The sequence below is a fragment of the Ochotona curzoniae genome, unplaced genomic scaffold, assembly GCF_017591425.1.
Source record: "Ochotona curzoniae isolate NIBS_2020 unplaced genomic scaffold, NIBS_Ocur_1.0 contig_2723, whole genome shotgun sequence".
Taxonomy (NCBI): domain Eukaryota; kingdom Metazoa; phylum Chordata; class Mammalia; order Lagomorpha; family Ochotonidae; genus Ochotona; species Ochotona curzoniae.
In genome coordinates this window covers 6760138-7336853 of record NW_024465573.1, presented here as the reverse complement: position 1 = coordinate 7336853, position 576716 = coordinate 6760138, and the positions used below count along the sequence as shown (strand labels likewise).

General features: G+C 39.3%; 3 protein-coding genes and 1 long non-coding RNA gene across 6 annotated transcripts; 3 read left to right on the top strand and 1 right to left on the bottom strand.

Annotated features, from left to right (window-relative positions):
• The first annotated feature begins 159256 nt into the window (after positions 1 to 159256).
• CCDC82 (coiled-coil domain containing 82) lies at positions 159257 to 215648 on the top strand. Of its 3 annotated transcripts, none has more exons than XM_040976843.1 (8): positions 159257 to 159284; positions 184719 to 185407; positions 186173 to 186374; positions 191813 to 191905; positions 193122 to 193246; positions 204288 to 204458; positions 207279 to 207464; positions 215225 to 215648. In XM_040976843.1, the coding sequence occupies exons 2-8, from the start codon at positions 184730 to 184732 to the stop codon at positions 215288 to 215290; spliced, it is 1521 nt and encodes a 506-aa protein (XP_040832777.1). In that variant the 5' UTR covers positions 159257 to 159284; positions 184719 to 184729; the 3' UTR covers positions 215291 to 215648. The 3 variants fall into 3 exon arrangements, with proteins under 3 accessions (XP_040832777.1, XP_040832776.1, XP_040832778.1); XM_040976842.1 differs by lacking the exon at positions 159257 to 159284 and adding an exon at positions 180441 to 180648 and having other exon boundaries at positions 184716 to 185407; XM_040976844.1 differs by lacking the exons at positions 159257 to 159284; positions 207279 to 207464 and adding an exon at positions 180443 to 180648 and having other exon boundaries at positions 184716 to 185407.
• On the bottom strand, positions 176232 to 180027 carry JRKL (JRK like). The gene has a single exon (XM_040976841.1). It carries the CDS (start codon positions 179488 to 179490, stop codon positions 177916 to 177918), a length of 1575 nt encoding a protein of 524 aa, XP_040832775.1. The 5' UTR covers positions 179491 to 180027; the 3' UTR covers positions 176232 to 177915.
• Positions 215649 to 221238: 5590 nt separating the features above from the next.
• Positions 221239 to 555757, top strand: MAML2 (mastermind like transcriptional coactivator 2). Its single transcript, XM_040976840.1, has 5 exons — positions 221239 to 223098; positions 448017 to 449588; positions 541751 to 541954; positions 548387 to 548498; positions 551973 to 555757. Exons 1-5 carry the CDS (start codon positions 222586 to 222588, stop codon positions 552983 to 552985), a joined length of 3414 nt encoding a protein of 1137 aa, XP_040832774.1. The 5' UTR covers positions 221239 to 222585; the 3' UTR covers positions 552986 to 555757.
• On the top strand, positions 244414 to 249767 carry LOC121154060. The gene is made up of 2 exons (XR_005883457.1): positions 244414 to 245853; positions 248146 to 249767. It is a non-coding gene; the product is annotated as an uncharacterized LOC121154060 (long non-coding RNA).
• Positions 555758 to 576716: the final 20959 nt, after the last annotated feature.

Below are 576716 nucleotides of genomic sequence, written 5' to 3'. Positions count from 1 at the left end.
TAAATTGAAAGTGTGTCCATATATGGCATAATCTTTCACACTTTAAATGAGAAATCGTGTACAGTATTGACTTAGGATAATCTGACTCCCTTTGAATGTTATATTGTGTCTTTTCATCTAAAGAAATGTATAGCAACTTTGTAATAGGGATATCCTATCCAGATATGATACAATGCAGTATGCATCTCTACTTCTAAACCAAAGATGGACTCCCAGTGAAAATATTAAACATATCCTAACTAAAGAATGCTGGACTCCCTGCCATTGTCCATACCTACAATGTCAGGATATACACTTGAATAGCAGAATCACAGACTTAGGACTGTTTATGAAAGACTGTACTATTGTAATAATATAAGAGAGATGAGGGGAAAGAGGGAATTTGAGGAGGGAGAGGAAATCCCAAAACCTAAGGAACTGAATCATAAAATAATAAAATGTATTTTAAAAAAGAAGTTAATTCACTGACCTAATAATCTTGCTCTTATCTCTTGCTTCTGTTCTATTATTCACTTTCCCTCTTCCCCTCATACATCATTTTCCTAAGTGGAAATATTTTCATTGTCATGACAAGGACTAATGGAGCAATATTAACACCAGTGATACACATATGATTTTCCATTTATGAAATAATTTACAATCATTTAGGATTCTTCCCTCCCACTTTCAGTGCAATGTGAAGCAGCCCAAGTCTTGGAACTTTAGAGATGACAGTATGGATACAAAGAAGGATTTAACAATGATTTCAGATCCAAATGAACGTCAGGATCAGCAGTCTGAGATGCAGACTTGTACATTTCCATTGGACACCAGATCATGATGCCTATATCATTTAGAAGCAATTATCTTTCAATTGGAAATGTTTTATAATTGCCAAGTGCTTGCAATTCATACTGCTTCATTCTAAAATAGAGAAATAAATATAGCAGAAAGTTTGTATATTGATTTTAAACTGATAATCCAGGTTTTTAAGTTAATTTTACTAAATTTTATGGTACTGTTCATAGAGTCTAGGATAAGCCCTTCCTCTCAGCACATAACCCCTCCTATTACTGATGTCCCATATATTAGTGCAATAGTATGGTCAATCCCTCAAAAACAGTCTTAACTCCGTCATTCAGCTGTTTAAACTGTATCCTGATATTGTAGATTTAGAGAATAGTATAAAGTCCAGCATTCTAGTGTCAGGATGTATTGAACAGCTCCATTTGGAGTCAATGTTTGATTTGGAAGTAGAGATACATACAGCATGGTATCTTTACATCTCAATATGACCTTCACATCTCTGTTATACAATTTCTTTAGATGGCTATTTGTACATATATGTTTACCTATATTTCGATTGATCTTATATTTTGCATAAAGATGACCTTGTATCAGAAAGAATATTTGTTATTTGTCATTTTTGGATTGGTTTATTTCAATGAGCATACTGGTCTCCAGCTGGGAACATTTGTTTGCAAATGCTAGAATTTTACTCTTTTTAATGGTTGAGTAGTATTCCATGGAGTAAAACTATCACTGGTTTTCCCCCCTCCCTCTTTTTTCCCCATTGTTAAAATTATTATTATTTTATGATACAATTCAATAGGTATGGGGATTTCCCTGGCCTCCTCCCCAAATGCCCTCTCCTTATAAACTGATTTTCCCTATATTATCAGAATAGTATCATTCTTCATAAACAGTAATATGTCCATCACTGTGGGCATGAACAATGGTAGACAGTCCAACATTCTATTCTCAAGATAAATCTAACAGTTTAATTGCAAGTCTATTTTTTATCTCAAAGGAGAGATGTAAACTGCTTTGTATCATCACATCTGGGTATGATTGTCTCTACTACACAGTTAGTACACATCCTCTTAAATGAAAAGCCATAAAACAAAATCAACAACAGGAACAAAAAGAGTAATTTGCAACACCATGTCCTTAAACAGCATACTGCTGAACGACTGACTGAAGAAATGAAAAAGAAACTCAATAGCCTTCTTGAAGAAAATTATGCTACTGTATGATCTATGAGTCAGTGAAGAATTTAATGAGAAGAAATTTTGAAGAGATGAAACTAAAAAAAAAATCAAAATTCAAGAGATATAGTTTCCACTGATCTTTGCTCGTGAGATATGGTAGGCAACAAATACATGGTTTTATTTTTTAAAACTTATCTCTGAATTTGTTAATGAGTTTAAGCCATTTATATTCAGGGTTGATATGAATGGGTGGCAATTTTGTCCTGTCATTTTAGCAACGGGTTGTTCATTAATGTAGTCTTCTGTTATCTTACCAAGATGTTCTTCACATTTGCCTTTGGTTTCGGTCGGTGATGTTCCTTTTCTCTGTCAAGAGAACATCTTGAAGTATCATTTGTAGAGTAGGTTTGGAAGAGGCATATTCTTTTAACTTTTCTTTACTGTGGAAGAATTTTATTTCATTTTGAAAGACAAAGGAAATCTTTGCTGGGTACGTTATTCTGGGCCAGCAATTTTTCCACTTAGAATCTGGAATAAGTTGCTACTTTCTCTTAGCCTATAGAGTTTCCTGTGAGAGGTCAGTTGTGTGTCTGTTTGGGATTTCTCTATATGCCAATTGGGTTTTCACATGCACATTTACGAATCTTTTCTTTATGTTCAATTGAAGAGAACTTGATTATCATGTGTCATGGGGAAGATCACTTTTGGTCAACCCTGTTGTGAGTTCTGTACTCCTCCTAGGTATAGGTTCCCAATTCTTTCTCCATATTAGGGAATTTTTTCATTTATTATTTCATTGAATAAAGATTTAAACACACTTCCTTTTTCTGTGTCTTCTCAAACTCTGGTAACTCTTATTTTCAGCCATTTAACACTGTCTCTTAATTCTTGAATTTTTCTAGCTTGACCCAGCACAACTTCTTGCTTTTTGGTTGTTTCCAAATTGCGACAAGAAGTTATCTCCCAGCTCTGAGATTCTTTCTTCTGCTTCCTTCATTCTATTATTGACACCTTTCACTGAGTTTTTCTCTTTTTTTATTGGAAAGTTACATATACAGAGAGGAGAGAGAAAGAGGAAGATCTTCTGTCTGATGATTCAATCCCCAAGTGGCCACAACAGCTGGAACTGTGCCGATCTGAAGCCATGAGACTGGATTCTCTTCTCAGTCTCCCACACAGGTGCAGGTCTCAGGACTTTGGGCTGTCCTTGACTGCTTTCCCAGGCCACAAGCAGGGAGCTGGATTGGAAGCAGAGCTGCCAGGATTAGAACAGGTGCCCATATGGGATCCTGGTGCATGCAAGGCGATGACTTTGTCTTCGAGACTATCACACCTGGCCCTTCCACTGAGTTTTTAATTTGCTCGATCGCATTCTTCATTTCCTATAATTCGGCTTGATTTGCTATTTCAGTGTTGCTATTTCCTGTGCAACATATTCCTTAAATTCCTTGGACTCTTGAATGTGCTACTTGCTGTTGAAAAGTGCTTTAATAACTAGTTTTCTGAATTCTGTATCCCCAGTTTTCTCAAAATATTCTTCAGTTAACTCAGAGATTGGCAAAGGTGCTTGCTCCTTTGCATGGGAGTCTTCAGTAATATTGTGCCTCTGTCCCTTCTTTTGCACTTGGTCATTATACTTCTGGTGAGCAGATTCTTCTTAAGGCAGGCTTCTTACCTATGGTACCAACAGGTCTACAGTTTGATTTTATTTATTGTGTTTGGTACCAGGTCCTTTGCAATCACTTGCACCACTCCCTCCAGCAAATTTCACTGTGGGGTCCTTGTACTAAGCCTGCAAGACAGATTTCTTCCATTGCCCCAGCTCCTGCCTCACCACTCCCCACCTCCTGCCTCACCACTCCCCACCTCCTGTGATCCTGTGTTGTGGTTGCACCATTGTCTGTGCAACCTTTCTCCTACTTCCAGTTCTGGCAGTTCCCAGGATTAGGGAAACACCTAGTGTCTTAAATAACTAGGTGGTGGTAGTGATCTTTCCAGAACCTGCTGGCCATTAGGTCTGAGGGTCATTGGGACCTGTTTTGACCCATAGCATCCCAGTCACTGTTATGTTCTCTGTAGGACCTGTGCAGTGCTCTGATCTCGGTGAGTTTGCTCCTAGCTCAAAACCTGAGCATATATGTTGCCACACTGTACAAAAGGGCACCTGGTGCCACTGTTGGAAATTTGGATCTGCTGGCCATTACGTTCTGGAACTACCTGGACCTATTTTGGGTGGAACATGTATTTTTGCCACATCAGTGCAATACACTGAGCCAGAAATGGGTTTGATCCAAGCTTATGGCATGCAAAGTCCTGCCCTACAACCTTTGCCTCCCTACACAAAATGGCACCCAATGTGGCACTAGTAAGAGTCTACACTGTGAGATCTACCCTGTTCCTACACCACCTGTTTGGAATCTACTGCTCTGTGTCTGCTCCTGGTTGAATCAAATCAGCAGGATGGGCATTTCTTTGCCTGCATTCACCTGCTGAGCTCTCAGTGAGAGCTCCCCTTCCCACCTGGTTGCTGGTGGAGTTCCAGCCACTGGTGGAGTTGAATGTGCCACTTACTGATTGCCATTGCATTATCTGGTCACTGCAACACCACACCATTTTCTCTGTTGCTTTCCCGTATCCATCCGTCTCTAGGTACCCCTCTTCCATTGGCCTATCCTCTCCTATTTTCTGGAATGTGTCCTCACTTCTTCACCCTGGCTAATGATTCTATATCTGTTTAAATGTCTCCTTACCCTATTCCACCATCTTGATTCTCCTATGTACCACTGTTTCTTTACACATTCCTCTTTTGTTAAAGGCATCTGGGTTGTTTCCATATCTTTGCTATTGTACATTGTGCTGCTGTGAATATAGGATTACAACTTCCTTCCTCATATGTAGATCTCCTGTCCTTTGAATATATTCCCAGAAGTGGACAGCTGGGTCATATGGCAGATCAATATTCAGTTCTTTTAAACATTCTCTATATTGATTTCCATAGTGGTTCTACTATCCTACACTCGAACCAACACTGAATGAAGGAAGGTTCATTCCTTCCCACATACATGACAGCAGATGTTGTTAATAGAGTTCTAAATGTATGCCAATATCACTGGACTTAGATGAAACCTCAATGTGTATTTGTATTCCCCTGATAGCTAGGGAGCCTGAGCTTTTTTTTCATATATCTATTAGTCGTTTCATTTTTTTAAATGTCTATTCATTTCCTTCACCCATTTTTTCACATGGTTGTTTCTTTTGCAGTTGTTGAATTTCTGAAGCCCTTTGTACATCCTGGATATTAGTCCCCTATTGGTTGTATAGTATGCAAAGGTTTTCTCCCATTTTGTTAGTTGCTTCTTCATTTTATTGACTATTTCTTTTGCTGTATAGAGCTTTTAGTTTGATGTTGTCCCACTTGTTTATTTTAGCTTTTACTGCCTGTGGTGCCTTTTTAAGAAGGCTTTCCCCATTCCTATATCTTAGAGAGGGCTTCCTATTATTTTCTCTAACAGTTTGACTGTTTCTGGGTGCAGATTAGGTCTTTGATCCATTTAATGCTGATTTTGAATAAGGTGACAGAGATGACAGGCTGAGGGGCTCACTTCTTACCTCCACCAGCTGCTATTCAATGGTTCCAAAAGCATTTATTAAAGAGACCAGGCTTTTTCCCTATATTATTTTCATTTCTCTTAATGAAGATTAGTTATCTGTCCACATGTGGGCTCCCTTCTGGTGTTTCCATTCTATCACTGTTCTTCTTTGTTTCTGTACCAGTACCAGACTGTTTGATGACCATTGCCCTGTGGTATGTCTTGAGGTCTGGAGTTGTGATTGTTATTCTTCAGTATAGCTTTGACTTTTCATTGTCTTTTAGTCTACGGCCATACCACCCTGAACGCGCCCGATCTCGTCTTTTGTGTTTCCAAATAAATTTTGCATCATCTTTTTTATTTCTGAGAATAATATTGTTGGAACTTTGATTGGAATCACATTGAACCTATTTATTAATATTGATAATATGGACATTTTGATGACATTGATTCTGCCGATCCAGGAACATGGTAATTTTCTCTACCTTATAATGTCCTCTCCTATTTGTTTTTTAATGTTTTATAATTTTCATCATACATGCATTCCACATCTTTGGTTAGGTTAATTCCTAGGTATTTAATATTGTTCTGCATTATTTTACAGGGCACTGCATTCACAAGTTCTTTCTGTGGCATGGAGTTATTTGTATGTACTAATATGATTCATTTATGTACGTTAATATCGATTATGTACAAATATCCTGTCAAATTTTCTTATATGTTCCAGTAGTATCATGATTGAGTCCTTTGGTTCTTCTATGCAGAGAATTATGCCCTGTGTAAACACAGATCATTTAAATTCATCATTTATGAACTGAATACCTTTAATTTATTTAAATCCAGGTTTTTTTAAATGGAAGTATTCTGATGTTGTAACACTGCAGATCAGTAATTATCCATGTCATGTTTATTTCATAATCCAAGTTCAAAACACAGATCCAAAGAAAAGCACAGATCCTGATAAAGGCATATTTTGAATAAGGTCTGGCTGAATATAAACTTGTCAAATAAATACAGAAAGTGGTGAAGTAATAACAACCCTTTTGATCAAAATGGTAGCCACAGTTTATCAAAGTTGAAGCACTTGGTGTCTATGAGCATATTCCTCTCTATTTTACTCTCCAGTTTGGTCTCCTTCATCCCACTCAGTTTCATCCTGCTCCATCTTTATATCCCCTCTCACACCCTGCAAAGCTGAAGTACAAAAGACTCTCAACCAATATATCAGGCCATTTCTCACTTAGGAATTTCTCAGTTCTTAGCTTCTTAAACTTCACTGATGTTATGGAGAAGTTCAAAAGCACCATTCTACATTGAATGACTTGTATATATCAGATGAAAGCCTAGAAAATGTGCAAATATCAGAAGAGAACTCAACAATTCCAGGTAAGCAAGATTACTATTTTCAAAAGGGGAACTAGCAATTGGAATTATATTTAAAAAAAATATGACATATGAAAAGATAAAAGGAATCTGGGACACCTCACAGATTTATTTTCTGTGAAGAAACCAATTCCTTAAATGTCCTCTCTTTAAAGAAGACATTTCGTGCCAAACAATTCAGAAAAGTATTATGTAACTGGATCTACAAAAAAAAAAAATGTTGAGTCTGGGTGAGTCACATGAAAACAAAATAAAATTTGAAGTCAAAGGCAAATGAACAAAGGTAAAAATTTGTACCCGAGGTCTATTCTAGTATTAAAACATTAGTATAAGCTTTTTCCTTCTTTCTGAGCTATGAATCTATCAAGAAATATACATAGACAATAGATAAACAGCTGTCAAAAAATAAACATCATTTCTCAGTAGAAAAATTAAATTAATAAAGTTGTTTTATCTCTCAATGTAAATAAAGTGGCATTATCTCTCCATCTAAATAATCTATGATTACTCATCCCTTGAATTAAAAAAAAAATTACCAAAAGAAATCAGAGATAATCAGGTGACAGTAAGTCTTCCCTGGCAGTAGAACACCTTTATTTTTCAGCTTAGCACAGGCTAGGACAAACCAAAATGTGCCATTCAGGAACAAGATCTCACAGAGAGTATAAGAGCAATGGATGAGACAATGCTTCTTATTTTCTTCAAGTAATCTAATCTTTCTTGCTTATTTCTTTTTTATTTTTTAATTATATTTTAGTAATCTTACTTAGTTGATTAGGGTACAAGGGGTCAAGGTCTACAGGTTGAAAGTGGGTAAGACCATTGTTTCCACACTAATATTGTCATTTTTCCCTGTATCTGAGGTCGGGGGAGAAACAAAGGGAAAAGCCCCACCCAGCCTCCCACCTATCCCAGATCTCCAGTGTGAGGCGCGCTCCAAGGGTCCTGCTCAAGCAGTTTTGATAGTTCAACAGTTCTGGATTGCTGCCAATCTCGCTGTTCAAATCGCAATGAAACCTATTCAGAGTCCACTGGCTGACATAGTCTCTTCATGGTTGGGGTTCTGAGATCAGCAGTTCAGTTGAAGGGATCTCCAAAGAAACTTCATCTGAGATGTTCCCAGACCTGATTCTTGCATGAGTTTGCAAGTACAGGGTCCAACACCGTCCATTGCGCCAATCAGTTTATGCACATGTTGGTGGTTGCTATTGCTTGATCAGTTCTGTTTCCAGGCCTGTCTTCCTCATGAACCAACAGGTGTTGCAGTCCAGCTCTATCCTACCCACTTCATACTCAGTCCTCACGCAAACCAGTGGGAGCTGCAGCCTAGTTGGGGCGACTCCCCATAACCCCCACCAGGCCTGCCCCCTACCCTGGTTCCCACGCTTGCCAGCACATACCGCAGGCTTGTCCAGTCTGTCCCACATCCCATTTAGCTCTCATACACGTCAATGGGCATTGAAGTCTAGTTCAACCCAACCAACCTACTATTCAGTCCACACACTTACTGGCAGGTGCCTTTCTGTCTAGCCATGCCTGCTGCTGTCCTGCTTTTCGTGCTGTCCAGTGGGAGAGGTAAACCTGAGGGAGGAGCCCACTATTTCCCTGCTAGGCCACTCCCACCACCAGATTATGCACTCTAGCTGGTTCTGGAGTTTAACTTGACAGAATTAGCCCCCAGTGCCAGCCTCTGCTAGCTGATGCTGCGGCTAAGCCCAACCAACTCTCACCCACTCTAATTTAATAAATTACTCTTCTTTCCTTGAAGGAGAAATTATTTGGGAGACAGAATCTACGCATGTCTTTATACTTTTCTCCATAAAAATGAGTCAGAGGGAAAAAAATCATACCATCCTGTTCAGTGACAGAGATTTTTTTGAAGAGCATTAACTCACAATTAAATGTTATTCAAGAACTTGATTAAATGTTATTCGAGAAGTTGTAAGTGAAAACATGACAGAGGATGTATCAATCAATGTGAAGAAACATGTTATTCAAAGATTTTTAAAAAGAACCTGACAAAATCCCAGTGACTTATACATCATGCTCCCTCCATGTTTCTATCATGTTCAACTATGGGATTAGCTCCACTCCCCATCATGTCCACGGTACTTAGGATTCTAGGAAACATCTTAGGTGCCAAAGTTTCGTAGGCTGTTTCTTCTTAGTTTAGGATTTCTTCATATTATACCTCTATTAAAATTTACTCTATCTAATTTCTGCCTATTACATTGACTAATAATTAAACCCTAAATCTTATAAGATCTGGACCTTAGCTAGAGGCCATGAACTTCTCCAATAATCATAGACTTGATGCCAACTATTTTAACTATGACTTCCCACAAACAGCTCCTTTATGATGACATATTTGCTCCAACTTACCTCCAGGTGGATGGTGCTTTTCCATGAGAGGGAAATAAACTCTGTCACATATATATATTCAGTAGATGGTATGAACAGAAGTATATTTAGAAAATTATACCATCTCTTTGATTCTGTCTGGGTCTTTTACTTCCTATTATGGTTTCCATCTCCTCAATTTACTACCAGAAAGAAAGATTCTGAAATTTGCAAATACTTTCAGAATTTAGTCTTATGACACTCTAATCTCATAAATTTAAGATCACTTGATAACTTGTAACAATTAAAGAGAGCTTTCTTTTTTTTTTTTTTTTTGCAAGTTCAACTCTACTTAATCTTGTCTAATTCTTAAAACATAGTAAAACTGGGACCAACATGGTGGCTTATTATGCAGATTCCTCACAGATGTTGCCAGCATTCCATATTGGCACTGATCGGTGTCTGGGCTGCTCTACTTCTGATCCAGCTCACTGCTTACGACCTCAGAAAGCAACAGAAGTTGGCCTATGTCCTTGAGCCCTGCACCCACTTGAGAGACCCAGAAGACACATCTCACTCCTAGCTTCAGATCAATTCAGCTCCGGTTGTCGTGGCCAGTTGGGTAGCAGCCATTAGGTAGTTAATTGGAAGATATATCTGCTCTACTCTGAAAATCTGCATTCAACAAGTAAATAAAGAAAGAAATCTTTTTTTAAAAAAATTGTATTTTTTTAATTCTCCTTGAAAATTTTGTCAGCACCTGGTAGCATTCCAACAATTTTCTAATACAAAGTTCAGAGCTCCAACATCTGTAAACATCATTTCCAAAGTATGAAAGGTGTCTATTGAATCTACTTCTCTCAAAAAAATTTCTTCTACTTATTAAAGAAAAAAGGCAAGAAACATGTTTAAATCAAGAATAGATGAGTCCTCACCATCCACCATCCTCACTGAAATTATCCTCTTTTGCATTCTATATTCTGCTACTTGAAGCAATTCTACATACCAATTTATAGTTTCTTCATAAGGGATGAAGACACAACTATGTTAAGTTAAGCAAGAAGGACAAATTTTGTCCAGGAGTAGATAACTTTATTAATTTATTTCTATTGAAAAGCCCAGACTTTTACAGGAGAGATAGAAAGGTCTTTTATGTGCTGATACACTCCCCAAATGGCCACAATGAACTCAATAGCCTGAGCTACACAGGTACCAAGCTAGAAACCAGAGCTTTTCCCAGACGGCCAACATGAGCACAGGTGCAAAAGGACTTGAGCCTTTCCTGCTGCTTTTCTAGGCTTCAGTCAGACATCTAGATAGCAGGTAAAGCAAACAAATGTAAACAGTCCCACACAAAGAAGAACGAGCATGCTGCACTATCAGGCTGGCCCCGAGTATATATCATTTTAGGCAATGTTACATTTAATTGTTGAAAATCACTACTGGGATATTTCTTTCTCTAATTAAATCTCTGTTACCATCTTTTTAGCTCTATATCTCTCCAGCCATCACTTTTCTTGGTGTTGACTTCACAAATATGCAGAATTACTTTCTCGATGAACATAGCAGCAACTCCAACCTTACAATGTTTGGTTTAGATGTCCAAGAAAAAGGAGCTTCTTTAAACCAGCAGTTATGCACCAACTCTTGTAAACCATGCTCATTGACTTATTGTGGTAGGCTGAAAATGCCCAGAAAACAGGTATAAATCTCCAGAACTTCTGAGTTAGTTATCTTTATGTCAAATGAACTTTGTGGTTCTGATTAAGGCAAAGGGCTGTGATGTGGTAAGATTGTCTTCAATTATTATTTGAGTGGACTTGAGCTTTTAAAAGGGCAAGATGAGCTTTTAAAAGTGCAAGTGGGTATAATAAAAACATATATTTAAAATGTAAAATAGGAATTGTCAAAGTTCAGTAAAAGGTGATTTGATGTTAAGACATTTATACTAAGAAAAGGTTATATCAAAAAATGTGAGGCCTGTCCTTGGATGGATTGGCTGTCAGTCTTCACTGGTGGTCTTTTGTATTTGGAATGCAAGCATGGGAATTCTCAAAGGATCAGACTTGAGTGTTTTGTGGTCCTAGAAAAAACCTGGGGTCACTCTTATGTAAGACACACAGCACAAACTGCTTGCGGCTGAGATGGGTCTATTAGGAGCAGAAAAGAAACAAAACTGTTTCTTTCTTACCAGAGACAGGGTCCAGCCACTTGTTTCTCATGACTGAATGCTGTATCTGTATCATCTTGGATACAAGATACTATACATAATGTCACATGTACATATGGCTAATATTACACATGTGTATATGGCTATACTTCATTCTATTCTCTTGCTTTAATAAACTCTTTTTAAGCTCTCTCTGGTGTGGAATCCTTCATGTTCTGTCCATCAAGACACAACAAAATTAGTCTGTACACTGCATAACCGGGAATAACACATATTAATACAGTGGACAAAAACAAATGGCAATGTAAGAAGGAATTGATATCCTTTCATTTGTTCTGAGAGATGGACGTAACTATGTGAAAGGATTATGAGTACACCAGGTGACTTGCAAGAACTCAAGGCAGCTCTTAATAAACACTCATCATGTAAACAACCAGCTCAATCCTAAAGCTCGACAAAGCCAAACCTTACCAATGTCTTCAAATGAGAATGCCACGATTTTATGTCAATGGGAACCGTATTGTATTTCCAAATCACAGAACTACAGAATAACACTTTTATTACTATTTTAAGATAGCAACTCTATACTTTGTAACAGTAATAAAGAGTAAACATACTGACCCAGATTATAAACCTATCCTGTAAGCAATCATTTCCACAGAAATTGGCCAGGTTTGCATTACTTGATCATTCCTAGAGCAAGACAAAGACAGGATTGCATCATCTACAGCTTAGTTAATGATGAATCTTAATCCAGAAATATTTCATCAATTTTGAGATATTATAGATTTTAATTATCAAAACAAAGCCCCAGAACTTTAACTAATCTTAGACTGCTTGTGTTTACGAGGGAAATACAGACTTTACAATACTTAATCTCTTGCTATTAATAAGCTTTGCTAATAGTTAAATAAAATATGTTTACTTTTTCTATAAGTAAAGGGGATAGAGCAAATGGGGAATAAATGAAGCCTAGTTTAAAGGAGAAAATTTGCACTTTTTATGTGATTTGCATTGTCATTTAATGCAATAGCTTATTTTAAGCTTGATGGTGTCTTCTTTTAAGAAAAGGCTATACCATTCATTTTCACTAATAAATGACTGACTTGCCTTGATTTGTCATTGATTTTTAAATGACAAAAGAGAGCATAATGAATACAAGGAATGTTGAGCATTACCTAACTTTGACCCTAGTTAAATATCCAAACCTATCTGCCTTTATAAATATTTCTTCAGTTGCCAAGTATTACATAATTAATTACTAAGGTAGAGCCTCAAACGTTTAACTAATCTTGAGTCTCACAACTCTCATATTTATAAGGAAAACACACACCTTCTGATACTAAAGTTTCCATTATTAATCAGCTTTGGCAATGGTTAAACAAAATCTGCTCCTTTATTTCAAGATGTACATCATCATTGGCTCTGCAACAGTTTCCACAAGGCTTAATGCAATGATACATGATACAAATATGGCAGCGTCTCAGAAGACACAGAAGATAAAAAATAATCACAGTAATAATGATAAAAAATGAACATAGTCATCTCTGCCATATTGTTTCTTAGCTGTATTTCAAATTCTAAATAACACTAAGTCTTGCCTCACTGGAAAAATATACAGCCATGGATTTCCAACTAGAGAACTGAAGAATTATCATCACCAGTGCAGAACTTTTTTATGTTGTCATAAAGCTAAAAGAAGTCAATTAGGTCTAGTACTTCATTAATAGTTTCAACAAATCACATTTACAGCCAACCCCATATCCAGTGTGATACTAAAAATTGCCATTTAAAAAGGCAAGTTTTGACACCCTTATATTAAGGCACTGCTGAAACTGTGGGGGTAATTAATTTTTACTTGTGCTGTGATGAATCCAAGCAAAACTCTAAGAGCTATTTGGCCAATTACTGGCTCTTTAGGGCAATGAAGCCTTTGCAGAAAGCTTGAATTTATATTATTGGTATGATCAAAGCTCTAATGAAATTGCTGCGTGGCAGGAACTAGCAGACTATTAAGAGAAAACTACAAAAATAAATGAGTTCCTAGTTCTGATTCTACAAAAACTGGGAGCCTTTTGGTTTTCTTTGATTGTCTATTAATTTCTCATGAAAGAGCCCCAGGTGGCATTGCTCTGATAAATTTAATTGAAGCATGATTTCTCTCCTGTAAATTAGTAAAGCAAAGCCCAGCATATGATCTTCTTCCTAGAACTTTGTATCCCACTGCTCTTTAATATTATTTTAAGGGAAGTAGGTGTTTCCTCAGCCTCAAGAGTAATGACTTGACTAGTTGGAGCTCTTTTATGGATAGTACAGTATATAACCCAAGAGGTTTCAGGAAGAATTCATGCTGTGTTGCAGTCTCACAAGTATTCATTCACCACTGATACTTGTACTAAAATGTTGTAAAATTCCCAATGAAATTGAATGGTATACTAAACCAAGAATTTAGTGAGAGACTTCACTTTCTCTTCCTCTGAGTTGAAGCATCGTCTAACTCTCTAACTCAGACATTTTTAGCAGCTCATTCACAGGATCAGGTCATTCAGTCATTTTCTATCCTAGGATTTCTTAGAAAAATGTAGAGGAGGTATTGAGCCAGAATGAAAATGGGGGGAGGGGGAGAGGGAAAGTGAGCCTGTTACCCCAAATTTGATCACTAAAATTCTAGGTTTCTCTTGGCTATATGTTTAAAATAGAGCCAAAATTCCCCCCTTTTCACTACAGTACATTCTAGGTACAAGCCACTATCATCTATAAATTACTTCTGCAATCTCTTGTCACAGATGACACACTTCTACTTCATTTCCTATCCTATTCTCAACAGAGGAGCCTGAGTGATCATACTGAAACTTGAAGTGAATCACAGCTCTCATTTGCTCAACTCATATGACTGACAGTTTACCACTGCACTGGGATCAAAAACTAGCAATGCTACAAATGCCTTAAAGACCCTATATAATCTAGAAATTCTAATGTCTGTTGTCTTAGAGACTTTCTTCTTGAATCAGTTATATTCAGTCTAAAATGATTCTTTATTATTTCCAAATAAGCAAGAGTGCCTCAATTTTATGGATCAGCATTTGCTTCTATCTTGGCCATGGAGTTTTCCACATGACTCATTTGCTCCCTTGAGATATTTCCTTAAATGCCATCTTTCTAATAAGGAAAGTCTTCCTATGCACCCCATTAAAAATGCTAGCTCCTTTCTTTTTATTTTTTTTCTTCCTTGTATCTGCTTTGATTTTGTGCATAGCAGTTATCACCCCTGACACATTATTTATTTTGGTTATCTACTTTGTTGTTTATCTATATTATTGTATCTATTAAATATGCTATATATTACCTATACAATCATCTATATTACTATTAAATTATCTATTATTATTATATTGTCCTACTACGGCATAATCTCAACAAGGGAGTGATTTTTGTCTGTTCATATTTGCTTGGATCTGGAAGAGCAGCTGTCAACTCAAATCAAAGAATTTGAGAGCTGCAGGGAGCCACTGGTACAAATCCCAGAGTACAAAGACCAAATCACCTCCATTAACAGGTGTAGCCACAGTGGATGAGAATACACAGAAATGAGAAGTTAATAACAGCTTATTCCAGCTTCTTCATCGCTGGGTTATCATATGTACAAAACAAAGATACCTAAAAGGAAAATAGCAATCAACCTACGCATTTTATAATGCCTACTATGTATCAATTATCTGGAGATACATGGTGAGAAAAGTGAACAAGGTGACCTCTATTGTACAAAAGCATATTGAAGTATTACCAACTTCCTGACATCCAAAAGGAAGCAAACAAGTAGGTATATTTCCCTTCCTATACACTAAACACCCAGGACAATATATTTCAGAAACTGTTATTAACCGTTTCATTATTCAACTGGAAACAAAAATTGCCATCCCCCAAGAGAAGTATCTACTCTATTATTTGAAGCTGGAGTCTTCTCTGACCCCCAAGAAAAGAGGAAAACAAAATAGCATTCTAAGTATTGAGAAGGAAAGGATTTAACTCTAGAAAAAGGATGAGTTTGAAAAACAAGTTTCCATAAATGGTGGTGATTTAAGTGTTTCTTAAACTCCATCACCAAATGTAAATATTAGATAATGGTTGTAGCTGCTACATAAGAACCGAAGTGGAAAAATCAATAAAATTCTCAATCTTTACGCAAAGCAAAGGATAACTCAGAAAAGTGTCTTTGATTCCATCAAGTAATAAGTGTCCAGCTGACGGCAAGGAACAAGCTTCACCAATCAAGTACCATAAAGTTCTCTCGAAAAGCACAATCAATAAGAGGATTTGCCATGTTATCAATTCACATAATTGCAAAGGAGTAAGTCTCACAACTAGCCATCTCCAGCCAGGAAAGACATAGTAATCACTGAAAAAAAGGCTCAGTTCAAGAAGACAGAAACAGGAGAACCAGCATTGCATTTAGCAATTCAGAGAAAAGAGTCCTAGAGCCTCAGAGCATGTCCGTTGTATATCCCAGTGCAAAGACAGAACAACCTGGATTATAACATCTTGCATCAGCATTTGGAGGAACACACTGATTCTGGTGAAAGGAGTCGGGATATAAGTTCCCCTCTTTTCTGTTTTGTATTATCTAGGTCCCCAAGCAATTGTCTTACACTATATTTAGGCAAGACTTCCCACGCTCAGTTGGCTGAGAATTATGGTTAGTTTTGTCATCAAACACCTTCATATATGCGCCCATAAGCAATGCATTCCCATATCTATAAGGAACCCCCAGTCAATATCCAAAATTCTAGATAGTATGGACTAATAAGAACTCCAATATATTAAGTGTGCAAGATATTATAGATGCATACTAACAGTACATTCTTGTGGGGTACAATGTGAGGCTTTGATTCAAAATTGTGTTCAATATGAGACTGACAGGTGACTAATGCTAATAAACACTTTATCCTAGTCTACAATTATCCTAGTCTACACCAAGGCTCAGTTTAAAGATTTTGAAAACGATTACAAACATTCCTACATAGATACAAATTAGGTGGCAAAAGGCTTAAAAGGAAAGAGAAAGATAATCTATTAAGAAAGTCACTTTTCACAACTCTGTTTCAGGTTCTGAACTTCTTAAAATGAACATTTTCCTAAATATGAAGGGAAGTTGGTAAAAGAAATCTTGATTATAGAAATGCAGTTAACACCCTAAACTGAAATGTGAATCACATGAACTTTAATGTTTTAGGCATTGTTTTGTGAACATACCTTGAGCTGTAGACAGAAAGGAAAATAGGAGTATTCTTAAGGAATGCAAAGACAGTTCCAAAGGAAGAGACATCCGCATTTTGGATAAGGCCCATTTAGTCAAGTACAATTGTTATGTAGCATCCCAAACCACACAGCTGCAAACTTCAGGAAATTATAACTTTAGATCCTTTGTCTCTTGAGTATTATAGAACTCAGAGTGCACAGGTGACTTACCAGAACACTTCAGGTCCAGTGCTGGACATGCTGAAATCCAGAGAGAAATACAGATCAGCTTTTTGAATACTCATCCAAATGAAAATGAAAGTGCATCTATATTTAGCTAAAGCTAAAAACCGATTCTGAAATCTCTGGCCACAAAACATTCAGGAATATCTTGCCAGAGAAATAATGGACATGTTCAGGAACAGTGGCCCAGATTCTGCCACTGGAGCAGATGGAAATTGAGCAAGGCAATGAAAAGCTATGACTACTCTGAATATGAACATGTAGTGAGTAAGAACTCACTACAGAATTAAGGCAAACCTGCTACCCTGACAAATAAAGCTGCCCCTCAGCCTACTACCAACATTGTATCTAATGGACAGATGCACCACAGAATACAAGGACAGCACAGAGAACAGGAAGTTGATGGGCTGGCATTACCAACAGAGATGCTGTGGGACCTCTGTCTTGAAGATACCGGGGAGAAGCCCATTGCCCACCAGTATAGAAGGAAAAGTGAACACTGGAGATGTGCTGTTCTTTGTTGTTGTTTTGTTTCAGCATCTTTTCTTTGACCTCCTCAGTTACAGAAAGATCCAGTGAAATAATGGCAATGGCATTGGAATTTTCTATTTAAGCTTGCTCAAACAAGCAATTATTGCACACCTTAGCACAAACACCTTCTCCTAAGAAAGCTGAACATTGTTGCATACAGTCATATAGCATATGGAGTTTTTAGATGTTTGCCAAAAGGATTATGGTTGTGCCTCCAACTTACAAATGTTAACTTATATCTATTTCACCTGAGGTGTGATCGTGTTGTGTGAAAGGTAGAAATACCAGACACTGAACAGGGACAGTCACCATCTGCTTGATCATCAGTGATGTATAGTTTAGACTTAAATACACCAATCTGATAAAGTTCATTTTATATGAACACTAATCTGAACACATTAATGTAGCATGATAAAATGGCTGCATATGCACGCCTGGAGTTCTGGTATACAACCAAGAAGAGAGGCATGGAGAGCACAGAAAATTAAAGCAATCCATGAGAAGCATGTGTCATTTGGTGACTGTGCTACAGAGGGAAGCACAATAAAACTTTCCACGTTATTGCAGATTATGAATAAAGACTGACTTGATACAACCTTTCACCAAAGAGAAAACACAGCAACTTAAAAAGATGGTAAAACTGGTATACTACACACTTTTCCTATATAGAGAGCTTGAATAGAGGTTCCTAACGAATAGCTTTTTTCTTTTTTTTCTTTCAGTTCTTCTTTTTAAATTTATTATTATTATTATTAATTGGTTTTTGACACAGTGTAATAGGCAGTGGGGTCTCCCTGCTCCCCAAATTCACTCCCCTCCTTACTGATATCCCCTCCAGTCTTACAATGGGTATCTTCGGTGAATTTTCACGAGTCCATCATGCTGCCACTGAGGTGTCTCCCAACAATGTAGGATATTATCAGCCATTTCGCCACAATGCTCTGAAAGAATATATTTCTTCGATCAAACATGTCTTTTCTATACTCCTAATTACGGAGGACTTTTAAATTATTAATATGATGCTAAAGATAAACTATATTCATTTTCAATTATAGAGCAGGACATGAAGAGTCAAAAAAGTAGGTTTCATGGTATAGCACTTCAAAGTGAAATATAATTTGAATCCTTCTTTATTACTGATTAAAAACCTCTGTCACTGAGCTCAAAATTAGTGACGTGAGAGTAAAAGAAAATGCTTATTCACAGTAGTTTTAGTTTAAGCAAATTACTTACTCTAAGGCAAAAGACAAAGCACGAGAATAGTTTCTAAAAACCTGATATTTAAATGATACTAACAGAAATATTTTAGACAATTATTTGTGTAAAAACAATTCATAAATACGGTGGCACCCAAAGCCAGAAACCTGTTCCCAGCAGTGTGAACATCAAGCTTTTTATTATTTACTTGTTTATTTATTTATTTATTTATTTTTCTTTCACATATATATTTTTTAAATTTTAAATTATGTGGTAGATTTTTGTATAGGCTGGGATTCCCCCTCAAACTCCAACCCCCATCAGATTTTTCCCATTTTGTTACAAGAGTATAGTCCTTCATAAGGAATCATAATTCAATCAGTCTCTTATTTAAGTATCCCCCGGCATTGTTGGTACAGACAATGTCAGACAGTCCAGCATCCCATTCTCAACACATCTCCAATAGTTTCATTGGGAATCCATCTTTCCTCTGGATGCAGGGAGCCACCCCCAGCAGGGTGAACATCACGCTTTTTTTTTTTTAAAGATTTATTTTTATTATTTTTTTAATTGGAAAGGCAGATATACAGAGAGGAGAGACAGAGAGGAAGATCTTCCGTCCGATGATTCACTCCCCAAGTGAGCGCAACAGGCCGATACTATGCCAGTCCGAAGCCAGGAGCCTCTTCTGGGTCTCCCACGCGGGTGCAGGGTCCCAAAGCTTTGGGCCGTCCTCGACTGCCTTCCCGGGCCACGGGCAGGGAGCTGGAAAGGAAGCGGGGCTGCCGGGACTAGAACCGACGCCCATCTGGGATCCCGGGCGTGCAAGGCGAGGACCTTAACCACTTGCGCCACCGCGCCGGGCCCAAACATCACGCTTTTTAAAGTTGTTTTTTTTTTAAGACAGAGAGGGAGAAAAAAATTTTTTTTAATCCACTAGTTCACTTCCCAAACAGCCACAACATTGGGGTCTAGACCAGGCCAAAACCAGGAGCCAGGAGCTTTGTCTAGGTTCCAACAAGCATGCAAGGTTCCAAGGACTTGGACTGGCTTCCACTGTTTTCCCACGCCCATTAACAGGGAGTTGGATGGGAAGTGGAGCAGCCAGAGCCCATATGGAATGCCTAGTATCCCAGGTGATGGTTTATCTTTTCAAGCCATAATGCCAACACCAAACATCATGCTCTTATGAAACAAGTACGTAAATTCATTACGGAAACCATCTGACTGGCTACAGCTAGGTATATACCTTACTTAAAAATTGTGTGCTAGTGTTTTGTTTATTTCTTTGCCATATTAGAGCATCATGTGAATATTTAAGTATCTGTGATTGGATTAAATTAGCTGATTGTAAATTTCTGGAATCCAGCTGCATGTTATCAAACAACAAAATTTTAAATTTGCTTTTGGTTTGTTTACCTCTCAGTGAGATGGTAGAATGTTACATAGAAACCCAAAATACAGAAACAATCTCAAGCTAATTACCTCCAGCATATTTATCAATGCCAATTATTAATGTATTCAGTAGAGAAAATAAATTATCAAAAGGAAAGCATAGTGTTGTTCACACAGATTTCCACCTTTTAATTGGAAGGAGATACCTGCCTAAAAGAAAAAGCTAGAAAGAGCTTAAAATATTCTCTTGAGAGAGGAGAAAAGGTGGCCAACAGTGGTAGGCTGCTGTCAACTGGGATGTGGAAAGAAGGAGACAGGAGTTGACAGAGGACAGGACAAGAGGAAAAAGAATTGCAGGGAAAACTGGGGAAAATCCTCAAGTGTCACCAAGAGTGAAAAAGATAACACGCAGCAGTGAAATAGATGGGAAAGACTAAACTACAACCCAAGAAGGTAAAGGAGGGCTCCACCTAGGGCTACAAAGACTTGAGCAAAATCCAGTGGCGAAATTCGGTGAGCGAAATTTGGTGAGTCACTAACATAGGGAAGCACCTGCCCATAGCAGGGGGAGAAGCACAGGTGCACTCCAGGAACAAAACATGGGCAAAGAGAGTCTGAACTGAGAAAACTACAGCAGTAAAAATCACATTTCAATACTATAAGCTGCTAAATATAAAAATGAAAATAGACAAGAGACAGCTGAATAGTACCCTATAACCATTTTAAGGTGTATAGCAGCCGGTTGTATACAAACTAAAATTGTGATGTCAATGAACTAGTCACAGAATGTGGTTAAGAACTTGCATTTTCTAACATATTGGTCACTCAATACCATGTTAATTAACTTCATGATGTTGTAAATTGATTTTTTTTTTTTGCCTTTCAATTCCACTTTCTATGACTTCTTTTTTTTAATTTATTTTTTTTAAATTATTGGTTACATTGTATTATGAGATACAGTTCCATAGGTACCGAGATTCCCCCACCCCTCCCCCCATGGTGGACTCCTCCACCCTGTTGTGAGACCTCAGTTCAAGATCAGTTGAGACACCTTCACCGCAAGCATGTACCAAGCATAGAGTCCAGCATCTTATTATCCAAATAAGTTCATCTGCTTCTTGGGGAGACCTTCCCTGGTCTGAAGGTATGGCCTAGAGAGCAAGATCCCAATCAATTAAAAGCCCCAGCAGCAATATATATATATCGTTATGGAGTTAATTGACATAGTATTGAGCAAACAATATGTTAAAATTACATGTGAATTCTTGTAAATTGTTGTTGAAATTGTGTTGTGGCTTTTCATTGGAGGGGATGATATTCTGCCAGCTCTACTTTCAGACCAGGGATGGTCTTCCAATGCAACTGTTGAATTTAACTGGACTATAAGATGCTGGACTCTGCATGGTTCATGCCCACAATGATGGAATAATGACTGGTTATGATCTGTACTACTGTAATAATATGGAGAAAATTCAATGGGGGAGGGCTTAGGGAGGGATTGGGGGAATCTCAGACCCTATGGATCTGTGTCATAAAATGAAATAATAAGATTTTTTTAAAAAAAAAGATGTTTTCTTGACAGAGAAAAGGAATAGCATCCTCAAAAATCAAAGGCAAATGTGAAGAACATCCTAGTAAAATAATAACAAAAGACTAAATCAGTGAACAACCCATTGCTAAGTGACAACACCAAATTTCAACCTATTTATATTAATCTTGAAGGTAAATGGCTTAAGCACATCAATCAAACATCATTGATTAGTAGACAGGATTTTTAAAAATCCATCTATTTCTTCCTTACAGGAGAACTATCTCACCAACAAAGATCAACGGAAACTGTATCTCATGGATTTTGATGTTTTTGTTTTTAGTTTCAATTCTTCGAAACACTGTGTTTTTTTTTCGCATTAAATTCTTTACTGATTCATAGATCGTATAATAAATAGCATCATTTTCTTCAAGAAGGTTCTTGATTTTCTTTTTTATTTCTCCAGAAATATTAGTCATTTAATAGCATGTTGTTTAACCTCATGGCATTGTGATTTTTTCTTCCTGTAGTTTTGTTTTGTGGCTTTTCATTAACGTGATGTATAGTAACTGTGTAATGGAGACTGTCATACCTAGTGGCATGTTGCTTAAGTTCATGACGCTGTAAATTTCTGTTTTTCTTTCTGTTGTTGACTTTGTTTTGTGGCTTTTCACTTGGGGGCATTTATAGTGACTCTGTAGTGGAGACTGACATGTCCAGATGTGAGGATACAGTGCACTGTGCATCTCTACTTCCGGTCGAGGATGGACTCCGAATGAAATTGTTGGATGTGTCATGACAATGGGATGCTGAACTCTCTGTCATTGTCCATGCCCACAATGGTGGACTTATGACTGTATATGAGGAACTATACTGCTATAATGATATGGGGGAACTGAACTCAGTGGGGGAGAGGATTTGGAGAGGAGGTAGCAGAAATCCCAGGGCCTATGGAACTGTATAATAAGATGATAATAATTAAAATAATGAAAATAAAACAAAACAAAAAAGAGCACTAGCATAGTGCAGTGATGAAACACTTCAGAGATAGCCACTTATCTACGGCCATACCACCCTGAACGCGCCCGATCTCGTCTGATCTCGGAAGCTAAGCAGGGTCGGGCCTGGTTAGTACTTGGAGGGCAGAGATAGCCACTTATGTGGATAAAAGCTAAAATAATTTTGGGGTTGTGAGCTCAGAAACAGAAGCTCACAAAAGTGCTCTGAGGGCCTGGCATGATGGCTTAACAAGTTTATCCTCCACTTTCAAGTACCAGCATGTCTTACAGGTGTCAATTTGTGTCTTTGCTGTTCTACTTCCCTTCCAATTCCCTATTTATGACCTGGGAAAGCAACAGAGGATGGCTCAAGACCTTGGGACTCTGCACCACCATGAGAAACCCAGAAAAAGTACCTGTCTACTGGCTCCAGATTGGCTTAGCTCTGGCTATTGTTTCCAGTTGAGGAATAAGCCAATGGATAGAAGATATTTCTATCTGCTTTCCTTATCTGTGTAATTCTGCTTTTGAAACAAGAATATTTTTAAAAAGAGAGAAAGTGCTGTAAAAGTGAAGACACACTTGATATTGATATACAGGAAGAAAGAGAGGGAAGACCTAAATTTGTCTACGAGAAACTTTTGCAAATATGATAGAGTAGCTATGACCAGGAGATAGACAAAGAGAGGCTAAAAGTCCCATCCAACTTTTGTAAATGTTAATTTTGAATGTACAGCAGTAATAGAAATGCTTTTTCTGTCTGCCAAAGGATCATGGCAAGACACTTGGATTCTTGGAGACTAATGCATGAGATTCACAAATGTAAGTAGAACCCACAGAAAATTGATGAGCCAATTTAAATGAGGATAAAGATGTCATATTTAGAGATTATATCATAATTAATATTTTATAGATATTAAATCCAAGACATTCAAGATTATGAAAGATGTCTCCCCAAAGACAATCAACTTGTCTGACTTTTCTCATGAAGGCAAACTCACGTACCCAGATTTTGGAAGGTCAAGATGTAATACATACTGTCTGAGATACTCAATTTATTTGTGAGAATAATTGCTTAGGAAATGCAGATGCAGAGATACATAAGCCATACATACAAAAGTATGCCAAAATAGGGGGAAATACTTATAAAACACAAACATTTCCGTTGGAAAGAATTTAAAAGATGCCTTGTTGAAAGGATGAATCGTTTTATTTTTCTCCTTTCTGCAAAGGGTCAAACAATGAGTATTTTCAAACTTCTCCCAGGCTAACACAATGGCCCTGACTCCAGAGTGCAGGTTCCTGCCCTAAGGATCTCTGAGATTATTAGGTGAACCTAAAATAAAAAGCCACCAAATGCAGACAACACAAATCCTTTCAGTTGCTGCCATGCAGTCTTGTTTGGATGTTGATGAGTAACATAACAAAGTTGTTACAGACACTAGTGCATCTCCAAGACTATGAGAGAAAAAGGGCCCAGACTTCCACGTTAACCGGTAGAGAAGACAGGCCAAAGAAAGGTACAATTTATGGATTGTTCCTAAATATGTTATCAGAAATAAAAGCATATAATCTGTGGAGAAGATTCCTCTAAAGGAAATGTTCAAATCCTCTCTGAAGAAGGTATTCCATCAGGCTATTTAATGATGTCACGTAACTCACAAAGAATATACAGTGACCAAATAGGTGTCACAACACACATACACACAGTGCCCATATGGCAGTAGCAGAGATGTCCTCCAATTTGAAGATCCCCATATTCCATATGGTCTAATTGGAGAATTTCAAATATTAATCAGATGGATTTTCACACTATTTTGGAAAGTAAGGAATAAAACCAATATTTCGGGCCCGGCGCGGTGGCGCAAGTGGTTAAGGTCCTCGCCTTGCACGCCCAGGAGCCCATATGGGCGCCGATTCTATCCCAGCAGCCCCGCTTCCCTTCCAGCTCCCTGCCTGTGGCCCGGGAAAGCAGTCCAGGACGGCCCAAAGCTTTGGGAACCTGCACCCGCGTGGGAGACCCAGAAGAGGCTCCTGGCTTCGGATCGGCATAGCATTGGCCATTGTGCTCACTTGGGGAGTGAATCATTGGACGGAAGATCTTCCTCTCTGTCTCTCCTCTCTGTATATCCGCCTTTCCAATAAAAAAATAATAAAAATAAATCTTTAAGAAAAAAGGAGGGAGGGGCATAAAAATCTTTCACTCACTGCTTCACTTCCCAAATCACCCCAAAAACCAGACTGGGTAATGAGGGAACCAGAAGTCTAGACCCACTCCAGGTCTCCCACACAGTTGTCAGGAACTCAGGTATCTGAGTCATCATGTGTTTCTTCCAAGGAAAACCAGCAGAGAAATGAAGATAAAGTGGAGCAGCCAACATTTGCACCATTGCTGCAACGTGCAGGTGAGTATCCAAACCAACAGCTTACTCAAGTGCACCGCAGTGTCTGCCCCTTTTCTCTGCAGCTTGAGGAGTAAACTTCACTGATGCACACCTCTAAATAATAGTTCATTTCATATGTAAATTAATCTACTCACAATTATTTGTCTAGGAGAACTATCTTTGTTGACCTTATACTTTCTTTTTCATAAAAAAGATTTGTGAACAACCCTTATATGTCACAGGCCATGTTTCATATCAGAGATGAAAGTGTGATCTAAATTGCTGTTCAGCCGCTTTCATGGCATTTTCTGTCCTAATTATTGCCTATCTACATACAATTCCCTGATTCAAATAGCTCAGTCTTTTTATGCATATGTTTCTTTGTTTTCATTTCCCAATTTGTAAGATTGATTATTCCTTTATCAGTATTTCAGTAAACTGTATTGTAATAATGGTAGGATAACAATTGATTGGATGTATATGTCTAGCTTTCAGTAACAAAGAAAGCTACTGCCTGACAAGGATGTGGAAACAATTGGGGGATCTGCAGGCATATGAGAACTCCCATATTCTCAAATCATCTCCCTCTTGTTGCTTTGTTAAAGTCCTCAAATCCCCTTCCTTTATTCTACTTAACCCCCCCATCTATAATTGTCTGATGCTGCTAATAAGCTATTGACCAGCAGTCAGTAGTCCACATGTATGATTATCATCTCCATGACTAAGTCCATTGCTGCCAGACAGCAAACAAATAATGATTAGTTAGGCAATAAAAATGTGCAAAGAAACAATTTTGTGACAGGTACTGCTTGAGAACAAGAGATACATAGAGAACAACACAAGATGCTTTATCTTGGTGGGCTTATACTTTAGTGGGGTAATTGAGATAACTAAAAAGTAGAGGAGGAAGATAATATTAAATAACAACGAATAAAGCAAGTATTTGACCTTTAATGAAGAAGGGGGAAGTAAAGAAAATCCTGTTTGGAGTGATATGTGATCAATGATCTGAAAAAGAAATGAGACAAACGATTGCTAAAAACTTGTCAGCAGTAGTGATAAATGTTACTTACTTTACCTCATTATTATCTTCTCTTACCCCTCTTTTCTTTAAAAAAAAAAAACTTATTGTCTAACAAATATTCATTAAAATCAGCATATTGCTACATAATTCTGAAGGCATCAGGATACACAAGAAAGAAAAAAAATGTAATCAATAAAGATACTGCCATGTTTCAGCATGTCCCGTCCAGCAGGACAGTCAACGGGGGTCGCAACCACCTAGGAGAGATTGGGGGACAAGAGACACGAAGAATGGACAGCAAGACAGGATGTCTGATCAAGCTGTCAGTTTATTGATTTTAATTGAGGGTTTTTATACTCTTCAGTAACTAAGGCTCAGGGAGGAAAGGAGAAACTAGGATGCAAGCCATGGTCTCCAGACCGATTGTTCTTGAGCAGTCACCATATCCACAATAGTAACCAACATATCAACAATAGCATAGGTAATCAGTAACAAGATGTCGGCAGGTACAGCATAAATCATATTCTAAAACAGTTGCTACAAACAATTGAAGCTAAGCATGTGATTAGTTTCATAACTTCTTTCTCAAGCATCTAGCCAGCCAGGGATTTTCCACTGGCCCATAGTTCTATATTCAAAATGGCTTCAGTGTGGCTATAGTACACGGCTCCTGACATCAGCAGATTTTTTTGCTTCTGTAAAAATAGAATATGACTATTTTTCTATCGCATATGGTGACTGTAGAGAAGGAGGAGTGTTTTGTGATCCAGAAAGGGTGATGCACCATGAAGGAATTCTGGAGAGATAGTGCATTTTAGTTCAGCCAGAGCTCACAACTGTCCTTACCTCCTTCACATCATTTTGTGTACTTCCTTTCTGAATGAAGATTTTATTTCAGTTGTATTCTTGATAGATTATCACCTATATATTTATATTGAACTAACAAAGTATGATGGAGGGCAGAAATCAATGGCTATAGACTAATTTGTAAGTAGATATAGAAAACATAAAACAAATTACATCGACATTTTCCAGTTGTAACAAGAAATTTAAACGTAAACCCTCAGGCTAATCAATTATTCATTTACTCATTTCACAAAAATGCTAAGAGATTTTGTGTCTGTTGAACACTTTCTCTTACTGCAACTCAGGGGTCTTATTGTAAGTTCAGGTCCTAACCACTGTATTCAGGACATTTATTTAAAAAAAAAAAATGGTTTAGAAAGAATTTGGTTTTGATTCTGTGTGCACACTCTTTGGGTTTAATTTTGCTGTTAGCTTTTATTTTACCTTTATAATACAGAAAATTTTCAAAAACACCTCTGAAAAATATAAGCTTTGTAACAATTCAATCCATTACCTCAAAGATGACTCAATTTGAATAAGCACAACTTCAGGCTCCAATGGCTCTTTTTATGTGGCTGTGTCACCCTAACCTGCCCTTTGAATCTCAGGGTTATAAGATTTCTTCTCACCATGTTAACTAATTTTGTTTAACACTAATAGGCTAAAAAGGGGGAGAAAATATCTCATTGTACAGGTTCTTTTTAAATTTTTATGATTATTATTTTATGATACAGTTCCATAGTTTCTGGGATTTCCCCTCTCATCTTCCCAAACCCCTTCCCCCTGGCCAATCTCCCTTTTATTATAGCAGTAGTATAGTCCTTCATAAACAGTCATAAGGCCATCATTCTGCTGTTTGAGTGTATCCTGACATTATAGGTATGGACAATGGGAGAGAGCTCCTATTGCAAAGATATATTTAGCAGTTTAATTGCAAGTTCATGCTTGATATTTTCACAGCAAAGTCTGTATCATCTGATATAAGAATGGCTGTACTGGCTTATTTTCCCTTTCCTTCAGACTGGCATATCTTTTATTATTCTTTCACTTTGAGTTTCCACATATCTTTGTTAGTGAGATGTGTCTTCTGTAAGCAAGAGAGATGGGTTATATTTTTTTTCTGCAATGGACTAATTGATGATGCTTGATGAGTTTAATCAATTTACATATGGGGTTAATATTGATAGACAGTAGTTTGATCCTATCATTTTACTAATGGGTATTCATTGATTTAGTCTTCTGTGATTATTTTACTGGGATGACCTGCACATTTGCCTTTGGTTTTGGTAGGTCCTATACCTCTTCTCTGTCAAGAAAGTATCTTTAAGTATCACTTTAGGACAGGTCTGGAAGAGGTGAATTCTTCGAGATTTTCTTCACTGTGTAAAAATTTTCTTTAATTCTCAGAGCCAAATGGAAGCTTTGCTGGCTAAGTTATTCTAAGCTGATATATATATATATTTTTTTTCTTTTCTTTTAGAATCTGAGATATGTAGTTCCGTTCTCTTTTGGCCTGTATAGTTTCCTCTGTAAGGTCAGCCATAAATCTGATTGGGGTTCTTGTATATGTTAATTGATCTTATCATGAGCATTACTTAAGAATTTTTTCCTTGTATTCAACTGAAGACAACTTAATTATGTGTCATGGTAATGGTCACTTTTTGTCAACCCTATTAGGAGTTCTGTATCCTTCTGTACTTTGTTTCCCAATTTTTTCTTCAAATTAGGAAAGCTTTCCTTAATTATTTCATTGAATACATTTTTAAATGCAGATTCTGTTTCTGTGCCTTCTGGAACTCCCCCCCATAACTCACATTTGACCTTTTAATGGTGTCCCTTAATTTTTGAGTACTTTTCTTAGCTTGACTCAATTCCACTTTTAGTTTTTTGATTGTTTCCTCATTGTCAAAAAAAAATGTCTTCCAATTCTGAACTTCTTTCTTCTGACATACTCATTATATTATTGAAACTTTCCACTGAATTTTTAATTTGCTCTATTGTGTTCTTCATTTTTATGATATCAACTTTCATTTGATTCATTGCTGCTATTTTCTATATAGCATATTCCTTAAATTCCCTGGAATCCTATACATGCTTATTGTTGTTAAGCAGCTTTAAAACAAGTTTTTAAAAACTCTTTATCCCACATTTCCTCAATGTCTTCATTAGTTAACTCTGAGGTTGACAAAGGCTTTTGCTCCTTAGTAATGGAAGCATCTGTAATATTCATTGTGCATCTGTCTCCTCTTTTGCTCTTGGTCATTGCTATTCTTGTTAACAAGTTCTTCTCTGTAGGGCCAGTTTCTAAGCTGTGTTGCCCACTGATCTACAGGCTATTTTACGGATTGCTTTCAGTACCCAGTTCTTTGTTTGCCAACATCTGTATCACTCCCTCAAGTGAGTTTTAGTCCTAGATTCTTTTGCTAGGCTTCCACCACAGTCTCCATAGCTCCAGCTCCTGGCCCACCACTCTTTACTCCTTGTGATCCAATATTGCAGACACAATGTTGACCACACAGCCTTTCTTCCACTCCTGATTCAAGCCCTGAACTGGATTAGGGAGACAGTATCTTCCTAAATCACTGGGTTGTCAGTGGTGCTGATCTTGCCAGAACCTTCTTTCTAGTTTGACTAGTGGCTACCCACATGTGTTCTTGGTGGAACCTGCAGGATGCCAAATCAGTACTGTTTTCCCTGTATGACCAGTGCAATGTGTTGAGCTGGACATGAGTTCACTTCCAGCTGAATGAATGTGCAGCTTGCTTTTGTTCCTCCAGTCCAACAGCCTTTTCCTCAGAGCACACAATGGCACCCAGTGTGGCACAAGTGGAAGTCTGGGCATGCTAGCTGTTACATCTTTGGGTCACCCAGACCTATTTGGGCAGAACCTGTAAGATGTCAAATAGATACTATATCCCCTGTGGGACCAATGCCATGCCTTGAATTGGAAGTGAACTCACTCTGACCTTAGTGCATGTACAGCTCACTGTTATCCCTCCCACTGTATTTTCCTCATTACACAAAATAACATCAAATATGTCACTGTTTGGAGTCTGAGCCATTAAATCTACGCTGTTCCTGCAGACATCTGCTTGGGCTTTGCCACTCTGCTTCTGCTCATGGTTGAATCAAGAAAATCAGAAGAACCGGCAATTCAATGCCTGAGTTCACCTCCTGAGCTTCTGGTAAATTCCATTTCCCACCTAGCTGCTGGTAATCTTCAATCACCAAATGCCAACTACCACTGGAGTATCTGATCACTGCTCCACTGTCTCTGCTGTTTGTCCATGTCCCTGGTTTCCAGGTGTCCCTCCACTGCCAGCCTGTCTTCTCCTGTTTCTCAAGATCATGCTCTCTCTGCTTTAGCTTGGCTAATTCTTCTCCATCTTTTTAAACATATCCTTACCCTATTTAGCCATCTTGTTTATCCTGAAATTGTACAGGCTCTTAAAGACTCTTTACCTTACACCAATCCATTCTTCAGTTCTTCATCACCTCCAACAAAACTTGACAACCTTTTCCTATCAAAAACCTTCAATGGGTACCCATCATAGCACTTGGTCCTATCCACTACTACTCCTTATTATATGAATTTCATTTCTTCTTTTTCCTCTTCAGGGCCACTTTTTACTCCTTCCTGATTCCTCTGAATTATCTTGGCCTCTATTTTTCCATTTTAACCTACATTATTGGTCCTTCCCAAACAGTAACTGAAGACTATAGCTCTCATTCATTTGAATTAGTCTTTTTAAGGTTTTTATCTGATTTATACTTACAGGATATTTTAAAGATTTTCTGGACCCTTATGCAGATATGAATTTTGTAATTAATTCAGTCTGATTTTCAGGGCAAAAGTTTTTGGACTCCTGAACTTCCATCAACTGTGAAACTGCTTATGTAGCTCTGGATAGTTGAGCCCCCAGTTTTGTGTATTCCAAGTTATTCGTTCTACACAGGAAAAAATTTAAGGTGAAGATATAAACATGTAGAGGAAAATAGATTTGATTAAGTCAAAGCAAAAGTACCAATCAGGAACTAGGTACCAAATGCTCAAGAGAGAAGAAGGAATAGTGATGAAAGGTCTCAAAACATAGAAGAATCCTAAGCTAGAGGGGGAAAGTCTTCACAATGAAAAAATATTCTCAAGAAAGCTAGACCATCTCTTTATAGCATCAGGAGGCACAGAAGGTGATGTCTTGGGTGGAGCTCAATTGAATATTCAAAACAAGTGTAACTTAGGAATGTTTTTGAGTGGCATCCATTTCCATGCCCTTTACCAGAAATATCAGAGGTGTCATGCTATCTACCAGATGCAGGATGAGAATGGAAGTGTTACCCTTTGTAACTGCATTATTAATGACATCATAATGACCTGAAGAACTTTAATGGGACACATCCTGTAACCATATTGGATATTACAGCTAGCATCATTTGCTTGATAGCAACATTGAGGAACTTGCAGTTTCCAGTACAGCAGAGGGTGGGCCAGTAGGCTTGACGAAGTATGGAAGGCAGTCCTGAATGGCACATAGAAAGGAAGGCTTAAGTGATGCAGAAAAAGAAAAGAAGTTTAGAAAGTACACAGAGACAGAATTGTTTCGATCAGGCTGGGATGACATGCAGGCCAGATTGTTTTGTAAAATGTAGAAGAAGGTGCCCCACTATTGGCTGGCTGTCAAAGCATGGAACACCTGGAGCTTTCATTGCTCAGAGCTGTTCAACAGCATGGCTGAGAGATACCAGACCTCAGCTCTTCATCTTATCTACCTAGCTTGCCACATCAGTGAGACCAGATATACTGCTTTAGAGTTTGAAAGAAGAAAGTTGGGGCTGACCTTGCGGCACAGTGGATTAATATATCACTTTTGACACTAACATCCCATATCTTATGCTGGTTCAAATAGCAGTGTCTCTGTTTCTAATAAACCTTGTTTTAAAGCACTTTGGAATGCAATAGAAAATAGTCATAGTCCTTGGGCTTATGCCACCAATGTAACAGGCCAGAAAGTAATTCCTATCTCTTGGCTTCATCCTGGTGAATTCAAGTACAGGACCAACAGCTATCTATCCATCTGTTTCTCTCCCTGCCCCACTTATCTCTCCCTCACTCACCATCTTTTTCTGTCAATCCACCTTTCAAATATATACATATTTTTTAAAAACCAAGTTGCCCACTTACCAAAAGGGCTTTCAAATAAATAAGTATTCCCCAACACTCATAGGCAGAATATGAGATCTTTAATATCCATGCCCTTTATTTTCCCTCAAAACTTTGAACTTGATTGGTCAAAGACATGAGGTTTCCAATAAGAAGAGGATGAATCTTCCAACTGACTAAAGGTAAACTCGTGGTTTACAATTATACTATTAGAAGGAAATAAGGAAAAACTCTTACCTTCATAATCACTCCCATTTGTAGGGGTACTTTCAGAAATGATAAGGATAAAGAGACATTAACTAAGAATTGTCTAGTCTTAAAATGCAAATGTAACAAGAATCCAAAACTCCATCCCATGGCTTACTTCTGAGCAGCCCCCTCTCTTCTGGAATCTTAACATTCTTTGTTTCTTCCAAGGTCTTAATCTTTGAGATTCCTAACTGTACATCTGTTTTCTTCCCCTGGGTGACTTATCACCTTTTCTCACTCCTGTCAAAAATTCAAAATTCTATTAAATCCACAGATATAAACCATTTAAGACACCCAACTCCTTTGAGTTGCCGACTCTTCTGACAAGCGTAAGCTGGGAAACTAAACATCTCAAAGAAGAAATACAAGGTTTAATATACTGTAAACCAGAGAGGCTCCCCAAGGTATTCAAGTGTAATTTGTCTATAATGCTTGATCTTAAATTTCATTCCTATATATTTTTATTGTTCCAGCAAAGATTAATGGCAAAGGATACCAGTTAGTCCATGACTTGAGTGCAACAGAAGTATTAGGCATGCCCGGTTTATTCTAGCTTCTAACACTAAAAACATTCTGGCTTATAGCCAACCTAAGACCACTTTCTTTACAGTCTCTTCACTCCAATGCACAATATCTTTTTGTCATCACATGAAAAGAAATAGTATGTTTTAAGCTTCAGGAGTTACTATGGCTGTTACTTATTTCCCACAAATCCTAAGTGAAAACCTAAAGAGATTTATCCTTCTATTGCAACTCATAACCAGAGGTACATGATTCTTTTCTGGTGCCTAATTTAGACAAGTCACTTGTCCATATCCAATATCTCCAACTTGCTCTAAAGAATGTAAGTTCTCCAAAGACAAATGCAGTTATACAGTCCTAAAGTATATTATCTAGGATATGATATTTCCCTTGAATGAAAGAACATAGTCACTAAATGAATAAATAACAGCACCCATTTCCCTATCCCTCGGGATAGAAGGCATCCCCATGGGCCTACTGGCGTAATTGGCTATTTTCAGAACTGCACCCTTAACTCTTCGGTTATTATCTCCTTTTCTGTGACATGATTAAAGGCTCTATGTCCAAACTCCTTAATTAGGATTTTCCTCCCATTTGTGCATTGCAAAACTTCACATTCTCTATCATTTTCTCTGACTCTTGGACTCCTAATTGCTCATTGCATTTTTTTTTATCATTTCATGCACAAAAGGAAAGGACATGCTTTAGTCATCCTCATTCAAATTTAGAACTGAAATCAAAGTCTTATTGGAGATGTTAGTTTTATAATAGGCCCATAGCTCACGAATCTTCTCTTTAGTTGCTGCCAGTGTCAAATTGATCAGGAACACTGACCCTTAACTCTGAGTGATTCATTTAACTTAGAAATGTCCTTTCGGTTCAGACCATACTACATATTGATAATTGAGAATAAGTAGCAGTTTACAAAATTCTGTCTTTTGAATTTGTGCTATCTCTCTCTTCGCATCATAATGTCTGCCACTTTGTAAACTACAATGTGCTGTTATTTCCCTTCTGTCAGAAGAACAAATTTGTAACTGCGTCACTATCATAAAGTCAATAATGATTTCTCAACAAAATAACATTTCCCCCACATATTCAGATGTTACCTTCTCTGTACTCAGTTCTTACACCAGGAATAGAAATAAGGAATTTCTAAAAAGATAAGCTATCTCAGATTTCCAGTCCATTGAGTTCAAAAGTCTAGGTCATTACAGATCAGCCAAGCAGCTGAACTCAGACCTCTCCACACTCACCTATTAGCACAAAAGTGCTCACATTTACATAGATAGAACTACCTTCCCTGCTGTGTTACCCCCCCAAGTGCCCACTTTTTTATATAATTGCACACTTCCAGCTCATGTTTACAATCACACTCATGACCTTTCACTAGGCAAAGAATTCAACAACTGGAGAAGTAGAAAGAAAGAAAAAAAAATACTTTTCCTGAAGGATAGACAAAGTCCACAAATAATTACCAAATCTCAAAATGTCAATCTTGCTCATATACATTATACATTTTATACTTTTTGCATATTGGTTCTCACAAATCAGGGAAAATACGATATCTAACTTTTTGGGACTGGCTTCTTCCACTAAGTATAATGGTTTCCAGTTGCCTCCGTTGCGTTGGAAAATACAGGATTTGATTGTTTTGTGTTTCGTTTTGGCTGAGTAATGTTCTATGTTGTGTATGTATACTGCACTTTATTCTTGAATTTAAATTTTAACAGAGTATGTCTAAAGACAAATCATATTTTAATGAGAAAATAAAAGGTGATGATAAGGATACAAAATAAGAATCACAAATGTAATTAAATAGAAGGGTCCTGAGGAAGCTTGCTGCAGTGCCTTGAGTGGGATCTGGCCTCTTCATTATGTTATCTGCTTGATCACCACATCTTGGGAAAAAAATGCTTTGTTGTTATCTTTTTCTGGGCACTGTGGAAATCACCCCAACAGAAGGTATTCTGTTGGTGTGGAATTCCATTTATGATAAGGCTTAAATTTTCTAAATTGTGAGGCATGAACAAGTACACACACACAGAGTAGTTTTACATTGTTAGTGCTGGTTAGTGTTGTTAGTGCTGGTTACAGTGTAACTTGCTCTTTTCATCTAGGTTCAAAGCTAATCTTTCACTGGTATCTTCCAAGACATGATATCTCTGACTTGAAGGTAACCTGACAATTATGCTGTGATGCCTGGGAAAGCAACTATATCTGTTGTCAATAAGTGTGTACTCATTTAAGAGTAACTTTGAAATAGTTACTGATAGCAGATCGTATCAAATTAGTCTCTTGACGTGAAGGATAAGTTAGGGATCCCTATGGATTGGCCTGCCTGCTTATGAGAGGATAGCTGAAATAAGGTGGGGACATTAAAGGGTCATTAGGTCAAATGACAAGTCTTCATACAAGACAAGTTAAGTTCCTCAGAGATTTTGCTATTGTGAATATATACTATTCACCAATTCTATTTTCCTTTGAGTATCCTGAGTGAACTGACCAATAAAGGAAATCTCTCTGTGAATATACAAGAGCAAAGGACTTTCTCTGGGCAAAAAATCTTTCCAGCAGCAATTTAGCTATAGTGGTGATAGTACTGGGTTGCTTATATTTACATTTTTTTCAGTAAAATAACATCTAACCATCCTATAAATATACACAATGTTGTAGAAAACATATTTGTGAAGCCTCAAGTGTTAAATAAAATCTTGTTGCTCATGGAAATGGCCAGAGAGTGCTGACTCCAATTTCGTTTTCCCACTGCATCTGGTTCTCCAAGAACAAAACCACTAAGACTTTGTTCTTTGACTATATGGACTATCATGCTAAACTCTAGCCCAAAACCAACTTAAATCAAAATACAGGCAGTCAAAGCCAAAAGGGAACAATCAACACAGCAAAGACACATCCACCAGAACAGGAGAAAATCTTTGCATAATATGCAACACATAGGGGATTAATATCCAGGATTCACAAAGTGCTTCAGAAACATAACAACAGCAAAACAAGCAACGCAGTTGAGAAATGGATGAAGGAAAGAGCAGACATTAAACACACACACACACACACACACACACACACACACACACACACACACACAAATTTAAATGACTAATAGGTATGTGAAAACATGTCCAGGCTCCCTACTTACTAGGGAAATACAAATAAAAATCAAAAGCAGTTTCCACTGAATGCCAGTGAGAATGGCCTACATATAGAGATCAACAACAGCTGGCGAGGATGTGGAGAAAATTTACCTTCCTCCACTTCGGCTGGGAGTGTAGATTAGGTATAGCCACTGTGAAAATCATTTTAGAGAATTTTCAGATAACTGAAAATATGTCTGCCATATTATATAGTCATCCCACTCACGGGAATATATTCAAACGAAATAAAATTCACATATAAAAAAAAATCCTACATCCATGATTTCATAACAGCACAATCCACAAATAGCAAAAACATGGAAACAACTCAAATGCCCGTCAAAAAAGGAATGGCTTGTGCTGTAGTCCATCCACTCTGTGGAATAGTACTCAGCCATCAAAAAGAGTGACAAGTGTGGCAGCATCATGGACTTGTGAAATTCACGAAACACACCCATTGTAAGACCAGAGGGAGAACAGAGGGAAGGGAAGAGAACTTGGGAGGGGGTAAGAAAGACCCAAGTGACAACTAAACTGTACCAACTGTATCAATTAATAAAAAATTTTAAAAATAAAAAGAATGAAAAGCTATCATTTGCAACTAAGTGGTCCGAACTAGAAACCATTATGCTCAGTGAAATAAGCCAGTCACAAAAGGACATGTGCCATGCGATTTCTCTAAGGCAACCTTCAGACAAAATACAAAACAAATAGATATATGGGTAAACAAATAGATATATACAACAATAAATCTATACTTTTGGAAGATTTATTTATTTTTACTGGAAAGGCAGATACACGAGAAAAGTAGATACAGAGAGAAAGATCTGCCTACTGGTTCACTCCCCATGTTGCCACAATGGCCAGAGCTGAGCTGACCTGAAACCAAAAGCCAGAAACTTCTTCCTGGATCTCTCACACAGGTGCAGGGTCCCGAGGATTTGGACCATCCTCCACTGCTTTCCAAGGCAGTCAGGAAGCTAGATGAGAAGTAAATAGCTGGACCACGAACTGGCACCCATATGGGACTCCGGCAAATGCAAGGTGAGGATTTAGCCACTAGGCTATCACACCAGGCCCAATATGACTATTCTTTATTGCTTTGGCTTGAAGATGCTGATAGGTCTATACATATATCCCCACAAATGAATTGTATAATGGAGACTAGAGTAGCAGTAAATGAAGAAATCCTGCAGTATTCATCTCTACACTTGGATAAAAGAAGGACCCCAATGGAATGTTAATGAGGATTTGACAATTTCGTACTAGATTCTCTCCCATCATCTATGCCTGCAGTTGCATGATAGTCAAAATAGCAGAAAGCTGGAATTTGAACTGCAGATAAGGAATATGTTATTGTAATAATATAGGAGGAAATGTTGTGAATGAAAAGAATAGGAAAAGAGGAAAGGGAGGGGAAGGGGACTAGCCCTTACCTACAAAACTGTAGAATGGAAAATAATGATAAGACTAAACAAATACTTAAAAATTAATACATATGTCTGTCTAAAGATAAACAAGCAGTGTCTTGAAAAAGAGCAGGAAAACCATAAGACCAATCTTTAATTCTTTTCCTTGAACATTGCTATAAGGGCTGACACATTTAGCTTTGCAAATTTTTTCTCATGAGAGATGAGCTAATGTTAAAACTGTCATCATTGATTAAATAATTTTGGAAACACATGTCCCCTTGAAACTAGCTAAGCTCAAACAATTTTCTATTCTGGTGGCTGATTTCCCTTCAGTAAAAACAACCTTGAATATAAATCACCCCACCTATAATTTTTTAATTCTTTCATGTAACAGTATGATTTTTTAATTCTTTCATGTAACAGTCTAAAGCATAACCATCCTGTTGTGTCAAGGAGCTTTGGATCCGGAATGTTCTTTTTGTATTAATCCAAAATCAATAGTTACAATTTAAAAATTTGACCACTAAAACCAACCAATGTTAAGTGACTAACATATCTATTAATAACCCTTTCACTGCAGCTATAACAAAGTTTGAGTTCATAGTACTGTCTGATAAAATGCATTACAATACTATTAAAGCATTCTGTTTTGATGGTACAAAGTCAGGAATGCAGGAATGTTGGAACTCTTCTCCCTTGACAAAGTAATTTCTCTTCTCTCCAAACTTCCTAGTGGAGATATATTTGCAAACTAAATAAAAGGATATAGAGAAACATTATCATCATAGGAATGTTTGACTCATATTCTAATAAAGCTTGAGAGGTCTGAGCTTTTTCAGGTCAGTATTAGAAGCAACAACAATCACCGTGCTTTGGCCTGAGGTGCCTAAACCCATTCCAATAGAATAGCAATGTTGAGTCAGTGGAATGGGAATAATTACATCACAAGTACTTATGCATAGCCTTAAGATTGAAATTCATGTAACATTTTTGGCATAAAGAGTGCCCTAGAAATAAACTAAACCCAGATCAACACTTCTCATTCTAGAGTATGAATAAAAGGGGAAAAAGGCAAATTAAATCTTTGCTTTTCTCATGGAACAACTAACACTGGAGAAGAATGGCTTCAAAAGATGGAATGGGAGAGAATCCTAGCACTGTCTTTCATTGCCTCTATCTAGTAACTCAGTATTGCTGTTAACACACACAAACAATTGTAGATTCCTATAATGCGATAGAAAATTTCAACATCTAATAGACCAGGTACATTATTTTTGCTTAGAAATTGTTTTCACTGTGTTGTTATTAGATGTCTGGTCAGTTTCAGCACAAATTGTTCTGACTTAACTGTCATTCTCACTGTTAATTAAAATATATACTTAATGTGGGGAGAATAAAAAATAAATTTATTTCTTCCCTTCTCATAAAAATGGTCTAAAATGATGCAAATTCAGGAGAAAATGGAAAAACAACTGTCAGAACCTCAGGATATATTTGAAAGAATAAAGAATGAAATTATTAACATTTGTCTTAATTGATTTTGATTAAATTATTTACTCATTAATGATCATCATTTGCATCTTTGGGATTTGGTAGTCTTCTAAATAAAAGTTAACATTTTATCTATGGAAATCCTAAAGAACCAAATGTTCATAGGACCTTGAAACAGAATTTAGAAGAGATAAAGAAAATTCTTCCAGCTTTCATTTACCAGGAGAGACAAGTGAAAAGAAGTGCATATGGAAGTTTGCAGCAGGAGACTCTTAAGGGCTGTTTCTAAGCCAAACAGCAATAAAATAAGCTTAAAGTCCAGTGCATGACTTTAAGGGTGATCAGATGATAGGGAATAAAAAGGGATTTAAGTGCAAAAAGCAGAAGGCAGCTAAGTTCCTGTGGCAGTAAGAAATTTTTCTTTGCAGATGAAAGAGGATGCCTTGGAAATAAATCTATCGGTTTTCAACTGACAGTCGCAAAGCTAAATCAGAAACACCCAAAAGCAAAACCAGAAAAATCACCCCTGAGCAGCAGATGATCTTGTCTTCAAGTCTCACTCCCATTCAGTATAAAGTGGAAAAATCGTAGCCCATAAGCATGTAGAGTATTTAGAACCAGACCTTCATCCAAATAGCTCAAATACTAAGAAAAGGCAGCTTTGTAACACTTATCACTTGGTATGGTGGAAATTTCAAATTACATCTCAAATAAATGTCGTATTAGCATATTTAGGATCTATCATTGTGCTATGATATCTTGACATTTTACCTGTGATTCTGCTCATATCTATATCTTTAACTTCCTCCACAAGGAAAAGAAATATTATGTGTCCAGTCAAATAACCTCGGTAGCTCTCTGCAGTGTTTTAAGAACACTGTATCATTGCTTTTTCTTCTGATTCAGACAGCATAAAGATAACCCTTTGATTGTCTACATAGTATCTCTGGACACCCAGTTTTTCCCAGAAAAATACAATCCTGAGTTATCTGCTGTATACCTCTTACTAAAAGCTATGTTAGTCTTTAGGAGGTCATGCCTATAACATCAGAGTCATAATTCCAATGTTCTTGTGCAATTTGTATTTTAATACACAGGGAACATAGGTTTCATCTTTTATAGTACTAAAAATACTGCTTTCTTGGTGACATAGCTAATGAGCCACCAAAAAGCATGACTGTAACCAGGAAAGATATTAAAGAACAACTGACAGAGTCATAAGACAAATTGTAATATTTTGACACCTAAAGGATTATTTCCAATTATTGTTCTTGAACAATTAAGCTTATTCAAATTCCATAATGGGTTGTGTCAGTCATCATCATACATAAAACATGTTCATGGTGTACAATAAGCTTTTCCTACTTATGCAAATATCTTAAGACCTGTAATTACACTTCATTAAACCCTGCCACCATAATTTGGAAGTTCCATTCATAATATTTAGTCTAGGATTGTACAAAATAAAAAGGCACTTTATCTCTAAAACCTTCATGAACTTGCTGTGTACAACATTTAAAATTACATAAATCAAGTAGAATCATGTATGAGTGGCTGTTAATAAAATATTTTTTCTCCTTATGATATACTGAATCAATTTCTTTAACACACTTCTTTACACGTATGTAATCTACAAATAAGCTTAACGGATATTTTTGTTATCTTAGTTAACTAGCATTTTACTCAGTGTCTGATCATTGAGTAGATGGAATACAGAAGGTATACAATAGTAAAAACAAATCTAGAAGCTGTCTGAGGGTTTAACGCACTTACAAACTAAGAACAAACCACAGGTTCAATGATGCTAGCTAGTTTGCTGAGCTCAAAGAATTTAATTGCTGACAGAATAAGTAGTACCCAAAGATTCAACCAAGTTACCTGAAATCCAATTTCCTTACAGTAATATAAAAACTAGCACAATTACATATATACACACACTGAGTATTCTCTCTCTCTCTCTCTCTCAGACACACACACACACACACACACACACACACACACACACACACATACACACACACATACACACACTGGGTTTCATCATAGTAGGGACCCAAGATCAGGGATTCTAAATATTTTACAATGAATAGGAAGCATGTTTTATCTTTTGCCCAAGGAAAAACACCATTATTACAGTGGTTGACATATAAATCTACCATTTGCTCCAGTGGAAGACACCACTTCTAACATCAAAGCAAGTTCACCTCACAAAACATCCTAAAAATAGTCCACAGAGCAAGGACAACCATGATTTTTCTTCTTGCAATACAAGCAAAAATGTGCAATAATCATGGCCAAAGTCAGAAGTCTGGCACTCTGTCAGTGGCCGGGGCCACCATCTGCTGCTTTCCCAGGCAGGCTAACAGGGAGCAGGGCTGTGGCCTAAATTGCTGGGTCATACCACTAGTCTGACATTCTGTGTAACTGAAATTTTGTAACTTTAAAACAACATCTCCCCATTCTCCATCTATTCCGTCACATTGTAACCCCTTAAACATAGCATACTTGAAAAATTCTGTGCAAAACTAGGCTGAAAGCATGTTTATTTTGATGTAAAAAATAATAGTAATCTATACACCAATTTTCATACCATGCACTGTCATTATCTTCTTGAAGAACCTTCATATAAACAATAGGCCTGGCCCTGCTTCTGGTATTGAAGGAATTTGGGAGTGAACTTGCAAATGAAAGGTATCCCACGCCCTCTTCTTTCTTGCCCTGCTTTTTTAAACAAATGAATGAAAAACTCTTTTGTACAACTAACTAATCATATTACACTAGCAGACTTACAAGCACCTTCCAAAGCATTTTTCATCGAGTCTTAACACCGACAGAGATGTATTGGGTATAGAAATCCTAACAGCCCTAATAAAAACAATGCCTAACATGCACATCCATCTATTTAATTTTAGGCTTAATTTACCATCTGCTACCTTCAAACTTTCAATATCTTTATAACTCAGTGTATGTCATAATACCTAGAAATACAAATATGTATCCAAAACACACCATCAATGAATATCACTACATAAATTAAAACTGCTTAACTAGTTGCAAATGCCTGCAGACCTCTTACTGGATTAGTGTTTTTCCTGCTTGATCTTCATTGTAAAATATGAAAATTAAATGCTAAGATGAGCAAAAAAAAAAGCACCATTTTTATTCATTTCAGTATGGAAAAGTAAATTGCTACATAAGCATTTTGTGTTCAAGTCCATGCACAATACTTCTATCTAGGTCTGTCACACTAAACTGTGCATTGAGAAAATAAGATTTCTATTGCACACAGGGAAGGAATCACTTGTGTTTTATCAACAAGTAATCCAAACAACTATTGAGTACTATATGTGTCCTTAGCAATAGATGCTGTAGTGAGCAGTTAAAAAAAAGGTAAGATGAAAGTTTTGCTCTAGAGTGTCTCTTTAATTAAATGACAGAGATAAATCTCTTAGAAAAAAGATGGAAAACAAATCCAAACAGCCTATAATCAGGTGTTATACAAAATCTATGTGTGTGTATGTGTGTGTGTGTGTGTGTGTGTGTGTGTGTGTGTGTGTGTGTGTGTGTGTAGGGAGGGAGGTGAAATTGAGAATAGTAAATTAATTTCTCCAGAAACTTTACGTCCAGAAAGACGACAAACACAGACTAACAGTCTATGGTTCATGCAGTTCCCTGCTAAGAAATAGCAGAAGATGGCCAAGTGTCTATTCTAGGCATGCTACCTGTTAGCTTTCACCTCCAGCTCTTCCAGTTAGACCTGTTTATGAGGTTCTGTGTCAACAACTGCATTTTAATTTAAACCTAAGATAATATATGAATAGTTTACATGATTACATTACTGGCTTTTATGTGCCCCCAAACTATCCATTTCTGTTGGGATGAGTCTGACGTATTTTCAGAGGTACAAGAGAGATCAGCATACAAAACCCACTAGAAAACAATTCTATCATTCTAAAAATAATTAATTTGACTTTAATTAACATTTTCTTGTTAACACAAGCATAAGCAATATAAAACACTTCCAAGAATTCATGTCAGTAAGCAAATGTGTTTACTATTATTTTTTAAACACAAACCTTTTTATAATAACAATGGAAATAACACAAAAAAAACATGAGAGGGGAAAAATAATATTACAATGTGAAGTATAAAAAGATAAAACAAAGATACCTAAAACTTAACCCAAGGTCAATTCTGATAACTTTACTGACCTTAATAACACAATGAAATCATCCAATAATCAGAATAAAATATGTGTGGAGAGTGTGTGGCTTCAGTCCCCTTGGAGCGTGACAGACAAAGTATCTGAAGACACCACTTCCCTGTACTGTCATCCATTACACTTAGAAAACTCTATCTGTTTAACAAAACTCTTCTACCACAGGTTCAGATGGTATCAATTTGATTACAACATTCATTTTTTTATATCACAGTTCTCACAGCATTCACAATAACTGCTTAAGACAGCAGACCTTCTGAAGCACAGAAGAAACTGCTTGTAGAGAATTTACAGAAAATGAACAGAACTTCAGCAAATGAAAATGCCCCAACTAAGGAAAAATAATAAATTTCTCATTTCTTGTAGTTACTGGACAGATAGTATTACAGTTTTATTGATGGATAGAAAACTCAGAAATCAGGTATGCAACGTGATTTGAACTTATATACCTTGCCAAATGCCATATTGAAATGTTGGAAACAAATTAAAAGGACATGAGAACTTGGAAGTTGAAATATTTTCGTGCCCTAGATGAAGAGCAAGAAATATCGACCCTGGATTTTCCCTGAACCTCCCTGCCAATGATAGCAAGTCCTCTCTCCCAATGGGAAGAGAACAGTTATCCCTTGCTTGAAGACAATGTAGCAGCTTCCTCTGAGCAGTGCATCTGATGACAAAGAAATTCCTCAAGGCTTACTGCATAGCCTTTCATGTACTGCATCTCCACAACTGTAATCATACTGAAACATGCCCCAGGAAGGTAAAAGTAGCTTGAGTCTATACTAGAAAAGATATAACTTGTTACTCTAAATTTTCAAAACCCCCAAAGCTTTTAAATTTGATCAATAAGAATATGGATAGTGTGCATATGTGTACTTGTACTCTAAGTGAGTTATGCCCGGGGGGATGGAATATAACACTGAAGTGGACCAAAAAGGCTCTAGATTTAACACGTTACATCAAAAAATTAGGAAGTGTCTTTAATAATAGTTAACTTGAGCAGTTGATAATATTTACATAACAATGAACTATATTCAAGTAAATTCAGGTAGTCTTCTCAACTTAAAGCGAAAGAATAAAATAGCCTGGAACATTATAATGTTGGGAAAAGCAAGCATGTCAAACTCAAAGATTAATACCCGATTACTTCTCCGTAGAAAAACTGGATAATCGTTTAACTAAGACACGAAAAAACAGAAGCGGCCTAATAAAAGAGCTGTTAGATCCATTGGAAGTCTCTGTAGTGGCTGTTCTGTCAGCTGTAATGATGATGGGAGTGGTTATAACTAGTTTCCTATTCAAGTAATGGGATCTCACCGTGGCGGAGGCAAAATGAACACGACTCGAGACAGGAAAGCAGCAGCATGGTGACCAGGTTTACCTACAGTCTTAATTTTTTTATAACAGCCAGTTGATCACATTATCCCTGGAAAGCAAACTGACGTAATATTACTAAATCATTAGTTGATTTAAATAACATGACAAACCCTAGTTCATATGGATGCCATAATGGAAACTCAACAACGACTGACTCACTCTTCCTAATAGAATCCGCTTACAAAAGGATCTGAAAATGCAGCCTACAAATTCCAAGAAAATCTCTGGTGCTATTGTTCAGGATGGCGCTCCAAAAGAGAAAAGAATGCTTCAGGGTCGTCGGGCTCAATTGGCTCCAGTTCACAGATACTTACAGCATCAAAGATTGCCCCAAGTGAAATGAAGGGTTTTAAGGATCAGAGAATTAAGAAGAAATGTTTGGACCCAAATCTCACAGCAAGCACAGCAATTCTATGTACCCGTTCTGCAGTTCCTAAATGAATGACTTCAATAGATGCATGTGACAGTCGACCAAATACAGTGCACAAAGTGCAGAGTGAATATTGTCCCTCCATTTATAATCCAAAGCAAAGTGCCCTCTCTGGGGAGAGTACTGCAGTTACTGCAATTAGTGCATCAAAGTCTTAGAAGATGGAAGGGAAATGAAATTTTCTCACTAACTCCTAATGATTGCCTATTAGACCCACACAGAAAGTGGTTTTAATTTGCAGAATATAGTGAATTCTTTTGTGATTTTAATCAGCTCAATTCACCTCAATTCAGCTGCTATTTTAAACATGATGAATTCCCTGGGATGGGGAGAGACAATCAGCACAGCTCCTGCTGATAGATTCACCATCAATCTGAAAAACATGTTTTCGTTCTTTTTATCAGTTTCCTGAGATAAGTCATAAAAGTTCATTTTCATCTGCAAATGTAACAATATACATTCATTCTCTTGCCTCTGTCAAGGAAAAAAAAACACACTGAATATAAATGAAAAGGCAAGGAAGCCTTGAATCTATTGTAAAAGGGGAGGGAAACTGAACTCAACCTCACAGAAAGAAAGGCTGCAGGACAGGGCACTGGGAGTTACCGCAGTGGGCTAATGGGGTCTTAGGGCAAGCTGATCTCTGAATTGGCTATAAGTTTGTTAAACTAGTGTACAGCCAAGTTAGACTTCAACCTTTTCATAAAGATAGGGACCCCCATGAGTGCTATATTTCCTGAATACAGTTCAAAGGCAAAGCTGCCCAGCCACAAAAGCAATACTGAGTTGCAAAAAGATCTGCATTTCCAAGAGGCAGAGAAACAATTTACAATTCTGTTTTAAGCAAATGCTCTAGAAAGGCCAAGGGCCTGTTGTCAGGAAGAAAGCTATCTAAAGGGCCAAGCATCACAGACTAGTGGCTAAAGTCCTCATCTCGTATGTGCTGGCATCTCATATGGGCACTGGTCCCACTTGCCCCATTTCCCATCCAGCCTTCTGCCTGAGGCCTGGGAAAGCAGTAGAGGACAGCGCAAAGCCTCAGGATCCTGCACCCACGTGGGAGACCAAGAAGCTTCTAGCTCCTGGCTTCAGCTCAGCTCTGGCTGCTGTAGCCACTTATGGAGTGAGCCAACAGATGGAAGATCTTTCTCTTTGTACCTCTTTCTCTCTGTAAATCTGTCTTTCCAATAAAATAAATCAATCTTTAGAAAAAGGATATCTGTCAAAACTTCAAACAAAGCATGGGGACCTTGAGGCTATCTTACTCAGTATATTTGATTCTTCTCAGATATAATACAAAGGACAATCTAAGCAATCTGTAAGAACGTTGATAGCTTTGACATTTCTTTTTTTTTTTATTTTATTTTTATTATTTTTTCATTGGAAAGGCAGATATACAGAGAGGAGAGACAGAGAGGAAGATCTTCCGTCCGATGATTCACTCCCCAAGTGAGCGCAACGGGCCGATACTATGCCGATCCGAAGCCAGGAGCCTCTTCCGGGTCTCCCACACGGGTGCAGGTTCCCAAAGCTTTGAGCCATCCCTGATTGCTTTCCCAGGCCACAGGCAGGGAGCTGGAAGGGAAGCGGGGCTGCCGGGATTAGAACCGGTGCCCATATGGGATCCCAGGCGTGCAAGGCGAGGACCTTTAACCACTTGCGCCACTGCGCTGGGCCCGACATTTCTTTTTTTATTATTATTGGAAAGTCAGATATACAGAGAGGAGGAGAGACAGAGAGAAAGATCTTCCGTCTGATGATTCACTCCCCAAGTGAGCACAATGGCCAATGCTATGGCGATCAGAAGCCAGGAGCCAGGAACTTCTTCTGGGTCTCCCACATGGGTTCAGGGTCCCAAAGCTTTGGGCCATCCCTGATTGCTTTCCCAGGCCACAGGCAGGGAGCTGGATGGGAAGTAGAGCTGCCGGGATTAGAACTGGTGCCCATATGGGATCCCAGCACGTTCAAGGCGAGGACTTTAGCTGCTAGGTCACCTTGCCGGGCCCAATAGCTTTGACATTTCACAGATTATCCTGCAGGGGCACTTCATTACAATCAGGCTGACGGGGTCTGGTGAATAGGACACAGCCAGTACCCAAGCCCCAGCCTGGCGTCCACTCCACACCGATCTCTTCTTTCCAGACTCCCTCTCTGAAACTTTGCTATTTTATCCAGTGTTAGATCTTGTAATCGTGGCTGGATCTAAAATGATGACAGTTCCTCCAGTATTTGGAAGAAGTGGTTTTCCTTTTTCACTTGTAAGTTGTGGCAGCAACATTATCTCCTTGTTATTTCTCTTCCACTTACCAATGATGCTTATCCATTAGAGGTTGTCATTATTAACACATTGTTTCCATGGAAAATAAAAGTGCAACCATGCTGCAAAAACTACTTTGTTCCTCTTGGATTGTGGAAATCAAAGAGGAAGCTGTGAGGACTCTTTGTAAAGATTAAGCACTTCTGAACACCTAGAGAGGCAAGTATTTGGCCTGGAAGTTAAACTGCTGGTTGGGAAGCCTGCAACGCATATCACTGTGTCCAAGTCAGAATCTTGGTTTTGTTTCTGATTCCAATTCCCTGTTCATGTTCATTCAGGGTTACAGCAATGATAGCTCAAGTACTGGGTTCCACGGGCCCAAATGGGAGACTTGGAAAAGAGCTCCTGGAAATTCAGGGTGATCGAGCACCAGCTGTAATCGGCATTTTGGAGAGAACCAATAAATATGGATGACAACCTTTTTTCTATCTTCCTCCCTCTCCCCTCAGTTCTCGCTTTCTCTCGCCCCAATTTCTCTCAAGTAAGTGAAAATTAAGTGACTTTATAAAAACAATATCCTCAACAGCAGAAATAAAAATATGAGATCTTTCAGAGAGGGAAAATTAAGGAGGCTTTACGTACTTAAATATAGTTAGGCTGAAATGCTGTGACATATATTCCTTGATGGGATGGAAGTTCAAAGCAAATGTGCTCAATGAATTTCACTTTTGTTTTATTTTCTCTTTTAATATCAAGATTGATATTCTTTAGAATTTATACTGTTAATGCCTAATGATTGTCAAGATGGTTGTAGAGTGAACTAAAAGGCCTTTGCAAAAATTAAATAAAACAAAGGAAGGAAGCACAGGGTTTGAAAGGAGGAGAAGCAGAGGTTTATGTTTATATAAGAACTGTATCAATGAAATCCATGAGATGTTCTATTTATATAACTACAGATTATAAACAACAAATATAGACATAATAAATAGACACAGTATGGATATTAAAATAGATAAATGTTTGGGTATAAATACATAAGTATGCATATATGCTTATTTAATTGTTCTTTTTTTATATTATAAATGTTTATACATAAATGCATTTAACAATCAGATGTTTGCCTTTCCCTGACATATGGGATAACACATTAATAGACTAAAAACTTTTTTTTAAAAAACTAAATACTCTTTGTTCATTTCTTCAGAGTAATTGGGAAACTGTTACAGATAAACTGATAAACTTCAATTTTATACATAGTAGAAAAATGTGCTCCTTACTTGTCATCTACAAGATTGAATTTTGATATTTTTAAACTAAAGCATGTGCCCTACATAAATTTGATGAAGAACTGAAAATTGTGTTTTCACCAAATAATCTCTAGCAGATTTCTTTCATTAACACTTCCAGAAAGACATTTAGAAAAAATTTGTGGTTTGGCGTAATACTTAACTGCAAGCATACAAATTATTCTTGTCTTAGGTTGATGATACCTTTATCTATTCTAGATTTTTTAAAGATTTATTTATTTTTATTGGAAAGACAGATCTTCAGAGAAAAGAAGAGACAGAAAGAAAGATCTGTCCACTGATTCACTCCCAAACTGGCTGCCACAGCTGGAGCTGATCCAATCTGAAGCCAGGAGTCAGGAGACTCCTCTAGGTTTTCCACGTAGATACAGAGTCCTATGGCTTTGGGTCATTCTCCACTGCTTTCCCAGGCCACAAACAGGGAGCTGGATGGGGAGTGGAGGAACTGAGACATGAACCCATGCCCATAGGAGATCCTGGCAGGTTCAACCCAAGGATTTAGCCACTGAGCTATCATGCCGGGCCATGTTCTATATTTTTGTTTTAATTTTGTTAATGTTTCAATCTCATGGAAGTCAACTCAGTTTTGACAGCAAACAAACAAAGCCAAAATCGATAAGGTAATCAAGGACTACTGAAATTAACAGTGGACTCCCTGTCTGAATAAATGTGCAGAGGGCAGCAGGATGGGGATGTGGATGGAAGAAGAAAAGGAGCAGTTCTACCTGCACGTAGACAAAGAAGCAGTGGGTCTTCTCTCAACTTACTCAATACAGCTTCATCCATTGAAAGAGGCTACGGAACTTTCCAGAACCATAACCTTGCTGAAGGCAGAGTTCAGAAATGAAGCTCACTCTCATTCTTTAGCTGTTTACACCTTTGTTACCTCTCACCATTTATGTTAGCCGTGTGTGTGTGTGTGTGTTAGAATAATCTGTGTGTGTTGAAGACTAGATATCAACCAACTATTCAGAAGGTCATGACCACATCTACTTTGTTTTGAAGTGGACCTGATCATGTTGCTCAGAGTGTTAAGTGTTTGACAGCCAAATGCTGAGCAGGAAGGCACAGGCCAGACTGCTGCTGTGTCTCATGTAACACAAGAATACCTCTCAGAAACAGAGAATACACTAACAAAGGTATATTTGAATATTTCTAAACTAACAAATGAATACATTAATAAGTAAAAAAAATTCCTAGAAATATTCTCTATTTAATTCATGAATCGTATTAGCTATTAATATCAACAAGATAGAGGAAAGATACAGATTCCAAGTAAAAAGCAAACTATGTGTGGAGTATAGAGATGGGTGAATTCATCTTGCAGTCTATTTCAATTATAACGCTCCCCTGCCCTTTGTGACTGTAAACCACTCAGGCCTGAACCCTCGTCCTCTCCAGCCATTGCTGAAAGAGACGTTAACTACCCTGGGATACCCTGCCCTGCTTCTTCCACAGCAACACAGAGACCGTAAAACATTAGCATGAGGGCAAAATTCAAGCCACGAAGAGTCTTCTAGGAACGTCAGAAGGCAAAGATATCTAGTATACTCTAGGGACTGAGGGTTTTTAATGAAAAAAAAAAAACTGTGCAGTGCATATACCTTGTCAAGTACAAGAAAGGGATTATGTGTCCCTTGAATGAGGAAAAATGGAGATTAATGCAAAGATCTGGAAATTTGGTCCTGCACTCAGCTGATAAGTTTAATTATAGGAAATCTAAAGTGTCCCATTAGTTCAGGGCTTGTTGTATTATTAAGGGATGGATTTTAGGGAGAGCAATGTGTCGGAAATAGGAGAAAGCTTTCCTGATGCTGTAGGTGAATTTATCTCCCAGTCCTCATCTTCCCAAGTCAGCTTTAGCGTCTGGAATAGTGTTTCCCCAGACACAACAGTTATTTAATCTCACTTCATATTTCAATGTCAGGGCACATTCATATTTTATAAGTGGAAACAAAGTCTACTACTTAGATATCTCTCCTATACAAATGCACGGGTACATTTTTAAAGTGACTCGGCTAGCTTTGTGCACATAATCATACATTAGTTCTCAGCATTTACCTGTGAAAACGTGAGGTACTGCTTTTGCTTCCTCCCTTAATGGCATTCCAATAATATTTAATATCTGAGAACAACTAGCATCTCATTTCATTAGACAAGAGGACATGTCAAATGTACTGCTGTAAGGATGATTAAGAAAAAGCAAAAAAAAAAAATTTCATCCAAAAATTTTAAAAAGCTATAACTTTAAACTCCTCAGGGTAAATATTACCACAGTGCTTCACTCACTCTGTTACGGTTCCACTAAAGCATTGCTGTTTACGTGAATTTCCAATCATTCAAAGGACATAACTCACATGACACAGGTCCTTTTATTTTTCATTTCATGGAACAGAAAGCTTAGAGTATTTCAATGAAATAAGATAGTCTTAAATATCCTTTATGGGAACAAACACATATTTCTTGTATTATTGCTTTACAGGCTCCATGTCTGAGCCAGAAATGATACGTGACACCACTGTTCAAATGAGAGACACAATAGTTTTATTCCCCTGGACACATATAATTCAGGGGTATTTCTCCCATATGTCAATTAGAAATTCGCTGTCCATAAGTCTCTCCCTTAATTGAATTCTTCACCAAACACTACCTTTAAGTAGAGGCAGAAAAAAAAAGATGAAAAGTGCATGTGACACCGTAGGTTCAGCCTCAGCATGAGATGCCTATATTCTGCGTCAGAAGGATGGCCAAGTTCTGGCTGTTCAACATCTGATCCTGCTCACCAAGAATTCATTCTGAAAGATAACAGAGGATGGCTCAAATATGAGAGCCCTGACACCACATGGGAGAACTGGATGGAGGTCCCAGTCTTGGTTTCAGCTTGCCCAGGCCTGGTTGTTGCACACACTTGAAGAATAAACTAATGGATAGAAAGAGACTCTCTCTCTCTCTTTCTCTCTCTCTCTCTCTCTCTCTCTCTCTCTCTCTTTCTCTCTCCCTCCTTCCCTCCATCTCTCTCTCTCTCTATCTCACTCATTAAGAAAATTAAACATTAAAAGAGAAAAGCTGTCAGCATCGCTCCCCTCCTTACACTGTCTCTCTGTGCTTTTAAACATCATAGACTAAAATCTCTAAGATGTTGATTAGCAAATGTCTAGGAAATGTAATTTTTTATATTTTAAAATTACTATATTAATATAAAAAGGAAAAACTTTTCACATATCTCACAATCACTGACTCAGGAGCACAGTGGTATCTTCCCACTCTATCCTTCTTTCTGCCCATGTTCCATATCACTCTCCTCCTTCCCTATTTTATTATTATGATTATTATTTTATTTTAAAAACAGCATACTTTCAGTTCACTTCAAAATCACAGGCTTAATACTTTGCTACGTTACAAATTCAATGAATAGGTTTTTAAGATGGCCGACGTAGGAGGAAGGCTGTGAGGGAGTGTTCAGCGAGATAGGGATAAAACGCTACAGAAGCAGCAAAGAGGAACAGCAGGGAACCGCAGGGAGAGGTCTGTGAAGCTCCCTGGGACAGTGTGGAGCCAAAAAGATCCACACAACTCGGAAGAACAACGAGAACGGAGCAGGACAAAGGTAGAGAAACCGACATCCCACTCCAGACCTGCAGAGTCACTTTTGAAAACGGCCTGACGGGAGACGCGGCCAGCTCGGAGGCAGGGAGATTGGGTGGATCGTCGCCGGCGGCAGACTGCAGCAGCCGGACGTTTGGTGAGCGGGGGGGGGGGGGGGTTGACGTGGCAGCCTCCGCATTCCTCGCCCCCTACTGAGGTTCCAGCCTCTGAGAAGGCGGGGCAGGCAGCCTGAAACGGTTGGGTCTGTGCCTTGGGAACTATGCGCAGTGGTGTTGGTGGTGAGGGAAGGCGCCTCGGATGTTCCTGCGCTGAGGGGGGCCAGTGCGTCTCGGTGCGCAGAGGCTGCTGGCGAGGATCTGGAGTCCCCCACATCCTGCCTGGTGGATGCGCGAGAACACCAGGAGGATTCTGATCGCTGCCTGCAGCAGCCGCCTCCGCAGCACAGGTGTCAGGTGTCAGGTGTCAGGAGAGCTCCCAGTTTTGGGAAGTGTAGCGCTGTGTGTCCCTGGCACGCAGGTACCACTCCCATAGGGTGAACTGCTCACTCCTAGCCTCCCACCCCGCAGTTCTGAGCGTGGGCGGCCCACCAGGAGAGCTCTGAAAACTCCTGCATTACACTGACACGGTGAGAACCTGCCGTGAAGTCATTATAACAGGGCGCCTGGGTCACTCCTCCGCTAAGGGCCTGTGTGGGGGAGCCACACGGGAGCAGGGGCTCTGAACACCCACACACCACGAGTGGTGGATTCACTGCACAAGAGCCACGCCTGGAAAGTGCCTCACCCACAGTCCCGTGTGTGGGAGACGCAACAGGTGGGCCCTGAAAAACCCTGCAGTCCCTGACACGGAGAACGCAGGGAGAAAGCACATAAAACCTAAGCCCTGGGGATTCCCGCACAGGGGGCACACCCAGAGAGCGCCTCCATCCCTCCACGCCCTGGGGTGTCACACCTGTAGAAGAGGTGCCCAGAGTGTGCCTGGAATCCACTGGGCCCCCAAGGTGGTGCTCTACAGCCCCGGGCCCTGAGAACGCACCAACAGTGCCTTGAAAATTACCACGCCCGGCAACACCACGCCTGCAGGCTCCAATCTCTACAGGAAAGCACCTGACAGCCCCTCAACACACGGGTCCATTTGCCCCACCAGAATACACCAACGCAATGGGAAAAACCACCAGAAAGAGTTGTGCTCCAGATGAAAGAGCCAGCACCCCACCAAACAAGGGCCAAAAGCCATTATCAATATCGGCGATGCGAGATGAAGACATGGAAGTGTTACCAACAAAGGAATTGATGAAAATAATGCTAAAATCTCTCAGAGACGTGGACACAAAGCTGGAAGACCTCCAGAACCGCATAATCACCGAAATACAACAAATCAAAACCAAACTGGATGCCCAAGAGAATAAAATTGAAAGCCTCATCAACAGAATAAATGCGGCAGAGGAAAGGATCTCTGAAACAGAAGACACACAAAATGAAGGTGTCCAGCGAATTAAACAGCTGGAGACAAACCTCAGCAAAACTAATAAAATGATGCAAGAGATGAAAGATTACCTTAGAAAACTGAATATTCAGATCATCGGCCTCCCCGAGGGAGTAGAAAGAGAATCTGGGATGCAAGCAGTGCTTGATGAAATTATACAGGAAAACTTCCAAAACACTTGGAACACAAATCCACCCCGCATACAGGACGGACAGAGAACTCCCAACAGACATGATCCAAAGAGATCTTCACCCAGACACACGGTGCTCAAGTTCTACTCCAATGAAGACAAAGAAGGAATCCTGAGACAAGTACGAAGTAGAGAAAAGATCACATACAGGGGAAAACCCATCAGAATCACTGCTGACTTCTCCGAAGAGACCCTACAAGCAAGGAGAGAATGGACAAAGATCTTCCAAGTCCTGAAACAAAACAACTGTCAACCAAAAATAATCTACCCAGCAAAGATCTCATTTGTATATGAGAACGAAATCAGATACTTCAATAGCAAAGAAAAACTAGAAGAATATGTCTACACAAAACCAGCTCTGCAAAGTCTCCTTAGAAATGCGCTAGTCCCGGACAAAAAGGAGGCAAATCACAAACAAAGTTGGCAAATAAGAAGGTCTCCAAACTAAAGGCCACACAAACAAGACAATTACATAGGCAACAACACACACACAACACAATCACATGGCAGGGCAAAATTGCAACCTCTCAATTTTAACTCTCAACACAAATGGTCTAAATTCACCAATCAAAAGACAGAGATTAATAGAATGGATCATCAAACAAGACCCAACCATCTGTTGCCTACAAGAAACGCATCTAACCAGAAAGGATGCAAAGAAACTGAAAGTGAAGGGATGGAAAAAGATATTTCACGCCAATAGACGAGAAAAAAAAGCTGGGGTAGCTATCCTAATTTCAGACGAAATAGATTTCATTCTAACTAACATCAAAAGAGAAAGGGAAGGCCATTTTATACTGGTGAAAGGAATGATCCATCAAGAAGCAATCACCATCATTAATGTTTATGCACCGAATCTTAATGCACCTACTTATGTAAAGCAATTACTTACAGACTTAAGGGAAGACATAGACACCCGCACAATTCTTGTAGGCGATCTCAACACACCTCTAACAACAATGGACCGGTCTACGAAACAAAAACTCAACAAAGAAACAACAGAGCTCACACAAACAATAGAACAACTGGACTTAGTAGACATATATAGAACTTTTTATCCTAAGGCCACAGACTATACATTCTTCTCAGCGGTGCATGGCACCTTCTCCAGAATCGACCACATGATAGGACATAAAGCGAATCTAAACAACTTCCAAAACATTAGTATCATACCATGTACCCTCTCAGACCACCATGGGATGAAACTGGAAATCAACAACTCAAAACTCCCCAGGAAGTATAGGCACTCTTGGAAATTGAACAATATGCTATTAAACGAACAATGGGTCAGAGAAGAAATTAAAGATGAGATCAAAAAATTCATGGAAACCAATGAAAACTCTGATACTACATTCCAAAACTTGTGGGACACCGCCAAAGCAGTGCTACGAGGTAGATTCATCGCAATCGGAGCGCATGTCAAGGCCCAAGAAAGACGCCAAATACAGGAACTAACCACACACCTCCAGGATCTGGAAAAACAGCAGCAGAAGAGTCCCACGCACAATAGGAAACAAGAAATCATCAAAACAAGGGAGGAGATAAACCAAATAGAAATCAAAAAAACTATACATAAAATCAACAAATCAAAAAGTTGGTTTTTTGAGAAAATAAACAAAATAGACACTCCACTGGCCCGATTGACCAAAAAAAAACAAGAGAAAGTGAGAATCAACAGCATTAAAGATGAAAAAGGCAACATAACAACAGACACTGCAATCATTAAGAAAATAATTAGAAATTACTACAAAGAACTGTACTCCCACAAATTTGAGGACCACCAAGAAATAGAAAAGTTCTTGGACTCCCACCATTTACCAAAACTCAGTCCGGAGGCAACTGCAGAATTAAATAAACCCATAACCGAGGTAGAGATTGAAACAGTCATCAAGGATCTCCCAACGAAAAAAAGCCCAGGCCCAGACGGCTTCACTACAGAATTCTACAAAACATTCCGAACAGAACTAACCCCAATCCTCTACAAGCTCTTCAAAACAATAGAGGAGGAAGCAACCCTCCCAAACTCATTCTATGAAGCCAACATCACCTTAATCCCAAAACCGGATAGAGAACCATCAGAGAAGGAAAACTACAGACCTATTTCTCTGATGAACATTGATGCTAAAATTCTCAACAAAATCCTAGCCAATAGAATTCAAAAAATCATCAGACAGATCATTCATCCGGATCAAGTAGGATTCATCCCTGGAATGCAGGGATGGTTCAACATTCGGAAATCCATAAATGTTATAAACCATATCCAAAAACTGCAAAACAAGAACCACATAATAGTTTCAATAGATGCAGAAAAAGCTTTCGACAAAATCCAACACCTCTTCATGCTAAAAACTCTAGCCAAAGTAGGCATAGATGGGAAAATCCACAACATAATTAAAGCAATTTATGAAAAACCCAACGCCAGTATCATACTGAATGGAGAAAAGCTAGAACCCTTCCCACTGAGATCTGGAACAAGACAAGGGTGCCCACTATCACCACTGCTATTCAACATAGTCCTAGAGGTACTTGCAGAGGCCATAAGACAAGAAAAAGAAATCAAAGGCATACGTATAGGAAACGAAGAAGTCAAGCTTTCACTATATGCAGATGACATAATCCTATACATAGAAAAACCAGGAGACTCAATACAGAAACTGCTAGAACTTATACGAGAGTTTGGCAGAGTGGCGGGGTACAAAATTAACGAACGAAAATCAACAGCCATAGTGTACGCAAATAACACCAAGATGGAAGAAGATCTAACCAACAGGATACCATTCAAAATAGCAGAGAGAAGTATGAAGTATTTGGGAATAAATCTAACCAAAAGCGTAGGAGACCTATTCGAAGAAAACTACAAACTATTTAAAAAGGAAATTGAACAAAACCTCAAAAGATGGAATAACATCCCGTGCTCCTGGATAGGCAAAATCAATATCATTAAAATGTCTATACTACCACAAGCAATATACATTTTCAACGCAATTCCAATCAAATTGCCCAAAACATTCTTCACGGAACTGGATACAATGATTCAAAAGTTCATCTGGAAACACAAAAAACCACGAATAGCTAGAACCATCCTGAAAAATAAGAAATTAGCAGGGGGAATCACAATCCCGGACCTCTGGACATACTATAGAGCAGTGGTTATCAAAACAGCCTGGTACTGGCACAAAGACAGAAAGGAAGATCAATGGAATAGAATAGAAGCACCAAAAGGGAATCCACACAGATACAGCCAATTAATCTTTGACAAAAAGACCAATGACAGCTTAAGCAAGTGGGAAGGACTCTTTAGTAAATGTTGTTGGGACAACTGGCTGATAGCCTGTAGAAACAAAAAGATAGACCCACATCTATCACCATACACTAAGATCCAATCTACATGGATAAAAGACCTAAACCTACATCCAGAAACCTTCAAACTCTTGCAAGAAAATGTAGGAAATACCCTGCAAGACCTAGGAGTAGGTCCTGACTTTCTAAGAAGGACACCAAAAGCAATAGCAGTTGAGAACAGAATAAACAAATGGGACCTCATCAAACTAAGAAGCTTCTGTACAGCAAGGGAAACAATCAACAAAGTAAAAAAGCAACCCACAGAGTGGGAGAAGATCTTTGCACACGATATAGGCGATAGGGGGCTAATTTCCAGGATATACAAAGAACTTCAAAACAACCAAAAAACCAAAACAAACAAGCCACTCAAGAAATGGGCACGGGAAATGGGCAAACATTTCACAAAGGAACAAGTCCAAATGGCAAACAAACATATGAAAAAATGTTCCAGCTCCCTAGCAATAAGGGAAATCCAAATTAAAACATCGATGAGGTACCACCTAACACCAGTAAGATTGGCCCACATAAACAAGAACACCAACGACGCTTGCTGGCGAGGATGCAGGGAAAAGGGAACCCTACTCCACTGCTGGTGGAGCTGCAAATTGGTACAGCCTTTATGGAAATCAGTCTGGAGAACACTCAAACAACTCAAAATCTGCATACCATATGACCCAGCAATAGCACTCCTAGGAATATATCCAAAACACCTGTTTTACGACAAACCAACATGCATCCCTATGTTCATTGCAGCACAATCAGTAATTGCGAAAACATGGAAGCAACCGAAATGCCCATCAGCAGAAGATTGGATAAGAAAGCTTTGGTTCATCTACTCCATGGAATACTACTCAGCTATTAAAAAAAACAAAATGCAGTTCTTTGTGGCTAAATGGGCACAACTGGAAACTATAATGCTAAGGGAAATGAGCGAATCCCAAAAGATTAGATACCACATGTTTGCCTTGATTTAACCTGTAATTTTTTGTGTGGTTGTTTGTTATTTTTTGAACCTGTCATTGATACTGTCTCAACCCAGATGTTTCGAAGAATGGAACTTGCATTATTTTTAACATATTGTTTACCCAATACTATGTCAATTAATTCCATAATGTTGTATAATGATACTGAGGCCTTGTTGGGGCTTTTAACTGACTGGATCTTTACTCTGTTAGACCTATCTTCAGACCATAGAAGGTCTCCCCAAGAGGCCACTGAACTTATCTGGACAATAAGATGCTGAACTTTATGCTAGGCATGTGTTTGCAAGCAATGAATCTCAACTGAACTTGAACTATGGTTATGCAACAAGGTGGAGGAATCCACCATGGGGGGAGGGGTATGGGAGGGGTGGGGGGGATCCCCAGCGCCTATAAAACTGTACTACATAATATAATGTAAGCAACAATAAAAAAAAAAAAAAACAAATTCAATGAATAGTAAATATGGGGAAAAAAAACACTCTTCATGAGCAGTACAGAGAACGTTAAGTAACAATCAAATATAAAATGTCAATTTCATGCATACAGATTACATTTTTTTTGTATTCTGCTTTAATTGCCACACCTGGAAAACATATGAATGATATTTTTTGAGGACTGGCTTATTTCACTAAGCGTATTGGTTTTCAGTTGTATCTATTTTGTGGCAAAAGACAGGATTTCTTTCTTCGTTTGTGTCTAAGTAATATTCCACTGTGTGTATTACATTTTTATCAGTCACCCACTGATGAAAACCTGGGTTCATTCTTTATCTAAGCTAGTGTAAACTTGGCTGCAACAAACATGGTTCATTGCATACAAGTAACTCTTGCATGCTGATTTCAGGCATGGGATGTGGATTGTTTGGTTTGTTATAATTGATTTTCTTAAACTCTTTATACATATTGGCTATTAATTCTCTATCACTTGCATAATTTGCAAATATTTTCTTCCAATTTATCGGTTACCTCTTCACTTTGTTGATTCTCCTTGGCCGTGTGGGAGCTCCTTAGCTTGCCCGTGCTTATGGGGTATTTTCCAGATTTCCCCTGATGTTTTTCACTTGCAATTTGATAATATTGTCTTAGATTTAAAGCCTTGATTCATGTTTAAAGTGATTTTTTTGTATAACCTATAGGTGATTCCAAACTGTAGATTTCCAGAAAAGGCCTCAATATTAATTAAAATGAATAAATTCCAGTGTCTGTCGAACCAAGATTCCCACATTTTATTTATCTCTGCCTAAGCTAAGCTGTCTATTCTCCTGATTAATTTGAATTCCAAAACTATATATTGTTTGAAGGCAAATTTGGGGGTTTTTTCATAAATTCAAATTTTTTTCTCAATCAAACTTTCATTAGAAACATGCTTCCCTTTAATTATCCTAATTATTGAAAATAGGTATATTTGGTAAGTAAGAGAACATGGGCAGATTCATTTACAAATGTATTCATTAGCTTTGACTTATAGTAATTGTTGTCACCAAATTGTAAACTTCAAGAGAACTTGAAACACTTGACAGCTTGTAATTTGTTGGGACACTGACACAGTGGAGAAAAGAAGAAATGTTCAGTAACAACTGAGTTTTTTCAACCCTTCTTTCTTGTCATCGTTAAAGCCATCTTGCCTTCGTGGGTGACGTCTACATGGGCGATGTTTACTTCAGATCTATCTGCTCAACCTGGGACTGTGCTAGCTATTCACCAGGCAATCTGAAGCCCTTTCAACTGGCTGTTGAGATTTGACTGTGCTTTACGCATGATGAATGAAAATCAATGCTCTCTCTATGCATATCACAGCATGTCACACACCTGATAGAATATTTTCAACCTGTTTATCAGGATATACAGCACAGAGGCAAATTTATATATTTATTACAAGTCACTAAAAACAGCCTCAGAATCATTCTATCCTAATGAACCAAGAATTTCTGATAAATGATTAAGTTCAAGTCAAGAGTGGAAGCAGTACATTAACCTCAGTTACTGAAAGAATATTGTATTTGCAATTTTAAAGAATAGGTTATATGCTAAAGACAAAGAATTATGAAGAAGTTCTGAGGATTTCAGATGATTGCAGTAAATATTCAATTGCTATCACATATACCATCATGCTATTCACACATACAACAAAAGGGCACAATGTCCAGTGACAGACATGATAATTAATTTGGTTTTGATGATTATTTATTTTGTATAAAAGTACCACATCGTCACTTCATTCATCTGAATATGTACAACTTTTTCACTCATATGCCAATAAAGCTAGATAAGTTAAACACAATTATCTCAAAATAAAATTAGGTCAAATTTTCTTTTCTTATTTTTATTGGAAAGTCAGATATACAAAAGCAGGGGAGACAGAGAAGAAGATTCTCTATTTGCTGAGTCACTACCCAAGTGGCTGCAAGGCTGGAGCTGCACCAATCCCAAGCCAGCAGCCAGGAGCCTCCTCTGGGTCTCCCACATGGTTGCAGCGTCCCAAGGCTCTGGGCTGTCCTCCAGTGCTTTCTCAGGCCACAAGCAGGGAGCTGGATGGAAATCATGGCTGCCCAAAAAAGAACCAGTACCCATATGGGATCCTGGTGCATGCAAGGCTATGACTTTAGCTGCTAGGCTACCATGCCAGGCCCTTTCACTGAGTTTTTAATTTGCTCGATTGTATTCTTCATTTCTATAATTGAACTTGATTTTGTTTCAGTGTTGCTATTTCCTCTGCAACATATTCCTTAAATTCCTTAAAATCTTAAACGTGCTACTTGCTGTTGATAAGAGCCCTTATAGTGAGTTTTCTGAATTCTGTATCCCCCATTTTCTCAAATAATTCCTCAGTTAACTCTGCGGTTGGCAAAGGTGCTTGCTCCTTTGCATGGGAGTCTTCAGTAATATTGTGTTTCTGTCTTTCCTTTTGCACTTGGTCACCATATTTCTGGTTAGCAGATTCTTCTTCTCAGGTAGGTTTCTTACCTGTGGTACCCACAGGTCTACAGTTCGATTTTACTAATTGTGTTTGGTACCAGATCCTTTGATTGCAGGTCCTCTTAGACTAAAACCCATGATATTGTAACAATACTCAAATGAAACGTGAACTTACATTCCCAAAGCATCCCTTCAGGCTATTGGAACCAACTACTATGAAATTGGTTTAAGTTTTTCTAAACCTTACCAAACTAAAAGTCTCCAAGTTTCCTCATTTTAAAACAGTATCTACCGTAATACAGTCAAAAAGTATCTTACCTAAATATATTGAACGTATAACTATCTTAAGATTATTTTTGCAGACAAAAACTATGGTAACCTAACCTCAATTTATTGAAGAAAAATAGTATGCGCTACTGTTAATTTTTTCTGATAATATTAGGTAAAAGAACAAAATTGGCATCTATTCCCACTTTCCTTGGCTCAATATGTCCATTTTCACGCTCACACATGACCCTGCGGCTGAAGTCCCCATCACTGAAATATGCTAACCATGGTCTCATCAGCTCCTTAGGAACCAAACCAAAGCAGACAGCATGTTTTAATCTATACTTAATACCGCTTGTACTGGTTATCACTTCAGTGAAACATTCCAGGGCAGCTGTGTTTGCTCTTCATGTTTTAGGGCATCTGGATGATTACAATCAGATTTTTCTATGTGTGTAACAGATAGTTAAAATCTGTGCATGTGAAATATTAGCAAACTCCACCATTTGTGAGATGTCGCAGGGTTTCCTCAATTCAATCAGTTTCCATTCAAGCAACATCGTTTCTTATGCTCCTGACAAAGATACACACCATCTTGTGCCCTGAAGAGCGTGATGACAGTAATGTTGACTGCAGGAGGAAAACCGAGAAAAGCACCGAATGTTTAGTGCCTTGTTGCTCACCGCCACCGCTTTTTTTTTTTTTTTTGAACTTTGCTTGTTTCTAGGAGAGGTTTGGTCAATGCCAGGCAGCTTCTGCAAGTGGTTATCAAGGCGGTAGGCACCTTTGCAGGTTGGTGTTCCGTCCATCTTACAGGGGGTAGCGAGATCTCTGCCACCTGGAGTTCCACAGCTTGCAGAAACTCCACACCAGAGTCCTCCCGGGCTGTGCCCTTGCACTTTGCTGCCCCCTGGCGGTCTCATGGTGACTTGCACATGAACCTCCAGTCCCCACAATTAGCACCGTGAACAAGATGCACTTCAGGACGGCTTTGAGGGGATCCCCAAATGCATCTCACAGAGAACAACTGGCAGTCCCACCGGGACATTTGTGAGTTCCCCCCACCCCGGTCTCACTCACAGTGCCAGCCACATGGGCTGGTTCTCAATCTTCCTGTCCCACAGCAAAAGCTCAGCAAATTCATGGATGGATAAGGGTGTTCATGGAGAGGCATGCATGGTGAAATGCTATCTTAACCTGTATGCAACCGAAAAGTAAGATCCCGTAATCCCTACTTGGGGAAGAATGAGGAAGAAGGATTTTCTGGAAAATTCATTCGATGTTAAATGTTATTTGCTGTGCTTTATCCAACACTGAATTCACTGTTTAATATGGAAATACTTATGCTGCATAAGAGTCAAAGCTGTTCTATTCAGTTCCTTGTCTTTCCCACCAAGTTCACTCAGGCTTTTTTTTAAAAAAAAATACAGAAAATAAGATCTAAAACATTTGGGAAATCTGTCACTATAATAGATTGTACATTGTTATGTTGTAGTTTTTTAAATTACCCTAGAAAACTTTAAATACAGATAGAACTATGGAAAGAAATTTTAAAATGCTATGGATATATGGTTGCCAAAATAAAACATTTTTCTGAATATAAAAAAAAATGGCATCCAATGTAACTATAACAATGGAGCATTTAGGAAAATTGTTTTATCAAACCATTCATAAAGCAAAATTCACAATTCACAAATTACAATATTATAATTTAAATTTGTTTCATGGCCTATTTTGTGGTTGAAGCACATTGTTTTCTTAACCCTGGAAAATTATAATTTATTTTTAAGCATAATATATCAGCGTAGAGAAATGACACCTGAATTTATATTGACAGGCAGACTACACTGCATTTGTGAAAATGGAATTGTTGACCCACCATTGTTTGTCTATATGTGTGAGAGCTGTCACTTCAGGAAAAGGAATGATTGGAGAAGAACCACATGTGCTTTCTCACCTAGTTCCTCTTTTCCATCAAAATAAGAAGAATTGGACAATAAACAGCAAAAGCAGTATACGAGTGACATTTCTTTTCAAATTGGTCATGGAACTTTTCCTAGTGAAGGGTTAGCCCTATAATTATAAAATAGACTGGAAGTATGTCTTTGTAAAATTTAAAAATATAGTAAGAAAGAGAGGAGAAATGAAGGTAGTAGGAAGTAGGTAGAAGAGGAAGGAGGAGTGCAAAGGAATGGAAGGATGACAGGAGGGAGGGAACAGCAAGAAGTATCACCGTGTTCGTAAAGCTGTACATATGAAATACCTGAAATGGGTTCACCATATATAAGTAATCTTTAAAACTAAGGTTCAGATAAAGGTTTATCTGTAAAGAATAAGCTGAAATCTAACGATTGCCTAGGAATTACCCAGATAAGAAAGGTGGTGTTACACGTTTCGGCCATTAGCCTTTCTTTACCCTTCAAACTCAGATCACACCACTCTGTGTCCATGACAATTTTCAATTCTCATAGTAACATTATCAGCGTAACTTCCTTTTTTATTCACCTACACTTATCATTCTATTTGTAATTTCTCTTCATTTGCTTTCAAGTCACAGTCACCTGTGTGCTACATAAAAGGAAGGACTATATCTGTCACTTTAATGGGCATAATAATCTCCAGTATCTTGAACTATCATGACAAAGAACAGGAGCTATGTAATTTGTTGGTATTGAAGTGGAGGGCAGAAACAGTTTGTGGAAAAGTATGAATGTGTGAAACAATGTGAGAGCCAGTCGTTACGACTACAGTGTACAATGATTCATACAAACCGTGACCTCTTTGTAGCACGTATCAACGGTTCAACTGCAGTTGTGAAATTAAACTCCTCAGGGTTATACCCTAATCCCATCATTTACTGAATATTTATCTTGAAAAGGGAAATTTAATCTCTTTGTGCTTCATTTCCTTCCTCTATAAATTTTCTACCATTAGGATTTGTTATGTTTAAGTGAATTAATCTATATGCATTTAGCTATGCACACGTCACATGCTAAGCTAATATTTCTAGATGGAAAAATTTTTCACTTTTCCAGAAAACCATAAAGGGAAAAATTGTAAGCAATGGTGTGGTAAATCATCTTGAACTTTGTATTGGCCAGGCTTCACTACCACTCTGGTGATCCATGTCTACTCCATCAAATCACTGCCCACATTACTGCTCTTTGGAGTCCAAGCGTATGAGGATCAATCTGTTTATTTATTCAGAAAACACCCTTTAACGGTATTCCCCAAAGTAACCCAAAGAGCTTGTTTCAACTACTTTGATTTTCCAGAATAAATGATTTGTTGATGCATGTGCTAAGTCTCTAAGCATAACAAAGAAAGTAGAGAAGAGCCATGGATAAATGTCCCATTCTCAGACAGATATGATATTACAAACAGAAAAGGCCTTATTGAGCCACCCTGTGATCAAACACTTGACAGCTGCTTAAAGCTTTAGACTGTTCGGTACAGGAATTCTTCTGTAGTATAGTCTCATCGGAGACACTTTCAAAAGGATTTCCCCAAGTCCTTCAAGCACTGTGCCTCGTTATGTTGCCTACACATTTTTCCAACTCAGAGTAATTTGTTGATGATGATTGCATATGCTAAAATATGCCTCAAGCATTTATCTTATATCTGGGCATCAAGACCAAAAGAACGTGCAAGAGATAGGAAGCCGAACTGGAATAAAAGGGTGTTGAGACAGTGGAGTTTCGTCTGCTCAATTTTGAGAAAAGTATCTTTCTGAGATTATGGCAGAGAATTTAAATGAGAATTTGGTGTTGAGCCAAGTGCCTTATGGCTGTGCCATCCATGGAGGTGCCTTGTTTTGACTACCTTCAAGAGAATCTGCTGCAGATTGGCTAACACTGAGAAACCCAGCTGTGCAATTTTAGATTTATGGTGGCATTCACAGTAGGCCATGATTTCCGTAAGCACTTCTCAATTGACTTGATCAGCAGGGGTTGTAACAGAACACCGCTGCCCAATAAAGGGTAAAAGGTCTGGTTGTGGGTTTTTGATAGATCTGCTGGAGACTTTCTGGAGCTCAGCTTTAATCAGAAGCCCTTCTTACCCTAATGTTCCTTCCTTTCAATCTTTTCCAGGTTCCAAACATTTTGCAGAGTGAAAGATCTCCCTCATTATCCTTGTAACTTTCTCCCTTAACTTTCATAGGCGTTTCCTCTAAAAAGTCCCTTGACTTTTAAAAAAGTCTCATATCATTTCTGGTGTCACTTCTTGCAAGACTTGAACTGGCTCAAAGTATGTGATGATATTAAAACAGAAGATTTGTGTATGTTGAACTATCTCTGTGTTCCAGAGTTAAAGCCCACTTGGTCTGGGTGGGTAATCTGTCTGATGTATTGCTGGATTCTATTAGCTAATATTTTGTTGAAGATTTCTGCGTCTATGTTCATCATGGGTTCAGTCTGTAGTTCTCTTTCTCTTTTGTGTCTTTGTTTTTGGTATTAAGGTGGTGTTGCTTCATTGAAAGAGTTTGGAATCATCTGGTCCTGTGCTTTTCTTTGCTAAGAAAGAATTATTTATTGATTTAACCTCCATCCTGGTTATCAAAAAATGAAGCATAAAAACTAAATGATGATCTCAATAGATGTAGAGAAATATTTTAACAAAACCAACACCACTTCATGCTGAAAACTCTAAGCAAGATAGACATAGAAGGAATGTTTTACAACACAATCAAAGCAATATACAAAAAAACCCCAACGTTAGAATCATACCCAATGGAGCAAGGCCGGAAGCTTTTCCTCTAACATCTGGAATCAGACACTGAAGTCCACTTTCACCACTGCTTTTCATTCTTTTTTTTTATTTTTTTTTCAGTTTTTTACTGAAAAGGCAGATTTAGAAGCAGAAGGAAAGACAGAGAAATATTTTCCATCCACTGGTTCACTGCCCAAGTAGACACAAAGACTAGAGCTTAGCTGATCAGAAACCAAGAGCGAGGGACTTCATCTGGGTTTCCCGTGTGATACAGGGTCCCAAGGCTTTGGGCCATATTCTACTGCTTTCCCAGGTCACAAGCAAAGAGCTGGATGGGAAGTGAAGTAGCTGGGAAATGAACCAGCACCTTGATGGGATCCCAGGCATGAAAGACATGGATTTAACCATTAGACTATCACACCAGTTCCCACCACTGCTTTCCTACATAACACTGGAAGTCATTGCTAGAGCTGTTAGTCAAGAAAAAGAAATTAAAGGAATTCAGCTGGGAAATGATTAAATCAATTATCCTTATTTGCAGATGACATGATCCTAGATATAAAAGAACCAAAAGTTCAACAAAGAGATTACTGGACCTCATTAGAGAATTTGGCAAGGTAGCAGGATACAAGACAAACAAACATAAAATCAGTAGCCTTAGAATACACAAACATCTTCATGGCCGAGAAAAATTTCCAAGAACAGGCCCATTCAAACTAGTGCATGAGAAAATTAAATACCTTTGAATAAATCTAACCAAAGACATGAATAAACTCTATGATAAAAATTGCAAAACATTAAAGAAATAAATTCAAGAAGACAATAAATTATGGAAAAATGTACCATGCTCTTAGATCTGTAGAATCAACATCATCAAAAAGTTATCTACAGATACCAAATGCAATCTAGAGACACACTGTGATCCCAATCAAAATACCAACACTCCTTCAGACCTAGTAAAGAAGATACAAAAATTCATCTGAAAACACAAAAGGCCATGAATAGGCCAAGGTTTCTTAAATTAAAAAATAATAATAATAAAGCTGGAGAAACCACAAGACTAGATTTTAAGATATACCACAGGGAAGAGGTAATCAAAACAGCCTAATACTGGCATAAGAGAAGATCAGTGAAACAGAATAAAAACCCCTGAAGAGAATCTTCACATATACAGCCAACTAATTTTTGAAAATAACCCAGGGGAAAAGATCAGTCTCTTCAACAAATGCTGCTGGGACAATCGGATATCAGCCTGCAAAATAAGAAATAAGATTCCCACCTTTCATCTTATATAAAAAACTAGATCAAATGGATCAAGAACTTAAATATGCAACCAGACACTGTCAAATTACTGGAAGAAAACATAGGGAACACTTTACAAGACATAGGCATAGGCAAAGACTTCCACCAAATACACAGGTGACTAAAGGCAACACAAGCAAATGGGACTACATCAAATTAAGAAGCTTCTGTACAGCAAAAGAAACAACAAAGTGAAGAAGCAATCAACTGAATGGGAGAAAACTTATGCACACTACACAACAGATGGGGACCGATATCCAGGATTTACACAGAGCTTCACAACTCTACAAGCGCAAAAGAACCAATCATGTTAAGAAAATGAGCAAAGGACACAAGCAGACATTTTTAAAAAAAGAACTTCAAATGGGTAACAGACATATGAAAAAGAAAATCTCAGGTTCCCTAGTTATTAAGGAAATACAAATAAAATCACATTAAGGTTCCACCTAACTCGTATGAGAATGGTCTACATTCAGAAATCAACAAATAACATCTGCTGATGAGAATGTGGAGGAAAAGATACCCTACTCCACTGCTGGTGGGAGTGCAGCTTAATACAGCCACCATGGAAGTCAGAATGGAGAATGCTCAGGTGAAAATTGATCTACCATATCAGCTATACCAGGTAATATAATCAAATGAACTGAAATCCATGTATGAGAAGACAATCGGCATTCCTATATTCATACCAGCACAATTCACTATAGCAAAGACATATAAACAACCCAAACGTTTGTCAAAAGGAGAATGGATAAAGAAGCTATGGTACATCTATTCCATGGAATACTACACAGCCATTAAGAATGAAATATTACCATTTGCAGCAAGATGTTCCTAACTAAACACCATCATGCTTAGTGAAATAAGCCATTCTCCAAAAGAAAAATATCATATGTTCTCTCTGATATGACAGTCTTTAGACAAAATAAGTATGTATGTATGCTCTCACTAACAAATGCTGTAACAAAGACCAGTAAGTAAAGTTACTAAGTGAAGTTATGTTACGGCACATAGCTCTATTCCTGAAAAGAAGTAGGACTCCTATTTTGAAACACACAAATAAATCTGTATGTAGAGCATGATGCTATATTTTCTGCTTCTTCCTATACCACCATGATCCAATACACTTACGTAGAAGTTAATCTTGTGACTTATACTAAGAGACTATACTACTGTAATAATTTGAGGAATAATAGTGGCGGAACAGCAACGGATGAACTGGAGGAGGAAGAAGATCCCTATATTTACTGTTAAAAAACAAAAACAGTAAATAAAGACATTTTTTTAATGGAAGAGTAGGTCTAATTTCTACACAGGGTATTCAGTTTTAATATCCTTCTTAATCAGTTCGTGTTTATAGGGTAGTTAGTAATGTTTTGATCCACCTTCTATTACTAATTTTTATTGTCAAAGTGTTCGGCATAGAAATGCTTGCTCACAACCTCCCACCCTCACACCACTACCCCTGCCCCTGTTTCATTCTTCTTACAGGAGGAATTTGCTGGAGACTTTTTGTCTTCATTTCCCTCCTTTATAAAATTATCAGTATTCCCAAGATATGTTTAGATCCAGAACCATTAACTTGCCGATAGTATTTAAGTACACTTAATGACATCAAAACTATAAAGACAACTAGATGAGTCAGGCATTTGGTGCTAAAAACCACTTTCCTGACCAAGTTTTTCTTAGGGCTATGATAAGAACTCACTAATTGTTACAATATAACACAGATCTAGAAACTGGGGCATTACTATATTGGCAATATTATGTAGACCATTTGTATTTAGCACTATTTTCATTTGTAAGTCTATCATTTAGTTCAAGTTTACTAAAAGTCTTATTTTTGCTGATTTGTCATTGTTTTCTCCATGTGGGTATTCAAATTATTAATTTTCCATAACTTGATTTACATTTTTTCTGTTTTGCTTCCAAGTGTATTACATCCATTCTCTAACATGTATATCCACCTTGATATTTATACATAACACAAAAGCATTGTTAACACCTGAAAGCCTGCTTATGTCATATCTCTTAGCAAAAATCACTCAGCTTACATTTTTCTGCATTTATATTGCATTTATATTGTGTCTTCCCAGTGTTTACCTAATTGATATCTTAAACTAAAAATAAGCTGAAGTACAATTCTTTATTACTATTAATAGGCTAATCACAAGTACCTAACTCTATTTCAATCACTAAACAAGTCATTTTAAATAGAATGGACTTTGGCCCTCAGGATTAAATGATATTTAATTTATATCTTCTAGCATCATGAGGCATAAGAACATGAAGTATATCTGGCGTTCTCAGACCACCGTATCTTTCTCTATTATGATGTAGAGCCATCATATCAAACAATTCAATCTAAGAATTTAATTTCTTGACTACTTGATGACAAGATAGGTTACCTCTGATCATTCCATCAAATCATAATATATCTCAAAAGAAATTGTTCATGAACAGCTGTAAATCCTCCATCATGTCATACATGTGTTAGATGTTCAATCAAGTCAGAGGGAGTAGTAGTTACATATAGCACACTTGGGAAGTTATAAGCCTTATTAGCCCACAATGTGAATATTCCAGTTATTTCAGTGGCCTCAATAGGCATCTGATCAAAATTCTTAGGGCATGCCTATGAACCTTTCATGCAAATAGAACCTTAAAGAAAGTAATAATATCCATTTATCCACCACATAAAAAGTAGCCTAGTAGCTGAAGTTCTCGCCTTATGAGGGCAGGGATCCCATATGGGCACCTGTTTTAATTCTGGCAGCCTCAATTCCCTAGGAAAACAGTCGAGGATGGCCCAGAGCCTTGGGACATTACACCCACGTGGGAGACCTGGAAGAAGTTTCTGGCTCCTGGCTTCAGATTGGCTCAGCTCTAGCCATTACAGTTATTTGGGGAGTGAATTCGTGGACAGAAGTTCTTCCTCTCTGTCTCTCCTCCTCTCTGTGTATTTGACTTTCCAACAAAAATAAACAATTTTTAAAAGTATTTCAAGTCAAAAGTCATAAAAATATTATATGTAATATATAACTCATATATAATATTATACATTAGATACAATTACATGTTACATATTTTAAGTATATTACATGATATTCAAATTTTAATAATTATAATATTTATTAACTCAATATCAAAGCAACAAAATACATAAAGTGAATATCAACAGATGTATAGTTGACAGGACATAGAACAAAGAGCACATAATAGGTCACACTTGAATCAGAGTTTTATCAAAGGAGTAAGTCACTGGTGGAGCACAACATGGAGGTTGGAGGAAAGACAACACCCTAGTCTATATTACATCAACAGAGAAAAGAAGTTCCAAGTTTCTAATCACAAAGTAATGTCAACAAAGAAGAAACACGAATTATTCTGTTTTGATCAGAAAGAGAGGCAAAGACTTGGGAAATGAGAGAAACATGAAAGTATTACTCTTGCAATTTCACCTGCGAATTACACAGAGGCTGTTCTCTTTGCATTAATACCACATTAACATGAGAATTGATAAGAATTATTTGGCAGTATTTGTAATGAATTTATAGTGACTGTGAGAATACAATGTTAGTAATTCCTTAAAAAGTAAAACCTAATTTGTAACTCAGAGAAATTCTAAAGACAAACAACAAATTAAAAAAAGCAAGCACATTCACCATCTTTTTTATTAGAATGAAATAAAACTATAAATCAATTTTAAAATTTTTGCAAACTATATAAGCACATGCAAAATAACAAATTACACTTGAGTAACTTTTGGAACTTACAAGAAATTAAGATTGTATTTTTTTTTTAATTTCTTGAAACAAATGAAAAAAGAATCACCACATCAAGACCCTATGGGATACAGTAAAAGCAGTGCACAAAAACAAGTCTGTAACAGTCAATGCTTACATCAAAATAAGCAGAAAGCTCCCTAATAAACAACCTATTCCTGCACATCCAAGTACTTAAAAACCAAGAACAAATCAAATCCAAAATAACTGTAAAGAATGTCAATAAAATCAGGGCAGAAAAAAATGAAATACATACAAAAAACATTTGATTGCTTGAAAAGAAAAGCAAAGATGATAAATGCCTCAATAGGCTATGGGGAGAAAAGGAAGATTCAGATACAGAGAGATGGAAATAAACACATCACAAGCGACACTACAGAAAGCCCGGACAAGGCATACCCACTAGAGAAAAGAAATGGACTCAAAACATGCCTCTGACATTTTTACAAAAGCTACATGATCCACACCATTTAATCCTTTTGCTGCCATACCACTACAGTAGTTCTCGGTTACTCCCTGACTCATTCTGTTAAGGAATACAGCAGCTCTTCCAGATCTCTCTGGAAAATCAAGCAGACAATGTCAGCATGATCTCTTTCAAATATAACAGGTTTGTTCCGTAATAAATTTCCAAAGACCTTAATCAATGCTTATGAAGCTGAGAATAGATACAACTGATATATTTGGATCAGGATTAATCAAATAATGAACTATTTTATTTTTATTGGAAAGTCAAGGAACCACCCAATTTAGGCTGGTTTGGTTCAGAGTTCCTCTCAAACCCTGGCTATGAGTGGTTTGGGGTCTAGAAAGTCTCATCACACACACAGGTAGGACATTCTCTCCTATAGATATGAATTGTCCATGTTTTACATTAACTAAAAGAAAATGCCCTTTGAACACTGGAGTCTGTAGTATTGGGTGGTTTGCACCAATGTGATCCTTAAAATCTTTTCAGTTTGTGATAGTAAAACAAGTCATATGAGAGGTTCTTTCCATATTTTCTTGTTTATAATAAAAATCATCTATGCAAAAGAAGTCTTGGATGTTAATTTTGATTCTTTCCACAGGAGAATTTTCCATGATATATTAACATTTTCAATTTCACTAATCATGGTGCTAGTTTCTGTTGAGATTTCTAGAGGCTGGGGAGCTGTGTGTATTTTTGTTTGTTTTGTTTATATTTTCCTGAATCAAGGTACTGTAGTGAAAATGCAGTACAGACTTTAGACCAGTTCTTGTTATTATAGTCAGTTACCTCTTGGCTATTTAACTTCTGAGTGAAAATCACTGAACTCTTTAATGAAATATTGTAGAGAATAAATCATAATGGGTAAACATTCAAAAATCATATTTATAATTTTATAGAAAACAATCTGGATTTCAAGGTAACATAATGGATGTCTTATAAACACACATACACACTCTTATTTCTACACAAATGCATTTTATGAGAAAACAAAGATTTATATATTAAATACATTGCATATTTTATGTACATGGTTAAATATTTCTAGATTTCCTAAGAAATATTCGCACTGCTATATTAACTGGAAACTGCCTCATGAACTTTGCTATTTATAACTTTTGTCTTGAGTTCAATGAATTGAAATCCTAAATAATTGCCAATAACTACACATAGGATTTAACTATATGATTTAATGTAAAGATCCCAACTACGTCTGCCTTTCTTTGTGACAATTAAATCAAGGCAATGCTTTTAACAGAGTGAAATTCCTCAAATTATTCTTTGCATAATCACTGACCTAGGGAGTATCAGTGGAATGTTTTCTTGGGTATTTCACACACCGAACTGTGGAAATAGCATATGCCATTGCTATAACACATTGTAGACAGCTATCTACAATGAAAATTCAAGATTAAACTAATCTAATTACTATGAAATATCTCAAATTCATAAAAAGTCTCATGTTTTATGGAATAGGGCTTTTTTTAAGATGTTTAAAAATCTATTTGAAATACAGTGTTACAGAAAAAAGAAGGAAGGAGAACTCTATTCCCTATGTGACTACAACAGCCAGAGCTATGCTAGACTGATACCAGCATCCCTGAGCTTCTGCTAATTCTCCCAAACTGGTGCAGCAGCCCTAGCTTTTGGGCTGTGTTCTGTTGCTTTCCCAGACACATTAGCAGGGAGTTAGGTTGGAAATGGAGCAGCCAGGTCTGGAATCAGCACCCATATGGACTACCAGTGATGCACGTAAAGACTCATTCTAGCCCCTTTTACCCACACCCCAATCATTAATTTCCAATCCTATAACCTCCCTTTATTTTGATAGTTGTTTATCTACTCATTTGAAAGGCAGAAGGGGAGGGGCAAGTAAAGATAAGAAAAGAAAGAAAAAAAGAGCAACTGGCTCACTGTTCAAAAGATGGTTAACAGTTGGTCCTGGGACAAAACCAGGAGTTTGGGATTCAATCCTGATCTCCCATTGCCTCCCAGAGAGTGCATTATGATAAACTGGAATTGGGAGTAGATCCAGGATAGACTCTAAAAGCACTGTCTTAACCGCTGCACTAAACATTCACCCCAGACATTTCCCTTTTTCATTATTAAAATAAGGAAAATAGAGTCTATGTAATCCACAGGGAGAGTTTCAAGAAGGCAATGCCACTGACCTCACTCCCCCACTGCCTTCTATTCATCAGATTTACTAAGGTAAAGTTTTTATCCATCCTATACTTACAGACTTAATTTCCCACAGATCATAACTTTGAAAAAAAAAAAATAGTAGAAAGACCCCATTTCCATTTCCATAATACAAACAAGTGCTACAAAGGACAATCATCCCAAAGTGACCATTTTATTCCTATATATATATATATTTGTACCTATCTTAGTCAGCCACATATCAGAGAAGACATAACATACATGTGCTTTTTTTTGAGACTGGCTTATTTCAGTAAGTATAATGATTTCAGTTGCATCCATTTTGTTGCAAAAGACAGAACTTCAACTTTTTTATAGCTAAGTAGTATTCAATGATTGTATGTATGCCACATTGTCTTTATCTAGTTTTCAGCCAATGGACATTTGGATTGATCTCATATTTTAGCCACTATGAATTCAGCTGCAATTAATGTGGAGGCACAAACAGCTCTTTCATATGCTTATGTCATTTAATTTGAATAAATTCCCAGCAGTGGGATGTCTGGGCATTTGGTGGATCTATTTTCAAATCTCTGAGGAACCTCCAGACAATCTTCCATAATGGTTATACTAGTTTACATTTGCACCAGCACGTTAGGGAACCTACTGCCCGAACATCACACAACAATTGTTTTCTTGTTGTTGGTGGTGGTGGTGGTGTTGTTGCTTATTGAATCATAGCCATTGTAATTATACCCCAGTCATTTCTAATGGATATTTACACTGAGAAATTATTGTGGCTATGCACCACTTACCAGGTACTATTATAATTATACTGTAGTCTTCCCTTTCAACACTAACTTCCATCTTCTTGATTTTCCTACTTTTTGCTATGTTTCAGCCTTTTGTTCTCACCTAGTTTCACTTCGGGATTTATTTCATATCATTGCATTTTGTTAAAGCTTGAATTCCATTTTTGGCAATTCTTAACTTCTAGTTTTCTGAAATAAATCATTTTTAGGAGATAGGAAATATCTGCTTAAGAGGCAAACCAAGTTCTTTAGCTATAAAATACCCACTCTGCAGAAAATTGGATATCATAGCTCAACATTCTCAAAATTTGTTCATATTTTATTGTCACTAATTTTCTACCAATATCTCTTCTCATTTTATATTCAATTCACAAGTATCCTTTTTTTTCTTGTTTGGAGTGCTAAATTTTGAAAACCCCATTTATAACCTGCCATTTTGTTGCTCGTTGATTTGACATTCCAAGTTACCTAGAAAGCACTAATACCTTTTTGAAGAAACCCATAAAAGACTTCATGTTGTTTGTTTAACAGCTTTCCTCCTTCCTACTAACCTTACAAGACCTCTTCAGGGCCAATAAACATGAAATGTGTATATATTACTATTATGTAACAATATCCCCAGGAAATAGAACTTGCTTAAACATTGTTTTTTACCAGCACAGTTACTCTGTTGATAATAGCAACAAATAAGAACCAGGTCCAAATACGTCAGTCATCAGCCAGAAACGGTAAGTGCAGAGATGTCTCAGGGCGAGAATACGGAGAGTGTTTGCAACATCTTGGAGGCCATGTGTCAGCATCTTTGCATCATTCGTCTCCCAAGATGTATACCATGCCAGCTCTGAGACACAGATTGTCAGGCTCAGTAACACCAATATTTTAACAACTTTGACAGTCTTTGTGATATGTTTTTAGCATGTAAAATAAAAGTAAAATCCTTTTGCATTTATATTTTGAAAATCCTATTTTTTAAAATCCAAAGAAACACAAATGAAACATCTCAATTGAAATGAAGATTGTGATTGTAAATGTCCAAAATAAAATTGTCATGTTAAAGGGAATCTGTGGTGAGAAATAGCTATCGTCTTCACATTTCCTCCCTTTTTATCACCCTAAAAGGCCTTGTTTACTCTTATTTCTATTTTTCCTGCACTATTAAGCCATGTAATTTCCTCATACACATATTTGCTTTTGATTTCTCAGTAGTCTATTCAACTTTATTTTCTGTATAACATTGTCTCCCTGCTATTTCTACAAAACTCATTCCACAATGCTTGCAAGCACGATTTTTCTGAAACCCCAGATCCAGTAAATGTGAAACATGGTTCTATGTAGAGATTTCAGTCACTACTTTCAGTTGGCGAAGACAATTACTTGCAGAGAAAGTTCCAGTTTCAGCTCACCAAAAAAAAATTTTTGTAATGATCAGTCTGAGCAAGGTAAGAGCAAATAATAAATGCAACATCCTTCTGCCAGTACCAATACCTGGCTGCTATCACTACCCAGCTATCAAGTGTCAAAGAAGGTGGGAATGCAGAAGTAACAAGTAACGCTTCCATGAAATTATTGTTGAAGCAGTGAGAAAGAAATAACATAAGGGAAATATTTAAAATAGCAGATAGTTATACAAGAGGCAATTCTGAGTGCTTTTATCACATTAAAATATAATTTTAAAATAAAAAGTACATTCTTTTTTTTTTTAAATTTTAGGCCCTGCAGTTGTCTCATTATAGAAATCTGATAAACTATGGCTGAAGTATCAGAGCATTAACATTGCTCAAGATTTGCAATTTTTTAAATGTCTATTTTGTTTTCAACAACTCATTCCACCACTTCTCTAACTCAGATTATGATATGGAGAAATTTAGGGAAGAATCAAGGATGGAGAGCTAGGAGCAATTTAACTCAGTCCCAAGTAAATCACCTGCTCCACCATCAGGATGAGTGTTGGTTCATATCCTGGCTCCTCTACTTCCCATCAGCTCCCTGCTTGTGGAAAGCACTGGAGGACAGCCCAGTGCTTTAGAACCCTGCACCCATGTGGGAGATCCAGAAGAAGCTCCTGCCTCCTGACCTCAAATCAGCACAGCTCCAGCCATTGAGGCCACCTGGGGAGTGAACCAGTGGATGGAAGATCTTTCTCTGTCTCTCCTTCACTCTGTAAATCTGTCCACCCACTAAAAAGATATAAATCTTTCAAAATAAATTCCCATCTTCCTCCACAGGCTGAACTAATTTATATTCCACTAAGGGTAAGAGTCCTCTCTTTCTGCTTTCCCTTGTCAGCATTTATTAGTCTGAAATTTGGATAATATTTATTCTATCTTGGTTGAGGTGATATCTCATTGTGACTGATCTAAATCTCACGGCTAGTAATTTTTAAGCACTTTTTCATGTATCTGTGGTCATTTGTATTGCTTCATTTGAGAACTTTTTCTTCAGTCCTTTGCTCATTTCATATCTGAATTAGTTGTCTTTTTGTTTTTGAGTATTTGAGCCACTGCTATATTCTGGTTATAAATGCTTCCTCAGAAAAAAAATATTTCAAATATTTTACTCAATGTTTCTTAACTCTAGTATTTACTTTTGATGGCACAGAAGTTTCTGAGTTCGATATAATCCTATTTATCTTGCTTTATTTTTGTGGTCATTGCCTTGGGTGTCTTATTAGAGAATGCTTCATGTACGCCAATGTCTTGATGTGTTGTCCCTACATTTTCTTCCAGCAACTTCAGAATCTCATGTCTTAAATTAAGGTTTTTTCATCCATATTGAATTAATTTGTGTGATAAGAGATATGGATGAAATGTCTTCTTTTATGCATAAATGTCTGGTTTTACCACTTTTGTTTTTGGTTTTTTTTCTTTTGTTTTGTGGTAGTAAGCAAATTACCAAATTTAACAAAGAAAAATATACCTGACAGGGGACAGCGCCATGGCTTAGAAGGTTAAGACTCTGTCTGAAGTGACAGCATTCTATATGGGTGATAGTTCAAGTACTGCTCCCTAGGAAAGCAGCAAACCTTTAGCTGTTGTGGCCATTTGGGGAGTGGATCAGCAAATGGAAGATCTCTCTGCCCTCTCAATGCAAATCTACCTCTTAAATAAATATTTTTTTAAAAAAATATATATTTCATAGACAGAACAGGTAATTCAGGAAAGCACTGATTTCAGGGTTTGTATTGAGACTGGATTTTTTATGGTCATCCTTATGGATACCCTGTTTCTCTTCCCTTTTCTTACAATTGAGCGGAGGGCTTTCTCAGTGTGGAGTCTCCCAAATTCCTCGTGGGACTTTATCATCACCATGTGAACGAACTCAACAGACTGTCCTGTGTGGTATAGGGAGAGGGGAGTGATGCTTCTACGTTGCCACAGTGAAGAGTCACCTAGCAAGATTATTAAACAAGAGCAATATTTCAGATATGTCCTTCCTGATAAGAATGATGTCTACATATTTTCTCATTATGCCACATAAAAATCCTTATTTTTTGGAAAACTTCCCATGTTCTTCAGCTTCCTTTACACACATATTCTAATGTCTACCAAACTACTTAATAGCTCCTCTTCAAGTAACCCATATTCATGTGAGCGAAGGCTCAGGATTTTCTTCCAGCTTGCATATGGGCATATAGCTGATTGTTTTTTTATGTCTGTCCTATGGTGTGTGTGGAACATCTTGGTAAAGATTGCCTTGCCTAGTTCAGAGAGCTGAACATGTTGTCCAATGGATAAGTCAAAAAGCCCTCCATCATAACCTCCTGACATTGGATGACATTGTTCTGTTAGAAGAGGAACGCCTTCATTAAGCACACTTAGTATAAAGGGAAGTAGTAACAATATTAGAGCTATGGTGCTCATGAGAAACCAAAACCAATATTTCTGTGACCTGAAGTTGTCCCAGAAACTTTAACTCAATTAGGTCTTGTCCTTGAGTTTTCTGGCCTCAACAAAAATCAAATGGCTATGTGTACATACCTTAGTTTCTGGAATATTCTACTCAACTGCTATGTATTCTTTTTATGGCAGCACCATGCTATTTTGATTACTATTGACTTGTAAATATAATATAGTCATGCCTCTAGCTTGATTTATTACCTTTTTTATCAATATTTTTTAGACATCTGGGTCTATTGTGACGTATTCACATTTTGACAGGCATTGCATTGTATCTATAGACTGCTACATAATATAAACATTTTAATGAATTTAATATTTTAAAATGATGAATAAGGAATTTTTTCACACTTTTGGTGTATTTAAAAATTTTTTCATGAATATTTTCAATTTTTCATTGTATAAATCTCTGACTTAAGTTTAAACCTAAATATTTTACATCTGGAGACCAGTGCAGATAGGACTTCTTGACTTCTCTTTTACAATTTCATCATTAATGTACAAAAAGCTACTTCTTTCATTTATTTAGTTAGCTTTATTTGTGTATTAATTAATTTATTTTTTTAAATAATGATTACATCGTTGATCAAGGTGGGAAGGAGCAAGGTTTAGGGAAATTTCAGTGAATTCATTGTTTCCAAATTTGCTATATCCTCTTGCTGTTCCTGGGTTAAGGGGGGAAACAAAGGGAAAAACCACTCACGACTTTCCACACATCCCAGCAGCCAAGGATGAGCAACTGCCACCTCATATCAGGAAATACTACAAGGCAGTAATAACCAAAACCACCTGATACTGGTATGAAAATAGACAGGTAGAGCAGGGGAACAGAATAGGAACCCCAGAAATAAATTCATACATCCAATTAATCTACTAATTTTGACAAACAAGCGAAAATCTATCCCTGGAAAGAGGACAGTGCTGGGAAAACCAAATCTCCAGATGCAGACATATGAAATAAGATCCCTACCTTACACCTAATATAAGATTCAACTCAAATTGGATCAAGGATCTAAACTTAAGATCTGATATCATCAAATTAACTTTTAAAAATAGCAAAATTCTGCAAGACATTACTGTAGGCAAAGACTTCTTGGAAAATGTTACTGAAGCACAGACAATAAAAATGAATATAGATACACAGGATTTATGTCCAACTAAGAATTGTCTGCAATACAAAGGAAACCCTCAAGAAAACGAAGAGACCATTTAATGAATGGAAGAAAATATTTGCAAGCCACATGAAAACTAAAAGAATTAGTATTCAGAATCTATTAGGAGTTCTAGAAATTTGATAACAAGAAAATAAACAAGACTATTAGGAAATAGGTAAAAGATTTTATTCAAAGGATGAAATTCAAATGGGCAACAGACACATGAAAAAAATGCTTATGATCGCTATCCATCAGAAAATGTGAATAAAAATCACAATGAAGTTTTACCTTACCGCAGTTAGAATGGCTGTCATTGAAAAGTCAGAAAACAGTAAGGATATTGGTGAGACATTATCCTAGCCCATTGTAGGCAGGAATATAAACTAGTGCAACCATAACAGAAGACAGTGTAGAGATGTCTCAGAAATATTAAAATAGATCCATCATCAAAGCCAGTCATCCCACCCCTGGGAATTTACCCAAAACAATAAAATCAGTACACAAGCCTCTTGTATTTCACATTTATAGCAGCTCAATTCACAATAGCTACAATATAGAAGCAACCTGTATGTCCTGCAAAAAATACTGGAAAAAGAAAATGTACATACACACCACAGAATGCTATTCAGCTATAAAAAAAACAAGAATGAAATCTTGTCTTTTGTAATAAAATGGATGCAACTGGAAACCATTATGTTTTGTGAGATAATCCAGTCTGAAAAAGACAAATTTATGCTTTCAAATTTATGTATTGTAATACACAGAAAACAAAATAAGACAATCTATGTAAGATTGGCATATTCAGATTTGATTATTCTTTACAGCCCTTGTCTATAATTTTGAGGAATTGTAAGCTTTTTTTACTTGCTGTGTTGAAACCATTGCCCTATGGAGTTTTAAATTTGTGATATCAAAGCAAAATGAGAGCATTCCATCATAAAAAATTTAAAAAGAAAAGAAAAAGCATGGAGCAAGGTGGGTAAGAAACAGATAAGAGAGATGATAGGGTTAGAAGTATTGCTATGTTCTTAAATCTTTATTATTTAAAATATGAAAACTGTTCCCTTAATAAAAATTGGAAAAAACATTGTCATTCATTTATCATGGAGGTGTTGTTACAATGAAGATAATCTGCCTGAACATATAAACTTGCCAAAAGAGAGTTTACAACTGGTAACAGAAGATTCAGTCTCAATAGTCATGTGAAGATGATGTGGGTACATTTTTTTACTAGTTTGAAAACTTAAAAAAAAAACACAAATAAAAATAACTATCACTTAAAGAAGAAATCACAATAAAAGATAAGAAATCGAATTTCAGAGAGGACACATAGTTTATGCAAAGTCACACAGGTAAAGGATAATTGCCAGTCTCTGAGTCCAATTTTCTAACCATCATGTTACTCTGTGTCTTGATTCTGAAAGAAGCCTTGATCTGTATCTTTAGGTCTCTCAAAAATATCTAAAGCCATACATAATTTAACTCAATCCATTAGTAAGTAATAATAACAAAGAATATAATAAATCGCTAACATAAAAATAAAGCTTCCAAAACAATTTGGATGGCTTACTCATACAAATTGCTCCTTGGAACTTAAACTCCATAATGGTAGAGACCTGACTGTATATTTAATGTCAGAGAGAAGAAATTAGTAAAACTTGGATCATATTTTCCATTTTCATTTTTGTATCCCAACTCCAATTATGTAAACAGTTGCATCTCAAATCACAATGATCTCAATGCTTAATAAATACAAAGGTAATATTACATAGGATTGTTAAAACAGAAAAAAGCTAATATAGAATATTAATATAAGAGATATAAAAAAGAAAAAACCCATGTGGAATACTCTAGGATGTGTCACTTCTTGAAAACATTAAATTTTGAAAGCATTGTTACATGCAGCATTGTGTCTGTGCACAAAACGTATGTCCAAAATTTATTTCTGAGTCCGGATCCCAGAATATGACTTATTTGGGAATAGTTTTACAGACACGATTAATTGAGAGAGATCATATTATAGTAGGGTGGGATTGTACTTCCATATGATTGGTGTCATAAAAAAGAAAAATTTGGATATACATATAAATACATATGAACAATGGTTCAAATACTGATGAGACTTGTACAATGGACTTTGACAGTTTCCAACAGAAAAAATGCAAATGATCAACAATATACGAAAAATGCTCAACATTCCTAGCTCTCAGAGAAACACAAATCAACACCAAAATGAAAGATCACTTCTCCCCAGCAGGAATGTCTAAGATTCAAGAACTCTGGTGAGGATGTGCAGAAAGGGGAGCACATTCACTCACTGTGGGAATGTAATTCAGTGTCGCCAGTGGGATAAACAATGTGGAGGTTACTGGAAAGCCAGATAGACTCTCCAAATGGCTAAGCTCAAGAGACCTGGAGAGTGAGTCAAAGGGATACCTACACCACCACACATAAGCAGCACTGTTCACCACAGCCCAAATCTGACATCAATCAAGGAGACCATCATCAGATGAATGTACAGAGCAATGCAGTAACTATGCACACAACGGAATATTGTTTAACTATTAAAAGAACACAATTCTGTGTTTTGAAGCAAAATGGGCTTAAATGGAGCACATAATGTTAAACTAAATTAGCCAAACCCATAAAGACAAATAATACATGTTTTTATTTGCTTGTGAGAGCTAAAATTTTAAATGGGGGGAAAAAGAAAAAGAAATGTATCTGTATCGGTATTGTTTAAAATATAGTTTGTGAAATATGTTTTATACCTTTGTCACGGCAATGGTTAAGAATGTTATGTTAATTTAGTTTTAATAATCTGTGATTACATTAACATTTGGTTTGTATGAGTGAAATGGTCACTTTTCCCTTAATTACTATTTATAGCTATTATGTGCATTCCCATGCAACTATCAGAAGCAGAGCAGCAAAGACTGCAATTGTCACTCTTAGTATGAGCTATTCACATCTAACATGGCAGTTTAACCAGTGACCTACAACACCAGCCCCAAGTTTTGGGGTGCCATTGCACAATGGTCTGGCTACCGATAGTGTTAACATATTGCATACTTTTCTATTTTAAAATAGCAAAAATATAGGACTGAGTGTTTTCATCATAAGCAAACATTAATTGTTTGAGGAGATAGATATGTTTACCCTGATTGGATATTACACAATGTTTGTACCTATTGGAATAGCATATGGTACCCTAAAACTAGGAAATTTCTTATCTGTCTCTTTCTTACCACTCTTTGATCTATATGAAACCAAGATCATCACTGTACTCTATTTTCTACCACAATGTGCCTAATGATTTATTGAGAAAGGGAGGAATAAACATAACCTCTTAGCAGGAACCGCACATGATAAATGTTCTTAAAGTAAAGATGCCATTAAGTTCAAAGATTCATTAGGCTCAGTGCTGCCTCTTCGTGAAATGCAGCCTAGCATCCAAAATTCAATTAAGGTACCTTAATCAAATCTACATGTCTCTCTCTGCCTACCTATACCAGTGCATTTTCCATATTTTATTGGAATTATCTTTTTATGACTGCTCTTTCAAGTGATTATGTACTCCTAAATAACCAGACTCTTGAAAACTTGTATCAGGTTGCTCGAAAATTTTGTGGAACTTCAGAAACACTGCTTAACATGTGTTTACTATTTCCCAAGAAGAACATAAACTTCATTTTATACATGAAATAACTGCAGAACATCCAGGAGATGGTACTCAGTAGATATTTAAAAATATACTGTGAAAGATCCTAATGCATTCTGAAGTCATGTAAAACTTGAAGTTGTACAATTTTAAATATTCAGATCCTGGTATATTCTTTCTTGTAACTTTCAATCTACATTACACAGCATCTATGCAATTTTTACCTTGATGACTATAGTTTGATTTTTTTGAAAATCCAATTGTTCAACTTCTAACTTCCTGTATGCATCCTAATTGGATAATAATCTTCACATTTTTATACAAATTGATTATTACATTAACTTTAGTGTATCTCATTTTCCTTGTGTAATAAAATTGCTTTTACCCAGCTATGGTAGATCCAACTCACTTCTATTAATTATTATATAGTATTCCACAGCATGTGCTTAATTAGGGTAAATGACAGCAATTCTATCATACACCTTAATCTGTAATGACAACAGAAGGAATTTGGCACAATGGTTAAGTCACGGCTCGGGATGTCTGCATCCCATAATGGAATGGCTAATTAGGTACTCAGCTCCATCAGTTCAAATCTAGGTTCTTGCTAATGTGTTCCCTGGAAGGAAGCAGGTGATAGCCCAAGTATTTGGATCCTTGTTATGCACATGAGGGAACGATGTGAAGTTCTGGGTTCCTGACTTTGGCCTGGCTCATGCCGAGAGGATGTGAGCATTTAGCAAGTAAATCTTTATGTCTGTGTCTCTTCCTCTCAATAAAATTAAAATAAATTTGAAACTTTTGAAAGCCTCAGTGACCAAACACAAAGTAAATGTGTTCTTCCAATAGTTTCAGCTGTTGTTCCCTGTTCAAGAATAGCTTGCTCCCTAGTTGCTCAGACTCCCCCGTTCATGGAAGTTCTGCTGTGCTCAATGATCCTCAGCAGAGGGCTTGCAGCACTGCTCTAGTCTGCAATGTACTGGAGGCATACGTGTCAGTTCAAGATGGCACAATTCATCTTCATCTTCATCCACCTTCCACTGACAGATTGATGTACAAGGCCATACATACCTGCAAGGGGCCTTGGTAGTCACTTCCCAAATATATTCTGGTCATTATAAAAGGGGAAAGAATGATATTTGATGGGACAGCTAATACTTTTCAACTCAATTTAGATTTCCTAAAATTTGTGCAAACACTTCCCTAATCACGATTCTTAATGTCACTCATTTTCACTTTCTAGTGTTTTGGTTTGTGTCTATTCCAAGAAACAGGTGTAGGATTTAATCACTCTAGTCACCTTACTTTCCCTAGTTGGCTGCACTGCTTTGCATGTGCACCAGGGAAGAAGGTGGAAGAACACTGCCTTCCACCAGTGGCAGGGAAACACATGAAAAGTATGGACAAATTCTACAGGGTGATATTTCAAATGAAGAAAACTATCTCAATCTCCCCTTCCAAATCTTAACATGCATGGCACACTAAAGGCTTAAGCTTTTCTTTTGAAAGAGAAAAATGGATATTATTTGCTTATATTCTACTAACAGTTTTTAAATTGTCCACAAAAGTTACACATTAACAGTTTTCTTTGCTTTTTTTTTTTTATAAGTAAACAATCCCCTTCCTTCTAAGGTTCCACAATGATAACTCTTCACAAGACTGGGCTCGTTCACATAAAAAGAGAGGGAAAAAATAAGGGAAATCTTTTTTTTAACTTTTTATGATATCTGCTTTTGAATACATAATGCAACTTCTCAAATTTACCTAATTATGCATTTCCATAAATGGAACAAATGTAAAGTATTTCATAAATATAGTTTTAAGTGTATAATGATACACTTTATCCTTCCTTCTTGCCTCCTTCCTTCACTGAATTCTAATCTTCTTTATCCTTCTGATTAAAGTATGAGATATCTTAGTTTCATTATCCACGTCTAAAAAATTAATTCCAAATACAATGGCAGAATTCAAATATAGAATTTCATTTCTAAAACCATGTATTAATCAAAGAACAATTTTCTTAAGTTGTTTCAGTTTCAGAATGTTTATTATAATATCATATACATTATTATATATAACATACATAAACATAATAAAACATAAAATATACTTCTTTTATAGAAATATACTATTATGCATTGTATATAAATATATGTTTTACAATAAAAATAAGTAATATTATGTGTTTTGTTTCATTTCTAAACTTTATAGACTATAAAAACACTGAACAAATATTTTAGTTCTCATTGTCTTAGAATTTATGAACGCTTCAAAGCATGCTTTGGAACTGATGAAGAAATGATTAAATCTCTTAACTCATTCTATGAGGCAGAACAATTATTATAAGCTCTGCTTCAAAATGTATCCAAAATTGCTTGCTCTTTTCCATCTCCACTACTCTTATCACAAACAAATCTGCACTGCTGTCACTTGAACAAGTGCAGGACAAATTCTTCTCCTGCTTTCTATCTTGTCCTGTCTTAAAACATTTGTCCAAGACCAGCCAGAATGACATTTGTCACAATACAATTATGACCAGGCTCCACAAAGTTAAACCTTTGACTTTTCCCTATTCCATTCAAATTAAAATTTGTACTACTCACCATGTTATAAAACCCTGATATACTACTGCTTAATTCTAAAGTTCCATCTTCTATCTCTTTCCTTTTTCATAATTCTCTAGCCTAACCAATTTTTTATTCAGCTATTCAAACATTCCACATCTCAGTTATGCCCTTTGCTTCCCCATCTCCCTGGAATTCTCTTTTTCTGAATAATGACAATGTTAAGCATTTTAGATCTCAGTTATTCCACTTTCTCAAGAAGGCCTCTCATGAGATTTTCATCAAATACTGCCATTTCCTGACTTAGCTCCCCTTCTGTATATTCACAGACATAAAATCCTTTTGTGGATTTTTCTTTCATTTATTATTTCCTGCTTATTTCAGGATTCCCCAGGAATAATATAATGTCCATGACAACAAGAATCTTGGCCTACCTAATTCGCCCATTGTGCCTGGAAGACTCTGCCAAACACTAGTTTACAGTATTAGTAATGAAAATTTCCCTCAGTGTTTGATCACATCTATAATAGGGATACAAGGGAAAAAATCCAATCTAAAACACATGTACAGAAATTTCCAGTCTTGCTTTAAAATTAGAGAGACAAGCATTTAAGCTAGCAGTTGATAACACAGTTGATCACCCATGTCTCATATTGGTTCAACGCTGACTCCAGTTTCTTGTTACTGCTTACCAATATCTTGTTACAGACTGAGGAGAAGCAGTGGTCAAGCAGTTGGGTTAATACCACTAACACTCAGGATGCTAAATGAGTTTCCAGCTTCTGGCTCGACCTAGAGCAGCCTAGAGTTGGTGCATGTCTACAGAATGAACCAGCAGATGGGAGTGGTTGGTCCCATGCACTTGGCTTACTCTTGGGCTTGGGCTCACTTGCATTCTCTGCCTCCCTCTGTTTCTTTCCTCCTCACACAACCCAATCTCCCTGACTCTCACATTTTCAAAAAGAAATCAGTTTCTTCATTTTGCCTACCTTAGCCCAAACCTGGCTACACCAAGAGCTTTGAATTTTTCCTGCTTCATTCTTTTAAGAGTAAATTCCACAAATATTTTCAAATTAGCTTTTGAAACACGTCATTGAAAATCTTCACTATATCATAAAACAAAATTTTTCAGTTATCATTACATAAATCTCAAAGATCACACCTAGATGTGCTCACATTGTGCTAATTCTTAAAAATGTAAATTATGCATATGTCTTTCATGGACCCATGCTCTGCATTAATTCAAATTTTAATAACCGTAAAGTCCATCCTTTGAGAACTTAAACTCTTCTCAAGACTTCCAACTTATTGCAGCTACCTATGATCTTCCACTGCCTTGAACAATAATTACAGTAATATCTATTCTGCTCTTTCAATACTAACTTACTTACTGTTTTGCATTACTATGGAACTATTTTGTACAATATTTTCTCATTCATGAATTTATGCATTGGAAAATATGTGAGTGCCAGGCTTATCCTAGATGTTAGACCTGCATAAATATCAATGCTCTAGGGCCCGGCGCGGTGGCGCAAGTGGTTAAAGGTCCTCACCTTGCCGCCCGGGATCCCATATGGGCGCCGGTTCTAATCCCGGCAGCCCCGCTTCCCTTCCAGCTCCCTGCCTGTGGCCTGGGAAAGCAGGAGAGGACGGCCCAAAGCTTTGGGAACCTGCACCCGCGTGGGACACCCGGAAGAGGCTCCTGGCTTCGGATCGGCATAGTATCGGCCCGTTGCGCTCACTTGGGGAGTGAATCATCGGACGGAAGATCTTCCTCTCTGTCTCTCCTCTCTGTATATCTGCCTTTCCAATGAAAAAATAATGAAAATAAATCTTTAAAAAAAAAAAATATCAATGCTCTAAAGAAGTCACTAACAAGTTCCTGAAAGTGAATAATGCATTAGGCTATGTTCTTTTAATCCTCAGAAAGACTTTAAAAGTAATTTATCATTATTTGCACTTTACAAATGAGGTCATGTGCTTAATGAAACTTGCCTAATATCACTCAACTAATAAAGACAGATCTATACATAAGTGCCTGGTTCTGAATGACCACTAAGCCATTTTCTACAATGCCCCTCAGCAAATATTTTGCAACTATTAACATAATTTTTACATTATCTTAAAGATAAATATTGAAGATTTGATATGTCAGTAGAATAAATCTTCAGAAACAGACTATCTTTCCAAAAACAAACATGCATGCACACACACACACACAAGTAACAAAATGAAACATGCATTCCAGCTGAAAATCAGAAAACATATGCCCTTGCACACGGCAGTAGGACTCTGAAAAATTGTTATTTTGATTAATTAAACATCTATCTACTGACCTACAATTCCACAAACTATAAAGCCTTCCTTAATTCTTGCTAAATTCTTTCAATTCAACATTGTTGTCTATAGACTTCTAAAAGATTGACAGCACAAATTGGAGATCATCTCACTGATTGTTCAACTTCTCCTGAAAAAAAGTTTCTGAAATTGATAAGTGAGTGGGGTAGGAAGTGTATTTGGTATCTAAACATATCATTGGTCAAAGCATCATTATATAGTGCACAACTGTATATTGTACACATTTATTATATGCATGCAATTATTGGGAAGATAGCGATCTGAGATGGTGTTTTAAGCATACCTTGAGAAGACAATAAAAGTACTACTTGACTTGAATAAAAATCAAGAAAACAAGAGAGCTAATCTTATAAACTAAATGGACCTAATTGATATCTGCAGAAACTTTATGACACAGTTACAGATTATATTCTTTCATCAGTGCATGGAATTTTCTTTACAGACCATACACTAGCTAGGTCGTAAAGCAAGACTCAATTAGTAAAAAAATAAATAAATAAACCATATTATGTATTTTTTCTGACCACATTGGAATAAAGCTAGATAATATCAGCTGAAGAAACTCTTCAAAATATTTAAACACACAGAAACTGAACAACACAACCCTGAATAATCTGTGGATTACAGAAGAAATCAAAAAGGAAACAAAAATATTCCTAAAAATAAATGAGGGTAATCTAAATTCAAAAACTTATTTGATACAAGTAGTGCCCACATCAAGGAACTGAAAAGGCAACAAAAATTATTTAGGAAAGCATAATGACATAGAAAAATAAGAAGAAACAGTGCCAAAATTAGGTGCAAAGAAATAATTATAATTAAATAGTAAAGAAAATTCAGACCAAAAAAAATACAAAAAAAAAAAATCAGTGAGATAGAGCTGACTTAAAAAAAAAAATAGACCTTATAGCCCTTGAACCTTTTTACGCTAATTAACTATGTAAAGATTGTCAAAAATATAGTTTAAAATTTAAAAAAAAATAGACAAAATTGGTACACCACTGGCCCACTTCCCATCCCCTCACAAAGTGGAGAAACCAAAAAGTAATAGAATCAGAGATGAAAAAAGAGAGGTTATAATAGATATTACAGAAATAAAACAGAATAATCAGAAATTACTACCACAGCTACAAATTGGAAAGCCTAGATGAAATGGATAAATGGAGTCACAAAGACATAATAAGCAACTAATAATCACTTTTTATGGAGATTTTATGTTTTTTCCATAGCAAAACAAAATACTAGAAAGTTCTTTTAATTTTTTTTAATTTAACATGTTTAGTTGCTGGGATAAAATCACCACTCTTGCATGTGGAGACATATTATGAGAAATAACCAAGTTGTATACAAGACAAGGTTTTCAAGGATTATATATTTATAAAATGATACTTCAGCTTACTGCTCCAAAATTTCAAAGGCAATTAATTAAATAGCATATCCACAGTATTGGACTTAAGAATAAATGGGCAAAATGATTTATTACTAATGAAATATTGATTATTCAAAATTTGTACATATGTGTGTCCAAAACTTTCTTAGGAAACTAATACACTCAACAATTAGTGCTGAAACTACCATCTAATAACCTCTGACAAAAACCACTGTACTATTTCCCCATAATTACTTTAGTGCTCTTTGTTCTATGTTGCCATACACTCTTTTCACATGCATAAGTGTATGTTTTATTCACATTAGTCAAAGAGCTTTTGGTGGTAGATATTACTTCTGAATGGCGTTTGTAAAGAAAATACCCATCACAGTGGCAGACGCATGACTGGTGGTCTAAAGACCTTTGTTTTACAAATTTAATAATGAATAAGTTAATTTCACATTCTACAGGATTTAATTTAAAGTGGAAAACAGCTTTTCCAGCCTATATGAGTGACTTAAACATTGAGATAATGTACACAACATGCTTACACAGTATGAGGTAAATAGTCAATCATTGCTATTTATTTGAAGTTCTGGTATTGTCAAACAGCGACTTACAAAGAAAAACATTTTAAGAGGGCATAACAACTACATTAAATAAAATAATGAGATTATTTACAATATTCAAAACTCAGGGAAATGTTAACTTCTAAAACTAACAAGTTATAAATCCTGTACTGCATGTTAGAAGACATTTTCCAATCGAAACCAAGTTTTCCAAACCAAGAAGATGCTTATATCAAGCTATCTGAGGAGGAAATATTACAAGTACAGTAAATTAGAACTAAGGAAAATAATTTATATTCTTCATATATATTTATATGTATAATAGATATACACACATAATATGCTATACTGAGCATTAAACAAATGCTACCAACTTGCTTAACTGGAATAAAAATTTCCTGTTCTCCTTCCATGTCATCCTACTTTTAGGAATCAAAAATTTACCAATGTCTTTTGTTAAAAAATGGAAAGTGTGGTACATCTTCTCTGTGGAATACTACTTAGCCATTAAAAAGAATAAAATTCTGCCATTTGCAATCAAATGGCCCCAACTAGAGACCATTATGCTCAGTTAAAATAAGTCAGTCCCAAAAGGACGAACATTATATGGTCTCTCTAAGGCAACCTTCATGCAAAACACAAGATCAATAGCCCTTTCAATAGTGTTTTTGCTAAATCTCATGGGTTTGCTCTTTTTGTTGTTATTTTCATTTCTTCAAAAAAGTTTTTTCTTATCAATTTCTTCATTAACTCATAGGTCATACAGTAGCATTGTTTTCTTCAGGAAGCTTTTGCTTTGTTTTCCATTTCCTCGGTGACACATTGGACATTTAGTAGCATGTTATTTAAATTCACAATGTTGCAAAGTTTCCATTTTTGTTCCTGTTGTTGATTTTGTTTAAAGAAATGTAAAATAGCTATGTAATGGAGGCTATCAAATCCAGATGCAAAGGCACCATGCAGTATTGCTACTTCCAAATCAAAGATGGACTCCCAATTAAACTTTAAAATATATCTTGACAATAGGATGCTGGATTCTATGCTATTATTCATATCTACAATATCAGGGATACACTTAAATAGCAGAATAATGGACAGGAGACTGTTCATGAAGGAGTATACTATTGTAATGAGACAGGGAAATCAGCTGGGGGGAGGCATTTGGGCAAAGGGAAGGGAAATCCTAGAGTCTATGGAACTGTATCATAAAATAAGTAAGGTAAAAAAGAGTTCAACACCATGCCCTTCAAAAAAAGGCATTTAATATCTTTGAAACAATAGATCAAGTAATGAATTTTTAAGGTTGTATTTTCGTTGTAGAGAATTCTAAATTCAGGAACTCATAAGTAAAATTTGCACCCAAAAGTAAATGTATACACACACACACACACACACACACACACACACACACACACATATCCTACATCTTTATATGTAAGTATATAAATAGATTAGGAATTTTCTGGAACATTTTAGCTTTTTAATGATAATTGTCTGACAATACCTAGGAAGCAAATGGCTTTAGGATCAAGACAAGATGGATTCAAATCTAATATTTCAATCAATTAAGTAGTGCCAATATACTCTCATGATTCAGTTTTAGAACAGAATAAAGTATAGACAGGGCTTGTCATTTGAACTAATCAGCTATCTAATTAACTGTCCTTTCAATAAACAGTGACACAAAATCTTCCAGTTAAAATTGTAAGAATTTTCCCCTTTATTCTAATAATGGCTAAATGTAGGATCTGGGCTTCTTCAAGATTTGTAATTACTTTAATATTTCAATTTCTGAATCAAGAAGTCAGATCCTCATCTAAGAAGAGAATATCCAGCTACAGGTACAACAAAAAGTTCTCTCACTTCAGGAGTTTTATTTTTTACTCTCTGCCATCACTTTGTTTTAATAAAAGTATTCTTTCTCAAGTCCTGATATGCTTGACTCTCAGTCAAGGTTTTATGCTCTGACCTGATATAATTTAATTTACTACAATTCCACTATCAGCATTATTAGACAGGAGTATTTCATGTTTTAATGTCTATGTAGCCATTTTTAGATTTTTTTAAATGCTTTAACAATTTTTCTGTAAGTAATGATTTCCCAGAATAGCCCTTTGTAATAGCTAAGCTTTATTTAAAAGAATGTGGGGAAACTGGGAATAGTCCAAAGAACAGGCAAAATGATTAAAGGGGTAGAAAATAAATCATCTCAGAGAATGTTGGAGTTAAAAAGAGAAAGCAGAGGTATTATGTGACCCTCTTACAAATCAAACTTGGTGACATTGGGAAGCTACAGTGCAAAAGCCAGCACACAAATTTCAGAAGCCCCAATCAGAGAGGATATTTTCAAGGCTTACCTCTAGGTCTAACTCCTAGTTAGCAAGGATTTTCCAATTTCTCAGAGAACTTAAATGTGCTTTTTAAAAGAAGAAGCAAATCAGCTGCATTGTATGAGCTAACCCTGATGAGCTAAACTGGCAAAAGTTAATACCTGAAAGTTCAGGCATCTTTATTCCTAAAATGAGCAAGTTTTCCTTAAAAGTTTTTAAAGAGGATTAACTCCACATCATTACTTACCCAAAGGATAGGATCTGTGACAGATTTCCAGCCTCCACCCCTTGCAAAAAAAATCTTACATTCTCACTGAAAATATGTCCTTCTAGTAACGAGCAAGGAACATTTTGGATCAGGTCCTGAAAAAATAACTACTCATTCTCATCATCTCATATTTGTCCTCTGCCATTTGCCACAGTATTCTTTGGCCTGGGAAGCCACTTCAACAGGTCTTAATGCCTTATGGCTTTCACATATTTCCCCCTTGATTGCATCCTGCCACAGAGACACAAATTAGATGAATCCCCACGGAAAGGTCATTGCTCCTTTTAGGAGGTGCTTGCTATACAGCTCTGTCTCCAGATTGAAACACCTACTATTTCTCCTTGATGGCCACTCCCTCAATGTTCCCAGGCCTAGGACTCTATACTCTCACATGCGAGTTTAATGCTGGTCACAACCTTGCAATTACTCTCTTTGTTAAACTCTGCTCTAATTATCCAATCATGAATGTAAAATCATAGCCAGATATAGTAAAGGAGTATGAATATTGATGAGAGCTTTTTGGTAAACTTCAAAAATGTGAATTATATTATGTGTACCTGCCTATTATACATACAATTGATAAATGTTAAAATAAGTTAAAAGAATATGCCTCTTCCAAACCTGCCCTACAAATGATACTTAAACATGTTCTCTTCACAGAGAAGAAAAATAGCACCCAGCAAAACCAAAGGCAAATGTGAAGAATATCCCAGTAAAATAACAGAAGAGTGAATCAATGAACAACCCATTGTTAAAATGATAGGACCAAATTACCACTTATTCATATCAACCCTAAATATAAATGGCTTAAACTCATCAGTCAAATGTCACAGATTATAGATTAGTAGACCGGATTAAAAAGCAAAACCCATATATTTATTGCCTACCATATCTCACCAACAAAGATCAATGGAAACTATATCTCATGGATTTTGGTTTTCTTTTTATTTTTTTTTTCAGTTTCATCTCTTCAAAACTCTTTCTTATTAAATTTTTCACTGACTCATAGATCATACAGTAGCATCATTTTCTTCAAGAAGGCTCTTGATTATCATTTTTTCAGCGATGTATTAGTCATTCAGTAGCATGTTATTTAACTTCATGCCATTGTAAATTTCTATTTTTCTTCCTGTTATTGATTTAATATTGTGGCTTTTCATTTAAGGGGATGTATAGTAACTGTGGAATGGAGACTATCATATCCAGGTTTGAGGATATAATGCAGTATGCATCTCTACTTCCATACCAACGAGGGACTCCCAATGAAACTCTTAACTACATATTGACAATATGATGCTGGTTTCTGTGTTATTGTACATGCCTGCAATGATGGACATATGGCTGTTAATGAAGAATTATACTATAGTAATAATATAAGGGAACTCAGTGGTGGTGGTAGGGAAATTGGAGAGGGAGGATGGAAAATTCCAGGGCCTACTGAGCTGTATCATAAAATAATAATAATAAAGAAAATGATAATAATAATAATAATAATGTTGATGAAAAAATAAATTAATTATAAAGATTACTAGAACAACTAGAGGGAGGTGAGACAACTCTGGGGTCTGTGACTGCGGGTACCATAGGAGGACTGTGACACCCTAACAGCTTCTAAGGTTAGAATTACTGAAGCTCTAAAGTTATTCACTGGTGGATACTGGGTCTGTCAGGAACTGAGAATTGAGCAAAGACCATCTCACAGAAGTAGAACCAAATGCATTGCAAACACCAAAGAGATGCCAGAGCGGAGAGAGAGAGAAGCTGGAGGGAGAGACATAGGAAAAGACAAAGGGGTTAAGGAACAAGAGGAGAGACAGAGTTAAAGTATCACACACACACACACAGACTGAGGGAGATCTCTTCCTCTTTCATGTGCTTATCCCTTTAACAGTGTGCAACAAATACAATTCCCCCTGCATTTACCCTTCTACCAGTTCTTCCCAACAAGAATCCTGATTAGAAGGCATTATGAAGAAGATGAGAAATATACTATTCAGTAATCTGTTAGCAACAATAGAAAACAGATCTAGGAGCAAAAAGGAAATTGACTCATACAGGCAAAATGTTGACTCTTAGCATTAGTAAGGTATTTCAATCTTATTTTTCCACATGCTCCTTGTTTGTAAACTCTTTTCTTAGACCAGCCAGATTTTTGTGGTTTAGACTTGCTTTGTTTTGCTTGTTTGTTAATTGCTACTCAATTATGAGAAATTACTGTGAGATCTGAGGAGAATAATCCACCCAGAGAGAGGTTAACACAGAACAAAAAATCTTTTTTTTAATCTTGCAGAAGAACACATCAGGTTTATTTAGCTCACTGCTTCATATCTCATTCTCAAAAAAAAGCATAATAGCATCATCAAGTTATTTCATGAAACATGCTCTAAAGGGCAATAGTTAGATATTATCTAATAGAGTTGGACCATTAATAATGATCTCTTCCAATCTCAGAAAACCATTTCCTACAAATACCTTCAGGTAAAGTTGATTATTCTCTGATCTGAAACTTCACTGCAGGTAATAACGATGTCATAATCCCTAGCATCCAGAGATTTTGAGAGTACTACTTAACTTAACTTAGTTGAGCATGTTTGGGGAATTATTTAATGCTGAAAATCACCATCATGAAGTAGGTATATGAACTAGGAGTAGAACTTTAGGATCACAGCTAAAATACCGGTAGGGATTCTCACATCGCATAGTGGAGCACCTGGGTTTGAATATTAACTCCACCCCCAATTCCAGTGCCCTGCTAATTCCACACTGGGAAAGTAGCAAGCAAGCAATGTTTCAACTACTTCAATCCATGATATCCATTGGGGAAGATCAGAATAAATACTTCCAGGCTCCTGGCTTAAACTGGTTTTAGTTCCCATAATGCCCCATCACCATCCCAGCTACTGCAGGCATTTGCAAAGTAGACCAGAGATGCAAACTTGCTCTCTCTCTTTGTTCTCTCTCTCTCTCTCTCTCTCTCTCTCTCTCTCTCTCTCTCTCTCGTGTGTTTATGAAATAAGGAAAGGTTAAATATAATTCTTGGTTCTGTGACATGACAAATACTCTGACCTTGAATTAAAGTTAGTGCAGCACTATACATGTATGTGTTTGAACATGGGCCTTCTCTGATAGCATACAAGCTGTGTGAAGGGAGGATAGTGCCTTATGCATTCTTTTTTTCACAGTAACTCCACTTACTTTGAATTTTATGGTACAATTATATAGGGTCTGGGATACCCCCTCCAAATTCTCACCCCCCAACTGATTTTCCCCATATTGTTATGATAGCATAGTCCTTCCTAAGGAGTTATAATTCCATCAATCTGTCATTTAAGTGTGCTTGTCTCCCACATCTACCAAGGTAGTAGTTTCTTATAAATGCACATTGAACAGCAAAAATATCAATGTGATTTAATTTTTGTACAAAAGTAAATGAGATAAAAGAACACAAGAAAATACACTCTCGCTCAATAAACAAATTCGAAATATTAAATTTTCCTCTTAATCTCACAAAAGGTTTATTCTAAAACTTAATTTTCTTTTTAATAATGCTCAAGATACCTAATTTTGAAATATTTATTACCAAAATGCAGTCAAATGCTTATCTGTGTGTTCTAAATGCAAACTCTGCAGATCAATAAAACTCAAATTGACTTTTAAAAGAGATTCTAAAACATTTTTAAATACTTCTAAAAGAAGATCAAGATTCTAGTTCAGACACAGAAAAACTCTAAGGAATATCAGACAGTTTTCTCAGTACAAGCAAGCTGAGGCTGAAAATTGGGAATTTATGAAGAAACTTATTAACTAAGTAAACCAAAGTGCATGAGAGAATATATTTCTTCAAATGATGTTTTGGAGAATAGATGCTTTGTTCAGTCATTTGGAAACTGTGTACGTTATTTTTAAGACATATGCATCTGTTGATTTGTGCATTAGAAAGAGCAACAGAGATATTCCACCTGCTGGTTTGCTCTTTAAGTTGCCACAACAATGACATCTGAACCAATCTATGGTTAGGAGCCAGAAATCTGATCTTCCACATGGATGGCACTGGGGCCATCTTCCACAGCATTCCAAGGCTCACTAACAGGAAGCCGGATCAGAAACAGACAGGACTCCCACCAGCACTCTGATAAGGGGTCCCATAACATTGGTCCGGAAATTGTTTTTCAAACATCAGCACTTTCAAAAAAAAAAACCAGCTGTTCCCACAAATATTGACCTTGCTATCAAACTTTCCACTTAATCACTCAGGTCAGTGACTGCATTTGGTTCGCCATTATAATCCTAAAGGCCGGCAGAATAAATATGATCACAGTATGTGAAGAATAAAAAACTAAAGTGTGAGAGAAAAAGATTATAATAATCTTTCACTTGAGTCAAAAAAGGAAAACAAATGGTAATTAAATGAAAAACAAAATCCCAACACCAAATTATTAGCCCCACTCTATGTCAACTGAAGTCAAGGTTATTTTTTAAACAGTTGCTTCTATGTTTAAAATTTTTACTACTTGGGTCTGGCAAGATGACCTAGCAACTAAAGTCCTCGCCTTGCATTCCTGGGATCCTATATCAGTGCTGGTTATAATCCCAGCTGCTCCATTTCCCTTCCAGCTCCCTGATTGTAGCCTTGAAAAGCAGCAGAGGACAAAGCCTTGGGACCCTGCACCCACAAAACAGACATGGAAGAGGCTCCTGGCGTTGGATCAGCTCAGCTCTGGCCATTGTGGCCAATGGTGAAGCGAAGCAGCAGATGGAAGATCTTTCCATCTCCTCTTCACTCTGTAAATCTGACCTTCCAACAAAAAATAAATAAATAAATCTTTAAATAAATAAGTCTTAAAAAGGTATAACTTTTGTTACAGCTACACAAAATAACTTGTGATGTACTTAATAGTCATACACTAATAATTAGGCAGTAATTACTGTAGTTGAGCAAACTGACATACCCATCCTCTCCTATTGATGTTGACAAGTAGTTAACAAATGAGAAGAGAGTAAGGACTGCAGCAGCAGCACCCTGTCAAAACTCCACCTAGACCCAAGCCAATCCAGCATGCCTCTGGCTTGACATGACCACTCTACACAAGGCAACCGAGTCTGACTTCCCATCATGCACCAGGCACCATTTCTATTCAATAAAAGGAGAAACCTGGACTATACTAATTGCAGCTTATTCTCTTTCCTAAACTTTCCTATACACCTGTATGTGTGTGTATTCGTTCCTTTAATAAATCTCGCTTTGCTGATTACTTCTGTCTACATCTCCTTCATTAATTCTTTCATGCATGCAGGCAAGAACCTGGAAGAACCCCTGAAATAATGGCCCTTATTCTATCCATAGCAATTTCTATATTTCCCCTTGTTGGACAAGGGCAATTCCATTAAGAAAAGTCTATCAAGCACACACACACAGAGAGAGAGAGAGAGAGAGAGAGAGAGAAATCAAATGTCATTGGGAACAACATGGATATAAGTAAAGGATATGTTAAGTACATGGAGACACAAAAAGATAAATATCACATGATCATTCTTGCATGTGTTAACCAAAAAAAGAATCTGAATCTGAACACAGAATGTTGATTGCTTGAGACTGATGGCATGGGAAAGAGAGCCAGAGGCTTGATCAGAAAGTAGGAAATCTGGGTGTCAAACATTAGTTATGGAAAATACGATATACTAATGAGATGTTATTAGTAGGGGAAACAGTATAGTTTGCAGATTACTATGAATAATACACAGTACTAATATAAAATGTTAGCAACAGGGGAAGCTGGGAGTACAGTTGTTGTAGTACTTCACAATTTCTATAATATAAATTCGAAACACTCTAAACATTTAAAGTAAAAACTTAGAAAGAGTGTGGAGACATTATTTTATAAGTTCATTTTATAACACAGTTCCATAGGCTCTGGGATTCCCCCAACTCCCTCTCCAAGCCATCCCCATACATTGAATTCCTCCATATAGTTACAGTAGTACAGTTCATAACCAGTCATAATTCCTTCATTGCAGGTATGAACCATGCAGAGAGACCAGCATCTTATTGTCCAGTTAAATTCAACAGTTTCCTGGGGAGACCATCCTTGGTCTGAAAGTGGAGCTGGCAGACTATCACCCCCTCCAATGAAAAGCCACAACACAGATTCAACAACAGGAAGAAAGATGGAAATTTACAACATCATAAGGTTAATTGACATGGTATTGAGTGACCAATGTGGTAGAAAATGCAAGTTCTTAACCACATCCTGTAACTACTTCATTGACGTATCAATTGTAGTTTATACATAACCGGCTGCTATAAACCTTAAAATGGTTATAGGGTACTATTCAGCTGACTTGTGTCTTTTTTCTTCTTCATATTTATATTTAGCAGCTTATAGTATTCAAGCATGATTATTACTGAATTTCACGAATTTTAGCATAGTCCAAACAGGCTTATAACTCTACCAAGGCATATGTTAACAATAGAGGAACAGAACAATTTTAGGAGGGGTGTGCAGAGAAATCTTCAATGTCTTAGTGAAGAATAACTGATCTTTGTGTCCTACCTACTAAGGTATATGGAAGTCCAAACTGACTTTTACCTGTCTGTCCTAAGCTTTCCTTATTAGTCTCTCTCTGTCTATCTGATCTAATTTTGGGGGGCTCCGGAGTGACCCTGATTGTCACTGCAAGAGAGGGTGGAGAACCAAAGTTGGAACTAAGTAAGGACCAGAGAAAGCTCCTCTCCTGAGTCCCAAAGGAAGTTGACAGTTCTGTTTCTGAGGACCGCTTGGGGCTTCTGGCTATTGTTCCAATGTCATTAGACCCTGTGAGGAGGGTTCTGGGCTTTGTCCATCTCGTGTGGGAGATCTGATAGGGAATGGTTGACCTCAGAGTTCTCAGCCTATGAGGGCACAACAATTCCCTGTGATCTTCATGGCAGTTGGGATATAGTTCATGGTGCCCATACTGACAGACCTTGGTGAGGATCTGGGAGTCTCCGGGGTTAGGATACAAGCCTCCTCCTGTCCTCCTGCTCCACTCTGGAGTCTCCTCCTGCTCTGTGCATATGCCCTATTAAGACGCTGTCAGGATCACTCTTGGATCCCACTGTATGTCTTTATAGTTTTGCTTATGTCTAATGAAGATGTGAGTCTGCTGTCTCACCTGATACAATCTTGATAGATTATACTTAACATCTTCCTCACACACTCTAAGAAGGTGGAAGATTTCTCTGCTCTCCCGACCCATTATGGAATAACATAGTGTATTAAAAGCATATCAGGGCCCAGCGCGATGCGCAAGTGGTTAAGCTCCTCGCCTTGCATGCCTGGGATCCCATATGGGCACTGGTTCTATCCCGGCAGCCCCACTTCCCTTCCAGCTCCCTGTCTGTGGCCCGGGAAAGCAGTCGAGGACGGCCCAAACCTTTGGGACCCTGCACCTGGGTGGGAGACCCGGAAGAGGCTCCTGGCTTCAGATCGGCATAGCGTCGGCCATTGCGCTCACTTGGGGAGTGAATCATCGGACCGAAGATCTTCCTCTCTGTCTCTCCTCTCTGTATATCTGCCTTTCCAATAAATAAATAATAAAAATAAACCTTTAAAAAAACGCATATCAGACTTTTCAGTTCCTTGATATAGATCATGAGCAGTCTGTCTCTCAATGATTATTGGTTCATTGGTTATAGCACAATATCTTATTGCATGTGATACAGGCTATTTGAATGTGTAATAATATTACAATTATAATTTACAGGAACTATTTATCAGATTGACATCATTTCATCTTAAATTAAGGCATACATGTGGCATCTAACCTTTTGGGATTGGCTCATTTCCCTTAGCATTATAGTTTCCAGTTGGGCCCATTTAGCCACAAAGAACTGCATTTTGTTTTTTTTAATACTGAGTAGTATTCCATGGAGTAGATGAACCAAAGCTTTCTTATCCAATCTTCTGCTGATGGGCATTTCGGTTGCTTCCATGTTTTTGCAATTACTGATTGTGCTGCTACGAACATAGGGATGCATGTTGTTTTGTCATGAAACAGGTGTTTTGGATATATTCCTAGGAGTGCTATTGCTGGGTCATATGGTATGCAGATTTTGAGTTGTTTGAGTGTTCTCCATACTGATTTCCAGAGAGGCTGTACCAATCTGCAACTCAACCAACAGTGGAGTAGGGTTCCCTTTTCCTAATATAAAATGTTAGCAACAGGGGAAGCTGGGTGTACAGTTATTGTAGTACTTCACAATTTCTGTAATATAAATTCAAAACACTCTAAACATCTAGAAAAACTTAAAAAGAGTGTGGAGATCTTAAAAATGTTAGACATTGCAGGACTTAACAATCAGCATTTTAGATGACACTGTTGTTAATCTGAATGAAAGGATTTGAGAATTCAGTTGAATGATCATTCCCCTATATTCATCTGAGATACTTCTCAGATCACTTTTTTTTTCAATTAAAATGATTTTTGGTGCTCATTCCACTCTCAAAAAATGCCTTGTTTTAGATCACAAAATATATTAGCCATTATAAATTTAATTCATTAACAGTTCAACATATCCCAAGTCTCTTTCATAATTGATTGTGTCTTCTGTTTTTCTAAACTGTTTTCAATTTGCAAACTTACTTCCTCTTCCGTTGTGTATTTAGCTGTTACTAAAATAAATAAGCAATGAAATAAACACTATTCATTATTACAACAAAGTACCAAAACATACATATTTGCATAAATAAAAGTGAACTCGTAGTCTATTTAAAAATGTGCAAATTAAGCTGATGAAAGTAATTTTATGAGATGTGGCACAAATAAAAAAACTGATTAGAAAATAGATAACTCACAATACAGAGAGTTCTGGCTTATCTAAAGCATTTTTTTTCACACTACAAGTTTAAGGCCAATCTTACCACAAAATAAGGAAGTTAAAGTACAGTAGATCCATTTATTTCAACTCTCTCAGGCATCCATGCAGCTCACTCCAAAGTCAATGAAGCCATGAAACCAGTATTGACCATAAAAACAATTGAAATTAATAAATCAAGCTCATAAGAAGATTATACGCATGGCCTTGCCTTAGCAGAGAAATAAATATGTATTTCTAATGCCCCTTCACAAATGTCATCTCATAGGCCTTTGGTAAAGGACTTTTATGAACATATTCACCGGCAGAGGTTGTAAGTCATCCCATTCATCCTCATTTGTGTATTCATTCTTGCATAAATTCTAATTTTCTAATGCTCTAATCAGTGCCAAGCATTGCAAGCACTGAAGTCAGCAAAATTACCCTATAGAAACTCCTGCTATAGTAAAGGAGATACATACATAAAGATAACCCCATATGTTAAAGTGCAACAGCTTCTAATTATGTAAACAGGATGGGGTCCTCAGCTGTGCCATGGGCAAGTTTAGACTTCACTAAAAAGCAACATTTTCTCAGCATTACTGTTACTTCTTAATCAGCCCAGCTCTCTTTTATGTCATCTAATATCCTTACCTTCCATTTTATCCCAGTCCACTGGTATTTCCCAAGTTACACCATGCTTTTCATGCCTTCCTGCCTTGACCCATGAAATATCTCTGCTGCATCTTCACCCATTGCCTGTCACATAGGCTCCCACATTCCCTAAAAACCAGTCTAATTAACCTGCTCAGACCACCAATCCTGGAAAGCCCCACCTTTGAAACTACTGCCTTTTTCCTGTACATGTATGTGGGGGCATGTTTAATATTTCCCTGATTCTTAGAATTTTATATAATCTACACCACAAATATTGGAATGACTAAATGAACATTTGAGCAAATTTTAAAGGTGACACAAACAAAACTTAAATTTTTGGAGCCAGCATGAAGGTGTAGCAAGCTAATCTTCCAAATACTTTGTTGGTATCCCATACGGACACTGGTTTGTATCGCAGCTGTTCCACTTCCCATCCCTGCTCGTGGCTTGAGAAAGCAGTAGAGGATGATCTAAGTCGTCGGGCCATTGCACCAACATGGAAGACCCAGAAGATACTCCTGGCTCTTGGCTTCAGATTGGCTCAATTCTGCTCATTGCAGCCATTTGGGGAGTGAACTAGTGGATGGAAGACCTCTCTGTCTCTCCTCCTCTCTCTGTAAAATCTTCCTTTCAAATAAAAATAAATTTTAAAAAACCTTCAGAAACATATATTTACCACACATTATAAAATTTTCATAATTTAAATGTTCACTTAAACCTACTTTTGTTCAAAAACTATATGAATTCCTCACATAATGCTTTCGTGGTATATATTTTCCATGAACATTTTTGCTGTACCTTCATATGTCCACAAAAAAAATATGACTCGCACTTTATTCATAATTGAAAAATGGATATAACCCTAACATCTGCCAGAGAACACTACTTACCATTAAGAAGACATTTGCTTGAATTATTACATCATAGAAAAAAAATCTCAAAACATATAGCTTAGCAAAAAGAATCAAATATACACAAAATATGTACTATATGAAACCATTTATATGAAATGTTAAGTAAGAAAGGTCTAATGTACTATAACAGCAGACCAGTGGGGATGAGAAGTGGGAAGGACTTTAGAGAACATAGGAAGGTACTAGAGTTAATCTATATCTTCACTATGCTAGTGGCTGTATGGTATTCACATAGGTTAATCATTACCAAATTTTATATAGACAATGCATGCAGTACATTGTACAGAGACTGTATCTCCACTGGTAAAAATGCTAGAATAATTTGCATCTATATTGGCATGTTAATTTTGGTATACTTAAGCACACAGGACTTCGGTGGATTCCTTAACAACAACAACCAAAAAAAAAAAAAAAGAAAGAAAGAAAGAAAGAAAGAAAAAGAAAATTTGAATGAACATTTAGAATGAGAAATAAAATGACCACAAAATAAATATATGAAAAATCTAACACTACCTTATATTTAAAATGGAGAAAAACTAGATGACATTTTTAGTCATTGCAGTGTGGGCCTCTGTAATATCTTTGTCCAACATTTTTGGCTATATCTTCTCCATAGAATTTACCCTACAATATTAACCTTATAGTAAATATGATTTTTGTCATAGTTTCTGAAGAAAGAGTAAAGATACTTCAGTCTTTCCTTTAACCTGAAATATTAAAATGTTGTTTTATAACTGGTGGGTTGTAAGAGCTTCTCTCAGAAATCTAACTCATTACTGACAATGCCATTTCATGTATTAGATTGCTCAATTTGAGGACTATCTTATCATGTTCCTTCCATGGAAGAGCTTTTACAGATATGGTCATTGCTGCTAGTGATGCTTCATGTTTGAACTTGTATAAATTTTGTTACAAAACCTTCCATTAAAATCTAAAATTACACTACATTAATAATTATCCCATTTATCCAAGTAATTGCTTACAAGTGAGAGATTGCACTCTTGTCCCGGCATCAGTGAGAATTGAATATAAAATTTCATATTTCAATATCTGGAAAGATTCTCCCTTATCTAAGTTCTAGCTTCTACTTTTCTAACAACCATAAACTACTACTTTGAAAGTTCTCATACTACAATTTCCTAATATAATACAGGATGAATTGTTACAGAGACTAGTAGTGGACTGGGCACCATGCCTGTCCTGAGAGCTACCAATAACTTTTCTATAACCACAGGGAACTGGAAACCACATAAACAGCCCATCAGACTGAAAGTGCTTACAATTCCATTTTGTCTTAAATTCTAAAAATGCCCACAGCCATTCCACTGCCAGTGACATGAGGATGATGAAAGGGAAAACACAAAGGGAGGAAATGGCTACTAGGTTTTAGATTAGTTAACTCAGATTAATTAATTGCTCACAGAATGTGCAACTCCTGTGATTATTTCTTAAACATATGACCACATGAGTCTATTGCTGAGTCTCATTCATTAACTGCACTTCAAATCTACTTCTTTGATAAACTTTCTTATTAATTCAAAATATTTGTTTGGGGGGCCTGAGTTGTGGCATAACAAGTTAAGCTTGCCATGTGTAACGTCAGCATTTGATCTTTGAATTTCAATTCAAGTCACAGCTGCTCTACTTCAATTCCAGCTTCCTGCTAACGTGCTTGATAAGGTAGCAGAAAATGGGTCAAGTGATGGGGACACCTCCAGCTACGTGGAGACCCAGATGGAGCTCCTGGCTTTGTCTGGCCCATATGTGGCTATTGCAGCAATTTGGGGAATAAACATTAAAGAACTCACTCTTTTTCCTATATACTTTTTTGAAAATATTTGTTTTGGGTCCAGTGTGGTGGTCTAGCAGCCAAAGGCCTTGCCTTGAACATGCCGGCATCCCATTTGGGCCCTAGTTCTAGTCCCAGCAGCTCTACTTCCTATCCAGCTCCCTACTTGTAGCCTGGGAAAGCAGTCAAGAACAGTCCAAGTCCTTGGGACCCTGCACCCATGTGGAAGACCTGAAGGAAGTTCCTGGCTCCTGGCTTTGGACCGGTGCAGCACTGGCCATTGCAGTCACTTAAAGAGTGAATCATCGGGCAGAAGATCCTCCTCTCTGTCTCTCCTTCCTGTATATCTGACTTTGCAATAAAAATAAATGTTTTACAAAATTGTTTCATGAAAATTATTAACCCAAAAATGATTTTCCATTTAATTCTGATGGTTTGAAAATATATTCTTCAAAATGACACATACAAACTATTTCTAACAAAAAAAAATCATAATAACAACAAAGAACTTTCAGGACACAGTAATTCTTAGTGAAATTCAGTATGAAACTGAATAATTCTACTGATGGTACGGGTCAAAATGTTTCATACAGGAGACTGAAGAGGCATGAAAAATAAGTTTCTGGACTGGCTTTAATCAAGACAGCTACATTATATCTGCCAAATATCTCAACATTTCACATGAATCTTATGTTCAACGCATAACAGCCTACAAAAACAAAGCATTTTCTGGGTAGCAAGGGAAATATATTTTTGTGAGATTTGAAATCTAGGGACAATGTTCTCAACCGCTTTCTGAAAAGAATTCTATAGCAAGCATTTCTCAAGATGTCACACAGCAATCTGACTATACATTATATAGACACAGAGATATTTACACTCTTTTTCACTTTTTCTAGGGAAATGAGTTTTCCCCAAGATTATAAAATGAGTGATAGGACATTAATAAGCCATTGAGCTGTCTGGGGAGACTTGTATGAGTGAATTGGAGCTATATTTGCAGTAAGTGATCTACTTTTCCAAACACCTTACTGAGACACCCCTAGTCCATCACCATCACCATTGCTTTTTCTTTTTCCTTTTAATAAGGTGAACAAATTTCATGTACAGATTTAGAAATAGAGTGAGACTTTCCTCCCTACCCACTCTTCTTCTTTTTTCAAATTTTTACATAACATATTTTCAGTTTTCTTCACAGTCACAGACTTAACACTCCATTAGGTAAGGAATCCAACAAATAGCAAGTAGAAAAAAAATGAAAAGCGCTGTCCTCCAGAAGGATAGTCAAAGACTGTAAACAAGAATCAGATCACAAGATGTCTACCTACAGGCTAATGGCTTCAGCAATCATTTTATTTCAAAGTTGTAAATTTTTGCTTTCTTAAAAATTTAGATCACAAAATCTTATTAAATATTCTACCTCGGAAAGTGCAATTTAACCTCCAGAATAATGAAATATTTACATCAAATAATAGCAAACCTTGATAAAATTTTAATTTTAAAGATTGTTTATGAAAATACAATACAGGTAAATGACAAGCCTCACTCCAAAAGAGATACCCTCTTTCATGCCTTTCTGTCTCACTCAACAGTGTGATTCTTCTTTATTATTATTATTATTGGAAAGACAGATTTACAGAGAAGATAGACAGATCTTCTGTGTGCCTGGGACATGAACAAGAACCTATATGGGATTCCTGCACGTGCAAGGGGATGACTTTAGCCACTAGGTTACCATGCCGGGACCACCAAGCAGGTGATTCTGTGAATTCTGCCTACACCAGTCACGCGGTTGTTGCTATCCACAGGCCCAAACATGCCCAAGCTCAAATGTAAAAGAAAAGGGACAATTTCTTTCTTGTTTTTAACTCCAAATTTCACAAGTAAAAGAGACTAGACAATAGTTTGCAATCCGAGTTTAGATCAGCAAAATGTCTAGATGAAATAATTACAGAATCCCTTAATGATCATCACTGATACCCACCATCTCTACAAATTCCTCCTTAGGATGGCTACAGTTCTACACACGCAAGGACCCCTAAATCAGCTACTTCTGCGTAATCAACAGGATTTACTCCCTTCTCCTTCCAGTAGGTCCTTCAGTCTCACTGGTAAAGGGAACCTAGATTTGTTCTTAGCTGAAACCTACATATTGGAAATTTTTCTTCCCTAATAAATACATTTCATTTTGCAAGAGTCCTCAGTGCCTGTTTCCAGGAAAACACCCTACCTGTTTCACAGATGTTCCTGTGCACATCTGAGTCCCAAAGGCAACATACCTGAGTTTATAGGAGGAACCACACGGCATTAGGTTCTAAATGATATATATGATATATTTCTAAAAGATACATATGATATATATGTATATATGTATATATGTATATACATATATATATATATCAGAAATCTTGTCCTCTAAACACTGGAAGAAGCCATATAATTCACATGCTCTTTTACAAATCAAATTGAATGCTACCCCAGAGTCTACAAAGAAACAACTTATTTTCCAATGAGCGGTTAACTCATCTGATTGCTGAATCTGATCCGTTACAAAAGAATAATATCCACAAAATTACTGTTCTTTCTTTCTATACTACATGGCAATATTGTTCAATGATAGCCATACCACAAAGTATAAAAAATGTCAAGTCAGTTGCATCCACTTCACAGCAGAAAATACAGAATACAATGACATAGAAGCATGCAAACTTTCTGATAGAATTATAAAATGTCCACTCAATATTTCCATTTGCACATAGAAATGAAGATCTCTAATAAATCCAGTAATTCATCATGTTTGTTTAACATATATTTATTTATTTCAAAGGCAGGGCTACAGACAAAGAAAGAAACCGAGAAAGGTCTTCTACCTGCTGATTCACTCCATAAATGACATCAGTGGCAAGGCTGTAACAAGTCAGAAGTTAGCAGCCAGGAACTTCATTTTGGTCTCTCGCATGACTGGCAGGGCTGCAAACACTTTGGCCATTGAATTATCAGGGTGCTGGACCTGAAGTGGGGCAGCCAAATTGGTGCTCATTTGAGATAGATAGGATAGGGACGAAGGAAAAGGAGAGGGTGAAGAAGACGAAGGAGCCATCTAGCCACAGGGACTTCCTTAAGAATATTATAGGCAATGACTTAACCCATTGCACCACAACACTGGCTCCCTGTTTCTATCACTAAATTGGGCTTTGTGGATATTGTAGTCTTAAAACAAATACAATTTCTGGATCTCAATTTCAAATGAAAAAACAAATATCAAAGGCAAATATAATTGTATTTTATTTCTTTCACTGAAATTGGTTCTAAGTTGATAAAATATATAACAACATCAAGGATTTCTTTCAAACATTTATTTTACTTGTAAGTCAGAGTTACACAGACAGAGAGAGGTTTCCCACCCACTGGTTCATTTCCCAAATGACTGCAGTGACCAGAGCTGAGCTGGTCCAAATCTGGAAGCAAGAAGCTTCTCTGGGTCTCCCACATGCAGGGCCCAAGGCCTTCTTTCCAGCCCATTCATAGAAAAGTGGATTGCAAGTGGGGCAACTGGCATCTATATGGGATCCTGGGGCAGAAGGTGGAGGATCATCTTGCTATACCACCTTGTAGGCTCCTATCAAAGATATTTTTAGTTTACAAAATCAAAGATAAAACAAGACAGGTGCTCAGTGCAGATTAGGCCACAATTTGGAACACCCACATTCCAAAATTCCACGTTGATTTTTATCCAGCACTCTACAAGGCAGCCAAGGATCGCCCATGTCCTTGGAAACCTGGCTCAGCTCCAGCTGCTGCAGTTATTTTGGCCGTGAACCAGCAGATGGAAAAAGCTTTCTCTCTGTCTCTCCTTCTCTGTGTAAATCTGATATGCCTTTCAAATAAAAATAAATAAATTAGAAGAAAGGAAGGGAGAGAGGGAGGGAGGCAGTGAAGGAGAGAGAGGGAAAGAGGAAGGAAGGAAGAAAAGAAAAGAAAAAAAAAGGAATCTGCCATTCTTGTGGAAGTTTCAGATGGATTTATTGGCTCCAAACACTAATCTGGTCCAGCCTGGACTCTTGCAGCAATTTGGGGAGTGAACCAGCAGGTGGCCAACCTCTTTCAGTGTGTCTCCATCTCTATTGCCAGGCCTTTCAAATAAAAGATCAAACAAAATCAAACTTGTTTAAAGAAAGAAAAAGAGCTAAGAGTACTTTAATGTACAAAATTTAAAAGAGAGAAATAAAAGGAGATAACACAAATATATTAGCTTATTCATCGTAATGTTTTAATTCATATTATTACCTCATTTTATATTTCTGCAGGGAAATTAGTAAATTAGCATATGCAGAACATATACCATTTTCAAGATTCCTTCATATATTTTTTCATATAATTTTTGCCATTATGCTAAAAAATAGAAGAAATCTTGGCATAACAAATGAAAAGATATATTATATTTTTAACATACCCGTGTAATAACTAGTAAATCAAAGAGCTAAGATTTTATTGAGTTTTTGCCTAACTCCAACAGACTTTCCAAGTGTACTATGCTGTCTCCAAGAAGATTTACTCCTGGGAGGTAATCAAAAGGTTTCAAGGTTAACTGTTGTTATATTTTGATTTATTTTATAGGTTACAAAGCCCAATAGTGGATAAAAGCTTTTTTAGACCTCACAATGCCAAGGTTAATAGATAGTTGTGTCTCTATTGGTTTCTCTTGCATTAATGTGTTGACTTCAGCAGGTTCGGTAAATATCCTCAAGTTCCTGTGTTAGCATTTGCTAACTAATGTGCTCAACTTAAAAGTTCCAATGAGGCTCCTCTGGCACAATGTTATCATTGATCATCTTATCTAAAAACAAAATAATGAGATCTCATGGCATTGATGTGTAGCAGTAAGACAAAGAAAGTCGAAAATGGCTTTGGAATTTCAAGAGAACAATAAAGAAATTCAAAATGAGTCCCTCTGAGTCCATATCACTCATCTGTCCATTTTTTTCCTTTCCATCAGTCAATCAAACGCAAACTATGGGGTACCTCTTGAATGTCTATCACTATTTCTATTAGACAGACAAGTAAATGAGAAAAAGACAATTTCCGTCCTCTCAAAACATGGATTTTGGGAAATCAGACTGGGAAGAAGACTAGGAATTTTCACTGTCCAGCTCTGTACCCACAAATGTGTTGTCTGTGTCCCTCAATATGTTGTTCCTACAAGTTGCTCTCTCCAGCCAATTTTTCCCTCCTGGTACCAGAGCTCGTGAGTGTTAACTTGTCATAACAGAGGACCCTAGAGGACCCTTTGTGAGTTATTGTAGTGCTATCCATGCTTTTATTAAACACGCATGTGCATGTGTTTCTCATCTGAACCCAGCAACTGAGCTCTGGCTATGAGAGTCTGAGAGCTTCTGTTTCTTGTACTTACAACTCTTTACTGTCTGCCAACACTTTAAGAATTTACATGAAAAAGTGAAGAGAAATACAGGTTAATATCAAGGGTGATTTTTTGAGAAAAAGAGGCAAACAACAAAGTAAGTAAGGCAAAAAGGGAAATGGCTACTCTAAATAAAGAAAAAGAAATAAATGAACAAGGGAGCTATGGCACCAATATAAAATGGCCTATCGGGGTTTATTGTCCTAGGAGATAGTCACACAATACAGGTGCATCGCATCAACTGGAATCTGGGAGTGGGAGAGGCCTGGGAGGGAAATAGTGGGCTCATCCCTCTTGGGTTACCACTTCCACAGGACATAAAACTAAGATAACTAAGATAGCGGCTGGGGTGGAATGGGGTGTGGGACAGACTGGATTACTGCTACACTTACTGGCAAACCAGGGTAGGGAGTGGGCCTGGTGGGGGTTATTGTGGGTCGCTCCAACTAGGCTGCAGCTCCCGCTGGTTTATGTGAGGGCCAAGTATGTGCTGGGCAGAACTAGGCTGGACTGCAACACCCATTGGTTCCAGTGGAAGTCGGGAGTGAAAACAGAACCAACCCAGCAACTGCAACCACCAGCTGATTGGAGCGATGGACGGTGCCGGGCCCTGTACTTGTTAGCACATACAAGAAGTTTCTTTGGAGATCTTCCTAATCTAAATGCTGGACTCAAAACCCTAACGAAGAAAAGAGAGAAGACAGAACGGGTCAACCAACCATCTCAGCTATGATGGACTATGTCAATCAGTGGATTTTTCAAAGCCCTCATAGTGCTTGGAGTGGCAAGATTGACAACGATTCATAACTGTTGCAATATCAAAACCACTTGAGCAAGAACCTCAGCGCATGCCCTACATCCGGGATCTGGGGAGGGTGGGAAAATGGGTGGGCCTTCTCCCTTAAATAACCCCCTTTAAACATGAAGGTAACAATATGGAAAACATACTAGTATTATCCACTTTCATGTAGCCCTTGAACCTTCTTACCCTAATTAAGTATGTAAAGAATGTCAAAATAAAATTAAAAAAAAAAAATACAGGTGCATCCTTTATCATTAGCCCACGGAAAGTCCTAGTTTTTTCTTTTAAACTGTCATAAAGCTTACTGAGCTTGTCAACACTATGTCTGCTCTCCTTGTCTATTCTATCACTTCACCTGAGGTCACTCTCCAGTCAGAATAATGGCAATATCTCTAAAAAAAACTACTAAAGGCACACGAAATAAGCTAGAGAAAGAGCCAGCATTTGCTAAATTCACTGTGATGTTTGACGTAGGGAAAATTTATCAATGGTTTCAAAAAACCCTGCCAAAACAGTGTTAGAGAAACAAAGAGTTAAACAAATTCAAATGAATTATAAAAAAGAACTCTTTAAAATTTACAAAAGGAAAAATATAGCTAAACAATCATGATTGTGAGAGTGCTCAACCTGAATTTTTAAATTTATCATCGCTAGTATAAGACCAGTCCAGTATTACATGTCTCAGAATGGGATGTGCTACCAGAGATGACCACCTATCAAGCACTCTTTAAAAAAAAAAAAAAAAAAGATTTATTTTTATTATTTTTTTATTGGAAAGGCAGATATACAGAGAGGAGAGACAGAGAGGAAGATCTTCCGTCCAATGATTCACTCCCCAACTGAACGCAACGGCCGATGCTATGCCGATCCAAAGCCAGGAGCCTCTTCCGGGTCTCCCACGTGGGTGCAGGGTCCCAAAGCTTTGGTCCGTCCTCAACTGCTTTCCCAGGCCACAGGCAGAGAGCTGAAAGGGAAGCGGGGCTGCAGGGATAGAACCGGCGTCCATATGGGATCCTAGGCGTGCAAGGCGAGGACCTTAACCACTGCGCCACTGCGCCACCGTGCTGGGTCCAAGCACTCTTGTCAAAAGATTTAACTATATCTCATCAAAATGCTAGCCCTAAATTCCAGTTTCCAGGAGAGACGATGCTGTAAGGAAACAGATGAAAGGGGCTTTCTACAAGACAGTTGATCAGGGCCCTGGCAGCGTGGCCTAGTGGCTAAAGTCCTAGCCTTGAATGCATAGGAATCTCATATGGGTTCTGGTTCTAATCCCAGCCGCCCCACTTCCCATCCAGCTCCCTGCTTGTGGCCTGAGAAAGCAGTCGAGGATGGCCCAAGGCCTTGGGACCTTGCACCGGCGTGGGAGACCTAGAGGAAGTTCCTGTCCCTGGCTACAGATCGGCACAGTACCGGCCGTTGGGCTCACTTGAGGAGTGAATTATCAGACAGAAGATTTTCCTCTCTGTCTCTCCTCCTCGCTGAATATCTGACTTTGTAAAAAATTAATAAAATCTTTAAAAAAAAAGATAGTTGATCAAAGCTCTTCTAAAACTCAGTGTCAGGAAAATGATATGCGAGAACTATCCCTAGATTTTTAAAAAGTAAAAGATATATATCAAAATACAATGTATCCTCCTAACTGAATTCTAAATTTTTAAAACTGTTATATTTTTAGAGATGCAGATAAATTGTAAATATTTACTGGATAAAGTGAAAAATTAGTACTATTTTCCTGTATCTTATTATATGACTATGTAGCACACCATCATTATTCTTAGGACACATGGCGAAGTCTTTCAGGATGAAATATTATAAAATCTGGTTTTCACATCTAATATTTCTAGAGCATGTATAGAGAAAGAGAGAGAGAGAAAGAGAGCTGAACAATAATGGGAAAACTACAATTTTAACAATTAAATGAGTGGCCTGTGGCTAAATACACTTCCCTGTGAAGTATCCAACTGGGCACTCACATCCCACGCGGGAGGGAGTTTAAGGGATCAAGTTTGCCCGGCTTCCAATCCTGCTTCCAAGTGCATATGAGAGGTGGCACATGCTGGGCCCACTCGCATTCCTGTGACCCCCACGGGAGACCCAGAAGTAGTTTCTGGTTCCTGGTTTCCACCAAGCCTAGTCCTCACTCTTGTGCCCATTTGAGCAATGAACAAGCAGAAGAAACACACCTTTCTCTTTCTTTTTAGCTCCCACTCTCTTATTTCTCCCATTTAAGTAAGTAAACCATGAAACTTTTCTCTTACAGATACATATTAAAGATGTTTAATTTATTAATGTTTCATAAATACCATTGAAGGTAACCTAGTTTAGAGTTAAACGTGAGGTCCAATGTCACACAACTCAAAATACAGTTCATTATGAACTGAGGTGATGTGGTTCCAGAGTCAAAACTAATCATTTCAACTGCAGCTCAAGACGTTTTGCTCTAAAGCTTGTTTAAACTCATATAATACCTGTACTACTTACACATATTGTTAGTTCCTGCATTGTAATGCTCATTAGTTTCCAGTACAATATATGAAATTGTTTTTTATCTTGTTTTGAAGGAATATGCAATTGAGTTTGGAAAGTAAGACTCCACACTCAAGTAACAGCAAACAAAATAAAGCAAGAACCAATTGATTTCTCAATTATATATGACAATCTACAGAAATTCACATCAAACATTTTATCTTGAACTATGAAGACAGTTTAAAAACATTTAATGGCCAGGAAGAAATGATCCAAGGTTTATAATTTTTAAATTGACATTGAGATATAATATGAAAAAGGTGATTTCACTTTGCAAACTTTGCCTCAAACTTTAACTCTATGCTTGTGATAGGTTGCAGTAAGAATTTTAATGAAATACAGTTAATTTCCTTTTTCAAAGGTAAATATATCAAGGCAATAAAAAGGAAGTCCATTAAATATCCTTCATAGCCAAGGGTGAAGATACTTCCAGAATCTCTATCATCTGCTTTATAGGTATGCTTGCCAAGAATGAAGACCAAATATTCTTCCCAGGCTTAAACTTGAACCATAAAGAAATGATACAGAACACAATTTTTCTTTATATCACTCAGCATCATTGGGTGAACACTCACTTCACCATGATATTTCTAACATACTGTATTCCAGAAAACACATGGAACATGCCTATTGTAATTAGATACTAAATATGTTTAACAAAGACTTCTTTTAAGATCATAAAGAATTGCAAAGCTGCATATCAACTTTTTGATTGATAAAACTGATGTGTGACTTGTAAGCCATGATAATACTCCTGCTATATAGTTCTAGAAATTTGTCCCAAATGATATACTCACTCTGCTTACTTTGATACCACTGTCCTCCCAGCTTTTAGAATAAGCCACTTACTTTATATCCTGCTTTCTACTTTCCTTGTATATGATGAGTTTGAGTTTCAACACCAGAAATACCTAGGGAAGATTAATATGTTTTTTTCACTCAGTATAAATCTTTTGATTTGCTGCTGAATGGGCTGTTCTTTAGCACTGCTTCAAGGAACAATATTGTTTATCATCTGGTCTTGAAAGCAGTCAACTACATCTGGATATTACAGTACTTTAAATTCAGAAACTATGAAATACAAATATGCTACTATCAGAAGTGAACAAAAATCAACCATCTGAAGTGGTTTACACTGCCTTAATAATCCTGATTTTTTCATAAAAATAAAAGGTCATTAATATTAGAGGCAGTCTGATTTCTGGCAATTCTACCACAAGCGGAATAAACTCAAGAGACGTCATTAATAATTTCTAATATTTCATGTCTGTACTCTTCCCTCCAGGGCTTTTAAAGACTAGAATCTCAGCTAGTATGTGCTATGCACCATAGCAAAAGTTAAGAGTGCTTGCCAAATGCTCATCACACAAATATGGCCCAAGGTATTAAACTGAAGCTAAGCTTTATGAGATGATCATCTGCCAGGATTTGGGCATGTTTGTTTAATCATTCTTTATTGTCTATAAAAGGGTATGTGAAAGATGGTAAACAAAGTAATGATGTGGGCTCTATTTTGCTCTAGTAACAACTTACTCAGCCTAATGATTTTGGTCAAAAGCAACATGTGGATAAGAAATCATTAGACTGATTTGTTTATTCAGGTTGCCGGCTGGTTCTGAATGCGGCTCTGTAGGAATTCCAAAAGTGATGTCATATATGCAAATTGAGTATTTCATTCCATTTCAAGAAGTGTCTCCCCTTCTTGCAGGTTCTAAAAATATTCACTGAAAGTAACCTGCCATCGTGAACCTCACAGTTTGAATTGTAAGAGAGGAAAACAACAACTAGTAGACAAATTTGCAATAGTAGCAGTTTCATTGTAACAAATTTATATGCTCTAATGATATTGCTTTGGAGAACTATGTCAAGTTAATGTATAAATGAATTTGTTCATTCAGAAAACTCTAAATGAATATCTACCATGTGCCAAATGCCACTCAAGAGTATTGGGAAACAATATGTAAATGAAACAACCATGAATATCAATCTACCCTTATGGAATTCATACTTTGGGACCAAAAACTTGGGCTCTCTGCCACTACTTTCCCAGCCATAAGCAGGGAGCTTCATCAGAAAAGCAGCAGCCAGGATATGAACCAGCATCAATAAGGGATGCTGGCAGCACAGGTGGAGGCCTAGTCTAATATGCAACTGCACTTGCCACTCTAGAACACTGTAGAAGGTTCATTCTTTCTATAGTTTGCTAGTTGTTTTCTTTCAATTTGCATGAAGGTTGTTTAATATCAGAGAGAACATGTTATTTTTCCTTTTGGGATTGACTTATTTCACTGAGTGTAGTGGTCTCTAGTTGGGACCACCTGGTTGTAAACGGTACAATTTCATTCTTTTTAATCGCTGAGTAGTAGTCCATGGAGTATGTGTACCATCATTTCTTTATCCATTCCTCTTTGGACAGGCATCAGGAATGTTTCCATGCCTTTGCTTTATTGTGGATTATGCTGCTCTAAATACAGGAGTGCATGTCACTTTCTCATATGCAGATTTCATTTCCTTTGGATATAATCCTAGCAGTGTGATAGCCGGGTCATACAGTAGATCAAATTTCAATTGTCTTAGCACTCTGTACTAACTTCAGTGGTGGTTGTACTAGCCTACACTCCCACCAACAGTGGAGGAGGGTACCTTTTCCCCCACATTCACGCTAGCAGGTATTGTTCAGTAGAGTTTTGAAAGTAGTCCATTCTCATTGGAGTTAGGAGGAAGCTCAATGTGCTTTTAATTTGTTTTTCCCAGATAGCTAGGAAGCTGAGCATTTTTTCATACATCTATTAGGCATTTGAATCTGTTATTTTGAAAAATGTCCACTTTCTTCATTCATTTCTTCACAGCATTGTTTTGCTGTAACTGACTTTCTGAAGCTGTAACTTCTGGATATTAGCCCACTATCAGTTGTGCAGTGTGCAAACATTTTCTCTCATTTTGTTGTTTGTTGCTTCATTTTATTGGTTTTTCTGTAGATCTTTGCTTTCAAAAAAAAAAAAAAAGATTTCGTGGGCCAGTATTACGATGGAGTGGGTTATGCAGCCACTTGGGGTAGCAGTATCCCAGAGGTGCATCAGTTCCAGTCTTAACTGCTCTACTTCCTAGCCCTTTTCCATGCCAGTTAACCTAAGAAGGCAGTGGAGGCTGGCCCAAATGAGTCACTGCCCCAGTCTGGGTGATCCAGAAGTTCCGGGCTCCTGGATTCAGACCAATCCATCTCCCCCCACTGTGGCCATTTAGATAGTGAACCAGCAGATGCAGATCTCTCCCTCCCTGTCTCTTTCCATCTCTCTGCAAAACTTCCTTTTAAATAAAGAAAATAAACCTATGAAAAAGAAACAGGCTTCATCTTTTCTCTTTACCTTTAATAAAGTCTCCAATACGAACAACTAACAAAATTTCATTTATTTTAAACTAAAACATCACTAGTAATATTTCTGATTATTCTACTTTAGTCTCAAGAAGACTTGCAAGTGCTAGGAACTGGTTTTTTCCCCCACCTTCTCTATCTTCTATCTTCATTATATGCCATGAGTCAAATAATCTTGTTGTCTCATGTGACAGGTGCCTTAAAAAAGGATTTAGTGTGCATTAATGCATTTAATTCATAATTGAAATGGATTAAACAAATATTTATTATCCATGTAAGAAGCCAAAGGCTTTAGGTAAGCACTGTGATAAATAAAAATGTGCAAGCACCAACCCCATCAAATTGTCCACCAATTGATTAAGCTTATATGACACATCTGCCTATCTCTAGTGTTCTTAAACCTGTGGTAGGTATAATTTAAGCAATCTATTTCAAAATAAGTAATGAATTAACTCTCCACATAATAAAAGGATGAAGCTGACAGAACAAAATGACAGCACATTTAGACACTACCTGAATCCTTGTGCTCCTAAAACTTCCTCTAAAATAGTATATACACACACATAATATAATGACCAAGGGAAGGGACCCTTCCCATAGAACATCCCTGAACCCAAGCACTAGGGGATGTGGCAAGAGCCACAGAATCTCCACAGATCTGTTTGTTTATTTCTAACAAGGAGCTAACAGAACCTATGTTTTAAAATTTGTGGCAAGTTTCAATAAAAATAAAACTCAGAGTTCACAATCTAATCCATGATGGATTTTTTTAAATTATTTTTGTTCTATTATTATTATTACTGTTATTAGAAATAGCAAATAAGATTCTGTGTAGCCATGAATATTTCACCAGAGAAAAAAGCTGCCCTGTGAGTCTGGGCAGAACTGATGATGGAGGAAAGTGCAAATATTTGTACACACAAGACAATGAAAGCTTCATAGAAAACATCAGACCTTGTCCTCATTTCAGTCAATGTTTGACCTATCTATGAATTCTTTACACTGCTGTCAAAAAGGAATTTATTCATTTCATAAGTGACACCCACAGTCCTACCAGCATAGCTGCTCAACAGTTAGATGAGTTCCAATGTTTCATTAGGTATTCTGAAGTCAACAAATCAGCAGTTGCCATTGAAAATACAGCTCATTATTCACAGTCCTTTAGATGATAGTACACACTATACCATGTAGGACCATAACTGGAAGCACCAGGATGAGTCAAGAGATAGGGAGGCAAAGGTGAAAATCTGGGTAAGATCCTTCTTTATGGTATTAATGGGACGGAAGAAATAAGGCAGGATAAGCAGAAATGGTCTTGGCTAATTAGACTAATCAAGATATGCTAGAGCACACGGTTGGCTCCTCATCTCTAGTACTTGGTCCTGATCATCAAGGAAAATGGTTAGGACCATAGAATGTGAGAGCTAACCAAAGGAGGTGGGTGAAGGTAAATGTTTTGGATGGGTGGGATGGTGCTTGAGAGCAAGTGGCTTTCCATCTCTAGACACAGGCTGTCTCTGCAAGAGGTGGCCCCTTCAGGGTTAGCACGGCTTTGAGGGTCAAAACACAAAGAAGGAAGAGATGAAGCCATAGCTAACACAATATATGAAAAGTAAAAAGAAATGGCAATTAAATTTAGGTTGTTGAGTATTTTTTCTTTGAGATTGGCCCGCAGGATACTTTGTTCCAGATATTTGGGGATTATTTTCTCATTATCTGCTGTGTTTCAAACAATAAAAGCTGCTGGATAAATAAGCACCTTTAACTGATATACTGTGTCACTGAAAATATCCTTACTCCTTCTAGAAAGACTAGTTCAAATATGCCTACCTTTCATATTCAACGCTTAATTGGCATGAATAAATTTCTTGAACCTAGACATGTAACAAGTCTCCCTGGCTTATAAGAGCATTTTTGTTTGCTTTAATTAATCTTGAACTTCCTATATCCCAGAAATCTCTTGGGCAAAATTCATGCAAAAGACCATCCCAGGCTTGCAGCTTTTTGACATTTTCTGCTGTCACATATCTACGGAAGAGAGTTCTTCATCACACCCTCAGATGACAGAGCCACCAGGGGTGGAAGAGAAGCATGAGTCATTCACCCTGGGAAGATAAAATTAGATTTCCAAATGACCCTGGCAGCAAAGGGGGGCAGAAATAAAAAGTGACTTTCAACTAACACAAAAGTGCATTTTTGAAATGAGAAACCAAGTTCAGAAATTCAAGATGAGAAGCAGCTGCTCCTCTGTAGCCACTAAGAGAGAGTTACACACATAGCTGACCTCTAGAGCTAAACAGGTGTCAAGCACGGTTCTGTTGTTAGTGGAAAGAGAAGTACAGTGTGTTCTTGAGTCGCATGAGTAAGAGCAGCAGTCATGAGAAGATTCTCTGTAGTATTTCCAGACTATAAAATTTTGAGGAAGATGTGTAGAATTTGGAGAATATTCTAAAGAGTGCAAGAATAATTTTGAAGTTGCTAGGAACAACAACAACAAAAAAAAAAAAAAAAACACAGAACAGTTCGGTCTTGGTAACAGAGTTCATTGGTATTCTCAGATGTCGTTCCAGAGGAGGTAATCACCCACAAGGTGTGAAACTGTTTTTGCCTAAAAGTATTTTCTGTCTAGTGGCTACAACTCTGAAATTCCACCACAGAAGATGTAATATAAACAAATCTGATACTGTCTGAATGGATTTAGACACTAAACTAAGCATAGTCACCTAGCTCTTGATTAAATATCTCTACTGATAGAATCTGGAATCTCACAATAAAGACAGGGATTCTTACACTACTGACTAAATGCCATGGGCTACAAATTACACTAAAAGTTTTAAAAGCAGAGCCTGGCATGATGGCCAAGTCCTCGCCTTGTATCCACTAGGATCCTATATGGGCACTGGTTTATAACCTGGCTGCTCCACTTCCCATTCAACTCCCTGCTTGTGTCCTGGGAAAATAATCCAGTGTGGGCCAAAGCTTTGGAACCCTGCACCTGTGTGAGACACAGAGAAAGCTCCTGGCTCCTGGCTTTGGGTAAGCTCAGCTCTGGCTATTGCAGCCGCATGGGGAGTGAAGCAGCAGGTGGAAGACATTTCTCTCTGTATCTCTTCTCTGTATATCTGCTTTTCCAATAATAATAATAACAATAATAATAATAAATCCTCTTTTTAAAAGTTTCAAAAGGTTAACATTCAATTCTATTTTCAGCGGGGAAACTAAAGCTTAGCATATAAATGCATTTAATGTTTACACAATAATACGAGAGATAAATGAATGTATTCAGTTCAATTTTGGAGTAGCTGGCAATGACCACCGCACTATATGGAGGCTTCCCATCACGGACAGACACCCAGGCTCAGGGAAGTTAAGCAACATTTCCAAGTTTCAAGCTGGGAAACTCCAGAGCTTAGCTCTGCACATGGTGCTATTTGACAACAAAGCCTCAACATCATCAACAGCCTGCCAAAGATTTTCTTACTGGCATTCAGGAAAAATCTCATATATTTGCCATGTTCTCCATCAGGCTTCTATTGTACAGAATTGGTACATATGAAGAACATGGCAGGCTCTAATATTCGCTGAACAAATATAATTGAATTTATGCAATAGCAAACTGTGTTATAGAAGAATTACAATGTGAATGCCATAGAAATTAAGTATCATGAAGAGCAACAAATCTATGTACAGAAGTAAAAACACTATCTTTGACCATAATTCAATTCCCAGAAAAAGTAAGAATCCATCTCTGCACACCCATCCTAAAAAAAAAAGTACTGTACCTAAACTGATAACTATGGAATCAGGTGAATATAAACCAAAATTGAAATGTCTATGAAAAAGTCACAGGATGTAGTTAAGAAACCGCATTTTCCTATCAACATACTATTAATCAATACCATGTCAATTAATGCCATAAGGTTGTAAATGGCTGTTGATGTTATGTCGGGGCCTTTAATAGATTGGGATGATACTTTGCTGGCTTTACCTTCAGACCAGAGATGGTCTCACCAAGAAATCGTTGAACCCACTAAGATAATAAGACACTGGACTTTATGCTTGGTAAATACTTCCAATGAAAGAACCTCAGCTGAATTTGAACTGTGGTAACACAGCAAGGTGGAGAAATCCACCATGGGGAGAGGGTTCGGGGAGGGGTGGGGGGAGTCCCAGTGTCCATAACACTGTGTTACATAATGCAATGCAATTAATAAAATAAAAATGAATAAGTAAATAAATAAATAAATAAAAAGAAGTAAACATTATGAAAACACATGTCACTACCAAGTTTACTGACAGCACAGATATAATCAGAACCAACCAAAAGATGACAGGATTTTTACAACTTGGATTATAAAAATAACTTGGATGTGAATGGATTAAAATCGCCAGTCAAAACAAACAAACAAAAAAAAGAATCCATCTCCTCTCTAGCTGTCTGTGTAACCTTGAAGACTTTCCTCTTAACTGGTCGCTGCACCAAAACCAAGTCATTTAATGCTTTGTATCTGGTATGACAAGGAGATGGCAGAGATTGAAAGCTCTGTCCACTAAGAAATGGACAGCAATAGCCAAGCCACGGTACTTTCACCAGCAAACTGATATCAATAGTAAACAGCATTCGCTGCTAATCTGGTTTCTGAAGAAGGCCTAAGTGATGAGGATCCTGAAAAGTTGTCAGCTCTTTAATTCACCTTTGGGACTGGCTTGAAATATTCTCCCACCGTAATCACCAGAGGTAAACATTTAGTAAAGCACACCCTGCAAGAAGAAATGAATCAGGGAGCACTCAAAGAACCCTAACAGAACATGAAGCGGACTGTGAAATTTGCAAATATAATTATAAACTTAATAGTGTGTGTATTCAGTTCTGATTGGTGTATAATCACTTAACTAGTAGAAAGAAACTAATTTGCCATTACAGCTGTTTTGGAATTACATTTAAAGACAGAATCACAGTGCACTGGGAATATCAGCCAAGGAGTCACTGACTAGGTTTTAGCTTTAAAAAGAATGTTCTATCTCATTTCTCCATTAATAGTTACTACAAACAGTAACTAAAAACTAAATGAGCACTGAAGGCTTTCAGCAGCAATAACTAAATAAACATGCAGGCCTGTTATCACAAGCCCGAAGCGGAGATCAGAGGATCACAGACCATTTTCTAAGCTTTAAGGATGCCCAGTTTATGGCATTGCTTCTACATAGGACCTAAATTTTGAAAGTCTCAATACAATGGGTCAAATGAATTGGAAATGCTGACAAAATTCTTTCAAATTCACACTGCTTGACAAGAACAGACTATTCAGGAATTCCATTACTCTTTTGAAAACAAAATATCAGATCATTAGCTTGACAGATTAAAGGACTTTGAGAAATAAGATTAACATATTATCATACATTCTTATTTGGTGTATATAAAATTAGGTACAGAGAAGCTAAGGGACATTACAAGGTTCCATGCTGGGGAACTACAGAGCTTGCCTCTGCACAGAGGTCTGATCAACAAAAACTCAAAATGGGAACATCACGCCACAAGGCTTTCTTGGTAACAATTCAAGAGCAATTTTATGCATGTGCTATGTTGCTCCTTATTTTCAGCAATTATTCTTTCCTATAGGTATTAAGTAATATCTTTATGGAAATCTATGTCTTAAAGCAAAACTAAACACTTTAAGCCTTATAAAAATTTTGAGCAGATGAATGTTTTCTGTGGAAGGTTTACCTGTACATTGTAGGATTTTTTACAGCATCCTAGACTCTCAGCCACGAGCTACCTTTATTATACCCATCTTTGCCCTGCCAATTATAACAACTATCTCCAAGCATGACTGTCCCTCAGATAGCAAATCAATCTCCAGTGAAGAACCAGTGATGTGAGATAACACTAGCCACGTGGACGAGTTAAAAGGGCTACCCCACCACCATAAAGCATGATGAGGACGAACTCCACAAGCTACAATTAATGTTAAGGAGACTGGATCTGGGTTGTAAAATAATTTCTATGGAGGAAATGTTCACTGCTCTTTAACTTTGGATTCTGTAGAAACTATTCGTGCCCCAAAGCTAATAATTTCTTTTTAAAGGTTAAAATAATCCGAGTGTGTGCCAGTCCAGAAGTTAAGGGACAGCCCAGAACACAGGGGGGCAAAGCAGAGTGCTTAGCTAGTGACATTTGTTTGCAAACAAGCTGAGCTGGCCCTGCTGAATCCACGTCCCCTTACCTTGGTACCCAACAACTAACTGATGACTGAAGTCAACACTGCTATTTTTACCTTTAAATAAGGAAAACATTAATCTCTTCATTTCTAAAAACAATCTATTCCCTTGGAGCTGCCAAAACATGTGCGGCTGAATCCCAATAAAAAAAGCTGGGTTTTTTTTTCTACCCTTATTTAAAATAGACTTTTATGTCATGGAACCACTTAGCTTTAACCAAATTCTTTCCCTCATCTTCAAAACAATTGAATAACAAATAACACAAGCATAAACCTTTCTCTTTAACAATAATCATATAGACCATCTTGATCCTCCCTCTTTTAATGTATTTTGAAAGATTCAGTAATAAGTTTAAATTTTTTCTGCTTTCATTGCAGTCTTTGTTAATTACTTAATTTAATTTTATGATACAATTCCAAAGGTTCTGGGACCCTCTTCCCACTGGTTTCCCCTATTTTATTACAATAATATAGTTCTTCAGAAAATACTCACAAGTCCATAATTCTGCTATTTAAGTGTATCCTGACATTGTAGTTATGGAGAAAGGCAGAGGCCAGCATCCTCCTGTCATGATCTACTTTATAGTTTCATCGGGAATCGATCTTTGATTTGGAAGTAGAGATGCATGCTACTATGTAACTTCACATCTCTATTATACAGTTCCTCTAGAGAACTAAATATACATACATGTTTACCTATGTATCTATTGTTCTTGTGTTTTGCAGGAAGGTCGCCTTATATCTCGGACAAGTTTCAAAAATTACTGCTTAATTTTAAAAAGGATCAAAGCATTCCTCTATGTAGACTGCTTGAGGAAATTCATATTGAACCATAAAGACATGGCCAGTTTTTGCTAGAGTTAAAGATGTTAATCCAGTGGCTTCAAGTCAGCTATCCAAAGATCCGTGGCAGAAAAAATACACTTCATCTGGAATCAGTACAGCTGGTCCTAGTCTTCATTCTGCTACCAGCTGCCTGTGTAAGCAGTTGCCAGCACATAACCTTTGCTTCCTCACTGAGATAATTTAATTACACATATTCAACTGTCTCTAAAGTGACTCCCAACACTGAAAGTCTAAAATTCCTTGCATTTTGATCTTCTTACGTGTGTTCAGTACTACACTGCTAGGTGGGACAGGAGAAGGGAGTTGAATGAAATTTTGCTTCGTCTCAAGTATCTTGGAATTCTCTTTTTAAGAAATCACTGGCACAGAACATAATAATAGCTATAATTCTTCTTATTAAAGCTACTGAATATAACAGGGATTTAGACAAGCAAGATAACAGAACTTGAGCCCAGTTTCATGCAACGATTGTTCAGGCAGGTAACAAGAAGCTTTGCAGGGCCTACAAGAGCTTGGAGTCAGTCAGGACCCATTGGCTTCCAGCTGTTAGTAGCGATGCCAGAATACAAATTTCTGACCCTTTGCTTACAATTTTCTTAATAATTCCTCCACAGTACAAGGTAAATATTATTTCTGGCATTTCTTTTCCAATTAGCCAAGAATATCTACATTCTCACAATTAGTACTGAGCAGAAGGTGCAGAAGTAGATCAACTGAGAGAAAACATACTAAAAAATTTAACACAGTGCTCCACTCTAGCAATAAGCCTACAGATTGCAGTCATTCCTACCTCCATGCCTGAAACAGTGATTTTCTTTGTGGGACTGAGCAGAAAATAATCTTCCTGTAATGTATCCTGCATATTTCCCAAGAATACAAAGATGAAGAAGCAGAAAAATCAAACCAAGCCAGAAAGTATTCATGTGTCATGAGACGCAAGTCTGGGGTTCCCCATCTAGCTGCACTTGAAAAATCACTTGTCGAACCCAGTCCCCACTAAGACTTAAAAATAAAGATCCTGGTGTGTTAAGCCTGGAAATCTGTAAAATTTTAGCTCAAGAAAAAAGGGGTGATTCTAACAGATGTATCAGATTAGGAACCCTCTTGATGTAATTTCATTGTTTTAAATCCAAGATTCTCTGATCCTTAATTTTATCTAGGTAGAATTGATGCAATTTTATGGTGGTATCAGGTCTGAGAAGAACAAAGTAGTAAATTGAGTAACTCACCTGGCACTAATCCTTGCCCGTTGATTTCTGTGACACCATTCGGAAGCATGAAGATGGTGCAGATTTCCGCTGAACCTGCTCTGCCGATGGCAGCATCCGTTAGGCTTCATGTGCTGGCTAGAATCTCAACAAAATTCCTTCCTCAGTACCTTTAGGGGGAAATGGAAAATATAAATAAGTAAAGTTACTATGTAACCCAAAGTTAACAGATATACTAAGTATCACAGTGTCTGTAGTTAGAGCTTTTGATGCACCCATTACTGTTGAGCAGAATTAACAAGAAGGTGAGTTGTAAGAGAGTGAGGGGGCAGAGTCTGGGTGACTTCAGGGAACTAAGAAAAAAATGGCATGAAACAGAAGAAAGACATACATCTTAGGATCAGACATCGTAAGTTAAGAATACTAATATATGTTCTGCTTTTCCATAAGAGGATAACTGAGCAAATCACATATACTATAGTGCTCTCATCTTTCTCATCTAGACAACACTTGGAATAATTAGACATAAGACACTGCTGTATCATGATCACAAAGGTATTCAACAGATATCAAAAATAACATTGGCAGTATTCAATGAGGTATGATATCATAGGAAGCCAGGAGCAAATATGTAGAATAGGAATAAAGTTCCAGGTAAAGGCGGAAAATTCCAAACAGGGCAGGGAGGCATTTTCTTCATTAGCTTCAGTTCAGCCTTGCCTAGAAAAAATATATATTCTTTTTTTTAAAGATTTATTTTTATTATTTTTTATTGGAAAGGCAGATATACAGAGAGGAGAGACAGAGAGGAAGATCTTCCGTCCGATGATTCACTCCCCAAGTGAGCGCAACAGCCGATGCTATGCCGATCCGAAGCCAGGAGCCTCTTCCGGGTCTCCCACGCGGGTGCAGGGTCCCAAAGCTTTGGGCCGTCCTCAACTGCTTTCCTGGGCCACAGGCAGGGAGCTGGAAGGGAAGCGGGGCTGCCGGGATTAGAACTGGCACCCATATGGGATCCCGGGCGTGCAAGGCGAGGACCTTAACCACTGCGCCACCGCGCCTCCGCGCCACTGCGCCAGGCCCAAAAAATATATTCTTAATGTGGCATGGTACAGAGTACCTGTGTCTAATGTTCTCTCTTCTTTTCCTCTCTCTACGCGTACACACTCACCAATAAAGAAACAATGAAATGTTTTAGCAAAACTCGTATAGCCAGCAAAAGAGCAAAGCCTTCTGCTACCAGCACCAGCAGACAGGGTATATGACAGCCAACTTCCAAGCAAGGTAGTTTTACAAGCCAGAGTTGGGTGGCCACAAGCAGGCCAATGCAAAGTGAATGTGTCATCCACCTGAAACACAGATTTGAGCAAGTAAAACCTGGCAACCTTCGATAACACGCACAGCCATTCTAGCATGCAAAAGTCAAGGGGAGGTGGGAAAGTGTTTCTCAACCTAAGGCAATCAGTATTTTTTGTGAGTAAAATGGCAGGACTGCAAGCAGCCTCAAACTCTCCACTTAACTCCTGGGTGCACACGTCAAAGGATGAGATGGTCAACCTGAAGAAACCTGCTGAACGCTCATCCACTCACAAAGAAACACCTTCTAACGCAAAGCACCAAAACCCACTTAGCAACCACCGTCACGTACCAAAATCTGCAAGCAAAATGATTCCCGCGGGCACCCGGGCTGCCTCTCACTTAAGGGGGAACTTCACAAACGCGTGGCTGGCTCTGACGGCTATCTGCAGCCATTTTTGCTTCTTTATAACTCTGTCCATACGCTCCCTCTTTCCTCCACTCAGAGTGAACTATTATCGAGCGTCCATTACATGCAAGCTGCTGCTGCAGAGATACAAAGACAAATACGCCTTCAGCACAGGCCTCAATATATCCACAGGATCGGAACAGAGAGAGACAGCACAAAGTGAGAAGTTTCTAGGAAAATAGAACTAAAGTGGGAAGGAGGAAACGTAATTCTGCCAGAGAAATCAATCAGTGCCAAAGAGGAAGAGATAGGCATGAAAGGATCAATAGGTATTTATGTCTGAGGGAAGGGTAAAAAACAATCCAGGCAGAAATCCTATCCTGGGAAATACACTTGGGGAATTGATCATATTCTGTATGGGAATTGTTACGGCCAACGAGCATGATGTGAGGCCAGAAAAGTTGTTTGAAGGAAGCTTCCTAAATATCCACAGGCAGCTATTGAATTATCTGTCCTTTCATTCATCTACATCTGTTGAGTGCCCGGCAGATGCCAGGCATGACAAAATGCGGGGGGCTGGTGCTGTGCACAGCTCCTCAGAGCGTCCTCACCCGGACTCCACCCCACCTAACACTTCTAGCATCAAAGGTTCCCTTTCATACTCGGAGCCCTCGGGGATTCCAACCCCCTGTGACATGAGGAAAGTGAAAAGCCTAGTCTTCCTAATGAGATTGTAAATTTTAGAAGACCCGTTTTAATCCAAATGAGAAAGCTGGCATTGAAAAGCGATTCCAAGGAGAATTGTTCTGCACCTTGGTGTCACGCCTCAGTGCCTCCACTTGTTATTTCCAGACCAGAAGCACAGAGCCACACCTGCGAACCAGCATTCTGCTCCAATTTTAACTTCCACAGAAACCACGGCAATTCTTGAAAGTGCCCGAGAGGCTTCCAATTCATCACTACACACACTCATAAGACATATGAGGTTCATATGTGGAACACATTTCCACATACAAACACATTTTCAGTCTGTGCTATGGCCCAAAGAACAAAAGAAATCAAGGTAGGGTCCGGCACGGTGGCCTAGCAGCTAAAGTCCTCGCCTTGAACACGCCGGGATCCCATAAGAGCACCAGTTCTAATCCCGGCAGCTCTACTTCCCATCCAGCTCCCTGCTTGTGGCCTGGGAAAGCAGTCAAGGACGGCCCAAAGCCTTGGGACCCTGCACCTGTGTGGGAGACCTGGAGGAAGTTCCTGGCTCCTGGCTTCGGATTGACTCAGTTCCCGCAGTTGCGGTCACTTGAGGAGTGAATCACAGAATGGAAGGTCTTCCTCTCTGTCTCTCCAACTCTCTGTATATCAGACTTTGCAATAAAAATAAATAAAAAGAAAGAAAGAAATCAGTGTAAGTGTTCATAAGATGACCAGGTTGCAACATGGCCCTTTGTGCTTTACTCTCCCAGGTGAGGAAGCACACTGGAAAGACAGCGTGGTTGCTATGGCATCTTGAAGCTGCTCTGTCTTGTAAAAGAAATCCTTACCGCATGTTGTCACTTCACAATTGGTATCATAGGACCGAACTCCAAAATGATCAAGGCATTCTAATGCAACACACTACCAAGTTGGAAAATCATGGACAATGAGTTCAATTAAGAAATATAAATTGGGGGGAGGGTGGGTAGAAAGGTGCTGTGGCATAGCAGCTGAGACAGTCCATATAGTATTGCATATGGGTGCTATTTCAACTCTCAGCTGCTCCACTTCTGCTCTATCTGTCTGTTAATGGTCAGTGAAAACAGAGGAAAATGGCTTAGTCCTTAGGCTTCTGCACCCATGTGTGAGACCTGGAAGGAGCTCCACGCTCCTAACTTCAGATCATCCCACTGCAGCCATTTGAGGAATGAACCAATGGATAGAAGATCTTTTTTTTCTCTCTCTCCTCTGTCTGTAAAGCTTCCTTTCAAATTAAAGATAAACATAAATAAATATTTAAAAAGAAATAGAGATTGACATGTCTCAGTTGTATACTATGTGTCACTAATGGATGCAATTTCCCGAAGTGTTTGATTTAGACTCAGGGGGTGCAGTAGCTCCCCTCCGCCTTACGCACAGGAGTTATGTCCCAACATCCCCTACAGATGTCTGACCCCACAGAATGGTACCAAAGCCTATAAACCCTATAACGGAACACCTTTTCCATCTTACAGAAGAAGCATTTGTCACACACTGTGGTTGTAACATTTGCAGCTTGAAGCGTGACAGCTAAACCAGCTCGGATTTCTTTTCCCTTCTTCACAATTTCACAGAGGGAAGTTTCATTTTCACCACAGATCTTAGCAAACTCAGCATATGGGTTTGCTCTCAGCTGAGATCTTTTATCTTTTCTCTTAGAGGCACGGCACTGCTTCTCCTGGGTGTATCTGACTAGCCAGCCTCCGTGCTTTTCCATTTGGGGATGACTATTAAGTTAAATGAGGGTTACTTAAATGCAAGCACTGCAGTGCACCAGCAGCCATTCTGATAACCAGCACAGTTCCTAAGTCACTGACAGGTAGCACACACAGCTGTGAGAAGATCAGTGATAGCACAGTTCATGTCCTGACTGGGCTGCAGCAGGAAGCCATGGGATTTGATTCCACCACTCAAAGTGCAATGCAGTTCTGAAATATTTCTAGGATATTCCATTTTATATATTTGGAAGTTGCCTTGAAGTAGTTGAAACAGTAAGACTTACCTTAGATCAGTAGGGACCACTGTCCATTACAAACAGCTCGCCCTGATTCATTTCACAACTATATCAGAGTACCAGTTTACCATACCAACAATGTTTTATTCTCTTAAGGAGTTGTCTTTCAAGATCAAGCTCCCTGTGTTCAATGTTGGAACATTACTAGGTGCTTGCTTCATTTGAATAATGAATAGTACATTTCACTTTATTTGGCAGATAAAATGTTCAGGAATGCTGTAATTCAAATTATCATTTTTAAAAGGCAAATTGACATCAGTGAGAGGAATTTTTCCTTGTACAAACAAGACTTTGAAGACAATCTCAGACAAGTTCTCATACTCTGTATTCGTCAGTCTTCTAAGAAGTAATAGAACAAAATCCCAGCATTTACCACACCAAACCCTGATTTCCCACTCACATCTCCCAGCTAGGGAACGGATAAGGATTCTGCCATTCAGCTAACATTTTCTATGATCAAGGACTGCCCCAGATAAATGTGTAACCCTTATGAGGAAGCTGCTGAGTGCCATGGCAGAGGCTTGAGAAGAATCAATTACATGCAAAGCTCCTGTGCAAATATAGAATTTGCTGCATTCGTCACATTCCATGAGCCAAAAATAAATTACAAGGATTACCTCAGTGTCCAAGGAACAGAAAAAAAATCCTTCCCCTGAGAGGACAGGGAAAGCTACATAAATAGTTTCAAATAATAATACAGTTAATTGCAGGCCACATGGCTCTTCCTTCTCAAATTTATTCACTCACTTCCCAAAACTGATCTTGAGAGTTCCGTCTGCTTTAATGCATCAGGTGAAATGTGAAGAACACAAGAAAATCAGATTTAGAACATCCCCTATACAACCAAACAAAAAGGTGGAACAGGGCCTGACAGGATGGCTCAACTGACTAATCCTCGCCCTTGAAATCACCAGTTTCTTCTATGGGCACAGGTTTGTGTCCCAACTGCTCCACTTTCCTTCCAGCTCCCTGCTTGTGGCCTGAGAAAGCAGCAAAGGATGGCCCAAGGCCTTGGGACCCTACACCAGCATGGGAAATTGGCTTGAGGCTCCTGACTCCCGGCACCTGGCTTCACATCAGCTCAGTTCCAGCTGTTGCAACCATTTGGGGAATGAGCCAGCAGATGGGAGAGCTTTCCGTCACTCTATGTCTCCTGCTCTCTGTAAATATGCCTTTCCAATAAAAATTAAAATGTGCATCTTTTTATAAAAGGATGAAATGGGTTCAAAAGGAGGCATAGCTAGTCATCACTGGTACACAGTAACTTTGAAATGCAACTGAGCAAGCACAATGAGACCTCTTGCTCCAGAGCAGGATGCTTTTCTATCCAGGCCTCTGTTCTCTCGGGGAAAGTGCCCCATATCATCCACCAGGTCTGGACTCCACTCTCCTGACTTTCTATTGCCCTTGTTTGCTGCGTGGGAAGGCAGAGGAAATGAGGCCACCTGAGGGGAAGAGGAGGCTTTCTCAGCATGCTTCTAGACCAAGAAGGTGGTCTCAGGTACTTCTGGCTTTTTGAGTTGAGGATGGCAAGGCTATTAGCATGACAGCCCTTTCAAAAATGTTATTAACTATTTGCCTATTTGGTTCCATTCCAGTGTGCCAGGAGCTACCACTACATTTCTTATAGGCATCTGTTTTTCTTGAGACTTAATTAAAACTATTGTGGGCTAATCACTATGGTGTGGAAGAGCCTCCACACTCAGAATTTCACCTGAGTCTGTGGTTTTGGCCCAAAGCATTCTTCAGCTCATCTTTTGCCAGTTGAAGGTTAAGCATAGTTGTATTTTTTCAGCTGTAAAATCCAACACTTGGGGTTTTTGTTTTCTGTTTCATGCCTTTCTTTAAATAGGCCACTTTTCTATACTCATTTCTTCTTTTAACATATCAAACCCAGCTAATGTAGGCAATCCATACAAGGAGTATCCCATTCATTTCAATACCCTTCCAGCCCAAGACACAAGTTTCTTAGATGCATTATCTGCCTCCTAAGTTGAGGCCATTGGAGGAAAGCTTTATTACATTAATCAGTTCAATTTTCTTTTAAGAGTTTTCTCTCCACCTACAGCTTTATTCTGAAGTAATTACCAGATTGTTTTTCTTTTTGTATAACAGGGCTTTACACCTTTCATGAATTTCTATATTATCCCATTTGCTGTGCGGAAAGCAACCAGAACAGCAATGGATTGTAATATATTTATAGCATATCTCACACCAGCAAGTACTCCTGACAAGGAATACTTCATTCAGGCTCTACGTCATCTTCATATTCAGGGGTCCAGGCTGATGGGCAGCCACGAGCCATTTAATATACACACTGGCATGGCAGAAGAGAGGAGCAAAAGGCATTCAATTCTATTTATTCAATTCCATTTAAGGTCTGTTCCTGAAGTCAGCATAGTTACCTGCTACACTCCATTGGCCAAGTTCAGCATGATTGGGTATTTTCCTCGCAACAGGAAGAAGGTGGAGAAAGCGTTTTCAAATACTAGGACAATCTAACACATGCCTTGTTGAACACCAAAGGAATAAACCCTCAGAGTTACAGATATGCTGCCCTAACCCCAGAAGGTGAGTGTTACAGTCAGGTTTTTTTCTGAAATCAATTACTTACTCATCTTTCTGTAAAGGAAATATTTTTTTAAATAGTGTATGAGTTGGCTTTGTGCAATGTAACATCACACATAGTGCCAAAGTGATCATATGAGAAATGGCTTTGCTAAAAGTAAAAGTACAAGAATGGGAGCAAAAAGTTAATTCTTCTGCTTGCTTTGAGAATAAACAATTTACAGTAGTAAAGTACATTTTATTTGTAGTTGTGCAGGCAGTCTGGATTTGCTGGGACCCTTCAAGTTACATTTGATGTAGTCAAGGACTTTGCATTACAATCAGCTGGAGCACTAGGAGAAAAGAATTTTTCCAGAATTGCAGGGTGTCTCTGATTATTCCTAAACAATTCGCCAAGGTTAGTAAATGCAGTATTACCATTTTGATGGGAGCCCTGCTGGGATACAGACTTGAGAAGGATAATGAAGTGAAGAGTGCCCTCTGGTGGCAATTTACAGGTTTTCACAGCTTTTTTTTACGGGTAAAAGGAAAAAAATCATTTTCCTTATCTTGCTGCTTGATCTGATGCAGAGGTGGAGAGGAGCTGAAGATAGCAAATATATTCCACAACAATCTAAGTCTCTTTTATCCTGTGCCGGAAATTTATTTCACTCTGAAAATTACCAAGTAATTCTAACATAACAATAATAGATGCTGTTTACTCTGCTATTCGTTTATTCCAGAATCACATAGACAGATTCCATTTTATTTTTAAGAATGAATCAAATGCTTTCCCTGGAGATGGAGCCTGAATAATTTGCAATTTAGATTTTTGTTTTATTGATTACAGGTCAGTGCAATCATCAAGAAGATAAACATAAGTAGTTTCTAACTCCTGATATTTCCAAAATGATTATACATTTTATTAATCAAGGTCACAGTCACCTCATTGTATTGGTGCCAATGAAAACCTGATGCTATGTGTTAATTAAGAGTCACCGTGGCAATGAAAATGGATGTCTTAAATGCTGGTGCTGTTTCTGTTTATCCGTGAGTTCCAAGTGCCCTCTATTGGGCAAAAAAAATAATTGATACACAAGCTTCAATTCTGAATCAAATTTCTTCCCCATCATTCCTATTCAATGTAAAATTCCATCAAAATCATGTAGAAGCCCATCCAAGGCAAAAACCATAGGACTGAGTCTTACATTCAAATCTTGCAAGCAAACATTCTTTAAAGCTTTATTGCATCAATATGAATAATTTTCAAATACTGCTCTTATATTACACAAATCTCATTGCAAATATGATTGCCCTTATGAGAAATTAGAAGCTATTAGAAATAAAATCAAGGACAATATTTTTTAAGCCAGATTTTTCAGCTCTTAGAAATAGATTTCCTTTTTTCACTTAACAGGCCTGGAATCCAACCTACACAAGCTTCATCCCCTGGGGAGATACAGTAGTTCCACCAGCGTGCTCGCTAAGCTCCCCCAAAAGGCAGTGTTAACATTTGCAATTACCAGCTGAAGTCTTAGGACTGGATATAGCAACAGTCTTGAACAGTAAGGCAGGAACTGCTTTTTTGGTATCCAGGAGCTAGAACGTGCTCTGGCATTGGCAGCAGCTTTTATTGATCCTCTTGGTCAGAGCCTCATCTATATGTATACCTGGGACCCCACCTCTGTGAGACCTAGTGTGTTTTGCTTTAGTATTTGATTTCTTTCCATCTCCTAGAGTCTCTCCATGCCATTAAAAACCCTGAATTCATTTCTGGAAAAAGTGTTCCTTTAAAAAAAAAAAAAAGCGAAGAAACACAATGTGTATGACCTGAACTCAAGCAAAACAAAGCATCCTTCATCTGCAATGGATCTTTCTCTTGAGAATTTTGAGCTTTCTCAAGTCAAGAGATCACATTCTAGCTAAAATAAATACAGCTACAGAAACAGAAATTAAAAATTAACTTCTTCCATCAGGGTTTGACTGAGCTCCTGAAATAACAAAAGAAACCAAAATTAGGACTCTGATTGCAGGTGATTTTTTTTTTCCAAAATGAAATGGTACGGATTGAAATGTGCTGCCCCAAAATTCATACACTGAAACCCTAACCTCTAGGAACTCAGTGTGTACCTCCATCTGCAGAACTGTGACACTGAGAGGTCTTTGGGGTTGACCCTGATCTAGAATAACCAGTGTTCTTAGAAGATGAGGAGATTTGAACATAGGAACACACAGAAGGAAGATCACCAAGCAACTGTAGCAGAAGGTCCTAGACAGACGAAGCAGAGAGCTCTCAGGAGAAACCACCTTTGCCCCCACCATAAATTCAGGCTTCTTCCAGAATTACGAGAAAAATATTTTCTTTCCTGCTTAGTCCTCCCAGTCTATGATACTTTGTATGGCAGCCTCAGCAAACTAATGGGAAAGTGCAGTTGGTTTCCCTGGCTCCATGCTGTCAGCACAGACCCCTGAGCGCCTCCCCCATCCCTCCTCACGCTTTCTGCCTCATGGTGGCGAGCTATGTCATACTGTAGCTATGTCCAAACTACACTCAAGCAAAGAAAAAAGTGAAGAATACCTGTATTTTAAAAAAATGAAATGATATGATTTTATCATTTTGTAATATAGACCTTTTCTATGACAAGCACTTGAAAAGTCAAATTCAGAATTTATTGGGTCAAGAATTAGAAAATTGGGAGAGAATGCAGGCCTTGGTAATGGCTACTCTCAGATCAGATTATGTTAGCTGGATTGCGATTCTCTCTCCCTCAATCTGCCTCTCATTGTACTGCCTTTATATTCCTGTTCTCCTTAATCGCCACAATTTAATGTAACAAGAAGGCTTAGGCTGCTTTAAGAAATATTAATGAATATTTTTTAAAACTATTTTAAGATAACTAATTGAACATGGGTCGAATAATTTGGCACAGACCACTGAGATAGAAAACAGAGCCAAGAATCTAATACATTTCTGTTTTGCCCTAGAAGCTCAGTGCTACTACTGCTAGTCAAGCTTTTAATCCACTTGTTTCCATATTAGCTTTCCCAAAGCCTGACTGCTTTGTCTCTATTTCATGAACCTGCCTTGCAATCTCGTCTGTCTACAATCAGCCAATCCCGCTAACTGTGCCTCTCATCTCATCTTCGGCTCGGGAAAATATTAGTTCTCAACAAGAAAATGATCCTCTTCCCGCCAACCACTCTCATTGTATAAAAGAAAGACTCCCATAGCAAGATAATGGCAATCATTTGAATTCTATATTGTCACTTAACCCTTTTCCGGTACAGGCTTATCCACAATTTAAATTTTTCTGCATTTTATTATGTGCTTCTGTTATCTTTAAAGCATATTTGAGAGCCATTCCTAAAAGTAGGCTGGAAATGCAAACCCTTTGAAAATAAACAGACAGCAGTCATTCCAGTAGCTGAGAATCAAAAGGATGGTTCTGTTTTACACAGCCTTCTTTTCAGCAAATATCTATTTTCAGCACGTAGGCCAGATCTGGGTACCCCACTGCTTAAATCACAAGTACACTGACATCACCAGCCCCAAGTATGGTGCTGAGTGCCACGATCAGAGGAACTGGAAGACACAGGCCTTGTCTCTCTAGAGATCATAAGTCAGTAGTTTATACAACCAGATTTGATGAGTACTTCTACTTGGAGATTTCAAGATTATACTACTGTACTATGCATCCTCTTCTGAAGAAGAGGTTTGAGAAGGTTCCAGCCTCCATCCATTCTTCAAATTCCCTACCACGAAGAGGTACCCTTCCTACAATATCCTTATTAAAATTATGCCCCAACACTCTGTGAGCTCTACTATATACTCACTTTTAACCCTTTTTTTAAATAATTAATTTATTTTAATAGTCTATACATGGTTGGTTGGGACACAAAGGGTCAAGGGCTACAGGAAAGTGGTAAGACCATGGTTTCCACATTATTATTAATTTTTTTTCTGTATCTGGAGTAAAGGGGGAGATAAACAAGAATCCTTACCTAGCGTCCCACCCATCTCAGGGTCCCCAGTGTGGGGTATGCTCTGAGAGCACTGCTCAACTCATTTTGATAGTTTTGAATTGCTGCCAATCTCGCCATTCCAAGCACGATGAAATCACTGCATGATCCACTGGTTGACATAGTCCTCTTTAGAGTATCCATTCGCCCAGATTTTCACTGCCAACACGAGTAGTTGATCTATTTGTTCTGTCTCCCATCCTCTGTTGTGGTACCAAGTGTCCTTTGTGGCATCAAGGTTCTGATGGACTGGCATATCCTCCATGTGCACCTGAATATGCTGTCCACTGCTCCATCAGAGCCTCTGAGGCAGCTGAGCTTTGACACCTGCACTCATGGTCAGAACATGGTCCCTGCACTTCTCTTCATGGTTGAGGTTCTGAGATCAGCAGTTCAGTTGGAGGGATTCCAAAGAAATTTTGTCTGAGGTAATTCCATACCAGATCCTTGCGTGTGCATACCAGTACAGAGTCTGGCATAGTCAGTCACCCCAGTCAGCTTATGCACATGCTGGTCATTGCAATTGCTGTGTCAGTTCTGTTTTCAGCCCTGTCTTACCCATGAACCAATGGGTATTGGAGTCCAGCCTGATCCTGCCTACCACACACTCAGCTCTCGCACAAACCAGTATATATTCATTCTGTGAGTGTATCCAGCATTATATTGGGCAGCAGCTATACCACATCAGTTCATATATGACACAGGTCTGTTACTAGAAAGTAATAACCATATACAATATAAAGTGGATTTTCCTAGAGAAACAACCTTAGCAATTGAACACAAAAAATTCCTCATTTCTTAATCTATTGTATGCCCCTGTGACTCCGTAAGAGTCTCAGCTCTACACAGTCACCCAAGATCCCAGGTTAACAGTACCTGTACCATTGCTGCCTGCACCATCTGGAACAGAAGGCTGCACAGACTCCTCTTTGCTTCAGGTTGGAAGAGATACCTATAACATCTGCAAAACAACACACTTTATCCTGGACCAACACCTCACAGGCATCTGAAATTTGCAGTTTGCTACCAGTGCCTGGGACTTGGGTAGGGCTTTCAATGCAACCAGCAAAAACACCTCAAGCCCAGACCAGGATTTGCATGGGCCCAGCCCTTACTTATCTTCTCCAACACTCTCTGATCCTCTTTCTCATCCTAGAGCCAACCAGATGCCTCAAAGCAACACTGACTGGTGCCTACTGTGTCATTGTGGTTCCATGTGTCTGGTTCTAGTTCCAGAAAGGTAGCCTGATAAAATACATTGCTTCTCATGGCAGGAAGGACAGCTCTTTTGTGGACTCACATGAAAGTGTTGTCATAATGATAAAAGCAACATACTGATCTGAAATGGTTCTCATTGATATTGATGTAGGACAAATTCTGCATTCTGAATCATCATCTGCTGCCCACAATGAACCTTGCGTGGATCCCTATGTCAGCTCTCACTTACCTCCATTCAATTCAGAGCACCTAGTCTACAGCACCCAAGGGTAGCAGAAGACATCCTTTTACCCTGTGTATCTCCCACTGTTGGCCCACAGTCAAGTAGGGTCCTGCCATTTGAAGGCTCCGCATCACAAGAGAGTGAAACTCTTGGTGGAAGGTAGGGATTGCTTGTCTCCATCAAGGTACTTCTAATATTTACCTCTTATTTGTTTGAAAGGCAGAGCAACAGAGACAGACGCAGAGAGATCAAGAGAATGAGGAGAAAGACAGGTAGTGATCACATTTCTTTCTAGGTGAACCTTGAGCAATGTCTAATGTGGGATCAGACATCCCTATGCTTGGGATTGCTCTTTTCACTCTACCCAGCAAACTCCATTTACCCTTCCTGCTGGGTGACAGTTTGCACCATTCAGTCAACACTGAAAGAAATCACATTCTAGTAACGCTGGCATTGTAGCCCGAGGATTTTAAGAGAAACATGGTTAGATGATGTGTTGTAATCCCTTTACAACATAAAATTCTAAACAGTACATTTAACATGACCAAAAGTGAGTTATCATTCACATTTCCCTTTCCACACTGTGTAAGACTCCATTTGTGGCCATCACCCAAAGAAGCAAAATAACAACTTTGAGAGAATCATTAGAAGTCAGTACTCGGGGGTGGCAGGACCATTACACAGTGTCAGGAATAACGATGTGGCCAGCGTCAAATACATGGAATTACAAAACAGCCGAGACAAGAAGATCTATATTGTTTCGGTGTGAACAGCTTCCAAAGAGCCAAAGCAATGTAATAACAACATCTTCATTGCCTTTTACCCTACAGTGTGTAAAATAAAATTAGCCAGTAACGATACATTGATAATAGAGGAAAAAAAAGACAGTTCTTAAACCTAAGCATGAAGACATGGCCTGAACACTACAGAAAAAAAAAATTAATTTGCAACTAATTAGATAGTAATCAAATACCTAAATACCTCTCCCTAACTACTATTCTCAATCTTTACTGATAAGTAACTGTAATTTACATATGCCCAGGAATTTTGTAATACAAACTGCACATGCAAGGAGAAGCCTACCAATACAGACCCCAAACCTTTGGATTACATTGTTGCTCCCTTTGATCTCCCTTTGACACAGGCTATCTCAGCGGTAATAGCATGGATATGAAATAACTCAGAGACCAAATCAGTGGAATCTTGACCTATTGCCTTGGACAGAGAGAAGATCAGGCTTTCAAATCCAGGCAACCAGGAAGACAAAGGAATGATGGGACCAAATGAGAATCTTCTAGAGAATTTCTGACAGACATCAGGAAGGCTCTAGGTCATCATAGTCTAAGAAATGAGGATTTGGGGACCCGGCGCCATGGCCTAATGGCTAAAGTCCTCACCTTGAACATGGCAGGATCCCACATGGGCACCAGTTCTAATCCCATATGGGCCACCCCCGTTCCCACTCAGCTCCCTGCTTGCAGCCTGGGAAATCAGTTGAGGAAGTCCAAAGCCTTGGGACCCTGCACCCGTGTGGGAGACCCTGAAGAGCTACTGACTCCTGGCTTCAGATTAGCACAGCCCCGGCTGTTGTAGCCACTTGGGAAGTGAATAATCAGACAGAAGATATTTCTGCCTCTCCTCCTCTTTATATATATATATACATATATATATATCTGACTTTGAAACAAAAATAAATAAATCTGGAAAAAAAAAGAAATGGGAACTCACTGCTCCTGCAAATTGGAATATACCTGCATTAAGTACCTAAATTTGTTTTTGAACATTGGTCTCCTCTCTGACGCCAGCTCCGTGGCTCAGTTCCTTAATGCTGGATCTACATTTCACCTTTTAACAAGTCAATTCCGCTGGGTTGGTAGTAGGCACTGTAAACATTTTGACAACAGAGTGACAAGTTATTTGGGGATGCATTAGTAAGAAGCTGGATCAGAAGCAGCACATTTTGCACTTTTCTCCACTGCCATTGCACTGCATGATGTCAGCAGCCTAGATGCTAACTCTACCTCATACACCCAGGGCTGCTCAACTTCCCCTACTCATTTAGGTTAGGTTACAATACAAGAATCACTATAAACACTGCAGATGAACATGACTGAATGGCACCAATGCTTGGAGAGAGTCATGGAAATGGAAAGTAAAACACTGAATGAAAAAAAAGGCTGAGGAGGCAGCAGCAGAGGGTACAAGTTCAAAGGAACTTATATATAGATGCAAAATCATCAGTACCATGTTGTACCTAGAAGATGAAAAGCTTGAATATACAGGAGAGATTTCTGACATGCAAAAGTGAAATCCATGTAACAAGAGAACAAAACATGAAGAATATATGGAATAAATAGGTAGCAATGATTGCAACTTCAAAACTTGTTATTTATCTCCAATTCAAGTCCCGTAGCTAGAAGGAATGCAAGTGTCTACCTCTCAGGTATACAACCATAATGACTGGGGAAAAAACAAAACAGTGCTTCACTGCAGCAAAATCAACACATAAAGCTTTGCAAGTTGCTTGTCAGGGACAAAGCATTGTGGCATAGCAGGTTACATTACCACTAGTTATCCTGCCATTCTAAATTATACTGCCAATTTGATACATGGCTAATCTATTTCCAATTCAGCTCCCTGCCGATGTATCTGGGAAATCAGCAAAAGATGGCTCAAACACTTGGGCCCTTGCCATCCACACGGGACATTAGAAAACTGTTCTTGGTTCCTGGCGTCTTAATGGTTCACTCCTCAACATTGTAGCCATTTAGGAAGTGAATCAGTGGATAGAAAATCAATCAATATATCTATCTGTCTGTCTATCTATTTATCATGTTTTTCCTCTCCCTCCCTTTATCTACCTTTCAAACAAATAAACCTTGAAAGAATAAAATGAGTTCTGAAATATCCATTCTTCCTTTAAAAAACAAACTTCCCAGTACAGTATCCAGCAAGAGATGACCTTGAAACCAACGCAGCAAAGGAGGGAGAGAACGAGGCCCCTAAAGGGGACAGCTTTTGCTTTTCATTTTTCACTTTTTCATTTTTCGCTTTTTTCATTTGTCACTTTCTCAAAAACTATTTATGCAACCAGTTATTGGAAGACATGTTAAACTAAATAATAAAGTTTGAAACTATGCAGGCAATATGTTAGGTATGGAAAAACATTTTAAAAATTAACGAACGAAAATCAACAGCCATAGTGTACGCAAATAACACCAAGATGGAAGAAGATCTAACCAACAGGATACCATTCAAAATAGCAGAGAGAAGTATGAAGTATTTGGGAATCAATCTAACCAAAAGCGTAGGAGACCTATTCGAAGAAAACTACAAACTATTTAAAAAGGAAATTGAACAAGACCTCAAAAGATGGAATAACATCCCGTGCTCCTGGATAGGCAAAATCAATATCATTAAAATGTCTATACTACCACAAGCAATATACATTTTCAATGCAATTCCAATCAAATTGCCCAAAACATTCTTCACGGAACTGGATACAATGATTCAAGAGTTCATCTGGAAACACAAAAAACCACGAATAGCTAGAACCATCCTGAAAAATAAGAGGTTAGCAGGGGGAATCACAATCCCGGACCTCTGGACATACTATAGAGCAGTGGTTATCAAAACAGCCTGGTACTGGCACAAAGACAGAAAGGAAGATCAATGGAATAGAATAGAAGCACCAAAAGGGAACCCACACAAATACAGCCAATTAATCTTTGACAAAAAGACCAATGATAGCTCAAGCAAGTGGGAAGGCCTCTTTAGTAAATGTTGTTGGGACAACTGGCTGATAGCCTGTAGAAACAAAAGGATAGACCCACATCTATCACCATACACTAAGATCCAATCTACATGGATAAAAGACCTAAACCTACATCCAGAAACCTTCAAACTCTTGCAAGAAAATGTAGGAAATACACTGCAAGACCTAGGAGTAGGTTCCGACTTTCTAAGAAGGACACCAAAAGCAACAGCAGTTGAGAACAGAATAAACAAATGGGACCTCATCAAACTAAGAAGCTTCTGTACAGCAAGGGAAACAATCAACAAAGTAAAAAAGCAACCCACAGAGTGGGAGAAGATCTTTGCACACGATATAGGCGATAGGGGGCTAATTTCCAGGATATACAAAGAACTTCAAAACAACCAAAAAACCAAAACAAACAAGCCACTCAAGAAATGGGCAAGGGAAATGGGCAAACATTTCACAAAGGAACAAGTCCAAATGGCAAACAAACATATGAAAAAATGTTCCAGCTCCCTAGCAATAAGGGAAATCCAAATTAAAACATCGATGAGGTACCACCTAACACCAGTAAGATTGGCCCACATAATCAAGAACACCAACGACGCTTGCTGGCGAGGATGCGGGGAAAAGGGAACCCTACTCCACTGCTGGTGGAGCTGCAAATTGGTACAGCCTTTATGGAAATCAGTCTGGAGAACACTCAAACAACTCGGAATCTGCATGCCATATGACCCAGCAATAGCACTCCTAGGAATATATCCAAAACACCTGTTTTACGACAAACCAACATGCATCCCTATGTTCATTGCAGCACAATCAGTAATTGCAAAAACATGGAAGCAACCGAAATGCCCATCAATAGAAGATTGGATAAGAAAGCTTTGGTTCATCTACTCCATGGAATACTACTCAGCTATTAAAAAAAACAAAATGCAGTTCTTTGTGGCTAAATGGGCACAACTGGAAACTATAATGCTAAGGGAAATGAGCGAATCCCAAAAGATTAGATACCACATGTTTGCCTTGATTTAACCTGTAGTTTTTCCTCTCAAGAATTTACTATCTAGAGTAGGAATTTGGAGAAGAGAAACCATGCAGTGGCCAGCATCATGCTGCCCAAGTTAAACGCTTCCTGCAACTCTGGTATACTAAACCTGAGTGCTGGTTCTGACCCCAGATACTCCACTGGTGATCCAGTTTCCTAAAGAGAGCACTGGAAGACGGCCCGAGTGCTTGGGTTATCTGCCACTCATGTGTGACACTCAGATAAAAGTCCTGGCTTCTGACTTCAACCTGGCCCAGAACTGGCTATTACATCCATTTGGGCAATAGGCCATGGGATGGAGGGTTTCTCACTTACTCAGCTCCTTGGATGTTCAAATTTTAAAAATCTTAAAATAAGGAAACCATGTTAACTTTCCTTGTAATACAGTGTAACAAGTACTAAAGTAGGCACCCAGTGCAATGGCCTAGTAGCTAAAACCTTGCTTCACATGCGCCAGGATCCCATATGAGCCCCAGTTAATATCCCAGCTGCTTCACTTCCCATCCATCTCCCTGCTTGAGTTCTGGGAAAGCAGTAGAGGACAGCCCCAAAGCCTTGAGACCCTGCACCAGTGCAGGAGACCCGGAAGAAGGTCCTAGCTCCTGGCTTTGGATCAACTCATCTCCAGTTGTTACAGTCAATTAAGGAAAAAAACAGCAGGCAGGTCCTTTTGTGTCTCTCATTCTCTTTGCAAATCTACCTTTCTAATAAAAATAAATGAAAGAACAAGTACTAAAATGAGAAAAATCATGAAGCAGTAGGAGATTATACAAAACAATTACCTGGTACAGTTTAAGGAGTTCAGAAAACAATCCTCAGAGGAAGTGACGACTGGTATAGGAAAGAAGCACAGGGATTAGGGAGTAAGGGTAAGTTGGTGCTAACAAAGTGAAACCCCTATACAACAGCTGAGAGACAACCAAGTACCACACATGTGGTACTGCGTGGCAGGTGAGGAAGCAGAGGAAAGGGAAACGCAATAATACAGCACTAATCAGAAGTCACAAGTTAGACTTATCACAAGAGCCATGAGGAGTCTAAGGAAGTGCTGAGCAACCTTAGATAAACAATTTCTTGTACTTCTTTCTAGCAATACATTAGTGCCTAAGTCATTGACAAAATGGAGTGCTCACTTCAGCAGATGGATTTTTCTTCCATCATTCAAAATCTTGCTTCTCTCTGCCAACAGCTCTTTCTTCATGCTCTGTGATAAAATTGTGTCTGCCAAGAGCCAGTGATTTACTTAATGTATGTTCTCACCTCCCCAGCATCTCACAGGTCTCCAAATACTACCTGAGAAAAGATGTAGCTGCAGTAACTTCATCAGAATATCAGAGAGGAAATTATATTACACGCAGTAGACTGTCAAAGCTAGTTTGCAACTGGATAGAATTGACTGTCAATTCTGACCATTAAGTCTGGAGACCAAGCAAAACTATGTTTATTAGACTTAAAATATTACCTTGAGAGAGTCTCAATGTCTCAAGGAGGATTACAACAGTGTATTTATAGGTCCTCGAGGTCTTGGCTGAGTGTCTTTAAGGGGTCTTTTGCAAGTGGAAAGCTGAGATTGGACAGAAATTGCTTTGTTATTTTATTTTAACCACTTTAGAATTGTAGACACAGAAGAGCAAGAGTTTTAAAGCAAATCTTGGTCTAAATCAAGTGTGTTCTCCATGTGTATTAAAGGAAAACGATAATAATTGTAGTAGTGTCTTTCATTTACTAATTAATGTAACCTAAATATGTCTAATTTCTAAGGTATCGCTAGAGTCATATTACTTTCCCCTATATTACAACAGGAAAAAACTGAAGGCTTGAAGTGAAAAATACCCTCCCCAAGAATATACGGCTACAAAGCAAGAGTTGGAACTTGAATTCCAGACTCTAGGAATTCCAAGACCAGCAAAACCTTTGCAGTATGTTCTCTTACATCGGAATTGGACTGTAATCTACTGTTCAGCCCTCAGTCCCCTCTTCACTTCCTTCCTCTGAGATTAGAGTGTGTCTAACAAATTCACGTACATGTTGACAACTTCGGAGGTGATAAAAAAAATCAATTAAAACACATTATACACCCAAAGACATACACTGGAGCACTAAATTACTGCGTAAATATCTACACATACCTAAGAAGAGAGGGTGCAGGGATCAGCACTATGACTCAGTGGCTACATCGCCACGAGGGCACCGGAATCCCATGTGGGCCCCAGCTTGTGTCCTGGCTGCCCCACTTCCCATCCAGCTCCCTGCTTGTGGCCTGGGAAAGCAGTCAAGGACAACCCAAAGCCTTGGGACCCTGCACCTGTGTGGGATACCTGGAGGAAGTTCCTGGTTCCTGGCTTCAGATCAGCTTGACTCCAGTCATTATGGCCACTTGGGGAGTTTAACAAGTGGATGGAAGATGTTTCTGTCTCTCCTTCTCTCTGTAGATCCACCTTTCCAATAAAATTTTTTAAAAATCTTTCAAAAAATAGAGGAATGGATGCAAAAACCAACAGATACAAATGGTACTTTGTCACACTTTGGTCACACTAAGACTGACTATACGAATCATCACCTTCTTATTTAAAATTTTACATTGGTCTTTGTAGTATATCAACTTTTAAACTGACATCCCAGTTGTCTTTAACTGTTCCTTTCCCATCACAATATCCATTCCTTCTTTAACTCAACAAATATTTACTAAGCTCTATGATGCATCAGATGCTCTTCTAGGCATATGGGATACATCAGAGAAGAAAATAAATATTTTGCCTTTTCGAGGTTATATCATGATATGGGGAAACTTAAAATTTAGCTATCAGAGAAAACAAATGAGTAAGCACATACTGAGCTGAAATTATGACAAAGAATATGGGGAAAGAAAAGTCACAGCAAAGTAAAAGAGATCAGGAATGCAAGAACACAGGGTCAGTATGAACCTGAGTTTTTGTAAGAGAAATTTCATTATTTGAAAGTCAGAGTTACACAAAAAAAGGAAACACCAAGAGATCTTCATTCTTCTGGTTCATTCCCCAGACAACTGCAATGGCCAAGGCTGGGGCAGACCAGAACCAGGAGCCACCTGGGAATTAGGGCACCGCGTATTTGGAGCATCTCCCGCTGCTTCTCCTAGGCCATTAGCAGAGATACAGATTGAGAATGTAAAGGCCAGGAAAAGAACCAGTATCTGCAAGAAATGCCAGTGTTGCAGGCATCAGCTTTACCCACTATACTACAATGCCAGCCCCAGTCAGAACTAAGAGGAGAAAGTGATATTTGACCAAAGGCAAAAGAAATGACACTCACGTATAAGTGGAGCACTGCAAATGTGGGACACAGTGTGTGTCAAAGCATTGAAGTGGAAGCAGATCTGGCTGGTGTGAAGAGTAACAGACTAAATTCAGCATTTCAGCAGCCAGGCAAGCAGGACACAAGGCCAAGAGTTATGAGAGCACCACATCATACAGGACTTAGAGGCCACTGTCAGACTTTCATTTTGACATGGAATAAAAGGGGAAGTCTTCCCAGGATTCTTAGCAGAGGATTTGTGTTTTCTAAGAAGCATCAAGCTACCACACAGAAGGCAAACTGCAGGAGAGTGAAGTCAGGAGGGAAAAGGAATCCATTCTAATAACCCAGGTAGGAGAAGGTCGATGGCTTGTACCAAAGGGAGGGGTAGTGATGATAAAAAGAAATGATTAGAAAGTAGAAGTGCCATCTACTGACTCACCTCCATTTTCGTTCTTGAGCCAAAAAACAGAAAGTTAATTAGCAGTCTTAGCCCTCAAAGCGGAAAGCATAGATGCCTAAAAGAACATCCACCACACAATAATACTAATTACCTGCCAGTCATGCAAAGATTTCATCTTGTAAGATAGGAAGCAAAAGCACTGAAACATTAAATGACTTTCGTTTGTAAGCAGAAGAGCTGAACCTATAACCTCCCACACGGCATCAGTCTGCTCACAGCCTTGCTGGTGAACATGCATCATGTAGACTTGAGATTAAATGGTTCAGGGACAAATAGCTGGAGCTAATAAACCAAGTGTAGACCAGGCTAACCTCTGAAGCAAAGCAATGGGGCACTAACTCACTACTGACACAAAAACACGATAATAAAAAAGCAACAAGTAACAATGCTAAAATGAATGACGCTGGGTAGAAGGCATTCTGTACTTCAATCACCCTGGTCAGAAATATGGTAAGCTTTGCATGCCTCCCTGTGTCTTAAACAGTGTGTGGCACATGATTTAACACTTTCTTAATGATTAAAGACAACATTATGAACATTCGCTTGAGCCCTGGGATCCACCAAGCAGAGTTGCCTCTGCTTTTAGCTATGGGGAAGGTTTTCGTACAATTATTTTTACAAGAATATGTTGAAGTTGAAAATAGAGAAACAAATGAAGTCACTAGCGAGTTTTTGTTTTGTTTTGCTTTGCTTTTTTTGCAACTTGGAGACACAGACAGTTGAGTCACAGCACAGTTCGGCCACTGAGACTACATTTCTGTCTTTGAGAAGAGCCTGCCAAAGGACACGAAGGGAATGACAAAGATGCCGGCCAATGACTGCCATGTTCCTGAAGGGAGTCAAAGGCAGATAGGATGTTAGGCACAAGTGAGGAGGGTCCTCTACTGATAGAAGTGCTTCCAGGTTATAGCTGTCGGTTTCTAAGCTTTGCTTGAATAAACGCCCAAAGTCCCCATGCCTGCAAGCTGATGTGAGTGAGAGAGAACAGAACACAGGGGATACTGTAGTGTCTTTTGACAGCAACTCATGTCTTGGCGGGAGAGAAGCTGAAATGAAGGACACACCAGATCAGGGAACATCAGAATTTGAGCAGGAGACATTCAACTCTCTCATGATAGCTGCAACCCTCTGGATTAACATGATTAGGAATCATAATTTTAAGTGAATGCTTTTATTCAATCACAGTATATTTCACTGTCAGAGCAGGCAGAATGCTGAGTCAGCACCTGAGTCCTGCTCCCAAGGGCATGCAAACCTTCTCCTAGTTTCTCAAGGAAACACTAATCTAGGTGCTGCAGTGAAGTATGGTAGAGTTGAAATTAAAGTTCTACACCAGTTGACATCAAGAGAGTAAGTTGGTCCTTGGTTGGCCTGGCCTTATAAGGTGAGCTCCTCGAAAGGTCTCGTCTCCTCCTGAAAAATACTTGAAGGATGAGAGGGGTTTCACTAATATACTGTTATATTTAGCTCTTTCTTTTAATCATAGAATACTTTCTCACTAATCGATCCCTTACTGAACCTATTACCTCCTTTTCTTCTCCCCTCTGTTGGAGGCAAATCATTCCATCTAAACTTTTAAAAATTTTTCAAAATTATCAACAATTTTGGTATTTCTGCATATCATATATTCCCACAATTTGCGTAAGTGCAAAATGTGAGAAAAGTTCTTCATAACACAAAGGAAAGGGCCTATATGAAAACTTAACATTATGAGTAAAATGCAGCATCATGACTCATAATGGTAAGATAAATCTAATGACTCATTAGAAAATTTCATTCAAAGTCAAGGACTTTTTTTAATCAGAGGTAAATATTTCAATTCTAACTTGCTGTGTTCCAGAGCACAAACACCTGAAATAATGCAAATGTAGCAAAAATACTATCTAATGCTAAATATAACTCTTGAATTAAAGTTTAATGAAAACATTAAACTATTAATGAAGACATGGTAGCTCCCCCCTCTGATGTTTAAGAAAAATAAAAATGCATTTTCTAAATAAATCTATGCCTTCCCCTGCTGTCTATTAATTAAAGACAAATAAAACCAAAATGTTAAACTCGGGCCTAGAGGTATGAGGGAAGTCTGACCCCTGTTGGTACGTGGGAAAAATCTCAGAGTTCGAATTCTGGGATCACAACTCTATAGACACCTGCCATTCTTCACAAACTATTGAGATGCCTCAAACTTGAATCCACAAGCAACACTGCTCCTGGGTAAACCCCAGCCCTCAATAAACTTGCCAACAGGCAGCATTCAGCACAATCCTGTCATAATTAGGCAGGACTGTTCACAAAGGACAGTATTTAAGAAATAAGAGCTGAAAAATACAGAGGTAATGTCAGCTAGAGGGGCAACCAGATGAAGAGTACAAATGGTATGATCAAAAGTCTGCTACGCCCGAAGGAGCAGGCAGGCTCCCCAGGACCCCAGGCTGCACAATCTACCTGCCCAACAGCTCCAGCTGTCAGAGCAGATCTTCCCCAAGGTCTCTGAAAAGATTTTACAGTCACTGTGCTCATACCCCAGCTGGGACACAGCCGAGCAACACATGCACAAAGACAAAACAAACACCTCTCACAAGGAGAACCTTCTTGCACGCCACTCTCAGGAGAGCCCTTGGTGAGCACAAATCAGAGAGACATGTATGGCTAATAGAAACTAAAAAATAATAAGAAAAATAAAATAAAATCTAATCACATGAAGAAATCAGCCCACTACCACCACAGAAAGATCTTCAATGTACCTAACAGATGTAAGAACAACTCCATTGTATTTATTCTCTCAAGATCAGTTCATGTCCCAGCAACTCCACTTCCCATCCAGCTCCCTGCCTGTGGCCTGGGAAAGCAGCAGAGGACGGCCCAAAGCCTTGGAACACTGTGACCCTGTGGGAGACCCGGAAGAAGCTCTGGGCTGCTGGCTTCAGATCAGCTCAGCTCAGAATGTTGCAGCCAGTTGAGAAGTGATCCAGCAGATAGAAGATCTTTCTCTGTCTCTCTTTTTCTATGTAAATTTGCCTTTCAAATAAAAACAAATAAATATTTTTAAAGGGAGTTATGTGAAGAAAATTCTATAAGAATAATTCTAAGTATATAAGAATACAAGGGACCTGCTTTGTTGGGGGAGATACACAAATTAAGGATTAGAAGAAACATTCCGTTTACATTTCCTTATCACTAAGAAGGGGCTGCAAAAGAATTCAGAGTACCTGGGCAAACTATAGAGGGACATCCAGGGTCTCCGGCACCATAAACTCATGTTAAATTTTGATGTAGAATATAAAGGACTCAGACAGCAAATACTCTCAACTATAAATTTTAGGGCAGCGAGAAGTTGTCTTGGAATGCCAACTGACATCACGTTATAAGGCGTAACTGTTCTCAGGTTGTGGTGGCTGCTAGAAGGCAATGCCTGTTAAGGATAATTGAGTTCAGCCACAACCCTTCCTTCTGTGGGAGGGAATGCTAGACATTTCCTTTCTAACAGTAAGTTTGTTACCATGTCTGCATTTGTCATCAGGTAGGGCTGCATACACACCTGACCAGATGAAGTAAATAACACCCGAAAATGTAAGACAAAAGAGACTAACAATCCAATGTCACTACGAATGTGTTGTCTCTTTTGAGAGAAAGTGCAAGTGTGGGCTCTTGCTTTTGGTCTTGGATGCTCAACGTGGGATCATTTGTAATGTGATTTTGGTCATTGCTGGAACTGTAAGCATGAAATGCAAGCCTGCAGTGGAGGTTCGGGGTCAGCAGCGTGCTGGGCAGCCCAGCACACCAAGATCCAGGGAGAGGCAGCTGCTGTTTCGCCTATCCCAACAGGTTTCTGTGCCAACTCTATCCATTTTCCTCCTCCTGCTAAGGGGCTAAACACCCTGGCCACACTGTTTTTTCCTGTAATATACCAAGCTCTTTTATTTGCCTAACATTCTCTTTTTCAGATTCTTCATGTAACATCATTTCAAAATTAAATGATCCAATGGTAAATACTGAAATGAAGTCCTGTTTGTTTATTATTATCCACAAATTCCCTCCGTTGCTTTTATTTGTCTATTTTTATAGGCATTCATCCTGTTTCTGGACTATAAGATGAAGACATTATGCCTTTTTGTCCTAAATATTTTTGCGTATCTTTCCAGAGAAAAGTACATTCACTCTCAAAATGAGAATTATAATCATCATACAAACTTCACATTGAAATAATAGTATTATTGAATCCACTTCTCTTATTTATGCTTCCTTAGTGGAGCCATCGATGGAAACTGAAGCACAGTGGGAAACCTGGTTCTCATTGTCTTCAATGAATGTCTATGTGTGTATGTGTGTATTCACTCATTTCATTGCCGGAAACACAGAAAGCATTTTCTCAACTGCCAGCTAACTCAAGACAGCATGAAAAAAACAAGTCTACCAAGTTAAAATCGATATTGTTTCCGACTCATTTTATCTGCAGCAAAATGCAAAAAAAAAATGGTAGAATGTATAATTAAATGTGCTTTGACAAATGCATACTCTGTAATCACATCCCATCAAAAGAGGCATTATCGGAGATGATGTTTCATCATCTCAGCAAGTTCCTAGTGCTTCTTCCCAGGCAGTTCAAGGGGAACAAGCCCTGGGAAGCTTCTCTACAAGGTCACATGCATCTAGAACATCACGGATATTTTAGTAAGAATATTTTCAGGCTAATTTTCATCCTCTAGAGAATATTGTTTTTATTTTACCAAGCAGTACACCTTGGCATATTCAGATTATTTAATCTCTCTTATCTTTTGTGAACCCCGGCTAAAATCTTCAAATAGATCCCCAAATCATTGTTGTTCTGGTTTGTATTCAACTACGGCTGTGTCATTTCAGGGATAGGCTGAGAGAGAAAGAAAAGAAAAGAGAAGAGAAGAAAAGAAAAGAAAGGAAAGAAAAAGAAGGAAAAGAAAAAGAAAAGGAAAGGAAAAGAAAAAGAAAAGAAAAAAGGAAAGGAAAGGAAAGGAAAGGAAAGGAAAGGAAAGGAAAGGAAAGGAAAGGAAAGGGAAGGAAAGGGAAGGGAAGGGAAGGGAAGGGAAGGGAAGGGAAGGGAAGGGAAGGGAAGGGAAGGGAAGGGAAGGGAAGGAAAGGAAAGGAAAAAGGAAGGAAGAAAGAAAGGAAGAATACTCTGGGACAGGCTGAGATTTGTGCCCCAGTCTCAACATGAATTCTGTTTCAAGCATTGGCTATTCTGGTTTTTGTCTATTTCATGCATGCATAACAGGTTAGTGCTGAGAGCTGTGGAGTTCTGCGCGATTAGAGGGTCTGCCTCACTGGATTTTTCCTCTACTGAATCCATTCCCATGCCCACGCTCTAATGCTCAAAAAAGGTATGGTCATTTTCCCTGACACTCCACTGAGAAAAATACATTTTCGGTGAGAGTTTTGGTCTTTTCCTCAGTCACAGCATTCTACAAGGGGGTAATATTTGCCTAATGTCTAAGTGTAGGAGGACAATTCATTAGATCTATAGGAAAACAATGGCTGGTTGCAATCCGGTCAGGAAGGCTCCTGGAGGAGTTTAGGCCAGAAACTCCCTAATCCTCAGGTTTAGATAACAGATCCAGGTGCTTCACAGTCAGGGGAACAGGAATTGCACCTGCTAGAGGAACAAACTGTTTACTCGTAAACTCCCTCTTGCTGTTGATAGGTAAATTCTTCGGGCCCTCCTCCCATATGCCTACCTGATCATCTTCAAAGTCTTTCAAAGTCTGATGTTGTTAATTATCTTTGGTTATTGACGATCAGTCAGTAGCCCACGTGTGTGATGCTCTGCCTGACAACGAACATCCAAGTACACGATCACTTAAATAAGTATTTCCTTTGTGAAAATGAAGTGTAGGTTCTGCAGTTACATACAATACGCCAGTTTAATATCTGTTATTTCTCAAAAGTCCAATATTATCACTTATGTTTTAATGTTTCTTTAATCTCTGAGGTCAAATGTGCATTTTCCATTTACCCAAGTCCAAATCATTTCTATTCCAGTGATGTTGCCAAATTAAATAAAATTCTAGAGTTTAAATCTGCCAGTTGGAATTAGCTTTCCTTTTTTTGGTGCATCCCCTAATTATTCTTCTATTTGATTTTTTATTGTATTCATTCTTTCTTCTCTACTTTTTCAGAAGTTACTCATTCCTTTGTGTGTGTGCATGCTCTATAGATTATTGTAAAAATCTCCTACTTAACAAAGTGTGAATTAAACTGTGTTTTAGTCTGCTTCCAGACAATGCAAACACCTTCGAACTCTAATTTGACTTTATAATACAGTTGTTTCAACTTTAAAATCTATATGTTTTGTCCCCAGAAGGCATAATTATTGCTGGCCTCCATGGTCATAATTCATTTACATCTACTCAAGAATTACCACTGTGATTATATTTCTTCCTTTGTGTGTCTGTCCTTCAGGCTGAGGTCATTTTCCTTTTAAATGAGGAATACTACTGATATCTCTATTAGGAGGTGTATGCTGCTGGCATCATTTTCTGTTTTTACTTATCTAAAGTGGTCTTTAACTTTCATTCTTGGCAGACATTTTTACTAACTGGCAGGTCTTCTGGTTTTGTTCTTAGGATGTCTTTAGGGGCCAGCATGAGTGGCATAGAAGGCTGATTCTTCTCCTGTGCCATCAGCATCCCATTTGAGTCCTGCTTTGTGTCCCGGAAGCTTTACTTCTTACCCAGCTCACTGCAAAAGGTCTGGGAAAGAAGGGGACTATGGCCCAGTTCCTTGGCCTCTGCACTCACATGGGAGACCCAGAATCAGCTCGTGGCTGTCCGCTTAAGACCAGCCCAGCTCTGTTTGTTGCAGCCACTGGATGGAAGATTTCTGTCTGTATATCTCTCTCTGTAATTTTGACTACCAAGTAAAATTATTATTTTTAAAAAGAGGTTTATGTGAAAGGCAGAGCAACAGAAAGAAAGAGAGAGAAATCTTGAATTAACAGTTTATTCCTGAAGTGGCTACAATAACCAGGGCTACATCAGGCCAAAGCCATGAGCCAGGGACTCCATTCTGGTTTCCCACATGGGTGGGTGCAGCCAAACATTGGGTCATTCTCAGCTGCCTTCCCAGGAACAGTACCAGAAAACTTCATTGAAAACAGGGCAGCTGGCCCTTGACTGCAATTCCATGTGACATCAGCAATACAGGAAACAGCTCAACATCACATGTTAGAATCTCTGCCATATCTGCATACTGGATTGTTGGGGGAAAAAAAGTACCCCTCCATTTATTGAAGTAAAGACTATATCAATCATCTCTTCGATAAATAGTACTAGCAAAATGGATTCATGTATGTAGAGGAATGAAATTAGTTCCATACCACTATCATATGCAAAAATAAATTCAGGGGCCCGGTGCAGTAGCCTAGCAGCTAAAGTCCTCACCTTCCAAACACCAGGATCCCACATAGGCACCGGTTCATGTCCTGGCAGCACCACTTCCCATCCAGCTCCCTGCCTGTGGCCTGGGAAAGAAGTTGAGGATGGCCCAAAGCCTTGGGACCCTGCACCTGCATGGCAAATGCAGAAGAAACTCCTGTCTCCTGGGTTTGGACTGGCTCAGCTCTTTCCTTGGTGGCCACTTGGGGAATAAATCAGTGGACAGAAGATCTTTCTCTCTGGCTCTCCTCTTTTCTGTATATCTGACTTTCCAAAATAAATAAATCTTTGTAAAAATTCAAGATGGATTGAAGACCTACATCTGAAACCTGAGAGTATGAAGCTGCTGAAAGAAAATATAGGGTGGTTAACCAGTGCGGTGGCCCAGTGACTAAAGTCCTCGCCTTGAACAAGCAGGGATCCCATATGGGCACCAGTTCTAATCCCGGCAGCCCCGCTTTCCACCCAGCTCCCTGCCTGTGGCCCGGGAAAGCAGTCGAGGACGGCCCAAAGCTTTGGGACCCTGCACCCATGTGGGAAACCCGGAAGAGGCTCCTGGCTTCGGATTGGCTCAGCTATAGCCGTTGCAGCCGCCTGTGAAGTGAACCATCAGACAGGAGATCTTCCTCTCTGTCTCTCTTCTCTGTATATCTGCCTTTCCAATAAAAATAAAATAAATCTTTAAAAAAATGATCATCATTTATCAGATACAAAATATGTGCAAGTACATTATTCTAAATATATATATAAAACACTCTTAAGATATTGCACAAGCAACTAAAGCAAATCTAAAGAAATGGAACTATATAAAACATAGAAACATTTGCACAGCCAAGGAAATGATCAATAAAGAGACATTCAATAGAATGGGGGAAAAATGTGAACTACCTATCTAATAAAGGATTAATATCCAGAATATATAAGCAACTTAAAAACTATTCAACAACAAGAACAAAAAAAGACAAAAACGAATGCAGTGAACAAATAAGCAAAGCACAAGATGGCTCAGGTCCTTAGGGCCCTGCACCGACGTGGGAGACCTAGAAGAAACTCCTGGCTACTAACCTTGGAACCAGAAAATGAAAGAACCCTCTCTCTTCCCTCTCTCTCTCTTGCTATCTGTAAATCTGCATTTCAAATCAAAATAAATAAATCTTCTGTTTTAAAACAAGAGAAATGGACAAAGGACCGCCACAGATAGCTTTCAGAAGAAGCAATAGAAATGGCCAATAAATATATGACAAACCCATGCTCGGCATCACTACGCTCAAGGACGTGCAGAACAAAACCATGATGACGTACCACTCCACGTCCCTAAGAAGGGCTGTTATCCAAGGGACCAACAGGAGCTGCAGAAGACACAAGAGGAAGGGGTTCTCCTGCTGAAAGCTTCATTTGCATATCCAGAGAAATACGATTTGAGCCAGGAGATCAAAACAGCCCAAGCTTGCCTGATTTCAGGTCTCCTTTCCTAGCAAGAAAGCACATATGCCTCCCAGCTTCTTGCAGCCCAAGGGTTCCTCCGGTCTCAGAGCTCTACTCCTGCCTCAGCTGCCAGCAATCACGGAAGTGCTGGATTACCCCAAGGGTACTGCATCTGTCTGGGGCCGCCTCCTGGCCCAATGACCTCTAACACAGCCGTTGCCAATTTGGCCACAAACTAGACTCACTGTGGGGTGAATCTAAAACCGCTCAAACGTCCAAAATCCACTCTAAACCAGATTGTTTTCAAGGAGAGAGTACTGACTCTGTCTTCTCCTTTGCAAGTGTGTATACAGCGTTTAACAAACTAGCCAGGTTCAACATGTGAACACCACTGAAGAAAAGGAAAACAATAGTTAACAGCTTAGCCAGAGGCAGCAGCAAGCTTATCTCTGAAATCAGCAGCTGTCTGACTCCCGTCTTGGAGCATCATACTCAGAGGGGCTCTGCAGGTCGCCTCCCAGCAACCCCCTGCCTGCCTGCCGTCCGCAGAGAAAAACTGCCCAGCACCATTGGCCATGGCGATACTTGGGCCAAAGAGACACACAGGAATGAAGCAGGTCCTTTTTAAAAGGCTCCTTGTCTTCACTTGCTGCTACAGAAATGGTAATGGCGAAATTGGCCTTTGTAGGGGAAAGTCAGGTGGTAGCCATAGAAGGGAATGCTACGGCTCCCACAATGACAGTATAGCAGACAATTTAGCACAACTATCTTCAGAAGCAGTTCAAACAGTATGTCCCAAAAAGGAAAAAAATGTTTTTCTTCACTTCACGTATCCCTAAATAGTCAGAAGGACAGTACTATTCATTTGAAACTTTTCTTCATCAAGTATTTTAATACTCCAGGGGAAGTTGACCATCTACAAACCAGCTTAGTTCTGTTTCCTGTTTGCATTGCATTTCATCAGCATAGGATTTTTTGGTTTTATCTTCTATGTTTCACTTTTGTTCTAAGGTCTTCTCTAACTAACCACTGTGGTGAAAATAATAATAATAATAATAATAAGCATATGCACACAAAGTGAAGGTGTGTTGTCATTAAAATGCAAAACATAGCGACATCATACTGTGTGGTTTCAAAATACAATGCAAAGCAGTAGCCACCAAAATAGCAGGGTTTGGATGTAAAAATAGATACGTAGACTCAAGGCTCGAGACAGATTTAGGATGGCAGGTTGGGGAAAGAGCACATTTAAGCAGCTGGAGAATCATCAGCCAGGGTGGAACAGACAAGGCAGATTCCAGGAAATAGGAGAGGACACGGCAATGACAGAGGAGTACCTGGAGACTCATGACACGGGGCAGCAACAGACGATGGAGTGGTGACGAGGTGCCCCAGCAGCCTTCACGAGAGGCGATCCGAGCTCCACTGCAGCCAGCTGGGAAGCCGAGCTCACTGGCAGGGAGCTCAAGAGGTGAACTCGGACAAAAACTGCCTAGCCTGCTGAGCCAATCAGGAGCAGACAGAGCAGCAGAACCCAAGCAGGTGTTATAGGAACAGGGGAGATTTTACAGGCCAGGCCTGCCCACAAATGATACCTAAAGATGCTGTCTTGACAGAGAAAAGAATAGCACCCACCAAAACCAAAGGCAAATGTGAAGAACATCCCAGTAAAATGACAACAGAAGACTGTATCAAACACTGAACAGCCCATTGCTAAATGACAGGACCAAATTACCACCTATCCATATTAACCCTGAATGTAAATGACTTAAACTCATCAGCCAAATGTCACACATTAGTGAACTGGAACCAAAAGCCAAAGCCATCTACTTGTTGCCTACAGAGCCCCGTCTCACCAACAAAGATCACTTGAAACTATGTGTCATGGATTTTGATGTTTTTTGCTTTTTTTTTTCTCTTTTTTAAAGATTCGTTTATTTTTATTGCAAAGTCAGAAATACAGAGAGGAGGAGAAACAGAGAGGAAGATCTTCTGTCCGTTGATTCACTCCCCAAGCAGTTGTAATGGCCAGAGTTGAGCCAATCTGAAGCCAGGAGCCTGGAGCTTCTTCTGGTTCTCCCACACAGGTGCAGGGTCCCAAGGTTTTGGGCCGTCCTCCACTGCTTCCCCAGGCCTCAAGCAGGGAGTGGGATGGGAAGTGGGGCCACTGGGGTTAGAATCAGTGCCAATATAGATCCTGAAGCATTCAAGGTGAGTACTTTAGCTGCGAGGCTACTGTGCCAGACCCTATTTTCATTTTTTACAAGCATTTTTTTTCTCTCATTTTAATTCTTCACTGATTCATAGGTCATAAAATAGCATCATTTTTTTCAAGAAGGTTTTTTAATTTCTTTTTCATTTCTTCAGTGACACATTGGTCATTGGGTAGCATGTTATCTAACTTAATGGTGTTGTAAATTTCTATTTTTCTTCCTGTTATTGATTTCATTCTGTGGCTTTTCGTTAAAGGGGATGTGTAGTAACTGTGTGGTGGGGAATATCATATCCAGATGTGAGGATACAATGCAGTATGCATCTCTACTTCCAGGTCAAAGATGGACTCCCAGTGAAACTGTTGAATGTATCTCGAGAATGGAATGCTGGACTCTCTGCCATTGTCCATCCCGCAATGTCAGAATACACTTAAATAGCAGAATGATGGACTTATGAATGTTTATGAAGAACTATACTATTGTAAAAATGTAGGGGAAATCAGCAAGGAGAAGAATTGACAAAGGGGTAAGGGAAATCTCAGAGTTTATGGAACCGTATCATAAAATCATTTTTTAAGAAAAGAAAAAAATAACAGAAATAAAAATAAAAATAGACACCTAGCCAATAGAGCAGAGCAGAAACTCAAGAAATCAATGTGTACACCTACGGTCAATTGATCATCAACAAAAATACCAAACACACACAATGCAGAGAGAGCAGTATCTGCACCTAACTCTATTTAGAACAATATCCACATGCAAAAAAAAAAAAACAAAAACAAAAACAAATCAAAACAAAAAACCAAATTGCACCATTATCTTATTATCGTAAGAAAATCGACTAAGCATGAAATTTGAGACCATGAAATGACTAGGAGAAGATACAGGGGAAATGCTCTATGACATGGATTTTATTGTGATCCCAAAAATGCAGACAAAAAAGAAAACACGCAAATGGAATACATTGCACTAAAATCTTTGCACAGCAAAGGAAGCAAGCAGCAGAGTGAAGACGCAAACTACACATCTGGCGAAGGTATGTCTGATAAGCCACGTAAAGAAGTCAGACAACTCAATACCTAGAAAATTAATAATCACATTTAAAATGAACAAATAACACAAATAGACATTTCTCAAAAAAGACTTACAAATGACAAAAGGGCATATGAATAAATGCCATTATGAAAAGCAATACAGAGGTTCCTTAGAAAAGCAAAAATAGAACTACCCGTATGATTTCTTCAATGTAACTCGTGGGAATACTCCCCTTCACAAATGAAATGAACCCAGCATTTCAATGAGATAACTACGCCCATTTGCATTACCAAGCTGTGGAATTACATAACTTTCCATGGAAGAAGCACAGAAAATATGCTCACATGTTTAGCAAAATTCTACTCATCTTCTAAAACTACATAAATCTTGTCATTTTTGATGACATGGATGAACTTATGAAACATCATGTTAAATAAAATAAACCATGTCGGAAAATACTAGGTGGTCTTTCTTAGATATGTACTCTAAAAAGTCGAACTCATTGAAGCAGAGATCAGAATGCCTGTCTGGGTACAGAGTGAGCGCGAGGCATTGCGACACAGCAGTGCAACGAATAGACATTTAAAAAAGAACAGTGGTTGACAGAAGCTGGGAAGGGGCAAGGTTGGAATTGGGGAGACGTTTTGTATGACAGAAAATGGCCTTGAGGCAAGAGCAACGAGTTGAGCAGGAATATTGCACTGTGGAGTTGCACATTGCTAGAATAGACGTAAGTGTTCTCGACACACACAAATATGGTAAGTATACAAGGCGCATGTTAACTGGATTGCAACAATCTGTGTACAGATTCAAAAATGCCATGTACGTGATTAAAGAACATTAGAAGAGAACGCTGGGTCACAAATACAGCAGCCAGGACTGCAACTCCACTAAGGGCTTGCAGGCATTGCAAACAGTGGCTTGCCTCCCTGCGTCACAACTACGCCACTGTCCACTGCTACTTCAGGCTTTAGCAGTTGGAAGCTGGAAATTGGGTCATGTCAGGAATAATGGAAGAACTTAATTTTTAAGGTGTATTTATTTTTATTGGAAAGACAGATTTACAAAGGGAAGGAATGGCAGAGAGAAAAATGTTCCATCTACTGGTTCATTCCTAAATGGCAGTAATGGCCTGAGCAGATCTGTAACCAGGAGTTTCTTTCCAGGAGCCTCTTTTTTGGTCCCAATAATTTAATTGTTTTGTTTTTTTTAACTGTGGGCAAGCTGCCACAAAGCCAATGTCGAGGGCCCGGTTCAGTGGCTCAATTAGCTAATCCTTTTCCAGAAGTGCTGGGATCCCACATGGGTATCCATTCTTGTCCTGGCTACTCCACTTCCCAGCCAGCTCCCTTCTGTGGCCTGGGAAAGCAAAGGAGGATGGCCCAAAGCCTTAGGACCCTACACCGCTGTGGAAGACCCTTATGGCTTCCGATGAGTTCAGCTCCAGGTAGCCACAGGGAGTGAGCCAGCAGATGGAAAATCTTTCTCTACTTTCTGTAAATCTACCTACCCAATAAAAATAAATAAGTATTTTTTTTAAAGAACTATTAATGTAATCTGCTCTTTCCTATTTTTTTATTCACTTGGAATGAATAAAACAGTACAATTTTAAAAATGAAAATTCTGGGCAATACAATTGCAAATGTGAATTGTCTCTTACTTCGTGTTCAGTCTGATCAAGGTGAAATCATAATGCCCAGCAGCTCTTTAATAATGTACCTCTTCATTAAAATATGTTAGTATTATAAGAAAAATTTAAGACATTGAGAAATTACAGATTCAGTTTTATGTATCATTATTCTCCATTTTCATCCACAGGAAAAATCAAACCTGTTTAAGGGTCAATCTTCTAAAGCACCACAAGATGGCGATGTTGTTCCTTTTATCTTTTTAGTTTCGCTTTGTTTTTTAACTTCTTTTTATTATTATCATTTTATGATACAGTTCCATAGGCCGGGGCTTTACCTTATCTCTTCCCTAATGCCCTCCCCTCTAACTGAGTTCCCCTATATCATTACTATAGCATAGCTCTTCATACAGTCTATGTCCTTCATTGCGGGTATGGACAATGGCAGAGTCCAACATCCTATTGTCAAGATACAGTGAACAGTTTCACTGGGAGTCCATCTTTGATCTGGAAGTAGAGATGCACACTGCATTGTATCCTCACGTCTGGATGTGATAGTCTACATTACACAGTTACATCCTAGATTAGTACACTGGATTAAAAATCAACAAATACCATATTTTCTCTGAGATATGGCAGCTAATATAGAATACACACACACAGAGTGTAGGAATGAAATGGCTTCTTTGGGGTTTGTTGCTTTTAGCCATTTATACTCCAGAAGAAACGTTGTTTGCAGACTTCCTACTATTCACTTGTGGAATATTACGATTCATAGTAAAGCAAGCCTGCAGTTACAGAGTTGGTTAAACTGTCTGTGCAAATACTGCTGAGGACATGGACGGGAAGGAGGCATACTGCGGGGAGGCAGGTGCACACGAAAAGTGCGATTGTCTTCTTGGAAATATACCTGCTGAATGCATAAAATCGGTTCTTCCTATGTTCACAATTTTTTTTAGGAATAAAACTATTAAAAATAATAAAACCAGAGCCAAAATTGTTATGTATCAATATTCACAAAAGGAAAAAAAATGTCGCCATTTAACTAAATGTGGGCTTTCTCTTTTAAAAGAATTAAATTTTAAAATCATTTATGATTCCAAATGAAGATAGAATCCCAACTACTGAGAATCAATATGGAGGAATTCGGTAAGGACACGTTTAAACATACGGAAAAACATTTAATCAGGATGAAGCAGAGAGGACATATTTCAGGAAATAGGAGAGGACAGAACAACAGCAGAGGGGTACCTGGAGACTGACAGACACAGGAAAGCAGCGGGCACAGCGGTGTGGTGTTGCAGTGACTGATACTCCAGCGGCATTCAGCTAACAGCGATCTGAACTCTACCAGCAGCCGGAACTGCACCAGCAACCAGGTGGGAAGGGACTTTCACTGGGAGCTCGGGAGGTGGACCCAGACAAAGAACTGTCCGTCCTGCTGGTCCGTTTGATTTGACCAGGAGCAGAGACAGAGCAGCAGAACCCAGATAGACAGTGCGAGAACAGGGTGGATTTCACAGGCCAGTCAGCCCCCTTAGAGCCAAATTGGGCACCATTTTGCGTAAGGAGGCAAAGGCAAGGGAAAGGACTGCGCATAAACTGACCTGGGAGTGAACTCATTTCTGACTGGGTGAACTGCAGCAACGTGGCATTCTACAGGCTCCACCCAAGACAGGTCTGGGTAGTCCTCACACCTGACGGCAAGCAGACCAAGAACTGTAGTGGTGGCATGTCAGCCACCATTTTGTACACTGTGGCAAACGCTTTAGGACTGTAGGACAACAGTGAACTGCGCATGTGCTGAGCTCGCGAGAACTCGCTGAGCTCCGTGGATCGTACGGGTCCCACAGGAAAATAATACCGACTGTGGCATTGTACAGGTCAAAATAGGTCCGTGTAGCACACAATCCTAACGTCCAACAGGTTCCGAAAAGATCTGTGCCACCAACAACCAAATTATATAGGACGCCTGGTGTCTCTCTAATCCTCGGACCTGCTCCAACCGGAAGAGGGAGAAAGGTTGCAGAGACAACGGTGCAGCCTCAGCACGGTATCACAGGAGGTAGAGAGTTTTGAGCCAGGAGCTGGGGCTGTGGAGACCACAGTAGAAATCTGACATAAGAACTCAGACCTGGAACTCGCTGGAGGTTGTGGCACAAGTGGCTGCAAGCCAAAAGTCACGTACCAACTGCAACAAGTAAAATCGCATTGTAGACCTGTGGGTGACACAGCTTAGAAACCTGCCCCAAGGAGAAGACTCTGCTAACCAGAAGTACAATGATCAAGAGCAAAAGAAGAGACAAAGGCACAATGAATATCACCGAAAACTCCCCTGCAAAGAAGCAAAACCCTTTGCCAACCTCAGAGTTTTCTGAGGAAGACATCGAGAAAATGGGGCACACAGAATTCATAAAACTCATTTTAAAGCTTCTGATCAACAATCAGAAGCACATACAAGAGTTCAAAGAATTTAAGGAAGCAATAAAGAACACAGTAGAGCAAATTAAAAGTACACATAGAGGACCCGGTAGCGTAGCCTAGTGGCTAAAATCCTCACCTTGAACGCACCTGGATCCCATATGGATGCCGGTTCTAATCCCGGCAACTCCACTTCCCACCCAGCTCCCTGCTTGTGGCCTGGGAAAGCAGTCGAGGACCGCCCAAAGTTTTGGGACCTTGCAGCCGCGTGGGATACCTGGAAGAAGTTCCTGGCTTCGGATCGGCATAGCATTGGCCGTTACACTCACTTGAGGAGTGAATCATTAGACGGAACATCTTCCTCTCTGTCTCTCCTCCTCTCTGTATATTTGACTTTCCAATAAATAAATAAATGTTTCAAAAAAAAAAAAAAGTACATGGAGAGTCTCCAAAATAGAATGAAAGAATCTCAGAATTGGCAGATATTCCCTGTCATCAGAGAGAAACAAACAAAAAGCTGGAAGCAGAGCTGGATTGGTCAAAAAAGTATTCAAGAATTGGGGCCCAGCGCGGTGGCGCAAGTGGTTAAGGTCCTCGCTTTGCACGCCCGGGATCCCATATGGGCGCCAGTTCTAATCCCGGCAGCCCTGCTTCCCTTCCAGTTCCCTGCCTGTGGCCCGGGAAAGCAGTCGAGGACAGCCCAAAGCTTTGGGACCCTGCACCCGCGTGGGAGACCCGGAAGAAGTTCCTGGCTTTGGATCGGCATAGTATCGGCCCGTTGCGCTCACTTGGGGAGTGAATCATCGGACGGAAGATCTTCCTCTCTGTCTCTCCTCTCTGTATATCCGCCTTTCCAATAAAAAAAAAATAAAAATAAATCTTAAAAAAAAAATTGAAAGACAATAATAAAGAAAAATTTCCCTAATCTGGAGAAAGAATTGGGTAACAAGATCCAGGAGGGGCACAGAACTTGCTCAAAAGCGATCTTCACCAAGACACATGATCATCAAGCTCTCTTCAGTTGAACATAAGGAAAATATCCTTAAATGTGCACGTGAAAAACATCAATTGACATATAAAGGAATGCCAATTAAGCTCACAGGAGATCTCTCACAGGAAACTCTATAAGCAAGAAGAGAATGGAGTGACATATTCCAGATCCTAAAAGAAAAAAAATGTTGGCCTAGGATAACATATCCAGCAAAGCTTTCTTTTGTCTTTGAAAACGAAATAAAAATCTTCCACAGTAAAGAAATGTTAAAAGAATTTTCTTCCAAACCTGCCCTACAAATGATGCTTCAAGATGTTCTCTTGACAGAGAAGAGGAATAGCACCAAACAAAACCAAAGGCAAATGGGAAGAACATCCCAGTAAAATGACAACAGAAGACTAAACAAATGAACAACCCATTCCTAAAATGACAGGACCAAAGTGCCATCCATACATATTCAACTCTGAATGTAAATGGCTTAAGCTCAACCAAACGTCTAGATTAGTAGACTGGATTAAAAAAACAAAACCCATCTATCTGTTGCCTATAGGAGACACACTTCACCAACAAAAATCAGCGGAAACTATATCACATGGGTTTTGTTGTTTTCTGTTGGTTTCATCTCTTCAAAACACTTTCTTCTGATTAAATCATTCAATGACTCGTAGATCATACAGTAGCATCATTTTCTTCAAGAAGGCTCCTGATTTTCATTTCTTCAGCTACACGTTAGTCATTTAGTAGCATGTTATTTAACTTTTTGGTGTTGTTAATATCTTTTTTCTTCCTGATATTGATTTTGTTTTGTGGCTTTTCATTTAATGAGTTGTATAGTAGCTGTGTAATGGAGACTGTCATATCTAGTAACGTGGTATTTAAGTTCATGACATTGTAAATTTCTACTTTTCTTTTTTTTTTTTTTTGATTTTGTATCATGACTTTTCATTTAAGGGGATGTACAGTAGCTGTGAGATGGAGACTAACATCCAGATGTGAGGATGCAGTGTAGTATGCATTTCTACTTCCAGACAAAGATGGACTTACAATGAAACTGTCCACTATATCTTGACAATAGGATGCTGGACTCTCTGCCATTGTCCATGCCAGCAATGATGGACATACGACTGTGTATGAAGAACTATAGTAATGATATAGAGGGACTAGGTTGGGGGAGGGTATTAGGGAAGGGATAAAGGAAATGCCAGGAGCCTATGGAACTGTATCATAAAATGATAATAATAATAATTAAATTATTTTTTAAAATCCCAACTACTTATAAAAATATGTTTATATTTTATTATACATTACATATATTTGATATATGTGATACCTTTACCTATAAAAATATATAAATAAGCTGCAAATCCACATTAGTTTGGTCACGGTATATGACTCTGTTTGTGGATGTGCTCTACACGTTTTCATTTCAACAAGGCTTCACAGTGTGGTGTGTGTGTAAAATCTCATAGATGTTTATTAGCATTTCTGACCTATGTCAGACAGTTATCTTTCCCATTAAATTGTGTTTGGTTCACAATCCACTATCAGAAATATGTAAAAGTATGTAAAAATATGTAAAATCAGATAAATGTAAGGAAATGTATCCATTTCTTGGTCTTGCAAACATTCTGCTATCCTATTCTCTCTGTTCCTTATCTTTTTTACTTTTCTGTTAAATACAGAGAAATGTAACTACAGTGAACCTCAAATACATATTTCATCCCTATCCTCTTCCATTTATTTCCATAATATTTATACAATGTTTAGCTCTTCATATTGCTATTATTTGTTATTTGTCATTTGTTATTATTGAACTGAACAAGCAGGTAAGAATCTATTGCAGCATTTTATGTATTTCCTGTGTAGGGTGTGTCTGGGGAGGTACTTTTTAAAAATTACTATAGATGTCTTGCACTCTTTTTTTTTTTTGAAAGATTTATTTATTGGAAAGTCAGATATACAGAGAGGAGGAGAGACAGAGAGAGAGATCTTCCATCTGATGACTCACTCCCCAAGTGAGTGCAACCGCTGGTGCTATGCCGATCCGAAGCCAGGAGCCAGGAACTTCTTCTGGGTCTCCCACACGGATGCAGGGTCCCAAAGCTTTGGACCATCCTTGACTGCTTTCCCAGGCCACAGGCAGGGAGCTGGATGCGAAGTGGAGTTGCCGGGATTAGAACCGGCATCCATATGGGATCCAGGGGCGTTCAAGGGGAGGACTTTAGCCGCTAGGCCACGCCGCTGGGTCCGATGTCTGGCACTCTTATTGTGAGGAATTCCTTGCTAAATTATTTTCTGTGCTCCCTAATCATTGACTTGATTAGAAAGGAGTGTTGTGTAAGCATGTGCCGTCTTTTTCCTGGTTTTGAGCATATACTTTTAAAACATTTATCAAATAAATGACATACTGGATATTTTCCACTTTTCCTTTCCTTTTCTCTCCTTTTTTTTAAAATTTTTATTGAGAAGTCGATATACAAGAGGAGGACAGACAGAGAAAAAGATCTTCAGACCGATATTTGACTCCCCAAGTAGCTGCAGCCAATCCGAAACCAAGAGCCCGGAGCCTCCTCCAAGTCTCCCATGTGGTTGTAGGATCCCAAGGTTTTGAGCTGTCCTCGGCTGTCTTCCCAGGTCACAAGCAGAGTGCAAGATGGGAAGTGGGGCCTCCAGGATTAGAACCAGCATCCATACGGGATCCCGGTGCATGCAAATCAAGGACTTAACCAAGTAGGCTACCGCTCTGGGCCCCTTTCCACTTTTTTTTTTGTAAAGATTTGTTTTTATTATTTTTTTTATCGGAAAGGCAGATATACAGAGAGGAGAGACAGAGAGGAAGATCTTCCGTCCGATTTTATGCCGGTCCAAAGCCAGGAGACTCTTCCAGGTCTCCCATGCGGGTGCAGGGTCCCAAAGCTTTGGGCTGTCCTCGACTGCTTTCCCAGGCCACAGGCAGGGAGCTGGAAGGCAAGCGGGGCTGCTGGGATAGAACCAGCGCCCGTATGGGATCCCGGGCGTGCAAAGCGAGGACCTTAACCACTGTGCCACCGCGCCGGGCCCTCTTTTCCACTTATTTTAAGACCAAAAAATGAGGTGAATTTTATTTTGATTGTGTATCAACTCACTTTTCCACAGAGTTTTAGTTTCCATTTACAGTTTTTAAGTGAAATGTACAGTATTCTCATGGACTTGACTGAGCACAAGAATAATCATGAGCCTCATTTATAAATTCCTTCATTCATTTTCCATAAAAAATTTTTAAAGAAGCCAGAAGCCATAATCTATTGCCATTTTGTTGAGAAATTGAACAGGGATCTATTATAATTTTTCAAGGTTTATAAGATAGGCAGAGAGAAGGACAGAGGGGGCTCCTATTCACCCCAACTATAGGCAGCTGCCCAGCTTGCACTGTACTTGGGCAAGTGCGACACTGCTGGGAGCAAAGCAGCTAATAGCTGGCAGGCATTCTGGGCCTGTTTAATGTCAAATTTGTCAACATTATGCCAGTGTGCCAGCATAGGTGCCTGTTCTTTCTTTTAAAGCTATGTGCGAGGCAGATGCCAGCATGCTGGCAGAAGGGGTCTAGGAACCCTTGCTGGAGCATTCATGGAACCCAGCAACAGGGCAAGGCCAAGGGTGACACTACAGACCGGCGGCGGACCAGCCACGGGGATCCACGCTCACAGATATGGAGGCCTTTGGATTGCTCGGGGAAGGGATTCGGGCACGTGTGGGAAGGACTGCTGAGGGAGAACATGACAGGTGAGGGGTGAATTCTGGTGGAATTTCTACCAACCAGGCTATTGCCCTTGCAGGTAAATGAGGGGGCTGAGACCGGGTGGTTTGGAGAAGAGAAACCAGAGGAACTTTCAGGGCCAGAACAATATACCCTCCCATGTGAGAGTCCTGAACTGGGGTTGTTGGTATCAACCACCATCCTACTGGTACATATGAAAGCTAGGACCAGGGGGCCTAACTGGCAGGGCTCGACTACAGTACCTACCAGTGGGACTTAGGACAAGAGGTGGGCCATGTCACTAGTCAGCAGGCAAAACAGCTGGGTCTGGAAGTAAATTCTGTAGGGGATGTGTGGCTCACCCCTGGGGAATTGCCATACCAACTGTTTTGCTTGAGGGCTGGGAATGGTAATGGGTTGAGTAGGTATGGCCACAAAACTCACCAGCACTCATGGGTACTGGGGTTGGGATCATGCCAGGCAAGTCCTGGCTACAGAACCTAGAGGTGCACCCAAGAATTGGGTGTGGGGTGGGCTGTGCACCCAGTACATGCAAGGGACAAAACTGGGGGGTGGGTGGGTGGGAGAAGACTGTGCTGGGTAAGAGCCCAACACCCACTGGCACGTGAAGGATTTGGGTCTGGGAGTACACCTGGTGGGGAAACTTGCAGACCCCCCCTCCCCGAGTAGGCTGTAGCTCCCACTAGTAAGCACGAGAGTCAGGGCTGGGTATTGGTCAGGCCGGGTGTGTTGGTGGGTGTGTAGGTTGGCTCTCGGGGAAGGGGAGTGGACCAGGCAAGAATGGGGCAACTGTAGTACACTGGCAGGCAAAAGAGGCAGGATGGGGTGTGGGTTAGGCTAGGCTAGGCTAGGCTATCACACCTACAGATTTGTATGAAAGCCAGAAAAGGGGGCAGGTTGGGCAGGGATAGGCTCCAGCATCTACCAGTGGGAGTTGGGACTTGGAGCGGGTCAGACTACAGCATCAATGCCAAAGATCAAGCTGAGAGATGGGTTATGCTGGGCCAGGTCAGAGCAACCATCCACATGTGCCAAGAACAAACCTGGTCAGGGAGCTAAGGGGGTGTGTCCCAGCTGGGTTGTCGTTCCCACTAGTGAATGTGAGAGCTGGATTGGGGGGTGGTGAACTGGGCTGAACATAACTGCAGCATCCCTCAGCATGGGTATGGACTGGGTCTGGGATATGCCTACCTGCTGGTCCTCACAAAAGCCAGAATAAATGTAAGACAGGCTGGGCTAGGTCTTGGAACCCAATGAGTCATGCAAGACCTGTGTCTGAGGGTGGACCAGGTGTGGCTAAGCTATAGACCCCAACAGTAAGAGCCAGAATGAGTGTGGGCCAGTCAGGCAAGGCCACTGTACATGCCAGGACAGCAGGCGGGCCAAGTCAAGCTATGCCAAGAATCCACTGCTGTGCAGAAAATATGCCACTGGGAGGCAACCTGCAAGAGCTTGGGGAAATCCAATGTCAGGATGTAGTCCCTGCAGGTGGGTGCAAGAACTAAAGCTGGGAGCAGCCCAGATCAAGCCAGGTGGGTTATGGTACCCGCCAGCATAAGTGTGGTTCAAGTCTGCAGTCATGCCAGTTTGGGCCAGTTCAGAACACTCACTGGCAGACGTGAGAACCAGGATGGAGTGCAAGACAAGCCAAGTGGGTCACACCACCAGCCGGTTTACATCAGCATCAGGACTGGGGGCTGGCTGAGCTGGGCTGGGCTGTAGCACCCTCTGATGAATGCTGAAGTGAAACAAGACATGCCAGACTGAGCTGCAGCACCCACCAGCACACGAAAGACCCTAGGAGTGGCTAGTCAGGTGAGGAGGGGAGGGTGGAGCATGGACTCACCTGTTAGGCCGCTACTCCTAATGGTGAGCATGAAGGCTGAAACTGGGGGTAAGTGGGCAGCCCAGAATGGGCAGGGCTACAAAACCTATTGGTCTGCAGGTGAGCTGGGTTAGGGGGAAGTATACTTATTGTTAAGATACTCTGATTTAATAAGAAATTAAGATCCAATGTGACTATATTTTATTGTATTTTTTTAAGATTTATTTATTTATTATTTATTATCTTTATTGGAAAGGTGGATATACAGAGAGGAGACAGAGAGGAAGATCTTCCATCCGATGATTCACTCCCCAAGTGAGCGCAACGGCCGATGCTATGCCGATCCGAAGCCAGGAGCCAGGAACTTCTTCTGGGTCTCCCACATGGGTGCAGGGTCCCAAAGCTTTGGTCCATCCTCGACTGCTTTCCCAGGCCACAGGCAGGGAGCTGGATGGGAAGCGGGGCCGCCGGGATTAGAACTGGCACCCATATGGAATCCCAGGCGTGCAAGGCGAGGACCTTAACCACTGCGCCACCACGCCGGGCCCCTAATGTGACTAGTTTATTTTGAAGCTTTTTATTCTGTATTCTCTTGAAAATGATATGTAAATTCATAAGTAAAAAAAAAAAACTATCAGGAAACACAATGAATCCTTGGAAATTTGCTGGGCTCTTTATCAACTCAAATCAGAAAGAACCTAATTATCTTAAAGAGGCTAAATTCAAATGTTCCAAATACTAGAGCTAAGATAAAGGCAATAGCAAGATTTGAAGCCTTTGGGACGTATGACTACTGTTAAAATGTTAGTTGTGATAATGTGAAGATAAAATACACTTATTAATAACCAGACATCTTTGAACTTTATTAAGACATTCTTTGCCTAGAAAAAGACCTTATGAAGATTCAATTTAAGACAACTCTGCTTTGATGAATATTTTAACACTTGTAGAGTATAATCCTTTCTGAACATTCTCCTCTATTATTTGCTTTTGGGTCACTTCAGGTTTGAAGCTAAAATATTATCTCCAGGTAATACAGCCTAGATTTTAATCACAAATATCTAGGATGTATAGCAACAAAGCAGATTACTTCATAATGCATTTGCAGAAAACCAGTCACATCGCAGATATTTTAAAATGACAATCTCAAAAAAATTCTAAGGGCAAACTTGCATGCCAAAATTCACCAAAAGTTACTACTCTTTCTAAATATGCCTGCCATCTCGTTGATCACTTATGTACTATAGTAGCCTACAGTGTAAGACTTTTTTTCCCTAACACACAAAACATCTAAGGATTTAATTTTAATTCCACCATCATCCCACAAATATGGAAGAAGAAATCAAGTAAGGATTTCTTTTAAAAAATTGTTTGTGTAGTATGCAAATATTTTTAAGTAAATACTTAAGATTAAAAATTAAATGAATGGAGCCCAGCACAATAGCTTAGTGGCTAAAGTCTTTACCTTCCATACACCAGGATCCCATAGGGGTGCTGGTTTGAACCCCAGATGCTCCGCTTCCTTTCCAGCTCCCTGCTTGTGGGCTGGGAAAGCAACCAAGAACGATCCAAAGATTTGGGATCCTGTACCTGCATGGGAGACCAGTAAGAACCTCCTGGCTCCTGGCTTCGGATCGGCTCAGCTTTTGCCGTTGGGGCCACTTGGGAAGTGAACCAGCAGGCAGAAGGTTTTTCTCTCTGTCTCTCTTACTCTCTGTATATCTACTTTCCAAGAAAAAGAAATCTTAAAAATTAAATTAATGAGTAAAAAAGTCACATCATATGAACTAACAAAGTATGTGAATTAAAAGGGATAGCTATTTGTGGTATTTTATTACTTGATACATAAAGTGCATTTTGCCCACTAAGAAAATGAAAAATAAAGGGCATTTTGCTATCTATGATATAGGCAGAATTTTAAAAATGAACTTATAAGTGACTGTTTTGCATTGCATTCAATTTTATTTGTTAAAATATCTGGCATATAATAAAAAGAGTTGTCCTAAATACTTAAGTAAAAAATAGAATCTGTTGTAGTGGTTTTTTTTTAAGATTTATTTATTTTATTTTTATTTGAAAAGCAGAGTTACAGACAGAAGACAGGGAGCAAGAGAGAGGGAAAGAAGGAGAGAGAGAGAGAGAGAGAGAGAGAGAAAGAAAGAAGAGAGTCCATCTTCTAGTTCACTTCCCAAACGCTTGCAGTGAGAGGAGCCAGGAACCTCCTCGAAGTCTCCTACATAGGTACAAGAGCCCACCCAGGCCGTAACCAGGGAGTGGGAGCAGAAGTGGAACAGACAGGACAGAAACCAGTGCCACAGTGGATGCTGGCAAAGGTAGATGCCATAGCCCCGCAGTTGTGGATTTTACTTGCATGCTTTCAGTTCCACGGAGCACTGATACATTTCTTTCATGAAGACATGTACATACATACATACACCCACACACATCCACCTCCCACACACGTCTTATACGACGAGAATAGAAATTCCTTATTATTTATCTCATATTAAAATGCATCTACTCAGGATCTTATCCTCATTGCATATGAGGGAACAGAGATTAAATAGTCAATGACATGAGCTCAGGCCCAGTCTACAGACAGTAAGTTTTCTAAGAAAGCTTACACTCTGGTACATTGTGAGAAAGAAGAGATGTATAAAAAGGAAGAATACACACTGGAGACTTAACGCCAACTATTCTCTTAATCTGTGACTGATAGACTTGATACAAAATGCTGATTATTGCTAACCTTTTGCAAAATGCTATCAGTCAAGGAGAGGATTCCCACGCTGTCCATTTGTTATCAACAAGCAACTAAAACCATGTAACTTCTGCTGGTCAGTTGGAAAGCATCTGAACAATTTCTATTTCAAAGGAACTTTACAGAAAAGCTGACCATCATGATAACTTACGGTTTATAGCCAAATTCTTCATTTCCCACAGTCAGGGAGAATAAAAATGATAGAAATGTTTGTCATTAATTTATTCAACATTCCTTTACTTAGCCATCATTTTCTCCTTTTCATGTTTCTCTTATTCCTGTAAAAATGGAATTTCCATGAAATCTTAGACTTCTACACTGGGAAGAGATTTTTAATCTCCCAAGATAATTTCTTGCTTTGATAGCTTTAAAATTTACAGAATTATTCCTCTTCTTAGAAATGTCTTCAAACTGAGAACCTACAAATATTATGAAATTTACTTTTTTACAAAGTAGTATTCTAGTTTAGAGTACAAATAAACGAGTTAGTGTTGTCATTGGATAACAGTAAGAGAATTAAAAAGGAGTACAAAAACATGATTGTAGATAGTCATAAGTAGCTAAAATTGTACATCTTGATCCATATAGTTCCTCCCTTTAACTGTAAATTCCTGGTTTTTTTTTCAAATACCTTGTTCTTGGACACTTTTGTTCATTTTTATAATTCCTTCTAATCCTTTTAATAATTTAAAGGCTAGTTAATTTGCACCAGCTCATAAAATGAGCTATTAATATAAAAGTTAATATGCTTACCTGGGTTAATAAAATATCTCAAATTACTTAATCCTATCAAGAATCCTGAATTGTTACCACATTTTGGTAATACTGACAAAGACTTAGAAATACACTCAAGATCACATGGCTGAACATTTCAGTATCAAGTACCACCAACCCATATTGGCACCAGCTCATGTCCTGGCTGCTCCATTTCCAATCCAGCCCCTTGCTTATTGACTGGGAAAGCAATGGAAATTGGCCCAAATTCTTGGGACTTTGCATCCACATCAGAAACCTAGAAAAATCTCCTGGCTCCTAGCTTTACATGGGCTCAGCTCTGGCCATTGTGGCCATCTGGGGAGTGAACCAGGAGCAGGAAGATCTTTCCTTCTCTGTCTCTTCTTTTCTCTGTAAATTTGTGTTTAAAATAAAAGTAAATAAAACTTTAAAAAAAGATAAATGGTAGACAGCAGATTATTTATTATCATATTAATCACAATAACAGAAAAAATATTTTTAAGACATAAATATTCTCAAAACTGGTAGGTAAACTTTATAAAAAGCTTAACACTTTACCTATACAGCAAATCAATATCCTCATAAGCATTGTGATCATTCACCCTGTAGGGCCAGCTATAACTCTGAATTTAGTCAATTTTGGTTAAGAGGTTGACTGAAAGTCATGGAGAGGGCGAAAAAAGCTTTAAGCTAAGAGAGGTAGCACAAGAACCCAAGGAAATGGGCAGCTTCTATTATGTGCCTGAAAGGTATTGTTATAGGGGTTTGGTTTCAATATTACCTTGCATTGACCCTATGGTTATTTATGACTAGATGTTCTTAGCCCACAGTTCTGAAGCACAACCAATGCATCACTTTATGGTGTGGAAATTCTGATAGAACCTGAACATCTGAAGACGTCAATATGTACATTCGTTACCGCTGGGAAGGCAGTCACTATCCTATTGACATCTTTCTATCTCCAACTCATGACGGAACTGCATGAAGTTAGTCACTGTGTAAAGATGTCACTGCCTTAAACAAAAGAAACAGGCAAGAATTCATTTCTAAGGAGTACAGCTGAAGGTTTGAAGTAGAAACATAGCAAATATTAAGAGCAACAAGAATACAAAGACACACACACACACACATAAAGGGATTACTCATGGGAGGTAAGGACATAACATACATCAGGAAAAACTGTAAGAAAACACTCCAGACAAAGGGAGCATTACCTTTTTATTCCGGTTATAACAATTAATTGAACAACAGCCTGTCTAGGTGGCTCTGACATTAGAATCCTAATGGAAAATCATTAGGTAACCAGCTAAGCAAGTTTTCTCTTCCAGACTTTAAGGCTTTCTTCTCCAATTAACAATCTGGATTTCTTGAGGCAGGGTATACCTTGTCTGTGTGTGTGGAGGGTGGGAGGGAATGGACGTAATCATTTGGGGACAGGAAAAACTAAGAAATATTAAACCTAAACTGTAGAATATACAGAAGTGAATGGAGGAATGCATAAGCAAATATATCCACATGCCTTCCTTACACAATTTATATCACATTATATCCACTATTTTATATGTGCTTACAGCTCAATCTGATAGCTTCATATTGTTGTTCTCAAAATTTTTCAGATTTTTATAAATCTTCAAAAGACAGTAAGAGCGAAAGAAGGGATCTTCTATTACCTCATTTCTCAAATGGCTACAAACACCTGGGCTGAACCAGCCTGAAGCCAGGTGCCAAGGACTTCATTGGGGTTTTCCATATTGGTGGCAGTAAACCAAGTATTTGAGCCATCCTCCACTGGTGCAATGTGGTATTTCTCTGTCTTGATTTCAAGATGCTCAAGGACCAGAAACTTTTCCTCTTCTTTTATGTTGGCCTAAACCAACCACACTCAATAATTTTAAGCATTTGGTAAAACAAGTTTTACACTCAATAGATTAAGTATTTCAAATAATTCCTTCAGCACCTCTCCTCCCCAGAAAACCAAAATCTCTCCTTAAAAATCCACATCAAACAGTACAAGTAATCCACTCTCCAAAATGATTGGGCTCTATAGGAAACATTGTTACACAGCTTGCTTAATGAAAGTACTATTTTAAGTTAAATAAATGTTAAAAAAAAAAAAACTTATACTGGTGACACAGATCCCAAGTGATAGACTTCAAGTGAAGAAATTAAGCAGCAAACAATGAGGCATTCATAGAACATGGACTAGAAACTAAGGGTCTACAGCTTAGGGTAAGATGTAAAACTCAAGTCGTGGGCCCAGTGGCTAAAGTCCCCGCCTTGAACGCATTGTGCTTCCATATGGGTGCCGGTTCTAATCCCGGCAGCTCCACTTCCCATCCAGCTCCCTGCCTGTGCCAGGGAAAGCAGTCCAGCACGGCCCAATGCCTTGGGACCCTGTACCAGTGTGGGATACCCGGAAGAGGTCCCCAGTTCCCAGCTTCGGATCGGCATAGCATCGGCTGTTGCACTCACTTGGGGAGTGAATCATCGGATGGAAGATCTTCCTCTCTCTCTCCTCTTCTGTATATCTGACTTTCCAATAAATAAATCAATCTTAAAAAAAAAAACAACTCAAGTCATTTCAGCATCATCTAACAGTAGTTTTCTCAACTACTGACCAAATGTATTTAATCTGGCACTAAATTGGATAAGAGAAAAAAGGTAAACATCAGATTAGCAGTCAACCTTGTGGCACAGCAGGTAGGACCACTTCCTGTGACAACAGCACCACAGGTGGGCACCAATTCGAGCCTTGGATACTCTACATCTACCTCTCTAATGGCCTGGGAAAAGCAATGGAAGATGATTCTAGTGCAAAGACCTCTGCTACCCTTGTGGAACACATGGACGACATTGCTTCTCTATCCAACAAGCTCTGGCAGTTGCAGCCACCTGAGGATTGAACCAATGGATGGAATATCTATTTCTAACTCTCCATTTCAAATACATCAATTAGATCTTAAAGAGATTGCATGGCTTATCTATAATTATACGGCATCAACTACATTTCTTTTTCCTTTTGCCTCCTCCAATCACTCCCTCAGCTACTTGACCCAGCTTCCACTCCCCCATACTGTTTCATTTTGGGAGGTTACTTTTTCCTTTTGGTCTTTGTGTGAAAGTGAGTCTACACATACACATTTGCTTTTCTTAGAGGTCATTTCCATAACCCCTGGCCAAATAAGAATTCCATGCTGATACTCATCAACTCTTGAATCTTTTCCAGACTGCCTCATGAACTTGAGAAGGTTTTGCAGAAACTGCTTATTTTCCCAATGTTGCATTTAAAATTGCTTACCTGAGAAAGGATCCTCATTGAGCCTGGGTACCAGGAAATCAGAAAGCAGATGATGCAAGATTCAACTGCTAGAGGGTTGTTGATTAAAATAGTGACAACCACAGAATAGTGAAGGAGGAAGAACAATTTCACAAAAAGATAAAGGAAAGTACATACATTGTCATTCAGTGAACTTGAAAATGGAATACAGTTTAGACAAACACAGCAAAGGGCTGAAGGAAGTAAAAAGCACACATTGCTTAAGACTGCAAAGATTTAGAGATTAGCCTAGTTTGGATGACATACGCATAGGCATGGAATCAAATATCTCGGCTTAAATTCTTACCTAGAGCCAAGCAATCTTCAGCAATTAAGAATACAAGCTGAACAACAGTATTTCTAACTCATGGAGGTTTAACTGTCATAACTACCCTGCTTAGAACAAAAAACGGCATTCCACTGTTGGCAGCTTTTATAATAAAGGAGAGCAGGGTCCAAAACAGAACTGCTAGGTACCAGAGTCAGTAGACGTCAGAAGTCAAACAGAGCAGATTCTTTTAGGCTACAATATCACAACATTCACACTCAAAGGCAAGAAACAGCGAATCCTTTACTAAAGCTTAAAATCATAGTAATACAAATTTTGCCACTAGGTGGCAATAATACAGCTGAATTTCAATGAAAAGAATTTTGAAAACAGTACACAACTCCAAAAAGCTTCTTTAGTATATATTTTTACTTTAGAAAAAAAATTATTTTATATACAACTTAACTTATAGTAGAGTGTTTAATCACCTGATTCAGTAACTCCCGACGTGTTTCCCAAGCTGCACTGAGATAGTTCATGCAATGTACAATACAATTGCTAAACACTTTCATCACCAGTGTTAAGAAATCAAGATACAATTATTTCATGAAAGTAACAGAAATTATGGAATGCTAAAAATCTTCTTAAAGTTTCAGAATTCTAAGAAAGGCACTCTAAAGTGTTAAGTGTCTCCATGAAGCAGTTAAAGCTGACTGAAAATGACTAATTAGAAGCAATTCCATTTTTTCCCCTATTACTTTGGGTCAATACACAAAATGAAAACATTTTGCTTTTCAATTGTAAAGTACTTAACATATGCAGTCTTCCAACTTAACTTACTGAGTTAACAGAAATGTTTTTAAATGCCGTTAAATTTTAGAATGCCTTAATACAAATGCCAAAATAAGCAATATCATCCCTTACTTCTGATATGTTCCTGTTATTTCTGCTTCCTTTGTAAAACAGGACAAATGATTTATTTAAAATAAAAACTTTAACCCTTTCTTTATGACACGTTTTGAAATGACAGATAACATTCCTAAGCACTCAGTTCAAAAAACAAATTAAAAAAAAAAAAACGTATTATCTTTGAAATTTCAGAGATGTTGTTCTCCCAAGCCAGGTGAAGGCCTGTATGATATGTAACATTATAAAATCTGTAGTATAATTAGATGAATAAATAATAACCCTATACTGGTATCCAATTCATAATACAATAAAAAGACCAAAATTTTTAAAGCCTATTTATTCCTTTCGCATAAATAACTATTTTCCCCACATCTTTAAATCCTGCTTCAAATTACCAGAGTATTTTTACATACCAGCTCTAAGAATTTTCCTCAATTATTACCTACATTCTATATTGACTTAATTTCCAGAATCATGTCTCCCTCCTGGCCACGCACACAATTGACAAAAAGAAGTATGATACCTAAGTTATTTTCATTATTCATAGGTTAGTTTTGCCATCATTATTAGGGCTTAGTTTAAATATCATCCTTAAATCTAATAGTTCTTTCTAATTCTGTCAGCCTATACATCAAATGCACATAAGAGACAACCATTTAAGATGGTTAGCACAAAGTAAAACTTGCCAGGGTAGCTTAATGAATCTAGGAAAAGATTCTGGGAAAGTGCTCTGTCTGTTCACTGCTACCTCTAACTTCCATGACAAAGTTGAGGGAATGCCATTTTTACACAAGGGTGGGTAACTGGTGATTTACAAAAGTGAAGACACATGTAAGTCACATCTACATAGAATCAGTTTCTAATTATCTACACAAAGGGATGAGACACAGTTGATGAAAACACACAACCCTTAAGCCACTGTAGACACATCGCTGTGAAACTATCTTAGATACAGTTTCACAAGACTGTGTCTAAGAATCCAGAATACAAATTAAGTTGCATTTTACAGTCACAAGCACAATTACAAACACAGTGATAAAGCTGAAAATGCCATTACTGACTTGAGTTTGTCATCTTTTGTTTATTTCTGATGGTGGCTCTCAGTTTCCGTATTACCAGTTTATCAGGCAGAATCATGTCTCCTTGCTGTTCTAGGTAATCCAATAAATTTTCAGTCCATTGGAGAGCAGCTGCATGGTTAACATGCTTCTCTGGGATCAGTTCTATTTCCTCTTCCTCATTTTCACTAGATTCTTCCATCTGGCCTTGAGCTCTTCTGATGATTTCACTGTCACTTAACACTTCGTAGCCTGGTTCAGTACTGTCTACCTCAAACCATTTTTCAATGTTCTCAGTAGTCATATGTTCCAGTCCTTTGGTGTGTTGCAAAATGGTGGCCACAGTGGCCATAGAAATACCTTCCTCATCAAAGTCCAAGCCTTCTTTCTCCTCAGTGACAGGCAGGATTTGTTTCCACGCTCTGCTAATGGTCACTGGTTTTACTAAATTCCATGCCGTTGCTATTCCATAAAGTGCATCCAGCAGAGTTAATTTCTTCCAGAACGACTTCAGGTCATTACCTTCTTCCAAGTTGCTCTGTAGAAGGCCTGCGCGATAGTTCCTCTTCATCGTTGCGATGGCCCCCTGATCCAAGGGCTGAACCAATGAAGCCACATTAGGTGGTAAGTATTTAGCAAATATTTGGCCATCATCTGATCTCAAAACGTTCTCATTCGGGTGTGTCGGTGAATTATCCAACAAGAGCACGGCCTTTTCCTGCAGTCCTTTGGATCTTAAGTGCTCTCGAACTTGTGGAACAAATATCTTATCAAACCACTGTCGGAAAATGGAAAGATCCATCCAGGCGCCCTTTTGGCTGAAGTAAGAAACCGGTAGATTTAAGGTGTCGGTGGACTTGAAGGAGCGGGGCTTCTTGGCTTTCCCCACAACACAGAGTTTCAGTTTGTGTAAACCTGTTGCATTGGCACAGCACATGATGGTGACCCTTTCTTCAGCTGACTTCTGCCCAGGCAGGGTGCATTTACCTCTCATGGCAGAAGTTCGGGATGGCAGGCACTTCCAAAAGAGTCCCGTTTCATCTGCATTGTAAATTTGTTCAGGCTGCAAATTCTCACGCTCAATGAAGTCTCGGAAGTTGTTACAAAAATCTTCCACAGCAGTCTCATCCCCATTTAATCTTTCGTTTCTGATGTTAATCTCTCTAATGCTGTGTCGCTGTTTAAAGCGAGTTAGCCAACCGGCAGAGGGGTTAAAATCACCATCCATACCCAAAGCGTAAAAGAAAAACTCTGCCCTTTTGGCACAAATTGGTCCAGATACAGGATTCCCTTTAGCTCTCTGCTGGTTGAACCACTCCAGCATGGCTTTGTCCAGCTCCTCATACATAGAGGGCTTCATGGATTTCCTCTTGGCCAGAAGACTCGTGGAATCAGAACTGCTAGCGTAGGTTATAATCTTTTCCTTATTTTTTCTTATATCTCGCACTGTTGTTTCACCAATTCCATAAATCACTGCCAGTTGTTTGGAAGAACCCCCGTCTTCGAGTTTCTTTATGATATCCAGCTTATCTTTAATAGTCAGCACCACACGCTTCCGTTTCCCGGACATCGTGACAATTCCAGGATTCCCTCCACACTCACCCCGCAGTGATCCACCAACTAATTCGTCCTTGTCTCTGATAGTCTCACAACTCTCAGGGGCAGCGTGAAGGCCCTGACCCCCCTCCCGCGGGTGGTCTTGGCTGGCTGCGGAAAGCGGAGCAAGTTTGGGGTAGGCCTGGAACTTAGACGGGCCGCAGAGGCCCCAGGTCACCGCGGATAATCCGGATTAGCAGCATGTGTTTGGATCAGCCCAAGAGTCAGCCAGGAGGATGAGCAGCACCAGCGTGGCTTCCAACCTCCTGCACATGCAGACCTCCTCCGAGGAACAGTCCCGTCGGAGAAGCCCCGCCACACCCCAAAGTTAAGGCAGTGAGCGGAAGACGCGGAGTCGGGGACTGGCCCCTTCCTCGGGGAGCGGTCACTTCCCCCAGCAGACGGGCCCTCGTGGTGCGCAGGCCCGCTTCCCCGCGCCGGGCAGGGCCTGGACGCTCCTCCCGGCCCCTCCCGGCCCTCCGGGCCCCTCGCCCACCTCAGTTGTAACCAGGACCCCGAAAATGCTCCCTGACTACCGCGCGGCAGCAGCTCCTCCCCCAGCGCACGCTCCCGGAAGACGCAACTTGCCCCGCCCCTCTCCCCGCCCAGAGGCCGGACTTCCCGCGAGCGCCCGGAAGGAAAAGGCGGTGTCCGTGACGTAGGAGTCGGGGCGGGGCCGGTGAGGGGGCGGGGCCGGTGAGAGCGCGAGGGCGGAACGGGAAGTGGCAGAGGCTGCTGAGGGGCCGGCTCGGCGGCTGCTGAGGTGGGGCCTGGGCGGCGGCGCCTCCCCGAGGTGGGGCCTGGACCGCGGCGCCTCCCCGAGGTGCCTCCCCGAGGTGGGGCCTGGGCGGCGTCGCCTCCCCGAGGTGGGGCTGGACAGCGCTGGACGCGATGTCCGGGCTCGTGCAGAGTGCTGGGCACTGCTGAGTGCTCGGGAGCTGGCGCAGGGTGGAGGGCTGGGGGCTCGGCTTTCTGGCCATTTCGGGGCCCCTTCTGAGGGGTCTGTGTCCTTCCGCGTACGTCATCGGGAAGCTCTGTTTCCGAGGCCGGTTTCCTGGCGACCGGACCCCGCTCAGCTGGAGGCTGAGGGACTGACCAGCGGGCGGGCACCTGCATCCTGCCAGGGAGCCAGGTTTGTAATCCTGAGAGGACCCGTGAACTGTGTTAGCTGCCCCGATCTGTCCCTGCGCGGGCTGCTGCTTCCGGCTGCCCGTGTGGGTGCTGTGCAGGAATTAGGTGGTTTTTCTGGATGCAGGATCCCCTCTTGAAGTCTCACTGCATTGGACCTTGATTTTAGATGGTGGCGATTAGCTTACCTCTCGCTAGCAGTTTGCTACTTTCTTTTTGATGTTCCGCTTTTTTTTTTTTTTTTTTTCTTTCCTAGCCAGTGGAACCTGGTTTTAGCCCTCAGATTGCTGTGGGGCCTTGCCTGGGGTGCCCCTCAGAGTGCTGATTGAGAGCTCCTTGGAAGCAGAAACCTCGTGTATTTTATCTAATAGCCCCAAGCATGTGCTGGCCTTTGGGTAGGAAATTCAGCTAATTATTTCTTTGGTTTTTTTAATATTTTCCCTCCAAACATCAAGGAAAAGCGATGTTGTGCCAATAAGAAGGCATCCTTTCTGGTGGAGTTGCAAAAGTGGCCTGCGATTCCACTGCCCTTCAAATCTTAAAACTGCAAACAGCCGCCTTCTTTGAACAGAGGGGGTGATTCCTAGATGACTCTGGTGTGGAGGATGTTCTAACGAGGAAGTCATTGGCCTCATCGAAGTACCGTCAGGTTCCATGTTAGAGAAAGCATACTGTGAAGTTGCATTAGTGCCGTTTCTTGTTTGTGTTTAGTTAAAACACATAGCTGTGTCTGTGTATTTTACATAGTGTTAACCAACAACCACAAAGCTATGGGCGTGTTGATATTCATTTCTTTAGTACTTCCTGTATGGAGTCTGGTTTTTCTCTTTGCTTAAAAGTAAGTTATTATTACAGAAGCTTGATAAGATTATTCTCATTTCATGAAATTGTATATTCAGCCTGTGGAGAAATTCAGTCCGTTTACATTCAGTCTTTTTTGAGTAAATTCAAGAGATCAAATTATTTTACATGTCAGCTAGCTTTATTTCCTCATTCCTCTCCTCAAGTTCATTGACCTGTTTCCATGTATTCGTCCCTCCCCAACTAGTGTAAGGATATCCAGAGTTTGGAAGGAGTACAAACCTTACACATACACAAATTATCTTTCTTTTTCAGTAACAGAATGTTTTGCTTTGTTGATGTAAATGACAGCTTTGCAATAGGAGGAAGAACCTGGCAGTTTGGCAGTAAGCCAAATGAAACTTGCCTTAGAGAGTGCACCTCTTCAGTTGTTCATATTCTGCATCTTGTAAAAATAAATAGTTTTCTAATCAAGAACTACTTTTCTTTGAAATTGTTATTTTGGGGCTTATCGAGGGCTTAAGTATTGTGATCCGAATCAACAATAAGATGGTAGAGAAAAGTCTACATTTTCACCTGCTATGCTTATTCTTTTCTTGCTTGGTGGATGAGTAAATCAAGAAGTTTCTGACCTAACTCGTGTGTACTAAAATCTGTTACATAATAATAGAAATATATGCTTGTAAGTACTAAACTGAATTGATAGTTATTTTCCCAAATGAAAATATAGCATGACCAAGAGAATAAGATATATTTTTAAAAGCTTAGTTTTTGTAACCTTGTACAAATACAATATTGACAGAAGTCATTGTATGACACTGAATGGGGAGTCAGGTTACCTGATTTCTTATCTCTGCTTTGTCACTAACAAGCTGTGTAATCCTGGGTAAGTGATCTCAACTCTATATCCTTGGCCTTGATATTTATAAATAAAAATAGATATTATCTTCATCCTAGGGTCATTGTCAGGAATTAAAAATACTATCAAAAAATTAAAAATTGTACACATAGGGGAATTTATGTTATAACTTTGAAGAATCCAGTCCTACGTCTGTTTACTAGTGTGACAGTGTTTTCTGCTATTCTCATAGAAGTCATCAATTTATATGACAAGTGATTATCTCTTGAGCATTTAAAGTAATCATCTAGTGTACTTGAATCTACTTTTGCATAGTAACAAATCTTTCACTGGTGTGTTTTTCTTTTATCTACTGAAACTATCTTTGTCATTTGTTTTCGTAAGTTGCTTTTTCTCCCAATTCAAACAAGTTTGCTTGAAAATCTTACAATCTTTGTACAGTGTAACAAACATGCACCTATGCTCATGGTCGTAGCAAGGCTGCTGTTCTGTTCCTGTTCTGATTTTAAGAGGTGTTACCCTTATACAGCCACTCATGTTAGTTTATAAACATACATCAATGCACAATTAAGTAAGTGGTACCCTTTCCCTTCCACCTTAAATGAGCCATAATCATCTTGAGAAGCTGGAAACTTGGCTTGATAAAACCGCCACCACTCCAGAAATGTTTGGAGCTATATTTTTGGGATTACCTTCAGAGTTTATGGCATTTTCTATTGTAAATATATTTAACAGTAGTTTATTTTTACCTTGTGACAATTCCATTTATGGAAGTCACTAAGAATCACAATTGAGACAAATGAAATGGATATTGCTGCTCTTTGAAATAAATATACACATTTTGATTTTAAAAATGTTATTTTGATGTTTTAATACTATGGTTTATAGAAAACTCCAGGAATATTCTGTGCCATTGTAGAAATATTGGAATTACACCTTATGAAATGATTTCTCTGAAAGGAATAGTAGTGAGTTGAATAAGTAAGCTTTTACATATGTATTGTGAAGTCATTGTTATTGTTGCAATTACTGTTCTATTCCTTAGCAAACACAAGCGTGTGAGTTATTGTTTTTCTAATTGTCTTATGTGTCACTAATTGTTTCTTATGCTTCTGACAATCCTAATAAAATTCACTCTTTTAAATTAAAAGTGGATATTCTTGGTTTTCTTTCCCATTGCAATGCTATATTTTTGTTGTTGTTGCAAAGTCAGATATACAGAGAGTAAGAGAGACAGAGAAAAAGATATTCTGTCTCTTGATTCACTCCCCAAGTGACTGCAACCACCGGTGTTGCGTTGATCCGAAGCCAGGAACCAGGAACCTCCTCCAGGTCTCCCACAAGGGTTCAGGGTCCCAAGGCTTTGGGCCGTCCTTGAGTACTTTCCCAGGCTACAAGCAGGGAGCTGAATGGGAAGTGGGACTGCTGGGACCAGAACTGGTTCCCATATGGGATCCTGGTGTGTGCAAGGCAATGGCTTTAGTCACTAGGCTACCAGCCTGGGCCCCCACAGTTTGTTTATTTGTTTGTTTTTTCACTTAACTACAGTATGGGGTTGTTACTTAATTTCCTGTTGGATTAAACTAAATATTTAATGTCAGGAGCTTAAAGCATTGCAGTTGTATTAAAGAATACTAAGGCTATTATCTCGGTGGATAGTTTATTTTTCATTATTGTACTTTTTTTTTGTAATACTCTTTTTAATGTCAATTAAAATTGATTTTCTTGATTGATCCTTCATGTTATGTCATTTCTGTGTTCAAAATTCTTTCCCTCTTCCTGGTGATTGTCTTCTAATTCCAACCTTGATCTTTTTTTCAAAATTAAACTTTTATTTTTATGCCTTTTTAGTCACACTTACTTGCTGAGAAAACCATGTGCTTATTAAATGCTGAGGTTAGTCCTTAGGACTTCATGTCCCATTTTTACTGTTTTGTACAGTGAGTGTACAGTTCTTCATGATTATTTCATACCACATCTTTTGATGATGATCCTCAGTGTAGCATATGGAAATAGCATTTCTGCTCTTCCATCATCTTTATACTTATGCCAGTTATTTTTTATCACGTACATGGTGCCAGATGAATATTTCCTCAACTTTCTGTTAATATTGCATGTTTGTATTTTATATCTAGACATTTATAATAATCTTTAGAAAGACAAGACTGGGAAAATTCTTTGTATTCCTTTCCATACATCATAGTGCAGAATTCAGAATAAAATTTATGCTATCATTCCATACACATTTAATAAGTGGTTTAATATTGAATATCTGACATCTATACTTAGTTCATGTGATTTGCGCCTCTGAACCACTTAGTAAGGGAGAGTAAATATACTTTGAACCATGAATAGATTCATCGCTATAATCTAGTTATGATTGTTCTATTCTTGATAATTTTATTTTGTAGAAGCTTAACTGAAAATGATACGTGTTAGAAGACATGAAACAAGGAGAAACTCTAAAACCCAAGTGCCTGAACAAAAATCTCGAATTGATTGGCGACGGACAAAAAGAAGTAATATTTGCCTGTTCCTTGATAGTGACGAAGAGTTTGATGGTGATGAAGAAACTAGTAACGATGGAAGTGTTGATAGTGATGAAGAGCTTGGTAGTAGTGAAGGGTCTGAGAGTAACCAAACACCAGAAAATGAAACAAAGCTGAAAGTAGTTCAAAATGAAAGAAATGATATTGAACCTCTCCCTAACACTGACAACCATTTAGCAGATGAAGCAAGCCAACATAGGAGTGTTGACCAAACAGAACTTGAAGGGCATCCATGTGAAGACAGCGACAAACTCAGCAAACACACCAGAGACGTGACAGAGGAAGATTTCGAGGAGGAACATATCAAGCGAGGGAAAAGGAAAAGCATTTCCTCTGTGATGTATGACTCTGATGACAGCGATGATAGTGATATACTAGTTAGAAAAGTAGGGCTGAAACGCCCACGTAGAGTGGTTGAAGATGAATGTTCTATAGAAATGGGGCAAGAAAACCATGAAAAAGGAATAGCTGCTCAGAAACAACGATTTCAGAAGCTGAAAGAACTCTCAAAACAACGATCTCGACAGAGACACCATAGTGGTAGAGATTTTGAGGTGTGTACTGTGTTAAATTTCTCCTTATAGTATATATTTTGACAAATTCAAAGTACTGAATCTGTGTTCTGGTTCTCAGGAACAATGTAGTTTATTTTTAAATCAAGTATGCTAAAATTTGCTTCACAGTACTTTTGTGTCTAGTACATTGATTTGTCATGAGCCTCAGTTCATCACTTTTAACTTTATTTAACTAAATATGGATTTTTTTAATTGGAAAGCTAGAGAGAGAGAGATTCAATCTGCTGGGTCACTCCCCAAATAGCAGCAACAACTGGAGCTCGGCCAATCTGAAGCCCAGGAGGCAGGAGCTTAATATATGTCCCCAAAGTGGATACAGGGGTCCAAGGACTTAGGTCATCCTCTGCTGCTTTCCCAGGTCACAGGCAGGAAGCTGGATCAGAAGTGGAGCAGCCAAGAACCAAAACAGCTGCTGTCACCACAGGCAGAGGCTTATCAACTACACCACAGCACTGGCCCCAGTGCATCATTTTTTAAAGCTGAAAGAGTGTATGTTGCTTTGTATACCTGCTGTTTTAACTTCTTACATTTTAATGATCATTTTAAGTATTTTATGTCACATAGCTAAATGCTCATTCAACATTTAACACGAGAAAATTCTGTTTTTTTAACCTTCAAGTATAAAGCTAATTTTTTTTGTTTTTATGCTTTAATATGTAATCTATAATACTGCACTAAAAGATTATATTACTACATACTGACCACTTTAAAGGCATTATTTACTGGTTATTTTTATTTAATTAGGACTCAGAAAAGGAATCTTGCTCAAGCACTGATACAGATGATAATGATAAGGAAGACAGTTATGAATATAATGAAGATGGAGATGATTATATAATAGATGACTTCGTAGTTCAAGAAGAGGAAGATGATGAAGAGAATAAAAACCAGCCAGAAAAAGGATTGACTCAATCACAACTGGAATTAATAGAATCGAATAATTTTTGTAAGTTAAATATCAAGATAATGTTTTATAATTGTTTTAAAGGTAGTATTAAACCAGGTATCAAGTCAGCTTTTAATACCACATTCCAGATTGATCATTAGGTACTGTAGTCCTATTTTCAAATAGCTTTGTTAGCTTGATAGTTGCCATGTTGCACTGTTTGCTATTCTAAATGCTATTTTTAGTAACACTAGACAACATCATACTTGGTCTTTTGCATCCACCGATCTAGTGAAATTTCTCCAGCTCTGTAGTGTCAGATGAAGCTCATCTCCCCCTCGTATCCAAACTGATAAAAGGTCTTGCAAAAATGACCAGATTCATCATATGTTGAACTCAATCTATTCTTTTATACTAGCAATAATCTCTTAGGAATTATAATCAGAAAACATTCCATTTACACTGGGCAAAAATAAAATTCCTAGACCTAATCTGAAAAAGAAAACCATGAGTTCATAGTTACAAAAATAAACTTTTGAGATAGAAAGCTTGAATAAGTGGAGAGATAGAAATGTTTCTGAAAGGCCATTTACATAATACAAGAAGTTGTTTTTCAATAAATATATATTTGATAAGATTTATCTTTTTATTAGATGAATTTTATTTTTTAGTTTTATGTTGTTATTGATCTTGTTCACATAGTTGACAAGAATGCAGTTCCATTAGGAGTATTGAATTGAGCGGAGGAGGGTCATGGTATGGGGGGAAGTGAGTGGGGCAAATACTTTCAATTTTCCTTCCCCCCTTTTCTCAAGCATTGGGGATGGGGTGGGGGAGGGAGTGGAGAAGGTAGAGGAAGGGATCTGGTCCCAGCTGCCAAACTACTTTGGTAGCCAGGATGGGGATGTCCACTTTGTATCATCTTAGAAACCCCAGTGTGGAGAAGAATGTTCCAAGTGTATTGCTTGACTAGCTTTGCGAATTCCAAGATGCTGTTGATTTCACTGATCCAAGATTGAGAAAATCCTTCCAAGATCCATTGGCTGACAGAGTCCACTCTAGAGCTCCACTGTTATGCTCACCAGTAGAAGCAGTGGCCTAATAGGGGGAACCTCCAGCCCCCCAACCAGATTTGCTCCTGGTCTAGAGTCTTGCATGTGCTGGTGGGTGCTGTGGCCCAGTGTGGCATGGTACATCTCACTGCAGCTTTTGCCAACAGGTGCTGCGGCCTAGCCCAGTCTGGCTAGCCTCCAGTTCCTGGCCCTAATAAGAACTGGCAAGTGTTGCATGCCAGCCTGGCCTGGCATGGCCTGGTGTGGACCCCTTCCTGACTTTTGCACTGCCAGTTGAGTGTTGCAGATTAGCCCAGTCTGGCCCACTTCCAAACCTGACCCACATGTATGCGAGTGGGTACTGTAGCCCAGCTTGTACTGGACTGCTCCCACCTTTAGTTCTAACGCTTAACAGCCAGGGCTGCGTCTTAATAGGTGAGTTCCCCCAGCTGTCCTATCAGATTAACTCCCGGTCACAGATCTCAGTACACTGGTGTGTGTTTGGCTCAGCCTGACTTGGCCCACCTCCAGGCCTGATATTCACCTGTGGGTATCATGGCCTTTGCAGACCAGCCCACTCCCGTTCTGGTTCTCGCTGGTGAGTGCTTCACCCAGCCCTACTTGACCCACCCCAGACCTGGATGAGCTATTGCCACAACCTAGCTCAGCCCATCCCACTTCCACTCTGGCTTTCAAGGATGTCTGCAGGTACCAGAGCCTTAGTCTAGTGTGGGGCATCCCCATACCCAGCCCACACACATCAAGGGATGTAGCCATGTTTATTTCCACCTACCCCTATTCTTATGGTTTATTACAGCACAGCAGGAATGTCCTCTTAGCTCCCCTACCATGCCTGCTCCCAGCCACAGTTCTTGCACATGTTGGCGGTAGCTCTGACCCAGCTTGGCATAGCCTAACCTTAGCTTGGCCCTTGCCATTGGATACTGCAGCCTGGTCCAGGCATGGCATATCTTGTCCTGGCAGGTGCATTGGTCTGACCCAGAAAATCCTCCAGTTTCCCTCCTCCAAATCACCCTGTGTCAGTTCCCTTGCTTACTTGCAAGTACAGTAGCCTGGTCGGTGGAAATCCACCAGAAGTTATTTGTCACCTGCAGCATACTTCCTCAGTGATCCTACCTCCCACACACCCCCGTTTCTCCTTCCCTGAGCAGGCCACAACCCCCTTGCCTGCAGGTGCTTGGATCCCCTAGCCCGGTCTTTGGGCAGGGTGGCATGCCAGTCTCAGGCCCTACTTACCTGTCCAGATCCCCAGGCCTCTGGTATTGTTGATTTTCTCCTACATTTTTAAAATTTTTATTTATTTTTGTTGGAAAGTCAGATATACAGAGAAGAGGAGAGAGAGAGAGAGAGAGAGAGAGAGGAAAATCTTCCATCCACTGATTCATTCTGCAAGTGGCCTCAGTGGCTGAAACAGCTGATACAAAGCCAGGAGCTAGGAGCCTCCACCAGGTCTGCCACATGAGTGCAGGATCCCACGTGGGTACAGGGTCCCAAGGCTTTGTGCCATCCTTGACTGCTTTCCCAGGCCACAAGTGGGAAGCTGGATAGGACGCGATACTGCCAGGATTAGAACCAGCACCCATATGGGATCCAGGCACACGCAAAGTGAGGACTTTAACCACTAGGCTACTGCACAGGGACCATCCTAACAATTTTTTTTTTTAAAGTAATCCTGGGGGAAATGTTTGAAAAGTGTTCCTAGAATATACCCCAGAGAGCTTATGCATTGAAAAAGTTCAAGGTCAAAATCTGGTCATTACCATTTTAGGACCTTTAGTAAATTACCTTATAATGGAGAGTGTTGTTTTCTTAACTTTGATGAATTATTTCTTTTACAGCTGCTTTTCTTCCAAGCACAATTTGTATGTTCTGAAATACCATATCAAATCTGAGTACCATTCATAACAAAGGCATAAGATGAAATATAGTGTAAGATTGCCTGGATTTTATCCCTAATACCGTCACTTACTGGCTTGTGGTTTTAGCTAAGTTTTTCATATTTTCTGTATTTTAATGTTCTTAACCAAAAGTTAAATGTAGTAATAGTGCCTGAAAATTTGTGAAAACGAAGAAAGTCAAGGGCTTAGAATTACGTGTGGCATACACTTGCTCACTCAGGCTATTACTACTATCTTTAAAAAATATATTTATTGTTACTTGAAAGGCTGATATACAAATCAAAGGAGAGACAGAGAGGGAAAGATCTTCCACCCATTTGGATCTTCCACCCTCCAAATGACCAAAATGTCTAGAGCTGAGCTAATGTAAACCCAGCAGGCTTCGAGGTCTTTCACTTGAGCACAGTAGCCCAAGGACTTGCACCATCCTCCGCTGCTTTCCCAGGTCATACATAAGCAGGGAGTTGGATTGCAAGTCAGGGTGCTGGGGCACAAACTTATGCCCACATGGGGTGCCATTCTTGCTGGTGGAGGATTAGCTTATGGAGCCATTGCAAAGCCCTCCTGTTATTACTATCTTCCATTTGAATGCCAGTAACATAATGCCACCATTCTTATCTGTCCATCTAAGCGTAGTGAAACAAGGGTCTTCCTCACTTTTGAGGAGGTATTAGTACACGTTGATAGGAGAGGAGTTATACAGCAGGGACAGAACTCCTCCCCAGGGGGGGTTTTATTTGTGCCCTGCTCTTTTCCTCCCAATCCTAAAGATACTCTCTCAAGGGCCTTGAAATATGAGGATACTTCAAAAAGCACAAGAAAAATAAAATTAATGTAGTAAATAAAATTTGACCATAATGTAAATTTAAAATATGTTGTCTCAGGGGAAAGAAAAAGGAAAAATAGGAGAGAATAAAGTGTTCTTAGGCAATGTGTGTGGAACCCAGCATGGTAGCCTAGTGGCTAAAGTTCTTGTCTTGTATGTGCCAGGATCGCATATAGACTCTGGTTGTAATCCTGTCAGTCTCACTTTCCATCCAGCTCCCTGCTTGTGGCCTGGGAAAGCAGTCCAGGACGGCCCAAAGTCCTGGGACCCTTCACCCGTGTGAGAGACACGGAAGAAGCTCCTGGATCCTGGATCCTGGCTTCAGATTGGGTCAGTTCTGGCCCTTGTGGCCACTTGGGGAATGAATCATTGGACGGAAGATCTTCCTCTGTATCTCTCCTCCTCTCTGTATATCTGACTTTCCAATAAAAATAAATAAATCTTTTTAAAGAAAAAAATAGGTATTGGAAGTTCTTCTCTGTTAACAAGTGTCTATTACAGTGTTAAGTTGTCTTGGTTCAGTTCCTGTTACTGCTTCACCCCCACCCCTCACCCACCCATCCAGTGCAAACTCTGGCAGGCAGCTGTAATGGATCAAGTGATTGAGTTCCCGCCATTATCGTGCGTGACCAGAATTCCATTCCTGGCTGCTGATTCCACTCAGGAACACACTTCACCTTTGCCTGACATTTGGAGAGTGAGCCAGTGAATGCCTTTTTGTCTCTCTGTCTCTCAAAAATAGTTTCCTTAAAGTCTGGAAAACAATATCATCAGTATTTTATCAAGCAAAATAGAAGTTCATGTTCAATTCCATTTTATTTTTGAGCTTTAACCAGAGGGAAACTCAGCAGCCACACATGGATGTTAATGACATCTTCTGCAGTGCTTCGTAGAAATCCTTCTCGTTTCCTGAGGTACAAGGGCATCCTTCAAACTGTGTGCACGGAGACCTGCAGCAGGGTTGTGATGTGACCGTTTGGATCAAGGAGGCAATCGTGTTTGCTGTTTTCACAGTCATAGTAAACCCTGACCCCAAAGTAATGAACAAAGCAGGGGCTTTCTCTCTTAACCCCTGCCTGGTCTGTCAGAATGGATGATTTTATATGCAGTATTATATATTAATGGGAAAGCAGGCCTTTAAATGTAGTATGTAAAAGAGAAGACAGGATTCATAATTTTTTGTGAAAAATCCCCAACTAGGGACAGAAAGAAGGGAGATGAAGTTTGTTGTTGTTTTGTGGTCATTGTGTCCAGGGGAGGATAGCAGCTTCTTGGACCATTGCCTGCGTAGTGTGTTTTACAGAATAGACCATCTTAGGAGATTTTCTTTCTTGCTTACTCCTATTACCAAGCTAGTAGTTGAACTTAGGTATACAAGAAATGATACTGAGTTTTACAGGATGTCCCCATTTTCTTTTTGCTTTAGACTGACCACATGTCTGTTAATATTCTCTGAAAAGTTCACCCTTAACTTTGGAAGTGATGATTTTATAAAATAAATAAAATCTTTGGGTTAGAGGACATTAACTCTAGAAAGTAGAGATTTTCTCAATAATTACATAAATCATAGACAACTAAAAAATTTGGATAATAAGCTATTCTGTTTATATAGTATCTTTTTTTTAGAATTTGGAAAAAGAACCTGTTGTATTTAGAAACTGTTGAATTTGTCACATTGTAATTTAAAAAAATTAATTTCAGATTCTTTTTGTGATCGCCATACTCACTTTGAAAGAGTTGTGAAGGCACTTCTGACCAATGCTTTAGATAAAAATTTTCTGGATACATTGTATGGTAAGTCAGTAGTGTGGTGTGGTAAGTTAACAGTGTTAATGGAACAACTGTTGCAATTTTTCAGTTATTAAGCAATCTCAATTTTAAAACTGGGTAAAATAAGTAAAACCAAGGAGATCAGTTCTTAATACCTTCATCCAAAATCAGGTATAAAAAATTCAATTCACACAGTAAAACTTGATAGTGGTTATTATTTTGTGACGTATAATTATGTGACAGGTCCGTGCCATGAAAGATTTTATAATACATTTGACAATGCAAGACATATAAAATAATGCCCCTGTGCATATGTGCTCTTCCAGTGTCTCTAAGCTCTTTGCATTTCAATGAAAGCTACGTGGCTTAACACTTGTGGTCTTCTGAATACAATCTCTTTTACCCTCGATTTTCTAGGTAAATTTAAAAACATCTCTGTTGCAAAAGCTATATGATGTTATCACTTTCTCATTATTACTTATAACCTACAGTATGGTGATATGGGTAGCTTACATGTTATATCAACAATGAGTTTTCACTTTTTACCCTTACCAGAGTGTAGGAAGAGCTGTCTCATATGTCTCTGTGTGTTTGTCTTTCGCATCTAGCACAGATTCAGACATTTAGCAGGCTACAAATACTGTACAAAAAATGTATTAAATACCTAAATGTCAAAATAATATTTCATTTTCCATTTATTGAACAAACATTTCTCAAATCCCTACTCTATTGGCATGAGTAGAATGGATCCAGTAGCACAGGGACCTTGAAAGCCTACTCAAAGCATTGAGTTAGATCTGGAATGAAGTGGTTATTTATTTGTGTCAGTTTTGTGTAGGAAAAAAATGTTTGACAAGCGTTTTCTCTGGCTCTTTTTACTATCAGAAAACAATGCTAAAGTTTAATGTTTACAAGGAGGACTTGAATCTTTAAAAAATTCTTGTACAAAACAAGTGCATTTTAGGTATACAATACCATTATAAGGTCATAATGAATCTTCCCTCCCTTCCACCTCCCTTGCTTGTGTTTTTGAGAATTGCAAATTATTTCCTTCCCCCGATGTTCTAATGGAATGTTTTTTTTTTAACCTTTGTTATTTTGAAATATTTCCAACCAATCAAGCAACTTCCTAAAACTATGTAGGTAGAGTCCTAAGTTTAAATAGTTTAAATAGTTCATGCAACTGATTAAATAGTTCATGATGATCACAAAGTATTATTTGTTATTGATCCCTAAACAGCTGACAAGCAACGAAAATCATATGCAAAATATATGTTGACCTCTCTTTGTTATTTGGATGACCGTCTTATTCAACCTCGTCTAGAGAGTTTATTTTCTAGAAGTCGTTGCAACGAACGATATAAGGTATAGAGTTTTGGTTTTTAATCACTAGTGGGGATTTGGGAGCATCATAATATTCAGGATTTCGGCATCCAGTCAGCCTTACAAACTGTTGCCACATCTCTGTATCAGCTTGTTTCTCTCTCCTTCTAACTGCTATTATTATGTAATTGTCCATAATGACTATATCTCTCCAATATTTAAGCAATTTAAATCCTGAGTAACTTTAGAAAAACTCCAGGATTTCACCTGCTTTTAAAAAAAAGATTTATTCATTTTTATTGGAAAGTCAGATATACAGAGAGGAGGAAAGGCAGAGAGAAACTTACTGTATCTGATGATTCACTCCCCAAGTGACTGCAATGGCCTGAGCTGAGGCGATCCGAAAGCAAGAGCCAGGACCTTCTTCCAAGACTCCCATGTGGGTACAGGGTCCCAAGGCTTTGGGCTGTTCTAGATTGCTTTCCCAGGCCACAAGCAGGGAGCTGGATGGGAACGAGGTTGCCTGGATTAGAACCAGTGCCCCTATGGGACCCCAGTGCATTCAAGGCGAGAATTTTAGCCACAAGGCTACCATACCAGGTCCTAATCTCTCTCTTAAAATGAGAAGATTGTCTCACAGGATTGTTGATTTTTTCAGAAAACAGAGTTCCATGGTCAAAAAAGTTTCCTTACTGGATCCTTACTATGTTACGATACATCATAAGTCTTTTTTTTTAAGTGTGTCTATTTATATAAGGTAAACAAGTTTCATGTATTTCATATACATAGGTTTAAGGGCATAATATTTGCTACTCTACCCTCTCCTGCCAATGCTCTCATCCTCCTTGCTATTTTCTTTATTTTTTCCTTTTAACTTTTAAATTGACACACTTTCAGTTTAATTTATAACCACAAGCTTAACCCTCCCTCAGCAAATTAGAGAATTCAACAACTAGTAAATAGAAAAGTCGTTGTTCCCTAACAGTACAGAAAATGGCCGTAAACAGTAAACTCAAACTATTAGCTTTACTCGGGTACGTTACTTGTGTTCATTTTGCATATTAGTTACCACAAATCAGGGGAAAATACCATATTTTTCTTTTAGAGACTAGGCATGGTAGTTTCCAGTTGGATTCATTTAGTTTCATTCTTTCTTATGGCTGAGTAGGATTGCATGGGGGATATATATATACCACATTTTCTTTTTTCAGTCATCGGTTTATGGGTATCTGGGTTGATTCCACATCTTTGCTATGGTGATTTGTGCTGATGTTAACATGGGGGTACAGATAACACTCATATGTTCATTGTGTTTTGTTTGAATATAGTATCAGGAGTGGGATGGCTGGATCATATGGTAGATATATATTCAGAGATCTGAGAAAATTCCACACTGTCTTCCATAATGGTTTCACTAGTTTACATTCCCACCAACAATGGATTAGGGTATGTTTTTCCTATATTCTTGCCAGCAGTTATTATTTTCTGATTTCTGTATGTACACAGGTTGAAAAGGAACCTCATTGTAGTTTTTATTTGCATTTCCTTTATAGCTGGAGATTTTATTTATACATTAGCCATTTGGATTTCATTTTTTGAAAAATGCCTATTCGTATGTTTTGCCTATTTATTAACTGGATTGTTTGTTATGCTATTGTTGAGTTTCATGAGTTCTTTATTAACCCTGGATACGGATCCATATCCAGTTGTGTAGTTTTCAAATATTTTCTCGCATTCTGTTGGCTCCCTTTTCACTTTATTGACCAATGCAGAGAATACCTGGCTTGATGTAATCTCATTTGTTTACTTGTGCTTTCATTATTTGTGATCTTGGGTTTTTTTTCAAGAAGTCTTTGCCTGTGCCTTGCAGTGTATTTCCAATGTTTTCCTCTAGAAATGTATCAGATCATAGATTTAAATACTTACTCCATTACAAGTTGATTTGTGTATAAACTGTAAAGTAGGAGTTTTATTTCTTACTGCTCCAAGTACAGATTCAATTTCCCCAGACCCATTTGTTGAAAAGATTATCCTTTCTCCCTGGATTGATTTTGGTTCACTTATCAAAAATCAGTTGGCTGGTCCTGGCACAGTGTTCTAGCCTAGTGACTGAAGTCCTCACCTTGCACATGCTGGCATCCCATATAGGCACTGGTTCATGTCCCAATGGCCCGCTTCCCATCCAGTTCCCTGCTTGTGGCCTGGGAAAGGAGTCCAAGATGGCCCAAGCCTTGGGACCCTGCTCTCACATGGAAGACCCGGAAGAAGCTCCTGGCCTCTGGTTTTGGATTGGCTCAGCTCCAGCCGTTGTGGCCGCTTGGAAAAGTGGATGGAAGATCTTCCTCTCTGCCTCTGCTTCTCTCTGTATATCTGCGTTTCCAATAAAAATTAAATAAAAGCTAAAAAATATCAGTTGTCTGTAGATATATGGTGTCCTTTCTGGAATTTCTGTTCGGTTCCACTGAACTTTGTGTATTTATGCTAGTACCAGGATATTTTGATTACTGTTGCAGTGTAATTTGTTTTGAAGTTTAATATTGTGATAGCTCCAGCTTTGCTTTTGTTATTTAAGATTGCTTTACCTCTTCAGGGTCTCTTGTATTTCCATATGAATTTTAGCATAATTTTTTCTAGATCTGGGAAGAATATTATAGGTATTTTGATTGTTATTGCTTTGAATCTATACATCACTTTTGGTAATATGGACATTTTTCACTATATTAATTCTACCAATCCACAAATATGTCATATTTTTCCATGTCTGGGATCTTATTCTATTTCTTTATAAAGTGTTTCATAATTTTTATTGTAGAGACCTCCTCACATTCTTGGTTAAATTTATTCCAAGCTTTAAAAAAAAATTTTTTTGTGGCTTTTGTGAATTGGACTAATCTTAGAAGTTTTTTCTCAGCCATGACATTTTTTTTGGTAAAAAAACATTATTATTATTATTATTTTATGATACAGTTCTATAGGCTTTGGAATTTCCCATCCCCATCCTCAAGTGCCCTCCACTCTATTGATTCTCCCTCTAGAATTATGATGGATAATATTTTATTAACAGTCATAAGTCCATCATCCCATTGTTGAAGTGTTTCCTGACAGTGTCAGACAATGTCAGAATATCCAGCATCCTGCTGTCAGGATATATTCAACAGTTTCAGTGGGAGTCCTTGTTTGGTCTGGATGTGTAGGGGTGCATACTGCATTAAGTCTCCACATCTGGACATGTCAGTCTACGTTACAGTATTTCTCTTATACATCTCCTTAAATGCAGAACCAAAAACACAGTCCACAAGGGAGAGAAAGAAATGGGAAATTTATATTAACATGAAGGTAAATAACATGCTACAGAATGACCAATGTGTTGTTAAAGTGGTGAAAAAGAAAATCAAGATCCTTCTTGTAAAAATGCTACTGCATGACCCACGAGGTCCTGAACAAATAACAATAAAAGCAAGAACATCAGTGCCCATGAGATGTAGCAAAAACAGTGTTGAAAGGGACATTTACAACATCATGTGCCTTCAAACAATCAAAATGTCTCATATGAATGATCTATTAATTGAAAAAGATACAAAGGAATAGGAAATGGGAAAAGGTCAAATTCACTGCTAAATTAATTGGATTTAAAGCCAAAAAAGTACAGATCCAGATAAGAGCTATTCCTTAAGAGGATGAACAAAATAACCCCTCAGCTGTATTAAAAAGAGCATCATGACAGAATAGCCACTTAAAATTCAATATGAAAGAGTAATGGTTCCACCTTTCTGCTCTTTCCATGGATCCTGACACTGTTGGCATAGGCAAGGGTAGAGATTCTCATTTTTGGTTGTTTGGTTAAAGCTATTAATTTTTGTGTGTTGATTTTATGCCTTGCAGCTTTACTAATACTATTCTCTTATAGTTCCAATAATCCTTTAGTAAAGTCCTTTGCTTTCCCCATCATGCCATCTCAAAGCATGAAGAACTTACTTTACAATTTTTGTCACTTTGATTTCTTTATCTGACATAATGGCTCTGGCTAAACCTTCCAGGACTGTACTGAATAGCAGTGGTGAGAGTGGGCATCCCTGTCTGCTTCCGGATCTCAGTGGAAAAGCCACTAACTTTTCACCATTCATTATCATGCTGGAAATGGGTTTTCATATATTACCTTGGTTGAATGAGGAATGTTTTTACCATATCAGTTTACTTCAGGTTTTTGTCAAGAAGGAATGTTGTACTTTACCCAATTCTTTCTCTGATGAGTTAATTTTGGTCAGCTTGTTATTGTGGTGTCTCACATTTTTTTGATTTGCATATAATGAACCATCCTTGAATAACAGGGATAAATCTCACTTGGTCTGGGAAATGACATAGTATTCTGTTGAGTAATTTTACATCTGTGTTAATCACAGATATTGGTTTATATTATATTTATATTGCTCTTTGTAACGTCTTTTTCTGGTTTTGAAATAAAATGATACTCAAAAATTAGTTTGAGTGGATTCCTTCCCTTGTAATTGTTTTGAATAGTTTGAGAATAATTGGAATGAATTCTTCCTTTAAAATGTGGTAGAATTTAGTAGTGAAGTCATCTGGTCCTGGGTTTTTCTTTGCTGGGAGGGTCACTGTTACTGGTTTATTTTAGGTTTTCTGTGTCTTTATGGCTCATCTTCAGTAGACTAATTCAGCCAAGTAATCTGTTTCTTTTAAGATTTTCCAGTTGGCATATAGCTATTTATAGTAATTCCCGATGCTTCTGTGGTATCTATTGTAACATCTTTTTCATCTCTGATTTTATTAATTTGGGTCTTTTTCTCCCCCTTTGTTTTTTTTTATTTTTAATTTTGTTTCAGTTTTGGTTAGTTGCATCAGGGGTGTTTAAAGTTTGTTTATTGTTTCAAACACCAGTTCTTCAGTTCACTGATTTCCTGTAGTATTATTGGTTTCAATTTTGCTCATTCTCTAATTTTAATTTTTCTTTTTTGTTTCTAATTTGGTGTTTGGTTCATTCTTGCTTTCTAGGCCCTTCAGATGTGTTTCTAGGTCATTTATTTGATGCCTTTATAATTTCTTGGTGTAGATACTAATTGTTATAAACTTTTTTAACACTGCTTTTACTCTATCTCATAAATATTTATATGCTTTATTTTCACCTTCATTGGTTTTAAGGATTTTTTTTAAATTTACCTTTTAATTTATTCTATGACTCACTGTTCACTCAGGAGCATTTGTTTTAGTCTCCATGTGTTTGTATGTTATAGAGCTTCTTAAGTTGTCAATATCCAGTTTCATTTCATTGTGGCCAGAAAACATATGCAATATAGTTTCAGTTTTTTTGAATTTGTTGAGACCTGCTTGAGGGCCTACCACATGTTCCATCTGAGAGAAAGTAACATGAACTGGTGAAAACTATGTGTATTCTGCAACTGTAGGATGAAACATAAGATCTGTATGTTCTACAGTGTACATTAGCCATGTGGCTTTTTTGTATATATGATCAATTCCCTGATGAAAGTGGGGGCTATTGAAGTCCCCCATTATTGTTGTGTTAGAGTGTATCTTCCTTTAGATCCACTAACATTTGTTTTAAATAGCCACGGATCCACGCTTGGAGTACATACACATTTACTATGGTAACATCTTTTGGTTGAATAAATCCCTTCATCATTACTTTGCCCTTCTTTTAACAATTATTTTGTTAATGCTTATTTTGCTGAATATTAGGAGGACAACTATTGCTTTTCCTTGCTTTTCGTTGGCATGGAATATCTTTTTCCATAGTTTTACTTTTAGTCTATGTGTATCTTCATTGGTAAGGTATGTTTCTTGAAGGCAAACAATAGATGAGTTTTTCCTTTTATTTCATTCAGTTAGTCTGTATCTTTTCATTGAAAAATTAACATGATTTACAGTCAAGATAATTATTGATTTACCTCATCTGGTGTCATTTATCCTGCCATTTTCCCATATTGTTTGCTTTGGATTTCCTTCGGTTTCTCCTTTAATAGGAGATTTTTTGCCTTATTGTTTCATACTGATGACTGTCTGTTTCACTGTATACCACATTTTAAGTATCATCTGTAAGGTTGGATGAGTGATGACAAACTCTTTTTTTAATTAATTAATTAATTTTAAATTAATTACATTTCATTTTGTGACACAGTTTCATAGGCTCTGGGATTCTCCCAACCCCTCCCCGTACTTTCCCCCCCATGGTGGATTCCTCCACCTTGTTGCAGTATTACAGTTAAATCCAGTCAAGATTCTTTCATTACAAGCATATACCAAGCAAAGAGTCCAGCATCTTATTGTCCATTATACATTCAACAGTTACTTGGGGAGACCATCTCTGGTCTGAAGGCAGAGCTGGCAGAATATCATCCTAACCAATTAAAAGCCACAATATAACATCAACAATTTACAACATTATGGAGTTAATTGACATGGTATCAAGTAACCAATATGTTAGAAAATGCAAGTTCTTAACCATATCCTGTGACTACTTCATTGACAAACTTTCAATTTCTGTTTGTTTGGAAGGTATTTATTTCACCTTCCTTTGTAAATGATCTTTTTGAGGTATTCCAAGGTGACAGTTTTCAATTTTAGGATTTGGACTGTGTCTTTCTATTCTCTCCTATCCTATACAGGTTCTGATGAGAAATCAGCTACCAGTCTAGTTTTTCTCTCATGCACATTTTAGGATCTCTTCTTTATGTTTTTGTTACTAAAAGTTTGAGTATAATACATTGGGAAGATTTTTCCAGCCATGTCCATGAGAAGCTCTGTGTGCTTACTGCGTTTGGATGCCACTTTCTCTAAACTAGGGAAGTTTTCTGCTATTATTACAGTGAGTAGACCATCAAGTCTATTCTCTCTGCACCTTCAGGAACTCCTGAGACACATATGTTTTTGTTGTCACATAATATTGTATAAGTCTTGGACACTATTTTCAGTTTTTCTATTTTCTTCCTTTTTTGTCTGAGATATTTCTAAAAAATTGTGTTCTAGCTTGGTTAGCTTTTTTCTGCCTCATTGTCTGTTTTTAAAGCTTTCCACTGTGTTTTTTTTTAAGCACACTGAATTCTTGATTTTTAGTGTTTCAGAGTGATTTCTCTTTAGTATCTCTATCTCCTGACAAATTTTTAAAAAAGATTTATTTTTATTGGAAAGGTAGATATACAGCAAGGAGGAGAGACAGAGAGGAAGATCTTCCATCTGATGGTTCACTCCCCAAGCAGCTGCAACGGCTGGAGCCTCGCCAATCCGAAACCCGTAGCCAGGCTTCTGGGTCTCCGACGCTGTTACAGAGTCCCAAGGCTTTAGGCTGTTCTAGATTGCTTTCCCAGGCCACAAGCAGGGAGCTGGATGGGAAGCGGCGCCTCTGGGATTAGAACCAGTGCCCCTATGGGATCCCAGCACATTTAAGTCAAGGACTTTAACTGCTATGCTATCATACTGGGCCCTGACAAAATTTTTAATCCATATCATATATGGATTTCCTTAACTCAAAAGTTTGCTTCTCATTGGTTTTAAATAAACTTATCATTCTTTTGAATTCATTTCAACCATTTCATTAGTCTGTTTGTCTTCACATTCCAATATTGAGATGCTATTGTATTCTTTATAGGGAGTCATATTGCCTTCCCAGAGCCTGCTGCCTTTCAGGGTTTGTGTTGACAGTTTGAATATTATAGCCTGTGATAGAGTTGAGTTCAGTGCCCTTTAGGCTTAGCTGAGAGCTCTGTCCCTTGCCAAATTACAAACCATATGCAGACTCAGCAAGAATCATAGATTTATCCCTCAGATGAATTCCCCTAATAATACATGCACCATCAGCAGCAGCCTTAACTAAGCTTATCAAGATGATGCCTTGGACCTGGCATGAAGGCTCAGTGGTTAAATCCTTGCCTTGCAACCACGGAGCTCCAGTGTGGGTGATGGTTTGTGTTTCAGCTGCTTCGCTTTCCATCCAGCTCTCTGCTTGTGACCTGGGAAAACAGTAGAGGATGGAGCAAAGCCTTGGGTCGTTGCTCCTATGTGTGGGAGACCTAGAATAAGCTCCTGGTTCCTGGCTTTAGATTGGCTCAGCTCTAGCCAGCCACTTTGGGAGTGTGAACCAGGGGACAGAAGAGCTTTCTGTCTCTCCTCCCTGTAAATCTGTCTTTCCAATAAAAATAAATGAATGAATGAATGAATGAATGAATGAATGATAGTGCTTTCTCCCAAGTAGTTATGTGGAGACCTTGAGATGGGTGCGAGTAATTAGAAATGGCAATGTTTTACACCCTGCCCCCTGCTCACACTACAAGTAAGATCAAAGTGTCAACACCAAGGTTCTCCTTCATACAGTATTGGCAGTGACATGGCTTTATATTGTACTTCTTCAAGAGGAGAGATACGGAATGCAGTGTTTTCATGAAATACCTGTTGTTACAAGAACTCTTGATTTCCATAAAACATGCCCCTAGGTAATGTTGACATCTGTGTCCACATCAATATTTTGTAGTTTTATACATTTAGACAAGCATTTTTTTCAATTTGTGAGGTTAATTAGATTCTGTGTTAACTCTAAATGTTTTGTGATTCTTAATGCAGTTGGATATACTGTATTATATTTAAGGTCCTGCCTCCTAGCTTTAGCAATATTTGTTCTGATGATTTAAAGGAAAAGTAGAAACATAGTAGACATTCAAGTTCCTTAAAATTCTTACAACACTTAATTAGTTGCCTCATTCATGTCAACTGAATTGCTTTTCTCCAAAGTCTCTTTAGTATTGACCTATTTGATCAATTAGCGAGAGAAGGCTAAGTTATGATAGAGTTTCAAAGATCAGCATTGTGGTGTAACAAGTTAAGCCATCTGTATATCTTAAGGACATAGTTTCTTTTTTAAAAAATATTTATTTTTATTGGAAAGGCAGATTTACAAAGAGGAGAAACAGAGGGAAAGATCCTCCATCTGCTAATTTACTTCCCAAGCGGCTGCAGTGGCTGGAGCTGAGCCAATTTGAAGCCAGGAGCCTTTCCTGGGTCTCCCACAGGGGTACAGGGTCCCAAGGCCTTGGGCTATCCTCGACTGCTTTCCCGGGCTACAAGCAGAGAGCTGAATGGGAAGAGGGGCCACCAGGATTAGAACTCGTGCCAGTATGGGATCCTGGTACGTGCTATGTGAGTACTTTAGCTGCTAGGTTACTGCGCCAGGTCTAAGGGCATGCTTTCATGTTCCAGCTGCTGCTCCACTTCAGTCTAGCTCTGCTGTCCTTGAAACAGCAGTGGAAGATGGGCTGAAGTGATTAGGGCTCTGCCACTCATGTGGGAGACTTAGATAAAGTTCCTTGGCCAGCTCTGGCTGTTTTGGCTTTCTGGGGAAGAAAACAGTAATGGATGATCTCACTCTGCCTGTCCCTCTCTCCCTCTAACTTTCAAAATAAATCAGTAAATATTTTGAGATATAGATGTAGAATTCTAGAAAGACTTCAAATTGAATGATAATTTGTCTTTGAGTCACTGTGTGTGTGTTGATGTATTTTTTCTTAGTTTGGTTAAGTTTCTAAACTCTCTAAACCTCAATTTTTCCCTGATATACAGAAAATATCTTGCAACCTTCAAAAGAAATATTTTCTTATCTTGAACTGTAAGTGCATGGAATAGCTCTTAGGAAATGACATAGTGTTTTAATAGAGAAAATAGCATGTTTATAGATAATTTCGCTATTACCAAATAATTTGTGTGCAAAATACTGGATGTGATTTTCAGGGTAATCATATAAGGAAAGCACTATTATCTTTTCCATTTTGGAGATAAGGAAATTGTAACTTAACAAAATTAATTTACATAAAGTACCACAACTGGCAATTAAGCTAATACTTAAATGTACAGTCTCTTGGTCTCTAAAACCTATATCTCTCTCTAGACTTTACCTTATCAAACTGTAGTGGATTTACTAGATTTAGGCAAACTAACATGGAAATGGTGAATGTAAAATTCAAAAAAACTGAAAAAGTTAGACATAAATAATTCAATAATATTTTAGGATAAGCTATATTAAGCTGCACAAGAAGATAAAATGACAAACTAACCAACAAGAAAATGTCAATAGTTTATCCCAACGAGTTTATGTTTCACTTGCACAAGTATGTCCAGTGTGATTCTTCAGAAAGTACTTTGCTCGGTCCTAGGCATTTAAGGAACCGATATTAATAAAGCTTTCATTTCAGAGGTTTCATCTCAGCATATGCTTCCATGAGTACCACAAAAGCAGGAAGGAAGGTTACCTGTTTATTCTAAATGCCATGAATATAACAAATATGGAAGGTAGACCAACAACTACAACAAAAAGGTTTTTAACTACGCAAGATCAAAAGAAAACCAGTAGTATATTAAGTACTTAATACCTATCAAACTGGTAGATAATATGCAATATGAATTGTTAATCAGATTAATAGGTCACTGTGTACATTTCAAATAATTATGGCAAAACTCAATCAATACTGCTACTTAGAATAGTTGTATCTGTCACTGCTATTTCAGCGTAAGCAAAAATACTCTGTTGTAAGTAATTTAAAAACTTAGTAAAGCTTATTTGTGAATGCCAGGTATTTTCTGTTTATTTATTCACTGGTAACCTAATTGCTACACTATCTGTATTAATACTAGACAGATAGCAATCATACCTTTAATTTGTTTATTTTCATAATGCCTTACCCATAAATGGAGATATAAGATGTGAATTTTCTCTTTTTTAACCAGGCTAAGTGAACTTATTTTAAATTTTAGCTGTCATGATTTCCTGTTCTTAACTAAAAGCTCACCAGTTAATACACACGATGATAGAAAAGAAGTAAATTGAAATCTTTTACACAGCACACTTTAGCAGTAACTCATACATCCTTTTCATTTAATAGCCATTTAATTCATTTTTAATTTAAAAGTATCTTGTCAAACATATACTCTATGTTGAGCATTAAAATAAGAATTACCTGCATGCTTTGCTCATATATCTGTTTCTGTTGTGAGTCTTAAAATAGTTTAATTTGGTGAGATTTTAAATTTTAATTTTTTAAACCTCATTACATTTTCCATTTGTTTATAGGAGCGGGTAGAAAATTATCCCTCTGTGATTCTCCAGTGGAAGAGTCCGAAAAACCGTACGTGTGAGGCTTGTGGGCTGTATCGCTGCTGTAGATGCTTAGTGCATTTATCAGGAAAATTGTATAACAGCAGGAATATGAAAATAGATGAATTCATGTCCCATGACAAGCAGGTATTTGTTTCTTCTAATTTTAGTTTTAAGTATTTACAAGCTTCAGTTTATGGACTTGCACAAATAACACTCATTTTAACAAACAGAATAAAACCCGAGGAGAAAGAGTACAAGGAAAAGAGGATACAGTGTTTGGATGTAGAAAATATGTCTTTACAGCATATGTATTTATAATTGAAACCAATTGGCACGTTTCTGTAAGTGCCTATCCCCCAAAGACAGAGGTTACAGCCTGAAGATGATGTAGATCACTGGGGCAAGTGAAGCTAACTGTTACCTGTGAGTCCAAACAAGAATTTAGTCCAAGTGAAAAGATTTGTGGCAGGTAATCCACAAGTAAATCATTGAAGATGACTCTTGGTCCTAGTATGAGAGACTTCAAAGAACATGGTGCTTCCGACAGACTGTAGTCAGAAATGTGCTGAATTCTGGAGCTATCACCAGATGCTCAAGGTGCTGTTAATATTGAATGAATAGATACAACTAAAGATTAAGTAGTGCAGGGTCTCCCCCACAGATTTCTTTAGTACCCCATTGCCTGAGGGGATGAGCCTGCCTGCCACCCAGCCTCCTGGCCCATGAGAGACAGACAGACAGGGGTTCTGTCTAAACAGCAGTTCCAATTTATTGGGGAAATTCAGATTTTTATATAGGGTAAGAAATAGCCTCAGGCCAGGAATTTCAGGAATTCTAGGAGGGGAGAAACTAGGAGCCAATTACTAGGAGCATGACTGCGGAAGCCACCTCCCATAGGCCAGGGTAGGTGAGTGAAATGGCCCTGGTCAATCATTATTTCCTTGAAGTTACGTGACTCCTGCCCTGGTTCACGCCAAGGGCTCTGTCCTTGGCCACCATCTTGCCCGCCAGTGACCTGGACTGTTAGTCGCCATCTTATTAACTTAGTGATCTCTTTGCCCCTGAGCCCCACACGCCTGCACAATGGCTCAACAAACTAAATCCTCCATCCAATGGTGCCAGCATCACATGGGGCACTGGTTCATGTCCTGGCTATTCCACTTCTATTAGGCTCTCTACTTGTAACCTGGGAAAGCAGCAGAGGATCACTTGGGACTCTGCACCCACATGAGACACCAGGATGAGTCTCCTGGCTCCTGGCTTCAGATAGGTTGAGCTCTATCATGGTGACCATTTGGGGAGTGAAGCAGAGGATGGAAGACCTTCTTTTGATTTCTCATTCTGTCTGTAAATCTGCCTTTTGAATAAAAATAAATATTTTTAAAAATAATTTATGTATAATAACTATCTGTATTTATGGAGTGGCATATGACATTTCAGTAATAAGTAAAGTATGCAGTGATCTGATAAGGGTAATTGATGTATGATTCAGCCTCGGAGGTTAACATTTGTGCTGGGAACATTCAAAAGCCCATATACTAGCTATTTCAACCATTTAGCCATTACCAATGATGCTTACCCAACTGTGCTGTAAACCTTTGTAGTTAACATTTCCAACTGTAGTTGTTTCCATTTCTGTAGTTGTTAATCATCCTCTGATTGTCTCCCCATCTTCCTGTTCTTCCCAGACTGTGGTGAGCAGAATCCTGTTTTCATACAAGATAAACTTCTTAGCCTCCATGTATAAATGAGAATATGTAGTATCCATATTTCTGTATCTGACTTATTTCACTTAACATGTACTGTCCTCCCGTCTCACCTGTGTTGCCACAAATGATAGCTCTGAGAAGAATGTTGTTGGGATTTTGATTTTGATATCATCGAATCTGTATATTACTGTATAAACCTTTGTACAATCTAGGAACATGGGAAATTTCTCCATATTTCAATGTCTCCTCCTATTTTTTTTAAATGTTTTGTAATTTTCATCTTAGAGGTCTTTCATGCATTTGGTTAGGTTTATTCCAAGGTATTTAAGATTCTTCTCCACTATTTTGAAAGCTACTGTTCTTACAAGTTCTTTCTTGTTATTTGTGTATACTAAGGCCATCAATTTATGTTCATTGATTTTTTTTACCTATTACCTTGCTAAACTCTCTTATGAATTCCACTGGTTTCTTTATTGAGTGTTTTGGTTGTCTGTGTCCTTTTTTCAACTTAAAAAAACAAAATAGAGCGAAATCCCTCTTATTTTATGGAATGACAGAGCACAATGTGATATGAAATACAAATTACATTATTCCTTAACCATATGATACCATATGAACCAAAGAGTTCATGAAAAAATTAAGAAATATTTATATTAGTATAAAATTTGTTTGAAGTTTATGTGTGTGTTTTTTTACAACATGTATTTTCCAAGAGCTTTTTGAAGTCATTCCTGTATTTTATTCACAAAGGCTATAGGAGGCTTCTCTGCCATCTACCATCTAGTTCAGTGGCAGGAATGGAGACACACAGGATAGTGCTTAGTTACAACTGCAACTTTTTAGCCACTTTTTAGCCAAAATGGGAGGTTTGTTGTTAAATGTCATTTACTAGCAGGACTGGTTTGATGATATTGTCAAATTGTAAAAGCAATTTTTAACAACCAAATGCTGTATGATATAACTAGATTATTTCCAACGCAGAAATGTGTTCACAGCAGCATGAATGGAATCCTTAGCATATTTTTTTCAGCTTCTGTAGATTTCAGAATGTTTAAATATCATTTTATAAGAAAATACACCAAGCTCAATACTAATCATCATGACATAAATTCAATGTATAAACATTTAAAGGAAAATTAACAGTTTTTGTATATCATTAAAGAAAATCTGAATGCCACAAAGATGTTATATATATATTCTTTAGTGTGTTAATTCACTTTACATATAAAATAATAATGCTTATTTCTTAATATAGGTGTTTACTGTGGGCATAATTTGTGCCAATCGTACCAGAATTTATCATCAGCTGAAACATTTCAAGTTCACACTGTACCAGGAGTGTTGCTCCATTGTAGATACTGAATATTTTGAGGATGAACAGGTGACAGAAACAGTGGAAAGAATTTTCAGTCAATTGGAAGAAAGTGGCTGGATTAACAATGTAAGTTGAATGGATAAGAACCAACTTCTGTATTTCCAGCAGCTTGATATTATTATTAACCAAAGGATACAACTGATCAAAAGACATTGGCATTTAACAGAGAATCTCTTCTGTATTTTTTGTTCTCCTTTTGTGTTTCTATTTTGTCTTCTTTGAATTTTCTCTTCTTCCATATTTTCCTTTGATGCTTTTTCATGGCTTTACCCTGATGTTCCAAGGACTCATCTGGCTAACCTGATATCTTATAAACAGCTGTACTGTCTATTGAGAAAGAACCTCTGTCCATTTACTTTCACGTACGTCTTCCTTACATATATTTTAAGTTCCTCTATTTTCTTCCACAGAGTATAGGAACTTGCCTCTGCTATCTGCTTCCTATCATTTAGAACAGTCATTATGATCTGTATATAAAGAAACACTTGATGCCAGTCTGAGGAAAGGATCCTGACTGCCAGTATAATTCCACCCACATCTTCATGAATACATGGGACTGAGCAATGAGCACTGCAACTGAAAATCAAAGGGAATCCATCATCCAAGCCACTGTACTGATTTCGATTCCCCTATATCTCTTAGTCATTAAATTTGATATGAGGGATAAAATAGTGATTTCAAGAATATATTGGATTCTCAAAGATCTGCTGGCAGTTCATTAGCTCTGGTCTGCTCGCATTACTTTGTGGTACATCGAAAGAATGCTGATATGATTGCAGTCTTCTAAAATATGTCTAATTATATAAATGGATGAGACAACAAATAGTGGCTTTTAGCAGCCCAAATCAATAGCATATTTAATCATAATAGAAAAGAAAAGCCCAAGATCTATTCCCTGGGTTGCATCACAGGCACATTTGTAAGAGTGGAAATTAAAAAGGAGGCAGGAAGTCTTAAGACATAAACTTATGTATAAAGGAAATACAAAGAGAACAAGAACTTCTCCGCATATGCCATGCTCAACGTAGATCTCTCAGGATGGAGAATGGCATCACAGTTGCTTTCCCTTTGGACAATTATCCTCCCACCATAAACCAACACTCCGTGATCTTAAGGCTTAAATGTTCTTTCTCTCATTTTACTTTCTTTAGTTTATTACATTTTACTTTTTTCTATTTCTTTTCCAAATGCTTCTTCCCCTTACTGCCATCCTTCTCTGTACTTTCCATTTGCCTTAGAAATAATTGTAATGTTTATGAGTCTTTGCTTATACAGCAACCCATTTTCATTTTCCTAGACAACATTCAATTCTTAACTGCTTTTATTGATACCATTAAATGTTGCTAACCAGTAGAATTGGAAAACCCATTAGCATACTACATTTATAAAGAATTGCTTACAATATATAGAAAGATCATGAAAGATCACTGCACATATATTACATATATAATAATATACATATTACATAATATTACATATATGTAATAATAATATTATGTTGGGGAACAACATGAAACTTCTTGTAGAAAAAAATTTTAAAAAACATTTCCAAGTCATGTACTTTAGAGAAAATTCAGCAAGATTTGGGACAGCAGAAGTTACCTGGAGTGAGAAAAATGATTTTAGGGCAATAAAAGCCGAGTCCCATATGTGTAAAGAATAACACTTGGGGCTGTTGGCTTGGTATGGTTGATTAAGATGTACTTTGTAAGAAATTTCACAGAGCTGTTCAAGATGGGCTGCCCCATCTTCTTTTTTTTTTTTTCTGCCTGAATTAGGAGAGCAGCAGAGGATGGCGCAGGTACTAAGTTCCAGGCTCCTAACCACTTTGACCCAGATCTAGCAAATGTAATTTGGGGAGGGAACTAACATGTGCTCCCTTGCTCTCTCTCTCTCTCTCTCTCTCTCTCTCTCTCTCTTTCTCTCTCTCCTTCCCTTCTCCCTGTCCCCCTTCCCTCTTCTCTCAACCCTTCTCCCTCTTTCTTCTCTCTTGCCTTTCAAATATGAAGTCACTGAAAAAAATAACATTTAGCATTAGGTACTGGGTCAATGTCATGAATGTTTAAGATAGTGTCTACATTTTCAACATAAAAATATCAAAGAGCTTTATTTTCTTTATAATATATTCTCACATTAAAAAATTCTTGTCCATAAAGTTTCTTGAACAATTTCCCAGAATCTATGAAGTTTACAGCAGTATCAACCCATATGTAGCTTTTTGGGCGATGATGAAATTTCGAAGTCTATCAGATGCCTTGACGTTTCTGTCTCTCTGTGCCTTTTTGTGAGATGCTGGCACCTGTGCTGTGATGCATACTTCTCTTGCCTGCAGTCTCTTGGTCACAGTTGCTCTATTAGAGTGCCTTCAGGGCTACCTGAATGCTCATTCTGTACGTCCCAATTATTGCAAGCCCTCCTTTTGCCCCACACAATTGGTTCCTGACTTTCTGATCCCCGCTTGTCTCACATCTTGCTTTGCCCCTTTCTGCCCTTTATCCTTCAAATGTTTTTCTTCTATTATCTGGATAGATTGCCTCTGAGTATCTGCCCAAAAAACTACATACTCTAGTGATTTCATACTTCTTGTTCCTTCTGACCATGGAATTTCAAAGATCATTTTAAAATCTAATATTGAACATGTGTAGAAAGAAGTCTAGTATACGACAAAGAATAGGAAAAATGATAAAAATCAGTATACAATAAATAAAACAAAATATTTTCCATTCTAAAATAAGCCAATGAACATACTCTAATATGTTTTTGCCAGTTTATTATGATTTTTTTTTCATTGACAAGGAATTGTATGGTGTTGTGGTGCAATAGAGTAAGCCATCACTTGGAACATCTGCTTCCCACCTAATGCTGAGTCCCTTATCTGCCTTCAATTCAGCTTCCTGCTAATATGCACCACAGGATTATGGTCCAAGGACTTGAGTACCTGTGTCCTATGTGTAAGACACTTACAGAGTTTCTCGCTCTTGGCTTTAGCCTAGCTCAGCCCAAGTTGCTGTAGGCATTTAGGGGTGAGCCAATGGAGAGGGCGGATGCTTCTCCCCACCTTCTCTGTTACAATGTTTCCCAAACAAGTAAAAATAAATGAACTTTTCAGAAAAGAATATATATGGGGCCCAGCATGGTGGCGCAATGGTTAAGGTCCTCGCCTTGCACGCCCAGGATCCCATATGGGCGCCGGTTCTAATCCCGGCAGCCCCGCTTCCCTTCCAGCTCCCTGCCTGTGGCCTGGGAAAGCAGTCAGTCGAGGACGGCCCAAAGCTTTGGGACCCTGCACCCGCGTGGGAGACCCGGAAGAGGCTCCTGGCTTCGGATTGGCATAGCATCGGCTGTTGCACTCACTTGGGGAGTGAATCATCGGACGGAAGATCTTCCTCTCTGTCTCTCCTCTCTGTATATCTGCCTTTCCAATGAAAAAATAATAAAAATAAATCTTTAAAATAAAAAAAAGAAAAGAATATATATGGTGATGGGGTTTCTGAGGCCCTTGTAGATAGATTGTTAAGATGCGAAGGTGGACACATAAATGACAGGAAAGTAAATATATCAACACAAGTATTAAATGTAAGGTATACAATTATATTTAAAGTAATTTTTAAAGACTTATGTATTTTTTAATTGGAAAGGCAGATCTAAAGAAAGAAGGAGAGACAGAAAGACCTGTCCACTGATTCCCCAAGTGGCCACAACAGCCGGAGCTGAGCCAATCAGATGCCAGGGACCAAAAGCTCCTTCTGGGTCTCTCACATGGGTGCAGGGTCCCAAGGCTTGGGACTGTCCTCCACTACTTTCCTAAGCCACAGACAGGGAACTGGAAGGAAAGTAGAGCCGCCAGGACATCAACTGACACCTATAGGGGATGCTAGTAGTTGCAAGGCAAGGATTTAGCCATTAAGCCATTGAGCTGAGCCCAGTAAATTTTAAATGTATTAAAAATATTATTGCATCAATGAGAGATTCTTTTTAAATATTTATTTTTATGTGGAAAACAGATTTTAGAAAGTCTTCCATCCATTGGTTCACCTCCCAAACATCTGTAATGGCCAGAGCTGAGCTGACCCAAACCTGGAAGCCAGGAGCTTCTTCCAGGTCTCCTACATGGGTGTAGGGACCCAAGGCCTTGGTCCATTCACCATTACTTTCCCAGGCAAGAAGCACAGACCTGGATCAGAAATAGAACAGCTGGGACTAGAAGCAGTTCTCCTGTAGGATGCCACCACAGGTCAGACGATTACCCTGATGCACCACCATGCTGACCTCAAGAATTTAAAATTCTAGTTGCATATACCTGCCCTTCCTTAAACTCTTCTGTTTTTTCCTCTCTTTTTTCCCTGTACATTAAAAAAACTGTTTCCCTTTGTATTTATTCTCATCACTTAAACTGATACTTTTAAAATATAGCCCTAAAAATACCTTTGTTAGAATCACCCAGCCATTGATGAAAACTATGTAGTATCCAGTCTTTCTCCAACCCTAGCCTTGAGAATATCAAGCACCAGCTCTTTTAAAGCTTTTGTTTTTATTTTTACTTTTATTTGAAAGACATTTAATAGAGAAGGAGAGACAGAGAAGCTTTCCCTTGGTCTCCCACATGATTGCAGGGTTCCAAGGACTTGGGCCATCCTTCTCTGCCTTCCCAGGCCCTAAGCAGAGAGCAGGATTTGAAGTGGAGCAGCTGAGACACAATGTCCAAATGGGACACCGGCTCTGCAAGCAGAGAATAAGCAGTCCCTGCATCAGCTCTTTGAAAAAGTTGAGTGAATCTTAGGTAAATTGAAAAGTAAGATCTGCTGCTGACATCATGAGTAGTGGGTAAAGCTACAACCTGCAACACGGGCTTCCTATAGCATGCCAATTTGTATTACATATACTCCACTTCCAATCCGGGTCCTTGCTAGTGACCCAGGAAAAGCAGTGGAAGATGATCCAGGTGCTTGCACCCCTGCTGCCCCTTGTGGGAGACTGAAAGAAGCTCCAGGCCTCTGACCTCTGGCTTCTGGATTCAGCCTGACCCAGCCTTGGCAGTTGTTGCAATCTGGAATATGAACCAGACTACAGAAGATCTCAAAATCTCTCTCCCTCCCTCCCTCTCTCTTTCTCTCTCTCTCATCATGCTTCCCTGCTTCCCTCCCTCTTACTTTGCAACATTCTCAAACAAATAAATAAGTCTTAAAAAAAATAAAGACCAGCATTTAAAAATTGTTGTATTAGATTCTGTCATCAGCCTCATGGAGTTTTCTTGATGAATCCATTCCATTCCATGGGTTTAGCTGCTCCTTTCCCACCACTTCTTCGGGAAGGCAGATCTAGAGAGAGATGGAGAGACAGAAAGATCTGCCATCCGCTGGTTTACCACCCAAGTGGCCGGAGCTAAGCTAATCCAAAACCAGGGACCAGGAGCTTCTTCCAGGTCTCCCATGCAGGTGCAGGGTCCCAGAGCTTTGGGCCATCCTCTACTGCCTTCCCAGGCCACAGGCAGGGAGCTGGATGGGAAGTGGAACATCTGGAACATGAACCGGTGCCCATACGGGATCCTGGTGGCACATGCCGAGTGAGGATTTAGTTACTAGCCTACCATGCCAAGCCTACTGCTACTTCCCAGTATAAGATTTCAAGCTCCTTCCATCTTCTGGTCATTTTCCCACCTCCAGTCCCATATTTCCTGCTGTTTTCAAGAGGCCATCCATCGGACACAAGAAAATAATTTTGTTATAGTAAGGCCCAGTGTCTGCAAAGGCTTGAACCATGGGAGCAGAAATCTTGAGGTAGAAAGCATGGCAGAGTGACGTAGTAGCATTCTTGATGAATTTAACTTTCCTGGTCAAGGTGGGGCTTTAGTCTTGCCCAAACTGTACCCTACCCAGACTCTTGATGGTCAAAAGTATCAGTTTAAACATTTGTTCTTGTCACTTATTATCAGAACAATTATTGGAACAAGCTGTATTAAGTTGTTCAGCCTTAGTCTGTAAAATAGGAGCTGAAATGTAAAAGGAATGACAATTAGAAAATAAAATTACTGAATCGGGAAAAAATGGGCCTAGCACAGTAGCCAAGTGGCTAAATTCCTCACTTTGCATGTGCCAGGATCCCACATGGGCACTAGTTCTAATCCTGGCATCCCCATTTCCCTTTAGCTCCCTCATGTGGCCTGGGAAAGCAGTTGAGGACTGCTTGGGACCCTGCACCCTCGTGGGAAACCTGGAAGAGTTACTGGCTCCTGGCTTCATGTCAGTGCAGCTCCGGCCATTGTGGCCACCTGGGGAGTGAATCATCATATGGAAGATCTTCCTGTCTGTCTTTCCTCCTCTCTGTATATCTGACTTTCTAATCAAAACAATAAATCTTAAAAAAAATGATGATCAGTATTTTGATTGTAAAAATTAACACCACATTTTAACCATTTATTATGAGACCTGGAGATTAGAAAATGAACAACTAGTGTTAACCATTATTTGCAGCAAAAGCTAGAAGAAGGCATCCTTTCATAGCTTAGTATTAATGATAAAGTAGACTAATAAAAGAAAATCATATGGGAGACATTAAAACCGGCCAAAAGTGAATCTCAAATCCTAGAGTACTTTACTTTTACCCAATGCCTAGCTGAGTTCCAGGCCACAAAAACCCTTGTGTTCTATTTTTTCTCTTTCCTGAGGTGGTGCTCAAGCAGATCTTGGGGGCAGCAGAAAGGGTTTCCGGGCCTTGCCTCAAGAGGAAACTCCAGTCCCCACATTCCCTTCTGCACAGCTTTACCACCACAAAGTCAGGGTCTTCCCGATCCCCATCTCAGTGAGGACAGAACAGGAGTTCATAGGCAGTCAGCAAACCATTGTATCACTTAATTTCCTTTACTGAAGCAAGCTCTTAGAACTCTGTGCGTCCCAAACCAAACCCACATTCTCTCTGCTCCCTCAGTGCGCCTCTGACATAGGACTGCTATGGTGTAGTTTCTCAGCCTGGAAATCTCTGTCCCATCCTTGATTCTGCTCTCAGTTTGTCCTAGCGTTAGTTACACTCCACCTTCACTGTTACTCACACCTGGGTGCCAGTTGCTGAACTATTCTACAATGGATAAAATGCTACCAGTCTTGTTCAAGTATACTTCAAAGCAAATCAGTCTCATATTTTAAAATGTTTAGCAGTTTATTAAACCAGTCTACCAGATTATTATTATGCTAGTTTTAGTTTAACCTAATATTTCATACATTTTATTCTCTGGCAACCTTTCCTCTCTCTATTCCTCTATAAAAACCTCATATTGTTGACAAGTCCCATACATTGTTGTCAGGATGGACTGTGGTTTTTTTCCAGAAAACTCTCACCACTAATTCTTTGCCTGCCATAGCTTCTTCTCAGGACAGCTTAACAACCACACTTTCCCTAACTAACCCTAACCTGTCTCCTGAACCGTCATAACAATACCTGTACTGTTTTGCTGGTTAGTAAACTCTATTCTCTTTAGAGACAAGAAAAGCATATTTATTTTTATTCTGTAAATAGCAAAGCATTTAATAGACAAGTTCTTTGTCAGCAGAATATGTTTGACAAATTTTTCTCGAATAGTTTTATTGAAATTACTACATTTTTACTGTAAATGTGATGACAGAAAATTGTAATTTATAGAAAAGTTATGCAAATGGTGTAATAATACTCAGTGTAACCTCTTTTCCAGTGCTTTCTGTGAACTAGACATGCTTAGAAGTTGTTCCTAATTATAATAGATGTGTTCTCCACATTACTGTGAAACGGTTTTGTTGATGTTCATATCTGTAGTTTCGAAGGACCAACCTTAACTAGCTTTTCTGTTGTATGTGCAGAAATATAAACAACTCGAAGAATATCTCAGTTCTGCTGAAAATTTTCAAGAGGAGAAGTTTGACTAATAACACATTTCCTTCAGAGAAGATTTTATAAATGGCTGTAAATGTGAAGATCATGAATCTTGTTTCTCTGTATCATGTGCCACTTATATATTTTATATGTATCTTCATGAAAAAACATCTTGTATCATGAAACTTCTCAGTCTAATAATGCTTTTATCTGATATAAATAGAAAATATAGACTTAATAACTTCAAGTCCCTAAATATATTTTAAGTCTATAAAATAATGTCTTTATAACCTATTATTATCAAATGAATGATCTCCTGTTCTTTCAGTTTAGTTAGTCTGCATTTTAAGAATATATTTGGTATATGTGAATCCATGCTGACCATTTCCTGTCTGGTTCTAAGCGTTCCTTGTTGTTCTCTGTCTGTCTATTTTAATTTTGTTTGTTTGGTTTTTTTTGGGCAGGGGGGCTCCAGAGCTACCCTGATGGTCATTGCAAGAGAGGATGGGGATCCAAAGTTGGAAATAAGTAAGGACCAGAGAAAGCTCCTCTCCCTAGTCCTAAAGGAAGTTTACTGTTCTGTTTCTGCAGACGACTTAGGGCTCCTGGCTGTTGTTCTGATGACCTTGGATCCTGCAAGGAAGGATTTGGACTTCTTCCATCCCATGTGGTAGATCCCAACAGGGCTGGGTTCTCGGCCCTCAGAATTCTTGGCCCCAAAGGCACTCCAATTCCCAGTGGTCTCTTTGCTAGGTAGGACACAGAGATTAGTTACTACTCACTGGAGAATGGAAGATTTCTCTGTGCACTCCTCTTAAAACAGTTTTGCACCTCAACTGTTGACATATGCCTTGCTAGAGTTATTAGCCAGTTTAGACTGTCCTAAAATCTGCCAAGTTCAGCAGAATTATGCTTCAATGCTTTAGACTGCTAAATACTCAAATGAGAATAGACACGAGACAGGTGAATAGTACCCTATGACCATTTTAAGGTGTATAGAAGCTGGTTGTGTATAAATTAAAATCGAAATGTCAATAAAATAGTCACAGGATATGGTTAAGAACTTGCATTTTGTAATATATTGGTTACTCAATACCATGACAATTAATTCCATAATGTTGTAAATTGTTGTTGATGTTATGTTGGGGCTTTTAATTGATCGGGATGATATTCTGCCAGCTCTGCCTTCAGACCAGAGATGGTCTCCCCAAGAAACCGTTGAATGTATCTGGACAATTAGATGCTGGACTCTTTGCCTGGTATATGCTTGCAGTGAAAGAATCTTGACTGAATTTGATATGTTCTACTGCACCAATGTGGAGGTATCCACCATGGGGAAGGGTATGGGGAAGAGTTGGGGGAATCCCAGAGCCTATAAAACTGTGTCACATAATGCAATGTAATTAATAAATTTTTTTTTAAAAAGAACATATTTGGTGGTTAAATCCTTGCTTTGCAAACTCCAGGATTCCATATGGGCATCCATTTGTGTCCCAGCTACTCCACTTCCCATCCAGCTCCCTTCCTGTGGCCTGGGAAAGCAGTAGAAGACAGCCCAATGCCGTGGGACCCCACACCTGCATGGGAGAACTGGAAGAAGCTCCTGCTCCTGGCTTTGAATCAGATAGGCTCAGCTCCGGCCATTGAAGTCACTTGGGGAGTGTATCATCAGATGGAAGATCTTTCTCTCTGTTTCTCCTCCTCTCTGGATATCTGAGTTTCAGTAAATATATAAATATATATATATATATGTATATATATATATTTGGACTCACATTTATATTCATTGCTAGAGCAATTGTTCATGTGTGCTTATTTTCTTTTTGCAGTATTCAGCTATCTTCTCTATTAGATTACTATTATTTAAATGAATGGGCCATGAGAGAAATTGCATTTTATCATTCAGTTTAATCCCCTTGCCTTAGCATCAGACTATATCTTACCAGTTCCAAGCAAAGGACTTTTTTTTTCTTCTTTTTTCCCCTTCTTTTTCTAATGTTTCCCTGACAAATATCTTTTAGGTCTCCAGAGTCTCTCAGCACTTACATTTCATAATAATTTCATGATATGTGTCTTCAGCTTTATGAAGCTTTTTTTTCCCTAATTAATGGATGTGTGTATAAATTTAAAATATTTGATATTTTTTTATTCATTACTTTTCTCATGTAAGTTTATCCATTTATTAGAATCAAAAAATACCAGCCACTAAAACCATTTTACAAACATAATTTGGTATCTGCATTGCTTTACACCTGTGAATTTTCATATTACATAATAAAGCAAAACAGTTGCAAAGTGGCTAAATAAACAAACCCTGTATTTTCAATATCTTCTAAAAAGTAGTATTCCAGCAGATTCTGGTATTCCATGAAGCTGTAAATACTTACTTCTTATGAAATTCTTGGATTAACTTGGTTTCATTTATTGTATGATTTATGGCATAAGCTTGTGTGTGTGTGTGTGTGTATTATGTAAGAAGCCAGATCTAATGGTTTATTACAGAGATTAATATTTGTTCCTATTCACTTCCTAAAATTATTTGTATTATAAGCAAAGCAGATAGAAAACACAGAGTAGCAAAAATGCTGATGGTAATGTTTAATGAGGAATGTGTGCCTTTTTCAGAAGTAAAACAAGAGAGGTAGATGTAGTGTCACTGCAGACTAAACCACTGTTTTTGGAAACCCACGTCGTATATCTGAGAGCCTGGTTCCAGTCCCAGCTACTACTTTCTGATCAAGTTTCCTGCTAATGTGCCCAGAAGGCCCAAGTATTTAGATTCCTACCACCTACAGGGGAGACAGGGATGAAGTGTCTAGTTCTAATCCTGGCCTAGCCTTACTGGTATGGGCATTGGGGAGTTAAACAGCAGATAAAAGACTCTCTCCTCTTGCTCCTACTCTACTTCCTGTCATTCCTCTATGTGTATATGTGTATATGTATATGTGTCTCCATTTCTGTCGGTCTTTGAGATTAATGAGTAAATATTTTTTAAAAGCATGAAATACAGGGACAGTTCTGTAGCATAGCTGGTAAAGCAGCTACCTATTTTGCTGGCATCCCATACTGGTACTGTTCAAGTCCTGGTTGCTCCACCTCCCACCAACTCCCTATTATTGAACTTATGAAAGCAGCAGAATATGCCCCATGTACTTGGCCTCTGGATGCACATGCAAAACCTGGAAGAAGGTTCTAGCTCCCACTTCCTGACACCAGTCTGGCCCAGCCCTAGCTATGTGGTCATTTGAGGAATGAACCAGTGGATGAAAGATACCTATCTCTTGCGCTTGCTCTCTTTCTCCCTCTGTGTGTGTGTGTGCAACTGTCTTACAAATAAATAAAATAGCTCTTTGAAAAAGATATCTGTGTTGTCTCCAATCTCAAGCTGTACAATATACACAGGTTTAAGATAGCTAAAGGATGAAAGAATTCTAACTGGAGAGCATTTAAACAATTTTTAATAACATGTGATTACTGAGTAAAAAGGCAACAATAATTTCAGCATTTTAATAATGGTACATGATCCATTACCTAGGTCAGGCATTTTGGCAATTTGTGGCACTTTTGTATTAAAACAACTGGGGATCATGGAAGGCTTATAAGACATTTGTTTTCTGATGCCTGTGTTAATTTATAGCAAGCTTACTTCCTTAGTAGCTATTTGCAGAGGAGAGAAGACTTTAAGGTACATGGTAACACCAAAAGCACAGCAATTAGATGGCTAGGAAATCAGAATTAGCATAGTTTAGGAGACAAGAGCAACTTGCTTACCAGAAAATGAAGATGTTGCAAAGAAGTAAAATAGTCTTTATAGTATGACAAACTATTGTCAGTATCATCAATTCATCTGTAACTCTCAAAGGCTGGCAAAGTGATAAACTCCTCATGTTACTTAACTTTTTTACATCTGGGCATTTATTGTTGTAATTTGAGGTCGCCTAGTCTGTCAGGTACCTGTGAATAGTAGAAATGAGAAGACTTTAAAATGATGTTTGACCTAATTGAACTGGGCCAGTGTTGGGGCATAGGGTGTTAAGCTGCCACTGCCAGCAATGCTGGCATCTCATGTGAGCAGCTGTTGGACTGCTGGAATCTCCACGTTGGATCCAGCTTCCTGCTTTGGGGAGAGTCTGGCTCCCTGAACTACTTTCACACTTGATGTTAAGGCAGCAAGTCCAATGGTTGAGTGAGTGTAGGCTTGGAATTAGTCTTCAAGTTGGATCTGTTCATTCTAAGTTATATAAACTGGAACAGTTGATTTCCTCATTTATAAATAGGTTTAATAATCCTTGTGCCTTAGGTGTATTTATGGATTAAAAATATCATACGAAGTACCACACCTGAAACAGTGATTTTAAATGAAAAGTAACTGATGTGAAAGGAAAATGAGGATACTGCTGCTCGTGTGAACTTGAAATGGCTGCATAAAGCACAAGAAGCATTCCAAAACTGTCCTATACCAGTGGGATATTAAGCAGAAACACACTGCCTGCCACGTTTTTAAGATACATATGTACCTACCATAAAAAAAAGTTTATGTTCTTCAGGAATACCGATGTTACCAAAGATTCTATTATTAATCAAAACCCACATTACTTAGTGATAGGGAGTGAAAACTAAATTTTCATTAGCAGATGTTACTGCTGAACTAATAGTAATAAAAGCTATTAACATAAGTATTAAAAAGTCAAACCGTGATAAAAATGACTTCACTCACAACACATCTTGACAGTTCTTCCAAATTCTGTACATACAAAAAAGGTATTTTACCTCTCTCCATGTGAGCAGTTAGAACTTCAAAGAGACTTATACTGCAATAAAAAAAAGATAGTCTGACAGAGTCTACTTGTCCCGTTTACAACCTAACATTCCTCAGGTGGTGAAAATAAAAGTGGGCCAAAGTTGGCCAGCACACTTCGACTGGATTTATTTGCAGTAAACCAGTCCTGAACTGTGCATCTTGATTTTGATCATTTCTTTATGTAGCTCAATTTGAAGCAGGACTGTCTTAATGAAATGGCAGAGTTGCTTTAAATTAATGAGGCTCTATTGCTTGGGACCTCCAGCCAAAATGACTTAATATACCCGGCAAGTTTTTGGTCCAAGCTATTCTAATGTCCTGCTCACCTTAATTTGCTCTCCATATCTCGTAATGACAAACGGAATCCTCTATACCTCTTAGCATTTTAGGGATGACAGATGAGCAGGGAATGGGCTGTGCCAGAGGTTTGTATCATGAAACTTTTTGGAAGTGAACTGCTAAATACTATTCCTCAGGCCTGGAGTTCGGTTTGTCACAGGCAACTTAACATTTTCAAAGAAAAACCTTTTGTTGTCTGTTGTTTCTTCTTCTTTAACTTGTATGGCCAGTTTCATCCTCACAAAATCTTTTATCCATCCCTACTGATTGGACTGAGATCAGCAAGACGGGCTCCCGCTGAGACCCAGGCCGGTGCACACACAGCACACCTGTCTGCCCTTGAGGAAATAACACCGTGATTTCTCCCCGCTCCATCCCCGACCCCGAGGCAACACAGGTTCAGGGCTTTTTTTTTTTTTTTTTTTTTATTTTAACGAACACTTCCGCAGTGCTCACCCAGCTCCAGGGTGCTCAATGGTGTCCTTGTCAACACACTGAAAAATGAAAATGACGTCTGGGGGGCTTGGGCGGGGGGAGTCACACACGTTTGACATTCCCTAGCAGGGAATTTCTGAAACACTGAGGTAGGGCTGGGCTGGTGGCGCGCAGGCTGGGGAATTTCCCCAACCTCCCCCAGCTGCCTGCAGCAAGCAGACCTCGAGCGCCCGCGGCCGGGTTGGCGGGCTCCGGGATTTACCTCTTCAGCCGCTGGGAGGCCCTCTGCGCTCCCCTTTCCGCCGCGCCTGGCGGCGAGCTCTCCCTGGCGCAGTGGCACCAGCCTTCCACCAGGGAGCCTCGAGCAAGCGCTCCCGCCCTCCCCCCGCAACACCCCCCATCTGCAGCTTGCTGCCTCTCTCTTTCTCCCTCTCTGTCTCACTCTCTCTCTCTCTTTTTCCCTCTCCTATAGGAGCACAATGAAAGCCTGTGTATCGCCGTGACTGCGGGCGGGAGCCAGTGTCAGCAAAGCGGCTCACAACAGACAAGAAAGAGAAAGGAAAATACAAGCTACTTTTTTTTTTTTTTCCATCTCTAAAGCGGAGCAATACAAGAGATAGAACCACATTGCTTATTGCTGAGTCCAGACCCTCAGATCCACTGGCCGGGGATGGAATGTACAAAAGTGGACAGAAAAGTGGCTGGACATGACTCGGTGCAATTTGCTGGAAGTTTGTAAGTTTGACCATCGTTTGTAAATTACTCTCGGAAGAGTTTGTCTCTCTTGATACTGTGTTAGCATAGAGTCGGGGGTGAGGACTAGAAACCTAAGTGGGAAAGAAAAAAAAATGTGTCGGAGGCTCTCTTTCAGTGGCTAGCCACTTCAGATTGCTTTCCTTTAAGGCTAGGAAACCTTAGAGGGAATGAGGATTTTACCAGTGATTGGATTAGCTGGAGAAAAAAGCGTAGTTCAAAAGTCCAATTACTGACATTGTTAACAATTGAAAAGGCTGTCTCCCTCTTTTGGGAGAAGGCAACATCCTCCAGTACCCCCTCTCCCCAAAGAGGACAGAACGCCCGAGCCAAGGGAAGGGGAGGAAAGGCTGGAGGCAGAGAGCAAGCCTCCCTCGGTTCCTGCACATTCGGAACACTGACTTCAGAAACCTTCTAAAAGAGCTCTGTTTGATTTTGCCATTTTTATCCCCAAGAGAAGGAGAAGGCTGCCAGCTACATAGAGCAGGGCACAAATGGATTTCTCTGCGGAAACATCCCCATAAAGCATTTTCTGAAACAATTAGGTGAGGGGGAGCCCAGGTCACCCTCTGCTAATATCTCGCTCTGTTCCTTTTTCTGTGGGTTTCTGTCTCTGGTTTGACAATCCCGGAGTTCTTGCTCTAACTCTCAAGTCGTGTGTTTACAAAGTACCTAGTGGCTCTTGTCAGCTCTGGGGGGTGGAGGGTGGAGGGAAAGCCAACTCTTTCCAACTTCTCCACAACTGTCAGCCACAATTAGAATAAGTTGATCAGGGTTTGTCTCCAACTTATCCTCTGCAATTGGTTTCTATTCTTTCTCCCTAACCTCTGTGGACTAATTCCCTTCCCCCACATCTTCTCCACTGCTCCCCCCCACCACCACAGCAACCCCTGAAGACCTCTATTCATGTGGCCCTGAACATTGAGCTCACATTGTCAAAGACAGATTTGCCTGCCATAGGCAGCAGGACCCCCTTTCCTTCTCACCATCCTATAGGCAGCAAACATTGTGTACAGCAAGATGGGGGACACAGCGCCCCCGCAGGCCCCCGCAGGAGGGCTAGGGGGGGCCTCTGGGGCGGGGCTCCTTGGAGGGGGCTCAGTCACCCCGAGAGTGCACAGTGCTATCGTGGAGCGCCTCCGGGCTCGGATCGCCGTCTGCCGCCAGCACCACTTGAGCTGTGAAGGACGCTACGAACGTGGTAGAGCTGAAAGCTCAGATAGGGAAAGAGAGAGCACCTTGCAACTCCTGAGCCTGGTCCAGCATGGCCAGGGGGCCAGGAAGGCTGGCAAACACACCAAGGCCACGGCCACAGCTGCTACCACTGCAGCCCCTTTGCCGCCCCCTGCTGCCCCTACTACAGCTTCCCAAGCTGCAGCCACAGCAGCCCCGCCGCCCCCACCAGACTACCACCATCACCACCAACAGCACCTGCTCAACAGTAGCAATAATGGTGGCAGTGGTGGGATAAATGGAGAACAGCAGCCATCAGCTTCGGCCTCGGGGGACCAGAGGAACTCGGCCTTGATTGCGGTAAGGCACCTGGTTTTCTCATGATTCTGGCTGTGGTAGTGTGGTCTTTTGTGAAGGTAGGGGTTGCCTGGGCCTGCTGTGAAATGGACAGTGTTGACAGAGGCCAAGAAGTCACCTGACAACTTCAAAAGCCATTGGGTGTGTTGTTTGTGTGGTTTAAACTCTTACTCATCAAGTTCCGTTGGTCCTCATTCATGGGTTTCCCTCTGCTTGTGTAGGGTGTTCCTTACCTGATTTAAAAAAAAAAGAAAGAAAGAAAAAGAAAAAGGTCTTCCAAAGATTTTTCTGAAGGACACAGCTTGTTTAAGAGAGACTACAACTAGTCAGCTCTTGATTGAGGATCCCCCAGTTTTGGCTAGTTAGCTCTAATGAGGCCTAAGAAGCTACTCTTCAGCTTGAAAACATTTATCAGCTGAGCTGAACTTTGCTAAAGCCTTTTGCATCTTATTTTCCTGCTTTCGAAGTGATCCCCTCTCCTTGGGTTAAGAGAACCTAAACAACTCTCAGTAATACAGAGCAGATTGCCAGGGCATCCCTTCATTCAAAAATCAAAGTTGGAGAAAAGATCTCCAAGATAGATTAACGAAGAAACGTTTATTAAAAGACCTGCTTCCTGATGTCCTGTCAACTTCTCCACCAGCTCACTCCCACCTGGCATCTTTCGTAGGCATTGCAACCAAATTGTGCTTGGAATATCCTCCCAAAGGAGCCAGGCACACACGACTACTTACACAGAAGTCATCCTAAGAAGTATCTTGTCTTTTGCCACTCCTGGTGACAGTTCTGATATGGTTTCCCATAGGAGTTCTTCTTCAGAGACCCTAGTTCCTCCCACAAGGACTGTACCTAGCACCACTGATTCTTGGTGCCAGTATTGGGCAGGGGTCCACCTGCTATGGGATGATTTTCCCCCAAAACCTGCTGGGTCAGAAGTGTTTAGGAACAGGTGAAAGCCTTGTAGGCTTTCTCCCTTTCTGAGTTCCCTTAGGCTCCTAAAGTTGTGTCTGTTCCTAGCACAGCTCTTGCTCATCCAAGCCAGCCCTCTGAAAGTTGGCACCAGGAACAGGCTATGCCAGCTCAGAAGTACTCAAAAAGTCCTAAGGAGAGGATTAGTGCCATGTGAAATGCCTCCTCCAGATGAGCTTGACCACAAGCTCTGGGAAGAGAGTATCCTCCAGCCAGGCCCCTGGGGATCTGCTTCCTGGTTCTCTGTATTTCTGGCCTGGGTCCCTGGTGATACATTTTTTGGGAAGCTCTGGGGGGCCAAGAAGGTACTCTTCTCCCCTTTTCCCCACTTCCTCCCAATACATACATTTTGCTCAGGACATCTATAACTACAGCTCCCTGACACTAGCAACTTCAGCTGAAAAATAACTAACAGTTAAACTGCCCAGTGTGCACGAGTTTGGCCTTGAATACAATTAGCCTGTGGGGTTATATTAGAGCTTCGAGGTCTGATTTTCATTCTCTGCTACCTGCTTCATCTGTACCTCTCCCAGGAACTCCCTAGCACAGCAGTGGGAATTTATTCTGGGAAAAAAAGAAATACTGGGGTGACAGAGGAGAGCAAAGAATTGTTCAAATGGAGAGAAGAATGAGGTTTGTATGGAAGTGTGTGTCACTGGCATCTGCAGCCAAAGCGTCTAAATGCCTTGATTGTCCCCAGTAGATTTATAATCTGTCTGCAAGTCTCCCTATAATAAGGCTTTGTGTACTTTCCAGTCTCCTGGTGAGTGTTTCTGGGGATGATACTGAGAGCAAGACACCCAGCCCAACCCCGATTCAAGAACGCTGATCTGGGCTCTGGGTATCTGGACTGGAAGGCCCACGAAAGCACCTCTTCATGAGTTTTTCCCATTGCCATTACATCCAAACCTCTGTAGGGAAGGTGGCAGTTCTGCCTACGGTTTTTGTTATTCTACAATACAGAAGATGAGGCTTTGTCTTTTTCTTGGACATCTTGGGATGCAAAATGAAACAAACCTCAGTGGTTATTGTGATTCTACGGTAGCAATATACATACCAGGAGGGAAGTGAAAAAACAGTGTCTGGCTTTTCCCTGCTGAAAAAACTGAGCTGGCTGTTGTGCCACCCCTGTTCTCAGAGGGAATCTGTTTTCTCTCTTTTTAGCTCCTAACCAGCCAATGCCTGTAATATTCCCGTGGAGGCATTGCCTCTCTGAGTGATGATGTACGAGGAGGAGGGATAAGGACAAGTTATGCTTGATTGTTGCTTTTTGTTGAAAATGTGTGGTGTTTGCAAGGGTTGATCCACTACCCCACTTCTGGCTAATGGAAATTCCCTCTCTGGTTTAGCTTCTAATTTTGGAGCTTTGTTACTCAGCGTGATACTCAGCGATGCTGCTGCAAGAGCTGAATTAACCTGATAACACTGTGTGCAAAGGAGGCCTGGGCATGAGCCAGTGATTCACCAAGTCCTTTCCACTCACAGATCTCCCTTCACTCCTGCTCCTCTTATTTTCAGAAAAGCTATTAATTTAAAAGGGCTTTGGCTCAGAATGAGTGTCAGAATTCTTCCTTAATTTTATTGCTACCCTGTCCATAACCAGATTTATGTGGTCTGGGCATGTTGGATGTATCACTCTAATAGTTAATTCGTATGCTATAAGTGGCCATAAATGTCCTTTGGAGAAAGGGAGAGAATATTGATCATCTGAAATTGAATATGTGCTGTGTCCTCAGATAAAAACCCTGTCCTGCATTCCTTCTAATGCTGTGGCTTGTATAGAGTGGGTAGTATTTGCTGAATGAGGGTGAAAGGACAGCTTCTGTTTGACGGGATTGCGTTGACTTTGAGTGATGCTATACTTCAAAGAACATATAATGTCTGGATCCTTTCAGTAGCCTAAGTTTCAAGAACAATGCAAGAATAACCTCCAAGCTGGTTCTAAATCTGTCTACATTGAAAGCCTAATTCTGCAGGCCTTACTCAGCTAGTTTCTTCATTTAGCTCAAATGCAAGTTCAGGTGAAGCCCCACTGCTTCAGCGACTGCAGGAATATGGCCTTTCAGAGGATCTGAATTCTTAGGGCTTTGAGCAGATCTGCACTGTTAAGTAGTTGGTACGGGCTTTAGGCACTATACCGTTTTCTGGTGAAGTATCTTTGAATGAACTATGAAACACAATCAGTGTTGCCCATTAAAAAGTAAGATTTAGCACTTCCTTGGTATACTATATATCTTTCTCATTTGCCAGACAAGCTCTTTTACTGTTGTGTTGATTGAGATGCTAGGATGAGTAGATAAGTGGACCTAAGCCTTCAGAGATGGTCTTGTCTATAGTATGATAAAGGAAAGAAGATCAGCATCCCTTGGTTTCATGCTTGCTCAATCATGCGCCAACTTGGTAACTTGGTAAGCAGTCATCTATAAATGAGAAAGCCATAATGCTACCCTAGCTGGTTGAGACAAGTGATTGTGTTTCTGAATAGATTTCGTGTTTCTGAATAGATTGTAGAAATGCACAGCCTTATTATTGACATCACTGCTAATAAACTATGCAACAAAAAATGCTAATACTAACTTTTCCGGGGATTAAGAATAGACTCAGCCTTCGGTGCTCTGTTTTGAATGGTGAAAGAGCTTTTTATTGTAAACAGAGGGATTGGTGTTTCAAATTTAGTGCTGTCAAGATAAGACTGAGATATCAGTATATGTAAGCGTTCCTCAAAGTCCCAGGAAGTGTTGTTTAACATGTGCAATGCCGCGGAAGCCTTTGGAGGTTTCTGTGTGTGTGCTTTCCAGATCCCTGCACAGACCTGAGAAGCGCTGGCAAGGTGTGTCCCCCAGAATGTCTCAGGCACATTAGAAAGGTTGTTTACATAAATGGCATGGGAAAGTTAAATATTTTGTCAACAATAGTCCAAAATGTTAATTGTTAGCTTAAGAAAGTCAAACAAGTTAAATCATTGCCAGGGTTCCCTGGTTATTTTTAACTAATAATAATCAAGTTTCCAATTGACAGTTCGGAAATGGAGAGCTGTTAAGTGGGGAGCTACATGTGGTGTCTGAGCGACTGGGTAATGAGCACCCCCTATCCCCTGGAACAGCGTTAGAAATACATACATTATTTATATTTTCAGCCAAGGTTTTCTTAAAAAGCTGATCTATTTTTGTTGTGCTTTTCTGAACAAAGTAATGGAGGGAGATTTCTTATCTATCCAAGACCTTCCTACTGCTTCAAGTAAACGTAAAGGATCTCACAAATGAACAAGAGCTCACGTTCCAAGACAAGTTGGTACAGTACTTTGCAAAAACTTGAAAGAAAGCTTTCTTTGATAGCCAGATGCTGTTATCACATAAACCAAGGTGCCTTGTTAGTGGAGTCAATGTTTGGTTATAGAAAACATCTGCTTCTTTGAAATAATGTCATTATGAGGTGATTGTCAACTTTTTCTAAATCATAAACTTGAATACTTTATAGCGACCTATACCTGTAAGTGGTTTTAAATACTAAGATAAGAATCTTAGCATTTAAGGTGAACTTTCAAATTTCTTATTTAAACCAGTTATTTTTAATGATTATCTCATATTTGTATTTTTAGCAATAGTATTTAATCTCAAAAAGGTTAGAAGAAAAAAAACAAAAAGTCATCCCATACTGGTACAGTTGACAGCTAATGTTTCTGGGTGGATTCTGATATTTTCTTGTTTTTCATACTGCAACTTTATGTACATTCCTGTTTCTGGACAGAGCCATGTTAAACAAAAGCAATTCTGAACCCTTTCTTTGGCATTTCATGGTAGTTTCCCCCCACACTACAGCAAGCTCCATGAGAGAAATAGGAGAAACGTAAGGCATGGTCTCTGCTTACTTGCAGTTGGCTGTAGATATCAGCACCATGTCAGTGAAGCAACAACAGCCTAGGTACTAAGGAGAAGAAAAGACCACAACTGACACAGATAATCAAAGACAGAAACAAATACTTATTAAGCCCTTTATGTACAGGTCACATTACTGCACATTTTATATAACACCTGCAAGTACCACATCAAGAAGCTGCCATCACCACCTCTTACCAAGAAAGATGCTGGAGTTTGGGGTGGAGGAAATGGGAGAATTTAACACATAATTTTTATGGTTAGACCAATGGTTACGTTTTCACTTGGCACAGATTTGTTATGTAAGTTTCAGGATTTTATTTTTTTTTACATAGATATCTTCATGTGTCGAGTTTATGTTAGTGTGTGACACAAAGTAAGTACTCAAAATATAAGTATTATTGGTAGCTGGTAGGAGAGAGATTCAGTTTTAGGCTGGAGTAGTATTGTGCAAATGCTGCTCACCTGAAGGGCCTGGGAGAAGAAAAGGATGCCGATGTGTGAGATGGGGTCGCTGATATTCAGCATGGGAGCTGATGTGAAAGTTAGGTACTGAGTGAAAAGGGAACAGCAGCACCTGGCTAACAGAATGGTTGGGTGACAGGTGAGATCAGGCTAACACCCGGAGGGGCTGGCTGTCTGGAGGGGAGCAAGTCAGAAGCTCTGGAAAATGGTAGAGCAAGGGGAGTGCAAAGGAGCAGCTGTGAAGCAATGATAATCCTTCATATACTTGCAGACAAGTATTCCATTTCCCCTGCAGCGGCCTCTTCTCTGAGCGCATTGCCTAAGTGCTCTGTACTACCTATCTTCAAGTCCCTTGAGCTGCTTAATGCCTTGCTATTTACACACTTCTCCTGTTCACAGTGACTTATATGCAGCATGACATGGCCTTTGGCATTGGAAGGAGATGGCTTTAAGAACACACTGGCTAGATACAGAAGAGAGACAAAAACCAGAAAAACACTGAATCAACTGCATGTCTCTTCTTAGGCTTCTTTTTTTTTTTTTTTAAAGATTTATTTTTATTATTTTTTTATTGGAAAGGCGGATATACAGAGGGGAGAGACAGAGAGGAAGATCTCCCGTCCGATGATTCACTCCCCAAGTGAGCGCAACGGGCCGATACTATGCCGATCTGAAGCCAGGAGCCTCTTCCGGGTCTCCCACGTGGGTGCAGGGTCCCAAAGCTTTGGGCCGTCCTCGAATGCTATGGCATTGGCCGTTGTGCTCACTTGGGGAGTGAATCATCGGACGGAAGATCTTCCTCTCTGTCTCTCCTCTCTGTATATCCGCCTTTCCAATGAAAAAATAATAAAAAAATAAATCTTTAAAAAAAAAAGATTTTGGATATGAGTCATTTTAGAATTTGGGGAAATTATTTATTAATACAATGACTAATCATTTTGGAGCTATTCCACACCAGGTCCTGTTCCAGAATTAAAGCTAACATGCAATTTTCTAGAACCTATGCTTCCTAAAATTTACTGCTAAAGATATGTGGGTGGTATTGGAAACGAAAGTGTTAAAGTTCTAAGTGTTAAAGTTCTAAGTTCTAAGTATCAAAGTTCTAAGAAACAAGTGAGCATAGAAGTTAAGAGCCTGGAATGTCGGTTTAAACATTTCAAATCTCAGTTCTGCCAGTCTTTACGATACAAGTGCCAGGATTCCCTAGGGGTGTCAGTTCATGTCCCAGCTGCTCCTCTTACAATTCAGCTCTCTGTTAGTGGCCTGGAAAAGCAGCAGAAAATGGCTCAAAGGCTTAGGACCCTGCCTCCATGTGGGAAACTGGGAAGAATCTTCTGGTTTCAAATCAGCTCAGCTCCAGCCATTTCAACACTTGGGAAGTGAACCAGCAGATGGAAGATCTTTTTGTCTCTTCTTTTCTCTCTCTGTAAATCTGCCTTTCCAATAAAAATAATAAATCTTTTTAAAAAGTAGAATACATCAGACATTCGGTGAAAAGGCATCACTTCTCTAAGATTTTCATGAAATGGTTAGTGTTATGTACTGTGTTATTCAGTTTGCATCAATGCTTTAATATGGAGAAGTCATCTGGGATTAATTTACATCTCCCTGCAGAGGGTTAAATGGCATCTTTTTTGAGACTAGAAGCAATTAGTAGCTTTTCTATTTCTAGGATAGTAGGACTCTCAAACTAGGACTTGACTGGCATGAGCGCCTACTTGACTCCTTGCTTCTAGGGCTTAGTCAGGGCTTTCATTCAATTACCTAGCATTTCTGGAATGTGTTTTTATTAGATGAGTGAGAAATTTGTACTTTCTGTTGGGAGTTTTGAATCAATAGAATGAATAGTCCATATGTCTCAATTTAAGTAAATTAATTAAATTTATTGAATTCCTAAAATTGATTATCTGAGATGGAGAGAGAGAGAAAAAAAGAAAGAGAAAGAAAGAGAAACTGTTCGCATTGTGGTTCACTCCCCAGAATGCTTGCAAATGGCCTGGACTAGGTTAAGCCCAGAGAACTCAGTCACAGAAATAACAGGAATCCAGTTACGTCAGCCATCACTGCTACCTACCTGGGGCCGGACTGGCATGAGTGGGACCCTAGGAATGGAACCAGTCACTCAGGCGGAGCTAACCTCTGAGCTAAAAGCCTGCCCCAATTTAATGAACACTTCTCCCATGAATTTATTTCAATTTAATTTGAAGAATATCCATTAAACAGATACATTTGGACTATTGTGTTCTAATGATTCATAACTCCTAATAAGATAGCTAAAATTTCTTATGTACTCACTATATCCACACTCCAGAGGAACACTAATGACAACACTTTAGAAGCTCTTTGCCCTGGAAATTTCAGCTTATGCTTTTTGAAAACCAGATTCCTGGAATTGGAATAAATGGGCAACACAAATTTAGCGTCTTACCAAGAGCAGGTAAGAAACATGGCAGTGTTATTGCCAAAGACTCAAGGCAAGCATGGGTGATAAGAGTTCATGAGAAGCTTGATGTTTCTGTGAAGAAGTGGCAGAATTAGAATAAGAACAATCCTTCAGCTTTGCTGGATGACACTTAGACTGCCCAGTATTGTTTCTAACTCAAAGCAAGTAGGATCATGTTTAATTTATGTTTGTGTTTATCCCCATTATTTAGATGTCCTCCTCCTCTTTCAAGGCTAATAATGCTTAGGAAATGAAGCATCAAAAGTAACTCGACTTGATTTACTGTGTTTTTTAAGGATGCACTTGCTTCCTGAGCCATTCTGACAAGTTCAGATGTTAATGTGGACTTATGAACAGTGTCCCTTTCAAAAATTTATTTTGTTGGAAGAAATGTGACTGAGTTATAAGAAGAATCTTCAGAAAGTTATGAGAAATGCAATTATGAAAACAAAACAGCACTCATTTCAAACAATTGTGCATCAAAATAAAATTATTTTTAATTCTTCCCTCTATGAGCTTTTGGAAGTCCCCTTGGGTTTGTAACTCTTATCCGACAGTTTCTCACCTTCTTGAAGTTCAAAGTGTTGAATTCTTTGCAGATAGCCCTGACAGAGTTGGACAGAGAGTTATTTCCATGTAATTTTTTTCTTAAAAAAATTTATTTAAGGTCAATACCAGTTCTAATTGCTAAAACCTCACCAGGAATCTGTTAGATGTACAGTGAAATTTCTTAGAGTTATGGTAACCAGGGTGCAAATAAGTGACTTAATTGAAGACAACATGTACAAAACTGTGACTTTGGAATGACAATCGCCATAGTGAGAGATATAAGCTGTTCATTTATGAACATCTCTGTGGCTTAAATGATGTAGAAATTGATTTTCTAGCTAGGCAACTGAGAAATCAAGTTATTTTTTTGTTGCTCTCATTCACCTAAGTGGACCAACCCTTGCCTAAATCAGCCAAAGTTTGCACATTTGATTGCCACACTATACCATGTGATTTTAGACAGCAAAGAATGCATGCTAGTAGCATTATCCCATTTGGTTGTTTCACAACAGTGTTGAAGAAGTGCAAATTGCAGACATAAAAGGGGAAGAGAGTTCTTTGGTCCTCCTAACAGAAACAATGTGACAGGCAAGAGTTCAGGAAAGTTTGAGTCGGAGTCCTCCAGCTGCTTTACCAAAGTGAGCTTCCTTTTCTCACTAGGATTCTTTGCTGTGGATCTGCTCACAGGCTCAGTCCCCCAGAGGGAGATTCTGAGCTGTCTTTGTGCTAAATTAAACATTAGTTTTCTCCTTGGGAACCTGATCTTCCATAGACTAGGCAACAATATCTTTCAGAGAGAGCTTCCAGCTCAGCGCTTCCCTCTGGAAGATACCGGCTCAGGAGGAGTCCTTTCCTCTGTGCTGCCTGCTTGGTGCCAGTGTGTGTTGCATGGCAATTGTTTTGGCTCAGTAGGTGTAGAAGCCCCCAGAGCAAGTCTTTGCACTTAAATCCATGGTACTGTGCTGGAGGAAATGAGAATGGTCAGAGCAGCACCCAGATTCTTTGAGTTTACAGAAAACACATGGGAAGGACTTTCCTTTCCTCACTGTCTATCAAATCCTGTCCCCACAGTTAGGAGAGAGTGTTGCAAAATAGAAACCATCTCATTTCTAGCCTTCTCTCATCTCCATCCTGCCCATCCCCCAGAGTGCCAGTTCGTAAGTCACTAAAAATAGGGCACTATTCTACAATTTATAGTACTGGCTGATTCCTTGGAGAGTACACACACCAAACTTTTTTTTTTTTTTTGTAGAAGAAGAAATTAAATCCCATTGAAAAATAAGCCTGTGAAATCCCATAAAAGTGGAGCTAGGATGAGAATTTCAAATTTTCTAACAATTTTTCTGGAAAATAAGAAATAGCCATTTTGCTGAGGACTTTTGCAAAAACTGTAGGAAAGAGAACATGGGAGTAAATTTTGGAGTTTTTTTTTTTTAAAAAGGATTTATTTTTATTGGAAACACAGATTTATGGAGAGAGGGAGAAACAATTATTTTCCATGCCCTGGTTCACTCTCCAGTGACTATAAAGATCAGAACTGAGCCAATCTGGAGCCAGAAGCCAGGAGCTGCTTCTGGTCTCCCACATTGGTACAGAATCCCAAAGTTTTAGGCCATCCTCTACTGCTCTCTGAAACCACAAGCAGGGAGCTGGATGGGAAGTGAAGCAGCTGGGACATGAACCAGTGTCCATATGGGATCCAGAGTTCACAGGGCAAAGACTTAGCTACTGAGTCATTCCACCAGGCCACAAAGTTTTGGATTTTTAGAACAATCCAGATAGTAGGAGGAGCTTAAAGTATGCAGATTGTGAGAATTGTTTAAATGGTCATAGCAATTCTTTCCAACCCACATGTCCCTTTGTAGTATGACATGTCCATCATTCTCTTTTTCCATGCTTTTTTTCTTTCATTTATTACTATAATTATTATCTTTTTATGATACAGTTCTATAAGCCCTGGTATTTCCTTTATTCCCTTCCCACTGATTTTCCCTATATTATGGCAATACTATGTTCTTCATAAACAAACATATGTCCATCATTGCAGGCATGGACAATGGCAGAGAGTCCAGCATCCTAATGTCAAGATATAAGTAACAGTTTCCTTAGGAGTCCATCTTTGATCTGGAAGTAGAGATGCATACTGCATCCTCACATCAGTATATGACAGTCTCCATTACAGAGTTACTATACATCCCCTTAAATGAAAAGCCACAAAACAGAACAGGAAGTAAAATACATGTTTTCTCCTACACATCCTGAGTGGGCCCATGACATCATTCACTACTAGTGTGTCATAGAAAAGAAGCTGGGGTGCTTTCTGAGACCACCATATATGAGAAGTATTTTATCCATCCTATGCCTAAGCACCCACAGAAGCCTTGCCTCCAGCTAGTACCACTGCCCACACATGCATGACAGCCTCTTAGATGCAGCTGGTATAGTCCTGTGACATTGTGCAGCTACACAAGCAAGTCCAAGAGAAACCTGTAGAGACACTGCATCAGTTGCTGAATCATGCAAAATGTCACATCATTGTTTAGAACCAGTATTATTTGGACTCATTTTAAAATTTAGCCAAAGTGAACAGAATCAAAGCTGGCAAACCTTGGCGAAGAAGAAAGCTCCACCCATTTAGCTGAGTTATCCCAGACTGGTTGCTTGTCATCTTTGAACCCTATTCTGCTTTTCAGGATACTATTAACTTTCTCTAAAGATTTTGAAAAGTAAATGAGATAAGCATGCTGTAAGGCTTATGGCCTTATAAACACTGTTTTTCAGTCTTTCTCTTTGTTTCTTTTCACCATGATATAATTCAAGCTCTCTCCTTTCTTTGGCATAACCCTTTCATTTCATGTGAGTCATTCTCCAAGGTTCTTCCAGACCACTGTTCCTATGAACAATGATTTTTTTCCTCTACTGGATGATGGCCATTTCTCCTGTCTTTTCTCCTAACTACAAAATTTCCAGCATTTCTTGTTATGTTCCAGGGAACACATCTGCCTTTGGTGATCTGCTCTTAAGATAGAAAAGGGTTAATGTCATAAAGATGTCACTCCCCTGAACTGTTATGCTGCCCTTGGGAGAGTGAAACAGCATAGCAAATGTATATGGGCAGTGTAATCGCATTTGACCTTCTAGGTCACAAAGACTCTGTTAGTTATAGTGTGGCATGCAGAGGAAAGTCAGCATATTCCATCTTTAAGAAATGGAATCTTTCTTTTCTGTAAATTGCTCTCAGTATCTTACTTTCCATTTTATCCTTCACAGTAAGTGAATAAAGAGGAAGTGACCCAGTGTTACGATACTATACATAAGTGCTCTATCTGTGCTGTGAGATGGAAGGATTGCCCTCTCAAGAGGGTGTGGGAACCCCATTGTTGCTTCTGGTTAATTACTACTTGAGCAACTTCAGTCTTTCTACTTCCCTTCTGTTTACTTTCTTTCTAGGAAAACCTTAAAGGGCTTTGGATGAGTAAGGTTTTCTTCGCTATGATGTATTTGGAAGAGTCACCTGTTATTTTACCTTTCTCAAATTTTACTATCTTCTTAAGTTCTCTAATGAGGAGGAATCAAGCAAAAGAGGAGATACTGCGATGGTGAGGAGGGCCTAAAGCAATCTTGAACACATGTCCAGCCGTGGCAGATGAACCATCCCTGTGAAATAATCACCTGAAACAAAAAACAGAAAGTGGGAAACAAATTATTCCTGTGGAACCTTGCTCAGGAGTGGACCAGAGCCTCAGCTGTATCCATCAGTTTCTCTGTCTGTCCTGCTTTTCTATGCCCGTGACAACAGAACAGATTGATGGATGATATTTTTATGTATTACAGATTCATTTTTAAAATATGTTTCTATTTTAAAGAGGAAGTATAAAAGAGAGTCACTGAGAAATTGACCTGGGGGAGGGGAATTCATTCAGCTACTGTTCTTTCCTCCTTATCACTAAACCACTAAGCAGAGGGTGTAATCACCTATTTCCCAAGGGCCGCCCTAAGCCTTTACATTCAGTTCTGTTCGGGGATTTAATAGAATGAAGAAGTAGAAATGCATGGGATCTGCTCCCAAGAAACTAATAAAGGGAAAATTTTCCAAATAAATATGAATTCTTGAGAACTTAGTGGATACACACCTCTTGCCCCTGGATTCGGTCAGAGCTCAGCGATTCAAACTGTCTTTGGTACTTGACTGAGAATCTTGGGGATCCATGGCTCACATCTTGGGCTCCAGGCCAGTCGGGTACATTTCCTTAACAAAACAATTTGTAACTAGCACAAAATCAAAAGATTTACTTGGTTGAGGTTGTCATGTTGTCATTTTATTTTATTATAAAGGGGTAGACACGGTCAGCTTAGGTTGGAGCTCTTGGATGATGAATTTTTCTCAATTCTTTCCAAGCATCTTATAATTTATTAAGAGTTTCTTAATATTTAGAATGAAAATATCTTGGTGATATGCTATGGCTCTTCTTCTTAAAAATACGAAGATAAAGGAAGTTGCCTTCTTTTCTAATACACTGGATACATTTATTCTGAGCTTTTCACACATACATGCACACACACATTATTAGCTGTGATTGTAATGGCTCCTTTGTTTTCGTGTCCACAGCCCAAAAGGTTTGGATTCCTTAGCACTTTGCTTGGATGCATCATCCTTGTCATGCAGGATTCATCTTAGATTATCACCTCCAGGAGAGACACTCCCCTGTCCCCATCCCAGCTACACTAACTAGAGCATATACACATGAGTGATTTTTCTCTTCCCTGTTTCTCTATCATTTTATCTCAGTAAGTTGACGGAATTTTTCCCCTCAGTTGTTATTCCAGGCTTTTTTCCCCCAGTGAGATAAGAATTCAAAGCAAAGGCATAAATAAATTACAAGAATGGGAGCAGGATTTATTTAACATGAGAGAATGAATATATATTCAGACATGAGAGCAGGCAATCCCAAAAGGGAAGAAACACCCCCTTGAGAGAATCAAAGAAAGAAGGCTTCACACAAGGAGAGAGCAAGCAAGAGAAGGCCACAGGAGAGGAACTCCCAGATGAAGCCCATTTATGTGGTGGAGGAGGTTCCATTTGCAGGTACCAACTAAATAAACCAACAGAATACAGTGTGGGCAGAGTTTACTGCCCATGAGTTTTTCTGGGAGAATTTCATGGCATTTCCAGGAGGAATTCTGTGAATACATGCTCATCATGGGGCCTTTTCCTTTGTCCTAGAGGAGGCTCAGGAGCATCATGGGTAAGTGGCTGTGTTGGATTTATATGCAAGGAGGTGGAGTCAGAATGCAATACTGGGGACAGAAACTGTGGAAAATTTTCCAACTCATTTGTTTCCTTTATAGCTCCCTGCCTAGTTCCCCTTATTACTGCAGAGTTCTCATTCTGCTCTTCACTTTTATCACTAAGTTTGATGGTTCCTGATTTATTGCGCATCTCCAATCTTTCCCCACTGGAATGTAAGCTCTATGAGACTGGAGCCTTATTAGTCTTCTTCCACCATACATATCCTAAGCCCTTCACAGTTGCTGATATGTTGTAGGTCCTTAGTAAGTATTTGTAGAGTCAATGACCAGATCTTATTGATTGCTTATTAGTCTTTCAGGGATAGGGGTGGGAAAGAGGAGCGTGTGACAGCATTCTAGGTGTCCATCTCTTATATAATTATGTATTTAACATAATAAGATGTAAAACAGGGATCCAGTGCTACAATCATGTGAAAAACACATGAGTTAGGCAATCTCAGAAAATTCTCCCCTTGATCATATTTTAAAGCCCCATTTCTCCTTAATGACAAATATTAGTTCAAGAAATGATGCAATAGAAGGTATAGATACTTACTTCATGTTAGGCCCCTGGACCATGAAGGAACAACCAAGTTCTTATTTGGTAGGTTTTAGTAATTTTTTTAAAAATTTATTTCTACTGGAAAGTCAGATTCACAGAGAGGAGAGACAGAAAGAAACATCTTTCATCTGCTGATTCACTCTGCAAGTGGCCACAACGGCTGGAGCTGAGCTGATCCGAAGCCAAGAGCCAGGAGACTCCTTCGGGTCTCCCATGCAAGTGTAGGCTCCTAAGGCTTTGGGCCCTCCTCTGCTGTTATCCCAGGCCACAAGCAGGGAGCTGGAAGGGAAGTGGAGCAGCCAGGACATGAGCCAGTGCACATAAGGGATCCTGGCAGAAGCAAGGCAAGGACATTAGCCGCTAGACTGCTGCTCCAGGTCCAGGTTTTAACAACTTAATGTAGTAGAGGAACAGAGAGTAAGCTGCTAACAAATATAGGAATATAATAATTTAATCAGTGATACTATGCACAGCTCTTTGTTCCTTACTTAATGTAACTGACTGGATATTTATTTTGGTTAATTAAAGGAAATCAAAGCTGGGAAACAATGGGTAGATCAAATTTTCTACCTGCAGGGTTAGGAAAAGGAGTCCTTTTCCTGTAGCTGCCAGAAACTTGGACATCTGCAGGCACAGTGGTCTTCCCGGCCCAGCTCTAGGCTGCTTTGTTCAGTCTTTTTGAAATGCTGCTTCTGATACTTCTAGAGAAGGTGGTGACATCAGCATCTTCTGTGTCTTGGAACTGCTGCCATTTTGTAAGAAGTCACTGAGGTTCCAGAACGAAAGAGAAACTACTAGAAGGTATTGTAGGCGGAAAAGAAAAATGGTACTATTGGTGGAGAGGAAAATTTAAGAACAGATATAAAAGAACTGGTCAGAACAGTAGTACCAAGGCCTTGAAGGGGTGGAGGCAGAGCAGGCTCGTGGAAGCATATTGCAGTAGATAATGACGGTTACAATGATTCTGATCCATGCTCAGATAGCCTGCCTGAAAGCCTAATGCACAAATAAAACAGGTAGAACTGTTTGGAGCCAGCAAATGGGGGAAAAAAAAGACTTGCAGGAGTTGAGAAATAATATTTTATCTTTGCAGAGATTATTTTCAGCAAATGGTACATGAGCACATGCTCTGTTTTCTGAAGCATTATGATGCCCATTTTAAAGACCTACAGGAGGCACTCTATCTTGTTATGCTGGCTGCTCTACTGAACATTCATCCATTCTAAGGACTGTGGGTCCTCTGCAGGGTACACAGCCAGTGAGGCTAAAGATCGGAGCCCCAAACGCAAAACTGACTGTGCAAGGAGATGGGGACATTGAATGTCTGCAGCTTCCAGCAGCACACCCCCGCACACAGAAGTTGCCTCTGTGACTCTGCTAGAAAGAATGGCAGTCATGAATGGAATGAGGATGTCAGACACCCCAGCTCACCAAATCCACAAGAGGGGCTGGAGAAAAGTCTTTCTTTTTCTTTTGTAAAATCAGTAATTTCTAAGGACAAGGTATGAGAACTGTGTTATGTGTGAAAGCCCATGCTTTGTTGGCTGCATGAGTTACGAGTCTAATAAGCCACCTGGCTGGTCTGGGAAGAAAGGACTGCAAGGTCATTTGGAAGGGAAACTGGGTCTCCAATCAGAGAAGCAGATGCTTCTGTGCAGCTGAGAAGTGTCTGTAAGTTTTCCCTCCCCGCTGCTGCTTATTTTGGAATGAACGTCTTAGATGGAGCTGGAGAGACTGGTAGCTCTTGGCTGTCAAGCCATTTTGAATCCATTTAGGTCCAAGTGAGAAATAGGTTTTTTTTAAAGCTGTTTTCTCATTACATGGAGAACATGTAGGGGCTCACAATTGATGGGATTTTACTCCAAGGTGAAGATGTGCCTTATTTCTTTCTGTATTTCCAGAGCCTAAAATAGTGACAAACATCTAGTAAGCAAGCCCTGGAAATATTTGTTGAACTAAACTGTGGTGAGCATGAATTTTTAAAGGACCACACCTTCTGTGTTTCATTTCTGTGACTAAATGTACTATGCACCAAATGTGAAGCAGTGATCTCAAAGATATTCTTTTAGTCCAGCAGGCAGATATTTTCCTAAATATCTGGTTTTTTTTTCTACTTGAAAGGAAAAGTGAGTTGAGAAAAGCAAGTGAGAAAGACTGAGCGAGACAGTCAGACAGATAGTAAAAGAGAGATAGATTTATATGATGGTTTACAACAGCCAGGGCTGGGCCAGTCCAAAACCAGGAGCCAGGAACTCCATCTGGTCAAGCACTTGAAACATCATCTGTTATTTCCTAGTATACATTAATAGGGAACTAGATTCTGATATAAAGCAGTCACAATTTGAACCCACAACAGAACACAGGATGCCAGTGCCTCCCCAGCTGTGGCTAACATTCTGTGCTACAATGCCTGCTTATCAACACCTACTTTTAAAGATCAAATTTGTAGCGTCTGGTGTTATCAGGCTAAACTACGTAACAATACTGGCATCCCTAATGAGTACCACTTTGAGTTTTGGGTGCTCTGCTTCTGGTCAGCTCTCTGGTCATTCACATGGGAAAGCAGTAGAAGATAGTTTAAGAACTTTGACCCTTGCCACCCATGGGAGAAACCTGGTTGGTGCCTCATACTTCTGTTTGACCTGGAAATTCCAGCCATTTGGCAAGTGAGGCAGCAGATGCAAAATCTTTCTTTCCCTCTCTGTAGGTCACTCTTCTTTCCAAAGAGGTAAGGTATATCGATCTTGTGAAGAATCACCTTCAATTAAATTTTTTTAGTATGTCAGGGGCCCTTACAAGATTTCCCTTTTTAAACATTAGCTGATTTTTCTACAATTACCCAGTGAAATGGGTGCTGTGTTATTCCCATTTGACAGATGGAATTGAGGCATGAGGTGAATGAACATGCCCGGGTTATACAGCACAAGTTTGAACACAGCAGGAAGGCACTGCTTGCTGTTCCATATCACATAGAGAAGATAAATTACGCAGGTATGATCAGTCTACAGCTCACACGTCAGCAAGACCCGTGCTTGGAAGCCGTGTGCAACAAGACATTTGAAAGTCAATGACAACTGGAACTAACTTGTCATCTAAATTGAGTATGAAATTCAGAATGAATGCCTGGGGGTCACATATTATTCTTAGAGACAATTGCCAGTCTTCTATTTCTTCGAGGTAGACGGCTTGAACATGTACAGTCCAAGAGTGACAAATCTGTTTCAACTTGCATTCCAACGCAGGTTTTAGTAGCCACCTGGAGGGCTAGGTGGTGGATTCGAAAGTGATACTCAAGTGCAGTGGGAAAGAAGTCTAGGGTGGCTCATCAACACCCTCCTTGCAGACATTTGGCAGGCAGGGACTCTTCATGGTTCAGAAAGCCGAAAACTGGGTCATTTTCAGTCTGGGTTTCTTCTGAAATGTTAGTTTCCATGGAGCAATGTGTCAGGACTTGATAATACTGTGAGTAGGCCTCAAATTCATGGAGAGAATAAGCTTAGATTGAAATGAGTTATTTTGATTACAAATGCCTTTGAAGACAAGCAAGTTGTTTTTGAGAACCCCACTACTTCTTTTCTCTCTGATAGCATAGATGAGATGTTTCTCTGGTTATTTTGTGAAGTATACAAAATTCATCTCACAACCAGACTGGTCTCCTCAAGCTCCTGTTACATGGAAATTCTGCAGGCAGTATTACCTTTAAAGAGTATTCTGAATGAAATTCTCTGTATACAAGCATCCACCAAAGCAATGCAGAAATGATGAAAATAAGTAAACGTGAATGTGATCACTGAACCCTTGGGTTGGAAATCAAATCTTGCTATGTGCTAGCCTAAAATGAATTTAGCAAATACGTACTGAAGTGGTGTATCTAAGCTCCACCTTAGGCATTAGCCATGGAGTGGTGAATGAGACAATGCTATGATCTCTTGGAGAGTGCTTCCTATGTAATCAGCTGATTTTTATGCTGAAAGATGATTGATCTCTTGAGGTTCTTGAGTCTGTGCAGTTTTGTATAGCATTTATGCATTCTCAATGAAGATTCATTCCATAGTCCCGTCACATGCTCCTGCATTCACAGAGCCTACAGCCCTGGAGCCAAGACTTAGGGCAACAGGAGGACTCTCCCAAAGTTAGGGCTATTGTGGTATTTCACCTGACTCGAAACCGTCACCTCTATGACAACGAATGTCTCGCTATGTGTTCCTAGTTTCAGGAATCTGAAGAGAAAGCAATGTAGCTTCCTTCGTGCCTAACATATTTCCTTTTCTCTGGACTTTTGTTGCCTATCTCTCTGGGCATTTTCTTCCTTTTCTGCAAACCAGTCAGTGCTCAGCAAGTGTATGAGCCCTTCCTTCTCTTCTGTAGATTGATTTTAAGTCTCATCGAATCATATTTTCTTTTGCTTTGACATTAAGTGATTTCTCACTCTTTCAGGTGTCCTTCCCTCCTACCTTGAACTCAGACTTCAAATTTATATCTCCATGTGGTTGTGAGGGCCTTGATAGTGAAAAAACTAAGCTGCCTTGGGGCTGTGTCACAGTGATTTTCATGGTAACCCTGGCTCTTTATTATTAGCCGAGCACACCAGGCTGCTCGAGTTCATATTTTGGCAGTGGACCATCAAACACCCTATTTTTAAGAGTCTTTAACTTAGTTGTAAACATGTGCTCTGACTCGGAGCTCACTTTCTTTACTCATATTTACCCAAAGTGGTTTAGCTGTTAAAAAGTTGTACATTAAAAAAAAAAAAGGAAAGAGTTCAGCTTTCAAGATTATTTTTCCACTCATCTAACTCAAAACTGTGTACAATCTTTAAAAAGGAAGAAGAAAATTTGATCTTCAGTTGCTTAGTTGCTTAATTTGATGGTCCAGTCATATTGCTAATTTGAGGGGAGGAAGGAATGGAACTGCCAGGTCATTTTACTGTGACAAATGCCTACTCAAAGTTTGTAGCATAAATAATGTTTGCTGCACATATCTGTGTGATTGGTTAGAGCCATTCAAGGAAAGCAGTCCAGTATGCTCAGTAAATTATTTATGCTCTTAAAATTGTCTGCATTTAGAACAAAAGCATTTGATAGACTCATTTTCCACACACTTGAAAATCAGGGTACTTTACCAGTCCCACTTGAAGAACACAAATAATATCTCATATACTCAGCATGAGCTTATATATCAGTGCATTATTGATATCTGAAGACCTTAAATACTAATACACACAAAAAATCGGTAAAAATAAAAGATTTCTAGCTTTTATTTATTCTTTATATCTCTTGAAGGAGCTTAAGTAAGTGTAACAAAACACATATTAATCTTTTGAAGAGATTGTGCCTTATGGCCTTAAAGCAGGTATTTAAATGTTAAAAAGGAGAAATTAAAACGGATTTTGCCACTTTCCCCTTGGATTTAAGATTCTACAATAATGTCAATCAATCTGTTATACTCTAAAGGGAAACACCAGCATTCCATGAGTCCTTATATTTCTTAAAACATTTAGTGCTACAGGAGTGAAATTGTGCTTGGGCTGATGAGGAGGATAGAATAGAATGGTCTGAGAGTGAGTGTTTTTAGAAGTCCTGAACCCTGTGGGAAACCATATGCTGGGGAATACCTGGTCCTGGAAACCCCCTTGCTAAATGATGATGTTACCACACAGACCCTGTTTGAAGGCACCTTGCCTCTGTGTTGCCTTACTCCTCAGGTAAAATATTTTCCTCCCCACACCGAAGGAGGGTAAGCACCAAGACTGACCCACAGCGGTTCTCATGTGTTTTCTCCAACTTTCCAAATGGTGGTACTCCCAAGGTGGCTACTTTCCTTGGTTGCTCTCATGTAATATGCTGTCTTATTGCCATGTTTTCTACTCTGCCTTTTAAATGACTTCCTGGTTTGTTTGAAAGGCTAAGGACACTCTTGCTTTAGTGGACCTTTTTTTTTTCTGCAGAGTAGTTAGTTTATCTTTTGGTCATAAGAAATCCAAACGTTCACACACTCCATCTAGCTCCCCACACTGCCCCCAACCCCCTGTTTTCATTTTCTTACAATAATAATGAATTGTAAAGTATTACTACATATAAATCAGGAAATTGGCGCAATAATATCTGTATGTTGATAGAAGTTCAGTAAGGTAAAGGGTGAAAATGAACAACCCTCAAATTACAATTGTTCCCACTACTCCTGGCAGATAAATCTACTCATGGAGAATTTGCCAGAGTCCTCTCCACAGTTAACAAAATGTACCTTCTCTTTGCATTGCAATGAACTTGGATACACAAAAGCGTTAGTGACAGATCAAAAAGCCACACTACTCAGTTACTGAACAGATACGCTTTGGGATATAGTCATACCTGCAAGCACTTATCGCAACAACTACAGTCTCCCAGCCAGCAGTGTGTCAGCAGACAAGTGACTGTACTTCCTTGTTCTATTTCCTGTGGGGCGTTAATTACTAATTTACTGGTGATCTGGGCCAAAAAACATACTAAGAAATCAGTCCCCTTCCCCTCGTTGAATTATAAGTATTTTGTAGATATATCCTAACTCAAAAATCCCCTTGGGTGGAAAAAGTAGCATTGCATTCTTATCTAGTTTGCAATTCTCTTATCTCGCCATCATGGAAACTTTCATGTTACTTCTGCAGGATGAACTAGCAATTCTCACTGATGAATGTTCCTTGCATAACAATTTTGAATGAGGTAATATGCTGATAATTTGCCAAAATGAAAAATCTCAACCAGTTCCTTCTGAGGGCTAGCCTTTAGAGTATAATGTGTGTTATGCTCATCTGCCTTAGTAGCACTAATTGCAAATCAAATATTACCTAATTGTTTGTGTTGTATTTCCTTTATTATAGGATTAAAATTTCTGGAAAATATAAGTAGAATCAGAGATGATGTTGTGGTCTATGATATCAGTATCCCATATGGGCACTGGTGGTCGTGGCTGCACCAATTCTGATCCAGCTTCCTGATATAGACCTGTTGAAAGCATTGTATGATGACTCAAGTGTTTGGGTCCAAACATCCAAATGGAAGTCCTGACTGAAGTTCCTCGCTCATGGAGTCATTGCAGGAATGAACCAGCAGTTGGAGGATTTCTGTTTCTCCCTCTTTGTCTACAGCTCTTACTTTAGAATAAATAAATAAAAATCTTTAAAAATTAGTTTGAATAAAAATGAATTTAATATCTGAAAGATTTTTCTAAAAATTCGCAAGGGTATTTTTTTCTTTGCTTGGGAGAGGTAGGTAGTAATCTACACAGCCATAACGTCATACCTGTGCTCCACTGTAGCCGTTATGTACATAACTCTCCAATAAGTGGCAAAACTAAGAGAGCCCATAGGTCATGAGAATACAGCTTATGTTTTTAAATGTTTTAGAATGAGCTCTTAAAATTTTCTAATGGCATACTTTTTTTGCTCAAAGGTTAGATTCTAATTTCCATGTTACAAAATAGCAAAATTAGTTAAGTATATTAGTTCTCTTTTGCTGCATGACAAGTTACTCCAGAACTTAGCAGGTGAAGACAGAAAGTTTCTTTTTCCACACATTATCTAAGGATCAGGGATTTGGAAACTATTTAGTTGGGTGATGTTAGCTCAGGATTCCCTGTGAGGTTGCAGTCCAGCTACTGGCTGGGTCTTCAAGTCACCTCAAAGTTCTAATGAGGATAGAGGATCTGTTTCCAAACTCACCCAAATGGTTATTGGTAGAATATCTCAATTCCATACTAATTGTTGGCTCAAGGTCTCATATTGTTGCTGTGTTGGCTTCTCTGAAAGCTGTCCAAGTGTCCACAAGTCATAGCATTTGGCTTTTCCCAAAGATGATGATTCAAGAGAAAGACCATGGCATGGTCCTCACAACCTAATCTAAGAAGTAACATACCTTCTCATCATGGGACTATACAAGGATGTGAATACTAGAGGCAAAGATCATTAGGGGCCACATTGATGGATAAACATTGGCTGATAGCCCAGGTTACTATGCCCTCTATTGTGATATTAGTGGTTTATACCACTGCTATTCTGAAATTTCATCATTCATTCATTTCATGAACACCTGTTGAGTGTCAGCTGTGTGCTGAACACCATTGCAAGCATTTATGATGTATCAGAAATGAAACAAATACCCTGGCCCTCATGGATCCTATGTTCTGCTTTATATCCTTTTCTTTGAATAGCAACATCCACTGGTCATTGGAGCCATGTAATTATGGTAATTACGGTGAATCCATGGGCTTCAGACTCTTTTCAGATTGACTTGTCCTGGACCAGCCTCAGCAGGAACTAAGAGTAGCTATTTCATATGACTGTTAGAATGGGAAGGCTTTTTAGAAAGTAGCAACAACACAATTTTCCCAATGATGGCATTCTTCTATTCTCATAAATGATCAATTCTCTGTCTTTGATAGCTAAAGTGAGAAAGTAAATTACTGCTGTGCTACTTCCGAGTTAAAATTTGGGAGTCAGACAAACCTGGATTAGACTGGTAATGCTCCTGCTGACTTTTATCTTGTATGTCCTTAGGCAAGTTGGTTGACTCATCTGAGTTTAGTTTCTTCAGCTCCAAAATGGTGACCATGATAGCACCTTTCTTGAAGTTGTAAGCTACGTATGACCTAAAGTACTTATTACAGGATCTGGTGCTTAGATGTCAATTTTTAAAATCAGCCTTTTCTTCACACTGATGGCATCTTTATTCTGACTCATTATCAAAGACTCATTACTAAAGTGGTAATCAGAAATAGCCTCTTGCTTTAACCTGCTGTGTCCGTGAGAGTAAGAGGTACAGCAATTCTACAGCAGCCATCCTCCTCCTCCCTTGCCAGAGCTGACTGCCACTCAGGTTTGTAGTAAGTGGGAAGCCGACTCAACCTGGGACATTCACAGCCTGTGTTAAGGTCTTTTGATTTAGCCTCAGGAATTTGCTCCTTAGTAAAAGTGTCTTCAATATCCACCTGATGGGTTTCTACTGAGGTCGTTTGTATTGAGTATCCTCTGCTATTAAGTCATGTTCAGGAAAGGAAACTGGATAAGCAAGGCACACACTCTCAGGGTTTTGGTCTCATTCTATTGGTCTTGGACAGCTGTGCTCGAAGCCCCTGATTATCCTTATCCTTACCACTACCAAAGTTTGCCAATTCCTGCTCCAAAGGCACCCATCTTCCCTACCCTGCGATGTCTGTAGCCCCATTTTCATTTGCTCTGTCTCTTTCTTGGAGTGATGCCAGTAGAGACACAGGTGGTGAGAGGGAAGGGATCCTAGCATGTGCCATCTTCTGAAAGAATCTAAACCTTTAGTTAGTTCATTTGTTTTATCATTACATGGAGTGCCCTAAAACTTTTGAAGATTTGTCATAGTTAGAAACTGTGTGTACACCTTATATACTACAAAGAACAGGAACTGTATGCATGAGTAATAGATAATCCTTCCAATTATCAAAAGACATAAAAAAATGCAACCAAGTTTCAGGTAGCCATAGGTTCTGGATTACTTTAAGTGGAAAGATACTGTGATGATAAAGAGGAAGGCGAAGGCTGGTGAAAAAGGAAGGAGTGCTGTGGGGTTGGAGCCTGAGTGCTGACCATGACAGGGCTTGGCTCTGTGACTGCAAGGGTTAGTATTCCACAGCCTGTCCATACATATGCATGCACTAAATGTAAATAATACCCACCTGTGGGGTTGAGTATGGAAGCATGTGCTACTTTATATGTTTGGACATTAGAACATCACATTTTTTACTTCGGAAAAGATATCTGCCACGTCCCAGGCTTTGGTTCCCAAGCATTAATCTCATGTATGGGAAATGTGCTAAATTGTTGGGCTCTACCTGCAGAAATATTGGCTCAGGAGGTCAGGTGGGATCTCTATAGAAATTTGCCAGACCACATTTGAAGACATACACCTTAAGGTAATTCAGAGCCTTGAAACTTCGTAAAATCATTTCGGCTTAAATGTTTTAGGTGTTACTGGTGGTCAGATATGAAACATTTGCCCATAGCTTTGAAGAAACTGTTTAGCAGATATTTTAGAGCTGTGGATGGTTCTAAGGTGTTTCTGGGTGCTTAGGAAGTTACCAGGGATCTGCAATAGTCCATATTCCACACTATGGAAACCCTGTAGGTTTCATCTGTGACCTGGATGTGTTCACAGATATCATTTCAGAATGCAACTAGGAACAGAACACGCAGGAAAATCCGCAGGTGCAGGTCTGATGTTGAAGGACAAGTCAAAGCAGAGGGCTTAGGAAGATAATGAATACTGAGACACTGAGCATGCAACTGTCCACCAGGTATGGAGGGGTCTTGGTGCCCCAACAGCAGGCTAGCACAAAATCAAAAGATTTACTTGGTTGTGGTTGTCATGTTGTCATTTTATTTTATTATAAAGGGGTAGACACAGTCAGCTTAGTTTGGAGCTCTTGGATGATGAATTTTTCTAGCTCACAGCTTACTGGTGCTCTGGGCTTCTTTGATGGCCAGTTTGATCTGACCACTGAGAAGAACTTGGGTTGTATAGAACGGGAGCTTACAGAGACAGGGGTCTCCCCGGATCTCTTATTTCCAGTCCCTGTGTACAAGCTGACACTTGAGATTGAATGTACAACCCAGCTCAGTAATAGAGAGGCTTTGAGCCAGATGTCCGCAGGATGTTCTCTTTATGCCTTTTGGATACAAAGGAGAAGAAACTGAGTCATACTGATGACGTATCAGAGTAGGGGAGTACATGCAATATGAAGACAAACCAAGAGCATTGGATCTCTTGAGTCCAAAGAGATAAAAACTTAAAAAGACATGAGAAAGAAGATGGAATTTGGAAGCCATTCAAGATCCTAGGGTGCAAGGACTAGGTTAAATTTTACAGTTTGAAATGGCACTGTGCTGGATGGAATAGGAACAAGGTATCATCTGTTGAATTACAAAACAGGAGCCTGGTTCCTCACTGGTCACTGGCTGCTGCGACACCAGCTAGCAGTGAGATTGCTGATTATGCTTGCTGCGCTGCTGAGTTAGCACCACCCCTCCCGTGGTGACTTCCCTTATTGACCCTTTTGATACAGGGTTATTTCTTTGCCAAATATTTATTCTGTTTAAAAAAAAAGAGTCCATGTTATCTTCTAAACAATAAAGGAACAGTGGTTGACTCAGGGCAGGAATTTGGGAGGCATCTTGGAAAAAGAGAGGGGAGGCTGAAATACTCCACCCATGGCCCTCCCAGTTCTGGTTTTAGGTTATCTCAGCAGAAAGAATTGAAACAAAGAGGAGGAGGTGGCGATGGCAATGGGCAAAATACTTATACCTCTTAGATATGGTCCTGGTCAGCAACACACAGGAAGGATGTTGTTATTGTGTGGGAGTGGGTGAGGCCTCATGAAAAAAACTCAGTGGTATGAGGAAATGTTCAGCAAGCTGGTCTTGTTCTTACTAGGAAAGAGGGGCTTACCAAGATGACTTGGTAAGCTTCCAAATTTTCGCTGAGAGCTAAAGGTGTTGTCTTTGAGATACTTCAAAAGCCTGTACACAGCAGCTGCCTGGCCCAGTTGGTGGAGCAGGACCTGAGAGGTCATTCTTGCTCCAACCCCTTTCTTTTGCCATGCACTTGCCCACTATAAATCTGACCAGACGTGATTCACTTTAAGCAAAGTCTCTGCAGAACCAGACTTAGGAGACCTTAGCAAGTTCCCTTTCTTGAAAGGTTCTGCTTCAGTTTGCCTGCATTGTATTTTGTTTCCTTTCTGGTGTCCTTAGTCCTTCCCAAAGACTCTATAATACAAGGACTACCACATGAATTACTATGCTCTTAATCAGTCTATGGTGGGGCAGATTCCAGGTTTTATAAATCCTGTGGTTCACTTGGCACCAGAATTACTTGGATGTTTTATAAAAACTGTAGATTCTAGGGTCCTGGCTCAAACCTGGGAAAATCCACATTTTTTATATAAGTCCCTAATTTGTGCATTTTGAACAATATCTGAGGACCTACACGAAGCCAGGTCAACCTCCGTTATTTTAGTCATGAATATGTATCAAATAACCAGATCACTTACTGAAAGCAGTTGTTTTATTTTAAAGCATGGCACTGTAAATATTTTTGGCTGATTGGATGAACCAAACCTAGCAAGACTGTGCTTCTATTAAATAACAGGGAAAACTAGAAGCGAGAGGACATTTTTTACTAGGAGGAAGGAAGACCAGAAAGGAGGAAGGAAAGAAGTCAACTCAAAGAATGGGGTGATTTCTGGGAGACTAGGATAAGTGGAATACACAAATGGGGACTGATAAGAACATGTGCCGGCTCTTGGCAAATGACAAGAGGAGCATAAAAGAGAGGAAATGCAATGAGGATGTGGTTAGAGTGATGGCGCTTCCACTCAGTGAGTCTCAATCACCTGGAGAGCTTCTCAGACTGCCGATGGTTGCTCACCCCTCCCAACCAGAGCTCTATGTGGGGCTCAGGGATTTACATGTTTGGTGCTGATTTATTCATTTTATGCATTTGAAAGGCAGAGCGATACACACAGGCACACCTTCCATCTATTGGGTACCTCCTCAAATACCCACAACATACAGAGCTGAACCAGGTTGAAGCCAGGAGCCAGAAACAACATCCAGATCCCACGCGTAGTTGAGAGGAACCTACATAGTCAAGCCATCACCTATTGTCTTTCAAGATGCACAGTAATGAGAAACTAAAGTTGAGGGAAGAGCTGGATTGTGCCCACTGGCCATACTTGATTGGCATTTTCAGCAATATGCAGGGAGAGTGCTGCTATGGGCTTTGTGAACCTCTATTAAAATTCCAGCTTTTGTCTCAGGAGGCAAATACATTTAAGGTCAAGAACTTGCAGGTTGTTGGATCTTGGCAGTTTAACCCCTAAACCTGGTTCTTTCACTTGTGAAATAGGGAAGACGATGTATGAGACTTACTGTGTTGATGCATGTAAGATATTTATCTTGGTGCTGACTTATCTACTCACTATCTTCAAGATGATTATTTTGTCTGGTGCTACCCCTGTACCTTTTTGGAGAAGTAGAAAATGTAGTTCAGCGCCTGGAATGATGGCTCAGTGGCTAAATCCTCACTTTACAAGTACTGGGATCCCTTAGGGTCACTGGTTCATATTCTGGTTGCTCCACTTCCTATTGAGTACCCTGTTTATGGCTTGGGAAAGTGGTAGAGGATGGCCCAAACCCTTGGGAGCTTGTACCCACATGGGAGACCTGGGAGAATCCCCTTCCTCTAGATTGGCTCAGCTCCAGCTGTTGCAGCTATTTGGGGAGTGAATCAGCAGAAGGGTAATCTTCCTTTCTGTCTCTCCTTCTCTCTGTAAATCTGATCTGCCTTTGCAATGCAAATAAATAAATTTTTAAAATTATAGTTTTTGCTTTGATAAAGGAGGAGCTGTAACTTAATAATGGGATAGGCTACTCCAAAATCCAATACAATTAAGCTGTTTATTTCTGTGTCATAATACAGTACCTACAAGCTTAAATTAATTCCTAATAAGGAAACAGTCTAAAACTGATTTTTCCAACAGGTAAAAGCACATGGCCTGACTGACACAAGGTGAATGATAGTCATGACTATATAATGATGTGATTACTTAATGCTGCAGACATGTGAACTTAAAATGGTCTTAAATTAATGCCTTTTGGTATGTGTATTTTACCATAATTTAAAATAAGATAGCAAATATCCCAAGTTTTACTTTCTGCCACCTTCTTCACAGTCTCCTATAGGGAAATTCATTTCAACATACAGTTCAGCAACTATTGTTAAAATTGGCCTATTTAGTTTGAAAAGTGACTAAATTTTGAAACATATCTCATACCTTCTTATGCACTGAGTTCTATGGGCTTGCCATTGTGAATGTGGTCTCACATGAATTCATTGTAAAGGATGAATTCAAAAGTGTTTTAAGTTCCCTAATGTTGAGTTGCAATCAGTTTTCATCCATAAAAGCCCAGCTTTCTAGGTTCTCAATGGATGGGTCAAGCAAATGCCCTTAAGGACTCTGCTTGAGCAGGTCTTCATTTTGTTTTGAACATTTTCTTTGTGAGATAATGAACTTGATCAAGAAATATAGGGCACTCATTCATTCCAGCCACATAGGCCTTTTATCTAGTATCTATCGCTTTCTTTATTATGGTTAGATAGTACATGGGCAAAGAAGGATACCTTTGTTCTTAAAAAGTACAGCAATGGAAAAAGGCAACTGATCCCAAGTCCAGAAAGGATCTGAGAAAGATCATTTAGGAAAACGTGTATTGGCCCAGTTCCATGAAACCCAGCATCATAGAAGTAGTCCCCCAGCTATAAGCAGGCTGGCCTCCAAAACTTGTGAGCAAGCTGTGTACCATTTGCCCACAGTTTCCCACAGAACAATTTTTATTTGGAAGGCTGTGATTTGAACTTCAGCCTGGATGTGATAACTTTGCTGTCTGTAGCTGTGGGAATCCCATCCAGGTTCTCACTCTGCAACATCAGCCTCTGTTTACCTCAGCTATCTTCCCCAGGGGATGAATATCCCAAGTTTTGCACTGCTCTTTCAGGAAAGGTGAAATGTCCAAGATTGATGCTATCTCCAAACGCACAATTTGATAGCATGTTTCTCAGAAAAAACTTATGATCTAAGATTCGTAATGGCTCATAAAGACATGCATGCACATACCCAAGGGAAGTTGTGACTAGCTCCTTTTCTTACTCCTCAGCTTTTGTTCCCCTCACCATTCTGCTACAAGCTGGGGATGGACTTAACTAGAGTTCTCTGATTCCTAGTTGGTGCGAACATAATGAGAAATAGTGGGGTGGTGAAAAGCATTTGGAACTCGAACTGAGTCTAAGCCCTGCATAACACTGTGCACTCTTGAACAAATTATCCAACCTCTCTAAGTTATTGGTTCCTTACATAAAATGTAGCATGATTTTTAGAGAGCTGTTGTGGGAGCAAGATTATATGTGTAATGTGGTTAGCTGAGTGCAAACTCACTTAGTTGGGATTTCCTAAGTGTTGACCATTGCTCTTGAGGGGTATTTCTTGAGCTAATGTTCTAATTTTCTCACATATGATAATTAGACTCATGCACATTTACATAAATTATATTGTAAGAAAGTTATGATTTCCATGTATTTTCACAATAGATAAACATCTTATGAAACAATGTCTTAAGCCCAACATGATAACCTAGTGGTTAAATCCTCACTTTGCAACAGCGGCCAGGATCCCTGTTGGGCATCAATTCATATCCCAGCTGCTCCACTTCCTTTCCAGCTCCCTGCTTGTGGCCTGGGAAAGCACTAGAGGATGGTCCAAATTCTTGGGACCCTGCAAATATGTGGAGACCTGGGAGAAGCTCCTGGCTCCCGACTTTGAATTGGCTAAGCTCTGGCTGCTGTGGCCACTTGGGGAAAGAACCAGTAAACGCAAGATCTTTTTTCTGTGTCTCCTTCTCTGTCAATCTACCTTTGCAATAAAAATAAATATATCTTAAAAGAAAACACAGTATTTCATGGATCCCTGAAGTCAGAATAGCTGAAAATTCCTCTTTTTGTACATGAGAGAACAAAGGTACTGACTTAGTCTGGTTTGAGGTAAGCAAAGCAGAGAGTCAAACCAATGGGTTGTTTTAGTGGTTTTTATTACTATAGGAACAAGTATATTCTAAGTTACTGATGCGATACTATTGCCAAAAACTGGAGAGAAGGCTTACATGTTTCTTGATGTAATAATTAGGAAAGTTATTCAAGAAGACATGGTTTATGAATAAATTTAAAATGTTTATTTTTCTTTAATATACTGAAGTTTTTCAACCCACCTGTAATGATGTTGTAACTTGAAAAATAATTCCAGGGACTTAACGCTTCTGGCAGTTTCAGTTCATACTGGAATAAAACTTGACAGGTAAGCATGTGGAAGAAATGGTGGAAGCCCTGATATGTTCTGAGTCAAAATATATCTAAAAAGTTGGTTTAATATTGTTGTCACTTTTGACGCTGGTTTTCTTTTTTCTGATGTCTAGCCTGCTTGGTTTTTTATAAAGTCTTTTGATCCATCCTTGTGGTGACGTGGTTTAAGCCACCACTTGCAATGCCAGCTTCCATATCACAGTCCGAGTTGCCCCATTTCCAGTGGAGCTTCCTGAGAATGCACCAGGGGGAAGGCCAATGGTGGTACGTGTGTTTGGGATCTAGCCATCCATCCGGGCTGCCTTGATTCCGCTCCTGGCACTTGGCTTTGGCCTGCCCTAATTCTAGTTACTGCGGTCATTGGGATAGTGAACCAGCAGAAGACAAAAGATCTCTGTCTCATTTTTCTTTTTCTCTCTCATTTCTTCTTTTTCTCTCTCTCTCCCCACTCTTTCTCTTCCTCCTTTCCTAACCTCTCTCTATTTTTCTGCCTTATAAATAAATTAATCATTAAAAACTATGACTTGACAAAAGCATAGTTGTGACTATTTTCTGAAGTAGGCTCCTTTGCATGAAAGTTCTGAATTTACTTACTGTAGAATTTCATTTTTGACATTAACAACATAAACTGAATCTGTTATGACTTCTTAGTTCCAGATATGGCATTCGTTTTTAAAAGAGCCAGAAAAGAGCAAATGGTCTTTCTGTGTGATCATATATATCTTGGAAAATTAACATTAGTGAAAATTGTCATATCAGAGACCCTGGGCACTAGAATCCAAGCTCTACAGTGTATTTACTAAGCAAATTAAAAAAAACCCCTAATTTTAAAGCTCTAATTCCCTTCTCTATCAAATGGTGTGGTAGCTGAGCTTATCTGACAAGGTTTGTGGTAGGGTTAAATAGGAGGTGTAGGTTTAGGACTCAGTAGTGCCAGATACCACTGCCACCATAATCATCATCATCATCATCATCATCATCATAGCAATCTAGATACTTGTCAGAGTTCCTACAGATATATGGCTGTGGATAAGAATGAAGCAATCATAGCTGTAAAATAGAATAATGTACAGCGAACTGAAGTTGTGCAGTTCCTAGTTTTTCAATTAAACAACAGCTTTAGGATTATACCAAGGGACTTCTCAGTGTGATTACTTGTTAGGCACTTCAAACTAAAATACAATGGCATTTCAGATCTGAATATGATGCCAGACACAATGGATTACTCATTTCACTGGAAACTAACTCATTCTCTCCAAAAACCCAAAAACATTCATCCAGAAATTTCAAGATAACTGATGAAGACATGGCCAACTAACACCATGAAGCACACTTGACTCCCTTTCTTTGGTTCTTTGGCTTAATTTTTGCTGAAATTGATCAATTAATTACTTTTATTTAATTGTATTCAACTTATTTGATTATATTGCAACATCTTAGTATTTGTAGTGATACAGAGAACAAAAGTATATATGAGGTATCTCCAAAATGTTTGCAGAAAACACACCTTGCAAAAAAAAAACCACCCTGTGTATGTGTTCCAAAAATAATTTTGTACTAAAATAAGCTTAGCTTTTAGTTCACTGTTTCTGTAAACTTTTGGAGTACCTTTCTATCAAATGCCCCGTCCATTCTGTTTAAATAAAGGAAGGATTCATTCCCTTCACATTTGCCCAATATCAGTGGTGTGTAAGGCATCAGATTAGATTCACAGTCCCTGACTTCAAGGACCCTAGCTTCTGAAGCAAGACAGTTTAGAAAAATAACAAGCAGATATACTCCCAAAGCTCTAATAGCTAATCATTTTCAGTAGAGCTCCCTTTAGATTTAAGTTGAGACACAGAGGGGTAGAAAATAGCCATGGAAAAGATTCTGGGAAATGCATTCCAGTGCCCTTTAATTTAATATCTTCTGTTTGAAACATATTTCTTGCTGATAAAAATCACAGCAAAATTAGATTGTGGGTTTTGGAAATGTTTGGATAAGGAAGAATAAAACATAATTGAGTATGCAGTAGGTGAAAAGTTGATACCAGAACTTAGAGTAATGCCGTAATTATTTCAATGGCCACCAGAATGCATCCTAAGGGTTAGTACTTACACATATTGACAGTTTTGAAGGCCTCAGCAGTTACTCATATGTGTATTAAAAAGATTGCTGAATGTTTTTCTTCCTTCTTGGTTTAGAATATCACTGAAATTTCTTGGTGTAATTACTTTCGTACTTTGTCATTAGTGTTTTATACTGTTTTTTTTTTTCTGCATGCACTAATCCTCCAAAATTTCACTGTGTTAAAACGAAAGTGCCTCTGAAAATTTGGTTCTAATTCTGAGGTTGGGTGATCCCAAATGTAATCATCTGTAGCAGTGTAGATGGGCGGTCTGACTCTAGAATCGCAGAGCAGCCAAAAGCTTCCAGGAACTTTTGCATGACTTACCAGAGTCCAGGGTGAAACAATTAGCATTCAACACAACATGAAGCTAGGACTCTCTTCCTCATCACCTCCCCCAACATAAAATGATATCTGCCCGTGACTCATAGGCCATTCATTCCCTTGAGTTTGGTATTAGTTCTGCTCGTGAACTTTCATGGGCCATCGACTGGATAGAAAATCAAATTAATACACAAAGAGAGATTATCATTGTAGAGGATTTGTGGGAGCCCAGACACTTTTTATGAGAAGAGTCTGTCACCCCCAAGGATGTTATTTGAATCTGAAAAGAGATGGTCATGAAGGAAGTGGTTCTGCTTTAATCTGCTGTAGGGAGCTGCCACCCTGCTCTGCTGCGGGGAGGCCTGCCCTTAAAAGCAGAGCGATCATTCCCTTGGAGAAAGCAGCTGAAGTTTGAAAGCAGTTCCAATTTTGCAGCTTCAGGAATGTGTCAGAGCTGCAGCTTTAAGATGGCATTCCCCCCCCTCGAGCTGCTGTTGAGAGCTGCTGGGCTAGCTGTGAATGGAAGGTTTGTATGAAGATTGTGGTGGAGCCAGAGCCACTTGGTAATCAGGGCAGCAAGGCACATTAATCCTTAAGGGATATATTTTACATACAGCCCTCCTCTCTCTCTCTCTCTCTCTCTCTCTCTCTCTCTCTCTCTCTCTCTCTCTCTCTCTCTCCCCCCTTCACTCTCCCCCATTCTTCCCCACTCTCCTTGCTTCCTTCCCTTTTAAAGTGAAAGTATATTGTATGCTCCTGCAGTTTTACTACTTCTGCTCTCACTTTAAGTTCAGCAGTGACAGTAACTTGATCTCCCTCACTGTCTCCTTTCATAGCTGATAATTAGCACAGTCCTCCGGAGGCTGGCTGCAATGATATCCTTTGCTGTTAGAAAGGGCAGCAGGAGTAGGGATTGGAGTGATTGTTTGCTGTGTTGGTGCCTGTGATGTTGCCATGGGAAAGCTCAAGACTTCAGGAGAGTTTGTGTTTTGTTGGGCGAAGTGCCAAGCTGTTGTGACTTATTACAGCCTGTGAGTGAGCACACAGAACAGTGTCCTATGTAGCATTTCAAAGAGCAGGATTGCTTTAATCTGGGTGAGTTAGAGCACTGAGTATTCGCATTGTGCTTTATTTCAACTTGGAAGCCATAAGCAAGCCCACATTTTGGTAGTCTCTAGGTTAAATCTTTTTGGAGGGAAGGCAAGTTCATTCCTTGTGCTCACCCCAACTGAAAGGCAAAACAAAAAAACATTCCTGCTTTACATATAAAGATCCCTTGTAACGAACAGTGAACTCTCAAATAACCATGCCACTTGCAAAATGCCAGTTCATCTTGACTCAGCCTCAAAGAAAAGCAAAACTTCACAGGCTAAATTGATTTGATGTGAAAAAGAAAAGTAGAATGTTGAGGAGGCTTATATTTTTAAATTTCAGACTCAGGACATCCCTTCATCTGACTCATGTAAGAGATTCAGGCTTTTTGTACCCATAGTAGCAGCATAATACCTAGCACAGACCAGTGACCAGGTATAGTCTGGCCATGCTGAAGGTGGGAAGAGTTTGTGGGCTTTATATGAAACATTCATATGTAGACTTGCATAAAGGAAAATTCTGGAGTCTGTGAACTCTTTTGACCTGTCAGGTTACAAACAGAGCTAACGGAGTTAGCTGCAGCCACTTTTTTGCGGTAGTCAAGAGTCCTAACTCTTTAGGAAGGTGCCAAGTCTCCCTTTCACGCTGGGCTGTGTAGACATTGCCTAGAAGTTCCCTTGGAGCCAAGTCTTTTGAAGCTTTGTGATCCATTCCAGGGAACTCTTGGAAGAGGAGAGAACTTCAGAATTTCCATTTTTAGCCCAAAACAGATGTCAGCATGCTAACTCTTCTCTCAGTGTTGTGGGCTTGGGCAGAAGCATGACTGAAGTGCCCCAAAGTTTCAGAACCTACATATTTTCATTGATAGACTAGTAGGAAATACAGCTTGAAAATAACTGGAGCAGCCCTATCTTGCAGCATTACGTGAAGAAAGGCACGTTTCATATGTTGAAACACTAAAGTTTCTTACGCTGCATTTCAACATTTCATTTACTGGAAGTGTTTAACTTTATCTTTTAGAAGCACTTAGCTGAGTGTTTATGCTTGTTTTTGTTGCTTTGTAGTTTAATTTGGTTGCCAGGTTAGCTATTTATTTTTACCCAGTTTGACCTTAGAGGGCCATATTTTGCACAGACAGATGCTTTCATCTGCCTTCTGAATGTTGAATACTGGTAACATTCAGAATAATTAATCATAGTTGCGAACACATTTTCTCACACAGAAAAAAGGGTTTCCTTGGTGTATTAGATGCTGTTTAATTCAATAGCTTAGTTATCTACATATCTGGGAATTAGAGAAATGAAACTTTTGACTCTGAAGTTTTTCTAAAATAGTATAATTTCACATCTATGTTAATATAGGAGAATTCGTATATTGTTATTATTTTGTTTATTCCTTAAATAGGTTATTATTATTTTATTCTTTTAAAGATTATTTATTTTTATTGCAAAGTCAGATATACAGAGAGGATGATCTTCCATCCGATGATTCACTCCCGAAGTGACTGCAATGGCTAGTGCTGCGTCAATCCAAAGCCAGGAGCCAGTAGCTCTTTCGGGTCTCCCATGCGGGTGCATGTTCCCAAGGCGTTGGGCTGTCTTTCTCTACTTTCTCAAGCCACAAGCAGGGAGCTGGATGGGAAATGGGGCTGCCAGGATTAGAACCAACATCCATATGGGATCTCCATGCATTGAAGGTGAGGGCTTTAACTACTAGGCCACGGTCCTGGGCCCTAAGTATGTTATTATTTAGAGAAACATAGGTTCATGATAAACTTGAGTGTAAAGTACACAGCTATCCTGTATATAACTTGGTCCACATAGGTACAGCTTCCTCCACTAGCAACATCCTCTACCAAAGTGGTACTTTAATTTTTAGAAATTTTAGGATGATTTTCAGAAGTACATTATGGTTTACATTAGGATTCATTCTCAGTGTTCCGTGTTCCGTAATTATTTGCAAAATAACACTTATAGTATCCTACAGATATTGTTTGACAGCGTTTTACTATTTGGCTTTCATTTACTTATTTGAGAGAGAGGAGGAGAAAATGAACATCAGTTGCTGGTTCAATCTCCAAATGTAGTGTCCACATACAGTATCTAGTCCCTGCCTAAGATCTTTAAATGGCATACTCTACCTATGCCCCAAATCTTGGACTTCCTTATAACTCTGAATTTTGTGGATCCCAGCATAAGAAGGATTCTAGAGTTTTTGCTGAACACGTGACTACGTTTTCATAGAATGATAATCATGCTGACATTCTTAGAGATGAGAGGATAAACCTGAGCTCAGCAACACAGCTGGTATTCCCACATGAGAATCTGGACACTATGATCAGGCAAGACCCGAAGCTGGCTTGCAAGATGCAAGGCACACAGCTTCACCTTAAAGAAGGGCAAGATGGATGAGTTCTATGCCAGTCAATGGTGCTGGGCTCGGGGAAGGGGATACACAGTGGGGGATGAAGACCACTCAGGGCCACCTACTTTCTTGCATGGTTTGTGCACTAAACATTTGCAGGTAGTTTTGGTTGAGCACAGAAGCAGTTGTATGGGTTATTCTGTTACCCTCTATAGAAAGGTCAAGTAGCTAAGGGAATGGGTCGGCTGGACAGCCTCAGGTGAAACCAGGAGGCCTCTGGAAGTGCCCCAGCTTCCTATGAGGACCAGTCTCAGGCAGCCTCCCTTATCTGCTGTAGGTCTGTGTTCAATTAGGGCTCATCTTTATCTGTTCTTACAGGACATTCATGTTCTCTCTTGCACTATACCTGCATTGATCAAAGACCCGTCACTTAATTATCATCACTAAGATAAATTTTAAAAATTGAAACAGCATAAGGGAAAAAAGAAAATAGGCCTGTTTACTTTCTTTTATTTAAAATATCTTAGATTCCAACTGTGTTGGAAATGTGCACAGGGTAACTCTGGCAGGTTGTATTGTATCAATGTCTACTTATATTGCAACTGTGGAAAACTGATTCTAATTCTTCCTCTAGCATGTTACTTAGGGAGAATTTGCTATTGTATTTTATAGATAGCTTATAATTACAGAAAGATTAGCAAGTGAAAGCATCAGTTGCACTTTGAGATTACATAATATTTTGACAATAATTTCTGTGTTACTAAACTGTGTTACTTCCACAGAGTTGACAGATATTCTGCTACTTAGGGAAATAATTCAAGATTCTTGAGTGAGAAGCTTTATGTAATGGAATTTATTTATGAAATAAATTTATAAAATGTCCATTTTATCAAAGAAAACATAGGAAACATTAGTAACAAAATTTTGAAACCACACAAATGGTCCATGTTGATCAGACGTGTGATTTAAAAAAAAAAACGAGCCCTTGAGTTCATTATAAATTGGTAGGACTTTTTAAAAAAACATTTTAACAATATCTCTGGAGATATAATAACATTTGTGCCCTTTGATTCAATAATTTCACTTCTGGGAATATTTCTGAAGAAAGAATCCAAAATATGGAAAAAGAGTGATATGCATGAAAATAATTATCATCATTGGAAGTTATTCCTGACAATAATATGTACAACAGGAAGAGAATTAAGTGAATTTCACTTTTGCAAAAATATAAAGATGGAACATTCTGAAGTGTAACATTTATATATTTGAATAGAAACACTAGGCTGTGTGTGTTGGTATGTGACCTTTGGTTGCAAAACAGACCTGGGTTTTGGCAAACTTACAAGACTGTGTGGTTGTTGTAGAATGTACAAAAAGTATGCTCGACCAAACTTAGGGATGGAAATGAATCAGGGCAGCTCTGAGGCCCCAGGTTGAAAGAACTAACAAATCCTGTCTGCAGAAAACTCCTCTCCCCCAGGGGTGATTCAGGTCCGTGTGGTTTCTGTGCAGGTGTCACCCTCTCCACTCTCCAAGGAATAAAAGTCTGTCTGGTCTGTCTTGGATCATGCCCTCGCTTTGTGACTAAGGCAGGAGGTGTACCCTGACAACACACAATGATAGGAATGGCTGTCACTGGCATGGGTGGTGGTAGAAAGAAGGGAAGAATGAGTGCTGAACAGGCAAAACGCAAGTGTGCAAGACAGTGAATTTTTGTCCACTTCTCTAATCCAAACTTTTATATATACTTTTATGATCAAGGAATTTTAATCAGCAAAATACATGTCTAGAAAATCGGTGTGGACAGACACAAATTCCCTCTTACAGTATTGGCGTAGACAACTGAGTGTGAAGTAACACAGCATGAAAACAAAGCCAAACTAAGTAGAAATACCACAATATCATAATGAGTGAAAATATCTGAAAGACTTCAAAGAAGATTGAAAGAAGAAATGTATGAGAAATAATGTTGCACAATGTTTATTAGCATGCATAAAAGTTCTTGTTAAGTCCAATTAAATGCTTGAAAATACAAGGAAGGTAATATCAATAGTTCTTCCACACTGGTATTGTAGCTAGAAAGCAACTGCTAAATTACATACATTGGCAGATGATAATGATTGTAAAATGTATAAATTATGGATAAGTTTGGGTTTTCATTGCCAGTGCTATTAATTTGCGTAAATAAAAGGGTCAGCACTTGAACATGTTAATCTGATTGTGAGTCCAAGGAAAAAGACTTATAAAGTCTTTATAAGACTTAATTTTCCCAGCTTTCGATTTATTAGTGCAACTGTGTCACATATATTTTATATTGATTTTGTACAATCATTAGTTTATCATACAAAATAGTCATTAGTTGGCATATATATATATAAACTATCGAATAGACCTGAGAAATGTAGTATTTTTCATATTAATGAGTCATGGATTACACATAGGGTAACCAGAAGTCATGAACTGTTGGTGATGGTGTTACAAAGTTGTATGTATTGAATGACTCTCCTGTGAAGTTCCCTGGCCTAGTTTAAGGACAGGGAGGAAGGGCTACTGACAAACCCTGGGATGCGGCAGAGGAGGCACATGGAGCACAAGAGGCAAGCAGGCACTTTCTCCAGTTGGGCACTCCGTGTAAATGCCATCAACTTCTGTGACCTGTGTGCCTCTCTGTAATCTCATCCTCACTTACCACTTACTTTGAACAGGTAGGAGTGTGTGTATGTGTGTGTGTGTGTGTGTGTACAATTTTTACCTGACCAATATATGAATGAATGCATGGATCCTAACAACACCGGAAACTCTTGGAAGATTGGTACTAAAGAACCTTTGTGCCAAAGGACTCACTAAAAGCCATAAGAATGGGTCAAAAGTGTGGCACAGCAGCTTAAGCTGCAACTTCAGAAAATGACATTCCATGTGGGTGCCAGTTCAAGTCCTAGCTGTTGTACTTGCTCCAGCTCCTTGCTGATGCACCTGGGAAAATAGCCGAAGATGACTCACTTGGTTGAACATCTGCCGCCCATGTGGGAGACTCAGATGGAGTTCCAGGCTCCAGGCTATTCTAGGCTGTTTTGGCCGTTTGGAGAATGAACCAATGAGTAAAAGATGTATCTATTTCTCCCACTCTCTTTAATTCTGCCTTTCAAATAAGTAATAAAATAATATTTAAAAAGAACCATAAGAATAGTAAATAAAAATAATAACTATTAGGTATTTAATTCTTATTGCAAGCAGAACTGGAGCTAACCATTTTACATTTCATCCTCAAAATAATCAGATGAGGCTATTATTTATTCTTATTTCACAGAGGCAGTAACTGAGGCACAGTAGTTTTTAGATCACATAATCAGGCATAGTGTTTGCAACAGGGCCCAACTCAAGTCTAACTCCAAGGTCTGTGCCTCCAGGGCAGTATACTACTGCCACCATCCTGGCCTGTACCCAGATATTCTCACCACTTCCCAGTCCCACTCACAGCAAAGCTCTGGGGTCATGAATGCTCTCATATGATGTCACCAGGACAAGGGTCCACCCTTTCTTCCAACAGCTTATCATCTGCTGTTGACTTCCCTTCCAGCTCTTTCCACTGTGCTAACTAAAAACTCTTTTCCATTGTCAGTAAACTGTCCCCCAACCTCTCTGTCGCCACAAATGGGCAGCCCTTACCTCTAGGCCTTCAGAGTTCTCCCAGAGGAGCATCTTCTTCCTTTTACTCTTCTCAGTCCAAGACAGAGAAATGTGAAGTACCTCTAAGCACAGTTAGTACCTCACGCTAACTCCTCTGCCACTCCCCACCTCTTTCTCTCACTTAACAATTTGCACCATCCTATTTTATTGCCTTTAAATATGTTTAGCTGTTTGTCTCTAATGATGTCATTTACATACTATGAACCCTTCTTCTTCCCCACTCCTACCACTATCCTAGTATTAGAGGGAACACTTCCAACACTTCAGGTGCCTTTCCATGACTTCTGTTTCATTCCCCCGAGAATCTGCATATTCAGCCTCTGCAGTATCTTTTATCTGCTTCCAGCTTGGCCATCTCCTCACCTTCTCTGAACCTAGTCCTGCTTCACCCCAAATACACTATTCAGTTCCCTGGTTATTCCTTTTCTTTCTTGTTTCAGTTTTGATTCCCTTGGAGTAGACTTTAAGATCTAAGTGTGAGTCTGATACCTGGGAGGACCACTCAACATCTGTGTGGAGAGAGGGCAGGAAGAAGAGTAGATTTACCAGCCTCCGTGGGTCGCTGACTGCAGGAGGCTCCCAGGGGAAATTCTTCTTGAGACATCTCCTTCCCCCTTGCGTCTGAAGGCCAAGTTGGCTAAGGCAGCTGGAGAATGCCCTGAGGCAGAGTCTGAGCACTTGTGTTAAGAAGCTGACAGTATGCACAGGAAGGGTGTGTTCATCCTCCGTGCAAGCTTCTCAGTACTTGCTTGATCCCAAGCTCTGCCCCCTCGTTACTGACTGCACCTTTGTGCAATTTGAATATATGGTGTCTGGTTTTGGCAGGACCCATAGTGACATCCTTTGATCTTTAACATGATGTTCCTCTGTCATTCTCACAGGACTTATGATTAGTGTCAGAGAGTATATTCCCCTGCTGCCTCACTTCCCCTTTGTGACTTTGCTCAAGTGTGGAACACTTGTCAGAATACATACTTTGACTCTTCTGTCAAATCAGGATATTGACACTGACCCGACTTTTTTGTTATAAATTATTTACAGAAATCATATACATGTGCCTACACATGTAAAATAAATGTATACTATGTAACATGTTTTTATGATGTAGTTTTAGGTATGTGGCCTGACACAACCTGATTCAGGATTCATGAGTAACATATACCAGAAACCCATTGGCTCATTGTTCACCTAGGTATCCTCTCTTATATAACCCAAGAAACCTTCAGCCTTGCACATCATCCTAAACCAACTATCAGCTGTTATTTCCACAACTTCTCAGCTTCCTACTAGTGGAGAATATTTCCATGTTTGTGTTTTCTGAGACTGAGAAAAAGATGTTCTTCAAGGATGGGCTTCGTCTCAGCCTGTTGCTACCCTTCCAGGTGCGGACATCATTAGCTACCAACATCCTCTTTCCAAACCTCAGTGTCTTCAGCCTCACTGTTGCCCTGAAAAGCACTTCTTAACTGATTATAATCACTTGGCACATTTATATATTTCATCTTTAATAAAATCAGCATACATGCCAAGCTCTTTATTAAAAGGAGTCAGGCATCCTTACAAAACATAGCTGCCAAGATATCCGTGCTGCAGAAAGTCATATCACTTTCAACATGATCATGCACACCTTAGGGGAAAACCCAAGGTGTTTTGTGTTTCCAGAATATAATGGGTTTCTGGGAAACCAGTGTTTGGCTGAGGTTGGGGGGTGACATGAGGAGAGGAAAGAGATGATAGGTGAAAGACAGGTGTTCGGAGAATGGACAGAACTATAGTTTCAAACATCAAGAAAAGAAAAATCAATAATTAAGCTAAAAAGAACATTTTAACACATTACATATTTCTGAAGTTTTACATCTATGAAGAAAACCCCAACATCACCGGCATACTGAAAATACTTTTTATGTGCTGGTTAGGATATACAAGACGAAAATGGGATTGACAGTCTGCACGTCAAACTTGAGGTGACAGTTGCTGTCTATAGTATGTAAACAAACTAATAAGTATCTCTTTCTGTGATGGGCTCCAATTCTGTAACATTTACCAAGTGTCTGCCCTGCAGATCTCTTTCTCTGTTGTGTGAAAAGGGGGGAAGGAAAAAAGAAGGCATTAGTCTATGAATCGGAGTTTGCCAACATAGTACAACTGGTTAGTTTGCAGTGATCTTTTGATATCCTAGGTGTTAGAGACAAAGGCTAGTCACTGACTCTCCCTTAGTGGGAATTAATGAAACAAATTTGATCACTTGTATTTTAATTTCCATCAGGCTCATAATTGCTTTGCAATTATAAAAATGAGATATTTTCTTTATTGCCCTAAGAAGAAAATGAGTAACACAAAGGAGAAATATTTCCAGTAGCATTCATAGAAGAATATAATCCAAAATCAAACAGCTACAGAGAAATCTTGAATTTCAGGGTTGGTAGGCTAATCCTCCACCTGCAAACAATGGCATCCCATATGGGTACTGGCTCATGTTCCGGTTGCTCTACTTCTGAACCATATCTCTGCTTGTGGCTTGGGAGGGCAGCAGAGAGTGACCCAAGTTCTTAGGACCCTGTCATGTGGGAGACCTGGAAGAAGCTCCTCACTCCTAGCTTTGCGTCAGCTCAGCTTCAGCCATTGCCATCATTGGGGGGAGTAAACCAGCAAATGGAAGATCTTTTGCTATCTCCTCCTCTCTGTCAATCTACTTTCCAATAAAGATAAATAAACCTTAAAAAAGAAACTTTAAATTTTATTCAGTAGTTATTTTAGTAGTGTCATTGCTATAGTCATTTTGAAATTATCTGTATGTAATGTTAAGATAAAACACTTACATTGATGTTGTTGGGAACCATGTGTTCAGCCCAAACTCAAAGCAGGAAATCCTGTAGCATTAAAGCTGAATGGAAACTCATGATTATTTTTTTCCGAACAAATGCTTTTATTCACTGAAAATATCTTGAAATAATGATAACAGTGGGGTGGAGGGTGGCAGGGAGCAGTGCAGGTATAATGGCTCAACTGGCTAAATTTCAGCCTCTAAGCACTGGGATTCCATATGAGCCAGTTCACATCACAGCTGCTCTAGTTCCCATCCAGCTCTCTGCTGTGGTCTGTGAGGGCAGTGGACAAAGGCTCAAAGCCTTGGGGATGTGTATCTGATGGAAGATTGGAGGAGGCTCTGGCTCCTGGCCTCCGATTGGCTCAGCTCTGGCCATTGCAGCTGTCTGGGGAATAGATGGAGAATCGTTTTCCCTTTCTTACCTTCTCTCTATAGATCTGCCTCTCCAATAAAAATATTTTTTTAAAAAACAATGACAACTGGGGAACAGTGTGCACTCCTAATGACTAAGTGGTAGTCTTTTATACCACTGTTTGTAGAAAAGATCACAGCCTTTTATCTCAAACTTTCAGGGATTCTCAAAGAATGGGTGATTCCAAAAATAGAGGCAGAAATATCTAAGATGTGCTGGATTGTTTTGTAACAGATAGGAAAGCAAAGATGAATAAAGTCTTGTTAAATAGACCCAGAAACCAATGTGAAGAGTGTAGCTAAAGACAGCAAGTAGATTATCAGAAATAGTTTTGATTGGGATTATTAGAACACTCCAAAGTCATACAAAGCCATACGTTTAGAACAGATAGCAAAACAAGTGTTGGTTCTCCAAAATTACAATCCCCAAGCTGATCATTACAGAGAGGTCTAAGCAGTTACTTCTTTTTTGTTTTGTTGTTTTTGTAGCCATATCTCTGAGTCTCCAGTCTAATTAAGGGAGAAGTTCTTGATAGAGAAGAATTAGAAAAAAATCACAATTTTGTGATCTTCTGTAAAGTAGCAGATTCAGAGTCACACATGAAGTCACTAAATGCTAACAGATGAAGGAATTTACAATAGCCTGATTAGACCACAACTACCTGAGCTTGTTGATCCATCAGAGCTTCGCAGAGAGGTGGCCGAGCCTGGGTGGCTCCTGACATGACATAATAGAGGCAAGGCTAATAAAGAGACTTACAAACCAAAATAGTGAACTGTGATCCACTCAAGCATTTAAGTTCTAGCCCATTGTCAATGTAGAAATAGTGGAGTCTGTTAAATGATCCTTGGAGAAAGTAATCTGGAATGTGCAATATTTTACAGGAAAACTGATTTCTTTTTTACATCAGGGCTGTAAAATAAAAGTGAGACCAGGAGAGTCAGCAGCTAGCCCAGGAGATGAAACACCTGTATCCTCTATCAGGGTCCCTTGGTTTGATTCTGGCTCTGGCTTCCTGCTAATACAGATCCCAGAGAAGGAGAGGGGATGGTTCAATAATGGGGTTTCTGCCATTAACATGCAAAATCTGGATTGAGTCCTGAGCTCCTGGCTTTGACCCTAAATCAGCCCTGAGATGAACATAAAGTAAGTAGAAAAGAAATTATATCACAGATTCCCTGGAAATACTTTAGCACCTTCTGCAACTTGGAGGATAAATTAAATGTGACCAGACCTTACTCATTATTGAATTTTAGTTAATGACTAAAGGAGATTTAATTTTGCCATTCTCCTTGTGTGTATTTTTAAATTTTCAAATTAATCTTTTAAAATGAGAACTGATCAGGGCTGGCATTATGAAGCAGTGCATTGAACTTCTGCCTATGATGCCAGCATTCCCTATGAGCAACCATTTTAAGTACTCCACCTCCAATCCTGCTCCCTGCTAATGGGTTTAGGCCATTTCAGAGGAAAGCCACCCACATGAGGGACCCTGGTGAAGTTGTTGGCTCACTCCTTGTTTGTCCTAACCAAAGTGTATCCACTGAGACCATCTGGGGAGTGAACCAATTAGTAGAAACATTTTTAATAATCTTAAATTTTGATTAAGTGAACAATCTTTTGAAAGTTATTCTAGAGGAAGTTTATGCTTCCTCAAACCTCATTGTTAGTTCAGTTCATGTTCCAGCCTCAATCTTTCATATTCTAAAAGTTCAGTTAGGTCAATCGTGCTCTTAAGTGAAAATTCATAGTGCCTGTGACATGGATGTGTAAATGTAAGTTGCCAACAGTAATTTCTTATGACCATAGAAAAGCTTGACAATGTTGACTGAATTTAGTTCTTGTTACAATTCTACTATATGACTGAGCAGGTAATTTGAGAACCAACTTAAATATTATGAATACTTTTTTTTTGACTACCAACCCAAAGAAATTTTTCCCTTACCTACAATTACAATTACCACGGCTCATCATTATATGTCCTTCACAAATAGAATTTAACAGTAACTCTTCTGGAGTTCTCTCTTTTTCTTTTTCTTTTTTCTTTTTTTTTTACATTACCATGAACTTTCTCCTGGAATTTTAGCCCTTTAAATGGTATTTTTCAACTTCCTAGCCATTACCCATAGTTGGACATACAATTTATTTAGTGAGTTGCAACCAACACTTTAAAAACAGAAAGAAAATGCAAAAGAAGATAGTGTATTGAATACAGAAGCTATACTATTTTCTGAAGCTTTTGTTTTTCTTTTATGCATTTGCATATATGTGTGGGTACTGGGTATGATATAAAATGTATTTCTTTTAATAGAGTAAGAAAAGTGAAGGTCACAGTTTGTAATGAGTGTGAAAGCTACCAATAAATGCATTATAGCTGAATGTTTAGCAGTTTACTTGAGTACTAGTGATAGAGCTACTGTTTTCTTGTTTAATTTAAAGTCACTATAGCAAGCACTCCTGCAGTACCTAAGTGTTCCTTTGGTCACACAGAAAGATGCAGCAATGAAACAGTGATAGTTTCGTTGAAGTATAATGTGGTTTAATATTCAGTTGGGATTGTATCAAGTAACATGATACAATTTAAATTTAAATTACAATTGTGCTGTCAGATTAAATAATAACACAGACTTCTGAGGGTCTTCGTATGAAGTAATCCAAATGATGGGCATCTCATTCTCAAAGCTTGTGTTTCAAGGGAACTTTTATGCTTTCCACAGTGTATCTGAGTGCACCAAATTCTCCTTGTGGTTCATTTCATTTGGGCATTGCAGAAAGTTGTTTTGTAAGTATTTGGTGTGAGTTTGGACTTCCAAATTAATTTGAAAAATTCCAGTTCATTTTTATGTATCTAAATATAGTAAAACATTTTAATACTGACCATCTGTTTTTGTTGAATGTTTATTCACCTGTGGTTTTTCTAGTACTCTTTAAAATTCCCTTAAAATATCAGTATTTTCAGAAAAAAAAATTGTGAACATTAGAGAAGTGAATTTGCATATTTCAAATTTCATCTCAAACTAAATAAGACTTTTATTCACTTGATGTTAGTTCAGTTGTGGTAATGTCATCTGCTTAAAGTTTCATCAGATAAGATTGGTTGAAAATGTGTCTCCATGTCTGGGGGAAATCTCCAAGTATGCCCTTTTTTATTTGATGCTACTATCAATTTTTCCTGCAAGAGAACAAAATTGATTTGTATTCCTGAATTCTCAAATTCTGTGTTGTCATTTAGTGCCATTATGACTGGAAGCAACCTTCCTAGCCTCCCTGAGTTTCACTGGCCTCATGTGCAAAATGGGTGTAGTGGCAGTGCTGACGGTGCAGTGTTGGCAGCTTGGCACAATGTATGCAGAGGATGAGGTGTAAGTCCCTTGTATACTGGAAATATCTAGTAAATGTTATGTCTGTCTGTTCCAGGGGAAATTCTGTGGGGGCCTCTAGGAGGTTTGGATGTTTCCCTCATGGAGCATTTGTTTATCTTACCTCCAAATAAACAGTGAGCTTCCTGAAGATAGTGGCCTCTGCCATTGCTTTCCTTTGGAACTTGCTGCGGTCTTCCTATCACGATTCACACAGAAGGTGCTTAAACAGCAAGACTGTAGATCATTGCATTACAGCTGATGAAAATAGGCATGTTTTCCTAAAATGATTATGTTTCCTTGCCTTCCAATCCAAGTTTACCTAATGGTTTTGGTGCTATGGGCAACCACATGTTGAGAACAAACTGATGTGTGCATTTTAAAATTTTCAGTAAATGTTTTTCTATGAGGGGTTACCTTTGATATGAGAACCTTCAGAGAGAAAATTCATAATCCCAGCTGCTTGTGATATGTTTCTGGAGCCAGCATTGTTTGTACAAGTAAAGTATTTAAACTTGACATTCTGTCTAAGTTCCCATTTTGTTGTACTTATTTCTAGGGAGCAGAAGTGTTCGGGGGCAAAGTTAGCTAATGAACAGAGCAGTCTCTTGAAGAACTTTTGAAAAATGAAACCTAAGCAAAGGGTGGAAATCATGCCTAAAATTCACTGGTCTCCATTCAGAGTCATTTCTGAATTTAGACTTTTAGCTTTTATTTTCTAGGTGCAACTGAAGAGTCAGCACTACTCATATCAGCCAAGATTAAATTAAGGGCTAAGATATTTCATCACTTACTACGTTTCTAAACTCTAAATGTCAGGGTTATTTAGAATTCACCTGATTGTTCTAGAGTTTTCTTCTGGGTTACATATACAAAAACTCCGATTTTTCAATCCTTACTTGAAAATTGGACAGTCTGTTGAGATGTGACTCTGTTTTACTTTTTAACTTCCTCAGGTTGAGCGGCCACGTGGAAATGGCAGGCTGTTGAAATAATTATTATTCTGTGGGCCGTTTCCACGGGCTACTAGGCTGTGTCTAATTTTTTCAGCCTGACATTTTGAGGGTCTCTACTGCTTAAGTTTTCAAGTTTGATATTTTGCTGTTGTTACTGTTGCTATTTCCTTTTAGTTTGCTATGCTTCAAACTTGCTCTTTTTAGTAAAGTATTTGACATTTTTATAGTTATTATCTTAATGTGTATCAAAAAGTTGTTGATTTAACATGCTGCAGATAACCAAATATGTAACCCTGTGCCCTTACTCCCTTTTAATGTATAAAAGACTGAGGAAAATTACTCCTTTTGCTATATGATTTCAAAGATATAACGTAATTGTACAATATCTGATTGCAGTGAGGTTTTTTTTTCCCCCTCATATCTTAGTCTGTCACAGGCTTACATTTATATAGAATAAGTGGATTAATATGTTCCACTTGATGCATCTGACATTCTCAGTGAACTGGGCAGAAGCTTTGATTATGGTACTTCAATAGTAAAAGCTTAAATAGTTGATACATCACAAAAATAGCATATCCACTTTCATTAGAAACTCCTGAAATGACACATAGTTACAGATGACTTTGTTGCTGTTGTTTAAAATGCCCACATGAAAAAAGTGTATGTCTCATGTGTGTATAACCTTTTCAAACAGAGCTGACATGTTAATTTTTTCTTTTCATTTGAAAGACAAAATTTAAACAAATCAAGTGTTAAATACAAAATCATAGGCAATAACCCATCCATATGTTAGATCTTCTCTGTGTTGAATTTGCCTCCCAAATGCCTCTTCTGTGATTTAGAGCTGGCTTTTGGGGACTTCTAGAATTTACTCATGATTCCTCTGCATATTTTTATGTCCCAGTGCTATCAACTTACACTGTGCTGCCAAAAGGCCAGAGTAATTCATGAATTTGCCCATCATAATGATAATCATATACCAGCACACTGAAAGGAATGATAGAAGATTGCATTGTACCTGCAAAGGGATAAGCTAGTCTTAGCGTTCTTGTGAATGACTAACCCAGTCAAATGAGTTTTTTGGCAATAGATCTAAAAGAAAAGTTCTGCATGAGAGAGGGCTGGTGGAGTAAAACCATGAAAGAAACCATGGTTTACGTAATGCCTGTTCCCTTGAGTAATTACAAGTTTATACAGCATGAATTACCCATTGCTGGCCTTGTTGTCCTCACCTACACAATAGGATAATAGCACGTACTCTATAGGATTATTAAGAATTAACAAAGAAAAACGAATCTGTAGTATTTATTCTAGTAGCTGATGCTCATATAGGGAAAATTTCAATAAATAGAGCTTTGGTTTACTTTTTTTTTCCTTCAGGGGACCTCTTCTTTTTATCAATTCTACGTATTCCTGCTATCCAAAGTGTTATGATTATTAATTTTATTTTAATAACTTATCTGGACAGGAGGGCCTGGAGAGAGAATGTGTGTGAGTGAGAGTTCTCAAAGAGACTGTGATTGGAAGAAGATGTTTTGATAAAAAGACACTCGTGCACACACCCTGATGTGCCTATGCAAATATTACACGTGGACCCAAACAGGAGTAAGGCAGGTACAAACTATAAACATTAATTTCCAAAAAGTGTCTGAAGAATCCTTTGTAAAATAATACCAATAAAAAAGAAACTAGAAGCTCTATGATGACAGTGAAGAATATCACATGGACTAAAATTTTACCTATTTGGCTATTTTTTAAAATTTTCCTGATATATAATCAATGTGGAAGATAGATGAGAACCAGACAGTAAGTTACAAACAACTAGTGAAGAACTAATGCAGATGCCACATCATTCTCTGCAAATCCCTCATTCTATTTTCCAAGTCTCTGTTTACATGAGAAGTCTTCCCCCTCAATTTTAGAATTTTGAGATTCACCTAAAAAAAAGTATAGTGTAAACATTGAAAAGTGGTAAGCCTGAGAAGAAAAAAGGAGCCATAACAATGATAAAGGCAAGATTCAACAATGGAAAGTCCAGTGGCCAGAAGCCGTGACACATAGCATCCTATATGCAGTGACATCTCGGGTTTTGCCATCACATAGCATAACAATTTTTACAAAGAATGATGACTCTGATTTTATGTTAGCATAGTTTGAGTTCCCCTATGATGAAGACATTTTTTAAAGAATTTGGCAATGAATCACACTACAGCCTAAGCTTTCCATCTAAGTTTGTGAAAATAAGCAAAGTTGGCACATACAGAGTATAGGTAAAATGCTTAAAAGGTGCTCAACTCATCAGGATTTGTGAAGATGTAAAACACATTTGTGGATTAAAGAAATACACTGTTCACGACATATGCAGTGAATCCAGTTTTCAAATCTTGATCATTTCTTCAACTTGGCCACGTCTTTCTCTGTGGGATGAGCAGAGCAGCTTCTTAGTCTCAGTTCTTAGTTCTTAGACACAGCCGAGCAGAAGCAACGTAGTTGTTTTGGCAGCAGTGCTGGCTGTAGTCGTAGCAGCAGCATCAATTACTATTTAATGAGCCACACTCTCCCCATAGTCTTTTTCAAGTCACCAGGGTGCCATTTTGTGCAGCAGAGTGGTAAATCAAATAGTACTCTTATGGGTTCAGAGAGTAATTGTGTCTCCTTTAGAGTTCAACTTATTACCTGAGAATGAGAGAAACATTGGGGAGAATGAAAGCCATTAAGTTCCTCCAGGGTATGTGAGGTTGCCAAAATCGTAACATTTCCACATGAGTCAGTGGAGTACGATGAATTTTAGTTATCAAGAAGAGGTGGTCCAATGATACCTGATGGTCATTCTATATGATGGTATAACAAAGAAATACAAAAGGAAAGAAAACACTGTAGATTTGCACATTTCAAAAAAGTAGGGGAGGTAAGGGCCTTTCTAGCATCTGTTTCCCCTGGTTCTGATTATAAATTTAGTCAGGATTCCTTCTAGCTCCAAGTATTTTAAGTAATTTTATGTAAAGTGAACATTTGGTAATAAAAATATTTCAAAGCAAAGAAGTTCTACCCTTTAAATACATGATGTATGCACCCAGTTTACCAAGAATATTAGATACACCACATGGATACATTGTGCCAAATGAAACACATGCTGTCAAAACACATCTACTTGTGGTACCCTCTTCTAATGATGCTTCCTATTTTAAAGCAGTTCTTAAAATGGACCCAGGTTAGAAGTACTTACGAAATTTTATTAATTTAAATAGTAAGAAGCATAAAGTTCATATTCTACCCTTCAGTTTGGTGCTTTTAGACTGTTAAAGAAATCAGTTTAGGAGAGTTGAATAGAGCTGAACTAAAACTCAAATGCGTTGCCAACTGCAAGTCCCTTCCTTCCTTCCTTCCTTCCTTCCTTCCTTCCTTCCTTCCTTCCTTCCTTCCTTCCTTCCTTCCTTCCTTCCTTTTATTCCCTCTCTCCTTCTTTTTTCCTTCTTTCTCTCTTTCCATCTTTCATTCACACATTCATTTATTAAAAGGGATTGTAGTGATAGTTCTGAAGTTCCTCTCAAGACTCTAGGCAATCTATATAGAAAGAGCTACTTGTTAATTCTGTGATCTGGTTAATTATATGAGAATAATTCAAGTATGATTTAGGCTGTGCATAGAATCAAAAGGATTACCAAACTTGTGGTCTAAATTCTATAGTATTATTCACAGTCATTATTTTAAAAACCACATTTCAGGTAAACTTTAATAATTGCTGTTGCTCCAAGTTTTTTTCTATCATTCTGCAATTTCATTAATACATGTCTAAAATTGAACCTAGGCTTAAAAGATGGAGAGAAAATAAAGGACAGTCTACATATATCATGGTCACTTTCCCATGGCAGTTTTTGTCGCATGGACACTTTCATATAGTTGGGAAAAAGAGTTTAATTATCAGAATACAAATGTCAAAAATTTTAAAATGATGGCTTTGTTATTAGGAAATGATATTTTTAAAGTTTAAAATGTGACTTTGTGTTTAGATATAATCATTCCAGAATTACCTTCATTATCATGTGTAGCATAGCATGTGTAGCCTAAGAATGTCTTCAGTTTTCTAAACTCTCTGAAAATAATTAACGTTTTAAATAGGTTAAATCCATGATACCAAGTATTTTATGTCAAAGCTTATGAGCCTTATAATTTAAGAATAATTCCTATGAACACCAGTGAAGCTTCAAATTTAATACCATATGAATAGCAATGGAAGTTTAGTTTCCATTGTTCAGGCCAGTTGGAACATGTGCTTATTTTCCTATACCTTGTTTAAGATTATGGCAAATTGAAATGATCCAAAAATCAGTAGAAGTGTAACCTCAGTAAGACTTCCTGTTCATATTGAAAGAGATTGTACATTTACCCAGAGCTCTAGATTCTTTTTTACCTTTGCCATCAAATATTTCCATATATTGAACAAGGATACAATACTTCCTGTGGTTTTCAGGTGGTTTCCAAGATTTGTCATTCTAATTTATAATGCCTAATGTAAATACTTTAATGACATGGTAAAATAAAGTCTAACAGAATACCATTCTCCTTAGTCACAGAGTTCATGGCAAGCTATTTGGGAATTCATTGGGTTGATTTCACACAAAGTATTTTTTTAATTTATTTTTATTGGAAAGTTAGATATACAGAGAGGAGAAGAGATGAGAGGAAGATCTTCCGTCTGATGGTTCATTCCCTAAGTGGCCGCAAAGGCTGGAGCTGAGCCAATCCGATACCAGGAGCCAGGAGCTTCTTCTGGGTTTCCCACGTGGATGAAGGGTCCTAAGGCTTTAGGCTGTTCTAGATTGCTTTCCCAGACCACAAGCAGGGAGCTAGATGGGAAGCAGGGCCACTGCTTAGAACCGGCGCCCATATGGGATTCCGGTGTGTTCAAGGCAAGTGCTTTTAACCACTACACTATCATGCTGGGCCCACTCACAATGTATTTTTTAATGATTTAACTAGTAAACTCTTTCTTTAATATACTCTCTGTTCATTAGCAATAATTATTTTCCATTATTATTATTATTCGCAATTATTATTTTCCCTACTTTTAGTTATTTAAACTCCTGATGTAAAATCAAGCACTAGCATGTTCCAAAATTAAGAGTATTATAATTGAAAGAATATTGAAAATTAATATTCCTGATGAGCTTTCCACTTACTAAGTTGATTTTGAGTTTCTTGTAACTGTATATAGTTCAATTACTGGAAAGTAACTTTCTTATGCCAAACTGTTGAAACCATTTGGTGTTATGCATTTTGACTATAAAATAAATATGTAAAAATCCATCATTTAAAAGAGTTAAGACAAAAATCACAATAGTTGTTTCTATAATACATTAAGGTGGGGTTAAGTTTTCTTAATTCCTTTTTGCTTTGAATTGTAGTCTTAGTCAAAGGACTACTGCTCAGGCACTGGCCACTAGTCAAGCATAGAACTTTGGGATTTCCATGCTGAAAACAAACTCCTGTTTCATTCAAGGGTAGAGGCACGCATACAATCATATCATCCCCTCCTTACATATTCCAAAAGGGTTTCATTCAGTGAATTTTCCTCCAAAGTCCTCTAAGTTTCCATCAGCTTCTCTTCAGACATACGTACTTCTGAGTTAGATTGGGTGTTAAGAGTTTAGCCGTTGCTATTAATCAAATACACACAGGAGAGCTATTGCTTTTCACTTTCTCCCATAATGTAACACTCTTACAATAACAGATTGTCTAGGGACATCTTTTGAAAATATCTGATGACACTAGTCTTTATTCTTGGAAGCACAATGACTATGTTTTTCTGTTCTGATCTGATAATTGCTAACGTATCTTTCCTCTGCACCATTTCTCCATTTTCACTGATCTTCATTGCCAGCACAGTTGTCTTCTGCTGAAATATTGTTACTTTTTTTTTAGGGCCTGGAGTATGTAGCTATTAGCTGTAGAATTCAGATGACTGACTGATAGGCTGACCATGTAGAAAAACGCTGAAATTGTTTAGTTCACATTTGTGTGGTAGGATGCATTTCTGTACTGCAGATTATATTGCAAAGTTTGCATGGAACAAGGATTGTTTTCTGTTCTCCCTACATGTTTATTCATATTCAGTTTGTATACATCTGTACAATACATAATAGTTAATAGATATTCTGGAGAAAATCTGTAATAATAAAATGCATTGTAATAACTACAGCTTATTGAATGGTTACTATATGCCAGCTTCTACTCTCTTTATATATGTATGAGAAAGAGAAGATGGAAAGACAGAAAATGTTAGAGAGAATATGTAACTAATAGGTAAGGCTCAAGCAAGAATAATGGGAACCCTTATGTTTCCAACTGGACTTTGGAATCTGAAGGGCAGCTGTTGGCTTGAGGGGTTCATGAGTAACTGTGTCCCATTTGTAGCTTCTCAAATGGTGAGCCTCAACCAGTTTCTTTCATCTTTAAAGGCTACCCCAGATGGAGATTTGAACTCAGTAAATTCTAGCTCTTCAAGGGCAGAGGAATCACCCATTTGTTTTAACTTTCGTTGTTGGAGGGGGAAAAAAGGCTATATCACTTAGTTCCTATGTTTTATCTTACTAGTTTCTGGGCATTTTGTGGTTGTTGAAATTCTTTGCTATTACCTTTGTCAAGTATTCTGGTAGATTTTATAGTATTTAACTTCTCTACACACACTCACACATACACACACACACACACACGAAGAATACCTCTACTTTGTTTTTTATTGTAATTTATCTAAAAGGTAGAGTTAAAGAGAGGGAGAGACAGAGGGATCTTCCATCCAAAAAGTTGGATCTTCCATTCAAAACTTTTTCCCCAAAAAGTTGCAGACTGGAGCTAAGCCAGCCTAAAACCAGGAGCCAGGAACTGTATCTGTTTCTCCCTATGGGTGACAGGAGCTAAAACAAAGGGACCATCTAACACTGGTTTCCAGGCCATTTGCAGGAACTGGATCAAAAAATGGAGCGGTCTCTGTGGGAGGCCATGCCACAAATAACAGGTTAACTTACTAAGCCACAACACTGGCCTCTGTACTTTATATCTGCCTAACAAATCACTGTAAGATTAAAACAGAAGTGAATGGTTGTGATTACATGTTGGCACTGACCAGCAAGACCTAGAGAGAATACAAAGATTCACAAGTATGCAGTGAGCAAAACAGAATAAACCCTATATCTTAACCGTTACAGTCTCCTTAGTATATGGCTTGCTTAGATTTCAGTTTTATAATTAATCAAAAGTTAAAATTTGTAGGTTACACAAGCTTTTGTTTTCCCTTGTTGATGGATTGGTTCCTGCTTTCCTGAGTTTTTAATGGAAATAATTATATCATGTAAGAAACTATCTCCCTTGTTTCTATTCCCTGGCATCATATATGGAAAAATACAGCAGTTAGTTAAATTGCCTGCTAGAAAATGGCCTTTCAAGGAGGATTTAAGAGGAAGAAATTGTGCAAGCATACATTCAAAGGTTGAAGCAAAAAAGAGAGGCAGCAGAAGGGATGGCCGAGTTCATATTCCAATTTCTGAAATTTATTTGGCATTGTTCATGTAATATAAATTACAATTACAGCTGAAATGCCGTGTACATTCTGAGATTATTTATATTTGGATTACAAAATTCATTGTGATTACTGATTGCAGGAAAATAATATCTGGCCATGGCTATATTGTCAAAGCACAATTTTCTGCTTAATTTGAACCCAAAAAACTCACTTTTTTCTGTAAAGTTGAATACATACTTTAGATAAAGTATTTCTCTATTAATTTAACATTAAGGTAGATTCATCAGAAGCAGCTTCTAAAAATACTAAAAATTAGGAAAATTGCTGGAAACTTCAACCTTGCTTTGTCTTTGAAGACCTGATCTGATCTAATCTGTAAGAGTAGGGATCAGTATACTTTGTTGGACCCAGTAGATACATGCTTGAAAAGTCAGGTTTGAAATGAATATTTGAGATTGAAAAATAAAGGCATTTATGTTTCTTAAATGAAAAGAAGTACGTTGTGAATCTCCTTACACACAGGGACTAATGCTTTAATAGTGATCACTCCCTGCTCCAAATAGGCGCACAGTCATTTTGTTCTGACATGTTTTTGTTGTGGTAGTAATTCCTTTGTGTTGTTCAGTGTATCAGGAAATATTAAAAAAAAAAAAAACAGGGATCCATGGCCTTCAGTGCAAAGCTTAGTGGTACCCTCAATGCCAAGGCCAGTTCTCAGTATTTCCTGTAACTAGGGCTGCTAAGTGTTTTTGATAAACATGAGGAGAATGATCACTCTTCCTCCCAAACCCAGTGACTCTTACTATGCACTTGCCAAACACTGAAGAACATTAGATGGGTTCCACCAGCCAGTGCGTGCATGGTAGCCCATCCCTGCTTGCGGAGTAGGCCTGCATCCCTGGAGGCAGATGTGCCTCTGGCAACAACACTGTACCTTCTTGGGCAGATGCTTAGTGAGTCCTCTGTGAAAGCAAGGTTCAAGTGCACTCCTGCTTAGCCACCCATCATGATAATCTAAGATTTCTTTTGACTACAAACGTTCATGATTCCATGAATTCATTTGTGGCATCTTAGGAAATTAAAAGTAGGGGACACAAAAGTGCAACAAACCAACCAGGATAGTAAAAACAAGAAGGAAAAAAATGAATTGTGCTATTATTCAAGTCAAGAGAAAGAAAGTTCATAACAGTTTCAAGATCTGTGAGTTTTCACTCAGCAGGAAACAAATTGCTGTGAGTTTAGGTGGGGAAATTACTGGCGATTCATTGCCTTCACTTGAAGCCTTGTTTCTTGAAAAATAACTTTAGGTTTGCTCCCTTTGCATGAGAGATGCAAGAACAGCTAAAGTGCCATGCATACTAATTTTTCTGTGTTTCTTTTCTTCCCCTTATAACAAAACAAGTGACTGCTTTCCAAAATTGGTTTGAGAGCTCATGACCTGTATCTGAACTGGATGAAGCAGCGAAGCAGGTCACACCTGGAATCAAAGAATGATTGTGTATGAAACTGCAGCAATTGTGGAGCTGTAACTCTACTTGTACAAGGGGCAATTTATAAATATGTTGTAACACATGCCAGATTCATCTAGACTTCAACTGAATACTTTTTTGATAAAGTGCTTACTCAAAGAAGAGAAATGAAGTCTTACAGGAACCATTTAACATATTTTTTGTGTGACCAAGAAAAAGTTTTTTATAACGTGCTTGGTTCAGCCAGGGTCACTGACACACTGTGGATTACAGCACGTGTTCATCTGCACCGTAAGGTACATGACTCAGCAACTTTTCCTTCTGCGGCAGAGCTTTCCAGCGCTGCTGCAGTCATTCATGATGCCAGTTGCAGATTACTCACACCTGTAGGTGAGCAAAAACAGACACGAGCCATAGGTGTGCCAGGTCCATAAGAAGAAAAACATGTTTGTGTGCAAAACCTATCAGAGGACTGAACAGTGTCAAATTGACCGAAAGAGTGTTATGATTTGGCAATTATTCCACAAAGATTTGTAAGTTCAAAGGCTTGGTCCCCAAGGCGGTGCTATCTGGAGATGGGGAGCCTTTAGGAGGTAGGGGCTGGTAGGAGTTTTGGAGATTACTGGGAGTGTGTGCCCTTGTAAGGTACTTCTCATGAAAGAGCTCTTGCAAAGACCTGAGCTTGGTTGCGGCCTGTCTGCTTCCCAGCTTGTCATCCATTCTACCTGTGATGTTAACCAAAGCCTGCATCATGCCATTTGAATTTTTATGGCTTTTTTTTTTCTCTCTTTGAAGGGCAGTGTGTAAGTGAAGGCGAGAGAGAGAGAGAGAGAGAGAGAAAGAGAGAGAGATGTTCTAACCATGTACTCCCCATAGCCCTATAATAGCCAGAGCTGGCCTTGTTGACACTAGGGGCCCTCACTAGGAGATTCCATCTCCTAGAAAGCTGGAATGGAATTGAACTAAACCATTTGGACTATAAATTTCTAGAACTCTGAGCCAAACATACCTCCTTCTCTTTCATATCTAGCTCTTCTTAGGTGTTTATAGATCCAGTACTGTATTGCTTCATTAGTCCTGAGCAACTTCGTAGTTTTCCTCTTTCTTTCCCTCATAGAGACTTAGGGAGAGAGGAAAGAAAGATCTCATCCATTGATTTCACTGCACAAAAGCCCACCACTGCTAGAACTGGACGCAGGCCAATGAAAGGGACCAACACCATAATGCAGATCTCCATACAGGTGGCAGGAACTCCATAGCTGAGGTACTTCTGCTGCCTCCTAGGATCTGTATCGGCAGGGACCTGGAATTGGGATTCTAAGCTCAGGCACTCCAGTGTGGGGCACACAGCCTTCACTGTCTCCGCTTCTAAGCTGAAACCTCACCACTTTAAATGGTGCATGGTTCTTTGTAGAAGACTCATACTGTATTTCTATTTTTCTTCTGTATAGTAAATGTAAGAATCAAGTAAAGGTTATTGTAAGAACATTGTGAGATTATACATAGTATACTGCAAAAGAGCATCCAAGCATTCGTACGACTCTCCTCACACTGCCTCCTTTAATAAATGAAAATTGCATCCATCATCAATTTTGTAATGGATGTTCTCATGAAACTCACTATCTGTAAGCCTGGATTTTAAGACTGTTTTCCTGTGTGCTAAGCTTACATACTCAACCGCCTAATGGCTTATCTATTTGTATGACATGTGGTCCTGTCAATTATAATGTTACAAACTGAAGTACCACCTCCAAGTCTGTTAGTTTGCTTATGTTCTCTAAGTCCATAAATGATAGCCTTTCACTGGCACTAGAAACATATGAGTCTCTGTGGATATCTTTCCCTGACTTACTTTTCACTATGTTTTCTGCTTTTATATCTCCTCCGATCCTCACTTATTATTTTTTGTTAAGATTTATTTATTTTTATTGGAAAGTCAGACATACAGAGAAAAGGAGAGACAAAGATTGTCCGTCCCCAAGTTGCTAGAGCTGAGCTGATCTGACACCAGGAGCCAGGAGCTTCTTCCAGGTCTTTCATGTGGGTGCAAGGTCCTAAGACTTTGGACTGCCCTTGACTGCTTTCTCAGCACAAAAGAAGGGAGCTGGAAGTAAGGTGAAGAAGCAGCCAGCATGCGAACCAGCAACTATATAGGATCCTGGCACATGTAAAGAAAGGACTTTAACCACTAGGCTACCATACTGAGCCCATTTCTTACTCCTTATACCCACTGCTACAGTGTTAGCTCCTTTAGATATCACAATTTCTCACTTTTGTCGCTACAAAAATATCCCAAGTAGTTACCCTGCCTCTAGGCTAATCCCTTCTGACATGCAACTGCCAGAGTGATCTTTCTTAAATGCTTTTATGATAAAGTTCAAACTCATTAGCAAAGCACAGAAAAGCCTTTGTGATGTGGTGTGGCTGATCAAAACCTTTGGCAGCCATAGGAGCAGTGTGCATGATGCTCTATGCTGCTCCCTAATCCTGCCTAGAAAGCCTTCCCAGCTCCTGTTGGTGAGGTTGTGCATCCTTCACGTCTTGAAGATTGCTGGATTCTTATTAGGGAGGCCTTTTGTGATTCCCCATCCACTATCCCATTTTTCTGGCTTGGGTCTGCTTGTCTTTCATCTCTTCTTAATACCCAGTGGTTTGTAATGCTTCATCAAATAGCCATCAAACATTTAACGTGAGGTACTTTGCTGACTGATTTGCTCGGTTGCTCATCTCCATCCTAAGCTCCTTAAGGGTAGAGACCAGTTCCGGTGGGCTTAGAATAGTGACCAGCAACAGAAAAACTTGGTAAATGTTGAACAGAATCTGTTTTTCTTTACCCAGAGCACATGGCATGCATGAAAGAGATTAATTTACTCCACATGGGAAGTTGCTGCCCAGCCTGACCAAAAGGTCAGGTCTATATAAAGTGGTGTTATTTTTCTCCTTTTCCTTTAGTAAGACATATGAAAAAACAAAAGCATAGTTGAAAAGCTCGGATCAATCTCCAATACAGCAAGTGACTACGGAGTCCAGTTCTTACTGCATTGAAGCCATTCCTTAGGGCAGTCATTTTTAAATGCCATTCTAATGGCCACAAAAACAGCACCTGGAAGCTTGCCTCACACACAAGTTATTGAAATCCATTCTAGACATAATTGCAGAATTAAAGTCTTAGGGAAGCAGGCCTAGCACTCTAACAGGTGTACCAGGAGATCCTGATGTGCATCCCAATTTGAGAGCCAAAGCAATGGGTAGCCATAGAAGAGTTTGCATTATGGGGCACCTGTCGTATGGCAGGTCATTTGTTTTGATTACTTTATTTTTTCAGGATACCAAATTAGTACTTCAGGATTTAATTCTGCGAATTTACCTTTGACTCTGTTGATGATTATTTTAGAGGTAGCAATCTTGAATTTGCTGTCATTCCTGGTCTCATAAAATGGTGCATCTGATGCCATTATCTTGGTAGGTAGGTAGAGCCACCACCTACAATGTCAGTATTCAATATGGGCACTGGCCTGTGTCCCAGCTGCTCTACTTCCAATCCAGCACACTGTTAATGGCCTGCAAAGGCAATAAAAGATCCCCCAAGTATTGAGTTCCCCGATGTTCATATGAGGCTCCTGCAAGAAGCTCTTGGCTTTGACCTGGCCCAGCTCTGACAGTAGCAGCAAATTAGGAAGTCAACCAACAGATGAAAGATTTCTGTCTCTATCTCAGGACCTGTCAAGTAAATAAATAAATCTTAAGGGGGTGAAAAAAGGTACATCTTCCATATAACTTTTCTCAGCCTCTCTAAAAGCGAGCCCTTTCTTGTCTATACAAATTTATGGCACTTCAGTGACATCTTAAACAATTGCTTGAATACAGAAATCTGAGCAGCTGGTTTATCTCTCATATTGGTAATTTTAATAAAACAGGCTTGTGTTCTGACATCTACCCTCCCCTTTAGAAATTACCTTCCACCAAATGAGGTAAACTCTTGATGAAATGTCAGTCATATAAAAAAATACTCAATATGTATCACCATACAATTTTACTTAGGTTTGCACAAGAACTATACAGAACAAGGATTAAAAGCTTTTGAGGAGGGAGATTGGAGAAAGTATAATACTTGTTTATGTGGGAAGACATAATCATGGAGATTGAGTATTATATTTTTCCTCTTCTAATTTTTTAGTAGCAAATACTTCAGCCATATCAGATGAGTGTAGTTTTAAAGGCATAGGTGTTTAACTGTCTGGGTCCCTCCGACTTATATGGATTCTAGAAACTAGTTTTGTTTTGTGCTTTTTTTGAGAGAGAGAGAGAGAGAGAGAGAGATCACTTCCCAAGTGCCCACAATAGTCAAGCCTTGGCTGATACAAAGGCAGGAGCTGGAAACCAACTCAGTCCCCTATGTAAATGCATTCCTCCCCAACGTGGGTTACTAGTGGTGTGGTAGCCTAGTGGCTGAAGTCCTCACCTTGAATGTGCCAGTATCCCATATGGGCACCAGTTCTAATCCCAGTGGTCCCACTTCCCATCCAGCTCCCTGCTTGTGGCCTGGGAAGGCAGTCTTGGACAGCTGATGGCTTTGGGACCCTGCACAAGTTGAGAAACCCAGAAGACCAATCCTGGCTTCTATGGCTCCTGGCTTCGGATTGGCTCAGCTCTAGGCATTGCGGCCACTTAGGGAGTGAATCAGCAGACGGAAGATCTTCCTCTCTGTCTGTCCTCCTCTGTGTATATCTGACTTTGTAATAAAAATAAATAAATCTTTTTAAAAGTGGATTAGTAGGAAACTGAAGCCAGAGACTATGTGTGAGAATGAAACCCGTGCACTCCAATACAGCATATGGATTTTTCAACCACAAGGCTAAACACCCACTTTCTAGATGATAGTTTTAAAACTGTGTCTCAAGTATATAGAATGCTGTTTGGTTGCAGTATGGCCTTGGAATTTGGTTATCAAGTTGTCATGACTATGATGTCATACCCATCATCAGAGGCTGCCCTGTTCAAGGAAAGATAAAGACTTCTTTTTCCTTGAAGGTGGTTATTTGTGACTGCTATTTCTGATTTAGGCATTAAGTTTAAAAAGAGCTGGGCCCAGAAGAACATAAATAACTTTATTGCTGTACTCACTGTATAGACAGAGAGCGTCTTTGCAGAGTGAAAAATGGCAAAAAGGTAACAGGATCTTTGGGAGTTATCAGTTGCCAAGAGGAAGTTTGCATCACATTCCACTAATAATGGACTAGTATGAAAGACAGCCAATCTCAAGTTTACTCACATTCAACTGCTAGTTACTGCTTTCTCTAAAACTAGAGAATAGATCAGGAAACTGAAGCGTGATGCTTAATATGTTGCATTTCCCTTCCTTCCTTCCTTCCTTTCTTCCTTCCTTCCTCTTCTTTCCCTCTGTCCCTCCATCTCTCCTTCCTTCCATTTTAAAGACAAACAGAACAGGGGAGCTATCCCCTATCTACCGGCTTACTCCCCAAATGCCCATGACAGCTGGAGTGGAGTCAGGCTGAAGCTAGAAACTGAGAATACTATCTGGATCTCCAGTCATGGGTGGCAGGGACCCGCGTACCTGAGCCACCACCTGCTGCCTTCCAGGGTGTTCACCAACAAAAGACTGGAACCCAAGGGAAACTGGGACTCCAAGCCAAGCATTCTTCTATTGGCTTTGGTACTCAAGTAGTTCCTTAGTAGTTAGGTCAAATACCAACACCTATTACTGTTGTGTGCCTCTTAAGATTTGTAGATTTTGCAGCAGCTGTTTCCATGGGTGTGAAATATCATGCACAGGTATGTGAGTGAAAATTGATTCTCCTGCTGCTTCTTATGATCAAACAGTATTAATCCTTAACATAGGAGCATTTGTCATGCTAGATTATTTTCCCTATCATTATATAACATCCCATTTTTCTCCCACTGAAAAAACATGAATTCTTAGATGTTGGAAGCAGGATCATGTGTGGTTAAAATGTTTTGCACTTAACCATAGTGAGAAGCTAATAATATTGATAAAATGATTTATTGCTTCCTCATTAGAAAATTAAAATAGAGCGGTAAGTGAAAAATAAAGAGAAAGTCTTTATTTACTTATAACATGTTTATTTAAAAACAGGAATATTTCAGTTAGTGAAAACTAAAACGTCAGGCAGCACATTTTTTAGATGTATTTACTTTACTGAAAGGACAGATTTATAAAAAGGAGAAATAGAGTGATCTTTCATCTGCTGATTCCCTCCCCAACTGGCCTAAGTGACTGGAGCTGAGCTGATCCAAAGCCAGAAGCCTGTTCTGGGTCTCCCACTCAGATGCAGGGTTCCAAGACTTTGCCCCATCCTCCACTGTTTTCCCAGGCCGCAAGCAGTAAGTTGGATGGAAAGTAGAGCAGCCAGGACATGAACCAATGCCCATATGGGATACTGGTGCTTGCAGACAGATTAGTCAATTGAGCCATCACACTGGTCCCTCAGCACAAAGTTTGAACACTACTTTGTACCTATGATTTCAATGCTATTGAACTTCACTTTCAGCATGCATGGATTTAAAAAACTTTTTGCAGCACAGTAAATTTAAAACCTTTTCAAACTTAACAATTATTTAAAATATGAAAGCAATTTTTCATCTGCATAAAATTATAAATTTAAGCTAGTATAACTTTTCTGCAGTCACTTGTTGGTGAAACCCAGTAGATTCAGTGTCATGTAAATCAAATTTCAGGAGGCAAATAAATGATTCTCCTAAAAGAGTTTTGGTTGAAATAAAAGCCATGCAGGACATACAAGACTATGGCTTTCATTTTTAAGCTTGTAGTTTACTGCTGCCTAAAGCAGCACCATGCTTTCAGTGCAACTTGATGCCAGTTCTGATTGTGACTTTCCTTTTGTTTCTATGGGAACAAACTTCCATGTGATCAGCATTACATAGAAACTTTTTGCACTAAGACAGGCAAAGGAAAAAAAATTACTCTCTGTGCCTGATTCACCCATAAAGTAGGAATCCTGAGTAAACGCTCATTGAATGAAGGAATAAAATATAGATAGTAATAATACTAGAACATGAACAACTGCCTGCAAAGCAGATATATTGCTAAAATTTGCATATGTAAACATCTTCATAGATCAGAACAAACTTTGGCAACACAGAAAGATATGGAGTTGTTTTTGCTTCCCTTCAAACCCAGATTGTAGCACAAAGAGAGCTGCTGAAGTCAAGGCTTAAATAGCTTAATTGTGCAGCAAGTTAGAAGTTAAAGGGTCAGAGTAATGTTAAGTAAATGAAGCTGTTTTGGAGAAAACCTGTAATGCTGCATTCCTGGTCTCCAAAGGCACAGTGCCATTTGTGTGTGTGTGTGTTAACTCATTTTAAGGCCAAATCCTGGTGTTTGCTGACTTCCAGAGCTTCCTTATGTTTCCAGCCTTTGCAAAAAAAAAAAAAACAGCCAAATACAGTGTCTAAATCTGGTGGGCTTCTGACATTTTGCTTGGAAGGTGTTTAAATACATGCTGTTGTTTGAGGGTTTTTGTTTGTTTCCAGCTCATAATCTTGCTTTAAATTAAAATACAACCTCTTAGGTCCTAGCAGTTGACAGTTTACATTTTGAAAGCTGTCTGGTAATTCTGACCTTAGGTGAGTGGCTCTTGTGAAATCATGGGAGCATTTAACACGTGGTGTCTAGATGTGTGAACCCAGAGACTTTAACATATGCAGCAGTCAAGATTCAGTTATCTAGTCAACAGCTGTACATTGGGTTCCTACGATGTGACTTATACCTACAGTAGCATACACTGAGTAAACAAAACTCCTATTCTCAGAATGTTTTCAGAGTGGGCAAAAAATCAAATACATAGAATATTATGTGGTAGTGAGTGCTGGAGGAATAAATGAAGTTAATAAAGAGATCAGACCTTTTAATAGGAAGGTAACAGAAGCCTTACACCTAAGGTGGGGTTTGTGCAAGGACCTCTGTCAAGGTTTAGCAGAGTGCTAAGCAAATGTCAGGAGGAGGTATATTTTGGGCAGCCCGAATAGAATGTGGAAACTCTGAGACAGGAGCACCCCTGGCATGTTCCAGGAGTAACAAGGTAGCCAGCACAACAGCTGGAGATACAAACAAGGGAGGGAAGAATGGGAGATACAAGCAAGGGAGCAAAGTCCTGGTGTCTGGATGCCAATTCTGTAGGTTAGAGACCATGGTAAGCATTTTAGTTTTTGTTCTGAGTGAGACATCGGAGAGTTTTATGAACAGGAACAGCATATTCTGAGCTAGGCTTTAAATGTATCTTTCTGGCTGTCATGTCTTAAAAAAATAATTGAAGGGAGAGAAGGTAGAACTTTCAAGTAGATTGTGTAGGAGGCTGTGATATTAACCCAAATCAGAAATGATGTATCTTGAAATTGACTAGAGATGGTGGGGTAGTGTGGCTTGTTGGATTCTGAATATCTGGTAGAGACGACTGCTGTTCTCATGGAGGATTGAGGCTTGAAAAGAGAGAAACCAATGAATAAGCCAAGTCTTTTCACTGGAGAAACCAGGAGGATGGAGTTATCCTTATCAAGAATTAGGTACATGGAAGATCAAGCTTTGGAGAAAATACAGGCAAAACTCAATTTTGGACAATATCGAGTCTTAGTCATTAAAGAAGACATGTCACTTGGATAGAGGAGCCTAAGAATTGAGGGGCAGTGTCTGAGTTTAATTGAAAAGTTATCTAAGACTAGAGTCACAGGCATTACTTCAAGTTGTAACACTTAATAAAAAGCCACTGAACTCTTGGGTTCCCAACATTTCAAGGCCAAGGAGATAGGAAAGAAACCCCAAAGAACTAGAAGCAGGGGTAAGTGAAAGTGGAGGACAGCCTGGAAGTCAAAGGTAGACTACATTAGAAAGAAAAAAAGAAGATTGAGAAGAGGTTTTTGGTGAGTTATATATGTTTACTTGGCCATACAGAGTGAGTAGAAAGTGAGAGAATAGGATGTTGAACCTTGGTCCTGCTATTGACAGCTGTGTTAATACTTTCTCAGGAGTCACCCACAGTAATCATTTAGGCAGAAGAGGACGCTGAAATATATTCATGAAATGATTACTATCTTTTGCAGCCATGGGACCCTCACCACAGTCAATAAATCATAGACACTTGGGAAATATCTGAATGAAACCCTGGTTCAATCCTTCATTCTGGGTCAGTGTTGTGGTGCATTGAATTAAGCCACCACTGGCACTGGCCATGTCCCACATTGGAGTGTTGGTGCAAGTCCTGGCTACTTCGTTGCCTGTCCAGCTCTTTGCTAATGTCATCTAATAGGCAGCAGACGATAGCCCAGGTGCCATCCACATGGGAGACTCAAATGGAGTTCCGGACTCCTGGCCTACCTCTAGCTGTTGTGGACATTTTGGGAGTTGACTATTACATAGAGAAGATCATCTCTTTCTCTTTCTCTAACTTTCAAATAAATAAGTCTTTAAAAAAAAAAAAACCTCATCTTCTACAAAATTCCCCCCATAAGGTACAATTTTTTTTCTTAATTATTTTTAATAACAAGAGATTTCAAATTTCTAAAACTTTTGGTATCTTTGATATCTAGCCATTCTTATAAAAATGAAGAGGCCAACACCATGGCCTTTGAATGAAGTGATTAGTGTATAACACTCTGAATACATTTCTCAGTTTTCAGAGATATATCCCAAACAGCATTCATTTAAACAAGCCAGAATTTGCTTGGCTTATGAATTAATTTTCCTTCTAAGGTGGGTTTTTGATTTTTTTTTAATGTTTGATTTTTCAAAGCCCTGGCAGAGGAAAAACTAGATAAAGATCTCTAGATAATATAGCAATGAGCTGCAGAAGAACTGAAACACTAGGAAAATGAGACAGCCTCCTGCACGTTCTCAATGTCTGTGCCTGCCATTAAGAGCCATCATCCCATTCCCAGAGACACAAGGAGCTCACACTTCATATCAACAGGTACCATATGTCAAATGCCGCTTTGTATAGGAGAGCCTACTGAGTTGTGCCAAAGAGCACAGGGAAACAGTGACCAGACTGAATGAGCCTCAGAATCAGATCCTGGGAAGCCCCAGACTCAGCGATCTCCAGAGAGCTTGAGGGATAGTCCTTCTATAATTAGACACAGTTCTCAGTTGCTGTGAAGTTGAAACCAGCCACTGGAGGAGCTGAGTCCCTGCAAGAGGACAGTCCTTTCCCGCTCCTGCTCCCTGCCAATGGCTGCCTGCACCGGATTTCTATTCCACCCCTGGGCAGCAGCAGCCAGTTCATAATGCACCTAGAATGGAAAGCAAAAATCAGCACCATGTGAGGTAAGCAGTAGGTAATTACATTGCACTTATTTAATTAAGTTTCACTGTTTGGTCACCTTGAAGGAATTGAAGGATTTAAAAAATTTTTTTCTGATGCTTTTACTTTTCTTCAGCTGTCTCCAAACGACAATCCCACATTGTGTTGAAATGGATATGCTGTGTTTGTATTGGCTGAATTAAGCATCTGTAATCATATATTTCCTCTTTTTTTTGTTTTGTCTATTTGTGCCACAGCCTTAATGTGTGGAAAAGAAATTTCATCTAATGGAGATGTGATTTTTTCTATTGTCTTAGGGTTTATATAGGCCAGCTCATCCTCATTAAAAAACTTTTCTGAGCTTTAGTCATCAGGCTTAGCACCAACAGCACTGCTCTTTCACACCATTCTCATCAAATACTGTGCATGTTTCATGGAAGTGAGGGGAGCTGATACATTTGCTATGTGTGTAAGGCGATCTGCTTTTGTCTCCTGGGTTTTTGTACATACATGCAGAAGGCTAATAGCTAGAGGAATCCAGCTTTCTTCATCAAGTACATGGCCATCTGTTCTCTGAATAACTATCTGTGGACCTGTTATGTGAAAAAAATACATGATATAATCAATGAGAGGGGTTCTTTTCCATAAGATTATGGTTTAGTAAGCCTCGACTACCTTTATGTATCTTGAGTGTTCATTCTGTTATAGAAGTTCACTTTGCTGATTTTCATATACGATACTCATCGAGGTGTAACACACCTAGCCACATAAATGTAAATACCTATAATAATACAAGAAACCTAAAATAAGTATGCCTTGTCATTCAGCATCTAACTATTAGCATTTCCATCTGTTGTTAGAGCCTATCTTTGTGGTTAGGACAGTATTTGGAATTGTAAACTAATTAATTAGGAACAGATGTGATCAACTTTATCCATGAAGGTCAGACTCACACTAACACCCCATGCTTCTTCAGCTTGCTGTTGGTGAAGTCCAGCTTAGAACTGACAGAGGAGGGACACAGTCTGCCCTTGGTGGATGCTTCCCAGGCTAAGCTGAGTGCCCCTTTGCTTTTAAATGGGGTTTCTCTCTGCAGACATCAGTACTATGCTTCTGCATCCCATGCCATGCACTAGTAATTCCCTTGAACGTTTACCCCACAGTAAGCAATTCATGGGAGGAAAATATCTGTTGTTTTTCCACCACACTTTGCTGCCTGTGCCAACTCTCCCCTCCTAGTCCAAGCACTGAGGCAAGGAAAGGATCCCCACTTTTTTACCTGCTCTCACTGACTGAAGGATGTTGCATTGAACATTCCTAGTCTGGCAATTGCTTGGCCTCTTTTGTAGCTAGGCCTTCTCTACAGCTCTGTCTACAAGTTCCTAGTAAAACGAACTAATGTTAGGTGCTTTGTGTCCTAGTGCAGTTCATGTCACAACTATAAATGCATTGGTCTCTTTAGGCTAGCATTGTGTCCCTGATACTATTAAGTCTTGACTAACTGCTAACTCTTAGAAAGCCAGAGAGCCCTGCTTTTCAGGTGTCTTGCTCCTGACAGAATGTGGTACATGTATGGTAACATACTAGATATGTCCTTGCAAAACAAAATAATTTTTCTATGCAGAAACAAGATGAGCTGTGTGATAGCTCATTTGTTTGTCAAAAGCATTGATTTGTAGTACTTCTAACTTTTTCATTTCTGGAATATCTGAAGAACTGATTTGTTGTTATGGACCTTCTCTGTTTCAATGACTAGCAACATTTTAATGCTTCATGTGCAGGAGGCCCTCCTTTAAAAGCCATAAAAAGACATAACTTGAAACTATAGTGGGTTAGATAAGGAGCGATTCCCAGATGGATAAGATAAATCTGAGGGAAATGAAATCGGTTTGTCCAGAATGACTAAGAGGGTCAGGAATAGAACCTGATTCCTAATAAAACACATTTTTGTGTGGGTGGCACAAAAGAACAGGACATGTTAACAATCAGAAAGAACCCAACTTCAGCCATAAAGCATATTTGTACACACTGGTGCATATTGTGTTCAAATGAGTTATTTTTGCCTCCATCTGCTCCAATACACATTCCTGCCAGAGGTAGGTTTCAGTTTGGAGGGCTTTTTTTTTTTCTTTTTTTCTCCAGAACCACACAATAATCATGGTTTCCAGATAAAGAGCCTGAGTAAGGGTCTCTTGCTAAAAGTAAACAAAGTGATCACTTCCACTTTGTAACTAATTCTGTAGCGGCTGACAACGTCTTGGTTTGTGAAGGAAGGGGCTTTTTTGAAAGTTCTGGACTTGGGGCCTCTGCGTGGGGCTGGACTGCCTCAGCCAGCCTGTAAGGGGATGAATAGCTGCTTAGGCAAGTATGGGCACATAGAGCAGACACTCAAAAAAAAAATCCTTGGCTGCCTCTCAGGCTCTAGGATCTAGACCAGGGAACTGGCTCTTCTTTGAATTATAATTTTAACTAACATTTATTTCAGCGGGATTTCCACACATGATCATAGTCCTCCCCTGAAAGCCTCGAAGAAAAAGGTATTTTAATAAGTCTTATTGTGGATTTGCTGTGAGAGCACAGACAGGCTGAGGGTGATTGTGACATGCACGGGGCTGCATGAGTAATAAAGGATTGGCGAACATGCTTTCCATGTTCCACTGTGCAACACTAACTTCAGTGTGGGTGCCCCCTGGATGATATCCATCACTTAAACTACTCAAAAGGGTCCTCAAAGCCTCCCCAGCCTTCTTCCACACATGCAGAGTGCCAAGCACAGACTCAAAAGGAATTTCCCTTGGGTTCAGGAGTGTGCATAAAATGCTAGGCTTGCACCCAGTGGTTCCCTTTTTTCAAAGCTGGGCTAGCTTTCCTTTGCTCATCCTCCTTTGCCTGTTAGGTCCTCCCCTCTTCACAATGGACACCTGACTTCCTTTTAAGGTGCTAAGTAAAATTCATTAACAGTTTGACTTTTCTCTAAGATACACAAATGCTTTTTGATTGAGAAACATTTTAAAGATGCCAAACATATCATTGTGATGAAATAACAGTGACTAATATGCCTGTTAAATTGTTGGAATTATAATGGCTTTAACCTTTTTTGATTCAGTGTGTTTATTCCAGTCTGTTTTATCTTGCCTTCTAAATGACTTTATTGGCTCTGAAACATTAGCAAACAATGTTGGTTTCTCTCATGGCTTCTTTCTTGCTTTTAGCAGTCATCAACAGTGTATTCAAAATATATCTGAGTTAGACATGCCATTTTGGAAAATAGTTTTACTGACACGTAGTAAAAGGAATCCTGAATAAATCAGAATTGATTAAGAGGTGGTGTTATACTCAATTTGAAGGTGAATAAATTGATTTTGAGAAAAAACTTGTATGGCTATTATAATACAATACTGTACTCAACCCAGTGTTTTATTTTATTTTATTTTAGTTACTGGAGAAGCAATTTTCTATCAGAGAATAGAACATAATTATTATCAAATCTAACCGGATAGAGACCAGTAAAACATAGATGCCAAACAAAGCTTAAATCTTTGGTTTATTATTGGATACCATGAAGTTCAGGAATGTAAGACTGCAATGAGTCGTACAAATATGGCACCCACAGTTCACTAAATGGCACTAAAACATGCCAGTACTTGGGGAGTTAATAAAGCCAGTCACTAAAACAGTAATTCAAAAGTACATTAAATTTTAAAAATAATAAACAATGATGGGAAAGGGGGAGAGATGAAATGTACATTAGTTAAAATCTTAGAGAAATTCTTTTGCTTTTTTATGAAGTTTATGCAATAAATAATAATTCTAGTTGTGAGTAAAATTTATCTCTGGGGATATGGATGATCTCAAATTACCTCAATTAGGTAAGAATTAAGTTTATAACTATTATATTTGCTTTATCATAATTTCTAATCAGTTGTCTCAGTGATACTTTTAGAGACACAAATCAGTGGTCCTCGAACTTCAGTGAATATCAATATGTCCTGTTGATGCTTGGGAACGTGCAGATTTGTAAATTCAGTCATTGTTGCGTAGCAATCCTGAGGACACAGGGACTTTAGCCCACTGCCCCCGTAAGTAGCAATTAGCCAGGAAGAAAATGGCACCTGGAATCAGAGAATGTAATTGATGAAGAAATATGACCCTATCAAATACACATTTTGAGGATATAATACATGTTGGTGAAAAAATTACAGAAGTATTGGTTGTTTGTAATCAAACTTTTTGAACATGCAGTGGAAAGAATGTCCTAATTCAGTTAGTTCTTCGTAATTTTACAGAGAAGCAATATGAGACTCAGAGAATTGCAATCATATGCATAATGTTATGGCTGATGACCAAAAAAGATACTGTATTCTTTCTACTGATTATGTTCCGTTTCTCCCAAATTTCACTGAAAATGGTCCAGTGGTATGAAAAGAACCTGGATACTTCAAATGCCCAATCAGCTTATAATTTTGCCTCATATAGAAAACTAAAAGTAGAGGCTATGAATAAACATAGATACAGTTAACAAAGGCAATTCTGTGGTTATGATAGAATCAACAGAATATGCCTTGCCCTTTGTCTTAATAGATATTTTGAACTGTTGCATGGAATAATGATGCTCAATTGTTCTGCAAAAATTTGAAATAAATTGTGAGACACTGTGATATATTAGATTGGTTTTACCTTAAGAAAGGTGCTTAGTGTCTCTTAGGATTGTCAGAACTGCTCCCTCCCACAGAAAGTTTTAATGGATAAACAGCATCCTATTTGATCTGTCTCCTGTTGAATCAGGTTGGGTTTGCTGCAAATAACAACAAAACTGGTGGTGTTGAAGTTGAAAGAGATTGCAAATGGAGATTCCCTCCTCCTCCCCATTACTGTGTTTGTGGAGCTAGGTCATTACTGGTCTTGATTTTCTAATTCAAGCCATAGTAACACATTATTCTGTTGCCCTTTTTCTCTCATTCTCCAGGTATCATATCAGTATCCCATGCAGAATGGAGGGAGAAGGATGGATTCAGCACAGATAGTTCTTTTATCAAAAAAAACTGAAAGTTTCCCCAGAAACACTTCCTCCCCAACCAGCCTTCCCTCTTTTTCTCCAGAATTGTGCCATACCACCATTCCAATAGCAAGAATAGCTAGGGAAAAAAATGCTTACCTTTTAGCTGCTGGAAAAGTGATGGGCCAAGGAGAAGAGTGTTGGGGATGGGGATGGTGTGACAGAGCATCTGACAATCTCTTGGTTCTACTAACAATTCCTATCATTCCAGTCACGTGACTACAGGTTGGGTCTTGAGGGGGGCAACTCTAGTTTCATCCATTTTCCCTTCCCTTTACCTCTCCCCCACCATCCTTCTAGACTCTGTAACTTTAAATGCCCTAGCCCTGTTCCTCTCACACATACCACACAGAATGACTGCAGATTTCTAATAACCTGGCCTTCCTACCTTTTCAAAGGAATAATAATTTGTTTTGAAAAAAAAACTTTTCATTTAATTGAAAGGCAGACTGAGGAGTAGAGGGAGGCATGGAGAGAAATCAAGAGAGGGAACATCCATCTGCTTTTTTTGCTTTCATAAAAGAATAGTAACTAAGCTGATATTGTGGTACAATGGGTTAAATGGCTGCTTGGGATATACAAATTCCATATTAGAGTGCTTCTGATCATATCATGTTTCTACTTCCTACCCAGCTTAGTACTAATGCATCTTGGAGGCAATTAATGATGGCTCATGGACTTGGTTTCCCACCATCCAGATATGGACCCTGGATGGAGCTTCTTGCTCCCGGCATCAGTCCAGCCCTAGCCTCAGCTGTTGCAGACATTTTGAGGAGTGAATTAGAAGATGGAAGATCCCTTTCTCTATTTTTCCCTCTCCATCTGTCACTTTGCCTTTAAATAATTAAGACTAAAGAATAAGAACTGAGTCAGACTGAACTGATACAAAAATAAAGTATTACAATCAGTATCTTGAAAGTATATCCTGAGGCTTCTCTTCAAGTAATTTTTATGTTGAACCATAAAAAGATACCTTCTGCTGGTCTCAAGCTCTGCTGTTCATATTGAGATGATTCAGAAGCGAAGGTGCTGACACCTTTAGTGAGTAGGGTCCAGGTCTTCCAAGTAGGTATCTGGTTGATGATAATGCCTTGACTTGCCAGGTATGTTGTGTTGGTGGTTGTCCTGGGTTAGGAGATTGGTTTTCTCCTTGATTTCTGACTGGTTTTTTGTGTGTTGGAGAAATGTATGAGTCATGTTACCCTTTCCAGGCTGGTTGCATTTGAAAGAGCCTCTGGACTGTTGCATAAAATGGATTTTGCAAACAGTTGTCTTGAGCATCCCCACAGGAGAAAGGCTAGTCAGCTCATAAATGGAAATTCTAGACAAACAACTGAAGCTAAAGACACCTCGGTATGTAAATGCTTCCAGATGGAGACAAGTTTTTCACTTTACTCTTCAGTTTTGTTTCTAAAGAATTGTTGAGACAGAAGCATTGTAGTGGAGTGCATTAGAGTCATTGGCCCTGATTTCCTTTCCAAAAAAAACCCAACAACCAGTTGAAAGGGAAAAACACTGTCTAAAAAAATAAATCACAACGTATTCCCTGTTGTCTGTCAACACGTGTTTTTCTGAAGAAGAGAAAGAAAACCCATCTGAGAAAAACAGAACTGAGTTGGTGGAACATCTTGGAGGGGGCTGGTCTTCTAAAAAATTATAAAGATATGAGGGCAGTCATGAGGAGAACTGGGCTGGTGAACTAGAGTAATGTAAAAGAGAAAGAAGTAAGAACAAGAAAACACTCTGCAATTATTGGCGCCAAAACGTTGTTAGGTTTATCTTTACACTTTGAAGGAGTTCTAAACTGAATTAGAGGTTTAAAAAAATACATATGTATATGCTTGGACCTACAAGAAATATTTAATTAAGAAATTAAGTATTCGCTCCTACCCAGCAAATCCTCCACCATCTACTGCTTCCTCTACAGAAGACAAGGATACCAAGATCTGCCGTAGCAGAAACACATGTATTTCAACCAAATAAATAAAAAGGAACAAAGTCTGAGTACACCATGTTGCTCTTATTCTTGCATTAACATCTCTTGTTGTTGTTAACATTTCATTCAGCCCTAGGCAGCTGGTTCTCTGTTCATGGGTGATTTAGAACCTGCTGATAATGGCTAGAATATAGCATGGAGGGCTGTTTCAGTTCACGGGGTTAAACCCTTATGTTCTTGGGCTCAGGTGTTTACTCAGTGAGCAGTGGTGGGACCCAGGCCATTGCCAAGCGAGTGTGGTTCCCCTCTCTGGAGAAGACAGTTGGAAATCCCAGGTAATAGGGCAGGAGGAGGGTTGTTCTGGGGAGAGAATGTTCACCTCCCAGCTTCTCTGTGCCAGGGCAGTGGATAACAACAGGATGTGGCTTTTAAACACATGCAAGCTGTGTCAAGCTGCCTCTTTCAGTTTCATTCTTTTTTAAGGCACATAAAAAATATAATCCACATATTTAAAGCGAACATTTTCTCTCTCTATTAATTTTTTTTGTCAAATTCATCTTAAATCAGGGCTGAGTTCCATTCAGTTACCTTAGTTAGTACCAACAAATTTTGAATTGATAAAATATACAAGTGGAAACATGGGGTATTTATGAAGCAGGCAGAACACAATGCACACTGAAGAAGTTTCACTTTCTGTAATTATGAAAATGGATTGAGCTCCTCTTCCATTAGGGCTGCTGTTAAAGCCACTCCAGTGCTGTCTGTGCCTTGGACTTCACTGGCCATTTCAATGAACAAAACCCAAAGGTATGAAGAGCCATGAACATTACAGTAAAAATCGAATGCATCTGGTTCTAATTTTTTTCTTAATAAGTTGAGACATTTAAGCAGGCCATAAAGCTAGAATCAAGTGGACAAATCCATATATTTTTACTGAGGAAACTGAGAAATCAAACTTCTACTCTTTGTGGTTTTTGTTGCTGTCCCAGTCTTCACCCTTTCTTCACTAATCCATTTTTATACTCTCTCTTCCTGCTTGTCTTTCCTATCCCTGTCTCATTTTCTACTCTTAGGTTCCGTTCTCTGTACCCATCAATCCCAGGATACACAAAAAAGGCAAGGGAAGGCAAGGGAAAGGAAGGGGAAGAAACGGAAGAGGAAGAGTGGGGAGGGAAGGAGAGGGAAGAAGGGGGAAGGGAAGAGAGAGGAAGGGAACGGAGGGGAAAGGAAAGGAGATGCGTATAAGGGGGTGTCAGGATTGATGCTAGTTTTTGGTTTGGGTATTTTTTTTTCTCATTTTAGGTTTTGAGTTGCCCCTACGATTCACATTTCTCTTAAGGGGAAAAGGTTCTTTCTAGTTTTCTTTTTTCTTCAAAAGAAATTCTTGTGTTGAGGATCCATAATTATACTTAATGAACAAATACCTTAACACGCAAGCATTTCCGATCACATATCAAATATTTAACTTAACATGTATTTACTAAGTACCTACTACGCTCATGCATTTTGTTTATTCATTTGTGATATGGCCTAGTGCATTCATAGTCTGTGCCAGCATGTGTTCAGTGTAGAACAGCCAAGAAGACCCATAGTTTCTCAAAAACTTACTGTCTTTTGGAGAAGAGTATAAAAAAGATCAATTGTAGGGTAACAAGAAAGGGCTCTAGCAGCACCAAGAGCTGTGATTTTAAACAAGTGCTGCAAACCAATTATCTCTTGCTTAATGGAATACACGGTTACTGGAAATTTGGCAATAAAACAAGTTTTCCTTTTAGCACCCTTATAAAATTAGAAATGCTTTCTCATAGAGAAAGCTCCTAAAATGCTGAATGTAGAACTTGGAATTGCAGCCAACACTGTCCTGTGCCTATGGCTGGACTGTTAGTGATTTTATTTTTACAAGGTAGTCCCTGCTTTCATTTGCAGTTCCCATCTTGCCACTGAATGCTTTTTAGAAGCATGTCATCTCTTTGTATGACTGCCCCACCTTGGGAACGGAAATATCCTTTTCTTTCCTAGTGGGTGTCTTCTGACTTCACAGCCTGCCTTTGGACTTCAGCTTCCCTTCCTTCCTGTCTGCTGAAATATTGATGGCATCTAATAGAGTCAAGAAATTGCATTCCAGCCTAATACACTTGTGTGGCTTCACAAGTGGAAGATGAGTAACTTCCTATCTTTGTACAGCTCAAGAATTAACTCAGATGAAGAATGACTCTATTTATTCATTCATTTAATAAGTATTTATTGACTGCCTACTATGCACAGAAGCATCATGAGCGTACCACAGAGCATGGGAAGACAGCATTCAACAATTTTTTCCAATTGAGGTAAAATTACAAAGAACAAATGTAAGTCTCCATGAGTATGTGCAGAAGGGGATGTTAACTTTGGAAGATCAGGACAGGTTTCCCTGAGAAGGTGATACTTAAGCTGAGATTTGAAGGATAAGTAGCAGTTCACTCCAGGCAATGGAAAAAAATAAAGTCTCCAGAGGCAGGAAGAAACACAACGAACTTCCAGATTTTAAAGAACTTCCAGATTAGACTGTGAAAGGGAATGTGAATGGCTGTCATTGTGGTGTGGTGGGGTAAGCTCACTTGCACATCCCACAAGGGGACAAATTCAAATTCTGGTGTTCCACTTCCCATCCAGCTCCCAGCTCACATATCTGGAAAAGCAGTAAAAGCCCAAGTGGTCCCCGGCCATTCATGTGGGAGGGTTGGATGAAGGCTGTGGCTGTTGGTGTTGACCCAGCCAAGCCCTGACTGATGTGGTAATTTGGAAAGTGAGCCAGTGTATGAAAAATCAGTCTGTCTTGCTTTCTCTCCCTCCTTTACATATATGTCAGTCTGCGACTCAGGTAAATAAATAAATCTTAGAAAGGAAGTGTAGAATGGAAATAATTTTGCTGCTCTGGGTTCAGAGTTTTGACATAGTAGCTTCCTAGCTATACTTGCTGAGAGAAACTGTGTGTGTGTATTAAAAAACAGAAAGGTTATCTTACTGAAAATAACAATACTAATTTTTTTTAAATGCATGGAATTATCCCCACCAAGGAAAACATAAGAGAAGAAGCAGTATAGGCAGGTGCAAATTTCTGTGAGTTCACCCAGGTTTAGCCCCACACATCTTCAGCTCCATTCTGGCTTGCATCTTTGTCCTTTGCTCACCTGGACAGCTGCTGCCGTCCCAGCAATCATGGCCTCATCCTAGCAGGAGGAAAGAGGAAAATGTGTGATCGCAGCCGCTGTTTTCAGAAAAATGCATCCAAAGTTCCCCAGAAATCCTTGAATAGACTTCTGCCTGTGTGTCAGGGGCCAGAGCACAAGTCAGAAAATAAAGCGATAAGGAAGTGGGAAGATTGGACAGTTTGGAATCCCAGTAACGGAGGCAGCAAGTGCAATGAATGGGAATGGACACAGATGTCCCCAACAGTCCCAACTGCCACCACTTTCTAGCTTTCTGATCTTACACAAGTCACTGAACTTCTCCAACTCCTCATGTGAAAACAGGGACTATCAATAAGTACCCCCACCTCAAAAAGCTGTTACGAAGGTAACTGAAACCCTTTCTTTACCTTGTGACTGGTAAGGATTCGTCTCTGTGCCTGCTGCCATGATCCTTGGGTAGAGCGCAGCCCCAACTTGATCATTAGGAGCTTCGAAAGCTATATTGATCATTTTGTTGTAGCATAAAAGACCAGATATTAAAGGATTTCAAGCAGGGGATTTTCAAGCAGAATTTCAAGATGGCATCATCCTATCTGTGTTTTTGAAAGAGCTCTTGATTTCTTTTTAACAGGGAAGTTTGTCATGCTGCAAAATTTCAGCCCAATGCTTGGCATGCTGGCTTCACTCTTGGGCAACTTTGTCTTTGATTCCTACTTTGGCAATCTCAGTGTGTTTTGAGATGTGTGAAATTAGGATCAAATGCAGGTGTTTTAGTTCCTTTGATTTTTTTTAAAGAGCTTTTTAACTTGGGCAGTTTAATGCCAGAATACCAACATATTTTATCCAAGATTTTCAAGCTCATTTGGCTGATAGTGCACTTACAGCATAGGGGAAAAATGTCCCAAAGATTTTATTTCAGTTACTTGAACTACTGCCCTACTATTAGGAGCAAGGGTAAGCTTACATGTTTTCTTAAAAAAAAAAAAAAAGTGCTGCAACATTCCTTTCGCACTCCCACTCGCCCCTGAGGTTCTTCCACTTCCTTCCTGCTGGCTTTTTTTAGAAGCAAGTGTGTTTTTCTCACGTCCGGCAACAAAGGATGTTTTGTGCTGCTACTGAGGTTTGTGTGTGTGACTGACTTTAGAACTCTTTCTAGAAAGTGCCACTACTATTTGCATAGAATTAGTAGAGCTTCATTTTACAAGACCTTCTCAGAGGACTGTTTGTTTTTATATGGATTTGTCGTTACTTCAAATCACTTTCCACTAGGTTTTAAAAATAATCCTAACAGAACCTATTAAAATTCCTTCCCAAGTCCCGGTACAAGTTCTTATCTCTTAAAAGATGTTTAAGTGATGTTTCACGTGCATTGTGTTTGTTTTTGTATGCCATTTTGAAGAGTTTTCATCTCTTACTTCATCATGATTGATCATCCATAGTAAGAAGGGACATGATGACTATCCCCAACATTTGGGGATTTTCACAGAGGACAACTCTGCTGCCTCCACAGTATCCCATGCTGGAGTTCTGACATGCCTCGATATTCAGTGTCTCCATCTAATTGTAATTCTTGACAGTTGAGTCCCTGCAGAATAGACTGAATTCTCAGATAGCTGAGTATTGTATCATAAATCCTATGAGATAATTTACCTCTCCATTGTCAGATCATATAAATCACGTACATGCCGGGATGGCTTTACCTTTCTTTGAAAAGGATTGGGGTTTACGTGGTAGGTTTTCTGTCTCAACAAACAGAACGATATGAAATGAGTCTCTGAAGAGTTTTGGCACATTTTGGTGGTTCATCTCTGTCAGTGTGCAACCAGAAAAAATCCCCACAGCTGATGCATTATGAAGAGGCAACACTCATTTTGGTACAGAAACAGCCTCAGCTGCTGCATAAACAAGATTGCATTGAGATTCTCCCTTGTTGCTTTTGGTAAATGACAAACTATGATGTAGGTGTGAAGGTTACCCCTTCATGTGATGGCTCTTCAGTTGGATGGAAGGACAGAAAGCTTGGATTTCAAGACCAATTTTATGTTTGTATTTGTCATATTAAGCCAGCGTGTCTCAGATGTCAGAATAGCTGTTGTAGCCTTGATTGTCTTCTACCAAGATATATCATAATTTTAAACCTAATGAGTCTTCTATGGCATTTCTCAGAAACAAAGGAAAGCTGTGTGTTGCTGTATTTCAGGATGGACACATTGATATGTATGATACAAAATTAGTGTGGGCTGTCTGTCCTATACTGAGTGACTGCGATAGACATGGCTTTTGCTGGTTTTTTTTTTTGTGGGGGATGATGCAAAAGAATTTCAAACCTTATGACTGAACTTTGAGAAATAAAGTATTTTGCTTTAGGGAGAAGATATCAGGAAGGGAGGTACTGACAAGAAAACCAAGGCTTTCTCATCCCCCAGCTAGGACTGAGTCAAGCCTATGCCTCCTAGAGATAAAAGGGAACTACAAAATTTTCTTCAATGAGTGGTATTAAAAGATAAATTTACGAGGCAATTATTTGGCATAAAATTCCAGATTGTACTTGGGATGACTGAGCTCCATATTGAGATGCCTTATTTGAGTGCCACTTCATTTCTGATTCCAGTGTCCTGCTAATGCATACCCACTGGAAATCCATGCATACTTTTTCCACAATGTGGAAGAACCATAATAATCTTGTATTTCAAAAGTTTTTTGCATGAAAATTACATCTTTTAATTCCATTTCTGTGAACCTTTTTATTTACCGTCATAATTTTTTGGAACAAAAGATAAAAAAAAAGTGGAAATAATCCGAATCATACATGAGGAAAATTGTTGTTATTCTGTCTCGTGTTTAAGTGGTTTGTTTTGTCCATTTTGCAGGCTCTTTCTTCCATTGATAACTCTCCAACATTGTCGGCCAGGAATGGTGCTTCTAACACCTCATAAGATGTTTATAAAATCAAAAGGGATAATTATTGCTTTTGGTCTCTACTACTATAAAAGGTTAATGGCTTGAGCTTGACTAGAAATCTAATTTAGCAATAACACTAAGAATGCAGGCAGTTTCCAGAGTTTCCGATTTATAAACAGTTTATATTCCCCCAATTCACAAATTCACAAACAAGAATTTGAATCGAATAATACATTTTTTCCCATAAAAATAATGCTGGGTAAACTAAAAGAAAATATAATGCTGTAAGAGATCATTAAACCTCAGGTTTATCTCTTTCACTCCCTCAGGGGACAAAGATACTATAGACTGTCAGTCACCTGTATGATCTTCAGGGTGTGTGCTCTGAATCCTAGCTGGACAAGCATCAGAAACACATCTCCTTCGCCATGAAAATCCTGGGCAGGAGAGAACCAGCTCGTGTCTGTTTCCCACCCTCATTTGTTAAGGAGAGCTAGGAATTTTGACGATGCTTCTTATTGGGCAACTTTCAACCTTAAGTTTTTTGAGGGCAACACATCAATGGCAGAAGAGAAGAAATTGTGATAGGTGGGAACAATATTATTATGTGCATGCAATTTGTAACGATGACCGTATTGGGGATGACAGAAAACAGTTTACAAAGTTTCAGTGATTGCTTTATCATCCCTTCTAGTCCCCACCTCTCTCCACCATTCACAGATCAATCAAGGTGAAGTTGTAGGGTGTAGCTCAAGTTGTTTCATTCATTATTGTGCAGGAGGTACTTCAAGTATGAAATCAACAGGACTGTCCAATGAAGAAATTTCTCTGAAAAGAAAATGTAAAAGTGAAGAGCTTAAAATGTCCTTATCAGTAAATTCACTGTTACTTCAGAATCAAGGCAAACTTGGTTGTTTAACTAGTATGCCACTGAGTCTTTATGCAAAGATTGCTTGGTGAGGAAATTCAACTTGCCGTTTATGAAGTGTCTATCATTTAATGCCTTACACAAAACAAAGTTGATAGTAGTTTTCCTTTTTTAAAAAAAGATTTATTTGCATGTTTATTTGAAAAGTAGAGTTTACGGAAAGAAAGAAATAGAGATCTTCTATCCATTGGTTTCCTCCCAAAATGATAATGTTGACTGGAGCTTAACCCTCTATACCACAATGCTGTTCCCGACAGGAGCTTTTTTCATTATCCAAATCTGGCAATCAGTTTATTCAAGCTTTTACTGAGCTTGTAGTAAGTACCAAGCACTGTTCTACATGCTAAATATGTGGTAATGAAAGTCAGAGAATTTATATGCCAACCCTAGAAATGTAATAAATATGCAAAGTGATAATGATACAGTGTATTATATGGTGACAAATGCCAAGGGGAGTATTTATTTCACACAGAGTGGAATATAAGGTGGTATGTCATGTTACCCTCTGGGAAAAGAGTTCTCAAGAGAAAGGGAACAGAAAAGGCAAAGACTCTGAGCCTGGAGCATCTCTTCAAATCGCATTGAGGCTCCAGCTGTGAGAGTGTGGACGCGGGGGGGCGGGGAGGGTGAGAATGATGGCACAGAGGCAGCAGGGGGCTGACTTTACAGACCGTTAGAAAGGTTTGCTTATGCTGAGTTACACACAGTGCAGTCAGTCAAAGTGGTTGGGCAGGATAGTAATGATGTCTGACTGACTTTTGAATGGATTAATTTGTGTTTTGTTTTGAAACAAGTTAAGATTGTACTGCTATAATTGAAAGACAATGACTTTGTTTGAGCAAGGTAGTAGCATTAGAAATCAGGAAATATTTGAACTTGGGATCAATTTTCAAGGTAGAGTCCTTGAGAAGGCCAGAACATTGGCTGTGGCACATCAAATACACAGCAGACTTGAGCATAACTCAGTATGTGTAATCCGTGCAACTGGCATTGCCATTTATTAAGATAGAGAATATTGTTGGTATATCACATTTGGAGACCTGAGAAGAGGAAGTGGGGGACACATTTCATCAGGGAGATACTCAATTCAGCTGCCGCTGAGACAGCAAAGTAGAGATGTCATGATGTCACGGGAGAAGTAGGCTGGGTGAGATGGACCCTAAAACTCATGTAGGTATTTAAGGCTGTGAAACTGCATGAATAATGCCAAGAGAAGACGTGTACTCAAGGGTGTCGTTTGGACTGAGTATTTAGGAGTGGGAAAGATGAAGTTGTCAGATGTGACCGAGCAGGAGCAGCCACTGAGGGGAAAGATGTGTCAGAAGATGGTGCCATTAAAGGCAAGTGAAGAGAGAAGTTAAGAAGGGAGAGTTTATCTGTGTCAGACTGAAATACTATAAATAAATTAAGGAAGCTGTGGCCTGATCATTGAGTCTGGTGAAGGTCATTGATGATTTTTAATCAGTGATGTGCTGGTAAATTGGCTGTGAATAAACAGTAACACCAAAATCCTAGTTTCCAGTATTTGCTGAGTTCCATGATGAGAGTGCCCCCATCTTAGCCATTTCCAGTTTACCACCAGTTTAACAGCTGGTTCGGAAGTATTTTGAATATGTAGCAATTAATTTCTGCTAGCCCCAGCATACATTGCCTTGAAAGAATTCCTGCTGGTGGAACGGTGGGCATTCAAGCAGATTCATAAGGAAGAAATGGAGACAGTATAGATAGTTTGTAAGAATTACACTGTCAAGAAAGAAAGTGGTGATTGAACAAAGTGTGGTCAGGAATGTTTTGCAAAAATTTTAAAGATAACGAATTTTAAAATGCAAGTGATAATGATTCATTAAAGGGGAAATTTGGTGACGGAGAAAGGGAGAATTTCCTGGGTAAAATCATTAGATAGGAAAAAGGCAGGGGTCTGTGGCACCGGGGGAGAGAGTTGGTATGAGGGAGCAGCATGGATAATTCCTTCCTGGTTCAGCAGAGTCCAGGAACACTCTGTGACAGGAATACAATGTGAGCCACAGAGGCAGTTGAAACTTATGAGGCACTTTGAGTAAAAATGTAACCACATTGGATAAAAAGAAGCAAGCAAAATTTAATTTTAATGATTATATTTAATTTAGCATGTTATTATAAAAACATGTAATAAATATAAAATAATTATTTTTGAGCTATTTTGCCCTCACTTTTTAATATTAAACTTTTCATCTTGTTACATTCCACACAAATAGCATGTTTCAGTGTGGACTTATGCAACTACAACTGACCAATGGTAGCAACTTTTGCATTTGAGGTGGCAAGTAGAAACAGTCACCCAAGTGGGCAAGTGGTGAGCGGGTCATGGCAACTGATTGCTTTCATTTTCTCCATGAAATAGGATTTGTGTTTATCCAGGGAGTGGAAGTAGGAAATGGAAAGGTGCTGTAATTCTGAAGTCACGGGAACAAGTCTGAAATAGTCTCATAGGACAATGACAGATAGTGGAACCAGAGAATTTTGGAATTGGTACCGCACTGGTCCACTTGAGGTTGGGAGTCCAGAATTTAAAGTAAGACTGGCCATCGGGAGAATGTGTTTTTCCTTAGCTACCTTGTGCTATGCAGGGGCATGGGCAGAGGGGCATCTGTCAAGTAAACATAGTTGAATTTTAACAAGGTGAAATTAATTGGGAAAGCAGTCACCAATCTGTCACTTCAGTAATAAATGTTAATCTTTCCCCATAGGAAGTTTAACCTTTTCCCTTTCTGATTTAGGCTTCACACATGTGGGTTGAGTTGGGAGCATGAGATGTCAAACAAGAGTATATGGGAAGAATTCAAAAGCAGTGTCTGTCTTTTCTTTTTCTTTCTCTATTTCTCTATTTCTCTATTTCTTTCTTTCTTTCTTTCTTTCTTTCTTTCTTTCTTTCTTTCTTTCTTTCTTTCTTTCTTTCTTTCTTTCTTTCTTTCTTTCTTTCTTTCTTTTTTTTACCATTTAACTAGTGCCTCAGAATTCTTACGAACAAGTTTTCTAGGGTCACTCAACTGAGTGGCAGGCTCTTTCTGATGACTTCTTTCTCTGGCTTTCGATGTCATCAAACTGGCCTATTATATGTACCTGGTCTGAGTCTGATACATATGTGTGAAGACCAAGGGGGTATATTCAGCTCCACACATGGTGCAGGTTCAGAAGAAGTTAGCGAGGACTGTTCCCTGCGTGTAACCTGAAGCTGCCAGTCACAGAACAAATCAGGCGGTTTCCGGCAACACACTGAGGTCCTTATGTAAGGAGGATCACACGCAAGTTTTGTCTTTGCAGAATTCCTCTCTGTATAATTATTCTTTTGATCATGTTACACATGAAAAGAAAAGCAACTGGGATATGAATCATGTCCTTGTTTCACTTGGAATTAACAACTGAGGCAGGGTGCAAACAGTCTGTGAGCACTGCTGGTGTGAGGGAGGTTCTGAATTGACAGATTCCGTGCACGTCTGCAGCCGTGTCCTCGGAGCAGAGCTGTATCTTTGATACATTACATTGAGAAGTCAACATGGGTAGCTGCTGCCCTGGGTATATGATTACAGCAAGTGCAATCTGAACTCTCTCCTTGCTTCTCAACAAATAATTCAGGTACATGTGTTTCCACTCAGACTTTTACAGAAACAATGCAGGTTTCTTACTGGGTTTAGTGCAGTGAGTACATAATCAGTAGTGTACCTTAGGTGGCTTTAAGAATTAGTAGTTTACAAGGAGAGTGTGGAGACACATTCGGGAAGTTGATCATGTTCCTTCTGTTCTGATGCCTTCCTTGACAGCCCTCTCCACCACATAACCAATCACCATGGACCTTATGTTTCTGTAGCGTGTTTTATCCATATCCCTCAAAGTGAACTCCCTTACAGAAGTTTGTGATTTTGTTTGATGTCCTGACTCCCCTAACCTGTAAAAATCTCCTTCTATTGTTCTGTGCCACTTAGCAGAGACAAGTTGTGAGAAATGCATCATTAGATGATTTTATCACAAATTAGGATGACTGTGATGTCACTAGCAAGTAATCTAATGAGATCACTATCGTATGCTGTCCATTGTAGCCCTAAACATTATCCATGGCGCATGACCGTACCTCAGACTGCACAAATGTTTCTTGCAGGAACAAATGGGATGCCTTGAGGAGGAGGGCAGGTGGGCCCGAGTTGATCACTCTTTCTTCTGTATCTCTACTAAGTTAGACTTCGTTTTAGCCACTTACCAAATTTTTAGGATGTGTTTGCTCATTAGCCTCTTTCATGTGTCTAACTTCATTCAGCAAAGGGGGTATGTTTTATGATTTTGTGTCCCGAGTGCCTGTATTGATATAATACTTGATAAGCTTTCACATTTTTGTTGATCATGAAATATCAAGGATTAAATGTAAAAATGTGATTGAAACAGACATAAAAACAGATTATTTTAGGCTACCATTTTATGGCCTACACAAGCTTATGGTGAAGTAAATCAACCAAGTGGGTGCATTTTAGATAAAAACCTCACAGTAAAGATATATCAGACATCTAATGCACAAAGTTTAGATAGCAGATACAAACTTTTTCCCAAAATACCCAGGAATTCTTTTAAATCCATCTACAAATAATCATTTTTAAAAAAGATTTATTTATTTATTGGAAAGTCAGATATGCAGAGAGGAGGAGAGACAGAGAGGAAAATCTTCCATCCAATGATTCACTCCCCAAGTGAGTGCAACGGCTGATGCTATGCCGATCCGAAGCCCAGAACCTGGAACTTCTTCTGGGTCTCCCGCACGGGTGCAGGGTCCCAAGGTTGGGCTGTCCTCGACTGCTTTCCCGGGCCACAAGCAGGGAGCTGGATGGGAAGTGGAGCTGCCGGGACTAGAACCGGCGTCCATATGGGATCCCGGGGCGTTCAAGGCGAGGACTTTAGCCACTAGGCCACGCCACCGGGCCCAAATAATCATATTTTTTTAAAAGATTAATTTTTATTTTATTTGAAAGCCAGATCTATGGAGAGGAGAGACAGACAAAGATTTTTCCATGCAAAGGTTCACTTCCCAAAGGGCAGTCAAGGCTGGAGCTGAGCCAATCCGCAGGCAGGAGCCTGCAGCTTCTTCCTGGTCTCCGACATGGGTGCAGAAGTCTGTGGCATTGGGCCATTCTCTGCTGCCTTCTTAGCTCATAAGCAGGGACACGAAATCAGGCCCTTATGGGATTCCAGTGATTGCACATGGAGAATTAACCAGTTGAGCCACTGTGTTGGCCCCACAAATAATTTTAATTGACGGCTATAGTTATACCCCCACCCCCCAAAAAAAGTTTATTTAAGGTTAGTGACCAATCTTCATGTGAATTCTTGTTTGAGAATAAAAACCTTCACTTTGGTAATACACAGTAAATTGTGATTTATAAAAACATGCTTATATCCTGTCCAGGGTGAAATTTCAATATTTCCTCTGAACTTTCCACTAAAAGAGCAAATGGTAACTTTGACCAAATAATTTAGCTACATCTGTTTTGTTTTGGAAAGTTGCTATTCCTGAATGTACTCTAAACTTATTTGTTCAAAATCTGTGGAAAATTCAAAGAAAAATCAGTCTTCAGTGAGATATATCTTCAGTGTCATATTTTGTATGTTGAATGGGGGTATTTCTTGTTAACGATGTCTTTGATGTTTTTGTCCTTGTTCGTATTATTTGTATGTTACTTTATGGCTCAGGATAAATGTGTTATTAATCGGATATCTAAAATCATTTCAAGAGTTAATCACATTTCTTACTTTTCAATTGGATAAGACAGTTTTTTTTGTGTGTGCATCTCTTTTCCTTGACTGTTCCTCAGCAGGAATGGCCATTTCCTGTTGAGTGTATACACGGAGGATGGCTGGGCTGGACCGTTGATGGATGAGTAGGCTCTTGGATGACCATGTAGGTGTTGGGTTCCAGTCACAGCTTTGCCACCTACTACCTCGGGCCTTCTGTAAATGAATGTTACAAACTTTTTCCTTCTGTGTAATCATAGGCCTACATAGCATTGTGGATAAATGAAATAGAGCATATGAAGAACCTTGCATTGTAATTGGCACAATAAGTGTTCTCAAGTGTTCCTTGTTATTACTTTCATTAACATAATGATCGATGACTATAATCACACACTCATGTTTTAATTTAAGGGTGAATCATTGCAACATGTAGGTATTATGAATGTACTGACTCAAGTATAGCTGGGAAGACTAGTAATTTTTTAATCATTAAAGCTCAAGTGTAAAGTGAAAAGTGTGAGGGGTTCTGGAGAAATGACCTTATCTAGTTAGAGAATCTACAAGTATAGTTTAGATATGAAAACATCTTACGCATTACCATGACACATAGTTGATTGCATTTGTGCCCTGCATGGCATTAAAATTTTGTGTAGATTCAAATGTCTGTAAATTGTACGTGTCTTTCCCACCAGGGTGACACATGGGGCTCTCAAAGGGGGTGTGAGATTTTTCAAACACCTGGAGCCAGGCTGAAGCCATTAGGCTGGCTTCTCCAGAGGAAGCAGCAGTGGAATTTAAGGCCATGGAGGAAAATGCCTGAGGTCTGCCTTTGAAGCAAGCTTTCCAGAGAGAAGTCCACGGAGGACCGGCTGTCATGCTTAGCGGGCCCTTTCGATTTTTCTCATAGTTTCAGCAGCTCAGTCTTCCTTTTTGGCAGCCTGGCGTAAACACCGTCTCGGGCAGATGAGAAAGAGCTGTGGGTTCTTCAGGTGGAGCCTGAAGCCAGTTCCGAGTAGCCCATCGGGGTCCCACTTGGCCCAAGCATGCGTGTCCGCACAGGGATTGTTTTTGAACTTGAACAAGCCTTCTGCTTGCTTCCTACTGATTTCTGTTTGTGCCAGGGAAGGGGGGGTGGAGCTCTTCCAGCAGGAAGTGCAGGCCATTTAAGGATTGCAAGCGATTCCCCACAGCCAAACCCCTTAGTCCCCCTTACAACTCTCACCCCCTCCTCCCCCAGCCCCAGCTCCACTGTCTTCCCATTGGCCTGAAGGCCCCCGGGGGGGGGGGGGTGGCGGTTAGCTCTGAGAAGGTTCGCATTTTAAAAATGTCCTCTTTTGTCAGCTTGAGATTTTCCAGAATTTAAAAGCGGAAAGGAAGAGAGGAGAACAAGGAAGCTATTAAAGATATATTAAATAAACTCCACTGGGAGCAAGAGTATGTTTAAGAGAGTGTCTGTAACTTTTGCAGGGAAGTTTTGGCGATTGCTTATTATTTTAACAAAGAGAGTGAGCTGTGTGTGTGTGTGTGTGTGTGTGTGTGTGTGTGTGCGCGCGCGCGCGCGCACGCTGCTGAACTGGAGAAGCAGATGTTTAAAGGAGACGGGCAGGAAGCAGCTCTGACAAATGAAAGGATTTTTGATTGAATTCATGAGCCAAAGTTTCCTGCCAGTAATTCATTCAACCCTGGGCTACATAAAAGAAAAGCCCATGTAATTGAAGTTTAATCGCCTAACTTTTAAATAAACAAGCAGAGCAGACAACTGCCGCAGGTAAAAATTGAAGTAATGCTGAGAGGTGATTTTTTTTCTAATTATTTATTAGTAGTTTTAAAAAGTGTGGTATCCTTTTTTCATGCCCTTCCTCTCTTTTTGGTGCCTGAGTCCTAGAAACTCTCCCTAATTGTCCATATAAGTTCAATCTTCAATGCAGATTTTTTTTCTCCTTTAGGCTGTTCTGCAAGCAGGTGCAGATGTCTGTCATAGACTGAGCCAATGGAGATAGTCTCAGCCTATCATTTAGCTGGAAAAGGTTTTTCTCATTTTTATGATGAAATCTGCCACCTCTGGTTCTGTCTTTTAATGAAGTTGGTTTGTTTACAGCCTTCAGGAAAATGTTGCCACTAAAATCCACCCTCTTAGCTGCTCCGATAGTTTTCAGTCTGATGATTTCACAACCACAGTCGTTGCAAAATAAGAGTAAATGGGCATTTAAAAAAAATCCCTGGAGATCTTTAAGAACGTTTTTCTTTCTTATTTTTCTTGAAATATACCCAGCTTCAGGAAGACACAAAACACTATCTTTTCTTGGCCGAGTCCTAATGATTTAAAAACAACACCACATGGGGAGCCACTGCAGCCAAACCTGAGTTAACTCCCTTGGATTACAGAAAGTTCTATCCACCAAGGTAGTGATGAGCCCCAGGGTTCTGTCCTCATCACACAGGAAAAGGCATGACTGCAAAGGCGTGCAGTGAGTACCTGCACCCAGGAGAGTTACACTGCTTTGTTGAGTCCTAAATTGAACTAAACCATGCAGTCATACCTGCCTCAATCAGTGCTGATACAAAACTAGACTAGTCAAATTCATTCAAAGCACAACACTCATCTATTTTCTGAAATGTTTAACTAGAATTTCATAGACCAAATGTGAAACAAGCCAAGGGGCCACAGATTGTCATCTTTTCACTGCCATCTTCCCTAAGATTCCATAAAGAAGAGAAGGGTTTGAACTCTGATCTTTTGACCAGTACCGTGGTGATTGTTCCAGGAAAGTACCCCAAGCAGCAAATGTTAAGGGCAATGCATGTTAGGCTGTTAGAAAAACCAACAGGGTGGGTTTTTCACCCATGCCACTATGCACATCTTGGCTTGGGCAAGTCCTTTGTGTGTGGACTTTCCCAGGCCCCTGGGTGCCTGTAGGATATACAGCATCCTCCTTGGCCTTTACCCACTCAATGTGAGTAGCCCTTCCCCAGCTCTTGCTATCACAGTCAAAAATGTCTGCAGACGTTGGCAGGTGTTTCCCCAGGGCAAAAATACTGCAGGCTGTGAACCACTGCCCTTGGAAACAATCATCAGCCTCCTAAATTGCTTTAAAGGGTTTTTTCAGTAGGTGTTGAAAAGAGAGATGGGCTACATGGTCACCTGCCCAGAAGGGACACTTAGTAGAAACAAAAAGCTGGTCTCTGTGAGTTTTCAGTTTTGGTTCCACTGCTAAAGTGCAGAGTCCTTTATTTTGAAAAGATGAAGTATGGCACTCTCATGACGCTGAACTAGTGAAAATGTTGAAATTATTGAAGAAATTTGTAAATGTTGGTACCTTTATAAAAGCTGTACTTAACAGCAACTTATGATGTCAGTGATTAAGCAATTCCGCATTTTTTTGATCGCAGTGTGATCATGGCTGAGCTTCACGTTCTGATGAGATTTGCAGAGACATTTTAACGTATTAAGTCTGAAAGTTTCTGTAGTTCATGGTGTGGGGAGGTGATGTTTGACACAGGTTGCCTGCACACCTTACAAAACATTATTTTTTGGAGTGCTATTTCAAGAGAATTGGACATCTTAATTTTAAGTTTTTAAAAAAGATTGTGTGTATGTTGCATGCTTTTATAGTGAAATTTATGGCTACTCTGCACTTCAGTGAAATTTCATTTCCATAAAATAATACCTTTCCATTGGCAGTTTTCATTTGGTGAGAAGATTCATTTGTATATCAGAGAATTATTTGGAACAGTGAATCTTGCCAGGATTATAATGTGGTAATTGCATTAAAATTGAGCTGTGCCAAAGCGTTGCAAAAATAATAAGTCTACTAAATGCATATCTTTGACATAGACAACTCTTAACTTTTCTTAATACTGTGAAAACAAACAAAAATTTCTAGTTGTGTGTGTGTGTATGTGTGTCTGAAGAAAACCTGTGGAAAGAACAATCACAGTATACAGTTGAATAGCTGAGTTCTCCAAATGGATTCTTTTAATGGCGATTTAACATTCCAAGGCATATACTCCTACCTTTTGTTTAGTTTTTTCTCTTTGTGGATTATAAATCAAAATGCTGGACGGCAACAAAAAACACCCCAATTGTTGGTATTTCTTTGCAGTCTTTGGTATTTCTTTGGCGATGATGCCTGTGAAGTCTGTACAAGGCAACATTCTGTTACCGTCGGTTGATCTCCGTATCTACCCTGCTCAGAATGAATGTTCCCCTATTTTGCCAATGAGAAGAGTGCATTTCAGAAATGTTAAGATAAGCATGAGTTGTCACAGCTTTGGTACTGGGTTTGGAGAGGGATCGGGAAATCAGAAATTCTAACATTTGGGAACTTATTGGTGGACCTACCTTGTAAAACATAGTTCTACTTCCATAACATAGCCAACATTCTATTCCATGATGCAGATGCCATAATTGTATTTTGTTTTTATTTTCTGAATGCATTTGTTTCCATTTTATTTGAAAGAGAGAGAGGGAGAGAGAGAGAAAGAGAAAAAGAGCTTCCACTTTCTGATTTACTCCCACAGTTCTCACCAAAACCTGGGTGAGTTCAGGCTGAAATCAAGAGCCCAGGGCTCCCTCTGAATCTCTCACCTAAGTGGTCGGGACCTAAGCACTTGAGCTGCCATTTGCCACCTCCTGTGGTGTGTGTCTGCCGGAAGCTGGATTCAAACTGGGCACTTACATATATAATACACAGATTCCAAGTGAAGTCTTAACTGCTCTACCAAATGCCTATCCCTTTTCTATTTTCCTATAAGAACATACATCTCCAAGCGAAACTCCTAGAGAGTAAGTGGTAACCTCAAACTGAGCAGGGTTTCTAACTACTTTTTTTTCTTGTGATTCCAGCACTTTGAATTCAAAACCAAAAAAGAAACTCAAGATTTATCAAGTTATATTGGATCATGTATAAACTAAATCAACCAACTCTGTGGTATAGTAGATTAAGCCACCATTTGTACTGTCTGCATCAGTTCTAGTCCTGGAAGATCCATTTCTGATCCAAATCCCAGCTAATTTGTCTGGGAAAGTGATCGAGGATGGCCACATGCTTGGGTCCCTGTACCCACATGGGAAACCTAGAAAAGGCTCCTGATTCCTGGCTTCTGGCTCGGGCCTGGCTCAACCTTTCCTTTCTCTCAATCTGCACTTTTGCCTTGTAGTTGTTTCAGCCTGGTGGAATCCTGGCTGCCACTTTGGTTCAGTCCCAGTGTCGCTTGTCTTTGACTTGGGCTTTGCCCAAAACACATCTTCATTTTCTGTTTTCTTAATGGACTTCTGGAGTCCAAAGTGGCTACTTTGAACAATAATTGTTCAACAACTGCCTTTTAAAAATTCCTGCTTGCTTAGTTCTATTTATTCTAAAAGGTCCCATCAACTGCTTTTTAACTGGGGACTTTATACTGCCACACCCAGTTTTGTAAACAGGTTGCTTAACTGACCAGCTCTGTTCAGACTAGATGATGGAATAAGGTCACCTTTCTTAGCTCTTCTTGTAATTTATGGTTCATTAAAACAAAAGCAAATCTACCTCTACCTATCATGTCTATATAAGAAATTTTGCCTAAAGAAATAATAGATACAGTGATGCCTGACCTTGGGGGAAAAAAGGTATATTGATCCAGGAGCTGAAGCTAAGCTTGTTTGTGAAGGCGTTTGGAGCCCTGACCACCATAACAGACATTGAAATGCTGTTGTGGAGGTCAGGAGGTTTGGATTCACAGCAACAACTTCATTCAGAGTTGGGTTCTTTTTCTCTGGTCTCACAAATTATTTCCAGAGGTTAGCCACTTACAGAAAAATAAATCTTCTCCCACTTGGAAGTAAAGAATGTGTTATTTGACTTGAAGCATTAGACAAACATTCCTTACTCAGTTTTGTCTTGTGTCTGATGAGCTTAACATTGCTTCTCTCCTTTACAAAAGCCCTTCCCTGATTTCAAATGTGAGGTGTTGTAGCATGACATGCTTAAATCAAACTCTATTTTCATGTAACTAACAGTTTTATTGTCGCTTCCATATTAATGAAACCCATAGCTAAACAACTGAAGCCTTGTACTAATTGCTTGTCCTCAGAGCTGGGTATTTCAGGTCTAATTCTCTTTAAAACACCAGCTGGCATGGAGTATGCAAAAGCTCCTTTGGTTACTTTAACCACTTAAGTACTAATTTGGTGGCATGGAAAGCATTAGGCTGTGTTCATGCAGGCATAACAAGGCAGAATATTGAGCAGTTTTCTAAATTTTTATCAATGTAGTAAGTCAACTCTTGATGCTTTTAGTTAAAACAGATGTTTAAGTAGTCAAGACGCATCCAAAGTGTTTGTTGAAATGAACATTAGTGTAGAAGATTCGTTTCATTGCAGAAGTGGTCTGAACAATGAGTAATGTGTAAACTGTAGCATTCTGTGAGCCTTGAAGACAGTAGGAAAGTAAGCTTACCAAAATAGACTTTATGGTTTCTCAAATGTGAATATATACACAGACAGACAGAGTACATGATTTTATATGTACTTTATAAACTTTAAAGAAATTACCCATTTAGCAGAGAGTCAAAGAGGAAGAAATCTCCTGTCCACTCACTCCCTAAATGGCCACAATAGCCAGGTCTGAGCCAGGCACAAACCAGACACCAGGAACTCCATCTGGGCCTCCCATGAGGATTCCTGGAGTCCAACAACTTTCCCCCTTACCTACTGACTTCTAAGGTGTTTTGTCCGAAAGTTAGATTTGAAATGGAGCATCCAGGATTACAACTGGCAATCTGATATGGGATTCCAGTGTTACAAGTAGAAACATAACCCACTGTGCCACAGCACCAGCTCTGATACATGATTTATCTGTTAAAGGACTAAATGATAACAATTTTGATCCATACTTGCTCCATTCTTTAAATTTCACATTCTGTTGGAAGTGAATTCTATACAAACATGTTTGTATATATATAGTTCCTTCCTCTTTTGGGTTTTCTTTTATGGAATTATCATGTTGACCATAAAATAATGATTAAAACAATACTTTTCATTTGGCCTTCATTGTTTATGCATGTTTACAAAAAAAATTCCTGCTCGGGCTTCAGCTATACTACTACTTATAACCATTCCAGTTGTGAAATTTTGATTTGAATTTGCCTGTGACACCTTTAGCAACCTCTGTAATCTTCCAAACAGTGTGGAAACTGCTGTTGAGTAAAAGAACATGGAGTTTTATATGTTTACTGTGTGTGTAATAGTTTTCTAGAAATTATAGCTAATGACATCACTCATGGAAAGCTGACAATCTAATCAGAGAAAGAAAACCAACTCACAAGAAACAATTATAAATGGAATGACGTGCACTGCGTGGTGCTGGCTGCTGGAGCCCAGGGTAATAAGGTGTTAATTGTGTGGGATAGGCAATAAGTCTCAAAGGAGTTAAGGAAGGTAGAGCTTGACATGGGGTGAGGTCATCCAGGAAGACTTTCAAAACAAACCAGCAATTTTTATAAGGCCCTTCTATGTTCAAAGTGTTGTGAGGGTTAGAGAGAAGTCTGGTCACAGAGATGGGCTTTGAGGGGAAACTGAGAGGATGAGGAGGGTACTGACTGGTCGAGCATTGAAGGCAAAGTGCTGTAAAACACAAAACTCAGGGGAAGGGAATGGGGCCAGGGAGAACCACAGCTAGCATAATCAGCTTAACACGGCAGCTCTTCCTTTGAAATGCCTGAGACTGATGCAGATATGCCAGCTTAGGTTTTTTAATCCATTTTGGCTCATGCTTGGTCTGCAAAATATTAGCATCTACTTCAGAGGTTTCTCTGTGAAAGAAAGAAGTGCAGACAGTGCTGTTCTTTGGGATTTGGAAGATGATCTGGCAGAAATGACAGATAGTACACACTAGCATCTTTTTCTTGCAAAGAAAAGCACTTACTGAAAACAAAGGTGCCAGCCAAACTGTCGTGTGTAGTAAAGACACAGAACCTGGCAGGCCGAGGTGATGTTTACAGAGAAGACGGTGACCAAACACTGCTATTATTCATAGGATTGACTCTCTTTGGGTTGATGAAAGCTCTCAAGTGGCTCTGTTTGGTAACAGCACTCTTCTGAAATATAATGTTTTAAAGTGAGTAAGTGTTCATTGTATTTTCCATATACATGTTCCTATTCAAAGTTTCCCACTTTAGAGACTAGGAATTCATCATTTCTGATTCACAAACATAAAAATACCCCCCAGCATTTTATGTGCTAGGCAGAAAGGATGTAAAAAAATGTTTATTTTAAAGATAACAAATTTTCAGTTTCCCAAAATTATAGTTATTAGCATTGAGGTCCTGTGCATTTTCTGCCCTTTATGTAAAGCTGTTGAGGAGATTGTGTTTTTAAGATAATGCTATGTTTCACATCTTTTATTCTGACAAGGTAGCAATTGCAAAAGATTCTTACCTGTCTTATAGATTTAGACTGTACTATCACTTCTTTAATGTGGCAGCTTCATGTCATATGCCTGGGAATAAATTGTGTAATTCAGACAATGCCAATGGCACCCCATCTGTGAGCATGAGCAGCCCCATTCCTTCTGAAAAAGAAGTTTTTTGTCTTTGTCATGAATTCAGAGTACCCTCTCGGTGTGAGGATGCCTGTCACTGGCCCAAGATTCCGGAACTGTGGCAGAGGTGAAGTGCTCATGTCCCAAAACGTTGACAGCAAAGAGCAGTCATCTCTGGTACAGCCGATCACTGCGTCTGTCCTGGGGAAGGATGGGCCACACGTGCTGCTTTGTCTGAAACAGGTTGTACGGCTGTTGCCTTTCTCTCTGCAGCTCGCCTCTGCAGCTTTCTGGCCTGTGAAAACAAGGGGCTCTCATTTGGCTGTTGAAAACTCAAAATGATGCAAAGCATTTCTGTGTAAACTAAGGCCCTGAAGAACAATTATTTAAAAAAAATCAATATGGAGATTTTTCAAGTACCTATAGGAGAAAAGGTTCCAATGTCTTTAGAATATATAACTTTAGAAAGAATTAATAAGGAATAAATATTCACTTAGGCTAACACTCCTTAAATATTACAGAAAAGCCAAACTTGATGAAAGTAATCTATTGTCAGAGGGCACACAGAAATTTCCCATCAGAATGGAGTCAGTCTAAAGTTGAACCCTTTCAGTCAGAAGGGTAGCAGAAGAGTGAAGTTGTTCCTCTAGTCCGTGGACCAGCACGCTTGCTCTGTAAAGGGCAAGACAGTGAATATCTTCAACTTAATGCACTCTATGGTTCCTACAGTCAGTATGTTTCAGCCCTGCCCTTGGAGCAGAGAGCAACAGAAAAGTATGTAAGCAAAAGGATGGGTCTGTGTTCCAATAAAACTTTATTTACAAAAAACAGTGTGTGGACCAGATTTGGTCTATAAGTCATAGTTGACCTCTGCTATGGGTCTAAAGGAGAAAACAAGCATGGGATGCCCACTAGGGAACATCTTTATGAGGCACATCCTACATGTGATCTGTTATGGAGAATGTCAGTTTTTTTTCATAGGTCCAGAGGGTGCTATTAGTTAGATAAAATTACTCTGACTCAGACAAAACTGACTCTTTTTATAGCTTTCCCAAGAAAAGGTCATTTATGAGAATTTCTTAGTCCTGAAGCATCATCGTTAGTCTCTGTATTGCTATTGTTCCCCTTAAATGCTGAAGATTTACATTTCTAAATGCCTCACAACAGTTCAAAACATTCACAACAGAGATCTTCTAATGTCATTGTTAGTGTTAATATAATCCCTTTAAAAACCTGTATTTTTTTGTCAGAAAGAAGTTTCCAGAATTTTGTAGTTTAACAATAGAGATGGGTTAAAAGAAAAAAAAAAAAAAACTCCTAAAAGGTCCCAATAATTTTGCATGGAATTCCTCTTGGATCATAGAGAAAACAGGAAATTGTGGTTTTTTTTTTAATTGAATAGTGTATTTTATATATTTTTATTATTTTTATTATTCTATATACTTATATATATATTTTAATAGTTGTTCATTAGCATGTTCCATTAGTGTATTTATCAGTTACATGATCAGGCTCTTGAAGTAGTTCATTTACCACACACACACACACACACACACACACACACACACACACACTATTTTCCCTTGAAGACGGAGGTATTAATATCACAAAGTGAGGGATTCATGCTGGTGATCATACCCTGGGAAAAGTGTCCTAAGGCATACTGCAGTTAGATCTGCACCTCCTTGCACTGGCCTACACCTGGGGCTCTTTGGTGTCATATGCATAATGGTTTGAAAAGTGATCCTTGAGGAAGTCTGTTGTTTTTGCTGGTCTCGATCCAGGAGTAATACTTGATTGGAGAAAAGAGAGGGGAAGAGCAAGGCAGCGTGTTCTGAGGCATGCAGTGGAGAGAGGGGCTCAAGTTCTGTTTGGAGGCCCACCTGCCACTGCTTCTGAGCAGATGCAGACTGCTCTGTCTCCTCTTCCCTCTTCCCAAACCCCATTTTCTCTTTCCTCCCTTGCTTTTCTTCATTGTCCTTTGCTGTTCTTCATTTTGCTCTTTTTATACCACCAAGTGCTAAGTGTCAGGGTTGGTAGAAAATCATCGGTTTTTCTTGTTTCCTCCTTTGTCTCTCCTACACTGACATTTTATGAATAATAAAAAATGTATATGAATATTTTAACTTTTCCATTGTAAAAGTTGTATTCTCAATGATGATAGTGTTATCTGCCTATAAAGCTTCTAAGCAAACAAGTGAAAGTTGTTTAGCAGTTTCTTTTACTAGCAATTGGTTATGGTAAAAATCTCTTTTTCTGTGGCCATATTATTATCTCCAACACATGCAATGCATAACATAATTTTACTCAAGAATTCAAACCTGCTTCTCTATTGGTGGCGGGGATTGTTTTTTCCTTCTCAGCGTGCCTTATAGTTTTGCCTATTATGTTCTCAAAGCACGAATGATAGCATTAAAACATTGGTCTTGAAGAGCAAGTAATTAAAAGATTAATATCCTGCCTCATAGAGTAGGCACACAATAGGATGTTGGATTTCATTTAATTTCATTTTGTTTTATTCATGCTCAAAATGGATCTGAATAAGAAAACTGATTTCTCATTCTTGTCAATCTCCAGCCTTTATTCTTAAGGAAATAAGAGAGATGGTGTGTTACACAGTCTTCGGCTCTAATTCTCTAGTTATGTATTCCTGCATTTGGGCCTCCATGTCTGTGGCCCCACATCCTCCTGTTAGAAATGTCCTCTCTTTTACACACCCACCCACATCCTACCCATATGTCAGTTCTCCTTTTAAAACCATGGGCCTTTAGGAAGCTTTCCTTGTGTAACTTCCCACCACGATGAACCTCTCTTGGAATTTCTGTAGGACTTTCAGTTTGTGCCAAACAATTCTTTACGTAATTATATGTTATCTTGGATCACTCTCTCTTAAACCATGGTGTTAAGCGCATAATCTGTATAGCCATTTGAGTAAAGGCAAATAGCTTATGGAGAGCTTGAGATATGATGCCTAGGAAAGGGAGGAACCATCTCAAGGGATTTGTTACTGTCTAGCCTGGCCTCAGACTCGCAAGTGCAATGACTGGGAGCTCAGGATACCAAGAATTGCTGTGTAACCAGAGATGAACTCATGCTCACCTGATTGGCAGATGCTGAGTAGAATACCAGTGTGTCCCTTCCAACATGCATTGTACCTGCCTAGCACAACTAGACGCCAGAGTCCTTAGGCTTACCCTTCACATTCCTGCAGATGAGTTACACAGTTCATTTGCAAGCATCAGAGGACTCTCAGGGAGCCTGGAATCAAGGAGAAGTAGGGAGCCATGTGATTTTTTATACTCAATGTGTTTGGATAAGGCTGCTGGTTGATGCATTCTTATCACAGGGATATTCCTGCCCACAGAACCCAGTGGGCCATGTCCCCCTGAGGGCCAAGCTTGGACACTGAACAGTGCATCCTCACCCAGTGCTTGTTTGGATGCTTGTTTGGTGCTACTCTCTCATTGATGCCATATGTAACTGACTTTCTTTCCCATTGGAATGTTTGCATAACATCTTAAATATAACTGGTTTCATTTCTACTCAAGTCTTACACTCCTGGACCTTTTAATCTTTGGTCTCATGTGCAGGGTAATCCAGTTTCCCAAGCCCTCAGAGTGCATCTCGTCATCATCTCCCTTTGCCTCCTGTATTAAGTTCCAAATATGGGATGAGAGAAAGTTACCAGTATGACATCCTTAATGGCATATACTATATAAGCATTTCTTTACTTCATGTTTAAGAAATAAGTGTATTTTAGCATCTACTGTGCTCAAACATTATAAAGATTTTAGAGATGAATAAAACATTGTCCCTTCACTTAGAGATTTAACATGTGAAAGACAGATGTAAAGAACAAATACAATAGGATGTTTTCAGTGATGTGATGGAAACAGATGGTAGGACACTATAAAAGAAATTATCTCATTTATAGGATTCAACAGTTTTTCATGGAGAAAGAAATACATTGGTTAAAATTCCTTGAACATGCTTTTCCCCCTTATAAATTATCTGAGATATCAATTCATGCTATTAAAATCTTGACCTTTTTTAACAGTTGAAGAATAGAAAAATTTTAGGCAAGTGAGCAGGGAAATCCCCAACAACCCAGTGAGTGAGGAAGAATTTAACTCTACATGCTACCTAGTAAAGTCCAGGAGAAGCAAATAGGGAGCCTGACCAGTAAGTACAGGCTGAGCAATTATAGGCTAGTTGGCCTTTTCCCTGGCTGTTCCAGACTTTCTGTATCTATATCTATGTCTCTCTCTGTCTATCTGAAAGCCAAATAGGAAGCCTGATCAGTAAGGTACAAGCTGAGTGATTATCAACTAGTTGATCTTTATTAGTCTCTGTCTATCTGAACTAATTTTGGGGTTCACAAGCAACCCTGATGGTCGGTGTAAGAGAGGCCTTGGAGCCAAGGCTGGAACTAGATAAGGACCAGAGAAAGCTCCTCTCCTGTCCAGAAGGCAATTTACAATGCTTTTATCTCTGAGTGTCACCTGGGGCTCCTGGCTGTAGTTCCAATGTCACCAGACCCTATGAGAGGGTTTTGGGCTGCTAACATCCCATGTGAGAAATCCAATAGGAAATGACTGACCTCAGAGTTCTCATCCTCCAAGAGCATTCATATTCCCTGTGATCTCCTAGGCAGTCGGGATACGGTTCTCCGTGTCCATTCTGACAATCCTCCATTGCTTCTGTGGCGAAAGCACTTGGGAGGCCTCCAGGAGTCTCCGGGACTAATATACAGACTTCTTCTTATCCTCCTGTTCCACCCTTTACTCATTCATGTTCATTCACTTGTTATTACATACCCATGCTTAGGCTAAGTTTGAAATTAACATATCACAGGATATATCTTTCATTTTCTGATTTACTAAACATCAATATATAGCATGGGACCTGAGCATTTAGTGACTTCCTGTGACCAAGAGAGTATTGAATAACAAAGGAAATGCAGAAATGAATATAATTATTTCTCTTTCTTCCAAAGATTTATCTATTTTATTTGAGAGACTGAATTTACAAAGAGAGAAACAAAAACAAGAAGTTTCTTCCTTCTGCTGCCTTTCCAGGCAACTGGTAGAGAACTGAATCAGACACAGGATACAGATACTGGCACCAGCAGGGAGAGGATTAGCATGTTATACCAGCACGCTGGCCCCCAATATAATTATCTCTTACAAGCTCCCCATTTGGGCAGAGAGGTAGGGATTTCATTACCTACACACTGTCAAATATATAACATACCTATCACAATATGTTAAATAAACTTAGTATGAGTCCCTCATCTCTAACCATTCACAAAAACATTTCAAGGTTGCAGTCAGAGACCTGAAGACTGTTTGATCTTTGGTTGGCCAAGTAGACTCCAAAAACTCTGATGTGGATTGGATGCCCTGGAGATGAGAAAATTCAAGAGACAGCCATCTTATATGCTTCTCAATAAATCATCTCACATCTCGGTATATTTACTTACCCATTTGAAAAAAGGAATAATATATTTAGATTTCACATCTTGTGTAAGATACTATGAAATAATCGTGAGATTGCCCTGTTCTTTGAACATTTTACTACTTCATTTCTAAACTGAGAAGAAAATGTATGCAAATAATGTATATAAATCCTTAAAAGATCGTTAAATAAAATTGTGCATCTAAACTGAGATAAAAGTTTAAAAGAACCAAATGTGTGAATCTGAATTGTTAGTGAATTATGTTTTATAAACTAAAATTTTTCCACAAATATTGCTGTCATTATTATGATCAAGTTCATATTCTAGATGGACTGTTCGGGATAATCAGGTCTATCTGTAATCATTGTTGTATATTCTGAATAGTTCAGGATTTTCTTCCTGATAAGGAAGCAAGGAAAGTGATAGTGAGAAAACCTCATTGAGTTTCCTTGTTTCATTAAACACTTTCAATCCATTTCAGTGTTCAGGTTATCCTATCAAGAATAGCATTTGTGAAAACCTGCTAACCACTAATTCAAATAACATTTGCAAGCTAAACATATAGAATATTAAAAAAAAAGATGTAAAACACAAAACTGCCACTAATAAATTTGTTTTCCATGCCCTCATCACCACCCCACCATTGATATCCATGTTTATGGAAAAAATTGTATGAATGTGGACATCAAGTGATTGTATTCATATGCAGCTCAGAGTCCATGTTTCTTCAAAAATCGAATGCATGCACATCTAATTAAATTTTTCTGTAGGCTTTTTTTCAACTGATATAAGGAAATAAAGTGGCCTTTCAAGGTTGTAGTTCTCTTAGTTTGAAGAAAATGCTTGATGGAAACAACCAATAGTATTCAAAGAACTACCATAGGTGCTGTGGTGCAAATACAAATACCATCCAGAGATCTGTATCTAGGATCCTTCCAGGCTAGGTAAAGTAGCCATATGGCATGAAATGCCTTCAAATATGACACACAAGGCAGTACCCAATTTAAGAAGCAGCCACATAGGTAACATGATGATTCAGAGGGTTCCCTGGGGCTGCAGAGCGTGGGAGGCTTCCCCTAGATGGAACTCTGCTACATCTCACCAATTGTTTACCAAAGAAAATTAATTAGAAAACACTTAGTTGTATAACTGACATTTTTAGTAGGTGGTTACAATATATTTTTTTTAATGTTAGCAAAGTACTCCATTGTTTACTGTTTTGTTTTTGACATTCCTAGATTAAGTGGCTTGGGGTTGAATTTGTGTTTTGTTCTTGACTTCTCTGAGAACATCTACCACTAGCCAGGTTTTTTGTACATTCTTCAGTTATTTGGTAAGAAGTAAAGTCTTTTGTTGCATTTTTCCTCTTAGGGAACTTTTTTTTTTCCTTTTCTCTTTGCTTATACCTTGAAATCAGTAAAAGCTCCTGGTTTATGTAGATTGTTCCTCAAAACCACACCTTTGAAGGTGCAACAGTAGGGAATTTTTATTCGAAGGAAAGCAGTTGTATTTTCAGACAGCAATTAGTAAATTGAAGAGATATCAGAGACAACTTTATAAGAGTACAAACTAACATGGTTACATAAAAGAGAGTCTAGTGCTTTCGATGCCTGCATCATCAGGTCTCCAAATTGCTTATGAGTGGCTAGAAGGCATGGCCCTCTGCAGCCAGAGGCAGCATCACCACAATGGAATTCACAGTTGCACTGTTCAGATTTCATAAATACACTGAGGGTCTAGAAGCCAGGGTCTCTGACAAACCAGGCTTGTCTGGTCTGGTCTGAGCCAGCTGACTGAGCAAGCAAGCTCTCTTTGCATGAGGACTTTCTTGATGTCAACAGCTAAATATTTGTCCCCAAAGCTAAAGTATCCTAAGTGATAGCATGATAGTGGCCATCTTTCTTCTTACGAGAGAGTATTATTTAGATTAGGAAGCCATCCGAAGAGGAAAGGCAGGGTATAAGTGGTTGAGTTGGGAACAGTGTTTAGAAATTGATAAGCTGGGGACCAGGCATGATGGGCCTAGTGGCTAGGTTGATGCGCTAAGGTCCCATGAGGGCACTGGTGAGTGTCTCAGCTGCTCTACTTCCCTTCGAGCTCCTGGGAAAGCAGTGGAGGATGGCCCTGGGCCTTGGGGCCCTGCAACGGTGTGGGAAGCCTGGGGGGAACTCCTGGCTCATGTCTTTGGATTGGAATACAGCTCCAACCATTGTGGCCACTTGGGCAGTGAGCCAGTGGATGGAGGATCTTTCTGTCTCCTCTCTGTAGTTCTGACTTTCCAATAGAAACAAACAAATCTGAAAAAAAAAAAAAATTGAAAATGGAGAACACCCGTTCTCAGTGTGACATAACTTTTCTTCTGGCCTGGTAACCTTCAGAAAAACCATGTTGAAACTGAGAAATGGGTGCTATCTGGAAGGAGAAAAGAAAGATAAACTAAAGCGCTACTCTATGGGGAGCCAAAAGCACAATGCAACAGAGTAGAACTGGGTATAATGGCTAAGATGCTGCTTGGGACCCCAAAATTCTATATCAGAGTGTCTAAATTCAGTTCCATCCAGGTGCCAGATTCCAGTTTCCTGAGAACATGCTCCTGGGAGGCAGCCAGTGATGGCTTAAATACTTCATTCCATATCTCACTTGCCTTCAACCTGGCTCAGCTATAGGCACTGTGGCACTAAGAGGGTGAGCCAGTGAATGGGAAATCTTTGTATAGCTTTATATCTGTCTTCCAGCTTTCAAATTAATAAATTCTTGGAAAGAGAATGCATGCTGGTGATGTCTGAAGGAGGCATTTGCAATTAGCTGATGCTAGCAGGAGTAAGCCAAGTCCGAAGTGTGGTGGAAAAACACAAGTGAATAAGATGTGATTGTCTATTAGCTTATAAAACAGACTCAATGATCCCTTCACCTGCCCCTCCCTCCTTTAACAAGAAATTTTTTTTTTTTAAGAATTGTGTTTGTAATAATGTCACTTATTGGGAGAAGACTATGATGATATTGATAATAAGTAATTATTCTATGCTGGTGACAAGCTAAACACATTAATGCAATTCTTCATTTAAACTTCCAACAACCGTCTGTGGACATTGCTGTTATTATCTCCATCTTATCCATGAGGACACTGAATGAGGAAAACAGTATGCCAAAGCCACATAGCTGACTCTGAAACCTTATGAATGCATAATGGAACTACTGGTTTGCAATTCTTATGTCTTAGATATTCCTCATTTGATCCTAAAACTTTCTAATAGTTTTCAAGTTAACCTCACTGTTCTGTATGCAATTTCAATTTGTTTGCTTTTTTTCTGTTTTATTTTTCCTTTAGCTTGGATTTAAACATTTTGAGGGAGCAAAGGCCACATCTGCTATTGTTGCTGCCACACAGTTCCTAAGGTTACAGTGCAACCAGGTATTAGATGAATGCATTTCAATCATAGAGAAGTAGGATCGTAAATGTCAACTCACAGAGTAACAAATTTCACTTGCTTTTAATTGAGATGCTCAGTTACAAACTATATTGTACAATGTAGGAAATAGATTCATTTTTAAATTTTTTGTTAAGTGAAGCTTTTTACTATTCCTTGAAACCAAATGAAAATTTTCCAAATTAATGCTTGGCAGTTCAGCATGTAGAAAAAAAAAAGTCTTTCCTCTCAAGCAGCTTTACCAGGGAACAGATTAGTGTTAATTAGGGGATGTTTTACTAATGGAGTATTTTTCCTCCCACTAATGTCACTGCCCTTTATCCCTGAGGATGGCAGTTCTGATGGTGACTACTCTCAAGTGAGAAAGAAAAGAGATGGACAGACCATTCATAAGATTCCATTTTGTTCCCAACACGGAGCCCACTGTTTTTCTTTTCAAATCTTGAGGCATGTCTGTCGGGCCTGGTGTTGTTTGGGGACCCTACCTGTTAAAATTGCAGTTGGCCCAGAGCCTTCTCTTGAATTCCACCCAAATTCTTTCTCCATTACAAAATTAGTTCCAAATAATTTTCCACACAATGAGAGCTTCTTAGATTGACTTCAAATGGCTTGTTATCTGTGGTGAATATATGGTAGGAAATACTGGCATATGAAGCCATTAACAATGTACACCATTTCTTTTCTTGATATTTCCAAGTGATTCAATGACTATAGACACTTTAATATGCGTTTGTTAAATATGTAATAGAATAAATGAATGACAGTCATCTTCACTCTGGCCATCCAGAGGTATGATCTAGATCACCATTGTTGGTAGACAGCCCAAAGTTTTCAGGGATCATATGTTTATGATTAAATATGTTCATTTCTTTATTTACTTGAGAACCAAAGTGACAGACAGAGATAAAAACAGAGAGCTTTCATTTGCAGTTTTACTCCCTAGGGACCACGATGGCCTGGCCATGGATAGGTGGATGATGGATGGGTAGATGGCTGGCTGGATGGGTGGATGGATGGCAGGGACAGCTGCTGGAACTATCACTGCTTCGTCTGAGGATATTCACTGGTAGGAATGTGGAGGCAAGAGCCAGAGACAGGTACTCTGGGTTCAAGGAACATAAGTATCCTTCTTGATATTTAACCATTAAGCCAAATGCTTACTCTTGATCGCAAATTTAAAAGTATAAGTAACTACAGTGAGAATGTTCATATTGTTTCTATACTATCTTCAATAGTTACTTTCTATGAATAACAAATTATGCTGAAACACATGGCTTCAAAGAAGTGATAATTGTTACCAGCTTTGTCTAGTTTTTGCAAGTTGGGAACCTAGAAGCAGCTCAGTTGGGTGGCTCTGCCCCAAGGTCTCTTCTGAGCATGTAGTCAGGCTGCCTTCTCAAGGCTTGAGTCCACTTCCACACTCACTCATGTGACTGGCAGGAGAACATCTTAGCCCCATGGACTTCAGGGAGCAAGCTGACTGTCCTCATGATACGGCAGCTGGCTTCCCCTGTAGTAACTGATGCAAGAGAGAAAGCCACAGTGTGTTTTATGACCTAGTTTCTCAAGTTTCATGCCGTCACTTTTGCTTTATTCTCTTTAGTATCTTTATTCTTTTCCTTACTAACATTAAATCAGTTATGGTAATTAGTTCCCACCTTTTGTGAAAAAGTAGCAAGGAATGTTCAGACATTGGAAACCACTAAAATATCTAAGTAGTGAGACTCCTTCAATATATTTACATAAATTGTCTGTTTTTAAAAGTGGTGGAGTGTATCTCAGTGCTCAATTTGTCAATAAGAAATGCTTTTAGACAAAATGCGTTTCCTGGAACTTAGCAAACTCTCTTAAAAGATAATAATATCTAACCTTCTCACACACACACACACACACACACACACACACACACACACACACACACACACACACACTCACAGCCCCTCACTCACAAACCTTATCATAAGAATAAGAATCATCAGTACTTGAAGGCTAGAGATAATGGCCAAAGTTTGCTTTTATTTTCTTTCTGTTCCTTTGAAGTAGATTCAACAAATTAAAAACAAAAATTGAGCACATCCGCTCTATGTTTCATGTGCTGTGGATAGGTTACAAAGTACAAAGGTGAAAAAGACATGACCTATTTCCAAAAGACTGACTGTGCAACCAAAGTAGTGGATATATTGACGCAGTGTGGTAACACTAATGAGTGTCCTACTAGAACTGCAGAGGCAGTGTGATGGAAACACAAGGAGAAGAAACTGCATTCGAAAGGGAAGATGACAGGAAATCTTTGGGAGAAGAACCACTTGAACTGGGAAGAAGAGAGGTCTTCAAAATAGATGGAAGTGTAGTTGTAAAGACATGAAGGTAAAAAAGTATGGGGTCTCCTAGGAAGATGGTAATGAGGCGGGGGAAAGCTGGTAGTTAAGTCTGGAAGGATGAACCACTGGAGGCACCTAGCACATCATGATGAAGTATAGCCTAGCAGTGTAGATTTATGAAAATGTTCTGCACTGAGGAGTTATTGAGTGAATGAACAGATTGATATTTTAATAATTAAATATTTTGACCCCAGTTAGACAACTATCTAGGTTGCCTTGCACCTAGGCAAGTATTTTACTGCTGGGAGAAAAACAGCCAATAGCTGGTGGGCATTCTGAACCTGGTTAATGTAAAACTTTTGTTAACTATTAGCAGTGTACCAGCATAGTTGTCTATTTTTTTTTTTAAAGATATGTGGGAAAGGCTAAAAATGTCGGGTCAGGCCAGACCATACCAGCCCCTAGACTGTAGACTGCCTGGAGAAGGGGGTCTGGGAAGGTAAGCTGAGGCATCTGTAGGTATGCACGAGAGCCAGATGGAATGCAGGAAAGACTAGGCTAGGCTCCAGCATGTGGACGCACATACAAAAGCTGGAGATGGAGGTTAGCCTTGTGGGGGTTATTAGAGATTGCCAAAACAAGGCCATGGCACTTGTTGGTGAATATGAAGACCCAGCCTGTGGCAACCTGGGCTAGGATAGGCCACAGCACCAATCAATTCATTTGAGAGATGAGGCAGCTGCATCCACTGGTATGTACAATTTCTGGTACAAATGGTAAACCGAACCTTACCCTACAAAGGCTAGCATACATGAGTCAAGTCTGAGATCATCCTAGACTAGATGGCTGGGCTCAAACTCTGGCCACAGGAGAAAAAAAAATCCCAAGATATGTGATCTGACCTTGGAGAGCATGTACAGAACTGGGCCTCCTCAATTGCTGATGCCTATGCAATGAATTAACATGCCCAGATACACAAGGAGGGCATGACAGCCAGCTCCTCTAGTCCAGCAGAGGACACTGAGTGCCTCGTCAGAGGATAAAAACCAGAACAGATTGGACTACTTTGCTGGATGAGCTTGGAAACATGTTCCTGGGCCTGTGAACACACCAAGGTGGACGTGACTCCGCAACAGACCTTGGAAAAATTGTCTCAGCATTGGTGCAACAAGCTGACAGTGTCTTAAAATTATCAAAACCACTCAAGTACCACCCTCAGAATACTCTTTCCCACATCAAGATCCCTTAAGTGTCATCAAATGACTGTCCTCCATCCCCAGTGCTGATGTAGTTTGATAGCAAAGAGTGCATCCCTGCCTTGCTCCCACTGAAGACACAGGAGCAAAAAAAAAAAAAAACCAAGCTGAAGTGTTTTCTCATCTATCATCTTCCATACCTCCACCTGGATCGGAGACCCACATGGACAGCTATGTAAGCAATATTAAAAACAAAATTAAAAAGTAATAATTATTAGAAAAGTGAAAAAGTAGAAAATAAAACCATATCCTAAGCTGAGTAGCGCTAGACTGTCATCAACATAAAGAGATTGTGTTAGATTTTATAGGTTATACAATAATGATCTCCTGTTTTGGTGTTAGTTTTCAATAAACGTTTGGTTAAGAACCAAAGCCATTACAGATCATTGCTAACAGCTTAAGTAGGTAGTGACACCCAGCTACTGAAGTCTAAGCTATTCCTCACTTTTACATCTGCTGCCACATTCATATAGCTAAATAGAAATATCAAGAAGCCATCGAAAGAAATATTGTAGAACGTTATGAGGATAATAACAACTAGTAATTTCATACCTAATATCTGCTGCATTCTGTTAGTTTTATTATTTCCCATCTTCACTGCATTCCCATGGTTCTAGGTGATCTCATTGTTGTATTGTCTGACTCCAGACCTCCATTTAGAATTTATGTAGAATTTAAGTTAACTCCTGTTTAATAAGCTAAGTAATAACTTCCAAAAATACTATGGGAAACTAATTTTTAGACCAAGAAGTTTACATATTTCTGTCTTAATTTTTTATCCTTTTCTATAAACTAGCCTACCTGTTGAGAGAGTGCTGGAAAAACATTCAGTCCCCTTTCACCCAACTCAGTCTTGATAATGAAGCAGCTCAGGTTCAAAAGGAGGCAAGCATCGGGACATTGCCGTCCCCTGATATTTTCAGGGCTCAGTACAAGTTTAAGGGCGGTCTAGGTACTCTATGTCTATTTGTTAAGAAGTTGTTGAATGGGCAAAAAAAAAAAAAAAGGTGCGGTAAAATATGTCTTCCTACCTTGGCGAATAAGCATTCCTCATTCCTAATGACAAGGCTGAAATTATGTGGGAAACTCTTACGAAGTGAACGAAAAATCCATGATGACTGGAACTAATTGCTGTCGTGCACATCTGGCTGTTCTGTTGCGCTCATGATGTTTCCGTATGCAGTAAAACTAAATCAGACATAATTAATACATTATTAATTAATCCATGAAGCTTATTTTTGTCTTCACTTCTGCAAACTCCTTAATTATGTTGTGATAATGTTTCCAGTAACTTGTTTTCTATTAGCAGGAATGACCCAAACTTTAGATTCTAAATTATTAAAATCAAATTAATTTTATGCAGAGTATACAAATTAGAATGTAGTTTCATCAAAAGAGTAAATTAAACAAGCCTAAAAAATAGAAATTATTTTGGTGTTTTCAAAATGTGTTTTTCCTTCTCAAATAGATTTTTTTAGAAAATGTAAAATATAAAACATAATTCATGTATATACAGTTTAAGTTAAAATTATTTAAATTAAGCTGAAATTTTATTTACTGAAAATTTAGATCCTGTCAGCTATCGTATAAAGCTAAAAGTAGTAATAACACTAGCATTCATTACTGATCTAATTGCTAAAGAATCTCTTTCGTACAGGTCACTACCCAATCTATATATATTTAAGAGTCATAGGAGTTGTTCATTTTGCAAAATGATCCTCACAACACAACTGTAGGGAATGGCATGCTAACCAGTAAGTACTTCTGCAACAGTGAATTAGAATGAGAAAAGAAACCGTAAAATTAGAACTCAACAGTACAGGGAAGCAACACCTCATTATATTTTGCACTCACAGTGAAAGACATAACAAGTGACTTAAGTTGTCTCTTACTTACCTGTGTGCTACCATTATTCCTGTTACTTCCCTTGAGAGAAATGTCCATCTCTGACATGGGCAGCATCAGCATCCAAAAGAAACTTCCATAGACTCAGAAAGCCACCTTGAACTTCCAGGACAAGCACCTGGAGATGTGGAGCGGTACCTACACCAGGACCCCCATGGAGCTCCTTCCCAAGGTGGATGTTTGATGGAGCTGGCCATCACTGAGTTCCACCTTGCAGAGTGACCATGCATTGCTTCATCAGTTTATCTTTCACGGCTTACAAAGCTTCTGCTGCCCTTACATGCATGCCCATACGTATACCAGGAGCCATCGCGTCCCTTGCTTCAGTCTACAGCCAGGCATTGCAGGCCAAGTTAGTGGGTGAGACGGAAACTGCAGGGAGAAACTACCAGGTGAAGAAGTCGCCTGTAAACCTTTCCTCACGGTGAAATCATCTGGTTTTAACCATGTCCCAGCTCTACCAGAAGTCTATATACAGAAGAGATGGGAATCAGGAGGAAATGAAATAAGGCACAGAATGATGTATTAGAAACAGGGAATGCGAGCAAGAGTATGAGCATCTGAAAAGCGGTTCTTGCTGTATGTGAAATGGGCATCTGTGCACTGCCTTTTTCCTTCCACTTACATCTGCAAACGTGGCAACCATTTAGCTGTTTGCTATTAATACTGAAATATTCTGACACTTTGGAAATCTTCAATAGTAAAACTTGTCCCAGGATCAGTGAAAAAAAAAAAAACCTGTTTAATTGACCTGCCAGTCATATCTTCCCTACAAAAAAGTTCAATACTGACTTGGGTTTTGTGGTTGAAGAGAACTACTAGGCAGCTTCCTCAGTGGTTCACAGTTGTCCATGTTTTCATCTTATAATTGAAACAATATTTTCCTCTTTCCCAAGGGCAATAATTTTAAAGGTGGGGTCTCTAACCTCGGGTACAGCCTGGTCCCCACAGTGTTACCCTCTTCCCAAAATGACAGGGGACATAGAACAGATGGGTCACATTAAAGGCTGTAAGATTGGGCTTTTATTCATGAAGCCAACTTCTTTCCTGCAGGGAAGACCCAGGGCTGTCTGAGTCTTGAAGGACTTGGAATACTTTTAAGATTATTGATAAATGGTGGATAGGTGGAACTTGGGAACATATGGTTCTTTGTGGCTAACAATGGGAACAGTCAGGTCAATTGCTGTAACTCCAAACAGCCGGAAACTATGAACTCTTTCGCGGAAATGCCCATCATTTCTGTCAGTGGCTTGCTGGAGGCTGCATCACTAACAGCGGTGTGGTGAGCTCATTTATTACTGAGCATAGCCACGATAACTATATTGCAACCCTAGTTTAGGGTAAGAGTTCTCCTTTGTGTTCAGTGGATATTTGTTGAGTACAGACTTCAATCATTGGCTCAACAAATGCTCCTTGAACACCTCTTGTGAAAAAGTGTCCAGTCAGATACAAAAATGAATTTTTACAAGCCAGTGCCTTCTCAGAGGTTGTACTTTTGTGGTTCTTACACTAATGAATGATTGACCAAAAATGGAACATTCTTTCAATTTGATGCTGTTTTTGCTGTTTTCATTTCTTATGTAAAATCTTCTGCTTTCAACTTTTGAAAAAAAGCCAGTAGAGGACTCTGGTGATATATTTGAAACTTTTATTTTGTTTTAGCATGTTGCAATATTAAGAAAATCAGACTGTTCTCTAATGTACTATATTGATTATAATATACCCAGACATAAAACATTAAAAACTCAATTTCATAACTACTGAAGAATAATAAAAATGACATTTTACATTTATGTGATCTCTTACCATAGCATTTTCTGAAAGTTATAAGGATAAGTAAGATCTATGACTTCAGATTGTAATAAGGAGACTCCCACTTAACTGAGCTTTTAAGTTATGCAACTTCCTCTCTGATGACTAGGAGAAAAATAAAGAGGCAGCAAACAGTCAATAAAGTAGAAGACAGGAAGTGTGTGGTGACTCTGAGTCCCAAGAGAGCTCACCATGTCCTGTGCACAAAGGAAACAAATGCTAAGGCAGTTAAAGCTTTCCTGCTTCTCTGACAACCCTGAGCAGAGTGCAGTGCAATGGCTTGAAATTGTAAGTTTCAAAAAGTATAAAGGAACAAAACATCTTTAAAAATGAAGTCTATACCCTATAAACAATGGTCCCTTATCTGTTTCTGGATGATGCTCTTCCAGACTACTGATGATCATGATACCCTGTCGGTATTTAGTGTCTTTGAGTTTCCTAAGCATTCACATTACATGTGTATCATCTCATTGAATTTGCATATCAACATTTTTATAAACCCCGTGATTCTGTGGTACAAAAATAAGAAACTGAGACCCAGACAATGACAGAGTCCAGAGTTACACAGCCAGGAAGAGATAGAGAAGCATTGAGCTTCAGCTCACAGTCACAGTGCTAAGCTACCACTACCTGTGTGCTCAGATTTACAAATAAAAGGATAGTTCTCCAACAAAACCGACTATCTGAAATGCTGAATGCACAGGATAAACTGTAGAAGCTGTAGAGATGGGCAGGAGAGAGCTCATAGCTAACATGGTCTAGGAGTCTTGAACAAGGTTACACCTGGTTTTGGATGAAGTAGGGGATTAGAATGAAAAGTGAAAAGTATGCAGGAATAGTTTTTAACATATCATGTTTTGTCTTTTTATTCCACTGAACTAATGAACATTGAAGATTTCAGAAAAACACATTGAGCATCCCCTATGTAAATGGTATATTTTTGTTGCTTCAAGCTTTTTAACATACTATAAAGGAAAGACTGGTTAATCCTCAGTGTCTTAATGCATTAGACCCTGAGCCAGATGGCTCCAAGGAGCCCTTGGGAATGGTTGTGGGACAATCTTCACTTTACACATACTCGTGTAGAAAATGGGCCCTTGGGAATTTTGCAGACCTACAATCTGGAGATAATGCAATTCTGATCATAATCCAAATGCTGCAACTTAGGGTTGCCAGAGTTAATAAGTAAAATACAGAATATGTAGTTACATTTGTGTTTCATAGACATTTTATAATCTTTTAGTAGAAGTACGTTCCAAATATTGCATGGGACATACTTATGAATGAATAAAATCACTGTTTGTCTGAAATTGAAATTTAAGTGAATTATTCCATTATGTGGCAACTTACCTAGACAAGGATTAGAGGGAAACTTCAGGCAGAAATTTTGAATTTCTTAGGCATACATGAAGACACTCTGGTTTGAAGGCATTAAATCAGTAACTTGCTCTCTCCCCAATCTCCTAAAAATCAGAAAAAATAAAATATATCTCTAGTTTTGTACACCCCCCACAAAATGTTTTCTGTTTTAAAACGAGGCTAACAGAGCAGGAAAAGTTATACCACAAAATAATTTTCTGGAACTTATATAAGATCTCTCTGTTTTTGTAACTTGAATATTCCTTTAAGAAATCATGACCTTAAAATTATAGTCATGATTGACCAATTAAGTCACTTGCTGCGTCTGCAGCAGTGTAAATATGCAGTGTGTGACTTATACCCTGAGGATAAAAAAAGACATGCTGAAAACTGGATTTCCAAGTAATACCCCCATTAAAGATGTCAATTAAGTGGGGTTCAATGAGGAGGCATGGTGCCTTACCACTGAATTCTAAGAATGATGATTGTTTTTGGAGTTGGAATCAAATATCAGCCTTTAAAACAAGTCAAAGGCAGTACTGCAGCTGCCTTGTGTCAGTGGCACTGCGGTAGAAAAATTCACAAGATGCAATCAAACATTCTTTTTCTGCTGCATTTTTCAAAACATCTCCAAATTAATGCAAGTGTTCCCAAAGCAGCAAATGCATTTACTTCTTTAATTTCTAACTGGTCTATAATCATTTAATAAGAAAGAAGGTACTTTGAGAAAATGCAAAGAATAAGAGGTAAAATGGAGTCCTGGAGTCAGGGGTGAGAGGATTTCAGATCACATTTGCACATAAGTCCTTGCAGGTCCCAATCCCCATAGATTACCAGCATCTGCTAAGTCTAGATAGCTTATAATCACTAAAATTGTTTTAATCTTCCTATAGAAGGTTTACCAAAGGAGTACTTAATTATGTTGGATTAATCCTTCTAAGAATGAACAGTCAAGGAAATGATGCATAAAATAATGTGCTGGCCATAGAGTAAGATCTTACAACATATCTGAACCAGTCTGTGGTTATCAAAAAGCATAGTGCTCCATCCATGGAACATATTCTCAGCTATGTAATCACTTGGAAAACTGCCAGCTATCCTTTGCCTTCAACCACCCTTGCAGTCTTGTCTGTCCTGTCCTGTTCTGGTATCACCTTCAACAATGGAGGGGTATGTGATGATGGGATTGGTGAAACAGAGACCATACAGCAAAAACACAACTATTGCAGTGTGGGAAGAAGATGAAACATTGCCAGTGGATGGTGTTCTTCGGCTGAAAGTGTGACATTTGCCTACGGTGGCCCTCCGAGTCTCTCTCCACACCATGTTCTTGAGTGGAGCACGAACATGGCAAAGAGCACTGTGAGTTGTGTGCAGTGTATCATTGCACTGTGGTGTTACATTCACCATGTCCTGTATTGATTTATGGTTCTCTAGGATAGTTCCTTAGCACTTGTTGAACACTCTTAGCAAACACATAGGAATTAGCATTCTTACTTTCCTTTGCTGCCCTTTCAGGGATCAGATATTTTAATAAAATGGAACTGCAAACTGACAAACCATAAAATATCCAAGCAAACACTTGTTCTTTAATACAAGCAGTGTAACATGTAATATGCCTTGTGTGAAGCTATTGAGTCATAAATATCAGATAGCCATTTAGCTAGAGCATTCTAGTGCAGTTCTTCCTCTCACAATCCCACTGCCCTGTTCTCACATCCATCCCCTGGTCTCCAGTCCTACCCAACTTGCTCAAAGCACTTTATTCATGGCCTCTTGCATGCCTGCTCACTTTTGCACACTTTCCTGAACCCCTTCCCCTCAGGAATGCTCTTCTGCTTTTGGCTCCCTGTTTTCCTGCAAGAATCTTTCAAATCTCCCTCTTTGGCTTTTACGCTACCATCTCCCATCCACGGTAGGGTCCCCTCAGCTGGAATTCTCCAGCCCCATATTCATGTGTTGCACAAAATGGTGCACCACATTTGATTTGGCTCATAGAGGTCTCAGCGCTCCTGGCTCAGTCAGCTGTTTTTCATGGTCAGAACAGAATAGGACCTGTGAGATGATTTATAACCATTTGCTCAATGAATGAATGTTCTGGAATGTGCTGCTGCCATGGGTCCCACTCATAAGGGTGAGGGTGCCAGGGAGCAGGGGCAGTCATGTAAAACTGTGGAACAAAGCCCTGATTCTCATGGTACCAACAATGAAAATTGTAGCCATCAAAGGAATGGAGAGTAAAATTCTATAGTAAGGGGTTAGAGAAGGCTTCCTGAGAAAGATATAATCTGTGGTAGGATTTGACAGTAGCACCAAAATGGAAGAAGACAGTGACCTACTTCCCCCAGGACCAAGAGTGTGGACTTCAAGAGAAGTTAGAACAGAGACTGTGAAAAGAATGCCAAGCAAGAACATAGGGTATAGGTTACAGAGTCTTCAATCTGTGCAATAGGGAGAATCCTCCACCATATTCACTTTTCCAGCTGTTTCCTCTCAGCTAGGCATTCCTGAAAAGAATTAAGTTCTCATGACTTGTGTAGGCATTGCATGCTTTTCCATGCACTGAAGACAGGAATCTACAAAAATGATGCTAAATATATAAATTCCATTTATTTGTGAGGCAGACAGAAACAGAGATTTATCAGCTGGTTCATTTCCCAGATATCCACAATGATCAGAGCTGTGATTGGAAGCCAGGAACTAGAAACTGAATTCGAGGCTCCTACATGATTGGCAAGGACCCACGTTACTGAACCACCACTACTTCTTCCCAGTGTCTACATGAACAGGAAGCTGGTGTGAGGAGCTGGAGCTGGGAATCCAGGCATTCCAATGTGGGATGTGAGTGTCTTAACTGCTAGGCTCCAAGCCTGCTGCCTGATGCTAAACATCTCTTAGTTAAATACTTTGTATGTGACTTTACCTCTCGTTTCTTTTTAAAAATTGTATGAAATCTTCTAGGAGTCACTTTGGGCTAACACTAGAAAGCCAGGAAAGCACTCATATTTGCCTTTGTTGTCCAAACAGTGATTCTTCAGTTTCTGGTTTTGGCAATGTCATTTGACTGAGGATAAAAAGTCCAAGGGGGGGGGGTGTGTGTGGCGGTGATGAGAGATCAGTGAATGGGACGGAACAGGTAGCAGCCATGGGGACAGCTTTGGGAGCCCTGCTGCTGCTGGACACTCTTCAGCTGTAGGTGGGGAAAAGGAAGTATAGAAGGGAGCCAGGATACATTTCCATGTGGTGGCAGATTTCAATGCACAACTGCTCAGGAGCTAGGTCTTCCTCCACCTTTCTACACTATACCAAACAATCCACAGATGATTTCCTGCCTTGGATTTCTGCTTGTCCCCAAAGAACGAACACCAGTGCACACTGATCAGTGTCTCATGGAGAAACCACTCATCAAAATGATAGTAAAGATCTTTTGAAAACATGAAACAGAGTAGAGAAGTAAAAAATAACAGGAAGTGGAAGAAGGAGCACTCTGTGCTGTGTCATACACTGGAGTCAACAGAGGTCATAGGGCCTGCATCAAAAGTTTTGACTTGAATGCATGGGAGTGCTGGAGACCTAACTCTTTGCAAGCTCAGCAGCATGTTCCAACATTCTAAGGAGCATCAGCATCCTCTCGGAGAATGAACTGCTACATCAAAGTTGCTCTCTCCGAAGGCCATCCCTTTTCAACTTTGCACAAGAATAAGTTACCAACTTATTTTATTACATAAATGACTCATACATTCATGAACTGCAAACAGCATTGGTTTTAGAAGCGTTCCCTTGCTGCTAGCACACAGAAAGGGCACACAAAGGCCAAGTTTCTGCTAGGTTGGTTCTTTTCAATTTGTGAAGCCAGGAAGATAAGAAAACTCTTATACGACAATCCAACTATCCAATATCAGCTGGACAGTGGGATACGGAACTAACTCCCAAAGGTGCATGATTTTCTCTCAATCCTCAGCCTGGATCTCCTAACTGGAACTGAGTTCAAAATCTCTGTTCCCATGAACAGTTACAGAGAGTGTTTTGGGGTCATTTTTATCTGAATGGATGTAATTAAGAAATGACAACGGAAAAGCTGATTTCCTGCCATTCTCAGCATGGATCAGCTGCTTGTCAGCTTCCTCTGAAATATAGCTGCCTTTAGAGGAGAATGTGGCAAGTCAACCACTGCTATTCAAGTCGGAAATTTGGGCCAAGGACCTCAAAGCATGTGTACAGTGTGTTCCACATGACAATGAGCATTCCGCATCTGGAAGATAACTGCAACAACAACTTCTTGGTTATTTAAACCTTCTGGCTTAGAATTGACTTTATGGCTTACCAACATTAGCAACTGTTTCCTATTTTGTTACACATTTTCACAGAAAGTGAGTAGGAAGCCATAGAGAAAAGTGGGATTGAATGATTCTGGAACATTTATGTCCCTTATTAAATTGAGTTGTATAAGAATTCCCATAAGTTAGTACTGCTGCTGCTGCTGCTGTTTTACAAGCTTTTTCAAAATGAATGTTCTGCAAAGTTAACTTTGCTAGAAATGTAAATGGAGGCACTGGGACTTGAACACAGTATTCTTGACCAGAAAACTAGTGTTGTTTTATCTATATTTTCAGTTCACCAAAGGACCTGTGTTGAGAATGCACTTTTTCCTATTTCTAAGGAAGAATCCATGCTTTTTTATCACACTTTTCAGACAGCATGTATATTAAATTGAATAGAAATTCTAGCATCAGTAATAAACAGAACAAAGTGGAAATGCCTGCACTAAATAGGCATATAGACATAGAAAGTATGTAGGTGCACATGTCTCACAATTGTCTCCTTATTTGAAGAGTGAGAAGGAAAGTAATGAGAAATTTTAAATGCATGTCTGTGTCCACTCTAACCTGATTATTTTGTCTAACATTTCTTTGCAAAGGCCTTAAATGCATTGTTAGCCTATCTGATCCTGTCGTCTGGAGACCACAAAGTATTTCACATCTTACCCAGGGAACAGATTACTTTTAAGGAAGAGTGGGCATTCTTTTACTGTGTTTTCCTAATTTAAACTCATTGGATAGCTTTCCAACTGCCATTTTAAGGGTAAAGAAAAAGCAATGCCTCTCTAAAGAGCTCTGTCACTTTTCTCCATGTGATGACTAATGGTGGGGAACTTAAAACCTTACCCTTGGTATCTTTTGGAGTTCAGACAATTCAACACTCTCTTGGGATGAGTAAATATCAGCCTGTTCCCAGGAAGATTAACTAGTAAGATGATGGAGGAAAAGCTGCTACTTTTTAGAGAGCTATATTGAAGCTGCCAGCTACACTTCTGAAAGCAGACTCTCAGATGATTGATGGCCATGGCGCTAGGATTTCTAGAAAGAAAGATATTTTCTACAGTTTCAACAGTAACAGTTTCTTTCTGGGACATTAAATTTGGTTTTTAATATTTGCCAACAATATACATATTGATCTTTAAAAGATCATAAAATGAAGCAGTTCTTGGAGACCTGAATTCTAAGGCTCCCCATTACTTGGGCATACACTTGCAGGCAAATCCTTGATGTTTTGTTTTGTTTTGAATCTATGATGGAGGTAACAATACCAATGCATCTTCCCTCACAGCTTCACATTTCATAAAAATAACTGGGATTCTGGCTGATGCTGCAGTGCTTGTTGCTCAGTGAACACACTGCTTGCTGTCTCTACATCCCATCTCAGTATCTAGATTTGAGACTTGGCACCACTTCTGATAGTTTTCTGCAAATGCATAGGCTGGGAGGTGATGTTAAAGTACTGGGTCCCAGCCACCCACATGGGAGACCCAGGGTGAGTTCATGCCTCCCAGACTGAATTTATCTTGATCCCCACGTGCTGTGGGCATTTTGAAGAGTGAACCAAAAGATGGGAGACTGATCTGTCTCCTGCTCAAAATTTTATCATAAATAAATGTTTATGAAGAGGTAAGTATGTTTAAGTACTTTGAGTTTTCAGAATCATAATAGGGAGTGAAGCATGGATTATGTAGCAGAAACCTCCAATTTGAAATTGAGCTTTACTCTTGAACCTCTACATGGGTAAGTTTGTTAAACTATCTGTGCCCTGCTTGCTTCATTTATAAAATGGGCTCAAAGTAGTTCCTACCTCTTTGAATAACTAGGAAGCTCACCTGGGCACTTGTCATGTTCAGATTGGGAAGGCTCTATGGAGTCTTACTGTGGACTCCCCTTATTTTAATGTGAGACAATCAGATTTTGTTGGTATAGTGTGTTACTCATCCTTTTTCATCAGCTAATGCTATTGAATCATGCCAAGAAATAATCCTTTAAGGATACAAATTACAATGCTTGCCATGCTTCCTCATTTTTAGGAAGATTCTAGTTTTCTTTGAGAGCTCTGTTTGCTCTTTTATGTCGGAAGGAAAGGTCGTATTTCTGATTCATTTATTGACTGCTGGATCATTTATAAGTTATCTAAATGTCTTCCTCATTCTTCTCTTCTGCCGCCTCTATCATGAGACTGTTTTCTTTCTGCTGGCACGTTCACTAGAGACTAGGTAAGGGTGAGGACAGTAAACTGACTCTTTGCTAGCATCCCTGTCTCTTGAGAGAAGGTTTACCCACTGCTGCTGATGGACTGGGTGATGGCAAACTTTACTTCCTACAAAGCCTTCTTGACTACTTGACTATCCAAATAATATCCATTGACCTCATTTTGTTCTGGCTCTCCTCTGCTGGATCCTTGGACATTGGTCTTCCCTTTTGATTCTGCTCATATACACTTGTGCCACCAGTTAGCCTCTATGTGATGTGGATTCTGAAGTCCTTTATCTGTTTTCTTTTTTCAAATCCAAATGACTCTTAGACCTCTCTACCTGTGTCCCATAGGCGTGCTAAACATAGTGTATCCATGAATGAATTTTTGAATCCCATTCTCTCTCTCATTCTCTCTCTCTCATTCACACACACACACACACACACACACACACACACACACACACACACTGTAAAATTCCTATAGGCTGATCTAGCATTCTCAGCTTTTGGCCATAATTAGCAGGGAGGTGGATTGGAAATGGGGCAGCAGGGACTTGAACTGGCACTCCTGATATGGGATGTTGGCATGGCATGTGGCAGCTTAGCTCACTGCACAACACTGGCCTCTCAGATCATTTTCATTTTAGCTTGAAATAGCTCTCTAATCTGACATCCCTGGGCCATTACTAATATCATTGCCTCATTTCAATATTCATCTTTTTTTTTCTTCCTGTGTTACTGTTAAGGGTTTTCTAATTTTCCTCTATGGCCTAGTTTTCTTCATTCTATCTAATCTGCTCCTGAGTACTGCTAGAGAGAACTTTCAAAATCAAGCTTTATCTGTATTGATCTTTTGTTGAAAAAGTGTTCCTAGGTCCTCATTGACTGGAGAGGAGTCCAAAACAAAATATTAGCAAAGTGTCCAAGATTAAAGTTCCAAACTCTTTCTACTCTCACCACTAGGTCCTCAGTGGGCTGTTGTGTCCCATACACTATGAAATAGACACTTTCTCCCTAAACTTGCCTGCTGTAACACCAGTGATTCCTTATTCAACAACATTGCCCATGACTCTTCTCTTTTTTTTCTCCTTACAACTTCCCCTTGAGCTTTTGGAAACTAGCCTGAAAGAAACACAAAATCTTTTTAGTTCCCTGTCACATATAATTATTTCTTTTCTCTTGTCTGTATTCACAATACATCATTCATAATTTTTATTATGACATTTTACATGTAACCCTCCCCAATGAGACTTGAGCTGATCAAATTGGGGGGATAGGCAACATTCTTCTGTCTCTAAGGTTCTATCACATTGGGCAATGCATTAATACCAAAGGCATTTAACAAAAATGTACTTAATGAATGCACTTGTAAATATTATTAAGATTCATTGAGTACTACTTATTGTTCTGTTTTCATAGTCAAATGTCTTATTTTGAAAATCATTCACTAAATTAGCCCAACACCCCACAAATTAATTAACAAAAATGCCTTCATAAATGGACCTGATATCATATTTACAGTTATGATTCCAAAGTTACTTGTGTAACCTAATGGCTTTCAGTGACTTTCCAGTTTCTCTAATGTTGGTTTAGCTTTAATTTACTTGAATTATTTTAAAAGATAATTATGCCTAAGCTACAATAGTCTCAAATTTCCGGTTATTTTTAAGATCCAAAGGCAGGCGAGGTTCTATAGATTTAAATATTCCAATAGGTGGATAAAATATACTTTAAGGCCATATATAAAAGTCAAAAAGGGAGCCAAACAATTTTGAAACTTTGGAGTTTATAATTAATGAGTCATGTTGATATATAATTTAAAGTAGTATAAGAAGGTGAATAATATATCCCTGAATTGGCTTTAAAAAGTATCATGCTTTGCATTTAGTTTTTAGCTCTGTGCCTAGAGACAAGAAAACAAGCTTTGGAGCTATTTGACTATAAGTCTGACTCAATGTTTTGTGTTAAATTAAGGAATGACTTATTCAAGCGAATGCTTCACTAATTAGTGATTGATAAATACTTTAAATGGGTTCTGGAAAATCTGAAATGGTAAGACATGCACATAAGTTATTAAAAATGTTTGTTGAGAATCATCAGAAGGAGCTATTGATAACTATTAATTATCTAAATCCACCTCTTTAGTTTAGAAAATATGATTTTTCTGTCAAAATCTTGAACTTTTACCATGTAATATATCTGTTTATGTTTCCTGAATCCAGAACTCTTTCTTTGGTGGAAACATAAGAAAAATAGTTTCTTAGCCTGGACAATGACTAAGGACAATTACTATGTAGCTGTCCTTCACTATTGTGCATAATGAGGAATTCTGTGAATCTTGCTGCATGTTGACACTCAGTCCTGATCTTCAGTACTTCAATGATTTCCAGGTGACAGACACGAAACAAGGGCTCCTTAACTGATTGTAGAAAATTAAGACAAGAAAAGGACTTGTTTGTTTCCAAATGGTCCTTTTTGAACAGTTTCAGAAATCAGTCCTGAAATGCTAAAATTTTAGAGCAGAGCGTACAAAACGTTCTTGAATTATATTTCATTCTTGGGTGCCAGGCATATTGGGTTTGTATCGCAAAACACTGAACTAATAAAAAGCAGGTGCCCTGTCAACTTTCTTTCGTAATTAGGAAACTAACGGTGGATGTATTTTGCAAAGAATTCTGACAGATTAACCCCAGTGGGTGAGTCCCATGCCCTTACTGCTCAATGAATAACATAGGCATTGGGAGGGCAGGTAGTACTGAAAATTTAGACTAATACTTTTTGTGGCTTATGGAAAATAAATCTTTTTTAATCACTGTGGTAAAAAATGTGGCTAGCTGCTAAAAATGTATTTGTAGCATAAGATGGAGATTCTAAGATCGGGAACTTAGAAAACAAAACAAAACCTTGCAAGCATGTTAGTATGGAGAAAACAGGAAGACTACTTCCTCTCGAACATACACCATTTCCTGGGGAGGAAATGGGCTTTTTTTTTTGTTTTAATGTTTGTTGGCTCTGCAACAGAGAAGCGTGACTTTGGTGATGACCATGTACGTGTACCCAGGCCAGGACATCAACCTTAAAAATAATTAAGATCCTGAAAACACATTCGTTTTTGAAAGAGGCAAGATTCAAAGTCCTTGGATGAGTCGGTGCAGTTATTTGTTATATTTTGTGATCATTGCTGATTTAATCACAGCCATGCATATACTTGCCTGGACAGCTTTTAAAGGACAGTCATTAAACAGCATAATGCAACATGAATTTCAGATCTGCTCATCTTTGAATACATTGGGATACCCTGGGGCAACCATGCAACTTAGCAGGAAGAGCAGCACAGGGCCCCATTGTGCCCCTCGTGCCAAGACACATCCTCATGTAAGGTGTGCGCAGGTAAGAAAATGAAGCCCTAGGCAGTAATGCACGTGGTAATAACTGATCACTTGGAAACTCTGTGACTTGTTTGACTAGTGGCTGCAACTTGCTTATAACTAACTTTAAAAAATTATTTACTTATTGTTGGAAAGACAGATTTACAGAAAGGAAAGAGAGAGAGAAAGATCTTGTGTCTGCTGATTCACTTCCAAATGGCTGCAACAGCTGGATCTGAGCTGAGCCAAAGCCATTAGCCAGGAGCTTCTTCCAGGTCTCCCATGTGGGTGCAGGATCCTAAGACTTTGGGCCGTCCTCTTCTGCTTTCCCAGGCCACAAGCAGGGAGCTGGATGGGAAGTAAAGCAGCCGGGTTCCTGGTGCATGCCAAGGTAAAGACTTTAGTCACTAGGCTACCACACCGGGCCCATTTATAACCAACTTTTCAAAGGATGAATCAGTATCATTTAATTGATCACAATTTGCCAAACGCTACATTGAGTTGTTAGCATAAAGTAATACTAACTAGAAGAGTCTCTGAATCTAAGATGACACTTAAGTAAGACCTTTAATATTGTGTTGAGTATTTGAACAGAATTTGCTTTACAATAAAAAAAAATGGGACAGTAAAATAATTGAAATGTTATCCTTCCTTCTTCCTCAATGTGGAAAACTCTTGAGGATGTCATGACCATGGCCACTATGAGCAAAATACCCAAAAGATTGAAAGCCAAAAGCTGTTTTGTTTTCTTTTAAGGATCCACATCTTAATGCCCAACTGTTTAATGCAAAAATTAGGAGATCTTTTCAAGGAGATAAAAAGTAGGTAGGAATGAGACAGGCACATTTAAAAAATATATTTGTGAAGGGGGAGGAAAGGATTTTGGTAGCCTGTCATCTTTGAGCCATCAGCCTGCGTGTTGGGAGAATAGAAGCCCCGTGCAAGGATGGACATCTGGGCTGTTGCAAGAGTAATCCTGTCACTTGCCAAGCAAATACGGCCTGTAAGCCACAGCACATGCCACAGGCTCTAGTCTAAGCACCATGAACCATGCAATGGCACTTATCACCATGTTAGAAAAAATCTCTTTACCAACCTGTGCTTTGGTGCATAGTATTATTCAGCAAAAAAAAAAAGATTGAGTTGAATTCAGCTTAGCCAGTGCCTCTTGAAGGGAGTAACCATGTCTTATTTGTATCCCAAAGGCAAGGCCTGAAAATATCCTAACCCCTAGGCACTGACTGTATGCTGCAGATGATCTGTAATATACCATGTGCATGTGCGAAGGTCCATGGATGATCCCTGGAAGATCACTACCGAGTCTTGCAGAAATGATTAAATACATTGATAAACCTGCATTAAAGAACTGTGAATAGCTGTTGTTAGCAAAACAATAAGTATCACCAACTAGGTCATTCAATTGCTCAAAAACAATTTGCAAATTAAAGCATTCTATTATATGGCAACCAGATGGTTATACATTTCTCTGTATTGACATCATATTGTAAAAATCACACCAGGAAAGTATAGGTTATCACAATTGGCAGAGGAAAAAGCACATTCCTGAAGTTCACAGCTAAGCAACAGATACAGGGATCTGTACATCCTACTCCTAAGAATTCCACTGAGGCCAATTTTGAGGAGCCTTCCAATCAACAAAGAGGAGTGGAGGATGAAAAGAAATGAGATACAAAGGAATAGTGATGAGAAGGGAAAGGTAACTGATTGAATTTAGATACAGCCCAAAATACCTCTAAAGCATGTAAAACCTTTAAGACCCTCTTTGGCAAAGGGCCAGGAGAGCTGGGTCTTTCTTCTGGCTCTTCCCAACCAGTTATTTGAACTTAAGCAGATTTTTGCACTGTAAAATAAAGACACTGAACTATTTCTGTTCTGAATTGTGTACTTAAAAAAACAACACAACACATTGAGACACACAACTGCGTGAGTGATGGGACTCCTTAACTTGGTTGGACAACAGTGTATTTGGAAGTTATGTTAGGTAACTTCCATCCGCCTTTAAATGCTACTTCACCTTTGTCACTTTTTCACCCGGCTCTGACAACAAAGTTCTTACTTCTAGAAACTTCTTGCCCAGTTCTTAAAGTCTTGGAGTGCTGACAGCATCTCTGCTCTTAGCCCAGGCCTCTGATCTGTCCACTGATGTTCCCCCACATGCTACCTATACCTGCTTAATTTGTTCTTAGCCCCTCCACACGATTCACACATTTTGTATTTGATAACTATATATTTTGTCTTTTGTGTTTAAGTGTGTTTCTCTGTGACTTGTGACCTCGTCAAGTCGAATTTATATAATGTCACATGTGAGAGGGATGCCAGCTTTTCCTTCAGGAACTTGCTGGGTCTCTTTTTGGGGGAATCTAGATATGTATGAACTAGGAACACAATTTGATAAATGGAGAGCCACATCTGACAACAAGCATTTTACATATTTCTTAAACTCAGTCAGATGGACTTGATAAATTCCTTTGCAGAGCCAGCAGGAAGTGGTAACAGTCTATTAGTGTATTTTTGCTGAAATCATTTGAGAATCATCACAGTGTCCATCCTTTGGAGACTGTTATGGCTGTCCAGATTTGCTAGGCCTCTGTCATTGAGGTGTAAGCACCATCAAGTCAAAGGTTTTGTATTTTCCATACTATTGAATCCCCAGTACCTGAAACATTGCCTGGCATATGCTGAATGTTCAGTAAATATCTGTTGATTTTTTAAAAAAAAAAATAATATACTGAGAGCCTGATACAATAGGCTAGTGGATAAATCCTTGTCTTGAACATGTCAAGATCCCATATGGATGCCAGTTTGTCTCCTGGCTGCTCTACTTCCCCTCCAGTCCCTGCTGGAAGGCATGGAAGGCCGTAAAGGACAGCCCAAAGCCTTGTTACCCTGCACCCATGTGGGAGACCTGGAAGAAACTCCTTCAGATCGGCTCAGCTCCAGCTGTTGCAGCCACTTGGGGGAGTGAACCAGCAGACAGAAGACCTTTCTCTCTGTCTCTCTCTCTGTAAATCTGCTTTACAATAAAAATAAATAAATCTTTAAAAAATTAATATACTGAGATTTGGTGCTCTTGTATTTCAACTTGCTAATGCTGTCACCCTTTGATGATGGAAAAGGAAGATTAAGTTCATTTTTATGATTTATTAAGATATGTTTTGTGTGTTCTTACTCTATTCAAAATACTGTATTTTTATTCCCTTTGGGAACACAAAGTCTCATACTAAAAAATAGTTTCTAGGTAGCTGATAGATTCCCATTTCAGTGCTTTTCTTTCTCATTGTAGCACTTCCATTCAAAACAAGCCCCATCTTTACCCTCATAATCTCTGAATTTGTTGAGGAAAAGAGTTACTGATCCTGCTCTGGGATTCCATGACTGTTATGCATGCAGACCTGATTATTCCATTAACACTGCAGGAAAGCTACCCTGCCGTGTGTGACTTCTTATAACTCACCCACAGAGGTAAGAATCTTCATCTTCCCAGCATTCCCTTCTCTGTGTAACATGAAGCTTTCTTGGCATTGTGTTACCATCAGAAAAATTTTCCTAGTCCTAGTCCTTTTATTAGATCTTCATGTAATCCACTTGGTCCATAGAAGCAGCTACGTATATAGACATTTCAATTTGTTCGCAACTACTTTTATTTGTTCAATTACAAAATAGGTTTTTTATATGGGTCTTTCTTTTGGGTTCATCACAGTGTCTTAGCACAGGAATTATATCCATCAGATTCCAAACTTGAGTTAGTTGTTCTTTAATCTGAGTAGACCTATGAAGGGCTCAGAGTTTGTGAGGGAATTGTACATGGAGAGATTATAACATGCAGTTATGATTTTAGAGGGCATGATCCTTAGGGTAACTAAGCTTTCTCACCCCTCTGGCTGCTTCTACTTTTCTGTTCCTCTTTTTCCTTATTTCCTGAGTCCCCAAGATCACCTCCTCATTATAAAGATCTGAATTTATATAGTGAGAAGAAATGCTTTATAGATCCATCAAACAAGGACACGTAATTATGGCAAGTCATTATATGCAATGATCTAAATATCTATGGCTCTGAAGAATGTATCCACGAATCTCTTTTTCAATATATTTCAGCACTGTATCGGGCTTTTAGTTTCTTTTTTATTTAAAAAAAAATAGAAAAGAAAAACAGACATATCTTTCTTCATTTCAGAAGAGGTCAAACTCATTGTGATGTTGGGCAATATTGCTTCCAGGTCATAGACACATAGAGGTTCTGTAGTCAAACCTCTGGTGTTGGTTGCTTTGTTATTTGTAACCATCTTTCCTCCACTCCCCTCCCTGCCTGCTTTACCCATTGTCATCTAGTTGCTCCTGTTAGGTGAACAGAGGAAAGGTACCATTGACCTTGGTCTGACTGCCGTGTGCACTATCACTTTGCCTCCTGAAATAGCTGTTTTCAGTCAGAGCCTTAAAGCTGTTTCAACATCTCTCCTTCCACTGAACCTCCTCAATTCCTCAACACACACTCATTGTGCTCCTGCAGATGTTAACTTGTCAGAATCCAGAAGTTCCTAAGATGTCAGCAGGAAGAAATGGTGAATTGAGGCCTAAACCATAACCTGAAGGAAATAATTAAATTGCAGGAGTGGTGCTGTGAGAAACATAGTGACTTAGGGCATGTTTCTCTGATGAAATCTGTCAGGCTGTTAATTTTCCAAATGTTGGAACTTTGGTCCTTGTTTTGCTCTTAGGCATAGGATGAGTCCCAAGAGAGATTCCATTCATTCCTTGTGGAAAAAGAGAAGAAAAAATCAAGTGGCGGTAGTAGTGCATTAGAGTTGTGTTTTCTCTGAGACCTAATTCAAGAAAAGGATGTGCAATCTCAGCAAGTCCAAGGCGCAGCTTGTGTCCATTTTGCCATGGGGCCGGGTAGACCTCTGTCCTGAATTCTGATCAGGGCAAAGTCATAGTTAGAGCAGTAATTTGCTAAGCAGTGTGTGGGGAGAGGCTTTTGTGTGTGGAAGTCACTTGTTAGGACCATGTTTACATTTTTATTTTGACTCATCTTTCTTCTGTTTGAACCAAAGTTGTTGCTATCTTCCAGAAAGCAATAATAATACATAATTTCTCAGATATATGTGAAGTACTCACACTTGCATTTCTTAATTTGTCCAAGTGATTTCAGGGCACCCTCTCCTCTTTATCCTTGATGAGATATTTTTATTTATGCTAATCAGTTATTCCGTCCTGGTGGGAATACAAAGTGAATTTCCCTTAATGAAGCAGTTGGTCTTCATTTTGGCATTCACCCAAGTGGGTAAAATATAGAAGGACTTTGGCATTTATTATTTAATTCATTATTTAATTCATCTTTTGTAGAAAACGTGGAGACTTCTGAATGCCTTTTACTCTTTGCCAATTAGTGTTGCCTGTGTTTTCCCATGAGTCCCCAGAAACCTTTTTGGCTAAATAGTTGTATCTGGCAAATCTGTGCATATCAGGATGGTGGGTGTTGGTTAATTAGAATATGAAGGGACATTGGGACTTCAGAAAAAAAAAATATGACAATGGGTTTCCAAAACAATGGGATCACCATACTGTGATACCACCTCCTCTCTCCAAATACAGTCTCAGAACAGTCGCACTCAGTTTTGTCATTCGTGGCTCACTAGGCAAGCACCAGAGGAACCTGAGATGAGCATCCCTGAGATGGAACAGCTTCCTGGAAGACTGGGGCAGCAGACCAATGTTTCAGATCTCGTTTCTTCTTCACTGAAGTCACCCTCCTCTAAAGGTTTCTAGCGTAACATTCCAGATAAGGAACCTGCAACTTAATGACCTAAGAAAAAAAGGTCTAAAAATCTATGTGTGAGTGCATGAGTGTATATGAGTGTGTGTGTGTGTGTGTGTGTGTGTGTGTGATGCTAGGAGAGAATAGTAGGAACATCTGAGGCTACATTAATAGAACTAAATTATCTCAAATAAGAAAGTTATGTTTATCAGACTAACATTGTCTGTGAGTGACAGCAATGGAAAAATAACAGTGGGTTAAGCAACATAACGATTTCTTTCTCTCTAGTAAAAGAAGTGCCAAGGTTGGTGATCCAGAAGAGACACTTCACAAAGTCAGGGACCCACATTCCTTTTCTTGTCTACTTACCTTAGCATTTGGCTTCCATCTTGTGGGGTTAAGAAAGCTCCTAGAAGGCCAAGAAGGAAAGAAAAGAAAGGCAGTGGTGGTAGCAGAGGACAAATTGATCCTCTTTCATGATCCTTCCAGAAGTCATACATAATGCTCCCATATAAATTTTAGTCACATGGTCACCCCTTGTTGGAAGAGTGACTAAAACACATAACCCTTATGTTAGGTAGTCACCTTAACCTGCAAAAAAAAAAAAAAAACCAATAATGGTATGAACTTTGTAGAAAGGACTCCTGAATCTTGTTCTCCCTGCTGGAATACAGCTCAAATCCTCTCCTCTTCTGGAAGACTAGTGATCCCTCCATGGGAATTGACAGATTTTGTTTTTCTACTCTTTATTCACAACACATCCATGGTACTTGTTTTTAAGTTACAGGAGCCACACTATAAGAAGGGGCATGCGTAAGTCAATACTTTCAAGAATGAATGAGCAGGGTGATGTGAGACCTTTCATCCACCCACATGTTAGTTATGGGAATTAAAAGGAACACATTCTCCGAGGGACATATGAGGAAACTGACAGTGTTACCTGGAAGCTCTTCTGTGTATTCCCAGTTGTAGAATTAAAATGCACAGTGAATTAGGGAGTCTGAACAGAGGCATAAAAGAGCCAGTCTGGTTCTCAGATCAGTGCTGAGGTCGAATAAACTATCTCCGCAGAGTGAACTTCCTGACCTGGAAGGGAAGGCTGCAATGGCTGTAAGGTTCATCAACAGTGTTCTTGGCTCTGCTGCTGGCCATCACTTTCTCCACATCACCACTGATTATCTTTCTAAAGGTAAAACTTATAATTACCTTTCCAGAGTAAGCCCTTTAGACAGCTTCCCACTGTTTATGGAGCATCCACTGACACTGATCTTGACTTTGCTTATTTGCTGGAGTCTCCAGTCAAAACTGACACTCCCTCAACCCTGTTATCTTTCTTTCAGAAACCACTCTTCCATCCTCACACTCCCTACATATGGCTAACTCCTACATATCCCAAGTCATCGCTTCCTCTCAGAAGTTCACACTTCCATCCCCTTTGAGGGAGGATTTCATTGGATTCTCCTGGCTGTCCATTGGCTGTGTCAGTTGCATGTAGTCCAGTTGCTGCCATCACTTATTGAATGAGTTGCCTGTTTGGCTAAACTTTAAGCTCCCTGTAGACATATGTCATAGAATGTATTCAAACATCACTAGGAGGGGAGATAAAAGGATGAGGAAGGATGAGGAAGAAGCAATAGAGATGGGAATAATGAGGAACAGAGAACATGTAAATGATTGTCTTTTGCCCCGATCTTTTCTATGTTCCTTTGACAGTGGTAAAATTAAGGCCCGTAAAAGAAGTGTGTCTCTTGTGTGATTTGAGTTGCCTCCCAGCCCCCAAAAAGTCAGACCAACTGAGCAATGGAGTTTGAAATACTAGCTATGTTAATGGAGGTCAGGATTGCTGAGACTGGATTTATAGCCACAAAAATTGGCCTAGATTTATTTTCTACTATTCAAAATTAGTTATGTTGATGGAGGAGCAAGGGGCTTCTTGGTATATAGACCATTGCTAATGTGTCCCAGGACATAAATCTTGTTTGGTTTTCGTTCCCTATTCTGGATCACAGCAAATCTCAGTAAGTGAGGCAGTGCTTCACGTCTTTAATGCCTACTACCATTTTTTTCCTTGTTGCTTAACTTTTTTTTTTTTTTGCCTAACATATTTATAGGAAAGATCTCAGATATAACGACCACAGGCTTAACTATTCATTTGTATTGTGTGTGTATTGGTTTCTACTAAAAATGAAGGGACATATAAGTTGGTTGGAAAATAAAAGGAACATTCAAAACAGAAGTGATGAGGATACTAAGTACTATAAGCAGAAAAAGGATGACCTGCATTTGTGATTTCTCTTTACCTGGTGAATATCATAGTCAGGAGCAATTTCTCATTTAGGGCTTAGGAGGCAGCCAAGGAGTAATTCAGATTTTAGGTGTAGGCCTCCTGCTACCAGCCTGGGGATAGAGTGATCTTCTATGGGATTCCAATAATCCTCTTAAGTACGCAAGATACACAACACTACATTTGCATTTTGCCACCAGTTGGCTTCAGTGGTCTCCATATTTTGTTGCTCAAATCTCCTTTACTTGGTGTCCATGTACTGTCAGAAAGTTGTCATCTATTGAGGCAAGGTAGCATTTTTCCAATGAGAAAGATGGTATGTTCACACAGCCCCAAACAACGATGACCTAGGAAAAAATTTTTAACTAGTTCCTTTCTGAAGCTGATTGGAAGTAATAAACCTTTCCAGTAATGAAAATCAGCCAAGAAGTGAAAATGAATGATTCATTTTCATGATTACTTACAAAAACATATGAACACTAATCTTCTTGTCTTCTCCCTTTTTTGTTTTAAAAGCATTAAATCTCTAAATTGGTATACAAAACATAAATAAACAATAGCCATTTTAACCTACATTGACTCTTTAAAAATGTAACTGTTTTCTTTTAAATCCTGTTTGTTCATTTTCCCTGTAGAACTATGCTGTGAAATAATACAATTTAATATGTATAGATGATCAGAGTTATAATTCTCTTAACTTTTCAAGGAGAGTGTTTCAATTCTATAAGCAAAACCCACTAATACAATTAATCATTAACCTACTCGCTTTAGGGATTAAGGAGAAGGAGACTATTAACTCCTTGGCTTACTATAAGTCAGCAAGATAAGAAAGATGATAGAACATACAGTTTTTCCTACTTTGAGAGTAGTTTAGAACTTAAGGTATAATCTAAACATACACTTCTAGTAGCCTATTTGAAATACACAGGTACAGTTCTATCACACTGTGAATGCCCATTTCCTGATCAACTCCTCTGTTTCTCCTTACTTCCGTAGGATGCAAATAAAAAATGTCTCATTGTTTCTTTCTGCCTGTTGTTTGGTAGCAGAGATTAGTCAACATTTTTCTTGATGAAACAGACACCTAGAAGGCACAGGGAATTCCTACTGTAGTTTTCTGTGTTTCCAAGGCGATGAAAGGAATCACATTTTTCTTCTTCTGCCTTTTCCTACTGGAGAAAATGGAGAACTTCCCCATTCTTGGGTCCTTCCTGTAAGCGAATCCTTGGGACTCCCCTCCTCTGCTCTTTTACCCTCTTTAAGGGCTCTGGGGAGGATATTGTTCTCTGGGAACATGAGCTCCTCAGCACTGCCAAGCAATGTGTTGAGTTGTGTCTGTACTGTGGGTAAAATCTAAGCACCACTATGGCTTTATCTGCAGCTGCCAGGGCTCAGTGGGAAGGCACAGTTTTGGTTTTTCCTTAGAATGTGTGAATGATCAGGAAAATGATTTGTGATTCTATTGGAGGTTAGTGCAATACAATAAAAAAATCTCTTCAATTGAAGGAAAATGTGAAACAGAAAAACATTGTTTTATATAGCCTTGATATGTATGCTATGCAGGCATTTTAGCTCCTTTTTCCAGATAGTGACAATCAGGGGGGAAAAATGCCTCAAGGTTTGAGTGTTTTCAATGTGTTTTCTAAGAATATATATTACAAAATTGTATCCATTGTCAGCTGGGACTTTTAAGCCCCTTATATCTAAATATATAACTTCACCTATTTGACACTGTTGGTTTAAATGTCACAGAAACTTGAGGAGTTGAGGTTCGAAGGGATCACAAATTGAACCTCAGAAGGATTTTAATGCTTTCCCTTCTTGTCTTTTCTTCTGGAGAATAAAGGAAGGGAAAGAAGCCAATGGGTCCAGCCCTATAGCAACATTTTTCCCCCAAGGAATTTCATATTTAGTGCCTGTGCCTTTGGCTAATAAAGGAGAGTCATATTTAGCTCCTATGAACAAAAGAGAACTGCGTTTCAAACTATGGTTGTTTTGCTTGTAGGTTTTCTAGATTTTATCCCATCCAGCTCTAATGTAAACTAAAGAGAATAAATGATACAGGCCAAGAAATTTATTCTCTCCTTGCAATGAACTGTTTTACAATAATGCTGCTTTTTTTTTGTTCAGACAAAATTAAATAAAATTAAGTAGCAAATTCAAACATGAGAGTGTGTCAAGCTAGAGAATTTGAGACTCCCACTCTCCCTTTCCCAAGTCCTCTGGATTATTCCTTAAATTTTCATTTTTTATTTTGGCTATTCAGATTGTCTTTAAATGCACATACAAAGTATTACCAGTTCAAACACAGGGAACAGATGGATTCATTAATAAAATAGTTCAAATAATCTAGCTGATCATTGGCTTCTGCTGCTATCCTGCCACCATGCCATCCAACTTGATTGGCCATTTGTTTATAAGAATTTATTGAATTGATCACATAACTTGTCATTACACACCTTCAACTTTGCTTTTATTTCCTTGGCTATCATCTTTTGTTCTTTATTTTGCAGTCAGCTCTGCTCTCTTACCATTTTCTGAAAAGGCCAGCGGATTGTCTCTTTGGGCTCCATTTATACAATCATAAGGAAGAACATTAGACGGCTAATTGGGTCCAAATAACAGAAGGCTTGGCTCCTCTTCCCCTGGGTCCTCTTGCCCTCTGCAGATAAAGCCACAGTGAGAATCAGAAAGGAACAGCAACAATAACAACAAAGGAAGGAAATATCACACAGTGGAATTTGGCACCTTGGCACTTGCTTTTGTCAAGATGCTTGAGTCACAAGTCAAAGCAGTACACACCAACTTCAAAAATGGGGAGAGTGATTAAAGTCAATGAAGAAGTCAAATATATATATCAAATATATGTTCTTTGCATTGCATAGCCAAAAGAAATATAAAGCATACTGCTCTTCAAATAGAAATTGTCATTGTGTTACAAGGGAAAGTGCTTATTTTGAAACTGGTAAATACATTGTTGCTTTGCATATGTTCCAGAAAATACAATGTTTTTTTGAACCTCTTGGGATTGGCTATTTTGTTATAATTACTTCTTACTTATGTAGGTACAGATGTTACACAAATAAGATAACTTACAAACTCTGTCAGCATGCTTTTAACATGGTGTTCTGCCAACTGAGTATTGCAGTTTGATCCAATTGACAATGTCTTTCTAGCTGGGGAAGCATATTGCCACATAAATTCCATTCCCGTAACACCATATTTTAATCAATGGGAAAAAAGCATGGGTCAGATGGTGAATAAAATGCTTCCTTGAACCACTTACCTGGGTTTTACTGGTACAGATGCAATTCCTGGAGTTCACAATCTCGCAAAATTATTCTAAAGATTATATTCCACCAGAATTCTGATTTTAAAATAATTTAATTTGGATGCAATCAAAGTCAGGGTCAGATGGCCTGCATGAAGCAAATCAGGTAAATCTCCATGATTCACAGTCACTAGACAGTGTCTCACTAGACAATGTCTTGTTGTAGTTGGTCATGCATGCTGGCATATGTCCCAAGCATAGGTCACTATCCCAAGTATGGATAACCTGCTGCTCTTAATAAGACTAGAAGGCCATCTTATTCTGCCTCCTGATTGTATGAATGCACAGAATACCTACAAGGGACCATCCAATGATTGTTAGCTTTGAGATAAATTTCTTCTTGATCTTTTTAAAGCTATTATCTTTAAAGTCAGTTTCACTGTGCTAGCTGGACCTGGCATGGAGGACATGATTCTAAAATCACAAAATGTCTTATCAAAGATACCCTTCATTTCCCTTAGGATCCTAGATTCTTATGAATGGTGACTTCCATAAAGGTCTTTTGTACTTTGTGTGTCCTGGTGACATTCACTCCCGATCCATTCACTCCTCATCCGTTACATGATGGGCTGCTTCTTCCTGGAACTCAGCTGAGAGCCATATTCAGCACAGTGACCCTTTTTATGAAGGACCACAGAGGGGTATGGGTTCCTAGGACCTGGTTGTAGACAATTGTCAAGTGCTATATGTACCTTTTCTGAAAAATGATGATGCATCCCACCTGTCCCGGAAGGACTGGGTTTGCTGTACTGTCTGCCTTGGCCCCGGGCAGATAGAAGCCCTTCTGTCATTCAGTCATGAGAGAGGTAACAGCAGAAGTCCAGCCTTGAGAGCCTGAGCCAGACACGTGTGACAATGCCTGATACACCTTGCCACTGGAAATCATTTCAAACAAGGATTCCTGCCAGAACGGCAGATCCTGCAGCCTTCGGACGAGGCTTTAACATGGGCAGAATTCTCATGCCTCTCTGCGCTCCACCTGCTGCATCTTATAATTCTTATAACTCCATGCACTTGTCCTGCACGTGAACTTGGATCCACATCTAATCTCTTCTTTCACATGTAGTAGAAATCCAAATAATCCAATTCTTTCTTTTTTTTAAGATTTATTTCATACTCAGATATACGGATAAGATCTTCCATCCATTGATTCACTCCCTAAGCAGTTGCAACGGCTGGAGCTGAACCAACTTGAAGCCAGGAGCCAGGAGTCTCCTCCGGGTCTCCCATGCAGATGCAGGGTCCCAAGGCTTTGGGCCATCCTCTACTGCTTTCCCAGGCCACAAGCACGGAGCTGGATGGGAGGAAGGGTCGCCAGGTTTAGAATTGGCTCCCATGTGGAATCCCGGTGTGTGCAAGGCGAGGACTTCAGCTGCTAGGCTACCACGTCGGGTCCAAATAATCCAATTCTTACTCTTCCATTAAGTTTTGCCTGCTACTATCTAAAAAGTCTGCAGTCTTTTTCATCTTTCTTACCTGACAAGGTCTGTCCTTTCTCTCTATTTAGCCTGCATGGCCTATGAGCTAATATCACTTTGCCAATTCCTTTTTTTTAAAAGATAGTATGCAAACTGAACTCCATGTTGCCAGTACAATCTGAACAAAATGGATAGAGGAAGGATAATCTCAGATAGCATTAGTTCTTTTGGAAGCTACATTATAAAATCATTATTGAGATTACTCAATTAAAACCTGTGCCCCACGGTCTGCTTCAGAATAAGCCCTCAGTAAATTTTTGATAACTTGAATTAAATCCTTTTACACATTAGCGCCTGCTAGATTGCATCTTTCCAATCCCATTCATCTTGTGTAATTGATACTTTATGCCTCAAGTACAGGGACTTTCATTTATCCCTGTTTAGTGTCATCTTTGTAGGACGGACTCATGGTTTTAGCTTGTTGAGACCATTTTGATTCTGATTCTGTTACCCCAGGTATTTCTAAGTAGTCCAGGCTCCATTTCATAGATGCATTTATTAAGCATGCTTTTATGAATTTCATTAAGTCATAGACACAAAATAGTGAACAAATCAGGGAGGAGGTCAGTTATTTGACATTTAATAAGATCTTTATGGGCTGTCTTTGTGTTTTTTTTTTTTTTTTTTTTTTACAAATCAGCTCTAGATACAGATGTATGACTCACTGCAAACTTATACGTAAGAGTTGGCCAACAAGATCACTGAATCTGTGGAAAAGCAGACTTGGATTTCCGAACACAGTATTTGTTCCTCACTAAAGGAAGGCGTGGTCTGCATATGCTCACTAAAGCCTCTTGCAGACACGCTCCTCATTGCAACAGTACTTCCTCCTCAGAGCTGCTGGATGGGATAAATGAGGCAATGCTTATAACATCTGCATCAGTGCCTGGCAGGTGTTTGTCTCCTGCCAACCCCTCCCTGGGACCCTTTTGCATGTAAACAGTCTACATTTGTAAGCAAGGATAACACAGACTCCAGATTTATCAAAACACACTTCATTTATGGTCACTTTAAATTTTTTTGTCATCACAAGTTGTCAACAGAAAATTTCCTTACAAACTACAGTAAGAAAAATGGAAATTGCATTTTTTTTCTTTCTTTGATGTCATCAAGTGACATGTACCATTAGCTTCCATTCAAGCCAGTCATATGCAATCAAAGTGTGTTTTGATTTGAACTTTGGAAGAAATTTGATTTTAATCATTACTATTTTATACTGATAAAAACTAAGCCAACTGGATAAAAACATGAATATCTTACCGCTAATTTGTAAGTCTGTTTCCTCTTGTGATAGAGTCTTTTCTGAATGAAGAATTCACTTCCCACACATATTGCTGGATATTTAATCAAAGACACCTACAGTCATATCTAAATAACCAGAACAAAGTGACCACAAAATACAGTAGCAAATAGACTGGCCTTCTAGGAGCTTACATCATGTGTCTGCAGGGTGGATGTGCTGATACTTCTCATGGATTAGTAAATCTGTCAGGAGAAAAGCAAATTTGCTGCCACGAATTAATGAGTTGCAATTTCAAAGCTGCAGATTTTCAATTACCTGAAATTAGTCATAGTGGTCGGGGACTAGTTTTTAGCCTACTCCACAATAGTACATAAGCTTATTTCAAATGGAGAATTCAAGACATTTTAAATGAGCCTTAAACGTCTGTTTTCCTGAGAGTAACTTGCAATAATTAAAAACACTACAATGACTGATAAAGATAGGTAGTAGGTTATAAGTAAAAAACCTGTACCACACAAAACAGCTATTTTTTTTTCCCTTGAAAAAGCTAGTTTACTCTAATTAGATCATGGAAATTCATTTCATATGCATTACCAAACTCTCATCAAATCATACCTCAGGGCGGCAAGAAGGAAATCACCTCCTGTATTAAACTAGATATGTCAGGAGTATAATGGGTGTAGAGGTGGTCGTTTCCATGAGTGGAACCAGATGTAGAATAAAATAACAACATCTAGACCCTAACCCGGCACTAGTCTTCTCTTCCCTAACAAGATGGGACTGAATTCCAGGCATGCTTATTCGGTTAAAAGCAGAGTGGCTTTTCACCAGCAGCTTCTCAGGCGGTTGAAATCTTCTGCTGTTTTGTTGAGCAGCGTTTGGTGTTTTATTGTTGAAGAAATACAAGGCAGTTTGGATGCTGCTCTGTGCTCTCCGCCGCCCCCTCCCCCAGTGCTGCCTCATCTGCTCTTCCTGTGACACTTCCTTTCAAAAGTATTTCGCCTGTGCGCTTCTGCTTCTACCCACGCTCTGTGTTCACCACCAAATTTCCATGGTTGGTCCCCTCCCACTCACAACTTCACTCCCTCCTGCACTCCCCGAATCAGAGCGGCTCAGACACTGCTTGCATTTTCATGACATGTTTTGGAGGGGAAAAAACTGACTTCTTCAAAAAAGGCCATGAAGTTCATGTCAAGAACTTCATGATTTTGAGAATGTTTTCTTTTCCGAGGACTTCTCAGTCTTGTTTCTTGTCTTTTCTATAGTAAAGACATATGGTCTCTCGCTTTGCTACTGGGACACCTCCCCACCCCAGTCATTTTTCCCTATTGACTGGTTTTCCCATCAGAAGTTCTTAATTATGAGTCAATAAACTAATTCTCTGCACTCACCCCCGGGGGAAGAGAAGGATTGCCCAAGTATCTAGATGATTCGGGGAAGAGTGAGGGCGGAGAGAGATGTGTTGGCTTTCTATTTGCTGGTTGAACAAACACAGATTTTAAAATCTGCCTCTAAAGCTTATAGGAACGAGTTCAGTCAGACTTTTTAAAATCTGTGTCGTAAGCTTCCAACTTGGGGAAAGTTGAAGAGAAAGAAAACTCAGGTTTTAAATGTGTGCTTGTTTCTAAGCATAAACTAGGCTACTTTCTCCCCCACATCACATTTACTCAGCCTAAGAATGCTTATACGAGTAAGACCTGTTTTCATCACGTTCTGGGGAAAGATTAAATAGCAGGGTGCTGTAACGATGACTCTGGTTACTAAGATTTCATTGCCAAGAAATGAAATGTCAGAGGGACAACTCCATTTAACTAGCAGCTGGCCGAGGATACCTCTCCCGCATGAATGCCAAGCCAGATGCCAGCTGAATGCATCAGTATGCAGGAGGCTACAGTCAGGAGCAAGGGGTTTTTGGAGTGCTTCATCTACGTGGTGAAAAGTACCAGGCAGATGCGGAGGACAGCCAGATGTGCGCTGCCTCTGTACACAACAATGTCACCTGTGAATTCTTACTCACTGAATGAATAATATTATGGGCAACTCCTGTATTTCCTTCCGAGGCAATCTGGGATATATCAGTAATGATTCCTCAAATAAAGCTAACTTTATACATTCTTTTCTTGATTCATTCTTAACATACAAATATTTCTTGAGTACATAAAAAGTGACAAGGAAATAATAAGAATATTCATTTTGGTATGGGTTAAGGATTACTTAGAAAGTTGCAGAAAAAAACCGGCCATCCAGAATCTATATTTGATCAATAATGACTTAATAATAGAGACTTATTAACCACCTACGGGACACTGCATTTGTATATTATCTCATTTAGCTATTAACCTTCTAAGGAAGATGTAGAGAGACCATCAAATGATTATGCAGGATCAGGGTGATTTAGCACTGAACAAACCAACAGTCTGAAATAAAGTGAAGAGAGGCTGCCTCAGGATATGAGGCAGTGTGGGACGTGCCAGGAAGGGCTGCAGGTACTGTTCACCTTTAATTTTTAAGGCCTGGTTTTTTTAAATATTGTGTTATTTAGTTGGTGGAAAGGTAGAAAGGGTGCAGAATCCATCTCCTCCTACACTACCCAAGTGCCTACAGCAGGCAAGGCTGAGTTCCGCCCCCAGTCTTCCACAGGAGTATAGACTCAACCACAGGAGCCTCCACCTGAAGGGCATGCCTTAGCAGGAACCTGGCTCAGAAGTAGAGGCACGAGTCATTCTCCCACAAGCCACAATTTAAAAATCCATAGAAACTGATTCTTTATATCTGAAAGCACTGATTAACTTGCAAACTTTCAGTGTAATTGAAAGATGTATGCTTCTAGTGGGTTTTCTTCCCCCCTTAGAGAGTAAAAAAACCTCCATCTCTAGACAGGACAGTGAACTAGAGCCATTAAGGGGTCAAGATCTTACACCAAGGACACTGGCTTCAAATGCCACACTGACACGGATTATATAACCTTGGGCAAGTGATTTCAAGTTCTCAGTATCAGCTTCTTACCTGGAAAATGAGATAATGGTAGTTCCTCCATAGTGTGTGAACATGAGATGATACACATCAGTTACTTACCATGGCTGCTAGCATTCACAAAATAATTACTCTCTCGGCTTCCCTTTGCAGCCCCATGTCACTTTCATAATATAGTTTTGTGCTTTTGTTCTTCCCAGGGACTCCAAGAAGTGCTGTAGTTCTCCAGTGATTTGATAGGCAATCTATAAAAGCTAATATATAATCCATTTAGGAGCAAAACCTAATTATGCTATATTGCTGTAAAATTTTCTCTAGTGAGCAGGTATCTGATGCAGCTTATTAAAATAACAAAGTATGCTGTGCCATCTCTCAGAAAGGAGAAACTCGTGGGTTCTGTGCATCTGGGCTTATCAGACTATAATGTGTATGTGAATCATTGATGCTGTTATAAATACAGATTTTGATCCAGTAGATGAAATTTTATATTTCTAAGGTTATTTCAAGTGGGACAGGCCCACACTGGACCTACAGTACCAGCACTGGATGCTGTACCTTTTACATTTGCCCTCTGCCCCATCTGGGCTATAGCACAGCATAAAATAAATACCAGCTACTAACGCAAAGGAAAACAAAAGCCTGAGGAGTGTGCTGGGAGATCAGAAAGTAGTGAAGTACACACACAGGATCTAAAGCCCAGTCTTTATATGGATGTTCAAGTTTGAGGAACCCACAGTACTAGTATGCAAATCACCCGAGAGTCCTGTTGAAGCTGGTTTCTAATTCAGCAAGTTTAGAGGAAAACTTGAGAGGCTGCAGAATCTGAGTAATGCCAGTGCTGCTGGCCGGAAGTTTGTGTTTGATTTAGATGCTACACTGGTACCTGTGACCGTAAAGACAGGGTGACTAGCACAAGCATCCACTAGTCAGGAGTGATTTTCTTTAAGGCAGTGTTCTTCTGTGGAGGACCCAGTGTTCAGCCCCCAGTACATGGTCAAGTCTCCCTGAAAGACACCAACTGCCTAGGCTTGCACCTGTGAAATCAGGTTGAAAACAGACTATAAACAGAGAAACCAGCATTATGACACCTGGGCAGCTCACAGCTGCTCAGCTGGAAAAAAGGCACATTGATTTTAACACTTTGCTGTTCCTTTTCTCGAAGGCAGTCCCTGCAAGGTCCCTTTCTTTCTAACAACTGCCTGTGATCACGGCTTTGGAGTTATCATGCCACAGGATAGAGGAGGGCAAACCCTCCATGAGGTTGGTCAGTGTCACAAAACATAGTTCCGCTGAGGGCAACTCAGCTTCTAAGAACCATTTCTCATGTCTACACCTCATCAACCTCTTTAAATCAGGGCATTCCAAGTCTTCCTGCCCTGGATATGGATGTCAGGTGGACCAGGAAAACCTAAGGAGCCTTAGGGAAGGACCTATCTCTGAGAGCTCCACTAAATGATTTCATACCAAAGAGAAAACCATGAAGGCATTTTTTTTATCTTTACAAAAATGTTTAGAATATTACACTCATCTAAACATCATGGACATATACAGAGTGCTTTGCTTCCCGTTAGGGAAGTGTTAAAACCCCCTTTACCATCATTCATGTGTGTGTTCTAATGCTACCCCAGGGACCCCTTTGAACCTGGCCAAGAACAGGAGGTACAGTGCTACCCTCAGAGTGCCAACTCTGCATAGACATAGCATCTACCCACTCTGCAGAGACCAAGTGCAAAAGTGCAGCCTCCACCATGCTTGAGGTAGCTTTTGCTTACCAAAAGCAGCCTAAAGATTTATTTCTGAGTCCTACATCCAGTTGTAGTAAATGTACTGAATATTGTCACTTCAGATGGATAATAGAATACAAGATACAGTAAATAATAGGATACAATAGGAAGTTCTGAAAAGCAATCCTTACAGTTATAAAAGCAGAGAAATATTAACATGAAGTGCTGGTAGGGAGGATAGGTAGCACTCCATGCAATTTCTATACATCTTTGCTATACACCTGAAATTGCTTTAAAAGCTAAAGATGATTAATAAAATACAGGCAAAGTTCATGACCTTGGAAAATAGAAGTAGTTACTTGAGAAATAACTTTTTGAATAAAAAGTTTCCAAAAAGTTTCCTGTGCTACACTGTGATTAACTTGTATGATTTAAAATTCTGAGTAGATGCCCACCCCACTTCTTCTCCAGCAAGACAAAAGATCCTGGTCTGGATCTTACCTAGCAGCTTACTTAACAGAAGGACATGTGTTTGAATTCCCTGTGGGCGTGCACTCTTACTTGCTAGGCAGCTAGGGGTAATATGCTTAATTTCTTCAACTTTAAGCTTTCTTGCCCATGAGCTAATAATAATGACATGTGCATTGTGGAGCTATTCCAAGGATTAAGAAAAGTGTTGCAAATAAAACCACTGGCCACAGTCTGTGCTTAGTAAATATTAATTGAAGTTAACCAACTTCTAGTAGAAATACCCTGCTTTTGTGGTTTAACTCTATGAAGAGAAGAATTATGCCAATTAGATAGAAGGTCAGTTCATGCAAATGAAACCCCAGCAAAGGACAAAACCTGTGGTTATGCAGGCAGTCTGCCTGACATGCAGTAAAATCTCAATAGACATTTGCTGAATGAATAAGGTTGCATAGTGTGTATAAACTTCTGTATAGTTCCATCCTAAGGTCCATGGTTCTGATGTTTATCACAATAGATTTCCAAAATGCTTTTTAAACATGTATTTAAAAAATAGACTAAATCCTAGAGAGCAGATAAGGCAGATCTCAGGCCCTATCTTAAAAGTGAAAACTGCATCATACAGAGAAACCAATAAGAAATTTCTACAAAAAGAGCAGAATTAAAACTCAGGCTCTTCTGATTTGCAGCCAGTTTTCTACTGCATCTATGAAAATAGGTCTCTTTCTCCCATATCCACTGAAAAGCAAGCCAACTACAAACAATTTCACTCTAAACACAGAAGAAAGCATTGATGGTGCATGAAATACAGTTGGGCAAATTGACAATATAAAGGGAAACTTTTGCTGAACTGGAGAGTGGTTTCTGCTGATATTACAGGAACAAAAGATGACAAAGGACACAAACAGAAAAAAATCAGTGAGTCTATATCTTACAAAAATGTCTTTTCCCTATAGTCTTATCCTGTTTCTCTTTCCCTTTGGGGTTGCTGGTCCTGCAGGCCATCAGGACACATTGCTCCATGCTGGAGGGAACAATGGTGAATTTGCAGTTTTGACAACCATCTTTATGCTGTCAGGTTTGTCTTGACAGTTGGCCAAAAGCTATTTTTTTTTTGCAATTTATGCATATTCTCAAATTACATGCTATAAAGACTTGATGAAGGGGTAGCAGGGCAAGGATGAAGAGTGAATGCAGGTCCTCATGCTAATGGAAGGCATAGTTGGTTGGTAGGATAGTTTCATAAGATGTACCAGCTGATGTTTGTACAGTTCCAAGTCAATAGCAGAAATTTTATGTTGTAATGTCACGATCTGGAGAATCCAGTTCCTGGTTATCCGCTGACAGAAGGAACATCCTCAAGGCTAAAACAGTAATAGCCAAAACCCTTCCACCTAATGAGATCCCTAATACTCCAACAACCAGACTAAGAGTTCTTCTAATTCAGACCATCTTCTTCTCTTCAAGAATATTTGTTTTTAATCTACTTGAAAGAGAAAGGGAGGACAGGAAGGATAGAGGGAGCTTGGGTAGGAATGGGAAGAGATGGAGGGAGAGAGAGGGGAAGGGAGAGAAAGAGAGAGGGAAAGAGGGAGGGAAAGAGAAAGGGAGGAAGGAACGAAAGAGAGAGAGGGAGGGAAAGAGGGAGGGACAGAGAGTGATCTTACACTAGTTCATTTCCCAAATGCCCTCGGCATCCAGGTCTTGACCAAGCCAAAGATATGAGCCATGAACCCTGTCCAGGTCCCAAGTACTTGAGGCATCCCAATGTATTAGCAGAAAGCTGTATCACAGCAGAGTAGCAAGGACTGCAACTGGTGCTTCAGTTTGTGAATATCCAAAATGCCAGGGTGCACCACGATGCCTGTCACAACCTGACCTTTTTTATACAAAATTTTAAAATGGAGCGTAACTCTAATTGCTCCTAAACTTCGTAACTTAAGACAATGACCACAGTTGCTCATCATTTGGCCAAGACTCAAGCTGGAGTTGGTGTCTCTTGGCTGTGCAACTTCAAGCTGGGGAGCTACAGTCATTTGACATCTCACTCCCTCATATTTGGTGACTAATGCTGGATATTGACTGAGACCTTACTGGAACTCTTGCACAGAATGTCTGCATGTGGCCTGTCTCTATCCTGGGCTTTATCACAATGTAGTGGCTGAATTATGAGCGTGAGTCTTCCCAGAAACTGTGTCCTTTTGGAAATCATGCAGCATCCCTTGCACTTTGCTCCCTTGGCAGAGCAGTTAGATCTTCTGATTTGAAGCCAAGGAACACTCACTCCACTTCTTGAGGGAGAAGTGTCAAACTTGAACAGTCAGAATAGATCAGAAGTGAAGTCATTTTTTTCAGATCTTTTAGAATACACGATGTGGTACCATTATTGCCCACATAAGGCCTGTCCCTTTTTATGTACCATTGTAAAAGAAGATTTGAAGTCATACTCCTCAGAGCTGCAGACTCCTAGTTTAGACTGGCCTAAAACCCTTATGGAGGTTTTATAAACACTGTGGTTATGGTACTTATTTTTCCCTACTTTCTTGTTCTGAATAATGGTCCTACCTGGAGTCCCTGGAAGCAGTAACAAGCTGTTAGTTGGCCAGAGTGATGACTAATTGAAGCATGGCTGGGCATGCTGAACCACAGTGGGTATTCTCTCAGAAAACTGTCAGGAACAAAGCGGGTCAGACAGATGAAGAGATGAAAAAGTTATTAAGAGAGATCTTGATAGTATTCGTGTGTGTGTGTGTGTGTGTGTGTAAGAGAGAATGAGTGAATGAATGACTGAATGGACAAGAACATGTCAGACCTTCATAGCTTTCTGCGTTTCTCCTGGACTATATATACTAAGAAGACCTAGCATGGGGTGATAGGTTGCTGACTTTTGGTTTTTTATATTTTGTAGCCCAAAAAGCCTGAAATACCAGCCTACCTCCAATGACCGGGAGTAGGAATCCCCAGCTGGTTAGCAAAGGATCTGAGTTCTGGTTATCTGATTCTACTATCAATGCTTGATTTTTTTTCCTGTGATGTTATGTGGGTTTAGATGGAAAAATGTAAAAATCTTGAGGTAATTAAGAGTTTCAGGGTGGAGTTCAATAAATAAGGGAAATAATTGAAGGCAAAGAGAAAAAGAGGGGAGATTGGGGCCTCTGATGTCATATTTTTTTTCCTTTGATATTGTGACTTTATCGTAAGTATAGTCTCATTCTGTGGCTTCTGTAGTATCTGTCTATTTGCTTCATTTTTAATATCCAGAGTATTTCTCATTCTTCAGATTGTAGGGTAACCATTGGCATATTTACTTATAATGAGCCCTGGTGAATGGGACATTTTGTTTGAAAGGTGTTTGCAAGGTAAGGTCATTGTCACAACATGTAGCACTATGTTGCTAGGCAGAAATATAACATCAGGCAGAAGAACACAGGCTTGCCAGAGACTCACACCACCTGAAGCACTCAGGGACAAAAGCAGATGAACTATTTCTCAGAACGCTGCCTAATCAAATTCAGGCATTGTACAGCCTGCAGTGCTGCAAGGATGACCATTTCATCGGACAGTGATGATTAAAATTGGATTCCTCTTTCAGGAGAGGATCCAAATCAGAATTCCTCAGAGCATTATCCTCCTCTTCCCCCAGTAGCCATGCCATTTTATAAGAGATTGTGTTGCTTAGAAATCCCCCTGGTCCTTTTGTTCATCCTCCCATCTACTCCATGTTAGAGTTAACAGCAAATTTGTGTACCAGACACACCCAGAGAATCACTAAAGATAATTAACACCTACCTCTCAGAACATTGGTGGTGATTAATAAGATATTGAGCTGCAGCTGCGTATATTTTTATGTTTTCTACAATCAAGCTTGATGAAAGCTGGCTTGGGTAACATCCTCTGAAGCCTTGTGGTGTTGGGAGTTTTCAGTGATTGGTTGGCTGCCCTGCTCCATTTTTCACTTCCCAGGGAATCACTCCTGCAGTTAGTTCCTGATACACGCCAAGGATTAGCTGCTTTGCTCTGTGGCTGGTGACTTACAGCATAGGAAGGTCATCTCCAAAAGCTGGCTCAGGGAGGATTGAACTGTTCAGATCAAATATACTTGGGCTGTGCCTGACTCTTCCTCTTTATCAAAGTCAGGAGTGATTTCAGAAGGGTGGCCTTAGGTTCAGATGGATGCTGTGTGACTGTTCTCTCTCCATGAGCAATAGAAGTTAAGACACATGTCCTCAGCGTGGCTGCAGACCTGAAGGTGTCACCGAATCAAGGCTCACCTCTTACTCTCCGGAAAACTGTCCAAGGGAATATACAGACCCATTGATATTTTTGTTGGTTTTGTAATCACTTTTGATATATTTTCCCACTGATTATGAACATATATATAGGTGTTGATATCCCAGCTTGGCTATACCAGAAAAAAATTCTCAATGGCAAATCTAATTTAATAGGGCAACTTATTATTTTTAGATCTAGGGAATATAAAATGATATACCTCAGCAGGACTTAAGTTGTAGAACAGATGTAGGGTCTTATTTTTACACACACACATACACACAGAAAACAAGATCTCCAAGGCATTCAGTTTTTCCCACTTCCCTCAAAAAATCTTTGCACACACATCGCTGTCTGTGTTTGCAAACATGAAAGGATTAATTACTGCTGAGCTATATATACTTTCCCACTGCTCTCTTGTTTCTGCTGCTTATATTTCTCTTTTGAATGAAATATAGGCTTGGGGTTGCTTATCATTTCAGGATAAATGTTTATGTCAGATCCAAAAATCTGTGAACAATCAAAGAAGCAAACTTTGTGTCTTTGCAGCTTCCCCATGAAGGAGGGTGTATTTCTGGATGTATTTTATGGCTTAGAACAATTCAGTCCCAAGTAAAAACCAGTCCCCCAACATTGTCAGCTTCTTAATATGAAACATCGACAGGCCTTGTAATTTTGGCAGTGGCCTGTCACTTGGAGAGTTGTCTGCAAATGCTACTAATGCTATTTTGGATAAAAATGGCCTCATTACCATGTAAGTTGTGAAAAGAAATGAATTCACATATCACCTGCTTTCCTGCCTCTCCACCGTGCCATCTTGTTCCCCTTGTGATTTAGCTCAGTTCCCAGAGGACCGTAATGCCCCTGAAAATTGACAGACACATTCTATTATCACATATTTTTCCCATTTAATAACATGGTATAGGTAATGATTCATAATCCTCAAAGGGCCTCCTGCCAGTGACAACTGAACTCAAGTAATTGAGAACACCATGCAATTTGGCGGTGACTACACTTTTATGGTTCAATCAAGAGTTAAAGCAACAGTATATCTGGAGAGACTTTCAGTAAGATGACATGCTCCTGATACATTTCCATGCCTGTTTTACATATGTAACCCTGGCTCCTTCCAGCCCCTATAGCCTGAAAGAGGACCATTAATAGTGTGTTTATTCCCCCATTAAATTTTAAGTTCATCAAAGCAAGCCCACTTCCCAATTTTCCTTTTTTAAAAAAAGGTTTATTTGGGCCCAGTGAGGTGACTTAATGGCTGGAGTCCTCGCCTTGTATATGCTGGAATCCCATTTGGGTGCTGGTTCTGATCCCGGTAGCCCCACTTCCCATCCAGCTCCCTGCTTGTGGCCTGGGAAAGCACTCAAGATGGCTCAAGCTCTTAGGGCCCTTCACCCATGTGGGAGACCTGGAAGAGGCTCCTGGCTCCTGGCTTCAGATCAGTTCAGCTCCAATAATCGCAGTCACTTGGGGAGTGAATCATCAGATGGAGGATTTTCCTCTCCAACTCTCCTCCTCTCTGTATATCTGAGTTTGCAATAAAAATAAACAAATCTTAAAAAACAAAAATTTATTTGCTCATTTGAAGGGTAGAGTTATGGAGAGAGAAAGAAATGGAGACAGAAATCTTCTACCCACTGGTTCATTTTTCAAATGCCTGAAACCACTGAGTTGGCAGAGTTAAGGCAGGAGCATGAAATTCCATCCAGGTTTTTCACATAGGTGACAGGTACCAAGGCATTTAGGCCATCTTCCACTGATTTCCACAGGCCCATTAGGAGGGAGATGGATCAGAAGTGGAGCAGCCAGGACTCAAGCTGGTACAATACCATTGCCTGTTTTCCCCTTCTTAGCTGTGTGCATTTAGAATAAAGCATTTTATACACTCATTATTTTCCTTACCTGGTGGCACAACAGTCAGGAAAGCATCTTTGCTTCTGAGGCCTCACCCATCAATACCACTGCATGCAAGCTCCCCAAGATTGCTTAATTGTGTTTTTTAAACTTTACTTAGTTATTTCATTTTAAAAGCAGAGCCAGACAACAAGAATGAATATGCCTGTGTATGTATATGTATACGTGTGTGTGAGAGAGAGAGAGAGCTGACTTTGGAGTTTTCTGGATGGCAAGATTGTGCACCACCCTAAAGGATTCCTCCCTGCTGACCATCAATAGCACACACAGTAGATACTGGGTACCTCAACTCTCTCCTACCTTAGGATTCACTACCTACCTCCCTCCCTAAGGTGCTAAAAAATTCCCAACAATTCTAAGACACAGTATATCCAAATCACATGGTATCCAACATAATACAGTAGTCATTTCTAATTGATAGTTTGTTTTCTGAGTTCAAATTTAAAATATTTATTTTCATTAATATGAATTATAACCAACACTAAGGTCCTAGTATCAACTATATGGGAAAAAAATATGGTTTTAAGTAAGTAGGGGTTTGCCAGGGATCTTAACCTGGTTTGAGTCCTGCCTCTGACACTGACTTCTTCCATGACTTTGAACTAGTGACCCAGCATCTCTGAACCCCATCTTTATCTGTAAAAGGTAGGTAACCATACTTTCCTCATGTAGTAAGTAGAAGGATTAAAGGAGATAAAACACAATCTCATATTCTAAACAACAAAGCATTGTGCCAATGGAGGCAAGTTTCTTCTCCTTTGCCTCCATTCGTCTACATGTTATGTGAATCATGGCCAGCTTGTACATTTCACATTTGTAATGGGTGAGTTATAACATTGGGACTTCAGTGGCTATTGGCACAGGCATAAGAAGCAGAGTTTCCTCTCCCTGGTATGTTAAAGGTAGATGCTGCTAAAGTGTCAAGAACAATGGCAAAATCCAGGTCTTTGATCCTTCACAGGACCCAGCAAGGTCTGTGGTACCCTCTTCATTTTTGCAGCCAGGAGCGACTCTATTGGTATGCTTTGCAAATCTTGTAAAACCACTTCAACTCCAGCATAGGAAATTTTCGTTGACTTGCATTTGAGGGATGTTTTTAAATTGCAGAACAAAATTTAATTTGGTTTCCATTTTCCCTGATGAGGAATAGCTTCTCGAGTGCAAGAAAACCTGACACTCCTTTATTATTGCAAGGATGGTAAAATTTTCTGGGTCACAAAGCAAGCAGAAGAGAAAGAAATGAAGGTGCAAGCAAGACTCCTAAAATATATATTCCTCTGTGGTAATTATTAGATGGCTTGGATGAAGAAATCGTCAGCCCCAGGAGTTCGGGCCATCCTCCTCCCCTCTAGTTTTCCCGATGTTGCTATGTTCAGTGTCGCTTGTGTAACATGCTAAGAGCTGCTTCGCCCCACATTTTCCAAAGTGCTTGGAAATGCTGAATGGCAATTATAAAGCAACGCCTTAGGGTTTGGGGCTGTAAGAATATTACTCTAGCCAAAAACCAAATCAAGTAAGTGCTTCTTAGAATGAATCTATTATCAGAGGAAAATAGTCACAAGAGAGTTAATAATCATGGGTGTCATGAGAGGCATTTAATTCAAATTTGTAATTAAATATGTTTTTAAGCTTAGTGAGTATCCCGCTTGGGTGTGACACAATCCCCCTTCTTCCACAGATTATTGCTTCGTTGAAGATGTCCGACTTATAGGGTTCTTAAATAACAAAGTATAATCGTTGAATAAAAATGTTGACTATTTAGGTTTTTAGATGAGGGAAATTACTGTCGAATGTCCCAGGAAAGTTTTTGCATAAGATATGCAACTAGTTCGTGTTTTTTGGAAAACCAAAGGAATATGTGTTCCTAAAGATGCTTCCATGACCCCATAATGACCAAAGGAGCTGAGCAAGCATTTAATTCTAGAAAATGAAGGAAGGAGAAGTATGTGTGACCTATCCAGTGCTGTGTGAAAGGATGCAGTAGAAGGTCAAACCAGGTGCTCTCAGGTCAATGCCTCAGCCTTAGCAATTCCATGGCCATCTTGCTGTAAGCCATTGCTGCTTGAATGGTTTTTGCCATTATTTTATACCTGTTATTACTTAGCATTGGGGGAAGTCGAGAAAGTGAGGAGTCATTTTGAGGCTGGGGACAAGGAGAGGAAAAAAGGCAGCAGGAGGAGCCATGCTTTTCTAGTTGACTTCTGGCCGCTGTGGTGGCTGATGCTGGATGTCCCTGCTTTCCACAATTCTTGCAGTGTCTAGTATGGTATTCAAGGAACCCCTGTAGCTCCTCTTAGGCATTTCTGCATCCTTCGTTGAAAGTCTTTTTCCTGTTCCCTCCTTGATGAGGATGGCCCAAAAAAGTTCAGTCTCAGCTCTTTGATTCTTGCCCCGTTTCTCTGCTAAAGCTGCTATTTCTTCATAGATGGCTCACAAAATCTAAGTCTCTTGAGGTAAGGTCTCATTTCTGCCCTGAGTTCAATCATTTAGGTTCAAGGCTCTCCAGTCTCATCCTTCACCTTCTAAAACATAACTGCCCCACCCCACCGGAGATCAACCCGCTTCCTTGGCTTGCTTGCTTGCTTTCTTTTTCTCTTCTATTTTATTTTTAATTTTATGATGCAATTTCATAGGGTCTGGGATTTTCCCTACACCCTTTGCATATTTCTTCCCTCCAACTTATTTCCCACATATTATTACAATAGTGTAGTCCTTCATAAGCAGTCATAATGCCATCATTCTGTTATTTAAGTGTGTCCTGACATTGCTGATACAGACAATGGCAGACAGTGAGGCATCCTATTGTCAACATATATCCAACAGTTTCATTGGGAGTCCATCTTTGATTTGGAAGTAGAAACGACTGCATTGTATTTTCACAACTGGATATGATAGTCTCTATTTTGCAGTTATTATGCATTCCCTTAGATGAGAAGCTTGGCTTTCTCTTGTACAACACTATTTTCATTAGATTAATTTGTTGTCTCTTGTTTACTGAGTGTCATACAAGATAATCTTTGTGTCTGAACCTCTTGCCTTGGTGGTGAAACATTTCCTCCAGGATGTTTGTAGCTCAGGACTGTGCTACAAGTGCCCAAGTGCCTGAGACTCATCTCTCCAGCAGCCATGTGGATCCTAGAGCCCTTCTTCCAAAGGGGAGGGGGCATGTTTGCATACACATGGCCCTGACAAGGGATGACTTGTAAGTGCAAAATGCATTGATGAGGTGAGAACAGGGAAAGGATGTAAGGAAGGAAATAGAATCTTATCGTCCATGGCAATTAGCAAGAAGGATGCCCAGTATGAATTCACCCTGACTGCAACTCTGTGAGTGGTTTTCTACATATTGAGAAGCTGGGAAACATATGAGAGGGAATTACTCATGTTTTTCCATCTGTACACATGTGCCCTGCTGGTGTTAAATTCTTATGGTAAGAGCCTCTCATTCCATAATGTACACAAGAAAAATATTCCCACCACTTAAAAAAAGAGAATTATTATTATTAAAGCCAGCTGAGTAAATTCTTAGAGCGTTGTAGCAAGACAAGGGAAATGTAAAGCCACATTCTCTGGGATTGTAAATGCCTTTAACACATGCCGTGCTTCATGTGAAATTTATTCCACTACCACGACCGTGCTTTCATGTCATTGTTTTTACGGATAATGGCAGAGGATAAAAATGCATGACTGGAGACTGGGAATTTTATCTTAAATTTTGAAGTGAAGCACACAGAGTTCCCCTTCTCAAGTGAGAGAATGTGAGTAGAGACCAGTTTGAGGTAAGAAAGTTGCCTTTGCTCCCACAAATTTTCTTATTGAAATAAGAGCTGGCTTGCCTTGCTTCAAAAATGGACAAGTCTGATGTGCCTTATGTGATGAATGTGGCTGAATTAAGATTTGTTGACCACCTTTGCCTTGTTGGTGAGCCATGAGGTACTGGAGTGAGCGTAAATCAACACCGTCATTCATGTTAATAAAAATCTGCCAGGAGGTTTTTTTAACATTTACTCTATTCATTCCACAAATATTGACTAAACACCTGTTATGTGCCTAGCAGAGGTCTAGGTATTTTAGGATGTACCCGTGTACCAAAAGGACAGTGATCCATGTCCAGTTTATCAGAAAGCAGTGTGTTTTGTGTTTTACTCAAATAAACACTGCTGCCCAAATATATCTCAATACAAAGCACTGTGGGAAATTATTGTTGGGTTATCAAAGATAAGAAAGACATGGTACCTGTGTCATCAGTGTAGCCAGCTAGCTAGAGTTGTCAAATTTAGGGGTCAGCATCCCTGTCTTCCTTCTCCCAGCAAAGTTCTTTCTAACGAACACCGCTGAAGACGGAAAAGGAAGCATGGAAATGCTTTCCACAGAGGACCCTCCACCCCAAAGTAATGCACAAATTCTTTTATTCTTCCTGGTTTACTAGGCAAACCACCTAAACCTGTATCTCTGTTTTCTTTCACTCATTGTGTGGCTTCATCTCCGTCTCTGATTTGACTGTCTGGTTTTTTTCCCCTGAGCATTGAGATACCTCTTACTCTCTTACTGGGTTACAAACAGTACCTACTTTTCTGTTTTATTAATCCCATGCCTGTATCAAGAACCAGAAGGGATACTGTCTTTAGATAGCATTTATTGATACATATCTTCAGGTATTCATTTTTTAAAATGTACAGACACTTAGTATGTGTAGGCATGCTATGGAGGCACTGGGGTTAGGATTAAAATGATAGATTGCAGAGCAGAATGGGAAGATCAAAGCAACGAGCCAGTAGTTGAATGTTGTATCTTGAACACAAGAGGAACACCTGACCCACCTGAACAGTCGTGACTGTAAAAGGAAATTAACCAGACAAGTACAAAGTGGATTGGAGCAAAGATATAAACCATGTCACCATTAGACAGATATTGATAACAATCAGTGAATGGTGTGTCTTATTCCTCAACTCGCATGTAGCCTGACAGCCCAGTTTACTCTTTTTCCCAAGACCGTTTCCCATTTCTGGCCCACCAATAGTTACTTTGGGGCCAATAAGAAAGGAGGAAGAGAAGAGGTAGGGAATGGAGACAAGGGAAAGAGGGCTTAAACAGTTTTTATATCATCAGTAGTTTTTTTTTTTTAAGATAATGAATGCTGCAAAGAAAAGCATAGTCCTTATTCATCCCTTCTTTCCACAGTCTTTAGCCCTGGTATAACCTGAGCAAGCTCACCTTGCTCAGGTTCTAGGCAAACAGTGGTTCTTAACTTGGTTTGGTTTTCCAGAAATTTCTATCAGCAAAAAGTCTTATCCCATGATAAGACTGATTAATTTCCCTGAAAGGTTTTTTCCCATACTTTTCCCTGGAATTATGAAAATGATTATACTGGCGACCTGCTAAAAATGAATGCATTGACTAGCCTTTAGTTACCTCCTTTCATTGTTATCTTCCTCCAACTAAATTTTAAATGGGGAAACATTCATCATTACTAAATAAAATTCAGTAGAAAAATTCCATACAATAAGGGCAGAGGAGAGACCCATAATAAAAGTCCGAGATTCCTTGCCTGAAAAAAGGCTAGAAACCCAGCCTAGCAGTCCCTGAGATGCAGAATTTGGGCATGGGAGTGGACACTGACACTGGGGCCTCCTGGAAGAGACAGACAGGGGGCACTTTCATTGTGTTCTACTCTCTTATATAATGCAGAGCAAAATAACTCCAAGATAGGAAATGTTGCTATGTGTTAGATAACTGTGACAAAATAAAGCTTTACTTTATCTCCCATTGCTGGCATAACAGAAATAAAGGTAAGAACAGAAGCTAGTTTGACAGGAAACTGGTCATGAACTCATAAGTGCTAACACCTTCATATTTACTCCCAAGGGTGTGACCACATCACTTCCTTCAGGTGGCCTCTGTGATACCCTTTTAGGAAAGAGTAGTCCAAGCACCTGTCTTTTGGGTTGCCCTTGACCAGGGCCTGGGAGTGAGAAAATGTGGCCTTGTGATGAATGTATTGGATGGAGCAGGTTTTTGCAGGTAGGGCAGGAGGGAAGAGAATGGCTCTTTGTTTCAAGGGTGCTTTTTGTTCCTATTACAACTGCGTGCTGGCTCAGGATGCATGGTGGAGTTGGCACTCTCTCTTCACCTCTAAAAATCCAGGTGTGTTGCTGATGATTGACACATGGAAACCGACTCTCAGGTTAATCCAGAGTAAAGTGTTCTTTCTGAGGAAGGGCATTAACTGATTCAGGTCTTCAGCCAGTGATGTATGATGACCTGCATGGGAGTCAGAACAGCAAATTTGAGAAGAATTTTAAAGAAGCTTTAGTACATTCACTCATCATGTGAAGAAGGAATACAGTCTATATGTAATCTGGGATGCATTAATAATTAATAATAATGTATAACAAATTAATGTTATGTAAAACTTATGATGTAGCTCAAACCTATACACATGGCTGAATGTTAGAAAATAACTTCAGGGGAATTGTTCAGAACTTTTGCCCAGCGCTAATGCAGCCATCCTTGCGCCTGATCTCTGCAGAGTGGAGGTCACATGACCCTAGGCCACCTTGATCATCAGAAAGTTCTCAGTCACTTCACTCAGGAGCAATGTGCAGTTCTGGGATCTCAGGCCAAATAGTACTCAAAGGATGATGAGAGCACTATTAGTCTGCACAGTACTTAGCAGACATGTGTGATCTGAAATCTATTCAAAGCTTATTTCAAAAGGAAGGCAGGCACACGTGAATGTTTAACAGCATCACAAGTGATCGTAAAGCATGGTTTAAGCTTGAAAATCTTTGCCCTGAGCCGTATGCGTTTCATGCTTGCTCACCATTCTAATTCCAGGAAATGAGAGGACAGCGCTTTTGACTAGGGTAGATAGCTAGATAGAACTTACTACAGTCACATGGAGTCCATCCACTGAAGTAGGCAGCTTTTTCTGAGGGTTTCCATTAGGAGGCATCATGCTAGAGTTAATAAAAGGGGAGCCTCCACCCTATTCTCTGGTAATTGCTTTTTTATATTGACTCCTTTAATCTGTACAACTTGATAGTTACATTCTAGTATTCAACAGGGACAAATCAAGGCACAGAGAGGCTGAAAAATAATCTCAGGACCACAGAGCTTATAAATGGTTGAAGCAGTGTTTGAATCCAGAAAATCCATCAACACCAGATATTAACCACTGTGCTGAACAGCCCCTTCAAGGAGATGAGTGCAATGCAGTTCCTATTGCGTTGTTCCAGCTCCAACTCCAGCAGCTTTCAGTCCAGTCAAAATTCCAGATTCCAGAGGTATATATAGGTAATTACATTGCGATTTGTTACCATATAATAATGGTGTGAACAGAATGCTGTGAGAGTAAAGAGAAAATTATTAACTGCCTAAGTTGCCACGAATGGCTTCACAAAAAATATCATAGCTCTAAGAGGACAAAGATTCTGTGTGTTTGGCTTCCCTGTGCACAATGTTTTACAAATATTACATACGAAAAAAAATGTGTTGAATTAATGAATCAACTGGTGAATGGTGTGATTCATTTCAGCTGCTAAAGCTGGTATAAAAATAAATTTATGTGATTGTGGAATGACTTTAAGAGCTAAATCCTCACCTTGCAAATGCCAGAATTCTATAAGTGAACCAGTTCATGTCCCGTCTGGTCCATCTCCCATCCAGCCCCTGGAAAAGCAGTAGATAATAGACTAAAGCCTTGGGATCCTGCACCCAGAAGTTCCTGGCTTCAGATCAGTTTAGCTCTAGCTGATATAGCCATTTGGGGTGTGATACAAAGAAGCAAGGAGGGGAAATTTGAGGTGAAGAGTATTAAGGAGCTCAGTTTTAAACAGGGTGGACCTGAATCATCTGTTGGTCCTTCCTGTGAGGCTAAAATCCTGGATGATGTTTATTGTTCTGACCAGGGAGCTGGTATACAATGGTGACTAGACCCACAATACCAGGGCGAGTTCAAGCCCTAGGAGGAGAGAACATCCCCGAAGAAGAGGCCAGACAGGGAGCAGAGAAGAGGATCAAGAAAGTATTTGTAGAGTATGGTCCCTAGGGGGTGAGCACTCAGTATGGAAGAACAAGACTGCAGCTTCCAATCAGGCTGGGCTAATGAAGAGCCACCTGCTTGTATTGGGAAGGATTTTACGAAAATGAAACTCACCTCAAAACTGCTAGTTTCACTGCATCTGAGGCTGAGACCTAGCACAGAGAGGGCCTTTGTACTAGCTGCTTTGGGCATTAAGTCTACTTCACTCGTGAGAATATAGGTGACACTTCCCTTTCGGCAGTGATCATACTTACCATTTACTAAATTCAATTGGTTGTTTGCAGTAAGATTGACTCACTCAATTCAGATGGGAGTTTTCAAAGTAGCAGTGTGTTTTCACAGCCTTCTTGGGAGTTTCCCTAGGGCTCCCCACAATCTGAAGGCCCTTGGGTCCAGAGGGGATGTAAAGGGAGTGAGAGAGACAAAGAGAGAGGAGGCAGAGAGATGCTGGCATTCAAAGAGAATTGAAGTTAGCATTTACATTGCGTAGTTCATGTGCATTTGCTTATCATAGTGATGAATTGTATCCTTATGGTCTTGTGTTTTGCATGTTTGCATGATACCTACACGAATATCCTGCTTGGGGCAGAACAGTTCACAAAATTTTAAATATTAGTGCAAGATGAATATGTAGGGGGAGAAGTTTCACTTCAGTTGATGGCAAAGAATTATAAACAAAAGCAATAGATGATACTGGTTTTCTCCTTTCAAATAGGTGAGAAGAAGTTTTTAAAAACTGTAGCACTCTTGGTTATCAGAAAATAAGACGTTCCTACTCTGCTTTTAGAATTATGTTCAACTTCAGAAGACAATCTATATGTAACAAAAACCTTAGAAACTCAACTTTGACCCAAGAGCTTGCACCACCCTCCATTATTTTCCCAGGAACATTAGCAGAGAGATCAGAAGTGGAGCAGACAGGACTTGAACTTGTACCCAAATGGGATGCTGACGTTTAAGGCAGCAGCTTAATTCACTGTGCCACAACACTGATTCCTGACTTTAATCCTGACTTTAATCGTAGCTACAACCTTATCTAAGTACCTTAACTCTCAGATTCAGTTATCTGCATTTGTAACATTTCTAGGTGATCTCCAAAGTTAGCTTGTTTCTGAAAAAAAAAAAAAGAGTTTATGATTGAAAGATGACATTATAGGCATGTAGATGCTATGGTTTAAGGGAGTCCCTCCAAGAAGAAACTTTCTAAGTAAATATAAAAATCAGCAGTTTGTAGAAGTATAAGGAGTCTCACCAGTAGTATGAAAGGCCTGAATCTGCACACTCTCCAGCATTCCTTGCCAGGAAATGGGAGATAGACATACACTGTCTGGGGTTGGCACTTGCCAACTTTTCCTTGGAGTACAGGAAGTGTGTGCTTGAACTGCTGAGACAGTCACAGGTTTGGGGAAGATATTTCTGTTCATTCTCTTAAGCTATAGAACATTTACAGTGTGTGCTCCACTGTTAAGGAAGCTCATCAGGTTTGCTTGGCACACAAAGCAATATGAGTAATGAAGTCTTGGCTCTGTTGGCATGCTACACCTACGATTTTGCAAAAGTTGCAAATCCCCAGGGGGAGATGCTGGAACACAGAAACCCTGCATATCATGGATTACACTAATCCAGGCAGGAAGTGATAATGGCATAACCATATAAGCAACACTTTCATGGCTAATTGAAAAGGATGGTCATTTAATGAATCTATGCCAGCCATTGGGCATTCTGTGTCTATTTTATTTTAAGGAAGAACTCTTCTCAGCCCCTCTCAGGACAGTTAAGCTTAATTCTGAGTTCCATGGGGATAGGGTCTTTATTTTTTTTTAATTCTTCCATTATTTTGAAGAAATTAAAATTTAAAAAATCAAAATCCATGAGATATAGCAAAAACAGTATTAACAGGGATATTTATAACATCATGTGCTTACAGAAAAATCTAAATATCTCAAATAAATGATCTAATGCATATCAAGGACTTATTTAAAAAGAAAAAAATGAACAAGAAGCAAGAAATGAAACAAATCACAGCAAAAATGGAATTAAAACTAAAAAACTACAAATTGCAACAAGAAAGAGCCACTTTTTAAGAAGATAAAAAAACCAAACTTTTAGTCAGACTAGCCGAAAAAAAACGAGAGAAAAAACAAGTGAAATTAGAGATGAAAAAGAAAACATCGTAAGAAATTAGTAAGGTGATCTCTTCTTGTTGAATGATCATTATTTGGTGTCCTTCTTCATCTTTTTTAATATTTTTCGTGTCAAAGTCTATATTATCTGACATTAAAATGGCTACACCAGCTCATTTTTCCCCCTCAGCCTGGAATATCTTTTTCCATCATTTCACTTCCAGTATCCACATATCTTTGTTGGTAACATGTTTGTGGATATCTGTAGGCAACAGATAGACAGGTATGATCCAGTGTGCTTATCTAGGATGCCTGATTGATGAGTGTGTGTGTGTGTTTGTTTTTATTGGAAAGGCAGATATACAAAGAGGAGGAGAGAGAGAGGGGAGGAAGATCTTCCATCCACTGATTCAGTCCCCAAGTGTCCAGAGTTAAGCTGATCTGAAGCCAGAAGCCAGGAGCTTCTTCCGGGTCTCCCCCATAGGTGCAAGATCCCAAGGCTTTGGGTCATCCTCAACTGCCTCCCCAGGCCACAGGCAGAGAGCTGGTTGGGAAGTGGGGCACAAACCAGCATCCATATGGGATTCCGGCATGTGCAAGGCAAGAGAACCTTATCTGCTAGGCTACCATGCCATACCCTTTTGGTATTTTATTGGGACAGTCTCTATGACTTCTAATGCCTCACACATTTCCTGGACCATAGCATGTGCTAGACCTGGTTAAGGGTTCCTACATTCTTATTAGCTTTCAGCCCCATGAAATGCTTTATTTTGTACTAAGTAGAGATGCCACAATTTGACTTCATGGACTTCTCATGAATAAAAAACAAAGACTTTTTTTAAGAATTATTTATTTTTATTGGAAAGTCAGATATACAGAGAAGAGGAGAAACAGAGAGCAAGATCTTCCATCTGCTGATTCACTCCACAGGTGGCCGCAATGGCTAGAGCTGCACCAATCTGAAGCCAGCAGCTTCTTCCAGGTTTCCCATGCAAGTGCAGGGTCCCAAGGCTTTGAGCCGTCCTCTCCTGCTTTCCCAGGGCACAAGCAGGGAACTGGATGGGAAGCTGGTCGGCCAGGATTAGAACCAGCAAACATGGGATCCCTGGTGTGCAACGCAGACTTTAGGCCCAAAGCATCAGACTTTATTCTGCATTAAAGTAACTGGATGTGTTAGTTGCCAATTTTTTGTTGTTGTTGTTAAATTGATCGGTAAATAACAGTTAAGGGACTGTCTCTATGTATAAGTTGTACAATACCCTTTAATTTGTCTTTCTCCCCCGGATCTGGGATGCACTTACATTGTGAGCTGAATATGATAGCTCAGAGGGTTGTGGCCAGGTCTAACACGCTGATGGCCAGAAGATTTCAGCCCACTTGGTGATGGTACTAGTGTGCTGTAGGATCCAAATTCATACCTGAAAAGTGAAGAGAATGAATTGGAATTATTCTATCTTCTAAACCAAAGCTGATTTTTGAATTTCTAAGGATTTCGGGCATAGGAGCTAATCTGGGTAATATAATTTGGAATGTAAGATATGAAAAGTTCCTTCATATATTGATGCTGTACGTGAATAACATAGAGCATGGGCACCATGCTTATTGAATAAAATTCAAGTAATAGGACTGCCAAACATAAAATAACACAGCCTCAGATAAGGTATGGAATAGATGCCAAAAATATTTTTATTGTCTCAAATCTTCCTTCAGCCTGCAAGTAGAGCATTATAGTAACCAGGTTGCATTTGGAGGGTCAAGCTCTCATTGCCCATTCTCTATCAGCAAGCACCAGATTATCAGTGGCCTAATGTACTGGCTACCTAATCTGATGCACCATGGGATGCAGTATCTGATGGCTCAAACACTTGGCTGCCTGAGGTCCTGGCATCTATCTTTGGGTTGACCTAGTACTAGCTGTTGGCGTTCTCAGGAGTGAAACAGCAAAGAGAATATTCTCTCTCCTCTCTCTCTCTCTCTTTCTTTTTCTCTTTCTCTCCCCTTATCATTTTAAAAAGTGAATCTTTACAAATTAAAAATAAAATACTGACCACAGATCTTTTTCAAACTTCTTATGTTTATGTCACAATAACTGTGATACAAATTGTACTTGTACAAATCGCATTAATTTCACTCAAACTTTTTTTTTACCTGTCAGTAATTTCCAAGTCTGTGGATCACAAGAGAAAGCAGCACCCCTCTACCCACCAATTAACAGCACCTAGAAGATGAGCTTTGCTCCCATTCTCAGTAGGAAGGCGCAAAGCCACACCTCACAGAATTTTCACACCTTCTCTTATGTTTACTGTTTCTTTGTCCCTAAGAAAATGTTACTCTCCTAACACAGAAAATCATACGTTCTTGCACAAAAGAAAAGGCTTGGAAAATGAAGTCTTACCCGCATTTCTTACCATGCTCTGTCTCTACCCTTGCATGTATGTAACGCTTATTCTACATAGTTCCTGCTGTAGAATGTGAACAACCACAGGACAATGGTGCCTCTGACTTTCTCTGTAGATGGGAGTCTTACTCCTGATCCTTCAGTCCAGAACTCATTTAAAAAATAGAGTTCATGTACAAGTGAAGACTCACCAGCTCCAGCCTCCACCTGCAGAGACTGTTTTGTCTGTCTTTTGTCAAAGTTCTAAAAGCAGAAGTAGTGGAGATTCAGGCGAGATCTGGGCTTTCCCCTGACAAGCTCCTCATGAACTATGCTTTGAGAGTATGTCATGATAGCTCTGGACTTCCCTATGCTGTACAGGAAATCTAAACAGATGGTCAACTTGGGCAGAATCTTGTTTGCAGAGCCCGTCTCTGTGTGTGGGCTCTAGGACCAACAAAATAAAGCTAGATAAGGACAATTTGGTGGTCCATTACTTTAGAGAAATCAGCTCATTTCAGCAGATTGTAAGACGTAGGTCTATTTCCTCTGTAAATAAACTGGTTTTCCACCAAATCTTGAAATATATGAGACCCAGTAGTATCTATAATCCATGCCAATCATTTGAACAATAATCACATCCTCTCAAACACTCTTATTGTTTAGCTTTGTCTTCCCCACAGGATTCAGAATACCTTGAGAACAGGAAACTTGATTTGTATTTCTTTCAAATACTAAAGCCACAAGCTTGGAAATAGAGTAAATAATTGTTGTTGAACTGACCACTCCTTGAAGTCAGAACCGGAAAGTTTTAGAATAAAAATTGAAAAGAAAGGAAAAAAAAAGACTACTAACTCGAGAGATTAGGTAGTGAATTTATAAAAGTTTGCACCACAGAGGTAATATAAACCACAATTTCTAAGCATTTACTTTATATGGATTTGGACTGTTGAAATATTTGTGATCCACTTATAGTAACTATACCTACTAATTTATGTGTAGATTAGATACATCTATATAGGTGTGGTTATAGATACATAGAAGTTACATTATTCAAAGATAGCTATTTCTCATGAGTTCATGCTCTTTGTGCTGTTTGTGCCAGCTGGCCAGAATGGTAGTGTGAAGAGGTGACATTAAGATCATCAGAAGACTGAGGGTGTTTTACCAAAGTCCCTTCAAGTTTCATGATGAAAATGATTCTCCTACCGAAGCACTTGCTGTTCCTTCACAAGCCACAAGTGGTTTAGATGGGCTGATAAACACTGTTTTATATATTTTGGGTGATTTCGTGGGCAAAGCTCCATGATGCTGTCTGAGGGTACTTACAGAAGCCCTTAACTTTGGACTTTAGAATATCACTCTTTCACCAGGTGCTACCTCATGTTAGAAATGAAGCTCGTATATCATAGACCTGGACCATTTCTGCCATGTATCTTTCCTTCTGGAGTTTTGAAACTTCACTGCCTTCTCTACCTGTCAGCTTTAGGATACCTAGAAAACATAGAGCATTTGTCAGTCTCTTCAGCTGTGTCTGCCTTTCTGGTACTTCGTCCTCTGCTGAATCATGATAGTACCTTGAAGACCCTCCCCACTGACGGCTGTCAGAAATGTAGCACTTTATCTGCCTTCAGTGCCTGCTTCAGACATGGCTGGAGACTTTGACAACCACCGTAATTACAGAGTCCACCCACCACTGCAAGCCAGACACTGAGCCAAAAGAACATCAAGTTGAAAATTCTGTTGTTTTGTTTTTATTGCCTCATAATACTAAAGTTCCAGCCCAGCAATGAAACATTATATAAAGAGACCTAGGTTTGCTTTCACTGGCAATTTGCTTTTCAGTCCCAACAAAATAGGTAAAGTTGTTGTCCCTGTTATTTAATCTCCAGACTTCTGGGATGAACCCTGACCATTCTTTACCTCCTATGGTCAAATTCTTAAGGTGGTTTTCAGAAATTGGTTAATATGTCCTCAGATCACCCCTGCAAAGAAGTTAAAAGTGTCCTTGTTTTTCCAGTTGGAAAAACTGAAGCGTAAAAATCTTAGGCAACTGCCTTATCCTGTCAGGGACTGAAACATGAATTGTCACTGGGGAACTGACTTCCTCCTGAGTATCTTGGAGGGCAGTCTGAGTGCTGTCCCGGGGCAGCCATTGCACCAGTCTGAGCTGGCCTCTCTCTCTCTCTATCTCTCTGTCTCTCTCTCTCAGGCCATGGCTCTTCTATTGCCCACAGAGATGCCTCTTCCCTGGCTGACAGTAAAAGGCAGTGAGTGACCTTCAACTAAACCATGGAAAGTCCAAGTGACTAATTTAATGAACCTTTGGTGTGTGAGTGGTGGTGGTGGAGGAGGCAGCCCGGGCCAAGGGCCAGCGTGAGCCATCTCCAATCCTTGCAGGGGGTTGAGGGTGAATGAGAGCAGAAGGGGTCAGAGGAAAACAGGCTCCTCTGTGTGGTTAGAGAAGCAAGTCTGACCGTGGACAGATGGAAACCCTGGCTTATGCAGGCAGAGCATGTCCGCAAGCTGGGAGCTTTTCCTGTGTGCAGGCAGGCAAAGGGCCAACTCTTCGATGAGCTGGAAATAGGAACCAGTAGGGGAGGGGGCAGTCGGCGTAACACTGAAACCTCTGTGCCTTCTACATAGAGAAGCAGAAGAGCTCATCCTGCCGGATCCTGGGAACTAGTTATACTCTATGTTTTCTTCCATGTTTCCTCTTGTAGTTTTTGACAGTGCTCAACCTACAAGGGGCCACGTTGCAGTTATGTCCCAGATATACATCAGCCTACAGCCATTGTTAAGCTACAACCATGTGGCTACAAAGGGTTAGATCAAGGAGTTAATTCACTGGGCCTCTGCTTCATGGATACACACATTTGCTGGAGGAAAGCAGAGGGACTGGGCCGGGGTGGTTTTTTCCTTTCCTTTGCTCCAAAAGTGACCATGAATCCAGAAAACCTTCTCTGTCCAGCAGCTTGATAGGCATAAAGCATTGTTCTTTGCAATAACAACTAAACACTGGACCTAGGCCTTACTATTAGCCACAGGTTTCCTTTGTATTTTTTCTTCTTGAATACTAGCCCTGAAAGTGGGGTAGAATTGTTTACAGGATAGTGGGACTCAGAGAAATGCTTGCAGTGTCATCATAAAAAATGGGACCCTGCTCTGATGGACCACTCCAAGGAGCAGAATAAGCAAGAAAGAGGGATAAGAGGAAAGATCACCCCCAGGACCATGTCCTTTGCAGGAGTCTAATGTCAGTATCAGACTATACCACTTGGGTTTCTAAAACCGCCTGAGTGAAAGCATCTGCCTTGCCCTTTGGGTCCCAAACACATTTTAAAATTTGTTGTTGTTTATTTAAAAAAAAGGACTTAGTCTATCACGTGAACTCCTAAATTAGGCAGAATCATCTCCCCAGTGATAAAGATTTCAGAGTTTGTTCAGTGAGTCCCGTCTGGTGGAGAAGCAGTGCTGTCTTTGAGCAGCCACTCCTGGTGAAAAAGGAGAGGACCAGGAGCCAGCACACGCCTGGCACAGTAAACCAAGGAGCCAAAAGATCCAATATTACAGCTCTTGTAGCTTCCCTGACCCCTGCCTGAAACTCTCAAGAGCCGAGAAGAGCCACTTCTCCCACCAGTTATTCCAGGCCCTTCGGAACAGGCTCAAGGGCTCCTCCACAATACTGCCTGCATGTTACTGTGTTGTCTCATGTAGTCCTGCGATATACCATGATCTTCATACATAACTCTTCACCCCAGGTGAATGTCCTGAGCCCTTCTGCCTTGGTACTCACCAGGCCTGATCCCTGGAGTGTATTAGTGAGAGACCCGTAAAAGTGAACTGCACTGAGATCCTGTATCTCCTTTCCAACAAATACTAAATACTGAGAATATTTTGCTGTTAGGTGGTCTCATATATCTGCAAGCTTATTCTTAGCATCCATTTACAAATCTAGAATAAGCACCGATAAGGGAGTACTACAAGTTCTACCAGGAAAAAAATCCATAGTATGCAGATAAAAGCTGCAAGGGCAGTTGGCAGCAGATTCTATTTCTCAAAATACAGTGGGGGCCTGCAGAGGTGTGTGCAAATGGCTGTGTTTGGGGTAAGAGTGGATGCTGGTGACTAATCAGATCCAAGTCTTGACAGGAAGCTCTCCGGTACATCCCTGCAGGTCAGAGCCACTCAGTCTGGTCCCCAGATCAGCACAGCACCTGGGGAAGAGTCGAGATACAAAATCCCAGACCCACTCCAGACCTGCTGGATCAGGATTTCTGGGAAGAGCTCCAGGAATCTGTGTTTAACAAGCCCTGTAGGTGGTTCTTACTTAAAATTCTCCAAGTTTGAAAAACATTGTTAAAGATATGCCTTATCTAGTAAAGGAAGAACTGATTTGCAGAATGAAAGAAAATAATAGTAAGAACTCATACATTTTTCAGCAAATTATTTTAAACACTGTAAGTTCATGTTCTCTTTTGTTCCTTGCAACAATCTCATGACATGGTTACCATCCTTTTATTTCTTTTGCCCATGAGGAAACAGGCAGGCCAGAGCCTCATTTGTCTAGGGGGAAGAAGGAACCAAAATGTCAATAATTAAGACAAGTAATGTTGTACCATAATATTTTTAAAAAGTAAAAAGTAGCAATAATAATTCGTGATGACAGAAATGTAAAAGGCAAGATCCAACAGGGAGAGTGATTACAGGAATTTACCAGGAAGATACACTTAGCAAGAATCAGACTAAGGACTTGAACCCAAATAATTTGACCTCAGACACTGTAAGCTTAAAGCCTTGCTGAGGACATCCTATCTGTTAACACCATGACAAGTTTTGATAGGATAAAAAATGGCACGGGCCTACAAACAGCATCATTTGGGACTAACGCATGCCTTATTCTGAAATCACTGGGACTACTTCCAAAAGGGGGGAAAAAATGAATTCTAGAACATAAGCAGAAAATCCAGATGGGGCCTCAGTTCGCAATGTGGCTATCTATGAATTTAAGGATTCAAAAGGAAGATTGCCTGAGCTTATTCCAGTTTTCTTTCTAACTGACTCTTGCTGGGAGAATCTGTAGGTAAAACTAGCTTGTGTTCTGGCTATAGCAATATGATCATTAAAATCATTTCATACAACTGTAGTGCCCCTGTGGGTCCCTCCACCTTTGGAAGAGAGGAGGAGCATCTGCCTGGCTGATGTCCGGTCTGTGAGATTCTGGTGGGCAGCCAAGCTGCTTGTCTTCACGGCTTGTCATTGAGAGCTGGTCACCTAGAATGCCCCTACATGTCTGAGCTGCATTGTAAAACTACATTGGTATTCTCCCAGCAGAACTCCTCTCCTTCTCTTTCCAAATCAGCATTCTGTGAACATGGTATTTTCTTGTCTGAAAACATGGCAAATTTCTGCTTGTACCCACCATGATTCCTCCTAGCTCTATACACATTGACTGTAATGAATGTTTTTAATACGTGTGTTCATGTGTCAGGAGATTGAAGCAATTTGCACATGAAGCACTGAAGAAAATGTAGTTGGGGACAGAGAAGTAAATGGGTTTATATACCTTGAATACTGTGGACATTATAATATTTAAGGTAGATGGAAATGGCAAACTTTAACCCTTAAGCGTTTGGATGAAACTTCAAGTGGCCGGTTGGTCGTCTATTTCCTAAAAGCCTTTAGTAGCTGTGCTATTTGAGAGTGTGTTGTTTTTCAGCTGTGTCATTTAAGTCCAAGAGAGGTCATATATTGCATGTTAGCAAGTGAGTAGCAAATCAGTTCACATTTCTTTTGCTATTGCTAGCCACATATACTTACTCTCTTTTGCCTTTTGAGTGTACATGATTTTCAGTGATTTATCATGTATTTATATCCGTGAATAGATAACGACAGACACATGGATAGAAAGACCTATTAACCAAGATCTTGAGAGTCTCTGCCCTTCAAATGCTTTCAGACCACTAACAAGTTACTACAAGCTGTGCCAGACTGAGAAAACATAGTGGGATGATTTCAGATGCTTAAGGATCAGAAAGACGCATCATAGAGGAATGCAGGAGAGCAGAAGGTGAAATAGAAGAGAGGGAAAATACCTTCCTTCCACTGGTTCATTCCCCAAAGGGCCGTAGCAGCCAGGATTCAGGAACGCTAGCTGGGTATCCCAAATATATCATAGAGTCCCAAGTACTTGGGCCACTCCCTGCTGCTTTCTCAAGCACATACGCAGAATGCTGGATCAGAGGCAGCGTAGTCTGGACTATAATCAGCTACCCAAGATGGCATTACAAGCAGCGACATAACCCTCTGCACCCACAGCAGCAGTCCTGCTCCTATGACATAATTTATAGTCCCATGTCAAAGCTCTCTTTTGTATGCTTGCATGCCTATCACTGACTCTGAGCTCTCAGGCAGCAGGGGTGATCGCTCAGCTTCACAACTCTATTCTCCACACATAGGAAAACTTAACAGAAGTTGAATGAATGATTTGAACCAGGAGGAAGAACAAAGCTCTTCTTGCCATGCTGGCAATAGCGCCTTTTTCTGCCATTGTTGACAAGATAGCAAAGCAGAAAAAAAAAGACGTTTAGACATTGAGTTGAATTTAGTTTGGCACATGGTAATGGTAAGGTGTAAAATATATAGCTGAAGGATGTCCAATAATAGAAATTTTATAGTACTGATTATAATGACTTAGAAGTCATCTGCCATGTAGCAGATGAGCTCACGGCAGAGTATCAAGGAGAAAGACAGGGAGACTTGCAGATACAAACAAAAACAGATGGACACAACTCTGTCCCTTCATTGTGAAGACCTCTAGTGGTGGTCCGTCTTTGCCTCACAGCTGGATTATATACCACAGTGTGAGCAGCGCTATTTGCACAGGGCAAGAGGAAGATCCTGAGGTAAAGAGCTTTGAGATGTCCGGCCCTAAGAGTTAGCCCTGCCTGTGAGCTAAACTCCAACTCTGACTTCACATGTGCCTAACATAGGCCTGTTTTACGACTTTCTAACACCCTCCAAGAGCAGAATTCCATTCATAAAAATGGACTTAAACTTGGTCAGAACCCCTTGCAAACACTTGATGAAAGAATTTAATCAACACACACACACACAGCTGTTACTATCATTACCACTGTGGCTGCTGCTGCTGCTGCTGCTGCTTTGTGCGGCATTTTCCTGTTAGTAGCCAATGGCCTTTCACACTTGAAAGGCTTGTTAGGCCGGAAGAACATCCCCCGCCTCAGATCTAAGCCTTAACATTTCATTGAGAGTAGTTCAGTGAATGGAAACCAGTGTCCAGCTGCAGGCAGGAAGGCACACCTGAGCGTGGTGTGTCTTCGCACCTACAAGTCCATCAGAATCAACCATCACATCCTGCCTTTGCATTATTTGCCTTGTTGCCCAGAGCAGCATTTAGATCGATTTCTATTGTGTTTTCTTCATTCAGTTCACTTAAAGGATGATACTTTCCTCTCAAATTCATCTGTATAACTGTTCTTAGAGATTTCCAGGGTGCCATTCCTTACAGAATCAGACATTCTGGTTGGTCTGAAGCAATCCCTATTTTAAAAAGATGGCTGTCAATGAACAGAACAATTCCTTATGTCCGTGAGAGACAGGGAGACAAAAACCCAATAAAAGTGAAAAAAGAGAGAGACATGGCAATAATTTGTTTTTCATAATTACTTATTCAGAGTAAAAAGGGGCAGGGGAAGCAGGTTCTTTTGAACATGTCTGGGCGTGACAGATGAGGTGTGCTCCTTGTGTGTGCAGGAGGAGTGAATGCTCTGTGTCCAATGAAAGGAAATGCTTTACATGTGACAGGAATGCATTTCTATCTGGAACACTGGAGATAAACACCAGTGTATTACCCCTCATTTCCGTTATGTGCAAAGACTATCGCTGTTCTTTTGGAGTGGCAGGTGATGTGACTAGCATGCATCAGACTTTTCTATGTCCCATACAAAAACAATTTCCCTTTCAAGGCACAAAGTAGGGACACCCCACACACATATTTTCCTCTTTACAATACTGTAACGTGTGAGCATGATGTATTTGGATATCATACTGGCATCCAAAAAAAAAAAAAAAGACATTGCCTCGAAGTGCATTTTCTCCTCCATGTATCCAGTTTTCTTTGGTGTAAAATTTGCTTAAAGGATGTTTTATCCTGAAATCAAGGCAGAAAAAAATATAATAAAATAAAATGAGAAAGTTTTAGCTAAATTTCTGTCTTCATTTATGTGGATAAGGTAAATAAGGTTATTTTTCCTTAAGCATGTAACCTTTGATCATGAAGAATTGAATCTGAAATACTTTGACTTGAGCTTTAGAAATGATAAATCTAAGCTGTGATTAAAAAAAAAATCCTTCACATGTCTGATTAAAGGGAGGTTTAATGCATTCATGAATCACTTCCTACAATTATTAGGAATTCAAGGACAAAGAATGAAAAAACAGTAAGTGTAGGAAGTATAAAAATAAGAGCTTTGTCATAAAGTTTTATTCTTCTACGTTACAGCAGGTGAGGGCCTTGTTTGCAACAAAAGCCGTGTAAAATCTTGTGTTAAAACTTTGTGATTTAGGGATACCTGGAAGATTGCAGCCCACATCATGTATTTCATTGGAAAAGCAATATTTTTATTTGAAATTTTATTTTTAGTTGACACTAGCAGTACAGTTATTGCAGTGCTGGAGAGTGTCTGGCCTTTGAGCCTTCTAGGGTCCACAGTATCATGTGGGCTTCATTTGCCAAGGCAACCACAGGCAGAATCTGAAACTCAACAAATTCATAGCGAGCTGACGTTTGATTTGATAATTTGTATGTCCCTTGGCAAACAAAAAGGTTCTCCACCCCTGAAATTTTAGCAGGTGTAGTGTGTTGATTTCTTTAGCTTAACGTTTTATTTATTTATTTATTTGAGGTAGCACTTTAAATTTACATAATAGTCAAATGCTAACTGACTCCGCTAAAGAAAGAGTTCAACAAGTAGATCATAGTCCAGCAGGAAAAGACACAAAGGGTTTTGAACAACAGTCGAATGAAAAGATGTTCAACTTCAAACACCAAAAATCTCAACATAGTAAAAAAAAAAATCTTGAAACTATAGGAGTGTACAGTTTCTATCAAATTGTTAGTCAAATATTTGAAGCATTTTGCAAGAACATTTTATTTGTAACAAAACTGATACAACAGAAGTAGTTTCACTTTGTAACATAAGTAGTAGCATTTCTTCAGTAGCAGGTGCAGGTGTAATTGTTAAAATTTGCAGCTACGATGATCCTGATACTGAGTCTAGCACTATACTACAGTGAGCTAAATATTGCATAGCATATTTTTAAAAAAATGAACAATAATCCCACCCTGGAGTAGTCAGAAGTTACCTCAAAACTCACAATCCCAGGAAATAACACAACCTTTCATTTAAGCAAATACTATGTCAAAACAGGTTAGTTGTATACCACTTTTTCTTCAAGCTTCTACAGTAAAAGGGGTTATCAATAACATCTTTTAACCTTTAAAGAATCTTGGAAAAAATAACCAATATTCTTTCAAATATGAAGCAAACTCCTTCTTACAAGCCCATCCAACAACTGTTGTTGATGAGGAATCTTTGTGTTTGGAGAGCCGTCTTCTGCGCTGTGGTATGGGTAGTGACCCCATGTGTGAAGAGCTGTGTGTGAAACCCTGATGTGGTCATTTACTGAGCACCTACCTCAGGAGAAGCACCTGGAGATACTCTGCATTTTGTTTGTTTGCTTGTTTGTTTGTTTGTTTTCTCATCAAGTCCTCAAAGCAATACAATGGCATGAGACTAACTATTCTTACACAGGGACTGATATTCTGATGAAGCAGGTAGCCACTGCTTACAGTGTTAGCAACCCACTTGGGTGCTGGTTCACGTCCTGGATGCTCCATTTAGCCAGGGAGAAGCAGCAGAAAATGGCCCCAGTGTTTTTCTCCTGTCATGCACATGAGAAACCCAGATGAAGCTCCTGGCTCCTGGCTCCTGGCCTCAGCGTGCACCAGCCCTGGCTGTTGAGGTCATCTGGGAAGAGAACCAACAGAAGGTAGCACTCCCTGTCTCTTCTTGTCTCTTTCACATTTTCAAGTAAATCAACAAATTATAAAAAGGTTAAATAAATAAATAAATAGATAAATAAATAAATAAAATCACTCCCACAAGCAGTCAGGAAGAATCACAAAGCTGGCAGGTGGCATAAGGTAGATTTCAACTTTTCCTGTTTGTCTTGTGATCTGTCTTCTGGACTGACTCACAGATTTGCTCCTAATACGCTTGTGTATAATTTCTCGAGAATCAGTTTAACTATGAGCAAGGGGTAAATAGCATGTAGCCCGAATGGCTTTGAGAATAGTTTCCGTATTCCTTCCTCAAAACCTGCCATAGCCCATAGTCTGCCTAAGGATCTCAAGAAGCAGAACGCTCTAAAGGAAACTTTGCTTGGCTGCTTTCAAATACTTGTGGCTGAACTCCTGCCACTCATAATTTAAAAGTATAACTGATTGTGCTGCCATGGAAGGCAGTATCCTAGCTCAGTGACTTGAATATGCAAACACTTTCCTCACCTTGGAGTTATGAGAGTGGGTTCAACTTCCAAACTTATGCGATCAGATTGCAAATCACCATGTCTGTGTGGCAAACTGTTCCCATTGCAAGTCTTCCCATGTATATATAAGTGGCTGATTTTTTTCAAGTCCTTATATCTCGTGACTTTATCAGGATATTCCCTTTTATAGACTAGGGGAGTGCGGGCTGGAGGGTTTATAGCAGCAGTAAGTGACAGACAAGACAGTTAATGGAGGAGACAGGACCAGAACTCACGAATCTCAACTCTTATCACAAGTGTTTCTTTCCACTAAGTCAGGCAGTTGAAAATTCCCAGGCCTATCATGGACTTCTTATTTTCTCCATAGAAAATCACAAGTCAGCATGCGTGATGTTCTCTGGCCTATGACTGTAACATTTTAGCATTTAAAGAGGAGGAGGAGTGAAGAGAGAAAAATGTTGCTGTGAAGAATTCTGTGGAGATAGGTGGAGTCCTGGTCTCTATGCAGAGATTTTTAACCATTTAATGAGTCTGTTCCCTACAGGTTGGTGCCAGGGTTAGCGATGAGATGGCAGCTCTTTGGCTACTCTCTGTCTCTCCTTTGTGGTCCCCAGAGAGAAAACAGAAACCAGAATTTGGTTCTGACACGGGCTAAATAAAGTATGCCAATTCCATAAGCTTCAATTTCAACATGTTTTAGTGTATTTTAAAAGATTTATTTTTATTGTGAAGTCAGCTATATAGACAGGAGAAGAGACAGAGAGGAGGATCATCTGTCTGTTGATTCACTCCCCAAGTTGCTGCAACAGCCAGAGCTGAGCTGATCCGAAGCCAGGAGCCCAGAGCCTCTTCTGGTCTCCCACACGGGTTCAGGATCTAAAGGCTTTAGGCCGTCCTTTCCTGCTTTTCCAAGCCACAAGCAGGGAGCTGGATGGGGAGCGGGCCCACCAAGATTAGAACCAGTGCCCATGTGGAATACGGCACATTCAAGGCAAGGACTTTAGCCACCATGGCACTGCGCTGGAACCATTTCAACATATTTAAAACAAGGGAAATGGTTCTGTTTTTCTCACCTCAATAAAGTATGCCAATTCCACAAGATTCAATTTCAACATGTTTCAAACAAGGGAAATAATTCCAGTTTTGCCCACCTCACAGACCTGTTTTTGAGAACCTAGCGGGGAAAAATTATATGAATTTTGCCTGAACACCACACATAACAAATGTCATGCAAATAAAAGGGATCATTATTTGCAGTGTTAACGGATCACCGAGATTCTACAGTACTGAGCAAGCAGTGGAATTAAAAGGATGCAGTGCACTGGAAATTGATTAGGGCAGCCTTCACTCAAAATTACATTTGAATTTTCCCCAGATATTAACTAGCATCAAAAATGGATAAATAAGTCTTCGTGCACCGGACCTGAGGAAGGGAAACATGAACTGTCCGACAGAGACAGAGTGCCACTTCATCCCTGTCCGGCTCCTTTTCCGAAGTCTGCAGGGATGGAGCCCGCCTATGATCTGAAAGCCTGTTGGAGGGTCCCGAATAGGACAGCCAGAGTTCTTCCTACTTCTGGTTGTTTTATTATTCTGCATTGATTTCCTAAAATTGCACGGTAAGAAATAGTTACCCATCAGATAATAAACCTAACGCTTCCTGCCTTAGAGATCAGCTCCATGGGGGACAGAGCGCCAAAATCAGAGGAGGTGGAGTCATTTTGTGCCCTCCGTCTGTGGGCTTGAGCTGATCAGTTCTCCACAAACTGTTGACCAGAGCCCAAGGCTTCCTCTCCTGGCCCAAGCTCTCTGCTTGCCGCCTGCTCTGGGTTTCCTGGAAGACTTGCCCAAAACTCAATGTGTGAGTTAACACTGGATTCCCCACACTGACTTTTCTTTTTTCCCTCAGTAGGCATTCTTCTTAATCGTAGCATGAAAACACTTCTCTAAAGGTACAGATTTGTTTGGGTTTATTTTAGACCTCAAGCAATGTTTCTGAGCTCAGGGTGCTTCCGGGTGTTGATCGCTTTACCAGGTCAGTAGCAGGCATCAGTTGGTGCAGAATTGAGAGGAAACCTCCAGCTCTGAATGGAAATGCCTGTGGCTCTTTCTATCCATCAAATTATTAGACTCTCATATACATCTTTCATTTGCATAGCTGTTGCCTATCAGCCCTCTAGAGCAGCAACTCCAGGATGACACTCAGTACCATTGTGCTACCATCGTCACACACTGCAGCTAGGTGTTCGAAATAAAATGTGTAATTATGGTGGTGGGAAGCTCCATCTGATTCCAAACAAGCCTCATGTTTCGTGGCTATAATTAGAGAGCAAGGTTCACAGCACAGATTTTCCCATGGAATCCAGTACAAGCAAGGCTTCTGTTCTTTCAGGGGGCTCCTGGAGGAGGATTATTCTGATTAAATCATTTGATGTGTCTCCTTTCCCAATTCTCAAGACTATCCTTCATCATTCTTGGGGTATAAAAATGTACAACATGTGCAAAGGGTGAACGTGTGCTGTTTGCAATCCTAACTGCCCAAATTATTTGTTTCTGAACAGCGACATATTACAACAGAGAAGGAAAATTATACACACACACACACACACACACACTGCAGAGCAATGTGTACAGAAGTAAAAGTTGTCTCTTCAATGTCTCCAGTGAAATTTGTAAAAAAAAAAAAAAAAAAAAAAAAGGGAAATCCCCATAGCTTAGGGAAAAACTAGGTTTTTTGAATAACCTCACAGATTCTTCCAAACTTAAAATCCACAAGAAGAAAGTAGGGGTGAGATGACCAGGAGTTCAAAGGTTTCGTTTTCCAATTTGAGGACCGTCCATCTGAATCTTCTCAAACCTGTGGATATCCCAAATGCCCTTGTGGGATTTTTGTAATTAGGCATATTTAGCTGTACCACGTTTGCACTGCTACAGGAAGAATCTCACTTGTCAGCAGTTTTAAACTTTGCCAAATAAAGGCTTATTGGCAAAAGGCAGTGAACACTCTGATAATGACCCAACTTTAGAAAACACACACCCTGCTGTGTTGTATTCAAGCCACAGTTCTATTGAAATAAAAAGGAGAGACAATGCCTGCTTTCAGACACTAGAGATCCTTTGTATTCCAATAAAAGTCTAAATTAATGTTTTAAAAGGTTATTGCTATTTTTTCCCATTTAGCTGGCATCGTTTATAAGTCTTATTTAGACAAAGTCCTACATTATTTGACTATATCTTTGTGCACGGAAGCTTGTATTGGAATGTGTTAGATCATCAGCTTCTGGTTTGCATTAGACAAACCTGAAAGTACCCTATTATTAAGATTAAACCCCAAAATTAATTGTTTCCTCATTCTGAACGCTGTTATTTTGAGTCTACTCTGACCAGAGGAGTCTGCTTTGCAAAACTGGACAGGATTCTTTAATACTAGCAGCACCATCTCATCAGAGCTGCATTTAGATTGCTCTCGTATATGCGGCCGCTTCCTAGAACTGACAGTGGAATAGAGGAATAATTTATTTCTTTAACATTTGCAATACTGTCCATATTATCAAGGAACTTTTCAAAGGGCAGTTACTGTTTGCCTATGTGATGCCAACAACCTGCTGAAGTGATCTATAATGGAAGAGGCCTTGGCCAGAGAGTTAGAAGGTCTCATGTTATTTATGCTTAATCTGATGTTTACCTACCCAGGTCTTGGCATGAGCCACTACCAAGTGGTAGTTGTGCTTCTAGCCACATTGACCTTACAGCAAAAGGGGAGTTAAGACGATAATCACCAGTCAAAGCACTTCCCTAATTGTGCTCCAATTTTCTCCCAAATAGGTCAGAGATACTGCAGGAGAAACCTGTTCCCTGGTTCTTTGAACCTTAACTTAGAAGTGGTGTCTCTAGGACACTTAACCCTGCACTTCTGAGAAGAGTTAGGTACCTTTCCCAAGTGCTCACAGATTATGCTCTCTCTACTGTCACAATGTGGTGATTGTCTTAGAATTGTGTTTCCCATACTGAACTATAAACAACATGCGGTTAGGGATCATATCTTCTCACTGTAGCACTTGCTGCACCCAAAACACCACATGCTGCCTACCTGCTGTTGAATAGGTATTAAGTGATATTTTCTCAAACTAAACTTCTTGATTGCCCTGTCATCTGCAATTGTTTCCTCTCGCCCCATCTTGGAGTACTGTGCTAATGGCAACTGCTAACACCCACAGAGGCAGGCAGGTTGCTGATGTGGGCCACAGTGTGAACATAGCTACTGGTGCTTCCTCACATGAGCATGAAGGCTGCGCATGTATTATGTTGATGGTGCTTCCAGCACTGGCTGTTTTTGCTTATTTGCTTTATTCCCTCTCTCATTACTAGGATCTGGGTGTGACTCTTAAGTGACACAAAGGAAGACAGTCTAGAGACTAAGGCTCTGCTATGGTCATCACTCGTTTCTCTGTGACAGTGGTTCAAGCATATGCACCTTTGCTTTCATTTCCATGCTTGAGTTTTTCCTTAAGAGGTTCTTTGGCTCTTCATTTAAAGGGACTTTGGTGGGATTTCCTTACTTTACATGATGTACTTAAATGTGCATTTTTCTGATAAGCACAGTTGAAGACCTGGCGAGAGCATCTCCTATAGTATGAAGGAAAAGATCTGTCTGATCTTTGGCTCCCTTGCATTTCAAGAGAGACGTCAACTTCCTAGTGGTGTTGCCAGATAAAATGCAAGATGCCCACTAAATCTGAATTTTTAACAAACAACAAATAATGTTCTAAGATTTTGGTATAAGTGTTGTCCAAACACCGTATGGAATATACTTTCATTTAAAGAAGTGTTTCACTTCAACTCAAAACTAAGTACCCTACCAGACATAAAGATGATGATGTTATACTATTTCTGTTACTACATACCTGACCGTATTTTAAAACTTCAAATTGGGATAACTAGCAAGATATAGTCACTATTATGAGGAAGTCAGGCTAAGGTTGTGTGAGATATACTTAACGCTAAAGTGAGTCATTGTCTATCTGAAATTCAGATTTAACTGGACATCTGGTATTTTTATTTGCTAAACCTGGCAACCATAGTCATGAATCAATGATGCCAAGTAGATCCATTTGAAGCACAAGAACAGTGATGTTTCCAGTGTGTCCATAATATACCAGTCCTTAAGCTGGCCACTGATGGAAAAAATGGAACCAGATGTGTATTTTGACCTCCTGAACGCCTAGGCTTTTTTACTCTAATCTGTACTTCCCATTTTGGTTCAGAAGTGGGACCAGTCATTTGATCAGCATATTCTGGACTCTGAATCACTATGTGTACCTTGAGAAAAGTCTTTTGATAAGCACTGAATCACAGAAAGGAAGAGAACAGTGGAAGGACGACCCATGGTAGCACTAATCCGGTTGGCATCAGTTAGAGGGGAACAGCACTTGTGTACATAAGAGTTCTGGTTAAATGAGAATAAGCCAGAGGGTAGCTTCTAAGGCTTTTCCTTGACTTTTGCTTGCCTTTCTGTCGTCGGGATTGGCTTGATTGATCTTAGTCTGTTCATGTTGAACAGAAGTACTGTGCTTTAACCCCAAACTAAGTACTTCAGCAGAGACAATAACAGTGCGTTTAAGTCATACTTTATTCCTCCTCTACCTGAGCAGATTTTAAGCTTTTGAGGATTTAGTAACTAACAAGAGAAAAATAAAATCTGTCAACATTATAGTGAAATCAGGCCAAGGCAAGAATGCAAAAATGAATTGACTTTAACAGGTAGGCTCTCTGTTTTGTTCTCTCAAGCCTGGCTTTTGTGCTTACCATCAGTCTAATGGATTCCCAGATAAACCGTGCCAGTATCTGGGTACTTGTAAAAAAACAAGAACAGATAAAGAGGGATGAAATCATCCATGGAACCAGGAAGCAATTAACCACATAAAGTGAGACATCATCAGTGAGAAGTCTCAACAGCAATTTACTCAGGTTTGAGAACTGTTTGTTCTGAAGGATTTCAAGAAGTTTTTCTAGTTTTCTGCAGTTTCCTTCACTTAATGGATATTTTCTAAAGGCAGAATTATGCAGTCACTACTACCCACATATCCAGGTTTTTATTGCATCACAGAGGATAGATGTGGGTGGAAAGAGTGGGACTAGGCAACAGAGATGGAAATTTCAAAGGTCCTTAATGTTTGCCTTTGCTTGAGCATTTTGTATTATTTTTGTCCTTGCCATCATCTGGTATTGCCCTAAGAAATTGAGCTTCTGTGCTTTCTGGAAAACATTGCAAAACAGCAGTTGCTGATGACCAAAATGGTTAGAGTATGTACAGAAAGAGGTACCCCGAGGGTCAGATTTCCTACTAGCAAATCTCTTTTCCCTAAGGACCAGAGGATTTTTGGAATTCATGATAAAAATCAGCATACTTGGGGATTTCTTATTCTCCCTTGTGTGTCAAGAAAAGTAAACTGTTATATAGTTGACAACTGGGATTATGATGTATGTTGCCTTTTAACATAGGTGATGATTGATGGACCCTGGGTGTCTGACCACTGTACACAGTTATCTTGGGAGGGCTGATTTGGTCTTTAGGATGTTAGCACATGATTTTGACCTGTTTCCCTTGGAGGCACTATACGCATCCAGTGACTTCAACTAGACAACAAAAGCTGCAGAATTATTAATTTTTTCATGAAAGTTACTAAGTATAACCAACTGCTCACATTTTTGAAGAATGCAGAAAAATTAAATTCTAAACTGTTACGGAATTTCTCAGTCATACTTTATGGCGGAGAACAGGCATCTGCCATGGAATTTTGGAGAATAAGTCTATGTAAAGGAAGGGGTACCTAGCTAGACAGATCCAGTACCTTAGGATCATCAAATGGTCATCTTTAGGAGAATTCACAAGTTCTGAGAGTCATTACAATTCACTTTTCTCTGACTGGGAGACTTGGAGGCCTTCTTGGACAATGGTTCAGAAGTTCTTCCAACTCCAGCATTTCCAGACAAGGAGGCATTATCAGCCTAAACCCCTTGTGGTTCACCCAGTAATCATCACTCCCCCATCCTTCTCACCCTCTTCTGAATGTTGGCTGACCACTTGGGGTAAGGGAAACAGGAAGGAGCAATAAGATGTCCCATTAACAGCCATTAGGAGCTCAACACGCATAGCTCAGCAGCCACTGCAATAGATTTTTCATAAATTTCCTAAGCAGCCTCATGGAGCTCAAGACAAAGAGCAGTCACTTTGCTCGCGCTCTTACAGATGGCGTAAATAACTTCCCTTGACCACAAGGCTTTAGAGCTAGGAACAAAACAAAGCTTTCCTCGTCCAGGAACAGAAACATCAGTGCAGAATACTGCCTGGATGTCAGCGCTGGAAGAGGGTGACTGAAGGGTTTCAGGGATTCCATGAACAAATTTTAATTCATCATGGAATACAGGAAAGTGTTTTTTTTTTTCCTTCTTGATGTTTTGTTTTTGCTTTACTGAATCATTTTTGGGTGTTCTATCATTGATTTAAAAAGGATTTTAGGCATACAACGAGAAGAACCCTGCATTTTTATTTCTCCAGCTATAGCTATAGTTAATATTTCTCTTGGCGGTAATAGCTCCAAGTTGGATAACATTTCCCATAGCCATTTCAAAATCACTATGTTCAAACCAGAAGAGACAGAACATAAAAAGCTTACAAGTCATAAAGACAGTATTACTTGATGAATACAGGGCTGCTTGTGGGGAAAGAGTGGGAAGGAGGAATTATTTCATGGAAAGGGACTGACTTTTGATATGATCAATTTATTAAATAAATTGCTAAAACCTATTTTGAGGAATAAAATGATAAAGAGCAATATATTTAATAATTTCCATTTTAACCCAAATGCAACTCTGTAATTTGTACTGTTCATTATCCAGATAATCAGTCATAAACACCTGTAGTTTCTCTCGCTGTTCTCCTATAAAATACATGTGTTAGTTTACACTAACATGGAGACTGAGTGATCAATGAGTTTGAATTTGTAAACAATGCAACGCTTCTTCCATCTGAGTGGCAAGAAGCAAAGGCATCCCTAAGCTTGGAGCCTGTGAGAGAACTCTATCTGGCTTGCAGTAAGTGTGGTCCTCTTCTCAAAGCACACAGACTAAAGGAAACTCAGAGTTGTATTCAGAGGCTTTGCTGAGAAGACAAAGGAACCAGGGCTTCCCTAAAGATTCTCCAAAACCAGTCAGACTGGCTTGTTTTGATCCATACGCGTTAAGGATAGCAAGAAAAATGTAGTCTTGGGGATTACTATTTTAAACAAAGACTCGAGGAGTGGAATCTATTTATAAAGCTTCCTCATTCTTCTCCAGTAACCAAATACAAGGTAATTTGAACTCAGTTTCCAGTGAATAAGGCTCATTTGATTTCACTCCACAGTTTAATACTCTACTTTTATACCCGATTTCTATGACTTAGAGTATATATAACATTTCCTTTCATTTCAATCTGGTTTCCACTTAGTTTTCTGTGTATTTGAGATCCGTACCGTTGCCTGCTTAAACTCACGGAAAACTGATGACACGAAAAGAGAATTGTTGTAGTTACACTCCCTTGAAGGCACTTTTTAAAAACAGCAGTGGGAAAAAAGTAGCAGCGAAGTAGTCAGATGTGATTTTTGGCACACACTTCATTCAGTCTGCTCAGGGCATCCCCAGAAATTATAAACCCTTAAAGGTGTTCAGGGCACACTAAATAAAACAAAATACAATTATTTTAATGTTCAGTTATTGATTCAGTTCTCTTCTCTGCAAGTGTTGGTAACATGAATTTTGATTTAAGTGAAAGGTCAGCTTTGAAGTTAAGTGTAAAGTTATTTACAGGAAATGAAGCAGAAAGTGGGCTTTCACGCATCTTTAAATGTCTCTATTATTTAGGAGAAAATGAACTGTGTCTTCAGCTAAAAGAAAAACAGATGCCCACCTTCTTTTATTAAAGTTAAATAAATACCTACCATACCAGAAGTATGCTATTAACTCTGAATGTTGAATTTCGCCAAGATCTGTTTTCCCCAGCTTTGGACGTGAAAGCAGGAAATAAACAACTGTGATTTAAGGCTCTAAGTAAATATGTAGCAGTTGTAGTCTTGGGGGAGGGAGGAAGACTGCCAAGATGAGATAATCATGGTGGGTTTTTCTCTCCAATGTGAGATGCTAACTAGACATTTGTGATAACTACATAATCAAAAACATCTTTAAATATTTAATTCCTTGTCAGTTGTTCTCTAAATTGACTTCAACTCATGTTTATGTAAGTGAATGTGAATTACATATAGACGTATAGCTACATCTGTCAGGGGGAAGCGACAAATTGAAGCAATTATGTGACATGTTCTGCAAGGCATAAAGAGGAAGAGGAGGGGAAAAGAGCACCAGGAAAGTTAGACATTTCCACCTAGATTTTCTCTCATGGATACTTGAATTTCCTCAAATGATGTGTCTATCTATGAGTCCTAGCCTCTTTCCTTTTCCTATGTAATTATCTGTCACAGCTAAGTGAAAGCATTGGAACCTCCATGCAGACCGTGTTGGTTCTTGATGCCATTGGTTACCAGAATTTGATTCAGCAGTAGTTCATGTCAACAAAATTCTATCAAGTATCTGCTGTGTCTGAGGCATTTCTCTAGGTGCTGCAATTCCCCAGTTCAATATAATCTTTCTGATGTTATTAAAATATCCCCTGATTAAGTATCCAGATAAGTAACAGAAAGGTTAAAAATCAATAGAATGCCTTTGGGCTTACATGTCCCATTGCCTGAGACCCACTGGAGCTTCCTGACATTGGATGGGAAAATGCCACTCCCATCCAAGCACTGGAGTCAGAGAGACCTGGGTATCCAGACAAGCATTCTTCTTTCTTCCCCTCTCAAACCTGGCACTGGGCATGGGACACAGAAAGGAATATTGCTTCAGCACTGAGTACTGTGATTCAGAGATCTTGTCAGTATCAGAAATTAGGAGCCCAACCCTGAGAAATAAGCCTGAAGGATGATTTTTCCGGAGGTTAACAAAAAACAATTTCTAGGAAAAAAAGCAACATAAATTACAAGTAAAGGTTCTCTTTAAGTTAGTGCCCACTGTCATTCAATATATCTCCATCCCAAATATCATAAAATCATTACCACATTAAAAAAAAAAGAAAGAAAGAAAGAAAACGAAGTCCTGGGTTAGAATGTCTCTTTTGCCAACTATTAGCAGAAGGAAATTAAGAGAATTAGCAACCCTAAGTATCATTTTTTTGTGCCTGGAGAAGTGTAGTACTAATGAGACTACCTCATAGGCCTGTGTGCAAAGAAGCACTGAGATAATGTATATAAATGTGGGGTGCCACTGGGCAATTGCCCACTGTTGCTATTATGCCTCTTTCTGGAATTTCTGGGTAGCTGATGAACTGCAAAGGCTCTCCTGCTAGTGATGCCTGAACATGTCTGAAATTCAACTTTCAGAATAAATTGTTGCTATTCCTTCTTCCCATGCAGGATGGAGTGGCAAATGAGCAAATAGCAGTCCGTGGTATTTGTGACTTTCCATGGTAACCATTTCTATTTACCCTTCTTAACAGGAGAAAATAAAGACAAAACTGGCTGAATTAGTAGGAACATGCCATTCTATTTTGACCATAATGTGGTAAGAGAAAGGAATATCCTAACATCTCTATGTGTCAAGTATTTGGACATGATATATGTAATTTTAGAAAAGCATGTAGATTATATATAGCAAAACTTTTGATTCATTTTTTAAAATTTTATTTTGATATTTGGGGAAGAGTTTGGTTAATTTTTAAGTACACAAGTGTCATCTAAGTAAAGAAGTTCAGTATCTTCAAAGTTTTCACTGCTGCAATATGTGGAGAACTGTAGAATCAAAGACATTTGGTGTCATGCCTTAATTCATTTCACAAAAATCTGTGAAGAACTAATTATATGTTAAGGACTGCAGCCGACATTAGGGGTACAGTAAGAAATAATGCAGGTGCAGTTCTTGTTTACTTGGAACTTTTAACCTAGTAGCTAAGAAATATAATAACAAGCAAACAAAGCATTTAGTTCATATTTTCTTTGTAATAAAGGAAACAGACTGCCATGTTCTCTCACTTACTAGCTAGTTTCTTTTGAGTCAAGTTAATAGAATTTGAAAGAGGCTGGAGATCTGTTAAAAGATCCTCTGAGCTATAAAACACTAAACAAATAAAAGTAATATTCAATGATAAACCTTTAGTATGTGGTAGTATAAGCAGTCTTTTAAAGTTTTTGTTATATACAGACACTCTTCATTGGTCATATAAATAATTATTCAAGAACATAAATACAATTTCATAAAATAATCCATATCCTGCCTATGGACTGACATAGAGACAGTGAATTTTTACAAGGAATCAAGATGTGTACCAATTGTGTATGAAATCCTGTGTACAGATAGGGAAATATGCAACTTTCTCAGACACAACCAATCCTGGAAATTGAGATAAATAATTTACCTGTTAAGTTTATTTAGCTACTGTTCTCCAAATGGGTACAACAAAAGTTGAAATCAGAATATAGCCCTCCAAAAAACTGAGACAGGAATATATATATTTCATATAAACAAAACCATTTCTTGTAATAATCCTCTTGTTCACCCATATACTTAAAGTCAAAATTGGAAGCATTTCCATATGAGAGGAAATATTCTATTAACACCAAATAAACTCATAGTCTAAAGAGTTTTTATTACACTATATAAAAAGATCCATGCTCATTAGCCATGAGATCCCATAACTTTCTTCTACCCTTTTTTCTATTTAAAAGAATTACACAAGGCAGAGGGAGACACAGAGTCAGAGAAAGCTTCCATCTTCTGGTTCCCTCCCCAGATGGCCACAGCAGGTGTGGCTGGGTCAGGCTGAAGCCAGAAAACAGGAGCTCCATCTTGGTTTCACCCTTAGTTGGCCATAACACTTGGACATCTTTCATTGCTTTTCTCAGAACATTAGCAAAAAGCTGAATCAGAAGAGGAGCAGCCAGGACTCAAACCAGTGCCCATAAGGGATGCCAGCATCGCAGGCAGCAGCACAATTCTATGCTACAATACGAGCTCCCCCAACACCCCCTGCCCCGATTCTTCTAACAACTCCCCTGATTCATCTAACACCTAATCTGATTTTCTGTATTTATTGATTTGCTAATTCTTGGGATTCCCTATAAGTGGAAGCATATGTATGTAGTTTATTCTGGAGCGTCTTGCATTTGTATATGAGAAGAACATGTATTCTGTTGTTGCGGGAGGGATGCTCTCTGTATGTCCCCAAGATCTGCTTGGCTTACAGTGTTGTTCAGTTCTTCTGTTCTCTTGATCTTATGCCTACTTATTCTGTGCATTGTTGAAAGTAAGATATTGAATACTCAAGCAATCATTATTGTCAATGAGTCCTTTTTTATGTTTCTTCCTTCTGTAGTTTTGGGTTTTATTTTCAGGTGCATGTATGTTGTAGTTGTTATATCTTCTGGACAAGTTAAGTCTTTTATAATTCTCTGCTTTTACTTATAGCTGTTCTCTTTCTGTTTCTCTCTTTGTCTACAATATAGTCTCATCTACACTTTGCTGAATTTTTGTACAGATTTATTTATTTTTATAGAGAGGAGAAGAGAGAGAAAGATCTTTCATCTGCCTGTTCACCCCACCCTCTCCTGGAATGGATGCAATGGCCGGAGCTGAGCCAATCCAAAGCCAGGAGCCAGGAGCTTCTTCCAGGTCTCCCACATGGGTGCGAGGTTCCAAGATGTTGAGCCATCCTCCACTGCTTTCCTAGGCCACAAGAAGGGAGCTGGTTGGGAAACAGAGAAGCCAGGACATGAACCAGTATCCATAGGATGCTAGTTCTCTGGCCAGGTCGAGGGTTAGCCTATTGAGTCACACTGCCACACCACTAGTTTGTGGAAATTTTAACCATTCTTCCAGACAAATTAATAGCTGTCTATTACTTCATGTTTCTCTAGTTCAAAATACTCCTAATTTGTATAACCATATTTTTGTTATAAAGTCTCTTGTTTGTGTGCCTACTCCTAATAAAAGTAATCATTTCATCTTTTTACTGTGATGGTAGGCCTTTAATAAATATTTATAACATCAAAAAAAGGTTAGTCTTATTTTGAGTAATTCAAGATAACTGATATAAGACAATGGGTAGAAATTGAAAGTAAATTTATTTTTCATTTCATGTTAAAGAAAGTGAAGTACTATAATTTTAATTGTGGAAAAAAAACACACCAAATCAGAATAGCTTTAAGAGGTAGAATAATTCTCTCTATGTTGTTAATCCAGAGATGCAAAGGCTGAAGGAACGTTTATGGCAATTAGAGACTCTCTCTACTTAGGATTAAGGACTCTTGATTTTTATTCCATGTACAGAAATCTCTAAACTTGTGTATGGGGATGGCATATGTTCAAATGATAGCAAATCATTCTTAGATTCAACTTATAGGTCTTCATCTTTCATGTCCCTATATTGGATCCTTTCTCTAAGATTAAATCAGCAAGCCACAGTACAGATCACAGCTTGGCAAGCTTAGAGCATTTTGAAGCATTCTTACTTACCCATCTCAAACTTGCTGCCAAATGGAAGATTGTGATGAGGCCAAAGGAAGAGAAAGCTGTTCAGTAAGGCAGGATAAAGAAGTTTCACATGTCCTTCTAGGGTTTTTAACCATATTACAATTTCACTAAAGAAATGACATTTTTTTGGAAGTCCTTTTGAGAGAAAGTTCTGTGGCTTAGTAATATAGGTAGATCCTCCCTCTGATTTAGCCTTCTGTACACGGAGCTCTGCTTGTGAGACTGACGGCCAAGATCCTCCTATTTGGAGTCCAAATTCCAAATAAGCATGTAAGTGCACACACACACACACACACACACACACACACACACACACACACACACACACGCACGCACACACACACACACACACACACAGAATGCTGAGAAGATGATCTTCAAGTTAGATATTACTAAAGTGTTCCACAGGCTTATATCTGTATAGCCACAGGACATTTTGTATGAACATTATTTCGCTCAGTTCTGCTTTCAGAATCATTATGATATATCTAGGCTAATATGAGCCTGAGATAATAGTACTCCTCAGCTGTAAGAAGGTAACTTTCCCAGTTTATCTAGTAGTTCCTAGCCTTTACTGAACATACAATCCACCTGAAGAGTTTTCAAAATCAGCGATAACTGGGTCCAAGTCCCTAAGACTTTAAGTTTGAAAGGCAATTCAGGTGGTAGTGTCTACTAAAGCTCTCCCAGATGGTTCTGATGTGCAACCAAGGACGCAAATGAATGATTTAGAATAATTATTTTCGAAGTGTGATCCCTGGACCTGTCGCCTAGGCACCACTCGTGAAAGCTTGTCAACCGTACGCATTTTCAGGCTTATCCCAGAACTACTGCCTTGCGTGTGGGGTGGATATGGATAGCAATGTGTGTTTAATAGCCTTCCAGGTACTCCTATATACTTGGATGTTTAAAAATCACTGATTTAAAATGAAATTTCTTTATCTACTTTCAAAGATTTTCTTATGAAAAACAAATGGGAATTTGACAAATTTAGTAGATGTTGTGTGGAGAGGGTACATTTACAGACTGGTAGAAAAAAAATATAGATCTCCAATTTTAACATAGTGGCTACCCTACACATCCTTTTTAAATATTTTTTAAATTTTTATTTGAAGGTCGGATTTACACCAGGAGAATGCCATAGAGAGGCAGATCTTCCATCCGCTGGTTCACACTCCAAAATCACATTCTGTGTGCTTTTTGTCAATGCTACACATCAGTGAAATTCTAGTTTGCCTTCTGTTGGTTAGTTTACTTTTGCTTTTTTACCTCCCTCATTGTTAAAGGGTAAACATCAAATACTGTTTTTGCCCACTTCTCTAATTCCATATGTGAGTTATTGACTCCTGTTTCGAGCTATTTGTGTATGAGTCCTGGGGAACACTCAAAGCACCGTGCTCTGTATGATTGCTGCGTCAGCAAATTGAGACACCTCTGTGAGGGGTAAGATCCTGTGAGCATCGAGCAAGACAGCAAGACGATGCTCTAGTAGCATTTTAAACCTGATTGCAACAACAACAACACAAAGAAGCAGTTAGGACCTTGTTACTCAGGATCTGATCTGTGGAGCAGCAGCACTGATAACTTCTGAAAGCATTTTTAGAAGCAGGCTGTCAGGCCCCATACCACACGGGTTGATCAGAATTTGCAAGTTGCAAAGATATTCAGATGACTTGATACACATCAAGGTGTGAGAAGCCCTTCCTTAAGGGTTACTTCATGTCACAAACTGTATTTTTTTCTTGAAGAAGTGCAGTGGAACATGCTGCTTACAAAGCAAGCAGTCTGTAGCCTGTATTCCTCTCCATTCTGACATTTCCAAGGGAAATACCAGGGCCACAAGGATGAGAAGTCAGCAGGGACAGCTGACCAAGAAAGGAAGTTTAGGTTGAACAAAGGTTTGGTTCATTTTTATAGCCCCTGGAGGAAGAACAATACTATACAGAAGCTGTTAATGATGGGCTGGATTCGAAGGCAGGAACTGTGCCAAAACCCAAATGTGTTTTTACTCTAAACTTCCCTCCAGATGTCAAGTTATATTGCAGAATTTCCAGCTGGTAAGAACCCCACAGAAATGACTGGTCACTTAAATATATTTAAATATAAAATATATCCATATTAACCTTCTTTTCAAGTTCTCCTACTCTTTTAATAATTTCATTAACTTCCATTAGGCAGCAAATTATTTGGCGCTGATTGAAAATGTCCAATTGACCTTGATGGAGAGAGATTTTAGCAAAGATTGTGTTCTGTTTAACAGAGCACACAGGTAACTATGGCAACTCTTCCTTTCTGTTATGAACATGTCATACAAATCCTAACTGAAAACAGCCTCGGCCTATCAGTCCTCTCTAATACGTAACCCAGCAATAAATACTACACCACTCGGTCCAGCAAAAAAAGACTTTCTTTTAACTGTGTAATAATTGAAGTGGCACCACGCAGTGAAAGCTGTGGTCTTAACATATCAGCCAACCTGTTTGCATGACTGGCCCAGTATGCTGTGCAGCAAGTCTCCCATCCATCTTAACCAGATAAAGAGAAGCCACATGTAACTGCTCAGGTAATTTGGCCCATCAACACTCTGCACCTTTCAGGTCAAATTTGACAGAAGGTTTCAAGAAACAGTGAGTATGGTTTCCCTAATTTGCAGATGGAAACACCAAGTCAGCAAGAGGTTAGGAGACCGTGTGCTCTATGGCAGCCTGCAGGAACCATGCCTGAAATGACTGCTGGCTGTGCTGCTCAAGCGTCTTCCTTGTATCCACCATCTGTTCCCCTGTGCCCATACCTTCATGTACAGCCATCAACCTTTGTTGCCTGCTCAGAAACACTTAGGGCTTCTCCCTGCCTTTAGTAGCATGTTCTCATGGCTTCCAAGGTCTGGATTGACTTCTGCCTACCTCATTCCATGGTTTAGAGTTATGCTTCTAAATCTACATTGTGAAAGGGTGGAATTTATTCACCTTTTATAAATAAAACAAGAAGCAAAACCTGGAGGGATTTTCCATTTGCAGTGATTAAAACAAAAAAAGGAAAAACCACATTATGGGGCTAATGCCATGGCACGTAGGCTAAGCCCCCGCCTGTAGGGCTGGCATCCCATCTGAGCACTGCTCTACTTCTGATCCAGCTCTGCCGAGAGCATGTAAAAGCAGTGGAGGATGTACCCACTATGTACCCACTTGGGGAGTGAAATAGCTGATAGAAGCTCTCTCTGTATCTCCTCTTCTCTGTGGCTGTGCCTTTTAAATAAAAAATATCTTAGAAAGAAAAAGAAAACCATGTTATATATTTTTTAAAAAACCTAGTTATAATACATTCTCACCAATCCTCAACTATATCTGGCACTTTTATATACATCCAACCATTCCCCTGAACTGCTCTTAGTCTAGTCTTCCACAATGGAGTCTTTCAGACTTACCTCAAGGTTCTTCCTGATCACCCCAAACTGATGTTTTCCTGGGACTCTGAAGATTGCATGATGCCTGTCTCATAGCACAGAGTAGGAGCTCGTTCATATTGCAACAGAATTGGGAGCTTGGTAAGGGTAAGGGCTAGGACTGTGCTGTGTTGTTCACCACTGCGTCCTCAAGGCCCAGCAGAGTGCCCAACGTGTGAAAAGTGCCCACTGGAGTTTGCTGAATGAGCGAGTTTATTGTTGGGTTTACATTGTATCCCAGCCTATCTCAAATGGTTGTCTTCCTCTCTACTTTCAAAGTACTTCCTGGTCTCCAGGGTCCAACTCAGCACACCCCCCCATACGGCCTGAGGCCTTCTTTAAACGTCAATCTGAAAATTATTTCTCCCCTGTCTGAATCAGGCCTGATGCATTGCAGTCACCCCCACAGTATCCATGAGGGAGTGATTCAAGGACCCCCAACCCCTGCAGATACCAAAATCCACAGATAACTCACACCCCTTGTCTAAAATGGCATAATGTTTGCCTGAAATCTCACATCCTCCCATTTACTTTGAATCATTTTTTTAAGATTATTTATCGCACGTAATACAATGCAAATAAGATTTCAAAGGCCTTTAGGCTATATTGTTCAGAGAATAATGACAAGAAGAAAACTGTATGTGTTTAATGTGGACACAATTTGTTTTTCTATATTTTTCATCCAAGCTTGGTTGTATTCATTGTTAAAGAATCCACGGAGGGCCAGCTCAGCTTGCTGTCTCTGTTCTTTTCACTGCTGTTGTTTTCTCTCCTAAAATCTTACGTTTCTGTAGCTGTGTAGTTTACCTTGATGACAAGAGGCCAAGTCCCAGGAGTCCAGAGATGATGTGCTGCAGCCTTCCCAGCTTCCAGTCTAACAACTTGCACATCATAGATGTTTACTACCTAGCTGTGGCTCATGAGTCAGCACATCAACAAAAAGCAGCACTGTCTGAAGAAAGGCTGGCTCCTGCTGTCCCTGGCGTCTGGGCTCCTGCCCTGCCTATGAAGCAGAAGTCTCATAGGGAGCGCTGCGGGCCTTTTTCCAACCCTAATTCTGCCCTGGTGCAGATACAAATAGAACCTGTGCTCTCAGCTCCCAGTAGATAAGCATCCCTTAAGGGTTCTTTATTTTGATCCTTTCTTTTCTTCTTCAGCCTTGAGGCCATACTCACATTATTTCCAGGTCTAACACAGCACAAAATGAAAGCCCCTCCAGATTATGACAAGGAGAGGAAAGAGGAGATGATTAAGGACTTCATTTCATGCTTCTTTCACTGGTGGACCTTTTCAAACTGCTTTTCACATCACCATTAGTAACATGTCAAAGGCTGCAGAGGGTCATAAATAACACAAACTATTCATGACACGGAGAACAGGAAAACAGTACTGGGGTATATGGGATTTCACAATGCTAACCCAGCATGCTCACTGTGGAACCTGCCTCACCCCTTCTCAGGACCTGGAGAGACTGGACACATACATGTCAGGGACCCTTTTGTACAAGTAATCCTGACCCATTTGGGGTCAGGGCTTTCCCCCAGCAGCAACCATCCATTGTGCTAGAAATTCATTTTATATCTCTCTTGTACCTTCTGTAATAACTCCTAGGAGGCCGAGAGGTGATGAGGAGTAGAGTGTTTTGGTACCATTCTTGTGGTGCATCCCAGGGACCTCACCGCCTGAAGGTCACCCTGTGAAAGGCAAAGTGCATTTGCCTGAACAACCATAAATAGTCTCTGTCCAGTGCCTATTTCTTTTCCTTATGCTTGCTTCCCTGCCCCCATTGTCAGGAATCTCTACAACAAGCCAACTTCTCAGGTCATTCACAGGCAACTAACTCATTAACCCCTTAGGAAAAGCCAGCAGTGTCATTTCTCCCAAAGTGGTAGCTTAATGGCCACAAGCAGAAAAATGATTTATAGATAAGTAATAATAAAATGGAACTTGTGTGATGTGTAGCAAGTGTCCCAGTTTAGGCGACAGGAGCCAGTTAATGTGGCTGTCACCCATTCTTGCTCGTGAATGACAAAGAAGGAAACAAAGATGCAGAAAGAAGCCAACTATTGAAATAACCTGAGAAAGCTGCATCTGACTTGAACACCCAAGTTTCTTATTGAAAAACATAGAAGATTTATCCTTTGATTCCTGGTTCCACACTGACTCTTCTAGATTTTCCATGACTTGTACCCTCCCTTCCCTTTCTGCCTCATGTCCTTTTGCTAAGCATATATACACATTACATGCTTGTGTAGTTTCTCCCACACATATGCACACACATACAATTAGGATAAGACCTCCTTGCTATAACTTTTTTCCTTTTGAGTATAATTTAGCATAGATTTTCTCAGTCAGTGTTTAAATAACTAAACCATATCTTTATTATGTAATGTAGATTATGATCAACATTTCATACATGAGAAACCTGAGATTTGCCTTCTAAAATTAATTATAACCACAAATTGGACTGTCTGTTCTTCTTAGGTGATTCTCCTGCCACACCCTACTGGAACCCAACCATAGAGCACAGTGTGTTCGAACTCCGGGTTCACACATCCCTCTCCTCACCCAAGCCACGAGCACACAAGGGTAGAAAGAGGTTACATTCACACTGCCTGCAGTTCCCAGCATCATACTCAAGATCAGGAGTGCTCTGCATGGAAGACAGGGACAAGAGGAAGGCCTTCTGAAACATAGGCAGAATTGTAATCTCAAGGGGATAAGGAAGCACTCCATGGCTCACAGGATTGTGACAATCATTTCCAAATCATGCCACCTAGTAGGGTTGCCCCTAATCTCTGCTTGTGAAGTCTACATAATTCTTCTCCTTGCCTGTCTTTGCACATTGTTCCTCAGCATCCATGAGCCTCTTGTGCTCAAACTCTGCAGGGGCTGCTGTTTCCCTTACTTGCTACTCTACCACCTGGTGATTCAAAAAGAAGGTTGAGTAACTGTTGCAAACTTTAGTTTAAAGCCAAATCTACAACCATCATCACTTTGGAATTTAGAACTCCTTGGCAGGGCAGAACCCCCTAGCATATTTGGAGGCCCTGCATGTGACCATAAAACTAGATACATGTGAACGGCAAAGCATGTTAGGGGTAAATGATAAATTGTCAGACCATTTGTCCAACAAGCATTACTGAGCTGTTACTAGCTCCCAGATGCTGTGTGAGCTGTGAGGCTATTGTGCACCATCAGACAGCTCACTCACCTGGAGGAGCCTTGTCAAATCAGACAGGCAGATGTGTGATTACCAGGAAAAATGGCCTTAAATACCTCATAAGGATCTCTTGCCTAGATCAATTCTGATGAAATTCTTTGGAAATCTTATAGTTCCTGCGTTTGTGATGCTGCTTAGGAACTGAGTACAATTGCAGTTCATGGCAGAGGAGTGGGGATTAAGAGAGAAAATGCACCAAGTTGCAGGGGTAGTAAAAGATGGTGAGACACAAATGGGCATCTCACCATATTGTTTCTTATTTTTTTTCTGTTGTCCTGTGCATAAAAGTGCCCTGGACCCTCAATAATGAATGACTTTGAATGGATGGACTTAGCCAACCCATGGGTCAGTTCAGGTCCCTGGAATGGAATGACCTCATTCAGAAATTCTTGCTCATCACACCCATCAGGCAAGTGGATATGGGACCTCCTGTTCCAGCACCAACACTCTAACGGACATTCATAATGCAGGTTTACAGCTTAGGTTTCCTCTGCCCTGGCCATGATTGTGGCTCACATTTCACTTACACGGGGCTTTCTGCGTGCGAGACCGGGCATGTAAAGAATGGGATAATTGATCTTTTCCCCCTTGGCTGGAATCTGTGGTTGCATTCCCTCTCAACCACACAGAATTCCGAGTTGCTGCCTTGGATTTTACAGGGTCCTCTGTGAGAAATAAAAGCCTACAGGTGTAATGGTTTACTGTAGCCTTGGAGATAAAATTTCTTATGACTGAATGGCTTATATTTTCTCTGAAAAAGAAACAACCTCATGCACACATGCATACCAGCTAAGAGATTTGCATTGGTCCCACCGCCATTTCCTATGCAACTGCCTTCTTTGTCTAGTTTGCTTTCCCTCCCTTTATGACTCCAAACAGAGCATATATACAGAAGGGCACCTCAGACATGAGCTTCGAGCAGCACTAGAAGAAAAAGCCACACATTTGCTTCTTCTTCATTAGGAAATTCTGTCTTTTGAAGCTCAGAAAAAGAATCTCCAAGGCAGGAAGTTATTGCACAGCTGTTTGGAGAAATGTCAGGCTGATGGGTGGGCACAACAGGGCAGATCTTTATACACACAAGCAGTATTGTAGATAGGACTGTATGTTGAGGGTGCCTTATTTTCTTTTCCTAAGCAGTCTTCTTTGTTCTTTATGTTACCAAAAAGCTTGGATCATTGTGGTAACTAGAAGGCAGCCATGGCATTAACCTATTACTCACAACAACCGTATGTTAAGGCTGGGTGAATTTTTCCCAATTAATGAGGAATGGTTTGAGAAGTTGAGATTTGGATTTAAAGTAATGTGTATTTTGAGAATTCATACATGCTATACCAAAGGGTATGTCTGTTAAGTTCTTTTAACATCAACTAATTATACACACCAGACAAATGCAAGTCTTTCCTTCCCATTAATAGGTAATCATGGTCACATGTGTTCATGGTCGCTCTGATAGCAGGAGTTCAGTTCAACACTGAACAAGTGCGGAGACTCTCCCATGTATCCTAGGACACATCATGCTACTAAGAATCCCATGTCCTGGGAAGTCGGCTTGCTTCTGACCAAGACTGAGACTTTTGGGGCTGCCTTCCGTTTTCAGCATAGATACCTATTGGAGCCTCTTGGAGCCTCTTGGGAAGCCAGGCCCTCTCAAGGGCCCAAGATAGGCTTTGGATACACTTCTGAGCTGCTCTAAAGGAATGTGACATATTTGATTCACTTGAAATAGTGAGAACCTTTCTGGAAACAGGCTAAAGATCTCAAAGCATCTAGCCACGTTCCAATTAGAACTCAGTCATTCCTTATGAATCTTGCCACCTCCCAAAGGGTCCTCTCTTAGCATGATCTTCCCATTTTGTAGACTGAAAATCATAACACCATAGCACTTGCCCTAGAGTTACTGTGGAGAGAGAACCACTATCCCCTTGAGCAATTGGGAGGCAAAACTATGTCAACATTGATCTGGGTGTTTGACTTCATTCTTCTGGTCTCTGAAGATCCTGATCCTCTAGGCCAGTGGTTTCCAAACCTCACGATCACCGTCATCGAGGGACCCTTCTAAAGATGTGCACTGTGGTCTCCACTGGCTGAAATTCTAATTGAGAGGGTTAGAGGAGGGGAATGAAGCCAAAGATGAGGAAGAGAATGTAGCTTAAAATTGCTCACTCGGGCTCTTGCTCCACAGCCCTCTGCAAACATGATTTATTTTTTATTATTCATTACCAAGAGTTAATGATATAATTATCCAAAAGCAATTAGATGCAGAATGGAAATAAAGTGCTTAGGGGACTGGGAGACAAGCTTATTGAAGAGAACCAGTGGGACATAAAGTGTCACCATAGCATGATCTATCACCATCCAAGCTTCTGGTTTCACACCTGAGACTGTGGAAAGGCCCTCTACTGGGACCCTCAGGAACAGCAGCTAACCACCCACAGACCTGCCCTCTGACTTTTCCACGAAGGAGGTATGTATGTAAGATTATTCCTGACCCTTCAAGTGCGTGTGAGCATTGGGTCATCATCTCAATCTGTGATTCTCTTAGCGCTAGGGCGTGTCTCTTCCCACAAATACGTGCTGAGCATTTATTACTTGCCAGGTACTATGTAGTCATTAGGATTCAATGATGAGCAAATGCAGGCAAGCCTCTGTCCTCTCTTGGAGTTTGCCTTCTGGCGGAAGGAGGGATACAACTGTTATTCAAGTAAATCAAGTCATTATAGATTATAACAAGCCATTTCAATGAAGCAAACAAGTTACCGTGGTAGAGAAGAGTGGGCATGAGAAAGAAAAGAGTAAATAGAGGAAGTGTATTATTTCAAGGAAAGATATAGGCAACGGGCTGATACAGCCTAGTTTACCTGGATTCTAGCCCCAACTCTTATTAATTGTGGTCTAGGTGAGAATTTTAAGAAGTTGTTCAACAATGGCTCTTTCATGGTTCCTGCTGTGGTAAATTATCACAAATCCTGAAGTATATGCATTTATAGTTCCAGGCATCAGAAACCCAGCATGGATCACCACGGACTAAAATCAATGCATTGCATGCAAACATTCCTCCTACAGGCTGTAGGGGAGAATCTGCTCTCTGGGTTCGTCTGGTTCGTCTGAGCCATCTACACTCCTTGACTTACGGCTGTCCTTATTTTCAAAGCCATCTCACTCTCCTCCTCTGTCCCACTTGCGTTTACCAGGGCCCTGATGATTATGTGGGCCCTACAGGTAATCAGCTCATTACCAGATGCTTATCTGACACACTTGAACAATTTATTTTGCCATGTGAGGTTACAAAATTCAAAGGTCCTAGTAATTACAATGTAAACACCTTCAGGGACTGGGAGAGCATCATTCTGCCCACCATGATGCTGCAGTTGTCTCTTCTCTTTATAATGGAGATTCTGTTACTTTCTTTTTTAACTTTATTCATTTATTTATTTTATTATTCCATAATACAGTTCCTTAGACTCCAGGATTTCCCTTCCTCATTCCCTAAGACCTTACCCCAACATTAATTTCCTACATATCATCAAAATAGTATAGACCTTCACAGTCAGTCACAAGTCCATCATTCTGCTATTGAAGTGTATTCTGACACTACAGGCATGGACAATGGCAGACAGTCCAGCATCCTATTGTCAAGATATATGTAAAAGCTTCATTGGGAGTTTATCTTTGATTTAAAAGTATAGATGCTTTGCAGTACAAGGCGATACTCTGCATTGTATCTTCACATCTATATGTGATAGTCCGTACTACACAGTTACTATATATCTCCATAAATGAAAAGTCATGAAAGAAAAACAGCAACAGAAAGAAAATAGAAAATTTACAACATGAAGCCAAAAAGCATTCTACTGAATGACTAATGTGTTGGTGAAGAAATGAAGATCAAAGACCTTGCTGAAGCAAAGGATGCTATTGTGTGACCAATGTGTCAGTGAGAAAATTAATAAGAAAAACAAAAACTTGTTTTGAAGTTTAAAAATAAAAACAAAAATGTCAAAACCCTAGAGATGTAGCAAAAACCTTATTGGAAGGGCTATTGATCTCATATTTTGCATGAATATTGACTTATACCAGAGAGAACACATGATATTTGTCCTTTTGGGATTGACTTGTTTCACTGAATGTAATTGTCTCTAGTTGAACCATTTGGTTGCAAATGGTAGAATTTCAGTCATTCTTTTTAATGACTGAGTAGAATTCCATGGAGTAGAGGTACCGTACTTTCTTTATCCACTCCTCTTTTGATGGGCATCTGGGTTGTTTCTATGTCTGCACTTTTGTAGACTGAGCTTCTATAAAAATGCAGATTTAATTTCCTTTGGATATATTCCCATAGGCTGGATAGCTGGGTCTAGCAGATCCATTTTCAATTTTCTTAGCACTCACCATATTGACGTCCCACAGTAGTTGTACTAGGCTACACTTCCACCAACAGTGAAGGAGGATACCTTTCATCCCTCAGTGACACAAGCAGGTGTTTTGAGTACTGGATATTGTAGGCCAGTCTTACTGGAGTTGGTTGAACCTCAATTTGGTTTTCATTTGTATTTCTCTGACAGCTAAGGAACCTGAACATTTTTTCATGTCTATTAGCTATTTGAATTTGTTCTTTTGAAAAAAATGTTAATTTCCTTTGCCCATTCCATCACACAGTTGTTTGTTTTACTGTCACTGAGTTTCGGAAGCTCTTTGTAAATCCTGGATGTCACTCCCCTATCAGTTGTGTAGTATGCAGTGATTTTCTCCTATTCCATTGGTTGCTTCTTCACTGCGTTGATCATTTCCTTTGCTTTATAGAAGCTATTTAGTTTGAGACAGTCCCATTTGTTTATTTTGGCTTTGACTGCCTGTGCTTTTGGTGACTTTTCTAAAACGTCTTTCCCAATCCCTTTATATTGGAGAGTGTTTCCTATGTTTTCCTTCTATGGTTTGATGGTTTCTGGGTGCAAATTTAGTTCCTTGAGCATTTAGACCTGTTTTTTGTATAATATGATTTGTGGGGTTCTTGCTTCTTCCCCATGCAGGCTGCTGTCCAATTGTCCCAACAGTTGAATTTGTAGAAGAGACCAGGCTTTTTCCCGGATTATTTTCTGTGCTCTTGTAGAAGATTCATTGGCTGTACATGTGTTGGCTATCTTTTGGTATTTATGTTCTGTTCCATTGATCATCTTCTCTGTGTCTGTACCAGTAGCAGACTGCTTTGATGACCACTGCTCTGTAGTGTGTGGTGAGGTCTGGAATTGTTATTCATTCTGCTTGATTTTGATTATTCAGGATCAGCATCATAAAAATGTCCATGTTACTGTAAGTTTGTCTAGAAGCACAAGAGACCACAAATAGCTGAAACCTCTACTTTCTTGATGCACTCTACAGAATTATTGCAAGAATCAAATGCTCTAATAAACACAAGGAGTGTTTTCAAGTTGTAGGAGTGTGTAACTCCTTTAGTATGGAGACAGTAAGGAACAGTCCAAAGAAAAAGCAAAACATGGAAGAAAACAATGGGAAGAGAGTGAAATGTAATGAAATGTTAAGGGAAGAGTTTGAGTAATAGAAAATGAGTTGAATAGTTCTATCTTTGATTATGTAGAAACAGTATGTATGACAAAAATATCCATCAGATGGACTCATGCCCATAAAGAGCGAGCCAGAGGCAGATGTTCACTTATCACTTTGTGACTCATTCTGTTCGTTCCCACCTTTCAAGACCTACGTTAGATCCAGAGGATTGTTGCTAACCTGATTATTATGAGTTCATCTCTCTGTAGTATTTTATGTTAGCCTTTTTTTTTCTTTCTCAGTCTTTCATTGTGAAATTCCTAGCTGGTGGGCATTGTGCTAAATTCACTGAATTTATAGCTAGGAAAAAAACTGTGTGCTTATGCATGTTCTCCTAGAGCCTTATCACCCACTGCCTCAATTTACATTGATTTTTTATTTACTCAATGACAAACTTCCTGAACACAGGAACCATAATTGACTCATGTTTGCTTCTTCTGTGACACAGGCCTACTGTCTCAAAATCATAGGTTTAACAAATATCGGTCAAACTAAGTAGAGTGACAGCTTCTTAGCCATCTAAACTATTTCTTGCCAAAATGAAGGAGATTGTGGAAGTCTTTTATCTGTGTATAAATAAGAAGAAAATAGAAATTGTTTGGAGTCACCTGGTAAAGGGCAGTATTGAACCACATAATTTTTAGGTTTTTTTCCAGACTTCTTATAATGCCACCCATTGTTCCACTAAAAACGCTTATTTGCTTATTTTCATCATTTGAAAGACAGAATAAGAGAAAGAGAAAAAAAAGATCTTCTATGTACAGAAACACTTTCCAAATGCCAGCAACAGTCAGGGCTGAACCAGGCTAAAGCTGGAAGCCAAAGTTTCCATTTGGTCTTCCGTGAAGGTGCAGAGACCCAAGTATTTGAACCATCATCCACTGTTTCATAGGACGTATTAGCAGAATACTGGATTGGAAGTGGAATAGCCAGGACTCCAGCCAACACTCTAATATGAGATATAGGTTTTCCCAGCAGAAGCTCAACCCATTGCCTTTACCCATCACCATTCATGCTACTTCGATGCAGGGTTTATTTATCATTGATTAAATACAATTTTTAAATATGGGAGTATGGTGAGCTGTTAGCAGACTACAGATCCTGTTGGTTCTAGGAATCGTATAGTCAAATCTGAGTGCAGAGCGATGTATTACCAAGACCGTGCTGCAGTAAATGCTTCCATGTGCTTATTGGTGGATGCCATTCTTGATGCAGTGTTCCACAACACCCTCTGAGCACAAGATGTTTTTGAGAATGCTGCAGAACCATAACAGGCATTGGGTTTACCCCCATCCCACGATGAGGTTATCTTGTGAAGATAATCCAATGATGAAAATTAGCGATTGTGCATTTTCCTTTTCCCTTTCTCTACATTTGCTCTGTATTCACTTCCCTTAGAATTCCCTCCTCCCACATTGCTTCTTTTCTAAATCCCACTTCTATCTTACATTGTCCCTATTTAGTTCCTGAAAAGAAGCTGGGCATTAACACTCTGAGGCCGATACATTTCATTCAGCTTTCCCAATTAATGACTACCATTTGAACTCACAGTTTATCATTAGTGTTCTCTAATTGCTTTCTGACATCTTTGTCTTTGTTCTTGAAAATGATATGGTATATAGCTCTTGCTTTATTGCTTTATTAATGTGCTCTGCATTTATTTCTCTGTATTTATCTTTTTGGTGCTATATTCCCTTGAACTTGGCAGATACTCAGTATATCCATCCTTGAGTGATTCCTATGATAAACTGAAAGTTGAAATCTTCTCTCTGGTGTTCACATGTGAATCAACACCATATCCTGATTAGGGAAACACATTCAAGCTAGACGGCTCACTTGTTCAATAAAAGCCTTTTGGAAACCTGTTTTTGTTTTTTCCACCTTCTTCCTCCCAAATCCTGGAGAGTTTCTCAGAATTCAGCTCCATATGTCCCAGTGGCTGCACACCAGAATACTTAGCAATTGCGCATAAAACTGTCTCTAAGTTCTACACAGAAGCCAGGACCTCCTACTTGCCATGTTGTCAGACCAGAGCAGAACCCAGAAGAGGTACACTGTGATACAAGCTGACTCTGGGTCCCACAGCAAACAGGCGAGGCCAAATTAATCTTGACTCCTCAGTGCCACAATGTGGTACTCCTGAAGTTTGGGTCAGAAGTCGTGCATGATGTCTCTTTCCATCTACAACCTGTTGCACCCCAGAAGTACTTAAAGTACCTTCAACTCCTTAGGAATTCCCCACAGCAGGGAAGGACATGTACCATTGATAGTGTACAGTAGCAGAATGACAAGGAATAAAAGTATGCAGAACCCCAGGCAGTGTGTTATCATTGTTGGAGCAGTGAAAGGCAGTTTAAAGGAAAAAAAAAAATTCACTGCCTGCCTCCAGCTAAGAACACAGATGTTATTTACAGAAGCTTAGTGCCTCTCTGCTGGCTATGTTGCTACATTAGAATCCCTGTGGGTACCTAGCTTCCTGGCCTCAGCCTGGTCAGGATAGGAAAGATAAGTTACCATTCTTCAGGAAACCCTTTCAACCCCAGGTCTGATTTGCATAGTTGTATTGACAGGGGCCCTTTGGGTTCATCAAAGCCAGTTTCTGTATGGTCTTTTGAAAATCTTGCTGCACAGAATCTGAGCACTTGGTTCATCCTACTTCTCAGTACCCTGCATTTGGATGGTGGGACTTGAGATGTGTGGAGATACCTTCTTTTCGTTGAGGCACCTGCTCCAACCTCAAAGCGTCAGAGCCACCTTCCCTGACCCTCCTGTGGAACAGATATTTCGTCTCTTCCTTTACTCTGTTGAGTATTTCTTCACAACATTTGCACTTCCTGGCATTTTATATTCATTCACCTGTTGTTGATCTTTCCCACTACACTCCAAAGACTACTGGATGACTATGTTGTCTGCTCTTTCACAATAAAATCTAGCACGTGTGGAACAGAGACTTGACATGTAGGAAATCAGTGTTTATTGAATGGTTGTCCAGACCCAACCCTACAGGAGGTAACAGGCAAGGGATATGGTGGCCAATTTAATTCATTTCTTAGCCAACATTACTTGGAGGATTGAGGAGCAGTATTTAAAAAAAAACTCAGGCCCGGCGCAGTGGCACAGTGGTTGAGTCCTCGCCTTGCACGCCCGGGATCCCATATGGCCGCCGGTTCTACCTCGGCAGCCCCTCTTCCCTTCCAGCTCCCTGCCTGTGGCCCGGGAAAGCAGTCAAGGACGGCCCAAAGCTTTGGGACCCTGCACCCGCGTGGGAGACCCAGAAGAGGCTCCTGGCTTTGGATCGGCATAGCATCGGCCTTTGCGCTCACTTAGGGAGTGAATCATCGGATGGAAGATCTTCCTCTCTGTCTCTCCTCTCTGTATATCCGCCTTTCCAATAAAACATAATAAAAATAAATCTTTAAAAAAAAACTCTGCCTCATACCACAAGACATTAAACACACAAGCCCTGTATCTTGCCACCTCCTGTCACTGTGTGTGAAATTCCAGGTTGGGAACCACACCAACCTGTGGACCTGCCAGCAGCCTTGTTCCCTCCTGTATGCATACTCTCTGACTCAGAGTCTCACCAAAACATTCCTCTGATTTGTGAGTTTCCAATGTCCATCCACATTCTCTGCCTGGGCTCACTAGCCATCCTGATCACTCTGCCTGTCACCCAACCAATGCACCTCTTCCCCCTCCTTCTTCCCACACCTGCTTCCTTTTCCTGTTTGGGTCAAAAGTGCTGGCTCTATTCCGCATTCCAGACAAGCTTAGTCCTTTACAAAATAATTCATCAGGTAGGGCTTGAGCCCTACTGCTGACCGGGACCCTTGACAAGGCCTTCAAATCTGTTGTTTAACCAGCTTTTAAGGGACTCCAGTAAGGAGGAGTCAAAATTGTTCAGCATTCACACTGTCTTTCATGGAGGGAATCTATTTTGTGAAAAATTTAGATGCGACTTCTGTATTCCAAAACTATTTGTGGCTTTCCCATCAACACAGCCAACAATAGAGATCAGTGTGAGTGTAGTGAGGGTGTAAGCATATGAAATCACAAGCTAAAGGAGCCAGAACACTAGGAATCTGACACAGGTTCTTGGGATTGCATGAATTCACTTGAACTGAGGTACTGAGTGGGAAGGGAGAAGGGAAGGAATGGCAGTTGAGCAGGTTAAGATGAAGATTCCAGATACCAGCATCTGATACCTACACACTGATTTCCTACCGCTAATCTGGGTATGTGTTTCAGTCAGCAGTATCTTTTGGTCTGGATTTCCCTTAAAGGACATCATTGCCTTGGGACTCTCAATTCTACAACACTGGAGATTGCACACCACATACGCAGAACAGGACCTCATCAAATGCTTTAATGTTGTTTTTTAAAATTTTTACAGGAAGTATTTCTCTTCTTTTTTTAAAAAAAAGATTTATTTATTTTTATTGGAAATATAGACAGAAAGAAGGAAAGACAGAGAGAAAGATCTTCCCTCTGCTGGTGCACTCCCCAAGTGGCCACAATGGCCAGAGCTGTGCTGATCCAAAGTCAGGAGCTTCCTCCTGGGTCTCCCACAAAGGTGCAGGATTCCAAGGCTTGAGGCCATCCCCTCCTACTTTTGTAGGCCACAAGCAAACAGCTGGATTGGAAGTGGAGCAGCCAGAACACAAACCAGCATGCATATGGGATCTCGGCATTTTCAAGGTGAGGATTTAGCCACTGAGCCAAAATGATAATGCTGGGCCCCTCCAGGAGTTATTTCTAACCACATCTGCTATAAGTGGCTCCAAGTACTTTCTCCTGGTGAATGAGAATGAGTGAAACATTGTACACATAATCAAACAACTGCTTTTGTATGCTCTCAGTGACTCTGGGACCTCCCCAGAGCTTACAAATGCATTGCACTGCATCCCCTCTTGGGAAAGATAGGGAGTCAGGAGAGGCCATATTCCCTGAATGCCCAACACTCTGAGTTTAAGCCTCTGCTTTTATTCTCTTTTCTGTCATTCATAATCATTTCAAATGCAAAGCCATAGAAGAACACATTCTCTTTATTCAAGCACGAGAGATGGGGAGACGTCCAGAAAAGAGTAAAAGCTGTTCAACATGCCTGTATGACTCAGTCTAAAATAGTAGTATAGGCTGGCAGCAAACCCACTTCAAGGAAGCTGGTAGGAGACTAAAATAAAAGTTAAGTTGAAGGGGGAAATCATTTTATCAGGCTTAGCATTTGTATTTGATGCAATGAATTTCTCAATGTAAAAAGAGTAAATAAGTCTGCCTAAGGGCCTAGATATTCAAAGATTTTGAACACACAGACACAAACTATCTAGCGATCCGAAATAAAACACTGCAAGGCAGTGAAATGTTCCTTGTATAAATGTTGGCACCGTATGTTTCCTTTCAAGCCACATGATTGAATGTAACTATCCTTTGCTTGTCATTAAGAAGAAAACAAAAATCTAAAAAGTGGTCTCTCCTTTTTCTTTTAAAGATCCTGCTTTTGTATACTATTTTTCTTTCTCATTTAAACTCTAGAAAAGCTTGTTTTTATACTGTATAATACACACTGAACTCAAATGAGGCCAAGGATATTTCTGCATTCTTGCCTAATGCTCTCTCATTTTCCATGACTCAAATACAGAGTGGGCCCACAATACAGAGAGTAGAACTTTTGCTTTGCTGACAAAGCCACAGGAGGAAATCACAGCATTTCTTCTCAACAATTGACCCAGTGACTTTTACACTTTCTCTCTTGGTTTCCCTTTTCTGTTTCTCTCAGAAAACATTTCCCAGTGGGCTTAGTATAAAGGTGCTTCAGAGAGTTCATTTGGAGCAGAATGGAGGGACTCTGTGACACGGCAGGTTGATCTGTTGCTTGGGACAACCGCATCTTTTATCAGAGTGTCAGTTCAAGTCCAACCTGTTCACTTCTGATCCAGTTTCCTGGTAATGCATCCTAGCTGGCAACAGATGTGGGTCAGGTGTTTGAGCCCCTGCCACCAACAGGGAAATCCAAAATCAGGTACAGGTTGGTGCCTTCAGCCCGTCCAGCCCTTACTCTTACATCAGAATTGGTAGATATATAATTTCTCGCTCCCCCTGTCTTTATCTCCCTCTGTCTTTTGAGTAGATGGAAAATTAAATAAATGCACATCTTTTAAAGTGGTGGAAATTACAATTAAAAGTTCAGTTTATTTTTGTGCAAAAAAAAAGATTTTTATTAACATATAGAGAATAGATTTTATGCATTTCTTAGGTGTGGTTCCAAGAAGACAACATACTTCCCTCTCTCCCCTGCTTCCCTCCAAATCTCTTTCCTCCCTGTCCTCTGTTTAGCAGTTTTTGCAAAGAAATCATTTTAATTTTTTCAATACTTACAGGGTTAGTTTGCACAGATAATTATGTTCAAAAAGTGAAAAAGGAGGAAGACTCCACTTCCAGTGAAGTATAAACAAGGGCCAAATATGCCAGTCATACCCCAAAGTGACCATTTCTTCCATTTTCATTTTCTTGTATTCTGTCTTAACTGCCACATAACAGAGAAAGCGTACGATATTTGTAACTGGCTTATTCAACTAAGTATGGTGGTTTCCAGTTGCATCCATTTTATTGTAAAAGGTAGGATTTCATTCTTTCTTATGACTGAGCAAAATTCCGTGGTGTATACATATACCACATTTTGTTTTTCCTATCATTGGCTGGTAGACATCTGAGTCGATTTCATATCTTAGCTATTGTGAATTGAGCTGAAATGAGTATTAGGGGAATAAAAGTTCTTTCATGTGCTGAAATCATTTCATTTGGGTAAATTCTCAGGAGTGTGATGACTGGGTCATATGGTTGATCTATGTGAAAATCTCTGTGAAATCTCCATAAAGTCTTCCATAATAGCGCTAGTTTACAGGCCCAACAGCCAATTATGGTTCCTTATTCCCCATATCATGGTTAGCATTTACAGGTTTTTAACTTTTGGATAATAGCCATTCTATCTGTAGTGAGGTGAAACCCCATTGTGGTTTGTATTTGCATGCCCTGAAGGCTGGTGATCCTGAACATTTGTCCTTGTGTCTGTTGACCATTTGTATTTAATCCTTGGAAATACACCAGTTGATGTTCTTTGCTCATTTATTAACTGGGTTATTTTGTTGTTGTTGTTGAGTTTCCTGAACTTCTCATAGATCCTGGATATTAATCCTCCATCAGATATATGATTTGCAATCATTTTCTCTGATTCTGTCAATTGCCTCTTCACTTTGTTGAGTGTTTTCTTTGCAGAGCAGAAGCTTCTTAGCTCAATGTAACCCCATTTGTCTATTTCTGTCTTTGCAATGCTTTTGAAATCTTCTCCAAGAAGTGTTTGCCTATGCCAATTTCTTGCATAGTTTCCCATATAATTTCCTATGCTGTTTGAGACACAGGCCATAGATTTAGATCCTTAATCTATTCAGGGTTGATTTTGTGTAAGGTGTAGGATAGGAAAATTGATGCATACAGTGGATCAAAATGTTCATGGAAAATGTGTTATAAAAAAACTACACATTGATTTCAATTTTTTCAGCTAACTATATTTAAATTTTAATTCAACTTTACCATGAAATTTTTGAAATCCGCATAATACTCTTTATATCACAAACATGTAGTTAGTCAACCAGCTATTATCTCAAGCTAATATCCAATATGATGGAAAGTGCAATTGACGATAGTGGAAGGTCAGAGGTGACCTCTGTAGCTAGGAAGTAGAATCAGAGGCAAAGGAAATGTGTAAGATCAGTCTCTTTCTGGTTCTTGTGTTGGGTTCTTGTGTCCTGTTGGCATTTCTCAGACTAAGCCTAAGAATGAATGCTTAGAATTATTGCTCCTGTGGCAGTTGAGGAATGGCAAGGAGCACTCACAGTGATTCAGATTCCTAAGTCGTGCTGACCTCCGCCCCTCGGGGAACAGAGAAGCCACGCATGGTCTTGATCTAACCCTGCTTCCCCTCCAGTGCCAGCAAGTGGCAGGTGCACAGCCGCCACCCTGACGTGGAGGCTGCTTCAGATCATGCAATGGCTGCTGAGTTCCCAACAGGAACCCACCTCTCATGTTTTTGCTCAGGCTGTCCTGAACCTCATTTCTTCCTTCTTGCCTCCTATCAAGGCTGTACACAATGTGATTTTTTTTTTTTTGCAGAAATAGCCCTAGTATATATGAGGTATTCTATCTAAAGGAAATATGTCTTTTCCTTTAACAGATTTATTCATATTTTTATTTGAAAGTCAGATTGACACAGACAAGGAAAGACAGAGAAAGATTTACCATCCATTGGTTCACTTCCCAAGTGGCTATGAAGCTGGAGCTGAGCCAATACAAATCAAGGAGCTTCTTCCTGGTTCTCCTACATGAGTATAGGGTCCCAAGGCTTTGGGCCATCCCCTGCTGCTTTCCCAGGCCACAAACAGGGAACTGGATGAGAAGTGGAGCAGCTAAGACACAAACTAGAACCCAAATGGGATCCCAGCGCATACAAGGCAAGGATTTAGCCATTAGGCTATTGCACTAAACCCAGCACAAGTGTGTGTGTGTGTGTGTGTGTGTGTGTGTGTGTGTGTGTGTGTGTGTGTTCTTTTTAGATTGTTTTCTTTGACTGTTTCACTGATTTTTTTCCAAGTGATGCATGATGTGTCTTTTGGCTTTCCATGTATCCAGGGATCTGCTTGTTGAGCAAGCAACATTTATAAGTACTCCACTAAGAGCTTTGTTGATAGGTGATCGTTGCTATAGCAACTTTTTTTTAAAAGAAAAGGAAATCTAACCTTGTGAATGGATGCATAGGAAATAAGGAGAAATTACATTTTCTTCCTCAAAGCAGGATGAGGCTGTAATGCTGAAGTTTCCCCCCACCCTGGGAGGAGGTTTATGTGAACAACTCTCATGTTTTGCATTGGGCAGAGAAAACTATAGGCTCTGAATTCCCAGAATGATGCTTTCATGTGAAAATGTAACATTTCCCTGCTTTTTCAAAGCTTTTCTTTAATTAGGGAGGAGATGGCCAACATGTGGGGCAGTGTCACTGTCACGCACCTACAGGTTATGTGTATGCAGAGTCTTACTTAAAAACCTACCATGCGTGTCCTTTCATGTGTCCCACCCATAAAGATGTGCTATTTCCTTTTCAGAGCTCGGCTGCAGCAACTTGATGTCAGCTTTTCAGTTCTCACAGCAGGGAAATTCAGGTGAATTCCAAACTGTGATTAGAAAGATGTGAGTGGAGTTAAAAGAAGTCAAACAATGGGAGAGAAGAACACTCACAGACACACGCACACAGTCCAGCTGTGTGCAAAGATAAATTGTATCTGCGTATAACCATGTTGGCGCTTGTCATAAAGCAGTGAATTCACTAGGTAAAGGTCAGTAGGAGAGAGAGAAAAAGAAAAAAAAATGCCTCTTTCTACTGTCAAATGTAATAAAATAGAACAAAAAGGCACTTGTGACAGTAGATATCATGGAGAAAAAGAATGGTGCTAAATGATATTGAAAGCTTTAAAACATGAGAAGCCAGAGCGGAAATGAAACTGTGTGCTTGGTTAGTGAGCCCAGAAAGCAGTAAGTGATCAGAATTGCTGCAGAGCCAGATCAGGGGTGATGGAATTGTTCTTTCCCACCTTGATTTTTGACTTCTGACTATGACTTCGCTCTGTTTTCTGACTTACATTTTCTTTGATGGGGAAAATGATAGGCTTGATAATACATGATGATGGGCATCCAAAGATCAAACTGTATTACAGCCTTCTTATTCAGTAGCTTGAAGCTGACTGTTCTGAAGCAATTCCCATATATTACCTTAATTGTCCAAGTGATAAGCCCCAATCCTGATGCTTTGAAATCTCTGGTTATCAAGTCAAGAAGTAGATAGTACGGATTTTAGTGTCTTTAGATTTCTTGAAAATCTATGCTACTAGAATTATATTTTATTTCCAAGGTCCATCTCTTTTGAAAGCGTCCCTTGGGGGTAGATATTTCGCTTCCTAAACAGGAGTTTTCCCATTTGTCCCTTCTCACTTGGCCATAAAGTGCACTCCAAGAGACACCTGGATAATGCACTGACACATTCTCAAAGATATGTGTGTTTCCTGTGGCCTGGCTTCCTCGCGTATTTTCTGCTGCAGACATGTACTGAAGTTCCTTTTATCCACACTCCACTTAGCCTACTCCAGAAGAAACAAACCTTATGCCCCCTCCAATATTTGAACAAGAAATTTCAGCCTCTCTGACATCCTTTTTGGGAATGAGAGGAAGAGATAAATACAGAGGAAAATGGAGATAAAGTGAATTAAACAGAATGACAGAATCATTCTTTTCAAAAACATTTATATCTGCCTCTAAAATGTAAAGCCCTATACTGGCTGTTGTGAAGCCCTAAACCAGCTGTTGTAAAATGTGACAGTCTTCTGCCACTTTTTACTTCTTTCTACCCATTCTCATTTCTTTACTCGAGCTTTTAGGAAAAAAACAATTTCCTGCCCTTATTTCCCTTTAGGGATTTCCCATTCTGTCCTCTATGCATTGCACTTTGGCAGTACCCCAGCAAATGCCAGCTACAACAGACAACCCTGCCTTGTCACAGCAGAACACAGCAGCATATGCTGAGAGTCCCCGCTCCATCCTGGAAGCTCTCTTCCTTCATCCATTGCCTTTCAGCTGCCTGTCTTCTTCCCCCTTCCTCTTCTCTCCTTAAAGTTTGATATTGCCCAGAGGACCACTGCCATCCTTTTACTCTTTTTCCATCTCCTCTATTTGGACATTCATAAATACATTAGTTTCTTCAAGCAGTGCTTATATATATTTCTACCAGCCTATGAAATAGCTCAAAACCTTCTCCTTACCTAAATCTGAATGTCTAGCTGGCTAAGGGACATCTCCATCTAATGCATTCCATGAACACCTCATATTCAGTATTTCCAAACTCTAACCTATCATTTGCCTCCTGCCAACCCTATCATGAAACATTCTCCTCCCCATTTGTTGTTCTTCTCAGCAATTGACTCCATCATTTACCAACTCACTATTCAGAAATCTGAAAATGGTCCTAATTCCTCTCTCACACACATTTTCCACATGGAATTAATAATTAATAATATACTTGATTTGGTTTCTGGTTTCCCAACTCTTGTCCATTGTCTTCATTTCCCCTGCTTCATTTCCAACTTAGATCAAGACTGCTTCTCACTTTCTCATGAAATGCTAAGACCTCATGAATTTTCTGTGCAAGATATGCTCTATCCAACTTGCCAACAGATACTTGTGAGAATTATTTTTCTAAAGTATTTTGTGAGTCATGTCAGTCCCTACTTGAAATATTTTGGTGCCTACCTATGGACTTCCTAAATACATTTGTTTTCTCTGCATAGCATCTAGGACAGAGAGACCTTCAAGTGCATCACACTTCTCACCCATCCCTCAATCCTGCGCCAGCCTCCAGCTCAGCATTGCCCATGCGGTTTAGCTCCATGAGGACTTACTTGCCTCTATCTTGCTTCCAAACAATAACTCCTGGGCACAAAATGGGAATTTCCTCCAGTGAATACCTATTTTTAGAAGATTTATTGTTTATTTATTTGAAAGAGCCACAGAGAGAGGAGAGCAAGAGAGATGTAAGTCTTCTATCCATTGGTTTACTCACCATAGGATTGCAACAGCTAAGGCAGAGATAAGACTAAAGCCAGAATCCAAGAACTCCATCTGGGTTTCCCACATGAGTAGTCAGGGCACAAGTTCTCCAGCCTTCTCTGCCTTATCAGGTGCATTAGCAGAGCAATTGGGACCCAACCACGCACTCTGATATGGGATGCTTCTGTCACAGGCAGTGATTTAACTGGCTGCACCATAATATTGGTCCCCGGTGAATACATTTCATAAACAGCATATATTTTCAATCAGGCATATCTGGTTCAATTCCTAATGGATAACCTTGGTCAAGTTGCTTAAACTTTTATGGTCTTGTTTTTCTCACCTGTAAAATGAAGTTCCCTGCTGTCTACCATTCAAAATTGCTATATGGGCTTACTCATAGCAATGCATAGTATTAGTAGACAGTATCTATGTATCATGGGTTGTTTTAAGCACTGCCGATAGTCATTTGGTCTTTGCATTAACTTTATGAGTATATTTTACAGATGAGAAAGTAAAGTTAAACTTGCACAAAGACACATTGCTAGTAAGTATGCGAGCTAAGATACAATGAGATAGGGCCCGGCGGTGTGGCCTAGCAGCTAAAGTCCTTGCCTGGAATGCGCTGGTATACCATATGGGGGCCGGTTCTGGTCCCGGCAGCTCCACTTCCCATCCAGCTCCCTGCATGTGGCCTGGGAAAGGAGTCAAGCTCGGCCCAAAGCTTTGGGACCCTGCACCCGTGTGGGATACCCGGAAGAGGTTCCTGGCTCCTGGCTTCGGATCGGCATAACATCGGCCGTTGCATTCACTTAGGGTGTGAATCATCGGACGGAAGATGAAGTGTTTCCTCTACTTTCATTTATCACAGATTACTTCTGAAGCTAGACGTGTGTGGGTTTTTCACACACGGAGGAAGCATTTCTCCCGAAAACTCCACAACTTAAGCATTTCCCACAGTTTACAATTCTGATACTATTTATCTCAAAATAACATCTGATTCCACAGGCTGAGGGCTCAGTCCTACAAGACTTCCCCCAACTTCAAATAGCCAGCCCAACTCCTGGGTTGTGACCCATGCCTACAGGTCAGTCCCCAGGCCTCTCTCCTTGGGATTGCACCTCGCAGAATGCAGGCACGCACTTAAGTCTGCCCTTTTATTGCAGTGGCTGTTCCACAAGATGCAGATGGAAGAGCAGCCTGAGCAAGGCAAGTCAGGAATAGTGTGATGCTTCCCTGGGCTCTCTGGGGCTGCCTTCCAGGAACCTCCATTGCTCAACAACTCGAGGTGCTGCAAAATGTTCTTTTGGGTTTTTGTAGAGGCCTCGTTACATATGATTGGTTAAGTCTTGGAGTATTAGTTGTCAATTCAACCTTTAGCTCCTCTCTCATCCTCAGAAATTGGGGCATGACACTGAAGGTTCCAAACTTCCACTCACATGGTTGAATGCTCTGGCAAGCAGTACCCCTCCTGGTACTCCCCAACCTTATCAGCCATTTTTCGACCGTACTGATAGATGCTGGATGTTTCCAGGGTTTTAAAAACTATGTTCCAAGAACTAGAAACCAAACTAAATGTATGACAGTATTGTATCACCGTTTGTTGTACTTTTATTGCTTGCCACATGTCATGCCCTATACTTTATAGATGTCTTCTTTTGGCCTTCCCTACAGCTACTGAGCTTAAAGTATCATATTCATTCTACAGAGGCAGAAACTGAATCTCAGAGAGATTAAATGAGCTACCCAAATGTTCCTGTCTCAGAGGAGGCAGAGTAAGGTTTTACATCCAGATCTCTGATGCGAAAGTGTAGCCTCTTAACCACGACACAACACATACAAAGACATACAAACACATACATATTTGCTGGTGGCGGGGGGCAGGGAGATGTGGAAAAAAATCTTTCTGGAAATGGGAGGTAAGGGTTGGTGGGGATGAAGACTGAAAAAGACATAATGATATTTTTTAAGCAAAACTGCAGTCAGATACAGTGGCTGACAGGGACACAAAATGATAAAGCAGTGATCACAACTAAGTTCTGAGAAGGAATACATTTTGAGAAGGCAGCTGATAGTAGAGAAAATATGGTGGGTAAAGAGAAAGGCCCTGAAGCTGCAATAGACATTATAGAAATGGGAACAGTACAGAGAAGTGGCCAGAGGCAAAACAAGTCTTTTATCCTACAGAACCCCGTTGGCACGAGGTTTAATCATGAAGCAGGTAGGGGAAGAAATATATGAATGGGGTGGGGACTACATTCCCAGTAGCATCAGTGCTGCTACCATCTTGGATTAAAAAGCAGTTTATGAGGTTGCACTGGGGGCTTTCTCCATTTAAATCTGCCTTGTTGTTCTGAAAGGCAAATGAGCCAAATTGCAGCAGTATTTCTGAAGAGTAGGAGCTTCAGTAGCTTCAGTGTTAAGACGGCACTTTTAATATTTCAAACAGATTCCAAGGACAGCATAAACAATTGTTTTTAAGTGATGATATAAACTAAGCTGCATGGTACATCTGTCTTCCTGGAGCTCAGTTGTAGTGGGTGGGCAGCTTATCATCAGGGGGAGACCTACAGACACCCAAGGGCCAGGTTACTACACACCCCACTCTCACTTTTTCTGAATATTGATTCAGCATCAAATCTGCAGAAAGAATGATCACGTATTCTCCTTTAAATGTAAGTTTCAGTAAGAATATAAGCATATTTTGGGAAACGGTAGTTTCAATGTGCTGTGAAAACTCTCTCCAGCTTATTGCCTAGGCACAGAGAATTACCATAGATTCATAACTGTGACTTGATAAGAGGTACATTTTCCAATAGAGGTGGGTTTTCTTTTCCTCTTCAAAGAGTATGACCACACATGAAGAATGAGAATCTTTCAGACAGAAAATCTGCCTGCAGATAATTACTGGGCTGTGTAAGTTAGATCAAAGTGAGGGCTCTGTATTGCTCTAGGACCTCTTTTTCAAAGCCTGGTTGAACTGCAAATAATACAAGGCCTTATTTTCCCCCATTTTTTGTTATTTAAATAATAAAGAGACAATTCCCATAAGTGTATGACAAAGGATAGGATTTTTAGTATCCAACTGAAAAGAATCTGCACTCAGGCTTCAAGGGAAAGCTGAGCAACATGCCTGTCTGCCATGCTACATGTCTCATTTCTGGGTATGAAAACTTTAGCTTGCCTGGAGTGTAAGTTTTGTTTTTCAACTGCAATCAAATGTCTTTGTAAACGTCTTCATGTTTCATCGAGCTAGTTAGGCAGTTTCCCCTTACGTGTGGCTCTGATGTGAGAATGAACATTTGACTGGAGTGGAAGCTGAGGTACTGTCTAACAGAGCATCTGTATGTAGAGGTCACAGTTACCCTGGCTAATTCAAGACTAGAGAAAACACACTTCAGTGTTCCATACTGAACCCGGATACAGTTGCTATAAGAAAAATATTTCTTCAAAAGTTTCAAAAGAGTGATGACATCAATGCCAAGAACATCAAAGAAGCTATTTGGTGCTTTCAGGGGCTTTGTCAAAGTAGTTTCTAAATGCTGCTTAACATTCCTCGGTAATGGAGTTAAAGATGAGCCTGAAATTGGAGGGACTTCTGAAAAAAGTCTGCTCATGCTGTCTGTCTCCAGGTGATTCCATCCAGCGAGTTAACATGTGGCAGTCCTGGAGTGTCTAAACATGATTCACATGGGAGTTTTATTTTCAGAGTGTTGTGCACTGTGGGGAGAATTCACGGAGATATAATCTCTGGGCCTTTGGTGGCTATGCCAGGTAGGGATTTGTAAAGACAATAGAATCCCTGTTGGAATTCTGCTGTCATGAAACAGCAGGTCTCAGTCTTGGTTCATAATGGTCTTCTTTCATAAAGGCTGTGGAAGGGCTGGGTTGATCGTCACAAGTGGAAAGAGAAACCAGAGCATGCATTATAGTTGACCTTTCTTCAGCTCTCTGATTTTAATCAACCCAGAAAAATGTGCATTTAGTTTCTGAAAATCCTAATTTGAATATAATCATAGGCTTCATTGCATATTTGTTGTAGTTGGGAATTGTTTGCTGCAAGACAGAAACCCTCCTGAAATACCCTGAAAACTTAACAAGAAGGCAGAGATAAATTTATGGAAGATCATTGAATGTTTCATTCTAGAAATATTATGGAATAACCCAAATTACTAGAACCAGAGGTCTGAAAGCTTTGCAAACCTTTCTTCTCCTTCCTCTCTCCCGCTTCCCTTACCTCTGTTTCATTGAACTTTCTCATCCCATCTTCTTCTTGTGCATCATTTTTATACTATCCCTGTAGATTTGCTTTCTCTGTACATGGCTGAGAATGACTCCGATACAGGCACATCTTCATGGATCTCATTCCAGTGCCCACAGGTACTGCTTGAATAATGTTGCTTGAATTCCAGATTACTAGAAGGGTATTTAATAGGTTCACCTTGAATCAGATATCCACCGTGATCAAATCTATATTTAAGAGAGAAATTAGTTATTCTAAATTAGGTACTCACTACAAACAAGTATGGGGCAGATTATCAAAATAGGTGGCTTACAAGAGAAAGACACCATAAGCATTCACTTCAATCCTAGTTACATAGGGAATATAGCCATATGTTCAATATAGAAAAATTAGAAAACGTGGCTATATATGAGTAAATTAAAAAGAGAAATCCTTTATCATCCCTCTACCAGAAGTTCAAGAGCTCAAAGTGTTTTTCTCTAGAAATTTTAATTTGCTTTATACAACTCAATTGATCCCATATTTGTTTGAGTTGTACTAAGGATGGAATCCAGTGGTCAAAAGGCCCAAAACTTCTTCTCTAAAGCTTAATGTATAACATGAGATTTATGTCCTAAAACAACTGAAAGTTGACTAATAAAAAAGAAGTTTGGAAATGGTAGTGAGTAACATAAGGGAAATAATCAAGAATTAAGGTTGAAAAACATAAATCTCATAGTAACAAAACATCTTTCCTAGGATCTCAGTAAGAGAGACTTAGTGAGGTTTAGGAGCTCATGGTGATAAATGCAGGAAGAGTTACAGGAAGCAAACCACATATGCAAAAGACCTGAAACTGAAACCCAGCCTTTGTTCCTTACATTAAAAAGAAGTATTAGCTGAAGCTCACATATTAGAAAGAGAGCTCCCTTTTTGTTATGTGAAGAACACGTTGCAACAGAGAGGAAAGATGTTGAGTCAGATTCACAGAGTATAGTGGATTCTCAGTTGCTCGGGGTGCTTAAAATAAAGGGACCCTGAAGATGAATAAAGAATGGGTCCTGACAGAAAGAGATTAGTAAGGATGGGGCCTGTTCACACTTTTTTGAGTAAGTCTCTGGAGAGAGATAAAGCAATGCTATCATGAAGTCATGGTGGCTGTGTTATATACTGTTTTCAAAAGGGGAGCTCTTCAGTAGCCAGGTTGAAACCCCAGCAAAATAATAAACAGCCCTGGAATGACATAGGGCACTCTGCATGCCTCTGGGGTTTTACTGCTATTCAAACTGACCAACATTTTGGAATGGGTCCAGTTCCTACCACCATGAGAATGGAAATTTCTTGGCGTGATAGTGCTCTTTGTACCTCTCCCACCCCTTACAGCTCTGCCCTTATGCCAACAGTTGTACAGTTCGACAGAGCTAAGAATCAGTGTTGTGGTTTATAAAAAGGGTGTGGCTCGTAGCCATTGGCCGAGTAACATAGACACTCCATAAATTGACTCATCTGATGTTCTCAGACCACTGACTGCCCAATAAGTCAAATCATCAGTGAGTACTTTTTGGATTACAGTTGAGACGTGTTTGTGGGAGTGGATGAAAAGTACAAGTCTGTCCTAGTGACTTCTACAATCATACCAATGTGAAAAATTCTCCAACCTAAATCAATGACTAAGAATAAATTAAGACAGCATGTGCTAAAATGATCTAAGCAGACAGCAGGAATAAGAGGGAAACAGACTGGACCTTGAAGTAGGCCCTTTGGAGAAAGCTTTCCAGACTAGACGCTCTGAGCTAAGAAGGAGAGAGAAGCTGCTTGATTAATGATACTTAATGCATTGTGCTTTCTGCTGAGGAGCACTTTTAGAGATTTCAAGAGAATTGCCAACATTTTAAACATAGCATTTACTTTGGATTCACTTCAGTATATTTTGGGCAAAAATATATGAGTCATGGCTAAAGTATTTCATGTACAAAGTGGCTAGGTTTTTCAAGCTTTTTTAGAGTATTATGTTTAATTCTTCAGGATCCATCTCTGAAAGGCCTCTGCAGGTTGTTGCCGTATAACAATTATAGCACCTAGTCAGGAAGACTAAGTCAGCAGGGTCATCCTGCTAGTTATCAATGAATGGATCTGCTATGATCTTACTTAATGTAGTAGGCAACATGGGAAAATAATTCTACCTTTTAACTTTCCCTTGTTGTTGGGTCAGTTTTGCTTATATTGTCACTGGCAGAGTTTCAGAACATGATGATGAATGCTTGAGGTCTCCTTCCCTGTAAGTCAGTGAGAGCCTTTTCCTGGCTTTCCCAGGCAGAATTCCCACCTTCCACAAGTATAATCACATGGATACCTCCGTAAAGTAATGGCCACTTCATATTACTGCTTTTTACTTTATTTCCAACCAACCTAGTGAATTCCTTTTAGGTAATTCTAACATGCATTGAGAATGAATCTGTATATTTATTTTTTATTCTTTTTACAATTGATTATTTTATGATACAGTTTCAAAGTCTTTGAGATTTTTCCTCTCCCTCTCCTCACTTATATTCCTTATTTTATTAAAATATTGTAGTCCTTCAAAGACAGTAATGAGTCCATCATTCTGCTATTTAAATGTATCCTGACATTGGAGAATGGCAGAATCCAGCATCCCATTGTCAAGATATATTTAATGATTTCATTGGGAGTACATCTTTGATTTGGAAGTAGAGGTGAACACTGCATTGTATCTTCACATCTTGATATGATGGTCTCTATTACATAGTTCCTCTAGATAACTATTTGTACATACGTATTTACATATGTATATACATGTCCATGTTGCATTTGCATGAAGGTTGCCTTATATCAGAATGTATGATATTTGTCCTTTTGGAATTTGCCTTATTTCACTAGGCATAATCATCTCTAATTGGGACCATTTTGTTGCAAATGGTAGAGTTTCATTCTTTTTTAATGACTGAGTAGTATTCCATAGACTAGACCCAGCTATCTCACTTCTGGGATTACGTCAAAGGAAATGAAATCTGCATGTGAGAAAGGAATCTGTAAACCTGTATTAACAGCAGCACAATCTACAATAGCCAAGACATGGAAACAACCCAGATGCCTGTCCGAAGAGGAGTGGATAAAGAAACTATGGTACATCTACTCTAAAGAATGATGTTTTAGGAACAACATTCTAGGCTTTTTCTGAGCTTTAACCCTGTGTTCCTTGTAACAATTATATAGCACTGGCACCCTCATTGAATTTATAGCTGGTGCCAAATAGGAATCTCTTCAATATCTGAGTGAACACATTTTAGTTGTACAAATGAGAAAAATCTCATCTCATTATCTGCATTTTGCTGTTTTCTAAAACGTGCTTGGCACATAGGATCATCAGGAGGACAAAGTCAGAAAAAGGTTCAAGTTCTGCCCCTTTCCCTGAAAGGGAAACTGAAAGCTTTCCCTTTTCCCAGTGATTTTGCTCTGCTTGGAGCTTAGGCTAGTGCTGCTGGCTTGCACATTTGTTGTTAATCCCCATCAGAACCCCGATAACAAAGGCACTGTTGTCTCTATTGTGCACATGAGGTAAGTGTCAAGTAAGGCTAAGGAAAAGGGAAGAGCACATATATGACAATTTTTTTTTAATATGGGAGATTGGAATTTAGTGTCTTTAAAAGGACAGTATGTTGACTGGTTTCCTTAATATAGATTCTGAATTTGCAGTGCTCTTGGCTTCGATGCAAAATTCTGTCTTGTGTCTCATAGAGAATAGCTATTTTGTTGACTATATAGCCACATTTGTTAGAGTCTAAATCTTATGGAACAAAGCTGTAGAACATGTTTCTCAAATCAATCTAAAATACCTTCCCTGACATCCTTCTACTAAAGACAGCATCAAGAAAACCTCAAAAAACAGTACACAGGGATGGTTGCTTGACCTAGCAGTTAGACCATCAATTATAATACCTACATACTATGTCAAAGTGCCTGAGTTTTAGTTCTGTCTGTGTTCTCAAGTCTAGTTTCTTGCTAATCCAGACCCTGGGAGGCAGTAGGTGATGGCTCGTGTAGTTGGGTTTCTGCAGCCATATGGAAGGTCTGGAGTGAGTTCCAGCTTTGATCCAGCCAGTTCCTTGGCTGTTGTGGTCATTTCGAAAGCGAACCAACTCTACCTATTTCTGTGTTTTATTTTACCCCTTACTCTTGTTCTCACTTTTACTGTCTTCTCTGAACACACACACACACACACACACACACACACACATACATACATACACATACACATACACACACTCACATATTTTTGTTAATGAAATGAATGAGTACAAATTCCTGAAACTAACACAAGAAACATCCCTGGCTCCTCTGCAATCCCAGTACTTCTACCTAGATAAGGCACAGATTCAAGATGGAGCTTGGGTATTGCAGCCCAACTCTAGAATCTCACTAGGTGGATTAACACCGCCTTGAGTCAATCACAAAGCTTCACACACCCCTTCACTTTGATTCATGTAGAAAATGACAGATTTGCTCCCATGGTTCAAGTCCTCCAAGTTTCACATTCCCTTGACATTGGGCTTTAGTAGGAAATGTTCATTCAAGGAAAACTCAAGTAGACCTGTCAAATTACATATACATTGGGTATGAAATCTTTTCCCCAAGCCACAACCTTCTCTTTGCTGTTGTTTTACTGCTCAATTTTTATAATGACTGGATTCCCAAGTACTCAGAGCAACTTTTACTGAAAAACTTGCAATATATGCAACACTATGATGTAGACTGGTAGGAACTCAGGGAACCATGAGGCATAAAGCCCAACCTCAAGACTGTATAATCTGATCCCTCCTCGGCGTTTGGGCTAAGATCAAGTGCAGAGTTTATAATCTGCTTGCAAAAACAATTGCTATAGGGGATATAAAATATTATCTAGCAATACAGGAAAGCTTGGGGCTCAATAAGGTCAAACAAGAAGTGGGGGCTTACTTGCATTTTCTACAACAGTCTGAAAATACCACAGAGAACCAAGGAGGAAATGCTCTTACCTCCTACCACTGTGATGACCGAGAATTTGCTATCCCAGGCTCACCAACATTTTTGAACCAAGTCAATAGTCCTGTCATTTAAAAGTCTAGTCTCTTTCTAGTGTTATCTAACCCAAACCCTGTCTCCAAGCAGCCATTGGGTAAAATGGTCTCAGGAAAGTTTACAAGTGATGAGACCCAGCTATTCCCATGAGTGTCTAGACAGTGGCAAATTCCGTTCATGTGTTTGTGCCTAGTTGAGAGAGAGAGATCTACTTGTGGAGAAAAAATGTGACCTATGGACTGAATTGTTACCTTTGTGTGGCACATGCCCTGTTTCTAGGGCAATGCAGGAGACAAAGAATGCATTTAGTTTGTGAAACAGGATGGGGCAGGGGGAGGGGAAGAAATAGAAACCAGAGGATTGTGCAATAATGGCATTTTCAAATCTCTCCAGGAAGTTTATGTTTCCATTCCTTTGGAAGAATGCAGCATAGATGTTTAAAAGGGAACAGTTTGCTAAGAGACCCCTGGACTAATTCAGCTGTGTTCTGGGTTCTCTTTGTTTGTAGGCATCCTTCATTCCTTCATGCCTAGCCCTTGGGGCAGGCAGGCTCTGGGCCTGTCTATGCCTTCTCAAAGACCACGGCCACAAATATCACAGATGCCTTCAAGTAGGATAAGGAGAACAAGGACTACAGGGAAAGGAAAACGTTCTTCTGGGTTTCAGCAAACCAAAGTAGGGATTCCTATGTCGTAGACACATCAAATGAGGATTTGCTGTGTTTAAAATCCTTTCCAGAAGAAGCCCCTTTTTTAAATGGCTAGGTAAAGTGTAGGATTAAATACATAGGCTCACAAATAATACACAGAAATTTTGGGGTGCATATTTATTATGCAAAAATAAAACATTCTTAAAATGTGTAGGTAGGGCAAAAATGTAAATATTGGGATGGGGTGCAAATTTGAAAACTTTGTGTCTTACCAGTAGCTTAATCATCTGCAAATTTTCTCTTATGCCAGGGATGATTTGTGGGGTAGGGTTCAGAACTTCCTCTGGGTACTTAGTAAATCTTTCTGCTTGACAGAGTGACTACGTCTCTTCCCTCAGGGGTGATGTCCTTAATCTTCTCCATCAACCTCCTACCAGTTACGTCATTGTTCTCTTCCTGCCCTCCATCCCTAAGAGTCCTTGTGCCACTGCTCTGTATTTGCTGTGTGTCTTCATCCTGTTGTCCTTTCATCTGGTGCATCTATGACCACTGTATCCAGAACAGTGTCATTATGTAAAAAGATGAAGGCTAGAGAGGAAAAAAGCAGAATGGTTCGTGTTTACGAGTCAAGACCTTAGAATCAGACAGGTTTTTATTGGTGTCTTGTTCCATATTGTCACTGAATGATCTTTCTTCTTTAAAGATTTATATAATTGTGTTTGAAAAGCAGAGCCACAGAGACAGAAAGAGAGACAGAGAGGTCTTCCATCCACTGGCTCACTCCCCAAATGGCCATTGCTGAGCTGATCCAAAGCCAAGAGACAGGAGCTTCTTCTGGATTTCCCACATGGCTGCAGGGTCCCTAGGACTTTACCCAGCCTCTGCTGCTTTCTGAAATACAGTAGCAGAGAGCTGAATCAGAAGTAGAGCAACCAAGACGTGAGCCCATGAGCATAGGAGTTATTAGGAAGAGGCTTTGCTTGCTGTGCCGTCACACTGGCCCCATGACTTTTTTTTTATTGTTAATAACATTGTATTATGTGATACAGTTTTATAGGCACTGGGATTTCCCCCACTCCTCCCACAACCCTACCCCCATGGTGGATTCCTCCACCTTGCTGCATAACCACAGTTCAAGTTCAGTTGAGATTCCTTCATTGCAAGTACATACCCAGCATAGAGTCCAGCATCTTATTGTCCAGATAACTTTAATGGCTTCTTGGGGAGACCTTCTCTGGTCTGAAGGCAGAGCTAACAGAGTAAAATCCCGGTCAGTTAAAAGCCCCAACAAAACATCAGCAACAATATATAGTGTTATGGAAATGATTGACATAGTATTGAGTAAACAATATATACAAAATAATGCAAGTTCAATTTTTCAAAACACATGTGTTGAGACAGTATCAATGACAGATTCCAAAAGAAAAAAATACAGGTTAAATTAAGGCAAACATGTGGTATCTAACCTTTTGGGATTTCCTCATTTCCCTTAGCATTATAGTTTCCAGTTGGGCCCGTTTAGCCACAAAGAACTGTATTTTGGTTGTTTTTTTTTTTAATAGCTGAGTAGTATTCCATGGAGTAGATGAACCAAAGCTTTCTTATCCAATCTTCTGCTGATGGGCATTTTGGTTGCTTCCATGTTTTTGCAATTACTAATTGTGCTGCTATGAACATAGGGGTGCATGTTGGTTTGTCATGAAACAGGTGTTTTGGATATATTCCTAGGAGTTCTATTGCTGGATCATATGGTATGCAGATTTTGAGTTGTTTGAGTGTTCTCCATACTGATTTCCATAAAGGCTGTACCAACCTGCAGCCCCACCAGCAGTGGAGTAGGGTTCCCTTTTCCCCACATCCTCACCAACAACTGTCGTTGGTGCCCATGACTTTATAATCTTAAGGTGAGGAGCTTCCATTTCTTCACTTACGAAATAGGGATAAGAAAGCATACTTCGGAGAGCTGTGAGAAGATTAAATGATGCTTCTCATAACAACACAATGTTTATATGAGATAACTATTGAATGCATAGTAGCTATGAGAGTCAAGCCTTTGCTGGGTATCCAGCATTTTTTTGTTTAGGGTTTCTTCTTGGAAAACAAATTTTAAGTTGTATTTTGGATTTTGCTACCAAAATCCAATTGAAGTCATATATCAAAGCAGTTCTTTAGTGTAGACTTACTTCTTTCTTCCCTTTTAAAGTAAACGAATGCATTGTATAGACCCCTGAGAGGTTTGTGGGTCCTAGCATTTTGTCTACACTACAGAGCATAATGGGTAAGTTAAGCTGAGGAGCGAGATCTGAGGGGAAGATTCCTCTCTGCCTTTCAATGTGATTCCTTGCTTTCTGAAAGTTATTGGCCTCTCTGCCTCTCAGAACACATGTTGCCCTTATACTTCTCCCTTGCCCCACCTACCCAATTGGTACAGGCTGTGGAGGTCTAAGTACAACTAATCCCGTCCCCATACTTCTTAGGCTACATCATGCCTTCAACCACCTTCTGATAGAATAAGTCTGATTAAGTCTCCTCCCTTGAGGCTCTTGTCTTGTTTTTGGTAAACTGTCCCCGAGTTTTCTGACAAACCATTTCTCATGGAGGTATGAATGACTGTTCCTCCTCTAATGTTTCCAGTGTATTTTCATGTTTATAAAAAGCTTTAGAAGACTCCATGCCATAATTCAATGATGGTAGAATTTAAGTCCAACTGAGGAAAAACTTCAGAGCAGTAATTTGAGAATAATTTAGATTGCATTGTGCATGAATCTTGGTGCCCACTGCATCTGTTTATTCAGTGTGCCTTGGTGGTTTAATTATGATTAGAGACCTCTAGGAAGCATGAAACTGCCTATCCTCAAAATTTCCTTTGTAAAATATCATGTTCAATGAATTTCAAAACAAGGTTTCTTTTTAATGTTTATTTATTTCCATCAGACCATCAGATGGCTCACTTCCCAAATGCCCACATTAGTCAGGACTGGTCCAGGTGAAAGTCAGGAGCCAGGAACTCCAACTGAGTCTTCCACATGAGTAGCAGGGACCCATTTAGATCTACTAGCAGGACACATCCAGGACACACTAGCAGGAAGTTAGATCAGAAGTGGAGCAGTTGGGCCTTTAATTGACACTCCGTTGCCTGCAATGCCCAGTCTTTAAGGCATCTCTTTGATCCTAACGGAATCACACATCGAGTTTGTTCTCCCATCCCACACCACTCTTCGAGTTCTCTTTTCTGGTGACTTTATGCTATACACAGATCTGAAAACAAACCTGATGACCATAGTACCAGTTCATTCTGATTTCAGGTGGGAAAAGGATCTCAAAGGGGATATCAAGAAGTGAATTATAGAACACAGAGAAGATAAATACATTGCCCAAATGGTAAGGCAAAGTAATGGCAGGATCAGGACTAGATCCTAGGCTTTTAGAGTAAACAGATGGGGGATACCATTGAACTCCCAGAGCCACTGGTGCCATTTACTACAGAGCTCAGACTCTGCATTGGGAATGACTGGTTTTTATTCCTGGCTTTTTTGCTTTCTGTGTGTGTGACCTAGAGGAGGTACTGTCTAAACCTGTTTCCTCATCTGGAAAATGAGAAGGCAGATTCTTAAGCTGTAGCAAAATGCCTGACATTGAAGTTCCTATTAAATGATTTTGTCATTATAATAATTATTATTCTTCATAAATATATATATTTCTTTTATATATATTCCAGTTGTATACCCATAACTGTCCTAATTCTACTACTACCTGCTGGCCTATACAAAACCTAGTGCTGTTCTCCAAAAGTGTACACTACACTGGATGGGCATGTCCAGATGCACATGGGGGATACAGCAGTTGGCTGGAAACTGCAGAGGACATCTAGTACCATAGCAGAGGGTGGAGGGCAGAACATTTTGGACAGCTCTCCCAGCCAACATTTGAAAGCAAGTGTCTGGGCAAATGGAGACTCTAGGGTGGACTATGTCAGTCACTATGTCAGAAACTAGGAACAATGAAATCAAGAGCAGCACAGAACCACCAAAGCCACTTGAGCAGTACCCTCTAAGTATGCTCCACATTGGGTACCCTGGGATGACATCGGGTAGCCATCCTCGATCCCTGGGTACAGATATAGTTAAGATGCTGGTTGCAACTTCTCCTCTTAGCTTTCCCCTTCCCCCAGGTACAAAAGAAGAAGAAAAAGGAAATTAGAACCAATGGTCTCATACACCATCACCTATTCCTTGACCCTTCCCACCCTAAGCAGTGGTCTGCATAGGCATGCACTCTTCTCAACTATGCAATCATCATTAAAAATGAAGTTTTTAAAAAATAAAAAAGAAAAGTGTGAACTGTCCAGGCAGTGGTCAGAGCAGTAGGAGAGAATCTGGCAGAACAGGTTCTTTTTAAAGTGGTGGAAAATAAATCAATGGCAATAACCCAAACCTGGAAAAAGAATACAGTCCTTTGTTTGTTCTTACTAGTCGTAAAAGAACCTTAAAAATGCAGTTTACACTAAAATAAATCAAAGGGAACTTGTCTCACTCTCTGTGCCCTTTCTGACCTCATGAGGACAGGCAGTGGCAGCATGGAGTTCCTCCTGCATGGAGTAGCGATGGACATCAGTGTTCTGTAGTCAATCAGTAGACAAGATTAGGAGTCAGTGAATCAAGTAGAAATAGCAGAGACAGAAGCAGGAAACGCATCATTAGGAGTCAGTGAATCAAGTAGAAATAGCAGAGACAGAAGCAGGAAACGCATCATGTACAGGTACAAAGGATGCCATGCCTTGCTACAAATTGGTCATGTGAATGTCTCAGCAAACTTGGTTAGGTGTCTTGGTTAAAAGTAACAGGAGTGGCATTCATATCAGCTCAAACAAAAAGAAGGAATCCGTTATAAAGATGTTAGAGTATCAAAAGAAACCAAGAGCTGCACAACTGACCTGGGATTGGAGTGAAGCCTCCAGATGCTATCAAAACATATCTGTATACCTCTACATCATTCTGTCAGTACACAGACCAACTCCCTTTATGCCTCTGAAAAGTAGCTTGCAAGTTTTGTGAATCACTAGATAGCTATCCAAAAGAGAGTCTGATCCACTTTCTGCAAGTCCAAAATTCTCATGGAAAGAATCTGGTGCCATTCTCTGATTACCATCAGCAGCAGTTAGCATTTAAAAGTTGTTATACCAATATGGCATGTCCATCATAGCTGTATACCTCTGGTGAAGCAGCAAAATTACAGATAAGGGTTGACTGATGCAGGCCCTGAGAATTTCCAAGATAGCAAACATGTTATTCACATTGGATCCTCTCCAGGTCTCAGTTTCCTTGTCTAGATAATAAGTGTAATAATAATAAAACATATCTAATAGAATTGTTTTCAAGATTAAGAAAAATAAAGTCAACCTCTTTGAAGTCCTTGCACATATTATATACTTAGATATATTTAGACATTTTCATTCTATTTTCTCAATTAGAGTACCTAAAAATCTTTCTGGAAGGAGAGGGAATGGTGATAAGAAAGGAGAATTAATAAAATTTTTACCTGGAAAGTATCCTGCCTCAAATATTATATGGTTATTCTGAGCAAATGTTACATAGTTTAACTCAGAAGACCAAAAATGAATATTTCATGTTTCTTATTAACTAATTAGCATGACTGTGTATCCTCAAACCTTTCTCTGTCATTTTTAAGCTTCATAAAGTACAGTCTGATTGCTGGGTTAGTGAATGAAATATTTCTATATTCATGAAGTATAAACATGTTGCAGTTGAGAGATGTGTTCCCCTTGCTGAATAAGTAAACCATATATCTTTTATAAACCCCATTTATTGCATTGTTATTACAACAGGCATATGCTCAGCTTTGGCATGCATTATCTCATTTCTCTTACAAGTTAAGTGCTTTGTCCCCACTTTCCTGATTGGGAAATAGAGGCTCAGATAAGTACAATGCTGAGACCACATACTACTCTGTGACAGAATTAAAATTTGAGATTGTCTTAGTTTGTTCCTGAAGCCTGCATCTTTACATTGGTGTGGGAGCGTCCCTCAGTGCCTTCATTTTGATTATGAGACAGGCAAACAGGTTGGAAATCTCCAGGAAAGCGTGATAAATGACAATCTTACGGTTTCTGTGTGTACACAGAACAACGCCCCAAGAACACGAAAGCTAAATGGTGAAATTATAGCAAGAAAAATAAGTAGAATAACAGGCAAACTCCTTGAACATGAGAACTGTTTCGGCCAACTTGGAGAACAAAAGAGATACATAGGGTGAAAATGAAACTGTAGTCTTTCCTAACTTTAAACTTTTTCAAGTTTTTCAAGTCTTGTTAACATTAGTGGACATCCTGATCATCTATATCTGCATAGGTTGTGTATTTGTGCATGTGGAATATTTTGGCCTGCTCCATAAGAAAGTAATGCTTCAGTGATTAATTTTAGGAGTTAAGAATAACTCCTCAAGATATTTAAAGATTTCTTGATTCATTGACTTATGTTCTGATCATGGGAACTTCTGTGATCTTTCATCTACTCGATCTGTTCTTCCAGAAACGTTTTATTTTGCTCTTGTGCTACTGTGAGTTTCATTATAACCCATACTGTGCTTCATTTGCACTTTCCTTGTTTGCCTCAGCATGTTTGTTAACAAAAGAAACATTTAATATTGTTTTTGTTTTTATTTGAATAATAACTAGGTGAGTATCTCATGTTTCTCTTTGTATTGCACTTTTGTATTTTAGCTCCAGGGTTCCTTGAAAAGAAAACACGGAGTTAACCCATCTCCTGCCAACAGCAAGAGGCCCAATGGCTTTGTTGACAATTCATTCCTTGATATCAAAAGAATTCGTGTGGAGGAGAACTTATCTGGAGGACAAGGTGGACTCCAAATAAATAATGGACAAAATCAGATCATGGCAGGGACCTTGCCAATGAGCCAGCCAACCCTGAGAAAGACCAACACTCTACCGTCCCATTCACATTCTCCCGGCAACAGCATGTTTAACATGGGCTTAAAGGAGGTGAAGAAGGAGCCAGGAGAGACTGTGTCTTGCAGCAAGCACATGGATGGCCAAATGGCCCAGGAGAGTATTTTTCCAAATAGATTTGGAGAAGACTCTGGAGAGCAAATGATGGACCCTGAACTGCAGGAACTGTTCAATGAACTTACTAACATTTCTGTGCCTCCCATGAGCGACCTTGAACTGGAGAACATGATCAATGCCACCATAAAGCAGGATGACCCATTTAACATTGACTTGGGTCAGCAAAGCCAGAGGAGCACTCCCAGGCCTTCCTTGCCCATAGAGAAGATAGTGATCAAAAGTGAATACTCACCTGGCAGCCTGACTCAGGGTCCCTCAGGCTCTCCTCAGCTGCGGCCCCCATCAACTGGGCCTACATTTTCTATGGCTAATTCTGCTCTTTCCACATCATCTCCAATCCCGTCAGCCCCTCAGAATCAGGTTCCGTCTCAGACAGCCTCAGGAGCAAGCCGGGCACTGCCAGGCTGGCAGGAAGTATCCCATGCCCAGCAGCTCAAACAGATAGCTGCCAATCGTCAGCAACATGCCAGGATGCAGCAGCAGCACCAGCAGCAGCACCCGCCTACCAACTGGTCCACCTTACCCTCCACCACTGGACCATCCCCAGGTCCATTTGGGCAGGAGAAAATTCCAAGCCCTTCTTTTGTTCAGCAACCGTTCAGCCCACAGAGCTCACCCATGCCTGGGGTTGGCAGCAGCAACCAGTCGAAAGTAATGGCCAACTACATGTACAAAACCAGCTCTTCAGCCCAAAGTGGGCCTCTAGATGTGCTCATGCAGCAAAAACCTCAGGATCTCAGTCGAAGCTTTATTAACAACCCACATCCAGCCATGGAGCCCCGTCATGGCAACACCAAGCCTTTGTTCCATTTTAACTCAGATCAAGCCAACCAGCAGATGCCTTCTGTTTTGCCTACCCAGAACAAGCCTTCTCTCCTACACTACACCCAGCAGCAGCAGCAGCAGCAACAGCAACAGCAACAACAGCCACAGCAACAGCAGAGCTCACTTTCTGCTCAACCACAGCAAAACTCAATGTCAGCTCAGCAGCAAAGCTCAATGTCAGCTCAACTGCAGCAAAGTTCAATGTCAGCTCAACAACAACAACAGCAGCAGCAGCAGCAGCCACCATCCCAGCCCACCCAGCCTTTGTCAACCCAGCCTTTACTAAGGTCACCCTTGCCACTTCAGCAAAAGATCCTGCTTCAGAAAATTCAGAATCAGCCCATCACAGGACTGGGGTATCAAGTCACCCAGCAACACAGACAGGTAAGAGCTCTCCTCCTTACCAAAGAATTCACAGAGATCATTTAACTTGATCATCATGCTTTGGGAATTGGGTATCACTATGTTTATGTTGCAGCAGGATGAAGACCAAAGGCAGCAGTTGCCTGGATGGATCCTTGTGAAGATCCTTATGAAATCTAGTTCACTTGGTGATTCCAAAGGGGAAGGCTGATATTTTCTTTAGAGCAATACTATTGTTGGGATCTATAATGTTCAAAGGTTTTTGTTTACTGAAAGAGTCACATTACTAAACCAAACCAAACCAAAGACTCTTAGATTGTAACTCATGCCTTTAGTGTTGTGTACAGATGTCAAGTGGGCTTTGATATGCATGATTGTCTTTCACCCAACCAGTCATTAAGTCGATCCACACTTCCTGAGCACCTACTATATGCAAGATGGTCATGATTATGCTCAGTATTGGAATAAGGTGATAGAGTGTTAAATGACTCATCTGCCCATGCACAAACCATTGCAATGTCTATATGATCAACCTGACAGATCTGTCCTAACTCCATAGTCTAACTGTAGAATGCATATTATTCCTACTTAGGATCGCTCTCTGTCTGAAACTACAGTCTGGAGATGGAGACAAACTTTTCAACAATTAGTATTTAATAGCAGATGGAAAGAGTAATAGTGAGCACAGAGGTTGGGTGTTTTACTCAGCAGGTGGAAATCAGGGAAGGCTTATGAAAAGAACTGCATGAATTATTGTGTTAAAAGATGAAATCAGTACAATAGAAAGGGGAAAGACCTGTGGTTGCCCTAAGTCCTTTGGTGAAGATAAAACCAAGGTTTATGAACAATACAAATATAAGCAGAACAAAATGATCACCCTGTACCCCCAGGAAACACACTCGTCAGTAGGCCTAAAACCTGGGGGATTTGAAAAAGGAAAAATCTTCCTGTTGGAAAGAAAGGCAGTTTGATTAATGCTCTGTGCATGTAATTTGATATGTCTGCTTTATCTGTCCTAACCCAAAGATGGTATATCAGCCCATGACATGTCAAAACAGTATGTCAGGGCAGTACTCATTAGTTGGTGCAAAGTTTAATTCCAATAACATTCCTAGAACAGTTTTCATGGCTACATCCCAAAAATGAATGCCATGAGCACCACAGACTGTGTTCAAGCTAACCTTTGCCCTAGATGTGGGCCAAGAGAAAACTAGACTCAACAAGGATTCTAAGGCTGTGAACCAAGGAAAGCTTTCAGCTGTTAACCCACACTTAGGGATTTTTTTTAAATTGTAGATTATGGAGAATTGACTTGGAATGTAGTCATGTATTTTTTAACATGAGCATTCTTGGACTCATTTAAGAACAAATTATGGAATCACATTCTAATGCAATAGGTGGGCATTTTGAATTAGGTGTCTGTAGGTTCTGATTCTTGCTCTAACTTTCCAAGCTGTGTAACCTCAAGCAACTCACTGAATTACTCCCAGGTTTGCAAAACTGAGGATGAAATGATTCTCAGGCAAGAGTTTAAAACTAGTTGACTATTACCATTATTTTTGAAAGAGTACTAAAGTGATTATTATCATCACAGAAATGGCGATAAGTGATCAAAGTATTCTTATTTCTAAGATTTTTGCTCATTTTCATCTTACTTGGAAGCCAGAAGGACAGAGAGACAGGGTAGCAAAAAGAGACATTCCAAGCATTGGTTCGCTCCTCAGATGCTCACAGCGGCCAGGCCGCAGCCAGCCAGTCACATCTCCGACATGGGAGATAACAGATCCACGATCTTGCGTCATCACCTCTGCCTCCCAGGTGCCCACTAGCAGGAAGTAGATCAGATCAGAGCAGTTGAAAGGTCACCCAAACAGCAACCAAACTTACATGCCAAATGCCTTTCCCAAAGCTATTGTTTTTAAGCAAACACTTCCATTATATAGGAGAAACACTGTAATTATCCCAAAATTCTAACATGAACAATATTAGGGAAGTGAACGAGAACTAGTCCTAATGTTTCTGCTTGTCAATAGCATGATGAGTGCATGGCAGTTTTCCCTCCTTGAGCCCATTTCTTCTGATCATAGAAATGAGAATTAGAAATAATATGATAGGGCCTGCCACGGTGGCCTAGCGACTAAAGTTCTCACCTTGAAAGTTCTGGGATCCCATATGGTTGCAAGTTCTAATCCCAGCAGCCCTACTTCCCATCCAGCTCCCTGCCTGTGGCCCGGGAAGGCAGTCGAGGACGGCCCAAAGCCTTAGGACCCTGCACCCACGTGGGAGACCTGGAGGAAGTTCCTGACTCCTAGCTTCAGATCAGTACAGCACCGGCCATTGCGCTCACTTGGGGAGTGAATCATTGGACAGAAGATCTTCCTCTCTATCTCTCCTCTCTGTATATCTGACTTTGCAATAAAAATAAATGAATCTTTGAAAAAGGAAAAAAAAGAAATAATAAGATAGTAATGAATTAGCCTTTGTTGGGTACCTGCCGTACTACTGGCACAACTCTGGACTCTTGTGGTATCTCATTTCACACATTTGAGGAAAGTACCATTATTCCCCACTTACTGGTATAAGAAGTGAGATACAGAGCCTGGTGCAGTAGCCTAGTGGTTAAAATCCTTACCTTGCATGCTCCGGGATCCCATATGGGCACTGGTTTGCATCCCAGCGGTCCCTCTAGGCATTCAGCTCCCTGCTTGTGCCCTAGAGGGAGAGGCAGTCAAGAACAGCCCTAGACCTTGGGACCCTCTACCCGTGTAGGAGACCCTGAAAGAGGTTCCTGGCCTCAGATCAGCTCAGCTCAAGCCGTTGGCCACTTGGGAAGTCGATCAGCAGACACAGGATCCTCCTGTCTCTCCTTCTCTCTATATATATATCTAAAAATAAATAAATCTTTAAAAAAAGACACACAGAAGTTCAATATTTTCCCAATGTTGTGCATTCAGCAAACAGCTGAGTTAGAATTTTCAGAACCTACACTAGATCCTATTCTTCTAGCCACCAGCATGCACAGCTCAAACAAAGGATTTGTTGAGAGATTAATAACCCCTGGCAAGTAAATACTGGGCTCTTAAAAGGGAGATTTCTTTTAATATTGAGAACTGTGTACATCATTTACATAATACATTAACAGTGAGACTCATGAAAACCTTAGATCTCTAATCTACAGACCTGTTAAAGAAACGTTCTGGAAAATGTGTGTGATGGTTGACTTTTCTGAAATAATTTACATGGGGTGATAGGTAATCCTTGATGCTTCACAGGCTTTTTTTGGTGGGGAGGAGGAGACAGACACTTCAGCATGCTCTGTCATGGACATCACGTTGGCGTTAGCAACTCTGCCTCCTCCTGACTTCTCAGTCCGCACCTGAGTTTCCAGGATGCAAGCACATTTATTTGATGCTGACAACCCAGTAAACCGTCTTCCAATACCTTATGTAAAACCCTTGTGAAAACCAAGACAATCTTCATCTTTTAAAGAGTGTTGGAAGGGGTGGCAGCATATCAAACTACCTCTTCTAGAGAAGCAGGGAATGACTGAGCACCCAGGGAAAGCTTAGTCTCATATTTGTAGGTTGGACCATATCGACCCTTCCAGCCCAGTAATTCCATAAGGTATGATTTTAAAGTCTGAACGTAAAGCAATTGTACTAGCTTTTCATAGTCAAGTAGTGTTACCCTCTTGAAAACAGTTTCCTTGGAGAATTGTACACATGTTGATACTGGTGCTGTTGTTCAAGACAACGATGGAATTTTCTTTGAGAATTGCTTCTAGAGCTAACAGAACATTTAGCAATGTATTACAAACACAATAATATTCGTTCTGTCAGGGTGATTTCTGAAAATAATCAATCTGAGTAATGCTGCTTTTGGTCAAAAGCAAGGAATAATTATATGACAAGGCTGCACTTCAAGTGTGGCATGTGAATTTTCTCTAAGGCAATGAAGAAAATAAATGAATTGCTTCTCAAATGGAAATTTCGAGGTGCAATTTTAGGGTTTTTGTAAACTTGCAAGGTTTTTGAGATTCTTATTTCTAACCTATTTCCAATATTTAAGCACATTTTCTCAATTCAGAAAGAATAGTTTCAATTCTGCCTTTCATCAGAGTTTGAATGTACATTTTCATGCCAGAACTGCTAAATCTTTGACTGATATAGTGGGTAGGGGGAGGGATTAATAAGTAAGCAACTCTTAAATTTATCAACCAAAGAATCTAAAATGAAACCACTAGTCATGTATTTTTTTTTCCTGCTTGTCATACTCACTTTGTGTCAAACCTAAGAAGACGGTACTGTGGGGTTTGCTAATTGGGACCCTTCGGCCTTGGAAGTAGTGGAAATGGCGGCTCTCAGCTGCAAAGCAGGACACTGAGTGTGTTCATCACTTGCATACAGTTTACACGGGAGATGTGCAAAGATGACCTTCAGAACCCTGAACCCAGACACATCCGCATGTCCAGGCAGAGACTGAATTTGGGGAATTCTTTGGCCTCACTCCCTTTATAGTATACTCACTCCTGTTCTCCTGCATGTGAATGATACCCAAGGGATGGCTACAGCTTAATTGAATTGTTGGATATATTCTTAATGTTCCATGCCTGGGGTAGTTTTAAGTAATCTTTTCTTTGGAGTCTAGAAGAGCAAATAGTATTTGGTGTTTCTCAAAATGTCTTCAATGGACTCATCTTGCTAATATTTGGGCTTGGCAAATGGAGATCCCTCTTGGCTACAATTTTCTTCTCTTCCTGTGGGGGTTATGGGAGAGGGCAAGAGAGAGATGCAGTGAATGCGTTTCTGATTTATCCACAAGTCACCAAGCAGTTATTAAGGTGAAGGCGTTACTGGTCAACAAGAACTCATAAGGGATTGATCAAAAAGCGCTTTCCTCTTGTAACAAAAAGTAGTTCTTTTTTAGAGCTAAATAATCTGTCACTTAAGAAATATGACTTTCTTCTCTAATATTGGATCTGTATATTTGGATTCTATCTTTGGTTAATAATTTTCCCATCTCTTCTAACAGGGAAGGCAGCCAGTGAATGGATGGTTTGTTATGACTGAAACATAAATTCATACATTTCCTCTTTAGTTTGAAGCCAAGTTATTCAATCATATGTTGAAAACCTCACCCTACAGTCCTCACCTAGCCAAGCTCTCTATCAACTCTTTGTATAAATCAATCAAGTCTTATAATATCCTCTCCCATTCTTCTTTAAGATAATTTTGCATTCTGGCTCGGTGCAATGCCTCAGTGGCTAAATCCTTGCCTTGCACCTTCTGGGATCCCAAATAGGCACCAGCTCATGTCTTGCTGCTCAGTGTCCCATCCAGCTCCCTGCTTATAGCCTGGGAAATTAGTAGAGGATGGTCTCAGGCCTGAGACCCTGTACCCCTAAGGGAAACTCAGAGGTAGGTCCTGATTGCTGGCTTCAGATCAGCTCAGCTCTCGCCGTTGCGGCCATTTGGGAGTGACCCAGTGGATGCAAGGTCTTTCTCCCTATTATCTCCATTGTGTAAATCTGCTTTTACAATAACAATGAGCAAATCTTTTTGAAGAAAAGATAATTTTTCATTGATCTCATTCACTACTCAGAATTTTGTTTCCAAATTTGCTTGGTTGGCAGTGGAAGGATTATGGTAGTTCTCATTCAATAATAATACTAGTAGCTCTAAATCTTTCTAGTTGCCTCATGAAAGAGGTAGAGAAAAGTTAGGAACCTTGTATCATCTGGAAATGCCTTTTTTGCCCATGGAAAAGTTATCAAGAAATTAGGGTTTTAAGAGGTTGAGCTTAGCTGAAAAGTGACATAATTAGGCTAATGGCAAGGTTTGGGTTTAGAGACTAGAACCCAGTTACAGAAAGTCAAGCGCACAAATATCACCAAGACAAAGTGCTAAATAAGATGAAAACCGAAAGCAATCAGTATTCAGCATGCAGAAAGGAAATCAAAAGATAGTGACAAACTTCTTATTGGGACTAAATGTAAATGACATGAAATATAAGTGACATTTTAGAGTAAGATAGGATAGAGACCCAAAACCTGCTAGGTGACCACAATGGTCCACTTGGTGACTTCCCTGACTCCATGTGGCTAGATCTTGGTCAAAGAGAAAAACTGAATACAGACATGCTGTGCATTGTCAGTAGAATGGTAGGAGCATTAAATCTGCATTTTCATTTTACATTTAATATTTCATATTTCAGGTATACAATGGAAAGCAAAATTAGCTTTCAATATTTCATTAATGCAGTATTTAGGCCAAAAAAATAGAGTTAATTTCCAGAGGCTTATGTTGATACAGTTGGTACTAAACAAACTTGACTAGAAAAATTAGCAAGAGGGATTTTGTGGGGAGTTCTGATTTTTGTTGGGTGTGTGTGTGTGTGTGTGTGTGTGTGTGTGTGTGTGTGTGTGTGTGGTGTGTGTTTAATGTTAGCAATACTCTGTGCCACATCAAATAATCCTAAAGGCAGCTCTTCAGCAGCCTTCATAGGTGAAGACACTGAGACTCTGCAAAGACAAATCTCTGACAGTTACAGTTGGTATCGACTTGTGAATTTTGAGCTACCCACGTATTATGCTACATAAGATGAATAAATAAGGAGAGGTGGTTGGGGTTATGCTTCAGAGCCTATATCGTGATATTCATTTGAAATTTAACTGCATTGTACATTCTCTGGCAAAACTACTGCCTGAGGCAAGATTTAAGTCAATTCTGAATGCAGGCTGGGATCTTTAATCAAATTCTGTGAATTTGACTTGTCTGTATCCACAAATCTCTTAAGTTTCCTGATTTGCTCTACCAGGATCCATGAATGAAAGATTCCAGGCTAAATTGAGCACTGCACCATTCTTAACTCTGGCAGCAGCTTCTATTCGTTCATTCAACAGCTATTTGCTGAGTCGCTTATGTGCCAGGCACAACTCTGTATATCAGTGCTACAACTGAGAACAAAGATGAAGCTGTAGTTCAGGAAGGGAAATATAAAATTTTAAAAGTATTTTAAAAGTTAAATAAAAAATTTCACAATGAGCTATTTTGTATATATATCCAGGCCTCTTCTTGCTCCTGTAGTGAGGCTGATTTGCACTTGGGTTTTTAGCACCTCTGATCTCAGCTAAACATGGAGGAAAAAAACAAGGAAGTGGCTTTGTAATTTAATTTTCTTTTTATTTGTTTATTTAATGGCTCCATGATGCAGTTCCATATGCTCCTGTATTTCCATTTTTCCCTCCCCAAAGACCCCCACCCACTGATTTCTCCCATTACAATAACATAATTCTTCACAATCAGTCATATGTCCATCATTCTACTATTTAACTGTATCCTGATGTTGCAGGCATGAACAATGGCAGAGTCCAGCATCCTAGTGTCAGGATATGTTCATTAGTTTCATTGAGAGTCCATCTTTGATCTAGAAGTAGAGGTGCACACTGCATTGCATCTTCACATCTGTATGTGATAGTCTCTACTACACAGTTACTTAAATGAAAAGCCCTTAAATCCAAAACCCCTTAAATGGAAAGTCATAAAATAATAACAACAGAGAGAAAAATGGAAAATTTGCAATATGTAGTTAAATAACATGCTACTGAATGACCAGTGTGTTGCTGAAGAAATGAAAGAGAGAAATTTTGTTGGAATTTTTAAATGACAAAGAAAATTCATTCATTGTCTTTTTCTTTAACAGCATCTATTACAATGTGTTAATCCATTCAGGGTCACTGTTGAGAGTTTTACAAGAAGATGGAGCCATAATTCTTGCCTTCACTCATTTATATGATAAAAATGTATTAGGTGTTCAGGAACTAGGAATTAAAAGATTTGCACCAGTTAATCTAAAATATCAAGAAGACCTGTTCCATCCCCTCAATGAACTTTTGATCTGCATGAAGTATCTATTCCTCCTACTGCTTTGATTCCCATTGGGTACATATGCTACGTTGTCTTAATCCTTTGCAACCAACTCTGTAATAACTGAGTAAAAACCACATAGGCATTTCTCCTAAGTCAACCAACTAAAGTTCAATTTTCAACATGTTCTTTTAACCTTTTACTATTTACTACATGTTCTACTTTCTTTATTTTATTTTGTTATCCTAATATGCAGGAGATCAAAGCACAATGGAATTAGCTGGGGTAAATCAACAATCAAGTCCCATATTCCTCAATAAAGAAAGACACACAATAACAAGATGAACATGTTAGCCTGGGGATCATAATATATAGGGTTCAACTCCACAGTTAGGGAATGGCTTCTATTATTCTCATTCCAAGGTCTTTGTCTGTGTGTCACATACATCAGTGAGAACTGTGCATTTGAAACATTAGTGGGTAATTTAGCCTGTTGAATACCAAGTTTCCAACCAGAGAAAGAAAGGGTTTAGGGTTAAGAAATAGATTTGATCCTGAAGCTGGAAATGCAGGAGGGTTAATGGAAAATTTGACAGATATGTAACTGTAATGTGCATTAATGTAGGTGACTCAAACAATCCCCTTTGCACCCATTCTAATTAGTTTTGTCTTTTCTAATCAGATGTCAGTTGCTATCAGTTTAGAAGAAGAATGGTGGTTTCTTTTTGTGAAATCCAAGTGAAGCAAACGCACATTTATTTAGTCTATGCACTAATCAGTAAATTTGCACATTAATGGTTAATTAAAATCAGGAACAAAGACTTGAGATTCAGAAGGTGTTTACTATAAGGAGTTCAAGGTTTGAAACAAAAGACTTTAGAATGTTTCAACTCGTAAGATCAGAGAGATGTAATATGAGTGGATCATCTTTGTCTTTTACATTGTGTTTCAAACAGGGGAGATCCAACACACATACACACACACAGCTTAGGCATCTATCAGGATATTTTAATTTAAAAACTCTGGTTGGATATTTGCATTTGAGGCAATTATTTTGAACAATAAACCAGTGCCCTATTGCCCAAATAATAAATCGAGTCAAGCATAATAGAGGGAAACCAATGACTTCTTTTCTGTGCTTCTTGCAAAATCAAATGTTCAAGGTCCCTGAGAATGAAAAAATAATAATAATAAAATAAAAGGAAATCATTTATCTGTTTCTCCTTTCTTCTGCTAATTCCCTTAACCCAGAATCACTAGAATTTTCCACTTTGTTTACACAGGAGCTATTTTTCACCTATATCTTTCGGAAACAGAAATTTTACAAATTAGGAATTTGTCCTTACTTCTTAGCAGCTTGCACATCTGTGTAGGTGAGCACAAAAATAAGTGTGCCTCATTTTGGAGGTTTTTGGCCTGCATTTCTACTAGGTCTTCATCTAGTTTTGCCTTACTTTGGCTATACCCTTTCTTCTTTCACCTTTCCTCTAGGTCGGCTATAAACTAGCCTCTTTCTCTGGGCCATTTTGAGATCTATGCTATAGTAGGTATTGGAATAAGGTAGATGCACGGAAACACTGCTACTGGCATTCTTATTGGGAGCCATGACTGGAAAAGGACCTATACTAGGGACACCCACAAAGCTAATGAACCGGCAGACCCATCGGCATGTCCCACAGGCCCCTGGCACAGAGAAATTGACTTTGAATAGACATTTCCTGGAGTAGAATATATTCAAACTAGTTTCTTTTATTGTCTTACTTTTTTAATTAAAATAATTATTTATTTATTCAAAAGGCAGTTACAGAAAGAAGTATGTTCCATCCACTGGTTTACTATCCGAATGGCCACAATGGCCACAATGGCCATTGTCAGGGGTATCACAAAGTCAAGGCCAAGAGTCAGGAGCTTCTTTTGAGTCTCTCACATGTATTCAGGTACCTGAACACTGGAGGTATCCTCTGCTGCTTTCCATAGCACATTAGCAGGGAGCTGACTTGGAAGTGGAGTAGCCAGGACACACACCGGCACACGTATTGAAAGACCGGCAGCTTTCTGCTACATTATAAAGCCAGACAATTATCCTTTCTTCTTGTTTCACATGCTTGCTGACTGACTTGCCAACTTCCCAATCTTGCAAATGTGCAACAAGAATATTCTAAAGTGAGGATTTGATCATGTCAGTCATCTGTCAAAGCTTTTAACTGGTCGTCATTCTCTTAGGATGATGTCTACCTCATTATGCAGCTTATAAAGCTCTTCACAATTTGGTTCCTGCAAAACTTTCCAGATTAGTTGGCTTTCATTACAGCCTGCTTCTCTTGAATTTAACTCCTATAGCCATCTGAGCCCCAAAGTCATATATATTTTACATTCAGTGCTCTCTATAATAACTGGCCTCCAATTATCATGCTTTCTCTGTTTCATAGGTCACTAAACCTGCTGTTCCTTCTCTTCTGTTCTGTTGGCTAACCTAACCTTAAGCCTTCTTCAGTCTCAGCTAACACATTATTTATTCAATAAGGTTTCCCTGGCCTTCCAAATTGGATTCTCTCTCCTTCTATTTGCTCTGGTAGCTCCTTCTACTTCCTGTCATCTAGTATTTGTTATCCCTCATCTAACTTGTTTTGTGTCTTTCCCAGTTAGAATACAAGCTAGTTGAAGACAGGGATTTTGATTCTCTTCTTCACTACTGTATCCTCAATCCCAATACATCTCCAGGAATCTGGAACATATTTGTTGAATGGACAGATGAGGTACAACAATGACTCTCCATCCTTTTTTCTGTTTGGGAGATGTGTGGACATCAATACAGAGGGTTAGAAAATGAGTTAACAATTTCACTTCTTCCTATACTAATTCTACACTTAAGAAAATCCACTGATTCGTTGATTGATTTGGAAGGCATAGTTACAGAGCAAGAAAAGAGAATCTTTCATCTGCTGATTCACTTCCCAGATGGCCACAATGGCTAGGGCAAGAGCAGGCTGAAGCCAGGAACTCCATCCAGATCCCATGTGAGTACAGGAGTCCAACCACTTAAGTTGGTTTCTGCTGCTTTCCCAGACATATCAGCAAGAAGCAGGATTAGAAGTGATACAACCAGGACTTGAACCAGCACTTATATATGGATCTAGCACAAGTGGTGGCTTAACCTGATGAATCACCACGTTGGCCCTAATCTTTCCTTTAATATACCATTTCTGGGACCTAGCACAATAACACAGCAAGTTAATCCTCTTTCTGCAGCACTGGCATCCCTTATGGGATCCCTTATGGGTGCCAGTTCATGTCCCAAATGCTACACTTCAGAACTTGCTCCTTGATGGTTGCCTGGGAAAGCAGAGGATGGCTCAAGTCCTTGGAATATATGTAGGAGACTCAAAGGAGACTCGAGACTCCTGGCTTCAGATCAGCCTAGATCTAGCCATTCTGACCATTTGAGTACTGAGCCAACAAATGGAGAATCTTTCTCTGTCTTTCCCCCGCCCCTTTCTCTATAACTCTGACTTTCACATCAAAATAAATCTTTTAAAAAACAAAAACACCATTTCCCCCAGTGGACTTACAGTGTTAGTCTTTCAGCTCTCATGAATAGAACTGGAGACTAGATAATTCTGTCTTGTATAGCCCATGGACTAAGCTTGAGGGAGGAGATTCTAAGTAGGGGATTTGGACATAGTGTGAACTCATCTGTATATTTGGGCATCACAAGAATATTGCAAGTGATTCTCCTCTAATATCCTTAAGACAATGAAAAGTATAGAGGCTACCTTGGTCAGCCCAGGCTGGAGGCAAGAAGGCATTCCTGATGTCAGTATATCCAAACCAGAGATTGTGACATTTAGTGGCTGTGGTCCTGGAATGATCCTGCCACCTACAAAATGTTCCTGAGAATTCACCCAGCCTCTCACTGTTTCCCTTCCCCTCGCTTCATCTCTTTCTCGAGAAAATGTACCATCAATTATTGTCTTACATATTTTCTCGGCCTTCTATGTTATCTTGAAACACGTCAAGCTTCAGCATCCTTAAAAAAAAATGCCCCGTCATCACGTTCCTTTGAACGGGATCAAAACGTTCGCAGTCAACATGATCTCTCTCTCCTTCCCCTGGTGCTATTACTCCTTCCATGACGTGACCATATATAACCCTACATCTTCTCCATTTCCTCCTCTATGGCTCACGTGTTCTGATCATTGTTCTCTTTGTTCTCAATTGCTTTGTCTCTTCCTTAGTAGTTGGACGGTGTGTCTAAGTAATTCTGCTTTGCTCTAGATTTCTTGGAATTGAGGCCACTAGTTGGGATTCCAGCTATTTCTATAGCCTTTACCATACCTCTTTCCTGGAATTACAGTTTTATCCAAGCTACAATTACTCCTTGGAGTTCCACTTCAGTGCATCAGCTCTTACCCCTGTAAAATGTGTTATTTCCTAGGGACTGTATAATAGAGACTATCACACTAGGTTGTGAAGATACAACACAATATGTATCTCTACTTTCAAATCAAACATGGATTCCAATGAAATTATTAAATTTATGTTGACAATAGGAAGCTGGGCTTTCTGCCACATTCCATACCTACAATGTCTGGATTCATTTAAATACCAGAATGATGGACTTTTGACTGTTGTTGAAGGACTATGGTATTGTAATAGTATAGGGAGAATCAGTGGGGAGAGGGGTACAGGAAGTAGGAAAGGAGAGGAAATCCTGGAGCATTATGGAACTGTATCAAACATCAGTTATCTCAAGTTAGTTTCTAAGAAACTCTTGCACTGTATGAAGTAGATCTGTCTACATCAGAATCAGATTTCAAGGAGAGCTCTCAGAAACCTTTTAATATGCTGTGGTCTTCCCACTCCATAAAGAACAAAACTATAAACTTAAAGCATGACACCTGTACTCTCCAAGTTCATTCAAATTCATGAAAAATGCCTGTAGTTGGCATAGTTATTTGTCACTGGACAATTATTAAAGCACTGCCTGTCTGTAGCAAACCATGCTAGCTGCTAATCAGTGAGTCATGCTGTGTGCTGGAGCAGCATGGGAATGAAACACAACACTTCAGACCCAGACTTGCTGCTAAGTATTTTGGGTTCAGTCATTTGCCCTTGCCTACTGCCTTTGTTACAGTTGTATTCTATAATTCTGAGTTTCATCTTTTGACAATGTGTTTACCATCCTCACTGTTCATTCTGCTTTATACTTTCTTCTTAATAGCACATGCACATAATTTGAAAAGACAGTGCTAACGTGTGAAAGCACTCATTCTGCTTAGGCTCTAGAGAAAACTGTTTTCAACATTTTTAGTTGCTTCATCTGCTGTGTACCAACGGATGTCTAAATGGACCCATATCTTTTACCTCTTGATTTATTAAGCACGGACAATACCTATATCTTATAGTAGATAAAGATTTTTATTATAATCCAATCTTTTTCTCCATCACATGTTTTGCCACAGTATAGTTAGATTGAAATTTTAGCTAAATCCATGTCAGTGACTTCAGAAATTATGAAAAAAATAAATAACATTCCTTGCTGAGATAAGCAACACTGTAGTTATAATTCTTATTCTGATTTTAATAGCTTCCCAGATACATCTCCCCAGGAACCCTATATCCACAGCAACAATCCTCACAGGTGTTCTATGAGCCTGTGGTCACTCTTCCACTTCCTGCCACCATCCCATTCTCTCCTCTCCCTTATTGAAGAACCTTTACTCTATCCCTGTATTTATTTATTCATATTCTCATTTTGGTGGGCTCTATCTGCTAGTATCTTCCTGCTCACAGAGGTATGAAATGGAAAAAAATTAAGCTTTGGGTAATTATAGCTCATTTCAGGTTATAGGGAAAATATTAAAATTATCAACAAGAAAAATTATTTAAAATAGTGCATATACTGTTAGTATATGGTGCTACAGAGTACACAAAGAAGGGATGAATAAGGAACCCTCATTTTTTGAGCACCTACTATTTGCTAAGCATTTGCTCCAGGACATTCCAAAGAACTAGAAATCATTGTTGAGAGCAGAGTAGCTTGGTAATTTGCCTAAAGTCACACTTAACAGGTGGAAGGACTGGAATGGAGATCTGTGAATGTCCAAGTCTGGCCATGCTCTGCACTGCCACTCTTAACCCAAAAAGTAAATGCGTAATTCTTGCCCTTGAGGGCATTTCTCAATCATGTCTTTAATCCAGTATCAGTTAATTGCTGTTTTCTGATCCAATTTCCTCTCTCCCCCCGCCCCCCGCCTCTGGTGTATGTGAGAGAAAATGTGCAATGTGATTTACCACTTGTTAGTGCAACATATATTTTCATAATGCTATGTACATAAACTTTTTATTATTATATTTTCCATGAAATCCTGAAACAGAGTTATTTCCAAGGGAGATTTCAGTTCTTTATCCCCCTATTTAGTAGGTACTAGGCAGTTGTAAATATGTTGCTGCTTTTGCCCTGCTTTCTTGTGGAATTTGGTTTCCATACCAGTTGGTTCATTTAGTATCACTTATCACATTTAGCTCCTGCCAAAGTGACATCCAGGATTACTGGTGGGGACTTAATTGAGTTGAAGGAATGATACCCAGTTCTGGCTGTGAATTGGATGGGTAGGTAATTCTAACCTCTGTTTCTTGAATTCTGAGTTGATACTCTTAGAACAGAAGAGTGAGTACAAGTATTGGAAACATGAAATAATTTTAAAAAGTGTTAAAGGAGATAGAATCACTGTGCTGCTATAGATGGATGTCACCTGTAGGTCTAATGTGTAAACAAATTAGTGTTATTGATGTGTTTCTTTCACGTGATTCCTGCTGGCATGGCTGAAGCCAAATGTCTTTCTCACTTGATACTTCAGATGCCACCTGCATTAGGTGGGGGAAGTTGTTTGGACTAAAACAAAGGGACAGAACTCTCTGCACACTCCTAGCAGCATCCTTGTTGTATTAGTCAGCCTCTTGTTACTACACTCATGCAGGAAAGAGGTTTCTTTGCCCATACAGCTTTAGATGTTCAGAGTCCAAGATTGGTCAGGACCCACTGTTTCATCCATGTGGGGAAGCAGGAGGATGACAGTAGCAGAGGCCCTGTGCAGTGAATAGGAACAGCTCAGCTTTTATAACCAGCCTTCTCACAAGAACTGTCTTTCAAACACACATTCCCAGTAACCTCAGGAGTTCCAGCTGCAATTGGGTCAAGTGTGCACCCTGCTAGCCCCACCGACCCAATTAGCTGTGTGAGTTTGGGAGCCAAATCCTGTTTAAACTATAGCATTGTTCCAGTATGGCTGCTTTCAGAGACAGAAACCCTCTCTCTAGAAATTAGGAGCAGATACCAACTCACTGAACACCCCTTCCTTTTGAAACTGTAGGTTCCACAAGTTCATTTTTATTGCCACTATATGGAACCCTTCATACATGTTTCAACACAAGAAAATTGAAACAACATTCACATTACTTAAATGCTCCAGTGGGATCCTATACAAAATCTGTTTGACTCACATAGGCATTGAGCTATCAGGATACCAAGCATGGTTTCTAGAACATGTTCCTTTGAAAAAAAAAAGAATTGTTCATCATCCATTCATTGAGCCAGGTATAATGGTGGAATCGGGGAAGGGGGATCTATTGAGCGAAAAGGAGAATTACAGAACAAGACAGAAATGTGAGTCTCAGATGTATGTAGAGTACTTTGCTATGGAAACCACAGTAAAAGGGACATCCAACTCAGCCTGCTTTCAGGTTCTAAATAGAGACTGGAAGCATTTTCATTTACACCTTCAGGGAACAGGAAGCAGGTCATCAGGCCAAGGGAAGGAATAAACCATCAGCCAGGATAACACCAGTGAGAGGACAGAACTCTCTATTTCTAGTGTTTCTTACAACATGGACATTTACAGCTTAGTTACTGCCAAAATGCCTATTGTTGCCTATTTGCACTAGTATTCAAGACTGAATTGTTTCATTACTTTTTTTGTAGTAAGCCATCAGCTCTATTTTTACAACCTATACAGAGAGCATCAGGCAGTAAAGAGCTCACCTCCCAGGCAGCTGAATCCAGTGGCTTCCCCAGGCTGTGCTCTGAACTCCACACCTCCGCAGGGAGGCAGGACTTAGTAATGTCTACAAAACTGTTTGTTTCTGAAAAGGCAGTAGCACTGCAGCCAAGTGATTCCTAAAATAAGGATTTGACCCACATATATGATGAAATTAAAGTTGCTTACAGGATCAGTAAAAAGTAGGAAAGGAATCCCAAGAGAGGAGTGAAAGGAAATTTGGGCCAGTCTATCTTTTCTGGAGTGTAAACATATTTTATACAGCAATTTTAACTCTGATAATTTGTCTATTTCTGTTTGCAAATACAGATGGAGTCAGGCATTCTGAGAAAGCTCTCCATTTGTTTTTCTTCCTCTTGTTTTATTCAATTTATGGGGAGGCAAATGTGGGGTTCCATTTTGCTAGTGTAGAATTCTTTCATATTTTTCTGAATATTTGAAATGAGATCATATGTACGCGGATGTGAATTCAGCAAGGAACCCCAGGGAAAAAGTCAGACTCCACAAGGTCAGTATAAATGAGCTAAGGATGCTTGAGGATTCACAAAGAGTCACTTTCCTCATGCCTAGAACTACCGTGGGTTATTCCATGGGCTGCACACTGCTGGAGATCCCTCCTCAGGCTGCCCTGAGAGCTCACATTCTCCAGGGTTGAGAGAGAAAGTGTGAGAACATCATGAGGCTGCTCCTAGACACTGGAGGGCAGCCTGGATTTCCATGGGAATGGGAGTCCCTGCCAAATTCAGATGCCGAGGCTTCCCTCAGGGACCAGAGCCCATCCTGAGTAAAGGAAGCTGCTCTGAGAAGTTCAGCACGCAGCTCTAAAGGACTGGGCTCATATCTCAGTGTGTGTGTGTGTGTGTGTGTGTGTGTGTGTGTGTGCATCGGCATATGTGTCACTGTAAAGAGAGCAGCCCAGCGCTGCTGCTCACATTATGGTTCACACAAAGTCAACTTGAAAGGTCATGGGAGGAAAACAGTAAACAGAGCAAGAGAGGAGCTGGTTGATCTTGGCTTTCACATCTGGCCATGCAAGCATTACAAGATGCACACCATTCACATCTCCAGGGTTTACCTAGATTTCTCTCACCCCTAGATGTCTCTGTGACCCCGCCTGATGGTGTTTCAAATGATTGTGAGGTTCACACCTCTCAACAATGGAGCCAGAGTAAATTCCAGTTGTAATTTTTTCTAATAGTAGAGTTTCTCCATGTTAGGCCTTGAAATGAGATAGGGAGGGAAAGAATTTATTAGCAAGCTGGTTCTGAAAATAAAGGCAGGGGACCTCCAGAGAAAGCCTACCAAGATTCACTTGAGCGTTCAATCTAGGGAAGCGTGAGAATATTGCAGAGCGCGATCACTGAACTGAGACAGATCGGCATATGACCAACTTAAAAGGTGCTATCCGAACACCAAGTCGTAGGAGTTAGAAACATTTTTTCTCCTTGACCATCGTAGCAGATGACACATTAATCAGCATGTTCTCAGCCACAAAGCCCAGCAGCTTTTCCCGTATAACCTGAAAAGACAAAGAAAAAGAGAACTTGGGGAAACTCCTATTCATCAGTTAGGTTTCCCCTGAAACATCACTTCCTTTAGGAAGCCGTTCAGACAGATCCACCCCCAGCCAACTTCCCCTAGTCAACTCTTCTTGTTCTTTATGTTATGCTTTCCAGAATTATCTGTCTGCCTCTACAATCTGAATCTCTTGATTGCTAGCACCCAGCACATTCCGTCACACTTGGTAGATATTGAAGTATGTAATTACTGATTGTTGGCATATTAAGGGCTTGTGTTAGAGGATGGGAAAATGAAGAAGATAGAACCTCTGCCCTGTTGGAAAAGGAGGCAGATAATAATAATAGAATCTGCATTACCTTTAAGTGTGGCTTCTGAAAAGAAGAACACCCTGGTGACAAAACAGACAACCATGTTAGCTTCCTCACCAATTTTGCTGATAACAAAGAGCCAGTAGAATCATATTCTCTTACATTCCCTGTTTGCTTCTGGGAGAACACAATCCCAGTAATAATTGGCAGTGGATTTCACTCCAGAAAATATAAAATAAGGAAAGAAACATGAAATATCATTAATATGTTCTCTGAGAAATTCCCGTATAACTTTACAGAATCTAACCTTGAATTTCTCAATTCCAAAACTGAAAGTGGATACATAATTGGCTCTGTAGTAAAGCTTTACAAAGGAAAAATCAAGGGTCAGGTTTAAATTTTGGGGCATACGGTCTGTTGTTACATACTCCATTTATTATTCTGCCTTTTAATTCATTTATTGGAGGAATACTCAAAAGGAAAATGTCCTATGCCTTGTCCTTCCACACTTCTTATAGCATTATTTACTGAACATTCCTGCTGTGCTTGGCCAAATAGACAGCACAAAGGAAGTGAAAACTCTTCCCTAAGGGTTTGTTGATTTTATTAGAAAGAGCCATTTAGAAAAATGACCTGAAATCACAGACACAGGAATCTAACTTTTAAGCCACTGTCAAAAAAAGATTTGCTTTTGTTTTCATATTGGGATATTTGTCAGCTCTCCTTTCATTCTTCTCCTCCCATCTCCACGGATCTCTCTTTGCTTGGCACAGAAAACTCTGTGTGTGTGTGTGTGTGTGTGTGTGTGTAACAGCCAAATGTGGAGCAAAGGTGAATAACTTCAGGGGACCTTGAAGCCACTAGTGTTGATCTACACAAGGAGGCACAACCGACTGTCTTTGTTCCTTTTTTTTTTTCCCTCCAAGCATAGTTTAATGGAGAGGTGCATCTTTGGATGCAATTTTTTTAAGTTGTTTTTTTTTTTTTAGAGAAATCACATTTTGCAGATGTTAGATGGAATTCCCATGAATTGTTCCCAAGAAGCCAACAAATTAGCATTTTATAAACAGAAAGCAATAGATGAGCAGTTTCTAGGTAACTTTGAGAACTTGTTTGGTACAACATACACTGTCCTTCACCTAGGGCTGTGTTTTGAGAATCTGAGCATACTCTGGCCACACATCTTCCATGCCACCTACTAGCCAGCTGATCACATGCAAACAGGTAATCACTCTGCTTTATTTTCTCCAATTACACAGTGAAAAAGGTGCTCATCAGACAAGTAGTCTCCAATTATATTTCTATTTTACAATAGGCTGATAGATCTTTTCCATATTTTAGCTTTCTATGTAAGATTAAAAATCAAAATATTTTGTCTTATATTGCCATCATTTCACTAAAAACATATGTTAGGCATTAAAGATTTGAAAAGAACATTGTCACACCATGATGGTCCTTGTAACTGAATAATTCAACTCTTTGGAAAATTTTACTTTTCCCAGTGCCATAAGCAAATAAAAATCTCCTCAGCAATAAATACAAATCCACAGAACACCATTAGATTGACTGGCTAATCTACATAGCTGCTTCTACGTGTACAATTCAAAGCACAATACTAGAGCTTAACAAATGAGTACACTGCAAAGACAACCAGATATATCACCTTTGAGTCTGTTATAGTGGAATTGTTAACACATTTTATGGCGTTCAGCAAACTAGCTTGTGAAAGGCAACACAAACCATATTATGTTACTTCCATTCAAAATATTAGATCTGTTTCATTCCATTAACTTGTTTTTGTTTTCAGCATCTCAGACTCCTCTAATTAGAAGTGAATCTAGCAACAAGGAAATCAAATAATAAGAAATAGATGAGATGTCAGAGAGACTGGAGAATATGAAAGTCAAACAAAAGCCTTTTCACAAGGCTAAATTGATGATTTTGCCCAAAACGCAAAAAATTTTTAAAAAGATTTATAGCACAAAGAGTGTAATACAATTCAGTTAAATTACTTGGTATTGCTACAGTATTAATGTAGAAGCGCCAGTTTCATTGTAGAAATTAAATACACAATCTGTTCCATAAGGTTGTACTAGGTTTCAATACTAGTTTTTAAGTCCTTACAGATTAGAAATATAAATATGGAAATTTATGGTTACCAATGTTTAGATCTAAATCTGAAGAGTTTGGACTACAGTCTAAAGTATTTAACTGAAGTGGAGTCACTTAAAGATGAGCTTCATCTTGGAAACACACAGGAGAGTGACCAATGGGATTTGTCACATTGGAAAACTTAATGCATTTGCATTCTTGTTTCCTTTAGCAGCATGAAATAAGAGGTTTCATTTCTTTAAATGTGCACTCACATTGGAATGAGATGGAATCTCTGGTCCAATTCTTGATTCAGTTTGTTGTAAATCTATTTTTTAAATGAATATATTTTGTAGAAAAATGACCCTCTCAGGGCCAATGCATTGACATAGCTAACCAGGTCTCTGCTTGTAGCATTGGGATCCCATATGTGCATTGGCTCATCTTCCACCCTCTGCTTCTGATCTAGATCCCTGCTAGTGTGCCTGGGAAAGCAACAGAGAATGGTCCAAGTCTTTGGATCCCTGAACCCATGTAGCAGACTTGTAAGATGATCCTGGTTCCTGGATTCCTCTAGCTCTATCTCCAGCCATTGCCACCACTTGGGGAGTGAACCAGCAGATTGAAGATCTGTCTCTGTTTCTCTGTATCTCCTTCTGTATAACTGACTATTCAAATAGAAAAAGATTAAAGAAACAAAATAGCCCTCTCTTAGAGGTGATCCCTTTCAAATTAAGGCTCAGCCTCCCTTTTCATCCTTCTTGTATAGCACCCCATTGATTTATTTCAGCAATATAAGCTGAGGATTTCAGAGGTAGTATGAGTCTCAGAGATGTGTCTAATAAAATTGTTACTTCATTTATACATATGTAAGAGAAATTCAGTGGCTTGTCCAAGTTTATTCACTAGTTAAACATCAGTTAGAGCTGAACTATTCATATACATCTCCACGTGCTGCAAAATCTTACACCCCACCTAGGCTGGTTTTCTTGTCTTTTCATGCAGCATGTATTTATGAAGTATATTTGCTTCAAGAAACAAGATAAATGAAGGGAAGACTTCTCCCTAGCAGTCTGCTGGTACAACTAGAGATGCCTTCTTTGAAGGGTGATTTTTCTACGCTTGTGATTAGTCTAATTAACTGCAGATGAAGACAGAGAAACTTCAAAATGGCCTGTGGCCACATGTCATGTTGACCTCCTTTAATACATCTTTGTATATTAGGCATATACAAGAGGGACTCGGGTAGAAAAAGAAACCTTGGTGACTGCAGTAATATAGGTGGAGATTTGGTGACTAAAGAATTAACAGAATGTTTATAAACCCAGTTCACTTAAATAACTGTTTTCAGCCCAGCAGCGCAAATGAGATTACATCAAAACTGGAATCTCACAAGGCCCTATTCTTCCCATTCCACTGTCTTACTGGAGAAGTCCAGTCCTGTGCACAGTAACTCCTAGCCCCTGTTTACATTCCATGAAGTAAGAGTTGAACACACTGTCCTAAATCAGCAAGAACAAGTGCTCAATGTTATCTGCCACTTCAGGATACGCTGTGGACCCCACTGGGCAACACTACCTTGAGCCTTCAGATCAATATCTGCAGAAAGGGATCACTTGTTTACACCCAGCAGGTCACACAAGAAATGTTGAAGTAGCAATAGATCAATCAGGGAACAGAGGTAATTCAGACACCATTGTAATCAGTACCCTTGAAGTTAAAGTGAAATTTATCTGAACATAAGTTTGTATGTGTCCTAATAACTTTGATAATATGAATGAATCCAGAAATCTGCTGATACAAGAAATAATTTTTCTCAAGTTGTTAGTTATAACAAGATTTACCTGTGCACTTATATCAATTAATATTGTATGTTTGTTTTGATTAAATTCTTCAGACAGTTACATTACATTACTTTTAATAAGAAAGAGGAAAGAAAGAGAGACGGATCAAGGAAAGAAAAGAAAGGAAAAAAATTATTATTCTACCTTTTTGGTCTGTAGATCTCAAGCTAAAAAGGAATATTGTATTGAATGTCCCTGATCAATTAAGTCAGAATATTGGTTGGTTGAGCCTGGTATCATATATCTATGTACAGAGGAAGCTATAGACTGATTGATCAATCAGTAGATTAATAAGATCCCCTAGGAACTCTTCTTACAGAGAATTGAGAACCTGTTCTAGAGGACAAATCAAAACGTGCAGTTCACAGACTTGCTTGCCCTCCATCTTTGAAAAGTCAGACTCTCTCAAGGAATATCCGGGAATTAACTCAGTTCAAACGCAAAGACAGGGAAGGTCATCCGAGGGAATATTGTCTTCTTCCATTTAGCTGAGCAAGGATTCTTATAAAGCAGTGAGAATAATTCACAGCAAAACATTTCCAAAATGAAGAGCTAGGTACATGCACTCTTATTATGACTGAAGTCTGAGATAATTAAGTAGCAATACTTTTGTTGACATTTAACTATGTTAAGTAGAAAACTTGTCAAACTAGAAAGGTCAGTGGGTAAGAAGTGTGTTAAAAACTAACTCTGGGAGACATTTTTCTACAGAAAATCTGTCTTCTCCCTAGGAGAGAATTTTAAACTTATTTACCCTTGTTGGTAAGAATGTTCAATTCCATTATAACCCTCCGGCCAACAAAGCAGGGGAAAAAATGTAAAACTTGTATATAGAGGTCAAGAAGACCCTTAAATCAGCAGCTTGAAACCACAAGCTTGCAAGATATGGCATTTGAATTTGTTGTTTGGGAATGTATAAGTAATATGGGTTAGAAAGCAAAACCAAAACAAAAGAGGCATTTGTGAATATGCATTTCTGTATCTCTAGTCCAACATTCTTAACATGAAATTTCATGTTCAGAAAACTCAGTAGGCCCCAATAAATAATTATTTCCTCTTCTCATTTGAGTTCTTGTAATAATATTTAAAGCATTTTTATATTCTGAATCTTATTTGCTAATGGCAGATTTAAGAGGTATTTTTTGGAATATAATTTCCAGAAGTGTTTCCTATGTTGTATACATATTTCTCCTGAATAAAGTGAGAGCATCATGTAATAACTTTGTGTTTAAAAGGGTTGTTGCTGACATAATAGACTTACTTTCTGAAATAGAAACATTACTGTTATAGGACTGTGCTGTTGGCTGCAAGAAACACATTTGCTTTGGGAGAAATGGTCCCTTGTTACTTCTCTAAATGCATGCTCTGTTATGTGGAAGAAGGCATTTTGAAAGGCAGTACGTGTCTTAAAGGGTTGTTTTTTAAAATAGTGTCAGGCAATACTGGACAGACTAGCATTGATTCCAGAGATAGCAGGGCTTAAGAAAACTGTAGGCAGATGGACACTTAGCAGCCGAAGAAAGAGTTCCAAGGGCAAGGCCAGTGTGCCTGTTGAGGAAAGTCAGTTAGACGTTTGTGCTGTACCACAAGGAATTCTGGGAAGTCTGACCAGATGTTCTGTCTCTTCCATGCTGAGAGCCATCCCATTGGGTATAAATGTCAAAGTCTTCAAATGATTGTACAAGATCTTACTCTACCACACATAACCATCCTTCCTGCCACAGCTTCCATGCATTCTCTTTTTCTCTACTCTCCAGCCATACCTGCCTTCCCAGGATGGCCACAAGCGTATGTCCATCTGACCATCTTTGCAGTTGCAATCCTCACTGTACTTTCTGTCCCCTTTGCCAGACTCTAGTTTCCCCCACAGTTCTCAGCTTTCACATGCCTGCTTCCACTAGAATTTCAGCACTATGAAAGCAGGAGCCTTTTTCATGTTGTGTACTCCTGTATGGTAGCACCTCAATGTCTTGTGCATAGTATATGCTTTATGAATATTCACTGAACAAATAAATTATTCTCCAACCTCCCTCTTTTCTACCATAATCTGTTCCACGAGGTCTAGTTCCAGTAATTTAATGGAATCTGACCTCATGTTAGGTCAACTATACCCAAGGAAACTTCATTAGATCCACTATCATCAACACACACACACACACACACACACACACACATGCTCAACATCCAAAGTGAAGTATGGTAAGTCTAGTCCAGTGGATCTATAAAAAGTAGTGTCTCCTCCTGTTTCCCATCCCCCCCACAGCTTGAGCAACTGTGTAACTGAGATAACTCAGTGGCTGTCATATGGTGGGCAGAAAATTCCTTGAGTTTCAAAATGCTGATCCTTTTCCCCTTCAGCAGCTACTATCCTTCCCTTGACAAAGACAGGCTCTGCCTTGTGAGCCTTGCCTGGCAATGTGTACCTGCTCCAGTGAATTATATAGTATACAAGGACACTGTATACATAATCACTGTCATCCTTAATGTGGAATCTGAGAAGTAGTCCGATGCTTGGTCCAGTCAGAGTAGTAGTCCAACACTTCATGCTCCCTGTGGATAAGACATCTGGAGCAACGACATTGGAGTTGATGCTTGTTGAGCTCCAGCTCTGTAAGAAGAATTAGTAGTAACTGAGACTTTGAGTGAGTTTTCATTCTGATTTTACAAGAGGTTGGGGAGTGGATGGGAAGCAGAACTAGGAGACTGTGTGAGTCAAAGCCAACCTAAATAGTTTCCCTGTACTAGAGCCAAGGACAAAGGCAGGTAGAGAGCTGGGAGGCAGCTGTATCATGACAATGCCAGTATTGCTCCCAGTGTGTCCCAATATCAGGCATCAAAAGACCCTTACTAACAACATCAGCTCTGCAGGCATGGAAACAGGTTCAAAACCTCTTGTCAGTCCCTACTTCTGTTGCTGTAATCAAAGTATAAAAATTCTGTGTTTTATCATCTGTAAAGTGAGAATGATATCTACCATATGTGATTATTGTAAGCATCAAATGACACGTTTATTTTATGTAGTTGCTACAATTTCTGACACATAAAAACTTCACAATAAATGGCAGCCCCAAAGAATCAGATAATACCTGGAACATTGGCACAGTTCCTATGCTGCCATCTGAAGAACTTTGGGAAGTTATCAACTAGGTCCAGGTTCTTTGCTCAACCTTGTTTCTCTTGTGTGAATGTGTGTGTCTGTGTGTTTGTGCATGTGTGCACATGTAAGACAAATGAGAGTCTACGTGAAAGAATGCTACATATCATGCCTGACACAGGAGATGAAAATTTAAAATATGCCTTGCCCTGCTGTACAATGATAATCAGGATCTCCTAATATCCTGGAGGTATTATGAGAACCTCTGTTTTTTTATATGTTTCAGAATGAATATTTGATAAAACCAGGCCAATTTCCTAAGTAACTTGGAGCTTTTCTTAAAGAAAATAAAATGCTTTTTAAAAAGTGATTAAACATTTTTAAATCTATCACAAGAGTATTCAGAACATTCTCCAATCACTTAAAAAAATCAGATCCTTTAGGCTTGGGAAATAAGCCATTTCCTGTCCTCTTTGACACAGAAGCATTCCTTCTAATTTCTTAAGCATACAGTCCCTCCGTCCCTTATTGAGATGTTGACTTCTTGGGTTAAGGCATGAATTCTAATCATTTACAAACTTACAGCTTGTGTTTGACACTTAGGTTTCAAGCAAAATTAAAAATAGTAATCAACTTAATGTGAGATTCTTGAATGAAAAGCAAAAAATAAGTCAGTTGTTTTCATGATAATAATAACAATAATAATTCAAACCAACTGAAGATTTAATCTCTGCTTGGCCCTGTTCCAAGCACTTTACATTGTTAATTCATTTAATCCTCACAACAATTCTTGAGTAAGATACTATTATCTTTCACATTTTATGACACAACTGAGGTCCATGGGGTTAATTAAATTGCACAAAATCATGCAGTTAGTAAAGCATACTCCACAGTCTAAATATATTGCCTTCTACACATACAACAGTGATTCCTTTCTTTTCTTTCTTTTTTTTTTAAAGAAACTAGGGCCCATAGAAGCCAGAGATATGATGAAGTCACAGAGCTGTAAGGACAGAGAAATGACGACTTTGACACACCTAAATATACCTGACAGACCAGCAAAATAATTTAAATGGTCATTCCATTAAATCTTTCTAATCATAGAATTTGATGGGACATCAGAAGCTCTTTTATCTAGGCAACAATTTTGAGAGCAGATCTGGCCAGTATATACATCATTTTTTGAGTGTACTTGACCAATGGTAAAGCAGCCAATTTCTCTTCATCTGTCTAGGAATATAAATGGTCCATGACTGAGTCACCTCGCTGGCTTGGAGCTTTCTTACATTGAGCTGCTCTGTTGTGACCTAATTTTATATTTTTTTACAATGTAGCAAAATATTTACCCCATTAAGATATTATCCTTTTTAGAAGCCTTGAATTAGCCTAGCATCACACTGAACCATGTATCTCTAGGAAAAAGGCATTCAGTCTTGCTGTACAGCAGCATGTTGCAGCTAGTCAATCATGAGCTTGGAACCCATAGGTAAAAGATGTCCGGGCCACCTTGGCTTATTGTGCAGACATGAACTCATCTCATTTCTAAGCACAACAGGCAGCATCTGAGTAGAGCCCAAGCCCTTGGTTGAACTCTAGTCCTGCAGACATTGTATCAACAGACAAAAAAAAAAAAATGGGGACTGGATCTGGATGTAGGATTTAGAAGCTTTTACTGGAATTAGGAATACTTCTATTCATATGAACATGGTTTCATAGAAGTTCTCAGATACTTGCAAGTTGTCACTTTTTGTGCTTGTTCTGCTTTGTTTTGTAATGAGTACTTTTAGGTAGTGATTTGAGAAACAGTATAGCTCCACAGAAGGCAATAGGCTTTGAAGCCAGAGGTCTTTGGACCAAACCCTAGCATTTTTGAGCCAGATAACCTGGTTAGACAATTTTAAAAACTCTGAAATGTGACCTTTTTGCCTATAAATAGGAATAACATGTGTCATAGGTAAAAGTGGGACCACTGATGATTTCGTGGCAAGGTATGTATAAAGGATTTTCCATTCTCATAATTAATATTCAGTTCATGGTGGTTGTTATTCACTTATTCAAAAAATAAAAATGTACTGAGTTCTCATATAGTAGAACCATATGCCCAAGCATCATGCCCTAGGTATATAGATACAGTGCTAGAAAGAGAGTCACAGTCCCCAAAATCCCAGAATCTGCAATCTAGCTAAGAAAACTGGTCCTAGGGCTGGCACGGTGACATGGTGGCATAGCTAATCCTCCAGATAAAAGCCACAATATCCCATATGGCCACCAGTTGTGTTCTGGCTTTCAATCCAGCTCCAGGGTTATGAACTGGGAAAGCAGTGAAGGATGGCCCATGTCCTAGGGTCCCTAAGTCCAACATGAGACACCCAGAAGAAGTTCCTGGCTTCTGGTTTCAGATCAGCTCAACTTCAGGTACGGTAGCCATCTGAGGAGATAACCAACAAATAGGAGCGATAGATAGATAGATAGATAGATAGATAGATAGATAGATAGATAGATAGATAGATAATTAGACAGATATAGATCACTCTCTCAGTATCTCCTTCTCTGTAATGCTGCATTTCAAATAAAAATAAAACTGATCCTAACCACATATAAAATTGAAGAATGAGTAATGCATCAGGAAGCAGGGTACCAAATGTGAGGGCTAGAAAAGGGGTTGCTGAGAAATATTATGAACTTTGGTGAAAGAATCAGCAGCAGACAGATGGGAGAGAGAAGATGAGTGGACAGCATGTTCCAGGAAAGGGAACAGTAAGCTCATGGCCAAGACATGAGAGAGCAGGAATGTGCCAGGAAAGGAAAGATGAGTGAGGTGCCAGAGAGGTTGACAGAGGAGTGGGCTCAGACTGGAAAGAAGTTGTAAAGGACTTTGTACAAGCCATACTGAAGTGTTTACTCTAGTTTTACCCTAAAGTCAGGTAAGAAGTCACTGAAAATCTCTCATTATTTAATGAAAGTTTGGCAACATAGAGTTGGCTGCAGTGTAATACGAGTGAGCAAGATATGGTCCTTTTTGAAAAAGACAATTCTGTAATAGAGGGGAAAGGAAACTTAGATCAGCGTATGGTGAATGAAGGCACAAGACAAAGCACTCTTAGGTGCGACACTCTAGGTGACATTATTTTGCTTTTTAAAAAAGAGTGACTGCATATAACTGGTGGAGCATTTGAGACACATCTGAAAAATGAGCATTGTTTGCATGAGGAGAGCTGGCAGTGGTGAGGGACGCTGGCCCTCTTGCCTACATGAGGCAGCACAATTAGCTAGCATATTTTTACAGTGCTCCATCTTCTGTTAACTGGATTCTACGTTTCCTTTCCTTCCACCACTCCATATTTTAGAATCCCTTTGAGAGAAAACTCTGCCACCCTTATTGTAGCCCCTAACATCCACGTTCTGCAATTCCAAATTACTACCATGTGCTGTACCATCCTCCCTCCCCTTCTTGCAAGGTTATTTCTAACTGGATGCCTGTGCAAGCTTATAGCTGTGCCGAGAGCACTTCCTCTGCACCCTCTCCAGCTGTGAACTTTTTACCTGTGCTTTGCTGCAGTGTCTACATGCCTATTGAGAAGTTAAAACAGTACAGGAAATACTACATCATCCCACTGGCATTACCAGTTAAATCGCCTAGTGTCTGGGCAATATGGGGTTGAGCCATTTATTATAAATGCCACATCACCGTCGTAGCAGCTTTCTGTTTCCTTTGACTCCTTCTCTCTAACACAAAGCAAGGCAAGAAAGAGCCCTACTTTCGCGTTTCCCTAATTTTCTACTTACTTAATCTTAATTGATTAAATTAACAAAAGATGTAAGAATCAAAGCTGTAGAGTTCTTTAAAGACGTGATTATTAAAATGCTCAAGTTTTAGCCATTAAATTTTCCCCCTTAGATCGTGCTAACAGTGGAACATTTGTATCTGTGTGCTGGTTTCCTATTTTATTTTGAGGTTTATGTTCAGTGAAGTTCTGTGCTTTCATGTTAAATGTCTGATTCACCTTACTTGGAACGTAGCTGGTTTTTGGTAAATGATTCTCACACTATTTTGCAGAGTGCCATGTTCCCTGAAGTTAAATTATTAGTCAGGTTACACTTTGCATTTGTTGTTTCCGGTTAGCCTTATTGTGACTATGAACATACAGTAGTTTCCCTGTATAAAGTTAGGAGACTCATGTTGCCATAAGCAGCATGAATGCCAAAGTTAAAAACAACAGATTTCTTGAGACTTACTAGAAAATGGGGGACTGGGTTGCTCTTTATTTTTTTATACTTATACATATTGGGTTTACTTCTATTGATTAAGATTAATTTGGCATACATTCTCTTAACACTGAGGAAAAATGATGAAAAAACAAAAAAAAAGAGAGAAGGGCAGAAAAAGGGAAAACAGAAAATGGAAGAAAAAAGGGGATGCTCCTTTTGAAATGGAAACTTTTCTTAAAATGTTTCTCTTGAAGTTCTGAATGATATGTTTTTCTGCCTTTGACCTGGAGAGGCAGTTGCTTATCTTAGAGGGCTTGTGGGTCTTCCACTCTTGATTTGTGCCATGTCCTGATGTCAAAACTGGACTGGTGCTAGGCACTCACATTCAGAGGAAAGAACCACATGTGTCTTTACAAACTTGATTTTTGCTTTTACATTTGCTCTCCTAAGAGACCGTTCAGAGCAAAAGAATGGCATTGCTTGGCTTTCCTGCCAGTGGCTCATTTAAAGCATTTAAAGCAGCACTTGGTCATGTTCAGATGTGTCTCTGTTCTGAGAGCTTTTGTCCTTCACGCAACTATTGAAATCACAGCATTTCTTCATCCAGAAAAAAAAAGTGGGAGAGGGGGAGAATCCAGGCAAACAATGGCTTATAAGGGGAAGAATAGCTGTCCTTCTCCTTAAAACAAAACACACTCAGAGGATTTCTAAATGAATACCTTATGTGAATGCTTTCTTGGGAATCAAACAACCTGTGGATGTGATCCTTAAGCAGAAATTGCAAATTCTTACTGTTTCAAGCGAGAGACATAGGCAAGGCTGCCTGTACACTTCGGTTCCTTTCATCTATACATCTGTGTATATTTCAGAGTGATAATAACTTGGGGACCAAGAGCATTGACACCAGTTCTGCCTTCTGATGACACTCAGAAATTATCAAATTCCTTGGGTTTCAGTTTCACCTTCCGTGACACCAAGGAATGCTACTAAAGACGTGTACCATTCCAAAAACTAAAATTGTTTTATACCCTGAGCTGTTCCATTGTCGTAAATTTAAAAAGAATAAGTCTTCTAGGCCCAGCCACAAGACTACCATCTAGCAAACTAAACCTTTGCAATGATTTTTTAAAGGGATGATTTTATTGCTAAAGAACCCCAATTTTCTCCCAGGGAGTAATAGCACTGAATATGACTCTTGGGTCTTTAAAAAGTAGGTCTCAGCTGCAACAAACTGGAAATTCATCCTCATGGAGGAAATTCAATACCATGTAAATTTCACTTAAATTCTCATTCTCTTCTCACTTGATGTTTTCACTTAAATCTGAGGTCTGTGTGCCTACATTAGTGTTTCCAGTTGGAATGTCATTTAAAAATGAGTATATGAGTGATTTTATGCTGGGCAATAATGTAAATACTGGTGTTTGCTTGATTAAAAAATGTCAGACATATGATTTTTAAAATTTCTGACCTGCTTAAAAAGACATAGGCTAAAAGTTACCCAAAAATGAGCTATGATAAAGAACACTAGCATAGATTTCAAAGGGAGTGAATAGTTTGTGGTATATCAGAAACATCTCTGGTTCTTTAATGTAAAGTTTATCAACTTTTTCCAGAACTTTCAGCTGTATGTTTTGTCCATTTCTAATTGTGCCAAAAAATTTAGTCAAACATGTACATACTTGTTGCATGTACGTACTTATTATTACAATGGAATAATTTCAAAAAGCTCTTTTTAACTTTAGTGCATAAAGTTCCTGAAGCTCCTTGTATCCCACATGTGCTTGCAAATGCTGCTACTCTGCCTAAAGCCCTCTCCCTTTACCTTCCCCCAATTGAGGTCACTGATAATCTACTCCTTCAGCAGAGCTAAATGTTAGTCTTTCCTAGCACCTTTTAACATATTTCTCAATTGTTTGTTCTCCCAGAAGATTGTCAGATGCTCAGAAATAAGAACTACTTTCTATTTATGTTGAAGTCCTGTCCCTTGGTGAGTAAGCGTGCTTAGGGTTCCTGAAATAAAGCAGTGTTTCCCGTTTCTATGTTTGATATCTAGCCTAAGCTGCTTTTTGCTTTCGTTGGATTTATCACAAATCATCGTAAAGCACATGTAGGAAACGCAAATGTGGGAAACGCACATGCAGGGAGTGAAGGATCAATCTGAATCAAGATCTGTAAATGAACAAAGAATGAACCAAAATCCAAATTGATTTTTTTTTCTTAATGTTTCTTTTGTACCCACTTTATCACAGTGAGGCAACTCTCATTTTGTAGCCTGGTGTTATTACCAACTTTATATTTATGTGATTAAGAAATTCCATCATTCGTTTCAGTCATAGTTTTGCATAGTTGACACCTTCTTTTTAAAGATTTTTTAATTTTGTTGCAAAGTCATATATACAGAGAGAAGGAGAGACAGAGATGAAGATCTTCCGTCTGCTGATTCACTCTCTGAGTGGCTACAACGCCCAGAGTTGAACCGATCCAAAACCAGGAGCCAGGATCCTCTTCCGGATCTCCCATATGAGTATAAGGTCCCAAGGCTTTGGGATGTACTCCACTGTTTTTCCATGCCACAAGCAGGGAGCTGCCAGGATTAGAAACAATGCCATATGGGATCCTGGTACGTGCAAGACGAGGACTTTAGCCACTAGGCTACCATGCTGAGCCCCAGAGTTGATATCGTGGATGAGTGGATGTCAGTGCCTGAAAGAGTCAAGCTAAGAGTCTGTTGCTACTCAGTATCTCATCTTGGAGGACTGTGCTTTCCTCCTTTCACGTGGATTGTGAGCACAGGCCGTTGTTACTGCTTCAGACATCCACGTGCCCTGTCAAAGTGCCCGTGTTTGAGTGACAGCTGCTTTGCTTCTGAGCCAGCTTCCTGTACCCTGGGAGGCTCTAGATGATGCCTTAAGTTCTTGGTTCCCTGCCCTCCACTTGAGAGGCCTGGAACTCAATCCAGGTCTCTCTGCTTTGGCTGGCTCAGTAATGCCTCCTGTGGGCATTAGAAGGGCAAGCAAGCAGATGGAAAATACCTCTTCATCTGCCTGTCTGTCTCTTTCTGCCTTCCCACTGAAATAGCCATAAACCAAAAGAAAAGGAATGATTTTGAGTGCTAGTAGCATCTGCAGCTTCTTAGACTTCCAGGAAATTCATGCTGTCCTGTTATGTGAGGGACTGGGCACATGGCTTGGCAATGATTCCTGCCAAAGTTGAGAGCCCATGACTTTACGACCACGAAAAGCAGAATATCACAGCAGGCGGATGGCCCCACAAACAGGAAAACAGAGAACTTGGCTCCACAGAAACAAGGTACTTTAAAGAGGCAAACTTCACTCTTTTCGAAAACTGCTGTGACATCACTGATGTCATCGCTATGCTCTGCTGTGGGGATTGGATGAAATGCTCAGATGGAGTTTCTGCTTTGAACTTGCCTAGAAGGCATAGAATCCCCAGGCCTCTCTACCTCATCCTAACTTTGAAAGAAATTGAAAGAAAAAAAAAACACAAAATTTTATCTCCCAAATCTACCCACTAAAGCCATGAATGTGCCACCTAAGCCTCTTGCTTGAAGCTTTAACTAACTCTGATAGATGTAAGATATAATTTTAATGACTTTTCTGATATGATGCTTGGCCCTAAAAATTACAAGACAGATTATGGAGGAAAACAATACTGGCAGTGAAAAGTGTGAAGTAATATGAAAAAGGAGATCTGGAAAATTAGACACAGAGCATTATGATATCAAATGTTCCTAAGAGATTACTCTGGATCATTTTTCTAAAAGGGAAAACTGTGTTCAGTGTCGGGTGTTTCCAAAGGCAGGGAAGGGTGAAGTACACTCGAATGATTTCTGTTCAGAAGTTTTGGTTTCAGTGGTCTGCTGAGTTTACATATGTGGAACACCTCGTCCCCTGCCAAAGCCAAGTAAATGAAAGATTGCTGTATTTAGAAAATAAGGAAAGTGGAACATTTCTTGTGATAATGTGAATTTTTTTCATTGCCTGTTAGGAACAAGTATAAAATTGGTATGCTTCTTAATGGAAAAATATTATATAAGAGCAAATGCCAGTATAGTGTGAGCTTCTTAAGGAACAGGCATTTCGGTTTGTTTAGATCAGCACTTGGCCCTTGGAGGTTCTTTCTTTTGATGGTGAAATGGATAGAGCTTGCATGGATAAATGGAAGGGTGGACGGGTGGATGGATGGATGGATGGATGGATGGAGATGAATGGGTGGAGATGGATTGCTTGACAAAGGAGATAGGTCATTTTGGCCTAACTTGCATTTGAGAAGAATTTAAAATGTATGTGATGGGGTGTCTATGAAAGGAGTAACAAATGTCAAATTAAAACTTGGAGAATTAGCTTCAAAGAGAATGAGTAAGCTTGAGAGACAGAGAAACAGAAAGGATGCACGGTGGTGAGATCTTGGGGCCCATGGCACGATGGTTACGTAACATCTGCTAGTGTGTCAGAAGTCAAGGGGGAAAATACATCAGCAAAAAAGCTCTAGTCCTTCCTTGCTGATTACCTAGATGATTTAGGGCAAATCCTTCTGTCATTTTCCTCCTGTGTAAACTGTGGGCACAGAATCATTCTATAAAGTCCCTTTCAATTTCAACAGCTCATGATTTCATAAGGAAAAAGTCAGTGTCTTTCTTGCATCTGTCATGCAATTTCAAGTCTCAGTTAACGATGTATATCAATACGCCAAACAGAAATTTTCATTTCGAGGACATTGATATTCTTGGAATATAGTTAGCATCTTCTTGGCTTTGTCTACAGCACATACTATGCAGTTAAAATGGCTTGTCCACATTTTTTTTTGAATGAAAAGATTTGTGCCTCCCACATGTAGGGCTTGGCATACTGTGAATGGTAGCCTACACATACGCAAATGAGGATGTGGAAGATAATTAAATCTGAGGTGGAAATGGAGTAGACTTGTGAATGAACAAAGGAAGTATATTTCTCTAGAAGCCAAGATGTCAAAGATACATTTTATTGGTACTGTACACTTTCAGCTTTCATGTAAATCAGCATTCAGCTGCTTCAAATTTTCTCACTTTGCATTCTGAAGGATGCATTGTGTAGTAACAGGGACTCAGACAGAAGATGTCAGACATTTTAGAATTCCAAACTTGCAGCTCCACATGAAGGATTCAGTGGAGAAAGTGATTTATTTATTTATTTATTTAGAGAGAGAGAACATTAAAACATTCTTTTCTAAGACTTGGGCTTCCAATCCGGGCTTCTGTTTGTTTTTTGTTTTTTTTTTTTCTGAGAAAATAGACATAGTACAGGGAGGGAGAAATGCAACTCCCTGTATTCTAAAATGCTTCAGTCTGATATACCTTTCCAGTGGCTCCCTTTGACAGAATAGCTCCTGACCCGACGACCATTCTCCCAAGCTCCCAGAGTCCTTCCTGGTGTCTCACTCACACCAGAGGGTAAAGACGCTGCTCCAGCAGAGAAAGCATAGGTTGCAAGTGAATCCAGGGTGTGCTTCGGTCTCCTAGTATTGCATGGGTGGGAGTTCAGGTCCAAGGAGATAGGTGATTTACACAAAATAATACAGCAAGTTGCAGGTGTCTCTAGATTTCTAACCCATCACTCTTCATAACCACCATCTCCTGGCAAAGTTTGTGAAACAAAGAAACCAGATCCTCAAAACAAACAAAAAATGCCACACTCTTAACTTTTTTTTTTCAAATGTGCCTTTTTCACCTTTTCACTTTGTTGCTTTCGTCTTGTAGAAAGATGAACTGAACTGCATGGAAATTCAACTTGGCATTTTCCTTAGAAAAAGTGATCTTTTAAACGTAGCCGACATTTCTTTTGCAGTATGATTCCATTTCACATAACATATCCTAAGACTGATGTTTACTAACTTGCTTGTTTAAATCATGTGCAGTGCTTGGTTACACAGGCCATTTCTTTGTCTCTGTCTCTCCCTCTCTCTCCTTTTCCTTTGTTCTTGACACAAAAGGATGGCGGCCCCAGGGTCATCTGGAAATGGATCAGTGTATTCATGTGTGAGCTTTACAACACACTGGAGCAAAGGTGTCATTAAACATTAGAAGTCATTCAATCACACCCATCTCTTCCTACGAAGCAAAAAGGAAAAGCTCTGTATGGAAACTCTCCATGAAGTTTTGTGCATTCATTTACCCCTTGCCTTTTGGTGAAGCTGGCTCCCTTGTCCTGCCTCTCTCTCCCTCACAAAGCTATTGAGAATAGCTTCGTTTTTCTGAATCAGCCACTAATATGCAGCTCTGTGTAGTACTGGAAGTGACTAATGGCACAGATATTTTTAAAAGTGATTCTAAATTTTTTTTTCTCGTGACTGCTTGCATAATACTGAGAATTTACTGAATATCCATAATATGAGCATGGTAGGGAAAAGGAGGACTCTTAACAAACGTATAAATCATCTGCCTTTAATATATTCCCAGCAGCCTCTTGTAGGTATAAAATATCTCAGTCAGTGAACAGATTTCAGTGTGTCAGTATCCTGTTTGTCCTCATTTGTAAATGGAATTTATGAGAGTTTTGAAGCAGATGCCATCTGCTGGATAGTTTAGATACTGTAACAAAAATTAATGTGAACAAAAAAAAAATAGATGCAAGCATATGCTTAGTGATTGCTAATTAAAGTTAAATACTTTTTCCAGGGCCCAGGTACAATATAGTCCCCCCAACTTAATGTCCATAGCAAAAAATATCTAAAATTTCTAACTAATCAGAATAAGGACATCTTTTCCCACTCACAAGCTAGGTCCCCTGATTTTTCATTTAGTTGACAATCATGAGAACAAGTGTCAAAATCACTGCTCATCTTCTAAGAAAGGATAGTTTTGCTAAGATGTATTTGGGAGCCCCAAAAATCAAAAAGAGAAGCAATAGAGGAGAAAATGCAAAGAGAGAGAGAGTGACAAAGGAAGCTCAGTTCAGAATAAGGGGAAAAAAACATATTTGACCCATATATAAAACATCATTACATGGTAAATATCTAATTATTTCTCTAAGAGACAATTTTAGCAATTTATCTTTATTTAACACCCCTGCACTGCTCTCTCATTGGAGAAGCCCATGAACATGAAAGTCCCTCTATAGGAATTCAATGGTATTTTCATATTCTAGATAGCTCTGACACTCCCGGGTCCTATCTTTGGTCTTTCTTTGAACTATCTAAACAGGTTGTCTCACATTTTCTGAACTGTTTCTTCATTTATTCCATAAACCTGAATAAAGCCAATGAACCACTAAAAATGTGAGGTGTAAATTAATAGCATACCCACACATAGCAGCCCCCCCAATAGCTCCATCTAGAGTTACACGTTAGCATTATGACAGATAAATAAGAATCTGTGAAAAAGAATGGCCATCTCTATAGGAGAGATAGAAACATACCCTAAGAAGTAAGGAATTTTAGAAGCCCAATCTGTGCCTGCCAAGGATGGCCTACGAGGATTCCCCGAAGAAGAAGCAGTGACAGACCTACATATAACTATGAGGGTGTTCTTCAAAATGGAATAGAAAACATTAAAACAAACTTCATAAATGTGTTCCACGAAGAACTCTCAGAACAAGGACAACCACGTGATAGCCCCATCTTCGTTTCTGAGTCTCAGATACACATATATGGCTAAAAAGACAGAGCATTCAGCACACCAACCAGATGAAGAAAGGTAAGATGTTCCCAAACATACTCACTGTTCATCCACAAGACCTACTGGTATGTGAATGTCCCACATCAGCCACTGCTAATGAGAGTGTTGATCCTTATTTCTCTTTTTGGTGTATAAATGGAGTAGAATTATATAATCACCATAATGAGGTAATAGAAACATAAGCACACAGGAAAGTTTGATAGGATTTTCTCCTAAATCATCTGGGTTGGTCACTCCCATCCCATTAGCCCTTCTCCTCTCTCTCTCTTTCTTTCAGCTCCCCCACTAAAATTGGCTAAGTATTCAGTCCCAAAGGACATATTGTTGGCTATTATTTATAATAAGTCTCTCTCCTCTTGGCAGGATATGGAACAGCTGCTGGTCTATTCTCTGCCACAAAGACCAACTTCCTTCTCTTACCCTGAATGATTGGAAGAAAAGGAGGAGCAATTTATAGTTGTGTTAGAGCACCTCTATTTTCTTCTATGTTTATTTATAATGCTGCCATTTCTGTCAAGGATTTCTGAGATAAGCAATATCATTCTGCTATAGAATTTTCATTTGGGGAGGTTCTAGTGGCCATTGACAGCATTTTTCCTCGTTGAGCCAGACATTTTAGGACTCCAGGCTAGAGGAAGTAGTGAACATTTCTTCTAGAGATTTTGAGAATCAGTGTTTTGTTTTTGTCTTTCAGTAAATTGATAAATGTGTTGTGTACTACATGAACAATGAATGACTTTGAATTGCTCAGGGGAGCAGCAATTGTCTTCAGCAACTTTTTGGTTGTAAAATGTGGTATAGTACCTACTCAGTCAGTGTTTCGTGAGTGAATTAGTGAAGTGCTGGAGGGAGTTTGGGGTTGTTTTTGTTTTTGTTTTCTGATAGGTTCCAGCTAAGATGACCTGGCAGCATTTCTCTCACCAACCAGTAGGCTGATCAAGCCCCATTACCTCTAGTGGGTTTTTCTGAGATCTTTTGCCTTTGGCTAGATTATTTTTTTTCTCTAGACTTTTCCTCAGCAAATGAGCAATAAACACAGTGTTTCACAATCTGACCTCCAGAAAAAGAAACTGTGGATAGAAACTGGAACTTCAGAGAGAACCCAAAACGTGGAAGTAGTTGTGTAGTGTAATTCTTAGTCTTTAGGACTTGAAGGAAACTTGCAATGTGGGAAATTGGTCTAAGCCTCCAGACCCTGAGATAATCCAAATGGCTTTGCTGTTGGGTTATCAGTGTGACATCAGACCAGACAGTTTCTCATTCACAGAAAGAAGTCACAGTCCAGGGTTAAGATCTCTTCCTCTGACAAGTGCTGATCATGGCCCTGCTTAGTCAAGAGTGTACAGTGAAGTACAGTGAAGTGTGGCAAATAGGAGACTATGTCCTGACACTGATACTTCCTTACTAATACATCTTGTCAAGTTATAATGATGGCTAAATTCATCCACAGCTGATGCAAACTCTTTCCCAAAGCAGTAAAAATTAGAGAATTGACACTTTGCATAGATAGGTGCTTCTTGCTAAGGTTTCTTAAGACATCTTCAGATTTCTTGGTATAGGTTAGTATGTGCTCCTAAACATGTCAAACATCTGGTGGATTCTACTACCTATATTCTCTCTAGTACTGCGGCAGCCCGCTCAAGGAGCACTTAAAAACATCCCTGATTGAAACGCAGTGAATGTATGTTTGGAAAGGATGCCAGGCACTAACGTCAGGGAGATGTCAGCTTTTTCAATCATTTTCAGTATTTTGCAAGCAATGCGGGAAGAAAGAACAATAAGAGCTGTGGTTTATAGAGAGCTTATTGCATGACAAGCATAATTCTGGTCACATTGCACACATTGTTTTACTTCGCCTCATAAGGAGAGACTTTACTTCGTTTCTAAAAGGAGACATGGGAGAACTCAAATGCCATAGCCTCACTTCTGCCTACTTGTGAATCAAGCCCTTCGTAACTGGAAAAGGAAACTCATTGGCTAACATGCTCTCTAAGAGAAGAAAAGTACCGGACTGATACACAGTTAAATGCAGGTATACTTGGTCATTTTTCTGGTCCCCCTAGTGGCTTCTGAGTAGTTCCTTGTTAACTCACATCACAGTGGGCTTTCCATCATTGAGGAAGATGGGTAAGAAGAGGCAGAAAAGTCTCCATAGAAACTGCTGAATGAAATTCTTGGCATGAACCTCTGTTAAGGTATGTGTCACATTAAAGTGCGTGAGATTTGAGCTCAGACACCACACTAGAGTTGAGCTTTGAGGCAGTCCTGTTGTGTCTCTTAATGTTGTAGTCTTTAAAATCTGCAGGTTAGTGCCTATTTCATAGAACCCTTGTTGAGGATTAATGCATGTAAAGTGCTTAACACAGTGTCTGATCTCTAATAAACATTGGGAATTTTATTAACCATTATTCTAAATAATCAATATAGATATTTATCTTCTTTACACAAGATATATGGGCTAATTGACAAGAAAGAGCTTAATATTTTGTTATCTAGAACAATATTGGCACACAATAGATTATAATTATTGAGTGCGTGAATAGATGAGTTGGGGGATAGATGACAGATTCATCTGAGTTTATATAAAGGCGCTATATAAGATCTCATTATTTCAGATTTTTTCTCAGAAAGTCATGCCTCGTATTCTAGCCAAAAGGAATTACAGTGGTCCTAAACCAACCTGTAATATCTGGCAGGGGATTCAAAGGTTCAATTAGCATTTTACTTACAACCCAATAACATATCACATTGGACTCCATCCACTAAGAAGGAAGTGACATCGAAATTATCAATTACCAGCAGGGAAACATCAGGCAGTACAGGTACCAAACACTGGACTGGTGAAGCAACCATCTTTGCTTGAGACTCTTATGTCCCCAGGTGTCGTAACTTTTGTAACAGCTCCAAAGAATAAAGTCAAGCTCACTGATCCTGACACAATGCCTGCCTTTGACATCATTACTGTCCACGTTCCCATTCTTCCAAACTCAAGACTAAGGGGATCCTCAACACACACACACACACACACACACACACACACACACACACACACACACACTCACACACACACACACACACAGAGATACTTTGTAAAAGGATCCCTAACACACATACTTACTTATTTGTAAATAGGAGAGTACTTGGGCTGGGCATTGAGGCACAGCCAGTTAATCCACCACTTGGAATGCCCATATCCTGTATTTGAGTGCCATTTTGAGTGCTGGCTACTCAACTTCCCATCCAGTTTCCTGCAAATGCACCTGGGAAGACAGCACATTATAATCTAAGTGTGTGAGTCCCAGCTATCCATGTAAAAAATATCAAGTTCTATCTCCAGGTGGCCTAGCCTCAGCTGTTTCAGACATTTAAGAAATGAATTAGTGAATGGAAGAATGGAAGCTCTATCTCACATGCGCTCTCTCTTTTTCTCTCTTTCATTTTCTATCACTCTCAAATAAATTAATCAATATTTAGAAAGAATTGGGAGGGTACCTCAAGAAACCCAGGGAAAATGGAATTAGAATATATTTTTTTTATTTAGGACAAAAATGTGTTGAAATTCATGTTTAGGTTTTTTTTTTTAAATACAAACTTTCCATGAATGCTTTCAAGAACACTGACACACTTGGCAGTATGCTTCAATTTCATTTTCCTTGGATTTTAAACATCTTCATCCACAAGGAATTTCCATTTTTGAGGATTTATGTAATCTTAAATTTAGTCCCTCTCTGGAGCCACAAAGGATCTTTTGGATTCCTCCTTACAGAGTTCTTCTGAGGATATAAGAGCTATGAGGTCCCTGTAGTTAAAGTCCTGGGAAGCTTTATTACTCAGAAGGAGTGTTAAGTGCATTCCAGAAAACAAGTACTTCAGGGTCCAATCTACTTCTGTGAGAAACACAGGTAAACGGTCACTTTCCTGATGTCAATTATTTAATTATTTAAATTAAAATTTTAAGTTTGCTGTCTCAGTACTTAGGGAGACTTTTTGACCAATGGAAACAACTCAACCCTCAACTCACTTAACCTTTAAAATAGCCATAATATGGCTGCATTTTGATTAGGATCAATTTACCTTGCCAAAGGAATGAATCATTCTCTTTCCTTCCCTCCATGGAAGACAGTAGTACTTTCTGCTTATTGAGCTCCTATTGTGAGCCAGGAACAGAGTGAAATGCGTATACTCTATTGTTCATCAAGTATTGTTAGCTCTTTTTCTCAAGAGAAATTTAAGCTCAGAGACATTACAAGAGGTGTCCAAGATCATTGAACTGTACATGGCAGAGCTAGGAGTTAGGTCAAGTATAGTGTTAGTTGTAACGCCATGATCCTGTGTTTCGTGATAACATCCTAGAGATATTTTAAGAATTATGCACTGTTTCCATTAAACAATCTATAAAAACCCTATCAAAAGATTTTATAATATCTTTGGAAATTACTTTAAGCTTTTGTTAAGAAAAAGCACTTTATTAAAAATGGGAGAGTTAAGTTTAGATGAAAATATATGTGAAACAAAAGGAAAATTTCATTTTGTTTGAATTTTTTTCCACATTATTATCTAAAAATGATTTTTTTAAAAGGCATAAAGTACAAAGAATTGTAGAAACAGAGAGTATAACCTGCAGGTTCTGAAGTCCCACTCGGAAGCCCATATTGTCACAATTATTTTAAAAGAAATAGTAATTACACTCATTATCTGCTATGAAGACATGCTAAATAACATAAGAACAGGTTCCAAATCAATAGAATCTTTTCTGAGATATTAGAAGCATCACTGGTTCATTATCATAGAGAGTTTAATGTCTCTTCCAAAAAAATTTCAGCTACATGTTTTGTCTACTTACGATGTGCTTGAACATGTATTCCTGCCAAGAAGAAAAATTAAACTGAATTCTTCGACTATGGCTAGCACTTCCCTACTTTGTTCTGATTAATTCACAGATCTGTGCCATGAAAGAATTTGAAACTGGCAAGCACAGTTCCAAATTAGACAGTTTAATCATCGAACAAATTTTAAAACTTGTGTGAGGAATGGGGAGAAATTTAGAAATGTAGACATGTCAGCATTTGGAACCTATAAATAGGTATTTTATTGTAGGTCATGCCAATCTAAGGGAACAAAATAGATAAAAAGACTTTGGTTCTGTCAGATAAAACAACTGTTTCTTTAAGAAATGAATAAAAACACTCAATCATGTAATTTTTCAATGAAATTCAATGTAATAAAATGTTATAATTCACTTTATTGCCCTCAACCCTTTAAGGCAGTTTCTGAGAAAATAGCCACTTAAATCAAGTGACCTACATGAGCTAAAAACTTGTTATTTAAAATAAGTTTATTCCTGCCTTAGAGTACAAAAGATTTATTTTCTACAAAATAAGAAACAGATTTCATCAGAATAGTTCTATCTTCCTAACGTTTGCTTATTTGGGCTATCAAGGGAAATAAGGAAATATTTATTTTCTTTGACCATGTAATTGTATCATGCATTTTTAAAATTTTGTTTGTTTTATTATTTGATGATATAGTTCCATAGGTTCTGAGACTTCCTTCCCTCCAACCCAAATTCCTTCCACACATACTGATTTTCCCCTATACCATTACAATAGTATAGTCCTACATAAGTACATCATTTAGCTATTGGAGTAATCCTGACACTGTATGTATGGACACTGGCAGAGAGTCCAGCATCCTCTTGTCACGATATATTTGACAGTTTGAGAATACGTCTTTGATTTGGAAATGCAGATGTATACTGCATTGTATCTTCACATTTAACATGCATTTTTGTCCTTAGACATTCTTAATTCTCAATCCAGATTTCATTGCTTCTGGTTAACTTCTCACTTATTAAATAAAGCTTAAGCATACTAATTGCAGTATATTGGAGTCAGATTTCAAAAGTGAGGTAGCTGTTTGTGACACAAGGTTCCTACTACACAGGGCTGGATCCACCAACGGCTAGAAACTGGTTGAGAGATGAGCTGTTGGAGCAGCACAAAACTGAGTGAAAACTGAAATCAGGAATAATCACAGAAAAATCACTGCTTTATTTATGACACAAAAAATATCTGGATAGTTATTAAAAGCCAGCCTTCTGCCAGGCATCAGGAGTCATAGGAGTAAGCATCACTGATGTGCCTAGTGTCCTAATCTCGCCTGACTGAGAACTGAGTAGCTTGGAGAAACACAAGCAAAGGAGACAAAGAAGGTACCAAAGGCAAACATGGGTCTCTATTGAGAACCTTATCTTGAACATTCACTATTCTGTTTCAACGTTGTCTGTCTGGTCTTGGGTTAAATTCTTTTCCAAGAGTAAAATTTAGCTAATCGATTGTTGGAAAATAAGCCCCGCAGTTCCACAGAGTACACATTTAAAGAAAGATTCAATGGATGTCTCCGACCAACAGCTTCTGTGATATCTCTGGCTGATCTATAGAGCACAGGTTTTGGGAACAATTACTTTATAGTATCTTCTCTCAAATTGATGCTGGCACATACAAGATTTTTTGCAAGTAATTTGGGAGGGAAGGAAAAGTAAGGAAAGCTGTAAGTGATCCTGGACCAGGGCTTTCTTCTTACACATTGTAAGTGCCTCTGGAAGAAATAGAGTTTGCCTGGGCAAATCTAGGGACCAAGACTTTCCCATGTATTAAAAAATGTTGTGGGTCACTGAGAATTGCTATTATCTGAGTCTGTATGTAGAAGCAATTGCACTCTAATTTGAAAATGCATCGCATGTCAACTGAATTTGAGGTGACCAGGAAACATTTGTCTGCTGGAGGTAGTCCACCATTCATGGCTTCAAAAGTATGACATTTTGCTGACAAAGAGAAATGTATTTTTAATCCTGGGTTCTATAAAAGAAAGAAAGAAAGAGAAAGCTTCCACCCTGGTCTTCTAGCTAGGCTATTTCTGCCAGCTCTTCAGCTATGAACACAACACATTCTTGCAATTCATCACTTCCCTTGGCCGCCTTTCAAATGCTTGGCGGCATATGCTCCTCATTAGCTCTGCCTCTGCCTCACCTGGGCTGATCCGACCCTCTTGCCCCATGCCTGTCCTGATTTCTCCCCCAGCCCCCAACCTCGGACCTTCATTCCCACCAGTGTCTCTTTCCAAGCAGTTCTGCCTGCTGTTATGGCAGGAGGCAAGCAAAAGAGAAGGAAACACTTCGGTTCTTTCAAAAGTCAGTTTGGTCAACCTTTTGTTCAGAAATCAGACTTAGGAATCCAAAGACAAAATCAAAAACAATAACAGAAATGGGGAGGGGGGAGTCAGCAGTTTGCTGACTGGGAAAGAAATAGAGAGGGGTTAGCAAAAGGTTAACGGGGGAAATTCCCATCATTGCATCACTTTGGCAGGCAAATGTTTCTTTAGGTCACCGATTTCTGTCTTGATTTATCTTTCTGATTCCAAGAAAATTGTATCCACTTGAAGGATGCTTGCTATTTAGTTATCTGAGAAACAAAACAGTCCTCTGGAGTGGCAAGTTCTATCTGCTGTAGGGCTCAGTGCATAAACTCCAAGTTGGGCTAAATGAAGCATTTTGATTCAGCCAAAAATGTACCTCACATACATACCACTTTCTTCTCTTTTTATCTTTTTATGTAGTAGGTCTGGATTAGAAATTTCCATCTCTAGATTACTATATTAGATAGTTGAGAAAGTAAGGTTTATCAGCATATATTTACAATATAATCAGAGAACTCTGACCCACTTGATTCATACCACAGAACTTAAGAGTGCAGTTAGTGAACATCTCTTTTGAGACTGATTATTATTTACAAGAGAGGAAAGTTGAAGGGGTAAGCACTTTAGTCCTCAATGGAACTACAAGAAGGCCATAGTAAATCTGAGGTTGGGAGGGCCTCAGTCTCATCAATGAGGAAGCTGAGACTCAAGGGAGACCTCCCCATGACACTCAGGGAAGAAGGTATGTGTTAGGAGTCCCCCAGCAATCCTCAATGCCAGTTCTGTTCTCTTTCTATACCACACAAGTTCTAGACTCTCCCACAATCCTTTGTGCTAGCATTAGAGAAGTAGAGACTGAGTGCTGGAATCTATAGGTCTATGACAACTTTTTATTCTATATTCAACAGTTAGTATGATGCCCAAAAATGGCTTTCTTCAGTACTGCTCACCCATGGCAGATCCATGACCTAGGGAGTCTCAGATACAGGAAAATCTCTGGGCAAGTTAGAAAAAAAAAAGCCTGCTTCTTCAGAGTAGACCAACCCCTCCATTGTCACCCATCTATGAAGTCCAGGTTGAATATATTTTTAGCTTCTACTTAGTGCTTCAACCAGGTGCTCCTGTGTAGACTAAGCTTTTCTTTTTTTTTTTTTTCTTACAATCTTTACATAGTTAATTAGGGCACAAAGGTTCAAGGGCTATAGGAAAGTGGGTAAGATTATTATTTCCACATTTTTTTCTGTATATGGGGTAAAGGGGGAGATAAAGGGAGAAGCCACACCCAGCCTCCCACCCATCCCAGGTCCCCAATGTGGGGCATGTTCTGAGGGTCTTGCTCAGGTGGTTTTGATGGTTCAACAGTTATGAATTGCTGCCAATCTCGCCATTCCAGACATGATGAAGTCGCTGCAGAATCCACTGATTGACATAGTCCACCTCAGAGTCTCTGTTTGCCCAGTTTTTCACTACCAACATATGGCTTGGGTCGTTGATTGATTTGTTCTGTCCTCTGTTGTGGTGCCAGGTATCCTCTGCAGGTTCCAATAGACTGTCATATCCTCCATGTACACCTGGTTATGCTCTCCATCACTCCGTATGAGCCTCTGAGGAGGCTCAGCTCTGGTATTTGCACTCCATGGCGGACCATGGAACCTGCCCTTCTCTTCATGATTAGGGTTCTGAGTCTGACAGTTCAATTGGGGAGATCCCCAAAGAAACTTTGTCTGAGATTATCCCAGACCAGATTTTTGTGTGTACTTGCAATACAGGTCCCAGCACAGTCCATCGCCCCAATCACCTGGTGGTTGAGTTTGCTGGGTCGGTTCTGTTTCCAGCCCTGTCTTCCACTGGAACCAATGGGTGTTGCAGTCCAGCCTGATTAAACTTCTAAGACTATGTGTATTTGTCCTGTCTAAAGGACGTTTCTAAATCAATGGAATCACACAAAGTGCAGGAATTCTTCTACCTTACTCACAGAAAGTCATGTGATGCTCTCATCTTAAACAAGAGCCTTCCGATTATAATGGACAAATATAAAAACAAAAGAAACTCATTTTCAAGGACTTGAATGGCTTTTCCCCCTTCAACTCTCATTTCCAAAGAACTGAGCTACATTGGTGCTTAACAAAACTACAGTCAGGCAGACTTGCCAGGGGAACTCTTTTTCACCTGATTCACCACTTTTCAGCAGTCAGATGTTTATACATCTTCCCAGTTATTTGTGCTGACACCCTCTCTTGGCTTGCAGTCACAGTCCAGCATAAGATGTTAGCTAATATCAGGCTCATGCAATCATTTAAGAGGCATTTATTGAGAACAGATTAGGAGCCAAGATTAAGGCTTTGTCTAGTATGCTTCTGTCTTAATAGGCAGTCCTAAGCCTAACACAATGCCTGTGACAGAATACCACTGAGTAACTTCAAGTGTCTTCTAAGTGTTTGTGAAAAAAATGTGAATTATAAAAACAATATGGATGGATTTCACACTTTTTGTATCAAAATAAACATCTTTGAGTTCTCTTTTTTCCATGAACTCTGTGAAATCTCCTTGCATATGTAAAAATGGAGAGGATGGGAGACTTCAAGAAGTAGAGAGCAGAGGGGACAGCTGGAGGTGAGGACTGTTTAGAATCAGCCTCCATGCGATGGCAAGTAGGCCATAGAAGTCCAGTTCCATCTTCTCCAAAATTGAAAGGATATCAATGCACACCTGTGCAAAGCTGTTGCAGGCACAACTGTTCTACCTTTGAAATCCATCCAGGCACATCAACCTTTTGCCCAGCCAGAAACTCCAGCACTTATGAGCTCTAATATTTTGTGGAACCTGTTCTGATCTTACAGCTAGATTTCTATTGTCTACCTACCTATTGATCAGCAACAGTCTTGGAGTTCTGGCTGAACTCTAGTCTCACAGTCCAGCAAGGTCAGATTCCTAGGATCTCCCTCCGTCTGTGTGCTCCACACCTGTCTTTCCCTCCAGGACTCTACCTTTGGTCCATCCGCTCGTCTCACCGACAGAGATGATTTCCTGTGTCAACATAATTTAATTCTTCAACAGAGGGATTCAGTAGTTACAGAAAGTACTGAAGAAATCCTGTCTTGGAACATCTGGTGGAGATATTCTTTCAGTTTTTTTTCCCCCTGTGGGATGTTTACTGTGCATTTTCTGTTCTTTTCAAACTGAGAATCCATGAAAAGAAAACAGTCTGCCTTAGCCACCTCTTCCACACCATTCTTGCTTCTAATGTGCTTTTTACACAATAATTTCCCTTAAAAATATATTTCGTAGCTAAATTATTCAAGTGGACACCTATTGTCAATTTAATTTTTCTTGTTTTAACTGGAAGAAATTAACATGGATTTCTCACTGATTTGGGTCTTTAATGGGGAAGTTTTTATATTAAATGCAAATTACTTTACCATCTGTGTGCAGCCTAAGTTCCGGAATGCTTTCCCTTTATTTGAGACCAGGTTTCCCACCAATGACCATTAAAGTGCATTTGGCAGGTCTTGCAGCTCTTTCTCCCATAGTCCAGATGGCAATGCCTTTTTCTCATTTTCATTTGAGGATTTTTATAAGGCTTCTTTTTGTTGCCTCTTCTTTTGAAGTATGTTTCTGTTCCTAGACAGAAAGTTTGGGACCTTCTGCGTGAACCTCCCTGTCTGTACCCTTTAATCATTCTCTTGCTAATTAGAATCCAAAATCATTTGCTAATGTGTCTATCTTTATGTTCCCAGTTGTGAAATTCTTTCAGTATCATTTGTTGCTTCTTCTTTGTTAGGTCAATAGAAAAGTAAAATAGTAAGTTAAGACTAAAATAAAGAGCTGATAGTCTTCATATGTACCTCACATACAGAGTGTTTAAAATTGGCTGATAATAACCATTGTAATTGCAAGAAGAGAATAGCTGAGCATTGTGATATTGAATAAGGAAGGAATATAGAGAAAAGTTTCCACAGAGAGGCAAACTTAGATTGGATCCAGTGGTGAGGAACTTTGAATTTTAGGCTATAAGTTTTGAACTTTACACAATAGAAAGTACGCTAGTATTGTTGCATGTGACATAATAGAGCAGCATGATTACAGACTAGAGTTAAGAAAGTGTTTCTGATCTCAGTATGAAAGACCAGTGAGATCCAAAATCAACCTAGGAGGCTAACACTCTTGTAGAGAAATTCCTGGGTGAAAAAAGGGAGTCCAGATTAAGGCAAATGTTGGAAGCTAGGAAAAGAAAAAAAATGATTTGATAAACATTTCAGACAGAAAGTCACTCACTCCAGATAATGTGGCTTACTCCCCAATTCTTACACACCAGGCACACTCTGGCTCTGAAACAGTTGCCGCTGTTTGGGGTTCTCTCCCTCCCAGTTACCATGGATCATCCCCTTTTGTCTGAAATCTTTGCATGAATACCATCTTCTTAACAAGCCTTTCTCTGATCTATCCATTTAAAAATCCATACCCTCGCCATAAGTATTTACCAAAATGTTCCCAGCATTAATGCTTACAGTAGCTAATAGCTAGAAACACCCACCCAAGTACACATGAAAACTTGAAAGAGTAAATAGATCTTGGTATAATCACACCCTGGAATATATCATAGAGCAATTTGCAGGCAAGGTGGATTTGCAACTGCATGCCAACATAAATGAACCTAACAAATATAAGGTTGGAAAAAAGGCAGCCTGATAAAACATACATAATATGCAGTTTGCTATAGAAATGCTAAGTTCCATAAATGCAGCTTTTAATCTTTATGTTTTGCCCAATGAATAAATAAAATATTGAAACAGAAAACTGTAAACAGTGAGACGGGTATTTTGCTACAATAGTTAAGTCATGGCTTGAGATGCCCACATCAAAATGGTTAAGTTCAGGTCCTTGCCCCACATTTGATGTCAGCTTCCCACTAATGTACATCCTAGAAGCAGCAGGTAACATACTAGCTCACGTACTTGGGTTCCTGCCACACACATAGGTGAGCTAGATCGCATCCTGAATGCCTGGCTTTGGCCTGACCCAGTCCTGACTGCTGTAAGCATTGGGAAAATAAACCCACCAAATATATAGAAGCTTGCTCTCTCTCTCTCTCTCTCTCTCTGTCTTTCTCTCTCTTAAATTCTCAAATAAATGAAAATAAATAATAGTTTAAGTGAAAAGGGAAAAGATAAGCATGAATAGAACAAATGAGGCATAGAGATCCAATTGTGACCTTTATTTGAGGACTTATTTGCTTTGGAAGTTTTTCATTTCCAAATGTGACAATAATACTGATAGTCCAGAGTCATGATGATCTGTTTTTTATGCTTAACTCAAGACTACCACTCAAGGCTGTCTCTAGGTCTTATGTTAAGACCTTTTCTTATCCCATTTCTCCAATTTTAACTGTATCAAGAAGCTTCCCACTAAGCTCAAAGATCTCCATAAAGAATTACTTAGCAACCTCAGCCTGAGCTCCTTTAGCTTCTCCTATGGTAATCCATGAAGTTCTTTTGATTCATTGATTCAACAATACATATTGAACACCTGCTGTTCTAAGTGCTGTACATGGTTGGGCAACATAGACTTGTCTTTTATAGGTTTTTGTTCCAATAGACTAGCCAGATAATAAACGAATAAATAAATGATTACATGTAATTATTTTGGGTGCTTTGAAAAAGTTTAACTAAGGGGCACAGAGTGTGCTGAAGGTGCTGTTCCTAGTGAGTTCTGAAAGGAAATCTGTGCGTTGGCAGCGTTAGGAGGAGAAAGTCTAATGTAGTGAGAATCGTGATGGACAGAGCAAGTGTAAATGCCTCAGTCTGAGAAACTTGAAAAAGGGTCCTGTGTGTGAACTCCTTGGACAGCACTGAAGTCACAGGCAGATTCTTTTGGATGGAGAAAGCTGTAAATCATTCAATAACTGTACTTACTTAAAAGCCAATTTATTGACTAATATTCATTACTATTAACTAATTCAAGATTTAGTTGTATTTATCATCCATTTTATATTTTCCCTAGATCTGCATTTCTGAAGACGTTTTCAGTAGAATAGGTCTCAAATTGAATTATGCAAAATTTATTTATACCACACACACACACACACACACACACACACACACACAATGGCTCTATGGTCAAATAAGCATAAGAAATGAAGAAAAGATGTATATCAAAGTAACAAATATATTGCTAACTCACACATTTTTGCAAAAATGCAAACCAAAAATGTCTGACTCATTATCTTTCAGGCATAATCCCCCTTTTTCCATGGGACCCACATCACTAATGTAGGAGAAAATAGAATTCTTTAAGATTCAGTTTGAAACATGTTCCTCAGGTTCATTCATTTTAATATCAGTATGTATGTATTAAAATTTTAATATTTACCTGGCTCTTTCATAAATTCATAAATGAACTATAGATTCCAGATGTTCTAGGAACATTCTAATTATGATCCAAGGAGATGAACTTTTTTTCACATTCTCATCACTAAAGTAATAGAATGCTTATTTTCATAATCCTACCCTATCAAATTTTAATCCATATCTAGTGATCTTTGTACTGTTAATCATGCTGTCACTTGTTAGAATTGGAATATTTTGTCACTGCTAAGATTGGAAGTTAAAATACCAAGGTATAAGTTTGTAAGCCTTTAAATTAAAAAAAAAACAAAAAACAAAAAACAAGCTCAGAATGCCTGAGAACTCTTGGATAGGTTGTCAAGAATATGTCGAAACTAGCCCTGTGGCCCTGGGCCTGGACTGCCCTTCCCCGACGGCTTCTCCCCGGAAAGAAGAGATCAGCGGATTACCACTTGTAGCTCGCTGTCATCCTCATTCAGTGTCCTCTGGATTGTCCTGAACTATGTTACTGGTGACAGCTTTAAAACTCCAAAGCTATAGTATCAATCTATGGTTGCTCCCTGATTGGAGGCCCCTTTAGGGGCAAATCTAAGCCTCAGGAGCAAGGCTAAATTTGTAAAGCAATTATCAAATGAAGTGGTAGACGTCTCACAACCGTGCTTAAGCATGTTTATCTTGATAAGCTTAGGTGGATATGAAAGAGCAAGAAGAGAACACCTGGACTTTGCAGATGAGTGTAACCAAGATCTTGTAGCCACTGCTGAGTTTTAAAAGGAGAAAAGAGCTTTCATTCTTGTTGTATTGTGAGTGTGTCGTTTAACTTTACAGGTTTAAAAGCAGCAAGGAAACTGTAAGGCTAGATTTTTTTCTGAGACATTAGTTGCTGTGAGGAAAACTGAGCCAAATTTTTGCTTGTGGGCAGAGGCATCCCAGAATGCACCTGGTGTTTGGGCAACAAGCTGGTATTGGCAAGAGCCCAGGTGCGTTGGCTCCCAGCTACTGCGCAGGAACAGTCTAGGCGGTGTCCACAAACTCCGATTGCATTTCCAAAATGGATCAGGTTCAAAATTATGTGCTCAGCTTTCACAGACCTAAGATGGTGCTCCAACACTAGGATTACAGACCCCTGAACTGGGAGTGGGGTACATAGAGAGAAAACACTCTGGTATTTGTAAATCCTGCAAAAGGCTTTTTGCCTTGTTTAAACTGGCGGCAGCACACCTGCCTGTTACTGTCATTCCTGGAGAATTCTGGGCAGTAAAAACATGGGGTTAACAGTTCTTGGAGATTTGTGTCCTAGCATCTTGATCGCAGAGTTATTTTTACAATTAAATTCTTGGATAGATCTTTAATATTAAATAGTTATGTGATTCAGCATCTTCCTAAATACTGAGATTTAGTTTACCTACACGTTAGGCAAATAAGAAAGAGAACATGTTCAGTCTAACCCTCCACCCCTGGTGCTCTCTCGCCAGTGGCTGTAGCTGGCTGTGTCTGTGCTGGTGACCACAGCAGTCCCAGGGTAGGTGAATTGGTGCTGGTTACTGTGGACTGTTTACCATTGCATTCCTTTCAGAATAGTGCTGTACAAGTCTTTAACATAAATAAATGGCCAGTCAGTCCTAGTGCTGAGAGGAAATAAAGCCCTCCAGAGTCAACTTAAACTGCAGTTCTAACCCCGTGTAAAACCCAAGGAAGAACTAAGTCCTCACATATGAGACACAAAATTATATTACTCCAAATTTTTGAGTTGGATATGTTCCTGGTGTGTCTATGCCTCTCTTTGGATGAGGAACTTTCTATGTCACTTGCCTATTTCATTATAAAATTAGAAGTGCAACATCTCAAGGAGGTAGCTACATTTTTCCACAAAAATTTTTAAATGTAATATTCTGGTAAAGTGAAAAAAAAAAGAAGCTGTTATTTTCATTCATTCTTTTGCTAGGCATTTCATTTTTTGAGGGTTTCATCGTATGCTAAAAACACTTTGAGATCCTTGTCGTGTTTAATGCCTATAGCTTCTCTGGGAAATGTTTATTATTCTCCTTAGTTCATAAATGCCAAACCTACAGATTAAGGGCTATGTGGCTTATATCCTTGGCCCATGGTCACATAGTTAGAACCAGGGTTGGAACCCAGGTGTGTTAATCACTATTTGTTATCACAGTGAGATACACAAAACAAGTTGTTGTTCAAGGGAGTAAGTTTATTTCAATTCATTGTTTTGGAGGGTCACAATCCAAGTGTGGGCTGCTGCACTCGCTCTTCCCTTATGGATCCCTAAGGCAGCACAGAACATCCCATGGCAAGAGGGGGCACATTCCCATCCACGTCTCTCCCTACAAAGCCACCACCATTTGATCACGGGACAGTGTACTGTAATAGCCTAATCCAATGTAATCACTTTCCAAAACTTCTACCTTTAAAAAAAGATTTATCCGTTATTCGACAGACACAGCACTCACAAGGAAACTTGGTGTAGCAAGCAGCAGATTACTATACTGCATCACAGTGCCAGCTCCAGCCAAATGAGGTATTTAGCCTAGAAGTTAGGATGCTGATTAAAACAACCATAGCCTACACTAGAATGCTTGGATTTGATTTGTAAACTCATTTTCCGATTGTAGCTTCCAGCCAGTCAGACCGGGAGGCGGTGCTAATGGCTTGAATGATTGGGGTTTCTGGCATCTGTAAAGCAGACTCAGATCGCATTTCCAGCTACTAATGTTGGCCCCAGCCTTGCCCTGCCTGTTGCAGGGAAGTAAATTGGTGGATGAGAATTCTTTCTCTTTCTCTCTCTTCCTCTTAAAACAATAATCAAAAAATAAAAATAAATTAACCAGGATAATTTTTAACACGCTTGGTACCATTTATCGTAAGTCAATGGGACCAAGCCTTTACTATATGAGCTTTTACCACCAGACCTTCTGATTCCAAGTTTACCTCCCTCTCATCTCTGTGTACATGAGACAATGCCAGATCTCAAGAAACAGATATCATCAGCCTCCTTAAATAAAGGGAGATTTCCTGAAGGATAAACTCAAAGGTGGGGAAAATACTGAGATTCTAGAGAACAGAAAAATTGCAGCTCTATCTCTGTATCTCTTTTTTTCCTGAGATCATGGTCATTTTCTCTCTAATTCCCTGGAATTTTCCTTACAAGCATCCATTTTCTTTTGCCCATTAACATCGAAGTGCTCAGGGCTCTGGATAACCATAATGTCATCTCTTGCTACCTGATAGTTTCAACTTCTCTGTTCTCCAGAAAATCTGCACCAGGAAGGCAGGAAGGAAGAAAGGAAAGAAAGAAGGAGAGAAGGAAGGAGGGACTGAAGAAAGGAGGAGAAAGAAAAACAAGAAGGAAAAAGGGTTTGACTGTTTGACAAATCAGATTCTTCCTGAAGATTTTGTGAGAAAATAATGAGTATACCCAAAACACTCATTGTGTTTTAAAAAAATATATCACATTTCAAATGCTAAAATCTGGATGATTTATGTTTGACTTCAGATAGCTTTATTTCAATCTAGTTCTGGGTCTCCAACATTCCTGCCAATCATAATGGTGTCCCATATCCAACTTCTTTGATTGATTTTCTACAAACTAGCATACATTCCTGAGATTCTGTATTTTTCCTTTGTGGTCATTATAAAAATTCTTTTTATTCTTTTGGAATTATTCAAGTTCTACTTCTGCAAGATACTTTTTTCATATTATTAAATAATGATTTGAGTCTGTCCTTAATTTCAGCCACTTTGCCCATTAGGATGGCACAAATACCTCTAAACAGCAAAAGATCCATTTAGTTTTTTGAACCCAGAATATTCATTGAAAACCATATGGTTAGAGAGATTAGGGTTATAGACAAAACAGAGTAACCCTATTATCAAATCATCACGGTGGTTTCTTCATATGCTAACCAGACGAAATAAAATCCAAAATTTAAAGTGGAGAGTCTGAAACCAGGGCTGAGGAATACCACCTATTATCACCATGAAAGTGTGTGTGTAAAAATTCTCATCATGTTTGAACTATTTTGAGTGCTCAGTTAAATATCAAAAATAATTCTGGCATAAGGAAATCCAGGCAGAACTTGAAAAGTTTCAGGACTTTTTACTTCTCTGTCCCCACCAAAGCCTTTTTGCTTTAAGTAAGAAGGTAGTTTATAGGAAGGTGAGGAAATCACTTTTAATCTTATGGTATAATAGATAACAAGTTTTTATCAAAGTTTTAAAACAACTCTCTCTCTCTGTCACACACACACACACACACACACACACACACACACACACACACAGCATTTGACCAACTACGCTCGCTGGTTCGCAGTGTTGTTTTAGCAGCAGTGAAGGGGCAGACAGGGAGACGATGACCAGGTTCTGTGTTTCCTGGATTCAGCATGTCGCTCATCAGAAACAAAGAGAAACCCTTTGCTTTGCAAGTGCTCATTATATTATTATGCTTTCTAATGAGACTTCCCTTCAGGTCATGTGAAGTGCTAGATTGTCAGGGATGTTGAACTACTTAACTGTAATTACTACAATTAAAATCTTGTAAAATGCATCAAATAAAACAGAGTAAATATTTCCACTTGGTCTGGTTTAAGGATAGTAGTTTTAAGGAACATTGCTCTTTCCCAAAAGAAATTAAAACTCAAAAATTGGCAATAGTAGGGAATAACATGCTGACAATAATAGGGAATAAATACTTTTCCTTAAAACTCTTTGTAAAGTGTCTTTTTAAAATTATTTCCATGCTGAACAAATGAAGCCTTCATCATGTTTGCTTCTGGGAACAATTTCAAGCCTAAGAAACACAATTGGAAATCTGCCATGTTGCAGCCCATTCCCTTTTAGCAATTTCAAATAGATCCAAATCAAGTGTCCAGGAGTTCTCTGGGGAAAAGCAGAAATGCTTATGATACGAGATGAAACTTGCCAGCCCAAACTGAGGGCTGCACATTTACTCTGTGCCACCAGGACTTTCAGGAAAAGTAGGCTAGGATGTAGGCTATATGCCTGGCAGTGAGCTCTCTCACCAGACCCTATCTCAGTCCATAATTTTTTAAAACATGTTTTGAATTGCAAAGTCATATATCCAGGGAGGAGAGACAGAGAAGAAGATCTTTGTCCAATGATTCACTCCCCAAGTGACCACAACGGCAGGTGCTGAGCCAATCCAAAGCCAGGAGCCTAGAACCTCTTCCTGGTCTCCCACACAGGTGCAGGATCCCAATCATTGGGACATCCTCGATTGCTTTCCAAGTCCACAAGCATGGAGCTGTATAAAAAGTAGGACCGCAGAGATTAAAACTCATGCTCATATGAGACCTCAATGCGTTCAAGGTGAGGACTTCAGCCACTAGGCCATGGAGCAGGGGCCAGTCCTTAATTCTTCACACATGTACCCTGCAGAGCAAAAATAGTCAAAACCAAAATCCTGTGGAATGCATGTATTTAGTAGGTATTCAGATAACATCTTCAACACTTATAGTCTACTGCAAAATTACATATTATCCAGTCGAAGGAGCTCCCACTATTTGAAGGACTTACAGACTGAGAGCTAGTCCCTAGCACAGTTTACATTATTTGTGCACTGCTGCCAGGCATTTTCACATTCAGTGTGGTGGGTATCATAGCTAAGCTTCACACACATACAATAGTTTTGCCTTAACTATGATTCATTGTTTAAGCTAGAGAAGATTTGTTTTCCCATACAGGCAAAAGATCTCTCTGAAATGGTGAATAACTAGAAATTTGGATATTGTCCTTGGAAAAGAGACTGGTAGAATTTTTAGTTTGTAAAAAATCTCCTAGATCACTGTCCCTCACTATCAGCGGAATATTACTGCATAAATAATATGAAGACAGTTAAAAGGTAATTTCCTGAAATAGCCTCATGTGGAACAAATTAAAAATTCACAATCCTTCAACAAAGTTGTGTGTTTTTGTTGTTGTTGTTGTTGTTTTTACATTATTTTTTTTTAAAGTCTCCCCTTCACTACCCTAGCAGTTGTTCCAAATTTCAGAAACAGACAGGGAACTTTGGACTGAAATGAAAAATTCATCCACTTAAAAAATATATTCCATTCAAAATGTCTGGAATGTAGTCAGAGGTGCCTGAAAGAATGTACCTTTGACTTTGAGGATTTCTTTTGTATGTAATTCAGATGCCATGAATCTGATGAAGAGCAGCAATGGTGTGAATGTGTTGAATAACATTTTTATAACCTTTCTTTTTTTCAGCTGACTGGCTCATGTGTTAGGAATATATGACAATAGGATGCTAGTTCTGATAAGATCTGGTAAATGTGTGTTTAAGGAAGCCCTGGGGTGTGATGAAGGACACAGTAATTCTGTATGAGGGTGCTTCAAAAGTTTATGGAAATGGAATTCAGTAGTAATTTTGTTGTAAAAACGTTGGAAGTTGATGCATGTGATGGGTCTTTTAAAACTATCCAGTGGAACTGTATGTAGTGAAAAATTAAGTGTGGGTCTCAAATTTTTTCACACCAAAATAACCTTCCTATTCTGTTTTTCTATGAACTTTTTGAAATACCCTCCTACCTATGTCATAGTTTATCCTGCCTTTTTTCAGAAAGCACAATTATTTCCTTATTCTTTTTTCCCTTTGGTTTTGAGGCCTGGGTAACAGATTTTGCTTAGAATTTAATTTTTCCTTTCTGGAAGAAAATGTTTAACAAGCACACACTCACACATTTATTGATTGTGCAAATATTTATTGAATGCCCATTATGTACCAGACGTTTAGTTGACCACCAAAGGTGTAGGAGTAAAAAGATAGACCTGGACATTCATGGACCGTGTTCCTCCAGAGGGAATGATAAACAACTAACTAAATGGGGCAAGCATGGTGACTATCATGACCACAGGAAGTTTGGAGATATTATCAGGAGATCTCACCTAAGCTAACCCAGTAAGGACATCTTCAGAAAGTGAGATTTAAACTAAACCTTGAAAAGTAAGCAGTAATTAGCCAAGAGCACAAAGGAGTTCAGTAAGGAAACTGCATCTAAGAAGGGAATGTCCTTTCAAAGACAAAGATACATAGATGTGCTATTACATACGAGTGCAAAATGAAAAAGCAGCCACTAAAAGTGTGCTCTGCGCGCCTCACTGCTGTCACTCAATCCTCCTCCAAAGCCCAGAACATCATCTTCTTGAGAATCCTTCCCGCATCCTTCATCACTGCTCAGACACATACAATGGGCCTGAGAATTTGGTTATTTTAAGACTTACCTTCCTCATCTATAAATTTGCTATTACTCCTTAGAGTTTTGAGCATTAGAAAACAATGCTGTTCTAAACCCAGCATCTGGATGAAATAGAACTCCGTAAAATTTTGCCAAATGAGTAAATAAATGAAGAAATGAAGAAAACGAAAGGTTTGTCCATAGGCCTGTTTGTTCAGAGTGTCGTTAAACTAAAGCCATTTTGATCAAAGTTCCATTGGCCCAATCTTGAGCTCTGTTACCTTAGCCAGAAATGTCAGAGGCATGAGTTTCCCCTTAAAGGCACACTGATGGAAGCAGGCTCAGCTGCCATGGGCAGTGGCCACCTTCTCACTTGGCTCCACTTAAGGTCTGAATGACTTTCAGCCTCCTGTGCTCCAGTAAGTAGAAGGTTAAACTTCTTACAATGCTGTCCCTTCATGTGTATGCTTGTTCATCCATTCATCCATCCTCGACTGCTTTCCCAGGCCACAAGCAGGGAGCTGGATGGGAAGTGGAGCTGCCGGGATTAGAACCAGCGCCCAGATGGGGTCCCGGTGCGTTCAAGGCGAGGACTTTAGCCACTAGGTCACGCCACTGGGCCCCTAAAGCAAAATTCTGTAGACAAGGTTACACGAAGAACAGGGGAAGGCCTCCAGTCTGCTGCCTTATTGTGTGCTGTGGCGTTCATGAATCAGCCATAAGGGAAGGTAGGGTTGGGTCTGTGGATCACGATGCATTATCTCTCCGCATCAGAAGCTGGTGCCCTTAGGGGTATTGCTAGCAGCATGAAAAGCAGTCAAAATAATGATTCATGATCCAAGTCAGACCTAACTTTTGTGTCTCTGGTGGTGCCTATCACTTTGGTTTTCATGCGATATTGATGCTGTAGGGTTGTTTTATGAAATATCTTATGCTTTTCATAGAAATAAAAGCTCACTTTTTTTCACTGAGTAAAACATTTGGTGGGAGGCTGCATGCATATTTGCTGACAGAAGTACAATTCTTCTTTGGGTGGTCAATCTAATGGAAGAGGAGACAGTTAAGCAAATGATAGCCGCATTGGGAAGGTGATGGCTCACTGGAACCAGTGAAGTAGGCGCTGCAGTCTGACTGGAGCTACTTACACAACATCACCAAACCTCACATTTGAAAAAAAAAAAAAACATGTAGCTGTAGTATTACTTTAGAAAAACTTTTAGTGAGGATACTATAATATCATCTCTTACGGTATCTGGACTCATAAACTCTCAATAAATATCTGGGCTGGTTTGTTCTTTGTTTTTTATGATGATTGAAGAGAGTGTGACATTCTTGAGACAGAGTGTTGCGGGAACATTGAAAGGCTGGGACCAATTGAGCAAGGGGAGCCTTCCTAAGGTGGTCTCACTGTGCTGAGTGTTGAGTGTCTACCCGAGGCAGGAAGTAAAGAAGCAGAGGAAAGACATCTTTCACCCGGGGGCAGCGTTACATTGTCCTAGGATCATGAAAATGTTGGAAGAATTCAGAGCATTAGCTATTCAGGAAGGCTCAATATAGTAATATGGTGAAACCCCCCCCCAAAAAAGTATCCTTTAGACGCAGAGTTGAGAAGACACAGCAGAGAAAATGGTTGTAAGTGTGCTTGGTGGTTAAGAGGAAGCTGGAGGAGACAGACCAAGAAAATCTTCTAACTTCCCTGGCAGCTCTCTCTACCACCAACCCACTCAACAAACAGGTGGCTCTCAGTAATGTGAATACTCTCTGCACACCTACAGTACAAAAGACTGTAGGAAAGTAAAGAAATCCTATGATAAGATTGATATTTGTTGGAACTTTGTGCATTACAAACAACTTTCATAGCCAAGATCTGTGTTAGCCATGTACTATGTCGGTGGTTTGGCCTCACCACATCTCTAGTTCTTATAAAGAGTTCAAATAATCGCTTCTCAGCCTCTTGAGTAAGATGAAGTGTAGCATCTGTTCTTATCAGTTTAAAGAGAGCTCATATAAAGGAAGAGATTAAGCAATCATGTAAAGATCATACTATTAAAAGAGAGTGTAGTTAGATCTGTAAACATACCTTCTTATTCCATGGCCCTGGCATTTTAGAGACGTAATCTCCACTACTGCAATTCTTTCACTAGCAATCTAAAATTTTTTTCCAGTCTTAATCATATATTTAAAGATATGTATTTCCCTTTATTGTTTTTCTTCTCTAAAATACTGCCAAAAGCTCCCTTAACCAGCCTTTCCCTATTCTTTGCCTCAGCCATTTTGTGCCTTTGATATCTAGAGTTTCATTTTTATGATCATCCTATATCTTCACTTTCTCCAACCCTAGACAACTGAGAGTGTTAGCAGTTTAATTAATCTGTCACTTTGCTGCAGGAGACTTATCTGTTTTAAATGTGATTCTGGCCTTATTCAGCAAATCTGCCTTCTTGTTCACTATCTCTTGATACAAGTACCCCATCTTAATGACTCAGCTTTTCCCCTTCTTTCCCACTTTTCCCTGTGTTTGTGTTTCTTCTGCTTTATTCAGAAGTTCTCAACCATGCTTTACATACTCTAAGCCTGAAAGTTTTTGAGGTGTAAGCAGGTAGTGTAGGACAATACCACCAGGTAGGAAGGCTTTGTCAACAAATGGCCACCTCCTGTTATGCCAGGACCTCTTGTGAAGACTTATGGAGTCTGTCTACACTTCCACAATATCTCAGAGATCCCACGTCCGCAGGTGGGGCATCTCATGTAACACTGGGTCCTCTTCACGTTCTAGCAAGAACCCACCTTGAGTATCAGTCTTCTCTCCAGCTGGTAGGCCTGCTTCATTTGGAAGAACCTTGCCAACTGCTTATGCTTGGCCACTGGGCACCTGCATAACTTTAAGCTGTGTAGGGACTGTGCTGAAAAGATGAAGAGATATGGCTGGGCACCATAAACAGGTGCATTGGGAGTTAATAAGAACAAGGAGAATCTCCAAAATCTCAAAACATTACCCTGTAACAAAGTATGCAGTTGGTGGCTCTAGCACTGGGTAATGTTGCCATCTGTAGCTTAGCCCCTTGTACATCTGCCCATCTCAATCACAAATCCAAGGGAGAAGACGTGCTGAGGCTGAACTTACCTAATGGAAGAGTCAGTAGCACCCTTAGCTGCATGTTCATCCTGGACGATCCATTCTGGGCCACCTTTTGTGGAGGTACTCCGTTCTATTGTGACTGCCTCTCGAGAACTTCACAAGCCTGGCTCAGCACAAGTCACCCCCAACCTCAATGGATGTCTGCCCTCCTTGCCTTCATCAGATCGAGTGTCTTCCATCACGTGACAGTCACCTCGTTCTACTACGCCTTGGAGGTGGCATCATCACTTTTGTTTCAGGTGAAACGTGGTGCCTTCTGGCCTAGTGCATCTGCCCGTCTCTTCCAAACCTCCTCTTTGCCATATATGACCTTACATTAATAAAATCTCTTATAATAGGATGTGGAGTGTGTCCTCAATATTTGCTCCTCAGCAACTTTGCTACCATAGATGTGATGGGCAATATTAGCCACTTAATAGTGCCATTTGACACCTGAGTAAGTAGGCTCAGAGAAGTCAATTGATCTGTTCAAGATCATACAGCTAGTAGGTAGAAGAGCTGGTACTTGAAACCGTGTTCTCTCAACTCTGATGCTCTTTCCTTAACATAACAGGGACAGTAAGGGAGAACTAAACCCAACAGCTGTCCATATGCTTAGGGAGCCAAGTGACCCTTTTAAGATAAGTTCCCTGGTGTCCTTCCATACCCTCCCCCACTAGGCAAAAGACTAATCCTTCTAAAAGCCCTCTGCTCTCTGTTTGCTACCTTAATCCCCTGGATCCCATCTGTTATGTTTCTGGACCCAGATACACGTGGCCCATTTAACTGCAGTGATTTGGGACAAAATGAGAAAGACAGGAAACTGGAACAAAATTCCCTGATTATAATAGGGCAGACACCGAGGCTTCAGAAAGATTCAGTTCAGGGGCTAGCACTGAAGAGCACTGAAGCAGACAGATTATAGCTAAGATCAAGTGTAGAATATAGCAACAGAGAACTGGTGGGGAATACAGTTGCGTGGTTACAAAATGTAATTCAATGCTTTCTTCAGGATGCCCTGAACCCTGGATAAATCACATGGAGAGCCAAACAGGGGCAGCGTAGAGATGTAGGCAAACAGAAACGAATCAACCCCAAGTGCGCTGGGCTGCCAATAATAAGGGCTCAGAGGCACAATTGCAATTCCTGGAATGGCAAGAGCAAGGCAGTTTCTCCTCTCCCATGGTGTGGAGCCCACTAAGACTGGAACTCAGTCACCAATGCATGACAGGGACACCCTCCATCTCACTAGGACCATGTCTGAAATATGAACTTAGTTTCAGGAACATAGGCAAAGTGTGTTCAGAACCGCAGTCTTCACTCAGGGACATGCCTGCAGCAATGCTATCAGTAACTGTGACTCATAAAGTTAGGACAGTGACAATGACAGTCTATCACCCTGATCATCACAATAACTTTGAATATAATATCTATAAATATGCATGCCTTGTAACAGGAACCTATTAACTTCAACTTGGGCTCTTCTGGGTAAAAATGCCTTCTGAATGTGCTGCAAAAAATCACAAGCATGTTTTTATATAAAGTACCATTAGAGCCACATTATGGAAAAACATTATTTTAGAGAATAAGCTGTTTGCTCAGTTGAGATATAACTACTGCTGTTTCAGATTTTATTTGAGCTATGGTAACCCAATTTTTGAGTCTTACAAATTAAAATTGCCAAGTGTGTCTCCCTCCGCATCCAGGGGCTTATAATAGAAATAGTAAACATACAGAATCAAGCATCTGATGGTGAATCGTGGATTGACAAGCTCCTGGAAATAGTATAGCTGGGGAAACAGGTCACATGTAGAGGCCTCTACTATTGGAACAGTCTACTTGCACATGACAGATCATTTTGAGCAAAAGGAGTTTTATTGATTTAAAAATCCCAGCTATTAGATTATAAATGTGTCTCAATACTCATAACTCCAAAGCGCAAGCTTCAGCTGTTCCTCTGAGTGTCCTAGATCGGGGATTGATGCTGTTCCATTGGTAAGCACAGTTTAAGGAGCCTGTAAAGAACTTTACAACCAGTAGAACCGGACCATACACATGTACAGTGTGGGAGGTCCAAGCCAGGAAAGCGGAAGTGCATATAGAAAGAGCAGCATTTCCCTTGTGGATATACTATGGAACAACATGAAGAGCCACTGGGAACGGCTCTCCTGAATCTTTTACACTTCTAAATTCCAACAAAGGCCAACATAGATTTCCAAAACAGTCCCCACAAGAAATGTGTCAAAGATGAAAAGGTGCCTTCAGAACTCCATCCCACTGCTTCTCCTTCTTCTGCCTCCAACAGATTCTCCTTTTTCTTAACTCTTTTGCACATGAATCCATATCTGCTTCTGTTTGTCTCTGATATCTCACCCATTCTTACCCCATCCCATCTCCTGCTTAAGGCTGCATGACTCATGTTTTTTAAAAAAATCCATTTTATAATAAATCTCTCTTGTCTTCAGATAAGTCATTACTTTTGAAATTTTAATGTGCATATGAATCACATTGGGATCTGATTAAAAGCAGAGTCCTAGATGCTGGGGGAAAGGAGGGCCTGGGTCACTGATTTCTACTTTCTAAATTCCTCACAAGTTCCCAGAGAATTCTGCTGCTTCTGGTCCAGGGACCACATGCTCAGCAGTGAGATGTTGGTGGCTGACACTGCACAGATGCACCACTGAGAATTGGTTTACTGTATGCCTGACTTCAGATCACGTTTGTAGCTTCGTGGATGTAATTTATATGTTAACCAGAAAAGTGAATGAAACAGGAATTTGAGTTTCAGCAGCAGAGTTTAAGGGGGAAAAGCTTTGTTAGAACATGAAAAAGAAAGGCTGGTCCTCCCTTTCTACTTGAATTGATTGCAAGACACCAGAAATCTAAGGTCAACATTAGTGGTTAAAATCAGAACCTCTCAAAGTCTGGCCTCAAAATAGCAGGGATATTGTGCTCTCCAGACAAAGAGATAAAGAGATAGAAGTGATGGAATGTGGTACCAGGGATTGTTGACATATTCCGTGTGTGTGTGAGAGAGAGAGAGAGAGAAAGAGAGAATCTATGGAGGATGTTCATGAGCAAAGCTATACGTAAATGTACAAACCTTCCTTAAATTTATCTCACCACTTCCACACCTAGCTGGTGTACCCCTCATACATGTTTCTATAGAATTCAAAACTTCTCCATACTGAAGCTTTTGCCACGCCAACTAGTGTTACTCTCTTCTCCTTTAAACTGGGAGATCTTTGAAAGAAAGACTTTATCTGGTCGTCATTGTATCTGTAATCATCACCATGGGTTCATGCAGAGCCATGTCCAATAAATATTAAACAAATGAGATATCTGTTTTTTCAGATTTCTATAACTGATACCCTTAGTCCCTTCACTGAAACTGAAGCTAATAATCCATTCTATGAACAATACACAGAGCATCCTTGCAGACAGCTTCCTGAATGTTTGCGGTTCTCTGCCTGTTGGGCCCGTGGCAGGACTGTACTACCTGGCTTCTTTGTGGATGACTGGGCATTTGTGATTAGCTCTGAACAATGAATTGTGAGCCAAAGCAATGTGTGTCACTCTAGGTCTAAGAATGTGTTAATATGAGACCCTAGGGGGCTCTTTTTTCCCTCTGACATAGGACCTGGCAGTGCGTGGGGTGGTGGCTTAATCACTCCGAGGCCATGAGTGTCTGTGCTCAGCAGAACTCCTGTCTCCGTTGTGGACTTGCCAGGGAGCCTCAACAAGTTCACAGAAAAATGTATGTTCCATTTTTATTTCATTATTCTGTGAACTTGTCAATACTTCCTCACACATATACGTATATGTGTATATATATGTATGTATATATATGTATATGTAAGCAAATTGAATATATAATAAAGTAAAACAAGGGTAAAAATGTACATTACTAAGGCAGTTACCATTTTATGTTTGAATTATTCTTATGAGGCCACAAACCTAACTATCATCTTATAAAAGCAAACAAACAAACAAAAAACTGAAACCATCCATATCCCCATTAGCTAACATGTCATTTTTTTGTTTGTTTTCCTTTTTAGCAACACCCATTGGCTAAGAATTCTCCAAAATTCCTACTCCTTCAACTTCCATTCTTGTTCTATCTCAGACCAATTCCAATCACATTTTCCCCTAGATTTCCAATGAAACAGATCTGTTAAAGCCATTAGTGATACCCACCCTGTCATTTCCTAAGGTCGATTCTCACCCTTCAATTTACTTGACTTATGAGCAGCTCTGAGTCCATAAATCCATCTCTTTTCCTTGATGTGCTTCCTCCACTTAGCTTTTAGAACACTACCTTGTCATTGTTTTCAGTGTTCCTTGCTGGTTTCTTCTTTGTATATCAGATTTCTCAACTGTGGAGTGCGATAGCAGTCCCTGGACCTCTCCTTTTCATCATGTGCACTCACTAGTTGGATGATATCATCCAAGTCATAGCTTTAAATACCTCCTGTGTGTTGACAACTCCCAAATTTATATTTTTAGCCTAGATCTCTCTCCTGGGACCAGACTCATATATCAAGTTGCCTGCCCAACATTTCCAACTGTATGTGTAATAAGCATTTCAACCTTGACATACCCCCTGTTGAATTTCTTATTTCTTTCTAACCCTCCCACAAACCTTCCCCTCAAAAACAAAAACAAAGAAAAGGTGTTTTAGAATCATTCTGATCTCAAAAAAAAAAAAGAAAGAAAAACACCTCTGTATTTCTCTAGACTCAGATAAAACATCTTGTTGCTGCCTTTGGTGTTACTGCCTTTTCTCTTGCCCTGCTTTTAGTCTACTAAATGATTTCAATGGGTGTGTCTTCTGGATTTATATAGAATCCACTATTTCCCATTAGCAGGATTCTTCTCCAAACCACAAACCATCTCTCCCTGATTTACTCTGTAGCATTCCTTACTGATCCTCCTTTCCCATACAAACTATTAAGCATGTGGCTGACAGAATTATCTTTAAAAGACAATCATTCATCACTGCTCAAAATCCTCTGAAAACATCTTTCCTTGTGATTCAAGATAAAAGATTAAGTTCTGACATTTTCTTACAATGCCTTCTAGGATCACACCTTTCTTGCTCTCTCATATTCCATCCTCACCTTTACTCTCTCCTCTTTTGCACCAGCTATGCCATCTTGCATAACACAGGTCAGGTGGATCAGACATGCTCCCATCTCAAGACCTCAGGAGCTCCAGCACTTGCAAGTTCAATGGATATGCAAATATTCTCACTGCTCTTCCCTGAGGTCTTTGTTGATCACGTCTTCCTTCCAATGATTATCACCAACAGAGCCCGTCCCTGCATTTTTTTCTTGCAGCATTTGTCATCATGGAGTGTAGTAATTGTTAATCCTCCCATGTGGATTCTCAGCCTGCCTCATTAGCATATTGTCTTCCTGAAGTGCAGGGCTCTGTTTATTTTCTGTTATAGCACACTAGGAACTCACACTGTATTTGTTGTATGGATAGGACAGAAAGGGAGGTGAGAGAAGGTGTGCTAATCTAATTTCATAACCTTACAATATACTTAGGTTTTTAATGTTCATTTGTATGTTTTTTTCCAGAAATTAGTGTTTATATAGCCAGATTTAAATGCACAATTTACTAAAGAATGTTATGCAATTTCTTTAACTTCTCTAAGCACTATTTTCCTCATTTATGAAATGGGCAGAATAGTTAGATCCACGTCAAAAAGGAATATTATGAAAGCAAAATGGAATCATAACTTGAGATTATTGAGTAACATACCTTACACTTAGCAAATCCCTGACACGTGTTGACTTATTCATATTGTTACTGTGTACTCCTCATATAGTTAATCTTCCAGAACTACTTTTAAAATTACTACAGCTTAGCAGTAACCCAAAAAGTTAGAATTTATGTAATTTCCATGTATCACAAGATAACTGGAAACATTTGATGTTTCTCTCCTTTTTACTAGCTGTTTTTAAACAAGTAATTTCTATAGAGTTTTCATTTCTGTTATTCCTAAACTCAAAATAACCTTAGTATTCTACCCTAAAGGTGCTCTAAATCTTTAGGTACTCTGTCTTTAGGATACTAACAGGGTAGAGAGTATGTGCTATTTCTCTTAATATTCTTTCAGCCACCAATTCCATGCAAGTGCAACCTAGGAAGGTATACTGGCTATTTGTATTAAAGTCAACATGCAAAGCCCTCTGCATACAAAGGATCTTGTAAAATATTATCATTGTTAACTAGCTTCCATCCCCACGGTGCTCATCCCAGATGCTGCCTCGCTCTGCTTGACAAGGTGGCACATGTCCCCTTCCACCCTGGGAGAGGCAGGGCTCTTTATAACATCACCAGTAGAAGTAAGAGGCATGGCAGAGGGACTCCATGTGCGGGAAGCATGCTGACCATGGCAACATGGTGACCAGATCCCCAGAGCCCTTCCTCCCACTGCCAGAAGCAGAATGGCCAGAATGACTTTGATCTCTGACTCTCACCATCTAGTCTCTCTCTTTCCCTGCCAGTTCCCTCCCAACATACATAATAGGCTCCCAAACAATTCCAAATTCATTTAATAAATTAGGCCACACTTCATCGACTCAAACAATCTACCTGCTTGGACACAGAAATTCTATCTGAAATACTCCTGTGATCTAATCATAGAAGCCAATCAATTAATTGTAGATTAATTTTTTAAAGATTTATTTTATTATTTTTATTGGAAAGGCGGATATACAGAGAGGAGGAGAGACAAAGAGGAAGATCTTCCGTCCGATGATTCACTCCCCAAGTGAGCGCAACAGCCAATGCTATGCCGATCCGAAGCCAGGAGCCTCTTCCAGGTCTCCCACACAGGTGCAGGGTCCCAAAGCTTTGGGCCGTCCTCGATTGCTTTCCCAGGCCACAAGCAGGGAGCTGGATGGGAAGCAGGGCTGCAGGGATTAGAACCGGGGCCCATATGGGATCCTGGTGCGTTCAAAGTGAGGACCTTAACCACTGTGCCATCGTGCCGTGCCCAATTGTAGATTAATTTTTAACAAAAGAACTGGAATTAACTTGATGGCTTACTTTGAGATGACCCCAAATATGTTTTTACATGTATTCTCTAGGGGTATCAAGGCATTAAGACCCCAGAAGATACCTCCCATGAAATTATATTCTTTCCCTTAAATTGTAATAACCTGAAAAGTCAAATATTTATTATTATTATTATTATCAGCATATTTACTGAGCCTTGTTGACATAAAGCACTCCTTCAGTCCCTATATCTACAACCTGTGTTTCACTGATGATAAATCAAGAGACCTTAAGACTCAAGTAAACTGGCCAGCATTTCAATCCAGGTCTAAATGTAATATGCACGCTCTTAACAAGCTGCCATAATGCCTGCAGAAAACTCACTGTTTTTCAGGTCATTTTGGTTTACATGTTTTCTTGAGGCGGAAAGAATTTCCTGCACATGTCTCCCTGAATTGCCTGTTCTTTTGCCTTCTTAGCACTTTCATTTTATTGTGCTTTGCTCATCCACATTTATTGGATTGGCCTAATAGAAAGCATATCAGCAACTTCAAATGTTTATTTTTCACATTAAACTATAATGAACAGCTTGCTAGAGTATAGTGTTTACCAAATGCTTTTTATAGATATCTCAATTAAAACTCACTGCTACCCTGGGAATTAAACATCCTACCACTTTTGCAGATGAGGAAACTAGGTTTCGAAGCAGTTTTCCCAAAGTGAATTACTCTTTTTGTTTGTTTGTTTATTTGTTTGTTTCATTTTATGACATAATTACATAGGCTCTGGGGTTCCCCCAATTCCTCCCCCTGCTCTCCCCCCCCCCATGGTGGAATCCTCTACCTAGTTGCAGTGTTACAGTTCAAATCAAGTCATGATTCTTCTGTTGCAAGCATGTACCATGCATAGAGTCCAAGCAGCCTCCCATTGTCCAGACAGATCCAGTAGATTCTTGGGGTGACCATCTCTGGTCTGAAAGCAGAGCTGGCAGAGTATTATCCCGTCCAATGAAAAGCCACAACTAGTGTCAACATCGATTTACATCATTAAGGGATTAATTGTCATGGTTTTGAGTGACCAATATGTTAGACAAAGCAAGCTCTTAACCAAATTGACATTGACAATTCAATTTTTAGTCTATATACATCCAGCTGCTATACACCTTAAAATGGCTATAGGGTACTGTTTCAGTGTCTTGGGCTTGTTTTCATTTTATATTTAACAGCTTGTAGTATTGAAGCATGATTTAACTGAGCTTGGCGTGTTTTAGGAACCCTAAACGGGCTTATAACTCTAACAATGCATTTGTTAACAATAGAGGTGCAGAATACTTTTAGGTGGGCTGTGCAGAGAAATCTTCACCTCCCCTACAAGAGGTGACTAATCTTTGTGACCTTCCTAGTTAGATATATGTGAGTCCAAGCTGACCTATTCTTGTCTGCTCTAAGCTTACTTTATTGGTCTCTGTCTATCTAATCTGATTTTTTTGAGGGGGCAGGGAGAGGGGACCTGCAGAGCAAACCTGATGGTCATTGCAAGAGACGGTGGGGGGCCTGGCGCGGTGGCACAGTGGTTAAGGTCCTCGCCTTGCATGCCCAGGATCCCATATGGGCCCCGGTTCTAATCCCAGCAGCCCTGCTTCCCATCCAGCTCCCTGCCTGTGGCCTGGGAAAACAGTCGAGGGCGGCCCAAGGCTTTGGGACCCTGCACCTGTGTGGGAGACCCGGAAGAGGCTCCTGGCTTCGGATCGGCATAGCATTGGCTGTTGCGCTCACTTGGGGAGTGAATCATCGGACGGAAGATCTTCCTCTGTCTCTCCTCTCTGTATATCTGACTTTCCAATAAAAATAAAACAAATCTTTTTTAAAAAAAAAGAAAGAAAAAGAGAGGGTGAGGATCCAAGTAGGAACTAAGTAAGGACCAGAGAAAGCTCCCCTCCTGGGAACTGAAGGAGGTTTCTTCTGTTTCTGAGGGAAAGTCAATTACTCTTGCATGAAATGTAGACCCTATGTCTCAATATTGCATTTTTGCTTAGTAAGTGATATTGCCTCATATTTCCATGTCATATGCCAATAGTATAGATTTACCACTTCTCTACAAGGCTGTTAGTTTTCTTCACTTGCCTGGCATTGTGGCAATTTTTTAAAAACTCGGATTCCCTGAATTAGAATTTTGTCTCTTTTATTTACTCATTAAACAAGTAATCTTTCTAAACTTCTACTCCTTTGTATGCAAAACGAGGACTCCAATAAGGCTTATCATAAATAGTTATTGCATTATGAAATGTGCTAGTACGTAATCTGTGTCAAATAGTGACTGATACATAGTAAATGTCTAACACAGGGTAGGTGTCATTACCTGTGGGTTAGTGATCATTCGTTTTGATTTCTTCAAGATTACCATATCCTAAAATATGGAAAATAATATTTCATGTCATCCTCATGTAGTTTTAGAGTTCCTTAAAATGTAATTGATGGAGGTCTTCGTTCTGAAAATTTCACAGAAGACGCCAGTTATTACAAGTTTAGCTAATTGCAAAAAGAGTGAGAACAAGCAAATCAGTTCAGGACAAATACGGTGTGTGAGATGAGGTCAATATATCCTCAGCACATGAAATACATGGTACCACTTCAATTATGTTACCATACTCTGCATTGATAATCAGGTGTGTTGGTTTGGAAGAGTATACACCAAGACCCTCTTAATACTCAGGCAGGTGTCCGCTTACAGCTCATCAAGTTTGCTGCACAGTTCAGAGTCCACGGATGACAGTTTTAAATGTGGGTTCCAGAGGCTCTGATTAAAAGATGGTGGTTTTCTGAATGTGGCTGCCTATCAGGCTGCTTTGATCTTCAGGAGAGTTTGTGACCATTCTGTCATCCTGTCTCATACATTTGTGGGAAGAACTTAATTACTATAATAAGGGGGTGGTTCTGTTTTTTAGAATGTCATGGTCATCTCCTTTTCCTCAGCGAATATAACTCCATTGGAAGAAAGCACAACTCCCCCGCTAAAATGCTGAGCACATGTTTTATACTTTGTGATGTAGTTTCCATGCTTCAGCTTTCATCGTGTAGATGTGATGGTTAAAATCTACCGTTTGACCTATTGCACATCTAACATTAATTAGGTTAATTTTGAAAGAGATGGTAATGCGCAAAGATTCCTTTGAGATAACTCATTTTGTGTGAAACATGATATCTGTTATTGGAAAAACAGTATGTTGTTACATAACCAGCTTACCTTGTTAATTTTTTGTTAGCTTCATTTCTACTAACCCTTGCCCCTTGCCTCCCAAAAATTTGTCTCTTAATTATTCATCGCCTTCCCTGCCTGTCCCAGGCAAGGTGGTTACCATCAATGATATTTGCATACTGGAAGAGAAAGGCAAAGCAACACCTGAATCAATGCATGAAGATGAATCCCTATTCAATTGCAAATCAAAGAAGATAAATAGGGGCTTGAATTAAAAACACACAAGAAGGAACATCAAATACCTTCCAACTTCATTGCCATATGAAACAAAATTATTTGAAAGAGGATTTACAAAAGTTTTTTCAACCTATTCATATTTTTTATTTTTTATTATTATTATCATTTTATGATACAGTTCCACAGGCCCTGAGATTTCTCCTCTTCCCTCTCCTAATCACCTCCTCCACCACCGAGTTTTCCCATAACATTACAACATTTTATTATTTCATTGAATACAGTTTTAAATCCAGCTTCTCTTTCTCTACCTTCTGAGACTCCCATAACTTTTATATTTGGCCTTTTAATGGTGTTTCTTAATTCTTGAATACTTTTTTTAGCTTGACCCAGCTCTGCTTCCAGATTTCTGATTGTTTCTCCATTGTGGCAGTAAATATCTTCCAGTTCTGAGATTCTTTCTTCTACCTCATTCATCCTATTATTGAGACATTCCACTGAATTTTTAATTTACTCTATTGTATCCTTCATTTCCAATAATTCAGTTTGATTTTGTTTCAGTGTTGCTATTTTGTGTGGCATATTCCTTAAATTCCTGCATATGCTTCTCATTGATGATAAGAAGCTTTGTAACAAATGTTTTGAATTCTGCATCCCCCATTTTCTCAATGTATTCCTCAGTGAACTCTGAGGTTAGCCAAAGGCTTCTGCTCCTTTGCAAAGGGAGTCTTCAGTTAGATTCTTTGTGCCTTTGTCTCTGTTTTGCTCTTTGTAATTTTACTTCACATTATCAGATTCTTCTCCATGGGGAGGATTTCGAAGCTGTGTCACCCACAGACCTGCAATTTGATTTTACCTATTGTGGTTGGTACCCTGTTCTATGTTTGCAGTCACTTGTGACACTCCCTCCGGTGATTTTCAGATCTGGGCTCTTATGTCAGACTTCTACCATAGTCTCCATAGCCCCAGGTCCTGGATCAGTACTCTACCTCCTGTGATTCCATGCAGTTGTTACACCGTTGTCTGTATGACATTTCTCCCACTTCTAGTTCACACAGTTCCCAGGATTAAGGAGACACCAGGTATCCCAAATAGCTAGCTAGGTTGTTTGTTGGTGGTGCTGATTTTGTCAGAACCTGCTGGTCGTTAGATCTAAGGGCCATACGAATCTATTTCAAGTCGTAAGATGCCAAAGATAGTATTATTTTCGATGTGGGACCAGTGCAAAGCACTAAGCTCAGTGAGTTCACTCTCAGATCAGCACATGTACAGCTCACTGTTGTCCCTGCAGTCTCAAAGTCTTTGCTACACTGCACAAAATGGCACCTGATATGTTACTCATGGAGCTCTTTATCTGCTGGCCATTAGGTCTGGATGCTACCTGTACCTATTTAAGGGGATCCTGTAGGATGCCAGGTTGTTGCAGTTCACTGAACCCAAAACAAATTCCCTTCCAGCTTGGTGCATGCACAGTCCTGTCCCGTAACCTTTGCCTCCCTACATGTGATATGCCCAATTCAGCTCTACTGGGAGTTTGGGGTGGAAATTCCACCCTGTTTCCACACCGCCTTTTGGATCTGATGCTCTGTCTCCGCTCATGGTCAAATCAAACAGACCAGCAGGACAGGCAGTTCTTTGTCTGCTTTCCCACGTCTATCAGTCTACAGGTTCCCTTCTGCCGTTGGTCTGTCCTCTTCTGATTCTTGGAATGTGTCCTTTCTGCTTCATCCTGGCTAATGTTTCTCCATCAGTTTAAACATGTCCTCACCCTATTCTGCCATTTTGATTCTCATGAAGAAGGTTTTTATGATGCTTTGTTCAACATAGAAGCTATTTTTACCTAGAATTTAGCAGTAAATGCTAAATTATAGCAACTTATCATGTTGCTTCAGGATTTCAAAGTTTTATTTTAGAAAATAGTATTTAATCAATTTCTTACACCATCTATGAACATAATCTAGTAAGCAGATGTGGAACTAACAGCTTATTATGTTCACACTCACTGTATCCATTCACAGTCTGCCAGACTCAGAATAAAAGTCAAGACATGTGCACATAGAAGCTCTGTAGATGTTGTAGCATTTGAAATTAAAATAGTGAGAAGGCTGCCTGGGCGTCCCTTCAGACAGGGCACAGCGGAGCACAGAGGCAGGAAATATGCCAGACTGCCTCTGTAGGAGGCTGCTGAGAGCACGTGCAGCCAGGAACAAGGAACCGCTTAATGATTAATCACTGTCAACCTTTGTTCTCGTTAAAGACTTGATTGTTGGACAAGGCTTGTAATGAGGGACTGTTTTGGTGTCTGTTGCTATGAGATTGTGTTCACTGATCCTCAGTTGATGTAAGCTGCTGTTCTCTTTTCGCCCAAGTATAATGAACTTGAATGAAAATGTTCTAACAGTGCCTACTAGCGGTGCTTTAAGAAGAGATCCTGAGCTTTCTGTTTGTCCAATGTTGCTACAGCTCAAAATAGGGAATAGATGACCAAGAGTTTGGCTTGACTCAGTTGTGGTATATGAGATTATAGCAAAACAAACAAACAAAAGGATTTATTTAAGCATCATAATAAAATCAGTAGGTAAAAGTATATTTTAGAGTGCTAATGAGATGAAGACCCTCCCTGCACACACCCACACAAATATTCACAGCTTTTCTTTTAGCAAGCACAGATGCTCAAAAATCAAAACTGAACGGCATGTTACCATATCTCTTGCTTTGTAAAAATACAATATTGGAATGTAGTTTTCAAACCAAGTTCTTAACCACCAAATTATGTGAGACTGAAATGTGTCTTGGAGTTTTTCTAAAGATGAAGAAAAAAAAAATCCCTATTTTTTCTGTCATCAATTGGTTGACTTACTCTGGGCTTTTCAAAGTCAGTTTTGAAGCCTCTTCTCCCCACTTCCTCTGGTTTTTTTGTTTGTTTGTTTGTTTGTTTGTTTACTGCAGTAGAAGATCAACGGAACATTTCAATGAAGAGGGAAAAAACCAGAATTTTCAAACTAATTATACATCTGGGTTAAAATTACCCATTTATAAAACTCTGAAAAGCCTATAAAATTATCACATCACTATCATGAAATTACTTTTAAAATATATACTTACATAAAAATATTATTATAGAATAACTAAAACTGTTGGTGAAATTCTCAAATTATGCCTAGCATCCTATACCAGCCAAATATCTCCCTATAGATTTTATATGTCTGTATAGAGAACTTCTCTTGTGATTTACATTCATATATAATTATCTGACTCTAAATGTGCCATGTCCCAATCATTCCCTTTTTTTTTTATTCTACTGACTCAATCACACTGTAATCATGGGATTGGGGTAGGGACTGTTTGAACAGACAGCATCCTATAAACCCACCTTACCCACAGATGACTGAGTGCCTCAATTGATATTGGAGGTGATGCTGCTTAAGCAGGATTCTCTCTCAGAATGTCCCCTTTACAGAAAGGTTAGAAGGGATATGGAAAACGCCAGTTAATTTACACTTACATTTCCCAAGAGAAATGCTTTAAATTCTCCCTAACAGAAAAAAATCAAGTGTCCATTTAAATCTCTAAATACAAATCTAGTTTTCTTGAAAAAATATTCACAGGGTATAACCTGCCAATGCTTTGCTTTTCATAATATCACTGCTATGTTTAAATATCCATTTGTCCCTAAACGTATAGGATGTATGTTTTCTCTGAAACAAGTGTCTGTCCTGATAAATATGGGACAATATAATTACAATACAAACTAGGAAGTTTACAGTGATAATGATAGTTAAACTTGATTGGGGCATTTAAGATGCATTATACTTTATAGTAAGCAGATCATCCCCAAAGTGACAAATTATTTGATTCAGTTCTTGGTGCTACACTCACTCGCTAAGGAACATCTTTCAGTAACTCATGCTTTATAAATCTTGGTAGGCCTGACTGTATTTTATCCTTGACCATAGATATTTGTGTAAAGGAGTGCTTGACTATTTGTATGATTGGTCCTTGAACAGATGTCCTTGGACAATATTTCTAGTAGCTAATCTAAAATCCTGAGAGAAAACCATATAAATAAATCACTTTGCACAACATTGTGAATTATTATTTGCATTTATATAGACACACTACAACCTTCCTTTAGATAATAAATGTTTACAGATAAATGACCCTATCCTTCCTGGCTTCTGTTAGAATTGAAGCTATACATCAATCCCCATATTGTTTTCTTCAACTCTCTGAAGACCAGTGTAGGGATTCTGCTGAATAAATGTAAAAGTTCCCTGAAAGTTATTCACCTCCCTGAAATTTTATGAATAGCAATTGAATTAAATTTCTGAAATCAGCTAGAGTATCTAGATCTTTGCTTTATTTTAAAGAGAGAAGGAGAGAATATCTTCCTTGTATTGTTTCTCTCCTCACATGCCTACAATAGCAAAACTGATCCAAGCCAAAGGCAGGAGCCGGGACATCCATTCCAGTTTCCCATATGGGAAACTCCCATATAGGAGGCAGAGCCCAAGTACTTGAGTCATCACTGACTTCCTCCCAGACATGTCAGCAGGAAGCTGAACTGAAGCCAGAATAACATGGATCTGAACCAAGCACTCTGATATGAAACATGAATGTCCCAAGCAGCAGCTTTAACTTCTCAGCCACAATGCCGGCCCTTATTTTCTTATTAAAACCAATGATGAAATACATGCACTTATGATCAGGACCAAGTAAACAATTTTTAAGAGGTTTATTTCTTTTTATTTGAAAGGCAGATTTACAGAGACAGGAAGAGAAAGAACTTCCATCCACTGGTTCACTCCCTAAATGGCCACAATGGTCAGAGCTGAGCTTATCCAAAGCCAGGAGCTAGGAGCTTCTTCTAATTCTTCTGGGTCTCCCATGTGGGTTCAGGGTCCCAAAGCTTTGGACCATCTTCTACTGCTTTCCCAGGCCACAGGCAGGGAGCTGGATGGGAAGTGGGGTGGCTAGGACATGAGTCAGGATGCTGGTGCTTGCACATGCCAGTTCAGCCACTGCACCAGTCCCCAGGTTAAATCTTACATATGAGAAGCTGTAAGTGGGTATGTAGATAATTGTCATAACACCTGGGAGGAAACCATCAACTCAGCTGTCAGAAAAAATAATAAAAGTAGAGCAAAGAAAATGTGTGAAAACATTCAGATTTAATTTATAGGTAAGGGCAAAGCAGCAATATTGAGGTTAAAAAGAAAGACTGAGATCCTGGGGTTGGTTATTTTCAGCAGTATGCAGGACCATGTTTCAAAGGACCTTAGAAACAAATATATATGGTCTTACAGTCCATGACTAGTAAAGTATACATCAAAGCTACAGTGAATAATGTGATTTTATCCCTAAATATCTTAAAATGCCTTGAAAAACCTTCAAAGTACTTATTAAACATAACAGAATATTAATTATTGCATAATACTTCGAGGAAAACAACTTTGAGAAGTTGTGCTAGAATCTCAGAATGTCAAAACTGTGCTGGGCCGGTGTTACGGTGTAAAGGGAAGGCTTCCCACGTTCCATCTGGGTGCTGGTTTCTCCTGGCTGCTGCACTTCCCATCCGGCTCATTGCTAGCAGCCTGGGAAAGCAACAGGAGATGGCCCAAACAACTGGCACCCTGCCACCCATGCGGGACATCCCAGGGTGAAGGGAAGCTGTTGCCTCCTGCCTTTGGCCCGCCCGGCCCAGCCCAGGCCTGTGCAGCTGGCCCTTTGGAAAATGAACCAGCAAATGCAAAATTTACTCTCTCCCTCTTCCTGTGTAATTCTAACTTTCAAATAAATAAAGAAATCTTTATTAAAAATTTGCATACAAAAAGAAAATTGAAGTAAATACTGGGAGAGGTTTGATAAATGTGATGAACGTCAACTAAAACTCTTGATGAATGAGTTCCTAGGATGAGGTAATCAAACTGTGTTCTTCCTCATATGAAAACAACCATAGTAGTTGAACTCATTAAGTAAATCTTAAAGCCAATTATTTGATAATATGAATGTAAAGCAAATACTTGACTGACTCTTGAATTTCTTTGGTTCTTGGTGATGTGGCGTTTCATATGCTCAGCTCGAGTTCTGCTAAATTTATTAACAGGCTAACAGTTTTTAAGTTTTTGGTCTTCTTTTCCTTTAAGCATGGCTGGATAACAGTATTTTTGCATTCTTAAGGGATCCAGTTGGCTCAAATTTACTCACCATTTTGATTAAAATATTCAGACATGCTCAGATATATACTAAATGACCTGTTCTGTGGATCGAGCCAGCAGCTGAAGCGTTGCTGCTGTCCCAGCTGTACAGCCCTTTAAAAAGTACCACATGCATCTGGAAAACACAAAGCAGTGTAAACACTGGGAACTACACCATATATCAGTCTTTCTTCATGCATTCTCTCCTGATCAACAGTGAGGAACATAAGCCACAAATGTTTACCAAACTGAAAAATCACTGGACAGTTACGTTCAAATCAAGGATCTGTTTCCAGTTACAAGTAACAGAATCCAATACAACCAACCTACCCAAATTGCTGAGGAAAAAAAAAAGGTTGAAAGTTCATGTAAATCTGTACGTGCTGATTTTTAAGTTCAAGGTTTGAACCTAAGTGAAAAGATTGTGTAATGTCTTGAACTGACAAAACATATTTACTCCTTGGCAAGGTATTTAATATGATATTTGTCATTTCACTGCAGATTTTTAATATACATGTTACTACTCTAGTAATACCTAAACAATAGTGAAAAATTTCAGAAAAATGTTATTTCCAAGCAAGTAGTAATTATTTATTTAATGACAACTATCTACTAAGTGTCAGGTATATGTGTGTAAGCAGGAATGCATAGATAAAATATGGTCCATTTTCTGAAATTGACCATAAGGTAGAAAAATAAAACTTAGAGGAAAATAAATAATTGCTGTGTTCCAGTATGCATGAGAAGTAATAATAATCCAAGTGATACTAATCACCTGTGTTAGAAATGCAGCAAAATACATGTACCTCTTTCTAAATTCTCAATTTAGATGAGTTCATGTAAAGAGTAAAATTGACTCTCCTGAAATATATGTCAGAAATGATCAGTGAATACTGCCTTAAAATGGATACTATTGAAAAATAACTGAAGCTGTCTAATTTGCCTGGTAATCCCAAAGAAAACAAAGAAGCTAAAATATTCGTTGAGGGGTGTGTGTGTGTGTGTGTGTGTGTGTGTGTGTGTGTGTGTGTGTGTAAGACTGCCCTGATTTGATTATTTGCCAAAGTCAATAAACATTCTTAGCACTTCTTTCTAAATTCATAGCCATAGAATTGTAGCACAGATAGCAGTAGCTGTATAGCTAATTTGATTCATGTAGACAGGCAAGATAATCAGACCAAAAGAAGTTGACCTTATCCACAGTAGACTTTTCATATAAGGTTATCATTTTTCTAAAACATTATTTTGGTACTCTGCAGATCAAAATGTATTTACATAAATAAGACTTGGTAAATAACCTGATTTTCTGGGAAATGGTCCAAGTGAAACCTCTGGTCTTTTGAAGTTCATCCCTCAGTGATTCTTAGGGAGAACTCAGCTTTTTTGAAGTCCCACTGAAGTATTTAGTGGCTTGCTTTGCTAATCCAAGGGAGACTTCAGAGCTACATTTAACAGAGAACAGATGGCTCTTTCTCTAATATACTTTGTGGTCATAACAAGAATGCATTCAAAAATAGCTAATCATGTCAAATTAGAATAGATGGAAATATTAAAAGATATATTGACCACCATCTTTGTACTTCATCACCGCATCTGTATCTCCATGTTTGTCACATAACCTACAATAATAGGCATAGTTCATAAGAGGAGATAGGTCAAAATTGGAATCTGTAGGCTACATTGCTGGTTAATACATTTTATATATTTTCCTGTGACATGCAGATTCAAAATACAAAAATTATCTCAAACAAAATATTTTGTAGAATTTTAAATGGGATCAGGGAAAAAGCTGAAAAAACACAAAAGTTATTACCAAAAGTTACATACTTCTACACTGGGCCTTTTACATTCTCATGTGTGAGTTTGTCCAGTATTTCAGACACTTACTCAGCATTTCCATTTCCAAGAAAACTGTTTTAATCCTCCATTCCCTATTCTCAACTGGATCAACCCATTATCTATTCATTTCAAATTTAAAAATCTTTGTTTGTCATGATGTTATCCTGTATTTCAGACACAGTTGTAAAGAAAAAGCAATCAAACTATCGAGTGATATTTACTCACTGATTGAGTTAATGAAAATGCAATTTTTACAACTGTATCACAAAAATGAAATCTAGAGATTATAATCTAACCTTTGTATTCCAATGCTACACAAAATAAGGCCCAGAGAGGTTACAAATGACAACTTAAAAATGTAACAAGATTCACAAGCACAAGGAACAGATTCCTAGAGTAATCAATTAAATGTCACAGGGACAAGGAAAAGTGATCAGAGCCAATCATAGTTAAAAATAAATGTCAGTGTCTTTTGAACACTCTCTTAGTCCATTTGTGCTGCTCCAAAAAAAATCATGAACTGAATGATTCATGAAGAGTGAGGATTTCTGCCTCACAGTTCTGCAAGCCAGAAAGCTCAAGACCGAGGTGGCAATGCTGGTGTGTGGTAAGGTCTTACACTACCAAAGCTTGCTTCTCCAGGTGGCACTCCTACCTAGCCGAAGGTAGAAAGTGAAAGAGGTCCGAACTCGGAACCTACCCTTTTACGAGGGCAACTATCAGATGCATGAAGTTGTAGCTTTCACAGCTTAATCACCCTTCTAAAAGCTCCACCTCCTAAAAACCATAATAGGGACCAACTTTTAACATGAATTTTGGAGGTGCACCACTATTCAAACCACAGCAAATACTTCCTGTGGCCCAGTGATTGTGTTAGACATTGTAGCTACATCATCTTATTTAAGCTATACAGCAATTAGGTAGTCAATATAAGAAAATGAGACAGAAAATTTTGTAATTTTGCCAAGAACAAACAATTAGTAGGTTATGGAAGAAATATTTAAACACAGGCGTTCTGACTAAAAAAGACATATTATATTATTTTTATAGAATATTGCAATGAAATTTGTAAGAATTTCCTTAGATCTCTCCCTTTTTTCTGTAAAACAGCATAATAAAAATATGTACATGCTCTGTACAAATTGTTAACAGGGTGAGATTCCAGAGTAAAAATTAGATATTGTTTCCTTTTTTTTTCCTTTCCAAAAAAAATCTTAAGTTCTTTATAAGAAGCCACTTAGGACAGATCTTCCTCTCTGAGAAGGAGGGAGCAAGAGAGAGAGAGAATATCTTCCATCTACTGGTTTACTCCCCACATGGCCAAGTTTAGACCAGACTAAAGCCAGGATCACAGAACTTCATCTCAGTCTCCCACATGGGTTTCAGGGGGGCTAAGTACATGGGCCATCACCTGTTGCTTCCCCAAGCGCATTAACAGAGCAGCTGGGACGCGAACCAGCACTCATGGGATGGCGATGTCATAGGCTACAGATTCAGCCACTGTTAAAAACAGCATGAATTTAACACCCTTTACTCAACCGTATATATTTTTTTACTAAACAAAAGTGGGGGGGGCATTTATTGGCAAGTCTGCTGTGCTGTCACCAGGGAAGCAAATAAGCAATCTTGACACAGAATGACAAATGCTGACAAATAACCAAGTACTAGGTCTTCTGGTAACACAGGAGGGAGACTCAGACTTTGAGAGGTAAACAATTTTTTGAAAAAAAAAATGAGATTTGAGCTGAGCCCAGAAAGAATGGGTGCCCCCTAAGTAGATAAAAAAAAGAGGAGGAAGACTGTGGTCTACAAAGTTAGGAAACCATCCAGAAAAGTAGAGAATAGAAGGTACTCTGTGACTTGGGAGAATTTAAGGTACTTAACATCACTCTACAGTTAAGGAAGAAGCAGATATATTAAGAGATGGTACTGAAGAAAGAAACAGAGGTAAGGTGTTAAAAATCATGTACCATTCTCAGAAGTTAATACTTAATTTCCAAGATGAGTAGCCATGGATGTGGGAGTAGAGTGTGAAGGATGTATCTAAGGGCAAAGCAATTTCATCACTTTCATAAGCATTTACTGTTAGAAAGAGAGGAATTTTCGACCTGAAGTGTATGGATAGCCTATTTTAAAGAATTCATACACTCTTTGAAATTGTAGATAAAATTGTTGAGGGAGAGAAAGAGAGAGAGAGGAGAGAGAAAGAGAGAGAGAGAGAGCGCGTGTTTGGGAGGAGGGGAAGAGAGGCAGAATCCATAGTTTTGTGAAATTCCTGAGAGAGTTTTATTATCAGAGTCTGAGATCACTGTTCAACTTACAGAACAAGAATCTCAAGTCTGCCACAAAGAGACCTTCTAAAGTCAAAGATTTTCCTTTTTAAGAAAAATTTCTCATTTCTTCCTCTGAATTACCAAACTCTCCCCACTCCACCCTGACCCACTGACGTTTTGTTCCTGGCCACTCTCCCACCCAAATGCTGCTTTCTCACTCATGGAACTGGTCCCTATGCCAACCCACAATAAGTGTCCACCCCAGAGACTAAGAATAGCCACAGTGTCCTGGTGACTTGAAAATTAGGTAACATCTGAAGGATGAACTCTATAGTGACTATAAAACTCATTCTAATAATTTGAACCAAATGGATTATAAACTCAGAATCGGAGATTCCTAGCTGAGCAAGTGAAGAAAAAGACTCTATTTACTGGAAGGAAAAAAACAGTCTACTGCTCATAATTGTTGAGGACAAGGAAAAAGACTAAGCCAGATACATTCCCCTCTATTATCAAACTCCACCTTTCAATATCACCATCCCAACCAACACTCCCATGACTAGTTCTGCCAGACAAGCTGCAATTGATTTTGCCCCCATTTTCTTTTTTCGTAATATATTATCTTGGATTTGGAAATGTATTCATCTTTCAGTTGTCTGTATGATATTGTGCAAGTCAATTCTTAACCTTTCAAATAGAGTGCTCATCCATCAAATGACGTCAGAAGGAGAACCCAGAAGTCACTTTTCAGTTCCTACTGTTTTTGTTTACTCTTTAAATTTTGTTTTTAACATTGTTTACTTAGTCGAGGGGGATGCAGACCCACACTGGTCTCTTTGGTGAGGGTGAGAAGAGTCAGGTATGAAAGAGTGTGAGTGGGACATATGTTTCAGGTTTATTTTTTTCCTTCTATGTCCACAAAATACATTAGCGTTAGGGATGTGAGTTCCCGTTCCTCATAATGGTGGCTAGAGTGGAGCACTATAGTAAAGAGACATTATGATATAGATTTCTGAATCTCAGTTAACAGTTACATCCAAGAATTACTGGGTACTTTCTCCAAGATATTTTGCAACTTAATGTTAATAACAAAACTACCTAGCATTCCTTGGCTAAGGCATCCAAGCAGAGCAACGGTCAACAAACCTGTTCCATAAAGGACCACAGAGTAAATGTTTAGGTTTTATTGGCCATCAGGTCTCTGAATTATTCAGTTCTGTTGATACAGTGTAAAAGCAGCTGCAAAAAAAATATGAAAATGAGTGTGTATGGCTATGTTCAAAAACTTTTTAATTGTCAGAAAGGTGGCAGTCTTGTGGTTGATCTTGTGGCACAGGGAGGTAAGCCAATACCTGCAGTTCTCACATCCCAAGTGAGCACTGCTCCACTTCCAATCGAGTTCCCTATCAATGCATCTGGGAAGTCAGTAGAAGATGGCCCTTGTCCTTGAGTCCCTGCACGCATGTGAGGGACCTGGGGAAAGCTCCTGTCTCCTGGCTTCAACCTTGCCCAGCTCTTGTTGTGACCATTTGAGGAGTGAATCAACAGATGGAAGATTTCTTTCACTCTCACTCTCCTCTCTCTCCCTCTTCCTATTTCCCTGTAGCTCTGCCTTTCAAATTGATATTAAAAGGAAGCACCCTGGAACCGGTTGTGATTGTTTGACTTTTGAAATACGAGATGGCAGACTGGCAACCTGATGATAAAGTGATTTATCCCTTCAATCTTTTTGTTTACACATAGTTTCTTAGATGATTTCCTGACCAGTGTTTTGTTATCATCATTGTTGTTGCCATTATTGTGCATCAAGCAACAACTATTCAATTTTTTAAGCGACGCACAGCGCCCCCATTATCCATGTCCCAAAAAAACAACATGAAGTTGGCAGACCTGAGGGCTTGTAAGGAACCTGAAACAGTCAAGGCTACTCATTTCTCAGGCATAGAGATAAATAAATGGCTTCATCAGCAGACAGTGCAGAAGATGAATGGCCTGGAGGAACAGTTGAGCAGTTAGTTCGTTGAGACAGGGAAAGAAAGGAAAAGAAGAAAGGTGGGGGGGGAGAAGGGGAGTGCAAAAGAAAGATTGATTGACTAGCAAACCAGTTTGTGAGATCCACTGTACAGACTTGCCCAGCTGCCGACTGCATCTTGAGTTTGTTTTGCAAATTGCAGATGCCTAGCACTAGAAGCCAAGAAAAAGAAAGGGCAATCATTGCATGCCAAAATACTCTCATGGATCTCAAATCACTTACATTGCCTCATTTTGGTCAGGAGGAAATCATTATATGTCCCCCTTCTTTCCAAAATAAAAGAAACACAGAGACATTTTACTCTGATGCCTAGAACAAGACAAATATTTTTTAGATTTTTTTTTTATATTAACAGTACCTGCCCAACAACTGCCTGCTCTGTTGTAGCTACTACGTCACTGTTCTACCCACAAAAGGGCTTTAACAGTAGAAATGACTGAAGTCAACAAATCAATACTGCAATGCATTTTAATAAAACCAGAGATATTTTTGTTTGCTTCTTTAGGGTATATCTGACTGGACCCCATTCTGCCTCTTATGGAAATCAGTCCCTTTTAAAAGAACCCTCACATTGCCTTAAAATCAAAGAATACTGATCTCAGCATTCTTATTAGTTAACATTTTTTCTTGAACATCTCTTACGTACAGACCATGATTTACAGGTATTTTTTAAAGACCCAGTGGGCCAAGCCTTCCCTCTACTCTTTGTCACTGAGATTTACAAGATTTTCTTCTTACACACTATTCTTTCAAGTATTTATCCCAAAATTTTATTTTTTTTTAAAGATTTATTTTTATTATTTTTTCATTGGAAAGGCAGATATGCAGAGAGGAGAGACAGAGAGGAAGATCTTCCGTCCGATGATTCACTCCCCAAGTGAGCACAACGGGCCGATACTATGCCAGTCCGAAGCCAGGAGCCTCTTCCGGGTCTCCCACGCGGGTGCAGGTTCCCAAAGCTTTGGGCCGTCCTCGACTGCTTTCCCAGGCCACAGGCAGGGAGCTGGAAGGGAAGCGGGGCTGTAGGGATTAGAACCGGCGCCCATATGGGATCCCGGGCGTGCAAGGCGAGGACCTTTAACCACTGTGCCACCGTGCCGGGCCCTATCCCAAAATTTTAAAAGAGGGCATATTGGATTTGCTAGTAGACCTGAGAATGTGGAGTTAATTCCTGATTTTTCAAATATCAACTTTTTTCAGAAAGGCTTCAATCTACCTACAAGTGATGCACAGTTAATGATAGGGAATACAGATTATTTTTCCTTTCAGTAAAAGGGATGCTATTTAAGAGTCCAAGTTCCCTTCATTTCTCACAGGTTTGTAAGCATAACTTATAAAATCATTGGATAAGTACATCTCAGGTAATCTATAGACAAGATATTAAATCAATGAAGCAGCAAATTCGAGAAAACATTTTTTGCTAGGTTTTCCATACATTAAACCATGCATCCCACTCCCTACCAATGTAAACTAATCATGTCATGCTTTGATTTTGTCCAGCTAAAAGGTTTGGTCTCATATACTTGATTTACCAATCTCCTAACATCCTTGAGATGGTTCTGGAAAATATATTCTCTCTTAATGTTACAGAAAGGAACTTAAAAATATGAATAAGCAGTAGGATTTACACTCCAAAAACCTTTGTTATCTGTGTTTAGGATTGGCTAATTCCAACGCACTACCATTGTGGTCACTTGGGGAGTGAATCGATGGAAGTGAGATCTTCCTCTCTGTCACACCTGCTCTCTGTATATCTGATTTTCCAATTAAAAATTTTTAAAAATTCAATGAATGAATGAATCCCAATGTTGCAAAGTCTGTATTTAGCATTTTCTTCAATCATATATGTTTAAAGAACAGCTTGGAATTCTAAAGAGTATTCTAAATGAATTATGTTTCTGTAATTTAAGCAGAGGTTGCATGGTCATCAGGCAAAGAATGTTAGAAGCAGTTGCTGTTTGGGGACGAGACTAGATGGATGGATGGGTGCATGGGTGGGTGGATGAGTGAAAAGACACCTAAAGGTTTTTCTATATAAAGGAGTTTTTGCTATATAGTCTAAAGAATCTTGTCTGCATAGAGTTTGTGACTAATTCTTTAGATTATACCAATTCCATAAAAATATCTAGCTTTTTGTATTTTTTAAGGTTTATTTCTTTTTATTGGAAACTCAAATATATAGAGAGGAGGAGAGACAGAGATGAAGATCTTCCGTTTGCTGAATCTCTTCCGAAGTGACAGCAACGGTTGTAACTGCGCAGATCTGAAGCCAGGAGCCCGGAGCCGCTTCCGGGTTGCCCAAGCATGTGAGGATCCCAAAACTTTGAGCCATCCTCAACTGCCTTCCCAGGCCACAGGCCAGGAGCTAGATGGAAATGGAGCAGGTGGGACAGGAACCTGATACGTGCAAGCCAAGGACCTTAGCTGCTAGGCTGTCACCAGGGATGCTTTTTTGTGTTCTTTTAAAGATTTATTTCTTTGAAGGTCAGAGTTACAGAGAGAGAGAGAGAGGAAGTGAAAGAGAGAAGAAAGAGAGAGAAGCAGAAACACAATGAGAAGTCTTTCATCTGTTTATTCACTCCCCCAAAAGGCTACCACTCCTGAGCCGAGCTGATGCCAGGAACCAGGAGCCTCACCCAGGTCTTTCATGTGCATGGCAGGGGCCCAAGCACTTGGGACATCCTCTGAGGCATTTTGCAGGTGCATTAGCATGGAGCTGGATCAGAAGTCGAACAGCCAGGACCCAGAACCTTGCTCATACAGAATTCAGTATCACAGGCAAACAGCTTAGCTCACTACACACAGCGCTGGACTGCCAAGTTCTTCTGAAATGACAGACTAGAATGCAAGAATTTCTTAAACTATACATATGAATTTATTATGAGATATTCTATACTGATTTTAGATCATTTTAAACTAACCTTAAGGTGAGCAAGCAGAAAGGGGATGGTTAGGAACATAGCAGTAAAATCCTGATGAGAAGGCCAAAGCCTTAGGGGAAGAAGATGCTCAAAAGTGAATGATGGTGAAAATTCAGAATCACTTCATACAGCCTGAGAAGTATTGGAACTATGGTCTCAAATCCTTTTTGGTGAGATGGCATTGTTGGAAAAATATTTATTTCATTAAGAGATTCTGATTTGAAAACTCACAAAACGTATTTGTTTTAAGTTCACAAGATCTTTTTTGTTTGTTTTATCCCAAGGTCTAGAATAATGATTGATGAATAGTAGATGCTCAATTAAATTTCTGTTGAATGATTAAGACTAGAAAGAAGATAATAATTCTTCACATGGGTTAACTATAGATAGAATTTTATTAAAAGCATATAAACGTGGTTTCATCAGCCTAGCATTTCCGTGCTGATTAAAGCAAAGTTCAAGATTATTTAGTCGTATTTCAAAAGGTACTGGCATACTGCCCCATTTCAGTGACTTGTTTGTAACGATGAAAGGACTTCAAAATCTCAGATAAATACACACACTTACAAACATGTGAACAACTATCTGTGAGAAAATACTAAATATAAACCAGTGTCAGAACCCTATAAGAATACAGAAATCCGCCCTCACACACACACACACCACAAGTGAGAGATCACTCAAGTTCATAATTTGAAGAAGTCACATGGCTTGTGATTATACACATGCATTTTATTATTTTACTACTTGGGAATGAGTATTTGCCCTAGCATTTGAGAAACCCACATGCCACATCAGAGTGCCTGGCTCTAGCTTCTGACTGCAGCTTTCAACTAATGCAAGCTCTGGGAAGCAGAGGGGATGGCTCAAGCAATGGGGCCCCTGCCGACTCCCCAGGGACCTAGATTCAGTTCCTGGCCCATGTTGTCAGTCCCAGCTGCTGTGGGTATTTGGAAAGTAGATTACTAGATGGGAGTTCTTTTTGTCTCTGTCTGCCTCTCAAACTAACAAAATTGAATTGTTTAAATTCCCTTTTTAAAAATGTGGAGATAAAAAAATATGGAGACTGCATCAATGGAAATAACCTAATTCATTCATAATCAGTCATGTGCTCTCATATAGTATGTACATGTTATCATCCACATAAGCTTATGATGTGCTGCTTTTAATGTGCAGTTGAAGTGTCCTTCAACAGGAAGAAACTGAATGTTGAGGAAAAAACAGATGATTTTCATTAAGTCCCTTTAAGTCAGAGTGAATCTGAATATGGGAATCAAAGCCAATGCACTGAAGCATGTTTTTCTCTCAAAATATTTTATGTACCAGTTTGCACAACATCTTGGCAATGACAGCAAGCCTGTGTAAGGAGGTGTTTTGGGTTTCACAGCTAACATAAGGGCAAAAATATGTGGCAACAGCCAAATATTACTTCGATCATGAATTGGAAGAATATGTGTAGTAGAGGGCAGGGAACGGCCCTTGGAATACAAGCTGCAATGTTCAAAAATTTTTTTTTCCAAAATTCCAAAAGAGAGCTTATCTAACTCTTTGCTCCACACCAGGGAACCTCTCAACACACCAGCACAAATTTGGACAATCCTTTGGACTCTAGGGAAAATGGTCCTAAAATATCTTCTGATGCTGTGAAGGAACAAAGCTAAATTTAGTACATCCCATCTGTTCGGTTAGAAAGAGAAAGATACATAGTTCCATTTTCTTAGAACATGCATCTTTTTTTTTAATCTTTGAGCTATTTTTCATATTTTTTTTTTGTAAATCATTACAAGGGTCACCAGCTTTGTTAACATAGAGCACTCAACCACCATTTTTCTTTCCTTTCATTTTTCCTATTTCTGAATAAATTTTTAGTATCTGAAAAATAGGCAGCTTTAATAGGAAAATGTATTAAATGAATCAATACAGATGTATTCATAACTAAACTGGGTTTTGGGTGATCTTGGTTTTGATACTAAGGCATTTAACAGAAATTAGTATGCTTTGATTTTTTTTAAGATTTATTTATTTTTATTGGAAAGGCAGATATACAGAAAGGAGGAGAGACAGAGAGGAAGATCTTCCGTCAATGGTTTACTCCCCAAGTGACTGCAATGGCTGGAGCTGAGCCAATCCAAAGCCAAGAGCCAGGAGCCTCTTCCGGGTCTCCCACACAGGTGCAGGGTCCCAAAGCTTGGGGCCATCCTCTGCTGCTTTCCCAGGCCACAAGCAGGGAGCTGGATGGGAAGCAGGGCTGCCGGGATTAGAACCAGCGCCTATATGAGATCCTGGCACATTGAAGGCAAGAATTTTAACCACTAAGCTATCACACCAGGTCTAGTATGCATTGATTTTTACTGTCCTAAGTTTGAATATGTGTATGTATACATGGTGTGTATATCTTCACAGAAAAATGGAAAATAGTAATTTTAAACTGAAATGCCTGCTTGTTCCAGGTTAATAGAGGAGAATGGGTAGGTGGAATAGAATAAGAAATAGTGAAGACTGTGGTAAACTGGAGAGCACAGGGGTCAACCTGGGTTTAAGCCATGATGTGTGCAAGCCCTCCATAACAGCCATGAAGCACGCTTGCCGTGGGAGTTCTTCAGGAAGAGATGTTAACAATTTTACTCTGTGTGTGTGTGTGTAAAGACTGTACCTCAAACATCTTTCTAATACAACAATACAAAAATAATCAAGTTTCAATTGAACATTTAAATTTGTCAGGCTTCCTGAGTACAAGACACTGTGCTAAATTTCACATGATCTAATGGTATGTCAACTATATGAATTTCATCATTTTATAAATGTGGCAACAAAGGCATGGTACATAGTAAATGTATGCTGGTTGCTCTGTGAATATAGGTTTGGGTATTAGATGAAGAACAACATACCCAAAACAAAGTACCTGAGTTCCTAACCAACAGGAAGGAAGCACACCCCATAAGGCAGGAAATGATACCTATCCTATAATCTGGTGTCTCCAAGGAAAAGGAAGGAAAGCTTTTTCCCAACTCTGTATGTAACTGAGAGTCCTACCTACCTGTTTGATAAAGTTGATACAGAACAATTTTCTGCAATCTGCAAGGCAGGTCTCCTTTGCTTCACAATGAAAAAAACAAAAACAAAAGCAACAAAAACAGAACCATTGCTCATGTATGTTGAAATAAGTTAACCCTTATGAACAGCTGCCATTTATTAAGAACTGATGATGCAGTAGGCATTGTATTATCTTTTCTAATTCTTACAGGGATGCTATGAAATCAGTACTGCTATTTTTTCTATCTTACAGATAAGAAAATTAAGTCTTAGAAAGGTTAATTAACTTTTTTTAAATTACACAACCACTATGCATTAGAACTGGAATCTGAATCCAGCTGCGAAGTCCCCTGTATAGCTCTACCCAGGAATCTGAACAGAAAAACATATTGAATTTATTTCCTTGATTGCCAATCACTTCATAGAAACATAAAATTGGGCCCAGTGCAATGGCTCAGTAACTAAATCTTTACCTTGCATGTGCTAGGATCCCATGTGGGTGCCGGTTCATGTCCTGGCTGCTCTACTTCCCTTCCAGCTCCCTGCTTGTGGCCTGGGAAAGCAGTCCAGGACGGCCCAAAGCTTTGGGATCCTGCACCTGCGTCAGAGACCCAGAAGAAGCTCCTGGCTCCTAGCTTCAAATCGCCTGAGCTCTGTTTAGGGCTGCTTGTGAAGTGAATCAGCAGACAGATCTCTTTCTTTCTCTCTGTAAATCTGTTTTTCCAGTGAAAATGAAATAAATCTTTAAAACATACACACACACACACACATAATCTACCCTGTAATTCTGTATCATAACATGGGAAAGGGGGAAAAATCAGGTCATTCCTGTTTGACTTGGAGTGCTGGAGGGCCCACCACTGCCTGCAAAATGTCGGCCTGCACTGCTCTCCAGTCTCTCCTTGCCCTTTCACCTGCCTTAGACTCTGCTTTCTTTTCTTTCAACTGTCAGTGCTCCACACCTCCTTCTCCACTCTTCTCAGACACTCAGCTCCACTGATCTAGATGTAGTATCCATATGAAGAGCAAATCATGCTGGCCACATGCCTGGTGGCCAGCAGGACCCAGGAACTGTGGTGGCTTTAATGTTGAAAGAACTGGCTTGTCATGGCAGTAAATGTATTCGATGATGGGTCCTGTATGTTGCTCGGAGCCTTTTCCAGATCTCCCACAAGGGTGCAGGGTCCCAAAGCTTTTTACTGTCCTCGACAGCTTTGCCAGCCCACAAGCACAAAAGTGGATGGGAAGTAATGCCTCCGGGATTAGAACTGGTGCCCATATGGGATGCAGGTGCATGTATGGCAAGGACCTCAGCCTCTAGGCTACCACGCCGAACTCTATCCCTTTGCTTTTGAGGCAACTAGTGAGCCCTGCAGCCCAGGGATTACTAAAGCAAAACCAGTTTCCTTACATCCCCAAGCTCTGGACTGGTGGCTTTATTTGGACAGTTCAGCAGATAACTGAACAAAGTGAAAGGGATTAAATGGAGGAGAATTTTCACGAATAGTTTTCCTAATACTACTCATTAGGCATCATATCATCAGAGCTGCTTTAACTCTTTTTTAAAAAATTGAAAGACAGACTGACAAATAGGCAGATCTTCCATCTGCTGATGCACTCCCCAGATGCATGCAACAGCAGATCCAGGAGCCAGGTACTTCATCCTGGTCTCCCACATAGTTGACAGAGGCCCACCCATCATCCAAGACTTTCCCTGCTATGTTAAGAGGAAGCTTGGATGGGAAGCCAGGACTTTAGGTGGCCCTCTGCCAGGGAATTCTGACAAGGCAAGCAATGGTTTAACCCTCTCCACACTACAACACTACCTCTTGCTTTATCTTTTCTTCTCTTGCAATATCATTCAGCACAGCTGGGGAATGAATTGGATTTTATTGCCACCAAATATCCTGAATTTTTCAAAATGCATCCACAGAACCAGTCAACCTTGGAATCACCTGAACAGTACTCTGGTCTACAGCCTCTTGGAGCTAAGCTTGGGCGTCTGCCTTATAACCTGCTTCCCAGGTGCTTGTCATCAGAGTGTAAACCATCTGACTTAGTACTTCTACCATCCACCTTCGATGCTACCTTCTCTTTAATCATACATGTTAGAAATCTCACCAAAGTGACACACTCTCCAAGATTAGGATCATATGTTCTAGTCTTCTTATAACATATATATTATATATGTATGTGTGTACAAACATATGTAGAATACAATCTAGAATATGGGATGGAAATTTATCATATCCAATATTAGTAAATATGTGAGTTTTTAATAAATACTGTCTCATCATTTGTGAATTTTTTTCTTTCATTGGTTAGTGCGCTGAAATTTTTAAATGATGATCAAGAACCTGAAAAAAGAAGTGCCTTCCAAGTGTCAGAGTGTTGGTGAAACAAAAACCAACAGGTTTTCCTGCCTTTCTGTCACAGACAGCTGGATGAGGCAAAATGTCCTAGATGCAAAATGATTATTAAAGCTACAAGCCCATGAATTGCAACATATCTCTTGCAAAGTCAGCGCTTCTTGGGAACTCTAGGAAAAAGGAAGGACTTATTTCTCAGTGATTCTGCAATGTGTTTGTGTCCCTGGGGTTTGGAGAGGGTTGTTACATGTTCTTATGGTAATTTTGTTTGAGATTCTACAAAAACCTTCTGGAATTGGAGATTCCACCATCAGAGTTATAAGGGAGGTTTTCCAAGGCGCTAATGTCAGTGACCCAGCTGCACTGGCTGCTGTGATGGGTGCTTATTTCTTCTACACTTCAAAGGCGATTCTTTTATCTCCAGTCCATTAACCATGTTTGCTCTTTAACAAGATGAAAAAATAAAATGTTTGTAATCTAAGTTACGATCTTCATGCTACGATTTTCTTCTTTTGATTCACAGTAGCTTTCCTCTCCTTTCTCTTCTTTAGGATCAACAGTCTGTGGTAGGCCAGAACACAGGCCCCAATCCAAGTCCCAACCCTTGCTCAAATCCAAACACTGGAAGCGGTTTCGTGAACTCCCAACAATCCCTGTTGAATCAGCAGTTGATAGGAAAGAAGCAGACACTTCAGAGGCAGATCCTGGAACAGAAGCAGCAGCTTCTTCTGCAACATCAGATGCTGGCTGATGCGGTAAGGCTTCTCCTGCGTGTGCTAACGGACCCAATAGAGGGAATTTGTTCTTTCCCATTTCTACTTACTGCCCTTTCTGTTTATGCCTACTGACTTGACAGCAACAAGGATATCCTGGCTGTAAGAGAAGCTAATTCCATACCGTTCTAGTGTTGCAGAAAGCCAACAAACTTGATTTACCAGCTCCTGGACAGTTGGAATGCACAGCACCTCAGCTCACTAGCCCTGCCCTGCTGAGGAATGTCTAGAATGACCACCACGGACACTGGAATCAAGCAAAAGAAACCAGTGTTATTCCCCAGCCCCGAGGGGAGCAGAAATAGAGAACAGAGCTTGAATCAATTCAAATCCACACTGGTTTTTGAGATAAATGGGTTTTGAAAGCCAACATGGAGTTTCAAAACTAAGAATTGGCTTCCAAAATAAAACATCTTAGAATGTGGGAACTTTTTTTAAGAGAAAATTGAAATGATATTCCCCACTTTGACCATATTTTTTGTTAGCTTTTAAAACATACAAGGTCATGTTTCCCACATAATACCAAACATTAAGTCAGCTTCAATATTTATCTGCTCATACTTTCTATATTTTCAGATATACTCATATACTCAGCAACTGATCCAAATGTTTTTTTTATCACCTAATCCATGGCCCTATCACCAGTAGTCTCAATCTGTCCCTTCTAACATTTGGCCAACTGAAATAAGAAAGGAGCAAAGTTAATCAACTCCGGGTTACTAGAGCTCAGATTCATAGAAAGAGGGGTGGGGGGGAGGGAAGGCAAATCCATGGGTAAGAGTTAGAAATGCAGAGCGCAGTGATTCAATACCTAATCATTTACGTGGAAAGATAACCAGTAACACGCCCCTTCTGTCTTCTCTAAACATTCCAAGGTCCTACTGAGGATGTCAAGTAAATAGATAATTGTATGTGATTGACAGAAATGCTTTGGGAAATAGTAGGAATGACTTCAGAGAGGAAGTCATCTCTACCAAAGAACTAAAGATGAAGGAGAAAATGGGAGGCAGAGAGGGGATGGTTCCAGTCAGCAATACATGTTGCTTTTGTGAGGAAAACACAGGATGAGACGCCAAGTAATAGAGCCTGAAGGACCAGGATTCTCATTGGCTGAAACACAATGGAGAGGCTTTTAAGAATGTAAAACAAGAGCTGCTTTATAGCAAAAGTATAAACAGAGCAAGATAAAACATATTAGAGAGAGTTTAAATATGTCTTGAAAAGATTTAGGGCAATCTGCCGGAAGAAGAAAATTTGATTTTTTTTTAAGATTTATTTTTATTATTTTTTATTGGAAAGACAGATATACAGAGAGGAGAGACAGAGAGGAAGATCTTCCGTCCGATGATTCACTCCCCAAGTGAGCGCAACGAGCCGATACTATGCCGATCCCGAAGCCAGGAGCCTCCTCCGGGTCTCCCACGCGGGTGCAGGGTCCCAAAGCCTTGGGCAGTCCTCTGCTGCTTTCCCAGGCCACAGGCAGGGAGCTGGAAGGGAAGCGGGGCTGCTGGGATTAGAACTGGCGCCCATATGGGATCCCGGGCGTGCAAGGCGAGGACCTTTAACCACTGTGCCACCGCGCCGGGCCCAGAAAATTTGATTTTGATCTGAAGGACTATAGAACTCTAAACAAAGGTGTTGGTGGGATCCCCTGCTGTAGGTTAATGGTAAAAGAACCAAAAAGCTCATCCTAGCTATCTGTATATTTGTTAGTTGGAGATTGTACTTTTATTTCTAAATATTTAACAATGAAAAGCATAAATAAGAATTTAATAATTGCATATATTTTTGGAAGAATGGCAAATGTAATAATTTGAGAACCTGGAGTGTATAGAAGAAATAGTGAGAAATAAATTTAAATAAGAAATGCTAAAAAATAAGTTGATAGGTGACTGAGCACCGCCCTAATGTGTGAGATGTAGAGGAGCTACTGCCTGAGTCACAGGTGGTATTTTCTGCAGAGCATAGTTTTGAAAACTCTAGTCTATTGCTTCCTCTCCTTCTTTAAATTATCCTTTCAAACTAAGTAACTCAGAAACAAAAGTAATCCAAGATTAACTTACTAGATGTGTGTTTTTCTTTTATTATTATTATTACTATCTTTTTCCATGATACAGTTTTTGTAGCTATAGCGATTTCTCCCTCCCACTCCCCTTCCTCCCTCACCACCTACCATCTTCCCTACCCACCATTTCCCCCCTTATTACAGTAGTAAAATACTTTAGTAACATTTACAAGTTCAACATTCTGCTATTTAAGTGTATTGTGGTATTATAGGTATAGGCAATAGTAGAAATTCTAGTATCAAATTGTCAGAGTATATTTAACTGTTTGCTTGGGAGTACATCTTTTACTCAGGAGTAAGCAGAGTTGCATATTGCAACACATCTTCACTTGCCAGTATGCTAGTCTCCATTTATGAGAATATATGTGTATACTTGTTCACTTGTATCTCAATTTGTCTTGTATTTTTCATGAAGTTGCCTTGTATGAGAGAACATATATTTATTTTTATTACTCTCGACACTAATTTGATAAATTATGATATGCAGAGGTTGAATTTCTAGATTTGTAGCTCTGATTAAAAGGCAAGCAAATGTTTATACACATTCCAAGAGGGTTCTATCCAACACTGGTCCAACTCCCGCTGAGCCCCAGTTGAGTCGCCACTGGGACAGGTGCAAAGGGCAATAGCAAAGGCTGTGAGGGATGAATGAGAATGAGGCTGCTGGTTTTTGTGATTTTTTAATGAAACCATTCACATTTCTCTTTGTTTGGACACCATTGAGAGTTCCTGGGCTTTTTTGCATATCCAGGAAGAAACAGTCTTTGATACCACTTTCCATTAGCATAAGCTTTGTAGTTATTTGCAGTCAGTTGGCAATGCCAGATAATGCCTAAATTGAGATGTTTTTACCCTGAAAAGTTTGTTATGCTTACTTTCTATTATCTTCCCACCCACGAATGAAACATGAAGCAGAGAGAAGAGTAGTAATTATTTACCAACATGTACTGTGCAATGACTCTGTGCCAAGGCACCATGCTAAGTTTTTACAGAATTAAAGGATTAGGCTACAATAGGAGGGCAGTCCTAAAATTATCCACATCCCACATGTTTGCCCATAGGGAAACTGAAGCAGGGTAGACACACACCACAGCAACGGTTTTTGTCAGATCCGAGATGGGGCTATCATAAAGTCTTTAAAAGTTGATATGTTATGTTTCTTGTCACATTGGAGTAATTTCAGGAGCAACCTGTTTTTCAACAGTGTAGAAGCGTAATATCATCTCCTCATAAAATGTTACCTGCCTCCATTTGATACTTGAGCATTGTCTTTGCTATTTTCCAGTATAAAGTGGTAACCTGACTATTCTAAGTTATGCCCATATAGCAAAGCCATTAGATCTGATTGGTTTGGGACAAGGAGTTTAAAAGTTTCCAGAGATGTATGTATTAACACTTGGCAAAGCAACAATATGATCTTCAAAAATATTTCTTTTAGTTTTTATCAGATATTGTATTCACTTAATTTTAAGCGAAGTTTCACAGTTACAGAAAACTGAGCAGATTGTATAGTTTCCATGTACATACTCACACCTATACAGACACACGTGTTTCATCTTATCACTAACTTCTTGCGTTACTATGGTACATTTTTGGATCAATGAATGAACTAATTGTTGGCATATGATCTCCAACTGAAGTCTGTAATTTACTTAGCTCGCTGTAGTTTTCCATCAAGGTCCTTTTTCTCCTACACAGTGGCACTGAGGATTTTCCAATTGTGTTAGTTTTCATGTCATATTTTTCCCCAGAATTTGTACTTTTTGTGTTAATTTTTATTGATATAAAGAGAATGAATCTTATGTATTCCATAGATATGGTTCCAAGAAGACAGCCCTTGCTGTACATGCCCATGTGTCTGTCTCCCAAAAAATGTTTTTTAAAAATATAGAATTGGGAATTTCACACAATAGCCTAGTGGTTAAAGTCCTCAACTGGCATGTACCAGGATCCCATATGGGCGCTGTTTCATGTCCCAGCTGTCCCGCTTCCCATCTGGTTCCCTAATTGTGGCCTTGGAAGGCAGTCAAGGATGGCCCAAAGCCTTGGAACCCTACACGTGCATGGGAGACCCTGAGGAGGCTCCTGGCTCCTGGCTTTGGATCGGTGCAGCACCAGCCATTTTGGTCACTTGGGGAGTGAATCAGCAAACAGGAGATCTTCCTCTTTGTCTCTCCTTCTCTCTGTATATATAACTTTCCAATAAAAATAAATAATAAGTATTTATAAAAATATATAGAATTAGATTATAGCTGTTTAAATACAAATCCAAATTATAACCAGTCTATGACAGATAATCAAAGACCTGGTAATTTACACACACACACACACACACACACATCCATCTTATTATCTTCAGTGGAAAGAGCCAAAACACCTAATTATATAGGAAAAAAAATAACAGATGTTTTTGGAAAAGAGAAAATTCCAAAAAGTCTGATGTTTCACGTAAAATCCTAAACTGTTGTTTTAAACAAAAGTTTGCAACAGGGAGAGCCGCACATCACCATAAATGGGTTCATGGAACATCTTAAGCTATTTCTTATACATTTAAGGTCTGGGCAGAAACAAGAAAAAAATTTTAGCAACCACTTTTCCCCTTAATTTGTAAACCCATGTTTAAAAAAAACACAATTCATATGTTTTTGGTTCATTTACACTTAGTTCATCAAAATTGTGCTTTTTTATGATTTTTTTAATGTCCAAGAACATTTTTTCAAGTTTTGGGGTTTTAGAAACAAGCATTTGAATTTGTTTTGTTGTTGTATGGCCTTTTTACCTCTTTAGAGAAGATTTATTCTGCTTTGACTGTTTGCAATTGGATGGGAAACTGAGAGAAGCACTGTTTAAATGAGTTCTACAGTGGGCAGTGAAAGTTTGGCTTACAGCTAATTTACCTACCTATTCATTACAGAAGGCTGCTTTGGGATGCATACCACATTGCAATAAAGCAATACTATAAACTTCCTGATCTGTACTAAGAAAAAAAAAGCAGTTCTTAATGTCCATCACTGATGTGGTGCTCATAGATTAGCCATTTCTTTCTGTATCGGACATACCATTCTTACGAAAGATCAACTTCAGGGGCCAGATCATGGCATGCTAGGCTAATCCTTTACCTGCAGTACTGGTATTCAGTGTGGTCCTTGTTCATGTCCTGGCTTTTCCACTTCTGATCCTGCTCGCTGCTTATCTAGGAAAGCATTGGAGAATGGCTCATATCCTTGGGACCCTCACCCATATTTGAGATCTGGAAAGAAGTTCCTGGCTCCTGGCTTTGGTTTAGCTCAGCTCCAGCCATTGCGGGTCATTTAGGGAGTGAATCAGCAGATGGAAGATCTCTGTCTCTCCTCTGTTATTCTGTCCTTCAAATAAAAATAAATAAAATCTTTAAAAATGCATCAACCTCAGACACTCTTACTATAAGCCCATAATAAAATGAGACAAAATAAGTCCTCATTATAATTTTGACTAAATCATGTACAAACAAGGTCATTGTGCAGCCCCTAGAGTACCAAATATCTCCCTTTCTTATTAAATGAGTGCTGACTAGTTCATTACTTAATCATAAAATCTCACTTTCTTATAGCTTCAATCCAAACTGGCTTAGGTCCTACCCAAATTACCCGAAGTCCAGATCCTATGGTATGCTGTTTCTACCTGTGCCTGCCAACACACCCCATGGCCCACCATAATATGTGTTCTCCTTTGCTTCAACAAGTAACTGACCCAACAACAAATCTAGGGTATTTACAATATTAAAAGAATGTTCCTATTTCCTCCCTTAGCTTCCAACTCTTTTATTCCAAAAACCTAAATGCATCTGACCCCAGACAGATTTATAGGAAACCTGGCGAATTGCTATGCTTTTAGAATGAAACAGTGGGAAAGAGAGAGACAAACGTCCATGAACAGATATTTGGCACTCTGAAAACTGCACAATGACCTTCTATGGGCACCATTTCTAATCCCGGCAGCCCTGCTTCCCGTCCAGCTCCCTGCTTGTGGCCTGGCAAAGCACTCAAGGACGGCCTAAATCCTTGGAACCCTGCACCCGTGTGGGAGACCTGGAAGAAATTCCTGACTCCTAACTTTGGATTGGCCAGCACTGGCCTTGGTGGTCACTTGGGGAGTAAATTAACAGATGGAAGATATCCCTCTCTGTCTCTCCTCCTCTCTGTATATCTGACTTTGTGATAAAAATAAAATAAATCTTTAAAAAAACTCTGCTAGAAAGAAACAATGCTATGGTAGATTGCTTCTATACTCTCTTTTGAACAATAGTATATGTGGTTTTATAAGTGAAAATTAATAATGAACTCTATTACATATTCATTTGTGTTTTCAAGGAGAAAATTGCTCCACAGGATCAGATAAAGCGACACTTGACAAGGCCACCCCCGGACTACAAAGACCAAAGAAGAAGTGTGGGCAATATGCAGCCAAATGCCCAGTATTCTGGTAAGTATTCTTAAAAAGTACAAAAACCATAAATGTGAAAAAAGTGCTTGACTTTCAATATCTTCTTCTTTTCCCATGCTACTAATGGGATCTGATGGGATCATCTACATTTTAGGATCTGTAACTCCCATTCAATTTTCAAGACACACTTAAATATATGTTACTCCTTTCCTCAGGCAGTCTTTCTTATTCTTGCCCTCTAGTTACACATGTTGCTGCATTTGCGCTACCTCAGAGAATTCGGAGAAGCTAACTATTTTTAAGTTATTAGGTTCAACCTTTCTCTTCCCAACATCATCATCCTTATCCAGGTGGTATAGGATATCGGATACCTCCCCCCAGTTAGACAATCACGTCTGTAACTTGCATAAGCTTAGTCATTTAGTCTCTACATTTGAGCCCATCTTCCCAAGCTTTCTCCTTTATAGATAAATAGTACTGCCACAAGGAATTGTCGAAAAAAAAATAAGCTCTCTTTTTTTAAGTCTCTGGAAAACTCCAAAGGTGACTTTTATTTTAATTATAAAGAAATACTTCTACTTAGCACTTTTTAAATATAAAATGGGGGAGGGAGGTGATCATTTGTCCTAGTGCTTAAGATACTGGTTAAAATGTCCCTATCCCATATGGGAGTGACTCGGTTCAATTCCCAGTTCTCCTGACTGCGATTTCCTGTTACTGCGTGCCCTGGGAGGCAGCACTGAGAGCTCAAGTGATTGAGTCCCTCATACCCGTGGTTTGAGTTGAGTTCCTGGCTCGCAGCTCAACTATTGCAGGTACTTGGGGAATGGACTAGTGGATAGGATCTCTCTCTCTCTCTCTCTTCCCTCCTGTCTCTGTCTCCTCTTTTCCCTTCTTCCCTAAATATCCTTCCCTTCATTTCTGTCTCTGTCCCTCTCTTTGCCTCTCAAATAAGTTAGTAGGTGGTAAGCACTCCCTGCAAAATCTTTCTCCTTCCAGCTCTGAACTCTAAAAGAACCTCTCTCCAATCCAGCCTGTACTGCCTACCTTCTATTCAGCACCTGTTCAAACTTCTTCTGCCCAAAGCTCTCCACAATTCCATGTGGTAAGCCATTGGTTTCCAAGGGCTCTCTTTTACTCGTTGCTTTCATTGGTCCAGGAAACAATAGAGAAAATTTTCTACAGAATGAGTGGGCATTTAGTGCACTGGTTAAGAGGCTGCACAGACAGCTCTATTCCATTGCACAGTACCTTCACTTCAGGTCCTGATTCTGGCTCTGCATCTGGTCCAGCTTCCTATCAGTGTGAATTCTGGGAATCAGTGAGTCATGACCCAAATATGTTGGCCCCCACCACCTACCTGGGAACTCCAGAATGAGGTTCTGGCTCCTGGTTTAGACCTGGAGTGACACTGGCTCCAGGTTGCAAACAGTGGAGGAATGACCCAATAGACAAGCTCTCTTTCTATCTGTCTCTTCCTCTCTTTCCATCTCTCAGCCTCTCAAATAAAATGAAACAAAAGAACAAGGATGAATTTATGAACACTTCTACTTTTTCTTATTTTCTGATTTTGCTAAGTGTGGTTTTATATTCAAGCATGTGGCCCTATTTTTTTTTATGTCCTTCAAAGACATCCTGATTTTGTAACCATGAGAGTTGAAACACTACATTTTCCAAGCTTTTTATACGTTAAGAACCTAATTGATACATTCTGATTAAAGGTACAAGTTAGAAGGCATAAGGAGCTTCTCAGTCTCCCACATTAGTGCAGGGTCCCAAGTACATATGCCATCTTCTGTTCTCTTCCCAAATACGTTAGTGGGGAGCTGAATGGAAAGTGGAACAGCTGAGACTCAAACCAGTGCCCTCATGTCATGCCAACATTGCAGGAGGTGACTTCACCCATTATACAAGGTCAGCCCCAGAACAGCATTTTCATAGTGTAAATTTCTGTCACGAACTTTCCAGATTCAAAAATAATGTCTCTTGGTCCCATTAGAATTTTGTGTACTCTCAGTTATTGTTCAAGTGTCTGCTACATGGTTCTGATTGCTCTGCAACAAACATTACACAGTCCAGGGCTCTGTGCAGGGAATGAAGAGATAAGAGATTGCCCCTGCCTTCAAGGAGTATGTAGTCTAGTTGGGGGCATATTTGTAAATGAATAGCAAGTATAGTGTTTTCATACAACCTTCAGTCTTCCAGATTTTATACCACACTAGGAATTCTCAAGCAACAGATGTAAGCAGAGACACGTTCTCCTCCTGCACTGACATTCTGATGTTCATATGTGTGTGTAGCTTTGTTTCTCAATACCTAATTCTCTAGGATTTCTTGGTGGGCAGGGTGAATATTTCATAAGAATGTCTTACCAAAAATTTTGTATTTATTTCAATCGTTGGTCCTTTCATTCAAGTACTGGCAGTTGAGTACCTACTCTGTGCCATCTAATAGACTTGTTGAGTATGACCATGAACAAACCAAAATTTTTCTGCTCAGAGAACTCACTGTGTGGTAGGCTCTCTTTTTTTCCTTCTGGTGCTCCTTTTTTGCATCTCAAGATGGTTTCTCATCATGATTTTAACTTCCCCAAGTCAGGAAGATTTCAATATGTTGCTTAATCACTATTTGTTTTGTGCAGTCTTCCAGTTCAGCAGTCTGTGACTCAGGTTCCATATTCAATCAGTTATTGACAGGCATTAGTTTACTTGTCAAGGACTTTCAGGCTCAATGGTTTGCCAAGTGTTTAATGAAAGGCAAAAGACACCTGATGGACGAAGAGTCTGGATTATAAAGGAAAGCTTAGTGCAGGCATTTGGGTCTTGGTTTGAACACTGAATTACTAATAGGGCTCAATGAAAAACATCATGTGCATGAGCAAAGGTGATTCATAGTGTGTCGGATAGTAATGCAAGAGTAACTACACTTTCTAAAACAGAAAAGTTTCTATGTAGAAGTTGTCATCAAAGCCATGATTATACTGAATTTAGATGGTTAAAGAGAGAAATTGACTCTAACATTTATAGCTGTTTCTTGAATGGGTATGATGCAGGTGAAGAATGGGACATACGTCCAAGACCATCAGGTAAGAATACTAATCTAATAATAGTGTGCTAGGATTTATCCATCCATTTTTTTTAAAATTTGAACCCAGGGTAAGCAGTAAAATAAAAAAAAAATCATGAATTGGCTAATAATTTAGACTTGAAGCATACAAGGATAATTCAAAAAGAAAGGTTGACTAGCAGCTCCTGTTAGTGACCTAGAAAAGCAATGATAATGTTTAGTCTGTTTCTTTACTGTGTAAACTCTTGATGAAGGAATGATCTAGGGTAATACTTCCCAAACCCCAAGGTCCCACAATCCCTTTTATATAACATTATCTGATGATTACTTGTCTTAATTTATTCATATTACTGAAGCCAGTTTCAACTTTCATAAGCTATTGCAAATTGCTTTGAAAGAGGAAAATAACATTATTGTGAACTGATGTAATTCCTTTCCTTTTCTTAGGTGGTTCATCAACAGTGAGTTTAAACTCTAACCAGGCTCTGACAAACCCAGTTTCTACGCATACCATTTTAACCCCCAATTCCAGCCTCATGTCTACTTCCCATGGGACAAGAATGCCATCATTAGCCACAGCAGTTCAGAACCTCGGGATGTATGGAAATCTTCCGTGTAATCAACCTGGCACATACAGTGCCACTTCAGGAATGAATCAACTAACCCAACAGAGAAATCCTAACCAATTGATAACAAATCAAAACAACCCTCTGATGCCCCGATCACCTGCCTTAGGGCCAACTAGCAATAACAGTGTGACCACTTTTGGAGCAGGATCTGTAGGTAGTTCACAACTGAGACCAAACCTAGCTCATAGCATGGCAACCGTGCCAGCACAGAGATCATCAAGTGTCATGATTACATCCAACGCAACAGGACCAACCTGGGCCTCTCAAGAAGCAACAGCCAAACAACAGGAAGCCCTGAAGTCTGGAAGCATTCGTTTCTCCACAGCTACACCTGCATCCTATACCCAAAACCAGTCTTTGCAGCAGGCTGTAGGTAGCCAGCAATTTTCCCAGAGGGCAGTGGCTCCTCCTAACCAGTTGACACCAGCAGTGCAGATGAGACCCATGAATCAAATGAACCAGACATTAAATGGACAAACCATGGGTCCGCTTAGGGGTTTGAATCTCAGACCAAATCAGCTAAATACACAGATTTTGCCTAATCTCAATCAGTCAGGGACAGGATTGAATCAGCCGAGGACAGGCATAAGCCAGCCACCATCCCTGACACCGAACAACTTTCCTTCACCCAACCAAAGTTCCAGGGCTTTTCAAGGAACTGACCATGGCAATGACTTAACTTTTGACTTCCTCAATCAACAGACTGACAACATGGGCCCTGCCCTAAACAGTGATGCTGATTTCATTGATTCTTTACTGAAGACAGAACCTGGTAATGATGACTGGATGAAAGACATCAATCTTGATGAAATATTGGGGAACAATTCCTGAAGAGAACAAGGAAACAACATAAAAACCCCAAGTACTAGAAGAAAATATTTTAGAAGGACTCTGTAAAGGCTATATGTGACTTTTCAGGTGGACTACATGGAGACACCATTGCTTGTAAATGGAAAGAAGAAAGCAACTGTGTGGTGAATGATTTGGTCCAACTTTTTGTATAAAATCTCAAACCTGAAAGTAAAGCATTGGATCGCTTTTCCCACCTAAACTCCTGGACACAGTATCCAACTTATCCAAAAGGAACTGTGATGTTGATGTGTAATTAATTGTGTAAGATAGGCTTCCTAATCTCCTTTTCTGCCTGAAAGAAAAGTAATAGAATCCGTAGCTTACTTAAATACCAGGTCATGAAGTGGTACTCATTCCAAGAAACAAAAAACAAATGTTTTTAATTTGTTGTAGCAGCTATTTGTGGTATAATTTATCCACTCTGCATTCTGATTTAATTTTCGTAAAACTTGCAATACAGGTTGATATATTATAGGTTTGCTTGGAGTAGCCAAATAGTGTCCTAAGTAAGGGACAGCAAGAGAAGCTAGAAAACATCCAGTGAAGTACAGAACTCCACATTCATCCTTCATTTTTATAGTTCTCCTATATATTCTATTCTTCAGTGGAATGCCATGTTTCTACTGGTGAAACAAGAACGTAGAGCTGTGCACCTTGACTTTGGCTTTCACAATCAATTTCTAACCAAGTTTAAATATAAATAAGGCTGTCCTAATTATACTGAAATATTGATGCACACCTGCATACATCAGATTTCACTGAAAAATATTGGACATTGATACAAAGAAGATGAATTTGACAACACATAACCAGGAGTAGTGTTTATTGTAATTGATGCCCACTGGTTTGTCCCAAGACTGAATGCAACTGAGTCTGTGCTCCCTACACTTGTTGATGACCAGTGACTGGTTTGTAAGAGAAGGAAGTTTGGAAACCAAAACAGAGATGAGAAGATAGCGTCTTTTTTGGTTACAGATAAGAACTAGATTTGGCAGGTACAAGTGGACAAAAATGTGTGTCATGGGGTTTAAAAGAATGCATAAGTAAGAAAGAAAAAACAGTCCAACCTCGTTTAGACCTATGTGGATCTGGTTAACAGGTACCTAAAATGTGGTCTGTTCATAGAGGTCTGATATTCCCTTGTTCCTCTGTGAGATTATGAATGCATGACTGGAGGACCTTTCACTTCCAGGCTTTCTCCCTCCGGGCTGAGCATCATATCAAAGAGGTATTTTTGTTTGTTTTCATTTGACCTCTGTTCATACATAGAAATCAGACATAAAATGAAGATGTACAGACTTCAGATAGATGCAAAATAGCACTCTCATTTTCTTCATTACAGAAGAGCAAATATTATCTTCAGCCCTCTTAGTTATATACTGAAAAAGTCAAATATTAAATGTCATTTAACTCAAGCAGCTTTATTACAAAGTCTTTAAATCACTTGTCAAGAAAGAACACAGATTTGGAAAGTTTGGCAAAGCCCTCTCAGTCTTTGAAATTTCTGGAGGCACTCTTTCACACAATACCAACATCACTAGCCCAGGATCTTTTCTGTGCAAGTTTGTAAATATAAATAAATGACTTGTTTTGTAAACTTTTGTAAAGAATATTTTGCCAGAAATACTTAAAACATATTCTTGGGGTTATATTTATACATATGTGAATTAAATATACTATCAAAAGGTTATATTTTATACAAAAAGTAAATTGTTACCTTTTGTATGCTAATATACAAAGTTTTGTATAATATGATTGTTTATTTTTAGCTCTACACTTAAACCATAGGTGGTTGAGTGGAAACTTTTAAAAACTATCAAGAAGCTTGGTGGACAAATTTATATTCTGAAACCTCAATAAGAAGGCATTCCAGGTTTCAATCTTTTCTTTCTCTTTTTTGTTCAGCTCCAGGTTTTTTTTTTAAATTCATTGTTCTTTTGTCTTATTTGATTATTCTGCTGTGCATATTATATTGGTCCTTGTTGCATGTGGTCTACTGTGTGTTTTCCCATTTTATAAAACAATGTTTCTCCATGCAAGCAAGAAAGGAAAAATTAGTGTACATATAAACACTTTTATTTTATGGCTAATCCATGTTATTGTATATATCTCCCAGCACTTCCCAGTTACACTCCTGTGATTCAGCTTATTTTCATCTTAACATAAGTAGTATGTTTTGTTGTAGCTATCAAATTTAAGAGATAAAGCAATCAGAATGTTTGGATTTTCTTCTATCTTAATGTGAATTTCATAATTAATGTCTATTTATTCAGCTATTCATTAAAATGCAGGATTCTTTGGAAAAACGGTGTAGTCCATAGTTTCTGTTTGTTGGTAGCCTATTACCAAAGATGCTGTAATTTTCTTTAAAACTAAGATAATGACAATTTGATAGACATGTTTAGCCCAAACCTTAGGAGTTACAATTTATGAACTATTGGAATACAATCACCCGTTTATAGAAAGCTCAGACTACTTAATCGTTAGCGTTGTTAATTACCCTGGCTTAGTAACAGGAGGTAGAAGTAATTTTTTCTTTTTTTAAAAATGCAAAGTCTAAAGGCAATTTATACAAATAATTCATTCTTGGCTTGGTGTTAAGTTCAATGAAAATAAATAACTCTGATGAATGCACTAATATTACCTGCATTATTGTAACCATTCCCATAATTGTAAAAACTTCAATTTGTGAAACAAGTATTTTGTATTATGTGCAATTCTATGTGTAAAAAAATAGTTTTAAAAAATTCAGAAGTGTTTTTTTTTGCATGAAATTATACTTTCTGGCACCAGTGATGATATTGCTCCTATGTCACAAACAATTCTGAGAATTGGTAAGTAATGAAAATTCTATAGGAAGCTTCTAATGCTAACGAAGTGCTGCTTTGTCACATTTCAGTGTTTTGTAGTGTACTTGGAAAGTTCTAATGGAATTTCTAGATGCATAGCACAAGCTAAGTGCTTGGGAAATACTACTGTCTAATATGCAGACCCTGTGGTTATCTGCATGCCCTGCTGTGTGGCATTTGGGTCAGCCCAGCCTGTGTGAATACAGAGGTAGTTAAACACAACCTGGCCGAGCAGTTATCAGAGACCTTCTTTAGAGCTGGCAGGGAATGGGGAAGGGGCAGGGCTTTGGTGTAGCAAGAAGGACCATTGCAGATCCCTCTGCCCCATGCCCTAAACATGTTGCTTGGGTCTCTACTGGCTCTTCCTTCTGTCAAGTAAACAAATTCTATATGTGTATGTGTGTGTATATACACACACATATATATAACATTACCTTTTTAAAATGAACCTTAGCAATAGAACAATATTTAAAATTGATAATTTTTATACTTCTTAGCCAGATGAAGTTGAAAGGTTGAATAAGTAAAAAAAAATAAACATCAATAAAAATAAATAAGATTCACATAGATTAAGAGAAAGTAATATGTAATTCCAAAATTATCTGTGAGTTCAAGTATGTAGTGTTGGTAGTGTATTTAAGAGAGAGTATTGGTAGTGTATTTTATAGAAGAGTAAACGGGAATGCAGAGAAGAGGACCGCACAGCCTCTTCCTGCACTGCAGTTGCTAAGAGCAGTTCTCAGTGTTAATTGCTTTATCTGCAACTCCAGTTTGTATTTCTGTAACTTTATTTCACCATCCCCAAAAGAGGGTTTGAACCTAAGCTACATTTATTTTCTTTTCCCATTTTGGAATCTTGCGATTGTTTTTCAAAACTAAGTTTAAAAGTAACTTTTAAAAAACCTCAGTAGTGTCTTTTTAAAAACATCACTAGTCATTCAAGAGCTTGAAAAATCTCCAGACTGTCATTAACTTTGTTTGGGAAAGTGACCGTCACCTTTGAAAGTAAATCTTACGAAAATGAAGATTTTTATCATAAGTAGGCCATAATAGACTGTAGACAAATGTGAAGACAGTGTAATGTACATGTCCACTAACTACACATCAAGCCCCAAAGATCAACAGTTTTTAATGATTCATAGAATCTTATGAAGAAAACATTCTCCAAATAGGGAGGAGAAAACCATTTCTGTGAGTAGTAAATGCCACTGAGTATATGCTAATAAACTTTTATGAGCTGTAAATGGCAGTGTAACATCTTTTAAATATCCTTCTTAAATTCTTATAGCAAATGCTATTGGATCCATTTCATTGGCAATGTACCCCAGGAATGGGGAAAATATATTAACCTTCAATTTTTAAACCAAATTCTGTTGTCCTTGAACTACATGTGGTAATATTAAAAGAACATTTGTGTATGTGTACAGAGATAGCATTTTAAGTTCCCTTTTTACCAAATTTGAATCATCTTTAGCTCCAGAATGTGCATGAATGCAGAAGCATTTCAGAATAGAATTCTTTCAGCAAAATGGAAAAGAGGCGAAAGGGAGAAAAAAATCTGTAAGTACATAAATCTATAGATGCATATAGGATTCTTTCAGAAATGGGAAGGAAGGAAGAAGGGAGACAGAATGAAGGAAAGAAAATATATTTCAAGTAGGCATAGAAGAATTTACCAGCTGACATTGCTAAGACCTCTGAAGTCTGGGGTGCAGCTAGCTGAAAGCAGTAGCCCCCACATGCCATCATCTGTTCTTGGATGCTTCTCACTTTTTCCTTACCATGTCCTGGCCTGACTTCAAGCATGTCCTTCTCTAAAGGTGACAAAGTGCTAGGGGTATCACAAGCACATCCCCACCCCAAGTCCAAAACAGCAGGGTATTCTTCCTTTTCAAAGGCTCTAACTTTGCTTCTTGAGTGTAACCAGTGCATTAGCTATTCCTGAGCAGTCACTTTGGCCAGGCAGATGCAATGTACAAATTGACCAGGCCTGTAGGCAGTGGTGGGGTTAATACCAAAGATACTGCCTGAAAAGTGGCAAACTGGTGATTTCCCAAAGGAAAATCAGATTGTTATTGTCAGAAAAAAATTGACTGTAAATATCTTCCACATTTTCCAACTGCCCTATTTCTACTGTTTTTCATATCTCTTCAACTCCAAAATATTACTAATAACGCAAACACACTTTCCATCTCCCCAGTAGGGAGGCAATCCAAATCCAGTCATGCCTCATATTACATTCCCATATTTCTTACTTAACATGTGATAACTGTAGGTTAATACTTAAGATTCAGTTTTTCAAATAGTTCCAACTGTCATCACAGCTTGAATGTATGTATCAAATCATCACAGTACCCATAAATATGTAGGACTATAACTTTTGAAAATTTTTGTCTTGATTTCTAATCACAGAAAGAAAACCTACCTCAAATATTCTTATGGTCAAAGAGATTTAAGCATGGAATTGGTTACATGGGTGATGTGATGTACAGGCCGAGAAGCCAAATCAGGGATGATGAGGGCTCTCCAGAGATGAATAAAAACTCTAGACTACTACCACTCCTAGGATGAAAGACTAAAAAATAAGAGACCAGAAAAAAGAACACCATGCAAATGCTATGATATTGATTAGCCTTTTTGGTAGGAACTGAATCCAATGCAGTTTCAGCTCTTGATAGGGATGCTGATAATGACAGAGTAATGCAGTATGATCCTCCAACCCCATTTTTCCCACTGTCCAGGGAATGTATCTCATCAGTCATAGTCAGCTGGAGTAAGTCTGCAGGAGTGCATTACAGAGAGAGTGAGAAAAAAAAAAAGGCAAGGAATAAATCTGCCAGTAAGTGGCTCCAGAGATGACTTAACAAGCTTGTAGGTTACTGGATTCTCCCAACTGTCTTGGATTGCAGAGCTAAAACAAAAATCAGTTTTGCTAAATCTAGCAAAATGTGAATTTTTGGTTTCTCTGCTTTCAGATACACTAACAGTCTAAATTTGTATGTTTATTGCAGAAAGTTTGCAACAAGGAAGCCATTCACCTGCAATGCATGTAAAATTCCAGCTAATGATGGTTTAAAAATGGAGACCCACTTTTAAATGTTTCATTGACTCTAAGAAATATTTATCTGACATGTCCTTGCCTATTAAATTATATTACCATCATTACTTTATTATTTTTTTTCCTACTGGTATGTTGAATAACTATGTATCTTAACAACAAATGGCATTTTAGAGCTGATAAAATCAGATATTTATCTCATGCAGGAGTCTAGGTAGGGCATTCTGCTGTAGCACACATTAAGTACCCGTATTATTTCTCCTTTCATTTTTGCCCTGAAGATTGTATAGCAGTCTTATTCCTCTTTCTTGTCATCTTACAGTGATAAGGTGGTTACCTCAATCTCATGTCCATCCTTCAAGCTAGAAAAATGGAAAGGAAAACATAGTAAGTGGCCAAAAAAAACCCACAATTAATCTTTACCTTTCATTTGAAACAGGTCACTTTGTAGACTTGCCATTGTACTTCTTCAGCCATGACTGTTCCAAGAGCTTTCAGTTCTTCAAAAGAGGATGAGAATTAAGTATTTAGAGACTATAGTAGAGGATGGTGAGGGAGCAGGTGGTTAGAAACTATAGTAAAGTACAAAATCATACAAGAAAATAAACAAATTCAAGATGTGAAGATACTATATTTGGGAATGTATACGTAGGAGCTTAATTGTAATTACATTGTTGTTTCTCAGCTGAGTGGAGATTACATGCTTGTCGTTTTGTATAACTATGTAACTGAAATTGATTATTATAAGTGGAAAGATAAATTTTTAAATTGCATTAACAAAAAAATAAAAAAATTATGGAAATAGGTGGATGGTATAAATTGAAAGGACTTCCTATTTAAAATGATAGGTTTAAATTTAAATTAATTTCAAAACATATTAAAAGCTACAGAAACCCAAGTTATATAGAATTAGCACAAATATAGACATGTAGATCCATGGAGAGAGTCCAAAATAACTCATGTTTACAGTTGATTTTGTTTTTCCAACAGAGTGCCAGGTCAACTCAAGAAGTGCACAATCTTTTCAGAATTATTACTGGGACAACTGAATATTCAAACGCAAAAGAAGCTGAAACTTCAACCAGCCCCAAGCTTTAGCCTGGCTCAGCCCTGATCACTGTGGGCAGTTACGGAATAAGCCAGCAGGCAAAAACTCTATCTGCAGCTAGCTCTCTTCTCTCTACATTCCATTCCTGTTTCTACTCTATCTCTTCTGTGTCTCTGTCTGATAAAGTAATTAAATAACTGGCAGACTACTACAGGGAATTTAAATATCAAAGGAAGACTGGTTCCTTCCTTCAAGGAGAAGGTAAATAATATAATTAAGGAGCAAAAAGAAGTATAACTAAATAGGGTAGACATACAATAATGGGATTTTATACATATTTGTTGCAATAAATTTGAAATTTTCAATATATAAATTTTTATAAAATACAACTCACAACTGTTTTAAGTAGATAAACTAAAGAGTCTGAAAAAGGTTACAGAAATGGGGATAGTTCTTCAGACTCTTGCCACAAAGAAAACAGAACAAAGTGACATATCAGAAGGATGTAATTAATTAATGAAGGAATAATTGCAACCAATTTCACATGAACTGTTCCAGAGCATTGAAAAAGAAGTAGTTTCCAAATAATTTTTTAAAGTTGGCATGCCTTTATAACAAGACAGTACATAAGTGGCAGATGATTAAAAAAAAGGAGTTAATATTGTGACATAATAGGTGAAGTCCCCACCTTATGTGCTGGCATCCCATGTGGGCACAGGTTCTAACCCCAGCTGCTCCATTTCTCATCCAGCTCCCTGCTAATAGCCTGGAATAAGCAGCAGAAGATAGCTTAAATACTTGAGTCCTCAAGATCCATATGAAGACCCAGAAAAAGCTCCAAGCTCTTGGCTTTGGCCTAGCCTTAATGTGGCTGTTGTGACCACTTTGAGAGTGAATTAGCAAATAGAAAATCAGTCTCTCTCTCTCGCTCTCTCTTTTCTCCCTCCCTCCACCTCTTCCTCTCTCTCTCTGTCTCTCTGTAATTCTGCCTTTTAAAGGGAAAAGGGAACAAAAGGAACAAAATTATTAACTAGCCACACCCACGATCCATGACCATAGTTACGCAAATCCTAAACCAAATTCTAACCAGCACAATCCTGTAGTATATAAAGATACTATACATTTTGTATAAGTTGGGTTTCTTCCAGGAATAAAAAATTGGTTTAAAAATTTCATAGGCAAAGACATGGGTGTGCACCATAGTGATGCCTATAAAGTCTACTATTGGAAATCCTACTCACTTGTGAAACATAAAGAAGAAATAACATACGTGCTACCCCCAAAATCCACAGGCTATAGAACCAATAATTATTGTTGCAATCATAAATGATGTGATTATCCAGTTAGAAAACCCAAAGGGTATATCAAGTTTTTCAGAAATTAAAGACACATCAAAGCAATTACTATATACTGCTAATTATTTTTTAATTACAACTTTAAGTCGTTCACAAAAACTTTGAAAACATCAAAATCTAGGCAATACATCACAAGGATATGTATATGCACCAATATAGATGTGTGTGGTGCATGTGTGGCCCTAAATGCATATAATTTCAAAAGGCTATCAAGTGACATTTTTAAAAACCAAATAAATAGATAATTACATTAGCATTCTTTGACAGGAAGATTCTAAAACATGAAATCATCCACTTTTTCCAACTGGGGAGAAGTCTTTTTTCATTTGGTTATGGGATTGAATGAACCTAGAGTGAGGGCAGAGTGAATCTTAGTAATGCAAGCGCAGCATCCGCAACTGATGCTGTAAGGACTCCGCTCACGTGCCCTCAACCCTCCCTGCACAGCTCCTGTGCAAGATGGTCACTTCCTGTGCACCTCTCCCTACGTAGGGGTAAGTGCTATAGAAGAATTTGATCCCAAGGGTGGCATTCAGCCGATTTAAGAAGTTGGTGGACAAATAGTCCAGGTTCCTCTTCCCTTAGTGATACACATTTCACACTCTCCTTTAAAGTTCCCAGAGGACATAGCCCAAGTTGCTTCTAATAGTAAGCTGCTCAAAAACACAGAGTATGGGTTGTATTTTCCTTCCCAGATTGTTTCCTCACTGCAGTTTCCTGGTGATAACACCCAAATAAATCTCGTATAGACAAATCTTTGTCATGATCTGTTTTGTGAGGAGTAAACTAGAACAATGTCCAAATGCAAAGTGAAATGGGAAAATTGGGATATTATTAAAAGGAATGTTGTGCTGCAACAGCAGTGTAATGAGGGAAAAGCCAATCACAAAAATAAATAACCACAACCTGATTTCATAAAATATTTAAAATGAACAAAATATTGCTCATGAATACCTACAAGACCATGAAACTGCCAAGAGAAGCAAGTAATGGTAAACATAAAAGTCAACTTAATAGTTTCTTTCAGATGCACAAAATGAGCCTTTTAAAGTATTGATAATGTTCCTTCTATTTCTTAGCCTGAATATGTGTGCGCCAATGTTCTTAAATGAGTATCCCTTAAATTATACATATAGTATACATATATTTAAGTGTTTAGTGGTTGTCATTATTCACAATAAAAAAAATTCTAATGGTGTCAAATTACATGAAAGAAATAGATGAATGGTTACAGTCATCAAGTGCAAAGATTTTGTACTCAGACTGTTTCGCAAGTGTGTTAAAGTTTTCATTCTGTTTAAATGAAACCAGACATTGACATGACAGGAAATGCGTCATGTATGTGATTCCTCCAGTACTTCAAACACTTAAACCTTACCAAAAAGAAAGGCCTCAGACTTCACATCAAAAGATTTGTGAATGACAACACCGTGTAAGCTTTAAATGAAAAAGATATTTTTAAATACATACTATACGTTAAAATTTTGATTTATAGATCTGTGTATATAATTTATGTAAACATATAATTCTGTGTTTAATTCCATTTTCTTTTTCTAAACATTATTTTTCTTTAACCAAATATCAGTTCTATTCAATCATATAAGGGCTAATCTATTCTATTAAACATTAAATAATGAACTAAATATGTGAACAGACTGAGAATCAGGAGATAAGAATAGAATGACGCTGAAGTTACATTTTTTTTTTAAGATTTATTTATTTATTTATTGGAAAGTCAGATATACAGAGAGGAGGAGAGACAGAGAGGAAGATCATCTGTCCGATGATTCATTCCCCAAGTGAGCACAATGGCCAGAGCTGTGCCGATCCGAAGCCAGGAGCCAGGAACTTCTTCCAGGTCTCCCACATGGGTGCAGGGTCCCAAGGCTTTGGGCCGTCCTTGATTATTCTCCTTGGCCACAAGCAGGGAGCTGGATGGGAAGTGGAGCTGCCAGGATTAGGACCGGCGCCCATATGGGATCCCCGCACATTCAAGGTGAGGACTTTAGCTACTAGGCCATGCCGCGGGGCCCAAGTTACATGTTTTAAAAAATAAAATTGATCCTTAATATTTGTTCTTAAAAATATGAAACTTAAAAATTATTTTCAGTAAGAATGAATGTAACATTAAACAACCCATTCATAAACTAACCTGACAACAGCATGTCACTTTTGAAAGAATTGAAGAAAATTCCAGTATCTAAGAATAGTGAGACACAGAGAAAGAGTTCATGTGTATGTCCATTATTGCATAACTCTCTCTGTTTTACAACACTAACTGAGAAAATAGATTATTCTACATCTGATCTTTGGAAAAAGTTAGCAGGGCATTTCTGTCCATCTTGTATTGATCAGAAGATTTGAAGGCCATCTTAATCCTGTTCCGAGGATGTCAGTGTACGTGACTTCATTTCACAAAACCAGAAGAAAGCGGTGTTGTGAGGATTAGATTTTGAGAATTCAATTCAGATGATTACTTATGAAACAATATTCTGTATCTGTTATCTGACCCAGAAAGTGTATTGATACAGAAAGCATTTTGGTTACATTATAATATAGTTGCAAATATTAAAAATTAGAAGTTATAAGAGGAAACACAGAGAATGGGTTCAGGTGTTGTAAGTATCTGTCATGATATGGATTATTCAAGGCTTTTTTTTTTTCCAGAAAACTCATTTCAAAGGTGCTCACTTTAGCATTTCAAAGGTAGTGGATAATGTTTGCAAAGGAGGAGGTTTATTTCTTTTAAACGCAGTAATCACAGGGTTTGAAAGCTAAATATGCAAAGACCTGTGAAATAATGTTTACCTGGAGGTTTTGGATGTCAATTGTGTACACAGATGTCTCGGGGCATAAAATACTGCCATGTTTCATGCTAGTTTTTCTTTCCCAAAAAATCTCTTTGCACTTGTGTAGTGACGGAAGCTCTTCATGTGGTGTGAACTGATACTTTAAAAACAGAAAGGATAAAATTTGGATTTTCAAAATTAACTGGCTCTGGAAATGAGTTTTAAGTAAGACACTGTACAGGTGCAATTGTTTCTTTTTATTTCAAAGATTAACACGTATTTTACTTCGGAGAAACAAAACAAAGTGTCTTAAGTTTTGAAGTTAAAATCTGTGGTCCTCCATTCAGAAAGTCAAAGTTTGATAAAGAAAATTCATCTAACTCCATCATGTTTCTAGATATCGCATTTCATCAATGCAATGGAAAATCAGCAACCATTTCAAAAATTTTTCTTAATAGTCACTTAGCAGCAACACAATTGGATTCAAACATTGTACAGACTTGATTGCAGAGTTGGACTTCTGTTGGTGTAACTCTTTCTCTTGAAACTGCTTCTTCCTGTGTGTTCCGTGAAACACCAGCGTTAGTTATAGAATTTACAACATATACTCAAAAAGATTCTGTTTACAAGCTAGTGTGAACGTTCCACATATTTGATCTGAGCCAAAAGCCTACAGAGCCATCCAGTAGTTTAAACTCCTAGGTGAGTAATTTGATGAAAGAGTACTTTGGTGAAAGAATGTCTATTATATTTGCTGCAGGCAGAAACTAAGCATTTTGAAAATCTGCTAAGGCGTTCTGCCTGCAAAACAACTGATCAGCCAAAAGCCAAAGCCCTCAAAAGTTTTATTCCTAGGATACCAGGTTCTGATGTCAGAGCTGTTAGGAAAAGACAATAGCAGCCGGTGAAGGATAGACACAAACCAGTGGCAGCTGTTTAGCAAGGCCAGAGCCTCAGGCAGCACACATTCCTAAGGTAAGTGGCCCTTCTCCTCCCACTGGGTATGTCCTGTTCCATCAGAGAACCTCCTGGCTGGTGAAGGTGATTAGTCAGTAAACAAAAGACTCACACGTGAATCAAATCAGCATACAAGATGGTTCCCCAAATGAATAAAAGCTGCTGAAACCGGCGTTGGGTTGAGGCAGTCTCACGGGCGGCGGATCGTTCTTGTCGTCTGCTTTCAAAAGCCTCTGTCTTTTTTTCATCCCTGGTTCAAACTCTGGCTAGTGCTGGTCTGAACGCTGCGGCATTGGTCCTGGAAGTACGAAGCCTGTCGTCGGGGCCTTTTAGCCAACACTCTGAGGTATGGGCATAGTCTCTCTAAGGCCTTTTCGGCTTCTTGGGTGCGTTGAGGGGAGGAAGGGGTCAAGATGGAAACCAGAGCAGCTTGAAGGAGTAGGCTGGTGTGGGCTTTGGCATTTTTGTTTTTTAAGATTTATATATTTTTATTTGAGAGAGTTACACAGCCAGAGCTCTCTTCCCTCTGCTGGTTCACTCCCCAAGTAGCCACAATGACTGGAGCTGGCCCAATTCAAAGTTGGGAACCAGGAATTTCCTCCAGGTCTCCCATGCGGACATAGGTTCCCAAGCCCTTGGGCTATCCTCTGCTGCTTTCCCAGCCTCACCAGCAGGGACCTGGATCAGAAGCGGGTCATCCGGGACTTGAACTGATGCACAAATGAGATTGTAGCTTAGCCTACCATACCACAGCACTGGTCGGGTCCCTGGTTTAGCTTTATTTGTCAGCTTTTTGTCAGCCAGTGGAAACTCGTCTCTGCTGAGTTCTGCAGTGAATAACTGCAAAATGAGGTAGGAGCCCAACAGCCTCCAGCAGAGGCAGAATTTAGGGGCATGCGTGATAGGGGTGTTTTGGGTGGTCAAGAAACCTTGTCCTTGCCAAATGGCAGCAAGAACATGCACCATACATCTCCTGCTTAAGTTTCACGCCTGCCGCTAATTGTAGCGTTTGCGAGAGCAATGATGTCAGCCTTTAATGGTGAAGCAGTGCTCCGGGAAGGATCCCTGAGTTTGTTATTCCAGTAAGACTAGCAGTGGCATGTCCTGACATCTCCACTGCCCCTTCCAGGTAATGGCTGGGAGCCAAGCAGCTTCAGCTGGCGAGGCGCTTATTTTTAAAGACCGGGCTTTATATGTTAAGTTTGTGTTTCTAGGCAAGAGTATTTGAGTGAGGCTTCTGTTTTTGGATCTGGTAGTAAGGTGGGTAGGATTGAGAGTACAACATAATTCAGTGTTCACTTTGGAAGTTTCTAAGAGGGAAGGTCTGATCTTTGTTAACTCTGCTTGAGATCCAGTAGAAAGCCTTGACATTTAAGACCTCTTCCACCTGGTAGGAATTGTAAGCAGTCATTCCTTGACCCTGGGTCAGCTTTGACTAACAGGGCTGTATGTCAATACTCAAAGACACGGACGTCGTTCTTGTGCTATTGAAGTAATTTCTTTTCTTTTTTTTTTTGTTTTAAAGATTTATTTTTATTGCAAAGTCAGATATATAGAGAGAGGAGGAGAGACAGAGAGGAAGACTTCCATCTGATTATTCACTCTGCAAGTGACCGCAACAGCCGGTGCTGAGCCAATCTGAAGCCAGGAACTAGGAGCTTCTTCTGGGTCTCCCATTTGGGCACACGGTCCCATGGCTTTGGGCTGTCCTCAACTGCTTTCCCAGGCTGCAAGCAGGGAGCTGAATGGAAAGCGGAGCTGTTGGGAGTAGAACCGGCACCCATATGGGATCCCAATGCGTTCAAGGTGAGGACTTTAGGTGCTAGGCCGCCACGCCAGGCCTGAGAAGTAATTTCTTCACTGTCAAAATGGGTGTGTTTTATAGTGAATTAGCAACATGGAGTAAGCCAGACCTAAGAGCTTATCAGTTATGGTCTGGAGGCCTCTTTGAGCTTCTTACTTTAGAGGAGTTAAGGGGATATTGGGATTCTCTGGGTAAGACATTAGAACCCTTTGAGTGAATTCATATGGGAGCTGCATATAATGCTTGTTCCTGATATTACCAGAGGGAACTCTTGGAGAACAGAGAGCTACACTTTGATAGGACCTGTGTGGTTTGAGGGCCCAAAGTATTAATATAAAGCAGGCAAATTCAGACACGTGAAGGAAAGTGTGAATTTTGATCTTATTGTCCCTTCCAAGTAAGGAGTGGGACAATTTGGCAGGAAATGGAGGTATGAAGGGAAGATGAAGTGGCCTGATTTTGGTTGACTATCTGTACAAGGAGGACCAAGGACTGAAAAATGGGAGAACATAAAGTAGTAAGAAAAGAACAGGTGATTCCAGACTGAGAATTGTATTTTGGGGGTCAGCATCATGGTATAGTAGGCTAAGCCTCTATCTGCAGTGCCTGCTTCCCATATGGGCACCAGTTTGTGTCCCAGTTACTCCTACTCCAATCCAGAAACCTGCTTAAGGTCTGGAAAAGCAGCAGAAGATAAATCCATTCCTTGGGTCCCTGCATCCATGCCGGAGATCAGGATCTTTTAATACTAGCATACATGTATCCTTTTAAGAAATCCCTTTCTTGGGAGGCCTTTTCATGTATTTTGTGGTTGTTGTTATAAGCTACCTGAAGATCTTTGTGGAAGAGTTTCAATAAATATTTATAAAATAGGTTGCAAATGAGAGGAGGGCAACTAAGCAGTGAATTCCTTTATTCTGAAGCCAGCATGGGTTAAGTCAAAGCTTCTGGTTTCTCTGTTTCACTTTAATTTTTTGTTTCTGGAGTCCATAGCATCAGTTCAGAATTGTTCCTAAAAAAAAAAAAAAACTCAGTAAAAGATGAACTTATTAAATAAAATAATCATAGTAAATAAGTGAAATAAGTGCATTATATAACCAACAGGTGACAAATGGTATGGAAAAAAGAGAGGTGATTTAAAAATTGAGTTCAGATATATATGTAAAATCTTGCTTTGCATATAAATTTAATTTTTAAAAATGATCTGTTGAATCTAAAGGTAGTATTTTCCAATTCACGGAACACTCCCACAAGAGCCAGGTGCTTGGAATCCAGTTCAGGTTTCCTGCATTGTAGTCAGTAGGAACCCAAAACAGTTGAGCTATCACCTGCTGCCTCCCGAGTATGCATTAGCTGGAAACTGGAATTTGAGGTGAAGCAGGGACTCAGATACAGGTACTCCCACATGGGATGCAGATCTCCCGAACTGTGCCTTAGCTGCTATGCCAAATGCTTTCCCCTTAATATTTTAAGTAGGATATTCAGATATCTATGAAAGAGACATTTGAGCAAAGATTTGATGGATGTGTGCATGCACTAATAATTGCATGGAAAAATTCTTAGCAAAAATGCCATTAACCTGGCTTTTGCATGAGGGGAAGAAGCAAAAAAAAGCTTTAAGTCTGAAGACATGCATTTTTTTTTATTACTTTTCATTCCCAAATACACACTTCATCTAAGGTCAAGGAAAGGTGGTTTGCTCGAATATTCTCTTTAGTTTTCATGAATTGGTGCACAAATTCAGTAGTTGACCTTCAAACTATAGGCAACTCAGGCCTTACAAATGTGATATACATTAGACACTCAGCATTAGACACTGCAAACAGGTACAAAAGCTTGACAGTTAATTCAACACTTTCTCAGAGATTCAATAACAATACATCAAGTTGTAATTTCTCCCAGAACAAATTCATCCTTCCCAAGATGCCAGAAATCTTATCTACTTCCCAGTGTTTGAAGCCATTTGTCAAGTAGTCATGAAAATGCCATGAATGTGCAAGTAATTTTAATGAATCAGAGAAGGAAGGAAACATGTCTACAGCTATGTATTTTAGGAACTGTGACCTAACTGAGACACAATAACTTAATGCATGGCTGACAATTTTTAGATTAAATCACAATTATAGTGAGAAAAATCATATGATTGTGAAACAAAATTAAGACTTAAACATAAATACAGTTATTCTTATAAAGAGTATGTTTAAAAGATTTACTTAATTTTATTGTAAAGTCAGATAGAGAGAAGAGAGAAGAGAGGAAGATTTTCCATCTGTTGATTTACTCTCCAAGTGGCCACAACAGCTAGAGCTATGCTGATCTGCAGCTAGGAGCCCGGAGCCTCTTCCAGGTCTCCCATGCAGGTGCAGGGTCCCAAGGCTTTGGGTCATCCTTGACTCTTTTCCCAGGCCACAAGCAGGGAGCTGGGCAGGAAGCGGGGCTGGTGGGGTTAAAACTGGCACCCCTATGGGATTCCAGCACGTGCAAGGTGAGGACTTTAGCTGCTAGGCTACAGCACCAGACCCATAAAGAGTATTTTAAATATTCTATATATATTATTTAATATGTCTGTAAGGTGTCCAGAAAAAATAGGGGTTAGGGTCATTAGTTACTGCATATTTCAGTAACTCTATATCCTCTGTTCTTTTTCTACCTGTTCTGCATCTTTTTACTGTTTTGGTGAATTAGAAAACATGTATAAGTTTCAAAATACTATATTAGACGCCTTTTCAGGTGTGCCCTCTCACTTAATTTGCATATTTTTAAATGTGTGCGCAGCTATGTGTAAATGAGCTAAGAGGATGAAGGACAATGATAGAAGTAAAATTAGCACAGTCATCAGAAGCTCAGAGAGGCTGAATGTACTCATGGAGTAATACAGCCAGAATTCTGCTCAGCGTCCTCTGCTCAGTGAAGCCAGCTTCACTTTCAAGAGACTACCAGAAGTACAACAGCTGCATGTACATAGCACTTTGCTGTCTAAGTTCAAGTTTTCTCTTTTCTAAAAGATGTATTTGTTTATTTATCTGACAAAATTACAGAGAGGAAAAGAGAAAGAGATCAGTTATCCATCTGTTGGCTCACTCCTCCGTAAAGCCAAGGCTGGGTCAAGCTGAAGCCACAGGTCAGAAGCTTCTACCGGGTCTCCCACATGGGTAGTGGCGCCCAGGTGCTAGGGATATCTTGCGTTGCTTTTCCAAGCCATTAGTAGTGAATTGGATCACAAGTTGAGCAGCCAAGACAGGAACCAGCACCTATAGGGGATGCAGGAAAGGCAGGTTGCAGCACAAAACCAGAACCCCCAAATGACAATTTTATGTAGTTACTTTTCTATCAATAGCCAGGTAACAAAATCACCCAGAACCTTAGTGATGTGAAATAACTACTTATTGTGCTCATATTTTGAACCAGGTTTAAAAGCCATATTTCCTGCTCTTCTATATCTGGACCCTTACTTGGAAAACTCAAAACACTAAGGGTGTCTCGGTGGTTAGGACTGGAGTAATTTGAATGACAATTTATGTATACATCTAGTAATTGATGCTGCATCTGGGCTAGCACCTTACCTGGAATATCTTGAGTATTAGCAGAAACAAGAGACTTGGTATTATTTCATTGTGGCTGGATTCTAAGAGCATATATCAAGAAAGTGAGGGCAAAAGAGAGGAAGGGAAAGAGCTGATTTAATTACAATTTAGCCACAGAAGTCACAAATAATATTACTACTTTGGTAGTTATAGGCTTACCCAGATTTAAGACTAGAGGATATTATGCCTATCACTTAAAAATTGTCAACAATACGTAACACAAGAAGCAGGCGAGCTGTTTTTTTGTGGTCATGTCTTAAAATAACCTTCCATATTTATAAGTGCTTTTCACATCACATTTCAAATGCAATTAAATTATATTTTCAGATCAAATTTTTGCTATTGTCTTGGTGAGTTTGCCAATTTGTATTTCTTAGTTTCACTTGTTCTGAAAGTATGCAGGTTCACATTTTACATATGGACCTGAGCTTTGTTTACTATTTGTGCTGTTATTCTGAGTTACTGGTTTTTTTTTTCTTTGTACAAAAAATATTAAGCATTCAGTTGGTGCTTTAGGTTTTGTTCTAGTGAGATCTCTTGTCCACTTTTAACTAAGATACTGTCAAAATTTCTATCCAGTAGCAACGTAAAGCTGTTCCCAGATAATTTGTCTAAAAGTCTAAGTAAATTAAAACTGAGTTTGTGACAGGGACGTACGAGGAGGAGGTAAATGAGCTTATTAAAATAGGCCTAATTTGAGGAATGTGTGTTCCATGTAAATGATGTGGCGCTAAAATGACCACTTTGTGGATTTCAGTGAGCCTCTTCTCACACTCACCAGTGAATTTGCTCAGTAAGCCTATAGACAGAGTGGCCCTGATGGCAAGATGGAGACTAAAGATAGACGGGAGAATATAGACTTTCTATCATACAATTCTGTATAGTCTGCGATTCCTCTCCCCCGACACCTTTCCGCCCCCCAATTGATTTTTCCCATAATGTCACACTCTTCATAAGGAGTTACAATTCCATCAGTCTGCTGTTTAAGTGTGTCCCAACAATACTGGTACAGACACTGTCAGTCCATCATTGTCTAGATATATCCAACACTTTCATTGGAGGTCCATGTTTTGTTTGGAAACAGAGATGCAAGTTGCATTGTGTCTTTACTTCTGGATATGGTAGTCTTCATTACTCCATCTTTATACATTCCAGTTTGCATGACAGATTCCTTATACTAGAGAAAACATGTATTTCTTTTTGTGATTGACTTATTTCACTGAGTATGATGGACTCTAGTTGGGACCATCAAGTTGCAAATTGCATAATTACATTCTTTTTAATGGCTGAATAATATTCGAGTGGATGTACCACAGTGTCTTTAGCCATTCCTCTTTGGATGGGCATCTGGGTGCTTTCCATGTCTTTGCTATTATAGATTGTACTGCTGTAAATACAGGATTACAGATCCCCCTTCTCATGTTTAATTTTAATTTCTTTTGGGTATATTCTTAGGAGCAGCAAAGCTGGATCATATGCAGGTTTATTTGCAATTCTCTAAGCACTCTTCATACTGATTTCCATATTTGTTGTACTAAGCTGCACTCCCACCAGCAGTGAAGGAGCGTACCTTTCTCCCCAAATCCACGCCAGCAGGTGTTGTTACTTGAGTTCTGAATATAGGCCAATCTCACTGGAGTTAAGTGGTACCTCAATGTGGTCTTCATTTGTATCTCCCTGATGCCTAGGGAGCCTGAGCATCTGCATTTAGAGCTGATTTTTGTATAATGTGACAGGTTTGGGTCTTGCTTCTTTATTCTGCAAGCTGCTACCGAGTTGTACTAACAACATTTGTTGAATAGACCAGGCTTTTTCCATGGATTGCTTTCAGTTTTCTTGTCAAAGATTAGTTGTCTATACATGTGTGGACTCCCTTCCAGTGTTTCCATTCTGTTCCATTGATCTTCTTGTCTGTTTCTGTGCCAGTATTACATTGTTTTGATGACCACTGCTCTGTAATGTGTCTTGAGGTCACAGCTTGATTTTTATTTTTTCAGGAGAGCTTTGCTTGAACTTCTGTATCATCTTTTCTATTTCTGAGAAGAATATTGTTGGGATTTTTTTTTTTTTTTTTTTTTTAAAGATTTATTTTTTATTATTTTTTCATTGGAAAGGCGGATATACAGAGAGGAGAGACAGAGAGGAAGATCTTCCGTCCGATGATTCACTCCCCAAGTGAGCGCAACGGGCCGATACTATGCCGATCCGAAGCCAGGAGCCTCTTTCGGGTCTCCCACACGGGTGCAGGGTCCCAAAGCGTTGGGCCGTCCTCGACTGCTTTCCCAGGCCACAGGCAGGGAGCTGGAAGGGAAGCGGGGCTGCCGGGATTAGAACCGGCGCCCATATGGGATCCCGGGCGTGCAAGGCGAGGACCTTTAACCACTTGCGCCACCGCGCCGGGCCCTATTGTTGGGATTTTTATTGGGATTGCATTGAACCTGTATATTACTTTTGGTAATATGGACATTTTGATTATATTGATCCTGCCAATCCAGGAACATTGCAAGTTTCTCCGTTTTTCAAGATCTTCTTCTATTTCCTTTTTAAGTGTTTTATAGTTTTCATCATAGAGGTCTTTTACATATTTGCTTAGCATAATTCCTAGGTATTTAAGATTCCTCTCCACTATTTTAAAAGGGACTGTATTTACAATTTCTTTCTCAGCCATAGAATTATTTGTATACCATAGTGCCATCAATTTGTGTTCATTAATTTTTTTAAAGATTTATTTATTTATTGGAAAGTCAGATATATAGAGAGGAGGAGAGACAGAGAGGAAGATCTTCCGTCTGATGATTCACTCTGCAAATGAGCGCAGCAGCCGGTGCTATGCTGATCCGAAGCCAGGATCCAGAAACTTCTTCCGGGTCTCCCACATGGGTGCAGGGTCCCAAGGCTATGGGCCATCCTCGACTGCATTCCCAGGCCACAAGCAGGGAGCTGGATGGGAAGTGGAGCTGCCGGGATTAGAACCAGTGCCCATATGGGATCCCGGTGTGGTCAAGGCGAGGACTTTAGCTGCTAGGCCACAGCACCAGGCCCTGTGTTAATTAATTTTGTATCCTGCTACCCTGCCAAAATCTCTTCTAAGTTCCAATAGTCTCTTGACTGAGTTTTTTGGTTCTCCTATGTACAGAATCATGTCATCTGCAAATAGAAATTATTTGAGTTCCTTATTTCCAATTTTGATTCCTTTAATTCCTTTTTCTTGCCTAATAACTCTGGCAAGGACTTCCAATACTATATTGAGGAGTAGTGGTGACAGTGGGCATCTGTCTAGTTCCAGATTTTAGTGGGAAGGCTTCCAATCTTTCCCCATTTAGGATGATGCTGGCATTGGGTTTTTCGTAAATTGATTTGATTGTATTTTAGAATGTTTCTTCTATGCTTATCTTGCTTAGGGTTTTCAGCATGAAGTGGTGTTGGGTTTTATAAAATAATTTCTCTGCATCTTTTGAGGTGACCATATGGTTTTTATTTTTCATTTTATTAATGTGATATATCACATTTATTGATTTGTGGATGTTGAATCATCCCTGCATGCCTGGGATGAATCCCACCTGGTCTGGGTGAATGATCTGCCTGATGCATTGTTGGATCCTGTTGGCTAGAATTTTTTTGAGGATCTTTGCATCTATGTTCATCAAGGATATTGGTCTGTAGTTCTCTTTTTCTATTATTTCTCTTTTGCATTATATCTCTATCTGCATATATCTCTATTTGCGTCTTCATGAAGTTAGGGAAAATTAGGAGGCTATGCTTCTTTGGCACTTTAACCTGGACGTGACCACTACTCCTTTACAGTCTCCTCCACAATCAGCAACCTGGATCCCCAAGACAGTCCTTTGTGCCTCTGTCTTATGAACTGCTATTTTTCTAAGAGCCATTTCCCCCAACTGTAATTAACTAGCTCTCTGGCATCAGAAGATAGGCCAAAAAAAAAAAAAAAAAGCTTCCAATCTAGACAGTCTTCCTATACCAGTCATTGTTAATTCTCTCATCTCACTTGACTATATCACTGTCTTGTGGTTGTCCTGCCATTCCTTCATGCTGGATTGACGTTTATTCCCTGCCTTGCAAAAGTGGCTAGAAGACAATGATCTGGTCATGATAATGTGGGGGAAGGAAAACAGACTTAAGAGGATTTTCCTACTGGTTCATGTAGACCTCTACCTATCACTTCAATGTAGACACCTTCTGTCTCTCAAAGGACTTCTCATAGTTTTACTTCTCAGATCCAACAGATTCCTCCCAGCTCCTACATGATTAAAAGAGCTATGTTAGGGGAGGAAGATACAGAACAGACATTAGTTCATGGTAAGATTAGGAATTGGAAATTCTGGTCTTTGAAATTACTTTGTGGTTCAAAATAATTGGATTGGACAGGATCTAACCATACTTCCATGGAAAGTCAACGTGCAATATAAGCTGCTTTTTATACAAATTAATAAATAAGTGTCTGTAAGCATTCTTATTATATATATTTTTAAAGATTTATTTTTATTATTTTTTATTGGAAAGGTGGATATACAGAGAGGAGAGACAGAGGAAGATCTTCCGTCCCATGATTCACTCCCCAAGTGAGCGCAACAGCCAATGCTATGCCGATCCAAAGCCAGGAGCCTAATCCGGGTCTCCCACACGGGTGCAGGGTCCCAAAGCTTTGGGCCGTCCTCGACTGCTTTCCCGGGCCACAGGCAGGGAGCTGGATGGGAAGAGGGGCCGCCGGGATTAGAACCGGTGCCCATATGGGATCCCGGGCGTGCAAGGCGAGGACCTTAACCACTGTGCCACCGCGCCGGGCCCGCTTACAGACATTTATTACAAGAATTGTGCAAGCACATTATTGCATTTAATGTAGGAAAAGTGTACTTAGAAAAATACAGATTGCACGTCACAGCAAGAGTTGTACTTTGACCTAGTATTGGCTGAAGTCTTGTTTTTTAAATGTTTACATACTTGTTTTACTACAAAGAGTGAGTGAGACGGAAAGAGCCTGAGATCTCACTGTTACCTGACAGGACTTGGCTTGGTGAGGACTGACACACTTGAGAGTACTCTACACCTGTTCTACCCGCTTCATTTCTAGCATCATGTTCATTAGCAAAGATCTTGAAACCATTTGTCTACTGCTGTAGTAGTTTGTGTAGTATAAGCCGATGATTAGTAAAAAAAAATTTTGTGCATTTTGGAGTTTGGAGACAGGCTAACCTGCATTGGAGTCCTGATTCTATCACTACACTGTTCTATAATTACACTTCACCTGTTTGGTATTCTTATTCCTTTTTCAGAGATAACAAATAAGAGACTGGTATTTTTCCCCGTGCAGAATCCATTGCCTAGTAGGCAGCTAGTTAATAGGTCTAGTACTTTTTTCCTTTCCTCAATGAACTTAGTGCACTACTTCCAGCCAGAATGGTGAAATAGGAACTTCTCTGAGTAGGGGAAAGAATAGAAACAAGCAAACAATATTCTCATATCTTTTGAAAGTTAAATTCCTACTGTGTTCTTTTTCTGATATATTGGCTCCTATGCCATAGCCTCATGTTTCTACACCTTAGTTTTGTCATCATTTTTTAAAAGATTTATTTATTTTTATTGGAAGTCAGATTTACGGGAGAGACAGAAACGAAGATCTTCCATCTGATGGTTCACTCCCCAAGCGGCCGCAACAGCTGGTACTGAACCAGTCCAAAGCCAGGAGCTAGGAGCTTCTTCCAGGTCTCCTATGCGGATATAGTGCCCCAAATTTTTGAGCCATCCCTGACTACTTTCCCAGCTCACAAGCAGGGACCTGGATGGGAAGCGGGGCCACCAGGATTAGAACTGGCACCCACATGAGATATTGGCACATTCAAGCTAAGGACTTTAGCCACTAGGCTATTGCTCCGGGCCCAGTTTTGTCTTTGTTTTAAAGGAACATTTTGGAGCCTGTGTCATAGTGTAACAGATTAGTCTATGGCACTATATGGATGCCAATTCTAATCCTTGCTGTTTATTATTATTCCTAATAATCAACATAGATACTTAAGCTTGCTAAAAACTCTTTGCCTATCAGAGTACAGTTCACTTTATAAGTTACAAAAATAAAGACAATCGGTTGCTATTTTCCCCTGTCAAGCTGAAGAATACAAAATAGAAACAAAGCTAAGCCTTTTGTATTTAAACACATATCGATTCATTAATGACTATTTTTATGCAAAACAAAGCAAAGCTTGTTTGCTCCTCTGGGATGCCGGCTGAAACCCCCTTGAGAGCACCACACA

Bases quoted from the DNA above. Each gene is read 5' to 3' on its own strand.
- JRKL (XM_040976841.1), bottom strand. From the start codon at position 179,490: ATGTCCGGGAAACGGAAGCGTGTGGTGCTGACTATTAAAGATAAGCTG.
- CCDC82 (XM_040976843.1), top strand. From the start codon at position 184,730: ATGATACGTGTTAGAAGACATGAAACAAGGAGAAACTCTAAAACCCAA. The intron at 185,408-186,172 runs GTGTGTACTGTG...TTATTTAATTAG, and splicing joins ATAGTGGTAGAGATTTTGAG to GACTCAGAAAAGGAATCTTG. The intron at 207,465-215,224 runs GTAAGTTGAATG...TTGTATGTGCAG, and splicing joins AAAGTGGCTGGATTAACAAT to AAATATAAACAACTCGAAGA.
- MAML2 (XM_040976840.1), top strand. From the start codon at position 222,586: ATGGGGGACACAGCGCCCCCGCAGGCCCCCGCAGGAGGGCTAGGGGGG. The intron at 541,955-548,386 runs GTAAGGCTTCTC...TGTGTTTTCAAG, and splicing joins ATCAGATGCTGGCTGATGCG to GAGAAAATTGCTCCACAGGA. The intron at 548,499-551,972 runs GTAAGTATTCTT...TCCTTTTCTTAG, and splicing joins GCCAAATGCCCAGTATTCTG to GTGGTTCATCAACAGTGAGT.